The sequence below is a fragment of the Carcharodon carcharias genome, chromosome 10 (assembly GCF_017639515.1).
Source record: "Carcharodon carcharias isolate sCarCar2 chromosome 10, sCarCar2.pri, whole genome shotgun sequence".
Taxonomy (NCBI): domain Eukaryota; kingdom Metazoa; phylum Chordata; class Chondrichthyes; order Lamniformes; family Lamnidae; genus Carcharodon; species Carcharodon carcharias.
The window spans coordinates 90,018,498-90,595,213 of NC_054476.1; the positions used below are offsets into that span (position 1 = coordinate 90,018,498).

A 576,716-nucleotide genomic window follows, 5' to 3' on the forward strand; every position below is an offset into this window, starting at 1 on the left:
AAAATGTGAGCAAGTCCGTGGTACTACTCCGGGGCACAGTGGCCACTCAGTCCTTAATGTTAGCGGGAAACCAAATATACCCTCCCTCCCCACCCCATCCCCCCCACCCCCACTCCCCACCTCCGAGTCCTCCCAGGAAGCCAAAGCATTGATCAGTGGAGTGGGAAGAGGATCTGTTTTTGCTCCCCTCCATATGGTCCATCTAGAGTGTGATCTTGTTTCACGCCCTGTTACAGTAGGAATTGCCCCTGAGCTAACAGTAGCAGGAATCAGTTTCCTCCTTGTGAATGATTTGGCTGGAAGCAAGGTGTTAGCCCGGGAAAGAAAAGAGGCCAACGCCAGGCAGCAGAAAGCTGCAGGAGAGCAGATGGCTCAAAAAGGTGAAATAAGACCCGTAACTATTCAGCGAGAGCTGCTTGACCAAAACCAGCCAAAACCAGATCAGTAAAGTTAAAAGAGGTTCAGAAAGCACCAATAGGATTTAAAATAAACTCACAGAATATCCCAGAACTAAACAAGGACCAGAGAAGTCCCAGGGCAGAGAAAGAGATAGTGAGGGAGATGCCCTTTGTAATTAAAGAGCCTGAAGGAAGGCATGCTATTAAACCAAGAAAGACCACGGTTGAGGAATTGCCTGAAGAATAGCTGGCAGAAACTTCTTTCCAAATTTAAATCAGGGTAAAAGGAGTCCCCAAACCAACAAGCAGATAGGGAGTGAGATCCTTCTCCCAGTCGAAAAGCCACAAGGGAGTGTAGCTAGATTCCTTGAGGGCAGTGGTGTTCCAGGGAACATGGAACAAGTTAGGAGAGCACCCCCTCCAAAGCCAAAGGCACCAGCAAAGAAGCCATTGATTGGTCTAGCCGGGAGCTTTAGGTGAATTTAAGTAGAGACCAGGAAAGTTCCCAAATTGGCCCAGAAAAAAGTGAGGGTGATGCCTCACTTAGTTGAAAAGCCACAGTGAGGTACAGCGAGAACTGACCATCCACCAGGGGGCAGTAGTGTCCGAAAAGACATGGAGCTTCCCACCCAACTAATCAGCAGAGGGGTATGAACCAGACTGGATCCCATACCCACCCAACCTTAATGCAGAGTCACGAGGCAACCTGACAGGGTTGCCTGCAGCAATTAAAGTAATCCATAACAACCCACCAGGCTACAGCACTGTAGCCCTACCTGGTATGGATGCGTGAGAGGCCCCTTTCAGAAGGCCATCTTCCTAACATCCAGGTACAGAATGGCTGGCCCAAGTTCAGGAGCAGACTGTCAACCTATTGCCATGCCAACCAAAAGCACATAGCAACAGACTCTGGACCATCCCAGTTGTGCTAGCACCCGAACCGGACACTGATCCAGAATCCCCTAAAGAGGCTAAAGCCCCTTTAAAACACCTCAATTTCCTGGCTCTCAGCTTAACCAAAGTCCCTGAATATGAGCAGCTGAATCCACAGGTTACCAAGGTGGACAGGGAAGAGTTAAGATGGACAAGAGCAGCTCAGCCCTATGATGAAATGGCCTTGCAATCACAGAGTGAGATAGCCAGCAGTGTCCTGTGGTTAGCCCTGAGTAGCATGATCATCACTCATCCCTCTGCATGCTAACCACCCTGTAAAACCCCCAGATCCTTTAGAGGACGCTTAATCAGGAGTTGAGTGGACAGAGTTCTGAAACCAATGGCCTTGCGTATGCCTGATCCCCAACAGAGGAAAATTCAGAACTCCAACCCCGACGAGACTTCCCATTAAGACAGATTTGAATCTTCCCAGGTCACATAACCATTGCCCATCCCAGGACAGGACAATATCCTTGCTGATGTACTAACCCAGATTTAAACCTCAAAAAGAAAATATGGCAGTGAACTGCTATTGCCCCTGCTCGCTGTGAGTCTCACATGCCAGTGTGAATGAGAGAATGAATGTACTTCTTTATTTGATATTCTTCCTTCATAAGACAACATTAAAAAAAATAAATTTAATTCATTTTTTTTCTCGAGATCTCACACTGTATATATTTATAAAATATACATAGATATGCTACTGGCTATTTCTAATATTTTAAAACTCAACAAAGACCTTTAAAATGGCTGAGCCTATTCTGTCTGTGACTCCTGAACAAAAGAAGCTACTTGGTACATTCAGGGAAACCCGCACTTTATTATCTCTGAGGAGTCCCTAACAACCTCCTGTCCACTGTACAGCCAAACTTCAAAGAGAGCCATACAAAGGCCGTTTGCATTTAATAACACAGGTTGGCCAGAAAGAGATGGATCGTCCACTAAGACAAAGGCATCATAGCCTTTCTTTCAATTTCTAATGACAGACATTTAACAGTCTTTGGAATCCAGATGATGGATACACATCCTTCGTTAAAGATGATGGAGAGATGGGAATCAAGTGATATGGACCTCTGGCTTGTGGAAGAAATAATATTGCCTTGCTGAACTGCATAGCTCAGAGTGCTGTTTACCATCTAGCTGGCAACCTCACAGACTCAAAGCTCTGTCCAATTTGAATACCTGGCCCCCATCTATACTACTTTTTCTGGAAATTCTGTACTGTCACCTATAAAACTGATTCATCTCTGTATACCTACCTCATCATGTGAAGTCAACACCATTGGAGAAGTGAATTATCCAGCAACGGGTTTCAACCCACTGACCTCTGTGAAGGAATATGTCATTGGACTTTGTTCGAGGACTCTGGAACTCATGTGAACCAATATTTATTTTCCCTGTGCTCTTTATACTGTAGAACCTTTTTTTCCCTGTCCCTCACTTTACTTTCCGAGTGTGGAGATGATGTTGTGAACTTCTTTCACAGTTTGAATATGTGCAATAAACTAACCCTTTGAGTTCACCCTCTCTTGAGTTTACTGTGGGGTTATTAATAGAACATTATCTCGCACTAAAACTGAGGGATTGGGAAACACATCGCTGCTTGTAAAGAGGCAAACAACCAGAACATCTTTCTGTTTACGGACGGTTGGTGAGAGGAGAAATTAGGGCTGTTTAAATCAACCCCCTCCTGTCCATAACAGTAGTGATGGTAGAAGCTGCAACATTCTTTCCATCACATGGCTGACCAGAAATCTCTCTCTCTTAGCGCCTGCCATTGTTGTTGCTTCTTGTGAAGAGGTCAGTCTTTCTGTTTGGCAGGAAAGGAAACAGGAGCTCTTGGGTATACACTGGAAAACTGTGTGAATAGCTTGGAGACACTAAAGAGCTCAGTGTTTTCCCAGAAGTGACCAAACTGTGAACCGGACTGGTATTGGTTGGTTGGCTGAAAAGAAATCTGGAAAGCTACACCATCCCATGCCATGTTCCACAGGAGAGAGAGTTTATAAAATTGTGCTTTGCCAATAATTGTTGTAACCCGTGAGGCTTGAAGGTGAAAGCTGTTGTCAGATAGGTCTCCTGACTGACTTGAGCAAACAGAGGACAGGACATTGCGGGATTGTGCAGGTACGTAGCGCCACGCGTCTGTGGGAAATGATGTGGGTGTGGTTGCATAAGATGTATCTTTGTTGAGCTGAGGAGAAATATTTTTATGCAGAGGGTTTTGAATCTTTGGAATTCTCTTCCTCAGAGGGCTGTGGAAGCTCAGTCATTGAGGATGTTTAGAGCAGGGATTGACAGATTTCTAAATACAATGATCTAAAGAGGTATGGGGATAGTGTGGGGGAAAAAGGCACTGAAATGGATGATCAGTCATGATTGTACTGAATGGTGGAGCAGGCTCGACAGGCTGAATGGCCTATTACTATTTTCCTATTGACTATACAAAGTGAAATTTGCCTTTTTTTTGAAGTGTCATTTGGCTGTTAATTCATGTTTGTGTTGATTCTGAATCATGGTAATGTAAAAGTTACAAAAAGGGGAATCTTGTTGCTAATTTCTTTGTCTGGGGGTCATTCAGTAAAGTTGGTTATCTCGGTTTACCCTTCTCCCACGGGTACTGTGACACTATCTGACAAGATAGTATATGTTAGATTGTAGGTGGTGGTTGGAAGAGCACCCAGATGACAATGTGAAAGTCTGTCAGCTGAGTGATTGCTCTTCTTGCTCATTGATCTTGTGACAACCCTTTTCATTTAAATTTAGCATGCTCATTGCAAAGCTGGTTTAGTTAGTTATATTCTTGAGGGGCCATAACTTTTTGACTGAAAACTGACATTGGAATCAGATTTTGTAAAAATCAGAGAAAGCTGGGAGCAGTCAGGCTGCTAAGGGCAGTGAGAAAGATGGAACAGCCAGGAAAGTTAGAAAATTAGCTTTGAAGTCAAGCAAGATGCTCCATTGAAATGAGTAGCACAGTGCATTTGTTATTTTTATATTTGAATATTATTATAGCAAGACAAATTGTGCCGATGGAAGTAAGTGAACATGATCTAACCCTAATGTTATGCATATTCACCATGACATGGAATAAATAAGTTCAACAGCTTATATCAAGACTTGTGTTACATCGTCACAATTCAGTGCACTGTTAGGGGTTTGAAGAAATACGCATGCAAAGGGCACAATTACCTGACCCACGTCACAAATGGTTGGTATTGTTGCATCTCTGGGTATGCTAATAATGCCACTCTAGAGCATTATGAGTCTTAATCTGGGATGCTCAGACCACTTAAGGGGGGGATTGATGTCAGTGAATTTTAGGGCTATCTACAGAAAACTCCAATCTGTAACAGTGCCACCACCTTTAATATTTAGTTTCTGTGTCTGGCCCATTTTTTAGTGCACAAGCCCTTTAATTATTTTTGTCTTTATTCCAGAACAAGACCTGTGCGGTACCTGTCAGGCTGCCGTGTAACCACATAGCTGCTCAGCTTAGCAAGAACATTGATCAGCAGTTGTCCTGATTGAACAGCATGTGTTACATACAGTGTAAAGCTCTCTTGACGCTGTCCCATCAAACACTCCTGGGCCAGGTACAGCCTAGATTAGATGGAGGATGAGAATCCTACTACACTGTTTCAATGACTTCTCTCAGATCAGATACAGCACAGGTTAGATGTAGAATAAATCTTGCTCCACAGTCTGCATCGAACATTTCCAGATCAGATTTGGCATGGTTTAAATCAGGGATAAGGCTCCCAATAACCTATTTCATTGAGGGGTTCCCATGTCAGTGATAGTGAGGGATGGATGCAAAGTAAGGATGTTTACATTGTCCCATCAATGATTCCCTAGTTCACAGGCTAGAGTTAATCTACCTCTGCTCCATTAAGCATTCCTGAATCATACATAGCAATGTTAGATGCAGAGTGAACCCAACAATATATTACCCAAACAATGACCAGAATTTTGCTTTTGATGGGCGGGTGGGCCTGACCGACTTGGCGGACAGGCAGCTGATTGCTGCCACCGAAACGGGCCGCGTCACCATTTTCCGTGGGAGAGCCAATTAAGTCCCGCCCAGTGGGTTAGCGACTCTCCCATGGAGAATGGGGAAATAGTCGTGGGGGCGGGCGGCTTCAGGCTGCCAGTTCCAATGGGGAACCGGCAGCCTGTATAAAGAGTGGGCAGGCAGCCTGCTTGAGGCATTGCACCATGGCCACTCGGTGACGGAGAAAGACAGCTGTGGTTCCACAGGAGCATGAGCAGGAGGAGGGGGGCAAGCTGCAGGAGAGGCCACAGTGCCCCTCGATTCTCTGAGGCATGCCTTGCTGTCTTCCTCCAAGAGGTTTCCAGCCGTCGGCACTTGTTGTATCCAGAGGATGGGAGGAGGAGAGCCCCCCATGTCACCAGCCAGACGTGGGAGGAGGTTGGTGACTTTGTCAGAGCCTATGACGAAGTGTGGCGCACAGGAACGCAGTGCCACTAAAGATTCAATGATTTGCTGCGCTCTGGAAGTGTGAGTACCATGTCGGCCATTTGACCCAGAAGGTAGCCTTAGACTTTGAGCCCCACCCACACCCCCCCCCCACCCCCACACCCCACCCCCCCACGTCTTGCTGTCGTTACTGCATTGGGCATTTGGTGCACTCTGGGTGGGCAAACAGGTAGTGACCATGTTTACATCAGCCTTATTGGTTGGGGAGAAGATGGGTTCTCCCCACAGTATATGTTGGTGTTTGTTGCATTTGAGTAGTCTGGGGGCAACCTGCAGGGGAGGCCGCTAGACACAGACTCAGAACTGCAACACGTCATATTGATAGTGATGAGATGGTGGAAGGGGAACCTCAAGGTGTGGTGGCCTCAGTGCTGCACATAGTTGAGCCTCCTTGCCATGGGCACTGGGACCTGTGTGCTATTCAACGTTATGGACGCCAAATGTGTCCAAGGTGGCCATTGGGGGAGGGGGTTGGGAACAGCCGTACTATCTTCTGGGGACTGATCACCAGTAGTGTGGACAGGAGCCGCTGGAGGCCTCAGATGGGCCACTGTGGTTGGGGTGCAGTGTGCGCGTGCAGAGTACATGAGCGATCAGCCCCAATAAATCCTGTTCTCTGTTCTGCAGGCAAAAAGTCAACACAATCTTCGGGAGCACCTGAGGACTGGTGGTGGGCACGTCCTCCTCCAGCACCTCACACCCTTCGAGGAGCAGGCCATGGAGCTGGGCATGAGGCAGGAAGACAGGGCGGCCAGGGGCGGTGAGGCTGGGGTCCAGCGGGCAGGTATTTGAAGTCCACAGTCCCATCCACTCTGTCTGCCCACCATCCAAACCACTGATGGTTGCTGCAATCATTAATGCTGAAACACTGCTCACTCACAGACTGAGACATTCTGATGTGTGGGTTATACAGAAGGGACCCTCGTCCCCTTGAGGATTCGCGTCTCCACCACCTTCCAAAGTCACCTTATCCCATTTGTGACCACTATCCCCATGGCCTAACATGCCATGGCATCGCTGCTGCACAGCCAAAGACTTATTGCATCTTAGGGGGTTTGGGACCTCCACCACCCTTTCAGCCAGTGCACCCCACATTATTCTGTCCAAAAGCTCCTCAGCGCCTTACCTGTGAACCTCATGGCACTCAGCTTAAATAAATGCCACCACGTTACTCATGCCTGCGCCAAGGGGAAACGTTGCCTTCTGCCCACCCAGTCTATGCCCCTCCTAATGAAATGAAGGTTAATAATGTGACCTGTCAATCTCCAGTGATCCACGGCAAATGTCGCAAGTGTTTGCGATGTTTCCTCATCACTGCAACTCTCCAGGCCAGCATGCATCCAGGTTAGGTACCTCTGCACTCTCACTACTCCAAAGGTACATAACATGCCATGTGGCATTCCTGAGGCCATCTGACCAGCCTGTCTGTATGTGCGTGTAATGCTTGAGCCTCCTCTTGACTCTTTTCCACCCCACCTCTCCTTAGGGTCTTGAAGAGTGAGCGACTTATGAGGCGGGCGGGGGTGGGGGAGGGATGAAAGGTTTAACTGACTGTAAGCTAACTGATGCACTGTCCTTGTTGTTAATTTCAGCATCACCACCACATGGCCGCGCCCATAGACACCGCAGCCCCCCCTCCACACCTGAGGCCCAACATGTGCAACTTGCGGCACATCATTTCAGCCAGCCAGGCACCAGCGCAGACACAAACACCTCGGTGGGGAATTTACCATCGGCTAGTGTCCCGGTCACAGTGGAGAGGGCACTTCACAATTGCTGGAGGAGATGGGAGGGACAGAGAGTGCCGATGGTGCCAGCAGCCAGAGGGCTGCAGGGGACCAGGCACAGGCTGAGTTCGGCACTGATGACGTGCCTCTGGAGTTGTCCCCATTGCAGCAGCTGCAGGACAGGCGGCATCTGCATCTGGCAGAGTTGCATGAGGGTATGCTTCAGTTGGTCTCTGCGATGGAGAAGCCCAGGCAGAGGGCAAGTGAAGGCATGAACCTCAGGACAGAGCTTCAGGCTTCCTCCACTGAGAGATTGGCGGCTCTTATGGAGAGGGGGTTTGATCAGATGGAAAATCTTCTGATTGGGTTACGCTCTGACCTGCAAGCCCTCACAGCGGTACTGGCCACAGGTGGTCATTCCCAATGTGGGAGATGTTGTGGGCACCAAGCATCGGTGCTCGGTGCCCATGCATCTGTGGTGAGCCGGCAGGTCCAATGGGACCTCACGTCAGTGCAGCAGCTGCCTGTCGTCGCTGCAAGCTCCTGTCAGGGCGCTCCGGATGAGGGCAGCAGCTCCTCTGCCCCTCTGCCAGTCAACATTGCTTCCGTTGAGGCTGCGACAACTGGGGAGGTGCCAGTTCTGGAACTGGCCACTCCCTCCCAGGTGGGGCCATAACAGGCTCCACAAGCCAGAAGACGGCCGCCAAGGTCATCGACGTCAACAGGACAGCAGAGTCAGCAGGCTGTCTCACAAGCCACTCCGACCGATGGGGCGGCACCTGGACGTAGCACCCGCAAACATAAGCATAAGGAATGTTAGGCACTCAACAGGTATGTCACTGGTGATTTTGTGTCGGCCTTAGATTAGGGAACAAATACTTATGTTTGTCATAGCGACGTTTCTGTTTTATGTTGGACAGAATAAAGTCCACTTTTCTGACTATGGCTGAGGGTGTTTCCTTTGTGCTGCATTTGTATTTTTCATAGACATCTCACAAGTGTTTGAGTGGACATTGATGTTTCTGCACTAAGGCCTTAGTTGCAGCTGATAAGGTGGAAGATGTAGCACCTAAGTGCCACATGTGGAATTTCCAGGCAATGCTGTTCCTGCTGATCCATGTGTGTGGAGCTAGCTGAAGGTTCGTTGGATTAAATTGTCCCGGGTGTCCCTGCCTCCTTGGTGTAATAGCGGGTCGGCGTGCTGCCCCTCATCATCGCCCTGTGCTTCCTCATCCTGTGAGGCTCTGCTGGACTCATCATGTGCAGCCTCATCCACTGCATCAAGGTCTTCATCATCAACTGCATCCCCCCTTTCCAGCACAAGATTGTGCAGAGCGCAGCAGACTACCACGATCAGAGAGATGCAATCTGGGGGTACTGGAGTGCGCCCCCTGAGCGGTCCAGGCAATGGAAGTGCATCTTGAGAAGACCAATGGCTCTCTCCACCACAGCCCTTGTGGTGCCCTGGCTCCTATTGTACCACTGCTCAGCTTCTGTTCTTGGATAGCGGAGAGGCGTCATGATCCACCTTCACAGGGGATAGCCCTTGTCACCCAGCAGCCAATCATCCAGCCGAGCCAGAGCACTGAAGAGCGTTGGCACCTGGGAGTGTCTGAGGATGTAGGCATCGTGGGAGCTGCCTGGGTACCTTGCACAGACTTGTGGAATCAGCATCCTGTGATCACGCACTATCTGCACGTTCATGGAGTGGAAGCCCTTCCTGTTGACGAAGGCACTGGGCTCACCTGCTGGTGCCTTGATGGCCACATGTGTGCAGTCTATGGCATCCTGGACACGGGGGAAGCCAGCAATGGCCACGAAGCCTCTGGCTCGCTGTGTCTGACTTGCCTGATCCCAGCAAAAGTAGATGAAGGTTAATACCCGTCTGAACAGAACGTCTGTAACCTGCTTGACATAAGTGTGGAGAGCTGATTGGGACACACTGCAAAGATCACCTACTGAGCCCTGGAAGGAGTCAGAAGCCTAGAAGTGAGCTTCAGAGCTGCTGGCATGAGGTGTCCACCCACACAGTTAGGGGAGATCTCAGGACCAATCATCTGACAGATATAGTTGACTGTGCCCCTTGAGAGTCGGAGCCTCCTTCAGCATTGCACCTCAGTCATATTGAGGTAGCAGTTTCGCCGCCTGTATACCCTGGCAGCAGGATAGTGGCGTCTTCTGCGGCCCCCTCCACCTTGGATAACCTCTTGGCCCTGCGCCCCTCGTGCCTGCACCTGGCCTCCCAAAGGTGGCTCCCCTGGTGGCTGATTATCCACTCCTGGCCTCCTCCTTATTCTATCCATCCCTTCCTCTTCAGAGGAGCTGCCTCTAGTGGAGATGTCAGAACCCATACCCCCAGGCTAAATGGAGGCCTCCGGGAAGCTGCAGGCCTGAGAAAGATAACTGTCTGCAGACTGGTTTCAAAGTACACAAAAAGCTCTTGGAAATCGACGTGAACTGCTCACAATCACACAGGCAACTTTAAAACACTTTCTGCAATTAAAACTTTGTGGAAAACATGAACAACCCCTCTGAGTCCACATATCTGCCAGTGCATGAGTTTTAATAAATAATCTCCTACCCGCCTGCCCATTGGGCCCGTGTGCCGATCTGAAGTTCGCACGAGCTCCTCAAAATCCTGGACAATTGGCAAGTTAAGGGCCTTAACGAGGCCTTTCATTAATGGCGGGCGAGCGTCCCGCTGCATAGCGCGCCCGCTAACTGAAATATTGTGATGCCGTGTGCTGATGTGCAGGCTACACCACCCGCACATCAGCCAGAAAATTCTGCCCAATGTAACTAAATCGTAAAATCAGATCAACCTCCCCAGTGCATCTTTATGACATTTAGTTTTGCTAGGCTAGCAAGGATTGCTGAACGGAGCTGTTCTGATTTGTGCAAACAGAAGTGATAAAACTGCCACAAATCCACTTCAGTTAGACCCCATATGCAGTCATCCCCAGACAACGCAAATTCATTTTTTTTTTCAAATGTCAAATAATTTTAATCAAGTTATTTTGAATTAAGAAAAATGATGCATTACAAATAAAGGATAAAAGGCCGGTATTTTAAAGTAATGGTGAATAATCAATCATTGGGAAAGTGGGAATGTACAGCTTTTAAAGATTATTAACGGTTCAGGTTCTAGTAGTTCAGTTATACATGGAGAATTGCCAGGTAACAAGATTTTCAGAAGATTAAATACTGGGTTCATATACATAACCTCAGAGGTGACAAATAGGTTAAGAGGCATTCAGGTCCTTTTGCTGACCACTTCAGAATATCAGAGTGCTGTATATTGGCTATTCCAGAGCCCATTCAAACTTACCCCCTGCCATTGTAATGGACTTTGGGAGAAGGCCCAACAGTGGAGGAAACCAGCCATGGAGAAACAAATCTGATAACGTTTGATCAGGAGTTAACAGAGCAGCATCGCTAGTGTAGCTGAGATGGTGGCAGACTTCACTTTCCTTCTCCTTGCTTTTGGTCTGAACTGTCACACCATTCTCCCTGTTCCCAGCAAATAAAAGGATGTATCTGTTGGAGTATGGGGTGTAGTTTTTAAGTCATGTGTTGTATTACCTGGTTTATTGTTGAATATCTTCTAATAGTCAGAATACAAATATTATTGTGCATAATATGGCTGGCACCCTTTGTCAAGTTTACAACAGGGCATGGGGGGGTGGGGATGGTAAGCATATGGTCTAGGTTTTATTAATTATTAACCTGGTCTAGGTTTTATTAATTATTAACCTGTTTTCCAAGCTTTGACCAGCTGCCTACACTATGAACTGGATCTAATAAGAAACACTTGAGCTAGGAAGAAGCTCTGGTCTCCTTTTTCAGTCAGCAGAAAGAGATTTTAAACTCAGAAGTTTGGATTTTTAAGCCCAGTGTTTAGGGCTGAAACGAGAATGTTTTAATTCATTGCTGTAATGTGACCAACCTAAAGGTTTGATTAAAGCAACTTCTCTTTTGATGTGATTCCTAGCTGGAGAATTAAATCTCCTGAAAAGGTCATTATTGTCTTGCACATATCCAATGTTGAATCCACTGCTGAATAGATTGTAGGGTCTGGAGTCACAGAGTTAAAACAACTCAATTCAACAAATCCAGTTGATTTCCTTTTATTATTGGGACAAATAGAAGAGCTCACAGTAAAACTCAAAGAAAAAAGGTTTATGTGTAATCAGAATGCACACAGAAATACCAAGCATGAAAAGCATGGCTTAGATGAGACTTTATACACCAGCAACCTGAAGGGACAGTTATAAATTGTGAGCCATGTAGATATATGGTCCTCATGGGAATGAGCAGCTTCATCTCGAGGAGAAAGCTAAAGCAATTTATAAAGATGGGAGCTGCATGCAGTGTTGCTGGAAACTGACATTTGCCATCATAGCTGTGCAAATCTTGCTTTTCTAGCTTTTCTGCGGTTCTGAGCACATGTATATTTTCTTTACAAAGCAACAGCTCGACACACTGCTATCAAAGTAAGATACAGACTATAAAGACCAGAAAGTGCAGGTTGCTGTTTTTTCATGTAACTGCATAATTGTACGCTGTGATCAGCAGTGTTATCATGTTGTTCAGCAGGCTGATATCTTTTCCACAGAAGATGAAGTAAATGTTTAATTTCTAAGTGGGGCCCTTTAGAATTGATCACAAGAAGATGAAATAATGAAAAAAAATACATAGTAATGTTTACTTTAAAGAAGGTAGAGACCATGTCCTTGGCATTTATGCTTATAGTAGCACGTCTTAAATTTCTATTGAAAGATATGATGATGATCCCCATTTATGTGGGTTCCTGAGATCCCCATATTTTCTAAACTTTGTTCTTCAGTTTGTTAGGGGCCACCTAATGGGCTGGAGGCTCCAACAACTGCTTGGTGCCTTCTCCACATTTTGCAGCTACACAGCCGCAACTCTTTACATAGGTGTAGGTGAAGTCAATCGCCGTGCCATCTGGACAAAGTAACATGATATCCTGCTTGCCAACTGCTAACTCCTGACAGCATGTGCAGTTATGTAACATCGTATTTGTTTCAGCAGAATACCTGTCAAAGAACCAAGAGGAAACATTACTTTGCTTACTGGCATCTAGATATACAAAAATAAATTATTGATCGCTCAACAAAGACCGTGTTAAAAGTATTAGATTTGATTGCACTTCTTGGCAACTTCCTTAATTATAAATTTCTACTCCCACATTTATAACTATCTATGTCAACTCATCATTACTATTATTACTCCCCAGCCTAGTGGAGGCACTGCGACATTACCAGTGTGATGACAGTGTGGCAAATTTACACTCCATTATAAACATGGACATGGGGGTCAGGAATTTGTAATGGAGATATAAATAACAGGAAATAATGTCTGCATGTTGTGTGGAGTGCCAGTTGAGGTGTGTAAAAAGTCTGCACTAATACTCTTCAATTAGGCTGAACCTTTCTGGAAAATGATGGTGTGTTAACGATGCACACCATGATTAATTAGTTTGAAAGTTCAACAGATTGTGTGATAAGCTGTGAGTTCTGAATCATTAGAATTTGCTGGTTGATTTACATAGTTCATCTGCTTGTTTTAAACAAATGACATCTCAATCTTAGCCCCCCCACACCATTATTGCTTGCTAGATTTGCACATTAATTATCAATTAAACTTTCTGCAAAAAGTTAGGAATTGAATTTCACAGTATACGTACTTTTTGAAACTACATAATAATTACTATTGCAATGCCAATCAACCTCAATGACTCAGAAAGCTAACAATTTAAACTGTTCAGTCTCATTTCTGCATGTACTAAATTGTTGCTAGAGAATGTAAAAATGCTGATCTAGTTTTGACTTGCTTCCTACTTTTCTTTTCTGCCTCTTCTTTCTCAATCTAATTTTTCTTTCCCTTACTTTATTTTCCTTTCTGTACCTGATTTGACTTTAATTCATGCCAATTCACTCTCCCTTTTCATTGTTCCCGTTTCCTTCTCCATCTTGATACTGCTGTTCCTGCCATTCACTAAGGTCCCAGATGTCCCATTGCTCTTGCCATGTTGTTATCAGCTTCTACTTCCAGCAAATTATGCAGCAAAAAACATTGAGTTGAAGGGTGCAGGATAAAGGCTAACTAATGGCACACACTGTGTGATGCCCTGCTGCTGCAAGACCTGGGCCATTATTTTTCTGCATTTATGTGTGGACTCATTAGAACTGAACATTTGGGCAGAGGATGCAAAGGCACTACAACAAAAGCAGGAAACACAAGTCACGATGCACATCTATCCCTGATTAATTACCATAACACCTTTTGAGACAATTCAACAAGACCAGAATTGTTGACTGCTTGTAGAATAAGAATGCTTCCCATTTAAGAACAACTCCTCAAGCAGAAATTTACCAAGAGCCCACAGCCTCTTAATTGCCATTAAAAGAAGCAAAAGATGTACTCTGTCCTTTAAAATCTTTGCTAACAAAGAGATTGCATTGTAGCTGAACAAAATAAATGTCAGATGGTAATTGTTAGAATAAAACTGGAATTGTCAGCTCAGATGATTAATAGGTAAAGAACTGACAAGAGCATGTTCACTCCTCCTGAAAGATTGAATCCTTTGGTGGAAAGCTAAAGAAAGAAGCAAACATGCTGAAACAATAAACTGAACCTGAAATTACTAAGAGTGAACCAGTACCAAGAGTCTGACTTTCAGTTCACCTGTATGATTTATAATGGATTAGAAATTTTACATTTGCGCGTATTTCCTATCTATAAAACTTACTGCCTATTGATGTGTTTTTAGTACATTTTGTGTCAACATTCTTCCAGTATAAATTTCTGTATTGCAAACTGTCTATTAGATCAAAATAAGGACAGGTGCCGTCTCCTGCACAACTCCTGCAAACATTCTCTTAGCAGCCAAACCTTCCTCTGCCTGTATTGCACAGTGCATGGCCCGAGCAGTGTTCTGAGGACAATATGCTAATGATTATTCTTCTTAGCTTCTTATATTCCTAATGTGAGAACTGTCTTCCTTCAATGGCCTTGGATTTTTATTCGGTGAGGAAATTAAGGGAAATGGAGACAAGGTGATGTTGCGCCCTGCTTTTTTCCCCAACCCAACTCTGGCACCTTGGGCCTGGGTAAATTCTGTTCTCTACACATGCTCATTAACCATACCTTCAAGGACACAACACAGTGCTCTGGACTCCAAGACAAGCCCAAAGGCACAGGGGGTAATTTCCATCTTCACCACTTGGGAAGCAGATTGCCTTGCCTATTGCTGAATTTGCCCCAAATTCATTCCATTTCCAACCGTCTTGTTTTTCCCAAAACAGGCTGGAGAAAATAATTATTAGTCAGCTCCTTAAATTCCAGATCAGAGAAGCAGTTGAGTATTTTCAGCCTCCTGACAACAATTTTTCTTTGGATTAAATCTGCAAACCTAAAGCAATTTCGGGATAAATGCACAGCACAAGGCTAACAATGGAATGAAGACTGCAATACTACCAGAACAGCAACATAACAACGGCTGCCCCAAAATGAAAAAAGAACCTAAAATACTTGGGCTGATTTTAGCTCCGGTTAGGAAGCCAGCAACCTTGCACAGGAGTTTCATTGGAAGCCTGGAAGATTTTAAGTACCAGGAATCATTTCTTCACTTGCTACCCAATACTCTTACCTGTTGAAGTCCAGTGAGAGCCTCGTTCACTGCCAAAACCAGGGGCACTAATAATAAACTGGTGGGAACATAACTGCAAACAGAACCATTCAATCTTAGTTGTATCTTTGCAAGCAACCTGGCAAGTAATTAAAATGGCCTGTCCATCTCTGCAGATTTTCTGCCAAATTTGCCTTTTGCCCCGAAAAGCTGAATTTTCACCTACAGTAAATAATGTGCCAGTTCAACTGCGGACTCAACATTTCTCTTCCCAGTGGTTCTTCCAAACTGAGCATCTTGTCCAAACTGACTTTGGACACTATAATATTTCTTTCAGACTTCTGATTCTTCACTTTGACCTGATTACCACCCTAAAGTTTCTATCATATTACAGTGATGTTTTCTCAGGGAAAAATTTTCTCCCCATCTGGGGGGAAGTGTGGGAGTGGGTGCACCGCCGATCAGTGCCCCCGATTGGGGGTGCGCCGCCATTTTACGTGGGTGGGCCAATTAAGGCCCGCCTAGTGTGATGTCCACCAGGAAGCGCTATTCACTCCCTGAGGGTGGGGGGCGATTCCCTCAGCCGGAAGTGTGCTCTTTCACGCATGCGCATGAAATGGTGCACAGATCTCCTTGAGGCTAAGTACTGCTTCAGGGAGCTCGGCTCCAAATTAAAAATTGTTCTACAAATGATAGAAAGATTTCCCTGACATGTCCCCTCATCTGACACTGTCACATGAGTTGGGACATGTCCATAACATTTATTGAAACATTTATTAAATTTTTAAAGACCCTCATGAAATCTCATCCCGCCCATGGATAAGATTTCATGCTTTTTCTGAAGCCCGCCAGGGCTCCCGGCCTGCCCACCAACCTTAAGGTTGAACGGGCAGGTCCATTAATGATGTTAATTAGTTTCTCAATGGCCTCAATAGGCCATTGACAGGTTGGCGGGTGCACAGCTGATTCAGCTGAGCCCCTGCCGACCTGAAAATTGAAATGACGTGGGGTGACGTCGGGAGTTCCGCTCGGCATCATCCCGCGTCATTTTACAAGTCAGCGAGCAGGCCCCCTCAGATTCGGTGCTCTCTCCCTCTTTGTTATTTCTCAGTCTCTGTCATCTCTCTCTGTTATTTCTCAGATTCTTTGCTCTCTTTCTGTTGTTTCTCAGACTCTCTTCTCTCTCTGTGTTGTTTCTCAGACTCTGCCCTCTCTCTCTCTATTATTTCTCAGACTCTGTTCTCTTTCTCTGTTGCTTCTCAGGCTCTGTGCTCTCTTTCTCTCTGTTGTGTCTCAGACTCTGTTCTCTCTGTTTTTCTCAGACTGTGTTCTTTCTCTGTGTCCTTTCTCTTGGATTTGTTGTTCTCTCTCTGTTGCTTCTGTCTAGAAATTTAAGGTGCAGAAAGAGGCCATTCCGGTTATCCTATCTGTGCCAGCCAAAAGGAGCTCTCCAGCCTCATTTCAGTTTCCAGCTCTTGATCTGAAGCCCTTTTTGGATGTGACCAGGGTCTCTACCTCTGCAATCCTTTGGGGCAATGAGTTTCAGACCAGCACCACCCTTTTGGTGAAAAAATGTCATCTCAACACCCCTCTATTCCATCAATTAATTACTTTACATCAACGCTGCTGGTCATCATCCACTCTGCTAAGGAAAATAGATTTCTTCTATTCCCTCTATCTGAGGCACTCTTAATTTGATAGCCCTCAATTAAGTCTCTCTTGACCTTCCGCTGTTCCAAAGAAAATAGCTCACTGTGTCCTTCTCAAGGGCAATTGGTGATAGACAATAAATAATGGGCTTGCCAGCAATGCCTGTGTTGCAGGAACAAAACCTCCCCCTAGCCTGTCCAATCTTCCCGAATAGAGAGTTCTGGCAACATCCATGTAATTCTCCTCTGCACCCTGTTTGGTAATTGTTCTTGTAATCTGATGACCAGAAGTGTATGCAGTATTCTAGCTCTAGCCTAACTAAATATTTTATGTACTCCTAGCACATCCCCCTTGTTCTTATATTCTATTTCTTGGCTAATTAAGGGAATTATCCCACACCTTCTGAACCACTGCTTGTTACCTTCATGGATTTGGGGACTTATATTACAAGGTCTCTCTATTCCTCTGTCCGTCTCAGTTTCCTAACACTTACTGTGCACTCTCTTGCCTTGTTTGCCCTCTCCAAATGCTTTACTTCCCACTTCTCCAGACCAAATTCCATTTGCCATTTTCTGCCCGCCTGACCAGCAATGTTTCCTCTGGAGTGTGTGGGTGTGCTGCGGCCCAGAAGGTCATACGCAGGCTGTCCAGAAGTTGGTCCCTTTAAGCTCTTGTGTGGGCACAGCTGTGCAAAAATAAATGAATTGGCCGCACAGTACAAAATATAATTAGAGTGCACATTGCTGACCAGTGTCTTCCTCCAGTCTACAGGTTTCTCCCTCAGGATCAACCACATAGCCACCTGCAAACTTCTTGGTAATTCCACCTATGTTTAAGTCTAAATCATTGATATATACCAGGAAGGGAAGGGGCTGAGTACTGAGCACTGTGGAACTGCACTGGCAACAGCATTCTAACCACAAAATCACTCCTTGACCATGTCTCTTTGCTTCTTGCCACTGAGGCAATTTGGATTCAACTTGCCACTTTCCCTTGGATCCCAAGGGCTTTTACTTTTCGACCAGCCTGCCATGTGTCTAAGCAAAAACCATTTGGGTTACAGCATCGCTACCCTCATTGACTCTTTATGTTACCTCTTCAAAAAATTCAATGAAGTTAGCCAGGAAAAACTTTCCCTTGACAAATCTATGCTGACTGCCCCTGATTAATCAGTTCCAGATGCTGATTAATATTTTCCTTCAGATTTATTTTCCATTAGCTGCCCACCACTGAGCTTAGGCTAATTAATTACTTGATATATCCCTTTCCCTCTTTGAAAACAGTGTTAACAGTTCTCCAAGGCTTAGGCAACATACAGATAACCAGAAAGAATTGGAAAACAATGCTCTGTGTCTCTTTCACTACAGTGTCTGCATTACCCCCTCTTTTAAGAAGACAGGTGCAAAGTATTTGTTAAGAGCCATGCTCATGTCTTCCACCACGGCATACAGATAAGGTGCCCCATAAATAACTAATGAATAAGGTCAGAGAACGTGGAGTCAGTGACAAGTGGCAGAATGGATTGCTAGCTGGGTTCAAGGCAGAAAGCAGGGACTGAGAGTAAAGGGCAGTTATTCAGACTGGCAGAAAGTGGGAAGTGGTGTTCCACAAGGATTAGTGCTGAGTCCACTGCTGTTCACAATTTACATTAAGGATTTGGACTTTAGAATCAAAAACACAATTTCTAAATATGCGGATGACACCAAATTAGAGGACCGTCTGGATACAACAGTGGTGTACTCTGCTCAGTCAACCCTGCAAAGTCCTCCTCACTTACATCTGGGGGCTAGTGTCAAAATTGGCAGAGCTGTCTTACAGACTAGTCAAGCAATGGCCTGACATAGTTATACACACCGATTATACCTTAAAGCCATACTCCCAGCTGGTCTATAATCATCACTAGGTACGTCCTGTCTCACTAGCAGGACAGACCCAGCAGAGATGGTGGATGAAACAGTGCTGTAAAGTCAGGAAGGAGTGGTGCTGGGAGTCTTCAACGTCAACTCCAGATCTCATAAATTCTCATGGCATCAGGTCAAAGAAACCTTCCTTCAGCTGATGAATCAGTGCTCCTCCATGTTGAACACCACTTGGAGAAAGCACTGAGGATAGAAAAAGCACAGATTTGCACTCTGGGTGGCAGACTTTAATGTCCATCATTAAGAGTGGCTTGGTAGCATGAGTACTGACTGAGCTGACTCAGTCCTGAAGGACATAGTTGCAGCTGATGATGAGAGAACCAACAAGAAGGAAAAACCTATCTACCTGTCACAAGTGCATCTGTCCAAGACAGTACTGGTATGAGTCACCACCACACAGTCCTTGTGGACATGAAGTCCTATCTTCACACTGAGGACACCCTCCATCTTATTGTCTGCAACTACCACTGTGCTAAATGAGATAGATTCAGAAGAGATGTGGCAGCTCAAGATTAAGCATCCATGAGGTGCTGCAGATCAGCAGCAGCAACAGAATTGTATTCAACCAACATTGGTAACTTCATGTCCTCAAATTCTTCACTCTATCATTACCATCAAGCCGAGGAACAAACCATGGTTCAATGAAGAGTGTAGGGGAGATTGCCATGAACAGCATCAGACATACCTAAAAATGAGGTGTCAACCTGGTGAAGCTGCAACACAGGACTTCATGGATGTCAAATGGTGGAAGCAACATGCTATAGGCAGAGCAAAGTGGCGTCTCAGCTAATGGTTCTGTAGTCCTGTTACATCCAGCCATGAATGGTGATGGACAATTAGACAACTAACTGGAAGAAAAGGCTCCACAAATATCCCACATCAGTGAAAAAGACAAGGCTGAAGCTTTTTTCAACCATCTTCAACCACAAGTGGATGATCCAACTTGGTCTCCATCCCTGAGCTTCTCAGTAATATAGATGGCAGTCTTCAGCCAAATTGATTTGCTCCATGTGATATCAAGCATGGGTTGAGCACAGTGCTCACAGCAAAGGCTACTGGGCCCAACAACATCCTGGCTGTAGCACTGAAAACGTGTGCGCCAGACTTCCCCGTTAAAGTTACAACGCTGGTATTTGCCCGACAATGGACAAAAAAACAGATCCAACCTGGCCAATAACAGTTTATTATCAATCATCAGCAGGAAGGTGGCATTGACAGCACTATCAAGTGGCACTTGCACAGCAATAGCTTGTTCACTGATGCTCAGTTTGGGTTCCGCAGGGACCACTCACCTCCAGGCCTCATTACAGCCTTGGTTCAAACATGGACAAAAGGGCTGAACTCCAAAGGTGAGGTGATAGTGACTGCCCTTGACATCAAGGCAGCAGTTGACCGAATGTGACATCAAGGAGCCCTAGCAAAATTGAAATCAACTGGGATAAGGAAAAAGTTCTTGATTGGCCGAGTACAAAGGAATTTGGCTGTGGCTATTGGAGGTCAATCTTCTCAGCTCCAGGCCATCACAGCAGAATTTCCTAGGGTCGTGCCCTAGGTTCAACCCACTTTCAGCTGTTTCATCAATGCCTTTCCTTCTTCATAAAGTCTGGCGTGGGATATTCAATGTTGATTGCACAATGTTTAGCCCCAGTTGTAACTCCTCAGGTACTGAAGCAGTCCAAGCCTGCATACAGCAAGATCTGAACTACATTGAGGCTTGGCTGCTAAGTGGCAAATAACATTCACGCCACACAAGTGCCAAGCAATGTCATAATCCAACAAGAGAGAGAGAGAGAATCTAACCATCTCTCCTTGACGTTCAATGGTGTTACCATCACTGAATCTGCAACTGTCAACATCCTGGTAAAACTTAACTGGACCAGACATACAATATGATCCCCCAAAGCCTGTCCACCATCTACAAGGCACACATCAGGAGTGTGATGGAGTACTCCCCACTTGCCTGGATGAGTGTAGCTCCTACAAAACTCAAGAAGCTGGACACCATCCAGGACAAAGCAGCCCACTTGATTGGCACCCCATCCACAAACGTTCACTCCCTCCACCACTGACGCACAGTAGCAGCAGTGCGTACCATCTATAAGATGCACTGCAGGTATTCACCAAGGCTTTTTCGACAGCACATTTCAAACCTGCAACATCTGCCACCTGGGAAGACAAGGGCAGTAGATACATGGGAAACCCACCAATGACAAGTTTCCCTCCATCCTGACTTGGAAATATATCACTGTTCCTTCACTGTTGCTGGCTCAAAATCCCCAAACTCCTCCCTAACAGCACTGTGGGTGTACCTACACCACAGGAACTGCAGTGGTTCAAGGTGGTGGCTGGCTCATTTTATAAAGAGTAATTAGGGATGGGCAATAAATGTTAGCTTTGTCAATGATGCTCACATCTCGTGAATGAATAAGAAGAAAGGTTGTGCCCCCAGCACAGAAATCTGTGAGACACGACTAGTCATATCTTGCCAATTAAAGTATCTGTCCATTATCCTGGCTCTGTCTCCTGCTGCTCATCCAATTTTCTAGCCAGGCAAATCATTTGTCTTCATGTTTTCTACATTACAATAGTGATTACATTTCAAAAATACTTCACTGGCTGAAAAGTGCTTTGAGACATTGGGCAGTCATGCACTATATAAATGCAAGTCTTTCTTTTTTCTTATTAATTTTTGAGCTTCAGCTTTAGCTATGTCTCTTATGATGGACTTTATCAAATGCCTTCTGGAAATCCATGTAAGTACCATCCATATACATTCCCCCAATCACTACTTCAGTTAAGTTCATCAGGCATGACCCACTCTTTATAAATCCAGGCTGGCTGTCTTCGATCAGCTGAACAGTTCCATGGTGTTCAGTCAACCTCTTTTTAATTATAGACTCAAATAATTTCTCAACAACTGATGTTATGTTAACTGGTCCAATATTTCCTTGTATTCCTCTCTCATCTTTCTTAAATAGTGGAGTGACATGTGCAATTTTCTAATCTAAGGTTCCTGAATCTAGAGAGCTTCAGTAGATTTTAGTTTGGGTATTTGCAATGTTCTCATCTTCTTCCTTTGAAACTTTGGGATGGAAACCGTCTGGCCCTGGGGCCGTGTCACTTTTTAGTGTCATACTTTTCTTAATTGCTATCTTGTTGCTTTTGTTGATCCTTGACTCAATATTCATTTTGTTGGAATTCCTGGCTTGCTGACCTTTTTGCCTGCTGAAAATACTGACACAAAGTAATTGTTCAACACGTCCACCTTTTCCTGATTCTCATTGACATATATTCTTTATCAGTTTTCAGAAGGCTCATGTTGCTCCTGACCACCCTCTTTTTCCTAATATACTTCTAAAATATATTTGTATTTATTCTGATGTTCCCTGCAAGTTTCTTTTCATGACCTCACCCCGCCCTTTCTTTGTAATATCCTGCAGCATCACAACCTTCAGTCATAGGTTGTCCATGTAATTCTGGCCTCTTGAGGATCCTTGATTTTAATAACTCCACCATTGGTGGCTTTGCCTTCAGCTGCCTAGGCCCTAATCTCTGGAACTCCTCCCCAAACTACTCCACCTCTCTTTATTCCTTGAAGATGGTCCTTAAAACTTACCTCTTTCACCAGCTTTTGGCTAACCACCTTAATGCTTCCTTATGTGACTCGGTGTCTAACTTTGCTCTCCAGTACTCCTGTAAAGTGCCTTGGAATGGTTTATTATATTAAAGGCATGATATAAATGCAAGTTGTTGCTCTTTATTTTCAGTTCCGTATGCTTTCTCTTTTCATTTTATGTTGTCTCTTACCTCTTCAGTCATCCATGGCTTTTTTTTTGACAAGTAGAGCTCTTACTCGAAGGGTATAAACTGGTTCTGTCTCATATTAGATCCTTTTGTGAACACTTCCCAGTAATCTCCTGTCATTTTATCCAATAAGAGGCTTGTCCAGTTTACTGAGGGCAGTTTCTGTTTTACCACAGTGAAGTTAATCTAATCTAAATCAAGAATTTTAGGCTGGAAATTTCCAGCCCTTCCCCTCCCCCCTGCCCCCGCCTGTGGCAGGGCCAGCGAGCCATTGAAGTCTCCAATCACATTGGTAGGACCGGAAGACCCGCTGGTGTGAAGGGTTGGAAAATTCCAGCTTTAGTAGCTGTTTTGCATTTCTCCATTTCAAATACTATGTTGAACTTGATGACATTCTGCTTGCTATTACATAAATGTTCACACACTGTTAGACTGTTAACTGAATCTGGTTCATTGCCTATTAGTAAGTCTAATATTACATGCTTTTTTGTTGCAGAAAAGCATTCCAGATACATTTAAGAAATATACCACCTTTCTGATAATGTGCTAATCTGCTTGAGTCAATCTCTATCAAAGTTAAAATCCCCTATTAAAACTACTTTGCTAATTGCTTGGTTAATGGTTACACTTATGCAATCTACCATATCACAACTCCCACTACAGTCTTACATCCTCTTCTATTTAATTCCAGTAGCTGTTTCTAGCCCATTTTTGTTAAATCACATCTCAGGTCCACATATTGGCTAATTGATAACTTTTATTCCTGCTTCATTTTTGTCCTTTTTCATAACAATTCTAAGTCTAACTGAACTATGATAACTACCGCCAAAACATTCTCTCACTGATCCCCCTTCCACCTGCCATCTTCACTCCTTAAAACTAAGTCTTGACCTGCTTCATCCCTTGTTGGGCTTGTCAAACAGTGCCTAAAAAATGTCCCCCTGAATGCATTTTAAGAATTTTGCACCCTCTAGAATGACTCTTTCCCAGTTACTAATTGGTGTCATTGAAATTTCAGACTATTACTGCGTTTTTTTTTACACTTCTGAGAAATTTGCTTACAAGGTTGCTCTTCTACTTCCCTCTGATTGTTTGGGGTTCTATTATAAATAAGGTGATCGCCCATTTTTGGTTTTCAGTTCAACATGTATGATCTGTTTAATGTTCCTTCTTGCATATATTCCTCCCCACAGCTGGGATTGTTTAATCAATATTGCAACAGCTCCTCCTTTTTTATCCCTCTCTATCCTATCTGAAACCCCCTATAACCAGGAGTTTTGAGCTGCCCTTTTGTAAGCCATGTTTCAGTAATGGCTATGATGTCATATTTCCAAGTTTGTCTCTGTGGCCTCAGCTTATTTGCCTTATTCACCAGGCTCTTTGTATTAAAGTATGTACCATTAAGCTCTGTCAAGCACCTTTGTTGTCTATTTTCTAGCATTTATTTCCTCTGCCTTTAATACTCAATTACTAATTTTCTACCTTTCAATTCCAACATTGCTTCCCTCCTTTTTCAATCCACACTAAAGTGACCATCTCCTTGCCGAGCTATTTTTCATTCCGTGATGCTTTTCCTGCCTAAATGCTCTTCCACTGACCTTTCCACCAGATTTAGTTTCTCTGAATATTTGACTCGATGTCAGGTTTCTGCCAGACTACCCCTCTCCCTCTGATGGATATCTTGGATTCTTCTTCTTTCTGATGTTTTTATCAGACCCGGGTGCTCTTCCTCTCAGCTTTCCCTGAATATTGGACTCTCTTTGTCTCTCATGTTTCTGCCAGGTCACCCATCTCTCCCTAATGTTTTCCTCACACATTGCGCTCTCCCTGATAGTCCTCTCTGAACTGGTATTCTCTCGCTCTTGAAGATTCTCCCAGACTCAACTGTCTCCCCGACACGTCTTTCACATTTGTACTCTCCCTCACATTTCTCGGAATATTTGACACTATTTTATATTTCTGCCTGATTATTTCTCTCTCCGTGATGCTTCTTCTTGGACTCTTGTAGTAATAATGTTTACTTAGTGTGCAATGTACCTTTAAGAATGAAATGTGTTAAGGAAGATCACATGATCTGTAGTAACCAATAGGAGAGTAGCACAGGCTGCCTCAGCTATCAGTGAAGAGTTGGAGTTGAAAGCACATGTGCAGTTGCTGCTGAGCATTTGGTAAATCAACTTAATGTTTCCATCCAAGAAGTGTCTGCAGATCAATTCTATCATTAATAGCACAACTCAGCCACCATACAACAACTCTGCTTCTATCTGATGTTTCTGTCAGACTCAGTGCTCTCACTTTGATGTTTCTCTTATGATTCCCCTCCTCGAGCTCCCTCTGATTTTTCTCTATACTTACACACTATTGCTCTTACAGTATCCTTCACAATAAGTAATTGGTACTTTTTGTTTAGATCGACATCCGTGGTGGTTGATGTAGGTTGTGGTTTGTGTAACGGTACATGCCTTTGGAATACCTGCAAATGGGATCATATTTAAGCTCATTAAAGTTCAGTGAGTTGATTCAGATTATTTTTCATAGGTTAAAGGAGACAGTAAGATGAGAGTAAAATTTTAAATTCAACATATTGCATGATTTTGTGCTGAAAAAGATAAAGTTATAAATTCAAGTGCTTGGATATAATGGCCCACACCTACTGATGTCCAGAGCAGTGGAATCTGGACTTAAGCTTGTGTTGCACATTGAGAGCCTGTGTAAATCCTGAAGCACACACGGTTGCTGAATTTGTCCAGGAAGTTTAAACTTACAATGGGCTGATTTGCGCTGCCCTGGGCCCTCAGCGAAAGTTTCCAACACATATGAGGGCACAAATTAGGAGCAAGAGTAGGTCATTCGGCCTCTCGAGCCTGCTCTACCATTTGATAAAATCATGGCTAAACTGTGGCCTCTACTTTCCTTATACCCTTTTATTCCCTTGTCAATCAAGAATCTATCTAATTCAGTCTTAAAAATATTCAATAATCTGTCTCCATAACTGTCTGGTGAAGAGAATTCCACAGACTAACGGCCCTCTGAGAGAAAAGAATTTCTTCTCATCCTCAGCTTAAATGGGCGAGCCCTTATCTTTAAACTATATCCCTTAGTTCTAGTTTCTCCCACAAGAGGAAACATCTTTTCAGCACCCACCCTGTCAAGTCCCCTCAGGATCTGATATGTTTCAATAACAGCTGATTCTTCTAAACTCTAATGGGTATTGGCCCAACCTGTGCAACCCTTTATCATACGACAACTGCTTCATCCCAGGAGTCAATCGAGTGAACCTTCTCTGCATATATCCTTTCTTAAATAAGGTGACCAAATCTGTACTCTAATGTGGTCTCACCAACACCCTGTATAAGAGTAGCAAAACATCCACACTTTTATAAAAACAAAAAAACTGCGGATGCTGGAAATCCAAAACAAAAACAGAATTACCTGGAAAAACTCAGCAGGTCTGGCAGCATCGGCGGAGAATAAAAGAGTTGACGTTTCAAGTCCTCATGACCCTTCAACAGAACTACTTTTATATCCATACTTATATATATCCATACTTTTATATTCTATTCCCCTTACAATAAACAACAGCATCCCATTTGCCTTCCTACCCATTGTTGTACCTGTGAGCTAACCTTTTGTGATTCATGTGCTGGGGGGATGGTAGTGTAAAGGTAATGTTGCTAGAATAGTACTGCAGAGACCCAGGCTAATGTTCTGGGGACAAGGGTTCAAATCCTACTACCACAGCAGCTGCTGGAATTGAAATTCAATTAAGAAATCTGGAATTATAAAACTAGTCTTAGTAATGGTGACAATGGCAACTATCATTGTTGTTAAAAACTCATCTGGTTCACTGCCCTTTGGGAAAGGAAATCTGCCATCTTTACCTGGTCTGGCCTACATGTGACTCCAGGCCCACAACAATGTGATTGAATCTTAACCGTCCTCTGAAATAACCTAGCAAGGGCAATTAGGAATAGATAACAAATCCCACATCCCATGAAAGAGTAAAATAGAGGACTTGCGGAGTTCTGCAATCTCTCTCTATTTAATTAATAAACTGCTTTTCTCTTCTTCCTGTTCACAGTTTCCCACATTATACTCCATCTGCCAAATTCTGCTCACTTGTTTAACCTATCCATATCCCTTTGTGGGCTCCTTATATCCTCTTCACAACTTGCTCTCCTACCTACCTTTGTGGTTTCACAATGGCATAAAACTGATTTTTGGCCTTCTTGCCATATTGTCTGCTCATGCTCATGACGCCTGCTGCCAGAAAGTGGACGATTCTGCCCAAAGTGTTTATGTATTTTGGATTTAAGTGATTTATGATGTTTACTTCATTGTGGTCAATAAAATTAAAAAGGAATTTGCATCTTCAGGGTAGCCCAAATTGCTTTACAGTTAATTAATTAATTCTCAAGTGTATATATTATTGTATTAGAGGCAAATATAGCAGCCAAACTGTGTTCAACACGGTCCCACAAATAGAAATGAAAAGAATGGGCAGTTAATATGTTTCAGTGATGTTGGTTGAGGGATAAATGTTGTCTCAGCAACTGGGACAACTCTCTGCTCTTCTTGAAATATTGTCACGATGTCTTTTACATCAATCTGATAGGATACACCGGTTGGTTGGCTAAACCCTCACTTAAGAGATGGTATCTCTGACAGTGAAATACTCCCTTGCAACAATCCCACAGTGTCAGCATAAAATGCTTTCTCAAGATCTGAAAAGAGGTTTAGAACCAAAGGCCTTCTGACTGAGAGGTAGGAATGTTTACCACTAACCTAAGGTTAGCACTTAATTAAATTCACTTCCACCAGAATTGGTAGCTTGCAACAGTTTGACTGCATCTTCATTTAGAGCTGCAAAGAGGGTTCATAATAGCTTAACTATACTTACATGTCTGACAACAACCATCCAAGTCCATGTGTATCGTTCCCTGTCACAGAGAATAAACCATTCTAAATTGTTATTTGAAAACATAAATCTAGCAAAACCTCTGGTCATTTAATTTTACAGAACAGATATTTCTCTTTTTATTTGAAGAAAGGAATATATAATCATTTTGTACTCACAGGCTCACAGTTATTATGATCCAGCTGTGGGCACCATTTACTATGAATTATTGAAGTTAATTGAGATCTTATTTTCTCACATTCATATTTAGTGCAGTTGTTCCTTGGATCTGGTGTTGCAGCTCCAGGCTATGTAATAATAGGAAAGGGAAAGTTTTCAATGGTAAATAACTACATTAAAATATTGGAGCTGTGGGCTCTGACAGTGCATCAATCTTTATTACTACTACAACAACATGCACTGAACGTCAAAGGGGATGATTTATCTTTCCTGTCACATAGAATCTCTCGTACAATTATTGTGAACTCTTCCCAAACTGTAAAATCATGAATCGCTCTAACAATTAGTCACAATTACGAATGTACTATGAAAAAAAGCTTTCCCCTGCATAACAAGTGCTTCCCATCATGGCCATCACATACTAACTGCCTATTGACATTGAATAAATGTCAAGATACCGATTTGTTTATTTACCACATCCATGTAATTTATGGTAATAGTATTATACACTCCATATGTCCATATTGTAATTGCTCTGAGTAACATGTCAAATTAGAAAAAAGATTATAAAAGTCTGAATTAATCCTTCATATAAGGCATGTAGAAAAGGAATGTTGTAATTTGATCAAGTCTACATGCTGCACCAAGGCCAGTGAAACACATGTTAATCTGAATCTTTAAAAGGATAATTGACTTTACTAGATAAGTTCTCTGTGGAAGATTTTTCCTTCATCAGGCGAGCTCAGCGGGAGTGCTTGGGAAGCCGAACACCGCCCACAACTGAGGCCAGACTGTGATTTCACGCTGGGCGGGCCAATTAAGGCTCGCACAATGTGAAATGCGTGCTGCAGTGCTCAGTGCTGTCTGTTGGGAGGGGTGGGGAGGGAGGAGGATGAGCACAGACTATGTGCATGTGCATGGGTGTACGCTTGAAAAGCTCCCTAAGCTACAGAGCTGCTCAGGGAGAGGAACAGCTTAAAACATTAAAAATAATGATTTCTACAAAGTTATAAAACATGATCCCTCATGTGAGTCTGTCACATGAGCAGAGACATGTTATTAATTACATTTTAAAATTTTAATTTTATTTTTATTTGTTGTTGGGAACCTCAACCCGCCCGTGGATGAGGTTTCCTAAAAAATGCAAAGATTGCTTGGCCTTTTCGCCTGCCCGCCAACCGTAAGTTTGGACAGGCAGCATAAATTTGAATGTAATTACCCTTTTAATGGTCTTAATAGACCTTTTAATTTTCGGTGGGCACGCTGCTGACTATGGCACACGTCCACAGACCGAAATATTGCGCGAGTGCCTGATGACATCGGGATGCTCCCCCACCATCATTGTGCATTGTTTTACATGCAGTCGGGTCAGGCACGTGCCTGCCCAACAAGCGGAAAATTCTCCCCTCTAATTTTACTAAGGGCTTGACACTCCTCTGGTAGAATCATATCTAACCGAGGTATTCTCATCTGAGGCATTTGCTGCTTAATCCAAATCATTGGTGGACCCAGACTATCCACCCCCAAATCACCATATATAATGCTGTTCTTTTATAAGACAGAGGCAGGCATTTGGTTTTATATTGAATTTAGGTGTGGGTTCATGCAAAGCCCAGTCACAATTCTCTTTCTTTTTATTCATTCCTGGGATATGGGCATCGCTGGCAAGGCCAATGTTTATTACCCATCCCTAATTTCCCCTAACCAGTGATGGTGAGGTATCTTCTTGAACTGCTGCAGTCCATGCAATGTAGTGCTGTTAGGGATGATGTTTCCCAGTGTCTAGATCAACACCGGATGTGCATCTGGCCGTTTTTGTTCATTCAACTTTGCTCTAGTGGCTTAATACACTACAGTGGTCTGAGTGGCTTTATAGACCATTTCAGAGGGCAGTTAAGAGTCAACCACATTACTCTTGGTCTGGAGTCATATGTAATTCAGGCCGGTAAGGACAGCTTATAATTGAACAAGATAGGTTTTTATGACAATCCAGTGATTTCATAACCATTATTAGAAAGATTGACATTCGATTTGAGATTTATTAATTGAATTTAAGTTCTCCCATCTACCATAGTAGAATTTGAACTCACATCTCTAGTGCATTAGTCTGGGCCTCTGGATTACTAGTCCAGTAACATTAGCAATATGCTACTGACCCTTCCCAGTAAAATGGAGGCACATTATGATATTATATAAATAAAGGAAATATACCAAAAGGCATACTTCTCATGATTGATGCTCAGCACCAATGGCACCAAGGGACTCCTGTACATGTTTCAAGGGGCCACCCGCCTATTTAAAATGCGACTATGTTTTCCATCAATTTGTGGACAGTACAATGGGAACTTGCTGTGGCACTTTGCTATGACATAAATAAGATAATTGTGCTGCCTAATGAAATGCCAATCTAAAGACTTTTCAAATAGGTTGGTTTCACTTTATAATTGATTGCTATAGTGATGATAAGCCTTAATAATATGCTGGTTCAGCCTCAACTGGAGTTTTGTGCCCAACTCTGGAGATTGCAATTCAGAAAGAGCATGAAGCTTTTAGTGAGGGTTTAGAAAAGATTTACAAGAATATCTCAAGGCTGAGGGTCTTCAGTTAGGTGAATAGATTGTTAAAACTGGGATTGTTTTCCTTAGGGAAGACAAGGTTGAGAGGAGATTTGATTGAGGTATTCAAAATCATGAAGGGTCCAGAGAGATTAGATAGAGAGAAACTGCTACCATTGGCAGAAAGGTCAAAGGCCAGAGAGCACCAATTTGAGGACTGGTGAAATAAACCAACAGTGACATGAAGAACGAATCTTTTTGTGCCGCAAGTGTTTAGGAATGCACTCCTTTAGAGGAGGGTTGGGGCTTTCAAAAGGGAATTAGATAAGGACCTGGAGAAGAGAGATTTATGGTGTGATGGAGAAAGGATGGGGAATAGACTTAGCTGAGCTGCTCTTACAGAGAGTCAGCAGGGAAATGATGGGCTGAATGGCTTCCTTCTCTGTTGCAACCGTTCTATGATAGACTATAATTAGCCTTCTAAGTTTAAATTCCTATCAATGCCCTTAGCAATAACCATATCTCCAAATTTTTACTCCATTTCAATGTTTGATTTATGGCCATGTTGCATTTTTCTCAACCTCATCAACTTGTTCCTCCTTTGGTCCGAATGGTGCAAATTGGTTTTTTTTTCTCAATTCAGTTCCTTTGATTAAATCTACAGTTTTTTTTGAACAAAGCTACTTGAAAATTTCAAACCAATCTCTTTATTTTGAGTAATGGTATAATTCATGATGTGGCTCAGAGATGGATCCAGTAAATACTTGAAGTAGTCTCTTTATACAACAAAATCGTTCAATGTTACTTTCAAAACTAGCCCCGCAATACCTTAAGGAGATGTTGATTCTTATGACGATTGACTTCTGAAATGTAAAATGAATACCTGTAGGATTATTGGCTGCCCATTTGGTAACTCAATTATACAGTCAACCTGCGTACAATTTCCACAACATTGTCCTTCCACCTTCTTATATTTAAAGCCCTGTGGGGAAATAAAACATTGATGATTACTCTCATTTTGCTAACTGATATAGAATCATTAATGATTTGTGGATTGCATGCTTACCAGTGGACAGTGAGAATCACACTTGATGGCAGTACACTCAATAGTTTTATGCTTGGTTGATGAATCAGTTTTATTGGTACATTTACAATTCTCACATGGGCCCTGAGGGATAGTCATTCCTGGCTGGAAAAGAAAGGTGAAGCTTCAAATGAAACACTTTGTAAGATTTGGTGTCTTTTTAAATTTAACAGAATAGTGGATTCTATACAGTAAAATTAATTAAAACTATGGAGGTTTACTTTCACCTAATACTTTACAATTTACATGAAGTCCATTTGTGCATTACTTAGCACAGCTATTAATTCATTTCTTTCAACTAAATTCTGGTTTTAATTGTAGTCTCTTGCATTATAAATTAATATTGCAATGCAAAAAGTGCACTGTTCGGTTTAACTTCTTAATATTCACAATATCTCATGCTGTTCTGGCTTTTTAAGTGAGTTTGTAGCACCAGTGATTCTTGAAGTCAAAATTTGGGGAACAAAACAGAAATGTGAAAACTATACATTGAACAAAATAAAAAATAGTTGGAAAACAACATCATATCTCAAAATGTCCCAATGTTCTTTACCTTGTACTCTGTGCCATTGTTCACACAAACTGGCTTTGGCTCTGAAAAATGGAACGTTATGTCATTAATTTAATAATTCATTTACTGTCAGCATGATGCTTCAAATTGTTATGGTGACAACAGTAAAATGTTATTCACCTCAGATTAAAGAGAAATGGAATACTTACCACATGTATAATCTGGGCAACATTCACCTTTATCAACATGGAGCACTGGTTCGTATCCAGGTTTGCAATCAAATTCCACAGTAGGACAGGAGGTGACATTACATGCTGCATGAACAAAAGTTGACGTGGTTAAAACGCTTGAACCTATTCTTTCATCTCAGTACTTATGATCCACGATGATGTTAATGAGGAGGCTTTATTCAAGTTGAACAAAAATGTACTTTCGAATACTGCTGCAAATCAGTGAGCCTTTTGTAGCAATTCAACAGTGCCTTGAAAAGCCCAGGAGAGTTAAAAGAGCAATATTTGATTACCTACCTTTCAGCGTCTTTATTCCTTAATAGGACAATCAACATGTACTCCTAAGCACAGGTAACAACAGGAAAAACTATGAAACTTGGCTGTAATAAATTTTGGTCCAAATGTAATAATGATTTTGGGATTGTTTTCTATATTCTGTTGAAAAGCTTGTCCCCTTAGGTAGTGTCTCAGTTTCTTTTCCCAGAAGAGGCAGCCATGAATTAGATACATCATGAAGATTTAAATGTATACAATGGTTGAGTGGAAATGTGGTATGTAGAGGATGCTTCAATGCAAAATCCAGACAAGGTCTTATAAAGCAGACATTATGACATTCTTCTTAATTGAAGTATCTATTTCATTTTGCAGAATACTTTCTTGATAAATAATATGTATAAGACCCTAACCTAGAAATTCCAGGAATACAGTTGCTCCACTGGAGGTGTGGTGAAACAGTACTTATGACCATCATTTTGTTCAAGTATTGAGAAATTTCATGTGAATAGTCGAAAGTGGACAGAGGCTGTAATTCGAGTCTGTCACATCACAGTTACACCGGGAAGATGGGCTACAGACTCTTGGGGTGAGTCAGAAACATAGCCCATGAGGCGCCCTGAATGGTAGTCAGCTGAAGAGGGGGAATCCAAAAATAGTAACTGAATGACAACTGCAAACCATTTCCATAGGAGGATAAAGAACTACTGGAAGCAGCAGCTATGTCAAAGAGGGAAAAAAGAAAATCTGTCAACTTCATGGAATCAAAGGTGTTACTTTGCTTACAGAGATTCAAAGTAAGTGGGCTGGGGGGGTGGGGGCACCTTATTGGGGTTGGGGGAAAGGGCAGAAACCTTTGAGACAACAGTCAAAATAATCAAAGTCAATACCTCCGCAGTTCATAGCATCATGGAATGGTTACAGCACAGAAGGAGGTCATTTGGTCCACTGGGTCCATGCTGGATCTCTGCAGAAGCAACTCAGCTAATCTCACTGTCCCACCTGTTCCAGCAGCCCTACAGTGTTTTCTCTCTTCAGATCCTGATCCGAATTCCTGTTGAAAGCACTGATTGTATCTTCTTGCAGCATATTCTCAGGAAGTATATTCCAGACCCTAGCCACTCACTCAGTAAAAAAAGGTTTTTCCTCATGTCGCCATTGCTTCTTTTGTCAATCATCCTAAATCAGCGTCCACTGGTTCTAGATTCTTCCGCCAATGGGAACAGTTTCGCTGTATCCATTCTGTCCAGCTACCTCATGATTTGGAGCATCTCTAGCAAATTTTCTCTTAACATTCTCTTCTCTAAGGAGAACAACCCTAGCTTCTCCAATCTATCCATGTAACTGAAATCCATCTTCCCTGGAACTATTCTCATAAATCTTGTTCTGCACTGTCTGAAAAGCCTTCACCTCTTTGTAAAAATGCAATGCCCAGAATTGGGCACAATATTCCAGCTGAGACCAAACCATAGATTTATAAGGGTTCATCATATCTGCCTTACTATTGTGCTCTATGCCTCTGTTTATAAAAACCAGGTTCCCATGTGCCTTTTTAAGCACTTTCTCAACCTGTCCTACAACTTTCAACAATTTTTGTGCACATAACCCTAGTTGTCTCTGTTCCTGCACTCCCTTTAGAATTTTTTCTTTTATTTTACATTGCCTCTCCTTGTTCTTCCTATCAGTGTAAATCACTTCATACTTCTCTGCATTAAATTTCACCTGTTACGTGTCCAATCTTTCCAGCAGCCCTTCTACATCCTCTTGAGGTCTATCACTGTCCTCCTTACAGTTCATAATAATGCTAAGTTTTGGGTCATCTTCAAATTCTGAAATTGTGCGCCCAAGACTAGGTCTGTAATGTATATCAGGAAAAGCGGTTGCCCTTGTACAGACCCCTAGGGAACTCTATTGTATACCTTTATCTGGTCCAAAAGAACCTTTTACCACTACTCTCTGTTTCCTGTCAAACCACCAGCTTAGTATCCATCTTATCCCTTTCTTTCCCTGTGGGTCTCAACTTTGCAGGCAAGTCTATTTACACTATGACACTTTATCAGACCTTTTGGAAGTCTACACATTCACCATATCAACAACATTACCCTTAACAGCCCTCTCTGTTGCCTCCTCAATCTGGTTAAACTTGATTTGCCTTTAACAAATCCGTGCTGGCTTTCTCTAATTAATCCATATTTATCCAAATTACTGTTAAATTTTGTTCCAGACGATTATTTCTCATCATATTTTGCAGTTCTGTAGTCCTCAGGCACCACCCCTGTGTCTAAAGAAGGTTGGAAGATTATGGTCAGTGCCTATCAATTTCTACCATTACTTCCACAAACATCCTCAGTTGCATCCCATAAGTCCTGGTGACTTATCAACTTTAAGTACAGCCAGCCTCTCTAATACCTCTTCTTTATCAATTTTTAGCCCATCCCTTTTCACTATGACTTCAGTAATACTTCTTCCTTCAAAAAGACAAATGCAACTTACTCATTCAGTACTTCAGTCAAGCCCCTCTGTCTCCATGCACTGATCCCCTTTTTACTCACTTTACAAGTGTGCAGTCCCTGAATTTATTAGAACTAATTTCTATTATCGACTGCCTGCATCCATGCTTCAACTTGGAGTATCCCTGACTCTCTCACTACCTAGACAGAAAGCAAGACCTTACTGTCTTTCTCAATATACCCATAAAAATATGAATTAGGAGCAGAAGTCGGCTATTTGGCCCCTTGAGTCTGCTCTGACAGTCAATAAGATCATGGCTGATCTGATTGTGGCCTTAGCTCCACTTCCCTGCCTGTCCTCCATAACCCTTGACTCTCTTGTCAATCAGCAATCTGTCTAACTCAGCCTTGAAAATCTCAATGGCCCAGCCTTCACTGCTCGTTGGGGAAGAGAATTCCAAAGGCTTATGATCCTTGGAAAGAAGAAATTCTTCCTCATCTCTGTCTTAAATTAGAGATCCTTATTTTTAAGTTGTGACCTTAGTTCCAGATTCTCCCATGAGTGGAAACATCCTCTCAGAATTTACCCTGTTAAGCCCCTCCTGAATCTTATATTGGAGCACTGGAGTGCTGCTTTGAGCTGCTTCAGTTGGACTTTGGTGAGAGAGGGACTTTTAAGGGTTAATTTCTATCTAAAGTCTAATCTTCCTTTAATTTAGCAACTAACTATAAGTTGTTGTTTGGGTTGGGAGAAGGTGAATTTTAGTTCAGCTTTAAAACAGGGATCATACAGGTTCTGCTTGCAGCTGCAGCTAGTGAATTAGTTAACTGGCTTAAACAGGTTTTCAGAAGCTGGATTCAGACAGCATAAAAGCAAGCCATCTACAGTGCTACTTTTGTCTGCACTGGAGTGTTACTTTGGCTGCATTAGAGTGCTTCAGTTGGAGTTTGGTGAGGAGGGAACATTTCATTTTCTACTTTTCCTCAGTAAAAAGAGTGGCAGCCTTGGTAAATAGGACCTGGTAAGTATTTTGTCTGTCCTTAATATTCCCTAAATTAGCGGAAGTAAAGGGAACAACTTAAGGGTAAGTCACAGCAGGGCAGCTCAGCCAAGTGGAATGCTCCCCCTGTGCGATGTGGGAAGTCAGGGACACTTCCAGTGTCCAGGCAACCATGTGTGTAGGAAATGTCTCCAGCTGCACCTACTCAAAATCTGCATTTTGGAGCTGTAGCTGGAGTCACTGTGGAGCATCCGCAGTGATCTTTGTGACATGTACAGTGAGCTGGTCATACCACAGGTAAAGAGTGCAACAGGCATAAAGGGAATGGGTGACAGCCAGGCAGAGTAAAACCACTAGGCATGTAGTGCAGGAGTACCCTGGGTCCATCTCCCTCTCTAACAGGTTTTCCATTTTGGATACTGCTGGGGAAGATGGTTTCTCAGGGGAATGCAACAAGAGCCAAGTCCATGGCACCATGATTGGCTCAGCTGCACAGAGGGAGAGAAAAAAAGAGTGGGAGATCAATAGCGATAGGTGATTTTATTGTAAGGGGAACAGGTAGATGTTTCTGCGGCCACAGATGTGACACCAGGATGATGTGTTGCTCCTTGGTGCCAGGGTCAAGAATGTCACTGAGTAGCTGCAGTGAACAGCCTGAGGTGATGGTCCATATTGGTACCAACAACTTAGGTAAAAAGAGGGATGAGGCCTTGCAAGCAGAATATAGGGAGCTAGGAAATAAATTAAAAAGCAGGACATCAAAGGTAGTAATCTCAGGATTACTCCCAATGCCATGTGCTAGTGAGATCAGGAATAGGAGACTAGACCAGATTAATGCGTGGCTGGAGAGATTGTGTAGGAGTGAGGGATTTAGATTCCTGAGGGATTAGGGCCAATTCTGGGGAAGATGGAACCTGTACAAGCTGGACGGGTTGCACCCCAACAGGACCCTCGCAGGGATATTTGCTAATGCTATGGGGGAGGGTTTAAACTAGATTGGCAGGGGAGTGGGAACCTGAGCAGGGAGGCACAAGAGAGGGAGAAAAGATAGGAATGAAAGACAGAAAAGTAGAAAGCAAAAGCAGAAGGCAGAGGAAACAAGACCTAGCAGCAAATAGGGCCATAGTACAAAACAAATGTGTAAAAATGTTAAAAAAGACAAGTCTAAAGGCACTGTATCTGAATGCACAGAACATTCACAATAAGGTAGATGAGTTAACAGCCCAAATAGATGTAACAGGTACAATATGATTGCGATTACAGAGACATGGCGGCAGGGTGACCAAGGCTGGGAACTGAATATTGAAGGGTATTCAATATTTAGGACAGATAGGCAAAAAGGAAAAGGAGGTGGCATGGAATTGTTAGTTAAGGATGAAATCAGTGTGATAGTGAGAGAGGATATTGGCTCAGGAAATCTAGATGTAGAATCAGTCTGGGTGGAGCTAAGAAGCAACAGGGGTGGAAAACATTAGTGGGAGTTGTCTACAGGCCTCCAAACAGTAGCGATAAGGTAGGGGATGGCATTAAACAGGAAATTAGAGGTGCAGTAACAAGTAATCATGGGTGACTTTAATCTACATATAGACTGGGCAAATCAAATTAGCAATAATACAGTGGTGAATAAATTCCTGGGGCATGTACGAATTGGATTTTTATACCAGTACATCGAGGAACCAACTAGGGAACTGGCTAGATTTGGTTTTGTGCAATGAGAAGGGATCCTTTAGGGAACAGTGACCATAACGTGATCAAATTCTTCAATAGGATGGAAAGTGAAAAAGTCCATTCTGAAACTAGGGTCCTAAATCTTAACAAAGGAAACTATGAAAGTACGAGGTTTAAATTGGCTAAGCTAGGTTAGGGAACTTCATTAAAAGATATGATGGTGGATAGGCAATGGTTAATATTTAAGGAACAAATGCAAACATTGCAACAATTACATATTCCTTTCTGGCGCAAAAACACAACAGGGGAAGTGGCCTAATCATGGCTAACAAAAGAAATTAAGGATAGTATTAGATCCAAAGTGGAGTCATGAAAAGTTGCAAGCCTGAGGATTGGGAGCAGTTTAGAATTCACCGAAGATTGATTAAGAGGGGGAAAATAGAGTATGAGAGTAAACGTGCAAGGAATATAAAAGAGGGCTGTAAAACCTTCTATAAGTATGTAAGAAGGAAAAGATTAGTGAAGACAAATGTAGGTCCCTTACAGTGCAAAACAGGAGAATTTATAACAGAACAAGGAAATGGCAGAGCAATTAAGCAACTACTTTAGTTCTGTCTTCATGGAGGAAGACACAAATAACTTCCCAGAAATGCCAGGGAACTAAAGGTCTAGGGAGAAGGTGGAATTGAAGGAAATTAGTATTACTAAAAAAACTAAGGAAGCCAATAAATCTCCAGAGCCTGATAATCTACATCCTGGGGTACTAAAGGAGGTGGCCATGGAAATAATGGATGTGTTGGTTGTCAGCTTCCAAAATTCAGTAGATTCTGGAACAGTCCCAGAGGATGGCAAATGTAACCCCACTATTTAAAAAAGGAGGGAGGGAGAAAGCAGCAAATTACAGACCAGTTAGCCTAACATCAGTAGAAGGGAAACTGCTAGTTTCTATTATTGAGGATGTGATAACAGGACACTTAGAAAGTATCAACAGGATTAGACAAGTGGATTTATGAAAGTGAAATCATGTTTGACAAACCTACTGGAGTTTTTTGGGGATGTAACTAGCAGGATAGATAAGGGAGAACCAGTGGATGTGGTGCATTTGGATTTTCAGAAAGCTTTTGATAACTTTTTTTTTTACTCACTCATGGGATGTGGGCTTCACTGCCTAGGCCAGCATTTATGGCCCATCCCTAGTTACTCTGAGAAGGTGATGGTGAGCTGCCTTCTTGAACTGCTGCAGTCCATGTGGTGTAGGTACACCCACAGTGCTGTTAGGAAGGGGAGTTCCAGGAATTTGACCCAGCAACAGTGAAGTCCCACATAAGAGGTTATTGTGTAAAATTAAAGCACATGGGATTGGGGGTAACATATTGGCATGGGATGAGAATTGATTAGCAGACAGGAAACAGAGAATAGGAATAAACAGGTTTTTTTCGGAATGGCAGGTGGTGGCTAGTGGGGTGCCTCAGGGATCAGTGCTTGGGCCCCAGCTATTCACAATATAAATCAATGATTTGGATTAGGGAACCAAATGTAATATTTCCAAGTTTGCTTACAACATGAAACTAGGTGGGAATGTAAACAATTAGGATGATGTTAAGAGGCTTCAAGGCAATTTAGACAGATTGAGTGAGTGGGCAAATGCATGACAGATGCAGTATAATGTGGACAAGTATGAAGTTATCCACTTTGGTAGGAAAAACAGAATGGCAGAGTATTATTTAAATGTTGATAGATTGTGAAATGTTGATGTACAAAGGGACCTGGGTGTCCTTGTACACTAATCATGGAAAGCAAGCATGCAAGGGCAGCAAGCAGTTAAGGCAAATTATTGTTGACCTTCGTTGCGAGAGGACTTGAGCACAGGAGCAAGGATGTTCTTACTGCAGCTGTACAGGGCCTTGGTGAGACCACTCCTGTGTGAAGTTTTGGTCTCCTTACCTAAGAAAGGATATGCTTGCCATAGAGGGAGTGCAACTAAGGTTCATCAGACTGATTCCTGGGATGGCAGATTATCATATGAGGAGAGGTTGGGCCAACTAGGCCTATATTCACTGGAGTTTAGAAGAATGAGAGGGGATCTCATTGAAATGTATAAAATTGGATGGACAGATTGGATGCAGGGAGGATGTTTCCTCTGTCTGTGGGGGGCGGGAAGGGGTGTCTAGAACAAGGGGTCACAGTCTCAGGATATGGGGTAGACCATTTAGGACTGAGATGAGGAGAAATGTCTTCATTCAGAGGGTGGTGAACCTGTGGAATTCTCTACCACATAACACTGTGGAGGCCAAGACACTGAATATATTTAAGAAGGAAATAGATAGATTTCTGGACTCTAAGGGCATCAAGCAGTATGGGGAGAGAGTGGGAGCATGGTGTTGAGATAGAGGATCAGCCATGATCATATTGAATAGCGGAGCAGGCTTGAAGGGCCGAATGACCTATTCCTGCTCCTATTTTCTATGTTTCTACGTGTTTCAGTAAGATCACCTCTCATTCTGCTAAACTCCAAGGAATATAGGCGTGCTCAACCTTTCCTCATAACACAAACCCCTCATCCAGAGATGAGCCTAATGAACTTCTCTGAATTGCCTGCAGTGTGTAGCAGGGCCTCTGGCAGCAGATGATGATGGTGGGGTCAGCACAAAGTAGGGGAACTATTTGGCTCCTGTGGGCCCCTCCCTGGGGCAGCAGTGTATTTGACAAGCTGAGGGGCAGAGCCAGAAGTTGAGGTGAAGGAGAAAGCAGCCAGGAGCCTAGGCCTTGTGAGAGGCAGTGTGGCAGGAGCCTGGGGCAGCTTGAAGCCCCTGACGGTGGCTGAGGAGCCAGGAAGGGGAATTGGGACCTAGTCAGACTGACTGGCAGTGCCCCTGAGTCTGAGAAGCCTCATGGAGAGAGAGGGGCACAGGATTGCAGTGTAGAGCTTGGCAACAGGGCAAGCCTGAACACATCTGGTGAGTGCCGTGCTGAGGAGCTGAGGCTCTGACTAGGATAGAGGTCTGGAGCACTGGTGATGAGTATTCTCTGCAAATAGTTGTTTCATTGGAGTTATGCTTTCCCTGGACTGTTTCTACAGTTTTGATGCCAGTGGAATAAAAGAACTTTGTTTTATTAATATTCCTCCAGTCTTTGTGCTTAAACCATACGTTATGAAGACAAATATATTCCTCCTTAAGTAAGGTGACCAAAACTGTACATTATACTCTAGGTGTGGTCTCACCAATGCCCTGTACAGCTGTAGCAAGATGTTGATCTTTTTATACTCCATCCTCCTTGCAATTCCACGTGCCTTTCTAATTCCTTGTTATACCTGCATACTGACTCTGTCATATTGTTCATACCATTCAAGACTGATTTACTTGGCAGAGAGACAAAGGGTGATCTCTCCCTCAGCTTTCTCGCTTGAAGATTGGCTTTCTGAGCTGTCAATCAAAGTTAACAACTTCAATGAGAAATCTATCGCAATGATTTCGGGGCTAAGATGATCCCATTGTTTGTTTACCACAGCCCTTCTTGGGCATATTGAAAAATAATGCTTGTATGAAAGGTTGAACAGGTACGGGGTGTGCTTAATGACTCCCGATCATCTCAAAAATGATTAAATACGTGAGATTACACAGCTTTGACAACTGTTTCATATGGTACTTCAGCTATTGTCCTGATCAACATTCTAACTGGTTCATGGTGTTGGGACTTATCCCTCTGTGAATTGAATTTAACATTTATCAAAATTATTACATAAATAAACAAAACCTCTTTCTCGGTCAAATAGGTAGAAGTATTGGTGTCGTTTTTGGATACTAGAACATCTCACCCTACAGCTGCACAGTGGAATATTCCGATGGAGCATGATTGGTAACATCTCTCACTTACCACACTGGATTTTTGTACAGCATGGTTCACTTTGGCTTCTATCAGCTACTGGCACAAGACCGGGGCCTTTGCATCTTACTGGTGGCAATGTTGGGCATTTACGGGGTTTACAGATAATGCTTAATGTTGCATTATTGCAGAAACAATCCTGGCAATTGCTTGACCACGTTTCACCAATCTGTCATAAATACACAAAGACATGTCAGAGATCTATATATAGGTTAAAACTGAAATGTATATTAAATGTGCTGATATGTTAGCTGCTCATCTGAGGAACTTACCTGTCTTGGCTTCCCATCGGGCCCGATGCACTCTAGTAAATTAAAACAAACCACAAATAATGTTTCATAAACTGTTGCAGCAGCTAAACACGGTAAAAACTAAATAATCACAACCAGCTCACCACCAGAATAAAAGCAAAATACTGCGGATGCTGGAAATCTGAAATAAAAACAGAAAATGCCAGATTAAACTCAGCAGGTCCAGCAGCATTTAAGGAGAGAGAAACAGAGTTTGTATGACTCTTCTTCAGAGCACTCGAAACATTAACTCTGTTTCTCTCTCCACAGATGCTGCCAGGCTTGCTGAGTTTTTCCAGCTTTTTCCCTTTTTATTTCAGCTCAACACCACCTCCTCAAGGGCAATTAGGTTCAGGCAAAAAATGCTGGCCTAGCCAGTGATGCCCACATCCCATGAATGAATAACAAAAATAGAGAGGAAGAATAGGTAAAACTCATTCGAAGAGGACTGAAAGAAAATAAGTGAATGCCAATCAGGAGACAATAACACTTCAAGGGCTGAGCAACCAGCAGCATGCAAGGCTATTAAATAAAATAATCACATGATTGAAATATACTTTCCTTTGGTGTTATTTTCCTGAATTTTATTCTCCCTTTGCATATTACACAATCCCAAACATGGACAATTTTGTCTGCAGTTCTCAGATGCAAATAAAATCCCTCCCCTGTTGCTATGGCAAACAAGTTAGAGATACACAAAGTCCAAAGGTGAACTATGCAGTTTTCTGGGCAAGATTCAATTGCTGGAAGGAGGCAGTGACTATACTGAAGAAATATTCTTACCACAGATGTCCACACAGATGTCTAATGGTGCAAAAAGGATCTTCCCAGCTGGGCAAAAACAGCCTTCATTATGACCACTCTTGAGAATAGGGGCATTTTTGTCAGTATACCTAATCATGAAAGAAAAAGTCTCAATTATATACAGTCAGTGGGGGTGGGTGTGTGGAGAGAGTGAAAAAGGAAAAGAGAGAGAAAGCAATTCAATTGTTATCATTTATAATTCTTTGATAAATAAGTACAACAAACCTTGAACTGCAAGTAGGCTGTTCCTTTGACTCACATGATTTATATTCCATCGTTGCAGGGCAGTGATATTCTGTTTGGGTTAAATTCAATGAGACAACTTGAGAAACAGTGCATGAAACCTAAACCTGTACAAATATTTACTACCTGAGTTGATAATTGATATGTTTCTTACACATCCATGTTTGAAAATGTTCAAATTCTATGAAGGTAGATTTAATTACTCACGACAAGATCCGTTGGTATGCTCTCGCCAGTTGACACAGATATCTCCTTTAGATTGGCATATTTTAGAATAGATTTCTAAACTGGAACATATTATTGTTTTATTCCGGTTGTGGCAGCCATCACGTACACATGCTTCATAGTATGGCTTTGGAAGGACTATATCATGGCATTTTGAAAAGGCACTGAGGAAACAAAAATTATTTTACAGATTTGTAAAGTTGAATTGGGATGTCTCACTTCCTGTGTACTTTACAGTATAAATTGATTCCTTGGTCTAATATATCACAGGATACCAGTTTGCATAAAACAAATGGTCAATACCAGAAGCAGACAGGCTCTTCAGCTATCCATCTCAGGGAACTACCAAATGTGCAGTGGCAAGAACACGAGTTTAAATGGCAGAGGGAATGACCCAACACAACTTTCAGATTGCATTTAAAATACACACTACACACACAAATAAGCCACACAATACACACACACTTAAAACACACAAAGCGCACACACACTTAAGCCACACACTACACACACATTTAAGCCACACAAAGCGCACACACATTTAAGCCACACAAAGCACACACACTTAAGCCACACACTACACACACACTTAAGCCACACACTACACACACGCTTAAAACAGACAATGCACACACACTTCAGCCACACACTACACACACACTTAAAATGCACACACACTTAAAACGCACACTACACACACATTTATGCCACACACACACACACACACTTAAAATACACAATGCATACACACTTAAGCACACATGGCACACATTTAATATTCATCCTATACACACAGTTAAAGTTCACCCTTTACACACACTTGCAGTTCATAAAAACACAAGCTTACAGCCAAAACTACACCAATGCTTAAAACCCATACCGTTCACATGTTTAAAGTCCATATTACACACATGGCAGTCCAAACCACACACTAACAGATAGCACTAACAGACCACACTCAAACACTGTCAGCCCAAATTGCACCCTGACAGTCCACACACAAACACTGACAGCCTACACTCACACACTGACTGTCCACACTCGCACACTGACATTCCACACTCGCACACCGATGGTCAACACTCAGACACCAACGGTCAACACTCGGACACTGACAGTGCACACTCGCACACCGATAGCCCACACTTGCAAACGGAGAGTCCACAATGGCACACTGATAGCCCACACTCACCCAGCATAAACCATACTCTTCCACTGACAGTCCACACTCGCACACAGACAGTCCACACTCGCACACAGACAGTCCACACTCGCACACAGTCCACAAATGCACACCAACAGCCCTCACTCGCACACACACAGCCCACACTCGCACACTGACAGTCCAAACTCGCAAACAGACAGTCCACAGTCGCACACTGAGAGTCCACACTCAAACACTGATAGACCACACTCGCACAGGGACAGTCTACACTCGCACACTGACAGTCCACAAACGCAAACCGACAGTCCACACTCGCACACACACAGCCCACACTCGCACACACATAGCCCACACTCGCACACTGACAGCCCACACTCGCACACTGACAGCCCACACTCGCACACTGACAGTCCACACTGGCACACAGACAGTCCACACTCGCACACACACAGCCCACACTAGCACACACATAGCACATACTCGCACACTGACAGCCCACACTCGCACACTGATAGTCCACACTGGCACACAGACAGTCCACACTCGCACACTGACAGCTCACACTCACACACAGGACAGTCCACACTCGCACACGGACAGTCCACAGTCGCACACTGAGAGTCCACACTCGCACACTGATAGACCACACTTGCACACTGACAGCCCACAATCACACACTGACAGCCGACACTTGCACACTGACAGCCGACACTTGCACACTGACAGCCGACACTCGCACACTGACAGTCCACACTCGCACACTGACTGTCCACACTCACACACGGACAGTCCACACTAGCACACTGACTATCTACACTTGCCACGGACAGTCCACACTAGCACACTGACAGTCCACACTCACACACTGACAGCCCAAACTCGCACATTGACAGTCCACACTCGCACACCGATAGCCCACACTCGCAAAGGGAGAGTCCACAACGGCACTCTGATAGCCCACATTCGCACAGCATAAACCATACTCTTCCACTGACAGTCCACACTCGCACACAGACAGCCAACACATGCACAGTGACAGCCCATACTTGCAAACAGAGAGTCCACAATGGCACACTGATAGCCCACACTCGCACAGCATAACCCATACTCTTCCACTAACAGTCCACACTCACACACCAACAGCCCACACTCGCACACTGACAGTCCAAACTCGCGCACTGACAGTCCAGAGTCGCACATTGAGAGTCCACACACACACATTGATAGACCACACTCGCCCAGGAACAGCCCACACTCGCACACCGACAGTCCACGCTGGCAAACTGACAGTCCACACTCGCACACCGACAGTCCACAAACGCAAACCGACAGTCCACACTTGCAGACACACAGCCCACACTCGCACACACACAGCCCACACTCACACACACAGCCCACACTCATGCACTGACAGCCCACACTCGCACACACACAGCCCACACTCGCAGACGGACAATCCGCACTCGCACACTGACAGTCAACACTCACACACTGATAGCCCACACTTGCACACTGAAAGTCCACACTGGCACACAGACAGTCCACACTCGCACACTGACAGTCCACACTTGCACGCTGACAGCTCACACTCAGACACTGAGGACAGTCCACACTCGCACACGGACAGTCCACAATCGCACACTGAGAGTCCACACTCGGACACTGATAGACCACACTCGCATACTGACTGTCCACACTCGCACACTGACTGTCCACACTCGCACACTGACTGTCCACGCTTGCACACGGACAGTCCACACTAGCACATGGACAATCCGCACTCACACACTGACAGTATACACTCGCAACAGACAGTCTACACCCGCACACTGACAATTCACACTGGCACACTGACAGTCCACACTCGCACACTGACAGTCCACACTCGCACACTGATGCCCCACACTCGCACACAAAGTCCACACTCGCACACTGACAGGCCACACTCGCACACTGACAGGCCACACTCGCACACTGACAGGCCACACTCGCACAATGATAGCCCACACTCGCACAATGATAGTGCACGCTCACACACTGACAGCCCACACTCGCACACGGGCATTCCACACTCGCACAGGGGCAATCCACACTCGCGCACTGGCAGTACACACTCGCACTGGACAGTCCACACCCGCACACTGACAATCCACACTGGCACAATGACAGTCCACACTCACACACTGACAGCCGACACTCGCAAGCTGATAGCCCACACTCGCAATCTGACAGCCCACACTTGCGCTCTGACAGTCCACACTTGCACAGGGACAGTCCAAACTTGCACACGGACAGTCCACATTTGCACACGGATAGTCCACACTCGCTCACTGACAGTCCACACTCGCACACCGACGGTCAACACTCGGACACCGACGGTCAACATTCGGACACTGACGGTCAACAATCGGACACTGACAGTGCACAGGGACAGTTCATACTCACACACTGAGGACAGTCCACACTTGCACACGCAGACTCCATACTCGCACACCGACAGTCCACAGTCGCACACTGACAGTCCACACTCGCACACTGATACCCCACACTCGCAACCTGACAGCCCACACTCGCAACGTGACAGTCCACACTCGCAATCTGACAGCCCACACTCGCGCTCTGACAGTCCACACTTGCACAGGGACAGTCCAAACTTACACACGGACAGTCCAAATTTGCACATGGATAGTCCACACTCGCTCACTGACAGTCCACACTCGCACACCGACGGTCAACACTCGGACACCGACAGTCAACATTCGGACACTGACGGTCAACAATCGGACACTGACAGTGCACACTCGCACTCTGACTGTCCACGCTTGTTCACTGACATTCCACACTCGCACACCGACGGTCAACACACGGACACCGATGGTCAACATTCGGACACTCGGACACTGACAGTGCACACTCGCACTCTGACTGTCCACGCTCGTTCAATGACATTCCACACTCACACACCGACGGTCAACACACGGACACCGACGGTCAACACTTGGACACTGACAGTGCACACTCGCACTCTGACAGTCCACATTCGCACACAGACAGTCCACACTCGCACACTGACAGCTCACACTCACACACTGAGGACAGTCCACACTCGCACACGGAGACTCCATACTCGCACACGGACAGTCCACAGTCGCACACTGAGAGTCCACACTCGGACACTGATAGACCATACTTGCACACTGACAGCCCACAATCGCACACTGACAGCCGACACCCGCACACTGACAGACCACACTCACACACTGACTGTCCACACTCGCACACTGACAGTCCACACTCGCACATTGACAGTCCACGCTAGCACACGGACAGTCCACACTCGCACATGGACAATCTGCACTCGCACACTGACAGTACACACTCGCAACAGACAGTCCACACCCGCACACTGACAATCCACACTTGCACACTGACAGTCCACAGTTGCGTACAGACAGACTACGCTAGCACACGGACAGTCCACACTCGCACACTGACAGCCCACACTCATAACCTGACAGCCCACACTCATAGCCTGACAGCCCACACTCATAGCCTGACAGCCCACACTCGCACACTGACAGTCCACACTCGCACACTGACAGCCCACACTTGCACTCTGACAGTCCACACTCATAGCCTGACAGCCCACACTCGCACACTGACAGCCCACACTTGCAATCTGACAGCCCACACTCGCACAGGGACAGTCCAAACTCGTACACGGACAGTCCACATTCGCACACCGACGGTCAACACTCGGACACTGACGGTCAACACTCGGACATGACAGTGAACACTCGCACTCTGACAGTCCACATTCGCACACTTACAGTCCACACTCGAACACTGATAGCCCACTCTCGCACATTGACAGTCAACACACACACTGAAAGTCCACACTCGCAAAGGGACAGCCCAGACTCACACACTAATGGTCCACACTCACACAGGGACAGTCCACACTCGCAAAGGGACAGCCCAGTCTCGAACACTGACAGTCCACACTTGCACACGGACAGTCCACACTCGCAAAGGGACAGCCCACACCCGCACACTGATAGTCCGCTTCCACACATGGACAGTCCACACTTGCACACGGACAGTCCACACTCACACAGGGACAGTCCACAGTCGCATACAGGCAGCCCACACTCGCCATCGGACAGTCAACTCTCACAAACTGACAGTCGACACTTGCACACCGACAGTCCACAAACGCAAACCGACAGTCCACACTTGCACACACACAGCCCACACACGCACACACACAGCCCAAACTTGCACACACACAGCCCACACTCGCACACTGACAATCCACACTTGCACACTGACAGCTCACACTCTCACACTGAGGACAGTCCACACTCGCACACGGACAGTCCACAGTTGCACACTGAGAGTCCACAGTCGGACACTGATAGACCATACTCGCATACTGACTGTCCACACTTGCACGCTGATTGTCCACACTCGCACACTGACTGTCCACACTCGCACACGGACAGTCCACGATAGCACACGGACAGTCCACAGTAGCACATGGACAATCCGCACCTCGCACACTGACAATACACACTCGCAACAGGCAGTCCACACCCGCACACTGACAATTCACACTGGCACACTGACAGTCCACACTCGCACACTGACAGTCCACACTCGCACACTGATACCCCACGCTCGCACACAACGTCCACACTCGCACACTGACAGCCCACACTCGCACACTGACAGCCCACACTCGCACACTGACAGTCCACAATCGCACAATGATAGCCCACACACGCACACTGACAGTCCACACTCACACACTGACAGCCCACACTCGCACACGGGCATTCCACACTCGCACAAGGGCATTCCACACTCGCACAGGGACAATCCACACTCGAGCACTGGCAGAACACACTCGCACCGGACAGTCCATACCCGCACACTGACACTCTACACTGGCACAATGACAGTCCACACTTGCACACTGACAGCCCACACTCGCATGCTGATAGCCCACACTCGCACGCTGATAGCCCACACTCGCACGCTGACAGTCCACAGTTGCACAGGGACAGTTCACACTCACACACTGACAGTCCACACTTGTACACTGACAGCCCACACTTGCACACTGACAGTCCACACCCACACCGACAGTCCACACTCGCACAGAGAAAGTGCACACATGCAAACCGATAGCCCAAACTCGCACACACACAGCCCACGCTCGCACACTGACAGTCCAAACTCGCACACTGTCAGTCCACAGTCACACACTGAGAGTCCACAATCACACACTGATAGACCACACCCGCAAAGGGACAGTCCACACTCATATACTGACAGTCCACAAACGCAAACCGACAGTCCACACTCGCACTCACACAGCCCACACACGCACAATGACAGTCCACACTCGCACACGGACAATCCGCACTTGCACACCGACAGTCCACACTCGCACACTGATAGCCCACACTTGCACACTGACAGTCCACACTCGCACACAGACTGTCCACATTTGCACACTGACAGCTCACACTCACACACTGAGGACAGTCCACACTCGCACAAGGAGACTCCATACTCGCACACGGACAGTCCACAGTCGCACACTGTTAGACCATACTTGCACACTGACAGCCCACAATCGCACACTGACAGCCGACAATCGCACACTGACAGACCACAGTCACACACTGACTGTCCACACTCGCACACTGAATGTCCACACTTGCACACTGACAGCCTACACTCTCACATGGACAGTCCACAGTCGCATACAGGCAGCCCACACTCGCCATCGGACAGTCAACTCTCGCAAACTGACTGACGACACTCGCAAACTAACAGTCCACACTCGCAATTTGACAGCCCACATTAGCACTCTGACAGTTCATGCTCACACAGGGACAGTCCACACTCGCGGGCTTACAGGCCACAATTGCACATGGACAGTCCACACTCGCACAGGGACAGTCCACACTCGCTCACAGATAGCCCACGCTCGCACAATGGCAGCCCACACTCACAAAGGAACAATCCACACTCGCACACGGACAGTCCACACTCGCACATGGACAATCCACACTTGCACAGGGACAGTCCACACTCACACACTGACAGTCCACACTCGCACACTGACAGCCCACAGTCGCACACTGCTACCCCACACTCGCACACTGGCAGCCCACACTCATATCCTGATAGCCCACACTAACCCAGGACAGTCCACAGTCACACACCGACAGTCCACAAACGCAAAACGACAGTCCACACTCGCACACTGACAGCCCACACTTGCACACTCACAGCCCACACTCGCACACTCACAGTCCACACTCGCACTCTGACAGTCCACGCTTACACAGGGACAGTCCACACTCACAGACTTATAGTCCACAATTGTACTTGGACAGTCCACACTCGCACCGGACAGTCTACACCAGCACACTGAAAATCCACACTGGCACACTGACAGCCCACACTCGCACGCTGACAGCCCACACTCACACGCTGATAGCCCACACCCGCACGCTGACAGTCCACAGTTGCACAGGGACAGTTCACACTCACACACTGACAGCCCACACTCGCACACGGACAGTCCACACTCACACACCGGTCGCCCACACTCACACACCGATAGCCACACTCGCACACTGACAGCCCAGGCTCGCACACCGACAGCCCACTCTCGCACACAGCCAGTCCACAGTCTCACAGTGACAGCCCACACTCACACACGGACAGTCCACACTCGCACACAGACAGTCCACACTCGCACATGGACAGTCCACACTCGCACATGGACAGTCCACACTCGCACACGGACAATCACACTCACACACTGACCATCCACGCTCGCACACTGACAGACTGCACTCACACACCAACAGACTACATTCCCACACTGACAATCCACACTCGCACACGGACAGCCCACACTCACACACTGAGAGCCCACACTTACACACAGACAGTCCACACACGCACACTGCTAGTCCACACTCGCACACTGACAGCCCACAATCACATACAGCCACTTTCCCACACTGACCAACCACACTCGCACACTGACAGACCGCACTCGCACACCAACAGACCACATTCCCACACTGACCAACCACACTCGCACACTGACAGACCGCACTCGCACACCAACAGACCACATTCCCACACTGACCAACCACACTCGCACACTGACAGACCGCACTCGCACACAGACTACATTCCCACACTGACAATCCACGCTCGCACACTGGCAGTCCACACTCACACGCTGACAGTCCACTTCCGCACATGGACAGTCCACACTCGCACACTGACCATCCACACTCGCACACTGACAGACCGCACTCGCACACCAACAGACTACATTCCCACACTGACAATCCACACTCGCACACTGCTAGTCCACACTTGCACACTGACAGCCCACAATCGCACACAGACAGTCCACACTCGCATAGGGACAGCTCACTCTCGCACACTGACAGCCCAGTCTCGAACACTGACAGTCCACACTTGCACACTGACAGCCCACACTCGCACACTGACAGTCCACACTCGCACACCGATACTCCACACTCGCACACTGACAGTCCACACTCGCACATGGACAGTCCACACTCGCACATGGACAGTCCACACTCGCACACCGATACAAAACACTCACACACTGAAAGTCCACACTCGCACATGGACAGTCCACACTCGCACACCGATACTCCACACTCGCACACGGACAGCCAACACTCGCACACGGACAGTCCACACTCGCACACGGACAGCCAACACTCGCACACGGACAGTCCACACTCGCACACCGATAGCCCACACTCACACACCAATAGACCACACTCGCACACCGATAGACCACACTCGCACACCAATAGACCACACTCGCACACCAATAGACCACACTCACACACCGATAGCCCACACTCGCACACTGATAGACCACACTCGCACACTGACAGCCCACAATCGCACACTTACACTCTACATTCTCACACTTACAGTCTACACTCACACACGGACATTCCACACTCACACAGGGACAGTCCATACTCGCACACTGACAGTCCACACTCGCACAGGGACATTCCACACTCGCACAGGGACAGTCCACACTCCCACACTTATAGCCCACACTCACACACTGACAGCCCCCACGTGCACACTGACAGTCCACACTCGCACACGGACATTCCACACTCGCACAGGGACAGTCCACCCTCGCACACGGACATTCCACACTCGCACAGTAACAGTCCACACTCGCACACTTATAGCCCACACTCGCACGCTGACAGTCCAAACTCGCACAATGACATCCCACACTCACACAGGTGCAGTCCACTCTTGCACACTGACAGTCCACACTCGCACACGGACAGTCCACACTCGCACACTGACCGTCCACACGCACACCAACAGACCTCACTCGCACACCGACAGACCATACGCGCACACCGACAGCCCACACTCACACACGGACAGCCCACACTCACACACTGACAGCCCACACTTACACACAGATCGTCCACACTCACACACTGCTAGTCCACACTCGCACACTGATAGCCCACTCTCGCACATTGACAGCCCACACTCGCACACGGACAGCCCACACTCGCACACGGACAGTCCACAGTCGCACACTGACAGTCCACACTCGTCAACTGATAGCCGACACTCGCACACTAACAGTCCACACTCACACAGGGACAGTCCACATTCGCACACTGACAACCCACAGTTGCACACTTACAGCAAACACTCACACACTGACAGCCCACACTCACACACTGACAGACCACACTCACACACAGACAGTCTACTCCTACACTCATATCCCACACTCACACACTGACAGTCCACACTCGCACATGGACAGTCCACACTCGCACACTGACAGACCACACTCGAACGCAGATAGCCTACACTCGCACACTGAACGGCCACACTCGCACATGGACAGTCCACACTCGCACACTGACAGACCACACTCGAACGCAGATAGCCTACACTCGCACACTGAACGGCCACACTCGCACAGTGACAGTCCACACTCGCACACTGACAGCCTGCACTCGCACACACACAGTCCACACTCGAACACTGATAGCCCACTCTCGCACTGACAGTCAACACTCACACACAAACAGCCCAGTCTCAAACACTGACTGTGCACACTCGCACACTGAATGTCAACACTCGTACAAAAACAGTCCACACCTGCAGACAGACAGTCCACACTCGTACACTGATGGTCCACTTCCGCACACTGACAGTGCACACTCGCACAGGGACAGTCCACACTCGCACAGTGACAGTCCACACTCGCACAGTGACAGTCCACACTCGCACACGGACAGTCCACACTCACGCACCGACAGTCCACACTCACGCACCGACAGTCCACACTCGCACACGGACAGTCCACACTCGCACACTGACAGCCCACACTCGCACACTTATATCCCATTCTCAAACAGTGATAGTCTACACTCCTACACTGATATCCCATACTAACACACTGACAGCCCACACTCACACACTGACAGCTCACACACACACACTGACAACCCACACTCGCACACAGATATCCCATACTCACACACAAACAGTCCATACTCCTACACTGATATCCCATACTCACACACTGACAGCCCACACTTGCACACCGATAGCCCACACTCACACACTGACAGCCCACATTTGCACACTTACAGCCCACACTCACACACTGACAGTCCACACTCGCGCAATAGCAGCCCACACTCACACACTGATAGCCCACACTCACACACTGACAGTCCACGCCCCTACACTCATATCCCACACTGACACACTGACAGCCCACACTCTCACACTTATAGCCCACACACACACACTGACAGTCCACACTCGCACACTGATATCCCATACTCACACACTAACAGTCCATACTCCTACATTGATATCCCATATTCACACACTGACAGTCCACACTCGCACACTGATAGCCCACACTCGCACACTGACAGTCCACACTCGCACACTGACAGTCCACAATCGCACAATGATAGCCCACACTCGCACAATGATAGCGCACACTCACACACTGGCAGCCCACACTCGCACACGGGCATTCCACACTCGCACCGGACAGTCCATACCTGCACACTGACACTCCACACTGGCACAATGACAGTCCACACTTGCACACTGACAGCCCACACTCGCACGCTGATAGCCCACACTCGCATGCTGACAGTCCACAGTTGCACAGGGACAGTTCACACTCACACACTGACAGTCCACACTTGTACACTGACAGCCCACACTTGCACACTGACAGTCCACACTCACACCGACAGTCCACACTCGCACAGAGAAAGTGCACACATGCAAACCGATAGCCCACACTCGCACACACACAGCCCACACTCGCACACTGACAGTCCAAACTCGCACACTGTCAGTCCACAGTCACACACTGAGAGACCACACCCACACAGGGACAGTCCACACTCACATATCGACAGTCTACAAACGCAAACCGACAGTCCACATTCGCACTCACACAGCCCACACACGCGCAATGACAGTCCACACTCGCACACGGACAATCCACACTTGCACACTGACAGTCCACACTCGCACACAGACTGTCCACACTCGCACACTGACATCTCACACTCACACACTGAGGACAGTCCACACTCGCACACGGAGACTCCATACTCGCACACGGACAGTCCACAGTCGCACAATGACAGTCCACACTCGGACACTGATAGACCACACTCGCACACTGACAGCCCACAATTGCACACTAACAGCCGACACTCGCACACTGACAGACCACACTCGCACACTGACTGTCCATACTCGCACACACACAGTCCACGATAGCACACGGACAGTCCACATTAGCACATGGACAATCAGCACTCGCACACTGACAGTCCACATCCGCACACTGACAATCCACATTTGTACACTGACAGCCCACACTCGCACATGCACAGTCCACAGTCGCATACAGGCAGCCCACACTTGCCATCGGACAGTCAACTCTCGCAAACTGACAGTCGACACTCGCAAACTAACAGTCCACACTCGCAATTTGACAGCTCACATTAGCACTCTGACAGTTCATGCTCACACAGGGACAGTCCACACTCGCAGGCTTACAGTCCACAATTGCACATGGACAGTCCACACTCACACAGGGACAGGCCACACTCGCTCACAGATAGCCCACGCTCGCACAATGGCAGCCCACACTCACAAAGGAACAATCCACACTCGCACACGGACAGTCCACACTCGCACACTGACAGCCCACAGTCGCACACTGCTACACCACACTCCCACACTGGCAGCCCACACTTGCACACTGACAGTCCACACTCGTATCCTGATAGTCCACACTCACCCAGGACAGTCCACACTCGCACACCGACAGTCCACGCTGGCTCACTGACAGTCCACACTTGCACACCGACAGTCCACAGTCACACACTGACAGTCCACAAACGCAAAACGACAGTCCACACTCACACACTCACAGCCCATACTCGCACACTGACAGCCCACACTCGCACACTCACAGTCCACACTCGCACTCTGACAGTCCACGCTCACACAGGGACAGTCCACACTCGCAGACTTACAGTCCACAATTGCACTTGGACAGTCCACACTCGCACCGGACAGTCTACACCAGCACACTGAAAATCCACACTGGCACAATGACAGTCCAGACTTGCACACTGACAGCCCACACTCGCATGCTGATAGCCCACACTCGCACGCTGATAGCCCACACTCGCACGCTGACAGTCCACAGTTGCACAGGGACAGTTCACACTCACACACTAAGGACAGTCCACACTTGCACACTGACAGTCCACACTCACACACCGATACTCCACACTCGCACACCGATACTCCACACTCGCACACGGACAGTCCACACTCGCAAACCGATACTCCACACTCGCACACGGACAGTCCACACTCGCACACCGATACTCCACACTCGCACACCGATACTCCACACTCGCACATGGACAGCCAACACTCGCACACGGGCAGTCCACACTCGCACACTGACAGTCCACACTCGCACACGGACAGTCCACACTCGCACACTGACAGTCCACACTCGCACACGGACAGTCCACACTCGCACACGGACAGTCCACACTCGCACACGGACAGTCCACACTCGCACACCGATAGCCCACACTCGCACACCGATAGACCACACTCGCACACTGACAGCCCACAATCGCACACTTACACTCTACACTCGCACACTTATAGTCTACACTCACACACGGACATTCCACACTCGCACAGGGACAGTCCACACTCCCACACTTATAGCCAACACTCACACACTGACAGCCCCCACTTGCACACTGACAGTCCACACTCACACACGGACATTCCACACTCGCACAGGGACAGTCCATACTCGCACGCGGACATTCCACACTCGCACAGTGACAGTCCACACTCGCACACTTATAAACCACACTCGCACACTGACAGCCCAAACTCGCATAATGACATCCCACACTCACACAGGTGCAGTCCACTCTTGCACAGTGACAGTCCACACTCGCACACGGACAGCCCACACTCGCACACTGACCGTCCACACTCACACACTGACAGTCCACACACGCACACCAACAGACCTCACTTGCACACCGACAGACCATACGCGCACACCGACAGCCCACACTCACACACTGACAGCCCACACTTACACACAGATCGTCCACACTCACACACTGCTAGTCCACACTCGCACACTGACAGCCCACTCTCGCACATTGACAGCCCACACTCGCACACGGACAGTCCACAATCGCACACTGACAGTCCACACTCGCACACTGATAGCCGACACTCGCACACTAACAGTCCACACTCGCACAGGGACAGTCCACATTCGCACACTGACAACCCACAGTTGCACACTTACAGCAAACACTCACACACTGAGAGCCCACACTCACACACTGACAGACCACACTCACACACAGACAGTCCATACTCCTACACTCATATCCCACACTCACACACTGACAGTCCACACTCGCACATGGACAGTCCACACTCGCACACTGACAGACCACACTCGAACGCAGATAGCCTACACTCACACACTGAACGGCCACACTCGCACAGTGACAGTCCACACTCGCACACTGACAGCCCGCGCTCGCACACTTACAGTCCACACTCGAACACTGATAGCCCACTCTCGCACTGACAGTCAACACTCACACAGAAACAGCCCAGTCTCAAACACTGACAGTGCACACTCGCACACTGAATGTCAACACTCGTACAAAAACAGTCCACACCTGCACACGGACAGTCCACACTCAGATACGGACAGTCCACACTCGCATACTGACAGCCCACACTCGTACACTGATGGTCCACTTCCGCACACTGACAGTCCACACTCGCACAGGGACAGTCCACACTCGCACACGGACATTCCACACTCAGATACTGACAGTCCACACTCGCACATGGACAGTCCACACTTGCACACTGACAGTCCACACTCGCATACTGACAGCCCACACTCGCACACAGACATTCCACACTCTCAAACTGACAGTCCACACTCGCACACGGACAGTCCACACTCGCACACGGACATTCCACACTCGTACACTGACAGTCCACACTCGTACACTGACAGTCCACACTCGCACACTGACAGCCCACACTCGCACACTGACAGTCCACACTCGCACACTGACAGCCCACACTCACACACTGACAGTCCACACTCGCACACTGACAGTCCACACTCGCACACGGACAGTCCACACTCGCACACAGACAGCCCACACTCGCACACGGACAGTCCACACTCGCACAATGACAGCCCACACTCACACACTGATATCCCATTCTCAAACAGTGATATTCTATACTCCTACACTCATATCCTACACTCACACACTGACAGCCCACACTCGCACACTTATAGCCCACAATCACAAACTGACAGCCCACACTCACACACTGACAGCCCACACTCGCACACTTATAGCCCACAATCACAAACTGACAGCCCACACTCACACACTGACAGCCCACACTCGCACACTGATATCCCATACTCACACACAAACAGTCCATACTCCTACACTGATATCCCATACTCACACACTGACAGCCCACACTCGCACACCAATAGCCCACACTCGCACACTGACAGCTCACATTTGCACACTTACAGCCCACACTCACACACTGACAGTCCAGACTCGCACACTGACAGTCCACACTCGCAAACGGACAGTCCACACTCGCACACGGACAGTCCACACTCGCACACGGACAGCCCACACTCGCACATGGACAGCCCACACTCGCACACGGACAGTCCACAAACGCACAATGACAGCCCACACTCACACACTGATATCCCATTCTCAAACAGTGATATTCTACAATCCTACACTCACACACTGACAGCCCACACTCGCACACTTATAGCCCACACTCACACACTGACAGTCCACACTCACACACCGACAGCCCACACTCGCACACTGATATCCCATACTCACACACAAACAGTCCATACTCCTACACTGATATCCCATACTCACACACTGACAGCCCACTCTCGCACACTGATAGCCCACACTCGCACAATGACAGCCCACATTTGCACACTTACAGCCCACACTCACACACTGACAGCCCACACTCACACACTGACAGCCCACGCTTCTGCACTGATATCCCATAATCACACACTGACAGCCCACACTCGCACACTGACAGCCCTCACTCACACACTGACAGTCCACACTTGCACAGTGACAGTCCACACTTGCACACTGACAGTCCACACTCGCACAATGACAGCCCACACTCGCACACTGATATCCCATTCTCAAACACTGATAGTCTACACTCCTACACTGATATCCCATACTAACACACTGACAGCCCACACTCACACACCGATAGCCCACACTCACACAATGACAGTCCAAACCCCTACACTCATATCCCACACTGACACACTGACAGCCCACACTCGCACACTTATAGCCCACACTCGCACACTGACAGCCCACACTCAGACACTGACAGTCCACACTCGCACACTGATATCCCATACTCACACACTGATAGTCCATACTCCTACATTGATATCCCATACTCACACACTGACAGCCCACACTCACACACCGATAGCCCACACTCGCACACTGACAGTCCTCAATCGCACAATGATAGACCACACTCGCACAATGATAGCGCACACTCACACACTGACAGCCCACACTCGCATACGGGCATTCCACACTCGCACACGGGCATTCCACTCTTGCACAGGGACAATCCACACTCGAGCACTGGCAGAACACACTCGCACCGGACAGTCCATACCCGCACACTGACACTCCACCCTGGCACAATGACAGTCTACAATTGCACACTGACAACCCACACTCGCACGCTGATAGCCCACACTCGCACGCTGATAGCCCACACTCGCACGCTGACAGTGCACGGTTGCACAGGGACAGTTCACACTCACACACTGACAGTCCACACTTGTACACTGACAGCCCACACTCACACCGACAGTCCACACTCGCACAGAGAAAGTGCACACATGCAAACCGATAGCCCACACTCGCACACACACAGCCCACACTCGCACACTGACAGTCCAAACTCGCACACTGTCAGTCCACAGTCACACACTGAGAGTCCACATTCACACACTGATAGACCACACCTGCAAAGGGACAGTCCACACTTGCACACTGACAGTCCACACTCGCACACAGACAGTCCACATTTGCACACTGACAGCTCACACTCACACACTGAGGACAGTCCACACTCGCACATGGAGACTCCATACTCGCACACGGACAGTCCACAGTTGCACAATGACAGTCCACACACGGACACTGATAGACCATACTCGCACACTGACAGCCCACAATCGCACACTGACAGACGACACTCACACACTGACAGACCACACTCACACACTGACTGTCCACACTCGCACACTGACTGTCCACACTCGCACACTGACTGTCCACACTCGCACACACACAGTCCACGCTAGCACACGGACAGTCCACGCTAGCACACGGACAGTCCACGCTAGCACACGGACAGCCCACACTCGCACATGGACAGTCCACAATCGCATTAGCACATGGACAATCAGCACTCGCACACTGACAGTCCACACCCGCACACTGACAATCCACAATTGTACACTGACAGCCCACACTCGCACACTGACAGCCCACACTCGCACATGGACAGTCCACAATCGCATACAGGCAGCCCACACTCGCCATCGATCAGTCAACTCTCGCAAACTGACAGTCGACACTCGCAAACTAACAGTCCACACTCGCAATTTGACAGCTCACATTAGCACTCTGACAGTTCATGCTCACACAGGGACAGTCCACACTCGCAGGCTTACAGGCCACAATTGCACATGGACAGTCCACACTCGCACAGGGACAGTCCACACTCGCTCACAGATAGCCCACGCTCGCACAATGGCAGCCCACACTCACAAAGGAACAATCCAAACTCGCACACGGACAGTCCACACTCGCACACGGACAGTCCACACTCGCACGTGGACAATCCACACTTGCACAGGAACAGTCCACACTCACACACTGACAGTCCACACTCGCACACTGACAGTCCACACTCGCACACTGACAGCCCACAGTCGCACACTGCTACACCACACTCGCACACTGGCAGCCCACACTTGCACACTGACAGCCCACACTCGTATCCTGATAGCCCACACTCACCCAGGACAGTCCACACTCGCACACCGACAGTCCACGCTGGCTCACTGACAGTCCACACTCGAACACCGACAGTCCACAGTCACACACCGACAGTCCACAAACGCAAAACGACAGTCCACACTCGCACACTGACAGCCCACACTCGCACTCTCACAGCCCACGCTCACACAGTGACAGTCCACACTCTCAGACTTACAGTCCACAATTGCACTTGGACAGTCCACACTCGCACCGGACAGTCCACACTCGCACACTGGCAGTCCACACTCGCACACTGATACTCCACACTCGCACACCGATAGACCACACTCGCACACTGAGAGCCCACAATCGCACACAGACAATCACACTCACACACTGACCATCCACTCTCGCACACTGACAGACCGCACTCACACACCAACAGACTACATTCCCACACTGACAATCCACACTCGCACACGAACAGCCCACACTCACACACTAAGAGCCCACACTTACACACAGACAGTCCACACTCGCACACTGCTAGTCCACACTCGCAAACTGACAGCCCACAATCACACACAGACAGTCCACTCGCACATGGACAGTCCACACTCGCACACGGACAATCACACTCACACACTGACCATCCACACTCGCACACTGACAGACCGCACTCACACACCAACAGACTACATTCCCACACTGACAATCCACACGCGCACACGGACAGCCCACACTCACACACTGAGAGCCCACACTTACACACAGACAGTCCACACTCGCACACTGCTAGTCCACAATCGCACACAGACAATCACACTCACACACTGACCATCCACTCTCGCACACTGACAGACCGCACTCACACACCAACAGACTACATTCCCACACTGACAATCCACACTCGCACACGAACAGCCCACACTCACACACTAAGAGCCCACACTTACACACAGACAGTCCACACTCGCACACTGCTAGTCCACACTCGCACACTAACAGCCCACAATCGCACACAGTCACACTCGCACATGGACAGTCCACACTCGCACACGGACAATCACACTCACACACTGACCATCCGCACTCGCACACTGACAGACCGCACTCACACACCAGCAGACCACATTCCCACACTGACAATCCACACTCGCACACGGACAGCCCACACTCACACACTGAGAGCCCACACTTACACACAGACAGTCAACACTCGCACACTGCTAGTCAACACTCGCACACTGCTAGTCCACACTCGCACACTGACAGACCGTACTCGCACACTGACAGACCGCACTCGCACACCAACAGACCACATTCCCACACTGACCAAACACACTCGCACACTGACAGACCGCACTCGCACACCAACAGACCACATTCCCACACTGACCAACCACACTTGCACACTAACAGACTGCACTCGCACACCAACAGACTACATTCCCACACTGACAATCCACGCTCGCACACTGGCAGTCCACACTCACACACTGACAGTCCACTTCCGCACATGGACAGTCCAACCTGCACACGGACAGCCCACAATCGCACACGGACAATCACACTCACACACTGACCATCCACACTCGCACACTGACAGACCGCACTCACACACCAACAGACTACATTCCCACACTGACAATCCACACTTACACACAGACAGTCCACACTCGCACACTGCTAGTCCACACTCGCACACTGACAGCCCACAATCGCACACAGACAGTCACAATCGCACACTGACCAACCACACTCGCACACTGACCAACCACACTCGCACACTGACAGACCGCACTCGCACACAACCAGACTACATTCCCACACTGACAATCCACGCTCGCACACTGGCAGTCCACTTCCGCACATGGACAGTCCACGCTCGCACACGGAAAGTCCACACCTGCACACGGACAGTCCACACTCGCACCAGACAGTCTACACCAGCACACTGAAAATCCACACTGGCACAATGACAGTCCACACTTGCACACTGACAGCCCACAGTCGCACGCTGATAGCCCACACTCGCACGCTGATAGCCCACACTCGCACGCTGACAGTCCACAGTTGCACAGGGACAGTTCACACTCACACACTGACAGCCCACACTCGCACACGGAAAGTCCACACTCACACACCGGTCGCCCACACTCACACACCGATAGCCACACTCGCACACTGACAGCCCAGGCTCGCACACTGACAGCCCACTCTCGCACACAGCCAGTCCACAGTCGCACAGTGACAGCCCACACTCACACACGGACAGTACACACTCGAGCACTGACAGTCCATACTCGCACACCGATACTCCACACTCGCACACCGATAGACCACACTCGCACACTGACAGCCCACAATCGCACACGGACAATCACACTCACACACTGACCATCCACTCTCGCACACTGACAGACCGCACACACACCAACAGACTACATTCCCACACTGATAATCCACACTCGCACACTGACAGACCGCACTCGCACACCAACAGACCACATTCCCACACTGACCAACCACACTCGCACACTAACAGTCCGCACTCGCACACAAACAGACCACATTCCCACACTGACAATCCACGCTCGCACACTGGCTGTCCACACTCACAAGCTGACAGTCCACTTCCGCACATGGACAGTCCACACTCGCACAGGGACAGTCCACACCTGCACACGGACAGCCCACAATCGCACACGGACAATCACACTCACACACTGACCATCCACACTCGCACACTGACAGACTGCACTCACACACCAACAGACTACATGCCCACACTGACCAACCTCACTCGCACACGGACAGCCCACACTCACACACTGAGAGCCCACACTTACACACAGACAGTCCACACTCGCACACTGCTAGTCCACACTCGCACACTGACAGCCCACAATCACACACAGACAGTCACACTCGCACATGGACAGTCCACACTCGCACACGGACAATCACACTCACACACTGACCATCCACACTCGCACACTGACAGACCGCACTCACACACCAACAGACTACATTCCCACACTGACAATCCACACTCGCACACGGACACGGACAGCCCACACTCACACACAGACAGTCCACACTCGCACACTGCTAGTCCACACTCGCACACTAACAGCCCACAATCGCACACAGTCACACTCGCACTTGGACAGTCCACACTCGCACACGGACAATCACACTCACACACTGACCATCCGCACTCGCACACTGACAGACCGCACTCACACACCAGCAGACCACATTCCCACACTGACAATCCACACTCGCACACGGACAGCCCACACTCACACACTGAGAGCCCACACTTACACACAGACAGTCCACACTCGCACACTGCTAGTCCACAATCGCACACAGACAGTCACACTCACACACTGACCAACCGCACTCGCACACTGACAGACCGCACTCGCACACCAACAGAACACATTCCCACACTGACCAACCACACTCGCACACTGACAAACTGCACTCGCACACCAACAGACCACATTCCCACACTGACCAACCACACTCGCACACTAACAGTCCGCACTCGCACACAAACAGACCACATTCCCACACTGACAATCCACGCTCGCACACTGGCAGTCCACACTCACAAGCTGACAGTCCACTTCCGCACATGGACAGTCCACACTCGCACAGGGACAGTCCACACCTGCACACGGACAGCCCACAATCGCACACGGACAATCACACTCACACACTGACCATCCACACTCGCACACTGACAGACTGCACTCACACACCAACAGACTACATGCCCACACTGACCAACATCACTCGCACACGGACAGCCCACACTCACACACTGAGAGCCCACACTTACACACAGACAGTCCACACTCGCACACTGCTAGTCCACACTCGCACACTGACAGCCCACAATCGCACACAGACAGTCACACTCGCACACTGACCAACCACACTCGCACACTGACAGACCGCACTCGCACACAAACAGACTACATTCCCACACTGACAATCCACGCTCGCACACTGGCAGTCCACACTCACACGCTGACAGTCCACTTCCGCACATGGACAGTCCACACTCGCACACGGAAAGTCCACACCTGCACACGGACAGTCCACACTTGCACCGGACAGTCTACACCAGCACACTGAAAATCCACACTGTCACAATGACAGTCTACACTTGCACACTGACAGCCCACACTCGCACGTTGATAGCCCACACTCACACGCTGATAGCCCACACTCGCACGCTGACAGTCCACAGTTGCACAGGGACAGTCCACACTCACACACCGGTCGCACACTCACACACCGTTGGCCGCACTCGCACACTGACAGCCCAGGCTCGCACACCGACAGCCCACTCTCGCACACAGCCAGTCCACAGTCGCACAGTGACAGCCCGCACTCACACACGGATAGTCCACACTCGCAAACTGACAGTCCACACTCACACACTGACCATCCACACTCGCACACTGACAGCCCACAGCTGCACACGGACAGCCCACAATCGCACACAGACAATCACACTCACACACTGACCATCCACACTCGCACACTGACAGCCCACAATCGCACACCAACAGACTACATTCCCACACTGACAATCCACACTCGCACAGGGACAGCCCACACTCACACACTGAGAGCCGACACTCGCACACTGGCAGCCCACAATCGCACACAAACAGTCCACACTCGCATAGGGACAGCTCACTCTTGCACACTGACAGCCCAGTCTCGAACACTGACAGTCCACATTGCACACTGACAGTCCACACTCGCACACTGACAGCCCAGTCTCGAACACTGACAGTCCACACTCGCACACTGACAGTCCACACTCGCACATGGACAGTCCACACTCGCACACTGATACTCCACACTCACACACGGACAGCCAACACTCGCACACGGTCAGTCCACACTCGCATACGGACAGTCCACACTCGCACACCAATACTCCACACTCGCACACTGATACTCCACACTCGCACACGGACAGCCAACACTCACACACGGACAGTCCACACTCGCACACCGATAGCCCACACTTGCACACCGATAGACCACACTCGCACACTGACAGCCCACAATCGCACACTTACACTCTACACTCGCACACTTACAGTCTACACTCACACACGGACATTCCATACTCGCACAGGGACATTCCACACTCGCACAGGGACAGTCCACATTCGCACACGGACATTCCACACTCGCACAGTGACAGTCCACACTCGCACACTTATAGCCCACACTCGCACACCTATAGCCCACACTCGCACACTGACAGCCCAAACTCGCACACTGACATCCCACACTCACACAGGTGCAGTCCACTCTTGCACACTGACAGTCCACACTCGCACACGGACTGTCCACACTCGCACACTGACCATCCACACTCACACACTGACCGTCCACACACGCACACCAACAGACCTCACTCGCACACTGACAGACCATACGCGCACACCGACAGCCCACACTCGCACACTGACAGTCCACACTCACACACTGACAGTCCACACTCGGATACGGACATTCCACACTCGCACACTGACAGTCCACACTCGGATACGGACATTCCACACTCGCACACTGACAGTCCACACTCGCACACGGACAGCCCACACTCGCACACGGACAGCCCACACTCGCACACGGACAGCCCACACTCGCACACGGACAGCCCACACTCGCACATGGACAGCCGACACTCGCACACGGACAGCCCACACTCGCATACTGACAGCCCACACTCGCACACGGACAGTCCACACTCGCACATGGACAGCCCACACTCGCACACTTATATCCCATTCTCAAACAGTGATAGTCTACACTCCTATACTGATATCCCATGCTAACACACTGACAGCCCACACTCGCACACCGATAGCCCACACTCACACACTGACAGCCCACACTCGCACATTTATAGCCCACACTCACACACTGACTGCCCACACTCGCACACTGATATCCCATACTCACACACTGACAGTCCATACTCCTACACTGATATCCCATACTCACACACTGACAGCCCACACTCGCACACCGATAGCCCACACTCACACACTGACAGCCCACACTCACACACTGACAGCCCACACTCGCACACCGATAGTCCACACTCACACACTGACAGTCCACACTCGCACACCGATAGCCCACACTCACACACTGACAGCCCACACTCACACACTGACAGTCCACACTTGCACAGTGACAGTCCACACTCGCACACTGATATCCCATTCTCAAACACTGATAGTCTACACTCCTACACTGATATCCCATACTAACACACTGACAGCCCACACTCACACACCGATAGCCCACACTCACACACTGACAGTCCACACTCGCACACTGCTAGTCCACACTCGCACACTAACAGCCCACAATCGCACACAGTCACACTCGCACTTGGACAGTCCACACTCGCACACGGACAATCACACTCACACACTGACCATCCGCACTCGCACACTGACAGACCGCACTCACACACCAGCAGACCACATTCCCACACTGACAATCCACACTCGCACACGGACAGCCCACACTCACACACTGAGAGCCCACACTTACACACAGACAGTCCACACTCGCACACTGCTAGTCCACAATCGCACACAGACAGTCACACTCACACACTGACCAACCGCACTCGCACACTGACAGACCGCACTCGCACACCAACAGAACACATTCCCACACTGACCAACCACACTCGCACACTGACAAACTGCACTCGCACACCAACAGACCACATTCCCACACTGACCAACCACACTCGCACACTAACAGTCCGCACTCGCACACAAACAGACCACATTCCCACACTGACAATCCACGCTCGCACACTGGCAGTCCACACTCACAAGCTGACAGTCCACTTCCGCACATGGACAGTCCACACTCGCACAGGGACAGTCCACACCTGCACACGGACAGCCCACAATCGCACACGGACAATCACACTCACACACTGACCATCCACACTCGCACACTGACAGACTGCACTCACACACCAACAGACTACATGCCCACACTGACCAACATCACTCGCACACGGACAGCCCACACTCACACACTGAGAGCCCACACTTACACACAGACAGTCCACACTCGCACACTGCTAGTCCACACTCGCACACTGACAGCCCACAATCGCACACAGACAGTCACACTCGCACACTGACCAACCACACTCGCACACTGACAGACCGCACTCGCACACAAACAGACTACATTCCCACACTGACAATCCACGCTCGCACACTGGCAGTCCACACTCACACGCTGACAGTCCACTTCCGCACATGGACAGTCCACACTCGCACACGGAAAGTCCACACCTGCACACGGACAGTCCACACTCGCACCGGACAGTCTACACCAGCACACTGAAAATCCACACTGTCACAATGACAGTCTACACTTGCACACTGACAGCCCACACTCGCACGTTGATAGCCCACACTCACACGCTGATAGCCCACACTCGCACGCTGACAGTCCACAGTTGCACAGGGACAGTCCACACTCACACACCGGTCGCACACTCACACACCGTTGGCCGCACTCGCACACTGACAGCCCAGGCTCGCACACCGACAGCCCACTCTCGCACACAGCCAGTCCACAGTCGCACAGTGACAGCCCGCACTCACACACGGATAGTCCACACTCGCAAACTGACAGTCCACACTCACACACTGACCATCCACACTCGCACACTGACAGCCCACAGCTGCACACGGACAGCCCACAATCGCACACAGACAATCACACTCACACACTGACCATCCACACTCGCACACTGACAGCCCACAATCGCACACCAACAGACTACATTCCCACACTGACAATCCACACTCGCACAGGGACAGCCCACACTCACACACTGAGAGCCGACACTCGCACACTGGCAGCCCACAATCGCACACAAACAGTCCACACTCGCATAGGGACAGCTCACTCTTGCACACTGACAGCCCAGTCTCGAACACTGACAGTCCACATTGCACACTGACAGTCCACACTCGCACACTGACAGCCCAGTCTCGAACACTGACAGTCCACACTCGCACACTGACAGTCCACACTCGCACATGGACAGTCCACACTCGCACACTGATACTCCACACTCACACACGGACAGCCAACACTCGCACACGGTCAGTCCACACTCGCATACGGACAGTCCACACTCGCACACCAATACTCCACACTCGCACACTGATACTCCACACTCGCACACGGACAGCCAACACTCACACACGGACAGTCCACACTCGCACACCGATAGCCCACACTTGCACACCGATAGACCACACTCGCACACTGACAGCCCACAATCGCACACTTACACTCTACACTCGCACACTTACAGTCTACACTCACACACGGACATTCCATACTCGCACAGGGACATTCCACACTCGCACAGGGACAGTCCACATTCGCACACGGACATTCCACACTCGCACAGTGACAGTCCACACTCGCACACTTATAGCCCACACTCGCACACCTATAGCCCACACTCGCACACTGACAGCCCAAACTCGCACACTGACATCCCACACTCACACAGGTGCAGTCCACTCTTGCACACTGACAGTCCACACTCGCACACGGACTGTCCACACTCGCACACTGACCATCCACACTCACACACTGACCGTCCACACACGCACACCAACAGACCTCACTCGCACACTGACAGACCATACGCGCACACCGACAGCCCACACTCGCACACTGACAGTCCACACTCGCACACTGACAGTCCACACTCGGATACGGACATTCCACACTCGCACACTGACAGTCCACACTCGGATACGGACATTCCACACTCGCACACTGACAGTCCACACTCGCACACGGACAGCCCACACTCGCACACGGACAGCCCACACTCGCACACGGACAGCCCACACTCGCACACGGACAGCCCACACTCGCACATGGACAGCCGACACTCGCACACGGACAGCCCACACTCGCATACTGACAGCCCACACTCGCACACGGACAGTCCACACTCGCACATGGACAGCCCACACTCGCACACTTATATCCCATTCTCAAACAGTGATAGTCTACACTCCTATACTGATATCCCATGCTAACACACTGACAGCCCACACTCGCACACCGATAGCCCACACTCACACACTGACAGCCCACACTCGCACATTTATAGCCCACACTCACACACTGACTGCCCACACTCGCACACTGATATCCCATACTCACACACTGACAGTCCATACTCCTACACTGATATCCCATACTCACACACTGACAGCCCACACTCGCACACCGATAGCCCACACTCACACACTGACAGCCCACACTCACACACTGACAGCCCACACTCGCACACCGATAGTCCACACTCGCACACTGACAGTCCACACTCGCACACCGATAGCCCACACTCACACACTGACAGCCCACACTCACACACTGACAGTCCACACTTGCACAGTGACAGTCCACACTCGCACACTGATATCCCATTCTCAAACACTGATAGTCTACACTCCTACACTGATATCCCATACTAACACACTGACAGCCCACACTCACACACCGATAGCCCACACTCACACACTGACAGTCCACACCCCTACACTCATATCCCACACTGACACACTGACAGCCCACACTCGCACACTTATAGCCCACACTTGCAAATTGACAGCCCACACTCACACACTGACAGTCCACACTCGCACACTGATATCCCATACTCACACATTGAGAGTCCATACTCCTACATTGATAGCCCATACTCACACACTGACAGTCCACACTCGCACACCGATAGCCCACACTCGCACACTGACAGCCCACAATCGCACACAGACAGTCACACTCGCACACTGACCAACCACACTCGCACACTGACAGACCGCACTCGCACACAACCAGACTACATTCCCACACTGACAATCCACGCTCGCACACTGGCAGTCCACACTCACACGCTGACAGTCCACTTCCGCACATGGACAGTCCACACTCGCACACGGAAAGTCCACACCTGCACACGGACAGTCCACACTCGCACCAGACAGTCTACACCAGCACACTGAAAATCCACACTGGCACAATGACAGTCCACACTTGCACACTGACAGCCCACAGTCGCACGCTGATAGCCCACACTCGCACGCTGACAGTCCACAGTTGCACAGGGACAGTTCACACTCACACACTGACAGCCCACACTCGCACACGGAAAGTCCACACTCACACACCGGTCGCCCACACTCACACACCGATAGCCACACTCGCACACTGACAGCCCAGGCTCGCACACCGACAGCCCACTCTCGCACACAGCCAGTCCACAGTCGCACAGTGACAGCCCACACTCACACACGGACAGTACACACTCGAGCACTGACAGTCCATACTCGCACACCGATACTCCACACTCGCACACTGATAGACCACACTCGCACACGGACAGCCCACAATCGCACACAGACAATCACACTCACACACTGACCATCCACTCTCGCACACTGACAGACCGCACACACACCAACAGACTACATTCCCACACTGATAATCCACACTCGCACACTGACAGACCGCACTCGCACACCAACAGACCACATTCCCACACTGACCAACCACACTCGCACACTAACAGTCCGCACTCGCACACAAACAGACCACATTCCCACACTGACAATCCATGCTCGCACACTGGCAGTCCACACTCACAAGCTGACAGTCCACTTCCGCACATGGACAGTCCACACTCGCACAGGGACAGTCCACACCTGCACACGGACAGCCCACAATCGCACACGGACAATCACACTCACACACTGACCATCCACACTCGCACACTGACAGACTGCACTCACACACCAACAGACTACATGCCCACACTGACCAACCTCACTCGCACACGGACAGCCCACACTCACACACTGAGAGCCCACACTTACACACAGACAGTCCACACTCGCACACTGCTAGTCCACACTCGCACACTGACAGCCCACAATCACACACAGACAGTCACACTCGCACATGGACAGTCCACACTCGCACACGGACAATCACACTCACACACTGACCATCCACACTCGCACACTGACAGACCGCACTCACACACCAACAGACTACATTCCCACACTGACAATCCACACTCGCACACTGGCAGTCCACACTCACACGCTGACAGTCCACTTCCGCACATGGACAGTCCACACTCGCACACGGAAAGTCCACACCTGCACACGGACAGTCCACACTCGCACCAGACAGTCTACACCAGCACACTGAAAATCCACACTGGCACAATGACAGTCCACACTTGCACACTGACAGCCCACAGTCGCACGCTGATAGCCCACACTCGCACGCTGACAGTCCACAGTTGCACAGGGACAGTTCACACTCACACACTGACAGCCCACACTCGCACACGGAAAGTCCACACTCACACACCGGTCGCCCACACTCACACACCGATAGCCACACTCGCACACTGACAGCCCAGGCTCGCACACCGACAGCCCACTCTCGCACACAGCCAGTCCACAGTCGCACAGTGACAGCCCACACTCACACACGGACAGTACACACTCGAGCACTGACAGTCCATACTCGCACACCGATACTCCACACTCGCACACTGATAGACCACACTCGCACACGGACAGCCCACAATCGCACACAGACAATCACACTCACACACTGACCATCCACTCTCGCACACTGACAGACCGCACACACACCAACAGACTACATTCCCACACTGATAATCCACGCTCGCACACTGACAGACCGCACTCGCACACCAACAGACCACATTCCCACACTGACCAACCACACTCGCACACTAACAGTCCGCACTCGCACACAAACAGACCACATTCCCACACTGACAACCCACGCTCGCACACTGGCAGTCCACACTCACAAGCTGACAGTCCACTTCCGCACATGGACAGTCCACACTCGCACAGGGACAGTCCACACCTGCACACGGACAGCCCACAATCGCACACGGACAATCACACTCACACACTGACCATCCACACTCGCACACTGACAGACTGCACTCACACACCAACAGACTACATGCCCACACTGACCAACCTCACTCGCACACGGACAGCCCACACTCACACACTGAGAGCCCACACTTACACACAGACAGTCCACACTCGCACACTGCTAGTCCACACTCGCACACTGACAGCCCACAATCACACACAGACAGTCACACTCGCACATGGACAGTCCACACTCGCACACGGACAATCACACTCACACACTGACCATCCACACTCGCACACTGACAGACCGCACTCACACACCAACAGACTACATTCCCACACTGACAATCCACACTCGCACACGGACAGCCCACACTCACACACAGACAGTCCACACTCGCACACTGCTAGTCCACACTCGCACACTAACAGCCCACAATTGCACACAGTCACACTTGCACTTGGACAGTCCACACTCGCACACGGACAATCACATTCACACACTGACCATCCGCACTCGCACACTGACAGACCGCACTCACACACCAGCAGACCACATTCCCACACTGACAATCCACACTCGCACACGGACAGCCCACACTCACACACTGAGAGCCCACACTTACACACAGACAGTCCACACTCGCACACTGCTAGTCCACAATCGCACACAGACAGTCACACTCACACACTGACCAACCGCACTCGCACACTGACAGACCGCACTCGCACACCAACAGAACACATTCCCACACTGACCAACCACACTCGCACACTGACAAACTGCACTCGCACACCAACAGACCACATTCCCACACTGACCAACCACACTCGCACACTAACAGTCCGCACTCGCACACAAACAGACCACATTCCCACACTGACAATCCACGCTCGCACACTGGCAGTCCACACTCACAAGCTGACAGTCCACTTCCGCACATGGACAGTCCACACTCGCACAGGGACAGTCCACACCTGCACACGGACAGCCCACAATCGCACACGGACAATCACACTCACACACTGACCATCCACACTCGCACACTGACAGACTGCACTCACACACCAACAGACTACATTCCCACACTGACCAACCTCACTCGCACATGGACAGCCCACACTCACACACTCAGAGCCCACACTTACACACAGACAGTCCACACTCGCACACTGCTAGTCCACACTCGCACACTGACAGCCCACAATCGCACACAGACAGTCACACTCGCACACTGACCAACCACACTCGCACACTGACAGACCGCACTCGCACACAAACAGACTACATTCCCACACTGACAATCCACGCTCGCACACTGGCAGTCCACACTCACACGCTGACAGTCCACTTCCGCACATGGACAGTCGACACTCGCACACGGAAAGTCCACACCTGCACACGGACAGTCCACACTCGCACCGGACAGTCTACACCAGCACACTGAAAATCCACACTGTCACAATGACAGTCTACACTTGCACACTGACAGCCCACACTCGCACGTTGATAGCCCACACTCGCACGCTGATAGCCCACACTCGCACGCTGACAGTCCACAGTTGCACAGGGACAGTCCACACTCACACACCGGTCGCACACACACACTGATAGCCACACTCGCACACTGACAGCCCACACTCGCACACTGATACTCCACAATCGCACACGGACAGCCAACACTCACACACGGACAGTCCACACTCGCACACCGATAGCCCACACTTGCACACCGATAGACCACACTCGCACACTGACAGCCCACAATCGCACACTTACACTCTACACTCGCACACTTACAGTCTACACTCACACACGGACATTCCACACTCGCACAGGGACATTCCACACTCGCACAGGGACAGTCCACACTCCCACACTTATAGCCCACTCTCACACACTGACAGCACCCACTTGCACACTGACAGTTCACACTCGCACACGGACATTCCACACTCGCACAGGGACAGTCCACATTCGCACACGGACATTCCACACTCGCACAGTGACAGTCCACACTCGCACACTTATAGCCCACACTCGAACACTTATAGCCCACACTCGCACACTGACATCCCACACTCACACAGGTGCAGTCCACTATTGCACACTGACAGTCCACACTCGCACACGGACTGTCCACACTCGCACACTGACCATCCACACTCACACACTGACCGTCCACACACGCACACCAACAGACCTCACTCGCACACCGACAGACCATACGCGCACACCGACAGCCCACACTCGCACACTGACAGTCCACACTCGCACACTGACAGTCTACACTCGGATACGGACATTCCACACTCGCACACTGACAGTCCACACTCGGATACGGACATTCCACACTCGCACACTGACAGTCCACACTCGCACACGGACAGCCCACACTCGCACACGGACAGCCCACACTCGCACACGGACAGCCCACACTCGCACACGGACAGCCCACACTCGCACATGGACAGCCGACACTCGCACACGGACAGCCCACACTCGCATACTGACAGCCCACACTCGCACACGGACAGTCCACACTCGCACATGGACAGCCCACACTCGCACACTTATATCCCATTCTCAAACAGTGATAGTCTACACTCCTACACTGATATCCCATGCTAACACACTGACAGCCCACACTCGCACACCGATAGCCCACACTCACACACTGACAGCCCACACTCGCACATTTATAGCCCACACTCACACACTGACTGCCCACACTCGCACACTGATATCCCATACTCACACACTGACAGTCCATACTCCTACACTGATATCCCATACTCACACACTGACAGCCCACACTCGCACACCGATAACCCACACTCACACACTGACAGCCCACACTCACACACTGACAGCCCACACTCGCACACCGATAGTCCACACTCGCACACTGACAGTCCACACTCGCACACCGATAGCCCACACTCACACACTGACAGCCCACACTCACACACTGACAGTCCACACTTGCACAGTGACAGTCCACACTCACACACTGATATCCCATTCTCAAACACTGATAGTCTACACTCCTACACTGATATCCCATACTAACACACTGACAGCCCACACTCACACACCGATAGCCCACACTCACACACTGACAGTCCACACCCCTACACTCATATCCCACACTGACACACTGACAGCCCACACTCGCACACTTATAGCCCACACTCGCACACGGACAGTCCACACTCGCACATGGACAGCCCACACTCGCACACTTATATCCCATTCTCAAACAGTGATAGTCTACACTCCTACACTGATATCCCATGCTAACACACTGACAGCCCACACTCGCACACCGATAGCCCACACTCACACACTGACAGCCCACACTCGCACATTTATAGCCCACACTCACACACTGACTGCCCACACTCGCACACTGATATCCCATACTCACACACTGACAGTCCATACTCCTACACTGATATCCCATACTCACACACTGACAGCCCACACTCGCACACCGATAACCCACACTCACACACTGACAGCCCACACTCACACACTGACAGCCCACACTCGCACACCGATAGTCCACACTCGCACACTGACAGTCCACACTCGCACACCGATAGCCCACACTCACACACTGACAGCCCACACTCACACACTGACAGTCCACACTTGCACAGTGACAGTCCACACTCACACACTGATATCCCATTCTCAAACACTGATAGTCTACACTCCTACACTGATATCCCATACTAACACACTGACAGCCCACACTCACACACCGATAGCCCACACTCACACACTGACAGTCCACACCCCTACACTCATATCCCACACTGACACACTGACAGCCCACACTCGCACACTTATAGCCCACACTTGCACACTGACAGCCCACACTCACACACTGACAGTCCACACTCGCACACTGATATCCCATACTCACACATTGACAGTCCATACTCCTACATTGATATCCCATACTCACACACTGACAGTCCACACTCGCACACCGATAGCCCACACTCGCACACTGACAGCCCACACTCGCACATGGACAGTCCACACTCACACATGGACAGTCCACACTCACACACTGACAGTGCACACTCGCACACCGATATTCCACACTCGCACACTGACAGCCCACAATCACACACTGACAGCCCACACTCGCACACGGACAGCCCACACTCGCACATGGACAGACTACATTCCCACACTGACAATCCACACTCGCACACGGACAGCCCACACTCACACACTGAGAGCCCACACTTACACACAGACAGTCCACACTCGCACACTGCTAGTCCACAATCGCACACAGACAATCACACTCACACACTGACCATCCGCACTCGCACACTGACAGACCGCACTCACACACCAGCAGACCACATTCCCACACTGACAATCCACACTCGCACACGGACAGCCCACACTCACACACTGAGAGCCCACACTTACACACAGACAGTCCACACTCGCACACTGCTAGTCCACAATCGCACACAGTCACACTCACACACTGACCAACCACACTCGCACACTGACAGACCGCACTCGCACACCAACAGACCACATTCCCACACTGACCAACCACACTCGCACACTGACAAACTGCACTCGCACACCAACAGACCACATTCCCACACTTACCAACCACACTCGCACACTAACAGTCCGCACTCGCACACAAACAGACCACATTCCCACACTGACAATCCACGCTCGCACACTGGCAGTCCACACTCACAAGCTGACAGTCCACTTCCGCACATGGACAGTCCACACTCGCACAGGGACAGTCCACAACTGCACATGGACAGCCCACAATCGCACACGGACAATCACACTCACACACTGACCATCCACACTCGCACACTGACAGACTGCACTCACACACCAACAGACTACATGCCCACACTGACCAACCTCACTCGCACACGGACAGCCCACACTCACACACTGAGAGTCCACACTTACACACAGACAGTCCACACTCACACACTGCTAGTCCACACTCGCACACTGACAGCCCACAATCACACACAGACAGTCCACTCGCACATGGACAGTCCACACTCGCACACGGACAATCACACTCACACACTGACCATCCACACTCGCACACTGACATACCGCACTCACACACCAACAGACTACATTCCCACACTGACAATCCACACTCGCACACGGACAGCCCACACTCACACACTGAGAGCCCACACTTACACACAGACAGTCCACACTCGCACACTGCTAGTCCACAATCGCACACAGACAATCACACTCACACACTGACCATCCACTCTCGCACACTGACAGACCGCACTCACACACCAACAGACTACATTCCCACACTGACAATCCACACTCGCACATGAACAGCCCACACTCACACACTAAGAGCCCACACTTACACACAGACAGTCCACACTCGCACACTGCTAGTCCACACTCGCACACTAACAGCCCACAATCGCACACAGTCACACTCGCACATGGACAGTCCACACTCGCACACGGACAATCACACTCACACACTGACCATCCGCACTCGCACACTGACAGACCGCACTCACACACCAGCAGACCACATTCCCACACTGACAATCCACACTCGCACACGGACAGCCCACACTCACACACTGAGAGCCCACACTTACACACAGACAGTCCACACTCGCACACTGCTAGTCCACAATCGCACACAGACAGTCACACTCACACACTGACAGACCGCACTCGCACACTGACAGACCGCACTCGCACACCAACAGACCACATTCCCACACTGACCAACCACACTCGCACACTGACAAACTGCACTCGCACACCAACAGACCACATTCCCACACTGACCAACCACACTCGCACACTGACAGACCGCACTCACACACCAACAGACCACATTCCCACACTGACCAACCACACTCGCACACTAACAGTCCGCACTCGCACACAAACAGACCACATTCCCACACTGACAATCCACGCTCGCACACTGGCAGTCCACACTCACAAGCTGACAGTCCACTTCCGCACATGGACAGTCCACACTCGCACAGGGACAGTCCACACCTGCACACGGACAGCCCACAATCACACACGGACAATCACACTCACACACTGACCATCCACACTCGCACACTGACAGACTGCACTCACACACCAACAGACTACATTCCCACACTGACCAACCTCACTCGCACATGGACAGCCCACACTCACACACTCAGAGCCCACACTTACACACAGACAGTCCACACTCGCACACTGCTAGTCCACACTCGCACACTGACAGCCCACAATCGCACACAGACAGTCACACTCGCACACTGACCAACCACACTCGCACACTGACAGACCGCACTCGCACACAAACAGACTACATTCCCACACTGACAATCCACGCTCGCACACTGGCAGTCCACACTCACACGCTGACAGTCCACTTCCGCACATGGACAGTCCACGCTCGCACACGGAAAGTCCACACCTGCACACGGACAGTCCACACTCGCACCGGACAGTCTACACCAGCACACTGAAAATCCACACTGTCACAATGACAGTCTACACTTGCACACTGACAGCCCACACTCGCACGTTGATAGCCCACACTCGCACGCTGATAGCCCACACTCGCACGCTGACAGTCCACAGTTGCACAGGGACAGTCCACACTCACACACCGGTCGCACACTCACACACTGATAGCCGCACTCGCACACTGACAGCCCAGGCTCGCACACCGACAGCCCACTCTCGCACACAGCCAGTCCACAGTCGCACAGTGACAGCCCACACTCACACACGGACAGTCCACACTCGCAAACTGACAGTCCACACTCACACACTGACCATCCACACTCGCACACTGACAGCCCACAGCTGCACACGGACAGCCCACAATCGCACACAGACAATCACACTCACACACTGACCATCCACACTCGCACACTGACAGCCCACAATCGCACACCAACAGACTACATTCCCACACTGACAATCCACACTCGCACAGGGACAGCCCACACTCACACACTGAGAGCCGGCACTCGCACACTGGCAGCCCACAATCGCACACAAACAGTCCACACTCGCATAGGGACAGCTCACTCTTGCACACTGACAGCCCAGTCTCGAACACTGACAGTCCACACTTGCACACTGACAGTCCACACTCGCACACTGACAGCCCAGTCTCGAACACTGACAGTCCACACTCGCACACTGACAGTCCACACTCGCACATGGACAGTCCACACTCGCACATGGACAGTCCACACTCGCACATGGACAGTCCACACTCGCACACTGATACTCCACACTCACACACGGACAGCCAACACTCGCACACGGTCAGTCCACACTCGCACAGGGACATTCCACACTCGCACACCAATACTCCACACTCGCACACTGATACTCCACACTCGCACATGGACAGCCAACACTCACACACGGACAGTCCACACTCGCACACCGATAGCCCACACTTGCACACCGATAGACCACACTCGCACACTGACAGCCCACAATCGCACACTTACACTCTACACTCGCACACTTACAGTCTACACTCACACACGGACAGTCCACACTTGCACAGGGAAATTCCACACTCACACAGGGACAGTCCACACTCCCACACTTATAGCCCACACTCACACACTGACAGCCCCCACTTGCACACTGACAGTTCACACTCGCACACGGACATTCCACACTCGCACAGGGACAGTCCACATTCGCACACGGACATTCCACACTCGCACAGTGACAGTCCACACTCGCACACCTATAGCCCACACTCGCACACTGACAGCCCAAACTCGCACACTGACATCCCACACTCACACAGGTGCAGTCCACTCTTGCACACTGACAGTCCACACTCGCACACGGACTGTCCACACTCGCACACTGACCATCCACACTCACACACTGACCGTCCACACACGCACACCAACAGACCTCACTCGCACACCGACAGACCATACGCGCACACCGACAGCCCACACTCGCACACTGACAGTCCACACTCGCACACTGACAGTCCACACTCGGATACGGACATTCCACACTCGCACACTGACAGTCCACACTCGGATTCGGACATTCCACACTCGCACACTGACAGTGCACACTCGCACACGGACAGCCCACACTCGCACACGGACAGCCCACACTCGCACACGGACAGCCCACACTCGCACACGGACAGCCCACACTCGCACACGGACAGTCCACACTCACACATGGACAGCCCACACTCGCACACGGACAGCCCACACTCGCATACTGACAGCCCACACTCGCACACGGACAGTCCACACTCGCACATGGACAGCCCACACTCGCACACTTATATCCCATTCTCAAACAGTGATAGTCTACACTCCTACACTGATATCCCATGCTAACACACTGACAGCCCACATTCGCACACCGATAGCCCACACTCACACACTGACAGCCCACACTCGCACATTTATAGCCCACACTCACACACTGACTGCCCACACTCGCACACTGATATCCCATACTCACACACTGTCAGTCCATACTCCTACACTGATATCCCATACTCACACACTGACAGCCCACACTCGCACACCGATAGCCCACACTCACACACTGACAGCCCACACTCACACACTGACAGTCCACACTTGCACAGTGACAGTCCACACTCGCACACTGATATCCCATTCTCAAACACTGATAGTCTACACTCCTACACTGATATCCCATACTAACACACTGACAGCCCACACTCACACACCGATAGCCCACACTCACACACTGACAGTCCACACCCCTACACTCATATCCCACACTGACACACTGACAGCCCACACTCGCACACTTATAGCCCACACTTGCACACTGACAGCCCACACTCACACACTGACAGCCCACACTCACACACTGACAGTCCACACTTGCACAGTGACAGTCCACACTCGCACACTGATATCCCATACTCACACATTGACAGTCCATACTCCTACATTGATATCCCATACTCACACACTGACAGTCCACACTCGCACACCGATAGCCCACACTCGCACACTGACAGCCCACACTCGCACATGGACAGTCCACACTCGCACATGGACAGTCCACACTCACACACTGACAGTGCACACTCGCACACCGATACTCCACACTCGCACACTGACAGCCCACAATCACACACTGACAGCCCACACTCGCACACGGACAGCCCACACTCGCACACGGACAGCCCACACTCGCACACTGACAGTCCACACTCGCACACTGACAGTGCACACTCGCACACCGATACTCCACACTCGCACACTGACAGCCCACAATCACACACTGACAGCCCACACTCGCACACGGACAGCCCACACTCGCACACTGACAGTCCACACTCGCACACTGACAGTGCACACTCGCACACCGATACTCCACACTCGCACACTGACAGCCCACAATCACACACTGACAGCCCACACTTGTACACTGACAGCCCACACTCGCACACTGACAGTCCACACTCGCGCATTGATAGCCGTCACTCGTACACTGATAGCCGACACTCGCACACTAACAGTCCACACTCACACACTGGCAGCCAACACTCGCACGGGGACAGTTCACATTCTCACACTGACAGCCCACACTCGCCCACGGTAGCCCACTCTCGCACACGGACGGTCCACACTCGCACACCAATAGCCCACACTTGCACACTGACAGCTCACACTCACACACTGATTTCCCATACTTGCACACTTACAGCCCACACTTGGACACTGACAGCCCACACTCGCACACTGATATCCATACTCACACACTTACAGTTCACACTCCTACGCTGATATCCCACACTCACACATCGACCGCCCACAATACACCCCACCTTTCCCACATGCTGCCCAGACATTATGGGGATAATCAGGGTTGGGTAGAACAGAATCACCTCCATTTGGTTTTTCAGGAGAACACCAATGAGGTGGATACCAAAGTCTTCTCCAATCTGTTAATCTCCCAGCCCTTATGACAACTCTGAAATAAAGTTCACTCCCACATTGGCATAAATTCTACCCTATTGCTTCCATCTGCAGGTAATTCGAAGGTTATATGATCTTAGAAAAGCAGCAAACTCATAGAGGAGAATCTAGAAGAAAGTTTTAGTTAAGGCGTTAGAGCAATGCAGAATGTTTTGCCACTAATGATGACCAATGTTAAATTGACTGCAGCTTTCAAAATAATTTCTTCCCTGAGAACAGTATAATTTGGGCAGAGAGCAGCCCTGAAAGGTGCTTAAATTCAGTGCAGTCAAGGGCTGCATGATCTTTTTAGGATACAATTTGTATGTTGCTGTCTAATTCCTGATGCATGGGCAAATGACAAAAACTATTTTATTGATTAAATGGGTTGATCATATTCCAAACCCAGACAGGTTGAGATTTTCACACTGGGATATAACTTACGGGCCCAAAATGATCTTGCAAATATCTGATGCTGCACAAGGCGTGGTTGGCACGGTTGGCATAAGGGTTGTGGTTTCCATACGTGGGGGAGTCGAATGATGTATTGGCGGTGGGGTTGTGGTTAAGGGCCTGGTTTCACAGTGTGGTTTCTTCTTGTTCTTCGTGTGCCAGAATGGTGCTGAATGAAAGCAGGATGATATGACTGTTCCGTCAGGCAATGTGCAGTCATCTTTCTTGCTATTTGTACAGGTACCTAGAGAATTGGGAATTTGTAACATTATTTGAAATTCATCACCAAGATCACAAGATAGTTATGGATGAGAAAGGTCATTCAATGCATCTTGATTCATCCATCCAGACAGATCCTAATGTTACCCCATTGTGCCATCAAATTGTTTCCTAAATGAATCAAGGATTCATCCCTCCAACTCTATGTGGAGATTTATTCCAAGCGTTGATTTCTCTTTATGTGAGGATTTGACTTGTCTTATATGACTGATCTGTCTTAAATGTCCCCCTCTTTGGTGTAAACTTCTTCTCCTTTGTTCTACTCACAATGTTTAATTTAAAACAACGTTATACATTTCACATCTTTGTAACCATGATTTTCTCTTACAAAGGAATATCCTTGAAAACAGGAAATCAGAAATAATATCCCTGAGAAAATGATCAAAGGTTAAAGAAATTGAGGGTATTGACTTTCAAAAGACCATCTACAATTTATATTTCCACAGCCAAACTCCAATTTATTTAATCCCTAGCAGGAAAGGATTCACTACAGTCAAAACTCATCAAAAATCTCCACCAGCTTTCTTATGGGAACTCTAGGATATCAATGCATATCATAATCTCTAGTCAAAGATAGCATTATATAATTTTGAAAATTGAAAGTAAACTTAATAATTCAAGTGTTACATACCACACTGTCCTTCAACATTTTTCCCAAAGATCTTGTAGGGGATGTCTATTGTAAAGTCCTTGCCATTAAAAGTAACGGTGGAATTAATGGCAATAATTTCAGCCTTTACTGCGATCCCTGAGGAACTGATTCTTATCCCGTCATGGTAATAAGGTGGTATAATCTCCTTTCCATTGACCAGTGCCTGTATAATTGAAACAGAATTTTTCAGTCAACTAGCACCTTATTCCTGTCACATTTGTACTTCCTAAATTTGACGAAGTTCTCTGCTAATGTCATCAGTTTTAAAAGAATCAGGTTTTATTTCATGAAATGATCAAGAACACTGAAAATATTTTTGATAGAATCAGTATAGGTTTAATATTAGCAGTCTGAAACTGATGTTGTATGTTAATAATAAATTATAGACTGTTCAGTCAATTTTGATAGTTACTGAACAGATCAGTGGTGTCTAAACTTAGAGTTCAGCAGTAGTGGATATAAGCTTAATATAAATGTTTTCATTAATTAGTGTAAGTCTAAAGTTTGTAATTTTAACAGCTTTTAGTGTTCAGATGACACTGTGTCTCGATCAGGGTTGTATCCTACAGCTTGGCTTCTTCCCCTGCCTCCAAACAACAAGGTGATGAGATTCACAGTACTTAGGTCTATAGATAACAACGTACAGAACCTTAGAAGTAACTTTTTTACTTGAAGGGAGGAGTGATTTCACCCTGCTGTGTGCCTGGTTAATATTAATTTCCCAGGTGTGAAGCAGAAGGAAAAGGGATGAAATTTAAGGCAGGGATCTCTGGATCCTTTATGTTGCACTTGGACTTCTGGGCAGATTCTCCTCGGTAGGGAAGCATACTTATCACAGCTGCAAATACCAAAACTCTATCGAAATACCATCACAACAACTTGCTCCTCATTTGTTTCACAGACCAAATTTATATTAGCTAATCTGAGGGGTGTGACTGCCTCCTGGAGCATAGTGTCCAAGCAAAGCTTTCCCCCTCCCTGATGTCCTTAGTTTAATGTCTCATTCGAAGGAAGGGATAAGCACTTGTTGGGACTTTGCTACTGCAGAATTAGCTTTTAAATCATGTATCCCCTTATTTAAGCAGAAGCTACTAAGGAAGTTAACCCACAGAAAATGGGTCTTACAGTTTGCACACAGCCTCTCTCAGGCCTGAGAATCTGAGAGGGTTAGGCAGGTAAACAGAGTGAGGCTGATAAATAAGCTTTTCTTTCCCTGAGCATGCAGTAAAGGACATACCTGGCTGAAGGCTATCTCATATAAAAGAAAAAAACTGCAGATTCTGGAAATCCAAAACAAAACAAAAATAGCTGGAAAAACTGAGCAAGTCTGAGAGCATCTGCGGAAAGGAACACAATTAACGTTTCGAGTCTGAATGACTCTTCAACGAAACTAAGTAAAAATAGAAGAGAGGTGAAATATAAGCTGGTTTAAGGGAGGGTAGGACAGGTAGAGCTGGATAGAGGGCCAGTGATAGGTGGAGATAACCAAAAGATGTCACAGACAAAAGGACAAAGAGGTGTTGAAGGTGGTGATATTATCTAAGGAATGTGCTAATTAAGGGTACAAAGCAGGACAAGCAAGGTACAGATAGCCCTAGTGGGGGTGGGGTGGGGGGAAGGAATCGTTAAAGGCTAAAAGGTAGAGATAAAACAATGGATGGAAATACATTTAAAAATAATGGAAATAGGTGGGAAAAGAAAAATCTATATAAATTATTGGAAACAAAAGGGGGGGTGGGATCGGAAAGGGGATGGAGATGGAAGAGAGAGTTCATGATCTAAAATTGTTGAACTCAATATTCAGTCCGGAAGGCTGTAAAGTGCCTAGTCGGAAGATGAGGTGCTGTTCCTCCAGTTTGCGTTGAGCTTCACTGGAACAATGCAGCAGGCCAAGGACGGACATGTGGGCGTGAGAGCAGGGTGGAGTGTTGAAATGGCAAGCAACAGGGAGGTCTGGGTAATGCTTGCGGACATACAACACTCCTCGGACTGCTGTTCTCGTCGCATTCTGAGATCCACAATCAGTGTCATGCGCCGCCATATGAACACACTCGACCTCTCCCTCCAGGAGCACTGTCGCACCCTTTTTCAAAGCTGCGCATGCCCCCAGTTTCATTTTATTCTTCGTCTCATTCGACACCTCAACAAGAAACTTTTTCTCTTTCTCTCAAGTGCTAAGCAACATAAGCTCCAACAACTCATTGACACCAACACCCATCTAGGACCCTCCACCCCTGCCTGTCCCTCCGTCCCCACCCTTTCTTCCAATCCCAGCCCCGGCCGTGTATTCACTATACCCCCTGACCTTCCCCTCTCCGATGCTGAACGTTCAGTGCTCAGCAAAGGACTTAGTTTCACACCCTTAAGCCCTCATCTCAATGAATTTTGGGCTCGGCACGATGCTGAACTCGTTTTCCGCCGTCTTCATCTCCGTGCTCACTTCTTTGGGCAGGAGTCCTCTCCCCGTTCAACAGATCCTTTCACCCACCTCCAATATTCTCCCTCCACCTGGACCCCTCCCTCTGGATTCTTACCTTCTCTTGATCTTTTCATTGAGAACTGTCGGCGTGACATTAATCGTCTCAATTTCTCTGCTCCTCTCACCCCTCTAACCTGTCTCTCTCTGAACTTGCTGCACTCCGTTCTCTCAGGTCCAACCCCAACATTGTCATCAAACCCGCTGACAAGGGTGGTGCTGTTGTTGTCTGGTGCACTGACCTCTACCTCGCAGAAGCTGAGCGTCAACTCGCAGACACTTCCTCCTACCTCTCCCTGGACCATGACCCCACCACTGAACATCAAGCCATTGTTTCCAGGACTGTCACTGACCTCATCTCCTCTGGAGATCTTCCTTCCACAGCTTCCAACCTGATAGTCGCCCAACCTCGGACAGCCCGCTTCTACCTCCTACCCAAAATCCATAAACAGGACTGTCCCGGCAGACCGATCGTGTTGGCCTGTTCCTGCCCCACGGAACTCATTTCTTGCTATCTTGATTCCATTCTCTCTCCCCTTGTCCAGTCCCTTCCCACCTACAGCCGTGATTCCTCTGACACCTTACGTCACATCAACAATTTCCAGTTCCCTGGCCCCAACTGCTTCCTCTTCACCATGGACGTCCAATCCCTCTACACCCACCAGGATGGTCTGAGGGCTCTCAGCTTCTTCGTCGAACAGAAGCCCAAACAATCTCCATCCACCACTACTCTCCTCTGTCTGGCTGAACTTGTTCTCACACTGAACAATTTCTCCATAAACTCCTCTCACTTCCTCCAAATAAAAGGTGTGGCTATGGGTACCCGCATGGGCCCCAGCTATGCCTGTCTCTTTATGGGGTATGTGGAACATTCCTGCTCCGGCCCCCTCCCACAACTCTTTCTCCAGTACATCAATGATTACTTGGGTGCTGCTTCATGCTCTCATCTGGACCTGGAAAATCTTACTAATTTTGCTTCCAATTTCCACCCCTCCATCATTTTCACATGGTCCATCTCTGACACTTCCCTTCCCTTCCTTGACCTCTCTGTCTCAATTTTTGGTGTTATACCGTCCACCAATATCCATTACAAGCCTACCGACTCCCACAGCTACCTCGACTACAGCTCCTCACACCCCACTTCCTGTAAGGACTCCATCCCATTCACTCAGTTCCTTCGCCTCCGTTGCATCTGTTCTGATGATGCCACTTTCAAAAACAGTTCCTCTGACGTGTCCTCCTTCTTCCTTAACCGAGGTTTTCCACTCACGGTGGTTGACAGGGCCTTCAACCATGTCCGGCCCATCTCCCGCAAATTTGCCCTCTCACCTTCCTCTCCCTCCCAGAAACATGATAGGGTCCCCCTTGTCCTCACTTATCACCCCACCAGCCTCCGCATTCAAAGGATCATCCTCCGCCATTTCCACCAACTCCAGCATGATGCCACCACCAAACACATCTTCCCTTCACCCCCCCTGGCGGCATTCCGCAGGGATCATTCCCTCCGGAACACCCTGGTCCACTCCTCCATCACCCCCTTCACCACAACCCCCTCCCACGGCACCTTCCCATGCAATCGCAGAAGGTGCAACACCTGCCCCTTTACTTCCCCTCTCCTCACCGTCCAAGGGCCCAAACACTCCTTTCAAGTGAAGCAGCATTTCACTTGCACTTCCCTCATTTTAGTCTATTGCAATCGTTGCTCCCAATGCAGTTTCCTCTACATTGGAGAGACCAAACGCAGACTGGGTGACCGCTTTGCAAAACACCTTCGGTCTGTCCGCAAGCATTACCCAGACCTCCCTGTCGCTTGCCATATCAACACACCACCCTGCTCTCATGTCCACATGTCCGTCCTTGGCCTGATGCATTGTTCCAGTGAAGTTCAACACAACTGGAGGAACAGCACCTCAACTTCCGATAGGCACTTCACAGCCTTCCAGATTGAATATTGAGTTCAACAATTTTAGATCATGAACTCTCTCCTCCATCCCCACCCCTTTTCCGATCCCCCCCTTTTTTCCAATAATTTATATAGATTTTTCTTTTCCCACCTATTTCCATTATTTTTAAATGTATTTCCATCCATTGTTTTATCTCTACCTTTTAGCCTTTTTCGATTCCTTCACCCCACCCCACCCTCACTAGGGCTATCTGTACCTTGCTTGTCCTGCTTTCTACCCTTAATTAGCACATTCCTTAGATAATATCACCACCTTCAACTCCTCTTTGTCCTTTTGTCTGTGACATCTTTTGGCTATCTCCACCTATCCAGCCCTCTATCCAGCTCTACCTGTCCCACCCCGCCTTAAACCAGTTTATATTTCACCTCTCTTCTATTTTTACTTAGTTCTGTTGAAGGGTCATTCGGATTTGAAATGTTAACTGTGTTCCTCTCCGCAGATGATGCCAGACCTGATGAGTTTTTCCAGCTATTTTTGTTTTTGTGAAGGCTATCTCATTGCTGTTTTTGGATAGCAGCCAAGAGGTCCTGAGTTGGCAGCAAATAACACTGGTAAGGGCTTCTTAGGCCTGCGATGGCAGTTGTTTTTTTCACCCATGTCCAGCCACAAATCATGGGTGAGCTTATAGCGATGGAACTTCAGGCCTATTCAAGTGATATAAACCCAAGAATAGGAAAAGGTTTAGGTTGGGTAAGGTGATGTGCAGTCCTTGCGCACTGCACCTAACTTACACCCACACCATCTGGAGAAAAATGAGTCCCTTAAAGTTTAACTTGCATATAATTCAGAATATACTATTGACTGCCTTTATTTTAATTTCCGAGTTTATTTCTTAGCCTTTTGAGTAAGTTTTGTGTAAAGTTTCTCTCTCCACAGATGCTGCCAGACCTGCTAAGTATTTCCAGCACTTTCTGTTTTTATTTCAGATTTCCAGCATCTGCAATATTTTGCTTTTATTTCTTAGCCTTCCTCCCATGGAGACGGTGCCTCATGCTTCAGTACAGCTACATGGATCCTTGCAGTCCTCTGGTAACTCCCTAAAGTGGCCTTTCTTCATATGTGAGACTGGTCAATAATAACAAGCTGCTCTATCATGGAATCTCATGGCCAAGACTCATTTTTTCCCCATCTGATATCCACCCAAGCACTCTTTTAGCAATGGTCCAGGGACATTGAGACCAATATGATAGTGACCTCACTGGCAATCCAGATGAAACCCAATAGCAATACCTGCAAGTGACTGAATAGGAGAGTTTGTTGGTGGATGTGAAAATGCATGTATTCTAAATCATCAGGGGAGCTGTCTAATTTCTTTTGCCATCAATGGAAATGTCGCAGGTACCTTGATTTTCACTGTATCATTGACAGTCGTCTGAATCAGTGTTATTACTGAAGATTTGTAGAATACTATGATGGCTTTGGAGCATGGCAGCTCTTTCTCAGCATCACAGGAGTAGTCATCGATGATAATCTTGAAGCCTTTGATTATTTCTTTGATCTGCTGCACCAGTATGTAAGTGCAGTTTCCTTGGAATGTGTAATCAGTTCCATCAAAGGTAAGGTAGTGGCTGCCTCCCCATCCAGCACACACACCTGGAAGTTCAAAGTCACATTCTGAGTTTCCAAGGAAATGATTCATTTAAGGTGTAGATTGTTAATCAACAAACAAGTTATGAGTCAGTCATGCTTTTTCGTACAAAGAGAAACAGTCTTACTTGGACCTCTTCGTAAACTGAGGTATAGACCAGCCCAGGCCGATGGGATAAAAGTCCCCTCTTTGTATATGCCTGTAGAGTAATTTGTGAAATGATCTGGGCAGCAACAATCTACATCCCAGCTGTCCTAAGTCCACTCTGTGAAGCGTTCCTTAACTCGGCATTGTAATGCAGCATCAGTTTGGCTCTGGTGGTTACACTCAAGGAATCGTTAAAGGCTAAAAGGTAGAGATAAAACAATGGATGGAAATACATTTAAAAATAATGGAAATAGGTGGGAAAAGAAAAATCTATATAAATTATTGGAAACAAAAGGGGGGGTGGGATCGGAAAGGGGATGGAGATGGAAGAGAGAGTTCATGATCTAAAATTGTTGAACTCAATATTCAGTCCGGAAGGCTGTAAAGTGCCTAGTCGGAAGATGAGGTGCTGTTCCTCCAGTTTGCGTTGAGCTTCACTGGAACAATGCAGCAGGCCAAGGACGGACATGTGGGCGTGAGAGCAGGGTGGAGTGTTGAAATGGCAAGCAACAGGGAGGTCTGGGTAATGCTTGCGGACATACAACACTCCTCGGACTGCTGTTCTCGTCGCATTCTGAGATCCACAATCAGTGTCATGCGCCGCCATATGAACACACTCGACCTCTCCCTCCAGGAGCACTGTCGCACCCTTTTTCAAAGCTGCGCATGCCCCCAGTTTCATTTTATTCTTCGTCTCATTCGACACCTCAACAAGAAACTTTTTCTCTTTCTCTCAAGTGCTAAGCAACATAAGCTCCAACAACTCATTGACACCAACACCCATCTAGGACCCTCCACCCCTGCCTGTCCCTCCGTCCCCACCCTTTCTTCCAATCCCAGCCCCGGCCGTGTATTCACTATACCCCCTGACCTTCCCCTCTCCGATGCTGAACGTTCAGTGCTCAGCAAAGGACTTAGTTTCACACCCTTAAGCCCTCATCTCAATGAATTTTGGGCTCGGCACGATGCTGAACTCGTTTTCCCGCCGTCTTCATCTCCGTGCTCACTTCTTTGGGCAGGAGTCCTCTCCCCGTTCAACAGATCCTTTCACCCACCTCCAATATTCTCCCTCCACCTGGACCCCTCCCTCTGGATTCTTACCTTCTCTTGATCTTTTCATTGAGAACTGTCGGCGTGACATTAATCGTCTCAATTTCTCTGCTCCTCTCACCCCTCTAACCTGTCTCTCTCTGAACTTGCTGCACTCCGTTCTCTCAGGTCCAACCCCAACATTGTCATCAAACCCGCTGACAAGGGTGGTGCTGTTGTTGTCTGGTGCACTGACCTCTACCTCGCAGAAGCTGAGCGTCAACTCGCAGACACTTCCTCCTACCTCTCCCTGGACCATGACCCCACCACTGAACATCAAGCCATTGTTTCCAGGACTGTCACTGACCTCATCTCCTCTGGAGATCTTCCTTCCACAGCTTCCAACCTGATAGTCGCCCAACCTCGGACAGCCCGCTTCTACCTCCTACCCAAAATCCATAAACAGGACTGTCCCGGCAGACCGATCGTGTTGGCCTGTTCCTGCCCCACGGAACTCATTTCTTGCTATCTTGATTCCATTCTCTCTCCCCTTGTCCAGTCCCTTCCCACCTACAGCCGTGATTCCTCTGACACCTTACGTCACATCAACAATTTCCAGTTCCCTGGCCCCAACTGCTTCCTCTTCACCATGGACGTCCAATCCCTCTACACCCACCAGGATGGTCTGAGGGCTCTCAGCTTCTTCGTCGAACAGAAGCCCAAACAATCTCCATCCACCACTACTCTCCTCTGTCTGGCTGAACTTGTTCTCACACTGAACAATTTCTCCATAAACTCCTCTCACTTCCTCCAAATAAAAGGTGTGGCTATGGGTACCCGCATGGGCCCCAGCTATGCCTGTCTCTTTATGGGGTATGTGGAACATTCCTGCTCCGGCCCCCTCCCACAACTCTTTCTCCAGTACATCAATGATTACTTGGGTGCTGCTTCATGCTCTCATCTGGACCTGGAAAATCTTACTAATTTTGCTTCCAATTTCCACCCCTCCATCATTTTCACATGGTCCATCTCTGACACTTCCCTTCCCTTCCTTGACCTCTCTGTCTCAATTTTTGGTGTTATACCGTCCACCAATATCCATTACAAGCCTACCGACTCCCACAGCTACCTCGACTACAGCTCCTCACACCCCACTTCCTGTAAGGACTCCATCCCATTCACTCAGTTCCTTCGCCTCCGTTGCATCTGTTCTGATGATGCCACTTTCAAAAACAGTTCCTCTGACGTGTCCTCCTTCTTCCTTAACCGAGGTTTTCCACTCACGGTGGTTGACAGGGCCTTCAACCATGTCCGGCCCATCTCCCGCAAATTTGCCCTCTCACCTTCCTCTCCCTCCCAGAAACATGATAGGGTCCCCCTTGTCCTCACTTATCACCCCACCAGCCTCCGCATTCAAAGGATCATCCTCCGCCATTTCCACCAACTCCAGCATGATGCCACCACCAAACACATCTTCCCTTCACCCCCCCTGGCGGCATTCCGCAGGGATCATTCCCTCCGGAACACCCTGGTCCACTCCTCCATCACCCCCTTCACCACAACCCCCTCCCACGGCACCTTCCCATGCAATCGCAGAAGGTGCAACACCTGCCCCTTTACTTCCCCTCTCCTCACCGTCCAAGGGCCCAAACACTCCTTTCAAGTGAAGCAGCATTTCACTTGCACTTCCCTCATTTTAGTCTATTGCAATCGTTGCTCCCAATGCAGTTTCCTCTACATTGGAGAGACCAAACGCAGACTGGGTGACCGCTTTGCAAAACACCTTCGGTCTGTCCGCAAGCATTACCCAGACCTCCCTGTCGCTTGCCATATCAACACACCACCCTGCTCTCATGTCCACATGTCCGTCCTTGGCCTGATGCATTGTTCCAGTGAAGTTCAACACAACTGGAGGAACAGCACCTCAACTTCCGATAGGCACTTCACAGCCTTCCAGATTGAATATTGAGTTCAACAATTTTAGATCATGAACTCTCTCCTCCATCCCCACCCCTTTTCCGATCCCCCCCTTTTTTCCAATAATTTATATAGATTTTTCTTTTCCCACCTATTTCCATTATTTTTAAATGTATTTCCATCCATTGTTTTATCTCTACCTTTTAGCCTTTTTCGATTCCTTCACCCCACCCCACCCTCACTAGGGCTATCTGTACCTTGCTTGTCCTGCTTTCTACCCTTAATTAGCACATTCCTTAGATAATATCACCACCTTCAACTCCTCTTTGTCCTTTTGTCTGTGACATCTTTTGGCTATCTCCACCTATCCAGCCCTCTATCCAGCTCTACCTGTCCCACCCCGCCTTAAACCAGTTTATATTTCACCTCTCTTCTATTTTTACTTAGTTCTGTTGAAGGGTCATTCGGATTTGAAATGTTAACTGTGTTCCTCTCCGCAGATGATGCCAGACCTGATGAGTTTTTCCAGCTATTTTTGTTTTTGTGAAGGCTATCTCATTGCTGTTTTTGGATAGCAGCCAAGAGGTCCTGAGTTGGCAGCAAATAACACTGGTAAGGGCTTCTTAGGCCTGCGATGGCAGTTGTTTTTTTCACCCATGTCCAGCCACAAATCATGGGTGAGCTTATAGCGATGGAACTTCAGGCCTATTCAAGTGATATAAACCCAAGAATAGGAAAAGGTTTAGGTTGGGTAAGGTGATGTGCAGTCCTTGCGCACTGCACCTAACTTACACCCACACCATCTGGAGAAAAATGAGTCCCTTAAAGTTTAACTTGCATATAATTCAGAATATACTATTGACTGCCTTTATTTTAATTTCCGAGTTTATTTCTTAGCCTTTTGAGTAAGTTTTGTGTAAAGTTTCTCTCTCCACAGATGCTGCCAGACCTGCTAAGTATTTCCAGCACTTTCTGTTTTTATTTCAGATTTCCAGCATCTGCAATATTTTGCTTTTATTTCTTAGCCTTCCTCCCATGGAGACGGTGCCTCATGCTTCAGTACAGCTACATGGATCCTTGCAGTCCTCTGGTAACTCCCTAAAGTGGCCTTTCTTCATATGTGAGACTGGTCAATAATAACAAGCTGCTCTATCATGGAATCTCATGGCCAAGACTCATTTTTTCCCCATCTGATATCCACCCAAGCACTCTTTTAGCAATGGTCCAGGGACATTGAGACCAATATGATAGTGACCTCACTGGCAATCCAGATGAAACCCAATAGCAATACCTGCAAGTGACTGAATAGGAGAGTTTGTTGGTGGATGTGAAAATGCATGTATTCTAAATCATCAGGGGAGCTGTCTAATTTCTTTTGCCATCAATGGAAATGTCGCAGGTACCTTGATTTTCACTGTATCATTGACAGTCGTCTGAATCAGTGTTATTACTGAAGATTTGTAGAATACTATGATGGCTTTGGAGCATGGCAGCTCTTTCTCAGCATCACAGGAGTAGTCATCGATGATAATCTTGAAGCCTTTGATTATTTCTTTGATCTGCTGCACCAGTATGTAAGTGCAGTTTCCTTGGAATGTGTAATCAGTTCCATCAAAGGTAAGGTAGTGGCTGCCTCCCCATCCAGCACACACACCTGGAAGTTCAAAGTCACATTCTGAGTTTCCAAGGAAATGATTCATTTAAGGTGTAGATTGTTAATCAACAAACAAGTTATGAGTCAGTCATGCTTTTTCGTACAAAGAGAAACAGTCTTACTTGGACCTCTTCGTAAACTGAGGTATAGACCAGCCCAGGCCGATGGGATAAAAGTCCCCTCTTTGTATATGCCTGTAGAGTAATTTGTGAAATGATCTGGGCAGCAACAATCTACATCCCAGCTGTCCTAAGTCCACTCTGTGAAGCGTTCCTTAACTCGGCATTGTAATGCAGCATCAGTTTGGCTCTGGTGGTTACACTCATGCCCCTGAGTCAGAAACTCATGGGTTGAAGGTCCACTCAGCACTTTAGAAAATAGCTAACAACAACAACAACTTATATTTAAATAGCACCTTTAGCATAATAAATCATCCCAGGGCACTTCACAGAAGCATATTGAAAAAAAAGTGTGACACCAACCTCAGTGAAGTTAAGATTTCAGTGCACCATTGAGGGAATGTCAGATTGTCAGGGGTGGTGCCTTTAAGATGACATATTAAATTGACATTAAACTGAGGCCTCATCTGCCTGACTGGGCCTAAAAGATCCTGAAGAATAACAGGATAGTTCATTAAAACTTATTAACTCATTAACAAAACTGCTAAAATAGATTAGCTGGTTAGTTAACTCATTTTCAGTTTGTGGAGACCTTTCTTGGCGCAAATTGTTTGCCATATTTGCTTACACAAGTGATTTCCCTTAAAAAAGCAATTTGCCAGTGTGATGTGTTTTGTGAGAACCTAAATTTGTGACTCAGCACTATACAAATTCAAGGTCTTTCTCCCTTTGTCACTCACAGATGTAATGGGATAGAGGGTACAGGAATAGGGAAAATGGTACACTAGTGCAGTAGGAAGAGTGCTCCTAAGATTGGAGTTAAAGAATAATCAAGCAAAGTAGAGAGAGCATCACCATGCAAAGGTTTCCTAATTAACACGTCCGGATCTGCCTCCTAATGATTTTCTACCTACCCCCTGAAAAAGCAACTTTCAGAAACTGCTGCTTTGCTATCAGGAAATGAAGCAAGAAAGCAGGGAATATCGCTGCCTCTCTCACATACTTAACGCATGCCTCTTGCTCCTACTCCTCCCTCCTTCCAGCCAAGGAATTAAAGGATTTGTGTATTTAATCATTTTTCAGCAGAAGGAAAATATGATACAAACCTTTCCACTAAATGTTTTTTTTTCAATTTTGGATTAGTCAGAGATCTTTTGAGACAGGATTTTTAGCTTCTGCTGGGGACAGGAACAGAAGTGGGTCACTGATGAAAACACTGGCACTGGCTGGTGTGCCCTGCTTTTTGTCACCATTCCCGGTGCTGGCGAGTTTCATCAGGATGGAGAGGTGCATGGCCCTGAGAACCCCCACCCCGATCCATTAATAAGTCCAATTAAGGTCATTATAGAGTTCAGTGAATGTTCATTGATGGCTATGTTCACATTTTGCACTCAGGGTCAGAGCCAGACTGTAATGCATCGAGGTGGATACACAGCAAGCAGAAGTCATGGCTGCTTAGGTGGTCACATAAAAGGGAGGAATGCTCAGAGGGTGAGTCGTCCATTGCCACACAGATGCCATCAGATCAGAGCAAGTTGCGGGTAGAGTGATCACTAAGTGCTTGGATAATCCAAGAGTTTGTCACCCTCCTAGCATCGTGGAACCATAACAGGAGTGGACAAGGCTTCCAGACACAATTTGAAGCAACATCTTCTGCAGGAGACCAGAGCCCTGGGCATGAGGAGGGCAGAGGAGAAGGAAGAGGGGCAAGAAGACACCAAATTCCATACTCTCAGTGTAGGCTACACCACTGGAGTCAGAGCTACTTGGACATGTTGGAGAGCCAGTGCTGCACAATACACCAAATATCCAAGCAGATAGTCACTGAGGTTTTTACCCTCATGGCATAAGGCCTCACACCTCACAGAACTGCTTATTGTGCCCAGCTAGTAGCCATCAAAATCACTGTGGCTTTGAATTCCTTCACCTCTGGCTCCTTCCAAGGACCAGCAACAGGCCTTGGTGGCACCTTGCAAAAGGCTGCACACCATTGCATCTCGCAGTTCACTGATACTCTGGGAGAGCTGGACAGTATAATCAATTCTAGACAGATGGGGCTTTGCTGGAACAGAGGATCATGGGTCCCATCTCCATCACTGAATTTCCCCAGGGGCAGTGTCATCGATTGCACCCATGTACTCATCGAGGCACTGACTAACCAGCCAATGAGAATCATCAACAGTAAGGGATTCCATTCCCTCAATGCTCAACTGATCTGCGACCACAACAAGAGCTCCTGTATGCTGGCTTTCATTGCAGCTGCATTGACTCCTTCATCCTCTAGTAGTCAAGGCTGCTGCAACTCTTCTAATAAATTTATTGATGTCCACCTGTCATTTGTTGTAGTCCTTCTGAGTAGTGACAGTCCTCTCCTCCAATTTGGTGTTATCCGCAAATATAGAAATTGTGTTTTTGATTCTAAAGTCCAAATACTTAATGTAAATTGTGAACAGCAGTGGTCCCAACACTGATCCTTGTGGAATACCACTTCCCACTTTCTGCCAGTCTGAATAACTGCCCTTTACTCTCAGTCTCTGCTTTCTGCCTTGAACCCAGCTAGCAATCCATTCTGCCACTTGTCCCTGACTCCACGTTCTCTGATCTTATTCATTAGCCTATTCTGGGACACATTATCAAAAGACTTTTGAAAACCCTGTTGAATTACATCTACTGCATTACCATTGTCTACTTTCTGTGTTACCTCTTCAAAAAAATTCAATCAGGCTGGTTAAGCAAGATTTTCTCTTTTGAAATCCATGCTGACTATTCATTATGTTTCTCATTTTGGGATGTTCTTCTATTCTCTCCTGTAGTAAGGATCACATTATCTTTCCTATCAATGATGTTAAGCTGATTGGTCTAAAGTTCCCTGGACACGTTCTGTCCCCCTTCTTAAATATAAGAATTACATTACCTCTCTGCCAATCTACACCTTTTTCTAATGAATCATTAAATATTAAAGATGTTGTATTGCAGTATAGGCAATTTCTACTGTGGAACAGTGAACCATATATTGCTGCTCCAGTATTCAAGCTTTATCTCCGTATCTTTTACATCACAATTTAATGTTGGTAATGCAGTTCTTCCAATACTCACAGTCACACTCATAATGATAGCAGCAGCCAGATTGGTCATAAATTCTTTTGGGTTGCAACCCGCTTTGACATGTAACCGACTTAACATGTGGACATTTCAGTGGTATCACTGAAACAGTGTTGTTTCCTGTACAGATTCCCATTGTACAATTATCAAGCTTCCAAATTTCATTCACCTGTGGTTTATGGAGACAAAAAGAAAATACTTCAATTTTCAAAAGTACGACTTATTAACATAGAATTTATAGAATTTCTGTCATTGGTGAGAGAGAAGCCCAGGATATGGACTCGAATGTGGGTGTACCAGGAATCCATCCCCTCTAGGCCAGACATTTAAATTCCAGCCAGGGGGTGTGGTGATCTTCTGTCTGCCCCTCTTCACTTAGGGGAATTCCTGAGTTTCCCTGGAGATTTCTCTGTGGGGCTCACACCAGTTCCTTCAAGTCTCTCTGAGGGTTTCAGAAAGCCCAAATCATTTAAGTAAATGATGGCACCTGAGGTGGATGCACATTTGGACAGTATTGAAACTGCCCTTTAAGCACCTTATTTTCTTACCTTGACTGACTTTCCCAACTACAGCCCCTAACCCCACACCCTGCTACTACACCCAGGACATCAGGCCCTTCCCACTTCACTCCTACAAGCCCCTGATCCCACGCTCTGTCCTCCCCCCTCACTGCTTACTGGTCCCGAGCCTCCATGCAAGCTGCCATTTTGCTGCTCCCCCAACTTGTGCACCAGAGTTCAACCAGGAAAACCACGAATCTCAGACACAACTGCACAAAGCCGTTTGGTGCATACTAGGGAAACAGTGGGGCCATTTATAGGGAGAGAGTGTGAGAGAAACAGTGGGGTCACTTACAGTGAGAGAGTGTGAGAGAAACAGCAGGGTTACTTATAACGAGAGAGTGTGAGAGAAACAGCAGGGCCTTTTACAGTGAGAGAGTGTGAGAGAAACAGCGGGATCATTTACAGCGAGAAAGTGTGAGAGAAACAGCAGGGCCTTTTACAGTGAGAGAGTGTGAGAGAAGCAGCAGGAAGAATAGAGGAGCTGAATACTATTTAAATGGAGAAAGACTGCAGAAAGCTGCAGCACAGAGGGCTTTGTGAGTCTTCATGCATGAATCACAAAAAGCTAGCATACAATTTTAGCAGGTAATCGGGAAGGCAAAAGGGATGTTGGCCTTTATTTCAAAGGGAATGAAATATAGAAATAGTGAAGTCTTGCTAAAACTAGACCACACCTAGAATGCTGTGAACAGTTTTAGTCCCCTTATCTAAGGAAAGATATACTGGCATTGGAGGCAGTCACTAGGTTGATCCCGAGTATGGAGGGATTTTCTTATGAGGAGTGGTTGAGTCGGTTGGGCCTGTACTCATTGGAGTTTAGAAGAATGAGAGGCGACCTTATTGAAACATATAAGATTCTGAGGGGGTTTGACAGGGTAGATGCTGAGAGGTTGTTTCCCCTTGAGGGACAGTCTAGGACCAGAAGGCATAATCTCAGAGTAAAACAGCTGAGGAGGATTTTTTTTCTCTCAGAGGGTAGTGAATCTGTGGAATTCTTTACCACCGTGGGCTGTAGAGGCTGGCTTGTTTAAGTACATTCAAGGCTGAGATAGACAGATTTTTAATCAGTAAGGGACTCAAGAGTTATGGGGAAAAGGCAGGAAAGTGAAGTTGAGGATTATCAGATCAGCCATGATCTCATTGATAGACTGAATGGCCTGCTTCTGCTCTTACATCTTATGGTCCTATGGTCTTAAAACAGACATAAACTGAGTGCAATGAGATACTCATGCGCCACTGACTTTATCTTGAAGGTATGACTTCATTAAAAAAGGTGTCACGTCATCGAGTATTCATGACATGCAAATGTATAAGATGTGAGAATGTGCCACGGGGCAGCACAGGGCCTGGCATGCTCCAAACACGCTGCCTTTACCTCTGCATCTCAATCCGTTGTCAGGAAATTGAAATCTCGCATTCCACCTGATGCAGTCACCCTGCACACCATATTTCCTGCTCTTGCTGACTCTATAAAATCCCCCACTAAAAACCAATACTCCCCAATCACCCACTGACTTGAATAACAATCCAATTATTCCAAACATTTTTCCACAAAAAATTTCTTAAGGCTTGATTGATATCGATAATAGATAGGTCATTATGGCTGACATGGCCATCACTCACGGCTCTTGAAGGTTGCAGAGCTGAGCAACCTTTAGGTGGTGCAGTCATTACTGTGGATGTCTGTGTGGTTGGTTGAGATAATGTGATGTTCTTACATGGTTCCATGTGCTTCATAATTTTACAGTTGTCAGAACAAAGTGCATAAAAACACCAGCCTGCTTTGTCTGTGGTATTGTATATTGTCTCTCCTGGAAAGAAATACAGATGGAAATCTTCAGGTGTAAGTTTGGAATAGTTACATTGGTTTACTGTTTAGTTAAAAGGTATACTGTCAAATCTTGCATTTGACTACTGCAACATGGATCTTTGGCTGTAGGTTTGCACTAAGGATTTCACACATAGTGGCAGGGATTTCACACTTAGCTGGGATCCCCACTTTCAAGCATAAATGTCAGGGGCGAGACTGCCCCTGATCTGTTGGCTTTCCCCACAGCCATTCAATGGTCAGCGTTAAGTTTCTCAGGAAAGACTTCTGCCCCAATCTGGGGACGAAGTCCTGCCTTCAAGAGCTGCTGGCCAAGCAGAGGGCCAGCAGCTCACTGGTCCCAGCAGCACCATGGGAGTGGAAGCCACTGCTGGGACTGCATCCAGTTCCCAACAGTGGTCATCGCTGGAACCAGGTGTGAAGATATGTGGGAGGGATCCTGCCAGGGCCAGGCTGGCATGTCCCAGTGAGGGAACTGGGGTCTGTGATCAACTGGCAGGGGTGAAGGGAAACATGGTGGGGGGGAAGGGCGATTGCAATAAGACATTTGGGAGGCCTCTGATGGGCTTAGGGGCCTGTAAAGGAGGTAACTACTCCTTGCCCTACCACAAACGCAAGCTGTTAAAGCAGTCTGGCATCAGGCTTGGCCTGGGCCTCTGCCCAAAAGGGGAAATACTGCGGCGGGGGTGAGAAGAGGCCCTCAAGTGGCCATTAGTTGGCTATTAAATAGCAATAATGGGCCGTAAGGCAGGCCGCCATATGCCACTCCTTAGCCATGCGTAAAATTCAGGGATGGGCAGGTAGCTGTCGGGAATGGGGTCCATGGCTTGGCTCACATTTTACCACTCCTGCCCGAGTGCTAACCTGTCCTCCCGGGAAGCATTAAAGTCGGCCCTGTGTGTTGTAAATCTCACCTGTGCTGTTTATGAAGTTCTTCTCCCTCCACATTGAAAAGAGAGATAAGATTGGCAGTTCATTATTGGGAACACTCTTAGACAGACCCTTTCTCATTGTGGGAGGCTATAATTACACAGGTTTTGACAGAGTTAAACAGATTGTATACTTGGGTGAGAAAATGTGGATGGTGGGATGTGAAATATAAAAGCAAAATAAAAAAATACACAATAAAGAAACCATGAGAAGACAAAAGATCCACTGTGTTTCCAAAATAATTTGTTAATACAACACTGTTAGCTTCAGAAATTAATTGTTTAAGGAATTCTCACTCTGGGGATGAACGAATTCTAGATCAGACAGTCAGCATGGGACGCCATTGGAGAATGTATTTCACCCAGCACAATGCAGCTGCAGAGGGTTTTGGGTGTGCCAAAGCAGCAGCAACTTGGGAATAACAAGCCTTGGAACAACAGCAAATATTGTTTTTAGAGTACACGAATATCTAAAGGCAGAAAACTATCAATGACCCTACAAAGCTCTGCTTCTCCAGTTAATTATTTCCAAATTACAGGCGCTACATATCCTTAACAAAAAATCATCAGAAAATAACAAGCATTTTAATAATTGATACACTTACCAGGTGAAAATATATGTCCATTGGCTATACAGGAGCATGTTGTTGTTTCTGTAGAGGTGGGAGTCACTGTTACTGTTGTTGTAGATTCCAGCGTAGTGCTGGGTGCTGTGGTGGTTTCACATTTTCCCGTGTACTTCAAAATTTCACAACTCGTAGTACATAAAGTGAAATTACAGAGGCCGGATTTACCTGCAGAACTCACTATAGCCTGCCCTGGAAGACAAAGGTCAACAAAATGTTTCAAACATCTCATGGCAATTCTTCACTCAGATATTATATTATTCCACATGTAAATATACAGGTGGCAGTGACTCATGATTGCCCATTAACAGCTAAGAACAAGGCTCTATGGTCCCAATGAAAGAAGATTACACATAAAAGTATTCGCTTGGGCTATTCAAAACATAATTTCCAAAAATTGGAACTCTATTTTTCATCAGCTCATGTTGCATTCAGAACACTGATATTTGAATAATGTTGTTAAATCGTCGTATTGGTTCTTGACTTTGTTTTACGTATTTAGACAGAACAAAGGTCAAATGGGATAAAATACATTTATCCTCTTGTCCAGACAGTACTGAGATCTAGAAGATGCAGTATTCCTTTCGGTTGTGCCCCCAAACATTTCCTCACCAGTCAATCTTCAAGTCTCTCCCCTGATAGTATGAGGCACTCCTGAAGTTGTACAACTAAACTGTGGACTCACATTCAAAACTACAAGAATAACAATCCTATACATTTCAAGATCTGACTTGAAAGGGAGAAATGTCAAAGCAATATGGAAGTGAAGGTGAGCAGCTCGTGTGGAAGCATTCAGTGTCTTTAACCATTGCTGTGTGAATGTGAATGGGAAATCTGGAATCATTGTTTCAGATGTGCAGAGTATGAAGATGTCCATTTCTCCAAGGGCCGATTCTCTCGTTTGAAAACTTATGGAGATTTCAAATCACATTTCGAAATGGACAGAAAACAAATTTCAATACAAATAATCCTGGGAACGGATGCCTAATTATTCACAAGAACATCGACTTTGTGTCCAAGAATGTGAAGGAGAGGTCTGGAACTTCATATCAACAAACTGTGTCAATTATTGCATACTATCATGCTGGATAATAGACTTGATTGACTGTATTCTCTTGTGCCAAATGATTGTGTCAGATATTTAATAACTGATACACTTACCGGGTGATAATATTTGTCCATTGGCTGTACAGGAGCATGTTGTTGTTTCTGTAGTAGTGGGAGTTACTGTAACTGTTGTTGTAGATTCCAGTGTAGTGCTGGGCACTGTGGTGCTTTCACATTTTCCCGTGTACTTCAAAATTTCACAACTCTTAGTACATAGGGTGAAATTACAGAGGCCAGATTTACCTCCAGAACTTACTATAGCCTGCCCTGGAAGAGAAATGTCAGGAGAAGGTTTCAGTCATCTCATACCATTCTTCACTCAGATAACGTTTACCACAAGAAAAATGTATAGAGCTGACAGAGTCTGGCGTTAAGACAATTAAATGCTAAGAACAAGGCTAAATATTTACAATGAAAGAAGATTCGAAAGTTAAACTATAAACATCAGCAGCTAAATATTTCCTCAGCTCCGATCGCACGTATAAACCTCCTCGTTTTGGAAAGTTACATTTTTCTGCTGCTGTTTGAGTTTGGTTTACAAAGTGGGACAGAACAATGTTGAAACAGGTTAACTGGGTTTGTAAAGAGCAAATTGGATGCTGTAGAGCGAGTCTGCTGGTGCAAAACACAAAATTGAGTAAAACAGAGAAATTTGGGGACAGGATGAAACTTGTGCCATCCGCACCACCAATATAATGTCTCTGCCTGAACGAACAATCATATGGACATATTCAGTGCAGCGCAAAACACTGATAACTGATAGACTAAATGAAGCAGTCAATAATGGTGAGCATTTGAAAGATGCCCTATTTGTACGGACTTTCCCAACAGGCGATACTTTTGCTGGAAATGCAGAATGAGAGGACGAGTATTACACCTTGCACCCAACTCAGTGACTCTCCATTGACACACTGTTGTTTTCCTCAAGTCCAGTGGGACACAGGGCAACAAGTAGAGGACAGCAACTTGTGTGAAAATGTTTTGAAATGGACAGACAACAAATTTCTATAAAATTCATGCTGGGAACAGGTACCTAATGATTTATAAGGACATCCACTTCGTGTACAAGAATTTGAAGGAGGGGACTGGAACTTCACGTCAATAAATTGTGTCAATTCTTGCAGACAATCATGATAGATGGTAGACATGATTGTCAGGTATCCTGTGTGATGAATAATTATATCAGATTTTTAACACCTGACGCACTGACCGGGTGATAATATCTGTCCATTGGCTGTACAGGAGCATGTTGTTGTTTCTGTAGTGGTGGGAGTTACTGTTACTGTTGTAGATTCCAGTGTAGTGCTGGGCGCTGTGGTGGTTTCACATTTTCCCGTGTACTTCAAAATTTCACAACTCTTAGTACAAAGAGTGAAATTACAGAGGCTGGATTTACCTGCAGAACTCACTATAGCCTGCCCTGGAAGACAAAGGTCAACAAAATGTTTCAAACATCTCATGGCAGTTCTTCACTCAGATATGATATTATTCCACTTGTAAATATACAGGTGGCAGTGACTCATGATTGCCCATTAACATCTAAGAACAAGGCTCGATGGTCCCAATTTAAGAAGATTACAGATCAAAGTATTCACTTGGGCTATTCAAAACATAATTTCCAAAATTTGGAAATCTATATTTCATCAGCTCATGTTGCATTCAGAACACTGATATTTGTATAATGTTGGTAAATCGTCATATTGGTGTTTGTCTTTGGTTTACGTATTTAGGCAGAAAAAAGTTGAAATGGGATAAAACACATTTATCCTCGTGTCCAGACTGTACTGAGATCTAGAAGATGCAGTATTCCTTTTGGTTGTGCCCCCAAACATTTCCTCACCAGTCAATCTTCAAATCTCTACATTGATAGTATGAGGCACTTCTAAAATTGTACCACTAAACTGTGGACTCACATTCAAAACTACAGGAATAACAATCCTATACATTTCATGATCTGAATTGAAAGGGAGAAATGTCAAAGCAATATGGAAGTGAAGGTGAGCAACTTTTGTGGAAACATTTAGAATCTTTAACCATTTGCGTTTGAATGTGAAATCTGGAATCATTGTTTCAGATGTGCAGAGCATGAAGATATCCATTTCTCTAAGGGCGGCTTCTCTCAGTTGAAAACTTATGGAGACGACATATCACATTTTGAATAGGACAGACGACAATTTTCAATACAAATAATCCTGGGAACAGATGCTTAATTATTCACAATAACATCCACTTTGTGTCCAAGGGTGTGAAGGAGAAGTCTGGAAAATCACATCAACAAACTGTCCAATTATTGCATACAATCAGGCTGGATAATAGATATGATTGACAATATCCTCCTGTGGCAAATATTTGTGTCAGATATTAGATAACTGATACACTTACCGGGTGATAATATTTGTCCATTGGCTGTACAGGAGCATGTTGTTGTTTCTGTAGTAGTGGGAGTTACTGTTACTGTTGTTGTAGATTCTAGTGTAGTGCTGGGCGCTGTGGTGGTTTCACATTTTCCCGTGTACTTCAAAATTTCACAACTCTTAGTACATAGAGTGAAATTACAGAGGCCAGATTTACCTGCAGAACTTACAATAGCCTGGCCTGGAAGACAAAAGTCAGGAGAAGGTTTCAGGCATCTCCTTCCATTCATCCTTCTAATATTACGCTTACCAACAAAAATCAATATATAGCTGACAGAGCCTCATATTTTGACATTTAGGAGCTAAGACCAACGCTGAAAGTTTAGAACAAAAGAAGATTCCACCTCAAGGTGAAAGTCCTGGATGTGGAAAATATAACGGCCAATATTAGAAGCTAAGTATTTGAAGCGCCCCGATTACAGGTCTAACTCTCCTCATTCCAGAATGTTAAATGATATTGCAATTGTTTATGTTTGGTTTAAAAATGTGGACTGAACAATGTTGATACACGTTAAATGGGTTACTGAAGAGCGAATTGGGGGCTGCAGAGAGCTTCTGTTTGAGCAAAACACAAAAGTGAGTAAGACAGAGGAATTTGGGGACAGTGCGAAACTTGTGCCAACCGTACAACCAATATTATTTCTCTGCCTGAATGAACAATCATTTGGACATATTCAGCGCAGCACAAAACACTGATAACTGATTGACTAAATGAAGCAGTCAATAGCGCTGAGCGTTAGAAAATTGCCCAATTTGTGCAAACATTCCGAACAGGCAAGACATTTGCTGGAAATGCCGAATGAGAGTGCAGCCATTACTGATTGGACCTCGCTCGGTGTCTCTCCATTGACACAATGTTGATTTTCAAAATCCAGTGGGACACAGGGCAACATTTAGAGCACAGCAACCTGTGTGGAAACATTTAGTATCTTTAACCTTTCGCGTATGAATGTGAATGTGAAATCTGGAATCATTGTTTCAGATGTGCAGATCATGAAATTTTCCATTTCTCCAAGGGCTGATTCACTCGTTTGAAAACTCATGGAGATTTCAAATCACAATTTGAACTGAACAAATGACAAATTTCAATACAAATAATCCTGGGAACGGATGCCTAATTATTCACGGGAACATCGACCTTTGTGTCCAAGAATGTGAAGGAGAGGTCTGGAACTTCACATTAACAAACTGTGTCAGTTATTGCATACAATCATGCTGGATATTAGACATGATTGACTGTATTCTCTTGTGGCAAATGATTGTGTCAGATACTTAATAACTGATACACTTACCGGGTGATAATATTTGTCCATTGGCTGTACAGGAGCATGTTGTTGTTTCTGTAGTGGTGGGAGTTACTGTTACTGTTGTTGTAGATTCCAGTGTAGTGGTGGGCACAGTGGTGGTTTCACATTTTCCCGTGTACTTCAAAATTTCACAACTCTTAGTACATAGGGTGAAATTACAGAGGCCAGATTTAGCTGCAGAACTTACTATAGCCTGCCCTGGAAGACAAAGGTCAACAAAATGTTTCAAACATCTCATGGCAATTCTTCACTCAGATATAATTTTGTTCCACATGTAAATATATAGGTGACAGTGACTCATGATTGCCCATTAACAGCTAAGTACAAGGCTCCATAGTCCCAATGAAAGAAGATTACACATCAAAGTATTCACTTGGGCTATTCAAAATATACTTTCCAAAATTTGGAACTCTATTTTTCATCAGCTCATGTTGCATTCAGAACACTGATATTTGAATAATGTTTTTAAATTGTCGTATTGGTGTTTGTCTTTGTTTTACGAATTTAGACAGAACGTTCAAACAGGTTAATAAACAGTTGTCCTCTGGTACGGGCAGTCATGAGATCTTGACTAGGCAGCAGTCATTTTGGCTGTGCGCCCGCACATTTCCCCATGGATATTAAGAGGCATTCCTCAAATTGTACCACTACACTATGAACTTACATCAAAACTACAAGAATAACAATCCTATACATTTCAGGATCTTGAAAGGGAGAAATGTCAAAGCAACATGGAAGTGAAGGTGAGCAATTTGTGTGGAAACATTCAGTGTCTTTAAACATTGTTGTGTGAATGTGAATGTGAAATCTGGAATCATTGGTTCAGATGTGCAGAGCATGAAGATGTCCATTTCTCCAAGGGCTGATTCTCTTGGTTGAATACTTATGGAGACGTCAAATCACATTTTGAATGGGACAGATGACAAATTACAATACAAATAATCCTGGGAACGGATGCCTAATTATTCACTAGAACATCGACTTTGTATCCAAGAACGTGAAGGAGAGGTCTGGATCTTCACATCAACAAACTGCGTCAATTATTGCATACAATCATGCTGGATTAAAGAATGATTGACTGTATTCTCTTGTGGCAAATGATTATGTCAGATATTTAATAATTGATACACTTACCGGGTGATAATATTTGTCCATTGGCTGTACAGGAGCATGTTGTTGTTTCTGTAGTAGTGGGAGTTACTGTTACTGTTGTTGTAGATTCTAGTGTAGTGCTGGGCGCTGTGGTGGTTTCACATTTTCCCGTGTACTTCAAAATTTCACAACTCTTAGTACATAGAGTGAAATTACAGAGGCCAGATTTACCTGCAGAACTTACAATAGCCTGGCCTGGAAGACAAAAGTCAGGAGAAGGTTTCAGGCATCTCCTTCCATTCATCCTTCTAATATTACGCTTACCAACAAAAATCAATATATAGCTAACGGAGCCTCATATTTTGACATTTAGGAGCTAAGACCAACGCTGAAAGTTTAGAACAAAAGAAGATTCCACCTCAAGGTGAAAGTCATGGATGTGGAAAATATAACGGCCAATATTAGAAGCTAAGTATTTGATGTGCCCCGATTACAGGTCTAACTCTCCTCATTCCAGAATGTTAAATGATATTGCAATTGTTTGTGTTTGGTTTAAAAATGTGGACTGAACAATGTTGATACATGTTAAATGGGTTTCTAAAGAGCGAATTGGGGGCTGCAGAGAGCTTCTGTTTGAGCAAAACACAAAAGTGAGTAAAACAGAGGAATTTGGGGACAGTGCGAAACTTGTGCCAACCGTACAACCAATATTATTTCTCTGCCTGAATGAACAATCATTTGGACATATTCAGCGCAGCACAAAACACTGATAACTGATTGACTAAATGAAGCAGTCAATAGCGCTGAGCGTTAGAAAATTGCCCAATTAGTGCAAACATTCTGAACAGGCGAGACATTTGCTGGAAATGCCGAATGAGAGTGCATCCATTACTGATTGGACCTCGCTCGGCGTCTCTCCATTGACACAATGTTGATTTTCAAAATCCAGTGGGACACAGGGCAACATTTAGAGCACAGCAACCCGTGTGGAAACATTTAGTATCTTTAACCTTTCGCGTATGAATGTGAATGTGAAATCTGGAATCATTGTTTCAGATGTGCAGAACATGAAATTTTACATTTCTTCAAGGGCTGATTCACTCGGTTGAAAACTCATGGAGATTTCAAATCACAATTTGAACTGAACAAATGACAAATTTCAATACAAATAATCCTGGGAACGGATGCCTAATTATTCACGGGAACATCGAACTTTGTGTCCAAGAATGTGAAGGAGAGGTCTGGAACTTCACATTAACAAACTGTGTCAGTTATTGCATACAATCATGCTGGATATTAGACATGATTGACTGTATTCTCTTGTGGCAAATGATTGTGTCAGATACTTAATAACTGATACACTTACCGGGTGATAATATTTGTCCATTGGCTGTACAGGAGCATGTTGTTGTTTCTGTAGTGGTGGGAGTTACTGTTACTGTTGTTGTAGATTCCAGTGTAGTGGTGGGCACAGTGGTGGTTTCACATTTTCCCGTGTACTTCAAAATTTCACAACTCTTAGTACATAGAGTGAAATTACAGAGGCCAGATTTAGCTGCAGAACTTACTATAGCCTGCCCTGGAAGACAAAGGTCAACAAAATGTTTCAAACATCTCATGGCAATTCTTCAATCAGATATGATATTATTCCACATCTAAATATATAGGTGACAGTGACTCATGATTGCCCATTAACAGCTAAGTACAAGGCTCCATAGTCCCAGTGAAAGAAGATTACACATCAAAGTATTCACTTGGGCTATTCAAAATACAATTTCCAAAATTTGGAACTCTATTTTTCATCAGCTCATGTTGCATTCAGAACACTGATATTTGAATAATGTTTTTAAATTGTCGTATTGGTGTTTGTCTTTGTTTTACGAATTTAGACAGAACAACGTTCAAACAGGTTAATAAACATTTGTCCTCTGGTACGGGCAGTCATGAGATCTTGACTAGGCAGCAGTCCTTTTGGCTGTGCGCCCACACATTTCCCCATGGATATTAAGAGGCACTCTTCAAATTGTACCACTACACTATGCACTTACATCAAAACTACAAGAGTAACAATCCTATACATTTCAGGATCTTGAAAGGGAGAAATGTCAAAGCAACATGGAAGTGAAGGTGAGCAATTTGTGTGGAAACATTCAGTGTCTTTAACCATTGTTGTGTGAATGTGAATGTGAAATCTGGAATCATTAGTTCAGATGTGCAGAGCATGAAGATGTCCAGTTCTCCAAGGGCTGATTCTCTTGGTTGAATACTTATGGAGACGTCAAATCACATTTTGAATGGGACAGATGACAAATTACAATATAAATAATCCTGGGAACGGATGCCTAATTATTCACTAGAACATCGACTTTGTATCCAAGAACGTGAAGGAGAGGTCTGGATCTTCACATCAACAAACTGCGTCAATTATTACATACAATCATGCTGGATATTAGAATGATTGACTGTATTCTTTTGTGGCAAATGATTATGTCAGATATTTAATAATTGATACACTTACCGGGTGATAATATTTGTCCATTGGCTGTACAGGAGCATGTTGTTGTTTCTGTAGTAGTGGGAGTTACTGTTCCTGTTGTTGTAGATTGTAGTGTAGTGCTGGGCGCTGTGGTGGTTTCACATTTTCCCGTGTACTTCAAAATTTCACAACTCTTAGTACATAGAGTGAAATTACAGAGGCCAGATTTACCTGCAGAACTTACAATAGCCTGGCCTGGAAGACAAAAGTCAGGAGAAGGTTTCAGGCATCTCCTTCCATTCATCCTTCTAATATTACGCTTACCAACAAAAATCAATATATAGCTGACAGAGCCTCATATTTTGACATTTAGGAGCTAAGACCAACGCTGAAAGTTTAGAACAAAAGAAGATTCCACCTCAAGGTGAAAGTCCTGGATGTGGAAAACATAACGGCCAATATTAGAAGCTAAGTATTTGAAGCGCCCCGATTACAGGTCTAACTCTCCTCATTCCAGAATGTTAAATGATATTGCAATTGTTTATGTTTGGTTTAAAAATGTGGACTGAACAATGTTGATACACGTTAAATGGGTTACTGAAGAGCGAATTGGGGGCTGCAGAGAGCTTCTGTTTGAGCAAAACACAAAAGTGAGTAAAACAGAGGAATTTGGGGACAGTGCGAAACTTGTGCCAACCGTACAACCAATATTATTTCTCTGCCTGAATGAACAATCATTTGGACATATTCAGCGCAGCACAAAACACTGATAACTGATTGACTAAATGAAGCAGTCAATAGCGCTGAGCGTTAGAAAATTGCCCAATTTGTGCAAACATTCCGAACAGGCAAGACATTTGCTGGAAATGCCGAATGAGAGTGCAACCATTACTGATTGGACCTCGCTCAGTGTCTCTCCATTGACACAATGTTGATTTTCAAAATCCAGTGGGACACAGGGCAACATTTAGAGCACAGCAACCTGTGTGGAAACATTTAGTATCTTTAACCTTTCGCGTATGAATGTGAATGTGAAATCTGGAATCATTGTTTCAGATGTGCAGATCATGAAATTTTCCATTTCTCCAAGGGCTGATTCACTCAGTTGAAAACTCATGGAGATTTCAAATCACAATTTGAACTGAACAAATGACAAATTTCAATACAAATAATCCTGGGAACGGATGCCTAATTATTCACGGGAACATCGACCTTTGTGTCCAAGAATGTGAAGGAGAGGTCTGGAACTTCACATTAACAAACTGTGTCAGTTATTGCATACAATCATGCTGGATATTAGACATGATTGACTGTATTCTCTTGTGGCAAATGATTGTGTCAGATACTTAATAACTGATACACTTACCGGGTGATAATATTTGTCCATTGGCTGTACAGGAGCATGTTGTTGTTTCTGTAGTGGTGGGAGTTACTGTTACTGTTGTTGTAGATTCCAGTGTAGTGGTGGGCACAGTGGTGGTTTCACATTTTCCCGTGTACTTCAAAATTTCACAACTCTTAGTACATAGGGTGAAATTACAGAGGCCAGATTTAGCTGCAGAACTTACTATAGCCTGCCCTGGAAGACAAAGGTCAACAAAATGTTTCAAACATCTCATGGCAATTCTTCACTCAGATATAATTTTGTTCCACATGTAAATATAGAGGTGACAGTGACTCATGATTGCCCATTAACAGCTAAGTACAAGGCTCCATAGTCCCAATGAAAGAAGATTACACATCAAAGTATTCACTTGGGCTATTCAAAATATACTTTCCAAAATTTGGAACTCTATTTTTCATCAGCTCATGTTGCATTCAGAACACTGATATTTGAATAATGTTTTTAAATTGTCGTATTGGTGTTTGTCTTTGTTTTACGAATTTAGACAGAACGTTCAAACAGGTTAATAAACAGTTGTCCTCTGGTACGGGCAGTCATGAGATCTTGACTAGGCAGCAGTCATTTTGGCTGTGCGCCCGCACATTTCCCCATGGATATTAAGAGGCATTCCTCAAATTGTACCACTACACTATGAACTTACATCAAAACTACAAGAATAACAATCCTATACATTTCAGGATCTTGAAAGGGAGAAATGTCAAAGCAACATGGAAGTGAAGGTGAGCAATTTGTGTGGAAACATTCAGTGTCTTTAAACATTGTTGTGTGAATGTGAATGTGAAATCTGGAATCATTGGTTCAGATGTGCAGAGCATGAAGATGTCCATTTCTCCAAGGGCTGATTCTCTTGGTTGAATACTTATGGAGACGTCAAATCACATTTTGAATGGGACAGATGACAAATTACAATACAAATAATCCTGGGAACGGATGCCTAATTATTCACTAGAACATCGACTTTGTATCCAAGAACGTGAAGGAGAGGTCTGGATCTTCACATCAACAAACTGCGTCAATTATTGCATACAATCATGCTGGATTAAAGAATGATTGACTGTATTCTCTTGTGGCAAATGATTATGTCAGATATTTAATAATTGATACACTTACCGGGTGATAATATTTGTCCATTGGCTGTACAGGAGCATGTTGTTGTTTCTGTAGTAGTGGGAGTTACTGTTACTGTTGTTGTAGATTCTAGTGTAGTGCTGGGCGCTGTGGTGGTTTCACATTTTCCCGTGTACTTCAAAATTTCACAACTCTTAGTACATAGAGTGAAATTACAGAGGCCAGATTTACCTGCAGAACTTACAATAGCCTGGCCTGGAAGACAAAAGTCAGGAGAAGGTTTCAGGCATCTCCTTCCATTCATCCTTCTAATATTACGCTTACCAACAAAAATCAATATATAGCTAACGGAGCCTCATATTTTGACATTTAGGAGCTAAGACCAACGCTGAAAGTTTAGAACAAAAGAAGATTCCACCTCAAGGTGAAAGTCATGGATGTGGAAAATATAACGGCCAATATTAGAAGCTAAGTATTTGATGTGCCCCGATTACAGGTCTAACTCTCCTCATTCCAGAATGTTAAATGATATTGCAATTGTTTGTGTTTGGTTTAAAAATATGGACTGAACAATGTTGATACATGTTAAATGGGTTTCTAAAGAGCGAATTGGGGGCTGCAGAGAGCTTCTGTTTGAGCAAAACACAAAAGTGAGTAAAACAGAGGAATTTGGGGACAGTGCGAAACTTGTGCCAACCGTACAACCAATATTATTTCTCTGCCTGAATGAACAATCATTTGGACATATTCAGCGCAGCACAAAACACTGATAACTGATTGACTAAATGAAGCAGTCAATAGCGCTGAGCGTTAGAAAATTGCCCAATTAGTGCAAACATTCTGAACAGGCGAGACATTTGCTGGAAATGCCGAATTAGAGTGCATCCATTACTGATTGGACCTCGCTCGGCGTCTCTCCATTGACACAATGTTGATTTTCAAAATCCAGTGGGACACAGGGCAACATTTAGAGCACAGCAACCCGTGTGGAAACATTTAGTATCTTTAACCTTTCGCGTATGAATGTGAATGTGAAATCTGGAATCATTGTTTCAGATGTGCAGATCATGAAATTTTCCATTTCTTCAAGGGCTGATTCACTCGGTTGAAAACTCATGGAGATTTCAAATCACAATTTGAACTGAACAAATGACAAATTTCAATACAAATAATCCTGGGAACGGATGCCTAATTATTCACGGGAACATCGAACTTTGTGTCCAAGAATGTGAAGGAGAGGTCTGGAACTTCACATTAACAAACTGTGTCAGTTATTGCATACAATCATGCTGGATATTAGACATGATTGACTGTATTCTCTTGTGGCAAATGATTGTGTCAGATACTTAATAACTGATACACTTACCGGGTGATAATATTTGTCCATTGGCTGTACAGGAGCATGTTGTTGTTTCTGTAGTGGTGGGAGTTACTGTTACTGTTGTTGTAGATTCCAGTGTAGTGGTGGGCACAGTGGTGGTTTCACATTTTCCCGTGTACTTCAAAATTTCACAACTCTTAGTACATAGAGTGAAATTACAGAGGCCAGATTTAGCTGCAGAACTTACTATAGCCTGCCCTGGAAGACAAAGGTCAACAAAATGTTTCAAACATCTCATGGCAATTCTTCAATCAGATATGATATTATTCCACATCTAAATATATAGGTGACAGTGACTCATGATTGCCCATTAACAGCTAAGTACAAGGCTCCATAGTCCCAGTGAAAGAAGATTACACATCAAAGTATTCACTTGGGCTATTCAAAATATAATTTCCAAAATTTGGAACTCTATTTTTCATCAGCTCATGTTGCATTCAGAACACTGATATTTGAATAATGTTTTTAAATTGTCGTATTGGTGTTTGTCTTTGTTTTACGAATTTAGACAGAACAACGTTCAAACAGGTTAATAAACATTTGTCCTCTGGTACGGGCAGTCATGAGATCTTGACTAGGCAGCAGTCCTTTTGGCTGTGCGCCCACACATTTCCCCATGGATATTAAGAGGCACTCTTCAAATTGTACCACTACACTATGCACTTACATCAAAACTACAAGAGTAACAATCCTATACATTTCAGGATCTTGAAAGGGAGAAATGTCAAAGCAACATGGAAGTGAAGGTGAGCAATTTGTGTGGAAACATTCAGTGTCTTTAACCATTGTTGTGTGAATGTGAATGTGAAATCTGGAATCATTAGTTCAGATGTGCAGAGCATGAAGATGTCCAGTTCTCCAAGGGCTGATTCTCTTGGTTGAATACTTATGGAGACGTCAAATCACATTTTGAATGGGACAGATGACAAATTACAATATAAATAATCCTGGGAACGGATGCCTAATTATTCACTAGAACATCGACTTTGTATCCAAGAACGTGAAGGAGAGGTCTGGATCTTCACATCAACAAACTGCGTCAATTATTACATACAATCATGCTGGATATTAGAATGATTGACTGTATTCTTTTGTGGCAAATGATTATGTCAGATATTTAATAATTGATACACTTACCGGGTGATAATATTTGTCCATTGGCTGTACAGGAGCATGTTGTTGTTTCTGTAGTAGTGGGAGTTACTGTTACTGTTGTTGTAGATTCTAGTGTAGTGCTGGGCGCTGTGGTGGTTTCACATTTTCCCGTGTACTTCAAAATTTCACAACTCTTAGTACATAGAGTGAAATTACAGAGGCCAGATTTACCTGCAGAACTTACAATAGCCTGGCCTGGAAGACAAAAGTCAGGAGAAGGTTTCAGGCATCTCCTTCCATTCATCCTTCTAATATTACGCTTACCAACAAAAATCAATATATAGCTGACAGAGCCTCATATTTTGACATTTAGGAGCTAAGACCAACGCTGAAAGTTTAGAACAAAAGAAGATTCCACCTCAAGGTGAAAGTCCTGGATGTGGAAAATATAACGGCCAATATTAGAAGCTAAGTATTTGAAGCGCCCCGATTACAGGTCTAACTCTCCTCATTCCAGAATGTTAAATGATATTGCAATTGTTTATGTTTGGTTTAAAAATGTGGACTGAACAATGTTGATACACGTTAAATGGGTTACTGAAGAGCGAATTGGGGGCTGCAGAGAGCTTCTGTTTGAGCAAAACACAAAAGTGAGTAAAACAGAGGAATTTGGGGACAGTGCGAAACTTGTGCCAACCGTACAACCAATATTATTTCTCTGCCTGAATGAACAATCATTTGGACATATTCAGCGCAGCACAAAACACTGATAACTGATTGACTAAATGAAGCAGTCAATAGCGCTGAGCGTTAGAAAATTGCCCAATTTGTGCAAACATTCCGAACAGGCAAGACATTTGCTGGAAATGCCGAATGAGAGTGCAACCATTACTGATTGGACCTCGCTCGGTGTCTCTCCATTGACACAATGTTGATTTTCAAAATCCAGTGGGACACAGGGCAACATTTAGAGCACAGCAACCTGTGTGGAAACATTTAGTATCTTTAACCTTTCTCGTATGAATGTGAATGTGAAATCTGGAATCATTGTTTCAGATGTGCAGATCATGAAATTTTCCATTTCTCCAAGGGCTGATTCACTCGTTTGAAAACTCATGGAGATTTCAAATCACAATTTGAACTGAACAAATGACAAATTTCAATACAAACAATCCTGGGAACAGATGCCTAATTATTCAGAAGAACATCTACTTTGTGTCCAAGAATGAGAAGGAGAGGTCTGGAACTTCACATCAACAAACCGTGTCAATTATTGCATACTGTCATGCTGGATAATAGATATGATTGACAGTATACTCTTGTGGCAAATGTTTGTGTCAGATATTTAATAACTGATACACTTACCGGGTGATAATATTTGTCCATTGACTGTACAGGAGCATGTTGTTGTTTCTGTAGTAGTGGGAGTTACTGTTACTGTTGTTGTAGATTCTAGTGTAGTGCTGGGCGCTGTGGTGGTTTCACATTTTCCCGTGTACTTCAAAATTTCACAACTCTTAGTACATAGAGTGAAATTACAAAGGCCAGATTTACCTGCAGAACTTACAATAGCCTGGCCTGGAAGACAAAAGTCAGGAGAAGATTTCAGGCATCTCCTTCCATTCATCCTTCTAATATTACGCTTACCAACAAAAATCAATATATAGCTGACAGAGCCTCATATTTTGACATTTAGGAGCTAAGACCAACGCTGAAAGTTTAGAACAAAAGAAGATTCCACCTCAAGGTGAAAGTCATGGATGTGGAAAATATAACGGCCAATATTAGAAGCTAAGTATTTGATGCGCCCCGATTACAGGTCTAACTCTCCTCATTCCAGAATGTTAAATAATATTGCAATTGTTTGTGTTTGGTTTAAAAATGTGGACTGAACAATGTTGATACATGTTAAATGGGTTTCTAAAGAGCGAATTGGGGGCTGCAGAGAGCTTCTGTTTGAGCAAAACACAAAAGTGAGTAAAACAGAGGAATTTGGGGACAGTGCGAAACTTGTGCCAACCGTACAACCAATATTATTTCTCTGCCTGAATGAACAATCATTTGGACATATTCAGCGCAGCACAAAACACTGATAACTGATTGACTAAATGAAGCAGTCAATAGCGCTGAGCGTTAGAAAATTTCCCAATTAGTGCAAACATTCTGAACAGGCGAGACATTTGCTGGAAATGCCGAATGAGAGTGCATCCATTACTGACTGGACCTCGCTCGGTGTCTCTCCATTGACACAATGTTGATTTTCAAAATCCAGTGGGACACAGGGCAACATTTAGAGCACAGCAACCTGTGTGGAAACATTTAGTATCTTTAACCTTTCGCGTATGAATGTGAATGTGAAATCTTGAATCATTGTTTCAGATGTGCAGAACATGAAATTTTACATTTCTCCAAGGGCTGATTCACTCGGTTGAAAACTCATGTAGATTTCAAATCACAATTTGAACTGAACAAATGACAAATTTCAATGCAAATAATCCTGGGAACGGATGCCTAATTATTCACGGGAACATCGACTTTGTGTCCAAGAATGTGGAGAGGTCTGGAACTTCACATTAACAAACTGTGTCAGTTATTGCATACAATCATGCTGGATATTAGACATGATTGACTGTATTCTCTTGTGGCAAATGATTGTGTCAGATACTTAATAACTGATACACTTACCGGGTGATAATATTTGTCCATTGGCTGTACAGGAGCATGTTGTTGTTTCTGTAGTGGTGGGAGTTACTGTTACTGTTGTTGTAGATTCCAGTGTAGTGGTGGGCACAGTGGTGGTTTCACATTTTCCCGTGTACTTCAAAATTTCACAACTCTTAGTACATAGAGTGAAATTACAGAGGCCAGATTTAGCTGCAGAACTTACTATAGCCTGCCCTGGAAGACAAAGGTCAACAAAATGTTTCAAACATCTCATGGCAATTCTTCACTCAGATATAATATTATTCCACATCTAAATATATAGGTGACAGTGACTCATGATTGCCCATTAACAGCTAAGTACAAGGCTCCATAGTCCCAGTGAAAGAAGATTACACATCAAAGTATTCACTTGGGCTATTCAAAATATAATTTCCAAAATTTGGAACTCTATTTTTCATCAGCTCATGTTGCATTCAGAACACTGATATTTGAATAATGTTTTTAAATTGTCGTATTGGTGTTTGTCTTTGTTTTACGAATTTAGACAGAACAACGTTCAAACAGGTTAATAAACATTTGTCCTCTGGTACGGGCAGTCATGAGATCTTGACTAGGCAGCAGTCCTTTTGGCTGTGTGCCCACACATTTCCCCATGGATATTAAGAGGCACTCCTCAAATTGTACCACTACACTATGCACTTACATCAAAACTACAAGAGTAATAATCCTATATATTTCAGGATCTTGAAAGGGAGAAATGTCAAAGCAACATGGAAGTGAAGGTGAGCAATTTGTGTGGAAACATTCAGTGTCCTTAACCATTCGTGTGTGAATGTGAATGTGAAATCTGGAATCATTAGTTCAGATGTGCAGAGCATGAAGATGTCCATTTCTCCAAGGGCTGATTCTCTTGGTTGAATACTTATGGAGACGTCAAATCACATTTTGAATGGGACAGATGACAAATTACAATACAAATAATCCTGGGAACGGATGCCTAATTGTTCACTAGAACATCGACTTTGTATCCAAGAACGTGAAGGAGAGATCTGGATCTTCACATCAACAAACTGCGTCAATTATTACATACAATCATGCTGGATATTAGAATGATTGACTGTATTCTTTTGTGGCAAATGATTATGTCAGATATTTAATAATTGATACACTTACCGGGTGATAATATTTGTCCATTGGCTGTACAGGAGCATGTTGTTGTTTCTGTAGTAGTGGGAGTTACTGTTACTGTTGTTGTAGATTCTAGTGTAGTGCTGGGCGCTGTGGTGGTTTCACATTTTCCCGTGTACTTCAAAATTTCACAACTCTTAGTACATAGAGTGAAATTACAGAGGCCAGATTTACCTGCAGAACTTACAATAGCCTGGCCTGGAAGACAAAAGTCAGGAGAAGATTTCAGGCATCTCCTTCCATTCATCCTTCTAATATTACGCTTACCAACAAAAATCAATATATAGCTGACAGAGCCTCATATTTTGACATTTAGGAGCTAAGACCAACGCTGAAAGTTTAGAACAAAAGAAGATTCCACCTCAAGGTGAAAGTCCTGGATGTGGAAAATATAACGGCCAATATTAGAAGCTAAGTATTTGATGCGCCCTGATTACAGGTCTAACTCTCCTCATTCCAGAATGTTAAATGATATTGCAATTGTTTGTGTTTGGTTTAAAAATATGGACTGAACAATGTTGATACACGTTAAATGAGTTTCTAAAGTGTGAATTGGGGGCTGCAGAGAGCTTCTGTTTGAGCAAAACACAAAAGTGAGTAAAACAGAGGAATTTGGGGACAGTGCGAAACTTGTGCCAACCGTACAACCAATATTATTTCTCTGCCTGAATGAACAATCATTTGGACATATTCAGCGCAGCACAAAACACTGATAACTGATTGACTAAATGAAGCAGTCAATAGCGCTGAGCGTTAGAAAATTGCCCAATTAGTGCAAACATTCCGAACAGGCGAGACATTTGCTGGAAATGCAGAATGAGAGTGCATCCATTACTGACTGGACCTCGCTCGGCGTCTCTCCATTGACACAATGTTGATTTTCAAAATCCAGTGGGACACAGGGCAACATTTAGAGCACAGCAACCTGTGTGGAAACATTTAGTATCTTTAACCTTTGGCGTATGAATGTGAATGTGAAATCTGGAATCATTGTTTCAGATGTGCAGATCATGAAGTTCTCCATTTCTCCAAGGGCTGATTCCCTCGGTTGAAAACTCATGGAGATTTCAAATCACAATTTGAACTGAACAAATGACAAATTTCAATACAAATAATCCTGGGAACGGATGCCTAATTATTCACGGGAACATCGACTTTGTGTCCAAGAATGTGAAGGAGAGGTCTGGAACTTCACATTAACAAACTGTGTCAGTTATTGCATACAATCATGCTGGATATTAGACATGATTGACTGTATTCTCTTGTGGCAAATGTTTGTGTCAGATATTTAATAACTGATACACTTACCGGGTGATAATATATGTCCATTGGCTGTACAGGAGCATGTTGTTGTTTCTGTAATAGTGGGAGTCACTGTTACTGTTGTTGGAGATTCGAGTGTAATGGTGGGCACTGTAGTGGTTTCACATTTTCCCGTGTACTTCAAAATTTCACAACTCTTAGTACATAGAGTGAAATTACAGAGGCCGGATTTACCTGCAGAACTCACTATAGCCTGGCCTGGAAGACAAAGGACAACAAAATGTTTCAAACATCTCATGGCAATTCTTCACTCAGATATTATATTATTCCACATGTAAATATACAGGTGGCAGTGACTCATGATTGCCCATTAACAGCTAAGAACAAGGCTCTATGGTTCCAATGAAAGAAGATTAAACATCAAAGTATTCGCTTGGGCTATTCAAAACAGGATTTCCAAAATTTGGCACTGTATTTTTCATCAGCTCATGTTGCATTCAGAACACTGATATTTGTATAATGTTGGTAAATCGTCATATTGGTTCTTGACTTTGCTTTACGTATTTATACAGAATAAAGTTCAAGTGGGATAAAATACATTTATCCTCTTGTCCAGACTGTACTGAGATCTAGAAGATGCAGTATTCCTTTCGGTTGTGCCCCCAAACATTTCCTCACCAGTCAATCTTCAAGTCTCTCCCCTGATAGTATGAGGCACTCCTGAAGTGGCACAACTAAACTGTGGACTCACATTCAAAACTACAAGAATAACAATCCTATACATTTCAAGATCTGACTTGAAAGGGAGAAATGTCAAAGCAATATGGAAGTGAAGGTGAGCAGCTCGTGTGGAAGCATTCAGTGTCTTTAACCATTGCTGTGTGAATGTGAATGTGAAATCTGGAATCATTGTTTCAGATGTGCAGAGCATGAAGATGTCCATTTCTCCAAGGGCTGCTACTCTCATTTTCAAACTTATGGAGATGACAAATCACTTTTCGAAATGGACAGCGACAACTTTCATTAGGGATCATGCTGGGAAGAGATACCTAATGATTCACAAGAACATCTAGCTTGTGAACAAGAATGTGAAAGAGAGAACTGGAACTTCATGTCAATAAGCTGTGTCAATTATTGCAGACAATCGTGAAAGATAATTGACCTGATTTTCAGGCTTCTTGTGTGACGAGTGCATGTGTCAGATTTTTAATAACGGATACAATTACCGGGTGATAATATTTGTCCATTGGCTGTACAGGAGCATGTTGTTGTTTCTGTAGTGGTGGGAGTTACTGTTACTGTTGTTGTAGATTCCAGTGTAGTGGTGGGCACAGTGGTGGTTTCACATTTTCCCGTGTACTTCAAAATTTCACAACTCGTAGTACATAGAGTGAAATTACAGAGGCCGGATTTACCTGCAGAACTTACTATGGCGTGGCCTGGAAGACAAAAGTCAGGAAAAGTTTCAGCCATCTCCTTCCATTCATCACTCTGATATTACGCTTACCAACAAAATTAAACATATCGCTGACACAGCCTCTTAATTTGACATTTAAGAGCTGAGATCATTGCTGAATGTTTAGAACAAAAGAAGATTCCACCTCAAGGTTATAGTCATGGACGTGGAAAATATAACGGCCAATATTAGAACCTAAATATTTCATGAGCTCCAATTGCAGGTCGAACTCTCCTCTTTCGAGAATGTTAAATGATTCTGCTATTGTTTGGGTTTGATTTACAAATGTGGACTGAACAATGTTGATACACCTTAAATGGGTTTCTAAAGAGCGAATTGGGGGCTGTAGAGAGCTTCTGTTTGAGCAAAACACAAAAGTGAGCAAAACAGAGAAATTTGGGGACAGCGTGAAACTTGTGCCACCCGTACAACTGATGTTATGTCTCTGCCTGAATGAACAATCATTTGGACATATTCAGTGCAGCACAAAACACTGATAACTGATTGACTAAATGAAGAAGTCAATAATGCTGAGTGTTAGAAAATTGCCCAATTTGTGCAAACTTTCTGAACAGGCGATACTTTTGCTGGAAATGCAGAATGAGAGTACAAACATTACTGATTGGACCTCGCTCGTCGTCTCTCCATTGACACAATGTTGATTTTCAAAATCCAGTGGGACACAGAGCAACAAGTAGAGCACAGCAACCTGTGTGGAAACATTTACTATCTTTAACCATTGGCGTGTGAACGTGAATGTGAAATCTGGAATCATTGTTTCAGATGTGCAGAGCATGAAGATGTCCATTTCTCCAAGGGATGATTCTCTCAGTTGAAAACTTATGGAGATTTCAAATTACAATTCGAAATGGACAGATGCCAAATTTCAATACAAATAATCCTGGAAACGGATGCCTAATTATTCACGGGAACATTGACTTTGTATCCAAGAACGTGAAGGAGAGGTCTGGATCTTCACATCAACAAACTGTGTCAATTATTGCATACAATCATGCTGGATATTAGACGTGATTGACTGTATTCTCTTGCGGCAAATGATTATGTCAGATATTTAATAATTGATACACTTACCGGGTGATAATATTTGTCCATTGGCTGTACAGGAGCATGTTGTTGTTTCTGTAGTGGTGGGAGTCACTGTTACTGTTGCTGTAGATTCTAGTGTAGTGCTGGGCGCTGTGGTGGTTTCACATTTTCCCGTGTACTTCAAAATTTCACAACTCTTAGTACATAGTGTGAAAATACAGAGGCCAGATTTACCTGCAGAACTTACAATAGCCTGGCCTGGAAGACAAAAGTCAGGAAAAGGTTTCAGGCATCTCCTTCCATTCATCCTTCTAATATTACGCTTACCAACAAAAATCAATATATAGCTGACAGAGCCTCATATTTTGACATTTAAGAGCTAAGACCAATGCTGAAAGTTTAGAACGAAAGAAGATTCCACCTCAAGGTGAAAGTCCTGGATGTGGAAAATATAACGGCCAGTATTAGAAGCTAATTATTTGATGCGCCCCGATTACAGGTCTAACTCTCCTCATTCCAGAATGTTAAATGATATTGCAATTGTTTGTGTTTGGTTTAAAAATGTGGACTGAACAATGTTGATACATGTTAAATGGGTTTCTAAAGAGCGAATTGGGGGCTGCAGAGAGCTTCTGTTTGAGCAAAACACAAAAGTGAGCAAAACATAGAAGGTTGGGGACAGTGTGAAAATTATGCGATTCGTTCAACCAATATAATGTCTCTGCCTGAACGAACAATCATATGGATATATTCAGTGCAGAACAATACACTGATAACTGATTGACTAAATGAAGCAGTCAAAAGTGCTGATCATTAGAAAGTTGCCCAACTTGTAATGACTTTCCAAACAGGCGAGACTTTTTTCTGGAAATGCAGAATGAGAGTAAGAACATTAAAGCTTGGACCTCGCTCGGTGTCTCTCCATTGACACCATGTTGTATTCCTCAAGTCCAGGGGGACATAGAGCAACAAGTGGAGCACAGCAACTTGTGTGGACATTTAATATCTTTAATCTTTGGCGTGTGAATGTGAATTTGAAAACTGGAATCATTATTTCAGATGTGCAAAGCATGAAGATGTCCATTTCTCCAAGGGCTGATTCTCACGGTTGATTACTTATGGAGACGTCAAATCACATTTTGAATGGGACAGATGACAAATTTCAATACAAATAATCCTGGGAACAGATGCCTAATTATTCAGAAGAACATCCACTTTGTGTCCAAGAATGTGAAGGAGAGGTCTGGAACTTCACATCAACAAACTGTGTCAATTATTGCATACTATCATGCTGGATAATAGATATGATTGACAGTATCCTCTTGAGGCAAATGTTTGTGTCAGATATTTAATAACTGATACACTTACCGGGTGATAATCTTTGTCCATTGGCTGTACAGGAGCATGTTGTTGTTTCTGTAGTAGTGGGAGTCACTGTTACTGTTGTTGTAGATTCGAGTGTAGTGGTGGGCACTGTAGTGGTTTCACATTTTCCCGTGTACTTCAAAATTTCACAACTCTTAGTACATAGAGTGAAATTACAGAGGCCGGATTTACCTGCAGAACTCACTATAGCCTGCCCTGGAAGACAAAGTTCAACAAAATGTTTCAAACATCTCATGGCAATTCTTCACTCAGATATTATATTATTCCACATGTAAATATACAGGTGGCAGTGACTCATGATTGCCCATTAACAGCTAAGAACAAGGCTCTATGGTTCCAATGAAAGAAGATTAAACATCAAAGTATTCGCTTGGGCTATTCAAAACAGAATTTCCAAAATTTGGCACTGTATTTTTCATCAGCTCATGTTGCATTCAGAACACTGATATTTGTATAATTTTGGTAAATATTCGTATTGGTTCTTGACTTTGCTTTACGTATTTACACAGAACAAAGGTCAAATGGGATAAAATACATTTATCCTCTTGTCCAGACTGTACTGAGATGTAGAAGATGCAGTATTTCATTCGTTTGTGCCCCCAAACATTTCCTCACCAGTCAATCTTCAAGTCTCTCCCCTGATAGTATGAGGCACTCCTGAAGTTGTACAACTGAACTGTGGACTCACATTCAAAACTACAAGAATAACAATCCTATACATTTCAAGATCTGACTTGAAAGGGAGAAATGTCAAAGCAATATGGAAGTGAAGGTGAGCAGCTTGTATGGAAGCATTCAGTGTCTTTAACCATTGCTGTGTGAATGTGAAAGTGAAATCTGGAATCATTGTTTCAGATGTGCAGAGCATGAAGATGTCCATTTCTCCAAGGGCTGCTACTCTCATTTTCACACTTATGGAGATGACAAATCACTTTTCGAAATGGACAGCGACAACTTTCATTAGGGATCATTCTGGGAAGAGATACCTAATGATTCACAAGAACATCTAGCTTGTGAACAAGAATGTGAAGGAGAGAACTGGAACTTCATGTCAATAAGCTGTGTCAATTATTGCAGACAATCGTGAAAGATAATTGACCTGATTTTCAGGCTTCTTGTGTGACGAGTGCACGTGTCAGATTTTTAATAACGGATACACTTACCGGGTGATAATATTTGTCCATTGGCTGTACAGGAGCATGTTGTTGTTTCTGTAGTGGTAGGAGTTACTGTTACTGTTGTTGTAGATTCCAGTGTAGTGGTGGGCACAGTGGTGGTTTCACATTTTCCCGTGTACTTCAAAATTTCACAACTTGTAGTACATAGAGTGAAATTACAGAGGCCGGAGTTACCTGCAGAACTTACTATGGCCTGCCCTGGAAGACAAAAGTCAGGAAAAGTTTCAGCCATCTCCTTCCATTCATCCTTCTAATATTACGCTTACCAACAAAAATCAATATATAGCTGACAGAGCCTCAAATTTTGACATTTAAGAGCTAAGACCAATGCTGAAAGTTTAGAACGAAAGAAGATTCCACCTCAAGGTGAACGTCCTCGATGTGGAAAATATAACGGCCAGTATTAGAAGCTAAGTATTTCATGCGTCCCGATTACAGGTCTAACTCTCCTCATTCCAGAATGTTAAATGATATTGCAATTGTTTGTGATTGGTTTAAAAATGTGGACTGAACAATGTTGATACATGTTAAATGGGTTTCTAAAGAGCGAATTGGGGGCTGCAGAGAGCTTCTGTTTGAGCAAAACACAAAAGTGAGCAAAACATAGAAGGTTGGGGACAGTGTGAAAATTATGCGATTCGTTCAGCCAATATAATGTCTCTGCCTGAACGAACAATCATATGGATATATTCAGTGCAGAACAATACACTGATAACTGATTGACTAAATGAAGCAGTCAAAAGTGCTGATCATTAGAAAGTTGCCCAATTTGTACGGACTTTCCAAACAGGCGAGACTTTTTTCTGGAAATGCAGAATGACAGTAAGAACATTAAAGCTTGGACCTCGCTCGGTGTCTCTCCATTGACACCATGTTGTATTCCTCAAGTCCAGGGGGACATGGAGCAACAAGTAGAGCACAGCAACTTGTGTGGACATTTAATATCTTTAATCTTTGGCGTGTGAATGTGAATTTGAAAACTGGAATCATTATTTCAGATGTGCAAAGCATGAAGATGTCCATTTCTCCAAGGGCTGATTCTCACGGTTGAATACTTATGGAGACGTCAAATCACATTTTGAATGGGACAGATGACAAATTTCAATACAAATAATCCTGGGAACAGATGCCTAATTATTCAGAAGAACATCCACTTTGTGTCCAAGAATGTGAAGGAGAGGTCTGGAACTTCACATCAACAAACTGTGTCAAATATTGCATACTATCATGCTGGATAATAGATATGATTGACAGTATCCTCTTGTGGCAAATGTTTGTGTCAGATATTTAATAACTGATACACTTACCGGGTGATAATATTTGTCCATTGGCTGTACAGGAGCATGTTGTTGTTTCTGTAGTAGTGGGAGTCACTGTTACTGTTTTTGTAGATTCGAGTGTAGTGGTGGGCACTGTAGTGGTTTCACATTTTCCCGTGTACTTCAAAATTTCACAACTCGTAGTACATAGAGTGAAATTACAGAGGCCGGATTTACCTGCAGAACTTACTATGGCCTGGCCTGGAAGACAAAAGTCAGGAAAAGTTTCAGCCATCTCCTTCCATTCATCACTCTGATATTCCGCTTACCAACAAAATTAAACATATCGCTGACACAGCCTCTTAATTTGACATTTAAGAGCTGAGATCATTGCTGAATGTTTAGAACAAAAGAAGATTCCACCTCAAGGTTATAGTCATGGACGTGGAAAATATAACGGCCAATATTAGAACCTAAATATTTCATGAGCTCCAATTGCAGGTCGAACTCTCCTCTTTCGAGAATGTTAAATGATTCTTCTATTGTTTGGGTTTGGTTTACAAATGTGGACTGAACAATGCTGATACACCTTAAATGGGTTTCTAAAGAGCGAATTGGGGGCTGTAGAGAGTTTCTGTTTGAGCAAAACACAAAAGTGAGCAAAACAGAGAAATTTGGGGACAGCGTGAAACTTGTGCCACCCGTACAACTGATGTTATGTCTCTGCCTGAATGAACAATCATTTGGACATATTCAGTGCAGCACAAAACACTGATAACTGATTGACTAAATGAAGAAGTCAATAGTGATGAGTGTTAGAAAATTGCCCAATTTGTGCAAACTTTCTGAACGGGCGATACTTTTGCTGGAAATGCAGAATGAGAGTACAAACATTACTGATTGGACCTCGCTCGGCGTCTCTCCATTGACACAATGTTGATTTTCAAAATCCAGTGGGACACAGAGCAACAAGTAGAGCACAGCAACCTGTGTGGAAACATTTAGTATCTTTAACCATTGGCGTGTGAACGTGAATGTGAAATCTGGAATCATTGTTTCAGATGTGCAGATCATGAAGATGTCCATTTCTCCAAGGGATGATTCTCTCAGTTGAAAACTTATGGAGATTTCAAATTACAATTCGAAATGGACAGATGCCAAATTTCAATACAAATAATCCTGGGAACGGATGCCTAATTATTCACGGGAACATTGACTTTGTATCCAAGAACGTGAAGGAGAGGTCTGGATCTTCACATCAACAAACTGTGTCAATTATTGCATACAATCATGCTGGATATTAGACGTGATTGACTGTATTCTCTTGTGGCAAATGATTATGTCAGATATTTAATAATTGATACACTTACCGGGTGATAATATTTGTCCATTGGCTGTACAGGAGCATGTTGTTGTTTCTGTAGTGGTGGGAGTCACTGTTACTGTTGTTGTAGATTCTAGTGTAGTGCTGGGCGCCGTGGTGGTTTCACATTTTCCCGTGTACTTCAAAATTTCACAACTCTTAGTACATAGAGTGAAATTACAGAGGCCAGATTTACCTGCAGAACTTACAATAGCCTGGCCTGGAAGACAAAAGTCAGGAAAAGGTTTCAGGCATCTCCTTCCATTCATCCTTCTAATATTACGCTTACCAACAAAAATCAATATATAGCTGACAGAGCCTCAAATTTTGACATTTAAGAGCTAAGACCAATGCTGAAAGTTTAGAACGAAAGAAGATTCCACCTCAAGGTGAAGGTCCTGGATATGGAAAATATAACGGCCAGTATTAGAAGCTAAGTATTTCATGCGCCCCGATTACAGGTCTAACTCTCCTCATTTCAGAATGTTAAATGATATTGCAATTTTTTGTGTTTAGTTTAAAAATGTGGACTGAACAATGTTGATACATGTTAAATGGGTTTCTAAAGAGCGAATTGGGGGCTGCAGAGAGCTTCTGTTTGAGCAAAACACAAAAGTGGGCAAAACTTAGAAATTTGGGGACAGTGTGAAAATTATACCATTCGTTCAACCAATACAATGTCTCTGCCTGAATGAACAATCATATGGATATATTCAGTGCAGAACAATACACTGATAACTGATTGACTAAATGAAGCAGTCAAAAGTGCTGATCATTAGAAAGTTGCCCAATTTGTACGGACTTTCCAAACAGGCGAGACTTTTTTCTGGAAATGCAGAATGAGAGTAAGAACATTAAATCTTGGACCTCGGTCGGTGTCTCTCCATTGACACCATGTTGTATTCCTCAAGTCCAGGGGGACATAGAGCAACAAGTAGAGCACAGCAACTTGTGTGGACATTTAATATCTTTAATCTTTGGCGTCTGAATGTGAATTTGAAAACTGGAATCATTATTTCAGATGTGCAAAGCATGAAGATGTCCATTTCTCCAAGGGCTGATTCTCTCGGTTGAATACTTATGGAGACGTCAAATCACATTTTGAATGGGACAGATGACAAATTTCAATACAAATAATCCTGGGAACAGATGACTAATTATTCAGAAGAACATCCACTTTGTGTCCAAGAATGTGAAGGAGAGGTCTGGAACTTCACATCAACAAACTGTGTCAATTATTGCATACTATCATGCTGGATAATAGATATGATTGACAGTATCCTCTTGTGGCAAATGTTTGTGTCAGATATTTAATAACTGATACACTTACCGGGTGATAATATTTGTCCATTGGCTGTACAGGAGCATGTTGTTGTTTCTGTAGTAGTGGGAGTCACTGTTACTGTTTTTGTAGATTCGAGTGTAGTGGTGGGCACTGTAGTGGTTTCACATTTTCCCGTGTACTTCAAAATTTCACAACTCTTAGTACATAGAGTGAAATTACAGAGGCCGGATTTACCTGCAGAACTCACTATGGCCTGGCCTGGAAGACAAAGGACAACAAAATGTTTCAAACATCTCATGGCAATTCTTCACTCAGATATTATATTATTCCACATGTAAATATACAGGTGGCAGTGACTCATGATTGCCCATTAACAGCTAAGAACAAGGCTCTATGGTTCCAATGAAAGAAGATTAAACATCAAAGTATTCGCTTGGGCTATTCAAAACAGAATTTCCAAAATTTGGCACTGTATTTTTCATCAGCTCATGTTGCATTCAGAACACTGATATTTGTATAATGTTGGTAAACCGTCATATTGGTTCTTGACTTTGCTTTACGTATTTACACAGAACAAAGTTCAAGTGGGATAAAATACATTTATCCTCTTGTCCAGACTGTACTGAGATCTAGAAGATGCAGTATTCCTTTCGGTTGTGCCCCCAAACATTTCCTCACCAGTCAATCTTCAAGTCTCTCCCCTGATAGTATGAGGCACTCCTGAAGTTGTACAACTAAACTGTGGACTCACATTCAAAACTACAAGAATAACAATCCTATACATTTCAAGATCTGACTTGAAAGGGAGAAATGTCAAAGCAATATGGAAGTGAAGGTGAGCAGCTCGTGTGGAAGCATTCAGTGTCTTTAACCATTGCTGTGTGAATGTGAATGTGAAATCTGGAATCATTGTTTCAGATGTGCAGAGCATGAAGATGTCCATTTCTCCAAGGGCTGCTACTCTCATTTTCAAACTTATGGAGACGACAAATCACTTTTCGAAATGGACAGCGACAACTTTCATTAGGGATCATGCTGGGAAGAGATACCTAATGATTCACAAGAACATCTAGCTTGTGAACAAGAATGTGAAGGAGAGAACTGGAACTTCATGTCAATAAGCTGTGTCAATTATTGCAGACAATCGTGAAAGATAATTGACCTGATTTTCAGGCTTCTTGTGTGACGAGTGCATGTGTCAGATTTTTAATAACGGATACACTTACCGGGTGATAATATTTGTCCATTGGCTGTACAGGAGCATGTTGTTGTTTCTGTAGTGGTGGGAGTTACTGTTACTGTTGTTGTAGATTCCAGTGTAGTGGTGGGCACAGTGGTGGTTTCACATTTTCCCGTGTACTTCAAAATTTCACAACTCGTAGTACATAGAGTGAAATTACAGAGGCCGGATTTACCTGCAGAACTTACTATGGCCTGGCCTGGAAGACAAAAGTCAGGAAAAGTTTCAGCCATCTCCTTCCATTCATCACTCTGATATTACGCTTACCAACAAAATTAAACATATCGCTGACACAGCCTCTTAATTTGACATTTAAGAGCTGAGATCATTGCTGAATGTTTAGAACAAAAGAAGATTCCACCTCAAGGTTATAGTCATGGACGTGGAAAATATAACGGCCAATATTAGAACCTAAATATTTCATGAGCTCCAATTGCAGGTCGAACTCTCCTCTTTCGAGAATGTGAAATGATTCTGCTATTGTTTGGGTTTGGTTTACAAATGTGGACTGAACAATGTTGATACACCTTAAATGGGTTTCTAAAGAGCGAATTGGGGGCTGTAGAGAGCTTCTGTTTGAGCAAAACACAAAAGTGAGCAAAACAGAGAAATTTGGGGACAGCGTGAAACTTGTGCCACCCGTACAACTGATGTTATGTCTCTGCCTGAATGAACAATCATTTGGACATATTCAGTGCAGCACAAAACACTGATAACTGATTGACTAAATGAAGAAGTCAATAGTGCTGAGTGTTAGAAAATTGCCCAATTTGTGCAAACTTTCTGAACAGGCGATACTTTTGCTGGAAATGCAGAATGAGAGTACAGACATTACTGATTGGACCTCGCTCGGCGTCTCTCCATTGACACAATGTTGATTTTCAAAATCCAGTGGGACACAGAGCAACAAGTAGAGCACAGCAACCTGTGTGGAAACATTTAGTATCTTTAACCATTGGCGTGTGAACGTGAATGTGAAATCTCGAATCATTGTTTCAGATGTGCAGATCATGAAGATGTCCATTTCTCCAAGGGATGATTCTCTCAGTTGAAAACTTATGGAGATTTCAAATTACAATTCGAAATGGACAGATGCCAAATTTCAATACAAATAATCCTGGGAACGGATGCCTAATTATTCACGGGAACATTGACTTTGTATCCAAGAACGTGAAGGAGAGGTCTGGATCTTCACATCAACAAACTGTGTCAATTATTGCATACAATCATGCTGGATATTAGACGTGATTGACTGTATTCTCTTGTGGCAAATGATTATGTCAGATATTTAATAATTGATACACTTACCGGGTGATAATATTTGTCCATTGGCTGTACAGGAGCATGTTGTTGTTTCTGTAGTGGTGGGAGTCACTGTTACTGTTGTTGTAGATTCTAGTGTAGTGCTGGGCGCCGTGGTGGTTTCACATTTTCCCGTGTACTTCAAAATTTCACAACTCTTAGTACATAGAGTGAAATTACAGAGGCCAGATTTACCTGCAGAACTTACAATAGCCTGGCCTGGAAGACAAAAGTCAGGAAAAGGTTTCAGGCATCTCCTTCCATTCATCCTTCTAATATTACGCTTACCAACAAAAATCAATATATAGCTGACAGAGCCTCAAATTTTGACATTTAAGAGCTAAGACCAATGCTGAAAGTTTAGAACGAAAGAAGATTCCACCTCAAGGTGAAGGTCCTGGATATGGAAAATATAACGGCCAGTATTAGAAGCTAAGTATTTCATGCGCCCCGATTACAGGTCTAACTCTCCTCATTTCAGAATGTTAAATGATATTGCAATTTTTTGTGTTTAGTTTAAAAATGTGGACTGAACAATGTTGATACATGTTAAATGGGTTTCTAAAGAGCGAATTGGGGGCTGCAGAGAGCTTCTGTTTGAGCAAAACACAAAAGTGAGCAAAACTTAGAAATTTGGGGACAGTGTGAAAATTATACCATTCGTTCAACCAATACAATGTCTCTGCCTGAATGAACAATCATATGGATATATTCAGTGCAGAACAATACACTGATAACTGATTGACTAAATGAAGCAGTCAAAAGTGCTGATCATTAGAAAGTTGCCCAATTTGTACGGACTTTCCAAACAGGCGAGACTTTTTTCTGGAAATGCAGAATGAGAGTAAGAACATTAAATCTTGGACCTCGGTCGGTGTCTCTCCATTGACACCATGTTGTATTCCTCAAGTCCAGGGGGACATAGAGCAACAAGTAGAGCACAGCAACTTGTGTGGACATTTAATATCTTTAATCTTTGGCGTCTGAATGTGAATTTGAAAACTGGAATCATTATTTCAGATGTGCAAAGCATGAAGATGTCCATTTCTCCAAGGGCTGATTCTCTCGGTTGAATACTTATGGAGACGTCAAATCACATTTTGAATGGGACAGATGACAAATTTCAATACAAATAATCCTGGGAACAGATGACTAATTATTCAGAAGAACATCCACTTTGTGTCCAAGAATGTGAAGGAGAGGTCTGGAACTTCACATCAACAAACTGTGTCAATTATTGCATACTATCATGCTGGATAATAGATATGATTGACAGTATCCTCTTGTGGCAAATGTTTGTGTCAGATATTTAATAACTGATACACTTACCGGGTGATAATATTTGTCCATTGGCTGTACAGGAGCATGTTGTTGTTTCTGTAGTAGTGGGAGTCACTGTTACTGTTTTTGTAGATTCGAGTGTAGTGGTGGGCACTGTAGTGGTTTCACATTTTCCCGTGTACTTCAAAATTTCACAACTCTTAGTACATAGAGTGAAATTACAGAGGCCGGATTTACCTGCAGAACTCACTATGGCCTGGCCTGGAAGACAAAGGACAACAAAATGTTTCAAACATCTCATGGCAATTCTTCACTCAGATATTATATTATTCCACATGTAAATATACAGGTGGCAGTGACTCATGATTGCCCATTAACAGCTAAGAACAAGGCTCTATGGTTCCAATGAAAGAAGATTAAACATCAAAGTATTCGCTTGGGCTATTCAAAACAGAATTTCCAAAATTTGGCACTGTATTTTTCATCAGCTCATGTTGCATTCAGAACACTGATATTTGTATAATGTTGGTAAACCGTCATATTGGTTCTTGACTTTGCTTTACGTATTTACACAGAACAAAGTTCAAGTGGGATAAAATACATTTATCCTCTTGTCCAGACTGTACTGAGATCTAGAAGATGCAGTATTCCTTTCGGTTGTGCCCCCAAACATTTCCTCACCAGTCAATCTTCAAGTCTCTCCCCTGATAGTATGAGGCACTCCTGAAGTTGTACAACTAAACTGTGGACTCACATTCAAAACTACAAGAATAACAATCCTATACATTTCAAGATCTGACTTGAAAGGGAGAAATGTCAAAGCAATATGGAAGTGAAGGTGAGCAGCTCGTGTGGAAGCATTCAGTGTCTTTAACCATTGCTGTGTGAATGTGAATGTGAAATCTGGAATCATTGTTTCAGATGTGCAGAGCATGAAGATGTCCATTTCTCCAAGGGCTGCTACTCTCATTTTCAAACTTATGGAGACGACAAATCACTTTTCGAAATGGACAGCGACAACTTTCATTAGGGATCATTCTGAGAAGAGATACCTAATGATTCACAAGAACATCTAGCTTGTGAACAAGAATGTGAAGGAGAGAACTGGAACTTCATGTCAATAAGTGTGTCAATTATTGCAGACAATCGTGAAAGATAATTGACCTGATTTTCAGGCTTTTTGTGTGACGAGTGCATGTGTCAGATTTTTAATAACGGATACACTTACCGGGTGATAATATTTGTCCATTGGCTGTACAGGAGCATGTTGTTGTTTCTGTAGTGGTGGGAGTTACTGTTACTGTTGTTGTAGATTCCAGTGTAGTGGTGGGCACAGTGGTGGTTTCACATTTTCCCGTGTACTTCAAAATTTCACAACTCGTAGTACATAGAGTGAAATTACAGAGGCCGGATTTACCTGCAGAACTTACTATGGCCTGGCCTGGAAGACAAAAGTCAGGAAAAGTTTCAGCCATCTCCTTCCATTCATCACTCTGATATTACGCTTACCAACAAAATTAAACATATCGCTGACACAGCCTCTTAATTTGACATTTAAGAGCTGAGATCATTGCTGAATGTTTAGAACAAAAGAAGATTCCACCTCAAGGTTATAGTCATGGACGTGGAAAATATAACGGCCAATATTAGAACCTAAATATTTCATGAGCTCCAATTGCAGGTCGAACTCTCCTCTTTCGAGAATGTTAAATGATTCTGCTATTGTTTGGGTTTGGTTTACAAATGTGGACTGAACAATGTTGATACACCTTAAATGGGTTTCTAAAGAGCGAATTGGGGGCTGTAGAGAGCTTCTGTTTGAGCAAAACACAAAAGTGAGCAAAACAGAGAAATTTGGGGACAGCGTGAAACTTGTGCCACCCGTACAACTGATGTTATGTCTCTGCCTGAATGAACAATCATTTGGACATATTCAGTGCAGCACAAAACACTGATAACTGATTGACTAAATGAAGAAGTCAATAGTGCTGAGTGTTAGAAAATTGCCCAATTTGTGCAAACTTTCTGAACAGGCGATACTTTTGCTGGAAATGCAGAATGAGAGTACAGACATTACTGATTGGACCTCGCTCGGCGTCTCTCCATTGACACAATGTTGATTTTCAAAATCCAGTGGGACACAGAGCAACAAGTAGAGCACAGCAACCTGTGTGGAAACATTTAGTATCTTTAACCATTGGCGTGTGAACGTGAATGTGAAATCTGGAATCATTGTTTCAGATGTGCAGATCATGAAGATGTCCATTTCTCCAAGGGATGATTCTCTCAGTTGAAAACTTATGGAGATTTCAAATTACAATTCGAAATGGACAGATGCCAAATTTCAATACAAATAATCCTGGGAACGGATGCCTAATTATTCACGGGAACATTGACTTTGTATCCAAGAACGTGAAGGAGAGGTCTGGATCTTCACATCAACAAACTGTGTCAATTATTGCATACAATCATGCTGGATATTAGACGTGATTGACTGTATTCTCTTGTGGCAAATGATTATGTCAGATATTTAATAATTGATACACTTACCGGGTGATAATATTTGTCCATTGGCTGTACAGGAGCATGTTGTTGTTTCTGTAGTGGTGGGAGTCACTGTTACTGTTGTTGTAGATTCTAGTGTAGTGCTGGGCGCCGTGGTGGTTTCACATTTTCCCGTGTACTTCAAAATTTCACAACTCTTAGTACATAGAGTGAAATTACAGAGGCCAGATTTACCTGCAGAACTTACAATAGCCTGGCCTGGAAGACAAAAGTCAGGAAAAGGTTTCAGGCATCTCCTTCCATTCATCCTTCTAATATTACGCTTACCAACAAAAATCAATATATAGCTGACAGAGCCTCAAATTTTGACATTTAAGAGCTAAGACCAATGCTGAAAGTTTAGAACGAAAGAAGATTCCACCTCAAGGTGAAGGTCCTGGATATGGAAAATATAACGGCCAGTATTAGAAGCTAAGTATTTCATGCGCCCCGATTACAGGTCTAACTCTCCTCATTTCAGAATGTTAAATGATATTGCAATTTTTTGTGTTTAGTTTAAAAATGTGGACTGAACAATGTTGATACATGTTAAATGGGTTTCTAAAGAGCGAATTGGGGGCTGCAGAGAGCTTCTGTTTGAGCAAAACACAAAAGTGAGCAAAACTTAGAAATTTGGGGACAGTGTGAAAATTATACCATTCGTTCAACCAATACAATGTCTCTGCCTGAATGAACAATCATATGGATATATTCAGTGCAGAACAATACACTGATAACTGATTGACTAAATGAAGCAGTCAAAAGTGCTGATCATTAGAAAGTTGCCCAATTTGTACGGACTTTCCAAACAGGCGAGACTTTTTTCTGGAAATGCAGAATGAGAGTAAGAACATTAAATCTTGGACCTCGGTCGGTGTCTCTCCATTGACACCATGTTGTATTCCTCAAGTCCAGGGGGACATAGAGCAACAAGTAGAGCACAGCAACTTGTGTGGACATTTAATATCTTTAATCTTTGGCGTCTGAATGTGAATTTGAAAACTGGAATCATTATTTCAGATGTGCAAAGCATGAAGATGTCCATTTCTCCAAGGGCTGATTCTCTCGGTTGAATACTTATGGAGACGTCAAATCACATTTTGAATGGGACAGATGACAAATTTCAATACAAATAATCCTGGGAACAGATGACTAATTATTCAGAAGAACATCCACTTTGTGTCCAAGAATGTGAAGGAGAGGTCTGGAACTTCACATCAACAAACTGTGTCAATTATTGCATACTATCATGCTGGATAATAGATATGATTGACAGTATCCTCTTGTGGCAAATGTTTGTGTCAGATATTTAATAACTGATACACTTACCGGGTGATAATATTTGTCCATTGGCTGTACAGGAGCATGTTGTTGTTTCTGTAGTAGTGGGAGTCACTGTTACTGTTTTTGTAGATTCGAGTGTAGTGGTGGGCACTGTAGTGGTTTCACATTTTCCCGTGTACTTCAAAATTTCACAACTCTTAGTACATAGAGTGAAATTACAGAGGCCGGATTTACCTGCAGAACTCACTATGGCCTGGCCTGGAAGACAAAGGACAACAAAATGTTTCAAACATCTCATGGCAATTCTTCACTCAGATATTATATTATTCCACATGTAAATATACAGGTGGCAGTGACTCATGATTGCCCATTAACAGCTAAGAACAAGGCTCTATGGTTCCAATGAAAGAAGATTAAACATCAAAGTATTCGCTTGGGCTATTCAAAACAGAATTTCCAAAATTTGGCACTGTATTTTTCATCAGCTCATGTTGCATTCAGAACACTGATATTTGTATAATGTTGGTAAACCGTCATATTGGTTCTTGACTTTGCTTTACGTATTTACACAGAACAAAGTTCAAGTGGGATAAAATACATTTATCCTCTTGTCCAGACTGTACTGAGATCTAGAAGATGCAGTATTCCTTTCGGTTGTGCCCCCAAACATTTCCTCACCAGTCAATCTTCAAGTCTCTCCCCTGATAGTATGAGGCACTCCTGAAGTTGTACAACTAAACTGTGGACTCACATTCAAAACTACAAGAATAACAATCCTATACATTTCAAGATCTGACTTGAAAGGGAGAAATGTCAAAGCAATATGGAAGTGAAGGTGAGCAGCTCGTGTGGAAGCATTCAGTGTCTTTAACCATTGCTGTGTGAATGTGAATGTGAAATCTGGAATCATTGTTTCAGATGTGCAGAGCATGAAGATGTCCATTTCTCCAAGGGCTGCTACTCTCATTTTCAAACTTATGGAGACGACAAATCACTTTTCGAAATGGACAGCGACAACTTTCATTAGGGATCATGCTGGGAAGAGATACCTAATGATTCACAAGAACATCTAGCTTGTGAACAAGAATGTGAAGGAGAGAACTGGAACTTCATGTCAATAAGCTGTGTCAATTATTGCAGACAATCGTGAAAGATAATTGACCTGATTTTCAGGCTTCTTGTGTGACGAGTGCATGTGTCAGATTTTTAATAACGGATACACTTACCGGGTGATAATATTTGTCCATTGGCTGTACAGGAGCATGTTGTTGTTTCTGTAGTGGTGGGAGTTACTGTTACTGTTGTTGTAGATTCCAGTGTAGTGGTGGGCACAGTGGTGGTTTCACATTTTCCCGTGTACTTCAAAATTTCACAACTCGTAGTACATAGAGTGAAATTACAGAGGCCGGATTTACCTGCAGAACTTACTATGGCCTGGCCTGGAAGACAAAAGTCAGGAAAAGTTTCAGCCATCTCCTTCCATTCATCACTCTGATATTCCGCTTACCAACAAAATTAAACATATCGCTGACACAGCCTCTTAATTTGACATTTAAGAGCTGAGATCATTGCTGAATGTTTAGAACAAAAGAAGATTCCACCTCAAGGTTATAGTCATGGACGTGGAAAATATAACGGCCAATATTAGAACCTAAATATTTCATGAGCTCCAATTGCAGGTCGAACTCTCCTCTTTCGAGAATGTGAAATGATTCTGCTATTGTTTGGGTTTGGTTTACAAATGTGGACTGAACAATGTTGATACACCTTAAATGGGTTTCTAAAGAGCGAATTGGGGGCTGTAGAGAGCTTCTGTTTGAGCAAAACACAAAAGTGAGCAAAACAGAGAAATTTGGGGACAGCGTGAAACTTGTGCCACCCGTACAACTGATGTTATGTCTCTGCCTGAATGAACAATCATTTGGACATATTCAGTGCAGCACAAAACACTGATAACTGATTGACTAAATGAAGAAGTCAATAGTGCTGAGTGTTAGAAAATTGCCCAATTTGTGCAAACTTTCTGAACAGGCGATACTTTTGCTGGAAATGCAGAATGAGAGTACAGACATTACTGAATGGACCTCGCTCGGCGTCTCTCCATTGACACAATGTTGATTTTCAAAATCCAGTGGGACACAGAGCAACAAGTAGAGCACAGCAACCTGTGTGGAAACATTTAGTATCTTTAACCATTGGCGTGTGAACGTGAATGTGAAATCTGGAATCATTGTTTCAGATGTGCAGATCATGAAGATGTCCATTTCTCCAAGGGATGATTCTCTCAGTTGAAAACTTATGGAGATTTCAAATTACAATTCGAAATGGACAGATGCCAAATTTCAATACAAATAATCCTGGGAACGGATGCCTAATTATTCACGGGAACATTGACTTTGTATCCAAGAACGTGAAGGAGAGGTCTGGATCTTCACATCAACAAACTGTGTCAATTATTGCATACAATCATGCTGGATATTAGACGTGATTGACTGTATTCTCTTGTGGCAAATGATTATGTCAGATATTTAATAATTGATACACTTACCGGGTGATAATATTTGTCCATTGGCTGTACAGGAGCATGTTGTTGTTTCTGTAGTGGTGGGAGTCACTGTTACTGTTGTTGTAGATTCTAGTGTAGTGCTGGGCGCCGTGGTGGTTTCACATTTTCCCGTGTACTTCAAAATTTCACAACTCTTAGTACATAGAGTGAAATTACAGAGGCCAGATTTACCTGCAGAACTTACAATAGCCTGGCCTGGAAGACAAAAGTCAGGAAAAGGTTTCAGGCATCTCCTTCCATTCATCCTTCTAATATTACGCTTACCAACAAAAATCAATATATAGCTGACAGAGCCTCAAATTTTGACATTTAAGAGCTAAGACCAATGCTGAAAGTTTAGAACGAAAGAAGATTCCACCTCAAGGTGAAGGTCCTGGATATGGAAAATATAACGGCCAGTATTAGAAGCTAAGTATTTCATGCGCCCCGATTACAGGTCTAACTCTCCTCATTTCAGAATGTTAAATGATATTGCAATTTTTTGTGTTTAGTTTAAAAATGTGGACTGAACAATGTTGATACATGTTAAATGGGTTTCTAAAGAGCGAATTGGGGGCTGCAGAGAGCTTCTGTTTGAGCAAAACACAAAAGTGAGCAAAACTTAGAAATTTGGGGACAGTGTGAAAATTATACCATTCGTTCAACCAATACAATGTCTCTGCCTGAATGAACAATCATATGGATATATTCAGTGCAGAACAATACACTGATAACTGATTGACTAAATGAAGCAGTCAAAAGTGCTGATCATTAGAAAGTTGCCCAATTTGTACGGACTTTCCAAACAGGCGAGACTTTTTTCTGGAAATGCAGAATGAGAGTAAGAACATTAAATCTTGGACCTCGGTCGGTGTCTCTCCATTGACACCATGTTGTATTCCTCAAGTCCAGGGGGACATAGAGCAACAAGTAGAGCACAGCAACTTGTGTGGACATTTAATATCTTTAATCTTTGGCGTCTGAATGTGAATTTGAAAACTGGAATCATTATTTCAGATGTGCAAAGCATGAAGATGTCCATTTCTCCAAGGGCTGATTCTCTCGGTTGAATACTTATGGAGACGTCAAATCACATTTTGAATGGGACAGATGACAAATTTCAATACAAATAATCCTGGGAACAGATGACTAATTATTCAGAAGAACATCCACTTTGTGTCCAAGAATGTGAAGGAGAGGTCTGGAACTTCACATCAACAAACTGTGTCAATTATTGCATACTATCATGCTGGATAATAGATATGATTGACAGTATCCTCTTGTGGCAAATGTTTGTGTCAGATATTTAATAACTGATACACTTACCGGGTGATAATATTTGTCCATTGGCTGTACAGGAGCATGTTGTTGTTTCTGTAGTAGTGGGAGTCACTGTTACTGTTTTTGTAGATTCGAGTGTAGTGGTGGGCACTGTAGTGGTTTCACATTTTCCCGTGTACTTCAAAATTTCACAACTCTTAGTACATAGAGTGAAATTACAGAGGCCGGATTTACCTGCAGAACTCACTATGGCCTGGCCTGGAAGACAAAGGACAACAAAATGTTTCAAACATCTCATGGCAATTCTTCACTCAGATATTATATTATTCCACATGTAAATATACAGGTGGCAGTGACTCATGATTGCCCATTAACAGCTAAGAACAAGGCTCTATGGTTCCAATGAAAGAAGATTAAACATCAAAGTATTCGCTTGGGCTATTCAAAACAGAATTTCCAAAATTTGGCACTGTATTTTTCATCAGCTCATGTTGCATTCAGAACACTGATATTTGTATAATGTTGGTAAACCGTCATATTGGTTCTTGACTTTGCTTTACGTATTTACACAGAACAAAGTTCAAGTGGGATAAAATACATTTATCCTCTTGTCCAGACTGTACTGAGATCTAGAAGATGCAGTATTCCTTTCGGTTGTGCCCCCAAACATTTCCTCACCAGTCAATCTTCAAGTCTCTCCCCTGATAGTATGAGGCACTCCTGAAGTTGTACAACTAAACTGTGGACTCACATTCAAAACTACAAGAATAACAATCCTATACATTTCAAGATCTGACTTGAAAGGGAGAAATGTCAAAGCAATATGGAAGTGAAGGTGAGCAGCTCGTGTGGAAGCATTCAGTGTCTTTAACCATTGCTGTGTGAATGTGAATGTGAAATCTGGAATCATTGTTTCAGATGTGCAGAGCATGAAGATGTCCATTTCTCCAAGGGCTGCTACTCTCATTTTCAAACTTATGGAGACGACAAATCACTTTTCGAAATGGACAGCGACAACTTTCATTAGGGATCATGCTGGGAAGAGATACCTAATGATTCACAAGAACATCTAGCTTGTGAACAAGAATGTGAAGGAGAGAACTGGAACTTCATGTCAATAAGCTGTGTCAATTATTGCAGACAATCGTGAAAGATAATTGACCTGATTTTCAGGCTTCTTGTGTGACGAGTGCATGTGTCAGATTTTTAATAACGGATACACTTACCGGGTGATAATATTTGTCCATTGGCTGTACAGGAGCATGTTGTTGTTTCTGTAGTGGTGGGAGTTACTGTTACTGTTGTTGTAGATTCCAGTGTAGTGGTGGGCACAGTGGTGGTTTCACATTTTCCCGTGTACTTCAAAATTTCACAACTCGTAGTACATAGAGTGAAATTACAGAGGCCGGATTTACCTGCAGAACTTACTATGGCCTGGCCTGGAAGACAAAAGTCAGGAAAAGTTTCAGCCATCTCCTTCCATTCATCACTCTGATATTACGCTTACCAACAAAATTAAACATATCGCTGACACAGCCTCTTAATTTGACATTTAAGAGCTGAGATCATTGCTGAATGTTTAGAACAAAAGAAGATTCCACCTCAAGGTTATAGTCATGGACGTGGAAAATATAACGGCCAATATTAGAACCTAAATATTTCATGAGCTCCAATTGCAGGTCGAACTCTCCTCTTTCGAGAATGTTAAATGATTCTGCTATTGTTTGGGTTTGGTTTACAAATGTGGACTGAACAATGTTGATACACCTTAAATGGGTTTCTAAAGAGCGAATTGGGGGCTGTAGAGAGCTTCTGTTTGAGCAAAACACAAAAGTGAGCAAAACAGAGAAATTTGGGGACAGCGTGAAACTTGTGCCACCCGTACAACTGATGTTATGTCTCTGCCTGAATGAACAATCATTTGGACATATTCAGTGCAGCACAAAACACTGATAACTGATTGACTAAATGAAGAAGTCAATAGTGCTGAGTGTTAGAAAATTGCCCAATTTGTGCAAACTTTCTGAACAGGCGATACTTTTGCTGGAAATGCAGAATGAGAGTACAGACATTACTGATTGGACCTCGCTCGGCGTCTCTCCATTGACACAATGTTGATTTTCAAAATCCAGTGGGACACAGAGCAACAAGTAGAGCACAGCAACCTGTGTGGAAACATTTAGTATCTTTAACCATTGGCGTGTGAACGTGAATGTGAAATCTGGAATCATTGTTTCAGATGTGCAGATCATGAAGATGTCCATTTCTCCAAGGGATGATTCTCTCAGTTGAAAACTTATGGAGATTTCAAATTACAATTCGAAATGGACAGATGCCAAATTTCAATACAAATAATCCTGGGAACGGATGCCTAATTATTCACGGGAACATTGACTTTGTATCCAAGAACGTGAAGGAGAGGTCTGGATCTTCACATCAACAAACTGTGTCAATTATTGCATACAATCATGCTGGATATTAGACGTGATTGACTGTATTCTCTTGTGGCAAATGATTATGTCAGATATTTAATAATTGATACACTTACCGGGTGATAATATTTGTCCATTGGCTGTACAGGAGCATGTTGTTGTTTCTGTAGTGGTGGGAGTCACTGTTACTGTTGTTGTAGATTCTAGTGTAGTGCTGGGCGCCGTGGTGGTTTCACATTTTCCCGTGTACTTCAAAATTTCACAACTCTTAGTACATAGAGTGAAATTACAGAGGCCAGATTTACCTGCAGAACTTACAATAGCCTGGCCTGGAAGACAAAAGTCAGGAAAAGGTTTCAGGCATCTCCTTCCATTCATCCTTCTAATATTACGCTTACCAACAAAAATCAATATATAGCTGACAGAGCCTCAAATTTTGACATTTAAGAGCTAAGACCAATGCTGAAAGTTTAGAACGAAAGAAGATTCCACCTCAAGGTGAAGGTCCTGGATATGGAAAATATAACGGCCAGTATTAGAAGCTAAGTATTTCATGCGCCCCGATTACAGGTCTAACTCTCCTCATTTCAGAATGTTAAATGATATTGCAATTTTTTGTGTTTAGTTTAAAAATGTGGACTGAACAATGTTGATACATGTTAAATGGGTTTCTAAAGAGCGAATTGGGGGCTGCAGAGAGCTTCTGTTTGAGCAAAACACAAAAGTGAGCAAAACTTAGAAATTTGGGGACAGTGTGAAAATTATACCATTCGTTCAACCAATACAATGTCTCTGCCTGAATGAACAATCATATGGATATATTCAGTGCAGAACAATACACTGATAACTGATTGACTAAATGAAGCAGTCAAAAGTGCTGATCATTAGAAAGTTGCCCAATTTGTACGGACTTTCCAAACAGGCGAGACTTTTTTCTGGAAATGCAGAATGAGAGTAAGAACATTAAATCTTGGACCTCGGTCGGTGTCTCTCCATTGACACCATGTTGTATTCCTCAAGTCCAGGGGGACATAGAGCAACAAGTAGAGCACAGCAACTTGTGTGGACATTTAATATCTTTAATCTTTGGCGTCTGAATGTGAATTTGAAAACTGGAATCATTATTTCAGATGTGCAAAGCATGAAGATGTCCATTTCTCCAAGGGCTGATTCTCTCGGTTGAATACTTATGGAGACGTCAAATCACATTTTGAATGGGACAGATGACAAATTTCAATACAAATAATCCTGGGAACAGATGACTAATTATTCAGAAGAACATCCACTTTGTGTCCAAGAATGTGAAGGAGAGGTCTGGAACTTCACATCAACAAACTGTGTCAATTATTGCATACTATCATGCTGGATAATAGATATGATTGACAGTATCCTCTTGTGGCAAATGTTTGTGTCAGATATTTAATAACTGATACACTTACCGGGTGATAATATTTGTCCATTGGCTGTACAGGAGCATGTTGTTGTTTCTGTAGTAGTGGGAGTCACTGTTACTGTTTTTGTAGATTCGAGTGTAGTGGTGGGCACTGTAGTGGTTTCACATTTTCCCGTGTACTTCAAAATTTCACAACTCTTAGTACATAGAGTGAAATTACAGAGGCCGGATTTACCTGCAGAACTCACTATGGCCTGGCCTGGAAGACAAAGGACAACAAAATGTTTCAAACATCTCATGGCAATTCTTCACTCAGATATTATATTATTCCACATGTAAATATACAGGTGGCAGTGACTCATGATTGCCCATTAACAGCTAAGAACAAGGCTCTATGGTTCCAATGAAAGAAGATTAAACATCAAAGTATTCGCTTGGGCTATTCAAAACAGAATTTCCAAAATTTGGCACTGTATTTTTCATCAGCTCATGTTGCATTCAGAACACTGATATTTGTATAATGTTGGTAAACCGTCATATTGGTTCTTGACTTTGCTTTACGTATTTACACAGAACAAAGTTCAAGTGGGATAAAATACATTTATCCTCTTGTCCAGACTGTACTGAGATCTAGAAGATGCAGTATTCCTTTCGGTTGTGCCCCCAAACATTTCCTCACCAGTCAATCTTCAAGTCTCTCCCCTGATAGTATGAGGCACTCCTGAAGTTGTACAACTAAACTGTGGACTCACATTCAAAACTACAAGAATAACAATCCTATACATTTCAAGATCTGACTTGAAAGGGAGAAATGTCAAAGCAATATGGAAGTGAAGGTGAGCAGCTCGTGTGGAAGCATTCAGTGTCTTTAACCATTGCTGTGTGAATGTGAATGTGAAATCTGGAATCATTGTTTCAGATGTGCAGAGCATGAAGATGTCCATTTCTCCAAGGGCTGCTACTCTCATTTTCAAACTTATGGAGACGACAAATCACTTTTCGAAATGGACAGCGACAACTTTCATTAGGGATCATGCTGGGAAGAGATACCTAATGATTCACAAGAACATCTAGCTTGTGAACAAGAATGTGAAGGAGAGAACTGGAACTTCATGTCAATAAGCTGTGTCAATTATTGCAGACAATCGTGAAAGATAATTGACCTGATTTTCAGGCTTCTTGTGTGACGAGTGCATGTGTCAGATTTTTAATAACGGATACACTTACCGGGTGATAATATTTGTCCATTGGCTGTACAGGAGCATGTTGTTGTTTCTGTAGTGGTGGGAGTTACTGTTACTGTTGTTGTAGATTCCAGTGTAGTGGTGGGCACAGTGGTGGTTTCACATTTTCCCGTGTACTTCAAAATTTCACAACTCGTAGTACATAGAGTGAAATTACAGAGGCCGGATTTACCTGCAGAACTTACTATGGCCTGGCCTGGAAGACAAAAGTCAGGAAAAGTTTCAGCCATCTCCTTCCATTCATCACTCTGATATTACGCTTACCAACAAAATTAAACATATCGCTGACACAGCCTCTTAATTTGACATTTAAGAGCTGAGATCATTGCTGAATGTTTAGAACAAAAGAAGATTCCACCTCAAGGTTATAGTCATGGACGTGGAAAATATAACGGCCAATATTAGAACCTAAATATTTCATGAGCTCCAATTGCAGGTCGAACTCTCCTCTTTCGAGAATGTGAAATGATTCTGCTATTGTTTGGGTTTGGTTTACAAATGTGGACTGAACAATGTTGATACACCTTAAATGGGTTTCTAAAGAGCGAATTGGGGGCTGTAGAGAGCTTCTGTTTGAGCAAAACACAAAAGTGAGCAAAACAGAGAAATTTGGGGACAGCGTGAAACTTGTGCCACCCGTACAACTGATGTTATGTCTCTGCCTGAATGAACAATCATTTGGACATATTCAGTGCAGCACAAAACACTGATAACTGATTGACTAAATGAAGAAGTCAATAGTGCTGAGTGTTAGAAAATTGCCCAATTTGTGCAAACTTTCTGAACAGGCGATACTTTTGCTGGAAATGCAGAATGAGAGTACAGACATTACTGATTGGACCTCGCTCGGCGTCTCTCCATTGACACAATGTTGATTTTCAAAATCCAGTGGGACACAGAGCAACAAGTAGAGCACAGCAACCTGTGTGGAAACATTTAGTATCTTTAACCATTGGCGTGTGAACGTGAATGTGAAATCTGGAATCATTGTTTCAGATGTGCAGATCATGAAGATGTCCATTTCTCCAAGGGATGATTCTCTCAGTTGAAAACTTATGGAGATTTCAAATTACAATTCGAAATGGACAGATGCCAAATTTCAATACAAATAATCCTGGGAACGGATGCCTAATTATTCACGGGAACATTGACTTTGTATCCAAGAACGTGAAGGAGAGGTCTGGATCTTCACATCAACAAACTGTGTCAATTATTGCATACAATCATGCTGGATATTAGACGTGATTGACTGTATTCTCTTGTGGCAAATGATTATGTCAGATATTTAATAATTGATACACTTACCGGGTGATAATATTTGTCCATTGGCTGTACAGGAGCATGTTGTTGTTTCTGTAGTGGTGGGAGTCACTGTTACTGTTGTTGTAGATTCTAGTGTAGTGCTGGGCGCCGTGGTGGTTTCACATTTTCCCGTGTACTTCAAAATTTCACAACTCTTAGTACATAGAGTGAAATTACAGAGGCCAGATTTACCTGCAGAACTTACAATAGCCTGGCCTGGAAGACAAAAGTCAGGAAAAGGTTTCAGGCATCTCCTTCCATTCATCCTTCTAATATTACGCTTACCAACAAAAATCAATATATAGCTGACAGAGCCTCAAATTTTGACATTTAAGAGCTAAGACCAATGCTGAAAGTTTAGAACGAAAGAAGATTCCACCTCAAGGTGAAGGTCCTGGATATGGAAAATATAACGGCCAGTATTAGAAGCTAAGTATTTCATGCGCCCCGATTACAGGTCTAACTCTCCTCATTTCAGAATGTTAAATGATATTGCAATTTTTTGTGTTTAGTTTAAAAATGTGGACTGAACAATGTTGATACATGTTAAATGGGTTTCTAAAGAGCGAATTGGGGGCTGCAGAGAGCTTCTGTTTGAGCAAAACACAAAAGTGAGCAAAACTTAGAAATTTGGGGACAGTGTGAAAATTATACCATTCGTTCAACCAATACAATGTCTCTGCCTGAATGAACAATCATATGGATATATTCAGTGCAGAACAATACACTGATAACTGATTGACTAAATGAAGCAGTCAAAAGTGCTGATCATTAGAAAGTTGCCCAATTTGTACGGACTTTCCAAACAGGCGAGACTTTTTTCTGGAAATGCAGAATGAGAGTAAGAACATTAAATCTTGGACCTCGGTCGGTGTCTCTCCATTGACACCATGTTGTATTCCTCAAGTCCAGGGGGACATAGAGCAACAAGTAGAGCACAGCAACTTGTGTGGACATTTAATATCTTTAATCTTTGGCGTCTGAATGTGAATTTGAAAACTGGAATCATTATTTCAGATGTGCAAAGCATGAAGATGTCCATTTCTCCAAGGGCTGATTCTCTCGGTTGAATACTTATGGAGACGTCAAATCACATTTTGAATGGGACAGATGACAAATTTCAATACAAATAATCCTGGGAACAGATGACTAATTATTCAGAAGAACATCCACTTTGTGTCCAAGAATGTGAAGGAGAGGTCTGGAACTTCACATCAACAAACTGTGTCAATTATTGCATACTATCATGCTGGATAATAGATATGATTGACAGTATCCTCTTGTGGCAAATGTTTGTGTCAGATATTTAATAACTGATACACTTACCGGGTGATAATATTTGTCCATTGGCTGTACAGGAGCATGTTGTTGTTTCTGTAGTAGTGGGAGTCACTGTTACTGTTTTTGTAGATTCGAGTGTAGTGGTGGGCACTGTAGTGGTTTCACATTTTCCCGTGTACTTCAAAATTTCACAACTCTTAGTACATAGAGTGAAATTACAGAGGCCGGATTTACCTGCAGAACTCACTATGGCCTGGCCTGGAAGACAAAGGACAACAAAATGTTTCAAACATCTCATGGCAATTCTTCACTCAGATATTATATTATTCCACATGTAAATATACAGGTGGCAGTGACTCATGATTGCCCATTAACAGCTAAGAACAAGGCTCTATGGTTCCAATGAAAGAAGATTAAACATCAAAGTATTCGCTTGGGCTATTCAAAACAGAATTTCCAAAATTTGGCACTGTATTTTTCATCAGCTCATGTTGCATTCAGAACACTGATATTTGTATAATGTTGGTAAACCGTCATATTGGTTCTTGACTTTGCTTTACGTATTTACACAGAACAAAGTTCAAGTGGGATAAAATACATTTATCCTCTTGTCCAGACTGTACTGAGATCTAGAAGATGCAGTATTCCTTTCGGTTGTGCCCCCAAACATTTCCTCACCAGTCAATCTTCAAGTCTCTCCCCTGATAGTATGAGGCACTCCTGAAGTTGTACAACTAAACTGTGGACTCACATTCAAAACTACAAGAATAACAATCCTATACATTTCAAGATCTGACTTGAAAGGGAGAAATGTCAAAGCAATATGGAAGTGAAGGTGAGCAGCTCGTGTGGAAGCATTCAGTGTCTTTAACCATTGCTGTGTGAATGTGAATGTGAAATCTGGAATCATTGTTTCAGATGTGCAGAGCATGAAGATGTCCATTTCTCCAAGGGCTGCTACTCTCATTTTCAAACTTATGGAGACGACAAATCACTTTTCGAAATGGACAGCGACAACTTTCATTAGGGATCATGCTGGGAAGAGATACCTAATGATTCACAAGAACATCTAGCTTGTGAACAAGAATGTGAAGGAGAGAACTGGAACTTCATGTCAATAAGCTGTGTCAATTATTGCAGACAATCGTGAAAGATAATTGACCTGATTTTCAGGCTTCTTGTGTGACGAGTGCATGTGTCAGATTTTTAATAACGGATACACTTACCGGGTGATAATATTTGTCCATTGGCTGTACAGGAGCATGTTGTTGTTTCTGTAGTGGTGGGAGTTACTGTTACTGTTGTTGTAGATTCCAGTGTAGTGGTGGGCACAGTGGTGGTTTCACATTTTCCCGTGTACTTCAAAATTTCACAACTCGTAGTACATAGAGTGAAATTACAGAGGCCGGATTTACCTGCAGAACTTACTATGGCCTGGCCTGGAAGACAAAAGTCAGGAAAAGTTTCAGCCATCTCCTTCCATTCATCACTCTGATATTACGCTTACCAACAAAATTAAACATATCGCTGACACAGCCTCTTAATTTGACATTTAAGAGCTGAGATCATTGCTGAATGTTTAGAACAAAAGAAGATTCCACCTCAAGGTTATAGTCATGGACGTGGAAAATATAACGGCCAATATTAGAACCTAAATATTTCATGAGCTCCAATTGCAGGTCGAACTCTCCTCTTTCGAGAATGTGAAATGATTCTGCTATTGTTTGGGTTTGGTTTACAAATGTGGACTGAACAATGTTGATACACCTTAAATGGGTTTCTAAAGAGCGAATTGGGGGCTGTAGAGAGCTTCTGTTTGAGCAAAACACAAAAGTGAGCAAAACAGAGAAATTTGGGGACAGCGTGAAACTTGTGCCACCCGTACAACTGATGTTATGTCTCTGCCTGAATGAACAATCATTTGGACATATTCAGTGCAGCACAAAACACTGATAACTGATTGACTAAATGAAGAAGTCAATAGTGCTGAGTGTTAGAAAATTGCCCAATTTGTGCAAACTTTCTGAACAGGCGATACTTTTGCTGGAAATGCAGAATGAGAGTACAGACATTACTGATTGGACCTCGCTCGGCGTCTCTCCATTGACACAATGTTGATTTTCAAAATCCAGTGGGACACAGAGCAACAAGTAGAGCACAGCAACCTGTGTGGAAACATTTAGTATCTTTAACCATTGGCGTGTGAACGTGAATGTGAAATCTGGAATCATTGTTTCAGATGTGCAGATCATGAAGATGTCCATTTCTCCAAGGGATGATTCTCTCAGTTGAAAACTTATGGAGATTTCAAATTACAATTCGAAATGGACAGATGCCAAATTTCAATACAAATAATCCTGGGAACGGATGCCTAATTATTCACGGGAACATTGACTTTGTATCCAAGAACGTGAAGGAGAGGTCTGGATCTTCACATCAACAAACTGTGTCAATTATTGCATACAATCATGCTGGATATTAGACGTGATTGACTGTATTCTCTTGTGGCAAATGATTATGTCAGATATTTAATAATTGATACACTTACCGGGTGATAATATTTGTCCATTGGCTGTACAGGAGCATGTTGTTGTTTCTGTAGTGGTGGGAGTCACTGTTACTGTTGTTGTAGATTCTAGTGTAGTGCTGGGCGCCGTTGTGGTTTCACATTTTCCCGTGTACTTCAAAATTTCACAACTCTTAGTACATAGAGTGAAATTACAGAGGCCAGATTTACCTGCAGAACTTACAATAGCCTGGCCTGGAAGACAAAAGTCAGGAAAAGGTTTCAGGCATCTCCTTCCATTCATCCTTCTAATATTACGCTTACCAACAAAAATCAATATATAGCTGACAGAGCCTCAAATTTTGACATTTAAGAGCTAAGACCAATGCTGAAAGTTTAGAACGAAAGAAGATTCCACCTCAAGGTGAAGGTCCTGGATATGGAAAATATAACGGCCAGTATTAGAAGCTAAGTATTTCATGCGCCCCGATTACAGGTCTAACTCTCCTCATTTCAGAATGTTAAATGATATTGCAATTTTTTGTGTTTAGTTTAAAAATGTGGACTGAACAATGTTGATACATGTTAAATGGGTTTCTAAAGAGCGAATTGGGGGCTGCAGAGAGCTTCTGTTTGAGCAAAACACAAAAGTGAGCAAAACTTAGAAATTTGGGGACAGTGTGAAAATTATACCATTCGTTCAACCAATACAATGTCTCTGCCTGAATGAACAATCATATGGATATATTCAGTGCAGAACAATACACTGATAACTGATTGACTAAATGAAGCAGTCAAAAGTGCTGATCATTAGAAAGTTGCCCAATTTGTACGGACTTTCCAAACAGGCGAGACTTTTTTCTGGAAATGCAGAATGAGAGTAAGAACATTAAATCTTGGACCTCGGTCGGTGTCTCTCCATTGACACCATGTTGTATTCCTCAAGTCCAGGGGGACATAGAGCAACAAGTAGAGCACAGCAACTTGTGTGGACATTTAATATCTTTAATCTTTGGCGTCTGAATGTGAATTTGAAAACTGGAATCATTATTTCAGATGTGCAAAGCATGAAGATGTCCATTTCTCCAAGGGCTGATTCTCTCGGTTGAATACTTATGGAGACGTCAAATCACATTTTGAATGGGACAGATGACAAATTTCAATACAAATAATCCTGGGAACAGATGCCTAATTATTCAGAAGAACATCCACTTTGTGTCCAAGAATGTGAAGGAGAGGTCTGGAACTTCACATCAACAAACTGTGTCAATTATTGCATACTATCATGCTGGATAATAGATATGATTGACAGTATCCTCTTGTGGCAAATGTTTGTGTCAGATATTTAATAACTGATACACTTACCGGGTGATAATATTTGTCCATTGGCTGTACAGGAGCATGTTGTTGTTTCTGTAGTAGTGGGAGTCACTGTTACTGTTTTTGTAGATTCGAGTGTAGTGGTGGGCACTGTAGTGGTTTCACATTTTCCCGTGTACTTCAAAATTTCACAACTCTTAGTACATAGAGTGAAATTACAGAGGCCGGATTTACCTGCAGAACTCACTATAGCCTGGCCTGGAAGACAAAGGACAACAAAATGTTTCAAACATCTCATGGCAATTCTTCACTCAGATATTATATTATTCCACATGTAAATATACAGGTGGCAGTGACTCATGATTGCCCATTAACGGCTAAGAACAAGGCTCTATGGTTCCAATGAAAGAAGATGAAACATCAAAGTATTCGCTTGGGCTATTCAAAACAGAATTTCCAAAATTTGGCACTCTATTTTTCATCAGCTCATGTTGCATTCAGAACACTGATATTTATATAATATTGGTAAATCGTCGTATTGGTTCTTGACTTTGGTTTACATATTTACACAGAACAAAGGTCAAATGGGATAAAATACATTTATCCTCTTGTCCAGACTGTACTGAGATCTAGAAGATGCAGTATTCCTTTCGGTTGTGCCCCCAAACATTTCCTCACCAGTCAATCTTCAAGTCTCTCCCCTGATAGTATGAGGCACTCCTGAAGTTGTACAACTAAACTGTGGACTCACATTCAAAACTACAAGAATAACAATCCTATACATTTCAAGATCTGACTTGAAAGGGAGAAATGTCAAAGCAATATGGAAGTGAAGGTGAGCAGCTCGTGTGGAAGCATTCAGTGTCTTTAACCATTGCTGTGTGAATGTGAATGTGAAATCTGGAATCATTGTTTCAGATGTGCAGAGCATGAAGATGTCCATTTCTCCAAGGGCTGCTACTCTCATTTTCAAACTTATGGAGACGACAAATCACTTTTCGAAATGGACAGCGACAACTTTCATTAGGGATCATGCTGGGAAGAGATACCTAATGATTCACAAGAACATCTAGCTTGTGAACAAGAATGTGAAGGAGAGAACTGGAACTTCATGTCAATAAGCTGTGTCAATTATTGCAGACAATCGTGAAAGATAATTGACCTGATTTTCAGGCTTCTTGTGTGACGAGTGCATGTGTCAGATTTTTAATAACGGATACACTTACCGGGTGATAATATTTGTCCATTGGCTGTACAGGAGCATGTTGTTGTTTCTGTAGTGGTGGGAGTTACTGTTACTGTTGTTGTAGATTCCAGTGTAGTGGTGGGCACAGTGGTGGTTTCACATTTTCCCGTGTACTTCAAAATTTCACAACTCGTAGTACATAGAGTGAAATTACAGAGGCCGGATTTACCTGCAGAACTTACTATGGCCTGGCCTGGAAGACAAAAGTCAGGAAAAGTTTCAGCCATCTCCTTCCATTCATCACTCTGATATTACGCTTACCAACAAAATTAAACATATCGCTGACACAGCCTCTTAATTTGACATTTAAGAGCTGAGATCATTGCTGAATGTTTAGAACAAAAGAAGATTCCACCTCAAGGTTATAGTCATGGACGTGGAAAATATAACGGCCAATATTAGAACCTAAATATTTCATGAGCTCCAATTGCAGGTCGAACTCTCCTCTTTCGAGAATGTGAAATGATTCTGCTATTGTTTGGGTTTGGTTTACAAATGTGGACTGAACAATGTTGATACACCTTAAATGGGTTTCTAAAGAGCGAATTGGGGGCTGTAGAGAGCTTCTGTTTGAGCAAAACACAAAAGTGAGCAAAACAGAGAAATTTGGGGACAGCGTGAAACTTGTGCCACCCGTACAACTGATGTTATGTCTCTGCCTGAATGAACAATCATTTGGACATATTCAGTGCAGCACAAAACACTGATAACTGATTGACTAAATGAAGAAGTCAATAGTGCTGAGTGTTAGAAAATTGCCCAATTTGTGCAAACTTTCTGAACAGGCGATACTTTTGCTGGAAATGCAGAATGAGAGTACAGACATTACTGATTGGACCTCGCTCGGCGTCTCTCCATTGACACAATGTTGATTTTCAAAATCCAGTGGGACACAGAGCAACAAGTAGAGCACAGCAACCTGTGTGGAAACATTTAGTATCTTTAACCATTGGCGTGTGAACGTGAATGTGAAATCTGGAATCATTGTTTCAGATGTGCAGATCATGAAGATGTCCATTTCTCCAAGGGATGATTCTCTCAGTTGAAAACTTATGGAGATTTCAAATTACAATTCGAAATGGACAGATGCCAAATTTCAATACAAATAATCCTGGGAACGGATGCCTAATTATTCACGGGAACATTGACTTTGTATCCAAGAACGTGAAGGAGAGGTCTGGATCTTCACATCAACAAACTGTGTCAATTATTGCATACAATCATGCTGGATATTAGACGTGATTGACTGTATTCTCTTGTGGCAAATGATTATGTCAGATATTTAATAATTGATACACTTACCGGGTGATAATATTTGTCCATTGGCTGTACAGGAGCATGTTGTTGTTTCTGTAGTGGTGGGAGTCACTGTTACTGTTGTTGTAGATTCTAGTGTAGTGCTGGGCGCTGTGGTGGTTTCACATTTTCCCGTGTACTTCAAAATTTCACAACTCTTAGTACATAGAGTGAAATTACAGAGGCCAGATTTACCTGCAGAACTTACAATAGCCTGGCCTGGAAGACAAAAGTCAGGAAAAGGTTTCAGGCATCTCCTTCCATTCATCCTTCTAATATTACGCTTACCAACAAAAATCAATATATAGCTGACAGAGCCTCAAATTTTGACATTTAAGAGCTAAGACCAATGCTGAAAGTTTAGAACGAAAGAAGATTCCACCTCAAGGTGAAGGTCCTGGATATGGAAAATATAACGGCCAGTATTAGAAGCTAAGTATTTCCTGCGCCCCGATTACAGGTCTAACTCTCCTCATTCAGAATGTTAAATGATATTGCAATTGTTTGTGTTTAGTTTAAAAATGTGGACTGAACAATGTTGATACATGTTAAATGGGTTTCTAAAGAGCGAATTGGGGGCTGCAGAGAGCTTCTGTTTGAGCAAAACAAAAAAGTGAGCAAAACTTAGAAATTTGGGGACAGTGTGAAAATTATACCATTCGTTCAACCAATACAATGTCTCTGCCTGAACGAACAATCATATGGATATATTCAGTGCAGAACAATACACTGATAACTGATTGACTAAATGAAGCAGTCAAAAGTGCTGATCATTAGAAAGTTGCCCAATTTGTACGGACTTTCCAAACAGGCGAGACTTTTGTCTGGAAATGCAGAATGAGAGTAAGAACATTAAAGCTTGGACCTCGCTCGGTGTCTCTCCATTGACACCATGTTGTATTCCTCAAGTCCAGGGGGACATAGAGCAACAAGTAGAGCACAGCAACTTGTGTGGACATTTAATATCTTTAATCTTTGGCGTGTGAATGTGAATTTGAAAACTGGAATCATTATTTCAGATGTGCAAAGCATGAAGATGTCCATTTCTCCAAGGGCTGATTCTCTCGGTTGAATACTTATGGAGACGTCAAATCACATTTTGAATGGGACAGATGACAAATTTCAATACAAATAATCCTGGGAACAGATGCCTAATTATTCAGAAGAACATCCACTTTGTGTCCAAGAATGTGAAGGAGAGGTCTGGAACTTCACATCAACAAACTGTGTCAATTATTGCATACTATCATGCTGGATAATAGATATGATTGACAGTATCCTCTTGTGGCAAATGTTTGTGTCAGATATTTAATAACTGATACACTTACCGGGTGATAATATTTGTCCATTGGCTGTACAGGAGCATGTTGTTGTTTCTGTAGTAGTGGGAGTCACTGTTACTGTTTTTGTAGATTCGAGTGTAGTGGTGGGCACTGTAGTGGTTTCACATTTTCCCGTGTACTTCAAAATTTCACAACTCTTAGTACATAGAGTGAAATTACAGAGGCCGGATTTACCTGCAGAACTCACTATAGCCTGGCCTGGAAGACAAAGGACAACAAAATGTTTCAAACATCTCATGGCAATTCTTCACTCAGATATTATATTATTCCACATGTAAATATACAGGTGGCAGTGACTCATGATTGCCCATTAACGGCTAAGAACAAGGCTCTATGGTTCCAATGAAAGAAGATGAAACATCAAAGTATTCGCTTGGGCTATTCAAAACAGAATTTCCAAAATTTGGCACTCTATTTTTCATCAGCTCATGTTGCATTCAGAACACTGATATTTGTATAATGTTGGTAAATCGTCATATTGGTTCTTGACTTTGCTTTACGTATTTACACAGAACAAAGTTCAAGTGGGATAAAATACATTTATCCTCTTGTCCAGACTGTACTGAGATCTAGAAGATGCAGTATTCCTTTCGGTTGTGCCCCCAAACATTTCCTCACCAGTCAATCTTCAAGTCTCTCCCCTGATAGTATGAGGCACTCCTGAAGTTGTACAACTAAACTGTGGACTCACATTCAAAACTACAAGAATAACAATCCTATACATTTCAAGATCTGACTTGAAAGGGAGAAATGTCAAAGCAATATGGAAGTGAAGGTGAGCAGCTCGTGTGGAAGCATTCAGTGTCTTTAACCATTGCTGTGTGAATGTGAATGTGAAATCTGGAATCATTGTTTCAGATGTGCAGAGCATGAAGATGTCCATTTCTCCAAGGGCTGCTACTCTCATTTTCAAACTTATGGAGACGACAAATCACTTTTCGAAATGGACAGCGACAACTTTCATTAGGGATCATGCTGGGAAGAGATACCTAATGATTCACAAGAACATCTAGCTTGTGAACAAGAATGTGAAGGAGAGAACTGGAACTTCATGTCAATAAGCTGTGTCAATTATTGCAGACAATCGTGAAAGATAATTGACCTGATTTTCAGGCTTCTTGTGTGACGAGTGCATGTGTCAGATTTTTAATAACGGATACACTTACCGGGTGATAATATTTGTCCATTGGCTGTACAGGAGCATGTTGTTGTTTCTGTAGTGGTGGGAGTTACTGTTACTGTTGTTGTAGATTCCAGTGTAGTGGTGGGCACAGTGGTGGTTTCACATTTTCCCGTGTACTTCAAAATTTCACAACTCGTAGTACATAGAGTGAAATTACAGAGGCCGGATTTACCTGCAGAACTTACTATGGCCTGGCCTGGAAGACAAAAGTCAGGAAAAGTTTCAGCCATCTCCTTCCATTCATCACTCTGATATTACGCTTACCAACAAAATTAAACATATCGCTGACACAGCCTCTTAATTTGACATTTAAGAGCTGAGATCATTGCTGAATGTTTAGAACAAAAGAAGATTCCACCTCAAGGTTATAGTCATGGACGTGGAAAATATAACGGCCAATATTAGAACCTAAATATTTCATGAGCTCCAATTGCAGGTCGAACTCTCCTCTTTCGAGAATGTTAAATGATTCTGCTATTGTTTGGGTTTGGTTTACAAATGTGGACTGAACAATGTTGATACACCTTAAATGGGTTTCTAAAGAGCGAATTGGGGGCTGTAGAGAGCTTCTGTTTGAGCAAAACACAAAAGTGAGCAAAACAGAGAAATTTGGGGACAGCGTGAAACTTGTGCCACCCGTACAACTGATGTTATGTCTCTGCCTGAATGAACAATCATTTGGACATATTCAGTGCAGCACAAAACACTGATAACTGATTGACTAAATGAAGAAGTCAATAGTGCTGAGTGTTAGAAAATTGCCCAATTTGTGCAAACTTTCTGAACAGGCGATACTTTTGCTGGAAATGCAGAATGAGAGTACAAACATTACTGATTGGACCTCGCTCGGCGTCTCTCCATTGACACAATGTTGATTTTCAAAATCCAGTGGGACACAGAGCAACAAGTAGAGCACAGCAACCTGTGTGGAAACATTTAGTATCTTTAACCATTGGCGTGTGAACGTGAATGTGAAATCTGGAATCATTTTTTCAGATGTGCAGATCATGAAGATGTCCATTTCTCCAAGGGATGATTCTCTCAGTTGAAAACTTATGGAGATTTCAAATTACAATTCGAAATGGACAGATGCCAAATTTCAATACAAATAATCCTGGGAACGGATGCCTAATTATTCACGGGAACATTGACTTTGTATCCAAGAACGTGAAGGAGAGGTCTGGATCTTCACATCAACAAACTGTGTCAATTATTGCATACAATCATGCTGGATATTAGACGTGATTGACTGTATTCTCTTGTGGCAAATGATTATGTCAGATATTTAATAATTGATACACTTACCGGGTGATAATATTTGTCCATTGGCTGTACAGGAGCATGTTGTTGTTTCTGTAGTGGTGGGAGTCACTGTTACTGTTGTTGTAGATTCTAGTGTAGTGCTGGGCGCTGTGGTGGTTTCACATTTTCCCGTGTACTTCAAAATTTCACAACTCTTAGTACATAGAGTGAAATTACAGAGGCCAGATTTACCTGCAGAACTTACAATAGCCTGGCCTGGAAGACAAAAGTCAGGAAAAGGTTTCAGGCATCTCCTTCCATTCATCCTTCTAATATTACGCTTACCAACAAAAATCAATATATAGCTGACAGAGCCTCAAATTTTGACATTTAAGAGCTAAGACCAATGCTGAAAGTTTAGAACAAAAGAAGATTCCACCTCAAGGTGAAAGTCCTGGATATGGAAAATATAACGGCCAGTATTAGAAGCTAAGTATTTCCTGCGCCCCGATTACAGGTCTAACTCTCCTCATTCCAGAATGTTAAATGATATTGCAATTGTTTGTGTTTAGTTTAAAAATGTGGACTGAACAATGTTGATACATGTTAAATGGGTTTCTAAAGAGCGAATTGGGGGCTGCAGAGAGCTTCTGTTTGAGCAAAACACAAAAGTGAGCAAAACTTAGAAATTTGGGGACAGTGTGAAAATTATACCATTCGTTCAACCAATACAATGTCTCTGCCTGAACGAACAATCATATGGATATATTCAGTGCAGAACAATACACTGATAACTGATTGACTAAATGAAGCAGTCAAAAGTGCTGATCATTAGAAAGTTGCCCAATTTGTACGGACTTTCCAAACAGGCGAGACTTTTGTCTGGAAATGCAGAATGAGAGTAAGAACATTAAAGCTTGGACCTCGCTCGGTGTCTCTCCATTGACACCATGTTGTATTCCTCAAGTCCAGGGGGACAGAGAGCAACAAGTAGAGCACAGCAACTTGTGTGGACATTTAATATCTTTAATCTTTGGCGTGTGAATGTGAATTTGAAAACTGGAATCATTATTTCAGATGTGCAAAGCATGAAGATGTCCATTTCTCCAAGGGCTGATTCTCTCGGTTGAATACTTATGGAGACGTCAAATCACATTTTGAATGGGACAGATGACAAATTTCAATACAAATAATCCTGGGAACAGATGCCTAATTATTCAGAAGAACATCCACTTTGTGTCCAAGAATGTGAAGGAGAGGTCTGGAACTTCACATCAACAAACTGTGTCAATTATTGCATACTATCATGCTGGATAATAGATATGATTGACAGTATCCTCTTGTGGCAAATGTTTGTGTCAGATATTTAATAACTGATACACTTACCGGGTGATAATATTTGTCCATTGGCTGTACAGGAGCATGTTGTTGTTTCTGTAGTAGTGGGAGTCACTGTTACTGTTTTTGTAGATTCGAGTGTAGTGGTGGGCACTGTAGTGGTTTCACATTTTCCCGTGTACTTCAAAATTTCACAACTCTTAGTACATAGAGTGAAATTACAGAGGCCGGATTTACCTGCAGAACTCACTATGGCCTGGCCTGGAAGACAAAGGACAACAAAATGTTTCAAACATCTCATGGCAATTCTTCACTCAGATATTATATTATTCCACATGTAAATATACAGGTGGCAGTGACTCATGATTGCCCATTAACAGCTAAGAACAAGGCTCTATGGTTCCAATGAAAGAAGATTAAACATCAAAGTATTCGCTTGGGCTATTCAAAACATAATGTCCAAAATTTGGCACTCTATTTTTCATCAGCTCATGTTGCATTCAGAACACTGATATTTATATAATATTGGTAAATCGTCGTGTTGGTTCTTGACTTTGGTTTACGTATTTACACAGAACAAAGGTCAAATGGGATAAAATACATTTATCCTCTTGTCCAGACTGTACTGAGATCTAGAAGATGCAGTATTCCTTTCGGTTGTGCCCCCAAACATTTCCTCACCAGTCAATCTTCAAGTCTCTCCCCTGATAGTATGAGGCACTCCTGAAGTGGCACAACTAAACTGTGGACTCACATTCAAAACTACACGAATGACAATCCTATACATTTCAAGATCTGACTTGAAAGGGAGAAATGTCAAAGCAATATGGAAGTGAAGGTGAGCAGCTCGTGTGGAAGCATTCAGTGTCTTTAACCATTGCTGTGTGAATGTGAATGTGAAATCTGGAATCATTGTTTCAGATGTGCAGAGCATGAAGATGTCCATTTCTCCAAGGGCTGCTACTCTCATTTTCAAACTTATGGAGACGACAAATCACTTTTCGAAATGGACAGCGACAACTTTCATTAGGGATCATTCTGAGAAGAGATACCTAATGATTCACAAGAACATCTAGCTTGTGAACAAGAATGTGAAGGAGAGAACTGGAACTTCATGTCAATAAGCTGTGTCAATTATTGCAGACAATCGTGAAAGATAATTGACCTGATTTTCAGGCTTCTTGTGTGACGAGTGCATGTGTCAGATTTTTAATAACGGATACACTTACCGGGTGATAATATTTGTCCATTGGCTGTACAGGAGCATGTTGTTGTTTCTGTAGTGGTGGGAGTTACTGTTACTGTTGTTGTAGATTCCAGTGTAGTGGTGGGCACAGTGGTGGTTTCACATTTTCCCGTGTACTTCAAAATTTCACAACTCGTAGTACATAGAGTGAAATTACAGAGGCCGGATTTACCTGCAGAACTTACTATGGCCTGGCCTGGAAGACAAAAGTCAGGAAAAGTTTCAGCCATCTCCTTCCATTCATCACTCTGATATTACGCTTACCAACAAAATTAAACATATCGCTGACACAGCCTCTTAATTTGACATTTAAGAGCTGAGATCATTGCTGAATGTTTAGAACAAAAGAAGATTCCACCTCAAGGTTATAGTCATGGACGTGGAAAATATAACGGCCAATATTAGAACCTAAATATTTCATGAGCTCCAATTGCAGGTCGAACTCTCCTCTTTCGAGAATGTGAAATGATTCTGCTATTGTTTGGGTTTGGTTTACAAATGTGGACTGAACAATGTTGATACACCTTAAATGGGTTTCTAAAGAGCGAATTGGGGGCTGTAGAGAGCTTCTGTTTGAGCAAAACACAAAAGTGAGCAAAACAGAGAAATTTGGGGACAGCGTGAAACTTGTGCCACCCGTACAACTGATGTTATGTCTCTGCCTGAATGAACAATCATTTGGACATATTCAGTGCAGCACAAAACACTGATAACTGATTGACTAAATGAAGAAGTCAATAGTGCTGAGTGTTAGAAAATTGCCCAATTTGTGCAAACTTTCTGAACAGGCGATACTTTTGCTGGAAATGCAGAATGAGAGTACAAACATTACTGATTGGACCTCGCTCGGCGTCTCTCCATTGACACAATGTTGATTTTCAAAATCCAGTGGGACACAGAGCAACAAGTAGAGCACAGCAACCTGTGTGGAAACATTTAGTATCTTTAACCATTGGCGTGTGAACGTGAATGTGAAATCTGGAATCATTGTTTCAGATGTGCAGATCATGAAGATGTCCATTTCTCCAAGGGATGATTCTCTCAGTTGAAAACTTATGGAGATTTCAAATTACAATTCGAAATGGACAGATGCCAAATTTCAATACAAATAATCCTGGGAACGGATGCCTAATTATTCACGGGAACATTGACTTTGTATCCAAGAACGTGAAGGAGAGGTCTGGATCTTCACATCAACAAACTGTGTCAATTATTGCATACAATCATGCTGGATATTAGACGTGATTGACTGTATTCTCTTGTGGCAAATGATTATGTCAGATATTTAATAATTGATACACTTACCGGGTGATAATATTTGTCCATTGGCTGTACAGGAGCATGTTGTTGTTTCTGTAGTGGTGGGAGTCACTGTTACTGTTGTTGTAGATTCTAGTGTAGTGCTGGGCGCTGTGGTGGTTTCACATTTTCCCGTGTACTTCAAAATTTCACAACTCTTAGTACATAGAGTGAAATTACAGAGGCCAGATTTACCTGCAGAACTTACAATAGCCTGGCCTGGAAGACAAAAGTCAGGAAAAGGTTTCAGGCATCTCCTTCCATTCATCCTTCTAATATTACGCTTACCAACAAAAATCAATATATAGCTGACAGAGCCTCAAATTTTGACATTTAAGAGCTAAGACCAATGCTGAAAGTTTAGAACGAAAGAAGATTCCACCTCAAGGTGAAAGTCCTGGATATGGAAAATATAACGGCCAGTATTAGAAGCTAAGTATTTCATGCGCCCCGATTACAGGTCTAACTCTCCTCATTCCAGAATGTTAAATGATATTGCAATTTTTTGTGTTTAGTTTAAAAATGTGGACTGAACAATGTTGATACATGTTAAATGGGTTTCTAAAGAGCGAATTGGGGGCTGCAGAGAGCTTCTGTTTGAGCAAAACACAAAAGTGAGCAAAACTTAGAAATTTGGGGACAGTGTGAAAATTATACCATTCGTTCAACCAATACAATGTCTCTGCCTGAACGAACAATCATATGGATATATTCAGTGCAGAACAATACACTGATAACTGATTGACTAAATGAAGCAGTCAAAAGTGCTGATCATTAGAAAGTTGCCCAATTTGTACGGACTTTCCAAACAGGCGAGACTTTTTTCTGGAAATGCAGAATGAGAGTAAGAACATTAAATCTTGGACCTCGGTCGGTGTCTCTCCATTGACACCATGTTGTATTCCTCAAGTCCAGGGGGACATAGAGCAACAAGTAGAGCACAGCAACTTGTGTGGACATTTAATATCTTTAATCTTTGGCGTGTGAATGTGAATTTGAAAACTGGAATCATTATTTCAGATGTGCAAAGCATGAAGATGTCCATTTCTCCAAGGGCTGATTCTCTCGGTTGAATACTTATGGAGACGTCAAATCACATTTTGAATGGGACAGATGACAAATTTCAATACAAATAATCCTGGGAACAGATGCCTAATTATTCAGAAGAACATCCACTTTGTGTCCAAGAATGTGAAGGAGAGGTCTGGAACTTCACATCAACAAACTGTGTCAATTATTGCATACTATCATGCTGGATAATAGATATGATTGACAGTATCCTCTTGTGGCAAATGTTTGTGTCAGATATTTAATAACTGAAACACTTACCGGGTGATAATATTTGTCCATTGGCTGTACAGGAGCATGTTGTTGTTTCTGTAGTAGTGGGAGTCACTGTTACTGTTGTTTTAGATTCGAGTGTATTGGTGGGCACTGTAGTTGTTTCACATTTTCCCGTGTACTTCAAAATTTCACAACTCTTAGTACATAGAGTGAAATTACAGAGGCCGGATTTACCTGCAGAACTCACTATAGCCTGGCCTGGAAGACAAAGTTCAACAAAATGTTTCAAACATCTCATGGCAATTCTTCACTCATATTATATTATTCCACATGTAAATATACAGGTGGCAGTGACTCATGATTGCCCATTAACAGCTAAGAACAAGGCTCTATGGTTCCAATGAAAGAAGATTAAACATCAAAGTATTCGCTTGGGCTATTCAAAACAGAATTTCCAAAATTTGGCACTCTATTTTTCATCAGCTCATGTTGCATTCAGAACACTGATATTTGTATAATATTGGTAAATCGTCGTATTGGTTCTTGACTTTGGTTTACGTATTTACACAGAACAAAGGTCAAATGGGATACAATACATTTATCCTCTTGTCCAGACTGTACTGAGATCTAGAAGATGCAGTATTCCTTTCGGTTGTGCCCCCAAACATTTCCTCACCAGTCAATCTTCAAGTCTCTCCCCTGATAGTATGAGGCACTCCTGAAGTGGCACAACTAAACTGTGGACTCACATTCAAAACTACACGAATAACAATCCTATACATTTCAAGATCTGACTTGAAAGGGAGAAATGTCAAAGCAATATGGAAGTGAAGGTGAGCAGCTCGTGTGGAAGCATTCAGTGTCTTTAACCATTGCTGTGTGAATGTGAATGTGAAATCTGGAATCATTGTTTCAGATGTGCAGAGCATGAAGATGTCCATTTCTCCAAGGGCTGCTACTCTCATTTTCAAACTTATGGAGACGACAAATCACTTTTCGAAATGGACAGCGACAACTTTCATTAGGGATCATTCTGAGAAGAGATACCTAATGATTCACAAGAACATCTAGCTTGTGAACAAGAATGTGAAGGAGAGAACTGGAACTTCATGTCAATAAGCTGTGTCAATTATTGCAGACAATCGTGAAAGATAATTGACCTGATTTTCAGGCTTCTTGTGTGACGAGTGCATGTGTCAGATTTTTAATAACGGATACACTTACCGGGTGATAATATTTGTCCATTGGCTGTACAGGAGCATGTTGTTGTTTCTGTAGTGGTGGGAGTTACTGTTACTGTTGTTGTAGATTCCAGTGTAGTGGTGGGCACAGTGGTGGTTTCACATTTTCCCGTGTACTTCAAAATTTCACAACTCGTAGTACATAGAGTGAAATTACAGAGGCCGGATTTACCTGCAGAACTTACTATGGCCTGGCCTGGAAGACAAAAGTCAGGAAAAGTTTCAGCCATCTCCTTCCATTCATCACTCTGATATTACGCTTACCAACAAAATTAAACATATCGCTGACACAGCCTCTTAATTTGACATTTAAGAGCTGAGATCATTGCTGAATGTTTAGAACAAAAGAAGATTCCACCTCAAGGTTATAGTCATGGACGTGGAAAATATAACGGCCAATATTAGAACCTAAATATTTCATGAGCTCCAATTGCAGGTCGAACTCTCCTCTTTCGAGAATGTTAAATGATTCTGCTATTGTTTGGGTTTGGTTTACAAATGTGGACTGAACAATGTTGATACACCTTAAATGGGTTTCTAAAGAGCGAATTGGGGGCTGTAGAGAGCTTCTGTTTGAGCAAAACACAAAAGTGAGCAAAACAGAGAAATTTGGGGACAGCGTGAAACTTGTGCCACCCGTACAACTGATGTTATGTCTCTGCCTGAATGAACAATCATTTGGACATATTCAGTGCAGCACAAGACACTGATAACTGATTGACTAAATGAAGAAGTCAATAGTGCTGAGTGTTAGAAAATTGCCCAATTTGTGCAAACTTTCTGAACAGGCGATACTTTTGCTGGAAATGTAGAATGAGAGTACAAACATTACTGATTGGACCTCGCTCGGCGTCTCTCCATTGACACAATGTTGATTTTCAAAATCCAGTGGGACACAGAGCAACAAGTAGAGCACAGCAACCTGTGTGGAAACATTTAGTATCTTTAACCATTGGCGTGTGAACGTGAATGTGAAATCTGGAATCATTGTTTCAGATGTGCAGATCATGAAGATGTCCATTTCTCCAAGGGATGATTCTCTCAGTTGAAAACTTATGGAGATTTCAAATTACAATTCGAAATGGACAGATGCCAAATTTCAATACAAATAATCCTGGGAACGGATGCCTAATTATTCACGGGAACATTGACTTTGTATCCAAGAACGTGAAGGAGAGGTCTGGATCTTCACATCAACAAACTGTGTCAATTATTGCATACAATCATGCTGGATATTAGACGTGATTGACTGTATTCTCTTGTGGCAAATGATTATGTCAGATATTTAATAATTGATACACTTACCGGGTGATAATATTTGTCCATTGGCTGTACAGGAGCATGTTGTTGTTTCTGTAGTGGTGGGAGTCACTGTTACTGTTGTTGTAGATTCTAGTGTAGTGCTGGGCGCTGTGGTGGTTTCACATTTTCCCGTGTACTTCAAAATTTCACAACTCTTAGTACATAGAGTGAAATTACAGAGGCCAGATTTACCTGCAGAACTTACAATAGCCTGGCCTGGAAGACAAAAGTCAGGAAAAGGTTTCAGGCATCTCCTTCCATTCATCCTTCTAATATTACGCTTACCAACAAAAATCAATATATAGCTGACAGAGCCTCAAATTTTGACATTTAAGAGCTAAGACCAATGCTGAAATTTTAGAACGAAAGAAGATTCCACCTCAAGGTGAAAGTCCTGCATGTGGAAAATATAACGGCCAGTATTAGAAGCTAAGTATTTCATGCGCCCCGATTTCAGGTCTAACTCTCCTCATTTCAGAATGTTAAATGATATTGCAATTGTTTGTGTTTGGTTTAAAAATGTGGACTGAACAATGTTGATACATGTTAAATGGGTTTCTAAAGAGCGAATTGGGGGCTGCAGAGAGCTTCTGTTTGAGCAAAACACAAAAGTGAGCAAAACTTAGAAATTTGGGGACAGTGTGAAAATTATACCATTCGTTCAACCAATACAATGTCTCTGCCTGAACGAACAATCATATGGATATATTCAGTGCAGAACAATACACTGATAACTGATTGACTAAATGAAGCAGTCAAAAGTGCTGATCATTAGAAAGTTGCCCAATTTGTACGGACTTTCCAAACAGGCGAGACTTTTGTCTGGAAATGCAGAATGAGAGTAAGAACATTAAAGCTTGGACCTCGCTCGGTGTCTCTCCATTGACACCATGTTGTATTCCTCAAGTCCAGGGGGACAGAGAGCAACAAGTAGAGCACAGCAACTTGTGTGGACATTTAATATCTTTAATCTTTGGCGTGTGAATGTGAATTTGAAAACTGGAATCATTATTTCAGATGTGCAAAGCATGAAGATGTCCATTTCTCCAAGGGCTGATTCTCTCGGTTGAATACTTATGGAGATGTCAAATCACATTTTGAATGGGACAGATGACAAATTTCAATACAAATAATCCTGGGAACAGATGCCTAATTATTCAGAAGAACATCCACTTTGTGTCCAAGAATGTGAAGGAGAGGTCTGGAACATCACATCAACAAACTGTGTCAATTATTGCATACTATCATGCTGGATAATAGATATAATTGACAGTATCCTCTTGTGGCAAATGTTTGTGTCAGATATTTAATAACTGATACACTTACCGGGTGATAATATTTGTCCATTGGCTGTACAGGAGCATGTTGTTGTTTCTGTAGTAGTGGGAGTCACTATTACTGTTGTTTTAGATTCGAGTGTAGTGGTGGGCACTGTAGTGGATTCACATTTTCCCGTGTACTTCAAAATTTCACAACTCTTTGTACATAGAGTGAAATTACAGAGGCTGGATTTACCTGCAGAACTCACTATAGCCTGGCCTGGAAGACAAAGTTCAACAAAATGTTTCAAACATCTCATGGCAATTCTTCACTCATATTATATTATTCCACATGTAAATATACAGGTGGCAGTGACTCATGATTGCCCATTAACAGCTAAGAACAAGGCTCTATGGTTCCAATGAAAGAAGATTAAACATCAAAGTATTCGCTTGGGTATTCAAAACATAATGTCCAAAATTTGGCACTCTATTTTTCATCAGCTCATGTTGCATTCAGAACACTGATATTTGTATAATATTGGTAAATCGTCGTATTGGTTCTTGACTTTGGTTTCCGTATTTACACAGAACAAAGGTCAAATGGGATAAAATACATTTATCCTCTTGTCCAGACTGTACTGAGATCTAGAAGATGCAGTATTCCTTTCGGTTGTGCCCCCAAACATTTCCTCACCAGTCAATCTTCAAGTCTCTCCCCTGATAGTATGAGGCACTCCTGAAGTGGCACAACTAAACTGTGGACTCACATTCAAAACTACACGAATAACAATCCTATACATTTCAAGATCTGACTTGAAAGGGAGAAATGTCAAAGCAATATGGAAGTGAAGGTGAGCAGCTCGTGTGGAAGCATTCAGTGTCTTTAACCATTGCTGTGTGAATGTGAATGTGAAATCTGGAATCATTGTTTCAGATGTGCAGAGCATGAAGATGTCCATTTCTCCAAGGGCTGCTACTCTCATTTTCAAACTTATGGAGACGACAAATCACTTTTCGAAATGGACAGCGACAACTTTCATTAGGGATCATTCTGAGAAGAGATACCTAATGATTCACAAGAACATCTAGCTTGTGAACAAGAATGTGAAGGAGAGAACTGGAACTTCAATAAGCTGTGTCAATTATTGCAGACAATCGTGAAAGATAATTGACCTGATTTTCAGGCTTCTTGTGTGACGAGTGCATGTGTCAGATTTTTAATAAAGGATACACTTACCGGGTGATAATATTTGTCCATTGGCTGTACAGGAGCATGTTGTTGTTTCTGTAGTGGTGGGAGTTACTGTTACTGTTGTTGTAGATTCCAGTGTAGTGGTGGGCACAGTGGTGGTTTCACATTTTCCCGTGTACTTCAAAATTTCACAACTCGTAGTACATAGAGTGAAATTACAGAGGCCGGATTTACCTGCAGAACTTACTATGGCCTGGCCTGGAAGACAAAAGTCAGGAAAAGTTTCAGCCATCTCCTTCCATTCATCACTCTGATATTACGCTTACCAACAAAATTAAACATATCGCTGACACAGCCTCTTAATTTGACATTTAAGAGCTGAGATCATTGCTGAATGTTTAGAACAAAAGAAGATTCCACCTCAAGGTTATAGTCATGGACGTGGAAAATATAACGGCCAATATTAGAACCTAAATATTTCATGAGCTCCAATTGCAGGTCGAACTCTCCTCTTTCGAGAATGTTAAATGATTCTGCTATTGTTTGGGTTTGGTTTACAAATGTGGACTGAACAATGTTGATACACCTTAAATGGGTTTCTAAAGAGCGAAATGGGGGCTGTAGAGAGCTTCTGTTTGAGCAAAACACAAAAGTGAGCAAAACAGAGAAATTTGGGGACAGCGTGAAACTTGTGCCACCCGTACAACTGATGTTATGTCTCTGCCTGAATGAACAATCATTTGGACATATTCAGTGCAGCACAAGACACTGATAACTGATTGACTAAATGAAGAAGTCAATAGTGCTGTGTGTTAGATAATTGCCCAATTTTGCAAACTTTCTGAACAGGCGATACTTTTGCTGGAAATGTAGAATGAGAGTACAAACATTACTGAATGGACCTCGCTCGGCGTCTCTCCAGTGACACAATGTTGATTTTCAAAATCCAGTGGGACACAGAGCAACAAGTAGAGCACAGCAACCTGTGTGGAAACATTTAGTATCTTTAACCATTGGCGTGTGAACGTGAATGTGAAATCTGGAATCATTGTTTCAGATGTGCAGAGTATGAAGATGTCCATTTCTCCAATGGACGATTCTCTCAGTTGAAAACTTATGGAGATTTCAAATTACAATTCGAAATGGACAGATGCCAAATTTCAATACAAATAATCCTGGGAACGGATGCCTAATTATTCACGGGAACATTGACTTTGTATCCAAGAACGTGAAGGAGAGGTTTGGATCTTCACATCAACAAACTGTGTCAATTATTGCATACAATCATGCTGGATATTAGACGTGATTGACAGCATTCTCTTGTGGCAAATGATTATGTCAGATATTTAATAATTGATACACTTACCGGGTGATAATATTTGTCCATTGGCTGTACAGGAGCATGTTGTTGTTTCTGTAGTAGTGGGAGTCACTGTTACTGTTGTTTTAGATTCGAGTGTAGTGCTGGGCGCTGTGGTGGTTTCACATTTTCCCGTGTACTTCAAAATTTCACAACTCTTAGTACATAGAGTGAAATTACAGAGGCCAGATTTACCTGCAGAACTTACAATAGCCTGGCCTGGAAGACAAAAGTCAGGAAAAGGTTTCAGGCATCTCCTTCCATTCATCCTTCTAATATTACGCTTACCAACAAAAATCAATATATAGCGGACAGAGCCTCATAGTTTGACATTTAAGAGCTAAGACCAATGCTGAAAGTTTAGAACGAAAGAAGATTCCACCTCAAGGTCAAAGTCCTGCATGTGGAAAATATAATGGCCCGTATTAGACGCTAAGTATTTGATGCGCCCCGATTACAGGTCTAACTCTCCTCATTCCAGAATGTTAAATGATATTGCAATTCTTTGTGTTTGGTTTAAAAATGTGGACTGAACAATGTTGATACATGTTAAATGGGTTTCTAAAGAGCGAATTGGGGGCTGCAGAGAGCTTCTGTTTGAGCAAAACACAAAAGTGAGCAAAACTTAGAAATTTGGGGACAGTGTGAAAATTATGCCATTCGTTCAACCAATATAATGTCTCTGCCTGAACGAACAATCATATGGATATATTCAGTGCAGAACAATACACTGATAACTGATTGACTAAATGAAGCAGTCAAAAGTGCTGATCATTAGAAAGTTGCCCAATTTGTACGGACTTTCCAAACAGGCGAGACTTTTTTCTGGAAATGCAGAATGAGAGTAAGAACATTAAATCTTGGACCTCGGTCGGTGTCTCTCCATTGACACCATGTTGTATTCCTCAAGTCCAGGGGGACATAGAGCAACAAGTAGAGCACAGCAACTTGTGTGGACATTTAATATCTTTAATCTTTGGCGTGTGAATGTGAATTTGAAAACTGGAATCATTATTTCAGATGTGCAAAGCATGAAGATGTCCATTTCTACAAGGGCTGATTCTCACGGTTGAATACTTATGGAGACGTCAAATCACATTTTGAATGGGACAGACGACAAATTTCAATACAAATAATCCTGGGAACAGATGCCTGATTATTCAGAAGAACATCCACTTTGTGTCCAAGAATGTGAAGGAGAGGTCTGGAACTTCACATCAACAAACTGTGTCAATTATTGCATACTATCATGCTGGATAATAGATATGATTGACAGTATCCTCTTGTGGCAAATGATTGTGTCAGATATTTAATAACTGATACACTTACCGGGTGATAATATTTGTCCATTGGCTGTACAGGAGCATGTTGTTGTTTCTGTAGTAGTGGGAGTCACTGTTACTGTTGTTTTAGATTCGAGTGTAGTGGTGGGCACTGTAGTGGTTTCACATTTTCCCGTGTACTTCAAAATTTCACAACTCTTAGTACATAGAGTGAAATTACAGAGGCCGGATTTACCTGCAGAACTCACTATAGCCTGGCCTGGAAGACAAAGTTCAACAAAATGTTTCAAACATCTCATGGCAATTCTTCACTCACATTATATTATTCCACATGTAAATATACAGGTGGCAGTGACTCATGATTGCCCATTAACAGCTAAGAACAAGGCTCTATGGTTCCAATGAAAGAAGATTAAACATCAAAGTATTCGCTTGGGCTATTCAAAACAGAATGTCCAAAATTTGGCACTCTATTTTTCATCAGCTCATGTTGCATTCAGAACACTGATATTTGTATAATATTGGTAAATCGTCGTACTGGTTCTTGACTTTGGTTTACGTATTTACACAGAACAAAGGTCAAATGGGATAAAATACATTTATCCTCTTGTCCAGACTGTTCTGAGATCTAGAAGATGCAGTATTCCTTTCGGTTGTGCCCCCAAACATTTCCTCACCAGTCAATCTTCAAGTCTCTCCCCTGATAGTATGAGGCACTCCTGAAGTTGTACAACTAAACTGTGGACTCACATTCAAAACTACACGAATAACAATCCTATACATTTCAAGATCTGACTTGAAAGGGAGAAATGTCAAAGCAATATGGAAGTGAAGGTGAGCAGCTCGTGTGGAAGCATTCAGTGACTTTAACCATTGCTGTGTGATTGTGAATGTGAAATCTGGAATCATTGTTTCAGATGTGCAGAGCATGAAGATGTCCATTTCTCCAAGGGCTGCTACTCTCATTTTCAAACTTATGGAGACGACAAATCACTTTTCGAAATGGACAGCGACAACTTTCATTTGGGATCATTCTGGGAAGAGATACCTAATGATTCACAAGAACATCTAGCTTGTGAACAAGAATGTGAAGGAGAGAACTGGAACTTCATGTCAATAAGATGTGTCAATTATTGCAGACAATCGTGAAAGATAATTGACCTGATTTTCAGGCTTCTTGTGTGATGAGTGCATGTGTCAGATTTTTAATAACGGATACACTTACCGGGTGATAATATTTGTCCATTGGCTGTACAGGAGCATGTTGTTGTTTCTGTAGTGGTGGGAGTTACTGTTACTGTTGTTGTAGATTCCAGTGTAGTGGTGGGCACAGTGGTGGTTTCACATTTTCCCGTGTACTTCAAAATTTCACAACTCGTAGTACATAGAGTGAAATTACAGAGGCCGGATTTACCTGCAGAACTTACTATGGCCTGGCCTGGAAGACAAAAGTCAGGAAAAGTTTCAGCCATCTCCTTCCATTCATCACTCTGATATTACGCTTACCAACAAAATTAAACATATCGCTGACACAGCCTCTTAATTTGACATTTAAGAGCTGAGATCATTGCTGAATGTTTAGAACAAAAGAAGATTCCACCTCAAGGTTATAGTCATGGACGTGGAAAATATAACGGCCAATATTAGAACCTAAATATTTCATGAGCTCCAATTGCAGGTCGAACTCTCCTCTTTCGAGAATGTTAAATGATTCTGCTATTGTTTGGGTTTGGTTTACAAGTGTGGACTGAACAATGTTGATACACCTTAAATGGGTTTCTAAAGAGCGAATTGGGGGCTGTAGAGAGCTTCTGTTTGAGCAAAACACAAAAGTGAGCAAAACAGAGAAATTTGGGGACAGCGTGAAACTTGTGCCACCCGTACAACTGATATTATGTCTCTGCCTGAATGATCAATCATTTGGACATATTCAGTGCAGCACAAGACACTGATAACTGATTGACTAAATGAAGAAGTCAATAGTGCTGTGTGTTAGATAATTGCCCAATTTTGCAAACTTTCTGAACAGGCGATACTTTTGCTGGAAATGTAGAATGAGAGTACAAACATTACTGATTGGACCTCGCTCGGCGTCTCTCCAGTGACACAATGTTGATTTTCAAAATCCAGTGGGACACAGAGCAACAAGTAGAGCACAGCAACCTGTGTGGAAACATTTAGTATCTTTAACCATTGGCGTGTGAACGTGAATGTGAAATCTGGAATCATTGTTTCAGATGTGCAGAGCATGAAGATGTCCATTTCTCCAAGGGACGATTCTCTCAGTTGAAAACTTATGGAGATTTCAAATTACAATTCGAAATAGAAGATGCCAAATTTCAATACAAATAATCCTGGGAACGGATGCCTAATTATTCACGGGAACATTGACTTTGTATCCAAGAACGTGAAGGAGAGGTCTGGATCTTCACATCAACAAACTGTGTCAATTATTGCATACAATCATGCTGGATATTAGACGTGATTGACTGTATTCTCTTGTGGCAAATGATTATGTCAGATATTTAATAATTGATACACTTACCGGGTGATAATATTTGTCCATTGGCTGCACAGGAGCATGTTGTTGTTTCTGTAGTGGTGGGAGTCACTGTTACTGTTGTTGTAGATTCTAGTGTAGTGCTGGGTGCTGTGGTGGTTTCACATTTTCCCGTGTACTTCAAGATTTCACAACTCTTAGTACATAGAGTGAAATTGCAGAGGCCAGATTTACCTGCAGAACTTACAATAGCCTGGCCTGGAAGACAAAAGTCAGGAAAAGGTTTCAGGCATCTCCTTCCATTCATCCTTCTAATATTACGCTTACCAACAAAAATCAATATATAGCTGACAGAGCCTCATAGTTTGACATTTAAGAGCTAAGACCAATGCTGAAAGTTTAGAACGAAAGAAGATTCCACCTCAAGGTCAAAGTCATGGATGTGGAAAATATAATGGCCAGTATTAGATGCTAAGTATTCGATGCGCCCCGATTACAGGTCTAACTCTCCTCATTCCAGAATGTTAAATGATATTGCAATTCTTTGTGTTTGGTTTAAAAATGTGGACTGAACAATGTTGATACATGTTAAATGGGTTTCTAAAGAGCGAATTGGGGGCTGCAGAGAGCTTCTGTTTGAGCAAAACACAAAAGTGAGCAAAACTTAGAAATTTAGGGACAGTGTGAAAATTATGCCATTCGTTCAACCAATATAATGTCTCTGCCTGAACGAACAATCATATGGATATATTCAGTGCAGAACAATACACTGATAACTGATTGACTAAATGAAGCAGTCAAAAGTGCTGATCATTAGAAAGTTGCCCAATTTGTACGGACTTTCCAAACAGGCGAGACCTTTTTCTGGAAATGCAGAATGACAGTAAGAACATTAAAGCTTGGACCTCGCTCGGTGTCTCTCCATTGACACCATGTTGTATTCCTCAAGTCCAGGGGGAAGGAGAGCAACAAGTAGAGCACAGCAACTTGTGTGGACATTTAATATCTTTAATCTTTGGCGTGTGAATGTGAATTTGAAAACTGGAATCATTATTTCAGATGTGCAAAGCATGAAGATGTCCATTTCTCCAAGGGCTGATTCTCACGGTTGAATACTTATGGAGACGTCAAATCACATTTTGAATGGGACAGACGACAAATTTCAATACAAATAATCCTGGGAACAGATGCCTAATTGTTCAGAAGAACATCCACTTTGTGTCCAAGAATGTGAAGGAGAGGTCTGGAACTTCACATCAACAAACTGTGTCAATTATTGCATACTATCATGCTGGATAATAGATATGATTGACAGTATCCTCTTGTGGCAAATGTTTGTGTCAGATGTTTAATAACTGATACACTTACCGGGTGATAATATTTGTCCATTGGCTGTACAGGAGCATGTTGTTGTTTCTGTAGTGGTGGGAGTTACTGTTACTGTTGTTGTAGATTCCAGTGTAGTGGTGGGCACAGTGGTGGTTTCACATTTTCCCGTGTACTTCAAAATTTCACAACTCGTAGTACATAGAGTGAAATTACAGAGGCCGGATTTACCTGCAGAACTTACTATGGCCTGGCCTGGAAGACAAAAGTCAGGAAAAGTTTCAGCCATCTCCTTCCATTCATCACTCTGATATTCCGCTTACCAACAAAATTAAACATATCGCTGACACAGCCTCTTAATTTGACATTTAAGAGCTGAGATCATTGCTGAATGTTTAGAACAAAAGTAGATTCCACCTCAAGGTTATAGTCATGGACGTGGAAAATATAACGGCCAATATTAGAACCTAAATATTTCATGAGCTCCAATTGCAGGTCGAACTCTCCTCTTTCGAGAATGTTAAATGATTCTGCTATTGTTTGGGTTTGATTTACAAGTGTGGACTGAACAATGTTGATACACCTTAAATGGGTTTCTAAAGAGCGAATTGGGGGCTGTAGAGAGCTTCTGTTTGAGCAAAACACAAAAGTGAGCAAAACAGAGAAATTTGGGGACAGCGTGAAACTTGTGCCACCCGTACAACTGATATTATGTCTCTGCCTGAATGAACAATCATTTGGACATATTCAGTGCAGCACAAGACACTGATAACTGATTGACTAAATGAAGAAGTCAATAGTGCTGAGTGTTAGATAATTGCCCAATTTGTGCAAACTTTCTGAACAGGCGATACTTTTGCTGGAAATGTAGAATGAGAGTACAAACATTACTGATTGGACCTCGCTTGGCGTCTCTCCATTGACACAATGTTGATTTTCAAAATCCAGTGGGACACAGAGCAACAAGTAGAGCACAGCAACCTGTGTGGAAACATTTAGTATCTTTAACCATTGGCGTGTGAACGTGAATGTGAAATCTGGAATCATTGTTTCAGATGTGCAGAGCATGAAGATATCCATTTCTCCAAGGGACGATTCTCTCAGTTGAAAACTTATGGAGATTTCAAATTACAATTCGAAATGGACAGATGCCAAATTTCAATACAAATAATCCTGGGAACGGATGCCTAATTATTCACGGGAACATTGACTTTGTATCCAAGAACGTGAAGGAGAGGTCTGGATCTTCACATCAACAAACTGTGTCAATTATTGCATACAATCATGCTGGATATTAGACGTGATTGACTGTATTCTCTTGTGGCTAATGATTATGTCAGATATTTAATAATTGATACACTTACCGGGTGATAATATTTGTCCATTGGCTGCACAGGAGCATGTTGTTGTTTCTGTAGTGGTGGGAGTCACTGTTACTGTTGTTGTAGATTCTAGTGTAGTGCTGGGTGCTGTGGTGGTTTCACATTTTCCCGTGTACTTCAAAATTTCACAACTCTTAGTACATAGAGTGAAATTACAGAGGCCAGATTTACCTGCAGAACTTACGATAGCCTGGCCTGGAAGACAAAAGTCAGGAAAAGGTTTCAGGCATCTCCTTCCATTCATCCTTCTAATATTACGCTTACCAACAAAAATCAATATATAGCTGACAGAGCCTCATAGTTTGACATTTAAGAGCTAAGACCAATGCTGAAAGTTTAGAACGAAAGAAGATTCCACCTCAAGGTCAAAGTCCTGCATGTGGAAAATATCATGGCCAGTATTAGATGCTAAGTATTCGATGCGCCCCGATTACAGGTCTAACTCTCCTCATTCCAGAATGTTAAATGATATTGCAATTCTTTGTGTTTGGTTTAAAAATGTGGACTGAACAATGTTGATACATGTTAAATGGGTTTCTAAAGAGCGAATTGGGGGCTGCAGAGAGCTTCTGTTTGAGCAAAACACAAAAGTGAGCAAAACTTAGAAATTTGGGGACAGTGTGAAAATTATGCCATTCGTTCAACCAATATAATGTCTCTGCCTGAACGAACAATCATATGGATATATTCAGTGCAGAACAATACACTGATAACTGATTGACTAAATGAAGCAGTCAAAAGTGCTGATCATTAGAAAGTTGCCCAATTTGTACAGACTTTCCAAACAGGCGAGACTTTTTTCTGGAAATGCAGAATGAGAGTAAGAACATTAAAGCTTGGAACTCGCTCGGTGTCTCTCCATTGACACCATGTTGTATTCCTCAAGTCCAGGGGGACATAGAGCAACAAGTAGAGCACAGCAACTTGTGTGGACATTTAATATCTTTAATCTTTGGCGTCTGAATGTGAATTTGAAAACTGGAATCATTATTTCAGATGTGCAAAGCATGAAGATGTCCATTTCTCCAAGGGCTGATTCTCTCGGTTGAATACTTATGGAGACGTCAAATCACATTTTGAATGGGACAGATGACAAATTTCAATCCCAATAATCCTGGGAACAGATGCCTAATTATTCAGAAGAACATCCACTTTGTGTCCAAGCATGTGAAGGAGAGGTCTGGAACTTCACATCAACAAACTGTGTCAATTATTGCATACTATCATGCTGGATAATAGATATGATTGACAGTATCCTCTTGTGGCAAATGTTTGTGTCAGATATTTAATAACTGATACACTTACCGGGTGATAATATTTGTCCATTGGCTGTACAGGAGCATGTTGTTGTTTCTGTAGTAGTGGGAGTCACTGTTACTGTTGTTTTAGATTCGAGTGTAGTGGTGGGCACTGTAGTGGTTTCACATTTTCCCGTGTACTTCAAAATTTCACAACTCTTAGTACATAGAGTGAAATTACAGAGGCCGGATTTACCTGCAGAACTCACTATAGCCTGGCCTGGAAGACAAAGTTCAACAAATGGTTTCAAACATCTCATGGCAATTTTTCACTCATTTAAAATTATTCCACATGTAAATATACAGGTGGCAGTGACTCATGATTGCACATTAACAGCTAACAACAAGGCTCTATGGTTCCAATGAAAGAAGATTAAACATCAAAGTATTCGCTTGGGCTATTCAAAACATAATGTCCAAAATTTGGCACTCTATTTTTCATCAGCTCATGTTGCATTCAGAACACTGATATTTGTATAATATTGGTAAATCGTCGTATTGGTTCTTGACTTTGGTTTACGTATTTACACAGAACAAAGGTCAAATGGGATACAATACATTTATCCTCTTGTCCAGACTGTACTGAGATCTAGAAGATGCAGTATTCCTTTCGGTTGTGCCCCCAAACATTTCCTCACCAGTCAATCTTCAAGTCTCTCCCCTGATAGTATGAGGCACTCCTGAAGTGGCACAACTAAACTGTGGACTCACATTCAAAACTACACGAATAACAATCCTATACATTTCAAGATCTGACTTGAAAGGGAGAAATGTCAATGCAATATGGAAGTGAAGGTGAGCAGCTCGTGTGGAAGCATTCAGTGTCTTTAACCATTGCTGTGTGAATGTGAATGTGAAATCTGGAATCATTGTTTCAGATGTGCAGAGCATGAAGATGTCCATTTCTCCAAGGGCTGCTACTCTCATTTTCAAACTTATGGAGACGACAAATCACTTTTCAAAATGGACAGCGACAAATTTCATTAGGGATCATTCTGAGAAGAGAGACCTAATGATTCACAAGAACATCTAGCTTGTGAACAAGAATGTGAAGGAGAGAACTGGAACTTCATGTCAATAAGCTGTGTCAATTATTGCAGACAATCGTGAAAGATAATTGACCTGATTTTCAGGCTTCTTGTGTGAAGAGTGCATGTGTCAGATACTTAATAACCGATACACTTACCGGGTGATAATATTTGTCCATTGGCTGTACAGGAGCATGTTGTTGTTTCTGTAGTGGTGGGAGTTACTGTTACTGTTGTTGTAGATTCCAGTGTAGTGGTGGGCACAGTGGTGGTTTCACATTTTCCCGTGTACTTCAAAATTTCACAACTCGTAGTACATAGAGTGAAATTACAGAGGCCGGATTTACCTGCAGAACTTACTATGGCCTGGCCTGGAAGACAAAAGTCAGGAAAAGTTTCAGCCATCTCCTTCCATTCATCACTCTGATATTACGCTTACCAACAAAATTAAACATATCGCTGACACAGCCTCTTAATTTGACATTTAAGAGCTGAGATCATTGCTGAATGTTTAGAACAAAAGAAGATTCCACCTCAAGGTTATAGTCATGGACGTGGAAAATATAACGGCCAATATTAGAACCTAAATATTTCATGAGCTCCAATTGCAGGTCGAACTCTCCTCTTTCGAGAATGTGAAATGATTCTGCTATTGTTTGGGTTTGGTTTACAAATGTGGACTGAACAATGTTGATACACCTTAAATGGGTTTCTAAAGAGCGAATTGGGGGCTGTAGAGAGCTTCTGTTTGAGCAAAACACAAAAGTGAGCAAAACAGAGAAATTTGGGGACAGCGTGAAACTCGTGCCACCCGTACAACTGATGTTATGTCTCTGCCTGAATGAACAATCATTTGGACATATTCATTGCAGCACAAAACACTGATAACTGATTGACTAAATGAAGAAGTCAATAGTGCTGAGTGTTAGATAATTGCCCAATTTGTGCAAACTTTCTGAACAGGCGATACTTTTGCTGGAAATGCAGAATGAGAGTACAGACATTACTGATTGGACCTCGCTCGGCGTCTCTCCATTGACACAATGTTGATTTTCAAAATCCAGTGGGACACAGAGCAACAAGTAGAGCACAGCAACCTGTGTGGAAACATTTAGTATCTTTAACCATTGGCGTGTGAACGTGAATGTGAAATCTGGAATCATTGTTTCAGATGTGCAGAGCATGAAGATGTCCATTTCTCCAAGGGATGATTCTCTCAGTTGAAAACTTATGGAGATTTCAAATTACAATTCGAAATGGACAGATGCCAAATTTCAATACAAATAATCCTGGGAACGGATGCCTAATTATTCACGGGATCATTGACTTTGTATCCAAGAACGTGAAGGAGAGGTCTGGATCTTCACATCAACAAACTTTGTCAATTATTGCATACAATCATGCTGGATATTAGACGTGATTGACTGTATTCTCTTGTGGCAAATGATTATGTCAGATATTTAATAATTGATACACTTACCGGGTGATAATATTTGTCCATTGGCTGTACAGGAGCATGTTGTTGTTTCTGTAGTGGTGGGAGTCACTGTTACTGTTGTTGTAGATTCTAGTGTAGTGCTGGGCGCTGTGGTGGTTTCACATTTTCCCGTGTACTTCAAAATTTCACAACTCTTAGTACATAGGGTGAAATTACAGAGGCCAGATTTACCTGCAGAACTTACAATAGCCTGGCCTGGAAGACAAAAGTCAGGAAAAGGTTTCAGGCATCTCCTTCCATTCATCCTTCTAATATTACGTTTACCAACAAAAATCAATATATAGCTGACAGAGCCTCAAATTTTGACATTTAAGAGCTAAGACCAATGCTGAAAGTTTAGAACGAAAGAAGATTCCACCTCAAGGTGAAAGTCCTGGATGTGGAAAATATAACGGCCAGTATTAGAAGCTAAGTATTCGATGCGCCCCGATTACAGGTCTAACTCTCCTCATTCCAGAATGTTAAATGATATTGCAATTCTTTGTGTTTGGTTTAAAAATGTGGACTGAACAATGTTGATACATGTTAAATGGGTTTCTAAAGAGCGAATTGGGGGCTGCAGAGAGCTTCTGTTTGAGCAAAACACAAAAGTGAGCAAAACTTAGAAATTTGGGGACAGTGTGAAAATTATGCCATTCGTTCAACCAATATAATGTCTCTGCCTGAACGAACAATCATATGGATATATTCAGTGCAGAACAATACACTGATAACTGATTGACTAAATGAAGCAGTCAAAAGTGCTGATCATTAGAAAGTTGCCCAATTTGTACGGACTTTCCAAACAGGCGAGACTTTTTTCTGGAAATGCAGAATGAGAGTAACAACATTAAAGCTTGGACCTCGCTTGGTGTCTCTCCATTGACACAATGTTGTATTCCTCAAGTCCAGGGGGACATAGAGCAACAAGTAGAGCACAGCAACTTGTGTGGACATTTAATATCTTTAATCTTTGGTGTGTGAGTGTGAATTTGAAAACTGGAATCATTATTTCAGATGTGCAAAGCATGAAGATATCCATGTGTCCAAGGGCTGATTCTCTCGGTTGAATACTTATGGAGACGTCAAATCACATTTTGAATGGGACAGACGACAAGTTTCAATACAAATAATCCTGGGAACAGATTCCTAATTATTCAGAAGAACATCCACTTTGTGTCCAAGAATGTGAAGGAGAGGTCTAGAACTTCACATCAACAAACTGTGTCAATTATTGCATACTATCATGCTGGATAATAGGTATGATTGACAGTATCCTCTTGTGGCAAATGTTTGTGTCAGATATTTAATAACTGATACACTTACCGGGTGATAATATTTGTCCATTGGCTGTACAGGAGCATGTTGTTGTTTCTGTAGTAGTGGGAGTCACTGTTACTGTTGTTGTAGATTCGAGTGTAGTGGTGGGCACTCTACTGGTTTCACATTTTCCCATGTACTTCAAAATTTCACAACTCTTAGTACATAGAGTGAAACTACAGAGGCCGGATTTACCTGCAGAACTCACTATTGCCTGGCCTGGAAGGCAAAGGACAACAAAATGTTTCAAACATCTCATGGCAATTCTTCACTCAGATATTATATTATTCCAAATGTAAATATACAGGTGGCAGTGACTCATGATTGCCCATTAACAGCTAAGAACAAGGCTCTATGGTTCCAATGAAAGAAGATTAAACATCAAAGTATTCGCTTGGGCTATTCAAAACAGAATTTCCAAAATTTGGCACTCTATTTTTCATCAGCTCATGTTGCATTCAGAACACTGATATTTGTATAATGTTGTTAAATTGTCATATTGGTTCTTGACTTTGGTTTACGTATTTACACAGAACAAAGGTCAAATGGGATAAAATACATTTATCCTCTTGTCCAGACTGTACTGAGATCTAGAAGATGCAGTATTCCTTTCGCTTGTGCCCCTAAACATTTCCTCACCAGTCAATCTTCAATTCTCTCCCCTGATAGTATGAGGCACTCCTGAAGTTGTACAACTAAACTGTGGACTCACATTCAAAACTACAAGAATAACAATCCTATACATTTCAAGATCTGACTTGAAAGGGAGAAATGTCAATGCAATATGGAAGTGAAGGTGAGCAGCTCGTGTGGAAGCATTCAGTGTCTTTAACCATTGCTGTGTGAATGTGAATGTGAAATCTGGAATCATTGTTTCAGATGTGCAGAGCATGAAGATGTCAATTTCTCCAAGGGTTGCTACTCTCATTTTCAAACTTATGGAGACGACAAATCACTTTTCGAAATGGACAGCGACAACTTTCATTAGGGATCATGCTGGCAAGAGATACCTAATGATTCACAAGAACATCTAGCTTGTGAACAAGAATGTGAAGGAGAGAACTGGAACTTCATGTCAATAAGCTGTGTCAATTATTGCAGACAATCGTGAAAGATAATTGACCTGATTTTCAGGCTTCTTATGTGACGAGTGCACGTGTCAGATTTTTAATAACGGATTCACTTACCGGCTGATAATATTTGTCCATTGGCTGTACAGGAGCATGTTGTTTTTTCTGTAGTAGTGGGAGTTACCGTTACTGTTGTTGTAGATTCCAGTGTAGTGCTGGGCACAGTGGTGGTTTCACATTTTCCCGTGTACTTCAAAATTTCACAACTCGTAGTACATAGAGTGAAATTACAGAGGCCGGATTTACCTGCAGAACTTACTATGGCCTGGCCTGGAAGACAAAAGTCAGGAAAATGTTTCAGGCATCTCCTTCCATTCATCCTTCTAATGTTACGCTTACCAACAAAAATCAATTTATAGCTGACAGAGCCTCATATTTTGACATTTAAGTGCTAAGACCAACGCTGAAAGTTTAGAATGAAAGAAGATTCCACCTCAAGGTGAAAGTCCTGGATGTGGAAAATATAACGGCCAGTATTAGAAGGTAAGTATTTCATGCGCCCCGATTACAGGTCTAACTCTCCTCATTCCAGAATGTTAAATGATATTGCAATTGTTTGTGTTTGGTTTAAAAATGTGGACTGATCAACGTTGATACATATTAAATGGGTTTCTAAACAGCGAATTGGGGGCTGCAGAGAGCTTCTGTTTGAGCAAAACACAAAAGTGAGCAAAACTTAGAAATTTGGGGACAGTGTGAAAATTATGCCATTCGTACAACCAATATAATGTCTCTGTCCGAACGAACAAACATATGGACATATTCAGTGCAGAACAATACACTGATAACTGATTGACTAAATGAAGCAGTCAAAAGTGCTGATCATTAGAAAGTTGCCCAATGTGTACGGACTTTCCAAACAGGTGATACTTTTTCTGGAAATGCAGAATGAGAGTAAGAACAGTAAAGCTTGGACCTCGCTCGGTGTCTCTCCATTGACACAATGTTGCTTTCCTCATTTCAGTGGGACACAGGGCAACAAGTAGAGCACAGCAACCTGTGTGGAAACATTTAGTATCTTTAACCATTGGTGTGTGAATGTGAATGTGAAATCTGGAATCATTATTTCCGATGTGCAGAACATGAAGATATCCATTTCTCCAAGGGTGGCTTCTCTCGGTTGAAAATTTATGGATATGTCAAATCACATTTTGAATCGGACAGATGACAGATTTCAATACAAATAATCCTGGGAACAGATGCCTAATTATTCAGAAGAACATCCACTTTGTGTCCAAGAATGTGAAGGAGAGGTCTGGAACTTCACATCAACAAACTGTTTCAATTATTGCATACTATCATGCTGGATAATAGATATGATTGACAGTATCCTCTTGTGGCAAATGATTGTGTCAGATATTTAATAACTGATACACTTACCAGGTGATAATATTTGTCCATTGGCTGTACAGGAGCATGTTGTTGTTTTTGTAGTTGTGGGAGTTACTGTTACTGTTGTTGTAGATTCCAGTGTAGTGGTGGGCACAGTGGTGGTTTCACATTTTCCCGTGTACTTCAAAATTTCACAACTCTTAGTACATAGAGTGAAATTACAGAGGCCAGATTTATTTGCAGAACTTACTATAGCCTGGCCTGGAAGACAAAGGTCAACAAAATGTTTCAAACATCTCATGGCAATTCTTCACTCAGATATTATATTATTCCACATCTAAATATATAGGTGACAGTGACTCATGATTGGCCATTAACAGCTAAGAACAAGGCTCCTTGGTCCCAATGAAAGAAGATTACACATCAAAGTATTCACTTGGGCTATTCAAAATATAATTTCCAAAATTTGGAACTCTATTTTTCATCAGCTCATGTTGCATTCAGAACACTGATATTTGAATAATGTTTTTAAATTGTCGTATTGGTGTTTGTCTTTGTTTTACGAATTTAGACAGAACAATGTTCAAACAGGTTAATAAACATTTGTCCTCTGGTACAGGCAGTCATGAGATCTTGACTAGGCAGCAGTCCTTTTGGGTGTGCGCCCGCACATTTCCCCATGGATATTAAGAGGCACTCCTCAAATTGTACCGCTACACTATGCACTTACATCAAAACTACAAGAATAACAATCCTATACATTTCAGGATCTTGAAAGGGAGAAATGTCAAAGCAACATGGAAGTGAAGGTGAGCAATTTGTGTGGAAACATTCAGTGTCTTTAACCATTGGTGTGTGAATGTGAATGTGAAATCTGGAATCATTGGTTCAGATGTGCAGAGCATGAAGATGTCCATTTCTCCAAGGGCCGTTCCTCTTGGTTGCAAACATATGGAGAAGACAGATTCCTTTGCAAAATGCACAGACAAAACGTTTCAATACAAATCATTCTGGGAACAGGTATCTAATGATTCACAAAAACATCCTCTTTGTGTACAGGAATGTTAAGGAGAGGACTGGAACTTCACATCAATAAACTGAGTCAATCATTGCAGAAACCATGATAGATAATAGGCATTCTTGTCGGGTTTCTTGTGTGATGAAAGATTATATTGGATTCTTAATAAGTGATACAACTGGAACAACCTTTGCAAACATTTCAAGATGTGGCTTGAATGTGAGAGATGTCAAAGCAATATGTTAGGGGATTGTCAGACTGGCTTTAAATGCATGTGCTAAAAGGGGACAATTACAATTGGTTAGAATGTTGGAATTTTGGAAATGAAAAGTTATATTAATAGACATGGGAAATTAGAAGCTAAACATTTCATCAGTTCATTTCGCTTTTGTTGTTCATCTTCTAGTTTGTGTTATATTCTGCTTTACAAATGAGGAAGAACAATATCCAATCAGGTAAAAAGGTAATCCGCTGGATGTATCCACTACACTGATGCCTAGACCTTGTTACATTCCGTTTGAGTTGTGTGCCATCAAATATTCTCACCTAGTTTTGAATCTCTCCTGTGATTCTAAGATACCCTCTTCAAACTGCACCAGAGAGTGGGGGATTCCCAATAACCAGAACAGCGCCATGATGCATGTCCAGTCACAGCTTGAAATTGTGAAGTGTCAAGGCAATGCAGGAATTGACTGACAGTTTGGGTAAATGGCAGTGGGAAAGAGATCATGAATGCGCTACAGTTGGTGCAAAACACAAATTGAGCAATACTAGGAAATTTGGGGACAGAGTGAAACTTGCACCATCTTTACAACCAATATTAATCCCCTGCCCAAATGCACAATGATGTCATCATCATATAAAAGCAAAACGTCATCACGTTCAGTGAGGAAACAATAAAAAAGTGTTTCACTAAATGAAGCAAGTCAAAGGGCTAAGGAAAGGAAAGTTGCCCAACTCGTCGTCTGTTTTGAACAGGTGATAATTTACGATGGAGATGCCCAACGTGGGATGAACATTATAACTAGGACCCAGCTTGCAGTCACTCCACTGACAGCACATTGTCTACATATAGTTCATTGGGACAAAGGACACACAAGACGAAGTGAGCATCTTGTGTGGGAACATTTAGCATTTTTTACTTTTGGCATGTGAATGTGAAATTTGGAATCATAGTTTCTTTTATGTCTTGGGTAAATGAGTTTGTTGGCCAACTGATCTCTAACTGCACACCTTCCTAATGTTCTTATCAATTGCTTCTTGCAATCTATAATGGGGAGAGGTTAATGTTAGAGTAAACAGTAATGGTTTATTGAGACATAGGGCAGACAACAGATCATACGTGCTCACTCAGAAACCTCCAGAACTAGACTTACAGTTCCCAGTCACCCACAGTGTACAGTGATTCATCAATGCTGTCACATGATCAGTATACTTGCATTCTCTTAAAGGGACAGCGTACCTCACTTTACCACATCCCACCCCCTTTACAGCTAACAAGCTTAAAACACATTAGCTATTTACAAAGTAACTATTTATAGGTCAGGTTTCTCAGGAGGCTTTCTCGCATGTGTTGAGTACCTCAGTTCAACAGCCTCGGCTGTTTTTTCCGAGACTTCCTTTTCAGGGGACAATTGTTCCCTCGGTTCCTCAGTGGAAATTGGCAGGTTTGTCCCACCGACCGCCTCGGGTCTCACAGGCCCCACCGGTGCTTCCAAATCATGTGACCTGTCCACTACATGCAGCACAGACTCAAGCGTAGATGGAGACTGCATTTCTTCTTGTGGGACTGGTGTTCTTTTGCAGAGATGATCCACGTGTCGTCTAATTATTCAGCCGTTTACCAATGCATCATTGGAGAGGGGTCCAATTACTGCACTCACCTCACCTAATAGCAACTTGGGCCCAACTCTAAAGTTCTTCACGAGGACCGCATCTCCCACCATGAAAGTTCTTTCGCGGACATGACCATCGTGCCTGGTCTTCTGCGCTGCTTGGCTTTTCTCCCCCTCCCCTCTAAATTTGGCCAGATAAGGATCAGGCAGATGCAGAGACGTCTCTTCATTAATTGTTCTGCAGGGACAATGCCAGTCATCGTGTGTGGCATGGTTCGGTATGTGAACAAGAACTGGGACAATCTCTTGCCAATGGAATCCCCTTCCATTTTTTTCATCCTGGATTTAAAGGTTTGGACTACCTACTCAGCCATGCCATTCGATGCTGGGTGGTAGGGTGATGCTTTGATATGGGTAATGCCGTTAAGGGTCATGAACCTGTAGAACCTCCCCACTGGTAAAAGTGGTCCTGTTGTCGGACACGAGCACCTCTGGCAACCCATGCACTGCAAAACTCTGCTGCAAATGGTCTATGGTGGCAGCTGACGTGAATGACCAGACTACATAGATGTCCATCCATTTGGAGTGGGAGTCAATTGGTAAAAGGAATGTTTTGCCCAAGAAGGCTCCTATATAATCGACGTGGAGGCGCACCCATGGCCGCCCGGCCATTCCCATGGATGCAACGGAGCTAAGCGGGGAGCTTTTGCACCTGCTGGCACTGAGGACAGCTTATGACCTGGGTCTCTATATCCAAGTCCATGCCTGGCCACCACAAATAGCTACGTGCGAGTATTTTCATTCTGCTAATGCCCGAGTGAGCGCCATGTAGCTCGGCTAATAACGGCCTTTGCTCCCTTGGGGGCACGATAACCCTTGCTCCCCAGGGTAATATGCCACCCTGGCAGAAGAGTTCATATTTACAATCAGAATAGGGCTTCACTCCCTCAGATTTAGATGCACCTGACCAACCTTTCAAGACCTGCTCCCGGACATTAGACAATAGTGGGTCCCGATCTGTCCACTTACAGATTTGTCTGATCTGAGCAGGGAGGAATCCAGAAAGTTTCGCACTAAGACCAGTTCCTGGGGAATCAGAGCCTCCCTGTTATTAGCTGGTAGGGGAAGGCGCTTTAGTGCGTCGGCATGTGCAATTTGAGTTTCCGAACGGTGAACAAAAGTGTATTCATAAGCAGCTAATGTTAGTGCCATCTCCTGATGTGAGCCAATGCGATAGATGGTATCGCTTTATCTGCTCCAAATAATCCCAGTAAGGATTTGTGGTCGGTTATAATATGGAAATGGCGACTGTGGAGATATTGATGAAACTTGTGGACACTGAACACAATAGATAAGCTCTCTTTTTCAATCTGGGAATATTGTCGCTCTGCGGCACTGAGTGTGCGAAATGTATAATCAATGGGTCGTTTGGAGCCATCCACCATCCGATGTGAAAGGACAGCCCTTATTTCATAAGGGGACGTATCACATGTTAAAATTAATTCCTTCTTAGGGTCAAAGTGGACCAACAAGGCCGACGATCTTAACAGTCGCTTCACTTTCAGGAAGGCATCCTGGTGTGGGGCTTGCCAACTCCATTTCTGGTTCTTCTTAAGCAGGCCGTACAATGGGGCCAGCACAGTCGAGAGATTTGGGAGGAATCAGCTGTAGTAGTTTATCATGCCTAAGAAGGCATTAAGCTCTGTGGTATTTCTCGGGACAGGTGCCTCACCAATGGCCTGGACTTTTTCTTTCACAAGATGCAGGCCCTGCACATCAACCTTGTGGCCTGAGTAAATTACCTCCTTAGCTTGGAACAGACACTTCTCTCGTTTTAAATGTACCCCCGCTTGTGCAAAGCGTTTGAGCATCTCTTCTAGATTTGCTAAGTGTTCATTGTCAGTCAGTCCCGTGACCTATACATCATCCGAGTAAACGATAATATGGGGCAATCCTTGGAGCAAGCTTTCCAACATCCTTTGGAAAATAGCACGTGCAGAGGAGACCCCAAAGAGTAGACATGTGTATTGATACAATCCTCGGTGCGTATTAATGTTGATGAATTCCCTAGATTCTTTTTCCAATTTTACCTGCTTGTAGGCATGGCTCATGTCTAATTTCAAATATGTGGTGCCCCCTGCCAACTTCAAATACAATTTCTCAATCTTGGGTATCGTGTGTCTATCAGGTTTGGCCACCTTCTTGATAGTTAGCTTATAGTCACTTCATAAACACATGCTTTGGCCCTGCTTCAGTACAGTTACATCAGAAAATTGCACTGGTTGTAGGATGCCCAATTTTTCCAGTCTGTCCAGTTTGGTTTCAACTTTGTCCTGTCGAGCATAAGGGACTGGTCTGGCTCTTCTAAATCTGGGGGTTGCATTTGGGTCTACATGGATCCTGGCCTGTAGCCTCGAATCCTTCCTAACTCATCGTTGAAAATGGAAGCACACTTTTGCAACAATTCCTGTAAGATTTTCGTAGTAATTTGAAAAATTTTGGTCCATTTCAATTTAATATGCTCGAGCCAGTTGTAGTTTATTAAGCTGGGGACCTCTCCAACTGCCACCAACAAGGCAACCTTTCAAATTGATCTCCACATGTCGCCGAGACTTGACATAACCTTTTCAGTCTTATTTCTTCCACAGTGTATCCCCTCAGCTTTGTGTCCGAAACTTCTACCTTCAAAGCATGGGTTTCTTCACTCAGATATCTAAATATATGCTCTCCAATGATGGACATCGATGTTCCCGTATCAACTGCCATCTTAATGGGTTGTCCATTGATCATTATGGCTACTTGGACTGGCTCGGTTCTACCCACTTTGTGGTTATATAATGAATGGATGTCTGATTCTATTTCTTCTGGCTCTTCCATGAGGCATATTTCATGATTTTCCTTTTGCATTTATAGTGTTGTTTTAGCCTTTCTCTGCAGTGCCGCCTTATGTGGCCTTAGCAGTGGCAGAAAAAGCATTCGACTTGTTTGAGTTGTTGTTCGCTCACTGGAGGCCTGGATTTATTTCTCTCATTCATTTTGTGGGTTTTCACTGCAGTACTGTTGTTTTTCAATGGTCTGGACCTAGAGAGCGTTTCCCGCCTTTCCACGGAGTCTGAAATTTTCGTGAATTTTGTTGCCGGATTGTCCCGCTTGACCAGATGGACAACGCCATTTTGTGTATCTTTTATAACTTCAGAATTTCTAACAGCACTCTCCATCGCAATAGCTAATTCTAATGCCTTATTAAAGTCTAAACTAGGTTCTGCTAGCAAGTTCCTCTGGATAGTATCATCTCCAATCCCGCATATCAGCCGGTCTCTCAACATATCACTAATGGACGTTCCGAATTCGCAGTGTTCAGCTAATGCCTTTAAAATGGTCATGTAGTCAGCTATTGTCTCCTCTGGTGGAAGCCTGTTCCTTGAATTAAACTTGAAGCGCTGCAAAGTAACTGAGGGCTTTGGTCTGTACAGGTGGCTCTGTACAATTTTTATTAACTCATCGAAGTCTTCGAGTCTGGGGCGCTAGGTGACGTAAGTCTGTGGATCAGCCCCTACAAGTTGCTCCCGCATGAGGTCAAAAGAATCACCCTCTTCTTCTCCTCCCCTGTGATGTCATTCACAGTCAAAAAGAATGCTAGGTGTTCGACATACTGAGACCAGTCATCTGAAATGGGGTCAAATGGATCGACACACCTGAACTGCAGCAATGTGAATGTCTGCAAAGGGACTGCACTTCCAATAGGCCTTCCAGGTAACGACGAATTTAGGTGTTTGGCTTAGTGCAGAGTCACCCTCTCTCCGGGATCTCTTAGAATTTTCTGCCCACAGCCATTTTTCATGTATTTACCCTTTTAAATGTATTGCCAGTTTAAGAGCAGTCACAACTTTTTTTTAAACTTAGCCTCTGCAGCTGTCAGCTTTTCTCAGCTGGGTTTTGTGCTCTTTTCAAGTTTTGGTGGGATCCCCGCGATTGCGATTCTACAGAGTTTTTAAAAAAATTTTAAACCACAGCACTGCTTTCTGCTCTGATTGTCGGCTGTCAACTGTTTTACAACATAAGTACAGACGCTCTTTCCAATGCTTTGCTCACCCGTCTTGAAATTTATTTTCTTTTATTCTTTATCCTCATCACCAATTTTATGCCTTGGGCAAATGAGTTTGTTGGCCAACCAAACTCTAACAGCACACCTTCCTATGTTCTCATCAATTGCTTCTTGCAATCAAAAAGCTGGAGAAACTGATGTAAGAATAAACAGTGATGGTTTATTGAGACATAGGGAAGAGCACCAGATCATAAGTGCTCACTCAGAAACCTCCAGAACTTGGCTTACAGTTCCCAGTTGCCCATGCTGTATGGTGATTCGTCAATGCTGTCACATGATAGTACACTTGCATTCTCTTAAAGGGACAGGGTACCTCACTTTACCACAGATTCAGATGTGCAGAGCAGGAAGATGTCCATTTCTCCAGAGTTTGATTCTATCATTTGCAAATTTATGTGGAAGACAGATTACTTTGGGAAATGGAGAGATGACAAGTTTCAATACAAGTCATTCTAGGAACAGACACCTAATAATTCACAAGAACATACACTTTGTGTACAAGAATGTTGAGGAGGGGACTGGAACTTCACATCAATAAACTGTGTCAATTATTTCAGCTATTGTGAGACATGTTAGACATGACTGTCAGGGTTCTTGAGTGCCGAGTGATTATATCAGATATTTAATAACTGATACACTTACCAGGTGATAATATTTGTTCATTAGCTGTACAGGAGCATGTTGTTGTTTCTGTAGTGGTGGGAGTTACTGTTACTGTTGTTGTAGATTCCAGTGTAGTGCTGGGCGCTGTGGTGGTTTCACATTTTCCCGTGAACTTCAAAATTTCACAACTCTTAGTACATAGAGTGAAATTACAGAGGCCAGATTTACCTGCAGAACTTACTACAGCCTGGCCTGGAAGACAAAAGTCAGGAAAATGTTTCAGGCATCTCATACCATTCTTCATTCAGATACTAAATATACCACATATAAACATATAACTGACAGCGTCTCATGTTTTCACAATTAAGAGCTAAGAACAAGGCTGAATGTTTAGAATGAAAGAAGATTCCACCTCAAGGTTATAGTAATGGATGTGGAAAATATAATGGCCAATATTAGAAGCTAAATATTTCATCAGCTTGTATTGCATGTAAAACTCTCCTCTTTCTAGAATGTTAAATGTTTCTGCTGGTGTCTGTGTTTGGTTTACAAATGTAGACAGAACAATGTTGAAACATGGAGTCCTCTACGTACATTCAAATTGGATTCTCCATACTGTAGGACTTTATTCATCAGAGAAAGGGCTGTAATTCCTCTAAACCCTTGCACAATGCTGGTCACCTTAATGATCTCTTACCTTTTAAGAACAGAGCCCTTTGACCAATTGCTTCACTTAGTGTTTTCTTTAAATAATGGTCAATATGGAGTTGAATTCTTGTATCTGTACATTTGTTGGGTAATTGGTGCCAATCAGCATGAGGTATTTTTCCTTGCTGTTTATTGAAGCTGGCAGCATATAGGATTAATCTAGTGGGTCTATTCTTAGCTGTCAGCTGAAGAAAACGACTGGGTTAGGCTTTGATTGATACATATGGGGGACTCTCTTCCATCTCATCCAAAAAACCCCATATATCGATGAGAACTCTCAAAGGATTGCCTGAATCTTGTCATGGTTTGAGAGCTGGCCTATTGTCTTGCTGTTTTGTTTTATTTGATCACTTTAGAAGCCTTTAAGAGTCACCCACACTTCATAAGAGTGGAATCATGTGCAGGATAGACTAGCTTGTCCTGGCCTGTCCCTTCTCTGTGACTACTTGGATTTTCACAACAATTTGACAAATTGAAGATAATTTTTCTGGCCTGAACCTGCATATTGCCAGATTTATTTTAATCACCTTTACAACTCACCATGCTGAGATTTGGCCTATCAACAACAACAAAAATACAACCAGTATTTATCTGGTACTATGTGGAGAAATATCCCAAAACACCTCACTGAAGCACAATCAGAAAAAATTGACACCAAATCAAGGAGGTGGAGATTAAGGAAGCGTGATTTAAAAGCTGAGTCAAAGGGACATGGGCTTAAAGAAGTGAAGGGAGCTGGGCCAGTGTAGGGAAATCCTTCCAGTGTAGATTCAGGCAGATGAAGGGAGGTGGGAATGCACAGGGCCAGAGTTGGAGGAATGCATTGTTTTGGAGGGCTGTGGAGCTGGATAAAGTTACATAGGTAGGAAGGAGTGAAGGATTTAAACAGGGGGGAAGGAATTTTGAATTTGACAAGTTTAGACACTGGGAGCCCATGTAGGTTGGGGGTGTGCAATGGCCATGGAGCAGGGCAACATCAAGTTTCTGGTCCAGTACCACCAAGCTACAGTAGCTGAATGGACCTTAAGTATCAGAAATGTACATTAATGGCACACTAACCATCACTCATTGGCAATGAATTCTGTTTCTGTGGTCAAATCCAATAGAGGACAAATAAAAAGGAAGCAGATTTCTGCACTGGGCATCACACTGAGAGATTCTGACATGTGATCACACAAGTATACAGAAGTCACATCCTGTTCTAGATAGAGAATGCACATATTCCAGTACTTGACTGGAACATAGCATAGAAAAAGCTTTAATAGTTACCTTGGCAGGGGACTACTGTAAAACAGAAAGAAGCATTACAGACCGAAAACGGGAAAACACAATAAACAGCTAGTCATTTGGAAGGGGCAGGAAGTAATTTTCCAAATAACATGAGTAAATATAAAGACAGTTTTTCAATAATCTGTTTAAAATAAGTAATATGGTAGATTTTAATAACTAACACACTTACCAGGTGACAGTGTTTGCCCATTTACTCTGCATAAGCAAGCTGCTGTTGTAGGGGTGATTGTTGTTGATGTTGTTGGTGAGGAAATAGTCAGTGTTTCAGTGGTTGTTGGGGCGACAGTTGTTGTTGATGAAGTAGTTGATGTTGTTGGTGAGGAAGTAGCCAAAGTTGATGTTGTAGGGATGGCTGTTGTTGATGTTGTTGGTGAGGAAGTAGTCAATGTTGATGTTGTAGGGGTGGCTGTTGTTGATATTGTTGGTGAGGAAGTAGCCAATGTTGATGTTGTAGGGATGGCTGTTGTTGATATTGTTGGTGAGGAAGTAGCCAATGTTGATGTTGTAGGGATGGCTGTTGTTGATGTTGTTGGTGAGGAAGTAGTCAATGTTGATGTCGTAGGGATGACTGTTGTTGATGTTGGTGAGGCAGTAGTCAATGTTGATGTTGTTGCAGGGATGATTGCTGTTGATGCTGTTGGTGAGGAAGTAGTCGGTATTGCAGTGGTTGTTGGGGTGACAGTTGTTGTTGATGAAGTAGTTGATGTTGTTTGGCTGTGTTCTGATGTGGTTTCAGTGGTTATTGTCTTCGGTGTAGTGGTTGTTGTCGTTGATGTTTCTGTTAGCTTGAATGGTGCTGACACAGGAGGAGTTGTAGTAGTGATGGGGACTGTTTTATTCAGAATAGAGGCTGTAGGGGTGATAGTGGTTGTTGATTTTGAAGAAGTAGTTGATGTTGCTGCAGTCGTCGGGGTAACTGTTGTTGATGCTGAGAAGGTAGTCAATATTGTTGCTGTTGAGGGAGTGACTGTTGTTGGTGAAGATGTAGTTGATATTGTTGTGGGGAGAACTATTGATGTTGTTGGCGAGGAAGTAGTTGATGTTGATGTCGGGCTAACTGTTGTTGATGTTATTGGTGAGGAAGTAGCCAATATTGATATAGTGCTGACTGTTGTTGATGTTGTTGATGAGGAAGCAGTCAATGTCGATGCTGTTGTAGGGATGACTGTTGTTGATGAGGAAGGCGTTGATGTTGATGTTGTTGTAGGGATGGCTGCTGTTGATGTTGTTGGTGAGGTAGGCGTCGATGTTGATATTTTTGTAAGGATGACTGTTGTTGATGTTGGTGAGGAGTTAGTTGATGTTGATGTTAGTGAGGAGGTAGGCAGTTTTGATGCGGATGTAGGGCTGACTGTTGTTGATATTGTTGGTGAGGAAGTAGCCAAAGTTGATGTTGTAGGGATGGCTGTTGTTGATGTTGTTGGTGAGGAAGTAGTCAATGTTGATGTCGTAGGAATGACTGTTGTTGATGTTGGTGAGGCAGTAGTCAATGTTGATGTTGTTGCAGGGATGATTGTTGTTGATGCTGTTGGTGAGGAAGTAGTCGGTGTTGCAGTGGTTGTTGGGGTGACAGTTGTTGTTGATGAAGTGGTTGATGTTGTTTGGCTGTGTTCTGATGTGGTTTCAGTGGTTATTGTCTTCGGTGTAGTGGTTGTTGTCGTTGATGTTTCTGTTAGCTTGAATGGTGCTGACACAGGAGGAGTTGTAGTAGTGATGGGGACTGTTTTAGTCAGAATAGAGGCTGTAGGGGTGATGACGGTTGTTGATTTTGAAGAAGTAGTTGATGTTGCTGCAGTCGTCGGGGTGACTGTTGTTGATGCTGAGAAGGTAGTCGATATTGCTGCTGTTGAGGGAGTGACTGTTGTTGGTGAGGATGTAGTTGATGTTGTTGTAGGGAGAACTGTTGATGCTGTTGGCGAGGAAGTAGTTGATGTTGATGTAGGGCTGACTGTTGTTGATGATGTTGGTGAGGATGTAATCAATGTTGTTGTTGTAGGGATGATTGTTGTTGATGTTGTTGGTGAGGAAGTAGTCAATATTGATTTTGTTGTAGGGATGACTGTTGATGTCATTGGTGAGGAAGGCGTCAATGTTGATGTTGTAGGGATGACTGTTGTTGATGTTGGTGAGGAAGTTGCCTTTGTTGATATTGTTGTAGGGATGACTGTTGTTGATGTTGTTGGTGAGGAAGTAGTCAATGCTGATGTTGTTGGGATGACTGTTGTTGATGTTGTTGGTGAGGAAGTCACCAATGTTGATGTTGTTGTAGGGATGATTGTTGTTGGTGTTGTTTGTGAGGAAGCCATCAAAGTTGATGTTGTTGTAGGGATGAATCTTGTTGATGTTATCGGGGAGGAAGTCATCAATGTTGTTGTTGTTCCAGGAATGACTGTTGATGTTATAGGTGAGGAAGTCATCGATGTTGATGTTGTAACTTCGACTGTTGTTGATGTTGTTGGTGAGGAAGTCGCCGATGTTGATGTCGTTATGGGTATGACTGTTCTTGATGTTGTTGGTAAGGAAATAGTCGATGATGCTGTTGTTATAGGAATGACTGTTGTAGTTGCTGTTGATGAGGAAGTAGGTGATTTTGATGTTGTAGTAGGGATGGCTGCTGTTGTTGCTGAGGATGTAGTCGATGCTAATGTTGTTGTAGGGGTGACTGTTGTTGTTGTTGCTGAGGAAGTAGCTGATGTTGGCTGGCTTTGTTCTGATGTGGTTTCAGTGTTTTTTTCCATTGTGCTTAATAATGTATTTGGAGTTATTGTTGTCCTATTTGTTAGTGCTGTCTCAGCAGTAGTTGTAACAGTGACATGAGCTGTCTTTGTTGGAATATATATTGTAGAGGTGATGGTTGTTGCTGAGGAAGTAGTTGGTGCTGTTTCACTTTGTTCTGATTTGTTTTCCATTGTGGTAGAACTTCTAGTGCCAGATGCTGTGAGTGGAGGTGTTGTTTCGAAGGTTAGTGTTGTACTGGGAATTGCAGATGTCTTAGGAGCACATGGATAGGCCTTTCTTATTATTGTCCCATTCACACTGCATGTTGCTTTGATGCATCCTCCAATGCCGTCTGTTGTATGGTAGATAATATCACCTTCATGGAATGTTTTGCCATCATAAACACAGGTGCACTCTGATAAAGAAAAATAATAATAATGACATAGGGGCATAGGGAAAAGAGAAGGCTATTTAGCCTCTTGAGCCTATTCCATCAGTCTATGAGAATATAGTTGATCTGTGCCAAAGTCCATATACCTACTGTTGCCACAGGTCCCTTATTACCTTCCATTAACACAACTCTATCAATGTTAGGTTTAAAATTTACAATTGACCCAGCATTATTAGGAAATAGAGACAGTTTAAGTAAATTAAATATGTATTTGGTTGTTGGGAATAAGGTATATCTTTAAGTTTAATTTATATTTTTTCTATTTGTGAATTCAAGTTTCACTTTAAAATTGAAACCTGAGATTAAGTTTCATTTTTGAGCGAGGCAGCAGGTCTAAAGATGTTTCTATACCTGCATTTCTAATGAGTTTTAGGACTCCCGAAGAGAAGTTAAAGTAAACACAAGAGCAGAAGAAACTGTGCAGTTGCCTAGCCACAGGGGTCCAGAGAGAGGGACACATACGCACTACACACACACACACAAACACAAACAGCAGTTTGAGTTCAGTTGGAAGAAGGTGCTAGGACAGGCAGGACATGAAAAGAGTCACATAGCAGGTTCCAAACTAAAGAAGAAAGTCCCCAAATGCCAGGGGAGTGGAACAGGAGAAAGTCCCAAGATGACCTTCTGGAAAACTTAGTAAATGTGAAGTGAGGAAATAAATTTTCACTCAGAGGCTAGTTGGAGTTTTGAACAAACTTCCTGAAAGGGGGGTGGAGGCAGGTTCAATCGAAGTATTCAAAAGGGCATTGGCTTGCTACCTGAAAAGAGAGAATGTGCAAGGTTACGGGGACAAGGCAGGGGAGTGGGACTAGGTGGAGTGCTCTTTCAGAGAGCCAGTGCAGGCATGATGAGCTGAATGGCCTTCTTCAGAACTGTAAAGATTCTGTGATACTAAAGTTAAAAGTGAAGTTAAGAGTGAGGAGTAGAGGAAGGTTCCAAGCTTCAAGTTTAAAGGGAGAAAGCTACAGGAAGCAGATTTAAAGTGACATAAAGGCTTGCAAGAAGGTCCAAAGAGACAACTGAAGGTCTATAACTCTTTGCTATGGGCATGTGAAGCAGTGGTGTACAGTGAGAGGGAGTGTGTGGACGGGGGTTTGAATGCATGTGGCCATCCGGGGGAGGGGAAAATCGGAAAGAGAGTTTGAAACCCTGCAGGTGGACCCTCACGGAAGGTGCCTGAGAGAAAGTGTTGGTTTGGGTGAAGATCCCGAAGTGAGTTCTTTGAGAGTAGAGATTGGAAACCCTCATGTGAAAGATGGAATTCAGTGAGACTGGTTGGCTCATGGTGTAACAAAGGTTGGGGGGGTAGGGGGAGTTGAGGAGAGATCCATAGCATCTGGTTGGGGTGGCATCGGACACATGGTTTCAGAATGTGCTGTGTCTGACCACATGGGCTGTGTACTTACAGTGAACATTAGAGTATAAGATAGTTTTTGTAACTTGTGTTACCCTTACGAATTTGTACATATCTGTAAAGGTATAGTTGTGGGTGAAGGGGTATTGTAATATAGTTCATCCTTTTTTGTTTAATAAATGTTTTATTCTTTTGTTAAAAGTTCATCAGTTGACTCCTGTGACTCTGTTCATTAGCCACTTTCCACGTACTAAACAAAATAAAAGTTAGGATTGATCAAGCCAGGTTCCACCCTAGAATCAGGCTTGTTCAGTAGTATCACAGTATCTTTACAGTGCAGACGGAGGCCATTCGGCCCATCGAACCTGGCTTTCTGAAAGAGCACTCCACCTAGTCCCACTCCCCTGCATTATCCCCGTAACCTTGTACATTCTCTCTTTTCAGGGAGCAATCCAATTCCCTTTTGAATACCTTGATCGAACCTGCTTCCACCGCTCTCTCAGGAAATTTGTTCCAGACTCCAGCCACCCTCTGGGTGAAAAATTTTTTCCTCACATCACATTTACTCCTTTTGCCAATTATTTTGAATCTGTACCCTCCAGTTCTTGATATTCTCTAGAGTGGGAACAGTTTCTCATTATTTACCCTGTCCATGCCTCTCAGGATCTTGAATACCTTCATCAAGTCTCCTCTCAGCCTTCTTTTCTCCAAGGAAAACAACCTTTCCAACCTATCCTCATAGCTACAGTTCTTCATCCCTGGGATCATTCTTGCGAATCTCCTCTGTACTCTCTCCAATGCCTTCACATCCTTCCTCAAGTATGGCATCCAGAACTGGATGTAGTACTCCAGATGAGGCCTAACTAGTGTCTTATACAAATTCAACATGAACTCCTTACTCTTTTACTCGATGCCCCTATTAATAAAGCCTAAGGTACTATATGCTTTATTAACTGCTCTCTCAACATGTCCTGCCATCTTCAATGACCTATGTACATATACAATGAGGCCCCTCTGTTCCTGCACCTCCTTCAGAGGTTCTCCCTTTATTTTATATTATCTTACCATATTTTTCCTGCCAAAATAAATCACCTCACACTTCTCTGCATTGAACTTCATCTGCCACTTGTCTGCTCAATCCACCAACATGTCTATATCCTTATGAAGTTGAAGACTATCCTCATCACAGTTGACAACATTTACAATCTTCGTATCATCTGCAAAATTTGAAATCATGCCCTGCACACCACAGTCTAGGTCATTAATATATATCAGGAAGAACAAGGGTCCCAACACTGACCCCAGGGGAACTCCACTACAAACCTTCCCCCAATCTGAAATACAACCTTTTCTCACTACTCGCTGTTTCCTGTAACATCTGCTGGGATCATAACAAAGTAGGGGCCCGTTTGGGATTTGAAACACTGACAGGGGGTGATTGGATGCAGAATAATAATTGGTCCAGGATTGTCGTTATAAGGTGGGACCTCTTGTTAGATTGGAAATCCTTGAACATTAGAGGGATCTATGAATCTTTAAAAAATGAATATGTGGAGGTACTGAGCTACTGGACAAAGGAATTGGAGTTGCTGTGAGGTATAGTATATGGGTTTGAATTCGAAATGGTTTTGGAGGTTGCTAAGGCATTTTTACAGATGGAAAATGTAACCATGACTGGTTTACAGAAATTAACCAAGAATTGACGGATAAACTGGTGTTAGAATTACTGGAAGAGCGGAGGAGAGCAGAAATAGTTGGGATAATAGCGCAGCATTTAAAACTGGGAGGGATACTAGAGAGATCACGTTCTCCATGGGGCAAGTCAATTGAGTTAGCTAAGATCCAATTGTGAATGAAGCAACTTGAGCATGAAAACGAACTGAAAAAACTTGAATTAGAGGCAAAAGGAAAAGAACAATTTTCAGGCGAAGTTTGCTAGTCCTGATTTCCTAATCTGTGGAAAGAGTTTTTCTCTATCTGCCCCATCACTTCCCATCACATCTTGAAAATGTTTATTTTCAAAAGAAAAGGCATCAACAACATTCTATGAAATAGCTTATTCATAAAAGAATAAAATATCTGAGTAGAGTATATTATGTAGAAGGAACCTACCCAATTTGTCATAGGTGCACCGTACTTCACTGTTAATACATTTGCTAAAAAAGTGAACAGAATATATTTTCACATTTCTTGGAATACTTTAGTTTAATACAATACAGTAAAATCCAGCTAGTTTCTTTTAAATATTGTCTTCAGCTTTTGTTATAGTTTAACATTCTGATATATATATATGTATAAGAAAGCATGGAATGAGACCAGGTTACTGCCCCATCAAGCATGTTAGAAGGGCATCACTGAGCGACCTTGAGCTGACAACCTTTTAGTTGGATAAGCTGGAGCACTGACCAACTCAGCCGCAGAGTGTGTCAAAATTAACATTTTATGTAAAGCAAATCTTTCCATGGTCTATTGTAATAGAGAAATCAGTTGCATAGGTTGATACACAATTGTATGATTTCTACAACATGGGTTAGAATTTCATTTTGAACACAATTGGCGATCCAGGTGCAAAATGGTGCTAGTTTGGTGAACTCATCTGCATATCAGTAACATCTGTCAAAAACCAGCATGACCGTGCAGCATTTTATAACAAGTCTTTTATAATTTTGTTTTAGAAAACATTCCTTGGTATACTTAAAAGTGGTAACTTATTTAATACAGCTGAAAATGTGTTTATCACCAAAAAGCATTTTAATCAAGAGTATCCAGTCCACCATCTGTGAGTAATCTCATATTAACTAACTTTAAATGACTTAGAAATGTTATACCGAACCATTTGCAAGTTATATTGGTGCACAGTAATAGGTTTCTTAGTAAATTAAAAGAAATACTCAGATGCTTTTAAAACATGTCCTGTAGAATCCATTGCGCTAGCTTAATGCTAAGAGCCTCTTCAGAGGCCCCAAATAAGCACAGTTAGACGGAAAGAATAATTTTGATTAATTTGATCCCGGAGGAGGCCAGGTTTGTGGGTAGGACCAGCTTCTGGTGCAATGTTTCAAATCTAGCACAGAGAAAGGCAGAAACATGGTTTGTGGTGGGTCTAATATGTGCATTAAACTCTGTGACCTTGTTGCTGGTTTGGTTAATTTGGGGCAAACTGCGCTTAAAGGAACGATGCAACCAAATGGAAATGCCTGGGGCTTTGCATAGGGCTGTGAGATTACTGTATGATATATAGTGACGATTAAAACTCAATGATTCTTTACTTTGAAATGTTCTATATCAGACTTGTTCTGATATCTGATGTTAGAATATCTGATGTTAGAATATCTGAGAATTTGGCCACAAGTGTTAGTGTAACCCTTCCATTTGTTACACAATATAATAATCACTGCTCTCTAGAATATGGTACGTTTGCAATGCTCTGAAATGGAGGCATGGATCTTCCAACCATTATTGCTACCACTCCTTGAAAACTTTGTGTTTAAATTTCCCACTGCAACAGCAATGTCCCCTTACTCCATAACGTTACTGGCTTCTGCAGCTGAGAAGCTTCAGAATTTAGGTCCTACTGCTGCAGAGAATGGAGATCAGAGTGTGCACTGGAGATAATCAACAGTTGATAGTCATAGGGACAGAAAAAGACAAGTGAGGGAGAGGGAGACTGGGGATTGGGAGCTCAGTGGAAAAAGGAAGACTGTGAAATAAGCACTGTGACGGGGACAAAAGGATCAAGGTGAAGGTCCAAGAGAAAAGAGGAAGACTCAGTAATAGGAGTTGCAGTACGCAGAAGCAGGTTGAGAGGGAGAATAGGGATGGTGGCTCTGGGAAGAGATGAACTGGGGTCAGGAGTTTGGATTGAGGGCTGGGAGTCAGAAGTGAGGACGTTTGGTGATAGGTCTAGGAAGAGAGGAGAAACTGGGGAATAAGAGTCCAGGGGCTCGCAAGAGACAGAGAGACTGGGAGATCTCGGTTTGAGATGGTGGTTGGGGGAAGGGGGGAACATCAGAGAGAGATGGAGGTTGCAGAATGGGGATCATGAGATGGGAAAGGTGGGGTAGAGAGGGTTACTGGAATTCGGGGAGGACTTAATTCAGCAAATCGGGGGAAGAAAGGGAGGCTGGTGAATATGGCAGGCTCAGAGATCATTATTTTCTGCAGAGCTTGTAGTTTCAGCAATAATGTGGTGAACCTAGGTACAAGCCACAGTCCAAAATGCTAAGGAGACATCAGGCAAATAAAAGAAGCTTGCCTAGTAATTCTGACTTTATCAGCTGTGATTTCAAGGTGATTATCAATGGGTTAGCACCTTGTGGTGCAGTGGGTAGTGTCCCTGCCTCTGAGCCCAGAAGCTCTGGGTTCAAGTCCCAGCCCAGGAAGGTGTGTTCATATGCAGCCAATCAGGTTGACAATCTTTCCAACATAAGACAATGGCAGGTGGTAAGAGTGGGAGAGATTCCTGGTTGGCCATGTGATGGAAACAACTCTACCATCACTATCCATGGCTCCAGACTACAGCATGCAGGTAAAATGTGCATGTTGCCCCAGCAACTTGGAGTCCCTGAGTGAACTGTGTCATCATGATCATCAGTGGTTAATGGAAATGTTATTAGTTCTAGGTTGGATGTAGGGCCATCACACCTACTACTTCTAGTTCCATAGGAACATGAGTTTACCATTTAGCCCATCAAAGCTGTTCTGCCATTCAATGAGATCAAGGTTGATCTGTAACCTAACTCACATCCCACCATAACTTTGGTTAGCAAAAATCTATCAGTCTCAGATTTAAAATTAACAGCTGATCTGTGGAGAGTTCCAAATTTCTGCCACCCTTTGTGTAGAAGTGTTTCCTAATTTCATTCCTAAAAAGTCTACTTCTAATCTTTTGACTATGCCCCTAGTCTATATTCCCCAATCAGTAGAAATATTTTCTCTCTATCTCCCTCATCTGTTCACATTAAAGACTTAAAACTTCAATCAAATCACTGCCGAACTTTCTAAATTCTAGGCCCTGGTTTGTGTAATATATCAGTAAGTTATTATATTACTGTTGGTTATGAAAGGATTCTCAGTGTTACCAGTATTACTATTACATATCGGTGGAATTGCAGTGAGGTTTCTCCACCCATTCAAATTTCCCACCACTTCTGTTTTACCCTCTTTCTCATCCTTGGTTTTCTTTCCTTTCTTCACACACATGGCTTGCTTATTCTCTACATCTTTCACACAGCAGGTGCTGGCACGAAACAAGGAACAGTGGTACTCAGTTATAAAAGACCCAGCCTTTCTGATTTAAATGAAACAACATTGCATACGTCACATCATGTAGTCAGCATGTCACATGATCAGACCTCCAGAACTTTCTGCTACCAGAGCTGACAATCAAGAACCACAACAAGAACTTACAGCTAAATAACTATTTCACTTATGACAAAACAGACACCAAGTGGTTGCAGATAATGATACACTAAAGTCAAGTAGAGGAAGGTTAGCTCTGTCTCTAACACATGTTGTGCTGATCCCTGTTGATATTAAGTTCTGAAAGAGGAACATTCCTTATTGGCCAGCATCAGTTTCTCTCATCTGGACAAAAATAAACTCATTCATCTGCTCCTCAAAAAATGAAAACAATGCTTATTACTGCAATAATTGTTACCCAAAGAATACATGGAGAAATGTTAATCGTAAAACTTACCATGATTCACAGTTCTGAGTGCTTGGCACAGTATGACCTGGCTCGTAATGATTTCCATTTAGATAACAAGGACAGTGATCCAACTTAACGCATTTCATCCTTTCCTCGTCCAAAATTGGTTTTTCAGCAGGGCAGTCTGGATAGCAACCTATGTGATGTGACAATAATATTATATAACTGCACATTCTCTAACATCAGTCAGACCACAGCGTTAAATCCTGATAAGTGAACAGCTCAAATTGACTTTGTCTCCACCAGATTTCTTCACCTCTAGTCACAGTCATTTAGCTGTAACTTAAGTTTCAATGGACACCGTACATCTAAACATGTTAATAGTCAGTGTAACCAGCTGTGTAGTTTCTGTTAATAGTTGGGGTAACCTGCTGTGTAGTTTCTGCTAATAGTCAGTGTAACCTGCTGTGTAGTTTCTGTTAATAGTCAGTGTAACCTGCTGTGTAGTTTCTGTTAATAATGGGGGTAACCTGCTGTGTAGTTTCTGTTAATAGTCAGTGTAACCTGCTGTGTGGTTTCTGTTAATAATCGGGGTAACCTGCTGTGTAGTTTCTGTTAATAGTCAGTGTAACCTGCTGTGTAGTTTCTGTTAATAGTCAGTGTAACCTGCTGTGTAGTTTCTGTTAATAGTCAGTGTAACCTGCTGTGTAGTTTCTGTTAATAATCGGGGTAATCTGCTGTGTAGTTTCTGTTAATAGTCAGTGTAACCTGCTGTGTAGTTTCTGTTAATAATCAGTGTAACCTGCTGTGTAGTTTCTGTTAATAGTCAGTGTAACCTGCTGTGTAGTTTCTGTTAATAGTCGGGGTAACCTGCTGTGTAGTTTCTGTTAATAGTCGGTGTAACCTACTGTGTAGTTTCTGTTAATAGCCGGGGTAACCTGCTGTGTAGTTTCTGTTAATAGTCGGAGTAACCTGCTGTGTTGTTTCTGTTAATAGTCAGTGTAACCTACTGTGTAGTTTCTGTTAATAGTCAGTGTAACCTGCTGTGTAGTTTCTGTAAATAGTCGAGGTAACCTGCTATGTAGTTTCCGTTAATAGTCGGGGTAACCTGCTGTGTAGTTTCTGTTAATAATCGGGGTAACATGCTGTGTAGTTTCTGTTAATAATCAGGGTAACCTACTGTGTAGTTTCTGTTAATAGTCAGTGTAACCTGCTGTGTAATTTCTGTTAATAGTCAGTGTAACCTACTGTGTAGTTTCTGTTAATAATCAGTGTAACCTGCTGTGTAGTTTCTGTTAATAGTCAGTGTAACCTGCTGTGTAATTTCTGTTAATAGTCAGGGTATCCTACTGTGTAGTTTCTGTTAATAGTCAGTGTAACCTGCTGTGTAGTTTCTGTTAATAGTCAGTGTAACCTGCTGTGTAGTTTCTGTTAATAATCGGGGTAACCTGCTGTGTAATTTCTGTTAATAGTCAGGGTAACCAGCTGTGTAGTTTCTGTTAATAGTCAGTGTAACCTGCTGTGTAGTTTCTGTTAATAGTCGGGGTAACCTGTTGTGTAGTTTCTGTTAATAGTCGGGGTAACCTGCTGTGTAGTTTCTGTTAATAGTCGGGGTAACCTGCTGTGTAGTTTCTGTTAATAATTGGGGTAACATGCTGTGTCGTTTCTGTTAATAATCAGGGTAACCTACTGTGTAGTTTCTGTTAATAGTCAGTGTAACCTGCTGTGTAATTTCTGTTAATAGTCAGGGTAACCTACTGTGTAGTTTCTGTTAATAATCAGTGTAACCTGCTGTGTAGTTTCTGTTAATAGTCGGGGTGACCTGCTGTGTAGTTTCTGTTAATAATCAGTGTAACCTGCTGTGTAATTTCTGTTAATAGTCAGGGTATCCTACTGTGTAGTTTCTGTTAATAGTCAGTGTAACCTGCTGTGTAGTTTCTGTTAATAGTCAGTGTAACCTGCTGTGTAGTTTCTGTTAATAGTCGGGGTAACCTGCTGTGTACTTTCTGTTAATAGTCGGGGTAACCTGCTGGGTAGTTTCTGTTAATAATCGGAGTAACCTGCTGTGTAGTTTCTGTTAACAGTCAGGGTAACCTGCTGTGTAGTTTCTGTTAATAGACAGTGTAACCTGCTGTGTAGTTTCTGTTAATAGTCGGAGTAACCTGCTGTGTAGTTTCTGTTAATAGTCAGTGTAACCTGCTGTGTAGTTTCTGTTAATAGTCGGAGTAACCTGCTGTGTAGTTTCTGTTAATAGTTGGAGTAACCTGCTGTGCAGTTTCTGTTAATAGTCGGGGTAACTTGCTGTGTGGGTTGTTTTTTGTTGGTGCAGACTGATATGTACTTTCTGCATTCTTCAAATTTATTCTTTGAATCTGGGCATCATTGGAAATGCTGCCATTTATTGACCCGAATTTGGTGGTGAAACCACTGCTGTATATGTTGTGACAGTTCTTTTACAATGCTGTAATGTCCAAGTTCCAGGCTCTTGACCCACCCACAATGAAGAAACCGCAATTCATGCCCGATAATGTGTGACTTTAAAATTAACTTGGAGGTGATGGTCTTCCTGTGCACCTGCTGCTCTTGCCCTGAGTGATATGCGTCATGGGTTTTGGAAACTCTGTAGAAAAGGCCCTGCCAATGTACTGCATTGCATCCTGTGAGCAGTTTGTAGTATTGCAACCATCATCGGCTGTCACACAATTTGAGAAGAATGTCCACTTAGGGTCGCAGGTTTCTGCCATGGATCTTCATGTGGCTGAACAGGCCAATCTTTGACCGGCAGATCTTTTGGGCGCATGGGACAGGACGTCCCATGGCATGGTGGGACGCAGAAAGCAGGATTTTCTTCCCTTTCTTTGCTTCTTTGCAGCTGCTCTGCCTCATCATTAAGACATTTGGACTCAATGCGTGATGCAGCCTGATAGACAAGCTGCCACCATTTTGAATGATTGGTAGCGAACTCCTCCCAGTCATTTATGTCAATGCTGCTGCACTTCAAGGAGGGCTTCAGAGGGTCTTTGTAGCATTTCCTTCATCCTCCTGTGGAACTCCTGCCACTTGAGATTTGAGAAAACAGGACCTGACAGGGGAGATGCTTTTCCAGTGCGCAGTGTCCAATGCATTATAGTTGATTTTGCAGTTTTGCCTGAACACTTGTGCAGCTAGCTTCAGAACACTAGTGTTCCTTTGATGGTCCTCCCATTGAATCCAGAGAATGCAGTGGAGGCATTGCTAGTGGAGTTTCTCTAGCGTTCTTATGTGTTGCTGATACACAGTCCAGGCTTTACTGCAGAACAGGAGTGCGGTGATGGCAACTGCTCTGTACACTAGCACTTTTGTTAACTTACGGAGGTCTTTGTTGTCAAACACACGCTGCCATATTTTGTAGGAGGTTGAGCTGGGGCAGCTGATCCAGTGTTGAATCTCTTGGTCAATGGTGGCCTTTTGAGAGTGGTGGTTGCCAAGGTATGGGAAGTGCTCAACATATTCCAGAGTCTCTCCTTCAACATATATTGGAGGTAGAATGCTTGACTGATCAGGTCTAGATTAAATGAGTTTTGTTTTGGCCACATTCAAGGACATGCTGAGACTCTTCAATGCAGAATTGAAGAGGTCGAGAGTGGCTTTCAAATCTGCTGCAGAGTTGGCAATGACACTGCAGTCATTCACATACCGTGGATCATGTATGTCTATGGTGGTCAGTTTAGTTTTGGCATGGAGGAAACTGAGGCTAAAGAGATTTCCATCTATTTAATGCTCACACCAGAGGGCACTGATCTTTGATGATGTGAATATCCGCTGTCAGGTAGGTTGTAAATAGTATGTGAGCTATCACATAGCCTTGCTTGACAACAGTCTGGATTTTGAAGGGGACTACTTCAGATCTCCCACTCAAGACAGTTGAAGTCAAATCATCATGAAGCAATTGCAGGATTGTGATGAAGTTTCTGGTGATTTACACAGTCATATGCTTTGGTCAGGTCACTGAGTGAAATCAAGAGTTCCTGGTGTTGTTCTTGACACTTTTGGATTTGTCTGGCAAAAAAGAACCATGTCAGAGGTTCATCTGGAAGGTCTAAAGCCAGTGTGTCTCTGGGAGGATTGGCTCAGCCACAGAGAGTAAGGAATACAGGAGAGTGCATGTCAGGATTTTCCCTCCTATGGATAAGAGGGAAATACCTTGATAGGTTCCATATTATGATTTATCTCCCTTCTTGAAGATGACTACAATTGTCACATTTCTGAAATCGGTGGGATGGGTTGGGGGAGATTTGTGACAGGAGTTTTTTCCTCCTACATCTGTAGAATGAGTGCATGGAACCTTGATGTGAGCAAAAACTTTGAAGAGCTCAGCTGGAATACCATCGGGGCCACAGGTTTTGTTGTTTTTCAATCATTTGATTACTTGTTGCAGCCCTCCCGTTGATGGTAGTTTAACCCTGGATTCTGCCACAGGGCACTGGGGGATAGCCTGGAGAGTATCAGCTGCTACTGTGGATTCACGTTCGGGGAGTTGTTGGAAATCATCTTTTCAGGGCTGACAGATGGTATTGCCATCTTTAAGATGACAAACACCATCCTGTGAGCAAAGTGGATTTTGTTCATTTGACCTTAGTCTATAAATGGCCATGGTGACTTCAAAAAGGCTTCACATAGCATGCTGATCAGCACACTGTTGGATCTCTCGAGCTTTCTCTTCCCACCACTTGTCCTTTATCTTCCAGGTTTGTCTTTGGGTTTCAGCCTTGAGCTGATGGAATGCTGCCTTCTTGACTTGCGACTTGGGTTGTTCTGCCAGACAATGAAAGTTGCTCGTGTTTGTTCCAGGAGGTCACTTATTTCTGTATTGTTTTCATCCAATCAGTCCAGGTGGTGACGATGCTCGAACCTAATGGCCTGGACACAGGAATCTAATAAAACTGTCTTTACCTGGTAAAGGGGGTGGGTGTTTAGACTAATGGATGAACTACCAGTCCAGCAGACTGCATGTTATTTCAGTGAATTGCTTTGAGGCAGAAAGGGCTCATCTTTTTGATGATTTTCCTTCACAATTAACTTCTGTAATAAACTGTATAATCTGTTTTCCCCACTTCATACTTTGCCGTGAATAAAAAAGCTCGTGTGAAATGGATTTTATTCATTTACCCAGAGTTATGTAATTTTAGTTTGTAAATAAGCATGTAATAAAATAATAAATCACATTAGCATATTAATGAAACACGAGGAAAGATACCTTCAAGCTTGGGGATAATCTTGGAACATGCTCCACCAGGATTTCGACAGGTTTTCAGGCAGGAAATTCCACATGGTGCATAGTGCCATCTGCATTCATCATGAGGATTGTAGTAATCACAAAACAGAGCTGAAAAGACAGAATGAATCCATTGTTTTTTTTCCTTTGTGTTATTCAAACATCATGGGGTTAGATTCTCTTTTTCACAGCCTGGGTGGTAATCGGGAGCAGTGGATTGCCTGCCCTTTATAGGTCACGCCTGACTTTAATTTAATGTAAAATATCTGCCCCAGAAATGTCTTCTGCTGCAGAGGATGGAGTTACATTGGTGTGAAGCCTGCAGAAATTTAGCTATTTTGCTGGTACCTTCCAGCAAAATTGAAAAGGAGGTAATTCTGGTAAGAGGATTTAAAATTAACTGAAAAATATAAAATTGTTCTGAAACTTTATTTCATTCATTATTCTGCTTATAATTATTATTGTGGAACACTGTTCTGAATCCTACTTAAAGCACATCACGAGAACACAAGGAGCAGGAGAAGACCATATGGCTCATCAAGCCCCCTCTGTCATTAAATACTTTCATGGCTGATCTTGGACTTCAATCCTACCTTCCTGCCCACTCCTCATATCCCTTGATTCTCTGAGAGACCAAACATCTGTCTATCCCAGCCTTAAATGTATTCAATAGTGGAGCATCCACAACCCTCTGGGGTAGAGGATTCCAAAGATTCACAACCCTCTGAGTGAAGAAATTTCTCCTCATCTCAGTCCTAAATGATCAGCCCCTTATCCTGAGACTTGCCTGTTTTTGAATCCCCGACCAGCAGAAACAATCTCTCGGCGTCCACTCTATCAAACCCCTTCAGAATATTGAATGCTTCAATGAGATTGCCCCTCATTCTGCTAAACTACACAGAGTATTTGCCCAATTTACTCAGCCTTTCATCATAGTACAACCCCCTCATCCCAGGGACCAATCTACTGAACCTTCACTGTACCACCTCTAATGCAACTATATCCTTCCTTAAAAATGGACCAAAGCTGCACACAGTATTCCAGATGTGGTCTCACCAAAGCATGGCTTCTTTATTCCTGCAATCCAGTCCTCTTGCAATAAAGGCCAACATGCCATTTGCCTTCCCAATTGTTTGCTGTACCTACATGCTAACTTTCTGCATTCCTTGTACGAGCGTATAAACATACGTACATACGAATTAGGAGCAGGAGTAGGCCACTCAGCTCCTCGGGCCTGCTCCGCCATTCAATAACATCATGATTGATCTGATTTTAACTTCAACTCCACATTCATGCCTACTCCCAATAACCTTTCACCTCCCTTGTTAACAAAGAATCTATCTACCTCTGCCTTAAAGATATTCAAGGATTCTGCCTCAAGCACCTTTTGAGGAAGATAACTCCGAAGCCTCACAACCCTCTGAGAGAAAAAAATGTACCTCATCTCCGTTTTAAATGGGAGACCCCTTATTTTTAAATAGTTATCCCTAATTCTAGATTCTCCCACAAGAAGAAACATCTTCTCCACCTCCGCCCTGTCAAGACCTCTCAGGATCTTATATGTTTCAGTCAAGTCGCCTCTTACCCTTCTAAACTCTAGCAGATTCAAGCCTAACCTGTCCAAACTTTCATCATAAGACAACCCACCCATTCCTGGTATTGATCTAGCAAACCTTCTCTGAACAGCTTCCAATGCATTTACACCTTTCATTAAATAAGGAGACCAGTACTGTACACAATACTCCAGATTTGGTCTCACCAATGCCCTGTATAACTAAGCATAACCTCACTACTCTTGTATTCAATTCACCTCACAATAAACAATAACATTCTATTAGCTTTGCTAATTAACTGCTGTACCTGCATACTAACCTTTTGTGATTCATGCACTGGGACACCCAGATCCCTCGGAATCTCAGAGCTTTGCAATCTCTCACCATTTAGATAAAATGTTTATTTGTCCTGTCAAAATGTAGAACCTCACAATTTTCCCACATTATACTCCATTTTCCAGATCTTTCCCCACTCAACTACCTATCAATATCCTTCTGTAGCCTCCTTATGTCAACTTCACAACTTACTTTCCGACTTTTCTTTGTGTCAGTAGTAGATTTAGCAACCGTACCATTGGCTCCATCATCCAAGCCATTTATATAAATTGTAAAAAGTTGAGGTCCCAGCACTGATTCCTGTGGCACACCACTCGTTACATCTTGCCAACCTGAAAATAACCCATTTATGCCAACTCTCTGCTTCCTGTTCGCTAGCCAATTTTCTATCCATGCCAATATGTTAACCCCTACACCATGAGCTTCTATTTTCCACAATAACCTTTGATGAGGCACTTTATCAAAATCTAAGTACAGCATATCCACCAGATCCCATTTATTCTCATCACCTGTTACTCCTCCAAAGAGCTTCAATAAATTAATTAAACATGATTTCCCTTTCACAAAACCATGTTGACTCTGCCTGGTTGCCTTGAATTTTTCTAAGTGCCCTGCTATAACACCTTTAATAATAGCTAACATTTTCCCTATGACAGATGTTAAGCTAACTGGCCAGTAGTTTTCTGCTTCCTGTCTCCCTCCCTTTTTGAATAAAGGAGTTGCATTTGCTATTTTCCAATCTAATGGAACCTTCCCCGAATCTAGTGAATTCTGGAAAATTAAAACCAACCCATCAACCATCGCATTAGCCACTTCCTTTGAGACCCTATGATGAAATCTATCAGGACCCTGGGACTTGTCAACCACAGTTCCAACAATTTGCTAAGTACCACTTCCCTGGTCATTGTAATTTTCTTGAATTCCTCCATCCCTTCCAATTCCTGATTGACAGCTATTTCAGGGATGTTACTTGTATCTTTCATAGTGAAGACCAATGCAAAATATTCAATTAATCTGCCATTGCCTTATTTTCCATTATTGACTCCCTAGACTCACTTACTAGGGGACCAACACTCACTTTGTTAACTCTTTTCTTTTTTAAATATCTATGGAAACTTTTACTATCTGTCTTATATCTCTAGCTAGCTTTCTCTCGTACTCTAACTCTTCCCTCGTTATCAATCTTTGGGTCATTCTTTACAGTTTTTTTTATATCTTCTGACCTGCCACCCATCTTTGCACAATCATATGCTTTTTATTTTAAGTTTGACACTAGCTTTAATTTCTTAAGTTAACCACGGATGGTGGATCCTATTCTTGGAATTTTTCTTTCTCATTGGGAGGTACCAATTCTGTAAATTCTGAAATATCCGCTTACATGTCTGCCACTGCATCTCTATTGACCTCTCCCTTTACCTAATTTGTCAGTTCACTTTTGCTAGCTCTGCTTTCATGCCCTCGTAATTGCCCTTATTTAAGTTTAAAATGCTATTCTTAGACACACTCTTCTCTCCCTCAAATTGAATGTAAAAATCAATCATACTATGATCACTGCTACCCAGGGTGCCTTCACTATGAGGTCATTTATTAATCCTAGCTTGTTGCACAATACCAGGTCTAGTATAGCCTGCTCTCTGGTTGGCTCTAGAATGTGCTGATCTAAGAAATTATCCCAAAAACATTCTATGAATTTGTCATAGAAACCTTTTCCCATTTGATTGTTCCAGTCTATATGTAGATTAAAATCCCCTATGATAATCAATGTACCTTTCTGACAAGCTCCCACTATTTCTTCTTTGATACCCCAACCTACCATATGATTACTGTTAGGGGGCAAGCGACTTCTTGCCTTTATCATTCCTCATCTCTACCCAACTGCTTCTGTATCCTGGTTTCCTGAACTTAGGTTGTCCCTGTCTATTGTGCTAATGTCATCTTTAATTAAAAGAGCCACCCCTCCACCTTTTCCTAACTTTCTATCCTTCCTAAAAGTCATATACCCTTCAATATTATTCAGGTCTCAATCTATACCATCCTGCAGCACGTCTTTGTAACATCTATTAAATCATACTTATTCATCTCTATTTGCACTGTCAGTACATCTGTTTTGTTCCAAATGCTACCCGCATTCAAATACAAAGCCTTAAGTTTTGTCCTTTTGTTATTTTTGTAACCTCTAGTCTTATCTGTTAGTTTACTCTTAGACTTGTACTCTCTGTCCCTTCCGGTCACTGTTTGTTGATCATTTACCATATTAATACTTTTCTCTCTTACCTTGTCTCTACTCTTTGATATAGCACATTTTCCCATATTTGAACCCTTGCTCCCACTATTCAGTTGCAAACCCTCTCTACTTCCCTAGTTATGTGATTCACAAGAACACTTGTCCCAGCATGGTTCAGGTGTAGACCTTCCCGAAAGTACAGATCCCACTTTCCCCAGTATTGGTGCCAGTACCCCACGAATTGGAACCGACTTCTCCCACACCAGTCTTTGAGCCATGTATTAATCTCTCATTCTTATTTGACCTATGCCAATTTGCATGTGGCTCAGGTAATATCCAGAGATGATTACCTTTGAGGCTCTGCTTCTTACTTTGGTACCTAGGTCATTATACTGACTATGCAGAACCCCCTTCCTCATCCTGCCTTTGTTGTCGGTACCTACATGGACTGGATCATTCCCCCTTGCACTGCACATCCAAGTCTGTTTGAACATCAACATTTACAAGTTTTGTGCTTTTTAAAAAATGTTCTTTTTTATATTTGTACAACCAAAGTGAATAACTTCATACTTCCCCACATATACTCCACCTGCCATCTTGTTGCCTACTCACTTAACCTGTCTATATCTCTTTGCACCCTCTCTGTGCCCTCTCCACAGCTTACCTTCCCACCTTGCTATGTATCATCATCAAACTTAGATTTATTACTCTTCATCCAAGTCTTTAATATAGATTGTAAATAGGTGGGACCCCAGCACTGATCCTTGCGGCTCTCCAGTGTTCACTGCCTGCCAACTTGAAAATGCCCAGTTTATGGCCACTCTCTGCTTCACATCCGTTAACCAATTCTCTATCTGTTATCTATATATCACCCACAACTCAATGAGCCCTTATCTTGCTTCTTAATCTTTTGTGAGGCAACTTATCAAATGCCTTTTAGAAATCCAGGTATACTACAGCCATTGGTTCCCCTTCATCTACCTGACTAGTTACATCCTCAAAAAACTCTAATCAATTTGTCAAACAGGATTTCCCTTCTGTAAAACCATGCTGTCTTGTTCTATTTATACTACACTTTTCTAAGTGCATTGTTAAGATAGATATTAAGCTGTAAAAGGTAATGAATTTGGACAGATAGATGCTGGCGCACAAGACATTAAGAGCACTAACATGTGTAAGACAATGGAGGAGATAGCAGGATGCAAGTTTGAATTATTGAATTGCAAAGTTCTCAACCCAGGTTCCTGAAAGGAAGCAACAAACTTGTTTGCTACTTTCTCAAGGGCATGAATGGAAAACTCAGGAATATAACATCCTTTGCATATCTTCTCTGACTCAAGATTGGTATTGTTTATAGACTACGAAATCTTAAGAGGCCTGGTCCCTCAGCTGTGGATGGTGGGAAGCTTGATATTGTGATGGACTAAGACCTCACACTGTATATTTTTATAAAACATATATAGTGATGTCCTCATGGATATTTTTAAAATTTTAATAAAGGAGCAAAGATCCTTAAAATGGCTGAATCTATGTCTGTCCTTGACCCCTGAACAAAAGGAGCTGCCTCGCAGTATTGGGGAAACTCACACATTGTTAACTCTGGGGAGCCACTAATGATCCCGTGTGGGTTGCACAGGGTTCAAAGAGAACTATACAAAGGCCATCTGCATTTCGTAACCCAGGTTGGTCAACAGGAGTCTGCTCATCTACAAAGACAAAGGGCCCCGCAACCTTCCTTTCAATTCTTAATGGTTGAGGCATTTAACAATCTCAGGGACCCAGATAAGGGATACACATCCTTTGTCAAAGACAGTGTGGAGAGGTGGAAGTCATGTGACATGGACTCCTGGCTTGTAGACCCAGTAATATTGCCTTGCTGAACTGTAAAGCTCAGTCTCCTGTTGATCATCTAATTGGTAATCTCACAGAAAAAGATCTCTGCTCAGGTTGAACACCTGGCCCTATCTGTGCTGTTTCTTCTAGAAATTCTGTACCATTGTCTACAAAACTGCATGCTTGTCTCATCCTGTAAAGTCAACAGCACCAGAAAAGTGAATTATACAGCATTGATTTTCAACCCACCTACCTCTGTGAAGGAATATTGCATTGGACTTTGATCCTGGACTCCTGAGCCCATGTGAAAGAATATTTTTCCTCTTTGGTCTCTGTACTGTAACTCTTTTCTCTATCCCTCTTTTTACTATCCTAAGGTGAGATAGTCATTGCAAACCCTCTTTCCTTGTTTGAGTGTGTGCAAATAAACTAACCCTTTGAGTTCATCCTATCTCGGTTTTGCTGTGGGGTTATTAGTAGAAAATTGGATTGCATAAAACTGAAGGGTTGGGAAATACACCACCTCTTATAAAAAGGGAAATAAATCAGAGAAATGTTTCTGTTTATGGATGGGTGGTGAGAGGAGAAATGGGTGCTGTTTAAATTAACTCCCCTCCTGCCTGCAACAATAAAAAGCATTTGATACTCTGCCCCACCCTCCCCACCCCCCGGCCCCCAAGCCAAAAATTGAATGCAAGCAGAACATTACTCACGACAAACTTCAGGGCTTCTCCATGAAATGCACACCCCAACCATGCTGCAGGCCAAAGAGTAAGCAGCTATAGCTGTACACAAACATTCACAATCTCCACCAGTGTCACAGGCACATGCATCACGCACACAAGCCTCATAATATGGGGCTGGGTTGATCTGAAAAGTAAACATGGGAAAGTTTTGCACTCATGAAAAAATACATAGATGGATACCTCAATTTTTATTTACCAGGGTACATATTCATATAGAAGCACTTACATAGTTAACATTGTGTGGCTTGGAACAGAAGGAATGAAAATGTTACAGCTCCAGTCCAAGCTGACAGATCACACAAAGGGCAGTGAACTCATTGTTTGGGGAACCTTTCACAGGACAGATTATCCCAAACTCAGCTCACCGCTAACATTTTGAGAGCACAGTCTCATAAAGGAGAATTTTCACAGAATTATACATATTAAAGCACAGGAGGAGGCCATTCAGCCCCCAATGCTTACATCCCTTCTATGGCCTAATTCCTTTGGATCCTTTATATTCCTCAATTTCAAATCTTTAATTGCAGCTTCCATTTCAGCCCAGGTGGAAGCCACCCAATATCCCCGTGCTGCTGCTGAGCTTAGACAGAGCTCAGGAAATCTAGGCTCAGACTGCTGCCAGCATGGTTGTGGATCTCAGTGCTCAAAGGGACATGCAGCCTCTTGTGGCAGTCCAGCAATTTGTGATTACTAGGATTGCTACTCCGTGTGAGCGCCAGTGGCATTGTGGAACACAAACCTGCTGCCCTCTCTCAGGATGGCAACCTTCCGGCTCAAACCACTACCATCCCACCAGCGCACTTGCTGCTGCCTATTAGGCAACAAGCCAAGATGGCTGCCATCCATGCTGAGGCAATGGGGTGTGAACCCAGCCACTCAAGGCTCAAAACTGTTTTGTGACACCATTTTCAACCTCCCTCAGTGAATTTCAGCAGCTTTTCACCAATCTTGCTGCAACCACTTGGGGTAGTGCCGCATGGGAGCACATGGACAAGCAAAAGCATTCTATACACAGGCACTAAGGGAATTCACAAGGGTGAAGAACTCCTTTCTGTTTGTATAATTGGATGTATTGTTGGATAAAGATATTAATAAGAAGGTTTTTGTGGTTGGATTTTATTGCTGGAAGGTAGGCAGGAGGATGCTGTGAGTCTCTAATATGGATGCAATTGTAAGCAATGATGGATCCATGGTCGTCAAGCCAAGTAGTTTGATTGAAAATGTAATCTAGGCAGGTGCTGTCTGGCAGCCTGTCCACATGAATAGGGCCAGGATGCATCCTCGCTGTCTCCTCCTCCTGCCAAGGTGACCCCTGGATTCCTGGTGGTAATGTCTGCCCCTCATAATGACTGCATTATGGAGCATGCAGAAGGTCACCACAAATTTGGACAGCCAATGTGTGTCTGGTGGGTACTGCAGGGCCTCCTCAAGCAGTCCAAGCATTGTAGTGGTGTGTGAGCAAACCGATTGTCTGCTCCACTGTGTTCCTGGGGGCTCCAATGCCCCCGTTATACATGTTGTCCTCATATGGTTGGGTGGCGAATTGGAGTCATCAACATTTTGACCCAGAAAGCCACCCTCTGGCTCTTTGTGGGGCTCCAAGGACAGCATGAACAGCTGGCTGCCTCAGAATGACTGCATTGTGCCTGCTGCCAGGATAGCACCAACAGCAAGGGTTTAATTCCCATTCAGGCTGAGGTAGACTTGGAACTTACTTCCTTGCCTGCCCCATGTTTCATGGGGAGTGGTGCCCATCAATTGTCTCTCTCTCTTTAATAGAGATGCTTATTGTCCCTCGTGGATCATGGTAATATCTACCTACCCATACATATAGGAGCAGGCCGGAACTGTTGAATTAGAGGTGCATGGTATGTAATGTATGTCTCTAAAAATAAAAGCTTCTGAGTGTAAAAAGACTTGGCTTCAGTTCCTGGTAGCCTTCACTACCAGGCTGAGTTGCAACAGTGGGCAAAGCAAAAGCTTATGAATTCTAAATATGGATAAATTAAATTCCTCAAGGAAAACTTACTGCACTGTTGTGACATACATAGTAAAAAGGATTCTAGGGTTTTTCCATTTTCTTAGTTGTCATTAGAAGGAGTGTTTGCCCCTTTGCTTTGAAAGATATTTTGCTCTTGGCAATTGTTACAAGTCCACTACACAGGAAGATGGAAACTATTATTGCTCTCACACATAATTGTTTGAAGATTAATCATATAATGTGGTGAAAAGATACTGTACCTGAACATTACAAGCTTTGAATGGTCCATTCTTGATAATGCTGCACTGTTTCTGAGCCCATGCATCTCGATGGGTGTTAACTGAACAAGGGTATTTGTTTTTCTTTACATTTGTGCAGGACGGTGACACCTTCCAGCTGTTTCCAAACTCCTCCGCGTTTACAACCACCAACTGGTTTCTAGTGGTAAAGTCATTGTGTACATTGCCATCATAATTTCCACACAATCCACAGATGGTACCCTGTAATGGCCAGTAAAGGTGACAATGGTTAGACTTGCTTTCATCCTCTCTTTCTGATGTTCCATTTAAAAGGTGATTTTAAAAATAACTTGTTGGTGGTGGGAGAGAATGGAACTGTGTACCTTATCATTCCAAAAGCATCATAGTGGTTTGCATCAGTCGTTATTAATTTACAAATAAAATAAGTTTACTAGCCCCATTTTAGAAAACCCAGTGTCCCTTTAGTAGATCATTAAAATGGTTACACTTGGTACTGCTAATAGTGTTTCAGTAATCAAAAATGACATTGTTTGACTAGTGATTAGCATTTTGATCTCTGTATTCTCAGCAAAAACAGAATTACCTGGAAAAACTCGGCAGCATCGGCGGAGAAGAAAAGAGTTGACGTTTCGAGTGCTCATGACCCTTCAATAGAACTAGGTGAATCCAAGGAAGGGGTGAAATATAAGCTGGTTTAAGGTGTGTGTGTGTGTGTGTGTGTGTGTGTGTGTGTGTGTGTGTGGGGGGGGAGGGGGGTTGGGTGGGGGAGAGAAGTGGAGGGGGGTGTGGTTGTAGGGACAAACAAGCAGTGATAGAAACAGATCATCAAAAGATGTCACAGACAACAGAACAAAAGAACACATAGATGTTAAAGTTGGTGATATTATCTAAACGAATGTGCTAATTAAGAATGGATGGTAGGGCACTCAAGGTATAGCTCTAGTGGGGGTGGGGGGAGCATAAAAGATTTTAAAATATTTAAAAATAATGGAAATAAGTGGGAAAAGAAAAATCTATATAATTTATTGGAAAAAACAAAAGGAAGGGGGAAGAAACAGAAAGGGGGTGGGGATGGAGGAGGGAGCTCAAGACCTAAAGTTGTTGAATTCAATATTCAGTCCGGAAGGCTGTAAGGTGCCTAGTCGGAAGATGAGGTGCTGTTCCTCCAGTTTGCATTGGGCTTCACTGGAACAATGCAGCAAGCCAAGGACAGACATGTGGGCAAGAGAGCAGGGTGGAGTGTTAAAATGGCAAGCGACAGGGAGGTTTGGGTCATTCTTGCGGACAGACCGCAGGTGTTCTGCAAAGCGGTTGCCCAGTTTACGTTTGGTCTCTCCAATGTAGAGGAGACCACATTAGGAGCAACGAATGCAGTAGACTAAGTTGGGGGAAATGCAAATGAAATGCTGCTTCACTTGAAAGGAGTGTTTTGGCCCTTGGACGGTGAGGAGAGTGGAAGTGAAGGGGCAGGTGTTACATCTTTTGCGTGGGCAAGGGGTGGTGCCATAGGAGGGGGTTGAGGAATATGGGGTGATGGAGGAGTGGACCAGGGTGTCCCGGAGGGAACGATCCCTACGGAATGCCGACATGGGGGTTGAAGGGAAGATGTGTTTGGTGGTGGCATCATGCTGGAGTTGGCGGAAATGGCGGAGGATGATCCTTTGAATGCGGAGGCTGGTGGGGTGATAAGTGAGGACGAGGGGGACCCTATCATGTTTCTGGGAGGGAGGAGAAGGCGTGAGGGATCGTTCCCTCTGGGACACCCTGGTCCACTCCTCCATCAACCCCTACTCCTCAACCCCCTCCTATGGCACCACCCCATGCCCACGCAAAAGATGTAACACCTGCCCCTTCACTGCCTCTCTCCTCACCGTCCAAGGGCCCAAACACTCCTTTCAAGTGAAGCAGCACTTCACTTGCATTTCCCCCAACTTAGTCTAATGCATTCATTGCTCCCAATGTGGTCTCCTCTACATTGGAGAGACCAAACGTAAACTGAGCGACCGCTTTGCAGAACACCTGTGGTCTGTCCGCAAGAATGACCCAAACCTCCCTGTCGCTTGCCATTTTAATACTCCACCCTGCTCTCTTGCCCACATGTCTGTCCTTGGCTTGCTGCATTGTTCCAGTGAAGCCCATAGCAAACTGGAGGAACAACACCTCATCTTCCGACTAGGCACTTTACAGCCTTCCGGACTGAATATTGAATTCAACAACTTTCAGTCTTGAGCTCGCTCCTCCATCCCCACCCCCTTTCTGTTTCCCCCTTCCTTTTGTTTTTTCCAATAAATTATATAGATTTTTCTTTTCCCACTTATTTCCATTATTTTTAAATATTTTAAAATCTTTTATGCTCCCCCCACCCCCACTAGAGCTATACCTTGAGTGCCCTACCATCCATTCTTAATTAGCACATTCGTTTAGATAATATCACCAACTTTAACACCTATGTGTTCTTTTGTTCTGTTGTCTGTGACATCTTTTGATGATCTGTTTCTATCACTGCTTGTTTGTCCCTACAACCACACCACCCTCCTCCACTTCTCTCCCCCCCACCCAAACCACCACCACCACCCCCACCACCCCCCCCCCCACCCCCCAGCCACACACACTTTAAACCAGCTTATATTTCACCCCTTCCTTGGATTCACCTAGTTCTGTTGAAAGGTCATGAGGACTTGAAATGTCAACTCATTTCTTCTCTGCCGATGCTGCCAGACCTGCTGAGTTTTTCCAGGTAATTCTGTTTTTGTTTTGGATTTCCAGCATCCGCAGTTTTTTTGTTTTTATCTCTGTATTCTCAGTGTTTGCTCTAACATTTTTTTAATATATTCCATGTCAGGATATGAATGTTGCTGCTAAGGCCAGCATTTATTGCTCATCGGAGGCTGCATTAAAAAGGTGGTGGGGTGGTTTTCCTCTTGAAGCACTGCAGTTATTGTAATAAAAGTGCACCCACAATGCTGTGAGGTAAGGAATTACAGGATTTTGTCCCAGCGACCTTTGAAGGAAATACATGATATTTTTCAGTCAGGATACTGTGTGACTTCAAGGAGAATTTGAAAGTGGTGATGTTTCCCTGCACCTACTTCCCTTGTCTTTCTCAATGGTGAAGGTCACATATTTAGGATTCTCTGCTGAAGAGCCCTTGGTGAGTTGCTGCCCTGCAACCTGTAGACAGTACAGCGTAATGCAGACACACCACCACAACCTGATATGGGTGAGGTGGAGGAGTCCTTTAGATGTTTAGACTCGTGGGTAAGTTGATGATCAAGTGAGTTGCTTTGTCTGGGATGGCATCAAGCTTTTTGAGGGTTGTTTGAGCTGCAGTCATCCAGGCAGGTGCCTTGTGGATGACAAGCTTTGAGGGATAAGGAGGTGAGCCTCTCACTGCTGAAAACCTAGTCTTTCACCTGTTCTAATAGCCAAAGCATTTATCTGGGCTGGGCAAGGGGGTAACCCTGAAGATGTTGATGATAAGGGACTCAGCAAAGGCATTACTTGGCATTTGTATTGTAGAAATGGTACTTGACGCTCATCAACCCAAAGCAGTCAATGAACAAGAGAAAATAAAGATTCGTTATATAGATCAGTAGTTATGAGTGTTGGATATTCAGTCTGTTAAAAATAAGCAAAAAGATCTTTGCAGTTCTAATGATTCATTGCAATGATGCTGTAGTAAATAGAGAATCAATAATAGTCACTCTAGTCATCTTACTCACTCCATTTATTCTCATGAAATAAGATGTCAAAACATTAATTATTTCCATATTTAGTACTGTTTTAATACTGTAATGCTCAGTAATGGTGATTATATCAAAGTTAAATCATCCAAAGATCTGAATTTTAAATTGAATAGGTTATTTATTCCCAGTGCATGTTATTCTCTAAAATCAACAGGAAGGCTAGCTTCTCCTCCAGTATTTCTTATTGGTGCATCTTGATCGCAATTAGTTTCCAGGTATGTTTCATGTATTTTTGTTTATATTCAGTTAGAGAAGGTCCCAAAGTTCCCCACTGGATGGTAAGTTGTGAAAATCAAGCTCAGGCAATGAAAATTGTAACAGGAAACCACAATGCTAACGCAACGTGGCAGTGTATGTTATGTCAGCTATTAACTGTCACTCCACCTCAGAGCAATTAATCATATGTGAATGGGTTTGAGATATTTCTACCAAGAACAATGATAATGGGTGTTGTCAATGTAAGACTTACTTGTTCAAAAGATTTCAAGTTAATATAAACAGCATCTTTTGTAATATCATCAAGGTTCAAGAATAAGCACTTACCTTAAAGGAGTGACTGAGTTTAATAGTCAAGCTTGTTTTTTTGTCCCAGATCAATACCAGTCCATTTTTCATTTCAATTACAAGGTAAATGCCAAGATAACGCACTTCATATGGAATGTGTTTTCTGCTACTAAGTTTCACCACTTCAACCTTTCCATCTGAGAGTTTTATTTCAAAGTTCTGAAAGGTTTTAAACAATCATATTAGAAAAATATCACATAAGACAGCCGCACACAAATTACACCATCCATCTATTGGGCTGGGCCTGATCAGAAAATTATACTGTGTTATAATGACACATGGAGTTATTAATGTACAACTTGTCCAGCAAGTTCAGGGGATTAAGAAATTAATTGTGAACCTCCAGAATTTACTGATCAATTTATGCTGCTCCACTGTTTGCTTTGTACAAAAGGCATCTCACCCTTCTCAGCATAATGTTTAAGATCTCTCTGCATTTGAAAATGAAGTGCCCATTAAGCTCATCACAGAAAATTCAGTCTGATGATCACAACACAAGTGCCTTTTTAATGACATGATTTTCCAATGCCAATCGACTCTCTGCTCCAGAAATGGAGCAATTGAAACTGTGGAGTCTCTTTCCTTTGGGTGGTTAACTGTTCTTAGAGATTTTTAAAATAATCAAGTTATATATTTTTTATTTTTGTTCTTACTGTTACTTTATGCCTCTTTTCTCTTTCTTAACCTGACCTTCCTCTCCACTTTATTTCACATTCTGCACTGATTAGATTCTAATTCACCCATTTCGAGAGATCCAGTTCTCAGTCTCTGGTTCTTTCTCAATCCTTAAATCTAATTGGTTAAGGAAATATACTGTTGGCTCCACTGGATACTGAAGTTCCAGGTGTCCTTTTGCCGCATCATGTCATTATCAGCTTGCACAAACAGCACACTATGGTGTAAAAATGTTTTGAACTGAAACATGCCTAAAAGAAGTCACTTGTGGGAATGGTGTATGGGCCTCCTAATTGTAACTACACAATTTATTGGAGTTCTTTGAAGGAGTTACATGTGCTGTGGATAAAGGGGGACCAGTGGATGTACTGTACTTAGATATCCAGAAGGCATTTGATAAAGGGCCACATCAAAGAGTATTGCAGAAAATAAAAGTTCATGGTGTAAGGGATAACATGGATTGAAGATTGGCTAGCGAACTGGAAGCAAAGAGTAAGCATAAGTGGGTCTTTTCTGATTGAAAGGATGTGGCAAGTGGTGGGATCAGTGCTGGAGCCTCAACTTTTTACAATTTATATAAATTACTTAGATGAAGGAACTGGAGGGATAGTGACTAAATTTGCTGATGACACAAAGAAAGGTAGGAAAGTAAATTGTGAAGAGGATGTAAGGAGACTACAAAGTGACATAGATAGGTTAATTGAGTGGGCAAAGACCTGGCAAATTGAATATAATTTGGGCAAATGTGAAATCATTCATTTTGGCAGGAAGAATAAAAAAGAAGCTTATTATCTAAATGGTGAGAGATTGAGGAGCTCTGAGATTCAGAGGGATCTGGGCGTCCTAGTGCATGACTCACAAAATATTAGTAGGCAGCAAGTAATTAGGAAAGCTAATAGAATGTTATTGTTTATTGTGAGGGGAATTGATTACAAAAGTAGGGAGGTTATGCTTCAGTTGTACAAGGCATTGGTAAGACCACATCTGGAGTATTGAGTACAGTACTGGTCTCCTTATTTAAAAAAAGGTGTCAATGCTTTAGAAGCAGTTCAGAGAAGGTTTACTAGACTAATACGGGAATAGGCGGGTTGTCTTCTGAGGGAAGGCTGGACAGGTTAGTCTTGTATCCACTGGAATTTAGAAGAGTAAGAGGTGCCTTAATTGAAATCTTTAAGATCCTGAGAGGTCTTGACAGTGTGGATGTGGAGATGATGTTTCCTCTTGGGGGAGAATCTAAAACTAGGGGGTCACTGTTTAAAATAAAGGGGTCACCCATTTTAGACATAGATAAGGAGAAATTTTTTCTCTGAGGGCTGAGAGTCTTTGGATCTCTCTTCCTCAAAAGGCAGTGGAAGCAGAGTCTTTGAATATTTTTAAGGCAGAGCTAGGTAGACTCTTGAGTAACAAAGGAGTGAAAGGTTATCGAGGGTAGGCAGGAATGTGGGGTTGAGGTTATAATCAGACCAGCCATGATCTTATTGAATGGCAGAGCAGGCTTGAGGGGCCGAGTGGCCTATTCCTGCTCCTAATTCGTATGAATGTTCGTATGAAAAATATCTAACTAACAGGCATACCATGAGATGCCCAGCTCCAACAAGGTCCAGCTCAAAGAGTACGCTCTTTGCTGGAATTTGTCTAAGAAAGAGAGAAGAGAAAGAAAGTAAAAGTAAGAACAAAAATAAAATATATAAAACTTGATTTCCAATTGAGGGCCAGTTAGCTCAATTGGCTAGATGGCTGGCATGTGACTCAGAATATTGCCAACAGTGTGGGTTAGATTCCCATTCCGGCTGAGGTAGATTTAGGATCTGCCTCCTCACCCTGCCCGTCAGAGTGGAGGTAATGGTGAACCACCAATGACAAAAACTGCCTAGTGGCTCAGGATGAAGTGTCGGCAGACAATGTGCCAAGGACCTGCCTTCAGGCAGAGTACATGTGTATGACCATTCTTCTGTCACATCACTTACAAATTTGAAAGAGAACATTTTTTTTAAAATTGACATCTATCTAACAAAATTGTTAGTCATAATTTAATGGTCAGGGTGGTGGTCCTGTCCATCGGCTGGAGAACTGGCAGCAACCCCAGCACAGCCTTTTCTGGGAACCACACTGGGGTGAAGTCCCACTGAAGCAGCCTACTGGCTGCTGTTGGGATTCCTGGCTGCACTAGGGACCATTACCCACTCGCTTCTGAAAGCTGCTGGCCAATCGGCACCAGCAGCTCTTCACTGCTGCAGGCGCCACAATAAGCTGTTGCTATTGCAGGAGGCCCAAGAATGAAAATTGTCGCTGGAGTTCCTGAACATAAAGTGAGTGGTGCGGAATCACGGGGGCCAGTCAGGGAGGCCCTGACGATGGATGGGGGTGAGGGGGTTTGGGGGGTGGGGGTGCGGTGATGGGGGGTTGTTGTGAGGGACAAGGGACGTCTTACCAAGGGACCTTCCCTTGCCACCAGAGGGTCCCTCTATTGAGCAAAGGATGCATGAGGAGGCCCCAGGTGTACCCACCAGGGTTTACCTGGCAATTTACCCACCTGGCATGGCCACCATCTCTCATTGGTTCAATGCCAGCAGCAGCAGGAAGAGGCCCTTTAGTGACCACCTGATGGCCTCAACTGGCCTCCTGAGGGGAAAGCCATTCTCAACCATTCCCCACTCCAGAGTTAATGGAGGGGGAGTCAGGGAAGTGAAATGGTCTCCATGCTGCAACTTCCTGCCCCGTATTACTGCCCCCACATTCACTCTGAGCGGAGTGTTAAATTCCACCCATTAATTCCCAGTGCAAGAATTTAACAGATTGCAACATGTTACTATGCAGGAACAGGAGTAGGTCATTGAGATCCTCATACCTTTTCCTCCATTCAATGAGATCAAGGATGATCTGTGGCCTAATTCCATATACCCATCTTTGTTACGCATCCTTTAATAGTCTCAGGTAACAAAAATATATCAGTCTCAGATTTGAAATTAACAATTCACCTCTCATCCATTACTGTTTGTTCTAAACTTCTTCCATGCTTTCTGTGTAGAAGTATTTCCTAACTCCACTCCTGAAAGATCTGGTTCTAATGTTTAGGCTCTGTCCCCTAGTCCTGTACTCACCATCCAGCAGAAATAATTTCTACCTTTACCTAACCTGTCAGTTCCCCATAATATCTTAAAAACTTCAATCAAATCACCTCTTAACCTTCTAAGTTCCAGGGAATACTATGCTGATGAACTGATAGAGCAAATAGAAATAAGTAAATACGCTCTGATAGCCAATACAGAGACATGGCTACAAGATGAAATAGATTGGGACCTGAATATTGAAGCGTATGTGACTCTTAGGAAGGACAGGAAGCTAAGGAAAGGTGGAGGAGTGGCTCTGTTAATTAGTGATGGTGTTAGTACAATAGACGGTACAATGATGGGAAATCAGGATGTAGAAACAGTTTGGGTAGAGATGAGAAATGATGAAGGCAAGGAGTCACTTATGGGAGAAGTGTACAGGACCCCTAAGAGTAACCATATGGTAGGACGGGGTATAAAGGAAGAAATACTGAGAGATTGTCAGAAGGGTATGACGATAATCATGGAGGATTTTAATTTGCATATAGTGTGGGAAAATAAGATGGGCAAAGGTAGCTGAGATGAGGAATTCATAGAATGTTTCTCAGGATAGCTTCTTAAAAAAAACGTGTTCAGGCACCAACCAAAGAGCAGGTTATGCTAGACCTGGTATTGTGCAATGAGAAAGGATTAATTAATGACCTCATAGTGAAGGTACCCCTAGGTAGAAGCAATCATAATATGATTGAATTTTACATTCAGTTTGAGGGAGAGAAGAGTGGGTCCAAGACTAGTACTTTAAACTTAAATAAGGGCAATTCTGAGAGCATGAAAGCACAGCTAGCTCAAGTGAATTTGCAAATTAGGTTAAGGGATAGGTCAATAGAGATGCAGTGGCAGACATTTAATGGAATATTTCAGAATACACAGAATAGTTATATTTCGATGAAAACCGAAAAATTCCAAGGAGAGGACCCACCATCTGTGGGAAACAAAAAATTAAAGGTAGTTTCAAATTCAAAGGGAAAACATGTAATTGCACAAAGACAGGTGGTAGGTCAGAAGATTGGACAGAATATAAAGAAAATAGCAAAGGTTGATAAGGAAGGAAAAATTACAGTATGAGTGAAACTAGCTAGATACATAAAGAGTAAGAGCTTCTATAGATATTTAAAGAAGAAAATAGTTAACAAAGTGAGCATGGGTCCCCTAGAAAGTGAGCCTGGAGAATTAATAATGGAAAATAAGGAAATGGCAGATGAATTGAACAGATATTTTGCATCAGTCTTCACTTGAAAGGGTATAAATAACATCCCAGAAATAGCTGTAAATCAGGATATGGAAGGGAGGGAGGAACTCAGGAAAATTACAATTACCAGAGAAGTGGTACTGAGCAAATTGTTGGAGCTGCAACATGTCCCCGGGACCTGATGGATTTCATCTTAGCATCTTAAAAGTGGCTAGTGAGATAGTTGATGTGTTGGTTTTCATTTTCAAAAAACTCCCTAGACTTGGGGGAGCTTCCAATAGATCAGAAAATAGCAAATGTAACTCCTTTATTCAAAAAGGGAGGGAGACACAAAACAGGAAACTACAAGCCAGTTAGCTTAACATCTGTCATAGGGAAAATGTTAGAAGTTATTATTGAAGAAGTCATAGCAAGGCACTTGGAAAAATTCAGAGTAGTCAGGCAGAGTCAACATGGTTTTGTGAAAGGGAAATCATGTTAAACCAATTATTGGATTTCTTTGAAGAAGTAACATATCGTGTGGATAAAGGTGCATCAGTGGATATACTGTATTAACATTTCCAGAAGGCATTTGATAAGGTGCCACATCAAAGATTATTGTGAAAAATAAAAGTTCATGGTGTAGAGGGTAACATATTGCTTAGATAGAAGATGGGCTAGCTAACAGGGAACAGAGAGTTGGCATAAATGGGTCTTTTTCTGGTTGGCAAGATATGATGAGTGGCGTGCCATAGGGATCAGTGCTTTGACCTCAAATTTTTACAATTTATATAAATGATTTGGATGAAGGGATCAAAGGTTTGGTTGCTAAATTTGTTGATGATACAAAGATAGTTAGGTTAGTAAGATGTGAAGAGGGTACAAGGAGGCTACAAAGGGATAATAGATAAGTTAAGGGAGTGGGCAGCGATCTGGCAAATGGAATTTAATCTCACGTGTTGGTGCAGACTCGATGGGCCGAAGGGCCTCTTCTGCACTGTGATCCTGTGATAATCTTGGAAAGCGTGAAATTGTCCATTTTGGCAGGAAAAATGGAAAGGATTTCTTATTATCTAAATGGTGAGAGATTGCAGAGCTCTGAGACTCAGAGGATTCTGGGTGTCTAGTGCATGAATCGCAAAAGGTTAGTATGTAAGTACAGCAAGTAATTAGGAAAGCTAATAGAATGTTATTGTTTATTGCGAGGGGAATTGAATATAAAAGTAGGGAGGTTATGCTTTAGTTATACAGAGCATTGGTAAGACCACATTTGGAGCAACGGGTACACTATTAGTCTCCTTATTTAAGGAAGAATTTAAATGCATTGAAACTAATTCCTGGAATGGGCAGGTTGTCTTTTGAGGAAAGGTTGGACAGACTAGTCTTGTATCCACTGGAGTTTAGAAGAGTAAGAGGCGACTTGATTGAAACATATAATATCCTGAGGGGTGTTGACAGAGTGGACGTGGAGAGAATGTTTCTTCTTGTGGGGCAATCTAGTACTGGGGCCACTATTCAAAAATAAGGGTTTGCCCATTTTGGACAGAGTTGAGGAGAATTTTTTCTCTCAGAGAGTCATGAGTCTTTGGAATTCTCTTCCTCAAAAGGCAGTGAAAGCAAAGTTATTGAATATTTTTAAGGCGTAGGTGGAGAGATTCCAAAGTCCTTGAACGTGCTGTCACCCTGTATCCATCTTTCCTGGAACTCCATGTTTGAATCCAGATCAGGTTTCCATCCTTGCCACAGTACCCCAAAGTCACAAATAACATCCTATGTGAATTTGATGAAAGGTAAATTATCCTTCCTCGTCCTTCTAGATCAGTCTGCAGCCTTTGAAATGGTTGACCCCATCTTCCACTATTGTCCAGCTGGGTGAGACCCCTCTAAAGACTTGAAGTAATTATTCACCATGTCTGCAGTTGCCTTATGCTCATTGACAATATCAGCACTATCAGTATTCAAGGGGCCCACATTGCCTCTGGCTATCTTTTCTTTAATATCATTGTAAGAAATGTTGGTGCTGATTTTGATATCCCTTGCAAGTTACTTTTTGGACGAACGTTTTTGCCAGAATCTTTACAATTTTAAGGATTCTTTTGTGTATGTTTGCTTTTAGTTTTATGTTTTTTATTATCAACTTTGTGATTCATAGCTTCTTTTTTGGCAAGTAGTGCTCTTGCCCTTTAAGGGAACAAACTGGTTCTGTATGAGTTAAAATCTTTTTTGAACATTTCTCACTGCTATTATATTGATTTACTCATTAACAGATCAACCCCATTTACTGTGGACAGCATTTATCTCATCCAATTGAAGCCAGCCTCACCTAAAAATAGAGTCTTAGTAACTGTTCTGCATTTCTCCCTTTGAAACACAAAATTGAACTCGCTCACTGTGTGATTACTATTATGCAAATATACAGACTCTGTTTGGCTGTAGCTAAATCTGGCCATTACTCACTATAGAATCTAACATGGCTTTCCCCCTTTTTGCCTCTAGGACATTTTTGTTTATTCATTTATGGGATGTGGGCTCTCCTGGCTGGGTCAGCATTCACTGCCCATCCCTAATTGCCCTTGAGATGGTGGTGCTGAGCTGCCTTCTTGAACCGCTGCAGTCCATGTGGTGTAGGTACACCCACAGCGCTGTTAGGAAGGGAGTTCCAGGATTTTGACCCAGCGGCAGTGAAGGAGCGGTGATATATTTCCAAGTCAGGATGGTGAGTGGCTTGGAGGGGAACTTCCGGATGGTAGTGTTCCCATTCGTTTGCTGCCTTTGTTCTTCTAGCTGGTAGAGGTCAAGGGTTTGGAAGATGCTGTCAAAGGAAGGTTGGTGAGTTGTTGCAGTGCATCTTCTAAATCGTAAACACTGCTGCTACTGTGCGTTGATGGTGGAGGTGGTGAATGTTTAAACTGGTGGATGGGATGTTGATCAAGTGGGGCTGCTTTGACCTGGACAGTGTCAAGCTTTTTGAGCGCTGTCGGAGCTGCACCCATCCAGGCAAGTGGAGAGTATTCCATCACATTCCTGACTTGTGTCATGTAGATGGTGGACAGGCTTTGGGGAGTCAGGAGGTGAGTTACTCGCTGCAGAATTCCCAGCCTCTGATCTGCTCTTGTAGGCACAGTAATTATATGGAGAGTCCAGTTCGGTTTCTGGCAAATGGTGAAATATCTAGCAATAGCATTGTCATAAACATCAAGGTGAGATAGTCAGATTCTCTCTTTCTGGTGATGGTCATTCCCTGGCACTTTGTTTCAGAAAACTATCCTGAACACAAGAAATTCACTGCCTTTAACACATGAGATAGTCTGGTTATACCAACCTGCATAAAACTTAACATCTCTCAATAAAACATCTCTGGTTTTGCTACATGGTTGTCTTACATGTATTTGCTGCTGTCAGTGGGCCTTTATAAAACACCCAATATGGTCATAAATACCTTACCATTTCTTAATTCTAGCCATAAAGTCTCCGCTGCCTACTTAGCTCTCATTATATCTTCTCTTATCATCGAAGTAATTTCATCCTCAATCACAAAAGCTAGTCTTCCTCCAATTCTTCCCATAGACATTATAGCTTGCTTTTTCAGTAGCCATCTTGACCACCTTGCATGTTCCAGTAATGGCGCCCATGTCATACACTCAAAGTTGAATTTGTGTCTGCAATTCATTCAACTTTTTGCCTTATGCTCTGTGCTTTTGTAGAACGAATACCTATTTGAGCAATGCGGACAAACCCGTCCTTCTTCTGTAATGTCGTTTCTCTCATACATTTCTTAATTTACACCCCTGAATCAATTACTTTCCATCTTTTAGATTTTCCTTTGTCTATTGTGCCCTTTTGCTTGTTTTAGAGTTATTGCTTGTATTATCTTTACAAACTAAGTCCTCTCCCCAATCTACTCACATAAAGTCCATGTGACTGCCCTATTCATTCTTTCCACTAGGATCCTGGTCCCAACCTGGTTCAGCAAGGGTACACTTCCCTCAAGTCTCAGTATTGGTACCAGTGTCCCCCAAATTGAAATTTGTCACATCACTCTTCCAGTCACATGTCCATTTCGCTAATCTGCTTATTCTCTGCCTATTTGCATGTGGTTTGGGTAAAATCCAGAGATTCTAACCTTTGAAACACTGTTTTTAATTTAGCTCCTCATTCCTGACATTGCTTTTAGCTGGATACTATTAGGAGCATGGAACAAAGAGCGAGTGTTGCTGAATGTATGTTAGGCCCCGAGCCAAACCACCCACCTACCTCGGCTGATCGACTCTCAGTGGAGGGTACCAGCCAGTGTTCCCTCTGCTCCCTTGTGGCTGTGTGGACTCGAGCCTGCACATGTCCAGCAGCACAGTGCGCATGAGCATGCAGACACAAGAGAAATCCGAGAAAAATGGCATCCCGGGAAGCTCAGACCCAGGAGGTGGGACAGAAAGCCAATACAAACATACAAACAAGGAGCAGGAGTAGGCCATTCGGACCCTTGAGCCTGTTCTGCCACTTAATAAGAGCATGGCTGATCTGATAGTAACCTCAAATCTGCATCCCGCCTATCACCCCCTTGCTTATCAAGAGTCTATCTAGCTCTGCCTTAAAAATATTCAAAGACTCTGCTTCCACCGCCTTTTGAGGAAGAGAGTTCCAAAGATTCTCCAAGAGAAAAAAACTTCACCTCATTTTTTAAATGGGTGACCCCATATTTTTAAATAGTGACCCCTAGTTCTAGATTCTTTCACAGGAGGAAATATCCTCTCCACATCCACCCTGTCAAGACCCCTCAGGATCTTATGTGTTTCAATCAAATCACCTCTTACTCTTCTAAACTCCAGCGGATACAAGCTTAGTCTGTCCAACCTTTCCTCATAAGACAACCCACCCATTCCTGGTATTAGTCTGATAAACCTTCTCTGAACGGCTTCCAACACATTTACATTCTTCCTTAAATGAGGTGACCAACACTGTACACAGCACTCCAAATGTGGTCTCACTAGTGCCCTGTACAACTGAAGCATAACCTCACTACTTTTGTAATCAATTCCCCCCACAATAAATGATAACATTTTATTAGCTTTCCTAATTACCACTGTACCTGCATACTAACCACTTTGTGATTCATGCACTAAGACACCCTGTTCCCTCTGCACCTCAGAGCTCTGCAATCTCTCACCATTTACGTAATATGCTTCTCTTTTATTCTTCCCGTGAAAATGGGAAATTTCACATTTTCACAATTCCAGGAAAAACTGGGACGTTTAGTCACGCCGATTACCCTGTTCACTTACCCCCAGAAAGATTTTGATTGATTTAGAGCATGTTGTACCCGTGGTCCCACAAGGGATGTTTTCAGTGATTATCCTGAAGGTGCCATTGGAAGTCATATTTCCACAATAATCCTGAAACAGTCATTAGGACAGAATTAAAGACTAACAGCTTCACACAATAAATAATTTAAGTCTATAGATATACCACAAAAGAAACTCAGCTTAAAAAGTTTGAAATTTGAAGAGTAAAAGCAATTAAAAACTGATTTAGCATCATTACACTTGTTGAATTATTGATTTAGCATCATTACATAGTTAACTTTTGGTACTGATTTAAGCTTCAGATTGTATTGTACATTATCATTCTTTTTGTTCCATTTTAAAATAAGATAATTGTGAATAACGATGGAAAGGCATATTTGTCCCACAATACCTGTGCAACAATATATTCACAGTCTCCGTCAAAATTGTAGCGTTTTCCATCAAAAGTGATGTAATTCCCATCTCCATAAGCCATACATGTTCCATGACATTGTTGTTCTGTGCAGGTCCACAATCTGTTCTTACATTGACTTAAAAAGTCAAATAAGATGTACATGAACCAAATTAGTTTAACAGTGATCAATTGTTGAACAGCATTCAACAATTACATCTTGCAATTCATCTTAATAGAAAAACAAAAGTGAATGTTTGCTACATACCATGAGTTACAGTCCACCTGTACAATGTCACCAGAGCGGTATTGGATGCCATTATGTGTACACGGGCACTGACTTACAGGAATACAGCCACCACTTTCATCAGAAACTAAACCTTCAGGACACTCACATCCAGAGGTACAACCTGTGGCATACTGAAAAGTGAAATAATTGAAAGTTTTATGTAACTGTGGAGGAAAGATATAAGGTGCCAATGAACAGATATCATTGAAAACTAGTGGGCAGGTAAAAAAATTAAGTAAAAAGGATATTTGAGCTGGAATTTAAATGTTAGGTTGCTTTTGGGTAGTGCATTCGGGAAGGATATATTGGCCTTGGAGGGGGTGCGGTGCAGATTCACCAAGGTGATATTGGGACTAAAAGAGTTAAATTATGGGGACAGGTTGAAGGGACTAGGCTTGCATTCCCTCAAGCGCAGGAGATTAAGGGTGTTCTAATTGAAATCTTTAAGTTGCTTACAGGATATGACTCAATAGATAAAGAGAAAGATATTTTATTCATTTTAAGGATGTCAGTGTCGGTGTCAAGAGCATTATTTATTGTCCATTCCTTATTTGCCCTTGAGAAGATGGTGATGAGTTGCTTTCTTGAACCGCTGCAGTCCATGTGGTGTAGGTACATCCACAGTGCTGTTAGGGAGGGGGTTCCAGGATTTTGACCCAGCGACAGTGAAGGAACAGTGATATATTTCCAAGTCAGGATGGTGAGTGACTTGCAGGGGAACTCCCAGGTGGTGGTGCTCCCATCTATCTGCTGCTCTTGTCCTTCTAGGTGGTAATGGTCGTGAGTTTGGAAGGTGCTGTGAAAAGAACCTTGGTGAGTTCCTGCAGTACATCTTGTCGATGGTACTCACTGCTGCCACTGTGCGTCGGTGGCGGAGGGATTGAATGTTTGTGGATGTGGTGCCAATCAAGCAGGCTGCTTTGTCCTGGACAGTGTCAAACTTCCTGAGTGTTGTGGGAGTTGCACTCATCCAGGCAAGTGGAGAGTATTCTATCACACTCCTGACTCGTGCTTTGTAGATGGTGGACAGGCTTTGTGGAGTCAGGAGGTGAGTTACTTGCCGCGGGATTCCTCACCTCTGATCTGCTCTTGAACCCATATGGCTGATCCAATTCAGTTTCTGGTCAATGGAAACCCCCAGGATGTTGATGGTGGGGGATTCAGTAATGATAATACCATTGAACATCAAGGGAGATGATTAGATTCTCTCTTGTTGGAGATGGTCATCGCCTGGTGCATGTGTGGCGCAAATGTCATTTGCCACTCGTGAGTCCAAGCCTGGATGTTGTCGTTGTCTTGCTGCATGTGGTACGGACTGCTTTAGTATCTGAGGGGTTGCAAATAGTACTGGACACTTTGTAATGATCAGTGGACATCCCCACTTCTGAGCTTATGTTGGAGGGAAGGTCATTTTTGTGCTGGGGAGCCCAGAATAAGGGGGCATAACCTTAAAAAGCTAAGCCATTCAGGAAAGATGTCAGGAAGCAATACTTCACACAAAGGGTTGTGGAAACCTGGAACTCTGCTTCAATTCAGTCAATTGAAAATTACAAAACCAACAATAGAATTTGGTTAGGCAAGGTAAGAGATGTGGAAACAAGCCAGGCAGCTGGAGTTAAGGTATGATCATTCATAATCTAAATCATGGTAGAATGGGCTCAGGAGGTTGAATGGCCTACTTTGCCTAATGTTCCTAAGGTTTATGAGCTACTACATTGCCTTTGTTACACATTTTAAGAGAGAAACTGTAAGGACAAGAAAAGAAGCAGTTCTGAGCACATAAAACACAGCAGTTCTAAGTCAAGAATGAAGAATAATATCTAAGAATCACACAAGCTTATCTGTCCTCTAAATAGTTGCACAGATAATACCCTCATTAGTGGCACTTACACACTCCATGTCAAGGGTTTGGCAGCTCTTCTCACATTCTGTGCCAGTGCTTTCGGCTGAAGCATTACTGCAGTCAAAGTAAACCATGGGAGCAACACAAGCTGGAAAGCAAAGCCAAAAATGGATTTAAACACATGAAAGGAATATTTTTTGATCTGAACAATTACTTTTTTTTTCAAGAAGTTACCTTGAGGTTTTAGCTCTTTTCCAATACACTCTAGCTTCCCTTGATTGCAGGTACTACAATAAAATAACAGGACAACATCACACACTCAATTCAGAGACTTCTCTCCTCAGTTAAATCATTAATTAGCTTCAAAGGCTCACCACAGGGCATCCTCCTCATGGATGACCTCTCCTGCTGGCACTACCGACCCCCTGTGGTAGCATGGACAATTGGAGCGTGGTACACATTTACCAGTGTCCTCCATGTAGGTCCCATCAGCACAACCACATCCATCCACTGGCACAAAGTCAATCTCACATGTTTTATCTGGTGCTCCTAGGGTCTGGCAAGTATGATGGCAGCTTGTCATATTGTAGCTGTAGACCAGAGTCTTGGGACAGATAGTGTATTTGGCTGCAATCAATAAACACAGACAACTTGAAGAATTCCCAAACTTCATTTCCAATTAATCTAAAATAAATAAAGATAATACCTTTTGAAAAATATTGCTTCAGAGTGGCAGATTTTACCACAATGTGTTATGCTATATCAACCACTGACATATAAGTATGGTGGGCAGAGTAAACAAAGGCTAGAAAATGGACAACAAGGGAACTTTTCACTAATTATTCATATATACTCCAATGCAAGGAATCTAGCGAATAAGGTAGGTGAGTTGAGGACACAGGTAGACACTTGGCAGTATGATATCACAGCTATGACTGAAATGTGGGTTAAAAGAGGGCATGGATGGCAGCTCAACATTCCTGATTACAGGATTCTCAGGTGGGATAGAGAAGAGGATAAAAAAAGGATGGATGCAATATTGGTTAAAGAAACAATCATAGCTGTGAATGGGGGATGAAATACTATAAGGATTATCAAATGAGGCCATATGAGTTGAACTGAGGGACAAAAAGGGGCAATCACACCGCTGAGGGTATACTATAGACCCCTAAACAGTTAAAGCGAGAGAAGAGCAGTGGGGGATTTAACTGGGTTAAAATCAGTGTAAGAGATAGAGAAGGTGCCAAATCCTTAAAATGCTTGCAGGAGGACTTTTTTTTAGCAGGAACATAGCAAACACAACAAGAGTGAGGATGGGGCAATTCTGGTTTTAGGAAATGAAGCTGGGCAGGTGGAAGGGGTATCAATGGGAGAGCAGTTAGATGTAATGTAGTTAATGGAAAAGGAAATAGACAGACCAAGGGTAAAAGTTTTAAATCGGGGAAAGGCTAATATTAATAAGTTGAGATGTCATCTAGCAAAAGTGAACTGGGAACTGCTATTTGAAGGTAAATCCGTGTCATTCCCAGGCAAAAATAGTGAGAGTTCAGATCAAATACATTCCCACCAAGGAAAAGGCTGGGACTCCCAAATCTAGACACCCCTGCAGGCCAAACGCCATATAGCATACAATAAAGCAAAAAAGATAAGCTTGTGTCAGATGTGAGAGCTTAATACTGAAGAAGGCCTAGGGGAATATAAATTAGGAAAGCAAAGAGAAGGCATGAAAAAAATATTGGTATAAAATCAAGGAAAGCCCAAAGATGTTTTATAAATACTTCCAAGGGCCAAGACCTCACACTCTATATTTTTATAAAATATAATATCCTCATGGCTACTTTCTAAAATTTTAAAAACTGGACAAAGACTTTTAAAATGGCTGCAGCTATGTCTGTCAGTAACCATGCACAAAAGGAGCTATTTGGCAGTATTGAAGCAATTTGCACCTCATTATTTCAAAGAGACCCCAATGACCCCCTCTGGGCTGCAGAGACCAAATTCAAAGTAAATTACACATAAGCCATATACATTACATGAGCCAGACCTGGCCAATTGGAGCCGATTTGTCTGCCAGAACAAAGGACCCTGCAACTTCCCGTTCAAAACTTAATGGTTGCAACATTAACATTCACAGAGACAAAAAAAAGGATACACACCCTTTGTCAACACCAAAGTGGAGAGGTGGAAGTCATGTGACATGACCCCCTTTCCCCCCACCCCCACCCCCTCTCCCCACCTTAGCTGCTGGAACCTATAATATTGCCTTGTGAAGCTGCAAAGCTCAGTCTGCTATCTTCTCATCTACCTAGCAGCAACACAGAAAAGGGGTTCTGTCCAGGTTTGAATGCTTGACCCCAACTACACTGTTTTGACAGGAACTTCTGTACCATCGCCTACAAGACTGATTCATCTCTGTCTGCCTTTCTCATCATGGAAGTCAACTCTACTGGAAAAGTAAATTATCTAGTGTCAGTTCAGCCTGCCAACCTCTGTGAAGGCATATACCATTGGACTTTGATTCTGGATGCATGTGAAACAATAATTCTTTTGTCTGTGGTCTTTGCCCTGTAAATCTTTCTTTCTTTATTCCACCTTTACTGTTTTTCTTTATTCACCTTTACTGTTTTGCTCTCGCATTTGAGCGTGTGAAAATAAACTAACCCTCTGAGTTCATCCTATCTCGAGTTTTCTGTACAGTTATTTATAGAAAAATTGGATCACTCAAAATGTGAAAAATTGCCTAGGTACGTCCTGTACACAAAAAGCAGGACAAATCCAACCTGGCCAATTACCGCCCCTTCAGTCTACTCTCCATCGTCACTAAAGTAATGAAAGGGGTCATCAACAGTGCTATCAAGCGGCACTTGCGTAGCAAAAACCTGCTCACTGATGGTCAGTTTGGGTTCCACCAGGGCCACTCAGCTCCTGACCTCATTACAGCCTTGGTTCAAACATGGACAAAAGTGCTGAGCTCCAGGGGTGAGGTGGGAGTGACTGCCCTTGATATCAAGACATTACCATCACTGAATCCCCCACTATCAACATCCTGGGGGTTACCATTGACCAGAAACTGAACTGGACTAGCCATATAACTACTGTGGCCACAAAAGCTGGGAGTTGAGGGCTGTGAGAAGCTGGCATAAAAGACGAGTTGAGGCCTGGGGCAGATCAGCCATGATCATATTGAATGGCAGGACAGGCTTGAGGGGCTGAGTGACCTATTCCTGCTCCTATTTCTTATGTTCTTACGTTCTAAGAGGAGAAGGAGGAAAGACGTCACAGAAAGTTTTAGTCAGGGGAATGGATTTTTTCAGAGAGAACACAAGGCTTGAGCATACAAACATACATACGAGCATATTGATCAAGAGCAGGAGTAGGCCAATCGGCCCCTCAAACTTGTTCTGCCATTTGATAAGATCTGATTGTGGCCTCTACTTTCCTGCTTGCACAGATACAATAACATGGGGCAAGGCCAAGGGGGGATTTAAAAATGAGGATCCAAAGTTTAAAGTAATGGTTTTGGGAATGGAATACCAATGTTAGTCAGTGAGGAGGGCTGTGATGAGCAAGTAAGACTGGATATGAGCAGCCAGTTTGGTTAAGTTTGAGTTCATAGAGTGGAGGCTGCTGGGCCCATCACAAACATATTTGGGTTACCTGAAGTTGTAAGAGACTAAGGCAGGGTGGAGATGAGCAGTCATTTAGAGTTGGAACAATGTGATTTGCTGATGGATAAGATGTAGGTTGACAAAATCTGCCAAGGTTGAGGCCAAGTTGATTCAGCCTCAGCCTCAGATGGCAGTAAGATGGAGAGTGTGGTGGAGCCAGTGTCAGTGCAATGCCTATTACATTATGCTAGTTCATGGAAAGCACTAATACCTCACAGTTACCTTTTTACTGCCCCTTGGTGAATTTTTCTCGGTATATAATATGAGACTACAGCAATAGAGAAAGGAGAAATGTTTCACAGTTATTACTATAAATCTGGTAGAGGCTGTGCTTGATGCAAAGATAAAGAAAGAAAAAGACTTGCACCTTTCAAGTTGCCTGGATGGCACTACACTTTAGTGTAGTTGCTGTTGTAAGGTTGGAAATGCAGCAGCCAATTAGCGTACAGCAAGCTCCCACAAACAGCAATGTGATAATGGCCAGATAATCTGTTATTGTGACATTGATTGAGGAACAAATATTAGCCAGCACACCAGGGATAACTCCGCTGCTTTTCCTCCTCAAAATAATGCCATAGGATCTTTTACATTCACCTGAGAGAGCAGAAAGGGCCTTGGTTTAAATCTCATCCAAAAGACAGTACATCTGACAATGCAGCACTCCCTCAGTATTGCACTGGCATGCCCTGCAGTGTATTTAAACCCACAACCTTCTGATCGAGAGGTGAGAGTGCTACCATCTGAGCCGCAACTGGCACACAAATTTACTTAAGGAAGGATATACTTGCCATAGAGGGAGTTCAATGAAGTTTCATTATATTAATTCCTGGGATGGAAGGATTGTCCTTTCAGGAAAGATTAAATAGACTGGGCCTTTATTCTCTGGAGTCTAGAAGAATGAGAGGTGATCTCATTCAAACATACAAAATTCTAACAGGGGTTGACAGGATAGATACAGGAAGGATGTTTCCCTTGGCTGGGGGGGTGTCTACAACCAGAGGACACAGTCTCAGGCTAAGGGGGAGGCCATTTAGGACTGAGATGAGAAGGAATGTCTTCACTCAGAGGATGGCGAATCTTTGGAACTCTCTGTCCAAGAGGGCTGTGAAGGCTCAATTGTTGAGGATGCTCAAGGCTGAGATCGATAGATTTCTACATATTAAAAACATCAAGGGATACAGGGGTACTGCACGAAAATGATGTTGAAGTAAATGATCAGCTTAAATGAATGATAGAGTGGGCTCAAAGGGCTGAATAGTCTACTTCTCTTTCATAGCTTCTTATATTGTTATACTTACAGCATACATTAGCTCTCCAGTTTGAAATAATGATGCCTTTAGATGCACAAGCCTGAACATATGATGAGAGGGCAGCACACATGTAATCCTCACTCTTTTCACTGTTGCAGCTGTCATATTTACATTGCTGTAAAATAAAAGCTTAGTGTTATCTCACACTTACGGTGTAAATAAAGATCGAATGAATAAATATTCCTTCAAATAGAAACACAACACAGAAACACTCAACACAGAACAGAATATTCAAAGCATAGCCTTGTGCATAAGTCGCACATTTCTAAGTTTGTAATCATTTCCATCTTTGTGTCCATCAATACCATGTTGAGAAATTCATAAACCATATCAGAGCTGTGGCTTTTACAAAAACAGAATTACCTGGAAAAACTCAGCAGGTCTGGCAGCTTCGGCGCAGAAGAAAAGAGTTGACGTTTCGAGTCCTCATGACCCTTCGATAGAACTCAAGTTCTGTCGAAGGGTCATGAGGACTCGAAACGTCAACTCTTTTCTTCTCCGCCGATGCTGCCAGACCTGCTGAGTTTTTCCAGGTAATTCTGTTTTTGTTTTGGATTTCCAGCATCCGCAGTTTTTTTGTTTTTATCTCTGTGGCTTTTACGTTGGTTCAACCAATACAGCAGTTCTTATAGTGATAATGATCATATACAATGACACAGGAACTTTTTGTACCTCATAGAATTGATTGGGATTGATATGCGAATGGCATTGAGAAAATGCAGAGTCATCAGCGATTAGCAGGCCACACCAATGCTTAGCGTACTTATCTAGAAAAATAAAGGAGAAATGAGAAAGTAAACATTTCTAACAGATTAATTTGCTGCAAAAACATTTTTCCAAACTGCACTTGAACCATTATGGGGCAGAACTTCTGCAGAGTTTCCACTTATCTCCAGCTGTAGGTCTGGCAGGAGACCAGCAGGACTGCTGTGGAGTTTTAGCCCCTGTGTTACTCGGTATGAAACTCCTACATGTAGAGTATATCATCATACTGATGTTCATTTTCACCTTGGGTTCTGTTGCAGCATGAGCTGGATGTGTCTGGGCTCACATAAAAATCCAGCACCTAACAATGGATCATATTGTGACAACTCAGGCTGATATCAGGCTGCTTCTCAGGCTACCATCAGGCTCATCAACACGGACTCAGATATTTGAACCTCACTATGCATCTCTCTTGCTATATATGCATCAAGCCTATGGCATGCTCATTGAAGGCTTTCATCAATGTCATTGATACATGCACCTTTTTTCTTGCATTTGGCAAATGTGTGTGGCTGGATATAGATGTTGTGAGCCAGGACTGCAGGCTCCTCAGGGAAAACCTTGAAATTTTCTTTCTGGGCCTAATTATGGGCATATGGTGGATTGTTTTATAATAAAAACACCTTCACAGCCACTGGCACCTGGATAATCCTGGGGAAATGGTGAAGGTGAAAATGAGTAAAGTAGAAGACCTTTTTATATTGGATATACTATTATTGTGTACAGAGCATCTAGATCTACATATGTTAAATCAATCATGCCCTGGATTTTGAGGTATTCTGTCCCTCGCAACAAAAAATCATACTCCTGTTCTGCTGTTGCTGGTTATCCATGGGGAAAGTGATGCTGCCATCTGATCTAGAAAACATCAAGAACCAGTAAACATATGGGGAGACTTCAGGCTAACTGATGTTACTAATATTGCCTGAGCACTGCTTGCTCTGGAACTTGACTACAGAGCAGCTTGCAACTTGCAACACAGTCTATCACAGGTTTGTTGGTGGACCACAGTCTCCATATAACGTACATTGTTTCTTAGTTCAGTTCAAGTAAGCCTGTTGTCATATATGTTTATGATTGGCAGATTAATGGCAGATGGCAGTATTCATCCTGTGGTGCCACCTGACTAGCCTAACTTCACCTATTTCCTTCCAATAGTTTAGATAGTGACAATATTCTGGTTGGGCTGGTAAGTGACAAGTAACATTCGTGTACATAAGTGCCAGGCAATAACCATCTCCAACAAGGTAAAGTCTAACCACCTCCCCTAGACATTCAACTTGTTACCATCACTAAAACCCCCACCATTAACATCCTGGCTGTCTCCATGAACCAGAGATTCTACTGGGACAGCCACATAAATCCAGTGGCTGCTGGAGCAGGTCAGAGGCTGTGTATTCTACAGCAGGTGGCTCACTTTCTGCCTTACCAAAGCCTCTTCACCACCAACAAAGCACAAGTCAGGAGTGTGATGGAGTACAGCACCTGCCAAGCCTGCCAACTGCACACCTCAAAAAAAAGTGCTGAATGTGTATAGGAATGTCATGACCTGCAAGTTCCCATCCAAGACACACACCATCATGACTTTGAATTATATCGCTGCTCCTTCATCACTGCTGGGCAAAAACCTTGGAACTCACTGCTTAACTGCACTGTGAGAGTCCCTCCTTCAGTGCATGGACTGCAGCCGTTCAAGGAGGAGGCTTATTTTTAACTGTCTCAGGGGAAACTAGGGATGGGCAATGAACGATGGCCCAGTGAGCTACAGCTGCTATCCCAGAATCAAAAAAAGGAGACACCCACTGACACAAAGAGTTAGTTGGGGATATTGAAATCTATACCAAAATCTTTCTTTAACCACTGAGTTGTCCAACTCGAGATCCTAAAAACCCCAGCAAATATCCCCCCCAAAAATCTCAATGACACCTGATGGTTGTAAGGATAGATGGAATCGTCCCAGATTTGCACAAAGTATGGTTACAGGGAGGGGAAAAGATGTTTTACTGGTCAGCTGCATTTTTACTCCATATTGACCCACACTTGGTCCCACCTCATTAATAATGCATTCTCGTGAAACATGGCGGGTCATTGGCAGGGCAACCTCTGATTTTCCCTCACCGTCACCTCAGGCCTTCAGTAATCCAGGTGCCATATTTAAAGGGCGCCTCTGCGCAGAGCTAGCTCCCTCTATGGGATCGGAAGCTGCTGCAAAGCCACGGCTGCGGATGAAACATGCTGTCCCTGAATTTAGCAATGCCTCCCTTGGGGGCCTACTGGATGCTGTGAAGCCCTCTACCCCCCTGTTCTGGGCGAAGACCAGCAAGCAAGGGCACCAATCCAGCATGGGAGGCGGTGGCAGCGGTGGTCAAAAGAGGACAGCCACCCAGTGCCCAAAGAGGATGAATGATCTCCTCCATTCTGCCAGGGTAACCCACACTTCTCATCACTCTTAACTCACACACTCACAAACCTATCACATATCCACAGGGATCTCACTCAATGTCAGTTCAAGGGACATTGCCATTCACTCTCTTATCCACACCTTCATCTGCCTTGTGGATCATGTCCTCATCCCATCTATGGCACCACACATGCCAGGCATCCTCCTCATCTGGACAAACTCAGCAGGTCTGGCAGCATCGGAGGAGAAGAAAAGAGTTGACGTTTCGTGTCCTCATGACCCTTCAACAGAACTTCAACAGTTGGATATTGCACTGCTGGATCCTCACCTCGGAAGAATAATCTGATGACACCCTAGTTGAAGGCCCGTCATAGTGCTCACCCACACCTCCACCAGTGCAGAGACACACACCTCCGTGGGACCTAGTTCTAGAGTAGCCCCGAGACCACAATCTGATGAGCACATCACACTGTCTGATTCACAGCAGGCAGAGGCAGGGACTTCCCAGGTCTCTGGAACTCGGACGACTGCTGGAGGCCAGAAATCTGCTGAGTTTGAGTCAGATGACAAGTCTCTGGGCTCAGTTATACCTCAGTTACTGGAGCTGCAAAGGCAAGCTCAGGCACTCCGAGAGAGTCCGGCCCATCCCAATCCCATCTTCCTGTGACCCCAGCAGCTCCAGCTCTACAGGCCAAGGAGGGTGCCACTGCCACTCAGCAGGACCCCAAAAGCAGGCCAGAGCCCGCCAAGTCTCAGCCCTCCAAAGGATACCTGCCAAGGTCATCACAAACAGGGAGTAGCAGTCAGCAGGTTGCCTCCACCTCTGCTGTGGATATCCAGGGAGCAACAAGATGTAGTGGTGGTCTTGGGAAGATTAAGAACGTGGAGTTACACAGCCTGGGCATGGTGTTGATCACTTGTACATAATGTTCATTATTGTAAATAAACTCCCAAAAATGTCTCCTTGCCCAAGGCTCCTTGTTCTCATGAGTCAGAGTTCTTGTCACTCAGATGTGAAACCTTGGTTCCTGTGTAAGGTAAAGGCAGGTGTCTCAGTCCAAGGCTGTGCAGTGTGTAACCTTCAGAGCAAAGGTCCGGCTTCACACTCACTGGGCACATTATTGATGCCTACACCTCGATGGTGCTTGTCATTGTCACGGGCAGGCATCACAGAGTTCCGTCATTCTCTCTGTGTGCTCTCAGGACCTTTGAGTTGGGGCTGGACCCCTCATCTCTTCAGCATATGTCTATTGATGGTATATCAGTTGCTGAAGGCCGACAAAGAATCAGATTCATTTAAAGTTTCATGGCTGCATCTCCATGATATGACCCTGATCACAGAGTGCAAGCGAGTTCCCCTGAGCTAGACAGGAGGCAGACATTCACAAATGTGAAGATATATGGAGTGTCCTCACTGCATATTATCATCGTCCTCCTGGAATTGAGCTATTATTAGGGCCTCCATCACATGAGCCTGAGCACTGAGGGAATGTGCACTGCCATCAGCCACACAGGAGTCAAACGTTCACAGATGCAAGTTGAGGATGTCAGGACTGTCCTCACTGCATCTCATCATCATCCTCTGTGTATCTTGCGGCTATGAGGGCCTCCCGAGTGCACCTGCCTCATCAGGCCAGAGCGATGGTCTCATCACCAGCATCCCCTTCAACTTCTCCTCATCGGAGGATACGTGCAGCTCCTCATTGCCCCTCAGTCAGTCTGCTCCCCTTTGCAGCACCAGGTTGTGGAGCAGGCAGCAAGCGATGATGATGCATAACGCCCTCTGGGGACTGCATTGTAGGCTCCACTGGACCTGTTGAGGCACCGGAACCTCATTTTCAAAATGCCTATGTAGTACTGCACCAAAGTCTGGTTCGTGGCATGCACCTCAGTCTGAGGCTGCCGCACGGGTGTCATCAGCCACAGCCTCTGTGGGTAGCCCTTGTCCCTGAGGAACCAACCCTGCAGCCTCTGTGGACCCTGGAAGATGTCAGGGATCTGAGACCTGCCAAGGATGTAAGAGTTGTGTACACTTCTTGGGAATCATGCGCAGACCAGCAGGATGTGTTTATGGTGGTCACACAACAGCTGATCATTCAGTGAGTGGAAACCCTTGCGGCTGTCATAGTTGACTGTTTGTTGCCACAGAGATCTAAGCACCACATGAGTGTAGCCAATGACACCCTGAACCTGTGGAAAACCTGAGATCTCCGCAAATCCCAGTGGTCTTGCCTCCTGGCTTTCTTGATCCTGGGAAAAATGCACAAAGCTCTGTATCTTTGCAAAGGTGATATCCGTGATCTCCTGGATACACTTGTGCATGAATGACAAGTGGCATCTATGGACCCTGGGTCTAGTGAGGCGCCTACAAGTGAAGGCTCGCTGTAGATCTTCAGCTGTGTGCACAGCAGGTCCTGTCACCCCTTCCTCTTGAGGGAGATGCTCCTCCCTTTGCTGAGCCAGGCATCTCTGCCATTCTCTCCATCCTCTGTTTTGTTCTCTGAAAGCCATGAGGCATACCGCTAAATCACCAGGCTCCATGATCCTGATGTTCTCCTCCTGCAGCATCCAACAGAGTGATGTGTTGGTTAGCTTGGGTGAACTAAGGACCTCTGTTAATTAAGTCTGAAGGCCCCTTCACACATGCAGGAGAGTGTTGGCCACCACTTGGATGGCCAGAGTGTGGTGCACTCATTGGTTGTCCAAACCCACCCACCTCCACCCCACTCCACCTGACCAATTAGTGGCAGCTTTGCCCATTGGACTGCAAGCTGTGCTCTCAGCTCAGGCACAGGCATTCTCCTAACCTGCGCTGCAAGGCTGCACTGTTAGCGTGAACCTTAATAAAGGTATAGCAAGGGGGTCTGAGCGCCTCCACCAGTGACTGTGCCATGGCCACCTTTTGCAAGAGGATTGCACAACTTGCCCAGTCGGCCAATTTTTAAAATTCATTTATGGGATGTGAGTGTTGCAGGCTGGGCCAGCACTTATTGCCCATCCCTAGGTTCCCTTGAGAAGGTGGTGGTAAGCTGCCTTCTTGAATCGCTACAATCCATGTGGTATAGGCACACCCACAGTGCTGTTAGGGAGGGGGTTCCAGGATTTTGACCCAGTGACAATGAAGGAACGGCGATATGTTTCCAAGTCAGGATGGTGAATGACTTGAAGGGGAACTTCCAGGTGCTGGTGTTCTCATCTATCTGCTGCTCTTGTCCTTCTAGATGGTAGTGGTTGTGGGTTTGGAAGGTGCTGCCTAAGGAGGCTTGGTGAATTCCTGCAGTGCATCTTGTAGATGGTACACACTGTTGCTAATGTGCGTCGGTGGTGGAAGGAGTGAATGTTTATGGATGTGGTGCCAATCAAGCGGGCTGCTTTCTCCTGGACAGTGTCAAGCTTCTGCTGCACCCTAAAACACAAATTAATTTGCAGGCAGCTCCCAAGGAGTGAAAAGTACTGGAACATTTGGTGGCACTTTCATGCTTTTGCGTTGCTTGAGTGGATGGAAAATCTTCAAAGGCCCGACTCCAAGCATGTCAATGGAGCTGCTGCTGAATGGTCTCAGCTGCAGAAGAACGCTCACTTTTAACAAACTTTTTCAAGTGCATGGCCGCTTCCCTCGCATCCCCACTGCCCTGGCATGTGCTTATGTACTTCCTTCAGCCTGTGTTGCCTTGCAACCCCCTGCCCCCCAACACCCCTCACCCCAACCCTGGCTTGATTCACACTGAAGCCCTTGCCCTGGCACAGCACTGAGAGCCAACTGGGCAAAAGCGACCTGCCTGTGTGCCCTGTGAATGCACATCGCCTCTTCCTTGATATCCTACGGGCGATTCTCGTAAGCACTATGCAAGGTCGTGTGCACTCACCTCCTAGTTCCCCTTGAAGCTCAGGTTGCCATGTGCAAGCCTTTTAAAGGCAGTTGTGAAGCACAATGTTCTAAAGTCAAACTGATGTGCGGTAAATTTGACGTGGGTGATGATTCCGGCAAGTAGGGCTTATAATTAGATGCAAATGTGCTGAAGTTAGGTTCCTGATGTGCGGCAGTGAGAAACACTGCCCACCATTGATGGTTGGAGTGGACGATGACAAACTGGTTTCAAAGGCATAAAACCGAGTTTTGACCTTCTCACCATATTGCCCCCCTGGCCCACACAACCTACCATGATGCCCGATACCTACGGGGCTGAAAATGTATGGTTGACGTGTTTTTAAATAGCTTTTTATTCAAAAGCGCATTCAAAAAACCCAGTTAATAGGCATTATTAAGAAGTATTTTACTTCTACATTAAACCAATAAGATGATGTTCATGTCTAAATGTTGTCATTTTTGCTCTATTATATTATAGTAAAGCTCCTACCTATTGCTGGCAGAAGCATCCTATGCCAGACATGTGTAGAAATACACATGTGGACCTTGATATTCACACCATGTTTGCCCTCCATAATCCTCCATTATGCCTATTTATGGGTATGGGGCTTTGCAAAAATAAAAACTATTGTATGGTATTTAATAGCACTATTCATGTATAATAACATGCTTTATGTTACAAAATCTGACATAACTCTATTAAGGTGTCCTGTAACTGTATCTGAACCCCATTAAGTGGCTCACCACTGAAAAGCAGTAAGTTATGGACTAACCATTTTCAACACTGAGGGAGCAAGGATTTTCATGAATATCTTTTCTGTCTGGGCATCTAGCTTTGGTCTTCCAGGTATTTGCAAAGGCAGCAGGTGTTCCTTCCACAAGGCCATTGACTATTTTAAATTCATCATTCAGTACATTGTTGAAGTTTCCACAGAGACCTAAATAAACACAAAGAAGTTGTACAGTGTGTAATTAACACTGAGAGTAATGAAGCATTTATGGCTATTACAAGGACTGGATAGTAAAAGTACAAATTAGATTGTAACTTACCGCACATCCGGTTCTTGAAGGCAGAATCCAGTGTTATGTAGAGTTGCATTAAAGGCACTAACTGTACCAGGAGCTGCAGCCCAAAAGTAGTGTGGAAGATGACATGGAAATTTGAAGGCTTGAATATAGTGACATTGGCTGTGAAAACAGGAAAGTTGGATATTTAAGAACATATATAAAGGGTTTTACCGAACCAGTAAAAAGTTGCAGTCAGAAGTAAATATTTAATTACTTTGAAATTGCTGAAAAAGAGACAAGACCAAAAATGTCTCTTTTTTCAGCAAAACTCAAGTTCTGCACTACCAAATGACTATTTCCTTTGTTCCATATTTGCTTTAAAACTCACTAAAAGAATAATGAAAAGGATTTATTTTGCCCTTTAAAGTATATTTATCTGTGGGATTTTTAAAAGTTCTTTTGTACAGTGATTCAGCAATCATAATGCCATTGAACATCAAGGGAAGATGGTTAGATTCTCTCTTGTTGGAGATGGTCATTGCCTGGTACTTGTGCGGAATGGACATTACTTGCCATTTATCAGTCCAAGGCTGAATGTTGTGCAGGTCTTGCTGCATAGGGACACAGACTGCTTTAGTACCAAGGAGCCGCGAATGATGCTGAACATTACGGAACCATCAATGCCTCAGATTATCTCAAATGTCTGGACTTAGACATTAGGGTTTAAATTCCATGGTGTTTCCACTGGTGTGCTTCAGTTACTTCAGTCAAAAGCCAAATGAATCACTCAGAAAATCACGAAGACCTAAGCCAGATTTTTCCCAGTCCCATGGAGGCATGGAAATTCAGAATGCAGCGTATCAGAAAAGCTCTCCAATGTGCTACCACCTCTGGGCAAACTTTTCTGGGGCTAGCTGTATCGGGAGTCAGCTGCCCACCCATAGGAGGTGGGCATGCAATTAAGACAGCTAAGGCCTCAATTAACAGCCATTTTGACAGAAGGAGGCAAGTCTCCGGCATTGTACAGGTCCTCTGCTGTGTCAGGAGTCTGCCAATGCATCAGAGGCAGCTTCCGTGGGAGGCTGCATCTCAGTTATATGCCCTATCTCCAACAAACCAGAGACCTAAAGATTTGAACCAATATTCTTCAAGTTGGAGTCAGCTGCAGATTTTAATACTGCAACTCCACTTCCTGAATTCAAATCATTTGTGTAAATGGTGAAAAACAGTGGTTCCAGCACTGATCCTGATGGACCACTGCTTTCCATATTCAAACAATTTGAAAAACTACATTTAATTCCTTCATTCTGTTTTTTTCATTGTAGTAGGTTTGTTATTAATGCTGCTTCTTGTCCCTGGTTCCACATGCTCTGACTTTGGTTGAATCTACTACCTTAACAAGAATCTTTGAAATTCCATGTATATTACATTCCCTGCATTACTAATGTCTAGTCTTTGTCACTTCTTCAAAAAATTCAATTAGGTTGGTCAAGCATGACCTTACCTCTTGAAATTGATGCTGACTGTTCTTTATCAAGTGCTTAAGGGCTGGATTTTACTGTCAATCCACTTTGGGAGGGCTTCAAAAATGGTGGGCTGGACATGATTCCAGGACTTCCGTCCCCATTGCTATCATTGGAAACTTTGAAGGATGTGGGATATGGGTGCTGGCCATGAGTCCGCAAGCAGCTGTCCTGACATTGCCAACTCCATTGCAGGATGGGCATTTCAGACTCCTACAATTTTAATGGAGTAGGGCTGGCTTCTGACACACCAGCTCAGAGGTGTTGTGAACCATGGCGGAGCCCTAGTCTGGAGTAGGGAACCTTTTGACAGTTAAGTTCAAAAGGCATTGACAACTTCATGACAAAATTCTGTATGATAAATTAAATATATTTTTAATGCAGTGATTGATGATAGGGGTTTGTTTTTGAAAAGTAAGTGACCATTAAATTGACAGCATTGTGAAAATGGAACAGTCTTGAAATGCATTAGAGTACATTATGCACTGGATGAAGCATTCTTCCGCATTGTACAACATTTAATTTCAAATTTTACAGAATCAATTGTCACCTTTGCTTCAATATTTTTATTGAATTTCATTTCAGACATCTGTTTGACTGCTTCAAAGCTTAAATGGATGGCTGAGCTCTTTGAATGGCTTCAAAGGATTTAATGTATTCAACTCTGGTTTTGCGGACACACAATGGAATCTCATTATCAATGGTGGATGAGCTCCCAGTATTCAGCCCATTAGGGGTTGTTGGTACAGCTGTCAAGGGAGCTGTGTTTATTTATATTGATATCCTAAGAGGATAATGGTTTTATTGAAGTAGTTTTTGAATGATTGTTTGTTTATCTTGACAGTTTTATGGGCATCTTAAAAGCTCCCTGATGTTATTATAGGGTTTATGAATTCTGTATATCGTGGGAACTAGATGAGTGAGCATGGGGGTGGTGAGGGAGTATATAGGGAGCATGGGGTTCTGGAGGGACTATGGAGGGTTGAGGGCTGAAGGTTAAGGGGCCTCAGACTCAGCTAGTGAACTGGGCTGATGTCCCAGTGAGTGAACAGAGGTGGGCCTTTTGACGGCCTTCTTGGCTCTATTTCGACCTTGGGGATGTTTCTACAGGTGGTGGCTCAGGCTGCAGCCCCCACCCCCCCATAAAGATAGCGTGGACAGGAGTGGATCAGACATTGGAAAACCTCTGTACAAAGATCTCAGTATCTTTCCTGCCACCAATGTTAATATATAGTCCCCTTCATTTGTTCTACACACAAACACACACACACACACACACACACACACACACACATACACACACACAATCACTGTGAATGGCAATCTCATTGGGCCAGGTCTTCCAAGCAGTGTCAATTACCATCAGATTGCCATTTACTCGTATTTAGTTACCTTGCACAGGAGCTCCAGGTAAGTGGATGAGGGGTAGGGTGGGTTGGCAAGGTCAGGGATAGTCAGGGGGGGTCGGAGGGATAGTCAGGTCAGTAGGGTCGTCTGGGGATCGGGGGGTAGTCAGGGTTCGTTGGGGGAGGGGGGGGGGCGGGTGCAGTCAGGTGATCGGGGTGTTAGTTGAGTTGGGAAGGATAGTTGAGGAGTCATGGGGTAGTCAGTGGGTCAGAGGGTATTTGGGTGATTGGGTGGGTAGTGTGGGGTTCAGGGGCAGTCAGGCCCGGGGGGATTGTCGTTTGTTGGCAGGGGGGGAGTGGAGTTGTATTGGGGCTAGGGGCTAGGTAGTTGAGGGGTCAGGGAGGGAAGTTGGGTGGAGTGGGTGGTCAGTGGGTGTTAGTCAGGGTATCCAGTGGGGAGTCAAGGTGTCAATAGTATGGTTACACTGGAGTTAGGACTGGTTGTATTCCTAACTTTCCCTCAGTATTTATTCTGATAAGTAAGTCAGAACCATCCAACGCCTCTGAATTTAACTCAGAGTTTTGGAGAGTTCCAGACACAGGGGAATTCCCATTGGAAGTCCAAACTTCCTGGGCAATTCCTGCATAGTCAGTGTTTGCAGGGTCTGCCAGTGCATCTTGAGGGTTACCTACAGGGTACGACCGTCGGGAGGTTAGACGTTCTGGGCCATTCTATCTATGACATGCCACTTTAATGTACACTCTGCCACTGACCACAAAAATGTGTCCTTTCCTGTGACATTGACCTTGAACTCTACCACCTTGATTGTTCTGAGCCATGCCAGTCAGATCTTTTAGCCCTTGAGTGAAGTTATTCCTTTAAATGCTCTGCCTCTGCCTGACGTTTGCTTCCCTCTCTTGTTGAGTTTGGGAGCTGCACTCCTAGTCTGCTCGATATGATAGAAATTAGCTGGCCCAGAGTCGTAAGGCAGGATCATTGTCGGAAATCCTTCAGCAATACAAGGTCCATTGCATTTCCCCTTTGATAATGCAGTCTCCAATCAGGAATCTGCGGCCTTGAGATTTTTCTTAAGGTAAAGGAAGTGAGAAAATGTGTTTATTACAAAAAAAGGCTAACGATTCTCAGACGTGAAAACAGCAATTGAACTTACTGGTGGTTACAGGCAACTGTGTAAAGATTCCATTGATGGAGACGCTGCCACTGGGATTAATAGTGATGACCTGTAAAAACAAAGCACCCATACTTACTAAATACAGTCATCTGCCTCTCTCTCTGTCTCTATTTTTATATAGATATATAATATCAAAATCATTTAAGCCACCAGAGAGCTATTTGAAAGTGACTTACATTTTGGGGTCCATGGGTAGTCAGTGTTACTGACTTTAAGCATGTTTCCGAATCAGTAATGCCACATTGCTGCAGCTCTCCTAGGACAGTGAAAAAATTATGTCTGCAGTCCTAGAGTAAAGAATTAGAAGAATTAGGACCAAGTAGCAACCTTGCCAATGGAAAAGAAGCCAAAGAGCCTAACTTGCACGACATTCCTAAATAACTGGTCCTCATTGAAATATGGAGTTACTTATAAGTTTGTTCTTATGTAATGCACAGACATCTGGTCACAAGTTTTACAGAGCCATTATCACTAGACAGTTTGAAGGATGGGCTAGAGAACAGTTCACAGGCTCTCACTAATACGCTGGGCAGAAGGAGGACTCTCACCCTCCTTGCACCCCACAAAGCTGGGCATCACGGAACTGGTGAGATAAGGGATTTAGTCAAGAGAATAAATCTAAATTTTTTCATTCTGTACCATTGTGTATTAATGTTCAATGATTGTGTATACTCCTGTATTCTTAGCACAAGCCAGTTTTTTTGTTTCATTTTATAAATGTATGCAATGCATTTGATACATAAGGGATTCCTATTTTCAGTGTTTTGTTAAAATTATTCTTTAATGTTTGAAATGTCCTGGAAGAATTTCAAAACTGCATTGAAGATAGAAGCATGATAGAAACAGACCACGACCTCTCTCGCTTGACATCTTTGCTCTTCCAAAAACACAGCAACATTATTAGCAAGTTGAACTCGTTGGTTCTATGAATTCCCAGTTTACTAAAACTCAAGTCATCCTTACCTTAGTAAGTACATAATGACACCTCCCGTGGAATGTGTAATAGCTTTCATCAAATGTATTAATGTGAGCTCCTCCCTCAATGGAACAGATCGCAGGGCAGGGTAGATCAGCACAAGACCACTGTCCTCCATTACAAATGCTGCCAGATTAAAAAGTGTTTGAGATCAGTTATTTTCTTAGATAAGATTAAGAGACAATAAATGACAAATGATAACCCCCATCTAAAAAGAAAACAATTTATCAGAATCGGATTGATTACCATTTACTGCATTTGGTGGAATAAGATGCTCCAGGTGCATAAGATACGCTATTGTGAGTACAGGGACACTGTTCTTTTGGAATGCATCCAGAGTTGGAAATGTCATCAAGGACAGTATCTACAATATAAAATATATAAGTTAGATATACACAGTTTTTCCTCAGTTGCTTTATGATTCAGTTATTCAGAATGCAAGTGTTGTGGTCAGGCTGTTTCATTAAAATTCTTTGATGTTGTAATCCCACTTTGTAACACTCTCAAATAGCATGACTGCCCTCTGCTACAATTATTTTTATGCCTTTAATTCATCAATATAGCACAAACCTCTCTCTAAATCTCTGTCTCTGTAACAGTAATATAATACCCACTTTATAATACTAACATAACATAGACTTCTGTAACACCACAGCAATAAAACATTCAAATATCTTTAACATAATACCCCTCCATAATATTAATGTAGCAACCCCACAACACTATTGTTAAATCCACTTGATAACACTAATATAACACACACAGCTCTATGATACTCGTGTGGCACATGCAGTTCTCGATAAAATTGATGTCATACTTTCTCAATCTCTAAAATTAATATAACACCCAAATAACTAATAAAACACTCCATCTATAGCAGTAATGTAGCAACTCATAACAATAGTATGTTATAACGAATACAACACCAGTTTTATTTATAAAAGTAACTTTTATTTATAAAATTAATAAAAAAACTTTAATATTATCACCCTCCAGAATACTTAAACTCTCAATGTTAATATTATTCCCCTCTATGTCACTCAACTCTCCAAAACACAAATATAATACTTCTCCCCTTAGATTACATCCACTCTCTCTACAACATGAAGAAATGTTCCATTTTCCTATTTTCGTCCATTTGGCTAGAAGGAATTCCAAGTAAATTTATATTAAGATGTTACCATTATGTTAATTTCAGCTTGCTCGGATTAACTTACACCACACACAAACTATCTGGGTAAGTGTATTTGGCCCAGCAGTGAAGTATACTCCTAATCGCAGGGAATGCAAGCCCTACTATGGGATTGCTTGGTGACATTGGCCGGGGTTTTCTGGCCTCTCTCCACAGCAGAACCCGCCACTGAGGGAGAGGTGATGGGCCAGCCAAAAATCCATTGATTTTTGGTGGCACCAGGAGATCCCGGTGATGGGCAGGGCCGGAAAATCCCGCCCATTGTATTTAAAAGATTACTGAATGCATCATAAGATAATGGTACCTCTGAAACATTTATGTAACATTCATTGAGTCATTACAATATGTAAGGAGGCTATTTGACCCATCAGGTCCATGTCAGGTCTGTAGAACAATCCATTCAGTCCCATTGCCCCGCTCTATCCCTGTAGCCCTGCAAGTTTGTTTCTCTCAAATGGCCATCCAATTTCCTTTTGAAATCATTCACCATCTCTGCTTCCACCACCCAACCAGCGAGTTCCTGGTCATTACCACTTGTGTGTAAAAACTTGCATCCTTCTCTATGATGCAAATATAATATCCTATAACACTAACATAATGTTCCTATCCATAACACTAAAATGGCATCTATTTATAACCTAATATAGTACCCCTTTCTACAACGATAAGAAAATTACCTTTGCCAGCTTTGTTACTTGCTTATTTAAATAAGTGGAATGTACGCTTGAGAAGGAGATGCACAATTGTGACAGGCTAGCACTACTTAAAGTCAGTCTGCACCTCTTGCGTTCCGGCTGGTTCAGGTTGCAGAAGAGAGTGTGAGCAAGAAGGACACTGAATTACGACACAGTATGATGGAATAATCCTTCAAAGTGATGAATGATTAATATTTGTGAGTTGGACTGCAAGTATAGATGTTAGAACATTTCTCGGAGCGAACTGGAAATTCTCAGGTGCTTGCAAGGCAATTCAAGTTTGATGAACCTTGTTAATGTCAAGCATGTTTTATTGAGAATGTCTTTTATCATCATTACTTCGTGTATTCTTATTTTGTAGCTTCATTAATAACTGTAATAAAACATATGAGAGAAAATGCATAGCCTTATGTCAATACCCCAGTGACAGACAGCACCTTCCTCATTGATATAATTCAAGAAAGTCTGAAGCACTGTCTGCCCTGTGGATTAACGCAGCCTGTGTAATGCCGTTTGACGTGCCACTATGCAAACAAATTTGTTCCCCCTATATTTTGGAACAGCACTCTCTCTAGCCTCTGGGTAACAAAAACTTTATCTAATCTGAATGACCTACAATAACCTGATTGTATGCTCCCACCATCTGCAACAGATGTATAAGACATCCTCCTGTAACATGTATACAACATTCCCTTTCACGATAACACGATAATACGCCTTCCAGCAGATAACATACTGGAATAGATTTTCAACTTGCCACCAGGACATAAAAGTAGTATTGTCCATCAACAACCTTTGATAGAAATTGCTCCTTTTTTCACAATACAATCTCCTTTATAATGTTAATGAAACAGGCAACTTGTGTTTAATTCGTGATTGAGTTTTTGCTAAGGTTACGGATAAAATTCTGATAGGGATGGACAGACTGGATGCAGGGATGATGTTTCCTCTGGCTGGGGGGAGGGGGGGCGTCTAGAACAAGGGGTCACAATCTCAGGATACGGGTAGGCCATTTAGGACTGAGATGAGGAAAAACTTCTTCATTCAGAGGGTGGTGAACCTGTGGAATTCTCTACCATAGAAGGCTGTGGAGGCCAAGTCACTGAATAGATTTAAGAAGGAAATAGATTTCTAGACTCTAAAGGCATCAAGTGGTGTGGGGAGAACGCAGGAGTATGGCGTTGAGATAGAGGATCAGCTATGATCATATTGAATGACAGAACAGGCTCGAAGGGCTGAATGACCTACTCCTGTTCTTATTTTCTATTTTTCTTATGTTTTTATGTAACAGAAAGGGTCAATGAGGGTAATGTAACTGATGTGGTGTACAGAGACTTGCAAAAGATTTGATTAAGTGCTGCATTATAGGCTTTCCAGTTACATTGAAGCCCATAGAATAAAAGGAACAGTGGCAGCATGTGTATGAAATAGGCTGGGTGACAGGGAACAGCGAGTAGTGATGAACAATTGTTTTTTGGATTGGAGGAAGGTTAACAGTGGGTTTCCCCAGGGGTCAGTACTAGGACCACTGAATTCCCTGATCTATATTAATGACCTAAACTTGGGTGCACAATAACAAAATTTGCAGATGACAGAAAAACATGGGCCAGGGTTTTCCCATCGATGATCGGTGGGCGGAGCCCACTCGCCATCATGTAAAATAACGTGCAGTGATGCTGGGTGTGCGTCGCCACGCCACTGCACATTTAGATTTCCAGTTTGGCAGGCGCACAGCTGAGTTGGCTGTGAGCCCGCCGAACTGTCAAAGACCTATTAAGGCCATTTAAAACCTAATTAGCTCAATTTAATGAGCTGCCCATCCAACTTTAAAGTAGGCGGGCAGGTGAAGAGCCCAGGCGGCCTTCACATTTTTCATGAAACCTCATCCAAGGGCTGGATGAGGTTTCATGAACTGTTTTAAAATCTAATAAAAATTTATACATTTATTCTTTGACATGTTCCAGCTCATGTGATAGAGTCACATGAGGGGACATGTTTTAAAAGTTTAAAAATCTTTTATTTAAAAGCTTAACACTGAAACAAATCTCCCTGAGGCATGCTGGTGCCTCAGGGTGATCTCTGTGCTCTTTCATGCGCATGACCGAAAAATCACAGGGAACCATTCAGGGAATCCCCCCCCACCCTCCTGCAAAGGGAGCGCTCAGTGCTTCCCGGTGTCCGGGTGCGTGTCATGATGGGCAGGCCTTAATTGGCCCGCCCGCATGGACCCGATCGGGTTTGTGCCCGACCCCACCCGGCCCCGCACAGCCCCCCGCCAACAGGGGGAAATTTCTGGCCATGGAAATATTGTGAACTCTGAGGAGGATAGAGATAGCTTTCAAGAAACTGGTGGAATGTGCAGATTCATGATAAATGAAATTTAATGCAAAGAAATGTAAAGTATCCCATTTTGATAGGAAGAATGAGGAGAGGCAATGTAAAATGAGTATAATTCTTAAGGGGTGCAGGAACGGAGAGACCTGGGCAATACATGCATAAATTGTTGGCAGGGCTGGTTGAGAAAGTGGTTAAAAAGGTATACAGGATCCTGAGCTTTATAAATAGAGGCAGAGACTGCAACAGCAAACAAGTTATAGTGAACCTTTATCAAACACTGGCCTGGCTTCAACTGGATTATTGTATCCAATTCTGGGCACTGCACTTTATCAAGGATGCGAAGGCTTTAGATAGGGTGCAGAAAAGATTTAGGAGAACTGTTCCAGAGATGAAGGTCTTCAGTTATGTGGATAGATTGGACAAGTTGGGGCTCTATTCCTTAGAGAAGAGAAGGTTGTGAGGAGGTGTGATAGAGATGTTCAAAATCATGAAAGGTCTGGACAGAGCAGATGGAGAGAAACTGTTCCCATTCATAGGAAGGCTGAGAAGCATAGAACACAGATTTAGAGTGATTGGCAAAAGAACTAATGGTGACATGACAAAAATCTTTATATGCAGTGAGTGGTGAAATTCTGGCGGAGGCAGATTTAATTTGACTTTTAAAAGGGAATTATGTAAACACCTGAAGAGAAAACATTGTAGGCCTACAGGGAAAGGGTGAGAGAGTGGGAACAGCTGAGTTGCTCTTAAAGAGAGTCAGCACGGACTTGATTGGCCAAACGGCCTCCTTCTGCTGTAACCATTTTATGATTCTAACAATGCCTCTATAACACTAATATAACATCTCTAGTTAAATTAATATAATGTCCCTTCTCTTTTTAAGCAATATAACACACCTTCTATAATACTCATACAACATTCTCAGGAAGAAACTCAAGCTGTGTCCAAAATGGCTGAGAGATCTGACGGGCGATGGAACTGGAGACTTGTAGGTGTCAAACAGGTATTCGGATGAATTTCAAAACCCAATGAATTCTAACTGACTGCAATGCTGAACTGATGTGCAGACAGGTCCTGTGGTGGGAGGGGTTGGTGGGGGGAGAGGGTTGGGCGAGGGGCAGGAACCAAATCTGCCCTAATAATTTTGAGGAGCCAAGAGCAGTTGTCCATCTAGCTCTACAGAAATATGACTTTGACAAAGATTGATGGCCATTTATTGAGTAGCTTCCATTTAAAGGTCACTGTTAGGATGCTCAACATACGGCCCAGCTAGGCGGAGCCAGGATGGCACAAGCTCTTCCCATTTGCCCCTGGATTTTTCTTCAGGGTGCTTTAATCAGCATTTGATTTTGATTTGCAATGTAAAGTAGCCTTAAGACACAATAGGCCAAAGGGCCTCTTTCCTTGCTGTAAAACTCTGTGACTCCATGACTGTTTTAGGTGGGCAAGCACAGGTAGGCAGTGCTTGCCCATTTACAAGGCCTGTTCTGCTTAAATATTATTTCAGGTGGGCCTTGAACATCAATGAGGTGCTGAAGCATCTCCCCTCTCACCACGTGCTTTTCAATTCCTTTTTCAGGCACAAGGTATATACACCATTTCCTGTATTATAATTTTTCTGATGTATCACATCTTGCAATTAAAAAATGATATTATCTTTAACCTTAACTCTCCCTTTATTACAGAGGAGGTAAATCAGAAAGTATTAATTTCAGAAGTTTAACAGTTTTCTTTATTAAAATGTAACCATAGTTTAGTTCCTGTCTCAGTGATAAAATCAGGGGGTAAAGCCTTAATGGCCAACACACACTACATTAGTGGACACAGTAACATAGGTAAATTTTAACGTGCAAAGATAAACATTGCAGATGCTGAACATCTGAAATAAGAACAGAAAATACTAGTCAAGATCAGGCAAAAGATAAGTTGAGTATTTGGGTTCCGATAATTAACTGGTCTTTTCCCCTTAGATTGTGATATATGTGCTAAAATAAACTTTCACTTCATCTCTTACCAAATGGGGGTATAGGCACGTGACGCATCCTCCCCACTTTCACAGACAAGTTAAACTCACAGTAAACACACATACAGTTATTATTTAATTTCTAAAATATTGTATCTTACTAGGAGCGCAGAAGCAGCCATCAATGCAGTGGTCTTCACACATCTGGCTCCGGTCAGGATTTGAGCAAGTATCTACACATGGAATACCGCACTCTTGGTAGATCATATTAAGCTGGCATGTCTCTTCTGTAATAGATAAACAGTGTCAACATTTAATATCTTTGTCCTCTCCATAAGAAAATAAATATATGTGTAACTTTGTTTAGAGGGTGATCAATTTAAAAGTTACCCACCGCACAATCCTTTCCTTCTCCAGTTGCTGGGTTTACCTCCAACGTGGGCACACTGTCTAGAAAATTCTGATAAGGTATCACAGATACAGGATGACGGCTTTTCTAAATCCTTGCACAGGCAAAAGTCCAGCATGCAGCTCTTGATAAAAGGAGCTAAATCTAAGACTTCATGACAGTTGGAAAAACCTGGCTCTGTGAGTGCTCTTTCGCACATGTATTCCTGAGCAGAAAAGGAAGTTATTTAGTGAAGGACAAGTACACTTCCTTGTACATCAGTCTTTTTTCCACTAGAAAGATATGGATTGGCAGTGCAAGAGACATTTGCACCTTTGCCACCAGTATCTGCATTAAGTACTCCCAGCTATACTGAGTCAGGCTCTGTACAAGGATCTCTCTATGATGACCTCAGAGGAGCACATATACCAATGTATTGTTATCATTCTAAACACCAGCCATTCTGAACATTAGAAAGTATAACTTTAGCAAATGGCTATTTACATTGGGTTCCATTGAATTTAGAGTACAGAAACAGGCCATTCAGTCCAACAGATTTGTGTATAGTCTATGGTCTGTTCATCTTCAGTATCCACACAAACACTTCCATCCCTCTTCATCTAACATTATCAGCATAACATTCGATTCCTATCTTCCTCATATGCATATTCAGCTTCCAATTAACTGCATCTACGCTATTGCATCAGCTACTCCATGTGGTAGTGAGTTCCACATTGTAACAACTCTTTGGGTAAGGACTAAATACAATATACGATACAAATTTAACACAACTTCCCTGCTTTTCAATTTTATCCATCCAGGAATGAACACCTGGTTTAGTTTGTATTTTTAAAAAAGATCTTATTAACAAGTGTTGCTACTGTTAGTGATTTGTGAATGAGTGCCCCTTGATCCCTTTGCTCCTCCTCCCATTTTGACACAAATATGTCCTCTTTATTCTTCCTGCCAAAATGCATCGCCTGAAACTTATCTACATTGAAAATCAAGTGTCAATTACAAGAATATTCTGCAAGTTTACCAAAATTACGTTCTTTCTTGATATTAACAATATCCCGCAGACCACCCCCCCCCCACCCCCCTCCACCAAACCTGCCAAATATTGGTATTCTCTCTAAATTTAGAGATTGCATAATCAATTCCCAAGTGAAACTCTTTAATGTTGTCAACAACAGTGGTCCCAGCACCAGTTACCAAATTTCTCTTGTTACACTATTGATCTTCTAATTGGTTTGAGATGCACAACATCCTGCCTCTAAATCCATTTGATTTACAGGCCTGAATTTTCCTGTCAGTGATTTGGGGGCGGGGCCCGCACACCCACCAAGGGTTAAATTCTGCGCACAGTCTCTGTACTCCACTAATGCAGACTGATTTGGCCTATAATCCCAAGATTCATCTTTTAATACTTCTTTTCGATATCAAAAATAATACACTTTATTGCATATTTCTGAAAATTCTATAAATATTTGTCAGAACCTTATCTGTTCCATATCTTATCCCTTGAGAAGTGTGAGCAAAAGGGGGACCAGGAGGCAGTAGCCACCACATAGAAGAGTGGGAGAAAGGAGAACATGGAGGCAGTAACCACTACTCAGGAGAGTGGGAGAAAAGAGGACCCAGAGGCAGCACCTAGTAGAGCTATCCAATCCAGTCCAGTCTGTGGCTCCAGAGTGGGGCAGCCACATTCCGAGAGACACCAAAATATGACATCACAGGAAAACAGATAGGTGATTGGTTGGTGAATATTTTGCTTATTTATCTTCAAAGCTCATATAATTTATTAGCAATTATAAGATTTTATTAGTTGTAGTAAGGTTTACTAGCAGTAGTAAAGGTTATTGAGAGTAGCAATGTTTGTTAATTGTGAATTAATTAAGAATAAATTAAGTAAGAAATAATAAAGATGGCAAGGCAGGTGACGCGCTGTAGCTGCAGAATGTGGATTATCCTGGATGATCCAGGGCAAACACGTCTGCAAGTAAGTGTCCATGGCTCGAGGAGCTTTGGCTCAGAGTTATTGAGCTGGAGGCTGAGCTGCAGACACCATGATGCATCAGGGAGGGGGAAAGTTACTTGGATACTTTGTAGCAGGAGGCAGCCACACCCGTTAGGATAGGCTTTTCTGTTTTGGTCAGTATTCAGAGACAGGAGGGGAATGAGGCACGTATGGAGACCCAGAGGATAGAAGTGAAGGAGCCTATGCCTTTGCAATTGTCCAGCAGGTTTGAAGCTTTTGCATCTTGTATGGATGAAAGTAGTGGCTGCAGTGTGGATGAGAAAACTGACATGGTACAGGAAACTATTCAAGCAGGGGGAGCTAATGGGAGTGTAATCATAGTAGGGGGCCATATAGTCAGGGGGAATAGACACTGTTCCCTGCAGCCAAGAGTGTAAGTCCAGATGACTGTGTTCCCTGCCAAGTGCCAGGTTTCAAAACATCTACTCATCTGGGCTGGAGAGGAACTTGCTGTGGGAGAGGTAGGATCCAGCAGTTGCGGTCCACATAGGTACCAATGACTGGTAGAATGAGGAAAGAGGTTCTGCTGAGGGAGTATGACCAGCTAGGTGTTAAATTAAAAAGCAGAGCCTGAAAGGTAGTAATCTCTGGATTACTACCTGAGCCACAAGAAAATTTTGTAGGTAAATCAGATTAGACAGTTAAATGCGTGACTCAAAGATTGGTGTGGGAAGAGTGGGTTTTGATTCATGGGGCACTGGCACCAGTACTGAGGAAAGAGGGAACTGTACCGTTGGGGTGGTATTCACCTGAATGGTACTGAAGTGTTCTAGTGAGTCATATAACTAGGGTGGTAAAAAGGACTTTAAACTATATAGTAGGGGCAAGGGATCAAGTTTGGGAAGGTGTGATAAATTAAACGGAGAAGACAAGGCAAAAGAGTGAGCTAGGAATAAGGGAAATAATGATCATGACATGGCAGGAAGGGACAGAGGGCACAAACTTCAGAGTGCACCAGCAAATAAGGCTAGAGGTTCCTGAAAAGTAAAAAGACAGAACTAAAGGGATGTAAATCAGGAAGTGAAAGGGAGGGCAGAACTTAAAACAATGACAATCACCAGGGAACTGGTACTAAGAAAATTAATAGAATTAAAAGCTGACAAGTCCCCTGGACCTGATGGCCTGCAACCTAGAGTCTTAAAAGAAGTAGGTGCTGAGGTAGTAGATGCATTGGTTTTAATTTTCCAAAAACCCCTAAAATCTGGAAAGGTCCCATCAGATTGGAAAATAGTGAATGTGACTCCTCTATTCAAGAAAGGAGGGAAACAGAAAGCAGGAATCTCCAGGCCAATTAGCTTAACATCTGGTGTAGGGAAATTGCTGGAATCTATTATTAAGGAGGTTATCATGGGGCACCTTCAAAATCTCAATGTAATCAGGCAGAGTCTATGTGGTTTTGTGAAATTTAATTTATTGGAGTTCCTTGAGGAAGTAACAAGCAGCGCGGATAAAGAGAAACATGTGGATGTGCTGAACTTAGATTTCCAAAAGACATTTGACAAGGCACCGCATCAAAGGTTATTATGCTAAATAAGAGCTCATGGTGTAGGGGTTAACATATTATCATGGATAGCTAACAGGAAGCAGAGAGTAGGAATAAATGGATTTTTTCAGATTAACAAGATGTGACAAGTAGAATGCCACAGGGATCAGTGCTGGGGCCTCAACTATTTACAATTTATATCAATGTTTTAGATGAAGGGACCAAATGTATGTTTGCTAACTTTATTGATCACAGAAGGTAGGTGGGAAAGTAAGTTGTGAAGAAGGCATAAGGGGCATAGATAAGTTAAGTGAATGGGCAAAAATTTGGCAAATGGAGTATAATGTGGGGAAATGTGAACTTGTCCACTTTGGCAGGAAGAATAGAAAAGCAGTATACTATTTAAATGGAGAGAGATTGCAGAACTCTGAGGTACAGAGGAATCTGGGTGACCTGGCACACAAATCTCAAAATGTTAGTTTGCAGTTTTGGCAAGAGATTAGGAAATGGAATGTTGTCATTTATTGCAAGAGGAATAGAATAGAGAAGCAGTGATGTTTTGCTACAGTTATAAGGAGCCTTGGTGAGACCACATCTAAAATACTATTTGACCTCGTTATTTAAGGAAGGGTATAAATACATTAGAAGTAATTTAGAGAAAGTTCACTCGGCTGATACGATCATACAAACACATGAAATAGGAGTAGAAGTAACCCATTTGGTCCCTCAAGCTTGTTCTGCCATTTAATAAGATCATGGGCGATCTGTTTGTGTTGAGTTCTACATTCCCATCTACCCCTGATAACCTTTTATTCCCTTGCCTAACAAGAATCTATCTAACTTTGCCTTAAAAATATATAATGACGCCGCCTCCATCACCCTCTGAGGCAGAGAATTCCAAAGTCGTACAATCCTCTGAGAGAAAAAAATTCTAATCTTTGTCCTAAAAGGGTGACCCCTAATTTATAGACACTTATAGAAATGAGCACAGTTCTGGTCTCTACATCATAAAAACATATAGAGGCACTGAAGAGAGTGCAAGAAAGATTTTCAAGGATCTTACCAGAAAGGTAAGGAAGACTGTATAGGGTGGGGCTCCTTCTTTAAGAAAAGAGGAGGTGGAGATGTTATCTGGTAGAGGTTTTTAGATTAAGAAAGAGTGTACTAGGGTAGACATGGAGGAGTTGTTTCCATTTACTGGGGAGACTAAGATGGCCATTAATGCACCAAATGGGAATTCAGGAGAATTGTCTTCACCCAGAAAGTGTTTAGAATATAGAATGTTTCCAGAATGCATAGTTGAGCAAGGAGATGATGGCATAGTGGTAATGTCACTGAATTAGCAATCCAGAGGTCCAGACTCATGTTCTGGGGACATGGGTTTGAATCCCACCATTGCATGCTGATGGAATTTAAATTCAATTAAAATAATCTGGAATTAAAAGCTAGTCTCAGCAATAGTGACCACAAAGCTATTATCAATTATCATAAAAACCCATCTGGTTCACTAATGTCCTTTGGGGAAGGAAATCTGCTGTTCTTACCTGGTCTGGCCTACATGTGACTCCAGACATAAAGCAATGTGGTTGACTATTAACTGCTCCCGAGAGCAATTTGGGATGGGCAGTAAATGCTGGCCTTGCTGGTGACACCCACATCCCATGAGCAAATTTTAAAAAAGCATAGAGGCTTTCAAGGGGAAGATAGGCCAACACATGAAGGAGAAAAGTATTGATTATGCCAATCTGGTTAGATGAAGTGGGTGGGAGGAGGTTTGTGTGGAACTTAAATACAGATTGCAGATGGCTTGTTTCTGTGCTATGTGTACATTTCATGTCAGAATAGTTTACTCATTCATTGTACCACAGAAGTTCACAACCTTTAAAAATGCATAACTACCTGTGAAAATCAGCAGATACATTAGAAACTAATGTTAAAAAAATTCTGTGAGCTAAAGCAGATTCAAGCCAGAAGGAGATGAATGTAATGAGAGGCATTCACTTACAAATTTTGAACAATTTTTGACATTATCAGGTGAAGATATATCTTTGCAATGCTCCTTGGGACCATTCAGCTTCTGTAAGTTTCCATACTGGATAGGAGTCAGGTGATACCCTGTGACCAATGACAGGCAACAACTAAACAGTGTGCATCTAATATCAAACCAATGCAATCAAATATGGCGGCTAGGCCCATTACACCTACCATTTGAAAAAAATTCGTTATCACGTATGCCATTGAAATCACCACACAGCCCGCATGTTGTATTGACAAACGGCTGGCCTAGTTCAAGCTAATGCAAAAGAAAGAGAAACTCAATCAATTACAATAGTCCAGGCTATATTTTTCAAGTAAATCATGAAAATATACACATTTTGCTGTCAATGAGAACACTTTAAAGAAACTGAGGCTGCAAAATTCAGCTCCAGGTACCATTTTGTATTCAAAATGGCCTCCACACTTCTGGTACAGGCCAAACCCGATGCTGTTATGGGTAGGTGGGTAATGCCAGCACCAGAAGCGTGTGGAGGGAGTATGCAGAGTAGGCAGATGATGATATCAGACAGTATGTAACACTAATTTGACGCTTGTAGCCTTTTCGACCTCAACACTCCAGCTAACAGTTTAGGCTGGATTTCATCCTCGAGGCAGGTAGTGAGAATTGGGAAAATGCCCAGCCTGCCAGCCCAGGAGCAAGGGCCCGCAAGAACAGGATTTTCATTATGTTGAGAGGGGAGACGGGGAGTGGTGTTGCAGTGGGGCCAGCTGACCCGTAAAAAAGTTTGAAGGCAGCCAAAGGGCCTGTCGGGTGCGGAGGCATGCAGCTGCCCCTGTGCTGTGGGACTTTGAACCAGTTAAAATAAAAACAGAACACCTTCCAGCCCTCACATTCCCTCATCTACAATTCCTTTACTGTCACTGGGTCCAAATCCTGGAACTCCCTCCCTAACAGCACTGTGCGTGTACCTACGCCACATGGGCTGCAGCCGTTCAAGAAGACAGCTCAACACCACCTTCTCAAGGGCAACTAGGATTGGGCAATAAATGCTGGCCCAGCCAGTGATGTCAGCACCCCATGAAAGAATAATTTAAAAAAAACCTCATACTCCTCCCTTTCTCCATCCATGCCATTTCATGTCACCTCATGCCTCTCAACCATTCCCTATGGCCCCTCATTGCCCCATGCTAAGCTATAGCACTTCCATGCCCATTCACCCACTATATATGGTAAAGAACCAATGAACCCTATAGTGACACTAGAACATGTAAAATAGGCTTTATAAGCACTAACTCATTGATAACTTTGCACTTTCTTATAAAAAAAACTCCTTTTTACTGCAGCCCAATAAAAGTGTCAATCGTCCAACCTCGTAATGAGCCAGAATGAATAATCTGATACTAAGAGAGCATTTTCCAAACAGTAACCATAATATGACCACAGTATGAAACAATGCAAGGAACATTCCACAGAGCTGGACAACAAGTGGGGAAGCATTAGAAGAGGATGGTATTATTGGCCATGTCAAACCTTCAGAGAAGTCAAGATAGTAGAATGTGAATGCAGCCTGGTCACAGTCACAGAGGATGTTGTGCATGACTTTGGCTAGGATACAGTTACATTACAGATAGCTTACAGTACAGTTTTGTAGTCAGGAACTAGACTGAAAGGGATTCAACTCAGCATTTAGGGGAAAGATGGGTACAGGGTTGGGAAGTGATGAAACATTCGTTGTTCTGGGGGGAAAGGGACTTTGGAATTAGAGTGCTAATTAATGAGGATGGGAAAGTTTTTATACCAATTGGACTGTGATAATGACAATTTTGAAGAGAAGGACGGTGCTGAAGGTAGGAATTTACTAACCGTAAACTAGCCCAGAGAGGCAGGAAGACTGTTGGATGATCTGAGTCTGAACGGCTAAAGGATTTAAAGAGATGGAGGTGGCCCTCCATCAATAGTGGTGGGAGAGAAGATGCTTTGTGGTGGGGGTTCAGAGCAATAGTGGGTGGAAGCCTGGAGCAGGCTACGTACAAGGGGAAGGGATGGATATAGTGGAAGGTGTTTGCTTCAATCTCAGTCACAAAGAAATCCATATACTCGTTGCACTAGGTATTTGGGAAGAGGTTTGATCGGTTTGTTAAAGAAAAAGGATCAAATGAAAATTAGCGGAAGAGTCAAACAGCTCCTGCTTTACCTCCCTACTCTCTTAGATAAAGGAATGAAAACGATGCTAAGAAAAGAGCCAATGAAGAAGAAAATAACACAATGGAAGAGCAAAAAAGGAAACACAACATCAATCATATACATGTGAAAAGAGTTTTTAAACAAGCCAATAACTTTGATACAATATAATAATGAAGGGTGTTTAGTACACTATTACTGTGTCTGTCCAAGTAGCTGCTAATGTTACGATTCACTTACCATGAGGGCATCATATCCATTCCACATGAGACTCAGGCCAATCTTTGCAGTGAGACGGGTGTAATTGCTGACTTTCTCAATCATGATCCCAGAACGACTGTGAGGTGGTGTCACACTAGGATAAAAGAAGCAAGCAGTTAGACCAATTTTCAGCATGTTTTTTTTCAATTCAATTATTTCATAGCTGCATAACGATGCGAGTATTTACAAAACAGATTGTTTCTTTCCTATTTCAATTTGCAACTCTGTCCAATACTCTTAGCTTCACTCTACTCCATTACAAATTCCAATCTTTCCAAAACTGTCACTCACATTCTATCCTCCCCAACTATTATCCCATCATTTGCAAACTCTTACTGCACTTCTCTTCCAGTGCTTTCTAAAAAAATTGTTCATGATCAGCGTTGCTGACTAGGCCAGCATTAATTTGCCATCCCTAATTGCCCTTGAGAAGATAGTGGTGAGCCACCTTCTTGAACTGCTGTAGTCCATATGGTTAGAGATGGTGTTCCAGGATTTTGACACAGCGACAGTGACGAAATGACGATATATTTGCAAGTCAGAATGGTGAGTGACTTGGAGGGCAACCAGAAACTGAACTGGACTAGCCATATAAATACAATGGCTACAAGAGCAGGTCAGAGGCTGGGAATCCTGTGATAATTTATTCACCTCCTGACTCCCCAAAGTCTGCCACCATCCACAAGGCATAAGTCAGGAGTTTGATGGAATACTCTCCACTTACTTGGATGAGTGCAACTCCCACGACACTCAAGAAGCTTGACACCATCCAGGACAAAGCAACCTGCTTGATTGGCACCCCATCCACTAAAATTCACTCCGTCCACCACTGACACACAGTAGCAGCAGTATGTACCATCTACAAGATGCACTGCAGGAATTCACCAAGGCTTCTTAGACAGCACCTTCCAAACCATTGCCTGCTACCATCTAGAAGGACAAGGGCAGCATACACATGGGAACACTACCCCCCTCCAAGCCACTCACCTTCCTGACTTGGAAATATATCACCATTCCTTCACTATTGCTGGGTCAAAATCCTGGAACTCCCTCCCTAACAGCACTGTGGGTGTACCTACACCACATGGACTGCAGCTGTTCAAGAAGGCAGTTCACCACCATCTCCTCAAGAGCAACTAGAGATGGACAATAAATGCTGGCCCAGTCAGTGAATCCCACATCCCATGCATCTGCTGCCCTTGGTTTTTTAGGTGGTAGAGATTGAGAATTTGAACGATGTTGTCAAAACATCTTTAAGTTGCTGCAGTGCATCTTGTAGATGACACACTGCTGCTACTGTGCATCAGTGGTAGAGGATCTTTTCTTTATCTATATCAACTTGAAATATTTCCTCTTTGTTTACTGACAGGTCCCAGTGAGGGGGAGCAAGGGGGTGGAGACCAGGGGGTGACAGGTCAAGGGAGACAAAAATGGTGGGGGGCAGGGGTTGGTGGGGGGGTAGAGAGGATGTTCAATGTGCACAAGGGTGCCCAACTAGGAGGCACCCCCTCCCTACCCCACTCGCCCATCCACCAGGACACCCCGGCAAGACGCTGGAGTCATCTCACAGTCCGGGCTCCAGTGCTGAATGCCTTCCTTGGGGACTGTTGCAGTACCACTAGTGGCCACCACTCCCAGTGGGACTGCTGGGACAAGAGAGCTGCTGGCCGTTTGATTGACTGACAGCTCTCTGAGACAGGACTTCCTCTTGGATAGAGATCGAAGTTCGCCTCAAGTCAGTTAAAGGCTCGATGACCATTAAACAGCCGTGGAGTGAGCCAGCTAAGTGTAGGTGGGCTCGCCCCGAACCTCACATCAGGGGATGGGGACCCAGCCCACAGTGTAAAATTCAGCACACCGATTCCATTTCCCTATTTAAGCCCCCTTTACCTGTGCTGTTTCCTTCAGGAACCAACTTCTGCATAACAAAACTCCTCTTTTTTTTACTTATTTAAATTCTAGGCAACTAAAGTGTTCAGCTTTTGCCTAGTTCTAGTTCCAAAATGTATTGTCTCACATTTCTCAATTGAACTATTTCCATGTGTTTACCTATCTGGTTTGGCATCAAAACCGAGTTTTGCTATTGCTCCTTCAGTTCCTAAATCTATCAGTTATATCTAAAGTAAGAGCAGCTCCGCCTTGTGAAACGTCATGCTATAATCTGGAGCTAATATAATGACAAACATTTGTTTCCGTTTTTTTATCAAGTTGTGTATGACATTGTTAACCACAGTAAATTGTCTGCCCTGTAATGCATACAGTGTCTAACAAAGGAGTCGAAAGTCCGTGAGTGACCATTAACTGACCTCTGTAAGGACATAAATTGGCCCACTATGAATGGGTGCCTGATACCGCCCTATTTCATGCATAAAATACCTGCCAGGGGCAGGGAGGCAGGTGATGGACATAGTGCTGCAGGCATGGTGCCCAATTTTACACACCCTCACCTACCACACCCCATCTGCCACCACTATGTCGCTGGGGTGGGGGTGCTGGCTGCATAACTTCACTTGTGTTTTTGGCTGGAGCTCAATAGTAAAGAAACAAGGAGATTACATTTAACTTGAGGAACTTTACCCTGGATTACGTTGAAGTAACTGGCATGTTTATCAGAACCTCAAAAAAGTGATGGTAAATATGCATGTATAGATTCACTAGCATGGTTCCAGTAATGAAGAGCTATCGTTAGAAAGTGAGACTTGAGTAGTTTGAGCTTTTTTTGCTGGTAATAAGATGGTTAACGGGTGACCTGATTGAGATGCCCAAGGTTATGAATGGTTATGATTCACGATTCTATTGATCAGCGAGATGTTAAGAGGAGAACACACATTTAGGGTAATCAAAAAAGGAATTAGAGGATAGGATCAAGAAAGGTTCATTACACATGAATGGTTAGAATATTGTTGATGCAGAATTCAGAAATTAATTTATTATTTGATGTTTGCAAAAGAGAAACATTAAGGAGTGGGGGAATGAGCAGGATGATAGGATTAGACAGTGGCTCATGTAGAGAAAAAGACTGCTGTATATTTGATATGCTCCATGCCATTTTTGTCCTGTAGCATCCCACAGATGAGCTTTGAAAGGTCTGCAGTGTCAGGTCTCTGGAGGTTGTCTCTAGATCCCGACTCAGGGGTGGTCTTCAATTTTCAAAATGATGGCGGGTGTGGGGGGTGGTGTATAGGAACTCATTCACTCCTAATTAATAGCCCATGAAGCTCCTTTAGGAGGTGGGCACTGCAATTTTAGTGGCTATTTCAGTGAACCTTAACCCTCTGATGCAAGTTAGTCCGGTCCACTGTGGGTCGAAGGAGAGGTTTTTTTAATGTTAAAACTGTTGGGCCCTCGAGTATCCTGTGTCAGAAAGTGCACAGTACCTTAGTTTTGCAAGGTCGCTCACCATTTCACTTCACTAATTGCGTGTCCAGTTCACTTCCTTCTCTGAAGAAGAGTCATAGGGACTCGAAAAGTTAACCCTGTTTCTCTCTCCACAGATGCTGTCAGACCTGCTGAGTTTTTCTAGCATTTTCTGTTTTTATTTTTCAGATTTCCAGCACCCGCAGTATTTTGCTTTTACCACTTCCTTCCCAATTAGGGCAGTTAAAAATTGCGTCATGTGAACAACGCAGTTGAGCCACAGAGTGGGGTCCCAGGATTCATCCGGGTGCTGGGTTTGCAACTCTGCTTTGAAAATCCAGTCCTATACTTCTGTAACTCACCCCTTTCCCCACCACACAGTACAGTGTGCTGATGCATTCTTATACTTTGAAAACAACAAAATGAAAGCTTTAAATTACAAAACACTTACACATTATCATCCACTGAAATAATTGAATTCAATACTTTGATTACTGATCCATCAATTTTCAAGACAATTTGAGTGATCCTTGGAAGACCATCGATAATGGAACGTCTCATCTGGATGTTGAATTCCTCATAAGCACTCAAACATTGGGAAGCAAAGACATAATTGCAGGTTCCAGGGAAATAATAAACATCACCATCAAAGGTTTTAAAGTGGTAATTTCCCCAGGTACTGCAAACACGGAAATTGTGGTCCGGATTGTGGCCTATAAATTGAGAATAGATAATATACCAAGTTTAATCAACAAAGAAATGAAGTTATTGCCTCTAATCATAATCTTCTGATCATTCTTCTGTTTCTTAACCTGGTAAATTGTTTTGTGAAACACGAGAACACTGCTCACTGATTCAGATAAAGCTGACACAGCCTGCTCTACAAGAACGTTTCATAGGTTGTGTTTTTTTAAGTTCCTAAGGCCAATAACCAGCTACCAGCTCCACCTGTAAATGGAGAGCTCACACACAACCCCCATATCTCCTTCATTGCAATGCTTCCTCCAGGAGGTCTGATTTCTCTTTCCTAACAAACACTGTTCTTCACCTCAATAGCCCTCCATTCTCCATAAGGCATATTCCATTCAAGAGTTGTATACTGCTCTTATTTTTGGAGAGGTGCTGCTTGCATTTCTCACACTCAGAATGGGAAGGAACAAGAAAAGGCTTCTCGACCGATCAGGCATCATATGTGGAATAGAAAGAAAAAGTTAGTGGGCTGGATTTTCATGGAGTCGAGGAGAGTCCATGAAGGGGTGACCAGGATCTACTTCCAGGATTCCTAATCCCATTCTCAGGGTTTCTGGTGTTTAACAGGGCCTTTTAAGGTTGCAGGTTGCTTTAGGTCATGAGCCTACACTCTGTACTCCCGACCTGGCCAGACCCATTGTGGGCATAGGCATGTCCTAGTGTTCCACAGTTCTCATGGAGTCGGGCCAACTGTTCAAAGAGTCATGGCACCGCAAAGGTATTGTGTTTCAGTGCTAATGGATTTCTGGCCTCTCAGCTCAAGCAAAAATGTATAATGAGGTTTGGTTGAGAGCCCAGAAATCCATTAGAGTACTAAAACACCTGGGCCCCAGAGCAAACAGCGCTTGATTGAAAGCTCTGGGTCTCTTATCTCTTCTGTCAATTGCACTGTTCACTTATACACGATAAAGAGGTTTCAAGTGCTTACAGTTTCTGCTATTGATACTTTAAAGGGCCTAGATGATTGACACTCCCATTGACCTGTAGTGAAAAGGAGGTTTTCTTTAAGAAAATGGGAAGTTATCAACAAATTATTTTTATCCTGAGAAGGATCATGTTTTTTGATGAAGCATTTTACACCCTTTCAAACCCAATAGCTTTCTGGACTCACCAATAAGATCAATAATTTCAAATCATCACCTATGCCACCTTTTTATTTGGATAGCAGCTTTTAGTAGCAATCCTGCTTTCTCACTTGTATCTTCTCTGGACATATCTTTTGTTTCTTTATTTGCCTCATTCCCATCACTGTTTACCTTGCACTATCATCCCTTTTGTTATTTAATCTCTCCTGCCTTCCATTCTATCACACACCCTCCTGTTTGCTCTTTTCACCCCTTCCCCTTTTCATTTGGCTGGAATACTGTTACATCTCGAAGCACTGCTGAAGACACAGGGTCATAAGGACAGAAGAAACAGGAACAGGAGCAAACCATACTACCCCTTGTGCCTGGTTGCCAGTCAATATGGTCATGGTTGATCTTGTGCTTTAACTCCATTTTCCCATCTGATCCCCCTATCCCTTGATTCCCTGAGAGTCCAAAAATCTGTCTCTCTCAGTCTTAAATATATCTGGCGATGGAGCATACACAGCCCTCTGGGGTAGAGTATTCCAAAGAGTCACAACCCTTTGAATGAAGAAGTTATTCCTCACTTTAGTGCTAAATGAAACGTTAACACTGTTTCTCTCTCCACAGATGCTGCCTGACCTGCTGAGTGTTTCCAGGATTTCCTGTTATTATTTCAGATTTCCAGCATCTGCAGCTTTTTGCTCTTGCACTATTGGATTTATTCCACCTTCTACTCTTTACTTCTGAAACGTAACAGTGCCCTGACTATGGATGTTAGCCCATTGACTAGGCTTCTCAATTTGGAAAAGGAATACAGTTTTACAACTAAAAAGCAAATTTACTTATTTTGTTGTTTATTTACTTGTAAAAACTTGAGCTGGTGGTAGTTCTGGAAACAGCACCACTGTCTCGTCAAACAAAGTAGCCTTTCTTGTTTCACCTAAAAAAAATCACAAAATTGAATGATGAACTAATGATTAAACAGTATAATAATGTGAATTGTTTCATGTTATGAAGCAGTAACTAGATGCTTATGTATGACACTGAGTTAGAATAGCAGTGTATTAATCAAAGGCTAGACACAATTTAAATGTTGCTATTTGTTGTCTCTTTACCAGTGCTATATGTGTTTGAATTCAATATAAAATACAGAACCAGGGTTGGGGCAGGGCTACCCTTTGCTTCACAGACACAGACCTGGAGGTCCTCCTTGAGGCAGTGAGGGAGAAAAAGGAAGTGTTCTCCCAGGAGAGTGGCAGGAGAAGGCCACTCCAAACCAAGCAGGCCTGGATAGAGGCTGCTGATAACATGAACAGACCAAGTGATCAGGAGGAATTGGGTCCAGTGCAGGAAAATGTTCAATGACCCTACATGCTCTGGCAAGATAAGCATAACTCCTGACTCCTGACCCTCAAGACAGGACTACTTCAGATAATCAACCTCCACTAGACACTCCAGCTGAAGACCCTGAGGACCAATGCTGCTCCTGAACATGGGAGAAGTGTGTGTACCTTCTTGTGTCAATGAGCCAATGGGCATTGGCCATCAAGGCCAGCAGGAGCCTATCTCTCTCTCTGTTGTCCTTACTGGAGAAAAGGACAGATAATGCTCATGAAAGGGCACAGGCCAGAGGAGGAGTCCCATCCTCAACATCCTGACCATTATGGTGGAGGGAGCAATGAGATTGCCAAGGAAGCTGATCATGAGTAACTCGGGGAATGCAATATGGCATCTTTGGTGGAAAGGGTGAGTAGGTACTATAGTGTGTAAATGAAGGAGCGATGTTCACTCCCACCCCATTGACAGCATGCCAGATACTCTTGCATTAGCAAACCTCAGCACTGCAGGGGCTTCTACTCTCCAAGATTAGTTCTCATTACTTCTTCTTGTGTCTCCCACTGGTCCAGATGTCAATGGGAAGGACAGATTCCTTTGTCTGTACCAGGACAAGCACAGTCAGCAGAGACTCTGAGCAATCACCATCACATCTAATTAGTTCACCCTTTATCAACACAGATACCTCGGTGGGTTCCACATGCTTAGATAGAGTGGTACTGGATAATCAACATGTTATGAGTGAGCAGGAATGGGTGGAAGAGGCAGAGGCACCATTGCAGTCCCCTCAAACAACAGAGGACAAACACAGTCCTACTCAACTGTAGGGCCTCAGGAATCACAAAAAGAGGTGTCTCTACTTATACCAACAGCAACAGATGTTCTCCTACATGTCAGAGATCCCCGAGGAAGTGCATGGGCTGAGAATGGAAGAGTCCATTTAGTTCACATGCATTACCATGGCTCAGGGCTTTAAATGCATGAGCTCCAACATTGGGTATGTGACTAACCTTATGGAGAGCCATATGCGGCATCACACAAGTGCATGCGGGGGCAGTGCACTGACATTCACACAATGCATGCCACACTCTGGTCAGTGGTTCTGGGACGCAGAGGTGTTTGGAGGGGATGACTGTTGCACCCCAACTGGTGGTCCCCTCCAGCCATCAGTAGTGCCAACCAAGTGTTGAGCCAGTCACTGAGAAGGATGAGGGTGCCACCCTTCCTGGAAGCCTTCATCATCATCAGCAACTATGGCCCCTCTGACTGAGGGACAAATGTGCAGCAGGGTCCTTTATAGAGACTGCCTCTGCAATGAACTGGAGCAGTAGCCTCTGGAGATGCGCCCATGGAGACCTCTATGACAAGGATGACCAGCATGTGCATCTAAATCACAAGCAGAGACCACTGAGCAGGTCAGCAACACTTGACAGGTGGGATTTCTGCCCCCAGGATTCTATACCTCAGGAAAGGCATTACACTGACCCAGATAAATGCTTGGCTGGCACTTAAATTTGGTCAGATTTCCCCTACAGAAGCAACACAGGTTTCACACCGGTTCTCTAACTGGTGGGCGGCTCCCATGTCAGGACCTTCTTTATCTTGATAACAGTTCTGCCACACACTGACAATAGAAATTTCTGACTTGATTTAACCATTATGCACTATTGTTGGTATTTTCTGCCTTATTACGCCCTGGTGCACTGATGCTGGTGATATCTTCCAAGCATCATGTACTGTACATTTTACCTTGTTTGCAGGCATTACATTAAAATAGAAATCATAGAAAAATAAATAATACAACTCCTGGTGTGCAGTATGTTGGATACAATAGATGAGTTCAGAGAAATATGTAAGAACAACAGGATAACAGTATAAAAATACCTGGAAAAACTCAGCAGGTCTGACAGCATCTGCGGAGAGGAACACAGTTAACGTTTCGAGTCCGAATGACTCTTCAACAGAACGGTTCTGATAAAGAGTCATTCGGACTCGAAACGTTTACTATATTCCTCTCCGCAGATGCTGTCAGACCTGCTGAATTTTTCCAGGTATTTTTGTTTTTGTTTTAGATTTCCAGCATCCACAGTATTTTGCTTTTATCTTAGAGAATAACAGTATAAGTGATTTTAACTGCCCCAAGATAGACTGGGATAAAGCAGGTGAGCTGGGATTTAAGGAGGATTTAAATGACAAGAGGGTGACGGAGAGTGGCTTAGGGAGAGATTTACTTTTGAGCCAATCCCTCTTTTACATCTATTCCTATAAATCATTCCATGTTTTCCTCCAGTACCCTTACATTCTCACTTTCACTATCATTTATAAAAATTGATACACAATAGTTACTTACACCTCCACCGGACCCATCCTTCATTTCTTATTTGTCTCATTATGCCTTTCCTTTGCCATGCACCATTTATTCACTGCTGTCCGGTACTCTCTCACAGACCTCTTTTCTTCTTCCGCTGCCCTCCTCTCCTCTCATTCTGCACTTGATAAAAGGCTTAGCCTCCTGGAACATTTGAATGGAGCTCAACACCACCTAATTTTTCGACTGGGCACTTCCCAGCCTTCTGAATTTAACATTGAGTTCCAGAATTTTAGATTGTAACCTCTGCCCGCATTTTGTTGCTTTTTTCTTCGTGGGCTTTTATTTTTCTCTATTGCTTTTTTCTTTCCTTTTCTTTGCTTTCAGAAAGCTGTTCATGATCCTGCCATTCACACCTCCTTTAGACATATCTTTTGTTTCTTTACTTATCTCATTACTACTCCCTTTGGCCTTGCACAATGCATTATTTTCAAACTTACTCTTTCCTGCCCTCAACCCTATCACATTTCTTTACTTTTTCTCTTCCCCCACTTTCACTTACTCAAAATCTATTACATTTTTGGCTTTTCCCAGTTCTAATGAAAGGTCACCAACATACAACATTGACTATGATTCTCTCTCTCCACAATCCCAGACCTGCTGAGTATTTCCAGCTTTTTCTGTTTTCATTTCTTGCTTAAAAGCTGCTCATCTCTTATGGCTTCCAGTTCTGAGACAGGACATCAACCTGATATGTTAACTCTGTTTCTCACTCCACAGCTGCTCATGGCTTGCTACATTTTCTGTTGTTTCTGACAGCAATTTGCTTTTGCTAAGTATAAAAATCAACATACTTGAACCTGCCAGACTTAGTAAAAAATGTTAAATGACAAAGGGCATTGTTATTTTTTAACTAGACATGTAAATGGTGAAATTCACAGGTATTCTGTAAACTAGTTCTAATTTAAAAACAAACAAGATATCATTAACAATTATCAACGCAATTAAGACTGAATTAGAAATCAACTAATCAGTAGAAATTCATTGGAAACCTACAAGTTAACTATTTTATATAATAATCAGCAAGCCAATTGTTTAAACAAACATGTGTTTGATGCTTATTAAAAATATTCCTCCCAAGGTGGACTGAAATTTCCACAATGGCACTCACAGTCAATATTCTATCATGAGAACCACAAATTCAAATCAACAGGATTGAAGCCTGTCAAGGATTATCCAATACTTGTGAAAACATGCAACACTTTTACAAAAATTAAAGCGATTGAAACATTAGAAGGAGAATGTTCTTACGTCCTAGGGTGACAGAGCCATTAGAGAAAGAGATTATCAGCATCAAGATCCATACTGATACATCCCTACTTGCTCCCATCTTAGCCAAAGCTCGATACGAGCTACTGAGGTCCCTTAGGGTGTTGGTCATTTATGGCCTAGGATCTTATATCAGAAAATTTGGCACAGTTTCCCGGTTAAAATATCTATTGGGTGGAACTCAAAGAGATAAAATTTGATTTACTCCAAGTGTAAACCACAAAACTCCATTGAGGTCTGAGATACAGAACTTGTAACAGAGATTGTTTGCTGAATGGGAGGTGAGCATTTGCGGTTTATTTATTCAGTAAATCTTGCATGAGTTTACAAAAGAAAGATCTGGATTCAGTGGCAAGTACATTTTGAATTCCTGATGTATGTTAAAGGAGATTATTGTAGAAAAAGGCAATTTAGGTCCAATTTCCGTGTATGGATATGACTTCCTCATGGGCAGCAAAAAGCATCATATATAAAATTCAAATATCCCCATGCTGCTAAAATCTGTACAATTTTGAACAAAGCAAGTATGTAATTTTATGTTGAACGGAAATGTTATTAGTACCTTTGTAAGCTAGCACAAATGGTTCATCAGGTAATAAGAGAAGTAATTCCACATGCAACTAAAGAAAGCACCAGAATCTGACTGACAGGCTGAGAATTGTATTTCCTAATTTGAAGCTATTTATAAAGCAGTCTTTGGGAAACACACACACAGTCTGTTCTCTATAAATATATCAAAATATTGACTGCGGCAATGAGGTATACTTTGGGTACGAGTGGGTCTGCATTTATATCTTAGTCAGTCTAATAGATGAAAAACCTACGTTTATCAACTATAAGGGTCCCAGCTGATGTGAGCTTGGATAATCATCAACCCCAGTTCCACAGCACAAACTGATCAGAATTAGTCACAAATTGACATTTGAAGGAGAATATGCTCAGCCATGGTACAGGATAGCTGGTGTATAACATAGGTGCATCACAATGGTTTCGTAAAGATCCTTATCTGAATTTAGGGTAGACAGCATAGAGAAAACTTTACCCTATGTTAAAACTTATGTTAATATGGAAGTGAAATAAAAACAGAAAGTGCTAGAAAAACTCAGCAGGTTTGGCAGCACCTGTGGAGAGATAAACAGAATTAACGTTTTGAATCCAATATGATTCTCCTTCCAGTTGTCACTCATTGTGTCAGGCCGCATACAAACATACGAAATTGGAGTAAAAGTAGGCCATTTGGCCCCTTGAGCCTGCTCCACCATTCATTAAAATCCTGGCTGACCTGCTCGTGTTTTGAATTCCTCATTCCTATTTCACCCCAATAATCTTTGATTCCCTTTCCTAACAAGAATCTATTCCACTTTTGATTGAAATAATCAATGTCCCCGCCTCCAGCACCTTCTGAGGCCGAGGTTTCCGAAACTGCACAGAGCTCCCAAGTCACATAACCCTCGGAGAAAAAAATTCTCCTCATTCCTGTCCTAAAAGGCCAACTGCTAATGTTAAAACAGTGCCCCCTTGTTCTGGACTCGCCACAAGAGTAAACATACTTTCCACGTCCACCTTGTCAATACCGTTCAGGATCTTAGATAATTTAATGAAGTCACCCCTCACTCTTCTAAACTCCAGTGGAAACAAGCCCAGTCTGTCCAACATTTCCCCATAAGACAACACATTCATTCCAGGTATCAATCTAGTAAACCTCCTCTGAACAACCTCCAATGCATTTACATCCTTCTTTAAATAAGGAGAGCAAAACTGCACACAGTATTCGAGATGTGGTCTCACCAATGCCCTGTATAACTGAAGCATAACATCCTTATTTTTATGTTCAATTCCTCTTGTAATAAAGGGTAGCATTCCATTAGCCTTCTTAGTTACTTACTGTAAATGCATACAAACTTTTTGTCACTCATGCGCTAGCCTGCCAAGAAAAAATAATTCTTCTCCATTTTCTTTTAATTTTGAGGGCCCTACCAACCTGGTTGGAGTCAATGACAATAACTTATATTTATATAATGCCTTTGACAGAATAAATGGCCCAAGGCATTCACAAGATCATTATAAAACAAAATATGACACCAAGCCACATGGAGATATTAGGGCAGAAAGCCAAAAGCTTGGTCATAAGTTGGTTGCAATAAATGTCTTAAAGGGTGGAAGTGAGATAAAGAGGTGGAGAGATGTGGGGAGAGAATTCCAGAGCTTGGGTCTAGGTAACTGAAGGCACAACCACCAGTGGTGGAGCAATTCTGATTGGTAATGCACAAGATGCCAGAATTCGAGGAGTGCAGGTATCCAAGAGGGTTAAGGGTTAGAGTAGATTATAGAGATAGGGAGGATCGAGGCCACTGAGTGCTTTGAAAATAAGGATAAGAATTTTAAAGTCAAGACGCTGCTTGACTGGGAGCCAATGTAGGTCAGCGAGCACAGGGGTGATAGGGCAATGGGACTTGCTGCAAGTTAAGACACAAACAGCAAAATTTAGAGATTGTCAAGGTTACGGAGGGTAGAATGTGGAAGACTACCCAGGAACAGTCAAGTTCATTGGAATAGTAAAGCCTCAAAGTAACACAACCATGGGTGAGGGGTTCAGCAACAGATAAGCTGAGACAGGGTGAAGTTAAATGATGTTTCCGAGGTGGATAAAAGTGCTTTTAGATATGACATGAATATTGGGTCAGAAGCTCAACTCAGATCAAACGTGACACCAAGTTTGTGAACAGACTGGCTTAATCTCAGATGATAAAAACAGAAAATGCTGGAAAAACTCAGCAGCTCTGGCAGCATCTGTGGAGAGAGAAACAGAGTTAACGTTTCAAGTCCATATGACTCTTCTTCAGAGCTAAAGAAAAGTGATGGATTTTATACTGTTGAAGAGAGGATGCAGCAAAATTGAAGGTCAGGGATAGGTGGGAGCTCAGGAGAGATTTGACAAATATGTCATGGACACAAGACAAAGGAAATGGTAATGATAGTGTTAAAGACTAAGGCAGGTGTTAATAGTGGCATAAAGGCCAGATAGCAGAATGTGTTAATTGCAGACCAACAGTCAGCACTTAATCTCAGAGCATTACCAAGGAGAGGGATGGAGTCGGTAGCCATGACACAGAATTTGGAATGAGAACAAAAACAATGACTTCAGTCTTCCCAATATTTAAATGGAAGAAATTTTTGCTCATCCAGTACCAGATGTTGGAAAAGTAGTCTGATCATTTAGAAACAGTGGAGGAGCCAAGAGAGGTTGAACTGCGTATCGTCAACATAGATGTGAAAATTAACACCATGCCGAACGTTCACCTTTGTCACTGTCACATTGGATGTCATTTGGGACAAGCCTACCAAAATCAACGTTTAAACTACGGGGTTCTGAAGGGACCATAGGAACACAGAAACCTGTGGGTGTGCCTGCACACAAAAATCTTTGAAAATGACAGGTTGAGAAGGCTGTTAAAAAAAACCACATGGGATCCTGAGCTTTATAAACAACAGAATAGAGTATAAAAACAAAGAAGCTATGCTACAGTTTTAAAAATCACTGGTTAGGCCGCAGCTAGGGTTTTGCGCCCAGTTTTGGGAAGCACACTTTAGGAAGGATTTCAAGGCCTTTGAGATGCTGCAGGACAGATTTACTAGAGTGATACCAAGGATACTGGATTTCAATTACACAGGCAGACAAGTCTCCTTAGACTTGTGAAGTTTGTTCTGACCACAGCCGGTGTTAATTGCTGTGCAACCAAATCCCAGAGGGAAACTTGCCTTATGGGCCACAACCTTTTTTGTATTCTAATATTGAGAAGATGACATACTGATCTCAGCTGTAAGATGTCCAGTAACACTTTTGGGGCTTTTAGAAATTATAGTTAAAAAATTTTATTAAAAAAAAACACTTAAGCACTCAAGATTACAGTTACACAATTAAGGTTAGCCTTTCAAAACATTCCCCAAAAACTCCCTGCTTGGTCAAACCCATGAGTAAACACCTTCCAGACAACACTCCCATACAGATGTTTAAATATGAAAAATCCGGTAATAGCACACAAGAGAGACTGCAGTGGCTTCAATTGAGGTCACATGACCTTTATCCTCTTCCACTCTGATATGGAATCCACTTCAGAATAAAACTGCTTCCTGCAGTCCCAGACTTCTCAACAGCTCAGACAGCTCCAGTATCTCCAGCTAGCCCCAGCTTAACAGCGATCCAGTTCAATAGCTATAAATCAGCTATCCACAGTTACTCTAATATAGCTTTCTTCCCTTTCATCTCAGTCCCATTGTTCTCACATCTCTTTGAAATTCAAACCCTTCCAAATATAAGATCTTCCACGTCTCCATCTTGTCTTTACTTCTGGGCCAATAAAAATATAATATCCCCACTACTATTTATCTATGGACTCCCGCAAGATGCAAACATTTTCCTTGTGATCTCTGACTCCCCTTTGAAATTCAAACAACCTCTCAACTCATCTAAAAGTGTGAATGTTATATCTACCCTATGTACTTGTGCCTCAGCTTAACACCACTACCCTTTTCATGTTTCCAAAACCCAGACAACCTGACTCCTATCGAACTCTTGCCCAGCTTAATTAAATCACACACACACACAGACACAGACAGGGACATCCAGCCTTCTTTACAATATACCCCAAAATGTTAAAAAAAACTAACATCCATTCTCACTGGTTAATGGTAGATTTAATAGACGTAGCCAAAGTTTTGAATGGTTTGGGTAGAGTAAATAAAGAAAAACTAATCAGCAGAAGGGTCGGTAACCTGATGGCTCAGCTTTAAGGTAGTTGGCAAAATAGGAGTCAAGGTGTGGAGAATTTTTGTTACTGGTCAATAATGTTTTTCAAAAGTGAATTGGATAATACTTGAGGGTTGAAATTTGCGGAGCATTGGTGAAAGGGCCGAGGAATGAGATTAATTGAATATGTCTTTTGAGAAACCAGCGCAGGCACGGTGTTTTTGCTGAAGGGTCATGAGGCTCGAAATGTCAACTCTTTTCTTCTCCACCGATGCTACCAGACCTGCTGAGTTTTTCCAGGTAATTCTGTTTTTGTTTTGGATTTCCAGCATCCGCAGTTTTTGTTTTTATTTTTGTGTTTTTGTGTTGTATCGGTCTACAATTCTATAAAATACATCAGGAAGTGTTCTGTTCAAAAACTTCAGTGAAGTATTAGTATCTCCCACTTTGGAAGCCACCAATACCCCAAGGAGCTCTTCCTGATGTTTTGATGCTACAGTAATTCCCTGGACATTCACAGTGTCCAGCATGCATTGCAGCTCCTGAGGAATTCCCTGTCATGTGTGCAGAGGTCTTTCCATTTATCCGTCATTCCAGCCGTGTATGTAAACCTGTCTTCATCGCCAATATGCAAGATTGAAGCCTCTGATTTATTTTTTGAAGATTGGGTCCTTGAGGTAGGGATTCGTATGTTCGGTTCCCCTCATCCCATACAACAATTGCATTTTACTTCTCTTCCACTCCAAGCCCCCTACTAGGATTCAGTAACTCACCTGGCGATAACCCTTCTAACTTTCCAATTGTTCATGACTGGATGCCTTTACAGCGCACTTGTGCAAGTAAGATGCTATGATACTGTTAGGGCAGCTGTGATCTGGAAGAGCCAAGGCTATCAGGGCAGTAGCTGCCCTCTTCCTCCACATATCCATCATGATATGAAAAACAGAAGCTTTTTTTGTTATGCTCACAGTGACTTTTGTGTTTGGAAAAAAAATAGTGGATGATTGTAAGTATAAACTATTTTATTCAGGAATCCATGTTTAGAATGCAATGCAGTTATTGTGTGTGAAGCTGGTAAAAGCTGCAGAAAAAGTTCTGACGCAATTCAAAAAGTACTACAAAGAACAAAAAAGAAAAGAAAATGTGGGGCAAAGAATGACTTTCAGCAGCACAAAAAATCGTATCTGCCTCAAGGATAGGCTTACAGCAGCGGAAATGATTTGGGACAGGTCTAAGGCAGGAAAGTTAGCCATACCCATTTGATGACATTTAAATGTATTCAATTGGACTTTTCTTGGGGAAAATTTAAGGTGTAGCTTTTTGTGACAGATTTGATGCAGTGGCCTTTAAAGATCCATTTTCTCTGTTCTCCAGTAAATTTCAAAATGAGCAATAATTCAGAAGAGAATCAAAGCCAGAAGTCATCACAGTCAATTTTTTAAGACCTTGTTTTCAGAGCGATGGATTAAGTTGGCAAGGCTGCATTTCTTACATGGTGGCGTTTAGCCCTCTTCATTTACGATTGCAGTAGTTGGTGCCAAGAAGAGATTCCAGGATATTAATGCAGAAACAAAGAAGATAAGGTGCTTTTTGTGCAATTTAAAATAGCAGCAGAACTTGAATATGATGTTGTTCCCATGTACTCTTCTCCTTTTCGGTGGCACAGAGTCAATGGCCCTGAAAGGTGCTATCAGAACAAGTTTGGTATGTAGCTGTAGATGAAACATACTGCAGCACATTGTGTCAGTGGGTAAGGGACAAATTTCTTCGACTGAGGGATTCCTCCACCTGTAATCAAATATTGATGAAATGCTAATAGCTCCCTGACACCTGCTATAGTTATGTAATTGGCCACTGCGCTTGCCCAAAGAACCATACAAGGATATGCAGCATGCTCATGGAATAATCTTTCATGGTTCTAGCCACCATCCAGGGAGGGGAACTCCACCCTGATCACTTCAAAACTGTGTTGGCAGTGGTGAGAATGCATCATTCGCCACCACAGTGGGTGGATGAAGCAAATCGTATAGATGTACTTAAGAGGCAGGAGGATTATGATAGTAGGTTAAGATGAGAAAAGCGGGAGGTGGCTTGAGAGCAATCCAAATGTTCAGCTCAGAGCATGGATTGGTTGAGTTGAGTGTGGAAGATTGTAGCTTACACCAGGAGTCTGGCACCAAAGGAGATCGGACCCACCTGTATACCCTCTTCCACCTGGAAGAGAACAGGCTGGGAATCACAGGCAGTGGAAGGGTCATGGCCGTGCAGTGGCAATGCTGTAGGGAACCATCATACAGAGTGTTCTCATCCTAACTTTCCCTTTCTTACTTCTATTTTTTCCCACACACTCTGCATGATGAACTGCAGCTGCTTTCACTAGCCACTTTTTCCTCTGTTCTTGCTTCAGAATAAATGCCCTTTGTTCCTCCTTTTATTTCAGGAATTAAAAATGTGAAGACACCTCTTCAGGTAAAAGAAAACCAGAATTACTGATGAGGGACTGTCAGTCAATCTGACCCTAGCATACTTCTGCTCAGCAATTGGCATCACACATACTTTAGAGGCTAGGCTAGTGGTAAATCACTGGATGCAATAATGCAGGAGTTAGTGCACAGAGATAGGGCATCCCAGGTGTCAGTCCATTGAAGAGCAAGGATCACATACGAGCTGGGCTACAGAGATTCGATGCTGACTTTGATAGTTCAGACTAGTGAAGATGCATGATTTGCCTACAACAGTTCTGAGCTTGCACACAATGGATCAGAGCATGGAGCAGTCCAGTTCCAACTTGTGCCAGGACTTCATGTAGAGCATGGAAGGCAGACTGGTCAGCTCCATGAAAATCACAGAAGCTCCTACCATGGTGAAGCCTCTGTGGTAAAGATGCAAGTTGTTCTCTCTCATTACAACAGAATGCCTTCTATCCACCAGCCACTCCACCAGGGCTGTTGTTCCTGCCAGCTTAGCCGATGCCAAGATGCTGCAGTGTACAACTGGAACCTCAAGTTGCAGGTCTGCTCAAGGTCAGCCAACAAGACCATCTGAAATGTCCTCAAAATCAAGCTCAGCAGACCTCTACCTCCCAAGCTGTAACTAACAGGGTGCACATTTTAGAAACACATACATCCTGGCTTTAGTGATGATGTTAATATTTATTGTGCAGCCAGGGTAAGACTCATGCTTGTCTGGAGGAAGAGAATCAGCTGGCAGAAGTAAGGCCATTGGTCATAAGGGTTGTGGGAGCATGGGAGGAATAGTTCATGAGAAGCAGTCATCAATGAGTTGCTATTTGAGAGCTCAGGAGGTTAAGGGCATTGGCAGTCACTGCCACTCCTGCATTTCACTCTTCTTTGTGTTCCTGCTGCTCTTCCAGCTCCACTCCTTGCTGCCCAGGTAGTGGTCCTTCCTGATGGCTAACTTACGTAGTATCTATTCTTTTACTTGATACATGCTCAAATCTGTGTTACAAAGATGACCTAACAGCCCAGGAAGCAGAGGAGCTAATTGAACATGCCGACTATCTGCTCAGTTACATTCCTGGTAGAGGTATGGCTCTCATCATAGGCCATCTTTGCAACTGGGCCTGGGTTTCTGACATCATGGGCCACTTTTGGATGGAATAACCCTTGCAGTCCACAAGACACCTGTAACCTGAAAGCCTGGTGGAACATTGACAACATAGAGGACTGGCACAGAGTGAATATATCCTGACTTCTCCTGAGAATCTGGGCACAGATCTGCATGATGAATGTCTGTTTTTGCCTACGAGATCAACATTGAGGAATCTCTTTGCGTTCGGAAAGATGCCAGGATGGCAATGGGGAGCACGCAGAGTAAAGTGGTTACAGCTTATTAAACCTTGTACTCTAAGAAAGTGTCCAAAGCAGGGGAAGTCTAACAATTTTTCCTGCTGCTTTGCTCTGTCCGTGATGAAAGAAATATAGCTCTTCTTCCTGCCATAGAAAGACCCAATGATCTCCCTGATACTACGGTAGACTGAAGACTGGAAGGTCAGTTATAGAATGGGAAAAGGCCAAATCAACTACCAGGTATTAACCAATAGACTAAAGGGCAAACTTGCAATTTACTTGTATGTAGTAGATTAACTCTTTTAATTAGAACTGTTAAGAAGGAAGGAAAGAACCTAGGAATAGTAAGTCATTTAGCTCCTTATGTCTGTTCCATCATTCAATTATATTATAGTCAATTTGGATCTTAACTCCATCTACCTGCCATGTTTCTGTAACATTTAATATGTTTGCCCAACAGAAATCTATATGCCTCAGTTTTGAAATTTTCAACTGATCCAGTCTTAATGCTTTTTAGGGGAAATAATCTTTTGTGTGAAGTGCTTCCTGACATTATCTCTAAATGGCCGAGATCTAATTTTTAGGCTATGATCCCGTGTTCTGCACTGTCAAATCCTCTAATCATCTTAAACACCCCATTTAGATCAATACTTAATCCTCTAAACTTGAGAGAATATAAACCTGGTCCATGTAATCCATCCCCACCTTTTTAGCCCCACTACCATTCTGGTGAATCTACCCTTCTGCTAATATTTATCATATTTATCCTGAGTTGCAATGTCTGATCTGCGTGCAACACTTCAGCTGGGGTCTAACCAGAGGTCTGTACAGCTGTAACGTAACTCCCATCCCTTTGTATTGTAGCCTTCCTGAGATGAAGACCAACATAAAGACAATAAATAAAAACAAAACACTGTGGAAGCTGGACTTTTGAAATAAAAACAGTTCTGATGAAGTTGTATTCAGCTCAGAACATTAATTGTTTCTCTCTCCACAGGTGCTTCCAGGCCTGCTAAGTATTTCTAGCACTTTCTGTTTTTTTATTATAAAAGGGCAATAAATTCAGGCTTTACTGGCAAAGCTTATATCCCTTAAATTAATCAAGAAATTAAAATAGCCTTTTAAATTATTCATTGTACCTGTTCATTGGCTTTTAGCAATTTCATTACTTGGACCAAAATCTCACTGCTCATCCACAGGTTTGAGATCAACACCATTTAAAAAATACACAGATCATCTTTCGTAAGTCCAAAGAGTATAACTTCAATACTTTCCCACATTAAAACTCATCCAATCCATCATTGTCCTTCTGCAGCTCTCTGTTCCCATCTCCACTATTTTCTGTGCCACCTATCTTGGTGTCATCAGCAAACTTCAATATGTGGCTCTCTCTTCTTTCATCCAAGTAATAGTAGTGAAAAGTTAAAGTAGAGATCTCCAGGGCCACACCACTAGCCACATCCTGCCAATTTGATGACATATCCATTATCCCTACTTTCTGTCCATTTTTTCCTAACCAATTTCCAATCCAGCCAATAGTCTGCCTTTAATCTTATGCACTCTCACTTTTTGTTGACAATCTTTAATGTCAAACTTCTGGAGAAAGTCCACATAAATAATACCAGTAAATACTTAACAAAAATAGAATTACCTGGAAAAACTCAACAGGTTTGGCAGCATCGGTGGAGAGTAAATGTTTGTTAGACCTTTACAATTCATCCTGATTGAAGGGTCCTTGCTACTTGTCAGCTTCATCAGTTATTGAGCAACTTTTTCATGTGACAAGTCAAGCACTGTGGATAGGAGGAGCAGTTCAATTTCCCTTATTGCTGAACTTTCTGACCATTTATTTGGCCATTCTCTCTGAGTGTTAGGTCTGCTTTCTCCTCTGTGAAACTCGCTGACATGTTCTGTTACAATCAAGGAGCTAAATAAGTAATTGAAATTGTCAATGAACTTTGGCATTTCTCACAGTGAGGCAGGGGTCTCGGATGAAGGTAAGATTGCAGGTGACAGATGCGTGTGTGTTGGGTACTGGAAACATAATGGGGTCCTCTCATCAGAAACCTGAACTGTCATAGCCAGAGAGCCCACTGAAGCTCCAATGCAGATGGCACCATGCAGCAGGTCTTCATTGCCTCCTTAGCCCACCTAGCATGCATACTGACTATGATGATTGAATGTACTGACCTTTTGCCTTCCTCCCACAGATGCACCATCCACAGGAGCCACCGACGACCCTGAGGAGTCCCAGCTGAGCTCTGAGGAAAACAGCAGACCTGCACCAGCATCACACTGTCTCTCTGAATCAGGCATTAGGTGTTCAGCTCCATGGGTAACGTACAGCAATGAGGGCATATCACACTCGCATGAGGAGCTGGCAGAGGCAGAGAGGCCCCAGGGATCCGACAGTGGGAGCACAGTGGAGACCAGGACCATGCTACGTCTGAGGCAGAAGATGAGCCTCTGAAGTCGTCCATCAGGCGGCAGATGCTGAATGTCCAGCGGGATGCATGGGGAGATCTGGCGGAGATCCATGAGGGTGTGCGTGCCATGGTCTCTGTCATGGAGTAGTCCATGCAGAGCATAATCTCTGCGTTGACCCTTAACACCGAGTGCACAGTCCCCTCCATTGAGAGAATAGCGGCTCTCATGGAGAGGCAGCTTCAGGAGCAGACTCAGGTGTTCCTGGGGTTGCACTCAGACCTGCCTCAGGAGGCCACTGCCAGTATGAGGGATGGATGAGGCACCAAGTCTCTCTGCTACGTCTCCGTCCATCAATGTTGAGCAGGGAGGTGCAAACGCACCTTACTCTGGTAGACGAGCTGCTTGTCGTCTGTATGGGCTTCCCTCAGGGCGCTCTGGCCCAGGGCACCAGCTCCTCTGCCCCTCTGCCTGTGGCTGCTGCATCTGATGACTGAGGAGTGCCCAGCTATGGGGCTGGATGCACCCTCCCAGGTGGAGCCTGCTCAGGCTCTGGTGGCCAAAGGACAACCGCTAAGGTTATCAGGGCCCCGGAGCAGCAGCACTTTCTCTGTCATTGCCAATCCTTTGCTGTGTGAGTACAGAGTTGTCCCAGAGTTCTAGGCATCTAGTTTGATTGTCAAGCTTGCCTTTCAGCATCTCAGGAAATTATAAAAATGTGAATTCTGCCCAGTTGTTTTGCTCATGCGACAAGTTAAAAATCACATAGGCAACGTAAAATCATGGTCAATATATTTTTTAATGACCTTAATTGTCGGCGAGCACTGCGCCGACTCCTGCCCATACCCTCCGATCTCAATATTGCACACCTGCATGATAATGTTGGGATGCACGTGCAACATCTTTTCACGCAATTTTACATGCGTTCGGAATGCAAGATTCGTGCCCTTCTCAAAAACTAACCAACGGATTTCAACAAAATTTGGTACACAGATAGGGTATGGCCCAAGGAAGAACAAATTAGTCCTTTGCAAAGATGCAGATCTGGAACCTGAAATTTTTTAAAGAATGCTTTAACATTGGGAGATAATGAAATTTTACTGTTTTACATAACTTTTTTAATGCTGTGGCTCATTTTATTTAGAATGTCATTGATTGTTTTAGAATGTTGTGGTTTGATTCAGCTGACATGTTGGAATTTGTGACAACTGTCAAAATGTGAGCATAGTTTTCAGAGCAGATTGTTGGATGTGGATTGGGTCTGAAGACATCTCAGTAAGAGATTTTTGTTTTCAGCTTCGTAGTTAGTGCATCAACCAGGTAGGAAAAAGCCTCAAGGAGGAGGTGCACCATTGTAATAACGGTGAGTCAGCACAGTGCCTCAGAGGTATACCCACTACTCAATGCCCTCTTCACTTGTTCTTTTTGTTTTCCTTTGTGTTTCAATTTTAACCCCCCCTTTTTCTTTCCCTTATTATTCACTGGATCTCAAATATCCTTATCTCTATATCTTCTCCTGACTCTTTCTGAATGTGTCTATCTGCAAAAGCCTACTTCCTTTCATCTTGTCTCTCTTCTATTTCAGTGTATAGTTTGATTTTTCCCATAACTGCCTGAAAAATGGCAAGTGAGACTTCCAAAATTTCATATGATACCATCAGTACCTGACTATCGAACCATATTTTCCTGGCAGGTATCATGGCCACGGATCATAGACCCGGATTATTTACAGACATATTGCAATTTTAAGTAAGATGTGTTTTCTTAAAAAGGGCCTAAAAGCAAAAGCTGGCTGAGACTGTAAAGTTAACCACTTACTAGAAAATTCCTATATGGATTAGACTAGACCAACTAGTCCAGAGAATGGAATGTCACACCTAAAAAGGTATCAAGGCTTGCTTCAGACAGGGACACTTCAAGGAAAAGATGCCATGCAAAAACTGAACTGTAATCCCGTGGTTGCGGAGATAATGGAGGCTGTTTACTATCTTAGCAGGAACCATCTCCTGTGAATTATATCCTAGGCATATCCTAGGTGGATATGTGAGTTGATATGAAAGCAGATCACAGCGACAGACATGTTGTTTTCCTCCCTTCCACGAAAACACAAGAAAAGGAGTTAAAAAGCCAACTGCAATCCTAGTTTTGTGTGCAAATTTTGGTGTTCCAGGCCTGATGCGTGATGGTGTGCCGTGAAGGTCACAGCTGAAGAACATCAACTAGGTATCCCTGTGCTTGCAGGTAAAAAAGTCCTCTCTCTCTGATTGCTGGAGGCAAGTCACAAGTCAGCAAAGCCACAGTTGAAAAGGAAGCAAGGCAATTCCTTTCAGCCACCCTGCAGAACCAAGAATCTCCAAACCCACTTTTGAACTGCCAAAGACAGCACTACCAAAATCACCCAACTTAACAGCTGCAATATTTCACCATCTACTCCTTATGGACAAGCCAAAGACTGATTCATATATCCATTTTTTTAAAACAAAAACAGAATTACCTGGAAAAACTCAGCAGGTCTGGCAGCACTGGCAGAGAAGAAAAGAGTTGACGTTTCGAGTCCTCATGACCCTTCAACAGAACTGAGTAATATTAGGAGAGGGGTGAAATATAAGCTGGTTTAAGGTGGGGGGAGGGGTGGGGGAAGAGAAGTGGTGGTGTGGGTGTAGAGACAAGCAAGCAGTGATAGGAGCAGATAATCAAAAGATGTCACAGACAAAAGAACAAAAAGGTGTTGAAGGTGGTGATATTATCTAAATGAATGTGCTAATTAAGAATGGATGGCAAGACACACAAGGTACAGTTCCAGTGGGGCTGGGGTGGAAAGACTAAAAAGGCATAAAAGGTATAGATTTAAAAATAATGGAAATAGGTGGGAAAAGAAAAATCTATATAAATTATTGGAAAAACCAAAAGGAAGGGGGAAGAAATGGAAAGGGGGTGGGGATGGAGGAGGGAGCTCAAGATCTAAAGTTGTTGAATTCAATATTCAGTCCAGAAGGCTGTAAAGTACCTAGTCAGAAGATGAGGTGCTGTTCCTCCAGTTTGCGTAGGGCTTCACTGGAACAATGCAGCAGGACAGACATATGGGCAAGAGAACAGGGTGGAGTGTTAAAATGGCAAGCGACAGGGAGGTTTGGGTCTTTCTTGCGGACAGACCGCAGGTGTTCTGCAAAGCGGTCGCCCAGTTTACGTTTGGTCTCTCCAATGTAGAGGAGACCGCATTGGGAGCAATGAATGCAGTAAACTAAGTTAGGGGAAATGCAAGTGAAATGCTGCTTCACTTGAAAGGAGTGTTTGGGCCCTTGGACGGTGAGGAGAGAGGAAGTGAAGGGGCAGGTGTTGCATCTTTTGCATGGGCATGGGGAGGTGCCATAGGTGGGGGTTGAGGAGTAGGGGGTGATGGAGGAATGGACCAGGGTGTCCCGGAGGGAATGATCCCTACGGAATGCTGCTGGGGGGGTGAAGGGAAGATGTGTTTGGTGGTGGCATCATGCTGGAGTTGGCAGAAATGGCAGAGGCTGATCCTTTGAATGTGGAGGCTGGTGGGGTGATAAGTGAGGACAAGGGGGACCCTATCATGTTTCTGGGAGGGAGGAGAAGGCGTGAGGGCGGATGTGCGGGAGTTGGGCCGGACACAGTTGAAGGCCCTGTCAACGACCCGAACAATCCCCACCCACCACTACTCTCCTCCGTCTGACTGAACTTGTTCTCACACTGAACAATTTCCCCTTTAACTCCTCTCACTTCCTCCAAATAAAAGATGTGGCTATGGGTACCCGCATGGGCCCCAGCTATGCCTGTCTCTTTATGGGGTATGTGGAACATTCCTTGTTCCAGTCCTACTCCAGGCCCCTTCCACAACTCTTTCTCTGGTACATCGATGATTACTTCGGTGCTGCTTCATGCTCTCGTCGGGACCTGGAAAAATTTATTAATTTTGCTTCCAATCTCCACCCCTCCATCATTTTCACATGGTCCATCTCTGATACTTCCCTTCCCTTCCTTGACCTCTCTGTCTCAATTTCTGGTGATAGACTGTCCACCAATATCCATTACAAGCACTCCCATAGCTACCTCGACTACAGCTCCTCACACCCCGCTTCCTGTAAGGACTCCATCTCATTCTCTCAGTTCCTTCGCCTCCGTCGCATCTGTTTTGATGATGCTACCTTCAAAAACAGTTCCTCTGACATGTTCTCCTTCTTCCTTCACTGAGGCTTTCCACCCACGGTTGTTGACAGGGGCCTCAACCGTGTCCAGCCCATCTCCCACACATCCGCCCTCACGCCTTCTCCTCCCTCCCAGAAATATGATAGGGTCCCCCTTGTCCTCACTTATCACCCCATGATCCTTCGCATTCAAAGGATCATCCTCCGCCATTTCCACCAACTCCAGCATGATGCCACCACCAAACACATCTTCTCTTCACCGCCACCCCCCCCCCCTCCCCCCGGCGGCATTCCATGGGGATCATTCCCTCTGGGACACCCTGGTCCACTCCTCCATCACCCCATATTCCTCAACCCCCAACTATGGCACCTCCCCATGCCCACGAAAAAGATGTAACACCTGCCCCTTCACTTCCTCTCTCCTCACCGTCCAAGGGCCCAAACACTCCTTTCAAGTGAAGCAGCATTTCCCTTGCATTTCCCCTAACTTAGTTTACTGCATTCGTTGCTCCCAATGCAGTCTCCTCTACATTGGAGAGACCAAACATAAACTGGGCAACCGCTTTGCAGAATACCTGCAGTCTGTCTGCAAGAAAGACCCAAACCTCCCTGTCGCTTGCCATTTTAACACTCCACCCTGCTCTCTTGCCCACATGTCTGTCCTTGGCTTGCTGCATTGTTCCAGTGAAGCCCAACGCAAACTGGAGGAACAACACCTCATCTTCCGACTAGGTACTTTACAGCCTTCCGGACTGAATATTGAATTCAACAACTTTAGATCTTGAACTCCCTCCTCCATCCCCATCTCCTTTCCGTTTCTTCCCCCTTCCTTTTGGTTTTTCCAATAATTTATATAGATTTTTCTTTTCCCACCTATTTCCATTATTTTTAAATCTATACCCTTTATGCCCTGTTAGTCTTTCCACCCCACCCCCACTAGAGCTGTACCTTGTGTGTCTTGCCATCCATTCTTAATTAGCACATTCGTTTAGATAATATCACCAACTTCAACACCTCTTTGTTCTTTTGTCTATGACATCTTTTGATTATCTGCTCCTATCACTGCTTGCTTGTCCCTACAACCACATCTCCCCCACCCCCCATTTCTCTCCCCCCAACCCACCTTAAACCAGCTTATATTTCACCCCTCTCCTAATATTACTCAGTTCTGTTGAAGGGTCATGAGGACTCAAAATGTCAACTCTTTTCTTCTCCGCCGATGCTGTCAGACCTGCTGAGTTTTTCCAGGTAATTCTGTTTTTGTTTTGGATTTCCAGCATCCGCAGTTTTTTGTTTTTATCCTTTTTTTAACCTTCATTTCTGAACTCACTTCTAATCTGCACGTGTATGTGTGTAGTATTTTTATATATTTTCTCACGTTTTAGTAACTAATAAACTCATTCTTTCTTTAACTCAAGAAAAAATTAGCTCCTTTTGAAACACAAATAAAATTGGACAGGGGAAAGGTATCAATGAGGGAAGGGATCCTTTTTAAATTAACCTTGTTGCGACCAACCAAGGGGGTTGAATAAAGAAAGGGAGCCAGTTCATCGCTCCTCACCCAGGAGCTTTACAATTTGGGGTGCCTCATCAGTGACCATAACAGTTTGGGGGGGGATCCTCACTGGGGTTGGGGGGAGCCTAATTTAACTTGCAAGGAGGAGATTTCAGACAGAATCCTGCACTTGACTGACACTTGAATGATTAAGATTGATAGGAGATGCAGGAGTACTTTCTACAATAAAAACAGAAAATGCTGGACATATTCAGCAGGTCAGGCAGCATTTGTGGAGAGGAAGAGAGTTAACATTTCAGCTGATGACCTTTCACCAGAATAGGAGTACTCTCTGGGTGGTGTACAAAACTAAGGCCCTGAGATTCTCAGAAACAGTAGTGGTAATAAAGCTGGAAGAGATCAGATCAAAATGACAAAGGTTGAGAACTTGCTGGCATAAACAAAGTTTATTCAGCCACATTTCCAGCAATGTTGCAGCAGCAGAGTGGAAACAGCACCAAAGAAGTTCCAGGCCAATGGCTCTTTGCCATCATGGGAGTCTTGTCCCAGAAAGAATGGTGCTGTCTATAGAGTTATAGTTCTGATAATCAGTGCCAAATCCACCATAAAATCCATAAAATTCTAATGCTCCCTTTAATATTTCCAGAAATACTTTAATTGAATGATCATGGTGATGCTGAGATACTGTTGCAGACTAATACTGCTCCCAGAGCTTTACAATGTAAATGAGTAAATAAATGATGTTTAGTAGGCAGAAACAACTTCCACCATCTCCCTGAACAGCAGCTTACATTTATATAGTACCTGGAACATAGTAAAACATCCCCAGGCATCTCACTCAGCTCAGGGTCAAACAAGGCTTTACATTTGTGAGAGAATGGTCAAGGAGGGAGTTGAAAACAATAGTTACAGAATGGAGATCATGGTGCAGGAGGAATAGGGGAGGACAAAGACTTTGGTCTTCTCAATATTTATTGGAGGAGGTTTGTTCATCCAACACTGAATGTTAGTGACGTTCCCTTGAGGCTGCGTGGGTGTAGGGCTGCACAACTGCCCAGAATTTGCTGTGAAGAGGACCAGCAAGAAAGATGTCCATATTTGAGGCCGTGCAACAATTTTTAAGGGGCCATTATGCAGTGAACAAATAGACAGCAGACAGGGAAGGGAAAGTAATGGGAACAGAGGATAGCAGACAATCAGCCTGACAACACAAAGACAGTGAGCGGGATTTTCAGTGGCCCTGCCCACCGCCTATATTGTTCAGTCCCGCTAAAAGTCAATGGGCATTTGGCTGGGCCGCCGCATTGCCCTCAGCGAGTCCTGCTACAGTAGGTCCGGAAAATCCCGGCCAGTGGGCAGAATCGTCCGTGCTGGCATTAGGCATGAGTGGACAATATGGTGAGAACCAAAAATCGGTTCCACGGCATCATGAAACCAGTTTGCAATTGTCCACTCAGCCTGTCGGTGGCAGGCCACGTTTCCCACCATCGGACATTGGGAACCTCATTATAATACATTTTTATAAAGCTTGCGGTCCAGAAACATCTCTCCTCACTGGTTCGTCCAACCCATCACACCATCGTGTTCCATAACATCATATAAAAGATGTGCTTGTGGCTGGCTGCACTTTGAGGGGAACTTGGAGGTGAGTACACAGTAACATTGTGCAGTGATCACCAGGGTTTCCTGTTGACTTCAAGCTTGAGGCCTGGGGGGGGCAGGGCAATGGCTGCCCTGCAGTTGAAGGTAGCACGGAAACACTTGCAGGGTTGTGGGGGTGTGGCTTGGGCAAGGGAAGCAGCCACGCTTTAGCGTTACCCTTTGTATAAAGTGACGATTCCTCCACAACTGATACAGCTCAGGCTCAGCCACATTGGTAGGTTTGGAGTCGGGCTTCTAGCTTATCTGCCCACTCAAGCAATGCAGAGGCATCAAATTGTCACCCAGTGCTCCAGAGATTTTCACCCCTCGAGTGCAGACTGCAAAGTAATGAACGTTTAAGTGGATGGCAGAACAGTTGGACGACTGGGCACATTGTACAATCTCCTTGCTAAAGCTGGCCATGGAGCAGTCACTGCTGGAGACACTCACAGCCCCTTGCAATGTCAGCATCCCGGTTTGGACCATTCTCCCTCATGGTTCAAGCTAACAGTGCAGCCTTACAGTGTGGGTTAGGAGAATGCCTGCGCCTGAGCTGAGAGCACAGCATGCAGTCCAGTGGGCAAAGCTGCCGCCATTCGGTCCGGTGTGGTGGATCAGAGGTGGGTGGGGTTTCAGGCAGACATGCAGCACACTAAACTCTGACCATCCAAGTGGTGGCCAGCACTCTCTGGGATGTGTTAAGGGGCCTTCAGACTTAACCAGAGCAGATTCTTAGTACAACCAACCTAACCATGTATCTCTGTCTTTCATTCTGCAGGAGAGTACATCAGGATCATGGAGCCTGGTGGACTAGTTGTATGGCTTGTGGTGTACAGAGAGCAAAGACAATGGAGGAGAGAGTGACTGAGGCGCCTGGCTGTACAGAGGAAGGAGCAGCACCCTCAAGAAGAAGGGGCAGCTGGGGCTCCCACGCATGCCGCTGGAGAACTACAGCAAGACATCACTGGTCAGCACCTAGTGTTGGCTCATTTCATTCCTGCAGCTGACTTAGAGCCAGTGTCACTGAAGACTGCGCATGCCCAAGGAACTGGTTGGTCACATCTGCCACCTGCTGCAGGATTTGGCGCCAAGGGGACATAGAGGGCATCCACTGCCAGTGACTGTGAAAGTGACAGTGGTTCTCAATTTCTATGCCAGTGGCTCCTTTCAGGGCTCCACAGGTGACCTCTGTGGGAGTTCACAATCTGCCACCCACAAATGCGTCCATGAGATCACGGATGCCATTTTCTCTATGGCACACAACTTTGTGCATTTCGTCCAGGACCAGGACAGCCAGGAAGCAAGAGCTCTAGGATTTGCCCAGATCTCGGGTTTCCCTCAGGTGCAGGGTGCACTCACATCTCCTCAAAATACGTGGTCAACTACACCAACTGCAAGGGATTCCATTTACTGAATGTGCAGCTGGTGTGCGACCACCATAAATGCATCCTGCAGGTCTGCACAATGTTTCCAGTGAGTGTGCACGACTCCTTCATTCTCAGTTGGTCACAGATCAATGATTTCTTCCACTGAGCCTGCAGGGATGGCTCCTCAGAGACAAGGGCTACCCACAGAGGACGTGGCTGATGTCACCTGCAGCAGAGAGATGCTATAATGAGGCTCATGCTGCAGCTCGCAACTTGGTGGAGTAAACCATCGGGATGCTGAAGATGAGAAGATAAGAAATAATTGTAGGGGAAACATTTTATCAACATCTACTAACAGATATATTAAAAGCCTTAAACCTTTAGGTGCCTGGACTGGTCTGGTGGAGCCCTGCAATACAGTCCGCAGAGGGTGTCATGCATCGTCATTGTCTGCTGCGCCCTTTACAACCTGGTGCTGCCATGGGGAGATGAGCTGGCTGAGGAGGAGATGAAGGAACTGGAGGTCTCCTCCAATGAGGAAGACATCAATGGGGATAAGGATGAAGAGGTCCTTGAAGGCAACGATGATGGCAATGAGGCACTTGCACTGGCTAGATGAGGCAGACATGCTTGGGAGCCTCATAGCTGCCAGATTTGTGGAGGATGATGATGACATGCAGTGAGGTGACCCCATAGATCCTCACATTGCAGCTGTGAATGTTTGACTCCAGTCTGGCTTTTGGCAGAGTGAATACCCTCTGTGAGAATGCTCCTGTCATGGAGATGCAGTGGATGCCCTAATAGCTGCTCATTCGCAGGAAGATGATGACAGCATGCAGTGAGGACACTCCATAGGTCTTCACATAGCCTCTGAGAATGTCTGACTCCTGTCTGGCTGAGGGCAGCTTGCTTGCGCTCTGTGATCAGGGTCAAATCATAGAGACGCAGCCATAAAACTTTAGAAGCGTCTGACCCATTGTCCGCCTTCAGCTCCTGAGCTCTTCAGGAGCTGGTGCACAGCATCACTGGTCGCAGATGCTAGTGTGATGGGGGCGAGCCTCACCTTAAAGGTGCTGAGAACACACAGAGAGAATGAGAGAACTCTGTGACACCTGCATTCTGACAGCAATGACCAGCACTGCCGAGGTGCAGGCATCAGTAATGTTTCTGGGGAGTGTGAGGATGGACCATCACTGTGGTCTGAAGGCTGCACAAAGCACAGGGAAGAGGCCCTTTACTGAGACTCCTGCCTTTTATCTCATGCAGAAAGGTTTCACATCTGAGTGACACAAACACTGCTCATCAGAACAAGGAGCCACAGGCAGGGAGACGTTCTTGGAAGTTTATTGACAATAGTGAACAGTATGTACAAGGGATCAACACCTGAACCCAGGCTATGCAACTACATCTTCTTAACCCTCCTAACCCTGCTGCTATATTTTGGTGCTCCCCCGGACATCCACAGCTAAGGTGGAGGCAGCCTGCTGACTGTGATGCCCTGTCTGTGATGACCTTGGTGGGTGTTTGCTGGAGGGTTGAGACCTGGAGGGCCACAGCCTGCTTTTGGGGTTCTGCTGTGTGGTGGTGTCACCCTCCTCCTCGGCCTGTGGAACTGGAGCTGCTGACATCACATGAAGAGGGGATTCAGATGAGCCAGACACTCCTGGAATCACCTGCGTGGATGGCCCCGGAGTGTGTATCTGCTGATCCTCCTCCCTATGGGTGCCCAAGGGCCCTGGGCCAACTCCTTGAAGGGAAGGAGTAGCTGGAGTGAGATTGAGCTGCCCCACCCCCCCTCTTACATTGACACTGTTGGAGGCCAATTATGGAGTCAACGATGGAGTTCAGCCAGTGCAGCAGTGCAGGAACGACATCCTGGACCAAGGTCTCCATTGTGGCTGCCATCCTGCCAGTGTTGACCTTGGTGCATTGACATGCCGGCGCTATCACCTCAGCCTGAAGGTGGACAGACTCCTACATCGTGCCTTGCAATCCGAGGAGTGCAGCGGACATTCCTTCCTGATGTTCCCGAGCTTGTCTTTGTAGCTCCAGCAACTATAACATGACTGAGTCCAGAGGCTCCTCATCTGATGCGGACTCAGTGATTTCTGGCCTTCAGCGATCCTGAGTGCTGGACACCTGCACAGTCCCTGCTGTGGATCAGACAGTACGATGTGTTCACCAGATTGTGATCCCGAGCCTATTCTAAAGCTAGGTCCCAGTGAGGTGTGTGTTTCTGTGCTGGTGGAGGGTGTGGGTGAGCAATGTGATAGGACTTCAGGGAGGGTGCCTTCAGATTCCTCCTGGGAGGTTTCTTTGGGCTTGATTGGAGGCTTGTAGTCATGGATTCTGTTGACTGTTTCCCAAATGTGCCCACGGAAGCAAGGGGAGATAATTAATGCATGGTAGTGAACTGTGAAACAGGACATATCACTCATAGCATGGCTATCTGAGGGATGTTGCACTGCTGGACCCTCACTTGGTAGAACAGCACCGACCTCACTGCCGGCCAGCTGGATGGCTCTGTTTTCAAAGTCTGTGAAGGCCTTGATTTCAGGCATTCCTCCACCTGTCTGTGACCTCTCCCTCTTGTTATGACATGCCAAGTGCTCATCTAGGTACTTTCTAAAGGATGTGAGGCAACCCTCCTCCACCACCCTCTCAGGCAGCGCATTCCAGACCGTCACCACCCTCACTTTTTTTCCTCACCTCCCCCCTAAACCTCCAGTCCCTCACCTTGAACTTATGCCCCCTCATGACTGACCCTTCAACTAAGGGGGAACAGCTGCACCCTATCCACCCTTTCCATACCCCTCATAATCTTGGACACCTCGATCAGGTCGCCCCTCAGTCTTCTCTGCTCCAATGAAAACAACCCAAGTCTATCCAACCTCTCTTCATAACTTAAATGTTTCATCCGAGGCAACATCCTGGTGAATCTCCTCTGCACCTGCTCCAGCACATCTGTAACTATGTTTTGCTTAACTGAAATTCTCATTTTCTAAATGGCTCCTCTATCTGATCCAATGTTCTGAGGTCATCCAAGTGTAACAGGTGCCCTCCTGCTCACTTTTCTCTCATTAGGTGCCCAACCTCAGTGCAGTCAATCACCTTTCTGTCCACAGCAGCTCCTTCATTTCCCGATCTGGCAAGTCATCACCCCTTTGTAACGCCAGGTTGTATAGAGCACAGCAAACCACGATGATGCTCGAGACCCTCTGGGGACAGTACTGGACAGCACCACCTGATCAGTCCAGATATTGGAAATACATCTTTAACATGCTCAATCGAGGAGCGTGCCACAGAATGAGCCCCATTGTACCTCTCCTCTGAAGCTCTTTGTGGCCACATCACGGACGTCATTAGCCACATCTTTTGTGGGTAGCCTTTGTCTCCCAGGAACTAATCCTGGATGTGCTGAGGGTCCTCAAAGATCTGTGGCACCAGTGAGTGACTCAAGATGTACGAGTCATGGCAGCTTCCAGGGTATCTCGCATAAACCTGCATAATCTGCTTCTGGTGGTTACAGGACAACTGACCATTGAGAGAGTGGAAGCCTTTTCTGGTGATGAATCATAGTGGCAGTTGTCAAGGAACTCTTAAAGCCACATGGTACAGTTGATAGCACCCTGCAGCAGTGGGAATCTGAGATCATTGCAAATCCCACTGCTCTGGCAGCCTGGCTGACTTCATCCAGAGAGAAGTGGACGTAATTGTGTGCCTTACTGAATAGGGCATCAGTAACCTCTCGGATGCTTTTAAGAGCAGATGCTTAGGATATGCCACAGAGATCCCCAATGGAACCCTGGAACGAGCCATTGGTAGATAAGTTCAGTGCGCCAGTCACCTTTAGAGCCATTGGCAATGGATGGTCTCCCAGTCCCTGTGGAGTCAGCTCCAAGTGAAGAATTTTGCAAATGTGAGCACAAGCTTTGACAAGGAAAGACATCTACAACACTGTCCCTCGCTCATCTGCAGGTTTGAGAAGAGTCTTTGGTACACCCTTGGTTGCGCTAAATACCTCCATGGACTGGGTCTGTCAGCCTCAGCTTCTGGGTCTTCATGGGGCCCCACTGGCTCATGCTCCTCAGGGTGAGGCTCTTCCCTGTGCCCTGCCTGACAATGAGGGGCCCTTCCTCCCCTCCTCAGTTGCCTAATTGCCAGGAAAAAGGCAGTGTTGTCTGCTGCATCCGTTCTCCACTCCTGCTCTTCTCTGGACACTTCCATGATTATACATAATCTTGCAAAGATCACGTTCCAGTTGCAAGCTAGGGATTCAATGTGAAGCCCTTGGATAGCCCTCATTCCAGGAATTCCAACTCCAGATTGTCCCTTGCTGCTGGAACACAGCCTTGAGCATCAATTGAAGCGCCCGCACCGCCTCCCCCACTGTCCTCCTCCAAAGGCCCCAGGCACGGCAGTGGTTTCAGAAAGGGTGTTGGATCTGGATGAATGCAGCCAGGCACCAGCGATCTCAGTCAGGGTTCTGTCAGACTCTTCCCACAAGCCCTTAGACCCCTCCCCTACTGAATTTTTCATAGCTAATTTTAGTCCTGCCTTATTGGATTGGTTTGAAAAATGGTGGTGCTCAGCTTTTATCATGAGATCAGCTTCCAGCTCACCCCTGTTCACCATTGAAGTCCCTCCGATAATGCTGGAAGAGCATAATGCGCAAGTTTCACTTCCTCCAACTCTCAATCTGGATCCTACCATGATTGTCATTAATATCCCTGTCCTCCACCTAAGCTGTTTGATGTTGATGCCCCCATGCAGCATGTCGAACTGGCCCCTTTCCATTTTGATGCCCTACACACAGTGATGTACCAAGATGCCTCCATATAAGACCATTGCGTGCCCCCCACTGTATTACCTGTTCCCCATCTACAGGCTGCAGATGCCTCCCCTGAACGTGCCATCTGCGGCCCATTACCAATCTAACAACCCCCAGGACCGATGTGGGAGGGACTGACCACGCCATACTGGGCACGACTGACAAAGGATGGGCAGGCCCTTCCGCTCCCTCTACTGGGCGCAGGACAGGCTTGCCAAGAACAGCCCTCGAAATTGGTGCACAAATGCTCAGGACAAACTATGCTTTCTGGCCAGGAATAACTTGCATTACCCCCACTTCACACCCAAGTCATGTGTCTGTGTGTATTCCCTCCTGAATTACTGCCCCCCAGTCATGTGTCTGTGCAGCTCTAACCAATTACCTCCCCAGTCATGTGTCTGTGTGCACCCCCTCCCCAATTACCCTCCCCAGCGATGTGTCTCTAAACACCCCCAACCAAATTACCACCCCCCAGTCATGTATCTCTGTGCAACCCCTGACAAATTAACCCCTCCCAGCAATGTGCCAATGTGCACCCTCTCCCCACCATCCCCTAGTCATGTGTCTCTGTGCACAACCTCCCCAATTATCCCCTCCGAGCCATGTGTCTCTGTGCACCCCCTCCCATTTAAGCCCCCCAGTCATGTGTCTCTGTGCACCCCCTCCACAAATACCTCCCCAGTCATTTGTCTCTGTCACAACCTCAACAATCACACCCCGAGCCATGTTTCTCTGTGCACCCCCTCCCCAGTTACCCAGCCAGTCAAGTGTATCTGTGCAACCCGTCCCCAATTAACTCCCAGTCATGTGTCTCTGCACAGCCTTTCCCCAAATGTCCCCCCGTCATGTGTCTCTGTGCACCCCCTCCACAATTACCCACCCCAGTAATCTGTCTCAGCGCACCCCTTCCCTAATTGAACTCCTAGGCATGTGTCGCAGTGAACACCCTCCCCAATTACCTCGGCCAGTCTTGTGACTTTGTGCACCCCCTCCCCAGACCTCTCCCTGACATGTGTCTCTGTGCATCCCGTTCCTGATTACCCCCTCCCAGTAACGTGTCTCTGTGCAACCCCTCCCCAGCAGCCCCACAGTCATGTGTCTCTGTGCACCCCTTCCCCAGCAGCCCCACAGTCATGTGCCTCTGTGCACCCCCTCCCGAATTACACTCCTAGTCATGTGTCTGTGTGCACCCCCTCCCCAATTACCCACCCAGTTATGTGTCTCTGTGCACCCCTCTCACCAATTACCCCCCCCAGTCACGTGTCTCTGAGCATCCCCTCCCCAATTACCCCCAGTCATGTGTCTATGTGAACACCCTCAATAATTACTGCCCCAGTCATATGTATCTGTGCGCCCGCTCCCCAGCAGGCCCCAGTCATGTGTCTCTTTGCACCCCTCCCCAATTACCGACCCAGTCATGTCTCTCTGTGCACCCCTCTCCTAAATTACCACCCCTAGACATGTGTCTCTGAGCACCCCCTCCCCAATTACCCCACAGTCATGTGTCTCTGTGCACCCTCTCCCCAAATTAAACCCCAGTCATGTGTCTCAGTGCATCCCATCCCCAATAACCCCGCCCAGTCATGTTTCCATGTGCACCCCCTCACCAATAACCCCCCCAGTCATGTGTCTCCGTTAAACCCCTCCCCAATTACACGCCCCAGTCATGTGTCTCTGTGAACACCCTCTCCAATTACCACCTTAGTCGTGTGTCTCTGCGCACCCTCTCTCTAATTACCCCCCAGTCATGTGTTTCTGTGAAACCCTCCACAATTAACCCCCCAGTGATGTGTCTATGTGCATCCCCAACCAATTACCCCCCCCAGTCATGTGTCTCTGTGCAACCCCTACTCAATTACCCACCCAAGTCATGTGTCTCTGTGCAACCCTTCCCCAGTTAACCACCCCAGTCATGTGCCTCTGTGCACCCCTCCACAGTCAACCCACAGTTATGTGTCTCTGTGCACCCCCTCCACAGTCAACCCACAGTCATGTGCCTCTGTGCACCCCCTCCACAGTCAACCCACAGTCAAATGTCTCTGTGCACCCCCTCCCCAATTACCCTCCCCTGTCATGTGTCTCTAAACACGCTCAATCAAATTACCACCCCCCAGTTATGTGTCTCTGTGCAACCCCTCCCAAATTAATTACTCCCAGTAATGTGTCACTGTGCATGCCCTCCCCACCATCCCCCAGTCATGTGTCTGTGTGCACTCCCTCCCCAATTATCCCCTCCGAGCAATGTGTCTCTATGCACACCCTCCACAGTCACCAGTTACCCCCCCCCCCCCGGTCATGTGTCTCTGTGCATCCCCTCCCCAATTACCCCCCCCCAGTCATGTGTCTCTGTACACAACCTCCCCAGTCACACCCCGAGCCATGTTCCTCTGTGCACCCCCTCCACAGTTACCCAGCCAGTCAAGTGTATCTGTGCAACCCCTCCCCAATTAACTCCCATTCATGTGTCTCTACACAGCCCTTCCCCAAATACCACCCCAGTCATGTGTCTGTGTGAACACCCTCCCCAATTACCCCCCTAGTTATGTGTCTCTGTGCACCCCCTCGCCAATTACCCCTCCAGTCATGTGCCTCTGTGAACCCCTTCCTCAAATAACCCCCCAGTCATGTGTCTCTGTGCAACCTCTACCAATTACCCCCCCAGACATATGTCTCTGTGCACCCCCTCCCCAATTACCACCCCTAGTCATACGTCTATATGCACCCCCTCCCCAATTACAGCCCCAGTCATATGTCTCTGTGCAACCCCTACCCAATCACCCCCCAGTCATGTGTCTCTGTGCATCCCCTCAACCCCCCCAGTAGTGTGTCTCAAGCACCCCTTCCCCAACTGAACTCCCAGGCATGTGTCTCTGTGAACACACTCCCCAATTACCTCAGCCAGGCTTTGTGCATCCCTTCCCCATAACCCTCCCTGACATGTGTCTCTGCGCATCCCGTCCCCAATTACCCCCTCCCAGTAATATGTCTTTGTGCACCCCCTCCCCAATTAACCCACAGTCCTGTGTCTCTGTGCACACCCTCGCAAATTAACTCCCACAGTCATATATCTCTGTGTAACCCTGCCCCAATTAACCCACACTCATGTGTCTCTGTGCACTCCTTCCCCAGCCTCCCCAGTCATGTGTCTCTGTGCACCCCTTCCCCAGCCTCCCCAGTCATGTGTCTCTGTGCACCCGCTCCCCAATAACCTGTCCCATGCATGTGTCTATGTGCACCCCCTCCCTAATTACCCACCTAGTCATGTCTCTCTGTGCACCCCTCACCCAAACTACCAGCCCTAGACATGTGTCTCTGAGCACCCCCTCCCCAATTAGCCCCCTAATCATGTGTCTCTGTGCACCCCTTCCCCAGCAGTCCCCCATTCATGTGTCTCTGTGCACCCCTTCCCCAATTACCCCTATATGCACACCCTCCCGCAGTCAGTGCCCCGTCATGTGTCTCTGTGCACCCCCACCCTAATTAACCCTCCAGTCATGTGTCTCTGTGCACCCCCTCCCCAGTCACCCCAGAGTCATGTGTCTCTGTGCATTCCCAACCCAATTACAACCCCCAGTCATGTGAGTCTGTGCACACCCTGCCAACAACCACCCCCAGTAATGTGTCTCTGTGCACCCCCTCCCATATAACCCCCAAGTCATGTGTCTCTGTGCACCCCTCCACAGTCAACCCACAGTCATGTGCCTCTGTGCACCCCCTCCACAGTCAACCCACAGTCATGTGTCTCTGTGCACCCCCTCCACAATTACCCACCCAGTAATGTGTCTCTGTGCACCCCCTCCCATATAACCCCCAAGTCATGTGTCTCTGTGCACCCCCTCCCCAATTATCCTCCCAGTAACATGTCTCTGTACACCCCTCCCCAATTACCCGCCCAGCCATGTGTCTCTGTGCGCCCCCTCGCTAATTACCACCCCCTGTCATGTGTTTCTGTGAACCACCTCCCCAATTAACCCCCCAGTGATGTATCTCTGTGCACCTCCTGCCCATTTACCCCCCAGTCATGTGACTCTGTGCACCTTCTTCACAATTACCCCTCAAGTCATGTGTCTCTCTGCACTCCCTCCACAATTACACCCTCAGTCATGTGTTTCTGAGTACCCCCTGACCAATAACCACCCCCAGTCATGTGTCTCTGTGCACCCCCTCCCCAATTATCCCCCCAGTAACGTGTCGCTAATTACCACCCCCAGTCATGTGTTTCTGTGAACCACCTTCCCAATTAACCACCCAGTGATATGTCTATGTGCAACCCCTACCAATTACACCCCCCAGCCATATGTCTCTGTGCACCCCCTACCCTATTACCCACCCCAGTCACGTGTCTATGTGAATCCCCTCACCAATTACTCCACCGGTCATATGTATCTGTGCACCCTCTCCTCAGCAGGCCGCAGTCATGTGTCTCTGTGCACTTGCCCCCCCAATTACCCACCCAGTCATGTCTGTCTGTGCACCCCTCTCCCAAATTATCACCACCAGACATGTGTCTCTGAGCACCCTCTCCCCAATTACCCCCCATTCATGTGTCTCTCTGCACACCCCCCCGTCATGTGGCTATATGCACACCCACCCCAGTCACTCCCGCTGTCATTTGAATCTGTGCACCCACACCCCAATTACACACCCCAGTCATGTGTCTATGTGCACCACCACCCCAATTACGCCCCCAGTCATATTTCTCTGTGCAACCCCTACCCAATTACGTAGCCCAGTCATGTGTCTATGTGAATCCCCTCACCAATTACTCCTTCAGTCATATGTATCTGTGCACCCCCTTCCCAGTCACTTCCCCAATCATGTTTCTCTGTGCATCCCCTCCCCAGTCAACCCCACAGTCATGTGTCTCTGTGCACACCCTTACAAATATCTCCCCCCCCGTCACCTGTCTCTGTTCACCCTATCCCCACCCCACCCCACCCCAGTCATGGGTATCTGTGCACCCCCTCCCCAGTTAGCCCCCCAAGTCATGTGTCTCTGTGCAGCTCCTCCCAAATTACCCGTTAGTCATGTGTATCACTGCACCATCTCCACAATTACCCCCCCAATCATATGTCTCACAGCACACCTTGCCCAATAATGCCCCCAGTCATGTGACTTTGAGCACCCCCCTCCCCAATTATCCCCCCAAGTCATTTTTCTCGATGCACCCTCTCCCCAATTACCAGCCCCCCCCCCCGAGTCTTGTTTCTCTGTGCACTCCTTCCCCAATTACACCCTTCAGTCATGTAATTCTGTGCACCCCCTGCCCAATAACCCCCCAAGTCATGTGTCTCTGTGCACCCTCTCCCCAATTACCCCCCCAGTCAAGTGACTCTGTGTACCCCCTCTACAATTATCCCTCAAGTTCCGTGTCTCTCAGCATCCCCTCCACAATTACACCCACAGTCATGTTTCTCTGACTACCCCATGACCAATAACCTCCCCTCCCCAGTCAGGTGTCTCTGTGCACCCCCTCCCCAATTACCCCCCCAGTAATTTGTCTCTGTGCACCCTTCCCCAATTACCCCACCTAGTCATATGTCTCTGTGCACCCCCTCCCCTATTACCCCCACAGTCATGTGTCTCTGTGCATCCCCTCCTGAATTAAACCCCCAACCATGTGTGTCTGTGCACCCTTTCCCCAATTACCCCCCAGCCATGTGTCTCTGTGCATCCCTCCCCAATTAACACCAAGACATCTGTATCTGTGCATCCACTCACCAGGCCCCCCCCAGTCATATGTCTCTGTGCAACACCTCCACAATTACACCCCAGTCATGTGACTCTGTGAAGCACTCCCCAATTACCCCCATTAATGTCTCTCTGTGCACCCCCATCCAACATACCTCCCCAATCCTGTGTCTCTGTGCACCCCATAGTCAATTACTTCCCCAGTCCTGTGACTCTGTGCACCCCCTCCCCAATTATCCCCCCAGTCATGTGTCTCTGTGCACCCCCTCCCCAATTACCTGCCCAGTCATGTGCGTATATTCATCCTTCCCCAACCCCCCCAGTCATGTGTCTCTCTGCACCCCCTCCACAATTACCCCCCAATCATGTGTCTCTGTGCACCCCCTCCCGAATTACCCATCCCATTCATGTGTCTCTGTGCAACCCCTCCACAATTACCCCCCAGTCCAGTGTCCCTGTGCACCTATCCTGAATTACTCACCCCATTCATGTGTCTCTGTGCACGCCCTCCCCAATTACCCCCACAGTCATGTATGTATGTGCACCCTTCCTCAATTACACCAATTACACCCCTGTCATGTGTCTATGTGCACCCCCTCCCCAATTACCCACCCCAGTCATGCATCTCTGTGCACCCTCTCCCCAATTAACGTACCAGCCATGAGTTTCTGTGCACCCACTCCCCAATTACCCCCCATTAATGTCTCTCTGTGCACCCCCACCCAAATTACCCCCCCAGTCATGAGTCTCTATGCACCCCCTACCCAATTAACACCCAGTCACGTCTCTCTGTGCACCCCCTCACCAGGCCCCACCGGTCATGTTTCTTTGTGCACCACCTCCCCAATTTCCCCGCCAGTCAAGTGTGTCTGTGCACCCATTCCCCAGCCCCCCCAGTCATGTGTCTCTGTGTACCCTCTCCCCAATTACCCCCCAGTCATGTCTCTCTGTGCACTCCTCCCCAAAACCACCCCACTCATGTGCCTCTCTGCAGCTTCTCCCCAATTACCCTCCCAGTCATGTGTCTCTGTGAACCCCCTCTCCAATTACCCCCTCAATCATTTGTCTTTGTGCACCCCCCCCAATTACCGCCCCCCCCTGAGTCATGTGTCTCTGTGCACCGCCTCCCCAATCATCCCCCACAGTCATGTGTCTCTGTGCACATTCTCCCCGATTACCCTCCCAGTCATGTGTGTATATTCACTCCTTCGCCAAACCCCCCTACCCGCCCCGGTCACGTGTCTCTATGCACTATCTCTCAAGTCATCCTCCCCAGTCATGTGTCTCTGTGCACCTTCTCCCCGATTACCCTCCCAGTCATGTGTGTATATTCACTCCTTCCCCAAACCCCCCCACCCCCCCCCCGGTCAAGTGTCTCTATGCACTTTCTCCCAAATCATCCTCCCCAGTCACGTGTCTCTGTGCATCCCTCCCCAATTACTCCCCCTGTGATGTATGTCTATGCACCCCTTCCCCAACACCCCCCCCAAGTTATGAGTCCCTGTGAACCGACTCCCCAATTAACAACCTGTCATGTACCTCTGTGCACACCCTCCACAATTACCACCCCCCAGTCAGGTGTATCTGTGCACCCCTTACCAATTAGCCACCCCAGTCATGTGCCTCTGTGCACCCACTCCACAATTCCCCCCCAGTCATGTGCCTCAGTGCAGCCCCTCCCCAGTCAAACCCCATTCATATGTCTCTTTGCACCCAGTCCCCAAATACCCCCACAGTCATGTGTCTCTGTACACCCCTTCCACAATTGCCCCAACAGTCATGTGTTTCTGTGCATCCACTTCCCAGTCAATCCCCCAGTCATGAGTCTTTGTGCACCCCTTCCCCAATTACACCGCTGTCATGTGTCCCTGAGCACCCCCTGCCCAATTACCTCCCAGTCCTGTGTCCCTGTGCACCACCTCCCCAATTACCCCATTAATGTCTCTCTGTGCACCCCCATCCAAATTACCCCCCAAGTCATGTGTCTCTGTGTACCTCCCGGTCCAAAAAGCCCCCCAGGATTGTATCTCCGTGCAACCCGTCCCCAAATACACCCCCAGTAATATGTCTCTGTGCACCTCTTCCCCAATTACCCCCCCAATCATGTATACCTGTGAATCCCCTCCCCAATTATCCCGCCTGTGCACCTCTTCCCCAATTACCCCTCAATCATGTGTCTCTGTGCACCCCCTCTCCAATTACCTACCCAGTACTGTTTCTCTGTGCTCCCCCCCCCCCCAATAACCTCCAAAGTCCTGTGTCTCTGTGCACCTCCACCCAAATTACCCCTCCAGTCATGTGTCTCTGTGCACACCCTCCCCAATTACCCACCCCATTCATGTGTCTCTGTGCCCCCACTCCCCAATTACCTTCCCAGTCATGTGTTTGTGTGCATCCCCACCCCAATTACCCGCCCAGTCATGTGCCTCTGTGCTTCCCATCCACAATTACCCCCACCCAGTCACCTGTCTTTGTGCACTCCCTCCCCAATTACCCCACCAGTCACGTGTCTCTCTGCACCCTCTACCCAATTACCCTCCAGTCATGTGTCTATGGGCACCACCATCCCAATTATCACACCCAGTCATGTGTCTCTGTACACCCCCTCCCCAATTAACACCCAGTCATGTGTCTCTGTGCACCCCCTCACCAAGTCCCAACAGTCATGTTTCTTTGTGCACCAACTCCCCAATTTCCCCGCCAGTCAAGTGTGTCTGCGCACCCATTCCCCAGCTCCCCCAGTCATGTGTCTCTGTGTACACCCTCCCCAATTACACACCCTGTCATGTGTCCCTGAGCACCCCCTGCCCAATTACCTCCCAGTCCTGTGTCCCTGTGCACCACTTCCCCAATTACCCCATTAATGTCTCTCTGTGCACCCCCACCCAAATTACCCCCCAAGTCATGTGTCTCTGTGTACCCCCCTGTCCAAAAAGCCCCCCAGGATTGTATCTCCGTGCAACCCATCCCCAAATACTCCCCCAGTAATATGTCTCTGTGCACCTCTTCCCCAATTACACCCCCCAATCATGTATACCTGTGCATCCCCTCCCCAATTATCCCGCCTTTACACCTCTTCCCCAATTACCCCTCAATCGTGTGTCTCTGTGCACCCCCTCTCCAATTACCTACCCAGTACTGTTTCTCTGTGCTCCCCCCTCAATAACCTCCAAAGTCCTGTGTCTCTGTGCACCCCCACCCAAATTACCCCTCCAGTCATGTGTCTCTGTGCACACCCTCCCCAATTACCCACCTCATTCATGTGTCTCTGTACCCCCACTCCCCAATTACCCCCCCAGTCATGTGTTTGTGTGCATCCCCGCCCCAATTACCCACCCAGTCATGTGCCTCTGTGCTTCCTATCCACAATTACCCCCACCCAGTCACCTGTCTTTGTGCACTCCCTCCCCGATTACCCCACCAGTCGCGTGTCTGTCTGCACCCTCTACCCAATTACCCCCCAGTCATGTGTCTATGGGCACCACCACCACAATTATCACACCCAGTCATGTGTCTCTGTGCACCCCCTCCCCAATTAACACCCAGTCATGTGTCTCTGTGCACCCCCTCACCAGGCCCCACCGGTCATGTTTCTTTGTGCACCAACTCCCCAATTTCCCCGCCAGTCAAGTGTGTCTGCACACCCATTCCCCAGCCCCCCCTGTCATGAGTCTCTGTGTACACCCTCCCCAATTACACACCCTGTCATGTGTCCCTGAGCACCCCCTGCCCAATTACCTCCCAGTCCTGTGTCCCTGTGCACCACCTCCCTAATTACCCCCCATTAATGTCTCTCTGTGCACCCCCACCCAAATTACCCCCCCCCAGTCATGTGTCTCTGTGTACTTCCCGGTCCAAAAACCCCCCCAATATTGTATCTCCGTGCAACCCATCCCCAAATACTCCCCCAGTAATACGTCTCTGTGCACCTCTTCCCCAATTACCCCCCCAATCATGTATCCCTGTGCATCCCCTCCCCAATTATCCCCCCAGTGATGTGTCTCTGTGCACCTCCTCCCCAATTACTCCTCAATCATGTGCCTCTGTGCACCCCCTCTCCAATTACCTACCCAGTCCTGTGTCTCTGTGCACCCCCTCCCCAATTACCTCCCTAGTCCTGTGTCTCTGTGCACCCCCTATCCAATTACTTCCCTAGTCCTGTGTCTCTGTGCACCCCCTATCCAATTACCTCCCCAGTCCTGTGTCTCTGTGCACCCCCTATCCAATTACCTCCCCAGTCCTGTGTCTCTGTGCACCCTTTCCCCAATTACCCCCCAGCCATGTGTCTCTGTGCACCCTCTACCCAGTTCACACCAAGACATCTGTATCTGTGCACCCACTCACCAGGCCCCCCTCAGTCATGTGTCTCTGTGCAACACCTCCACAATTACCCCCCAGTCATGTGTCTCTGTGAAGCGCCTCCCCAATTACCCCCACCATTAATGTCTCTCTGTGCACCCCCTCCCCAATTACCCCCCAATCATGTGCCTCTGTGCACCCCCTCCCCAATTACTCACCCTAGTCATGTGTCTCTGTGCCCCCCACATCCCTAATTCCCACCCAGTCATGTGTCTCTGTACACCCCCTCCACAATTACCCATCAGTAATATGTCTCTCTGCACCCCCTCCTTTGCCCCACCCCCAGTCACGTGTCTCTGTGCACCCTCTTCCCAATTATCACACCAGCCAAGTGTCTCTGTGCAGCCCCTCCCCAATTAATTGCCAGTCATGTGTCTCTGTGCACCCCAATCCCGAATTACCCACCCCATTCAAGTGTCTCTCTGCACGTCCTCCTCAATTACCCCCACAGTCATATATCTATGTGCATCCCTTCCTCAATTACACCCCTGTCATGTGTCTATGTGCGCCCACTCCCCAATTACCAAACCAGCCATGTGTCTCTGTGCACCAACTCCCCAGTTACCCCCCATTAATGTCTCTCTGTGCACCCCCACCCAAATTACCCCTCCAGTCATGTGTCTCTGTGCACACCCTCCCCAATTACCCACCCCATTCATGTGTCTGTGTGCCCCCACTCCCCAATTAACCCCTCAGTCATGTGTTTGTGTGCATCCCTGCCCCAATTACCCGCCCAGTCATGTGCCTCTGTGCTTCCTGCCCACAATTACCCCCACCCAGTCACCTGTCTTTGTGCACTCCCTCCCCAATTACCCCACCAGTCACGTGTCTCTCTGCACCCTCTACCCAATTACCCCCCAGTCATGTGTCTATGGGCACCACCACCCCAATTACCTCCCCAGTCCTGTGTCTCTGTGCACCCCCTCCCCAATTACCTCCCCAGTCCTGTGTCTCTGTGCACCCGCTCCCCAATTACCCCCCCAAGCCATGTGTCTCTGTGCACCCCCTCCCCAATTAACACCAAGACATCTGTATTTGTGCACCCACTCACCAGGCCCCCCAGTCATGTGTCTCTGTGCAACCCCTCCCCAATTACCCACAAGTCAAGTGGCTATGTGCAGCCCCTTCCCAATTACTCCCCTGTCATGTGTCTCTGTGCCTCCCCTCCCCGTTGAACCCCCCAGTTATGTGTCTCTGTGCACCCTCTCCCCTATCAAAACTCCAGTCATGTTTCACTGTGCACGCCCTTCCCAATTACCCCCCAGTCATGTGTCTCGGTGCACCTGCTCCCCAATTAACCCCACAGTGATATGTCTCTGTGCACCCCTCCCCAATTACCCCCCCCAGTCTTGCGTCTCTCTGCACCCTCTCCCCAATTACCACCCCAGTCGTGTGTCTCTGTGCACCTCCTCCCCACCATCCTCCGGTAATGTGTATCTGTGATTCCTCTCCCCAATTGCCACTCCCCATTAATGCATCTCTTTGCACCACTTCGCCAATTATCCCCGCCAGTGATGTGTCTTTGTGCACCCCCTCCCCAATTATACCACCCGTCTTGTGTCTCTGTACACCGCCTCCCCAATTACCCCGCCCAGTCATGTGTCTCTGTGCAACCCCTCCCCAATTACGCCCAGTTCATGTGTCCCTGTGCACCCCCTCCCCAAATACCTCCCCAGTCATATGTCTCTGTGCACCCCCTCCCCAATTATTCTCCAGTAATGTGTCTCAGTGCACCCCCTTCCCAGGCCCCCCAGTAATATGTCTCTTTCCAGCCACTCCCCACATATCCCCCAGTCAGGTGTCTGTTTGCACCCACTCCCCAGCAACTCCCCCAGTCATGCGTCTCTGTGCAACCCCTTCCCAATTACCATCCCAGTCATGTGTCTCTCTATGCCCCTACCCAAATATCTCCCTCAGTCATGTGTCTCTGTTTACCCCCTCCGCAATTACCCTCCCAGACATGTGTCTCAGTGCACCCTCTCCCCAATTACACCCCCTGTCATGTGTCTCTGTGCACCCTCTCCTCAATTACCACCCCCATTCATGTTTCTATATGCATGCCCTTCTTAGCCTCCCCAAGTCATGTATCTCTGTGCACCCGCTCCCCAATTACCCCCACAGTGATGTGTCTATGTGCACCCTTTCCCCAATTACCCCCACAGTGATGTGTCTATGTGCACCCTCTCCCCAATTACCACCCCAGTCATGTGTCTCTGTGCACCTCCTCCCCAGCATCTTCCGGTCATGTGTCTCTGTGCCCCCCCTCCACCCCCCCATCCCTAATTCCCGCCCAGTTATGTGTCTCTGTACACCCCCTCCACAATTACCCACCATTAATATGTCTCTGTGCATCCCCTCCCTAGCCCCACCCCCAGTCATGTGCCTCTGTGCACCCTCTCCCCAATTATCCCCCCCCCAGTCATGTGTCTCTCTGCACCCCCTCCTCAATGAACAGCTTGTCACGTGTCTCTGTACACCCCCTCATCAGGCCCCCCCAGTCATGTGTCTATATGGACTCCCTCCCCAATTACCCCCCCAGCAATTTGTCTCTGTGCAACCCCTCCCCAATTACCCACCCGTCACGTGGCTATGTGCAGCCCCTTCCCAATTACTCCCCTGTCATGTGTCTCTATGCACTCACTCCCCAGCCCCCCAGTCAAGTGTCTCTGTGCACCGCCTCCACAATTAGTCCCCAGTCATGTGTCTCTGTGCCTCCCCTCCCCGTTGAACCCCCCAGTTATGTGTCTATATGGACTCCCTCCCCAATTACCCCCCCAGCAATTTGTCTCTGTGCAACCCCTCCCCAATTACCCACCCGTCACGTGGCTATGTGCAGCCCCTTCCCAATTACTCCCCTGTCATGTGTCTCTATGCACTCACTCCCCAGCCCCCCAGTCAAGTGTCTCTGTGCACCGCCTCCACAATTAGTCCCCAGTCATGTGTCTCTGTGCCTCCCCTCCCCGTTGAACCCCCCAGTTATGTGTCTCTGTGCATCCTCTCCCCTGTCAAAACCCCAGTCATGTTTCACTGTGCACGCCCTTCCCAATTACCCCCCAGTCATGTGTCTCGGTGCACCTGCTCCCCAATTAGCCCCACAGTGATGTGTCTCTGTGCACCCCTCCCCAATTACCCCCCCCCAAGTCTTGCATCTCTCTGCACCCTCTCCCCAATTACCACCCCAGTCGTGTGTCTCTGTGCACCTTCTCCCCACCATCCTCTGGTAATGTGTATCTGTGATTCCTCTCCCCAATTGCCACTCCCCATTAATGCATCTCTTTGCACCACTTCGCCAATTATCCCCGCCAGTGATGTGTCTCTGTGCATCCCCTTCCCAATTATACCCCCCAGTCATGTGTCTCTGTGCAACCCCTCCCCAATTACACCCAGTTCATGTGTCCCTGTGCACCCCCTCCCCAATTACTCTCCAGTAATGTGTCTCAATGCACCCCCTTCCCAGGGCCCCCAGTAATGTGTCTCTTTCCAGCCACTCCCCACATATCCCCCAGTCATGTGTCTGTTTGCACCCACTCCCCAGCAACCGCCCCCCCAGTCATGCGTCTCTGTGCAACCCCTTCCCAATTACCGTCCCAGTCATGTGTCTCTCTATGCCCCCTCCCCAAATATCTCCCTCAGTCATGTGTCTCTGTTCACCCCCTCCACAATTACCCTCCCAGACATGTGTCTCAGTGCACCCTCTCCCTAATTACCACCCCCAGTCATGTTTCTATATGCACACCCTTCCTAGCCCCCCCAAGACATGTGTCTCTGTGCACCCGCTCCCCAATTACCCCCACAGTGATGTGTCTATGTGCACCCCTTCCCCAATTACCCCCACAGTGATGTGTCTATGTGCACCCTCTCCCCAATTACCACCCCAGTCATGTGTCTCTGTGCACCTCCTCCCCAGCATCTTCCGGTCATGTGTACCTGTGCATCCCCTCCCCAATTACCCCACCCCCCAGTAATGGATGTCTGTGCACCCCTTCGCCAATTATCCCCGCCAGTGATATGTCTCTGCACACCCTCTCCCAAATTACCCTACCAGTCATATGTCTATGTGCAGCCCCTCCCCAATTACGCCACCAGTCATGTGTCTCTGTGCACCCCTCCTCAATTTCCCCCCCAGTCATGTATCACTGTGCAACAACTCCCCAACTACCCCCACAGTCATGTGTCTCTGTGCACCCTCTCCTCAAATACAACATCAGTCATGTGTCTCTGTGCATCCCCGCTCAATACCCCCCAGTTATGTGTTTCTGCCCACCCTCTCCCCAATTATCTCCCCCTGTCATGTGTCTCTCTGCACCCCCTCCCCAATGAACAGCCAGTCATGTGTCTCTGTGCAGCCCCCACAATTACCGCCCCCAAGTCATGTGTCCCTGTGCACCCACTCCCCAATTAACCCCCCAGTCATTTGTCTCTGTGCAAGCCCTCCACAATTACCCTCCCAGTCACGTGATCTGTGCACCCCCTCCCCAGTTACCCCCACAGCCATGTGTCTAGGTGCACCTCTTCCCCAATTATCCCCCTGTCATGTGTCTCTGTACACCCTCTCACCAATTACGCCACGAGTCATGTGTCTCTGTGCACCCCTCCTCAATTCCCCCCCCCGCCGGCGTCATGTATCACTGTGCACTCCCTCCCCAAATACCCCACTGGTCATTTGTCTCTGTGCACCCCTTCCCCAATTACCCCCCCAGTCACATTTCTTTGTGCACCCCTTCCCCAATTACCCTCCAAGACATGAGTCTCTGTGCACCCCTTCCCCAATTACCCCCCCAGTCACATTTCTTTGTGCACCCCTTCCCCAATTACCCTCCAAGACATGAGCCTCTGTGCACCCCTTCCCCAATTACCACCTCCAGTCATGTGTCTCTGAGCAACCCCTCCCCAGCCTCCCCCAGTCATGTGGCTCTGTGCATTCCCTCACCGATTACCCCCCCATTCATGTGTCTATTTGCACTCACTCCCCAACCTCCCCCAGTCATGTCTCTCTGTGCATCACCTCCACAATTACCACCCCCCAGTATTGTGTCTCTGTGCAACCCCTCCCCAATTACCCCCCAAGTCGCGTGTCTCTCTTCACCTTCTACCCAATTACCCCCACCATTAATGTCTCTCTGTGCACCCCCTCCCCAATTACCCCCCAATCATGTGCGTCTGTGCACCCCCTCCCCAATTACTCACCCTAGTCATGTGTTTCTGTGCCTTTCCATCCCTAATTCCCACCCAGTCATGTGTCTCTGTACACCCCCTCCACAATTACCCACCAGTAATATGTCTCTGTGCACCCCCTCCCCAATTACTCACCCTAGTCATGTGTTTCTGTGCCTTTCCATCCCTAATTCCCACCCAGTCATGTGTCTCTGTACACCCCCTCCACAATTACCCACCAGTGATATGTCTCTGTGCACCCCCTCCCTAGCCCCACCCCCAGTCATGTGCCTCTGTGCACCCTCTCACCAATTAAACCCCAGTCATGTGTTTCTGTCCACCCTCTCCCCAATTATCCCCACCCCCAGTCATGTGTTCTCTCTGCACCCCCTCCTCAATGAACAGCTTGTCACGTGTCTCTGTACACCCCCTCACCAGGCCCCCCCAGTCATGTGTCCAAATGGACTCCCTCCCTAATTACCCCCCCCCAGCAATTTGTTTCTGTGCAACCGCTCCCCAATTACCCACCCGTCACTTGGCTATGTGCAGCCCCTTCCCAATTACTCCCCTGTCATTTGTCTCTGTGCACTCACTCACCAGCCCCCCTAGACAAGTGTCTCTGTGCACCGCCTCCCCAATTACCCCCCAGTTATGTGTTTCTGCCCACCCTCTCCCCAATTATCTCCCCCTGTCCTGTGTCTCTCTGCACCCCCTCCCCAATGAACAGCCAGTCATGTGTCTCTGTGCAGCCCCCACAATTACCGCCCCCAAGTCATGTGTCCCCGTGCACCCACTCCCCAATTAACCCCCCAGTCATTTGTCTCTGTGGAAGACCTCCGCAATTATGCCCCCAGTCACGTGCTCTGTGCACCTCTTCCCCAATTATCCCCCTGTCATGTGTCTCTGTACACCGTCTCCCCAATTACGCCACCAGTAATTTTTGGCTCTGTGCACCCCTCCTCAATTTCCCCCCAGCTGTCATGTATCACTTTGCAACCCCTCCCCAATTACCCGCACAGTCATGTGTCTATGTGCACCCCCTCCCAAATAACCCCAACAGTCATTTGTATCTGTGTGCCCCCTCCCCAATTACCAACACCCAGTAATGTGTCTCTGAGCATCCCCTCCCCAGTTACCCCCCCAGTCATGTGTCTCTGTTCAACCATTCCCCAATTATCCCCCCAGTCATGTGTCCCTGTGCAACCCCTCCCCAATTACCACCCCTAGTAACGTGTCTCTGTGCACTCCCCCCCAAATTACCCCACTAGTCATGTATTTCTGTGCATCCCATTCCCAATTAACCCCCCAGTCATGTGTCTCCATGCACCCACCACCCAATTACCCCCCAAGTCATGTGTCTCTGTGCACCCCTTCCCCAGCCCTCCCCAGTCATCTGTATCTGTGCATCCCCTACCAGCCCCCCCAGTCATATGTCTCTGTGCGTCCCCTCCCCAATTAACACCCAGTCATGTGTCTCTGTGCACCTCCACACCAATTAACCTCCTAAGTCACGTGTTTGCGTGCACCACCTCCCAAATTACCCCCCCATTAATGTTTTTCTGTGCACCCCCTCCCCAATTACCCCCCCCAGTCCTGTGCCTCTGTGCACTCCCTCCCCAATTATCCAACCTAGGCATGTGTCTCTGTGCCCCCCATCCCTAATTACCACCCAGTCATGGTGTCCCTGTGCAGCCCCTCCCCAATACCCCCCCAAGTCATGTGTCTCTGTGCACCCCCTCACCAGTCCCCTCAATCATGTGTATCTGTGCATGCCATCCTCATTTACCTCCCCCAGTCATGTGTCTCTGTGCACCCCTCCACAATTACGCCCCCCAAGTCATGTGTCTCTCTGCACCCCGTCCCCAATTACTCCCCCAGCAATTTGTCTCTGTGCAACCCCTCCCTAATTACCCACCCCAGTCACGTGGTTATGTGCAGCCCCTTCCCAATTACTCCCCAGTCATATGTCTCTGTGCACCCGCTCACCAGTTGCCCCCTCAGGCATGTGCCTCTGTGCATGCCCTCCCCTATAAACGCCCCAGTCATGTTTCTCCGTGCACCCCATCCCCAGTCAACACCCCAGTCATGTGTCTCTGTGCACCTGCTCCCCATTACTCCCACAGTGATGTGTCTATGTGCACTCCCTCCCCAATTACCCCCACAGTCTTGCGTCCCTGTGCACCCTCTCCCCAATTACCACCCTAGTCATGTGTCTCTGTGTATCCCCTCCCCAATTACGCCCCCATTAACGTATCTTTGTGCACCCCCTTCCTACTGAACAGCTAGTCATGTGTCTCTGTGCACGCCCCCCCACAATTACTGCCCCCAAGTCATGTGTCTCTGTGCACTCCCTCCCCAAATACCCCCCCAGTCACATTTCTCTGTGCAACCCCTCCCCAATTATACACCCCAGTCATATGTCTCTGTGCAACCCCTCCCCAATTACTCTCCAGTAATGTGTCTCAGTGCACCCCCTTCCCAGCCCCACCAGTACTGTTTCTTTTTTGCACCCACTCCCCACATACCTCCCCATTCATGTGTCTGTTTGCACCTCCTCTCCAGGACCCCCAGTCATGTGTCTCTGTGCACCCCTCCCCAGTATTCCCCATTATTCATGTGTCTCTGTCCACCCATCACCCCCAGGGTCCAGGCAAAAGAACCCTCCCCTGCCAAGCTCTTGTCTTCCATCCCCTACCCATGCCTCTACTCACCTCACATCACCTCACCTCCCCCTTGCAGCCCCTTTCCTCATCCTGTCTCATTTCGCTGCAGCCCCTATCCTCAGTCAAGCTGTTGTCTTCCAGCCATCCTCCTCGCCTGCCTGCTGGTCTTGCCTGAGCAGTTTTGGCACAGCGGTGGAGTAGCGATGAGCGCAGTGCCGTGAAACATAGGCAAATATTGCTCGCACAAACGTCAAGTTCATGAGTGATGTGCAGTTTGCCAGGTGCACATCACTTATACCCGGTGGTGATTGCCGCTGGTCTATTTTGTCGCTGGCATACCCATTTGATCCATGGGGTGGGGCTTGTTTCCGCCGAGCTAGGCTTTTAATGACTTGAATTTTGCGTTTGCCGGGTGCACTTGATCGGTAGGTCTGGAAGCAGCTGCGATTTCCACTTCTGGCTACAGTCAGATCCCAGTTAAGGGCCGGTCAGTGTGAAACATGCCTGGACACTGGTGGTGTGCTGGCAGCAGGGGTGGGAGTGTGGCGGGAACCAGGTCCAATTGGCACCTGACAGGGCTTTTGAAAACAGCAGAGGCAGCTCCCTGAAGGCTGCCAGGAGGTTTTGAGGAGCCTCAGGGAGCTGTCTTGGAGAGACTTGAAATTGCAGGAGTTATAGCCTCAGCCCCTGCTGGGCATGCAAGGTGGGAGGGTAATGCCGGTGGGCACTCTTTCCCCACCCACCCCCATTCAGTTCATCGACAAGTGCCTGCACACTCTAGTGGAGTAAGCGAGTGCCAGTCGGGGCATTCTGATGCCATGAGATGGCAAGAGGAGGCCACCACACCCGACAATGGAGGCAGTGTTAGAGGTGTCAGCCCAGGTCAATGGGCATAACATAATGCATTGCTCCTGGATCCAGTGCTGCAAATGGTTTAATGATCTCCTGCCCTCAGCAAGGTTGAGTACCGAGCTGGCTTGGTACTATTTGGAGATGTGGTGAAGGGTGGCCATCCTTTGTGGCGCTCAGGGGGGTAAGAATCAGAGTGACAAAAGGCACATATACCTGTGCTGGCCAAGGCTGGGAAATGTGGCCACTAGCCTTGGGGGCATAGAAGGGTGGGATATGCAAATTTGACAGGCTCCTCAACCTGGTCCTCTAGGGGGATGTGGGGGGAAGGCGCTGCCAGTGTGGGAGATGGATGAGGCACCTAGTATCCCAGCTGGGTGCCCATCCATCAACGGTGAGAAGGGAGGTCCAGACCCACCTCATGCTGGTGGACAAGCTTCCTGTCATCTCTTCAGGCTCCTCTCAGGGCACTCTGGGTGAAGGCAGCAGTCCTCTGCCCCTCTGCCAGTGACATCTGATGAGGCTGTGATGACTGAGGAGTCCCCAGCCATGTTGCTGGTCGCACCCTCCCAGGCAGAGCCTGCTCAGGCCCCACTGGCTAGAAGACGGCCACCAAGATCATTAGGGCCGACACGACAGCAGAGTCAGCAGCCTGCCTCCAGCTGTGGGTGAGGTGGGAGGCGGGCACCAAGGTACAGCACTCGCAAACATAAGCTTAAGGCACCATGAGCACAAGATGGCGATTTCAAGGATGATGTTCTTTTGTTTCATCAGTATTGTATTGCTTTTGTGTAACAGTGGCAACAAAATTATGTTATGTTCCTTTTTTGCAGCTCTGGTAAAGATATAAACCTGGATTTTGTTTCAATGCCCTGATTGTCCTTTATGTTTTCCATAGGTGCAGAGCTCATCAGTGCCTCATGATAGACAGCAGGGGCAGCAGACTTTATTACAGAGGTTGTGAAGTGAGACTGGGGTCATGGCATTGCCCCTCTCAGAAATGTGTGGTAAGGAGGTGGTGCCCTTGCCATGAGATCGAAGACATGCCTTGGCAGCCCAGCTGAAGTTGCGTTGAATCAATCCCTCCCTGGTGTCCCTGCTTCCCTGAAGGTTCTCACGTCTGTCCCCACGTCCTCACCCTTTACCTCCTCGGGCTTCTCATCAGATCCATCAGTAGAGTCATCCTCTGTGGCCTGTGGAGCTGCCTCACTATCCTCATCCTCCAGTGGCTTCCACCCTTGCCAGAGCCAGATTGTGCAGAGTGCAGCCTGCTGTGACTATAGGCGAAACACACTCTGGAGGATATTGCAGTGCTCCCCCGATTGGTCCAGACACCTGAACCTCACCCTCAGCAGCCCAATGGTCCTCTCAACCACTGCCCTTATGGAGGAATGACTCCTGATGTACCTCTTCTCTGCTTCTCTCCTTAGGCAATGGAGTGTCGCAGGATGTATGCAAGATGGGAGTTGCCAGCATACCTTGCACAGATTTGCAGAATCTGTGTCTTGTGATCACAGATCAGCTACACATTCATGGAGTGGAAGCTCTTTCCTTTCTGTTCACGGAGGATAATGGCATCTTCTGCAGTGCCTTCCACCTGCTCTCCCCACTAGCTCAGCAACCCCTGTGCCAGCACCTCTCCTCCCACAGGCCGCGCCCTGGAGCACCTGGTCTCCTCTCCCTTCGGCTCTCCTCTTCTTCTCCAGAAGATGTCCTGCCAGTGGAATAAACAATCCCAGTCTGCTGAAGTGCAAATGGCACTGTCCCGTGCACTGAAGGCTGCTCTTGGTAGAAATCCTCCAAGAGAGTTGGCAAAACAAAGGAGTCTCCAAAACAAAGCTAACAAAGCAAAGACTTCAGCAGAAACCACAGGAAAAAGGATGAAATCTTAGCACTAAAGCAGCCATAAACTCTCACCTGAACTCCTAACAACTCACACAGCCAATGCTATGATCCTCTTTTACCCTGTCCTTGGATGAGAAATGAGAAAAAAACAAATTGTCTGCCTGTCCACATTGCCCATGTAATGAGCGCAAAATTGCACGAGCAATGTAAAATTCGGACTAATTGGGTTGTCAATGGGTTTAATTGCCTGTTTAATTGTCGGCAGGGCAAGCTTCCGACTCCCACGTGCACCCACTGACTGTAATGTTGTGGGCGAGCACAAAGACGCCGGGATGTATACCCAATACCTTCTCGCGCTGTTTCACGTGATTTGGGTGCTCATTCAATGCAAGTTCTGCCCTATGATATTCAAATGCATACAGATGCGTTTCTTTACATGACACAGCGGCTACCCAACCCACCATGAATGTCGGGAGTGGAAAATTTCAAACTATTTTCATGTCGGTGGGAAACTGCCTCTTGGTCGCACTCCAAATTTTCCAGCCCTGCCTGCCACAATGCCCAGGAGACCAGAAAATCGCGCCCATTGTAAATCAATCAGTAACTTATCTAAATGTTTGTGTACTTTACAGAAGAGAGACAGATGCAAAAATGGAGCCAAAGGACTACTACAGCTGGAGGAGAGACAAGTCTGAGACCCCTCAGTAGTCATGAAGAGGAAGCTTTTTCAGCCCCTTTGGAAGGCTTATCATGGAAGCAGTGGGAGATGAGTTGTTGGATAAAGTTGGTATGGAATAGTTTTTATCTCTGGTGTCTTTTCTCCAGGATTTTGGCCAAGAGTACACCATTATTATCCATTACAGAGGGAGCAAACTGTGGAGCGGTGGTGATCTGGGAATTTTTCAGGGGAGCCACCTGTGGACAGCCTCTGCGAGGCAATGATGTCCCAGATGTCACCTCCTTTTCTGCACTTCCACCTTTTGAGGTGCTTTCTAAAGGCCTGTGGACAAAGGTTATGCCCCAATGATTGCCAGGTTTATGGAGATTGCAACAGATGACCACGAATCTGGAGACATGATCCGATGAGTATAGGAGGGCACCGCCCTACTCACTTGCACCCCACACTCCCAATTCCAAATGGTTCACTGTTGTTTCAGGCTCCTGTGGCCTCTCCATGACACTCCTCATCACAGCATATGTTTTGACATGGTAGCTCAGTAATGGTGGAAATGGCTTTCTGCCATATGATAAAAGCATTGTGGCTGTTGTCAGGGTAGTGAGAATTCACCAACAAATGGACTGTGATGGTATTAACCAACTGCTGTTCAGGGAGTGGAATTCCTTAGGATTCTGGAATATTTCCCCATTGATAGATGGCACCCAATGAGTAAGAGGTGCGCGTTCAGGGAGGGGACACTTCGGCCTGAGTGAGATACAGACCAAATGAGTATATTTGGGATAAAAACAAAAAACTGCGGATGCTGGAAATCCAAAACAAAAACAGAATTACCTGGAAAAACTCAGCAGGTCTGGCAGTATCGGCAGAGAAGAAAAGAGTTGACATTTTGAGTCCTCATGACCCTTCAACAGAATTGAAGGCTCATGAGGACTGGAAACGTCAACTCTTTTCTTCTCCGAGTATATTTGGGAATTTGGTTCAAAGTGGGAATTCGGTGCACAGGGGGAAAGAGATGCTTTAGGTAAGGTTTACAGTAAGAAGTGAAGTGTGCTGAGTGGGGAGTTCGGTGAAGGGTGGGATAGAGGTGCTTTTTTCTCCTTCCGCTCTTTTTCAGCTTTCAGTATTTGATTTCCACTTTGGTGCAGCAGAAGGAGCAGGTAAACCAGTAACTGGTATTATTAGTTTTATCAGTATTGTAAGTACTGTATTGTTTGATCAGTATTGTAAAGTTTACTGGCAGTGCCAAATTCTACTGGGAGGTGTAGGCTGTATTAATTATTAATGCCCTTGCAATTACCCAACAAGTTTGAGGTTTCTCCAGCTTGTTTGGATGAGAGTGGGGGTTGCACAGTGGATGAGCTGATCGGCCATGGCTCCATGGTACAGGAAGCCATCCAAGTAGGGGGAGTTATAAGGAATGTGATCAGAGGGATTGACACCATTCTCTGCAGCAAAGAGTGTTGAGCATAAAGGAAGGAATAATGGGAGCTTGCCAGAAAGGCATGATGCTAATCATGGGAGAATTGAATCTATATATAGACTGAAAAAGTCAGATGGGCAAAGGTAACCTAGATGAGGAGTTCATATACTGTTTCCGGGATAACTTCTTAAGACAGCATGTTCTGGAGCCAACTACGGAGTAGGCTATACTAAACCTGCTATTCATAGAATCACAAAATCACAGAATCACACAGTGCAGAAGAGGCCCTTTGGCCTATTGAGTCTGCACCGACTATGCAATAACCTGGGATTAATTAAAGATCTCATAGTGAAGGCACCCCTAGGTAGCAATGACCATAATGTGATTGAATTTTACATTCAATTTGAGGGAGAGAGGACTGGGCCTGAGACTAAGTTTTTAAACTTAAATAAGGGCAATTGTGGGGGCATGTTAGCAGAGCTGGCTAAAGTGAATTGGCAAATTAGGTTAAGGGATAGGTCAATAGAGATGCAGTGGCAAATAATTAAGGGGATATTTCAGAATACAATGGATTAATATGTTCCAACAAGTAAGGAAAAGTCAAGGGTGGTTAACTACAAAGGTTAAGGATAGTATCAGGCTTAAAGATAAAGCGCATAATTGTGCAAAGATAGGTGGAAGGTCAGAAGATTGGACAGAATGTAAGGAATAGCAAAGGATGACTAAAAGAGGGAAAAATTAGAATATGAGAGAAAGCTAGTCAGAAATATAAACACAGATAGCAAGAGTTTCTACAAATATTTATAAATGAAATGAGTTAACAGAGTGAGCATTGGTCCTATAGAAAGTGAGTCTGGAGAATTGATCATGGAAAACAAGAAAATGGCAGATGAATTGAACAGGTATTTTATATGAATCTTCAGTATAGAGGGTACAAGTGCCATCCTAAAAGCAGCTATAAATCGAAAAATAGAAGGGAGGGAGGAACTCAATTAAATTAATCACCAGACAAGTAGTACTGAGTAAATTGTTGGAACTGTGGGCTGACAAGTACCCTGGCCCTGATGGACTTCATCCTAGGGTCTTAAAATAAGTGGCTAGTGAGATAGTTGATGGGTTGGTTTTAATTTTCTGAAACTCCCTAGGGTCAGGGAAGGTCCCATTAGATTGGAAGATAGCAAATGTAATTCCATTATTCAAAAGGGAGGGAGACAGAAAGGAGGAAACTAGAGGCCAGTTAGCTTAACATCTGTCATAGGGAAAATGTTAGAAGGTATTATTAAAGAAGCTATAGCAGGGCACTTAGAAACATTCAAGGCAATCAGGCAGAGTCAACATGGTTTTGTGAAACTGAAATCATGTTTAACCAACTTATTGGAGTTCTTTGAGGAAGTAACATGTGCTGTGGATGAAGGGGAGCCAGTACTTATTATACTTTCCAGGGGTCATTTGATATAGTGTCACATCAAAGATTGTTGCAGAAAATTAAAACTCATGGTATATGAGGTAACATATTGGCATGGATAGAAGATTGGCTAGCGAACAGGAAACAGAGAGTAGGCATAAGTGGGCCTTTTTTCAGGTTGGCAAGATATAACGAGTGGTGTGCCACAGGGATCAGTGCTGGGACCTCAACTGTTTACAATTTATATAAATGACTTGAATGAAGGGATGGATGGGATGGTTGCCAAATTTGCTGAAGACACAAAGATAGTTTGGAAAGTAAGTTGTGAAGAAGGCAAAAGGAGGCTACAAAAAGATATAGATAGATTCAATGAGTGGGCAAAGATCAGGCAATTGGAGTATAATGTGGGAAAATGTGAAATTGCCCATTTTGGCAGGAAGAATAAAAGAGAAGCATATTATCTAAATGGTGAGAGATTGCAGAGCTCTGAGGTGCAGAGGGATCTGGGTGCCCTAGTGCATGAATTACATTATGCTATTTTGCAAGTACAAGAAGTAATTAGGAAAGCAAATAGAATGTTATCATTTATTGAAAGAGGTATTGATTACAATAGTAGGGAGGTTATGCTTCAGTTGTACAGAGCATTGGTGAGACCACATTTGGAGTACTGTGTACAGTATTGGTCACCTTATTTAAAGAAGGATGTAAATGTATTGGAAGCAGTTATGAGAAGATTTACTAGACTAATACCTGGAATGGGTGGGTTGTCTTATGAGGAAAGGTTGGACAGGTCAGGCTTGTATCCACTGAAGTTTAGAATAGTAAGAGGCAACTTGATTGAAACATATAAGATCCTGAGGGGTCTTGACAGGATGGATGTGGGGAGGATGTTTCCCCTTGTGGGAGAATCTAGAACTAGGGGTCACTGTTTAAAAATAAGGGGTCACCCATTTAAAGTGGAGATGAGGAGAATATTTTCTCTCAGGGAGTATTGAATCTTTGGAACTCTCTTCCTGAACAGGCAGTGGAAGCAGAGTCTTTGAATATTTTTAAGGCAGAGGTGGATAGATTCTTGGTAAGCAAGGGTGTGATAGTTTGTCAGGGGGTAGGTGGGATGCAGATTTGAGGTTACTATCAGATCAGCCATGATCTTATTAAATTGAGGAGCAGGCTCAAGGGGCTGACTGGCCTACCCTGCTCCTTGCTCGTATGTTGGTATGTGCATGCAGCTGATTGCTCCCTGGAATATTGAGAATCCCCTTACCCTGGTCAGGGTAAGCTCCTCCTGCTTCTCTTTGATTAAAGATAAGACAACAAAGGCCAGGACCTCATAGGCCTCCCTGATGCAGTGATTCCTGGTGAACTGAGAGATGTTGGGCATATTCCTCGCTCCAGCCTGGAAGCATCCTGAAGCGTAGAAACTAAAAGCGATGGCGACCCTCATGGCCATTGGCAGTGCCATCCTCTCCCCACTGTCAGGCTGCAGGTCCTGTTGCAGGGGATTGCATAGTTTAATGATCACCTCTTAGTGAAGCACAGCCACCTCCAGCACCGCTTTTGGCTGACATGGAGGCAGAAGTGCTCTCTGAATGGCATAGGTGACTATGGCTTTCTATGGATAGCCCTTTCCCTCATCCCTCTGGCTATCCTCTCTGCTGCTTCTGCATAGCTGTTCTCTAATTCATGTTAGAGACTGCTTGATGATCTGCCCAGTCTGCATGCTTGTGACACCCATGCTACAAGTCCTTCCTAACATCGATTGCACACGCCATACCTGACATTATTGGAAGTGAATCCCCACCATTTCTTTCCCTCTAGGCTCCATAGTGCCGAAACAAGCACTGATACAGAGCCGAATTTTGTAGTGACAATTTTAATTTAAGGATTATACTAATAAAGAACATATTTGATTTTGGATTGTTCGGCTCAGAAATAATTATACAACTTATTCTTTAACTAAAGGGTATGAAAATTTGCTTTTTATTCCATTGAATGATTTCTGTTACTTAACTGCCACTTGCACCATTGTAAACATGCAGATAATGCAACATTATTGTGTCATAAGCCAGAAGAAATACCTGCACTTCTTGCAAGTTATTCATATCTGTTGTTTACATGGGCTAGATCTGTCTTGCAAGAAATATCTCCTGAGCTGTGCTTAAGGTTTTTATTGTGATAAGATGTGATGGATTTGGAACATTTTTGTTAATGAATCCAATACAAACCAGTACCCGTCACGATTGATGCTGGTAGCTACGTCATTTATTATCTTCTTCTTACTGTGTCCACAGACAGTCTATGCATGGCCCAGCCAGAACTGGACACATTTTTGTGTCATTTATTATAATCAATTATGATTAAAGGTATTAAAATTTACAAATAGAAACAAATGATTCAGCATTTATTCAGGTTTCTGGCCAGGGTGGACCTCAAACAGTATCCTGTTTGCTGTTATGAAATGTTGCAATAGGAGAACAATGTTAATCAGATTGTCCTTAACCTGCTGGGAGCATGCGAGATATGATTACACAATTCTGTGTTTCTGACAAGAAGCCATGCTTACAGGAAGCAAAGGTTAGAAGCAGGGCCTGTCTCCAAACTGTGTTTTGTGAAAATAAAGCTTCTTTGTTGACAACAAAAGCTCATCCTTCTCAATTATGCTTTTGCAAGTGCAGACAGATTTCCTTACTCCAGCAGACAGCATGAGTCCATTTCACAGCTAATTCTGCCTAACTGTCAGCTGCTACAGGAACAACTGGAGCCACAAACCACAGAGTCCACTACTTGTGGCTATTAAAGTCACTGTGCTCCGCACTTTTATGCCCCGCCCTGGGGTAGCTTCAGGATACAGCAGGTAACATCAGTGGGATCTCTCAGTTTGGATAATGGAGGTCAGTGAGGCACTCTCTGCCAGGAGAAGCATTCACATGGACAAAGCAAGAGTTCCAAAGACTGCAGTCACATTCCCTTGCATTACCATCCTTCCATCTTTCTAGTTCACTGTGGATAACTAAGGCTATCCACTATAAACATGGTTAAGAACCCATGACAGGAATATGGGCCCAACTGCAGAGCTGGATTACACCAAGAGCCATGCTGCAATCAAAAATGTTGGTAAGGAGCTTATCAGGATGCTCAAGTAATGTTCCTGCTGTGTCAACCATTTTGAGGGCATGGAGGTGTGGGGGAGTTTAACAGTACAGCTCTGGTCATATTTCCAGATTTGCTCTTGTGTGTTTCATGCTGCACAACTTTGCAATAAAGAGAGACTTGCCCTTCCCATCCTCTGGGCAGCAAGAAGTGTTTGGGGAGGAGGAAGTAGCATTGACCATGAATGCCACTGGTTGCCTCGGCTTAGGGAGCACTTCATGTGAACCACCCTCTCATCAACCACAAACAGCAGCCAAACAATCCTGATTCCCACCTTACACCCATCATCCAACTGCCTGCCTTACGAGTTCTACCCCCACTTCACAAAATATATTAACCAACTAACCAAACCTAGAAAACACCAAACCAAATCTAGAAGAAACTGTAACCTGTCAACTCAATCCCACTTGTATATAATGTTGAAAAGGAATAACTGAGCATTCCCTTGTGCAACCTCTCAGTACCTGTTGTGTGTTGCTTTATATGTTAGACTGGTCCTACAAAATGCTTTGCCAATGCTTCAGATTGGCAGGATGGTTGGGGGGGTGGGGAGATGGGGGGGGGGGAGCTGGAGGGGGTGCAAGGTTACTGAGCTCCTCCTGAGGACACCACATAGCCATGGTAAGCAACCTCCAGCGTTTTTGTCCTTGAAGGCCTAGCCTCAGGTTGCACAGCTGCCTGTGAAGCACTAATAAAGACACTGTTGAAGCAGCTTGAATTGGAGCAGACGTGCTGTCACCCTGAGAGGAGCCAAGACCAGCTTCCTGGCACTGGGCCTCTGAACTGCTATTGCTCTGCCTAAGAACAGATGCAGGAGTGATGGGATACTCTGCAAACCCTGTCAACACTGGCTCACAGTGCCAAGATGACAGCCATTTGAGCCTCAATAGAAGCAGTGTGAGCTGTCATAGAAACTGTCAGCAGAGGCTTCATATTGGGGCTCACCAATTTTATGCTCATGGAGATGACCACTATGTTTTACAGAAAGGTCACCATACGTTTCATAGTCCTGACAAAAGTTGGAAGTGGGCTCTACCATGCTCTGAGCCATTTTGTGTAACTTTACTGTTAAATTACCCATTAGGCCTAAAATTTTCTGATATATTCCCAATGGCCTTCGAAGATTGTTTGCCCTGTTAGAGTATGCAACTGAGTCCCCTGCAGAGGGGCTAATGTGTAATTTTACTCACGAGCAAAATGGAACCTGTGGTGTCCTATCCCCAACCTTAAGTCCTGCATATTTGTGGTCGGTGATTCAGCACATGAAGACTCGTGTCTAAGGCATATGTGATGCCACCCTCTGAGACAGTACTTGCTAGGGTCAAATCACAGAGTGGTTACAGCACAGAAGGAGGTCTATTGTCTTGTGCCCATGCTGGCTGTCTGCAAATATACAGCAGTTTGGCTCATTCTCCAGTCTTTTCCTCATAACCATGAAATGTGTCTCTTTTCAGGTGTTTATCCAATTCCCTTTTGAAAGCCATACTCTCAGGCAGTGCATTCCAGATCCTAACCACTCGTTACCTAAAAACAAATTCTCATGTCACCATTGGTTTATTTGCCTATCACCTTAAGTCGGTGCCTCTGGTCTCCACCTTTCTGCCAATGGGAACAGTTTCTCCCTATCTCCTCTGTCTAGACTCCTCATGATTTTGAACACCTCTATCAAATCTCCTCTCAACCTTCTCTTTTCAACAGAGAACAACTGCAGCTTCTTCTATCTATTCACATAACTGAAGCCCTTCATCCCTGGAACCTTTCTCATGAATCTTGAGCAATTTTCATAAATTTTTTGTGCACCCTCTCGAAAACATTTATGTCCTTCCTAAAGTGTGGTGTCCAGAATTGGACACAACACTACAGTTCAGATTGAGGGAGTGTTTTATAAAGGTTCGGCATAACTTTGCTTTTTTACACATTGATACTAGGACCAAGTGACCAAAGAAATTGGGTGAGAGGTAGGTTTAAACAGCATTTAAAGGCAGGAAGAGAGATGGAGTCGGGGAGATTTAGGAAAGTTTTTACAGAGGCCCAAGGCATAGCCGCCAATGGTGGGATGATAAAAATCAGGAATGCACAAAGAGACCAGAATTGGAGGAACAAAGAGATCCCGGCGGAGGAAGTAATAAAAATGGAAGGGGGAGAGGTCATGGAAGGTTTTGTGCATGAAGACAAGAATCTTAAAGTCAAGATGATGCCCAACTGTTGCATCATGTGAGGTGAATAAACTAAGCTACTTTAGGTGATCTTTTAGTATTAAATGGATAGGCTAAGCAAGAAAATAAGAATAGGAAGATGAGTAGGCTACTTGACTCTTCGAACCTACTCTATTATTCAAATGGCTGGTCCTCTACCTCAATTCCATCTGCCTGCACTATCCCCATATCCCTTAACAAACGTCGACCGATCTCTTTCTTGAACACAATCAGGACTGAGCATCTACAGGTCTCTGCAGCAGAGAATTCAAAAGATTTATGACCCTTGAAGGAATGATAGAATCATGAAAATAAACTTGGTAAGTTAGTGAAAGATGGAGGCAAGGACATAGGATTGAGCACAGCCAACAGTGCATGAGAGCCAAAGTAACCCCTTTTTAATGGGATGTGATAAATTCATAAAAGGCAGGATCAAAGTGACTTTCAGGGCTTTGGAATGTCATGTCTTCTGGGTTCAGTGAGAACCTAGCTTAGAACCTGAACAGTTACCCTGATGAGGGGTTCAGATGGTGAAAAAAGCAACTGATACAAGGCAACATAAGATTGTCACTTTAGCAATGTTGTACCTGTGTATGTGACTGTATGATTAAATGGTGGGATCTTGGTTGCAAGTCAATGATTGGTTAATGGATTTTACAGTTTTTGCCCCCAAGAAAGGGCACAAAATTGTTGATTGTCATTGTGTCAGTGTGATTTCAGTCTTCTGGCTACCCTGTGTGCCTATATGTACCGGGTAAGCTCCATACTCTAATTAAGGTATTTTGTTGAAAATGAACAGCAATGCTTGACTACTTTGACACGTCTCACCGCAGTATTGAAGGGGGTGAGAGAGATGTCACTGACTGAGAGCCAATGCAGATCAGTGAGCACAGTGGTAATGGGACTTGGTGTAAATTAGTGTACAGACCGCAGACTTTTAGATCAACTCATGCTTACGGAGGGTGTAAGGCAGGACACAGCCAGGAGAGCATTTTCTTTACTCGTTCATGAGTTGTGGGTGTCTCTGGCTGGGCCAGCACTTATTGCACATTTCTAATTGCCCTTGAGAAGGTGCCACCTTCTTGAACCGCTGCAGTCCATGTGGTTTAGGTACACCCACAATGCTATTAGGAAAGGAGTTCCTTCAATGAAGGTGAAAGTCAGGATGGTGAGTGGCTTGGAGGGGAACTTCCAGGTGGTGGTGTTCCCATTTGAATAGTCAAGGATAGAGGTAATAAAGAAAATAATGAAGTTTCCAGCAGCAAATAAGCTGAGACAAACACATTTACAGAGGTGGACGTTGTGGTACTGATGATGAGGGGGGATAGAAACAGAGGCATAGAAAACATCATGGCATTGAAGGAGGCCATTAACCCTGCCAGCCTGTGATAGATTAAAAAAGAGCTATTCAGCCGAGCCCCACTTTCCAGCTCTTGGTCTGTAGTCTTGAAGGTTATGGCACTTCAAGTGCAGATTCAAGTACTTTTTAAGTGCAATGAGCATTTCTGCCTCTACCGTCCTCCAGGCAGTGAGTTCCAGAACCCCACCACCCTCTGGTTAAAAACATTTCCCCTCAACTCCCCTCTAATCCTTCAGCAGTTACTTTAAATCTATGACCCTGGTTATTGATCTTCTTGCAAAGAGAAATAGGTCCTTACCCTCCACTCCATCTAGGCCCCTCATAATTTAATACACCTCAATGGAATCTGCACTCAGCCTCCCCTGTTCCAAGGAGAACAACCCCAGCCTATCTAATCTTTCCTCATAGCTGAGGTTCTCTGTTTCTGGCAACATCCTTGTAAACCTCCTCTCTAACGTGATTACATTCTTCCTGTGATGTGGTGACCAGAACTGAACAGGGCACTCTAAGTGTGGTCTAGCTAATGTTTTCTATAGTTCTAGCATAACCTCCCTGCTCTAATGTTCTATGCCTCAGCTAATAAAAGATCGCTTTCTTAACCACCTGATCTACCTGCCCTACTACCTTCAGGGATCTATGTACAAGCACTCAAAGGAACCTCTGTTCCTTTACACTTTACAATATCCTACCATTTAAGATGTATTCTCTCACCTCATTTGCCTCCCCAAAAGCATCACTTGCCACTTTCCATTGAATCTCACGGAGATCGATTTTTCTGACCTGTCTGCCTTGGAGGATGTTGGCAAAAGTCTGTCTCATCCAATATTTCACACTCCTCTTCCTCAACTACAATGTCTGCATTATTGTGAAGACAGGTGCAAAGGATTCAGTAAGAACCATGCCCATATCTATCTATCTCCTTCACACACTGATACTGGCTTTGGTCTCTCATGGGCTCTACACTTTCCATATTTATCCTCCTGCTCTTTATATCTTTGGGTTTTCTTTGATTTTCTTGCTGCTATTTTTCCTGTCTTCTTTTTACTTCCCTAACTGCCTCAACTATTTACAATTTACATTAATGATTTGGATGGAGGGATGGAGAGGTTGGAGCCAAATTTGCTGATGATGCAAAAAAAGATAGGCAGGAAAGTAAGTTGGGAAGGGCTGAATTTTTACCAATAAATCTTTAAAAATGGCGGGTGGGTCCCAAATCTGAGATTCCTGGCCCCATCCCCGGGTTGTCAGATTTTTGGGAGTGCCTTTTAAGGGTGCTGGCTGGCTCCCGTCAAAGGCTCATTCCCAGCAGTCTCCACCTAGCCAGCTCCATTGTTGAGATAGACATGGCCTACTCCTCCGCAGTTTTCATGGAGTAAGGTCAGCTTTTTGATGAGGCTTGATTCACAGCACCTCAGAGGTGGCATGAACCCTAATCAGCATGAGGGGATCTTTTAATAGGTCCACCTAATGCCCCCTATACCAAGGTAAGGCCCAGCCCCCATGGCCCCTCATACCCCCTATGCCAAGCTATAGCACTCCAGCCACATTGCCCTATGTCCCCTCATACCCTCTAAGCCAAGCAATGGCACTTCCATGCCTACTGCCCCACTATACACTGTATAGAACCAATGGATCATATAGTGACAATAGGAACTGTAATAAAGCAGCATTTTTAAAACGTCATTCACTCATTAATTTGCATTATGTTAAAAAAGGTCCTTTAACTACATGGCAATAATCCAGACTGTGTAAATCAGGTTTGTCTCACCTTTTCACTTGGTGGGGGGCACATTTCCATTTTTTTCTCAGTCACAGGGCTGATGGGCAAATTTCAGAAAGATAAGGTTTGGCGCAACATTAAACATGAAATTCAAAATAAAGTTGAAGTGTGAAGAAATGAAACAACTTGCTGAGCAAAAGTACAGCAATGTCAAAGCAATAAATTGATAATTAAAAAAGAGTAATTGATAAAGATCATCATTAGGGCTGAGAGGGATAGAGTCTGTTTGTCTGGCTCACTTCCAATCTCTTGATGCTCACTCACCCTCTCTCCCACAATCACTCACTCACCCTCTCTCTCCCAAAATCACTCACTCTCTCGACCTTTCTCCCACACTCACTCTGTCTGCCTCTTTCCCACACTCGCCCACTCACTCTGTCTGTCTCTCTCCCACAGTCGCTCACTCTCTCACCCTTGCTCTCACTTTTTCTCCCACATTCACATTAGTCTCTCTCCCACACTAATTCACTCCCTTCCACACTCACTCACTCTCTCCCACACTCACTCACTCTTTTCCACACTCAGTCACTCGCTCCACACTCACTCACTCTCTCACCCTCTCTGACACTCACTCTCCCTGTCTCTCCCTCACACTCAGTCACTCTCTTCCATACTCACTCACTTTCTTCCACACTCACTCTCTTCCACACTCACTCACTCTGTTCCACATTCACTCACTCTCTCACCCTATCTCCCACACTCACTCAGTCACTCACTCTGTCTGTCTCTCTCCCATATGTACTCATGCCCTCTCCCACACGAATTCACTCTCTAACACTCCCACACTCACTCTCACACTCGCTCTCACACTCGCCCTCTGTCTCATAATCACTCTCTCACCCTCTCTCCCACATTCACTCACTCTCTCACCCTATCTCCCACACTCACTCAGTCACTCACTCTGTCTGTCTCTCTCCCATATGTACTCATGCCCTCTCCCACACGAATTCACTCTCTAACACTCCCACACTCACTCTCACACTCGTTCTCACACTCGCCCTCTGTCTCATAATCACTCTCTCACCCTCTCTCCCACATTCACTCACTCTCTCACCCTATCTCCCACACTCACTCAGTCACTCACTCTGTCTGTCTCTCTCCCATATGTACTCATGCCCTCTCCCACACGAATTCACTCTCTAACACTCCCACACTCACTCTCACACTCGTTCTCACACTCGCCCTCTGTCTCATAATCACTCTCTCACCCTCTCTCCCACATTCACTCACTCTCTCACCCTCACTCTCACACTCACCCTTTCTCCTACACTCACTCACTCTCTCACCCTCATTCTCACACTCACCCTTTCTCTCACACTCACTCACTCTCTCACATTCTCTCCCACATTCACTCACTCTCTCACCCTCTGTCTCAAACTCACTCACTCTCTCACACTCTCTCCCACACTCACCCTCTCTCCCACACTCACTCACACTCTCACTCTCTCTCCCACACTCACTCAATCTCTCCCACACTCGCTCACTCCCTCTCCCACACAAATTCACTCTCTCTCACCCTCCTACACTAACTCACTCTCTCACCCCCTCCCACATTCACTCAATCTCTCACACTCTCTCCCACATTTAACCTCTCTCTCACACTCACTCACTCTCTCACACTCTCTCTTCCACACTCGACCTCTCTCCCACACTCACTCACTCTCTCTCCTGCCCTAACTCACTTTCTCACCCTCTGTCCCACACTCACTCACTCTCTCTCCCACATTCACTCACTCTCTCACCCTCACTCTCACACTCACCCTCTGTCTCACACTCACTTGCTCTCTCATCCTCTCTCCCACACTCAGTCACTCTCTCACACTCTTGCCCAAATTCATGCACTCTCTCTCTCCTACACTCACTTTGTCTGTCTCCCTCCCACACTCACTCCCTCAATCTGTCACCTTCTCACCCACACTCACACACCCTCTCTTTCCCACACACTCTCTGTCTGTCTCGCTCCCACACTCGCTTATTCTCTCCCCCACACTAACTCACTCTCTCACACTCTCTCACACTCTGTCCCACACTCACGCACTCTCTCCCACACTCACTATGCTCACTCACTCTCCCCCACAATCATTCACTCTCTCCCATGCTCACTCACTCTTTTCCACACTCACTCACTGTCTCATCTTCTCTCTCACACTCAATCACTCTCCCAATCTCTGTCCTACATTCACTCACACCCACTCATTCTCTTCCACACTCACCCTCTCTCCCAATCTGATACTCTCTCACACTCTCCTCCACACTCACTCTCACACTCTCTCCCACATTTGCCCTCTGTCCCACCCTCACTCACTCTCACCCGCTCTCACTCTCTCTCTAATCTCTCTCCAATACATACTCATTCTCCTCTCACACTCACTCACTCTCTCTCTCCCAACACTCACCCTCTATCCCACGCTCACAATCTCTTACTCTCACCTACACTCACCCTCTGTCTCATTTTCACTCTCTCTCACTCTCTCCCACCCTCACCCTCTCTCCAATGCACACTCACCTTACCTCTCTCACACTCACTCTCCCTCTCTCCCACACACTCATTCTCCAGCCCTCCCACACTCATTCATAGCACCTCTCCCAAATTCACTCTCTCTCTCCAAACTCACTCACTCTCACTCATACTCATTCTGTCTCTCCAACATTTACTCACGCCCTCTCTCTTCCACACACTCTTTTTCTCTCTCTAACCCACTGTCTCCCTCTTTCCCATGCACACTTGTCTCTCACACTTACACTTGAAAATTTAGCTACTGAAAATACTGTGCCCAGAAATTTATATTTTATTTCATCACAGAAACCTCATCCTTCCTGTGGATGAGGTTTGAAGAAAAGTACAAAAGCCGTCTGGCCGATTCACCCACCTGCCAACCGGCAACAAAAAATTAAAGACAATTGCAACGTTAACTCCCTTAATTGGCCTTTTAGCTCTTGGCAGGCACAAGTCCGACTCCTGCCCCTGCCTGCCAACCCAGATAGCGTGAGAGTGCAGGATGATGCTGGGCCGCTTGCCCAACGTTACCTCATGTGTTTTTGTGTCCAATCAGGTTGGGCATGCAACCGTCAACCTAAAAGTCTGCCCACTATCCCTCCCACACTCATTCTCCCTCTCTCTCTCCCACACTCATTCTCTTTCTATCTCTCCTGCACTGTCTCTCTGTCCCCTCTCTCTCCCTCTCTCTGTGATGCTGGGGATCTCTGGGGGAGGCCGAGATGAATCATCCACTCGGCACTTTTGGCTGAAGATTGCAGCAAATGCTTCAGCCTTATCTTTTGCCCAATGCTGGGCTCCCCTAGCATTGAGGATGGGGATATTTGTGGAGCCTCCTCCTCCAGTGAGTTGTTGAATTGTCCACCATTATTCACGACTGGATGTGGCAGGACTGCAGAGCTTAGATCTGATCTGTTGGTTGTGGAATCGCTTAGCTCTGTCTATCACTTGCTGCTTATGCTGTTTGGCACACAAGTAGTCCTGTGTTATAGCTTCACCAAGTTGACACCTCATTTTTAGGTGTGCCTGGTGCTGCTCCTGGCATGCCCTCCTGCACTCTTCATTGAAACAGAGTTGATCCCCCGGATTAATGGTAATGGTAGAGTGGGGGATGTGCCAGGCCATGAGGTTACAGATTTTGTTCGAGTACAATTCTGCTGCTACTGATGGCTCACAGTGCCTCATGGGTGCCCAGTCTTGAGTTGCTAGATCTGTTCAAAATCTATCCCATTTAGCATGGTGATAATGCCACACAACATGATGGAGGGTATCCTCAATTTGAAGGCAGGACTTTGTCTCCACAACGACTGTGTGGTGGTCATTCCTAACGATACTGTCATGGACAGATGCATCTGCGGCAGGCAGGTTGGTGAGAGTGAGGTCAAATATACCTTTCCCTCTTGTTGGTTCCCTCACCACCTGCCGCAGACCCAGTCTAGCAGCTCTGTCATTTAGGACTCGGCCAGCTTGGTCAGTAATGGTGTTACTAAGCCGCTCTTGGTGATGGACATTGAAGTCCCTCACTCAGAGTACATTCTGCACCCTTGCCACCCTCAGTGCTTCCTCCAAGTGATGATCAACATGGAGGAGCACTGATTCATCAGCTGAGGGAGGGTGTTACGTGGTAATCAACAGGAGGTTCCCTTGCCATGTTTGACCTGATGCCATGAGACTTCATGGGCTCCAGAGTTGATGTTAAGGACTCCCAGGGAAACTCCCTCCCGACTGTATACCACTGTGTCACCACCTCTGCTGGGTCTGTCCTGCCTGTGGGACAGAACATACCCGGGGATGGTGATGGTGGTGTCTGGGACATTATCTGTAAGGTATGATTCCGTGAGGATGAATATGTCAGGCTGTTACTTGACTAGTCTGTGAGACAGTTTTCCCAATTCTGGCACTAGCCCCCCGATGTTAGTAAGGAGGACTTTGCAGGGTCGTCAGGGCTACGATTGCCATTGTCGTTTCCAATGCCTAGGTCGATGCCGGGTGGTCCGTCCGTTTCTTTTATAAGACTTTGTAGCAGTTTGATACAACTGAGTGGCTTGCTAGGCCATTTCAGAAGGCATTTAAGAGTCAACCACATTGCTGTGGGTCTGGAGTCACATGTAGGCCAGACCAGGTAAGGACAGCAGATTTCCTTCCCTAAAGGATATTAGTGAACCAGATGGGTTTTTACAACATTCAACAATGGTTTCATGGTCATCATTAGACTTTTAATTCCAGATTTTTATTGAATTCAAATTTCACCACCTGCCTTTGTGGGATTTGAACCCAGGTCCCTAGAGCATTACCCTGGCTCTCTGGATTACTAGTCCAGGCAAAGACCACAGAGCAAAGAATTATTGTTTTGCATGAGTCCAAAGTCCAGAATCAAAGTCCAATAGTGTATTCTTTCACAGAGTTCAGCAGGTTGAAGACTGATGCTGGATAATTCACTTTTCCAATAGAGATGACTTCCATGATGTTATAGGCACATAGAGATGAATTAGCCTTTTAGGCGCTGGTACAGAAGTTCCAGTAGAAGCTTTCTCTGAGCTGCTGCTTGTTATATGGAAAATGGCAGATTGATTGTCAGTACAGCAAGACATTATTACAGGCTTCTTCAGCTAGGGGATCATGTCACATGACTCCCACCTCTCCACTTTGGTTTTGACAAAGGATGCATATTCCTTTGTATGGATTCAAGTGATTATCAATGTCCAACCATAAAGAATTTCAAAGGAGGTAACTGGGTTCTTAGTACTAGAAGACAGATAGACTCCGATGGCTTATGAAATGTTTCTTCAGAGATTACGAAGTGTCAGCTTCTTTCTTATTGTCAGAAAGTCCCTTTTGTTCAGGGATACAGGCGGATATTGCTTCAACCTTTTTAAAGTCTTTGCCCAGTTTTTTTTTAATTTTAGAAAATAGCTATGTTGTTGTTTGTCTGGAGGTCCCCAGCATCACAGCAGCCAGTCTTCAGCCAATTTGATTCACTCCACACGATATCAAGAAATGGCTGAAGGCACTGGATACTGCAAAGGCTATGGGCTCTGGAAATATTCCGGCAACAACATAAAAATATAATGTGAGGTCTTAGCTCTGTGACATTGTCCAATCATTACAACGGTCATGTCTCTAAGACATGAAAGAGATCATAAACTGTTTAAATCAAACCTTACCTTTTTGCTTCTTTAAAAAATGGACCTTGCTGAACTAAAGATGGCTGCTACAGGTCACATGTTCACAAGCTGGCTACATTTCCTGGAAATTTCCAACAGCAGTTACAGGACAAAAGCTCAACCCTCATCTTTGTGGAATCTCACACCTCTCACTGTGAGGGCACATTACAATCAACGAAACCAGGGATCATTAGGCAACTTGTCTTCCATGCCTGGCCCTTTAACAAAGGGAAAGCCATGGAAACTCAATATACCCACAGAGGCACTAAAAGCCACCATCTATCTCCTAAGGTGAGCAATGGATTGTGACCAGAAACATAGAAACTGCTTGTTAGCCTGCAACTGACTCATTAATGGGCAAAATCACATAACCTAAATGTCTGGCCTGGTTTTAATATTACATTTCTAGACTCACAACTCAGTCTGCTGTTTACACTCCAGCCTGTAAAAATCAGTGCAGGACCCTAGGCTGCCCAACAGCCTGTATCAAGTCTGACCCTCTTCGAAGCCTGTTTCTCTGGAAGATTCCTGCCATTGTCTGCTGAGCAGCCCAAGTATCTATATACAATCTCATCTTGCTGTGTCCCCATTAATGTTGAGCTTCAGCTTTGGCTAACTGAACCCACCTAAATTCTAGCTCCTCTGTGAAGGGACCCTTACAGGACTCTGATTTTCTGGACTCTGGCAATCATGTGGACTGATATCCATATCTGTGGTACTTTTTTCTTTTAAGTTATTCTAAGTTGTAAAAACTCCTCTTTGCTAACTTCCTATTGTGTGCTTATGTGCTCGTATGGAATTGCGAATATTCTCTGGGCTTGAATGTGTGAATAAACTATAATTCTGGTTTAACCCGAAAGAGAGTGGCTGTGAGTCATTTTAAAAATTGACCTCACAAACAGAGGGTTTGGGGAAACATGCCACAGCCTATTTCAAAAAATTAAAACACCTCCTGCTTATGGACAGACAGTGAGAAAATAAAGGAATTCAGTCTTGCCCCTCTCCTCTGTCTGTAATATCACATTGTTGTTTTTGGAACATTTGTGAGCAAATTAGTTACTGTGGGTAGAATTTAATGCCTTTCCGAGTTTGGTGGCAGGTGGGGACCCCGCCTCCTTCCTGTCTCTGCCCCAATTAGCTCTGTAGCAGGAAGGCTTATAGATGGCCTTCCTGTCGCACTGCCAACTGAGGCATTAAGTAGGCAATTAGTTCCCACTGAAGGGCTTCATCGCACCACCATCCTGTAATTCAAATAGGGTGAGTAAGCAGGAAGCCTGAAAAGCAAAACCTGTTGGGGCTTCTTATGGGCTTCTGGGGGTGGGGAGTCCCTCATTCAAAGGCACTCAGTGCCTAATCAACGAGCCTGGCATTGAGAAGGGGAGGGTCCACTGAGAGGCACCCCGCTGCCTTTGCTGCCAACACACCACACCCCTTCCCATGATCAATGTCCCATCATCATTCATCTGTGCCTGGCTCCCTCTGAGATCCAGAGCCCCTCATGGGTGCATTACCAGCAGTCGCCTCCTCTTCACCGGTGGCATTGTCGAGCAATGAAGAGCTGCTGGCCTCTAATTGGCTGAGAGCTCTGGGCAGGCTGGACGTCAAGTCCCTTGATCCCACCACTGCCCAGTTAAGTGCCTGATTGGTACTTATTGTAGTGGGCCATCCTGAAAAGAGGTAAAGTGGGGCTCTCGCCAGCTCTCCAGCAAGCGGGTAAGATTCCCGTCACACCTCCATTAAATCCTGCTCTGTGCTCCCTGCTTTATAACAGTGACTATGCTTCAGAAGTACTTTATTGGTTGTAAAGAGCTTTGAGGCCTTTTGAGATTGCCCAAGGTACTGTATAACTGCAAGCCTTTTTTTTCACAGATCCTTTGCCTTCTCCAAGGTATCATGATGTGGTTTGGTTTCCTGCTCCAGTATGTCGTTTTCGCTCTCCTCTCGCTCGCTTGCTCCTGTTCACTTGTGTGCATTTTGTGTCCTGTGCTTTATATTTTTAGGGTTGAGGAATGGTATATGTTAAAAGATTTATGGCTAGTTGGGACTACCTTATAAAGAACAAAGTCCTGTTGATGTGTACATAAAGCACTGGATTGTATTAACATGCTGTACCTGGAATGCTATTTAACGTTTTCCTCACTGTCTACCATTGAAAGAATATGAATGCCTTTGAAAAGTGAATACCAGTGCTGAGATGATGGGTATTTAGGATTTAGGATCCAAGGCATGAGAAAACATGAAGGAAAATGAACTTCAGAAAAGCAAAACTTTAATGTGATGGAATTCAGGCTCTCAAGATGATGGGTTGAAATAACAGATGGATAAGAAGAAAACAGGCCAAATATTTTTCATTCAAGTGACATGGACTAATTTTCCAGCGATGACCACCAAAGCAAAGCAACAGCTACAAGCTCCATGCACACGGTGTTGTTGAAGCTGAAAGCATTTCAGGGCTTTTAACAGACTCTCACTTGGAAATATATCCTTATGTATTTTATATTTACTTACATATGACTGTTTTCCAGCAATATTGCCAGTCGGATGGGAGAATTTAGCTGCAGGGAATATGGAATCTGTTGCAAACATCATTGTGTTGAAGCTTCTTCAGAGATGGACTTTATACAGATACCCACCTTCAACTCTTCAAATATGAACTGAAATAGGAAAATACTGGAAATGCAAGTAGCAAACTCAGAGTGGGCATTTAAGCTTCTGTTATCTCAAAAATTCTAATTGATTCATATATTTCCAGAATTCTAAGTTTAGCATCAAATGAGACATGTTTGTCTGGGCATGTAACTTCATCAAATATAGTGACAGCCTCCCGAGTTGTACAGGCCTCACTCGCCTACATCACTGAATATGTTTGGTTCAACAAGATGGGGGTGTGTATATAGTGGACGTGGTTTGATAGGGTACCTGGGGTGGAAGTTGCTGTCACTCTACTTCCCAGGCCTGGTTCTACCTAGGGCCCTCCGCCAGTTCTGGGATTGAATCATGTAGTTGGGTGGTGGGCCCAGGGATCACTATTACCTTACTGCGACACTCTGTTATCTGTCAGTCCGACATCTAAATAGACAACTCCCTCGCATACAATTATGTCAGGACTTGATTATCAAATCTGATACAAAGTTAATATATTTATTCCCAATGGTGACATGTCAGCAGCACTCCTTGAAGCGTTCCTTATATCTAGATCTAGAACGTAATCTATCCTTGTGAGTATAAGAGGGTGGAACTGCGTGCAATCAGATTTCTCAGGGTGTCCTTTCAAAAAAACAAACAATCTGACACTTTAGATTAGAATGTTCGACAAACTTATCAAAAAAGGATTTATCTGCACAACTGGAACTGGACAAATAGTGTGCAATTTTTTAATATCTTAGTTAGTCACAAAGTAGCATTTACAAAAGTTGTGTTTGTGTGGCAGTCTTCCATCTTGTGAGGTGATGGTTTACGCTGTGGTGGTTAACTCGGTGTTAAACATCATCTGGAGCGTCTCAGGAGCCCCACCCTGACATGGCTGTCTCTGCTGCAGAGGAAGACAGTGAGCTGAGAAGCTGCACAATTCACAGGCCTCTGTTTTCTCTGTGCCTCCTCCTAGCCAGCTGAGCTTTTCATTTCCCCTCCCCTCTTCCAAAGTCCTTACAAATAGTCAGGCGGTCATGACCTTCAATGCCCATACCTGCCATCTTCATATCTCACTCATGCTGAGGAGTTTGTGACCCAGTGGCCTATTCACCATACAGAAGAGCTTTGGGTATACAGGCCTCATTCATATGCCAAACGTGGCTGAGCCAGCACAAATGTCATTGCTTCACCCAGGAGTTCCTCAGGGTAGTGTCCTCGGCCCAACCATCTTAAATCGCTTCATCAATGACCTTCCTTCCATCATAAGGTCAGAAGTGGGGATGTTCGCTGATGATTACACAACGTTCACCATTTGTGACTCCTCAAATACTGAAGCAGTCCATGTCCAAATGCAGCAAGTCCTAAACAATATCCAGGCTTGGACATCAAGTGGCAAGTAACATTCATAGCACACAAGTGACAGGCAATGACCATCTCCAACAAGAGAGAATCCAACCATCACCCCATGACATTCAATGGCATTCCCATCACTGAATCCCCCAGTATCAACATCCTGGAGGTTACCATTGACCGTAAGCTGACTTGGACTTGCCATATAAATACTGTGGCTACCAGACCAGGTCAGAGGCTAGGAATCCTGTGATGAGTAACCCACCTCCTGACTCCCAAAAGCCTGTCCACCATCTACAAGGCACAAGTCAGGAGTGTGATGGAATACTCTCTGCTTGCCTGGATGAATGCATCTCCCAGAACACTCAAGAAGCTTGACACCGTCCAGGACAAAGCAGCCTGCTTGATTGGCACCACATCCACATGGAAAGAGGAAATCACACTGAGCACCTCTGCTCACATGGCGGATCCTTCGTGAGATCAATGAAGACAATATCTAGTCACCTCCTTCGTTCATGATGTTTCTCTCACAGCTGCTGGACTGGGATGGTCATAGATTTCCCAGTTCTGAAGGCACACTGGGATTTGGGATAGATGTGTTCAGCCAGGATCTGCAGTCTGACAAGGGCAAATTGGGCAAATGCTTTCCTCATGTTGCTCAACAGGGAGATGCCTCAATAGTTGGTGCAGAGGCTACGGTCGCCCTTGTACAGGGTTACAGTCTTTGCATCACCTGTGCACTTGGCCCTCCCTCCAGCAGAGACAGAGGAGTTTGTGTAGGTACTGCAGGAGCGCCAGTTTCCCATGCTCGCTAAGTTCAGGTGGTATAGCTTCAGCACCTGGAGCTTTGCCCATGGCAAGTGAGTCAATAGTTTTGCTCAGCTCCCCTACTGTGGGTTCGATATCCAGCTGTACCATGACAGGCAGGCTGTCTATGGTGCCTAGAGCTTCCCAGTAACCATGTTCTCTCTAGAGTACAACTCGATAGTCTTTCACCCATCTCTTCAACTATTTATTGCAGTCAGTGATGGCTTTCACGGCCTTTGTTTTCAATAGAGCCAATTACTTTGCTGGTGGACCTGTTACCTTCCTGATCCCTTCATACATACATATCTCTAACATTCTCTGTGTAGAGGAACAACTGGATATTCTGACAAAGTTATAACCAGTAGTCGTGAGCGCACAGCTTAGCAATCTGTTGGACTTCACTTTGAGTGGCTCTTAGTGTATTCAGAGTCTTTTGACTTGGATCTCTCTTGTAGTTAATGAAAGTGGATTGTTTGGCCTCAATGCCAGGTTCCATCACTGTGATGCTAGCCTCGAGCCAGTCAACATTTTCCTCTCTTGCTTCCCACTTTTTGAGAGTGAGGTATTGTAGATGGTGTCCTGAAGTATGTTCCATTTTGCTTCTGCACTCTGGGTAGGAATGCCGGAGAGCATCTGTTCAATCGAGTCGAGGAACTGGTGGTTTTGACCTGGGGAGGCAGTATGGCTGGTGTTGACACAAGGACAGCAGTTCTGCTTTGAATGAGGGTTGCACCCTCACACCAGGGAGTGGCCTGTATCACAGTCAGCGCTGTGGAAGCTGTGTGTTGAGAACGCTGTACAGAGAGTTGTGTGTGCTGATGATCAGATCCAGTTGGTGCCAAAGCCCTGATCTTGGATGTGACATGGCTTGTTCCAAAACAAGGTGTTAGTTACACAAGTTACACTTGTCATAGCAACAAAGCTCAACGAGTCTCTGTCCATTCTCAGTTATCTTTCCCAGGAGGGCCATGCCTCGTACTCCATGCCCATTCTGCATTGAAATCCCCCAGTAAGTAAAGATGTTCTGTCTTAGGGATTCTGCAGTGTCAACCTCCCTGGCTGATTCCAAATGAATGCACATCACTACATTTGGAAGTAGCTTGGTTACAGAAGTTACCAGAAAGATGACATATTTATACATCAGTCTGCCTTTGGGCTCCTCTCCAGGCTTTTTCTCAGGGTTTACTCTCTTAGCCTTGAACTTACCCAAGGTATCCATAAGGTAGTGGAGCTGTTCACCTATAGTTGGGAATTTGATTTATGTGTGTGTCCACATGCCAGTGGGCCAGCTCACTGAATGTCTGGGGGCCAAATCTCCTCCAAGTTCCTCTAAAGCTTCAGCCTGGGGCCATGTGGGACCCAGTTTCTGTGTGCCCTCATGAGGAGGCACACAGAGGACTTGCTGATGGAGAGGCTCGGCTGACAGGGAGACTTACACTTCTGACTGGCTTTTTCACGTTGCTGCTAGCCAGCGGTGTAGGCTGAAACTGAGGAGCAAACTAGCACATGAAAAGAGGAAGCACTCTAACACTCTTCACCCATACACATCACATCACATCAAAGCTGGGCAAAGTGTGTTTAACCTGCTTTAATAGATTCTATGTTAATCAGATATATCAATGATTAAAATAAAACTTACCAAAGAACAATTCACAGTCAGAGAAGAATTTGCTGAACATTAAGGAAAGTCAACAAGTAGCTGTTTAGATAAGTTTGATTTACAATTCTTTCATAAAAAAAACAGAATTACCTGGAAAAACTCAGCAGGTCTGGCAGCATCGGTGGAGAAGAAAAGAGTTGATGTTTCGAGTCCTCATGACCCTTCGACAGAACTTGAGTTCGAGTCCAAGAAAGAGTTGGAATATAAGCTGGTTTAAGGTGTGTGTGTGTGGGGGGGGGGGGGGGGGCGGGGGCGAGAGAAGGGAGTCAAGATAACGAGAAATGAATTCTGTGGGGCAGGAGCAAGCTGAGACGATCGGTCTACCGGGGCAGTTCTGTTTGTGGATTTTGGGTAGGAGATAGAATCGGGCTGTCCGAGGTTGGGCGACTATCAGGTTGGAAGCTGTGGGAGGAAGATCCTCAGAGGAGATGAGGTCAGTGACAGTCCTGGAAACAATGGCTTGATGTTCAGTGGTGGGGTCATGGTCCAGGGAGAGGTAGGAGGAAGTGTCTGTGAGTTGATGCTCAGCCTCTGCGAGGTAGATGTCAGTGCGCCAGACAACAACAGCACCACCCTTGTCAGCGGGTTTGATGACAATGTTGGGGTTGGACCTGAGAGAACGGAGTGCAGTAAGTTCAGAGAGAGACAGGTTAGAATGGGTGAGAGGAGCAGAGAAATTGAGACGACTAATGTCGCGCCGACAGTTCTCAATGAAAAGATCAAGAGAAGGTAAGAATCCAGAGGGAGGGGTCCAGGTGGAGGGAGAATATTGGAGGTGGGTGAAAGGATCCGTTGAATGGGGAGAGGACTCCTGCCCAAAGAAGTGAGCCCGGAGACGAAGACGGCGGAAGAAGAGTTCAGCATCATGCGAGCCCGAAATTCATTGAGGTGAGGGCGTAAGGGTATGAAACTAAGTCCTTTGCTGAGCACTGAACGTTCAGCATCGGAGAGGGGAAGGTCAGGGGGTGTAGTGAATACACGGCTGGGGTTGGGACTGGAAGAAAGGGTGGGGACGGAGGGACAGGCAGGGGTGGAGGGTCCTAGATGGGTGTTGGTGTTGAGTTGTTGGAGCTTGCGTTCCTTAGCACTTGAGAGAAAGAGAAAAAGTTTCTTGTTGAGGCGTCGGATGAGCCGAAGAATAAAATGAAACTGGGGGCATGCGCAGCTTTGAAAAAGGATGCGGCGGTGCTGCTGGAGGGAGAGGTCGAGTGTGTTCATATGGCGGCGCATGGCACTGAGTGTGGATCTCAGAATGTGACGGGAACAGCAGTCCGAGAAACGTTTTATGTCCCGGAGATACCTGTAATCCTGGGTGGGTTCGAAACATGAGGGGTGGAATTTCAGTTGAAATCCACGTGGGGTAAGTCGGAGACGGAGACAGTCACTGAGAAAGGAGATATGGCTGTGAAAGCGGGTTTTAGTAAACACCTTGTCAAACACCAGGAGGGAAATGGAAAGCAATGAAGGTGAGCAAGGCAAAAGAGAGGTATGGAAATCTTGTTGCAGAGAAGAACAGAACTTCTTCAAGGAGGTAGGCATTTCTTGAAGAGCAGTGGCAGTCAATTAAACACAGAGATAAAAACAAAAAAACTGCGGATGCTGGAAATCCAAAACAAAAACAGAATTACCTGGAAAAACTCAGCAGGTCTGGCAGCATCAGCGGAGAAGAAAAGAGTTGACGTTTCGAGTCCTCATGATCCTTCGACAGAACTTGAGTTCGAGTCCGAGAAAGAGTTGAAATATAAGCTGGTTTAAGGTGTGTGTGTGTGTGTGTGTGTGGGGGGGGGGGGGGTGGGGGGCGGGCGGAGAGAGAGAGAGAGAGGAATTCTTTCATGTCTGCTAAAGACTTTTAAATGCAGAGGGATGGTTATTAAGATTCTAAAGTGCCTTATTTTTAGAAATATCTTGTCAAGAAGACCAGTGGTTTAAACACAGGTTACTGAAGTACGTTAATAAGACTAATTCTTGTTTGGGGTGTGCAAGTGTTCATTCAATAAACATGAAGTGGTCATGGTTTGCATGTATTAAATCCTATTGAAATCTGTTGTGATTTCTAAAACATTGTGGTGGGTGAACTGAGAATCAGGTTCCCCTCACTGTAATGTCCCATCATGTTAAAGCAGAAACCTTCTGAGATATTCAAACATTGACTAGTACATGGAATAACTGATTTACATCTGCATCCAAATGACAACAATGGAATTAAAGTTTTTGAAAGATAACATTAACTGAAAGAAAAACAAATGAAATACTTACAAAAAACTCAGTTAATTGTGTTATGGACTATTCAAAGTGCAGAATTCATCTGCTACCCTGACTAACAATTTGTCTTTACCATCTAAATGCAGATTAACTGTGTATTCATTTGCTTTTGTGGGACTTTCTGAGGACAAATCAACTGCTGTACATGATGAGGGTGTCAAGATTTCAAAAATAATCTACTGGGTATGAAGCACTTTGAAGTCTCCTTAGGATATGAACAATCCACATTGACTGTCCTTGATTAATCCATGCCTTTCTAAGTCACAGTTAGCAGGAACAACTGTGGCTGAACAATGGGCTACCTTCAAAGAAGAAATGGTTCAGGCACAGTCAAGATATGTTCCCTCAGAAGGGGAAAAGTAGGTCAAACAAATCCAGAGCTCCCTGGATGAAAAAGGAGATAGAAATTAAGATAGAGAAGAAAAAGTGTGCTTATGATGGGTGTCAGGTAGAAAATACAACTGAGAACCAAGCAGAATACAGAAAGTTCAGAGGCAAAGAAGAGAAGCAAAGAAGGATTATTAGAAAAGACTGGCAGCCAACGTAAAGGGGAATCCCAAAAGTCTTCTATAGGCATATAAATAGTAAGAGGGTGGTAAAAGGAGGACTAGGGCTGATTAGGGACCAAAAAGGGGATTTACGATTGGAGGCAAGGGGCATGGCTGAGGTGTTAAAGGAATACTTTGCATCTGTCTACACAAAAGAAGATGATGCTACAAAAGCCACGGTGACAGAGGAGAAAACTCTGTCACTAGTAGGGTTCAAAATTGATCATGAGGAAATGTTGGATAAACTGTCGGTACAAAGCACCGGGCCTGGATGAGGTTAATCCAAGGATATTGAAAGAAGCAGGAGAGGAAATTGCAGGGGTACTCGCCATAATCTTTCAGTATTCCCTAAACTTAGGGGAGGACTGGGGAATTGCAAACATTATGCCCTTGTTCAAAAAAGGTTGTAAGGATAAGCCCAGCAATTACAGACCAGTCAGCTTAATCTCAGTGGTGAGCAAGATTCTAGAAACAATTATTTGGGATAGAATTAGTAATCACATGGAAAAATTGAGCCTCTACAGCCCTCTGTGGTAAAGAATTCCACAGATTGACTACACTCTGAGAGAACAAATTCTTCTTCATCTCAGTCTTAAATGGATGGCCCCTTATTTTGAGATTATGCCCTCTGGTCCTAGGCTCTTTCATAAGGGGAAACAGCCTCTCAGCATCTACCTTGTCAAGCCCCCTAAGAATAATATATATATATTTCAATAAGGTTGCCTCTCATTCTTCTAAACTCCAATGAGTACAGGCCCAACCTACTCAACCACTCCTCATAAGAAAATCCCTCCATACCCGGGATCAACCTAGTGAACCTTCTCTGGACTGCCTCCAATGCCAGTGTATCTCCCCTTAGATAAGGGGACCAAAACTGTTCACAGTACTCTAGGTGTGGTCTAACTAGTGCTTTGTATAGTTTTAGCAAGACTTCCCTATTTTAATATTTCATTCCCTTTGAAATAAAGGCCAACATCCCTTTTGCCTTCCCGATTACCTGCTAAAATTGTATGCTAGCTTTTTGTGATTCATGCATGAAGACTCATAAAGCCCTCTGTGCTGCAGCTTTCTGCAGTCTTTCTCCATTTAAATAGTATTCAGCTCCTGTATTCTTCCTGCCAAAGCACATAACCTCACATTTTCCCACATTATATTCCACCTGCCAAGTTTTTGCCCACTCACTTAACCTGTCTATATCCCTCTGTAGACTCTTTCTGTCATCCTCACCACTTACCTTCCCACCTATTTTTGTGTTATCCGCAAAATCCAGGCCATATAATCCAGCAGCAAAGAAGTTATAAATCAATGGTTAGGTCTCAGTGAGAGAATTGTGTCCAGTTCAAGGTGTCACCTTCAAGGAAGGGTATCAAGGCTTGAGATGTTGCATGGGAGGTTTTGTAAAATGGTATCAGAAATGAGGGGTTTCCCTTATCTGGAGAGACTCGAGGAGCTGGAATTTTTTCCTGATAGAAGAGAAGGTTCAGAGATTTGAAAGAAGTGCCCAAAGTCATGATGGGCTTTGATGGACTAGATAAGGAGAAAGTGCTTCAATTGACAGGAGGACCAGTAACCAGAGGACACATTCAGAAACATTGCCAAAAAGGCCAGGCTGTAGGGGTTGGGGGGAGGTTGCAGATGAGGAGACTTTTTATGGTCTAACATCCAATCCCCAAAAGCATGGTGGATGTAGATTAAATAGTATCTACTTAAAAAGCAAAATGAGGTGGTGTAGTGGTGCTGTCATCAGACTAGTAAACCAGACATCCAGGGTAATGCTCTGGGGACCCAGATTCACATTCACCGCAGCAGATTGTGGAAATTGAATAAATTTTAAAAAACTGGAATTAATAGTTTGATGATCACCATTGTCAAATGTTGTAAAAACCCATCTGGTTCACTAATATCCTTTAGGGAAGTGTCCACCTTACTTGGTCTGCCCTACATGTGACTCCAGGTCAATAGCCATGTGGTTGGCTCTTAAATACCCTTTGAACAAGAGAAATTAGGGATGGGCAGTAAATGCTGGCCTAGCCATGAACGAAAAAAACTTATCAGGCTATAGGAAAAGATCAAGGGAGTTGGAAAGCTCCTTCAGAAAGGAGTTATGATGGGTTGAATGCCTCCATTTCTGTTCTGTATATTTCAGGGGTTCATAAAGACTTGAGAATGAGGATTGGGTTCTGCTGCTTTCAGCTCAGGCATGATTACGGTGATTGACATGATTAAAATGCCAAGCACACCTGGGCAGTGGCTGCAAGATCATGAGAAGTTTGCCTGAGTTGAAGTGAGCCTGCACCCCTAACAGTGGGGAGGAGATTTGTATTTTGACCAGAGGATGTACTAGGAGTTATTCTGGAATGAAGGATAGATGCCAGGCTCTCTGACACAGCGCTGTAGACCTTGGTGCAGAACATGGAGAGGAGAGCTGTCAGCTATCCCAGAGGAACCAGGAGGCCCTCTATACAGACACTGCAAAGGCAGTGGCAGCAGATAACCATCACGGTCAAAACCAGGAGTCTAGTCAAGCACGTGGATGCAGAGCTGAAAGAAGTGTTGAAGCTCGGTGAATGGATCTTCAAATGCCATAAACCACTAATTGTACCAGGAGCCCCGCAGAGAGCTCAGTGTACCACAACCCCATCTTTCATCAACCTTCGTCTCACTGCTATTACTTCACACTCACTCTTTCACTTCACTCTCACACAATTAGCACGACTGCAAACTTCAGACCCACATCTCACAGATTACACACACACTGCCAGCTATTCAACCATGACAGGCACATCGCCTAACACATTGCATCAGACCCAGTGATGAACGCCCATCTCTCCTGTAGGAGCAGGTGGCTCACGTCCATTGGCTGCAGGAGACAGGCAGGGCTGCATGTCCTCATTCTGAAGGAGGAGATGGTGCTCAGCATCATGAAGCCGCAATGACTGAGGCAGTGGCCAGTGGGGATGCTGAAAGCATCACAGGCTCGTACCTAATTCCATTTCTCACACCCCTCTTCCCCCTCAATCCACAATCTCTTCTAATATACAAGCAGCAGATGGTGTAAGAATTGACCTCTTGCTTCTTCCTCACCCTCCCCTCACCTTAACACTGCCGTTGTGTTTCTTTCCATGAATAGCCACCTGCCCATGCAGTGGGGAAAAGCAGTGATACAGTGATGAAGAAGAAACACGTCAGTTTTCTCACACTTGCAGCCACCAGCTCAGATACTCAGACCAGGCTAAATTTTATTCCCGACATCCCCTCACCAAGCTGGCATGGCTGGTGCAGGGGGAGTATAATTGTGTGTCATGGCAGTGAGATCATACCAGTCCCCTACCCACCCCAGCCAATCTCAGTGCATATTTTATCTGTGGCAAAGAAGGCGTCAAATGGTCCATGGGTCAATTGATGCCCTTAAATTGGCCAATTGATGACTTTTTAAAGGCCTACTCCTACCACTGCTGGACCACTGAGGCTGGCTGTTTGCCCAGCTCACCTCTACTCACAGCAGACCCTGTGGCTGCCCCCGAACCCTTTCCAAGGGTGGCGGTCCCAGTTCCTGATAACATCCATCCACCAAATGGAAGTCTGACAATCCAGGATGCTTCCTTCTGAGCTGGGCTTCAGAAGCCAGGAATTTTCCCAACTCTTCGCTCCTGGACCCCGGAGTGAAATTCAGGCCTTAGCTGAGCCTAACCAGAAGTAAGGAATGTACAACAGGAAACTCATTACATTCTCATTCTTTTTATCTGTACACAAAAACAATAAACAAAGACAATACTGCAAAGAGAGAGAAAGGGAGAGAGAGAGAACACAAGGCATAGGAGCAGGGGTAGGCCTGTCAAGCCTGCTCAGCCATTCAATACAATCAGGGTTGATCTTGGACTTTGACACTTTCCCACCTGCTCCCAATCCCCTGAAAACCCAAAAATCTGTCTATCTCAGCCTTAAATATATTCAACAATGGAGCATCCACAACCCTCTGGGATATAGAATTCCAAAGGTTCACAATTCTTTGAGTGAAGAAATTTCTCCTCATCTTAGTCCTAAATGATGGGTCCCTTATCCTGCGATTGTGCCCCATGTTTTAGATTCCTTGACCAGTGGAAACAATCACTCAATACCTACCCTGTTTAAGTCTCTTCAGAATTTTATATGTTTCAAAGAGATTGCCTCTCATTCTTCTAAATTCCAGAGAGTATAGGCCCAAGTTATTCGTTCTCTCAAACTGACCTGGCCTGATGGTGACAACCTCCTCATCCCAGGGACCAGTCTAGTGAACCTTTGCTGTATCACATCCAAAGCATGTATATCCTTCCTTATATATGGAGACTAAGGCTGCACACACTATTCCAAGAGTGGTCTCATCATTGTCCCATACAATTGTTGTAACACTTCTTTATTCCTGTACTCCTGTTTCTTTGCAATAAAGGCCAGTATACCATTTGCCTTCCTAATTGCTTGCTGTACCTGCATGCTAGCTTTCTGTGTCCCTTGTAAAATCACATCCAAGTTTCCCTCGACATCAACATTTACAAGTTTCATGCCTTTTAAAAAATATACTGTCTTTCTATTCTTACAACCAAAGTGAATAACTTCACACTTCCCCACATTATGCTCCATCTGCCATCTTCTTGCCCACTCACTTAAGCTATCCATTGGACCGTAACTTCCAAGCTCCAGGATGTTCTAACTGGGAAAGTTGCCCAATGAAGCGCTGGAGAATCCCCTTTGGAAATTTCCAGGTAAGATTTGCATGACAATTGCCCAGAAGTGCAAACTTCCCCTGGACAGTTACCTAGCACCAGGGAAACATTCAAAAATGTAATTGAAATCACAAACTTCAGATGGTTGTGACTGGGTTCCAAGAAAAAGTTAGAAGAATTAAAACATTATCTAGCATCTGGGTAATTATTCTATGGACCCACACCGACCTCCCCACCCATGGGGTCTGCACCCAGAACCCACCACCGACCCCCCCCACCTGACTACAACATCCACGGCACTCCCCCACCCACCTGACCTCCCCAGGGCACTTTTCCCAGCGCCCTCCCTGACTACCCACCCCACAGGATTCTCCCACCCCCAAGGGACACATCACACACCCCTCGACAGGAACTCCCCAGCCCACGGAATTCCCTCCACCCCTAAGGGGACTCAGCACCACCCCCCACCCCTCCCCACCAGGCCCAAATCTCACCCCTTCCCCTCCCCCTCCTTCCTGCCACGCCTGACCCTCACCCCACCACCCCCCACACCCCCATCCCTCCCCTGCCCCCGACAGCCAAATCTCTCAATCTTGTAGGTACAGACTTATTCAAACTGACCTGGCCTGATGGTGACTATGGCTCCAAGTGTTTGAGTTAATTTTGCACAATTTTAAATCCAGTTGGCCTCTGACCCATGGCCTGTGTTGGCCTTTTAATTAGCTTAACCATCTACTCGCCATTTATGGGCAGCTAGCCATTCTAAAACCCACCCGGCCCCCAGAAAAATGGCTCATAGGGGTGGATGGTGCCAGCAAGCGGGCTTGTTGGCTGGTGGTGAGAAGTGACATGCCCACCCACCCCCGCTCTCACCCCCATTTTGGGGGAAAGATCCTGCCCCATTACCTGGTATTTTTAGTTCCCACTCCTGACCGTCTTACATCTCTCAGTAATGGCTGCCATGTCATACCCTCCAAGGTGAATTTTCAACTGCAATTCATTCAATTTATTCCTTTTACTCCATGCATTTGTATAAAGAATGTGTATTTGGGTGATGCACACTAACCTGCCCTTCTGCTCTAATTCACTCACACATTCCTACCCTGTGTGGGTAGGCTAGTTGAGTCAGTGAGATGGCTCACGTGTGGTGTAGAATAATGCCAATGGTGTGAGCTCACCCCTGTGGTAGTTCATTGAGGGGTGCCTTCTTGCCTTGGCCCATGCTGGATGTGGAATGATGCCCCTCAAGGTATAAAACCACTTGTTTCTCTCTACTAGAGAGAGAGAGAGAGGGATGCCTATGGTCTCTTGTGGAATATGGATAATTACCTATCCGAGTTTGTATCTGTTAGGGTTTTTCCTTGCCTGTAGTGCCTAAAACACAATTTCAGAATGGGACTCCATTCTCTTCCTTTTTGTTTATTTTTAAAAGGTTATTTAACCTATCTTTTCAAACTGAGCCCTTGCCACCATAATTTATTAAAGCCCGTATGATCCTTATTTATTTCAGTTATTCACCTCTTTCCCTCTTGACAGAGACAAGAAACACCAGGATTTTCAAGATGGTTGACTTCCCCATGATGCAGGATGTCATTGACTGGGCACACCTTGTGCACCTCATCTTAACCCAGCCATTTTCATGAAATGAAAGGGATTCCATTCTCTCAATATGCAACTGATCTGTGAACATATAGGTGAATGCATGTTATTCTGGCAGGTGTCAAATTCCTTCATCCTGTGGCATTTCTGTGTGCCACCTGTATTTGAACCAGCAGGACAAGCCAATGACTGGCTACTGAATGAGTAGTGTTATGCACTCGTGGCATGGCTCATGACTCCATTCCACAAGACATGCGCACACGCACAGCAGGCATACAATGGGAGCCATGCTGCCACAAGGGGCCATGAGGACAGGCACTCTATCTTCAGAACAATACTGTTGCTGCCTGTGGCCCTCAGCTGATCAGGTATCAACATTTGTTGTTCTATTTTGTATGCTCCATAACCTTGCAGTTATAAGGGAACCCTTGCCACCACATATCAGGCAAAAAGCTGAGAAGCAGGAGAACCAGGAAGACCAGAATGAGGAAAAAGGGGAAGTGGAGTAGGAGGAGACTGGCAGCTAACGTAAAAGCAAATCTAAAAGTCTTCTATCGGCATATAAATAGTAAAATGGAAATATAATGAGAGGTGAGGTTCATTCAGGACAAAAAAGGGGGTTTACACATGGCAGCTCAGCTACTAAATGAGTACTTGGCATCTGCTTTACAAGGAAGAAGATGCTGCCCAAGTCTTAATGAAAGTAAAGTAGCTGAAACACTGGATTGGCTCAAAATTGATGAAGCAGCTGCCTGTACTTCAAATGGTCAGTTATTAGGACTGGATGACATCTGTCTGAAGATACTGAGGGAAGTAAAGGAGGGAATTTTGGAATCACTGGCAAAAATTTTCCAATCCTTCTTAGATGCAGATCTGGTCTTGGGGACTGGAGAATTGTAGTCAAAAAAGACTGTATGATAATTCCAGTCAATAGAGTCCAGTCAGTTTAACCTCAGTGGTAGAAAGGCTTCAAGGAACGATAATCTAAGACAAAGTTAATGATCACGTGGACAAATGAAGATTAGTTAAGGAAAACCAGCATGGATTGTTAAGGGAAAATTGTATTTTACCTAACTTGACTGAGTTTTTTAATAAACTTCTTGAGGGTAATATGGAGAATGTGGTGCACATAGACTTCCAAAAATCATTTGATAAGTTGTCATAAAACAGGCTTGTCAACAAAGTTGAAGCCCATGGCATAAAAAGTAAAATGGCAGCATGGATACAAAGTTGGTTGAATGACAGGAAACAGCTAAGGGTGTTAAATGGTTGTTTTTCAGATAGGAGGCAATGCAAACAGTGGAGCCCCCCAGCGGTAGGTATTTGGACCACTGCTTTTTTCGATCTAAATTAATGATCTAGGTTTGTGTGTGTAGGGCACAATATCAAAATTTGCAGATGATACAAAACTTGGATGTGGTATGAACTGTGAGGAGGATAGTGACAGGCTTCAAGAGGACATAGTCAGTCAGTTGAATGGCTAAACACAGGCTAGTCCAACAGGCCACATTCCCCTCTATGCAGCCCCTGGTGGGGCGAGGGGAGGACCGTGCGCGCAGACAGGGGGGAACGAGGGGGACAGTATGCGGTCAGGCAGAGAGGTGAAGGGGGGCAGTGCATGGGCAGGGAGTGAGGGACGATCGTGCAACAGGGGTTAGTGAGGGGGGCAGGTGTGGGCAAGGGGAGCAAGGGGGGAGTGCGTGTGGGTGGGGGGGATGAGGTGGGAGCACACACGTGAGCAGAGGGCAGGGGGAGTGTGCGCGCAGGCGGAAGCTGAAAATTCAGGCCTGTGTGTGTGTGTCTGCCTTACTCCCAGTCTAAGGTTTCTCACGTATTCTCACCACCACACACCAACACATACACACGCCCACTCACAGTGGGTGAGGGTGTGTGAGTGAACACCCTGAGAATGGAAGTGAACTGGACACATACACTCTGACCCTGTCAAACTCAGGTCATTTTTTTCTTGATTACTATTTTTTTAACTTAACAACTTATTGCTATGTCATTGTTTTAATTTTGCTCAGCAATTGTTTCCTTTCCTAATACCTCAACTGGTTTTTGAAATTCAGTTTAAAGTTGTGCCGAACTTTATGGCAAGAATATTTCGCTCATCAGGGGGGTGTGCGCCCAACCTGAACCAACGTAAAATGACGGGCCATATTTTGGTCGGCGGGCGCACGTGGGAGTTGGCAGTGCATCTGCTGACAATGGCTATTAAGGCCATTAAAAATTGAATTGAATTAAATTTTTCACTGCTCCTCCAATCTTACGGTTGGCAGGCAGGCAATAAGACCAAGTGGCCTTTGGAATTTTTACAAAACCTCATCCATGGGTGGAATGAGGCTTCGATCCGTCATTTAAAAAAAAATTTCAAGCTAATTTCTAACATGTCCCTGCTCATGTGACAGAGTTTTTTTTTAACATTTTAAAAATCTTTCTTTTTTATTTTCATAAATTCTCATCTCCCTGAGGCAGCTCTGTGCATGTGTGAACTTGTGTGCTTGCCCTCCTTCCCCCCCCAACACAGGCAGCGCTGAGCATTACAGTACGTGTTTCACGTTGGGTGGACTGTTATTGGCCAGCCAGCATGAAATCACGGTCGTATCCTCTGAACGCTCCCCCCCATCGAGCCCGCCCAATTAGGGAAAATTCTGTCCTAGCTTTCCAAAATTTGCTAATTGGCCCTTTGAGGGGGAAAAAAATTGGAAATGTGCTCCCCCACCACCCCCTGCCTGAATGGACCAGTCTGGCCAAACATGTGGCAAATGTAATTTAATGTGGAGCAGTGTGAAGTGATAAATCTTTGTTGGAAGAACGAAGAGAAGGAAACACAGATAAAGGATGCAAAACTAAAAGGGGTGCAAGAGCAGAGGTGTCTGGGGTTGTAACAAGGGTGGCAAGACAGGTTAAGAAAGTGACTAACAACGAGTACCAAATCCTGGGCTTTATAAATAGAGCCATAGAGTTAGTAAGTTATGGTGAACACTGGAGCATTTAACCTAATTCTGGGCATCACACTTTAGTCAGGATATGAAAGCATTGGCAAGAGCACAGAAAAGATTACAAAAATGCCGCCAGGAATGAGGGACTTCAGTTACACGGATAGTTTGGAGAAGCTGGGGCTGTTCTTCTTAGACAAGGTTGAGAGGAGACTTGATAGAGATGTTTAAGATTATGAAGCCTGTGGACAATGTAGATAAAGGGAAACTGTTCCATTGGTGGAAGATTTGAGAGCCAGCAGACACTGATTTAAGGTGAATGGCAAAGAGCCAAAAATGGCATGAGGAAACACTTTTTTACACAGCGAGTGCTTAGGATCTGGAATGTGTGGCCTTTGAGGTGTGGTGGAGGTAAGTTCAGATGATGTACACAGGGCAATGTGCATGGAGTTAATGGTACACTGAAGCATGTGCAACCTGAGCGAGCTTTTATGTTGCATTGTCTGCTTGTCTCTATCAAGAGGAAATGATATAAAGCTGTCTGGCTGTGTATAAAGGCCAGCGACCTCCCTTAAATGTACTGCAAACTGCAGACACTTTAAAGTTTAAGAACCACGTTCACCTTGACAGCCACAGGCAGTTCAGTCCTTGAACTCTGCTTTATTGTTGTATTTCTGGCTGCAGTAGTTGCCGGATTTCAATCATGACTTTGCTGATGAAATGAAAGCATCACAAGCATTGGGCCATGGCGAAGTTGAAGGAAGAGAATTAGGGTGCAAAATTCAGTAGCGTGGCACTGCCACAGAGAGCTACTACAGGTTTCCTTGTGCCACTGGCCTTTCCCTGCACAGCCTATGTGGCATTACTGAGTTAGGATGGTGCATGATTTTGTGTCCCTTGCTTTCAGCTGAAGACCTTGAATGGACTATCATGTCATCTGTCACCCAGGCAGGGGTGGATGGTGCAGTTGTTGCTCTACTACTTGGTCTGCAACATGACCAGAACATGGAGAAGAGGATGTAGAGAGGGGAAGCCCTGCAGGAGCAGGAGGCTCTCCATCGAAAGCCCCACCCACAAAGGGCAGTGCCTGAGGAGGCTATTATTCACAGAAGAGGTCATCCCAGAATTGCGTCACCTCCTTCACTTTAGTCTGGAGCCTCATAGCACAGCAGTGTCGGCCCAGTGAATGGCCCTTCAGGTCATCATCAGCCTAGCCTTCTATGACAGTGGATCCTGCCAGGCTAGAGCAAGTAATATCAGTAACATTCCAAAAGTTCACCATTCATAGACACACTAAGGGAGGTCACAGGTGCCCTATATGTGAGAAAAGGGGACTTCATCCACTCCTCCCTGTGAATGAACAGCAGGATGAAAGGGCATGTGTATTCTTTGGTAGCTCTTCTAGTCCGCCATTTCAACGAGGAGCAATATTGCAACTGCAATGGTTACTAATCTAGGAATTCGCAGTTGGTGTGCAAATGCACCTAGTTCATCTCAGTGAATGTCCACTAACCTAGGAGCAAGCATGATGCATGTTGCCTGAACCATTCTGCATTACTTACTACTTTTGAGTCTCTAAGACACACTGGAGAATGACTGCTCGATGTCAAGAGATACTCCCTCCAAATGTAGCGGATGACCCCTTTCTGCCATCTGACCATGCGAGGTCAGAGGACCTTCATGGGAGCTGCAGACTGTGCCCCTTAACATGGTGTCATTTGTATAATCAGACATACAGCTCTCTATTTCTTCTCCCAAGTCATTAATATCATGGTGAAAAGCTGAGACCATAACTGTCACATCCTATCAGTCAGGGAAGTTCTCTACATCCTTAATCTCTGTCTCTTACTTCTGAACCAAATACTCACACATTTCACAGGGTTATCCTTGATACTGTGCACTCTAACCTTTCTCAATAATTCCTTGCACCTCATCCTATCAAATGTATTCAGGAAGTCCATATAGACAATATCCGTGGACACTGTTCCTGCTCACCTTGTTAGTGACCTTAAAAAGTGTTAGCTATACTCGTCATACATGACCTGCCCTGCACAAATTGCTAGAAATTCGAGATACTTTAAGTAAGTTATATTTGTATTTGTGGTGTTAGGAATGAGTTTTAGCTTTAAGTTTAATTTGTATGTCTGTATTTTTGTGTGAAGAAATGGGGGGAACTTGAGTTTTAGTTTTACTTTAAAAGATGCCTGCATTTTAATGAGGTTGTATGACTCTGGAAGGGGAGTTAAAACAAATACAATGCAGAAAAAAAATGTGCTGTTGCCTGGCAACAGGGGTTCAGAGAGAGGGGCCACACAGACAAAGGGAAATGGAAAGCAGTTGAAGTTCAGTTGGTCATTATGCTCCAAGGTGAAGGGAGCAGCTTCAGTCTCTCTCTAGCTGGACATACTAGCAGATTGCTGAGAAAAATAAGTCTAAGAACCTTAGATGAGTTGCTCTAAAGTTGAAGTAAAAGTTAATGTCAAGTAAGTTCTGGATCTCAAGGGAGATACCAAATTGTCAGCAGTCTACTGGGAGAGAGAACTGCAGGAACAGGAAAAAGGGAAAGGCCCAAAGAAGCCCTTTAAGTTAAGCCTAAGGACAAGGACAGGAATTTGGAACACAATCCTGTTCGGTGGAAGTGCAAGTAAGGAGCTGAGGGAAAGGCTCCAAGTTTAAAGAGAGAAAGCTTCAGGAAGCAGACTTAAAGAAAATTAGGCTTGCAAGAAGCCAGAAGATCCAAGGAGACAGCTGAAGGTCTGTATCTCATACTATGGCATGTGAAGCAGTGGTGTGCTGTTGGCACAGCTGAGTATACGAAAAAGAGTGCTTGGAAGAAAGCTCGAATGCATGTGGTGATTCAGGGGGGAGGAACATTGAAAGGAAAGTTCAAAGCTCTGGAGGCGAACCCTTGTGGAAGGTATCTGAGAGAAAGCATTGTTTGGAAGAAAATTCCTATGTGAGTTCTTGGAGAGTGGAGATTGGAAACCCTCTTGTAAAAGATGGAGTTCAGTGAGACCAGTTGGCTCATGGTGTGACAAGTGTCTGGGGGATCTAAGGAGATATCCGTAGCATCTGTTTGGGGTAGCATCTGTCACTTGGTTTCAGAGTGTAATGTGTCTGACCACAGTTCACCTATTGGTTTACATGGACTGTGTACCTACTGTGAACATTAGAGTATAAGATAGCTTTTGTAACTTGTGTTAGCCTTACAATTCCGTATACATCTGTAAAGTTATAGTTGTGGGTGAAGGAGTATTGTAATATAGTTCATCTTTTCTTGTTTACTAAATGTGTTATTCTTTCGTTAAAAGTTCATCAGCTGACTCCTGTGACTCTGTTCAGTATCCACTCTCCATATTTCTAATCAAGAAATAAAAGTTAGGATCTCTCAAGCCAGGATACACCCTGGGATCTGGCTTGTCCAGTAGTAACATCAGCTGGGATCATAACATAATCCATGCTGATTTTCTTTGATCAGCTCATGTTGTTCAAATGCTCAGTCTGTTCCTGATTATAGGTTAAGCTAACTTCCCCAGAAATGATGTTAAACTGAGAAGTCTGCAGTTACATGGTTTCTCCCCACTATCCTCTTAATTAATAGAGGAACATTTACAATTTTCCAATCTAATAGTACTATTCTTAAATCTTGAGGAAAGTTATGATTAACGCATCTGTATTTTCCACATGTATTTCTTTTTAGGTGAGGCCCAATTGCACGGTTGTAAGGATCTCCATCTTTAAATCGCTTTCTCTTACTCACAATAAGAATTGCATTTTAAAAGTCCAGGCTAACTAACTTCATAATGTGAGGTGAGTCAATATTCAAATGGTTCATTGGTCTCTTTTTTTCAAATATGAGTGACGTAGGAAATTGACTGTTCTCAATGTGGAAACTATATATTTTTCATTCAAATATTTGATGAAGATTTACACCAGGTAATAGATTGAAGCTGTGCTAGTTTCAACAGGAAGCTTTTAAGTCCATCTTCTGTAAAGAGAAAATGCACGTGGATATGGAGAGGGAATATGAGAAGAGGACCCCAAAGCCTATATGCATATAAATAGGAAAAGGGCAGTCAGGGGAGGGGCACTGCTGATTAGGGACCAAACATGGAATCTAAGCATGGAGACAGAGGGCAAGGCTAAGCCACTAAATGAAAAGATACTTTGCATTTGTTTTACTAAGGAAGAAGGCTGTCAAATTCATAGTGAAGGAGGAAGTGCTTGAGATGCTGCATTAGCTAATGCTTGATAAAGAGGAGGAATTAGAATGGTTGGCTGTGCTTTAAGTTAATGTGTCACCAGGAGCAGTTGGAGAATGCTGAGGGAAGTAAGGGTGGAAATTGTGGAGGAACTGGCCATTAAGTGCCCAGTCTTCCTAGGACACAGGGATGGTGCCAGAAGACTGAGGAATTGCAAATGTTTGATTCAAAGAAAATGTAAAAATAAACACACCAAATGCAGCTTGACTTCAGTGGTGGGAAAGTTTTTAGAATTGATAATCCGGGCAAAACGAGCAGTTACTTGGACAAATGTGGATTACCTAAGAAAAGCCAGCAAGGATTTGTTAAAATAAATGAGTTTTCCTAACTTGATTGAGTTTTTGATGAGGTAACAGAGAGGGTTAATGCAGTCAATGAGATGTATAAGCTTCCAAAACGCAATTGATAAAATACCACATAATGGACTTGCCAGCAGAATTGAAGCCCTTAGAATCAAATGGACAGTGGCGACATGGATACAAAGTTGGCTGAGTGACAGGGAACAGAGCATAGTAGCGAATGGTGGGGTTTTTTCGGACTGGCAGAAGGTGTAAAGTGAAGTTCCCCAGGGATTAGTACCAGGGCCAGTGCTTTTCTTGATATATTAATGACTTAAACTTGGGTGAACAGGGGGAAATTTCAAAATTTTCAGATGACCCAAAACTTGGACGTATTGTGAACTATGAAAAGGACATGTGGTAGATAAAATTTAATGCAGAGAAGTGTAAAATGATATATTTGGTGGGAAGAACAAGGAAAGACAACATAAAAGAAAGGATACATTTCTAAAGCGGATGCAGGAGCAGAGGGGTCTAGGGGTATATGTGCTGAAATTGTTGAAGGTGGCAGGGCAGGTTGAGAAAGTGATTGATATGCCTGATAGGGTGCAGGGATTTATAATTAAAAGCATGGAGTACAAAAGCAAGGAAGCACATTGAGAGTGGACCTGTGTGAGATGGGCAGTGGCGACAGGAAATAAAAACCGGTGGCAGAGAGCCCCTTCAAACTGTTTCTACCATCAAAGGAAAACAGGTAGGTGGTTGGTGGGTATCTTTTCCATGTATCTTTTGATTGGCCAGGTGATTTACATCAGGAGACATCATTACAGCTGAAGAGTACAGTTAAGAAATTCACTTTTAAAATATTTAACATCTAAATTAATTGATTAAATAGAACAGAGATGGCTGGGCAGGGGATGTGTTGCAGCTGTGTAGTGTGTGGGAGCTGGTGGAGTCCACGGTGACCACATCTGCAGCAAGTGTTGGTTGCTCGATGAACTTCAGCTCAGAGTTGATGAGCTGGAGTCCGAGTTTCAGACACTGCGACACATCAGGGAGGGGAGAGTTACCTGGACACTGTGTTTCAGGAGACAGTCACAACCCTTAGATTAATTATATCTTATTTGGCCTGCAGTCAGGGACTAGAGGGTGTGACTGTGAGGGAAGCAGGTATGGGGATCCAGAATTTAGCTTTGGAGGAGCCTCAACCAGTGCCCTTGCCCAATAGGTATGAGGTTCTTTCTCCCAGTGTGGACAAGGACACTGACTGCAGGGAAGATGATTGAACTGACCACAGCACCATGGTACAGAGCACCATTCAAGTGGGGGGAGAAAAAAGAAATGTAATAGTAATAGGGGATAGCATTGTTAGGGGAATAGATACTGTTCTCTGCAGCAAAGGCAGAGAGTCCTGAATGCCAAGGCTAAGGTCATCTCTTCTGGGCTGGAGAGGAACTTGGAGTGGGAAGGAAAGGATCTAGTTGCCGTGGTCCACGTAAGTACCAACAATGTAGGTAGGACTAGGAATGAGTTTCTGCTGAGGGACTACGAACAGCTCGGGGCTAAATTAAAAAGCAGAACCACAAAGGTAATAATCTCCGGATTACTACCTGAGCCACATGCAAATTGGCATAGGGTAAATAAGATTAGAGAGGTAAATGCGTGGCCCAATGATTGGTGTGCGAAAAATGGGTTCCGATTCATGGAGCACTGACACCAGTACTGGGGAAGGAGAGATCTGTTCCATTGGGACGGACTTCATTTAAACCGTGCTGAGACCAGTGTTCTGGCGAATCGTACAGCTAGGGTTGTAGATAGAACTTCAAACTAATTGGGGGGGTTGGGGGAGGGGTTCAATTGAAGGGAAGTTTAAAAAATCAAAAAGAAACAAGAGAGCAGAGGTGCAGGGTAGTGAAGAGGCGAATGATAATCAAATTGAGACAGGAAGGGGCAGAAAATATAAGAGTGCAGCAGAAATTAGAACCAGAATGAGTAATAATGGTAAAAAGTCGAAGCGTAAGGCTCTTTATCCAAATGCACGCAACATTTGTAACAAGATAGATGAGTTGACGGCACAAATAGAAATAACTGAATATGGCTTGATAGCTGTTACAGAGACATGGTTGCAGGGTGACGAAGACTAGGAACTCAATATTCAAGGGTATTCAACATTCTGGAAAAATAGGCAAAATGGAAAAGGAGGTGGGCTAGCTTTGTTAGCAGGTATCAGTGCGGTGGTGAGTAATGACATAGATGCAATAGGCTGTGATGTGGAATCAGTTTGGGTGGAAATAAATAAGGAATAGCAAGGTGAAGTCATGGGTGGGAGTCGTCTATAGACTCCCGAAGAGTTGCCTCACTGTAGGACAAAGTATAAATCGGGAAATAAGAAGGGTGTTACAAGGGTGATTTTAATCTGCATATTGACTGGAAAAATCAGATTGGCAAGAGTAACATGGAAGATGAATTTGCAGAGTGCATCAGGGGTTGATTCTTAGAGCAATATGTTGCAGAACCTACCCGGGAACAGGATATTTTAGATGTAGTAATGTGTAATGAGGTGGGATTAATAAGAAATATCATAGTTAAGGATCCTCCAGGGGGTAGCGATCACAACATGGTAGAATTTAAAATTCAGTTTGAGGGCGAGCAACTCGGGTCTCAAACCAGTATCCTCAACTTAAATAACGGCAATTACAGAGGTATGAAGAAAGAGTTGTCTAAAGTGGGCTGAGAAAATAGTCTAAGTAGTGGCAGGCATTTAAGCAGGTATTTCATAACCCTCAGCAAAAATTTATCCTGGTCAAAAAGGACTCGCTGAGAAGGATGAAACACCCATGGTTAACAAAGGCGGTCAAGGAGATTATCCAATCAAAAACTAAGGCATACAAAGTGGCAAAAGCTAGTGGTAGGCCAAAGGATTGGGAATTTTTTAGGAGCCAGCTGTGGATGGCTAAAAAGTTAATAAAGAGGGAGAAAATTTATTACGAAAGTAAATTGGCAAGAAATATAAAAACAAACAGCAAGAGCTTCTACGGGTAAATGAAAAGAATGAGTGGCTAAAGTGAGCATGAAACCCTTCGAGAATGTGGCTGGAGAATTGATAACAGGGAACAGAGAAATGGAAGATAATTTAAACCAATGTTTTGCATCGGTCTTCATGGTGGAGGACACGATTAACATCCCAAAGAAATCAGATAAGCAAGGAGCTAATCAGAGCAAGGATCTTCTAACAGTATCTATCACGAGGATCTGCATCCAAGGGTTTTAAAGGAAGTGGCTGCAGAGATAGTGGAGACATTGGTCGAAATATTACAGAACACACTGGATTCCGGGAGGGTCCTAGCAGATTGGAAAGCCGCTAATGTGAGGCCCCTGTTCAAGGGCGGGGGGGAGACAAAAAGCAGCAAACTATAGGCCAGTCAGCTTAACATCTGTCATTGGGAAAATGCTAGAGTCCATTATTAAGGAAGAAATAGCAGGACATTTAGAAAAGCTTAACAAAATCAAACAGATTCAACATGGTTTTGTGAAAGGGAAATCAAGTTTGACAAATTTGCTCGGGTTATTTGAGGATATAACAAGCAGAATTGATAAAGAGGAACCGGTATTTGGATTTCCAGAAGGCACCTGATAAGGTGCCACAGAAAAGGTTATTGCGCAAGATAGGAGCACACGGTATTGGGGATAATGCATTAGCATGGATTGAGGATTGGTTAACACACAGGAGACAGAGGGTCAGGGTTAATGGGTCTTTTTCAGGTTGGAAAAATGTAGCTGGTGAAGTGCCACAAAAAAGGATCAGTCCTGGGGCCTCAATTATTTACTAACTATATTAATGACTTGGAGGAGGGGGCAGAGTGTAATGTATCCAAATTTGCTGATGATGCAAAAATAGGTGGGAGGGCATGTTGTGATGAGGACATAAGGAATCTGCAAGGCGATATAGACAGGTTGGGTGAGTGGGCAAAAACTTGACAGATGGAGTTTAATGTAGGAAAGTGTGAGGTCATGCACTTTGGTAGGAAAAATCAAAAGACAGACTATTATTTAAATGGAGAGAGAGTCCAGAGAAGTGCTGCACCGAGGCACCTGGATGTTCTTGTGCATGAAACACAAAAAGTTAGCGTGCAGATGCAGCAAGTAATTAAGAAGGCAAATAGAATTTTGGCCTGTGTTGCTCAGAGATTAGAGTTTAAAAATAGGGAAGTCTCGTTCCAATTGTACAGGGTGTTGGTGAGGCTGCCCCTGGAGTACTGTGTACAGTTTTGGTCCCCATATTTAAGAAAGGATATACTGGCATTGGAGGCAGTTCAAGAGATTCACTAGGCTGATTCCTGGGATGAAGGGGTTGACTTATCAAGAACAGCTAAACAGGTTAGGCCTTTATTCATTAGAGTTTAGAAGATTGAGGGGTAATCTTATTGAAACATACAAGATTCTGAGGGGGGCTTGACAGGTTAGATGTTGAGATGTTTCCACCAGTGGGGGAATCTCAAACTAGGGGACATAGTTACAGAATAAGGGGACACTCATTTAAGACTGAGATGTGAAAGAATTTCTTCTCTCAGAGGATAGTGAATGTTTGGAATTCTCTATTCCAGAGAGTTGTGGAGGCTAGATCACTGAAAGTATTTAAAGAGGAGGTAGATAGATTTTTGAAATATCGGGGAGCTGAGGGCTGGGGCAGATCAGCCATGATCTTATTGAATGGTGGGGCAGGCTTGAAGTGCTAAATGGCCTATTCCTGCTCCTATTTCTTATGTTCTTTTGTTCTGATGAATCTTTATAAGTTCTGGTTCAGCCTCAACTGGAGTTTGTATGCATCCAATTCTGGGCGCTGAAATTTAGGAATGTTGTGAAGGCATTAGAGAAAGTACAGAAAAGATTTGAGTATGGTTCCAGGCATGAGGTACTTCAGTTACATGGATAGATTGGATAATCTGGAATTGTTTTCCTTTTGAAAGAGAAGGTTGAGATGAAATTTAATACAGGAATCAAAATCATGAGAGGTCTAGACAGAGTAGATCAAGAGAAACTTTTCCATTGGTTCAAAGATTGAGAATCAGAGGACACTGATTTAAGGTGATTGGCAAAAGAACAACTTGAGAAAAAACATTTTTAGGCAGTGAGTGGTTAAGATCTGGAATGCACTGCTTTAGAGGTGATGGTACAGCAGATTCAATCATGGCTTTCAAGAAAGAATTGGATAATAAGAAGAGGAAACATATTCAGGGCTAGGGGAACACATTGGGAATTGGGACTAGCTGAGTTGTTCTTCTAGAGAGCTGGCATGGATATGATGGGACAAATGCCCCTTTCTGTGCTGTAACAATTCAATAGTTCATATTTCAGAAGCCAGTATGCAGTTCTTTGTAACAATTTCTGAGGCATTTTATAATTTAATGGGATATTGGGCAATTAAAGTTGCACTCTAAGTTGTAGATTAAGGTCTACTTCTGACAGTGAATAGTGACACTGAAGAGAGCTAAGTACAAAAAAACCAAAAGCTATGACATGATAAATAAATATATTTTAAAAAAGTATATCGTTTATTTGTGAGAATCCTTGACAGATATATGTTTTCTTTGTGCTGAGCAAGAATATTTATTGATATATCACTCAGGATAATAAATAGAAACTCTTTTCAGAATAAATTTGTTTAATTAGAAAGTAATGCTAATAAAATTACAAATTAATAAACAACAGCATGTAAGCTTTGCAACTGAGAAACGAATAGAATGAATTAGATTTGCTAACATCTTTGATTTATTTTGCTTTATATGTGCCTTATATGCTTCCTAGCATTTGCTCGTCTACTGTGCTTTCTTTCCTTAGGTCGATTTGTTTGAAGATTAATTTCTAGGTTTCCTTCCCCTTTACTTTCAGCGGATTCCTTCTCTCTGTTAAAGCTTGTGAGGTCTGTCTCTCTTTCTGAACTGATCAAACTGTGATTGTCTCTAGACTCACTACTCCTGTCTGGACTGCGTTTTGCTCGAGATGCTTTGTGGAACGTACTGTTAAAAGGTGAGTTGGTTGGTTCCTCACAGTGATTTTCTATGCAGTTGCATGCATCCACGTAGATGTATGAGTAAGGAACAGTGCTTCCATCAGGGCAAGTCAAAACTGTTTCTCTTTGGTGGCTCTTCATTTCTTGGCAACAATTACATTTGTGATCCATTGAATTTACTTCTGAAGAATACCTATTAATTATTAAACATAGTATAAGAGATTTAAAACATGAGAAAACAAGCACCCCTAGCTAAGCTAGTCTATGCAGCCACAACATTAGCATCTACATGACAATGTGGAAAATTTACCAGCTATGTTCTGCCCAAAAAGACCAAAAACTTCTGCCCAGCCAATTACCATGCATCAGTCTACTTTTGATCATCACCAAAGTGATGGAAGGTGTCGGTGACAGTGCTGTCAAGTGGCATTTATTTGACAATAACCTGCTCACTGACTCTCATTTTGGGTTCTGTCAGGACCATTCAGCTCCTGACCTTTTTACAGCCTCAGTCCAAACATGGACAAAAGAGCTGAATTCCAGAGGTGATTGCCCTTGACATGAAGGCAGCATTTAACCAAGTGTGGCATACAAGAGCTTCAGTAAAATTGATGTTAACAGGAATGAAGGGCAAAACTCTCCACACGCTGGAGTCACACCAAGTGAAAAGGAAGATGGTTGTGGTTGTTGGAGGCCAATCATATCAGCTCCAGGACATCACTGCAGGAGTTCCTCAGGTAGCGTCCTAGGCCCAAACATCTTCAACTGCTTCATCAATGACCGTCCCTTGATCATAAGGTTGCTGAAAGTTGCACAGTGTTCAGTTCCTTTTGTAACTCTTCAGATAATGAAACAATCCATGCCCCCATTCAGCAAGACCAAGACAACATTCAGATTTGGACTTATAAGTGGCAAATAAAACATTTGATTCACACAAGTACCAGGCAATGACCATCTCCAGCTAGAAAGAACTTAACCATTTTCCCTTGGCATTTAACAGCATTGCCATTGCTGAATCCCCCGCTATCAACATCTTGGAGGTTACCATTGACCAGAAACTTAACAGGAGCAGCCACATAAATAATGGGCTGGGTTTTATAGGGCAGCACTGTTCCTGCTCCTACTGTCATAAAGTCCGGGTGGGGGTGAGCCCACCCAGCAGAACAACATGTCCTGCGCTCAATCCAGCTGTGTTGCCAGTGAAGGGGATTGAGGTGGGGCTTCCAGCCCTCAGCAACAGAAGGCCCTCCTCAGAAAGCTGCTGCCCAATCAAAGGTGGCAATTCTCCAGTGCTGGCAGTGCCACCAGGAGCGGTGGCCACTGCTGGTACGTTACATGTGCTGAGAGGAGGCGAGCTGTGCTGCATCTGCCACAGCAAAGTAGATGCCAAGCTGGTAGGCCCTGGTAAGTGGGAGGCAGCTAGGAGAATTTTGGGGGAAAGGCCAGTGGGGGAGGGGAACCTTGCGGGGGTTGACCTTGGTAAGCCCCTCCGATGGGCCCAAGGAGGGACCGTCCTACTGCCTGCCCCCAGCCCTCACAGGGAAACCTGTCGGGCTGAGCACTTGACGGGGACTTCTCCTGCTGCCGGTCAAATCCTGGTGGTGCCAGGACAATTGATCTACTTGCGAGTGGGCTGTCCGACACTACCTCTGCTTCTTGTAAAACTATGGTGGGGTGGGGCGGGGTGGACCTTCTGGTGGGGGGTGGGAGAACAGGTCGCTATCATTTTGATTGGCAACCCATCCATCAACTGAAACAGTCACTCTCTCCACCCTGCCACAAACACTGGCAGTAGTGTGTACCATCTCTGAAATGCACAACAGCAAATTGCCAAGGCTCTTCAACTGCAACTTCCAATCCCTCAATCTCTACCACCTGTAAGAACATGGGTGCCAAGCACATGGGAAAAACACCACCTGCAAGTTCCCCTCCAAGTCACTCACTACCCTGACTTAGAATTTTATCACTGTTCCTTCACTGTCACTGGGTTAACATCCTGAAGCTCCCTTCCTAACAGCACTGTGGGTGTACCTACATCACATGGACTGAAGCGGTTCAAGAATGCCATTCACCACCACCTTCTCAAGGGCAGTTAGGGTGGGCAATAGATGCTGTGCCAGCAACGCCCATATGCTATGAACAAATAAAATAAATGAGGCTACATGGTCGAGATAATAAAATAAAATCATTTGAGGTAACAGGTACACAAAATAATCAAATTGTTACTTACATAGAGTAAGTACCACACATTCCTTCACATGCTGCAATTTCTACTTTTTCCACCGATTTACATCCATCATGCGTTATCTGGACCATGGTTTGTGTTCGCTTACAACTTTGTCTTTCTTGGCCTGTGTTTGATTGTAAATATGAACATTTAGAAACAGAGAATAGGCCTTTCAATGTGAAAAGAGAATACCAGCAATTATTCTAACTGCAAGCATGGATTTGAAGACTAAAAAGGCTCATGAAAATGGTAATTAAAGAAGCAGAACCAGTTTTTCTGTTCCTAAAACTGAAGGCAAGAGAATCCCACTCATATTTTTGGGGGGTTTATATTTTAAATGTTGATTTTTTTTTTTGCTATTTTTAATTCACAAAATGGTGAGTAAAACATGAAACTTTTTTTACTAAACGAAGGCAAAATACTGTGGCTGCTGGAAATCTGAAATAAAAACAAAATGCTGGAAAAACTCAGCAGGACTGGCAGCATTTGTGGAGGGAGAAACAACATTAACGTTTCAAATCGAATATGACTTTTCTGAAGTCTGCAAACATTTTCCCTTAAGATTCAATAAGGAGGTGGCACGTTAATGTGTTTGTTGATTATATAGTTAAAGATACACTGGTGATGGGCATTATTTGATTAAGGACTGGAGTCACATATAAAGAGAGTCAGCGCTTGGCCTAAATAGCCAAGTGATTATGGTACTGGGCTTGTAACCCCAAGATCAAGAGTTCAAATCTCACAATGGCAAACTATGAAACAATGTAACTTCATCTGAATAGGAACAGATGGAAACGTCTTTGTACTCAAAAGAGTTATAAAGAGAGTCAACCCCTTTAAGGTGCTGTTAATTTACTATTAGTTCATTTGTTTCATTGATGTACTCAGAGTATAAAAACTGGTTTTGATTTTTGTTACAGAACCCCTTTAAGCGGCTGTTAATTAGTTCATTAGTTTATTTGATGCACTGTACTCAAAAGAGTATCAAAAGAGTCAATGGGGGGTACTGGGGTAGTAATTAGGAGGTAGAGATCTATGATGCTGCATCCTGTGAATAAATCTACTATCCAGGATAAGTGTTGTCTTGTTTTGTGCTTCACCATCTGGCTTGAATCCATTTTACACTCAATGTGTATCAGTAGTGTCAAGAACCTTGGAAACTTCCAATGCAGACGGGGTCATTTGGGTGGTTCTTTACTAGATGAAATCAAGTGTGTGTAACAACAGCAAGTGGAGTTTAATTTTATCAAAATGTACTCTTATTAGAAAGTGGATTGCTCACTTTCTGTGGTAACATTAGCTGTGTGTCACTTCTGTGCCATCACTAAAACCACTTATTTCCTCTCAGTAACATCACCTGACTTCATATCACCTTCATTCACATCGCCTGAATGAGCGTCTGGTGTTCATTCATATCTTTATTACCTCTAATCCTGACTATTTCAACATGCTTTTGGCAGGTCTCCCACATTCTACCCTCCATAAACTTCAGCTCATCCAAAAACTTTGCTGCCTTTGTCTTAACTCGCACCAAGTCCCATTCACCCATCACCCCAGGGCTCACTGACCTATATTGGTTTTCGGTCAAGCAACATCTTGATTTTAAACTTCTCGTCATATTTTCAAATCCCTACATGGCCAATGGCCCTTCCTGTAACCTCCTGCAACCCCACAACTCTCAAGTTAATATGTGCTGATCTAATCCTGGCCTCTTGAGCATCCCTGATTTTAATTGCTCTACCATTGATAGCCGTGCATTAAGTTGTGTATGCCCTATAGAGCTGGAATTCCTTCCCTACACCTCTACACCTCCCTTCCTCCCTTCACCAAGCTCATTAGAAGTTTTCTCTTTGACCAAACATTTTTGTCAATAGTCCTAAAAACTTCTTATGTGGTTTGGTCTCATATTTTGTTTTATAATATGCTTTATAAAGGCCCTTGGGACATTTTATCATTTTAAATATACTATTTAAATGTAAAGTGCCACTAACATTAGTGTGTTGCACCCTGATGAAGACAGTGTGAGCAGTGATGAAAATGAGATTAAAGATGGGGGTATAAGAGTGATGACCTTGCGTTTGAGAGCTTCAGCAACAAGAGCGAGAGCAGAAACTGAGATATAAAGAGTGACGACCTGAAGCTCGAGAGTAGAGATTGAGATATAAAGAGTGACAAACTGAGGCACGAGAGTAGAGACTGAGATATAAAGAGTGACAACCTGAAACCAAAAGAATGAAGGAATGATGTCACAGGACAGCAGCTAGGTGTTTGGTTGATGGGCATTCCAGTGTTTGTTTTCTTCCCACTCACAGATGGAGCTGTTGTATAAACTAAGAGTTGGGAAATATTACTATTATTTCAAGAGACTGGTGAGCCCGAAGGTAAGGGGAGGGGTCCTGAATGAGTTTGAGTGCAGAACAGTAGAGCGGTCAGAGCCTGGAGGAGCGAGGTTGTCAGAAGATTGAGGTCAGAGTCAGTGGCGATAGGAAGAGCCGGTGGAACCCAAGGGAACTAAGTCCATTATAGATTGTAAGGATCTGAGATCAAAGATAAGGGACTAAAATAATTAAATGGGGCTTGAAATCTTAACCTTGTCTTCCAAGATTTAATTTTTGTCTCTCAAAATTGAGTTAGTAATCTAGGCATGGCAGGACACCTCAGTCCCATTGATTGCACATTGTACTCCATATGGGAACTCCAGGATATTTCTTGTATCCTGGACAACCATATATGGAAGTTTTGTCACCTGCAGGATTGAAAACTCTGGGATTTGCAGCTCAAGAGACTGTGGTGCTTCCGTGAGACTGAAAGTTTTGTGGATGGCATGTTTCTGGAGGTTGCTGACCACCACCTTCTCAAGGGTAATTAAGGATGAGAAACAATTGCTCACCTTGCCAGTGATGCTCACATCCCATTAAATAATCATTTTTTAAAAAATTCTGGAAATACTCAGCATGCCTGATAAAGCCATTACCCATATTAGTTTGAGGTGATGGAGGGGTCATTGGCATATTTCAACATATTCTGGTGAAACTAATGCACATAGGATTAGATTTCCATGGAGGAGATTGGGTGGAGTCCGGTTCTCCACTCCCAGAAGTAGGCCCATGGCAGCAATAAAAGCGGTCGGTTGGCAGAGGCTAGAAGACTAGAGCACCTACCTTTGTCTAATGGGAGATCCGGCTCAGCTGTAGTGCAAAATGTCAGGCCCTTGATCCCTAACTGCTCACCCCCACCCTTGCCCCTACCCATCAACCATGCCCCCTCATTACCCTATATCCCCTTCATTCGCCCTCATATCCCCTATGCACCTCCATGCCCGCTGTAACCCCATGCCTCTTCATAACCCATGCCCCTTCATACCCCAAGCCCCTTCATATATTTGAAATGGACATGAAAAAACTTAACTTCTAACAATCTAATAGAGTTCTCACTCAATCACACTTCATACTGAAAAAATCCTCATTCAAAAACACCATTGAGAAAAGAGAAATTCCCTCAAATAATCAATCTGATGTAAAAACAAACAAACATCTATTCAATAGACATATTAAAAACAGATAACCATTTAATAACAACCTCTTGAAACTGTTAATCAAACTGTCTACACAATCCCCTGCTGAGATAAGTGATCATCAGCTTTTGAAGCTCAGCCAATCATTCATAAAGATCCTAGCTTTCAAAATGAAGTGCTACTAAATGTAAACCATGCACTCTGCTTAGACTCAAAAAACTGATAGCTTTGTTTTTTTCTAAGCTGCACCAGAAGGTCTGTCGATCAAAGCAACCAGAAGCAGGTGACTGTTAGTGAAAGCTGGGGACCAGCCTTTTTCGAATTGAAAGAGCTATGGACATTTAAATCATTTCAGATCATAGCAGTAATATTCCCAAGTAGTGTTTTCTTCAGTTTTAAATGCATAAAGCACTTTTCTCAATGTCTACACAACGCTAATCAACATGACGGTCAACTTCTCTTTGTAGGACAGAGCCCTATGATCAATCTTTGCAATACAAACACATATAATTTAAAGTATAACATCTAACTATTGAAACTGAAATAACTGATTTTTTTTTGCATTTCAAAGCTTGTCAGTGAAAGAATTTCAGGATCAGTCGAATGGTTTTATTTTGGGTTCCCCATTTGGGACTGGAGTTCCCTTGCGTTTCATGACTCCTTTGAAGTGCCATGAACTACATCTTCTTATGGGCGGGGCTTGGCTCCACAAAAATTACGTGGGGGCTTTCAACTGTGCTACCTGTACCATTACACTGTGCTGGTAAGAACTGCCAGAAACCGTAATAGCGGCATGAATCCTGGAGCTGGGTCATAAATGCCATTTTTAAAGGATGCCTAAGTCAGCCCAACTCAGCAAAAATCCCAGGCCATAATGTTAAAAAGAGGTTCAAATCTCAACACTGACCAATAAAAGTGAAGCCTTGATCATAAGGAGCATGGCTGCTTAATGGAAGAAACCAATAATTTATAACCTGACAAAATATCGAGTGCAGACCTCAAACGTGTAGCAGCCATTTATGTACAAAGGCATTGACTATTATAATTAATCTCTTACCCTTGGGTTTTATTCATCAAAAAACCAGTTGTTTAAATGAAGGAATTCTTAGGTAACAGAAAAGGTCAATGAGGGTAATGCTGTTGATGTGGTGTACGTCAACTTTGAAAAGGCATTCAATACAGTGCCACACAACAGACTTGTGAGAAAAGTTATCGCTCATAGAATAAAAGGGACAGTAGCAATGTGGATACAAAATTGGCTGAAAAATAGGAAGCAGTGAGTAATGGTCAATGGATATTTTTCGGGCTGGAGGAAGGTTTGTAGTGGAGTTCCCCAGGGGTCGGTATAGGGACCCTTGCTTTTCTTGATAGATAGATATATATATATATATTAATGATCTAGATCTTCGTGTGTAGGGGACAATTTCGAAGTTTTCAGATGAAGCTTGGGAGTGTTGTGAACAGTGATGAGGATGGTGTGGAACTTCAAAAGGACATAGACAAGTTGGTAGAGTGGGCAGATAGGTGGCAGATGAAGTTCAATGCAGAGAAGTGTGAGGTGATGCATTTCGGTAGGAAGAACATGGCAGATAATATAAAATAAAGGGTGAAATTTTGAAGGAGTGTAGGAGCAGAAAGACTTGGGTGTATATATGCATAGATCATTGAAGGTGGCAGGACAGATGGAGAGAGCAGTTAAAGCATATAAGTTCTAGGCTTTAGTAATAGGGGCATAGAGTATAAGAGCAGGGAGGCTATGCTGAACTTATATAAGACAATCGTTAGACATCAGGTAGAGTATTGTGTGTAGCTCTGGGCACCACACAATGGGAAGTATGTGAACACATTGGAGAGAGTGCAGAGGACGTTTACAAGAATGGTTCCAGGGATGAGAAACTTCAGTTACGAAGATAGATTGGAGAAATTGGGACTGTTTTCCTTGGAGAGAAGAAGGCTAAGAGCGAACTTGATAGAGATGTGCAAAATCATGAGGGAGCTGGACAGAGTAGTGAGGGAGAAGCTGTTCCTACTCATAAATGGATCAAGAGAGCGCGCAGATTTAAAGCAATTTGCAAAAGGAGGAAGTGTGATGTGAGAAAAATCTTTTTCACGCAACGAGTGGTTCGGGTCTGGAATGCACTGCCTGAAGTGTAGTGGAGGCAGGTTCAATTGAGGCATTCAAGAGGGCATTCAGTGATTATTTGAATAGAAACAATGTGCAGGGGTACATGGAAAAGGCAGGGCAATGGCACTAGGTCATATTGATCATTTGGAGAGCTGGTGCAGGCACGATGAGCCGAATGGCCTCCTTCTGTCCTACTGAAACTGTGTGATTCTATTGGCACATTTTTATACGTTATTCATAATAACACCATAAGTTTTCAACACTCACATGTCTTACAACAGCCATCATCAGTTGTAGTAATTGTATCCTGCAACATTAAACAAAGTTTTAATCATAAATCTCAAATTATGTTGAAGATCATATTATGATGAACTATATTTTTATAAAATGACAGTAATTGCAAGGATTAAGAGCTAACAACGAATAACAAATGCTGGCACTGGATTTTTGTTCATCATTCAACTTAATATTTCTCAATTGTATGACTTTGAGTCAAGAATAATTAAATTTCCCATATGCTTTTTGAGATCTGCTTGTAATATGTTGAACCAAAAATTCCCAGTGCAACTGTGAAGATGCAAGTAACAGCAGAGATAAGCTGTATGTTCTTACAGGACAACCTGCTTGCCGCAGATGCATCTGTCCAAGACAGTATCGGTTGGAGTGACCACCGCACAGTCATTGTGGAGACAAAGACTCCTCTTCACATTAAGGACACCCTCCATTGTGTTGTGTGGCACTACCAATGTGCTAAAAGGAATAGATTTTGTCCAGGTCTAGCATCACAAGACTGGGCAGCCATGAGGCACTGTGGGCCATCAGCAGCAACAGAGTTATACTCAACCACAATCTGTAACCTCATGGCCTGGCATGCTCCTAACTCTTCTATTACCATCAATCCAGGGGATCGACCCTGGTTCAATGACGAGTGCAGGAGGGCATGTCAGGAACAGCACTAGGCATACCTAAAAATGAGATGTCAACCTAGTGAAGCTACAACACAGGACTACTTGCATGCCAAACAATATAAGCAGCAAGTGATAGACAGAACTAAGTGATTCCACAATAAACGGATCAGATCTAAGCTCTGCAGTCCTGCTGCATCCAGTCATAAATGTTGGAGGAGGAGGCTCCACAAATATCCCCATCCTTAATGATGGGGGAGCCAAGCACATCAGTGCAAGAGATAAGGCTAAAGCATTTGCACCAATCTTCAGCCTGAAGTGCAGTGTGGATGATCCATCTCAGCCTCCTCTGGAGATCCCCAGCATCACATATACCAGTCTTCAGCCAATTCGATTCACCCTACGTGATATCAAGAAATGGCTGAAGGCACTGGATACTGCAAAGGCAATGGGCCCTGACAATCTAAGACTTGTGCTCCAGAACTTGCCGCGCCCCTAGCCAAGCTGTTCCAGTACAGCTACAACACTGGCATCTACCCGGCAATATGGAAAATTGCTCAGGTATGTCCTGTACACAAAAAGCAGGACAAATCCAACCAGGCCAATTACTGCCCCATCAGTCTACTCTCCATCATCAGTAAAGTAATGGAAGGGGTCATCAACAGTGCTATCAAGGGGCACTTGCTAGCAATAACCTGCTCACTGACGCTCAGTATGGGTTCCGCCAGGGCCACTCAGCTCTTGACCACTACAGCCTTGGTTCAAACATGGACAAAAGAGCTAAGCTCCTGAGGTGAGATGAGATTGACTGCCCTTGACATCAAGGCCGCATTTGACCGAGTGTAGCATCAAGGAGCCCTAGAAAAACTGGATTCAATGGGAATCAGGGGAAGAACTCTCCATTGGTTGGAGTCATACCTAGCACAAAGGAAGATGGTTGTGGTTGTTGGAGGTCAATCATCTTAGCTCCAGGGCATCACTGCAGGAGTTCCTCAGGGTAGTGTCCTAGGCCCAACCATCTTCAGCTTCTTCTTCAATGACCTTCCTTCCATCATTAAGTCAAAAGTAGGGATATTCGCTGATGATTGCACAATGTTCAGCCTTATTCGTGACTCCTCAGATACTGAAGCAGTCCATGTCCAAGTGCAACAAGACCTCGACAATATTCAGGCTTGGGCTGACAAGTGGCAAGTAACATTCATGCTGCACAAGTGCCAGGCAATGACCATCTCCAACATGAGAGAATCTAACCATTGCCTCTTGACATTCAATGGCATTACCATCGCTGAATCCCCCACTATCAACATCCTGTGGGGTACCATTGACCAGAAACTGAACTGGACTAACCATATAAATACTGTGGCTACAAGAGCAGGTCAGAGGCCAGGAATCCTGAGGTAAGTAACTCACCCTGACTCCCAAACCTGTCTGCCATCTACAAGGCACAAGTTAGGTGTGTGATTAAATACACTCCACTTCAGTGGGTGAGTGCAGCTCCCACAACACTCAAGAAGCTTGGCATCATCCAGGACAAAACAGCCCACTTGATCGGCACCCCTTCCACAAACATTCACTCTCTTAGAATAATTTTAATAGAATGATATCTTTGAATTCATTTATAAATGAGCTGCATTGTTTAAAATCCATTCAAAGTTGGGTTTCCATTCAGTATTTTGTCAAAACCTCCATTTACTCACTGGTTCACAGTCTTCTGGATGAAAATCAGGACAAACATGCTTGGAACTGGTAGATATTAAGCTGTCATTAATTTGCATGCATCCATAAACTGTACAGTTGTTATAAGGTGAAGGCCATGTTTTCCCAGGCTAGAAAAGCACGCAAAAAGAAGATAACAGTGAGTTAAAAAGTATCGCTAATTTATTGCATATAAAATTCAGGATAGGAGGTGCGTGCTTCATTGAAAACAAACTCATTTTAAGTATCTGCCAACATCTTTGAAAATACCTATTACAACATTGTCGCACAGTTTGATATGTTTAACATTGGATAAAGAGTAGCTGTCACTTTATAGTAATAGTATATCATCCAATCATTGTAGTCTGCTTATGAGATTTCCACAAATCACTCAAAATGTTTGAATATTTTCATTGTTTTTTTCCCCCAGTAACTGAAATTTATAATGTCTGAAACCAAGGATCAAAACAAAGAATCATATTTCATTAAACATTATTAAAATATATACAATGATTTATCTTTTGTATATTTTTAATCCTTTTATTAAAGGTTTTACTTGAAGACCTCATCTCATCCAAAAATCTAAGCCTGGTGTTGGTATTTTTGCTCACAGCACTGTCTCTGTGAGATGAATTTGAATTGCGTTGTCTGAGTGGGTTAGTGCACGTCATTTCCCAGAATGCATCAATACTGTTTAGACAGCTGAATCAATTGTTTTTGTTTTAGCTTTGAGAAGTTGCTGCACGGTAGCGTTTCCTAAAATCACTTTGAAAAGCAGAAGTACAAATTTCAAAATCTTTGAGGTAAAATTGATAGTGTCATTTTCAAAGCATAGGATATAGGAATAGGCTTTTCAGTTACTCGAGTCTGTTCTGCCAATTAATCAAAACATGGCTGTGCTATTTTAACTTCATGTACCCTAGTAAATAAATACAACCGCAGGGACCCACCTCCCCCACCGGAAAACCGACATGCTGACCCACTCCGCAGCAATGGGGCCACTCATTGGACCACTGAACTGCAGGCCAATCTGATTGGCTGGCAGCTCCATCAGTCCCGGCAGTGCCACGAAGGTGTGAGTGGCTGCTGCTGGGGCTGCAGCAGAAGAAGATGGGTACCCGGAGTGGGTAAGTTCAGGGTTTTGGGCCAGGAAGATTTGGGTAGGTTTAAGAGAGGAAGTGGGTAAGAAGGAAGGGGAGGTTCGATCTTAGGGCAGCCCTTGAAATACCACTCTCCTCTTCTTTCCTGCACTTTAACCATCTCAGGGGAATAAATCAGGCTGGCCACTCCTACCCAGCTGCGCACACCATTTTGTTACCTGGGTATTGTATTATCAGGGTCAATTGGCTTGATAATAATTTTAATTGGCCCTTAAGTACTTATTTAAATATGGTGGGTGGGCTGCTGATTTTGGCGCCCTTTGTATTTTGGGGGGTGGGCAGGAAAGTGGTGGGGTGGGCACCTGACCTATTTTACGTGCCCCATCCCATGGGAAACACACCCACTGGGGGGCACATAAAAATTCAGCCCGATAAACAGAGAAGCTTTTAGTGTCTGTTTATTCAAGAGGAGGTGAAACATGGGTTGTATTTTACCCCTGTCATGGGGGCCACATAAAATAGGGCACGTGCCCAGCCCATCATCTTCCCGCCACCCCCTTAATACAGGGAGCTGGGCAGGTGCCAAAATCAGCAGCCCACCCACCATATTCAAAAAAATAATCTTGGGTCAACTAGGCTTGTTATCAAGCCAGTTGACCCTGATAATAGGCTGCCATGCCATGAAATATTTGGCGTGGGCAGCAGGGCAGGAGTGGGCAGCCTTTTTAAAGTGTTCCTCAAAGGGCAGGAAGGAAGGCGATGTTCACTCTTTGGGGGCTGTCCTTTGCCGATCCCGGGGCATCCACCTAACACTGAGCTCCCCTTCTTGCCTACCCACCCGCAGTCTTTAACCCACCACTTCCCTCGTCCTCCTCCTTGACCTACCCAAACCCTTCCTGCTCAAGGCCCTGGACTTAACCCCATTAAGACCCTGCTCCGAGGATCCATGGTCCTTCTTCCTGGCAGTGGCCACTGATGCTGTCTTGGCACTGCCAGGACTGATGGAGCTGCTAACCAATTGGATTGGCCAGCAGCTCCAAAGGGTGGGTCTTCCTCCCCAGGGAGAGGTGGAAGTCCAACTAGGCCCTTATTTAGATGCCCCGGACCGCTTTATGGCTTTGGGGTGGGTCATACACTGGCTTTGCTTCCAGGCTGGATGAGCTGTCCCCCACAAACACCCCCCCCCCACCCACTCCAACCCCCCACCCCCGCCCACCCCACCGTATTATTCAATATTTTATATTCAGCCCAATGTCCTCTGATTCAACAGTTGTTACAGATTTTGTTTTTGTGCTCTACAATGTTTGGAATATATACCAAGTTGAATGGAAGGGGTAACTAGTGAGGGAAATCATTTTAGTTCAATATTAAAATAAAACAAATTTTGAGGCAACTCATTGATGCTTTTTGGACAGTTAGAAAATGCTCACTCTATCCACAATACCTGTGAGGAAAAGAACTAGGGTAAGAGATGGAGGTGATGGCAGAGAGGGTGAGGGTTGAGAGAAAAAGAGCAACGGACTGGGGCCAGTAAGTAGTTGAAAGATAGGATAATGATGGGATGGAGCAGAATTAGGAAGGTGAAGGCATAAGGGGAAGCATAAGAACCCGAGATTGACACTTGGGAAAAAGCCATTGAGGTACACGTTTCCCCACAGCTTTCACACCAAGAGAGCCTGCAAGCGTCAGTCATTCTTTTTCACACCATGACATCCCATACCACCCATCACCTCCCACCTGAAAGAAAAGAAGACAGTAAGAAACAGAAGATGGCACAGAGGAAGGACAAAAGAGTTAATAGCAAAGAAATAGAAGTGAAGTGCAGAAAAAGACAGAAGTATAACAGGATAGAGAGAAAAGAGAGAAATTAACACATAAATATGGAGATAGGTAAGAAAGTGCCCATATTCTCCAATTTATCAAAGATATTATAGGAGATCAATTAATAATAATTACTGATTTACTGACACAAAACAAAGTAGCAGAGAATCAATTATTCATTTTAAAAAGATACAATTATACAAACCAATAGTAGTTGAATGGATTGGCCTCCCAGATGTATCACACATCTTGTCTGGACACATTTACCACAACATTTTCCGACCACCTTCTTGTACTCAAATCCCTGTTGCAAAATGCAGTGGTTACTCCTTCATAAAGGCTGTTTGTGCAAACTATTTGCTATATCTCAGAGGTAAAATGGTAATATGTTTTCAATTTCTAAATGTTCAGTTCCAATACTTGATTGTACTTGGCCTTTTATATTTATTTTAACACTGTTTGCTGGCATAGGGAAAAGGTCAGTCATGCTCAAACTGCTCCTAGGCTTCAACCACTGCTTCCCTGAACAGCTGGTAGGGGTTGCCTGGCAGAGGACTGAGGAAAACAAACATGCCATCTATGGTACTTGTGAGTTACACAGCCAGTGCCTTTTTGTGGTTTCCTTTACTCTAATCACCAACACTAAATGCACACCCTCCATGTAACTGCTGCAAAATGATCGACAATTCACAAACAATTCTTAAATATAAATTTTTACTTGTTCACACTCCTTGTTGCATTCAATATTTTCACATTTAATGATGTGTAGCTGAGTTTTTGCATCAGTCTCGTTGGAGCAAGTGCAGCTTTCACAGGGCAAGCGAGGAATAACTGCTCCAGGCTGTATGGGCAGGACAAAATTAGTCAATTAATTTTTATCATTAAATAAACCAAACTAATGAAAGGAAAGAAAATGTCTTTCTAAATAATCAACTTACATAGTATTCTGTCCCTTCGTTTACACAAACGCCCAATGGCCCTATAAAAGAAATATCACAAATACCATCAAGTTAATAATAGTAGATAGAAGTTAAACACATAACATATTGCTTTAAAATATAGGGTCAAATTAATTCCAATCTGTGGAACAATTATTTCTACTAAGACAAGTAGTAATCACTGATGTGCAAACTCATACCAGTGTCAAATACATTGTATTTTGAGGACATTGGGCCCAGGAGTAATTATTATCAGTAATCAGAGTATTTGTGTGACAAGTACCAGTGGAATTAGTTAGAAAGCAATTCATAAAAGCATGTCAATATGTTTATAAGGAACTAATCTCAGTATATTACTGAATTTTACTGGAGGAAAGGACAAGCATTAGGCCTGTGTTAGTCACCAACCTGGGCCTTATTTAAATAAATTAGATTTAATTCCTACATAACGATGTGGTGCTAGTGGATAAGACAAGGCTTACAGAGAAGGCCCTAAGATTCCTTTTATAGTCCAAAGGAGCATTCCTGACATACACAAAAAACGTTGGTTTCCATCCTTCTCCTGGGCTTGCTCCTCTGTGACGTACAAGGTCAGCAGGGCTGATCTCACTAATAACATGTTAAAATAGCATCTGCATCTGACTGACATTATCAGAACTGGAGGCATGGGTACAAACTTGTGGGAGCCAGAGGTTAGCTATGGTGCCTGGCCTCTTGATTATCATTTACACTGCTTCCTTCTTAGATCATTGGAACATGGGAAGCCCAAAGGAAACCTTATTATTTCTCAAGGTTCAGTTTATAAAATTGAATTATTTCTCATAAACTTATCTTCAGCTCCTGAAGTTCTGAGATTGCTCCAGGTTAATTATGACTTTCAACACTCCAGCACCCATGGCCCAAGCAGACCTCAGTAAATCTGTCATTGGGGCAATTTTTTTCCAAGAGGTTGGACAGATTGCAAGTGGAGTGGATTGCTGGGTTAAAACCTGCATTATTGCTGTCATTTTATATGTTTTTATTGGATGGGGATCGGCACTGAGTTTCGATCTGCACTTTTTTTTGGAGTGAAAAAAATCTTACCCACTCATTTTTATGAGTAATCCATTTGAGTACGTTAAAATGATCTTTGTTCCATTTACACCCACAATTTGAGCAGAATTGGGATAAAACTCATCTCAATTCAAGAGAAAAAGTGACACTAATGGTTGGTTATTTAGTCTTTCCCAATTTTGGTTCTGTCCGATTTTTAGATGGTTTGGTGCACATACATTTTATTTGAAACAGTTGGAAATATAATGAATACATGGGTGTATAATGAATACATGGATGTATAATGAAAACATGGATGTTATCCAGTCACGGCATCATTATGCCATCACCGAATTAAGAGAATTGGCAAAAGTACTAGAGGTAAGGTGAAGATTTTTTTTCACCTAGCGAGTAGTTGTGAAGATTAAATTCAAGAATGTTTGAAAAAAATGTAAGCTCAGAGGGAAAAGGTTTGCAGCTTTTATGATGAAGGAATTGGGCAAAACCAATGGGTGGATAGGATGGGATGTTTATGAATCATGCTGTTAAAATCTGGGGCAAAATAATTCTTTCCACAGCAAGTTACTGTAACAAATAGCTAAGACATATAGTGAGTGCAGAGTCATTGCAATCCTTGGAATGGCAGTTGACAAGATCTATAGAGAAAAGGTCATATCTAGCCACCATGGATCAGCTGCTGTTAAATGAATCCGTATTGAATCTTGAATAGCTTGCTTGATTGCCTTTGGCAGTCAGAGAGAAGTTTCCCAGAGATTATCCTGAATTAGCTGAAGGATTTTTTTTAAAAATCTGGGTTTCTTGCCTCTTCCAGGACGGTCAGGGGGACAATGTGAAAGATTGCACTGTTTGACCGGTAGCAATTGGACTGATAGATGCAATGGTCTTTCCTTGACCTTCTTTCCTGTATATGATTTACATGTATTCAAAACCATGTGGTAAGCTAACACAGCATTCTGCATGTATAGCCTGGACAACATTGCCCATCTGAAATCTTTGACACTATTTTAAATCCAAGATTGCATTCAGGTTCAACAGGACAAAAAAAAAATCACAAGATATACATGAGTCAAATCAAATTAACTGTAAATGATTGTTAGACTATTTCTAATTCTCAGACCCTTAAATTTAATGAATAACTTACAATTATAGTTCTTGATTATTTTAAGTTAATCAAAGTGAACGGCCTGATTACTAAAAATAAAAACCTCATCCAACCTCAGATGGATTTCCTGACAGGCCAACAATCTGTCCATCTCAGCCTTAAATATACTCAATGATGGAACATCCACAATTATCTACTTTGGGGTAGACAATTTCAGAGATTTACAACCCTCTTTTGCATAGGGATAGCATGCACCCCTGTCCCTACAGAAGCATCTTGAACAGCTGGCTGTCCCATCCCCTTCCAGAGACTCCAGAATCTAGTCATTATTAGAGAGAATGGAGCCAAGGCATGCTATAAAGATCTTAGAGATCTTATAGAGACCTTACGGACCTATCTAGATCTTATGTGAACCCTAGTCAGTTCACATAATTAAGAAAATAATTCTTACCTTTCTTTGTGGTATGAGGCCACTTTCCCCTGATTGTGCCTTTTAATATTCTAAAGATTATACACTTCATCTCACTGGGCATACCTATCTTCATTTTAAGTTGGGCCCTTTATGGGCCAGGGAGGTGCCTAGTCTCAGCATTTGGGATGCTCACACCTGGGGCCCCGTTCTCCATGTAAACGGCCTTGCAGAGACTCCACTCCTTATTAAGCTAAGTGAGAATTCCCAACTGAGGTAAGAACCCAGCATACACACTCTCTATTCTTTTCCTGAACCGCTGTAGGGAGTTAGGCCGTTACGTCTTAAGCGCAGTTGGAGAAAACCACCCCTTTTGCAGCAGTGTAACCTTTCCATTTTCCATACCAGCTATTCTATGTCCTCTCTGGGCCAGAAAAGCAATTAATGGAAATCCTTGCTGAATTACAGGTAGTTTTCTATAGAATTGTACACAACATGAACTGAATTGAGACTGCTGAAATTAATTTCATGTCAATCTTATCCATGGTGGGAAAAAAGAAACTCTATTCCCTATTCCATCTGTGCTAGGTTTATCTTGGTCCCGGGCTGAAAGAAAATGTGCTGACCTGCATTTGATACTACACCCCACTACTCATTTAAGCTAAAATAACAAGTTATAACATAGACAACATTTCAAAAAATATTATATATATTATTTTAAAAATGATCAAAAAATGTAACTACAATCTATATTATTGGAATGCACTTACCTGGAGTACTGGTATCTACAGCATTATGTTTCAAAACATGTGGGCTGCTTGAAGATGTATTACTTGGAAGTTTAATTTTAATTGAATTAAACTTTTGTTACTGAGGCAATAACAGTCTTAAAATGTCTTTAGTAGACTTAGTGCCTCATTGATGCCACAGTCCAGTCTCTGATATTTTTTAGAAAGGCCTATCCTAAGAGGCCAAAGTACACACCTATTTCAGGTAGTCGGCCATTTTTGTATGCATATCAAAGACCTGTGACTTATCTGAGATCCAGTTCGACAGGCTACAGTAGGATATCCATTCATGGCATGCACCTCAGCGGCAAGAAGTAAATAAAGCTCAAGCTCAAATTGGCTCACAATCCCTCAATGGCATGAGGACCAGATGGCCAAACCATTCTATTGGTCAGCCACCAAAATGTGAAGGTCAGTTTCCTTGGGTTACAGAGGTAGATTTTCAATTTCACTGTGAAACAGGGATTGTGAATCAGCCTACTGCAGTAACTGCCTGGTTTTTATTTCATTTCTATAGTAATTGAGATTGAGTGCATTCAATAATGGGAGGCCAATTTGAAACATCAGTTTTATGCCCCAGGTGGATAGTTGAAAATCTACTTTCAATTTACAGGCCTGAAATAGAAAAGTTAAATCAATTTTCAATTTGGCTATGAGGAAAAAGACTCATACAAAAGGATGGCAGATAGAGGAGAAAAATAAACATTGAAGACCAAATTTTTGTCTCCTATTAGAGGTGCAAATTGGCTCATGGAATGCTGAAGAATGATTTTCCTCTGCCTTCCCATCTAAGCCATTTTTGTGTGGCTTTTTCATGGATCAGGAGGGTCTTGGGTGTAAAACACACAAGCATCTATTCCGAGGTCGGCGTCCACATTGTAAGTACCACAGAAAATTTGTATTTCTTCCTGCGCACTAATTTCATGTGCTGGTGTGGGTTTTTCTAAACCTCCTTGGAGAGCTCATGACCACTGGGGGAAACCTTCTGAGGAGTTGGGAGCATTCTGAAAGGTAACTGTAAAGTGTTTTGAGACCTTCAAATATAAACATTACATACTGTATAGCAATGTAGTTTTTATAATGCAGTGATTCATCATAGGGCTCTGTCCTGAAAAGAAAAGTTAATCATTACATTGACTACCATTATTGACATGCATTACAGTACTTTTTCTATTGGAGAAAGTGCCATAATGCATTCAAAAATGTAGTAAATTTGTGTTGGAAAAATCCTCATCGTGTTTGGTACTGGGATTTAAATGTAAAGGGAGCTCTGATTGTGAAAAGTAAAACATCCCCAGCATTTGAAAGGTAAAAAAATCTCAGCATCTGTTCCACTCCATTGATTGCTAGGCAATATGCTTTGAGATGGAAAATACACCATCTGTTCTTTCAATTTAAGGCTTTGGAATTGGAAGCTAATATTTTGTTAGCTGTGGCTATTATGAATGTTTAGTTGAGTTCCAAAAACTGATGGAGTACTTAGCTCTGTTGAAAAGTTGTTTAGGGGAATGACTGACAGTTTTCTGAAGTTGTAATGACATACTCTAATGTGGTTTCAGGGTACATGGTCGCTTGTTTACTCAACTTAATTGCAACCTAAAAGATCAACTTTTTTTCCTATGGACAACAGTTTTCTTGCAGTATCAAATACAGTCTTTTGAATGAGAGTTTTATTGCACTATCTCCAGTTAAGTTTCTTACACCTGCATTTAAAATAATTCCCATTACTATTGTTGACTCCTGGGATCATCACAGATACTGGATGAGTGGGTTTTAGGGGGTTTAGAGGTGGTATGGGGTATCTGAGGGGACATGGGGCATCTGAAGGGGGATGGAGGTGTCATAGATGATCTGAGGGGTACATGGGGTAGCCTGGGTGTTCTGAGGGGGCATGGAAGTGGCATGGGCGATCTGAGGGGATTGGAGGTGGCATGGGCAACAATAAGCTGTTGTCTCCGAGAACAGAGGCGGGCCTCTTAACCAGCCCACTTCTGCACTCATACCCATCACACACTCCATTGTAGCTTGCAAACTATACTGAAAACCAAAAGCCTACATGAAAAAGCAAAAATCACAGGCAAAGTCACACATGGGTCAGATATGCTTTCGCAAAGCCACAGACATGTGCAATTCACATCTTCACATTCCTGTAGGAAAATCCTGGCCTGAGTTCTTCTCACTTAACTTGTTTCTCAATTCTATCATACCATGACATTTTCTGTAACAAAGTAACAATCAACTTACTGCACACAGTTTTTGTACAACAATCATCTGAGCCTGTTATATTAACACTGGTAAACCCTTCTTTGCAGGGTATTGTGGGATAAACAGGACACTTGTGTGGTTGACAGATGATACTATGTGTGATGTCGTCACAGATGCAGTCCTGGCAGTTGAACTTAAATCTTTCACCAAACTATTGAAAAAAAAGAATAGTGATTGATCATTAAATCAAGTATATTATGATTTCCGAGCACTATTAGACAGGGGACTGAGCTGGGATGGGGTATTTTACAATTTCTGTAGTAGTAAACCCGACAACATCAACTGTAGCACAAACTATTTACAATACAGTTTGTGAGCAGTTTGATTGTGTGATAAGAAGCAGAGAAACATTTTTGAAAAGAGGAAAATACCATTGCGCTGCATAAATCTACCCTTTGCATAGATCTCATCCCAATCTATATGCCTGTACACCAAAATGCTTTGTCACTCCTGGTACATTTTCAGCTTTTGGTTCTTAATTTCTTCAAGGAAAGATTTGAGAATGACATAAGTTTAACGTAGGAAATAGGAACAGGAGTAAGCCTTACAGTCCTGTCAACTTGTTCTGTTATTCAATACAATCATGGCTGATCAGATGTTGGCCTCAACTCCACTTTCCTGCCTGTTCCCTTTAATCCTTAACTCCCCTACAATTCAAGAATCTAACTCAGCCTTGAACATTTTCAATCACTCAAATGCCTCAGTTCCCTGGGGTTGAACATTTCCAAGACTCATGAACCACTGAGCAAATAAATTTATCTTCTTCTCCATCTTAAATGAGCAACCCATTATTCTGAAACTAGTTCTACGTTCCCCCATGACAGGAAACATCTTCTCAGCATCCACCCTGTCAAGCTCCCTCATAATCTTTTATGTTTCAATAAGATCACCTTTCATTCTTCTAAACTCCAATGAGTATAACTCCAAAGCTTAAGCTTTCCTCATAAGACAAATCCCTTCATCCAAGGAATCAGCCTAGTGAACTTTCTCTAAACCACCTCCAATACAAATATATTTCTCCTTAACTATGGAAACCAAAGCTGTATGCAGTACTCTAGGTGTGGTCTCAGCAATGCACTGACCAGTTGCAGCAAGACTTCTCTACTTTTATACACCATCACCCTTGTAATAAAGGCCAGCTCCATTTGCCTTCTCAATTATTGCTGTGCCTGAAAGCTAATTTGTTATGTTTCATGTACAAAGACATCTAAAATTTTCCTAATCTTCTGGCCTACCAAGGATCTTCACAAAGTTGTATGCCTTTTGTTTCAATTTGCTACCATCCTTAACTTCCTTAGTTAGCCACAGATTGCATTCTTCTCACAGAGTCTTTCTTTCTCAAATGACTATATGTCTGTTTACAATTTTGAAATATCTCCTGGAATGTCTGCCACTGCTTACCTACTGTCTTACCTTTTCATCTAGATTTCTAGTCTACTTTAGCCAAACCTGCCTCATGCTTTTGTAATTGCCTTTAGTTTAAGACACTAGTTTCTGACTCAAATCTCTCATCTTCAAACTGAATGTGAATTTCTACCTTATGATCAGTCTTGTCTGGAAGATTCTTTACGATGACACCACTAATGAATCCTATCTCGTTACAAATTACCAGATCTAAAGTAGCCTGGTCGCTGATGTTTCCACAATGTATTATTCAAAGAAACAGTCCTGAATATATTTCATGGGCTTATCCTCAGGGATACTTTTTACCAATTTGATTTGTCCAGTCTAGCTGAAGATTAAAGTTACCTGCATTTATTGCACTACCTTTCTTACAAGCCCCATTGTTTTGTGAATTATACTCTGTGAATTGGAGACTAGTTAGCTCAGTTGGCTAGATGACTACAGCGTGGTTCAGAATAATACCAACAGCATTGATTTGATTCCTGTTCCAGCTGTGCCTCCTCACCCTATCCCTGAGAGTGGAGGCAATGGCAAACCACTACTAGGGGAAAAAAAACTGCCAAGAAAATGGCTCAGGATGAAGGATAGCAGACAATGAGCCAAGGGCCAGGCCTCAGGCAGAGCACACATGAATGAATGCTCTGTGCTAGAGTGTAGCTAGTGTTAGGGGGTCAATAAGCTACTCTCAACAATGACTTATTTCCCTTGCTATTTCTTATCTCCACCCAAATTAGAGTTATTACAGCACAGAAGGAGACTATTCTGCTAGTTGAGTCCATGCCTGCTCTCTGTAGAGAAATCCAGCTCAATTCCACATTGTGATCTTCATTCAAACAGCTTCACTTTAATTTTGCCTTTTTACCATTTTTCCCTACTGTGACCATATTTGCTGGTGCATTCTTATGTTTGTATGCTCTGTTCCTTCCTGTCATACTCTGTCTATCTTTAGCCATATAGCTGCCTTGTGACATTGCCTTGTCTCTTCTCTTTAACTTTGTAGATTTCCCCTCCATAAACAAGTTATTTTAAAGCCCTACCTACAGCCCTATTTATTTGATTCAACTGGATATTGGTCCCAGTATGGTTCAAGTGAAGCCTGTCCCAGCTAAACAGCCTCCTCTTTCCCCAGACTGGTGCCAGTGTCTCATGAATCAAAGCCCATTTCTCCCACAACAATCTTTGAGCCAAACATTCTGATGAAGAGTCATACGGACTTGAAATGTTAACTGTATTCCTCTCCGCAGATGCTGTCGGACCTGCTGAGTTTTTCCAGCTATTTTTGTTTTTGATTCAACTCTCTGATCTTATTTACATTATGCTAATTTGCTGGTGGCTCAGAAATCATTACCTTTGTTGGTCTGCTTTTTCATTTAGTCCCTAGCTGCTCATACAGCCTCAGCAGATCCTCTTTCTTAGTTCTACCTATGTTGTTGGTCCCCTCCCACTCAAGTTCCTCTCTAGCCCCAAGGAGTTGTCTTTAGCCCTAGCATTAGGCAGGCAACACAGCTTCTGGACTCATGACCTCACCTGCAGAGAACAGTATCTATTTCCTGAATTATACTGTTCTCTGCTGCTGCTACGTTCCTTTTTACTCCCCCAACACGACTGTGCCCCAGTGCCAAGGTGTGATGGTCAGTTTGCTCATCCTCCCTATTGAATTGCCCTCCTCCATACAGGCTCCAAGAACCTCCCACTTGTTGAACAAGTGCTATCTCCTGGATCCACATTGCTGCTTCATCTGTAGTTACACTCTCCTTTCCCTGAGCACAGACCAAATCTAAAGTACATAACCTTAAACTACCTCCGGGAACAAAGTGTCCAGGTAACATTTTCCTTCCCTGGCACATCCTAGCACCTGGAGTTTGCACTCTTATTCATCAACTCCGAGCCAAAGTTCCTTGAGTTGCAGACACTTTCAGCAGATCACATGTTACAGCAGCACCATTCCCTGCCATCATTTAACTGGTCAGGTTTTCAAGTTTTGACATGTTACTCAATTGTCTATTAATAATTTCAATCTAAGCTATAACCTTGTTTATTAATTTATTAAGTTTAGATATATGCATTAGGTTTTTACTGTAATTTAGTCCACAGTCCTAATTTAACCCTATTTGCTGATATTTATTTCTTATCTATAAAGTAGCACTTCTTACTTCTACCTCACCAAATTCCCACATTCGTCAAACTGTAAGTTAGTACTGTTATTTCAAAGAGCTTTAAATAAAGACTGCAGACATTCAAGGTGTCTAGTGAAACCAGTCAAGCCAGTTTGTGAAATCCTGCAGCTCACGGTCTATTTCAAACTGTTACAATTTCAATTTCCTGTCATCCCCTGTCAAATGGTAAAATAAATATGCTTGAGCAAACAGTGATATAGATAGTTTTTAGTGATGGTATGGTTAATAAGTGCATACCTCTTTAGGTAAGCCATCAGGTCCAATACATCCTGAAATAAAACCAAACATATATAGATAAATCGCCCTTAAAAACATCCTTGTGAATTACAGAAGGGAAAAATAATGAGGGGAGACATTCAAAGTGCAAAACGGAAGAAAAATGAGAATGAACAGGAATATTTACCACATTTATTAACACATAGGTCAGTGTCAGGGCTGAAACGAATGGTACCCGCTGGGCAGAAGCATCCTTCTCTTACGTTATAACCAGTCAAATCTGAATTGCTTTAAAAACATACATATATTATTTATTAGCACTGTACATTAATCATAACTAATGAGAACAAGTAATTTAAAATACATTTAAAACAATTTGGTTTTAGAAATAATGCAATATTATTTTTCCATGTTCATCATAACTAACCTTGAGCTGCAAGTAGGCTCCTCTTTAAGGATTTCACATGCTTTGTAAACTTTGTTTAAAGGACAATTAATAGCTGCATTGAAAAATAAGAAAGAAAAGTTCTTGTCAGACTATAATAATGTTACCGATTGACATTTTATTAGAACATGCACTTTGTAAAGATTGAAGGAGCCTATTAGAAGCAGAGCAGCAGACAGCAGAGAAATAGGGAAAATGTCAAAAATTTACGTCACATGCAACTCAGAGTGTGGAGTGGCACAGGTAATTTACAGATAAGTACCACGTTTATTGGTTAGTTTTTTTTTAGTGGTTAGCATTTGTGTTTTCGTGTCAGCTGAAATGTTAATAACCTAGAAGTTAAAAAGAATCTCCAAAGAAATAAAGAGTAGCAGGTAATTGAGTTTGAACATCAGGGAATGCGGTTAAAAAAAATACTTAAAGTCATGCCAGTACAAGGGACAGAGTTGATCGGTGAATCATTGTTGAATATATTTTTGCACCGATCAGGGACATCTTAAGTTTGTGTGTGCAAGTTTAGACAGTTATCTAATAAACAGAGACATAACATGACAATCCTGTCAAATGCACATTCTATGCATGTGGAATCTCAAAGACATCTCTCGCAATCTTGACAATCACAGGTGCAGGAAGAGTCATCGGCAGGAGGAGCTGCAACTCTGGGTTTCAGAGTTTGAGCAGCAACAGGCATAACTACAGTGTCTCTGCAAGACTGAGGATTTCACGCATTGTTTGTTTCAAGGGATGGTCATCCCACAGTTTATGAATGTGCAGGCAGATAGGGAATGGGTGACTGTCAGACAGACAAGAAGGGCCAGACCGGAAGTTCAGAAGTCCCCTGAGTATATCTTGTTTTCTAGTCAGAAATTAGTTCTGAATTCTGGTGAGGATGATAGTTTTCTGGGAAATACAGCCAGGCCCAAGTCCATGGCACCATAGGTGAGTCATTTGCTCTGTGCTGTTGGGGCTCAGAGGCCTATAGGGAGCTGGGGCTCAGTGAAGCCCTGGAGCAGCTGTCAGCTCAGTGAAGCTAAAGTGAATCTGTCTGATCTGTGAAGCTGCCAACTGGGGCAAAGAGAAGCCGGTGGTTAGCAGTGGTTGTCTGCTCCATACAGCTAGATGTACACCAGAGACCTGGGTGGGGATGGCAGATTTTCTCCCCTGAGGGGCATTAGTGAACCAGATGGGTTTTTATAACAATCCAGTCATTTCATGATCATCATTTATGAGACTAGCTTTTTATTCCAGATTAGATTTAAATTCCTCCAGTTGTCACGGTGGCACTCAAATTCACATCTCCAAAGCATTGGGCTGGGCCCCTGGATTACTAGCCCTGTAAATATACCACTATGTTACTGTCCCCCACAAATAGTTTGCTTACTGATGCTCAGTTTGGTTCCACCAGGACTAATGAGCTCCAGATCTCATTACAGCCTTGGTCCAATAATGGATAAAAGTGCTGAATTCCAGAGGTGAGGTGAGAGTGACTGTTTGACATTCAAGGCAGCATTTGACTGAGTGTGGCATCAAGGAATTATAGTAAAATTGAAGCCAATGGAAATCAGGGCAACACTTTTCACTGATTGGAATCATACCTAGCACATATCTAGCAATGAAAGATTATCTAATTGTTGGAGGCCAATTACATCAGCCAGGATATTGTTGCAGGAGTTCCTCAGGGCAGTATCCCAGACCCAACTACCTTCAGCTGCTTCAACAATATCGTTCCCTCTATCATAAGGTCAGATGTGGAGTTGTTCACTAATGATTGTACAATGTTCAGTTCCATTCACAACTCCTCAGATGCTTAAACAGTCTGTGTCCAAACGCAGTAAGACCTGGACCACATTCAGGTTTGGGCTGATAAGTGGCAAGAAATATTTGCACCATAAATGGATGGTAATGATCACCTCTACCAAAAGAGTCTAACTGCCTTCCCTGGACATTCAGTGGTATTAGCATCATTGAATCCTCTGCCATCAACATCATGGGGGCTCACCGTTGACTGCAAACCTAAATTGACCAGCCACATACATGTTATTGCTAAAAGAGCAGATGAGAGGCTGGGAATTTTGTGATGAGTGACTCTTCTCTTAATTCCCCAAAGCCTTTCAACCCCTACAGGGCACATATGATCAATGTCTGGTTGATTGCCTAGCCAAAGATTTCAAGTAGATTGACACCCTTCAGGATGAAGCAGCCCACTTGATTGGCAACCCATCTATCAGTTTAACCATTCCCTCTCCCCACCACGTATAATACCAATATATAATAAGAAGCTGCTGAAATGATTCAAAATTTATTGCTGCAAAATTAACTAAACTATTAAAGTAATCATTCAAAATATGACTTTACTAAAGTACTAAATTCGTAATAAGTACTTGCACTTCCCTCAATTTAGTCTACTGCATTTGCTGCTCCCAATGCGGTCTCCTCTACATTGGAGAGACCAAACGCAGACTGGGTGACCATTTTGCGGAACACCTTCGGTCTGTCCGTAAGCATGACCCAGACCGCCCTGTCCCTTGCCATTTCAACACCCCACCCTGCTCTCATGCCCACATGTCTGTCCTTGGCCTGCTGCAATGTTCCAGTGAAGCTCAACGCAAACTGGAGGAACAGCACCTCATCTTCCAACTGTGCTCTTTGTAGCCTTCTGGACTTAATAATGAGTTCAACAATTTCAGATCGTGAACTCTCTCCTCCATCCCCACCCCCTTTCTGAGCCCCCTTTTTCCAATAATTTATCATTTGTTTTTACACTATATTTTTTTCCTTCCCTCCTATTTTTAAATTTATTTCGATCCATTATTTCATCTCCACCTTTTAGCCCATTTAGATCCCTTTCCCCCACCCCACCCACACTAGGGCCATCTGCCACTAGCTTGCTTCTCTTAATGTCCCCATTAGCATATCTTTTAGGTAATATCACCACCATCAACACCCCTTTGTCCTTTTGTCTATGACATCTTTGGCAGTCTCTCCTTGGCCTCCACCTATCACTGGCCCCCTATCGAGCTTTCCTGTCCCACCCCCTTCTACCAGCTTATATTTCATCTCATTTCTATATGTCTTTGTTCTGATGAAGGGTCATACGGACTCGAAACATCAACTGTATCCCTCTCCGCAGATGCTGTCAGACCTGCTAAGTTTTTCCAGGTATTTTTGTCTTTGTACTAAATTCTGATTCTGTTTGGCCTGTTATAACTTTCTCTCCACTTTTGTATTTTACTTCCAATTCTCTATCTGCCCTAATTTTAACATTTTTTTACACCAGGCACAGTAGGGGCTCTGGTGATGATTGTGTTGATTGTTGCCAGGATCTATCAGTAGTTGTATAAGTAAACTATCCAAAGTGCTGGGAATGGTCAGATACAACAAAGTACAAGCAATTAAATCATTTGCTTAGTTTGAGCCTAACCACAACTATAAGCTAGTTACTAATAAATCTAATGGGGAATTCAGGAGAAACTTCTTTACCCAGGAAGTAGTTAGAATATGGAACTCAGAAGCAGTAGTTGACACTTTAAATGGAAGCTGGATAAGTGGGAGGGAGAAGAATATAAGGACAGAAGAATAGGAATTGGAGTAGCCCATTTAGCTCTTTGAGCTTGCTGTACCATTCAACAAGGTCATGGCTGAAATCAGATCTCAACTCCACCTTCATATACTAACCCATATCCTTTAATTCCCTTAGAACTCAAACATCTATTCACCTCTATCTTGAATACACTCAATGACTGATCATGCATACCTCTCTCAGGTAGAGAATTCCAAAATTTCACAACCCTTTGAGTGAAGAAATTTCTCCTCATCTCAGTCTTCAATGGTTGACCCCTTATTCTGAGACTGTGACCTCAAGTTCTAGATTCCCCAGCCAGGGGAACAATTTCCTCAGCATCTACCTTGTCAAGTCCCTTCAGAGGTTTACATGTTTCAATGCAATCACCTCTTATTTTCTAAACTCCAGGGAATATAGGTCTATTCTATTTCTCCTCATAAGACAATCCTCTCATCCCAGGGACCAGTTTAGTGAACCTTTGTTGCATTCCCTCTAGGGCAAGTATGTTCTTCCTTAGATAAGAAGATCAAAATTGTCTACAATACCCCATGAGTGGTCTCACCAGTGTCCTGAATAAGGATGGGCAACAAATGCTGGTCCAGCCAGCAATGCCCGCATCCTGTGAAAGTATATAAAAGAAATGAGAGTAAAGCTTCTTTATTCTTATCCTCCAACCCCTTCGTAGCAAAAGCTTACCATTTCCCTTCTTAATTGTTTGCTGCATTTGTATACTAACTTTCATGTACAAAGAAACTCAGAACTTTCTCAATGCAAACATTTCCCAATCTCTCACCATTTAAAAAATATTCTGTTTTTAGCTTTTCCTACCAAAGTATAAAATTTCACACTTTGCCACATTGTATTTGAGTTGCCATGTTTTTGCCCACTCACCCAACCTTTCTATATCCCTTTGCAGCCTGTTTGTGTACTCCTCACTGTCACTTTCCCGACTAATTTTGTATATCAGCAAACTTTGATATATTACATTGAGACTGCTCATCTAAATCATTAATATAGATTGTAAATGGCTGAGGTCCAAGTTCTGGTCCTTGCAGTTAGTTACGGTCAACCCAAAAGTGTCCCATTTATTCCTTCTCAGTTTTTTGTCCATTAACCAATCCTCAACATATGCTAATATATTGCTCCCCAAATCATATGAGTCCTAATTTTATGTGATAACCTCTTATGTGGCACCTTGTTGAATGGTGTTTTTTTTGAAAATCCAAATACACTACATCATTGGTTCCCCCTTATCCATCTTATTTGTTACATCCTTAAAAAACAGATATGTCAAACACAATTTCCCTTTCATAAATCTGTCCTGGATATGCTTCAGAAGGATATACTGATGAGGTTAGATGGAAGAGGTTTGTGTGGAGCATAAATGCCAGCATGGACCTGCTGGACTGATTGCCTGTTCCTGTGCAATATTATGTAACTGTGTAATACTTACAGCATTCTCCATTTGTGTAATTTCTCCAGTCAATGCAGATGCCATGCGACATGCACATAGTTGCATAGGTTTGCAAACTTGCACACGTTATGGAGGTACTTGGTATTTGACATTCGTCACGCACGCATGCTTGATAGTACTGGTCTGGTAAAACATGATTGCGGCATTCTGCAAATAATCTAGAAATAATATGCCTCATGAAACTTTGTGAAATTATGAAAACATTTACTCTTGGTACAAAGCATGTTATAATTGAAGAGTAAAGCTCCCTCTGCACTGGCTCACTGACATTGTAAATGATTCTCTCTGCTGAAGCACTATCCCTTTCCTTTTCAAAACAAGTGTAATTACTTTCATTTTCAAATGATTTATTCTTCACTCCTCTGTCTTTACAAACTGTCACTATATCTCCAATATCTTTCTTTTTCAAAGTCCTTGAAAAGTTTGTTATGCCCCAAGTCTGACCTCCTCTATAGCAGCTCCCTGTTTGAATCTCTCTAAGTTGGTGAACTTCTGAAGTGCCATGCTAGGTGGGTAAAGAAGCCATAGCTATGAGTCCATCAGTAAGATTGCAAGCAAACACGAGCTGCCTGGTGAACTGGACAGTGGAACAGTGGCATTGGCAGGAGAATGGTGTGGTTGACCATGTCAAAATTGCAGAGAGTTGGAAGAGCAATGGTGTACTAAGGTTACAGTTGTAGCAAATGTTCTGTGTGATTTTGGTTAGGGTCCTTGGACCCCCTTCCCTCAACTACATGCTACACGCTCGTAACATCATCCAAAGCATGGGGTCAGTTTCCACATGTACACTACTAACATCCAGGTCTAACTTGCAACCAAAACTCTTGGTCTTTCCACTGCCTTTGGTACTAATAGGCTGCTTGTCTGATATTTAGTCTTGGATTAGCTGCAATTCCCTCCAGCTGAGCATTGGAAAGACCGAAGCTATTCTCTTTAGTCCTCACCACTAACAAACTCCTTATACTTGCCACTGTCTCATTATAACCCTCTTCTAGTACCTCCTTCTTTTGTTCAACATTCATTTTGCCCTCACAGTTCTGTTAAGTGCATAGTGATATATTTTATCAACTAACCATGTCATGCAAATACAAGCAAAGTAAATGGGCACAGGAGAGATATTTAGTACCAATTATTGTTAGTTTCACCCTGTTAGCTAACGAGAGTTGCGCACCACCAGTCTTGTCTAATTTTCAAGCTATCAGGGAGAGGGAAAAGCTCACTGACCATGATAGCTATCATGTCTGAACCTCGAAATGCCCTAATTTTCTCACATTTCATTACACTGTAAAATTGCCATTACCTTTTTTGCAAACATTTCAAATAAGCCAGGATTGACTAACACTTAAAAATAATTGTTCAGTACCTTATTTTGAAGAAAAGGTGTGAAAGTGGGAACTGTAAAAGTGAATTCATAAATCTTGTGAAATATTCAGATTTGTATACACTTGTTTTAGTGAGTTATTTAGTTTGCTGACAAATCAAAAAGTTAAGGGTGCTCGATCTTATAAAACTTCTGATAATATATGTAATAAAATGTCTTACCCACTTGTAAGAAGATTGCACAAAGAGTTAGAAGTACAAGGCTTTTGTGTTGTTTGGGGGCTGAGTGTGACTTGCAGGCTTGGGGTAGATAGTGAGGATGGTCCATTGCAGTTCGGCTTGTTGGAATCCTTGACTTGCCAATAATCAGCCATTTCAAAACAGGAGGATGCAGGCTTTCCATTGGGCAGCATACAGTCATCACTCTGAACATTATTACAGGTTCCTGAGAAGACAGGCCACGGATTATGTCAATTTATTTATAATAATGCATGCATCCTCTCAAGAGGCCCTTTTATCTATTAAAAGAGACATTGTTATGCATTGGAGAACTATGGCAAAATTCATGGACTATTTGGGAATAGCTTGTTCCATAAACTTTCCTTCCATTTTGCTCAAAAAGATAAATTCACAAAGATGTGCATCTGTTATACTAACTTATTTTTTATATTCCTGTTTATTAAAATGGATTCAATTTTGTCTCAGCGTAGAATTAATTGACAGAATGAGAACACAATTATGTTTCTCCAGACAGCTCTGTCTATATCTAGCGATGTATTTGATGTGAAGTCAGAAGATCCCTTGGTGCAAATTTTTTATCTTGCAATTTATGGTGGTGGTGTGACAGTTCACTCAGCAAGTCTGAATTGCTGTGGCAACATACATTTTTACATGGAGTCTCCAACATTCTTTACATCACATGGTTGAGCAGGAATCTCTTCCAATCCTGCTGTCCATTGTTGGAAGGATTTGCAGGTTCATACCTATTTGACTGCATTGTGAACTTATTTGGCCATCAAGTTCTGGGTAGAGACTCGAACCCATAGCTTCTGACTCAGAGGAGGGACACTACTACTGTGCCACAAGATCTCCCTCGCTAACAAACATTTAATATTACAGAACTTGAATATTGCTGAAAAGAGAGACATGTTGCTGAAGTTTTTCATCTTGCACTCATCAGGACAAATGCAAGAATGCCAAATTTCAAATGATCACAACAAGAAAAGGGGTGCTGATTGGTTGGCAAGTTATGACTCTGATTGGTTGAGCATTGCCATGGAGAAAGTAGCAGAACTATAGGCTCCCCAGGCCTCTGGGTAATTTTAAAAAATCACAAGGCTTGAACGTATTTCTTTTATTTTCAGAGAACGGATCCTTGAGTGCGAATGTATGTTGCTTCTAGCAAGCTTAAATGAGCCATGTTACAAGCTCAACTGATTATCTTAAATTGGTTGTTAGTATAGCAATCAGTTTGCTGAACAACCCTGCATGCACTAATAGCTGAACCATACAGTGGTCACAGTTTGGGAGAAGGGGAAATCATCTAGGATACCTGCTTCTGATAATTATCCAGCAACCCTCCTAAAAATTACATAGATCCCGCTTTGGTTAAGGAAAACCTCTACAATCATACAGCTTTTTAGCACAGTGTCAGGGATCATGCACCAGGTGTTAACTAGCCCCTTGTGGAATTATATCCAGGGAATATCCATGCTGCGAGAAAGTTCTTCCAGACATCACAAGTAATATTTTTTGCTAAGAGGTCTGTTGCAACAGGATGTATTTATAACAAGATCTGACATTAGCTGTATTATGTATGCATCGTCAACATCCTAGGTGCCACATATCATTCAACAACTTTCAAGGGCAGACAAGTTACTAAGTCACAAGTCTCTGCCCACATCATCAGCAGTAATCTGTGAGTTCCACTAAAGCAGCCCAGATTGGCTTGTCTTTGAGTTTTTCTCTTTACCACTGAGAAATTGTAAGTTTCAGGTTGCAACCTCCTCTTGACAATAGGGGTCAGCTGGCAGCCTACAGTATAATAAACTGTGCATGCCTGGCTTTCAAGTTATTCCTGTTTTATTTCATAGGTACATATATTATTTCACACCCTATTTGATATAAGGTACAAATGAAAATTAAAATACATATTACAATGTAATTACTTAGATTTTCTCTCAGGAACTTATATACTTGTAGCAAAATTGCCTTTGATGTGCATGTATCAACTGCCAAACTCCTAAATGTCTTATTTTAAAGAGTTTAATAAATAATTTACATCCTTACCACACAGCCCCTGTGTATTATTTCCAAATATTTCACTTGGAAGTTTGATTGTGAAAGCTAAACCGTTGAAGGTAACTCGTGCCTTTATATCAGGAATTGCAAGTATCACGTCAATGCCTGAGCTGGAGATCTTTACGTCACTTCTCGAATAGGGTAGTGACACATTGTTGCCATCAACAGTTACCTGAATAATAAGACAAAAAGTGTCATGATTTTTCTCAATAGCAATGTGGCTTTATGACAATCATAGAATAATACAGCATCAAAGAAGACCATTTGGCCCATCAAACACATGCTGGCACTTCAGTAGAGATAACCAATTAATCATACTCCCTTGCATTTTTGCCATAGCCTTGTAATTGTTTTCTCTTCCAGTATATATCCAATTCCTTAATAAAGGGTTATATTAAATCTGCTTCCACCACCCTTTCAGGCAGTGCATTCCAGATCACAACACCTCACTGCAAATGAAAAATGTTTCCTCGTGTCACCTTTGGTTCTATTACTATTACCATAAATCTGTGTCCTCTTGTGATTGACCCTTCTGTGACTGGAAACAGTTTCCCCTTATTTACTCTATTAAAACGCTTCAAGATTTTGCACACTTCTATCAAATCTCCCCTCAATGTGCTCTGTTCTAAGAAAAGCAATCCCAGTTTCTCTAGTCTCTCCACATAATTCAAGCCTTTCATCCAGTATTCTTCCAATCTGAAAAACATTTCCAAGTGCTAACTTTCTCTCTGATTAATGTTTCTCAAGGTTTCCCACTACTGATGTTAGGTTGGCAAGCTAGTAATTACCAGGTGTATCCTTCTCTCCTTTTCTGAACAATGGTGTAAAATCTGCAATTGTCTAACCCTCTAACATCAACTCCATATCTAAGGGAGGATTGGACGATAATGACCAGAGCCTCCACAATTTTTACCTTTATTTTGCTCAATAAGTCAGTTGACTTTTCTACTTTATTTACTGACAAACCTTCAACTATTTTCTCTTTATCTATTCATATCTTATCCAATATTACTATTATTTTCTTATTTACTGCTAAATTGCTAGATTTCACTTCTCTAGTGAAGATAGATGACATTTAGTACCTCAGCCATTCACTCTATCCCGCACCAACACACAGTGGCAGCAGTATGTACCATCTACAAGATGCACTGCAGGAACTCACCAAGCATCCTTGGACAGCACCATCCAAACCCAAGACTACTACCATCTAGAAGGACAAGGGCAGCAGACACATGGGAACACTAACCACCTGTAAGTTCCCCTCCAAGCCACTCACCATCCTGACTTGGAAATATATTGTTGTTCTTTCACTGTTGCTGGGTCAAAATCCTGGAATTCCCTCCCTAATAGCATTGTGGGTGTACCTAAACCACATGGACTGCAGTGGTTCAAGAAGGCAACTCACCACCACCTTCTTAAGGGCAACTAGGGATAGGTACTATATTCTGGCCTAGCCAATGTCCACAACCCATAAATGAATAAAACAAAAAACTACACTGCCTGTCTCCACAAAAAGGTGCCCTTTTGGTTCCTAATTAGCCATAGCATTACTTCAACTTCACTTTTATGCAGAAACTTCAATAAGAGGCTTTTGGGATCCTTTTTACATTAGCCACTTACATGATTGCACTCAACATATGGTAAACTGCTTCCAATGAAGAAAATGCATAACAATGATAATTACCTGATGCTGGATTCCAGTTGTAATAATATTTGTGATTTGTATGTCCAGTGTTTTATATTTCACTATAATAGCAAGTGGGCAAGACACTCTGTCTTGTGCACCACAGTGATAGTTGTCAATGTAAACACTAAAATTGTTTTGTGACGCAGTTGTATCTTCCACAAGGATGTAGGTGCAATTTCCTTCATAGGTGTAATATTGTCCATCAAACGTAATAAAATGTGAACCTCCCCATCCGTTGCAATAGCCTGTATGGACATTTGAATAGCACCAATTTAATCTCAGTTATAACATAGAAATGGTTTCTCCTAAATAAAGCAGTTTAATTGTAAAAATCAACTCAAATTGTGATAGACTTCATTCACATATCCCCTACCAGTTTTCCTTTATTTCTTCAAAGTAGCGACTAAAACTGTTACACATAGCAACCAGAACAATTCCCCACAATAAAATCAATTATAGGAAATGAATAGGTGTAACAATCGCTAATACTGATATTTTAGTCATTACAACCTTTGTTCACATTCATAAATGTATGTAAGACTAGAACTGGATCTCAGAAATTTGACATTGCCTTTACTTTTCCTTTCTCCAAAGCTAGTCTAACAGCCTAGACCATTAAAAATGTAATGCCTTCTCAGCTGAGTATGAGCAAACTCTTAGTGTTCAGGCCAATATCTAGCTCTCAACTAACATCACTTAGCAGAATATATAGCAATTATCACAATATTGTTTGCGGGATCTTGCTGTGTGCAATTTGGTTACTGTATTTACTACCTTATAATTGTGCTTGCAGTTCAAAACTGCTACATTAGCTGTGGAGCTCTTTGGGACATTCATTTATGAAAGGCTCTTTTCTTTCTTTTCCTTCTATAAGCAGCAGTTTAGCCACTTCAGAATTATAAAGTGAACTCTTTTGGTCAGGTTTCCAGTATGATGGTGAAAAAAATTGACTGAATGAATTCCTCCCAGAAGAAAATGGACATTGGCATTTCATATTGTTAAGGTTAAAACAAAAAAGAAAAATTAACTGGACTGTGAAAAAATACAGCTGCAAAGCACTCTTCTCCATTTCAAACTGGATGTAAAATTCAATCATATTGTAGTCGCTGCTAGCTAGGGTTACCTTTACTCTGAGGTCATTAGTTAACCCTGTCACATTACACAATACAGAGATTTCCCACAGGTGCAGGGTACAATCGACCGCACTCATGTGGCTCCCGGATCTCTGGCACAACAAGGGGTCAACTATATCAACTATATCAAGGGATCCCATTTGCTGAATGTGCAGCTGGTGTGTGACCACCACAAGTGCATCCTGCAGGTCTCCAGGGAGTGTGCATGACACCAACATTCTTAGTCAGTCACAGATCCCTGATATCTTCCAGGGTCCACAGAAGCTGCAGGGATGGCTCCTCGGGGACAAGGGTTACCTGCAGAGGCCGTGGCTGTTGATACCCGTGTGGCAGCCTCAGGCTGCAGCAGAGCGAAGATATAATGAGGTTCTTGCTGCAACTCACAACTTGGGGAAGCAAACTATTGGGATGCTGAAAATGAGGTTCTGGAGCCTGGACTGGTCTGGTGGAACCCTGCAAAAGAGTCCACAGTGAGTGTCATGCATCGTCGTCACTTGCTGTGCCTCCAGGAGGCAGAAGCTGCCTGTCTGGTGCCAGCAGCAAAAGCAGGTGGCATCCATGTAGGAAACAGCCACTGCTGCTGCCTTGCTGAAGAGGGCAGGTAGCTTATGAAGGGGTCAGCAGGATAAAGATGGCACAAAGTGGACATGGACACTAGTGCTCAACCTGGCGCTAGATGACCTCTCAAATTTCACAAAAAGCACAGATGGAAACACATGTTCTTTTGCCACATGTCAACCCAAACAGCTATCCCAGACTCTTCGGTTTCATCCAGAAAAAGGATTGAAAATTCTATTCTGTGCCAGGCAGACGCCTTAACACACTCCTAAAGGAGTGTAAAAGGCTGCCAGTTGGCAGCAAAACATTTAACATTCCCTCCCCTTCCAGGCCCTTTGAAAATTGCACTCTGTCCCAGGGACAGCCAGACCCAGTGCCAACCTGCAGGAATGCAATTTACAAACCACTCCAGCACTCGTTCCTGCCTGCACCAACAATTGGAAATCCAGCTCTGCTTCTCTTTCCTCACATGATGCCTGACCTAAGTATTGCAACATTTTTTTTTATTTCTAAGAAGAAATATTAGTTTCTCTTCAGGAGACAGTAAGACTGATTTGCAGCCCAGTTTTTGGATAGTAGCATGGATACACTTTGGACATCATGGGGCTGATTTAATATATGGATTATCAGTTTGAGCCTAGGGAAGGGAATCACGGTGAAGGTGTAAACATTATGGGTGAATGCTTGGAGAAGGTGAGTAGTTTCAAGTACCTGGGGTCAGTGGTGGTAGAAGATGAAAGCATGGGAATCAAAATTAATCAATGGTGACCTTGTTTTATCACACAGAAACTCAAGTAACATCAAGGAGAGAGGAAAAAGGACTGGATACTAATGAACTGAGGATGTTGAGATGGATGTGAAGTAAGGAGAAAGAACAAAAGCACCTCAGGAGGGCAGTGAGGATTGTGGAAGCATTGAAGAAAGTAGCTGAGAAGCGATTGGAATAGTAGGGTCATCTGTTGCGGAGAGAGCGAAGAAACGTGGTGAGATGTGTGATGGAGATGGGACTGCCAAGAAGAAGGAGAAAAGTAAGGCCTAAGAACAGATGGAAAGATGAGGGAGCAAGAGACTTAAATGCAGCAGGACTGGAATAAGAATGGACGGCTGACAAGAGGAGATGGAGAAGGATGATCAACCAGCATTCCAAGTAAAATGGGAGAAGCTGAAAGAAGAAGACATCAGATATTATACGTAAAAAAATTTACCCTGACACACACAGAAAGAACTAATATTTCAGAATTTGAAATATAGGAAATACATTAGCAATAACAGTTAATAAAAGTAGAATTGCTAAAAAAAATAATTTTCTTCCAACTCTGAAGTACTTACAATCACACTCATAATGGTAGCAACAACCATTTTTATCGTACACTTTGACAGGTTGATGGCCATTGGCACATTTAATAGGTTCAACAGTGGGACACACCACAGGTGTTATAGAAACAATATTCTGCTGTATACATCTTGCCTCCAAACATTCACAGAGCAGCCATGTCTCCTGATACTGTAATGAGTAGATAAACATTTTAGAGACTTTTAGAACATGTGGGCATGATACTAATATAACCTATACAAAATTCTATTTAAACATGTGCATTAATGAGTTTGCATTTTCATCTATTGCTGGTTAATTTATCATTAATGCTCATTATCCCTGTTTCTAGCTGGTCCCAATCCTATATAGTGATGGGTTTACATTATGTTTTCCGTTAAGTGCATCTAGTTTTTGTTGAATGGATTCTGATCATTTTCAGCCACTACCTTTATATCAATCTGATCCATACAAATTCTCCACTTACCACAGTTGTCTTCCCTTCACTGTCACTCTTGCGCTAAGAAGGCAGTGGGAAAGTGGATTGCACGTATCTTAACAGTTTTTTTTTCACTACTGCATAGTGCTACATCAAGTAGCTCATTCAGAACTGAAGATAACTTGGCTGTGAATGTTAAACACACCTAGAGTTTGAACTCTTGACTCCTTAGGTTGGAGGTATCCTGCTCAGCAGACCAGATAAGGTAACAATAATGGGGTATGACTGATTTGATTTCACATACGCTAATCATGCACGTAACAAAATGAACATAATTATTGTGCCATTAATGACACGATGATTGCTCATTGCATAATCAAACTGATATTGCCTTTTTAACAGAAATATGGCTCGGAAAGGTAACGTATACTTGCCTCTCTTGGAGGATCTAATTTTGTACATCCTTCTGGTTTTGTGGGAGTTTCAATTGTAGTTGTGGCATTTTTTGCAGGTGGATTTGTAGTATTAACCACAATGATTTCACAAGGCGTGATAGATTTTTCAACATTACATGTGGCATTGCAGTGTGCAACGATGCAAAATCCAGTTCCATCAGTGTAGTTATATATATTTTCACCTAAAACGTTAAAAAAAGATTTATCATTTAATTTATGTTTTTAATAGTTCACAGATTGATATAGGACACTCAGAAAGGGCTTCCCATGATATTAAATAACAAAGGTTACAAAGGATAAGTGTGTCCTCATGAGATAATGATTACTTTGTGACAGTTTTCAGAAGATGGTTGATATCTTACCAACACTGTATGACAGGAACTTAAAGAAAACTCATCAGCACAGCGAGGCAGCCAATGCACAAGGTCAGTTTTTGAATTGGGTTTACCAAATTACAGGAGTCTCCATAGACTTACTCCTGATTTGCGAATAGATGATTCTCAAGTGCACAATAAAAAAGAAATCACAAACAATGATGGATAATGAAAAGCAGTAATACTACACCATGAAGAACAGCATAGCAATGTTATAAATGGTATTCTTCATAATGGTTCACTCTGAAAGTCTGTGAAATGAGCGGAAATATTAAGTGCAAAATTAAGCTATACACCAAACTTAATGGAGAGATAAATCTAAACACAAAGCCCCACATGATGCTTAATTATAATGTAGGATATATCAATTTCAGTTGAAAATATTATGTTCTAATTTTGAATCAGATTAACAACTCAAAATTATTTATTGTCTGAAACCAGTTATTGAAAATTGTTAATGTTTTACGTTTAAATACAGATTGATGCTGATCTAATTCATTGGAATTCTGAACTCTTTATTGTCTTGGGTATGTTTCTAGATGCCAGCAGTCGAAAACATAGGAATCTATCAGCCAGAAAAGCAACAAGATGAGGTAGAAAACCAGAAATATTCCCTCCAATCTTATTAATGCCTAAACTTTGGACTAGAGTATATTACACACTCAGGGATACTTACATATATTGGGGAAGCCCCAGAAAATACCAGGCTCTCTGTCTCATTTTTGTTTTCTCTGCATCAGGGGGATGCCAAATTCCCAGGCACAATGAAGAGAAAAATACACCTTCTTACTAATGGTGAATAACCAAGATAATGTACAGGAAATGGAAATCATGCTTTCACTGGGTGATAAGAAGCACAAAAAGATCAAGTTGATTTTGGTTTAGTGTTTGGGGGCTTTGTGGAGAGCTATACAATTTTTAAAAAGTTCAGCTTCAAGAGAATAAGGGAAAGGTACAAGCAATTTTTTGTGGGTGGAAGGTGAAGGCCAAATAGAATGACAAAGAAATTACAGCATCAGCTCAACCCCGTCTGTGTCAGTTCTATGCTTGGTTTGAGCTTCCTCATAGAGACCATGGGAGGAATTTTCTGTGCTCGAAGGTGTCAGGCATCATGGCAGGCATGAGCAGACAATATGGCAGGAAGATCAAAAATTGGTTTCATACACTGCTCACTGGAATCATCCCAAAGCATTGAATCAACCTGACACATCGATGTGTTTCACAACAGCATTTATAAGGCATGCAGCTGATGAGATGCACTTTAAGGGGAACTCGGAGGTGAGTACACAATAACATTGCACAACGCTTGTGACAGTCACCTGTTGAACTTCAAGGTTGAGGCATTGTGCATTCAGGCGAGGGCACAGGCAAGTTGCAAATGCAATGCCAGGGCAAGGGCTGCACTGCGGTTGGGGAAAGTTGGGGGGGGGGCAATGGCTGCTCTGCAGTTGGGGCAAGTTGTTGGGGGTGGGGGGCAAGGGCTGCTCTGAGTTTGGGGTGAGTTGTTGGAGCAAGGGCTGCTCTGCAGTTGGGGCAAGTTGGGGGGGGGGCAAGGGCTGCTCAGCAGTTGGAGCGAGTTGTTGGGGGGGCAAGGGCTGCTCTGTGGTTGGGGTGAGTTGGGGGGGCAAGGGCTGCTCTGTGGTTGGAGCGAGTTGTTGGGGGGGCAAGGGCTGCTCTGTGGTTGGAGCGAGTTGTTGGGGGGGCAAGGGCTGCTCTGTGGTTGGAGCGAGTTGTTGGGGGGGCAAGGGCTGCTCTGTGGTTGGAGCGAGTTGTTGGGGGGGCAAGGGCTGCTCTGTGGTTGGGGTGAGTTGGGGGGGCAAGGGCTGCTCTGTGGTTGGGGCAAGTTGAGGGGGGGCAAGGGCTGCTCTGCAGTTGGAGCAAGTTGGGGGTCGAGGGCTGCTCAGCAGTTGGAGCAAGTTGTTGGGGGGGGAGCAAGGGCTGCTTTGTGGTTGGGGTGAGTTGGTGGGGGCAAGAGCTGCTCTGCAGTTGGGGTGACTTGGGGGGGGGCAACGGATGTTCTGCAGATGGGGCAAGTTGAGGGGGGCAAGGACTGCTCTGCGGTTGGGGTGAGTTGGAGGGGGGCAAGGACTGCTCTGCAGTTGGGGCAAGTTGGGGGGCAAGGGCTGCTCTGCAGTTGGGGCGAGTTGGGGGGGGCAAGGGCTGCTCTGCAGTTGGGCCGAGTTGGGGGGGGGCAAGGGCTGCTCTGCGGTTGGGGAGAGCTGGTAGGGGGCAAGGGCTGCCCTGTGGTACTGCACAAACATGTAAGAGGCCAGGCCTGTGGGGTGGGGGGGGCGAGGTGAGGAGGCGGTGGTGTGAAAGTGGCCATGTATTAGGGAAGCCTTGTATAAAGTGACCATTTCTCTGCAGCTGAGACAGTTCAGGCGCAGCCACATTGATAGGATTGGAGTCGGGCTTCTAGCTTATCTGCCCACTCAAGCAATGCAGAGCCATCAAAGTGTCACCCAGTGCTCCAGAGATTTTCACCCCTCGAGTGGACGGCAGAACAGTTGGACAACTGGGCACATTGTACAATCTCCTTGCTAAAGCTGGCCATGGAGCAGGCACTGCTGGAGACACTCACAGCCCCTTGCAATGTCAGCATCCCGGTTTGGACCATTCTCCCTCATGGTTCAAGCTAACAGCGCAACCTTACAGTGTGGGTTAGGAGAATGCCTGCGCCTGAGCTGAGAGCACAGCATGCAGTCCACTGGGCAAAGCTGCCGCCATTCGGTCCGGTGGAGTGGGACAGAGGTGGGTGGGGTTTCAGGCAGACATGCAGCACACTAAACTCTGACCATCCAAGTGGTGGCCCACTCTCTGGGATGTGTTAAGGGGCTTTCAGACTTAACCAGGACAGATTCTTAGTACACCCATGCTAACCCACATGTCCAAGAACCAGTGTCACTGAAGACTGCTCATATCTAGGGAACTGGTCAGTCACATCTGCCGCCTGCTGCAGGATTTAGTGCCAAGGGGTCATGGAGGGCATCCACTGCCAGTGGCTGTGAAAGTGACTGTGGTGCTCAATTTTAATGCCATTGGCTCCTTTCAGGGCTCCACACGCGACCTCTGTGGGATATCACAAGCCTCCACCCACAAATACATCCCTGAGGTCACGGATGCCATCTTCACAAGGGCACACAACTTTGTGCATTTGGCGAGCGATCAGGAAATGCAAGAGTGATTGGATTCGCCCGGATCTCGGGTTTCCCACAGCTGCAGAGTGCGATCGCCTGCACTCAAATGGCGTTCAGATCTCCATCGCAACAAGCGGTCAACAATGTCAACCGCAAGGGATCCCATTCAACGAATGTGCAGCTGATGTGTGACCACAACAAACACATCCTGCAGGTGTGTGCACGGTTCCCAGGGAGTGTCCATGACTCCTACACCCAGGTGATGGCTCCAGACTGCAGCAGAGCGATGGTACAATGAGGCTCATGTAGCAACTCACACCTTGGTGGAGCAAACTCTCAGGATTCCGAAAATGGACTGGTCTGGTGGAGCCTTGCAATACAGTCCACAGAGAGTGTCACACATCATCGTCATCTGCTGCACCCTTTACAACCTGGTGCTGCAATGGGGAGAGGAGCTGGCTGAGGAGGAGATTGAGGAGCTGCACGTCTCCTCTGATGAGGAGGACATCAATGGTGATGAGGGTGAGGGGGTCCTTGAAGGCGGCGATGACGGGGATAAGGCTCTTGCACTGGCTAGACAAGGCAGGTGTGCTGAAGACCCTCAGAGCTGCTAGATTTGTGCAGCGTGATGACGACATTCAGTGAGGAGATACATTATATCCTCACCTTGTGTCTGTGAATGTTTGATTCCTATCTAGCTGAGGGTAGCTCACTTAGGCTCTGTGAACAGGGTCGTATCATGGAGATGCAGTGGGAAATTTTAACTTCTGGTTAACTTCTATGTGAAACTGAACCCTTCAGGGCCACAGTGTCACCGGACACAGATGCTGATGAGATGGGGGGGCCAGCCGCACTTTGAAGATGCTGGGAGCACAAAGAGAGAATGAGGGAACTCTGTGCCACCAGCCCAGCATATTCTGGCAGCAATGATGAGCCCCACTGAGGTGCAGACATGACTGATATGTCCAGTGACAGTGAAGGCGCATAATCAGTGTGCAGGGAAGGTTAAACAAAGCACAGGGAGGAGGCCCTGGACTGAGACACCTGATTTTTTTCTCGTGCAGGAAGGTTTCATATCTGAGTGACACGAACACTGCTGATCAGAACAAGGAGCCATAGGCAAGGAGACATTCTTGGGAGTTTATTGACAATAGTGAACATTATGTACAAGTGATTAACACCCATGCCCAGGCTGTGCAACTACATCTTCTTGAACCTCCCATAACCCTGCCACTACATCTTGGTGCTCCCCAGACATCCACAGCCGAGGTGGAGGCAGCCTGCTGACTGCTACACCCTGTCTGTGATGACTTTGGCGGGCGTCCTGTGAAAGGCGGAGACCTGGAGGGCCCCAGCCTGCTTTTATGGTCCTGCTGTGTGGCAGTGGCACCCTCCTCAGCCAGTGAAGCTGGAGCTGCTGAGGTCACAGAAGGAGGGGATTTGGATGGGCTGGACGCTCCTGGAGTCACCTGGGTGGACGTGATTGTGACCCCGAGACTATTTTAAAGTTAGATGCAACTGAGGTGTGTGTCTGCAATGGTGGAGGGTGTGGGTGAGCACTGTGACAGGTCTTCAATGAAGGTTTCAGCAGATTCCGCTTCTGAGGTGTCATTTGGGGCTTGAGTCAAGGACCTGGCTCATGTTCTCCCTCAGCTGTTTCTTAGGTGTGCCTGTGAAAACAATGGGAGATAATTAGTGCATGGCAGTGGCCTGTGAAACAGGACACATCACTCACAGAATGGTTGTCTGATGGATATTGCACTGCTGGATCTCAATTGGTTGAGCACCATCGACCTAACCATCAGCACATGAACAGTCCAGACTGTCTCCGGCCTGCTGGATGGCTCTGTTTTCAGGCATTCCTCCACAGGTCAGCAACCTCTCCCTGTTGTTGTGTGCCAGATTGTCCTGCACTAATGCAGATGGAGAGAGTGTAATCAGCACACTTGCTAGACCAGATGATAATTATGCCTGGTATATGCGAGTGGTGAGTGGTGCCATGGATGGGATGAGGACAATGATGGTGAGTGTGAGAGAGTGACTGGTGATATCTCTTGAACTGGCTGTGTGTGAGGGCCCTGTGGATGTGTGGGTTTGAGAGTCTGTGAGTTGAGAGTGATTAGAAGAGTGACTTACCCTGGCAGAACAGAGGAGATCATTCATCCTCTTTTGGCACTGGGTGGCTGTCTTCTTTTGCAAGGTATTGGCGCTGACCACCACTGCCATCACTTCCCATGCTGGATTGGTGACCTTGCTTGCTGGACTTTTCCCAGAGCGGGGTGGGTGGGTAGAGAACCCCACAGCATCCAGTAGGTGCCCAAGGGAGATGCTGGTAAATTTGGGGGCGGCAAGTTTCCTCCCTTTGGCAGCCATGTCTTTGCAGTAGCGTCCTAACCCTTGGTGAGTGCCCCCTCTTTGCAGAGGCAGCCTTTAAATATGATTCCTGTTTAGTGAAGGCCTGACGTTACAGCGGTGCTGGCAAATGACAGCCACCGGCCAGCAACCCGCAGTGTTCCCGGGAATGCATGATTAATGAGGTGAGATTTGGACGATACAGTGTGAAAACCTGTTATTGTGGCCGGAGGGTAAAATGTCCTTTTTCCCAACCACTATCACAGTGCGTGCAAATCTGGGACAATTCCTATAAGAAATAAAAACAGGAGTAGACCATTTGGCCCCTCAAGCCTGCTTCACCGTTGAATAAGACCATGGCTGATCTATTTGTGTTTCAAATTCCACATTCCCATGTACCCCCAATAACCTTTGATTCCATTTCCCAACAAGGATTTATTTACAACACACCTATTACAATCTATTTACCTTTGCCTTAAAAATATTCAGTGACCCTGCTTCCACCACATTCTGAGGCACAGAGTTCCAAAGTTTCACAACCCTCTGAGAGAAAATAATCTTCCTCATTCCTTCCCTAAAAGGGCGACCCCAAATTTTCAAACAGTGGCCCCTTGTTCTGGACTCACCCACAAGTGGAAACATCCTTTTGACATCCAACTTGTCAATACCGTTCAAGATCTTGTGTATTTCAGTCTCCTCTTGGAAACTCCAGTGGAAACAAGCCCAATCTGTCCAACCTTTCCTCATAAGATAAACCACTCATTCCAGGTATTAGTCGAGTGAACTTCCTTTGAACCTCCTCTGAAGAACTGTTCATCTCATCTGATTACCATATCCCCTTGCTCCTTAGTCCTTCATTTATTTGTCTAGCTTCCCCTTAACTGCATCTGTGTTGATTAATGATATGTACACTGAAGTCAAACTGAGCATAAGGATTCTGTATTTTGCACACTGCACTTAAGTGTTGAATATATATGCATGATCCAAAATGGATCAACCAAAGAGAAATATATTTTTAAAAATTCAATAATCAGGCAGAAGACAGATGAGGAAAACCACTTGAATGGACGCAAAAATATTTAGAAATATGTTAAAAAGTTTAAGAGGAATTTGCCATTAAGAAGAGCTGAAGACGCCAAGCTTAAGAGTAAGAAATACTTCAGTATTGTAACAGTACAGGTGTATTCACACAACCATCGGACTGCGACAGTTATGTGAATGTAGCCTGACCCTTGGGGAAAGTGTCTGACATGACATTTTGTCAATTAGAATGAAGAAGGCAGCTTCAATTTTCAGACTGTTCAGGCTTTGATGTACTAGTCATACAACAGGAGAAGTGGATCTCAAGTAAGGGTGCAGAAAGGGATCATGGAATGTAACTCAACAAGAAACTGTTTTACAAAAAGTGGATAACATAGCAAAGAGAAAAGAAAACCAAAAAAATAAGCTGCATAATTCTCAAATAGGAGAAAGTGAGGAAGACCAATGAAACAGAGATAAGACTATTGAGGAACGTATTAAGAAGGCAATCAGTAGATGGAGAGGAATCACAGAGAAAAAATAGTCTGTGAACAAAATATAAACAGATTACCTTGGGAATATAGTGTTCCATTCACAGTGCAGAAACATTTTGTAGCAGAAGATGAATAGCTTGTGGTGGGAGAAACAGTAGAATGAACGGGAGAAGCAGGAGATGTTGGTTGAGAAAAAGTTGAAGGCATCTTGATCGTGCTCACATAGACAGTGCTCGTTGATGCAGTTCGGGTGCCAAGAACAGTGACTGCAGTAGTTGTAGTCCATTTGGTGGCAGTAGTTGAAGAGTAATTTCCGGTGAATCTCCCAGAAGTGGGAATACTCATGGTGGTAGTGGTTTGAGGAATGGTTCTGCTTGTGGATGTAATAGATAATGGAGTTGGGGTTGACGTTGCAGTGGTGGGAGATGCTGTAGCAGTAATTGTTGCGCTTGAAGTTTGAGGGATTCCTGTGGTTGTGGAGGAGGTTGAATGTGATTCAGTAGTTTCTGCTGTTTCAGTTGTGCTGGTAGTAGTTGTAGAACCGGTGGGTATTTCCCCGGTACTAGTGGATTGAGAGCTTGTAATGGTGATTGGCGATGTGGTTGAAGTTTGTTTTGTGCTTGTGGTTGGAGTTGTGGTTGTTGTATGGCTTGAAGATACAGTGCTAGTTATAGATGTGGTGGAGGATGAAGCTGGAGGCCTGCCTGTTGTTGTGGATGCTGTTGAAGGTGGGCTTGTGGTTGATGTTGAGGGGGAAGAAGATGGTGTCCTGGTTGTGGTTGTGGACGTGATTGAAAGTGATGCAGTAGTTTCTGCTGTTTCAGTTGTGCTGGTAGTAGATGTTGTAGAACCGGTGGGTATTTCCCCGGTGCTAGTGGATTGTGAGCTTGTAATGGGGGTTGGCGATGTTGTTGAAGTTGGTATTGTGCTTGTGCTTGGAGTTGTGATTTTTGTGTGGCTTGAAGATACAGTACTAGTTATAGATGTGGTGGAGGATGAAGACTGCGGCCTGCCTGTTATTGTGGATGCTGTTGAAGGTGGGCTTGTGGTTGATGTTGAGGTGGATGGAGATGGTGTCATGGTTGTGGTGATGGTTGAAGGGGTCATTGTGGTTGTGGATGTGGTTGAATGTGATTCAGTAGTTTCTGCTGTTTCAGTTGTGCAAGTAGTGGTTTTTGTAGAACCAGTGGGCTGCTCTCCCATGCTAGTGGATTGTGAGCTTGTAATGGTTGTTGGTGATGTGGCTAAAGTTGGTTTTGTTCTTGATGTTGGAGTTGTGGTTGTTGTATGGCTTGAAGATACAGTGCTAGTTATAGATGTGGTGGAAGATGAAGCTGGAGGTCTGCCTGTTGTTGTGGATGCTGTTGAAGGGGGACTTGTGGTTGATGTTGAGGTGGATGGAGATGGTGTCATGGTTGTGGTTGTGGACGTGGTTGAATGTGATTCAGTAGTTTCTGTTGTTTTAGTTGTGCTGGTAGTAGTTGTTGTAGAACCGATGGGTATTTCACCGGTGCTAGCGGATTGTGAGCTTATAATGGTGGTTGGCGATGCGGTTGAAATTTGTTTTGTGCCTGTGGTTGGAGTTGTGGTTGTTCTATGGGTTGAAGATACAGTGCTAGTTATAGATGTGGTGGAGGATGAAGAGGGAGGCCTGCCTGTTGTTGAGGATGCTGCTGTTGAAGGTGGGCTTGTGGTTGACGTTGAGGTGGATGGAGATGGTGTCATGGTTGTGGTGATGGTTGAAGGGGTCATTGTGGTTGTGTATGTGGTTGAATGTGATTCAGTCGTTTCTGCTGTTTCAGTTGTGCAAGTAGTGGTTTTTGTAGAACCAGTGGCTTGCTCTCCCGTGCTAGTGGATTGTGAGCTTGTAATGGTGGTTGGTGATGTGGCTAAAGTTGGTTTTTTGCTTGATGTTGGAGTAGTGGTTGTTGCATGGCTTGAAGATACAGTGCTAGTTATAGATGTGGTGGAAGATGAAGCTGGAGGTCTGCCTGTTGTTGTGGATGCTATTGAAGGTGGGCTTGTGGTTGATGTTGAGGTGGATGGAGATGGTGTCATGGTTGTGGTGATGGTTGAAGGGATCTTTGTGGTTGTGGATGTGGTTGAATGCGATTCAATAGTTTCTGCTGTTGCACTTGTGCTGGTAGCAGTTGTTGTAGAGCCGCTGGGAATTTCCCCGGTGCTAGCAGATTGTGAGCTTGTAATGGGGGTTGGCGATGTGGTTAGAGTTGTGGTTGTTGCATGGCTTGAAGATACAGTGCTAGTTATAGATGTGGTGGAAAATGAAGCTGGTGGTCTGCCTGTTATTGCAGATGCTGTTGAAGGTGGGCTTGTGGTTGATGTTGATGTGGATGAAGATGGTGTCATGGTTGTGGTGATAGTTGAGGTGATGGTTGAAGGGGTCACTGTGGTTGTGGATGTGGTTGAATGTGATTCAGTCGTTTCTGCTGTTTCAGTTGTGCAAGTAGTGGTTTTTGTAGAACCAGTGGGCTGCTCTCCCGTGCTTGTGGATTGTGAGCTTGTAATGGTGGTTGGTGATGTGGCTAAAGTTGGTTTTGTTCTTGATGTTGGAGTTGTGGTTGTTGTATGGCTTGAAGATACAGTGCTAGTTATAGATGTGGTGAAAGATGAAGCTGGAGGTCTGCCTGTTGTTGTGGATGCTGTTGAAGGTGGCCTTGTGGTTGATGTTGAGGTGGATGGAGATGGTGTCATGGTTGTGGATGTGGTTGAATGTGATTCAGTAGTTTCTGTTGTTTTAGTTGTGCTGGTAGCAGTTGTTGTAGAACCGCTGGGTATTTCTCCAGTGCTAGTGGATTGTGAGCTTGTAATGGTGGTTGGCGATGTGGTTAGAGTTGTGGTTGTTGTATGGCTTGAAGATACAGTGCTAGTTATAGATGTGGTGGAAAATGAAGCTGGTGGTCTGCCTGTTGTTGTGGATGCTGTTGAAGGTGGGCTTGTGGTTGATGTTGAGGTGGATGGAGATGGTGTCATGGTTGTGGTGATGGTTGAAGGGGTCATTGTGGTTGAGGATGTGGTTGAATGCGATTCAATAGTTTCTGCTGTTTCACTTGTGCTGGTAGCAGTTCTTGTAGAACCGGTGGGTATTTCCCCATTGCTAGTGGATTGTGAGCTTATAATGGTGTTTGGCGATGTGGTTGAAGTTGGTGTTGTGCTTGTGCTTGGAGTTGTGATTTTTGTGTGTCTTGAAGATACAGTGCTAGTTATAGATGTGGTTGAGGATGAAGATTGAGGCAGGCCTGTTGTTGTGGATGTTGTTGAAGGTGGGCTTGTGGTTGATGTTGAGGTGGATGGAGATGGTGTCATGGTTGTGGTGATGGTTGAAGGGATCATTGTGGTTGTGGATGTGGTTGAATGTGATTCAGTCGTTTCTGCTGTTTCAGTTGTGCAAGTAGTGGTTTTTGTAGAACCAGTGGGCTGCTCTCCCATGCTAGTGGATTGTGAGCTTGTAATGGTTGTTGGTGATGTGGCTAAAGTTGGTTTTGTTCTTGATGTTGGAGCTGTGGTTGTTGTATGGCTTGAAGATACAGTGCTAGTTATAGATGTGGTGGAAGATGAAGCTGGAGGTCTGCCTGTTGTTGTGGATGCTGTTGAAGGGGGCCTTGTGGTTGATGTTGAGGAGGGTGGAGATGGTGTCATGGTTGTGGTTGTGGACGTGGTTGAATGTGATTCAGTAGTTTCTGTAGTTTTATTTGTGCTGGTAGTAGTTGTTGCAGAACCGATGGGTATTTCGCCGGTGCTGGCGGATTGTGAGCTAATAACGTTGGTTGGCGATGTGGTTGAAATTTGTTTTGTGCTTGTGGTTGGAGTTGTGGTTGTACTATGGCTTGAAGATACAGTGCTAGTTATAGATGTGGTGGAGGTTGAAGAGGGAGGCCTGCCTGTTGTTGAGGATGCTGCTGTTGAAGGTGGGCTTGTGGTTGATGTTGAGGTGGATGGAGATGGTGTCATGGTTGTGGTGATGGTTGAAGGGATCATTGTGGTTGTGGATGTGTTTGAATACGATTCAATAGTTCCTGCTGTTTCACTTGTGCTGGTAGCAGTTCTTGTAGAACCGCTGGATATTTCCCTGGTGCTAGCGGATTGTGAGCTTGTAATGGGGGTTGGCGATGTGGTTAGAGTTGTGGTTGTTGCATGGCTTGAAGATACAGTGCTAGTTATAGATGTGGTGGAAGATGAAGCTGGAGGTCTGCCTGTTATTGTGGATGCTGTTGAAAGTGGGCTTGTGGTTGATGTTGAGGAGGGTGGAGATGGTGTCATGGTTGTGGTTATGGATGTGGTTGAATATGATTCAGAAATTTCTGCTGTTTCACTTGTGATGGTAGCAGTTGTTGTAGAACCGATGGGTAATTGCCCGGTGCTAGTGGATTGTGAGCTTGTAATGATGGATGGGGATGTGGTTGAATGTGGTGTTGGTGTTGATGTGGGAGGAGTTGGAGATGGCGTTGAGGTTGCTGCTGTAGTTGTGCTGGAAATTGGAGGGATTGTTCTTGTTGTTGATGTTGTGGAATATGATGTTGTGGTAACTGTTGGAGTTGGTGTTTGTTTGATTGCTTGGGCTGTAGGTAAGGTCGATGTCAGGCTTGAATGTGAGGTGCTAGTTATAGATGTGGTGGAGGATGAAGCTGGAGGCCTACCTGTTGTTGTGGATGCTGTTGAAGATGGGCTTGTGGTTGATGTTGAGGTGGATGGAGATGGTGTCATGGTTGTGGTGATGGTTGAAGGGGTCATTGTGGTTGTGGATGTGGTTGAATGCGATTCAATAGTTTCTGTTGTTTTAGTTGTGCTGGTAGCAGTTGTTGTAGAACCGCTAGTTATTTCCCCGGTGCTACCGGATTGTGAGCTTATAATGGGGGTTGGCGATGTGGTTGAAGTTTGTTTTGTGCTTGTGGTTGGAGTTGTGGTTGTTCTATGGGTTGATGATACAGTGCTAGTTATAGATGTGGTGGAGGATGAAGAGGGAGGCCTGCCTGTTGTTGAGGATGCTGCTGTTGAAGGGGGGCTTGTGGTTGATGTTGAGGTGGATGTAGATGGTGTCATGGTTGTGGTGATGGTTGAAGGGATCTTTGTGGTTGTGGATGTGGTTGAATGCGATTCAATAGTTTCTGCTGTTGCACTTGTGCTGGTAGCAGTTGTTGTAGAGCCGCTGGGAATTTCCCCGGTGCTAGCAGATTGTGAGCTTGTAATGGGGGTTGGCGATGTGGTTAGAGTTGTGGTTGTTGCATGGCTTGAAGATACAGTGCTAGTTATAGATGTGGTGGAAAATGAAGCTGGTGGTCTGCCTGTTATTGCAGATGCTGTTGAAGGTGGGCTTGTGGTTGATGTTGATGTGGATGAAGATGGTGTCATGGTTGTGGTGATAGTTGAGGTGATGGTTGAAGGGGTCACTGTGGTTGTGGATGTGGTTGAATGTGATTCAGTCGTTTCTGCTGTTTCAGTTGTGCAAGTAGTGGTTTTTGTAGAACCAGTGGGCTGCTCTCCCATGCTTGTGGATTGTGAGCTTGTAATGGTGGTTGGTGATGTGGCTAAAGTTGGTTTTGTTCTTGATGTTGGAGTTGTGGTTGTTGTATGGCTTGAAGATACAGTGCTAGTTATAGATGTGGTGAAAGATGAAGCTGGAGGTCTGCCTGTTGTTGTGGATGCTGTTGAAGGTGGCCTTGTTGTTGATGTTGAGGTGGATGGAGATGGTGTCATGGTTGTGGTTGTGGACGTGGTTGAATGTGATTCAGTAGTTTCTGTTGTTTTAGTTGTGCTGGTCTTAGTTGTTGTAGAACCGCTGGGTATTTCTCCAGTGCTAGTGGATTGTGAGCTTGTAATGGTGGTTGGCGATGTGGTTAGAGTTGTGGTTGTTGTATGGCTTGAAGATACAGTGCTAGTTATAGATGTGGTGGAAAATGAAGCTGGTGGTCTGCCTGTTGTTGTGGATGCTGTTGAAGGTGGGCTTGTGGTTGATGTTGAGGTGGATGGAGATGGTGTCATGGTTGTGGTGATGGTTGAAGGGGTCATTGTGGTTGAGGATGTGGTTGAATGCGATTCAATAGTTTCTGCTGTTTCACTTGTGCTGGTAGCAGTTCTTGTAGAACCGGTGGGTATTTCCCCATTGCTAGTGGATTGTGAGCTTATAATGGTGTTTGGCGATGTGGTTGAAGTTGGTGTTGTGCTTGGAGTTGTGATTTTTGTGTGTCTTGAAGATACAGTGCTAGTTATAGATGTGGTTGAGGATGAAGATTGAGGCCGGCCTGTTGTTGTGGATGTTGTTGAAGGTGGGCTTGTGGTTGATGTTGAGGTGGATGGAGATGGTGTCATGGTTATGGTGATGGTTGAAGGGATCATTGTGGTTGTGGATGTGGTTGAATGTGATTCAGTCGTTTCTGCTGTTTCAGTTGTGCAAGTAGTGGTTTTTGTAGAACCAGTGGGCTGCTCTCCCGTGCTTGTGGATTGTGAGCTTGTAATGGTGGTTGGTGATGTGGCTAAAGTTGGTTTTGTTCTTGATGTTGGAGTTGTGGTTGTTGTATGGCTTGAAGATACAGTGCTAGTTATAGATGTGGTGGAAGATGAAGCTGGAGGTCTGCCTGTTGTTGTGGATGCTGTTGAAGGGGGCCTTGTGGTTGATGTTGAGGAGGGTGGAGATGGTGTCATGGTTGTGGTTGTGGACGTGGTTGAATGTGATTCAGTAGTTTCTGTAGTTTTATTTGTGCTGGTAGTAGTTGTTGTAGAACCGATGGGTATTTCGCCGGTGCTGGCGGATTGTGAGCTAATAACGGTGGTTGGCGATGTGGTTGAAATTTGTTTTGTGCTTGTGGTTGGAGTTGTGGTTGTACTATGGCTTGAAGATACAGTGCTAGTTATAGATGTGGTGGAGGTTGAAGAGGGAGGCCTGCCTGTTGTTGAGGATGCTGCTTTTGAAGGTGGGCTTGTGGTTGATGTTGAGGTGGATGGAGATGGTGTCATGGTTGTGGTGATGGTTGAAGGGATCATTGTGGTTGTGGATGTGTTTGAATACGATTCAATAGTTCCTGCTGTTTCACTTGTGCTGGTAGCAGTTGTTGTAGAACCGTTGGATATTTCCCTGGTGCTAGCGGATTGTGAGCTTGTAATGGGGGTTGGCGATGTGGTTAGAGTTGTGGTTGTTGCATGGCTTGAAGATACAGTGCTAGTTATAGATGTGGTGGAAGATGAAGCTGGAGGTCTGCCTGTTATTGTGGATGCTGTTGAAAGTGGGCTTGTGGTTGATGTTGAGGAGGGTGGAGATGGTGTCATGGTTGTGGTTATGGATGTGGTTGAATATGATTCAGAAATTTCTGCTGTTTCACTTGTGATGGTAGCAGTTGTTGTAGAACCGATGGGTAATTGCCCGGTGCTAGTGGATTGTGAGCTTGTAATGATGGATGGGGATGTGGTTGAATGTGGTGTTGGTGTTGATGTGGGAGGAGTTGGAGATGGCGTTGAGGTTGCTGCTGTAGTTGTGCTGGAAATTGGAGGGATTGTTCTTGTTGTTGATGTTGTGGAATATGATGTTGTGGTAACTGTTGGAGTTGGTGTTTGTTTGATTGCTTGGGCTGTAGGTAAGGTCGATGTCAGGCTTGAATGTGAGGTGCTAGTTATAGTTGTGGTGGAGGATGAAGCTGGAGGCCTACCTGTTGTTGTGGATGCTGTTGAAGATGGGCTTGTGGTTGATGTTGAGGTGGATGGAGATGGTGTCATGGTTGTGGTGATGGTTGAAGGGGTCATTGTGGTTGTGGATGTGGTTGAATGCGATTCAATAGTTTCTGTTGTTTTAGTTGTGCTGGTAGCAGTTGTTGTAGAACCGCTAGTTATTTCCCCGGTGCTACCGGATTGTGAGCTTATAATGGGGGTTGGCGATGTGGTTGAAGTTTGTTTTGTGCTTGTGGTTGGAGTTGTGGTTGTTCTATGGGTTGATGATACAGTGCTAGTTATAGATGTGGTGGAGGATGAAGAGGGAGGCCTGCCTGTTGTTGAGGATGCTGCTGTTGAAGGGGGGCTTGTGGTTGATGTTGAGGTGGATGTAGATGGTGTCATGGTTGTGGTGATGGTTGAAGGGGTCATTGTGGTTGTGTATGTGGTTGAACGTGATTCAGTCGTTTCTGCTGTTTCAGTTGTGCAAGTAGTGGTTTTTGTAGAACCAGTGGCTTGCTCTCCCGTGCTAGTGGATTGTGAGCTTGTAATGGTGGTTGGTGATGTGGCTAAAGTTGGTTTTTTGCTTGATGTTGGAGTTGTGGTTGTTGCATGGCTTGAAGATACAGTGCTAGTTATAGATGTGGTGGAAGATGAAGCTGGAGGTCTGCCTGTTGTTGTGGATGCTGTTGAAGGTGGGCTTGTGGTTGATGCTGAGTTGGATGGAGATGGTGTCATGGTTGTGGTGATGTTTGAAGGGATCTTTGTGGTTGTGGATGTGGTTGAATGCGATTCAATAGTTTCTGCTGTTGCACTTGTGCTGGTAGCAGTTGTTGTAGAGCCGCTGGGAATTTCCCCAGTGCTAGCAGATTGTGAGCTTGTAATGGGGGTTGGCGATGTGGTTAGGGTTGTGGTTGTTGCATGGCTTGAAGATACAGTGCTAGTTATAGATGTGGTGGAAAATGAAGCTGGTGGTCTGCCTGTTATTGCAGATGCTGTTGAAGGTGGGCTTGTGGTTGATGTTGATGTGGATGAAGATGGTGTCATGGTTGTGGTGATAGTTGAGGTGATGGTTGAAGGGGTCACTGTGGTTGTGGATGTGGTTGAATGTGATTCAGTCGTTTCTGCTGTTTCAGTTGTGCAAGTAGTGGTTTTTGTAGAACCAGTGGGCTGCTCTCCCGTGCTTGTGGATTGTGAGCTTGTAATGGTGGTTGGTGATGTGGCTAAAGTTGGTTTTGTTCTTGATGTTGGAGTTGTGGTTGTTGTATGGCTTGAAGATACAGTGCTAGTTATAGATGTGGTGAAAGATGAAGCTGGAGGTCTGCCTGTTGTTGTGGATGCTGTTGAAGGTGGCCTTGTGGTTGATGTTGAGGTGGATGGAGATGGTGTCATGGTTGTGGATGTGGTTGAATGTGATTCAGTAGTTTCTGTTGTTTTAGTTGTGCTGGTAGCAGTTGTTGTAGAACCGCTGGGTATTTCTCCAGTGCTAGTGGATTGTGAGCTTGTAATGGTGGTTGGCGATGTGGTTAGAGTTGTGGTTGTTGTATGGGTTGATGATACAGTGCTAGTTATAGATGTGGTGGAAGATGAAGCTGGAGGTCTGCCTGTTGTTGTGGATGCTGTTGAAGGGGGCCTTGTGGTTGATGTTGAGGTGGATGGAGATGGTGTCATGGTTGTGGTGATGGTTGAAGGGGTCATTGTGGTTGTGGATGTGGTTGAATGTGATTCAGTCGTTTCTGCTGTTTCAGTTGTGGAAGTAGTGGTTTTTGTAGTACCAGTGGCTTGCTCTCCCGTGCTAGTGGATTGTGAGCTTGTAATGGTGGTTTGTGATGTGGCTAAAGTGGGTTTTGTTCTTGATGTTGGAGTTGTGGTTGTTGTATGGCTTGAAGATACAGTGCTAGTTATAGATGTGGTGGAAGATGAAGCTGGAGGTCTGCCTGTTGTTGTGGATGCTGTTGAAGGGGGCCTTGTGGTTGATGTTGAGGAGGGTGGAGATGGTGTCATGGTTGTGGTTGTGGACGGGGTTGAATGTAATTCAATAGTTTCTGTTGTTTTAGTTGTGCTGATAGTAGTTGTTGTAGAACCGGTGGGTATTTCCACGGTACTAGCGGATTGTGAGCTTATAATGGTGGTTGGCGATGTTGTTGAAGTTTGTTTTGTGCTTGTGGTTGGATTTGTGGTTGTTCTATGGCTTGAAGATACAGTGCTAGTTATAGATGTGGTGGAGGATGAAGAGGGAGGCCTGCCTGTTGTTGAGGATGCTGCTTTTGAAGTTGGGCTTGAGGTTGACGTCGAGGTGGATGGAGATGGTGTCATGGTTGTGGTGATGGTTGAAGGGGTCATTGTGGTTGTGGATGTGGTTGAATGCGATTCAATAGTTTCTGTTGTTTTAGTTGTGCTGGTAGCAGTTGTTGTAGAAAAGCTAGTTATTTCCCCGGCGCTAGCGGATTGTGAGCTTATAATGGGGGTTGGCGATGTGGTTGAAGTTTGTTTTGTGCTTGTGGTTGGAGTTGTGGTTGTTCTATGGCTTGAAGATACTGTGTTAGTTATAGATGTGGTGGAGGATGAAGAGGGAGGCCTGCCTGTTGTTGAGGATGCTGCTGTTGAAGGTGGGCTTGTGGTTGACGTTGAGGTGGATGGAGATGGTGTCATGGTTGTGGTGATGGTTGAATGGGTCACGGTGGTTGTGGATGTGGTTGAATGTGATCCAGTCGTTTCTGCTGTTTCAGTTGTGCAAGTAGTGGTTTTTGTAGAACCAGTGGGTTGCTCTCCCGTGCTAGTGGATTGTGAGCTTGTAATGGTGGTTGGTGATGTGGCTAAAGTTGATTTTGTGCTTGCTGTTGGATTTGTGGTTGCATGGCTTGAAGATACAGTGCTAGTTATAGATGTGGTGGAAGATGAAGCTGGAGGTCTGCCTCTTGTTGTGGATGCTGTTGAAGGTGGGCTTGTGGTTGATGTTGAGGTGGATGGAGATGGTGTCATGGTTGTGGTGATGGTTGAAGGGGTCATTGTGGTTGAGGATGTGGTTGAATGCGATTCAATAGTTTCTGCTGTTTCACTTGTGCTGGTAGCAGTTCTTGTAGAACCGGTGGGTATTTCCCCGGTGCTAGTGGATTGTGAGCTTATAATGGTGGTTGGCGATGTGGTTGAAGTTGGTGTTGTGCTTGTGCTTGGAGTTGTGATTTTTGTGTGTCTTGAAGATACAGTGCTAGTTATAGATGTGGTGGAGGATGAGGATTGAGGCCTGCCTGTTGTTGTGGATGTTGTTGAAGGTGGGCTTGTGGTTGATGTTGAGGTGGATGGAGATGGTGTCATGGTTGTGGTGATGGTTGAAGGGGTCATTGTAGTTGTGGATGTGGTTGAATGTGATTCAGTCGTTTCTGCTGTTTCAGTTGTGCAAGTAGTGGTTTTTGTAGAACCAGTGGACTGCTGTCCCGTGCTAGTGGATTGTGAGCTTGTAATGGTGGTTTGTGATGTGGCTAAAGTTGGTTTTGTTCTTGATGTTGGAGTTGTGGTTGTTTTATGGCTTGAAGATACAGTGCTAGTTATAGATGTGGTGGAAGATGAAGCTGGAGGTCTGCCTGTTGTTGTGGATGCTGTTGAAGGGGGCCTTGTGGTTGATGTTGAGGAGGGTGGAGATGGTGTCATGGTTGTGGTTGTGGACGGGGTTGAATGTAATTCAATAGTTTCTGTTGTTTTAGTTGTGCTGATAGTAGTTGTTGTAGAACCGGTGGGTATTTCCACGGTACTAGCGGATTGTGAGCTTATAATGGTGGTTGGCGATGTTGTTGAAGTTTGTTTTGTGCTTGTGGTTGGATTTGTGGTTGTTCTATGGCTTGAAGATACAGTGCTAGTTATAGATGTGGTGGAGGATGAAGAGGGAGGCCTGCCTGTTGTTGAGGATGCTGCTTTTGAAGTTGGGCTTGAGGTTGACGTCGAGGTGGATGGAGATGGTGTCATGGTTGTGGTGATGGTTGAAGGGGTCATTGTGGTTGTGGATGTGGTTGAATGCGATTCAATAGTTTCTGTTGTTTTAGTTGTGCTGGTAGCAGTTGTTGTAGAAAAGCTAGTTATTTCCCCGGCGCTAGCGGATTGTGAGCTTATAATGGGGGTTGGCGATGTGGTTGAAGTTTGTTTTGTGCTTGTGGTTGGAGTTGTGGTTGTTCTATGGCTTGAAGATACTGTGTTAGTTATAGATGTGGTGGAGGATGAAGAGGGAGGCCTGCCTGTTGTTGAGGATGCTGCTGTTGAAGGTGGGCTTGTGGTTGACGTTGAGGTGGATGGAGATGGTGTCATGGTTGTGGTGATGGTTGAATGGGTCACGGTGGTTGTGGATGTGGTTGAATGTGATCCAGTCGTTTCTGCTGTTTCAGTTGTGCAAGTAGTGGTTTTTGTAGAACCAGTGGGTTGCTCTCCCGTGCTAGTGGATTGTGAGCTTGTAATGGTGGTTGGTGATGTGGCTAAAGTTGATTTTGTGCTTGCTGTTGGATTTGTGGTTGCATGGCTTGAAGATACAGTGCTAGTTATAGATGTGGTGGAAGATGAAGCTGGAGGTCTGCCTCTTGTTGTGGATGCTGTTGAAGGTGGGCTTGTGGTTGATGTTGAGGTGGATGGAGATGGTGTCATGGTTGTGGTGATGGTTGAAGGGGTCATTGTGGTTGAGGATGTGGTTGAATGAGATTCAATAGTTTCTGCTGTTTCACTTGTGCTGGTAGCAGTTCTTGTAGAACCGGTGGGTATTTCCCCGGTGCTAGTGGATTGTGAGCTTATAATGGTGGTTGGCGATGTGGTTGAAGTTGGTGTTGTGCTTGTGCTTGGAGTTGTGATTTTTGTGTGTCTTGAAGATACAGTGCTAGTTATAGATGTGGTGGAGGATGAGGATTGAGGCCTGCCTGTTGTTGTGGATGTTGTTGAAGGTGGGCTTGTGGTTGATGTTGAGGTGGATGGAGATGGTGTCATGGTTGTGGTGATGGTTGAAGGGGTCATTGTGGTTGTGGATGTGGTTGAATGTGATTCAGTCGTTTCTGCTGTTTCAGTTGTGCAAGTAGTGGTTTTTGTAGAACCAGTGGACTGCTGTCCCGTGCTAGTGGATTGTGAGCTTGTAATGGTGGTTTGTGATGTGGCTAAAGTTGGTTTTGTTCTTGATGTTGGAGTTGTGGTTGTTGTATGGCTTGAAGATACAGTGCTAGTTATAGATGTGGTGGAAGATGAAGCTGGAGGTCTGCCTGTTGTTGTGGATGCTGTTGAAGGTGGCCTTGTGGTTGATGTTGAGGAGGGTGGAGATGGTGTCATGGTTGTGGTTGTGGACGTGGTTGAATGTGATTCAGTAGTTTCTGTAGTTTTAGTTGTGCTGGTAGTAGTTGTTGTAGAACCGGTGGGTATTTCTCCGGTACTAGCGGATTGTGAGCTTATAATGGGGGTTGGCGATGTGGTTGAAGTTTGTTTTGTGCTTGTGGTTGGAGTTGTGGTTGTTCTACGGCTTGAAGATACAGTGCTAGTTATAGATGTGGTGGAGGATGAAGCTGGAGTCCTGCTTGTTGGTATCGATGCTGTTGAAGGTGGGCTTGTGGTTGAAGTTAAGGTGGATGGAGATGGTGTCACTGTTTTGGCTGTGTTTGAAGGGATCTTTGTGGTTGAATGTGATTCAGTAGTTTCTGCTGTTTCAGATGTGCTGGTAGTAGTTGTTGTAGAACCGGTGGGTATCTCCTCAGAGCTCAGGGATTGTGAGCTTGTAATGGTGGTTGGCGATGTGGTTAAAGTTGGTGTTGTGCTTGAGTTTGGAGTTGTTGTTGTTGTATGGCTTGTAGATACGGTGCTAGTTATAGATGTGGTGGAGGATGAAGCTGGAGGCCTGCCTGTTGTTGTGGATGCTGGTGAAGGTGGGCTTGTGGTTGTTGTTGAGGTGGATGGAGATGGTGTCATGGTTGTGGTGATGGTTGAAGGAGTCATTGTGGTTGAATGTGATTCAGTAGTTTCTGCTGTTTCGGTTGTGCCGGTAGTAGTTCTTGTAGAACTCGTGGGTATTTCCCCGCTGCTAGTGGATTTTGAGCTTATAATGGTGGTTGGCGATGTGGTTGAAGTTGGTGTTGTGCTTGTGCTTGGAGTTGTGATTGTTGTATGGCTTGAAGATACAGTGCTTGTTATCGATGTGGTGGAGGATGAAGATTGAGGCCCGCCTGTTGTTGTGGATGCTGTTGAAGGTGGGCTTGTGGTTGATGTTGAGGGGGATGGAGATGGTACCATGATTGTGGTGATGGTTGAAGAGATCCTTGTGGTTGTGGAGGTTGTTGAATATGATTCAGTTGTTTCTGCTGTTTCAGTTGTGCAAGTAGTTGTTATTGTAGAACCGGTGGGTTGCTCTCCCGTGCTAGCGGATTGTGAGCTTGTAATAGTGGCTGGTGATGTAGCTAAAGTTGATTTTGTGCTTGATGTTGGAGTTGTGGTTGTTGTATGGCTTGAAGATACAGTGCTAGTTATAGATGTGGTGGAGGATGAAGCTGGAGGCCTGCCTGTTGTTGTGGATGCTGTTGAAGGTGGGCTTGTGGTTGATGTTGAGGTGGATGGAGATGGTGTCATGGTTGTGGATGTTGTTGAATGCGATTCAATAGTTTCTGCTGTTTCGGTTGTGCAGGTAGTAGTTCTTGTAGAACCGGTGGGTATTTCCCCGGTGCTAGTGGATTGTGAGCTTGTAATGGTGGTTGGCGATGTGGTTGAATGTGGTGTTGGTCTTGATGTGGGAGGAGTTGGAGATGGCGTTGAGGTTGCTGTTGTAGTTGTGCCGGAAATTGGAGGGATTGTTGATGTTGTGGAATATGATGTTGTGGTAATTGTTGGAGTTGGTGTTGAGGTTGTCGGGGTTATTTTGATTGCTGGGGTTGTAGGTAAGGTCGATGTAAGGCTTGAATGTGAGGTGCTAGTTATAGATGTGGTAGAGGATGAAGCTGGAGGCCTGCCTGTTGTTGTGGATGTTGTTGAAGGGGGGCTTGCGGTTGATGTTGAGGTGGATGGAGATTGTGTCATGTTTGTGGATGTGGTTGAATATGATTCAGTAGTTTCTGCTGTTTCAGTTGTGCTGGTAGTAGTTGTTGTAGAACCGATGGGTTGCTGTCCCGTGATAGTGGATTGTGAGCTTGTTATGATGGTTGGTGATGTGGCTAAAGTTGTTGTTGTGCTTGTGGTTGGAGTTGTGGTTGTTCTATGGCTTGAAGATACAGTGCTAGTTATAGATGTGGTGGAGGATGAAGCTGGAGTCCTGCCTGTTGGTATCGATGCTGTTGAAGGTGGGCTTGTGGTTGAAGTTAAGGTGGATGGAGATGGTGTCACTGTTTTGGCGGTGGTTGAAGGGATCTTTGTGGTTGAATGTGATTCAGTAGTTTCTGCTGTTTCAGATGTGCTGGTAGTAGTTGTTGTAGAACCGGTGGGTATTTCCTCAGTGCTCAGGGATTGTGAGCTTGTAATGATGGTTGGAGACGTGGTTAAAGTTGGTGTTGTGCTTGAGGTTGGAGTTGTTGTTGCTGTATGGCTTGTAGATACGGTGCTAGTTATAGATGTGGTGGAGGATGAAGCTGGAGGCCTGCCTGTTGTTGTGGATGCTGGTGAAGGTGGGCTTGTGGTTGATGTTGAGGTGGATGGAGATGGTGTCATGGTTGTGGTTGTGGTTGAAGGGATCATTGTTGTTGTGGATGTGGTTGAGTGTGATTCAGTAGTTTCTGGTGTTTCAGTTGTGCATGTAGTAGTTGTTGTAAAACCGGTGGGTTGCTCCCTGGTGCTAGTGGATTGTGAGCTTGTAATGGTAATTGGTGATGTTGTTGAATGTGGTGTTGATATTGATGTGGGAGGAGTTGGAGATGGTGTTGACGTTGCTGCTGGAGTTGCGGTGGAAATTGGAGTGATTTTTTTTGTTGTTGATGTTGTGGGATATGATGTTGTGGTAATTGTTGGAGTCGTTGTTGTAATATGAGTGCTCGTGGTTGTTGGTTCATTTGTCATTGTGGGATGTTTACATATGAAATCACAACACAGGACTTGTATTTCATAGTCATAGCATTTTTTGTTGTAATGTTGGTCATTGTTTTTGCATATGAGCCCAAAGGAGACATTACACTGCACTGTTTGTTCAAGATCTTCAAGTTCTACATTTGGTGCATGTATGGCTCTACATTCAATATTGCTTGGAGCATCACAGAGTGCATGTCCATGAACCTTAATTTTATCGTATGTTTCATAATCTCCTCCCCCATTACTGGAGCTAGGTTCGCTTACACTTATCCACTTGGTCCATTCGCATTGTTCCACTATCACACAAGCAGCTGTGGGGAATGAAAAGATTTACTGTAACATATACAATGGTTTACACTGGAATTCATTTATGTTAAGTTCTGCAGATAGTAATGAAAATGATTAGTACAGATGCAAAACTTTCTGTAATGACTACCAGTAAACTGAGACTATGGAATATACAAAGAGTCACCTGTCCAGAAGCACCTTCTCTTTTTTCTGAGCACTGCTATTTATGGAGAGTTCTGTACAGGCCAAGTATTCATAAAACTTATTTTTAATTACTTTTAAATGAACTATAAAATGACAAGTGTGTAGAAACTTGGGATTACGTTATTTGCACTTAATGATATCAATGTAATAAAATTGCATCCTGGCGCTTTTGACTGTTTCCCCAGGACACATTACATCAAGATAGTTTGGCATTAACGTATGTGCAGTGATATTATTTAAATGCTTCATGTTACTATTGATTTTTAAGGTTACTTACTGGTCAGTGTTTTGCTGGTTGTCGAAACAGTTGAAGTTGATGTCATAATCACTGAAGAAAGAAAATACCAGTCTTAAAATGTGCATATAATATATTTCATTATAGTCATATACAATGGCATGAATTGTTTTATTAAAAATGCATATTGATGGCTTGCTGGAGTGATGCCACAAACTACTAGTATTTATGGATCCTGTCCCATTCTTTAGTTCCATTTCATAATCTCCTGACAACAACCAGCCTGACAATCTACATAATAAAAACAGAAATCGCTGGAGAAACTCAGCAGGTCTGACAGCATCTGTGGAGAGAAAAACAAAGTTAATGTTTCGAGTCTCTATGACTCTTCTTCAGAGCTCTACCCTGAGTTTAGTAACAAAACAAGTCATGAGCACCTCACACCTGTTAATGTAAGTGAGGGGAAAGGAGGCTGGATAACACTGTAAAAGGAGATGGTAGAGAATGGAGAAAAGAAACCATTGGTTATCTTTGCATTCCAGGATGATTCTGGAGTAGTGAGCAGTTTTGGAAGAGGAAAGGTCCAATTGTGCTTAATGTGATCCAGCCAGATCTGGTAATGAATGACTAAATTCTTTGTGATCTTTATATGTTCAGGCTTGCTCTGTCAATCAAACAAATCCAAGGATTTGCTCCATAACATGACATATTAGTGAATCGCCTACATTCGATTTCTATCTTCTTTGAGCAGCTCAATCAACAAAGAAGAAAAACTGACACAAAAGTTACCTGTACTAGTTGTGATCGATGATGAAGAAACAGTCAGTGGTGTTGCTGTGGGAGTAGAAATTGGTCCACAAGGCGTTATTGTTCTATTAATTGTTCCATTGTCAGCACAATGTGCTATTATGCAATCTCCTAGGCCATCTGTTATGTTGTAGATAATGTCATTTGGATAGTACACTGTGCCATTGTATATACAGACACAAGCTGTAAAGAAAAATCACAGGATAATGTGATAATTAAAATTTGTGCTTTGTCCTAAAATACATAATAATTTACTTTGTGGTAAATAAGTGAAATTAATACTTGCCACTGCTATCATTCATGCATTTAATACCCTCTGGTGTGCATAAGCTGAAAAAAAATGAATTTTATGTTTTATAAGTGCTTAACATCATGATAGTGAATAGAAGACCTTGCATTCTATAATTAGTAAATGCAGGCCTGGACTTCCTTCCTTGAGGCAGGTGGCAGGAGTGTGGTAGTCTTGGCTCAGCCCACCAGCTTCAGGGGCAAGTGCCCACAAAGGTGGGATCTTCATTGCTGAGGGACGGTTGTGGGCTGGATTCAGGCCAGCCAACCGAGGAAGAAGTTTGGAGGCAGCCAGCAGTGCTTCTGGGTGTAGAGGTGGGCTACTTAAAAAGCCTGCCTTGGCGCTATCAGATTTTGTCCCAGTTAAAATAAAAACACAAAGGCCCCCCAGCCCTCAGCTGAGATCCCAGGCAACCATTAGAGTACTAAAACGCCTGCGCCACAGAGGAATCATTACTTGATTTTCAGCTCAGACTCTCTGATCTCTGCGGTCAATTTCACAATGGCTGTCACACAAGTTAATTGGTTTCAAGGATTTGTGGTTGTTGTTGTTGATAATTTAGGGGGCCTGGATGATTGACACTTTTGTTAGCCTGTAGTGAAATGACATTTATTTTAGCATAGGGGAAAGATGAATGAACTACTTTTCCAAACGTTGTTTTTTTTTTTTTTACACAAACCACTATAAACAATAGGACTCACTGGTTCGAGACATTTTATGGTGGATCAATGGGCACAGAAGGTCCATAGTTTGGCATAAGGGGTATGAGGGACCTTGGGGGTGGGTGGGAGGGAAGAGCCTGGCATAGGGGGCATGGGAGGGACCTTTTGAACCTTTCTTTAAAAAAGGTCCCTTCATGCAGACTAAGGTTCACAATTCCTCTGAGGGGCCATGAACCACAACCTTTAAAAACCTGACCCGACTCCATGAAAATTGCGGAGGAGTAGGGCATGACTATCTCCACAATGGAGCTGGCCAGGTCAGGAATGCCGGGTGTGGGCTTTGAAAAGGAACCAGCCCATGCCAGTTAAAGGCACTCCCAAAAAATCCCAGGAACAAGGTCAGGAATCCTGGAATCGGACTCTCCCACCATTTTTAAATGGCTCCTGAGTCATCGTGACTCAGTACAAATCCAGCCCACAGTCACCATTGTTGTGAATGGAAATGTTGGAGCCAGTTTGCACACAAGATTCTGCAAGCAGCAAATGAACGTAATACCCAATTATTTTTTCTTAAATGCCAGCACAATGTTGGCAAAAGCATCCGGAAAACTCACTGCTCAAAAATTGCCACAGGATATTTTACATTGAACTTTAACACTGCACTGTTTGCCCTAGATTAATGGTTGGAGTGGTGTTGTAATAAGCCTTTAAGGGATTGCAGCATAACATCACTAGAAAGGAAGTGTATAATGTGATCCAGTTTTAGTTTCACTTTTGCTTTTGAACAGAGCACAAACAGACACAGTTCTGCTGCTAATGTGTCTTCAAGCTTTATACCTTTGTAAATATGCTCCTATGTGCCAAGTCCCAATAAATGAACACATGTTATCAATCCCTTATGAGTGGTTGGTGCCATTAAGTAAATATATCATAACACGACAAATCAATATAGTCACAAAACCTCTGACTTAGACTGAGCCAAGATGAACCTTTGCAATGAAATATCCTTGTCACATTGTACAATAAAATTCCTTAGCTTATTGAAAGTGCTAATAGAAGATCAATATCTACCATTTTTCACAGTTGTTGGTGCTATTGACAGTTCCATTAATTTCATAATGAATTCCATTTTCATCATAACAGCCACACTCGGCAACACAGTGCTTGGTATGTTCATCATAGATGGGTGTATTCTCTGGACATTTGGGGTAACACCCTAAGGAAAAAATCCAACACAAAAACAAGAAAGCAAGCTTTTTTTCAGGCTATTGAACAAAAAACTAAATTGATATTCTTAAACTACATGAAATAAAACTATTTCAGATTAACTAAATGCAAGCTGTTGTTTAAGCTTGTTTTATATTGGTTTTAGAATAAATCTCGTTGCATCCCAGTGCACCTGAAGCGATTTGTGTTATTCATGGCAGTTTCATTGGCTGGCAAGTCCAAGGCTGCACACATTACCTGCTAGCAACAAATGCAGTCGTTGGATATGTGTGCAACATGCCACCCTGAGCAAAGTCATTGAGGTTAATTTTAAGCCACCCCCGACAGTGGGTTCCTGTTTGGAACTTAACCTTTTCGCATCATCTCTGATATTAACATACAGGGTTCTGCCAGAAGCTGAGGCACCCACAGTTTTTTTTATTCATTCGTGGGATGAGGGCTTCACTGGCTGGACCAGCATTTATTGCCCATCCTTAGTTGCCCTTGAGAAGGTGGTGGTGAGCTGCCTTCTTGAACCGCTGCAGTCCATGTGGTGTAGGTACACCCGCAGTGCTGTTAGGGAGGGAATTCCAAGATTTTGACCCAGCGGCAGTGAAGGAACGGCGATATATTTCCAAGTCAGGATGGTGAATGGCTTGGAGGGGAACTTCCAGGTGGTGGTGTTCCCATCTATCTGCTGCTCTTGTCCTTCTAGGCGGTAGTGGTCATGGATTTGGAAGGTGCTGTCTAGTGAGCTTTGCTGAATTCCTGCAGTGCACCTTGTAGATGGTACACACTGCTGCAACAGTGCGTCGGTGGTGGAGGGAGTGAATGTTTGTGGCTGTTGGGCCAAGCAAGTGGGCTGCTTTGTCCTGGATGGTGTCCAGCTTCCTGAATGTTGTTGAACTTGCACTCATCCAGGCAAGGTGGGGAGTATTCCATTACACTCCTGACTTGTGCCTTGTAGATGGTGGACAGGCTTTGGAGCGTCAGGAAGTGAGTTACTCGTCGCAGGATTCCTAGCCTCTGACCTGCTCTTGTAGCCACAATATTTATATGGCTAGTCCAATTCAGTTTCTGGTCAATGGTAACCCCAGGATGTTGATAGTGGGGGATTCAGTGATGGTAATGCCATGGGAGTCTCATGAATTTATGCAGAACCCCAATAGCATTTTAACCAGGGCCTGAGCGGGAAAAACTACCACAGCTTTCCAACCATGCAGAAACAGGTCAGCCGAATGCTTTCCAGTTAAGTCAAAAATATTATATTGTGAGGCCAGAAGAGTATATTCCAAAATGCCCTACAAAGAATGCCAAGCTTCATCATCCCACACACCTCCAACAACAGCAGCAACTTGCATTCCTTTTGTGTGTGAGACCTTTCCAAAATGCCTTTCTGCCATTTACTTCCTGTTTTCCAGTGGCTCTGTACCTTTCCATTCTCATTCCAGATGGGAAGTAATGCAATAGCACTTTATTTAAGCTGAGAAGTTAAAAGATGTTGGGCCTGAAATTCAGGACAACAAATGCATTTCTCATTTAACCTGTGCCCGTTATTGGAAACGCGGTCCAGGATAAATCCAACCTCATTGAGCTGCATCCAAAAAGTGGCAAATAATTAGAACCCAGTTAAGACTAGGGGCTAACTTTGAGTTTCAGCTACTGGCAGAAAATCTAGCCTGTTGCCTATGCATATCAATAGTCTGCAAACTCACAATTTCATGATGTGCATGACTAGCAGGCAGATCTTCTGGGTGGTAGAAGAAAATGTGAAAATTAGCCTGAAGGCCTCATTTAAGACAGGCAATAACAGCACCTAGTTTGACAGCGACTTTGTGGTTGCTCATGGTTGTCCCCACTTCCACCAGCATTACTTGATGAGAAATATGGCAGGAACACAGTTTACAGATGTAAAGGGGTAGCAGGTCAGAGGAAATTTCTGGCCTATATCTGCACATTATCACTGTCATATGGGCCAGAATTTTTCCCTCATCGGACGGGCTCAGCGGGGGCAGGGCGGGAGCGGTCAGCTCCACACTGTGATTTCACATTGTCAGGTCAATTGAGGCCCACCCTGCTTGGATAGTGAGCAGCAGCGCTGAACCCTGTCTGCCTGTGCAGTCGGGGGGACGAGGGGGAGCCGGGCCTGGCACACAATTTGCTCATGAGCGCAGGAGAGCGCCTCAAACTCTCTGAGGCACGGAGCTGCCTCAGGGAGATTGAAGCACCATGTAAAAAAAAAAATGGAGAACAAAAATGTAACTAAAACATGTCCCCTCATGTGACATGGTCACATGAGCTGGGATATGTTCTTAATTCAAAAATAAAGTTTTTATTTGATGTTTATTAGCTTTAGGAAACTTCTTCCCACTCGTGGATGAAGTTTCCTAAAAAATGTAAAGGCGATTGGCCTTTTCACCTTCCCGCCAACTGTTAGGTTGGATAGGCAGCGTAAATTTGAATTTAATTACCTTTTTAATGGCCTTAACAGGGTCTTAATTACCGAATGAAATATCACGAGATTGCGCGATGGCGTAGGGATGAACACCCAAAGACATCGCATGTCATTTCACGCTTGGGTGTGTTGGGCGCATGCCCACATGCTGAGTGTAATATTCTGTCCACGGACTAATATTAGTGCAGGAAAAAAACACACCAGTTTCTGCAAATTACTTTTCCCACTTAGTGATGGAGGTCTGCAGCAATCTGCAGCTGCCTGGCTCTTGGCAGTTTATGGGCTGAATCTTCTGGTCGCCGTGAGGGGGCGGGCCCAACACTGATGCGTAAAATGATGCGCGATGACGTCGGGCGTGCGTCCTGTTGTCATCGTGTGTCATCTCAATATTTCGTTCGGTGGCCACACATTGCAGATGGCTGTGCGTCTGCCGCAACGTCAATAGCCTATTAAGGCCTTTAAGAAACTAATTGAACTGGTTAAGAACGCTGCCCATCCAAATTTAAGGTTGGTGAGCAGGCGAAAGGTCCAAGAGGCCTTTGCGTTTTTCAGGAAACCTCATCCACAGGCTTCAGGTTTCCTGAAGCTTTTATAAAATAAATAAATATATTTTCCCACCTTTAAAACATATCCCAGCTCATGTGACACTGTTGTGCGAGGGGACATGTTTAAATAAATTTTTACTTCATTTATTTAAATGCTTTATAATCTATTCAATCTCCCCGAGGCAGCTCCGTGCCTCGGAGATTTCCATGCTCTTTTGTGCGCATGTGCGCCAAAGAGCGCAGGCCCCGATTTTCCCTCCTCCCCCTGCCCGCACATGTAGCACTGAGCACTACCGGCCACGCGTTACGCTGGGTGGGTCTTAACTGGCCCACCCGCGTGAAATCGCAGAGTGCAGCCGATTGTGGGTGGCGATCGGCTCCATGCCCGCCCCTGCTCGCTCTCACCCAGCCTGCCCACCATAGGAAAAATTCTCCCCTATGTCTTTACTTTCACTTGCAAACTGGGGTTAGACTGGAAACTATTAATGTTGAAAGACTTTGGGATATTTTCCTGCATTAAGGATACTACATAAATGAAAGTTGTTATTGTTGTTGTTGTGGATGGGATATACAAAACAGCAATAATATATTCCTATACTGTATGAAGGCTTCACTATAGTTAGAGGAACGCTTACCTTCTAGCTGGAGCGTGGCATTGCAGAGGCCAAGTGGGTTTAGGCAAGTTTTGAAACAGGGGAATCCACAAGGGTAATAGTGCCATTCGCATATTTCAGGAGAAGGGTTGTAGAAACTGCAGTACATGGCTGAAACGGCAGAAAATAAACATTCATTACTTTCTACTTCATTTGTAAAATTTACCAGGTACTTCATAATTTTGCCAAGCCACCTGACTATTCTATCCATCATTGATATCTTTTGCCCTTCCTTCAGGTTTTCCTTCCCCTACTATCCAAGATGCTCCTTTTATTACACTTTGTGTCTTTCCTTCAGTGTTTGTTTTTTTCTCATTTTCATTCCTCACCATCTTTTCTTCTATTCCTTATATTCATTAAATATCCTTCAATATTATTCCAATGTTGGTAGTTACTGGCCATCCCTCATTATCTCTTTTCTATCTTTACATTCTCTGGTCATCTCTTTATGTGGATAGTATTTGCTGGTGATTCATCAGTATTTCTTTTCTTTCCTTCATGTGTTGTTTATGATAATAAATATGCACATATAGTTAGTAGCAGAGATCCAGCTCATTAAGTAATTCAATCCTGCAATTTGAGAATTGATTAAAGTAATACAGAAGTAATTAATTCTCTGCGACAAACACAAAATATTTGTTTATTTGAGATTGTTCTGAAATTTGTTTTGAAGAAATATATGATTTAGAGAATTTGATGATTCATCCACAACTAATGAAAATATTTGGATTCTTTTCATTTTCCTTTTTGTTTAGGGTCAATGTTATACTCTTCATACAATGTCACTTTTAGGAAATGGAGATTTGTGGGCACCAAACAGGGCCAAATACTTCCAGATCAGACAATAAATATCACGGATTCAATGCTGACATTTAAACTAGGGCCATTGAGACAAAGGTTGTAAGCTTTCAGAGCGCCAGCCTCTGTTATAATCAAACAAGAACTATAAGAAGAATACATACACACCCTTGGTATCAATTAAATTTTTAGGATTTGAACATTTTGTATGTTAATGCTGCAATATACTTACGACAGATTTCAGGGGTCCTCCAGTCAATGCATATCCCAGTTTCATTGCAGGCAAAAGCATAGGCAGCTACTGCCATGCAAAAACACTCACAATCTCCACCACTGTCACAAGAGCAGGAATCATGGACACAAGCATCATAAAATGGATTTGGGTCAACCTGGTGATGGAACAGAGTATTAACTTTAGCAGTATTTAAAAAGAAATATGGCAAATTAAGATATTAAAAAATGAGAAAGTTGTCCTGCCATTTTGTGACAATTTGCAAAGACATTGCTTGTAATTATGGAGCACTGCTTCTGTGCCCAGCTTCTGCGGTATGGTTTCTTTGTACAAGGATCTTCATCAGGCAGAGCATCCGGGCAATTAGCAGTTAGCTTCCAGGAATTTCCAAACTCAATTACATCCGTAACAACAGAACGGCTTCTTGTCATGAAGTCATTGTTGGTGTTTCCATCAAAATTACCACACAGCCCACAAATATTACCCTGGAATCATAGAGTAATAATTACTAAGTTGTTGAAATAAGTTTACTTTGCTCTGTTTTTAAAACACAGGTATTTCTACTACTATTTTAGAATTATTTGGGGTAGATAATGACTGCAGGTTGTGGATACAATTATCCATACCTGGTAAGAAGGGCTCAACTTGATAAAAACACTAGTCTTTTTGTCCCATATCAGAATCAACCCATTGTTAGCTTCCAAAGTCAGATAAAGGCCCAGAGAGCGGATAGTGAAAGGGATCTTTTTGTTCTCATTTCGCTGTATTACTTCATGTTTTCCTTCAGCCAGCTTCAGTTCATAATTCTGGAGCAAGATATAACAGGGATTCAGTACAACTAATGCAAACAGAATGAATCTGAAATGAATTAAATGTCAGTGAGAAATCGTAATAGTCGAAGACACTACCTCAAAGAAGAGTTTGATTGATTTAGAACATGTTGTTCCCGTTGTTCCACAGGGAACATTTTCTGTAATTAAACTGAAGGTGCCGTTGGTAATATTATTCCCACAGTAATCCTACAAATAAATAAATAAATAAATGTGATTGCCTTGATAGATAATAAATAATATTCATGTTATTGCACTATTAAAGCAGCTTAAGAACATAAGAACATCAGAAATAGGAACAGGAGTGGGCCATTCGACCCCTCGAGCCCGTTGTGCCATTCAATGAGATAATGGCGAATCTTCTTGTGCTTCGATTTCCACATTCCCATCCACCCCCGATAACCTTTGATTCTCTTGCTTAACAAGAATCTACCTATCTCTGCCTTAAAAATATTCAGTGACTCTGCCTCCAGCACCTTCTGAGACAGAGAATTCCAAAGTCACACAACTCTGAGGGAAATAATTCTCCTAATCTCTGTTCTAAAATGGCAGCCCCTAATTTTAAAACAGTGCCCCCTAGTTCTGGACTCACCCACAAGAGGAAACATCCTTTTGATTTCTGGCTTGTCAATACCATTCAGGATCTTGTATACTTCAATCAAGTCACCCCTCACTCTTCTAAACTCCAGTAAAAACAGGCCCAATGTGTCTAACCTTTCCTCACAAGACAACCCACTCGTTCCAGGTGTCAATCCAGTAAACCTCCTCTGAACCACCGCCAATGCATTTACATTGTTGCCTTAAAAGCAATATAGATCCTGGTGGGAGAAACACTAATGCCATAAACTGGCAGACAAATACACCCTATCATGCCGCCCAGTGCCAAGGCTTTTCAGATCTCAGCCAGCTTGCTGGGGAAAGATTTGAGCTTACTCACAGTGGGAAGAAGAAAGAAAATTAGCTAGAGAGTTACCTCAGGATTGCTGAGGTATCTGATCCATTGCAGACATCTGGAGATAAAATTACTAGCCCTCAGCTTCCTAGGCTCTTGTTAAGGATCTGTCCCATCCTAAAAAAGAAAGAAGAAGCCTTACCTGGGCAGCAATGTATTCACAGTTCCCATCAAAGTTGTAGCGTTTGCCATCAAATGTGATGTAGTGGCCACTCCCATATATTGTACATGATCCAAAGCAGGGAATATTTGTGCAGTCCCAGCTACCTTTCTGGCAAGTGCTAAATAAATTAAAATGATTTGAAAGCAAAATATAGGAAACATCAAAGTTACTTATAAGAAAATATCAAAACGACACATTAAGTTATGACATAAAAAACTTGTATAATCTTAACTTCAAATTACTTTATATCTCATAACTTTGAGCGGTTTGTTAAAATTTGCTGTCTTCTTTCCCCATGTAGTCTTGGGGCCAGAATTTGCCAGAGCAACATCTCATGGTGTGCCCAGTTATTTAAGCTTTTTTCTAGCTCAACTTGAGCTCAAAATTGTTTTGCCCTGTGCGTTGCTGGAAGTGCGAGTTGATAATGGTCTGACAAGAGAGGTTGGTTGGCAGTCAGTAACAATGATCATGTTGTTAAAAAGGGTGCTTATGCTTATAATTCCCAGATTTCACTTTTTATGGTGAATTTAATAGGCAATTAATGTGTAAATGCGGCAACTTAATGAAATTCATTGGGAGGTTAAGGGCAAGATGCCTTTAGTGCATAGCAAGCAGCTAAGCAAAATGCCCAAAAATTTGTGATTCACAATTCACTGGGTATCTAATCGTCATCACATATTGCTGGCTGTTTGCACATTAATAATGATGAGCAACATTCAATTGCCATTATTCTTTCATCACATTCAGGCTCCCTTGACTTTTCAGACGTGAACTGCAGATAATATATAAAGTATTATAATACAATAGCAGTGAAATAAACATGGGTAAACAGAGTAATATAGAGGAAATATAAGGATTTGAACAGATAACAAAATGTGATACATTTTAAAACTGTCAACTGCAAAATATTATGGTATAATTTTGATAGCTCAGATTTCTAAAAGGCTTAACTACTTGTGGTTTAATGTAATGATATGTTTTAACATTTATAGGCTTATATTGAAGTTATAAAATTACCAAGTGTTACAATCGACAGTGATTCTGCTTCCAGGTGAGTAATGAAAATCATTGTGCACACAGGGGCACTTATCCTCAGTAACACAACTTCCATTTCTATTGTCCAGCATCCCCTCAGGACAAACACAGCCTGACATACAATTTTCACTGTACTGTGGAAACCAAGAAACAGATAGGTTAAGAACAGAGAAAATAAAATTCTTGCCTCATATTCTCACAGCTCACTCTATTAATTCCTGAAGAGTTATTTTTAACTTTTGACAGTGGGTAAAGTAAGTGATATCAGATAAGTTGTCCACTGTTCACTCTTCCCAACATTCCTCTCCATGTTAAATCAGGTAGTATAATAAACAGCTGATCTAACATTGCTCATATTATGCCACGTGGAAAGTTAATATTACTTTTCTCTTTTAAAAACAATATGTAAGTGCATTCTTACCCTTGTAGCTTCCTTTTTGCTATTTACATAGAAATATATCTTGGAGCCCATGAAGCATGATTTTTAAAAAATTTGTTCATGGGATGTGTGCCAGCATTTATTGCCCATCCCTAATTGCCCTTGAGAAGGTGGTGGTGAGCTGTCTTCTTGAACCGCTACAGTCCATGTGGTGTAGCTACACCCACAGTGCTATTAGGGAATTCCAGGATTTTGACCCAGCGGCAGTGAAGGAATGACAATTTATTTCCAAGTCAGGATGATGAGTGACTTGGGGGTGGGAGGGGGGTAACTTCCAGGTGGTGGTGTTCCCGTCTATCTGCTACCATTGTCCTTCTAGGTTGTAATGGTTGTGGGTTCAGAAGGTGCTGTCAAGGGAGCCTTGGTGAGCTCCTGCAATGCATTGTGTTGATAGTGCACACTGCTGCCACTGTGCGTCGATGGTGGAGGGAGTGAATGTTTGTTGATGGGGGGGCCAATCAAGTGTGCTGCTTTGCACTGGATGGTGTCAAGCTTCTTGAGTGCTGTTGGAACTGCACTCATTCAGACAAGTGGAGAGTATTCCATTACACTCCTGTCTTGTGCCTTGTGGATGGTGGACAGGCTTTGGGGAGTCAAGAAGTGAGATACTCGTCACAGGATTCCTAACCTCTGGTCTGCTGTCGTAGCCATGGGCATTTATATGCCTAGTCCAGTTCAGTTTCTGGTCAATGGTAACCCCCATGATGTTGATAGTCGGGAATTCAGTGATGGTAATGCCAAAAAATATGAAGGGATGATGGTTAGATTCTGTCTTGTTGGAGATGGTCATTGCCTGACATTTGTGTGGTGCGAATGTTATTTGCTACTTGTCAGCCCAAGCCTGGAGATTGTCCAGGTCTTGCTGCATTTGGACATGGACTGCTTCAGTATCAGAGGAGTTGTGAATGGTGCTGAACATTGTGGGGATATTCGCTGATGATTGTACAATGAAAGTCATTGATGAAGCAGCTGAAGGTGGTTGGGCCTAGGACACTACCCTGAGGAACCCCTGTAGTGATGTCTTGGAACTTAGCTGATTGACCTCCAACAACCACAACCATCTTCCTTTGTGCTAGGTATGAAAGATATGGAATGCTAAGTATGGAGTAATAGGGAATAATGAGAATAAAGGCACAAGCCATTTTTTTCTATATCCCAAGTGTGTTAAGATTATAGAAAGATGAATAAAGTCCATCTTTTTTCATTGATGAAATAACCTCACCTTGTTGTCACACCTTTTAATTGCTCCTTTCTCCAGAATTGTATCTAATTATCTCTTGCACCCAATTAGACTGTCTGCTTTAATGTTCTTCCCTGGGAACTTATCCACAACTCTATTATGCTTTGGGTGAAAAACATTCCCTTGATTTTCAATCTTATTCCTAACTTCCAAAATTTTAACATTTTTCTCTTAGGACCTGAACCTGTTATCATAGAAAATAATTATTTATTTCACTTCTGGTTGGTTGCTTTTTATGATCTTGAAAACTTCAATCGGATGCCTTTGAAGTTTCTGTTATGAAAAAGGACAAGTCAATTTCTTTAACATTGCTTTGTAAGTTAAATCTCTGGTACCTGGGATCATCTTTATTGCTCACTTCATATTAAAGTCATTAGTGTTCTTTCCATGACCATAATGGTGCATAATACCATAGATGTGATGTGACCAAATCCTTACATACCAATTTCATTCTTTATGTTTATGTTTACTTGGCCAAATCAGCACCAACAAGTCACTAATGACCTCAAAATGGGGTTGGTGGCATTTCTGTATTATTAAAAGAAACATTTCATTCATATAGCACATTTCACAACCTCAGAATCTCCAAAAGCGCTCTACAGACAATGAAGAGCTTTTTGAAGTATCATCACTCATATAATGTAAAAAACATGGCTATCAGTTTGTTGTTTGTTGGAGCTTGCTATGCGCAGTGTAATAATGACCAGATAATCTGTATTGGAGGTTCAAAAGACATGGTCACCTATATCATTCAGCATGGCACTTAGACAAAGATGATGCTGAATCTGTCTTGATTGGGAGATAAATATTGACAGGAGTAACTCCCCCTGCTCTTCATCAAAATAATGCCACAGGATCTTTTACACCCACCATAGAAAGAAGACAGAGGGCTGGATTTTCACCGAGTCAGGATGACTCGAGAGCTCTTTAAAAATGGCCAGGACCCGATTCCGAGATTCCCAACCCAATTTCTAGGGGAGTGCTTTTTAAGGGTTTGGTCGTTAACCTGCACCCTGCACTACTTCCTGGCTGGCACCCATGTAGGGATAGGCATGGCCTGGTCCTCCACAATTTTAATGGTGTCAGGCCAGCGTTTCAAAAAGTCATGGTTCACAGCAGCTCAGAGATGAAACATATCCTCCATGAGGGGGCTTTTAAAAGGTAAGCTCAAAAGGTCCTCCTTATGCCCCCATGATAAGGTATGGTCCTCCAAACAACCCCTATTGCCTCTCAAACTCCCAAACCAAGGTATGCCCACCCCCCACTCAAACAATCCCTATGGCCCATGTCCCCCATGTCAAACTATGGCACTTCTCACCCACTATACACTATATTGAACCAATGAATCAAATAGTGACAGTTGAATGTGTAAAGAAAAGCTTTTAAAATTGGTTTTAAATTGATAGCTATCCATTTTCTTAAAGAATCTTTTTTATAACAGGCCAATAAAAGTGTCAAGCACCCAGGCCCTTTAAAGTTTCAACAGCTGAAACTGCAGGCATTGAAACCCCTTTATCTTGTGTACATAAACATTGCTCTATGCTGTCAGTTGCACAGGGCGCCAGAGCTGTCAATCAAACAATGTTTTCCCTGAGGCTCAGGTGTTTTAGCAGTCATGGATGTCTGGGCTCTCAGCCAAGAATACAGAATGAAGCTTAGCTGAAAACTCATTAATCGATTAGAGTACTGATACACCTGAGTCCCAGGGAAAACATTTCTTGACTGATGACCCTGGCTCTCTGATCTATGCTGTCAATTGCATAATGTTCATTTGCATGAGTTAAAGAGGTTTCAAGTGCTTGCAGGTTCGGCTTGCTAAGGAGAGCTGACTTTTTGAAGATATGCAATTTTGAGGCTAATTGATGATTACCAAGATTTAAATGTGCCTTTGATGCTAAAACAGAGACCCTCATAAATTATCACTCAATCGATAATTAGGAGCAACTTTCATGAGGCAGCGTGTGATGGAATACTCTCCACTTGCCCGGATGAGTGCAGCTCCCACAACACTCAAGAAGCTTGACAACATCCAAAACAAAAGCAGCCAACTTCCACTGAAGTTCCACTTCATTCCATTGAAGGAGTGACGTGAACTGGTTGACAAACAATACAATGTATCAGATGGCTCAGGGAATGAGGGAGAGGCTCACAGTTTTTTCAAAAGGAGAACTGGAGGTCCTAGTGGAGAAGGCACAGAGGTGGTTGGATATCCTGGATATCCCAAGATATGACCTGGACAATATCAAGGCTTGGGCTGACAAGTGGCAAGTGACATTCGTGCCACACAAATGCTAGGCAATGACCACCTCCAACAGGAGAAAATCTAACAATTGCCCCTTCACATTCAATGGAATGTGGGCACTGCCAGCAAGCCCAGCATTTATTGCCCATCCCTAACTGCCCTCGAGAAGGTGGCAATGACCTGCCTTCTTGAACCACTACAATCTAAGTGGTGTAGGTACACCCTCAGTGCTGTTAGTGAGGGAGTTCCAGGATTTTAACACAGCGACAGTATTTCCAAGTCAGGATGGTGAATGGCTTGGAGGGGAACTTCCAGGTGGTGTGTTTCCATCTGCCTGCTGCCCTTGTCCTTCCAGATGGTAGTGGTTGTGGGGTTGGAAGGTGCTGTCAAAGGAGCCTTGGTGAATTCCTGCAGTGCATCTTGTAGATGCTACACACTCCTGCTACTTTGCGTTGGTAGTGGAGGGAGTTAATGTTTGTGGATGTGGTACCAGTCAAGTTGGCTGCTTTTGTTTTGGATGGTGTCAAGCTTCTTGAGTGTTGTGGGAGCTGCACTCATCCAGGCAAGTGGAGAGTATTCCATCACACACCTGACTTGTGCCTTGTAGATGATGCACAGGCTCTGGGGAGTCAGGAGGTAAGTTACTCATTGCAGGATTCCTAGTTTCTGTCCTGCTCTTGTAGCCACAGTATTTATATGGCTGGTCCAGTTCAGTTTTGAGGCTGGGGGGTAATGGAACAGTCCACCTCTGACTTGGCAAATGCTTTGACACAGAATCATAGAATTGTTATGTTGCAGAAGTTCAGCCTATCCTGTCGGCACTGACTCTCTGAATGAGCAACTTACCTGGTTCCATTTCCCCACCTTCTCCCTGTAACCCTGCACATTTTTTGCTTTTTAGTTAACAGTCTGATTCCCTTTTGAATGCTTCAATTGCCTCCACCACGCTCTCAGGCAGTGCATTCCAAACCTTAACCACTCGCTGTGTGAACAAGTTTCTCCTCATATCATTTCTGCTTCATTTACTTTAAATCTGTGTCCTCTCATTCTCAATCCTTTCACAAATGGGAACAGTTTCTCCCTATCTACTCTGTCCAGACCCCTCATCCTTTTGAATACATCGATCAAATCTCTTCTCAACTTTTTCTTTAAAGGAAAACAGTCCTAACTTCTCCAATCTATCCTCATAACTGAAACTCTTCATCCCTGGAACCTTTCTCATGGATCTTTCTGTACCCTCGCTGATGCCTTCACATTGCTCTTTAAGTGTGATGCCCAGAACTGGACACAATACTCCAGCTGTGGTCTTACTAGTGTCTTATATAAATTCAGCATTACCTCCCTGCTCTTGTACTCTATGCTCCTATTAATAAGGCTCAGGATACTGTATACTTTATTAACTCTTTCCATCTGTCCTGCCACCTTCAATGATTTAGGCACATATACACCCAGGTCTCTCTGCATCTGCTCCCCCTTTAGAGTTGTACCTTTATTTTATATTGTCTCTCCATGTTCTTTCAGTAAAATGTATCATTTCACATTTCTCTGCATTGAGCTTCATCTGCCACATGTCCAGCCATTCCATTAACTTGTCTATGTTCCTCTGAAGTTCGACACAATCCCCCTCACAGTTCACAATGCTTCCAAGTTTTGTATCATCTGTAAACTTTGAAATTGTGCCCTATACACCAAGATCTAGATTTAATATATATCAGGAAAAGCAAGGGTCCCAATACAACCCCAGGGAACTCCACTACAAACCTTCCTCCAGCCCAAAATATATCCATCAACCATTTCTCTCTGCTTCCTGTTGCTCGGCCATTTCCATGCCCATGTTGCTATTGTCCTTTTTCTTCCCCTGTAAGCTATAACTTTTCTCACAAGTCTGTTGTGTGGCACTGTATCAAATGCCTTTTGGAAGTCCATGTACACTACATCAACAGCATTGCTCTCATCAATTTTCCCTGTTACCTCTTCAAAGAACCTGGTTTAAATTTCAAACGATGCTTGGCAGTTAACTGTCAATCACCACCAGTGGTGCATTCTCCAAGGCAACACCATTTGCCAACCAATTAGCACTTTCTTCACATACAGTCTTGTGAGTATCCTGATGAATGCAAGACATTTCCATTAAGAAATCCATGCTGGCTTTCCTTAATTAATCCGCATTTGGCCATGTAACTAATAATTTTGTCCAGAATTGTTTCTAGAAATTTTCCCACCACCAAAGCTAAACTCACTGGCCTGTAGTTGCTGGGCTTATCTTTACACTCTTTTTTTGAACAAAGGTGTACCATTTGCAATTCTCCAGTCTTATGGGACCACCCCTGAGTATAATTATGGCCAGTACCTCTAATTTTCACTTCACTTCCCGCAGTATCCTTGGATGCTTCTCATCCAGTCCCGGTGCCTTATCAACTTGAAGTACAGATAACTTATCCAATACCTCCTCCTTTTCAATTTTAAATCCATCTAGTGTCTGAACGCAGTCTCAAACACATCTTTTCCCGTTTGGAGACGTTGGTCAATTGCTCCCAGTGACCGTAGGAGGCCAACATATGCATCATCTGATGGCTGAGATTGCAGCTTCCACTGGAGTGATGCAGCTTTCAGGCCATGGCAAAGTGCTACGATGGAAGCTGAGCCATGGTGGCTCTGGGTTGCTCATCTGAAAGGGGCTTGTAGAGTATCCCAGTTGTTTCTCAGATCACAGAAGTCCTGAGGCAGAGTGCGGGAAATGTGGAGCAAGAACCTACTGGCCTACTTTGGATTCCAGTATTCCTGCCCCCCCTTCCATGTCATTTCGCCACTGGCCATGCAACTGCTGAGATGGTGCAATCTGAAACGGTGCCATCATGGCCTATAGTCGTAGGAGAGCATCTGAACAACACTCGAGAATCTCAGTAGCCATCCACCCCATCTGCTGCTGTCACTGGGTTTGCACTTTGTAGAGGCATTAGAGTAAACAAGGGCATTTACACCATAGCTAAAGGGTAAACTCCAGGGTGAATGGTTTTATATTTATAACTCTTGTTGGTTAAGTCATGTTTTAATGGTTTTTGCTCTAGATATAAAATGACTGTGGTAATTTGGTAGTAGTGGAATTGTATTTTTTTTAAATTTTGTACTTCATAGGGAAGTGGTTCAAAGGATTAAGTGCTGATGGTGGACTTTCTGATGGATTCTCAGAACCATGGAAGGTGCTTCATGAGGCAACAATGCTCTGGGCTCTGATAGTAGAGGATGTTTCTCTAAAACAGCCTTCAAGTTAGTGAACAAGTTGTGGCACTCCCCTTGGCTCCCCATCAATGTCCTCTGCATCACAATCTTCCTTCTGAACCTTCTCTTCCTCTTATTCCTCTTAAGGCTGCTGTATTTGATTTTCTGATTCAATTGCGGTAAAGCTTGATCTTGCATGGTTGTACAGACCATGGGCTATGCTGCAAGTCATCAAGAATCTAGAACCCTCCTGTCTCTCTCTCTCTCTCTCCTCCAGCAGTTCCTCCATTTCTTGCTCCCATTCCTCTTCCAGACCAAGGGGATCCTGAATAAGACTCCCATGATCTCCCACTTCCTTTCTGCTGCTAATTCCTATAAGGTCTCCAACAAGTTGCAGCAGCACAGTGCTCACTCTCTTCATATGAAGTCCTCAAAGAATTTCCAGTATAAATCTCCCAGAAATCCTCTTCAAATGCAATGTAATCAGTCAATCTCCATTAGCAAGTGAAGAGTGAAAGCTGATCACAGCTTTAAGTCTATTTGAAATCTTCACAAATAATCTCTATTTCTGGGAGCTGGTTGCTGTTAGGAGAGATTGCGTTTTGCAGCACTAAATACTAAAATGACTTGCAGTTTCTTTAACAAATATTAGGAGCCAATTTAATTACCCACCAAAGCCATAATCATTCCCCTGCCTAACATTCCTACTATGCACTTAAAATCTTTTGCCTAGGTAGCATCTTATGTTAAAGACAGCTGACCAAGCACTGAACCCATGAGACCCCAGCTTGGCCAATTCGGAGACTTTTTAGCAACATTGGCACTACATCAGGGAAAATAGTGTCCTGTTTGCAATTTTTAAAACCAGCTAAGGACAATACTAAGAGATTCTAATACCATAAATTAACAGGAGATGGTCTCATTTCTGCAGTACACAATCAGATTATTCCAGATATGGTCTCACCAGAGCCCTCTACAATCACAACAAAGTTGTTGTATTGCTGAAAAAAGATACATGTCAAAGCTTTTCATCTGGCACTCATCTGGACACTCGCAAGAATACCCACACAAGGGGGAAGACAAAAATTTATACTCTATATGAAGAGAGAGTGCTGATTGGTTTCCAGAAGGGTAAAACAGTTCAGACCAGTATTCTTATTTCCCAGTTTTTACTGGTGTTCCATTTTAAGGTATACAAGACTAGTTCAGACCAGTATCCTTATTTCCCAGTTTTTACTGCTTTTTTCTTCTGGTTCAGTAGGTGGCATTGTCAAGGAGAATGCGCCACCAATGGTGATTGACAGTTAACTGTCAAGCATTGTTTGAAATTTAAACCCAGCAGCTTGTCTGCAAAGAACAGGGCCCAGACAGAAAGAATATGTACACACAATGCATTTGTTTCAGCTAAACAAAATAAGTGGCAGCCATTCACTGACTTATTCCTTAGGGCAATGCCTTGGCCAATCAGGGTCAAGCCGCCTGATTTAAATTTCAAATGATGCTTGGCAGTTAACTGTCAATCACCACCAGTGGTGCATTCTCCAAGGCAACACCACTTGCCAACCAATTAGCACTTTCTTCACATACAGTCTTGTGAGTATCCTGATGAATGCAAGACAAAAAGCTTAGACATGTCTCTTTTTTCAGCAATATGAAAATCTTGCTACAATAACCACCTTAATTTATTTATCCTACCCCTGAGGTCAGTCTGGTAGAAGAATTGAGTAGGGATATGGCAACTCAGGGGGAGCAATGGCATAGTGGTATTGTCACTGGACTAGTATTACCTAGGAAATGCTCTGGAGACCTGAGTTTGAATCCCACCTTGGCAGATGGTGAAATTTGAATTCAATAAAAATCCCAAATTAAAAGTCTGATGGTGAAGCCATTGTCAATTGTTGTAAAAACCCATCTGGTTCACTAATGTCCTTTAGGGAAGGAAATCTGCTGTTGTTACCTGGTCTGGCCTACACATGACTCCAGAGCCACAGCAATATGGTTAACTCTTAAAATGCCCTCGGAACAATAGCAATTAGGGATGGTCGATAAATGCTGGCCTAGCCAGCGACACCCAGATCCCATGAATGAATTTCAAAAAACACCAGGGTGGGGTGGATGAGGAAAATTGTTTTGATTTGAACCACTCTTACACTCTGTGACTTGACAATAATTAATTACTTTGTGATGTACTTATAATATTTAAATTTTTAATTAGGAACAGAACATTTTAAAGTGGCATAAACATTTATTGATGCCACTTCATAAGGCTGTTTTTATTATAGCTGTGTCATGGAATCAACAAGACTAGTGAAACTATAGGTTGATGTGTAAAATTGTACAATTATAATACTTCATTATGAAAATGAATCTCAGGATACCCACACAGTCCAGATTCTGGTTTCCACAAATCCTACGACACTCTGTGCCTGTTGTGCCTGGCTCTGCAGTATTGCAATTTAAATAGATCTTAGGTGGAAAACAGCCTGTAAAAAGAGAGAAAGACTTGTATTTGCATAATGCTTTTCGCAAAAATCAGACATCTTGAAGTGCTTTACAATGAAGCACTTTTGAACTGTGGTCACTTATAATGTAGGAAACAGAAGCAGCTAAATTGCTCTCAGTCAACTCCCAAAAACAGCAATGTGATAATGACCAGATAATTTTTTTTTTGTGATGTTGATCGAGGGATAAATATTGGCCAGGACAATGGGCTAACTCCCCTGCTCTTCTTCCAAGTAATGCCATGGGATCTTTTACATCCAATCGAGGAGGCAGGTTGGACCTTGGTAACATATCTTCCAAAAGACTACACCTCCAACAGTGCACTGCTTCTTCAGTGTTCCACTTGATGTCAGCTTTGATTTTCTTTTGTGCTCAAGCCCTGGAGTGAGAATTGAATCCAGAGGCAAGAATGCTAACTGTGCTGACAAATTACAAGATGATTGTAAGGTTGTGTCATATATTTGAATATTACTGGGAGGGATGGTGGTGTAGTGGTAGTGTCACTGGATTAGTAATCCAGAAACCCAGGCTAATGCTTTGGGGGGACATGGGTTCATATCCCACCATGGCAGCTGGTGGAACTTGAATTCAGCTAATAAATTTGAAAGTGACAGCTAATCTCAGTAATGGTAAAAGCCCATCTGTTTCACTAATGTCCTTTAAGAAGGAAATCTGCCATTCTTACCTGGTCTGGCCTACATGTGACTCCAGACCCTGGTTGACTTTTAACTGCCCCTTGACATGCCTCACAAGCCACTCAGTTCAAGGGTAATTAGGATGGGCAACAAATGTGACACCCTTATCCAATGAAAGAATAAATAATACTTAAATAAACAAGACATTAATGAATGTATTTTAAACTGAACAACAAAACTTACTCTGTAGTCTATATAACGATGTAATGCATTGCACTTTTCCATCTTGACACACACTATAACAGATAGGTAGAGAAGTGTAAGATAAAATTGTATAATTATCATATGATCATTACTGTGCACAATTGCTACAGTGGCCACTCTAATTTACCAATGTATATCGCCTTGATTAATCATCTCTCCAGCATTCAAGACGTTGCCCTGATAGAGGCATGGGCATTCAGATGAAGGCACACATCTGCCTTCTTCATTCATGTACATTCCTTCTGCGCAGCCACATCCATCCACTGGCACATGTTGAATCCCACACGTAATATCCCTCTCACTTAGAGAAAGGCATGTGCGCCTGCAGCTCTTCATAACATAACTGTATATTAGCGTCTCGGGGCAGGTCTTTAAGTAAGAGCCTATAACAAATTTGTTAAAGCAAATAAAAAAGTCAAGGATTTGAAAAGGCTGGTCTAACAAAGAAACTTGCTGTAATTTCTATTAATGCACACCGACAGTTAATGGCAGATTCTAATTAAAAAAGTATTTCTGTGAAAGTATACAGGTGCCTCAATATTTTTGTATTCAGAAGCAACTATTTTAAATTCATATTTTTATTCAAATTCAAAACTTTCATCGTTAAGGGCTTGGATGGGGTGGATTTCTTGAAATGTGTACAGGAGAACTTTTTAGGTCAATATGTAGAGGGTCCAACAAGGGATGGTGCAGTGCTGGACCTAATTCTGGGGAATGAAGCCGGACAGGTGGCTGAGGTGGTGGTGGGGGAGCATTTTAGCGATAGTGATCACAACATGGTACAGTTTAAGTTTGTTATGGACAAAGAAATCGACAAATTGCAAAAAAATGTTTTGGATTGGGGGAAAGAGTGGATTTTAGTAAAATAAGGCAGGATCTGGCCAAGGTAGACTGGAAACAGTTACTTGTGGGGAAATCTACAGAGGAACAGTGGGGGGTGTTCAAAAAGGAAATGGGAGGGTACAAGCTCAACATGTTCCCTCTAGGGTGATAGGTAGGAGTAACAAGCCCAGAGAACCTTGGATGACCAGATATATTCAGGTTACGGTGAGAAGGAAAAGAGAGGCTTTTGGCAGGTACAAGGGAAGCTAATCAGCAGAGGCATTAGTGGAGTACAGACAGTGCAGGGTGGAGCTAAAGAAAGCAATTAGGAGACCAAAGAGGGGATATGAGAAAGCTCTGACTGGTAAAAGTAGGGAAAATCCCAAGATATTCTATAAGTATATCAATGGGAAGAGGATAAGCAGGGAAAGAGTAGGGCCCATAAGGGACCAAGGGAGCAATCTATGAGCGGAGCCAGAGGACATCACTAGAGCGCTGAATGAATACTTGACCCAAGAGAATGAGGATGAAGGTATCGAACTCGGGGAGAGAGACTGTGAGGTTCTTGAGCAAATTGATATAGGGAGTGACAAGGTATTGGAGGTGTTGCCAGGTTTAAAAGTGGACGAATATCCAGGTCCAGATGATTTGTGTCCCAGACTGCTGAGGGAGACAAGGAAGGAGATCGCAGGGACTCTGACCCAAATTTTTAATTCCTCTCATGGCCACAGGGGAGGTGCCAGGGGACTGGAGAACAGCTAATGTGGTTCCGCTATTTAAGAAGGGTTGTAGAGAGAAGCCAGGGAACTACAGGCCAGTGAGTCTCATGTCAGTGGTAGGGAAACAATTGGAGAAAGTTCTGAAGGAGAGAATCTATCTCCACTTGGAGAGGCAAGGTTTGATCAGGGATAGTCAGCATAGCTTTGTCAGAGGGAGGTCATGCCTAACAAATTTGATTGAAATTTTTGAGGAGGTGACCAGATGTGTAGATGAGGGTAGTGCAGTTGATGTAGTTTATATCGATTTCAGCAAAACCTTTGACAAGGTCCCACATGGGAGACTTATAAAGAAGGCAAATTCACAAGGGATAAAGAGTAATTTGATAAGGTGGATTCAAAATTGGCTTAGTCGTAGGAGGCAAAGGGTGATGACAGAAGGATGCTTTAGGTGATTGGAAGCCAGAGTCCAGTGGTGTACCACAGAGATCTGTGCTTGGTCCCCCATTATTTGTTATTTATATAAACAACATAGATGACTATGTGGGGGGTAAGATTAGTAAGTTTGTGGATGACACAAAGATTGGCCGGGTGGTTAACAGTGAGGTTGAGTGTCTTGGGCTACAGGAAGGTATGGATGGGATGGTCAAATGGGCAGATAAGTGGCAGATGGAATTTAATCCTGAAATGTGTGAGGTGATACACTTTGGAAGGAGTAATTTGACAAGGAATGAACGGCATGACACTAGGAAGTTCTGAGGAACCAAAGAGACCTTGGCATGTGTGTCCATTGATCTCTGAAGGCGGAGGGGCACATTAGTGGGGTGGTGAAAAAGGCATACGGGACACTTGCCTTTATCAATCAAGGCATAGATTACAAAAGTAGGGAGGTCATGTTGGAGTTGTGTAGAACCTTAGTGAGGCCACAGCTGGATTACTGTGTGCAGTTCTGGTCGCCACATTATAGGAAGGATGTGATTGCACTGGAGCGGGTGCAGAGGAGATTCACCAGGATGTTGCCTGGGATGAAACATTTAAGTTCTGAAGAGAGGTTGGATAGACTTGGGTTGTTTTCATTGGAGCAGAGAAGACTGAGAGGCTACCTGATTGAGGTGTCCAAGATTATGAGGGACATGGATAGGGTGGATAGGGAGCAGCTGTTTCCCTAGTTGAAGGGTCAGTCACAAGGGGGCATAAGTTCAAGGTGAGAGGCAGGAAGTTTAGAGGGAATGTGAGGAAAAACTTTTTTTACCCAGAGGGTGGTGACGGTCTGAAACGTGCTGCCTGGGATGGTGGTGGAGGCGGGTTGCCTCACATCCTTTAAAAAGTACCTGGATGAGCACTTGGCACGTCATAACATTCAAGGCTATGGGCTAAGTGCTGGTCAAAATCCATTTATTACAGAGTATATTATACCAGATAAAACTAAGCTTTGGTTTGCCCTCACTTGGCATCTGCTATTTTTTGTTTTCTTTTGTAAACTGTAATTTGCACATCGATTCGGTAGGTAGGTCAGGTGTTTCTCACATGTCAGTGCAGACTCGATGGGCTTTGGCTGTACTGTGAATAAAATCAAAATACTGCAGAGGTTGGAAATCCGACATAAAAACAGAAAATGCTGGAAAATCTCAGCAGATCTGACAGAGAGAGAAACAGAGTTAATGTTTTGAGTCTGTATGTCTCTTCTTCAGAGCTAAAGAGTAGAAATGTGATGGATTTTATACTGTTGAAGATAGGAGCAGGTAGAGCAAAATAGAAGGTCAGGGATAGGTGGGGCTCAGGAGCGATTGACAAAGATGTCATGGACACAAGACAGATAGAGTGTTAATGGTAGTGTTAAAGACCAAAGAAGAGGGTGCTGACAGTGGCATAAGGGTAAGAGATTTGAATGTGCGAATAGCAGAACAAAGGTCAGCGCTCTATGAAACAACAACATAGAACAAGATGGCCCTTTTGTGGGGAGCGGGAGGGATGGTTGGGGGAAAAGGGACTTAGAAAAGGATCAAAAAGGGATAAAACAAAGGGATTAAAATGGGGTGAAGATAGCGGAGAGGGTTCATGGTCGGAAGTTGTTTTGTTGAGCAGCAAAAGCAGTAGACCAAACTGATGGAAATGCAAGTGAAAGGAATGTTTGGATGGTGAAGAAGGAGGCGGTAAAGGGACAGGTGTTGCACCTTCTAAGTTTGCATAGGAAGGTGCCGTGGGAAGGGGATGAGGTGTTAGGGGGTGATGGAGGAGTGGACCAGGTTGCCACGGAGGGAATGGTCCCTACGGAATGTTGAAGGGTGGGGCAGTGCTGAGGGGAAGATGTGTTTGGTGGAGGCATCATGCTGGAGTTGGTGAAAATGGAGGAGGGTGACCCTTTGAATGTGGAGGCTGGTGGGGTGAAAAGTGAGGACAATGGGGACCCTATTGTGGTTCTGGGAGGGAGGGGAAGATGTAAGGCCAGAGGCACAGGAGATGGGCCAGACTTGTTTGGGGACCCTGTCAACCACAGTGGGTGGTAAACCTCGGTTAAGGAAAAAGGAAAGCATGTCAGAAGCGTCATTTTAGAAGGTGGCATCATCAGGACCGATGCAACAGAGGCAAAGAAACTGGGAGAATGAGATGGAGTCCTTACAGGAAGCAGGGTGTGAGGAATTGTAGTTGAGTTAGCTATGAGAGTTGGCACACCAGAATTGGAGACAGAGAGGTCAAGGAAGTGTTGGAGATGGAGCATGTGAAGGTGATAGAGGGGTGCAAATTGGAAGCAAAATTTATAAAAACATTTTCAAGTCCAGACACGAACATGAAATGGCACCAATACAGTCATCGATGTGCCAAGAAAAGAGTGCAGTACTGTGATCTCACATGCGAAGATTTTCTGTCAAAATTCACTTTTTTAAATGGTTCCTGGGCATATTTAAAATATCTACTTATAAATATAACAGCGAGGCTTCTCATTCCTGGGATATGGCTATTGCCTGGAACTATGTTGTTATACATAGATGTTCAAACAGAGTTAGCTGCTAGTTGCTGAACAGAAATTTTGGAGCTATGGGAAATCTCTTCCCATTTGCCAACCCAGTGCAATTTCCATCAGTCAAAATTCCAGGACAAAGGTGCTTGTCTCTAGCTTCACTAATCTATGATGAATATATTTTTAAAAATGTTGACTTACTGCACGCTTTTTCCCGCCAGTTGGTTAACATGACACCTTTGCTTGCACAAGCTCGAACATATGAATAGAGAGCAGCGCACATGCAACCTTCATTGTTATCACAGTTGCAGCTGTCATACATACATTTCTAAATAAAGGGAGGAGAAGAGTAACTTACTACTTTATACAATAAAAATTGGAGAAAAGAGTGTAGGTAAAACCATCTCTATGTTCATCTTCACTTCTGCATGAATACGTGATATCAGGGGAAGACTCCAGATCAACTTGTTACGACTGTGTTTTTGAAAGTCAGTTTTCATTGTTTTCTTCCGTGAGGTGCAAAACTTTGAGCACGCAATTTCTCTCTCACACACACAGATATTCATTAGAAATTTGAGTGGATATTCATCGGAAAACTGAGCGGTGGCATTAAGTAACCCATGGAACACTAAAGCAATCAACCAATTTAACTGTGGAAGATGCTGTTTCACAGTATCTTGAGAAGAAATGCAGGGATTGTAAAAGTCACTGGAAACAAGAACAAACCATTTTGAACCTACCTTAAAATACTCGTCTGGTTGAACAGTGGAATGGCAAGGAGCAAAATCTCCTTCTGGCTCTTTTAGAAGGGAGCACCAATATTCAGCATAGTTTTCTGGAAAAGAATATTGGAATGTTTCCTGAATCCCTTACAGAACAGTACCACACTGTAAACAGTAGTAGATTTCACTGCACCATTCACATTGATATAAGTTACATACCCTGAACAGTTGAACGATACACAAGCCAGGAGTTTGCCCCCACGTTCAAAGATCATAAAATTTTGTATAAGGGTGATTGGTTCTCGTCTGGGACGAGATACTGAAATTTACCTTAGATCGAAGTAGTTTTGTGTTCCTTGCAAACAGGTTTGTATTTCACAGAAATATTTCAGATCCTTTTCTCCGTGTGATTAAAAGCCAAAACAATTGCTTGAAATAGGGCAGAAATTGAAAGTTTTGACTTTAAATTACCCCTGTAAATCTAGCCCAAATTCATTCTCTTTTGTTCTTACTGTTTTCCACACTGATAGAGCAGGGGTTCTCCAGACGATCTGATTTAACCAAGCATGTCTGCTGGACTTTCCATGTGTTTGCAAAGGATGCAGCTGTCCCCTCAATTATACCATTGCTTGCCTTGAAATCATCATGCTGAATGTCATTAAAATTCCCACAGAAACCTAGCAGGAATAAAACAAGATTACATTCAATCTAAGCCTTTACACACTTAAAAAGAAAAAAAATCATCAACATAAATTGGAATATAGCATTGGAGCGCATGAAACTAGACAAAAATGTGACAAGAGAAAGGGATTGGCTTAGAACAAACATGGTTTAATGCGAAGGACTGAGTGAAGGGTTAATCATTAATTGGGATCCTATGAAGAAGGTATTTTATAAAGTCCCTCACAAGAGACTATTTGCTAAAATTGAAGCCTACATAATTGAAGGCGAATTATTGACCTGGTTAGGAAATTGGCTGAGTGGTAGGAGAGAGAAAATAGAGATAATAGGCAAAAACTCTAATTAGGAGACTGTGACTAGTGTATCCTGCAAGGATCTTTGTTGGTGCTTCAGCTATTCATTGTATTTACTAATGACTTGGATAATGAATTTGAACCCACATATCCAAATTTGCCAATGACACAAAGATAAGTGGTATTGTAAGCAATGTAGATTGAAGCATAACATTACATAGAGATCTTAATAGGTTATGTGAACGGGCAGAACTGTGGCAATTGGGGAAGAGAAAGGTAAATAGAAAGAAACCATTTCCAATGGTTGTGGAATCTAGGATTAGGGGGCATAGGCTAAACATTATAGCCATGCCTTAAGGAATGCAGCTACACATAAAATATGGTATAAGTTTGGAAGTCTCTTCCTTAAGCAGAAATTAATGCTACATCAATTGTTAATTTTAAAACTGAGATTAATAGATTTTTGTTCACCAAAGGTATTAAGGGATATGGGGAAAAGGCAGATATATGGAGTTAGATTGCAGATCAACCATGATATTAGTAAATGCCAGAAAAGGTTGAGGGACTAAATGGTATACACTCCTGTTCCTATGATTCTATGTGATATGGAACCAAGAATTGCTTTGGTTTGAGTTGCCCCTGAGCACAATACTACGATAAATCCTAGTTGTTCAATACCTACCGCATGTCTTCCCTTTGTATGATTGCTCCAGTGTTATGTAGACTTGCATCAGAGGAACTATTTGGACCTGCAGTTGCAGGCCAAACTGGGTCTCTAACAGGATGTGGAATGTCGATGGTTTGAAAACAGTATAATTTGCTGCAAAAACAAAATGGTTCAATATTTATATAGCTCCTGCCTTCTGTAACTAATCTCAAAGGTCGCCATCCCACCCCACCCACTCTGCCTTGAGAACAAGTTATAGGTGAGAAAACAACAGGGCCCCTTCAATTGTTTACTCCTCCTGAGCTGAGCTAGTATCCAACTATTCTAATAGGCTGCTCCACTGTCTAGCTATTATTTCTAAGTTATGATTTGTGTTGTGGTAGCAGTCTTCAAGCTTACACATCCTCCATTGCAACTGTAGTATTTCTACATATATGGCTGAAGGGCTTAAGGGTGAAAATGTGTTTGCCTAATGTCGCTTCAAGCAGATAGTGCCCCTTGCCACTCAGTTCACATAGCTTTCTTCAATGAGAAATGCCACATGGGCTGTGCAGGACTGGTCCTCAGCACTGTCTCTCCTCAGGAATTGGCATGTCTCAAGCAACACTGTGTGAACAACTTTTCCCCCTTTGTTTTAATTCACATTATCATATTCCTATTAAAAATTAGATTTAGCTTACAAAGGTAGAACTTAGCTAACTTCCAGAGGTAGAATTTTTGACTTAAAATTTAAAGTCATTTAGAATATTGCTTGGGGTGACTTGTGGCCAAACATCTCACATCACCTTTGAGACAATTAAGTACTTAAGGTTGATACCTAAGTATTTCTTGTCATTTTGATTTTCATTCAATATCCCCATCAGGGGTATTGTCTGAACAAATGTAAAGGTACTGCAAACTCCTACACAAATTTTATGTACTTCATTCTAGTTGATAACTTTTAATGCTAGCTCAGATAATCCTTGGCCCACAAATTTGAGAAAGTGCTTATAAGTCTGTTTGTATTTTCCTCCTCTGTAAACAGAGGGAGTCAATACACATTGGAGAGACATTAATGTATACAGATGTGTAAATGTACATAGTCTGTAACAGAGGAAGTTAGGACTATTTAGGTTAAAAAATTACAATTTTAACAGTTATTTTGGCTCATATATTGATAGAGTCACATGGATTTATTGTTTTTTTGTGTAGGAGTGGTAGGAAATGAATGAATCTCATTGGAAAACGATATTCTATTCATTCATATTTATATGTAAAATAATTTTTTTAGTCTATAGAACGTTTTAAGTCTCTGTGTAAAGACAAAAGACTACAAGTACCAGAATGTGAAAGACCATGGGATCCACTCTCATGTACAAAGGGCCAATATTACAATGCCAAGGACATGCTGTTATCTGATTGGATATTGAATGGTAATCTAGACCATGGGGAAGACAAGATCAACTTTTTGAGCATGACCAGTGACGCAAACAATACAGACACCAACCCCATGTAATTTGTAACAGGAATCATAGTTAAAGTTGATTGAGCAGTAGAATAGCCAATAGCATTTTAGTTAAAAATAAACAACACTGCCGTTGCTCTAGCGAATTCATTGCATTCTAAACAATTCAACTTTCTGTGTTTGTTAAAACACTCCTCACTCTCATTAGTAGGACCTTAATTTAACCTCATTCACATCTCATAAATTGCACTTTCTTAAAGGCCATCATGATATACTAGGGTAACGGTCATAGAACATCTTTGCAATTATTGTGAACCCAACTTTTATCTCTTGTTTACATATGTCAAGAGATTAGTCAAAGCAATCATTATCAGCTTATCAGCAGAACCTGTTGAATTAGATAACTCTTTCATCTTAACATAAGGTCTAATATAGATACTTCCTTCAGACTTTTTGACAAACATGCTTAGCTTATGTGGTTCTGTTTGGTGATATGAATAAAGCCTGAAGATTCACTGAACCCTTTGACAGATCCACTCTGAGTCCCTAAAATACTAGTAACTTGTCTTTAAAAAGTGGCAAGGTACCCACAACAAATTGCATAGGGACTGGTTCCTACCTGTTACCAGTGGTAATGTTGCTTTGACTCCATTAATAAAAACTTTCCCATTATCTTTAAAAATAAGAACCTGAAAATTAAATCAATAATTTTAAATGAATGCGGCACATTTAGGATTAAATGAAGAAACAATACAGTTTTTTTTTATTATTTTAGAGGCAAATACCCTTTTCTCACTAAAGAACTAAATTAAAAGTCCAAAGAACATAATGCAATCATCACCACTGTGGAAAAGAGTTATTTACTCTTTCACTAATAAAGCCAGCATTTGTTGCCCTTGAACATTGCAGAGGCCAATAAAGAGTCAACCACATTACTGTGGGTCTGGAGTCAGAACCATGTAAGGACAGCAGATTTCCTTCCCTAAAGGGAGGACATTGTCTTCATGACAATCAATGATAGCTTCATGGTCACAATTACTGAGACTAGTTTATAATTCCAGATTTATTAATTGAATTTAAACTCCACCAGCTGCCGTGGTGGGATTTGAACCCATGTCCCCAAACCCTGGGCCTCAGGATTACCACTCCATTACCACCATGCTGCTATCTCCCCCAAGAGAGAAGAGGAGATGTGTTTTTAATTGTGTTTTTAAAGTGTGAATCTTGTGCGAGGGAGAAAAACTGAAGGACTGCCAAAATTGTCGGATGCTGTAAAACAATAGAGTAAAGGACTGCAATGAGTTTTCCCTTCAGTGAGAAGGAGAGTGTTGGACAGTATAAAAGAGGAAGGATCAGAGGAACACTGGCTAGAACAGTATAAATAAAATAGAGGAGTTAAGAAAGATCATGATAGAGTGAGATGTATTGGGTTAGAAGATGCCCCAGGGGTTGCCTTCTTTTGTATCCAATTGAAAACAATGAGAGGTCTATTGGAAAAGCATCCTCAGATATCAGAATAACATTCTAGCTTTGGATGGACTTAGGCTTTGTTGAGAATAAAAGCAACTGAGAGGAAAGAAATGCTTCTAGAATGTAGACAAATGGGCAGCTCTAGAGTTGGAAACGATGGGATTCCATTTGAGACCAGTAAACATAAAAAGGCCAAGAATGGTGATAGGTAGAGTAGGATTAAGCATGGAGGCATCAAAGGCTGTGGTGATAGCTACATAGACTTGCCACGGTATCCAAGGAACTTACGTTGTGCTTATGATCAGTTGTAAACACCAGTGATTTTAAGCAAGTTTCTGTAGCTATTGTTCCACATGGAACTATTTCTGCCATCAATGTGTACTGTGTCGTATCACAGTCCTGTTAACAGATAAACATGAAGGTGATTATTATCCATCATTTGAAATTTGGAAACAGGAGTGACTAAAACAAAAGTGCTATGTATGTGGAATAGATTGCTGCAAGCACTGTCAGTCATTTTTTGATTCAATCCTATGAAAAAAATTGTCTATTAACTTATATCTAGTTCTATAAAATATAAAGATAGCTTTAACATAGATGACCAAACGCTGAACTGCTTAAGCTATACAGTTCTAATCTGACTGCCACGGAAGATTGTCAGAGTGAGACTTTAGAGGTTGTACTGAACACCTTAGACGTTGAATATATATGGATTCTAAAGAAACTTATGGTTTGTCTTAGCAAATTTAAATCATACTTTGATGCTTTTGCATCCAAAATGCTGCTGTTCCAGTTCTGTGACATCAGGAGCTTGTGCTGATCTTTCTAAAAGCACTTCAGAGATTTTAAACCCATAAAATATTTCAAATAATTGCAGCTGAACATTATGGCTTCTTTGATGTTTTGACCATGGAAAAACCTTTATAGAATGAATTATATAAGTTCAAATTTTCGTTTGAAATCTTGACATTTTATGATTACATCAGTTAGATTTGCAGGTGACAAGCACAGAAGAAGGGTTATAAGAACTAGTAGATAGACTAGTAACAGCAGACATGAACTTCGCAATGAAAGTGAACATCAGCAAAACCAAAGTGATGCATTTCTCAAAATCATCAAGAAATATTCATTGTATTCATAGGGAAAGAGCTAGAACAAGTGCAAGAATTCAAGTATTTAGGAAGCATAATATCTGCAGATGGAAGATAAAAAGAAGAAATAAGAGAAAAGATAGCAATGGAAAAGGCCATATTTAGTAAGAAGAAACATTCTGAAGGGAAGATTAAGGAAAAGGAGGAAGGGGAAGGAAGAGAATATCAATGCTGGATGGCTTGAAAATTGCAGTAAGTTATTGGAAAATGAAAAGACTGAATTATTGACCTTTGTATTGTATTAATCACTTTTAATCACGTAACCGTACTTATATGCCTTTCATATTAATGAACGTGAGCTGGTTGTGGTGGAGTCCTGGGGGCAGAGTTTGTCTCATGGTGCTAAAAAGATGGAGCTACAAAGGAAGAATTTTGACTGAAGACGTTATTGTTGGGACAGTTTTAACTAAAGTAGACACACACATGAGGCCATGTCAGGGCAGCTCCTTGAGGTGATGATTTGTCATAGACACTCCGTCTACAGAAACTGAGCTAGACAATGGCCACTTGGGAATGTGTGAATGGCATTCTTCCTGCCTCAAGATACAGTAAAACCACCCATTGTTGGCATGCACCTCGAGACACCAACCCTGCTGAGGGCAGGATATGGCCATGTGAGAGCGGTTCCGGATGGCCAGGGTGGGATTAATAACCCAATCAAGCTATCCAGTTCAAGGTATTGCTTTATATGCCCAGAGCCAGGGTCAGGAAAGTGTATAAAGACACTGCCCTCAAGGACTTTGTTACTGCAGTTGGTAGTGTGGCTTGGTCAGCCATTCTGAAGTTCTGCAGGGGCATCTGCCAAAGGACTGACTACCTGAGACAGACCCTAGCTCACAGGATCCTAAGCAACTAGTGTCATTGTGAGCATGTACAATTTCTTAGGGATTTAATAAAGGTGTTTTACATTTAGTGAAACAGTTTCCAACTTGTTGTGTGCCACTGATATCAAAAGTAAAGAGCCTTTAGACCGACGGGGGTGGGGGGTGGGGGGATCTTACACACAGGATAGAGAGACATGGAAAAGACTATGAGCCAAGGACCTGCCTTCAGGCAGAAGGCATATGATGGTGATTATCTTGACATTTTCCATCAAATGTCTCCTGAATTCAGGGAGAAATGTAATCCCCATCATTTGCCTCCTTTTCTAATGGCATTAAATTGTTGCTAGTATGTGGTTACTAGCACCAAAATGCCTCTAGGACATAAGGATATGCAAGAATTGATAGGCTATTCATTTTGGGCAGGGCATGACAGCTGAGTCCAATCCTGTATCCACTGAACATGTGCGTACATGCACTTTCTACCAGAAGTCACTGAATAGTGGTCAGGAACTAGAACCCTAAGATCTTCTATACAAGTGCAACAGACAAAGGGACACATTTCAGAGAGTTCCTTTTCCTGAAAATTTTACCTCCCTTAGGAGATAAAGTAAGTTGGAGAGAATCCATGAAAGGGCAGAATGCACATGCTTAGATTAGGCTCAATAGAGAAAACAGCTTCTACTTGTTTCATTCTCTAAAGTGATCAAAAACATGTGCACCAGTGAAGTAAGGCCTTCTGATTTTTGTCATATTGTTCTGCTTTCTGATGCATTTCATTTATTTCCGAATTCTATCCTGCACTCTGCATCTGTCAGTTATATCTGGCTTCAAACCCAGCGAACGCAAGTGGGGCCGTAGCCTTCTACTCCACATGAAAAAAACATCAACAACAATTCCTGTACTGATTAGTGATGGTTGCTTGAGAAAATTAATGATACATCTCCTGTGGCACAGCTCATGGATTATCTGGTGTCCAGGGCTTACTTTAGCTCAAATGCTCCCTGTGGAAACATATGCAATTGTAACTACTTATAGCTGAGATCAATAAAATGTCAGTAAATTGATTGTAGATTTCAAGCTCCTAACCTGTCTTTTTTTTCTAAGATTGCTTTGCATTCTAACACATTTGAAGCACAATGAATGTGTTTCAGACAACGCTTCTATGTAGACTACATCTTCTTTTCTGAATCAATATTGTCATACCAAACTTGGTCATGAAGAGATCATGTTCCATCAACTCCAATTTTCTTCTATGTTCACTCCAAAAGGGGGTTGTTGTGTGCTTTAGGGCTTTAAGTAACTGTTTTTTTAAATTCCTCATTGATAGGCGCATAGGAATGATATCACATGATGGATTCTGCAGCTACTTGAACCCTCTTGCTACATTTTTCTAAGACAACATAAACAAACAGCATAGAGCTGGAACAGAAAAAAACCCTGAAAAGTTGATCTAACTGAAAAACTATTGAGAGATGGTTAACATAACGATAGATGTGATTAAAAAAAAACATTGTAGCCATAAGAATATGAGCTTTGGAGTACATTGCGGTGATGTAGCACTCTGATGCTCATGGAGCTATGCATAGATGTTGAGGGATAGGTCAATAGAGGTTCAGTGGCAGGCATTTAAGGGGATGTTTCAGAATACACAGAATAAATACATTCCAATGAGAAAGAAAAATTCCAAGGGGAGAACCCACCATCTGTGGCTAACTAAAAAAAAAAGATATTATCAACTTAAATAGAAAGCATATAATTACAGTGGATAGAATGTAGAAAACAGCAAAAATTAAAGATTAATAAGGAAGGAAAAATTAGAGTGCAAGAGAAAGCTAGCTAGAAATAATAAAAACAGATAGTAGGAGTTGCTGTAGATATTTTAAAAAGAGGAGTTAACAAAGTGAGTGTTGTCCCTAAAAAAAGTGAGTCTGGAAATTAATAATGAAAAATGAGGAGATGGCAGGTGAATTGAACTGGTATTTTGCATCTGTTTTCATTATAAAGAATACAAGTAACATCCCAGACATAGCTGCAAATTAGGAAATGGAAGGGAGGGAGGAACACAAGAAAATTACAATCACCAAAGAAGTGGTACTGAGCAAATTGTTGGGGCTGTGGGCTGACAAACCCCCAGGTCTAAATGGACTTCATCCTAGGGTCTTGAAAGAAGTGCTTAGTGAGATAGTTGGTGCATTGGTTTTAATTTTTCAAAATTCCCTAGATTTGGGGAAGGTTCCATTAGATTGGAAAATAGCATATCTAACTCCTTTATTCAAAAACGGAGAGGGACAGGAAGCAGGAAACTATAGACCAGTTAGCTTAACATCTGTCATAGGGAAAATTTTAGAAGCTATTATTAAAAATGTTACAGCAGAGCACTTAGAAAATTTCAAAGTAATTCGACAGAGTCAACATGGTTTTGTGAAAGGTCAATCAAGTTTAACCAATTTATTGGAGTTCTTTGAAGAAGTAACATATGGGTCAGAATTTTGCCCTCGTCGGGCGGGTGTGGCCCAATTAACAGCCAGCCAGTGAAATGCGTGCCACAGCACTCAGTGCTGCAGGGGTGGGGGTGGAAGGAGCGTGAGCGCGGAATTGTACGCATGTGCGGGGGTGCACACAGTAAAAGCTCCGTGGGGCACAGAGATGCCTCAGGGAGCTGAAGAATTTTGAAAATAAGAAGTAAAGAATTTAAAAATGTTAACAACATGTCCCCTCATGTGACTCTGTCACCTGAGCAATGACATGTTAAAAATGAGTTTGAAATTTATTTTTACATCACTGATGGAAACCTCATCCTGCCCGTGGATGAGGTTTCGCAAAAAATCCAAAGGCTGCTTGACCTTTTCACCTGCCCGCCAACTGTAAGGTTGGATGGCCAACAAAAAATTTCATTTAATTAGAACTTTAATGGTCTTAATAGGCCTGTTAATTGTCGGTGAGTTCGCTGCCAACCCCTGTGAGTGTCTGTCGACCAAAATATCACACGAGAGCGCGATGACATCAGGACACTTGCCCAACACCATCACATGTCAGTTTATGTTCGTTGCAGTCGATTGCGCGCCCGCCCGATGAGTGCAATATTCTGCCCATGTTGTGGATAAAGGGGAGCCGGTGGATGTTCTGTACTTAGATTTCTAGAAGGTATTTGATAAGGTGGCACATCAAAAGTTATTGCGGAAAATAAAAGTTCATGGTGTAATGGGTTACATATTGGCATGGATAGAAGATTGGCTAGCTAACAGGCAACAGAGAGCTGGCATTTTTTTTCTATTCATTTATGAGATGTGAGTATCACTGGCTGGGCCAGCATTTATTGCCCATCCTTAATTGGCCTTGAGAAGGTGGTGGTGAGCTGCCTTCTTTAACTGCTACAGTCCATGTGGTGTAGGTACACCCACAGTGGTGTTAGGGAGGGAGTTCCAGGATTTTGTCCCAGCGACAGTGAAGGAATGGCAATATATTTCCAAGTCAAGATGGTGAGTGATTTGGAGGGGAACTTCCAGTGGTGGTGTTCCCTTGTGTTTGCTGCCCTTGTCCTTCTAGATGGTAGCAGCCGTGGGTTTGGAAGGTCCTGTCTAAGGAGGCTTGGTGAGTTCCTGCAGTGCCTCTTGTAGATAGTACACACTGCTTCCACTGTGTGTTGGTGGTGGAGGGAGTGAATGTGTGTTGATGTGATGCCAATCAAGCAGGTTGCTTTGTCTTGGACAGTGTCAAGCTTCTTGAGTGTTGTGGGAGCAACACTCATCCAGGCAAGTAGGAAGTATTCCATCACACTCCTGACTTGTACCTTGTAGATGGTGGACAGGCTTTGGGGAGTCAGGAGGTGAATTACTCACCGTAGGATTCCTTGCCTTTGATCAGTTCTTGTAGCATAAATGAGTCATTTTCTGCTTAGCAAGATGTAATGAGTATACCACATGGATCAGTGCTGGGGCCTCAACATTTTACAATTTATATAAATGACTTGGATGAAGGGACCTAAGATATGGTTGCTAAATTTGCTGATGATACAAAGATAGATGGGATAAAAAATTGTGAAGAGGATATAAGGAGACTACAAAGGGACATATATAGGCTCATGAGTGGGCAAAGATCTGGCAAATGGAATATAATGTGGAAAATGTGAAATTGTCTATTTTAGTAGGAAGAATAAAAAAGAAGCATATTATCTAAATGGTGAGAAATTGCAGAGCTCAGGGAGATGCAGAGGGATCTGGGTGTCCTAGTGCTTGAAGCACAAAAGGTTAGCATTCTTGTACAGCAAGTAATTAGGAAAGCTAATATAATGTTATAATTTATTGCAAGGGGAATTGAATACATAAATCAAGAGGTTATGCTTCAGTTATACAGGGCATTGGTGAGTCCCGATCTGGAGTACTGTGTACAGTGTTGGTCTCCTTATTTAATGGAGATTGTAAATGCATTGGAAGCAGTTCAGAGAATGTTTACTGAAGTAATACCTGGAATGGGTGGGTTGTCTTATGAGGAAAGGTTGGACAGGTCAGGCTTGTATCCGCTGGAGTTTAGAATAGTAAGAGGCAACTTGATTGAAACATATAACATCCTGAAGGGACTTGACAGGGTGGATGTGGAGAGGATGTTTCCTCCTGTGGGAGAATCTAGAATTAGGGGTCACTGTTTAAAAATAAGGAATCGCCCACTTAGGACAGAGATTAGGAGAATTTTTTCGGTCAGAAGGTCGTGAATCTTAGGAACTCTCTTCCTCAAAAGGCAGTGGAAGCAGAGTCTTTGAATAGTTGTAAGGCAGAGGTAGAAAGATCCTTAATAAGCAAGGGTGTGAAAGGTTATTCAGGGTAGATAAAAATGTGGAGTTAAGGTTACAATCAGATCAGCCATGTTCTTCTTGAATGGCGGAGCAGGCTCGAGGGGTTAAGTGGTCTACTCCTGCTCCTAATTCGGATGTTTGTGCTATGAGAAAGAAGGCTCTTATTCCTAATTCCCCTTGGACAGCTTTATTATTAGTTATGCTATCAACCCTTTCTGTCATGGAATAATATCCGATAACCCCATCAACAAGCCCCACCACCCAGCAGATGAAGTATAACAAAATTAGGAAGAGGATCAAAAATAGCAATGTAGTGCATTTAGTATAATCTACTATTAATCTGCCTGGACACCAATGAAAAACAGGCACAAATGCAGCATAATATTGCTGTCTACACATTAATTGACATGTAACAGAAATAAATATGCACAAGATGTTTTTACCTTAGAGAGAATGTAATAGCAGTCACCATGAAATATGTATTTCATGCCATCAAAAGTGGAGACATGTGCTCCCCCCTCGAATGAACAGACACCTGGACAAGGTAGATTTTTGCATAGCCATTTACCTCCATCGCAGACACTTAAATTGCAAGGAACACCAATTTAGTACATTCATTCAAAGCTAAATATAAGGTACAATACATGTTTTTACAGGAGCAGAATTAATGCTAACTGTACCATTCTTCACATTCTGTTGAAATCTGAGTGCCTGGATCATAATGTTTGCCCTTCATTCTACATTTGCATTCCTTCACATTAATGCACCCAGACCCAGAGTAATCATCAAGCACCATTCCTGAAAAATATAAAGAATGTCTGTAATTATTCCACTGTACATCTAGTTATTTTGTATGGGAGGAAAGATAATTGAAAAGCTTTATAGGTCTTATATGCTTATCAAGGTTATGGGATTTGAGGAATGGAACACTTTGATACTGCTTCTGTGATTGAGTGTGGACGATCAGGTTAAAGCTCCCATGAAACTATACCAAAAATATACTTTAACACCAACTTCATACAAACGCCCACTATATATTATATTTTATATTTGTTTGTGGGATGTGAATGTTTCCAGCAGGCCAGCGATTATTGCCCATCCCTAGTTGCCCTTGAGAAGTTGTTGTTGAGTTGCCTTCTTGAACCGTTGCAGTCCATGTGGTGGAGGTACACTCACAGTGCTGTTAGGAAGGGAGTTCCAGGATTTTGACCCATGGACAGTGAAGGAACGGCGATATATTTCTAAGTAAGGATGGTGAGTAACTTGGAGAGGAACTTCCAGGTGGTGGTGTTCCCACGTGTCTGCTGCCCTTGTCCTTCTAGGCAGTAGAGGCCGAGTGTTTGGAAAGTGTTGATGGAGGCTGCCCAGTTGTCACAGTGCATCTTGTTTTATACACTGCTGCCACTGTGTGCCTGTGGTTGAGAGAGTGAATGTTTAAAGGGGTGAATAGGGTACTGATCAAATGGGCTGTTTTGGTGTTGAGCTTCTTGAGTGTTGTGGGAGTTACACTCATCCAGGCAAGTGGAGAGTATTCCATCACACTCCTGACTTGTGCCTTGTAGATGGTGGACAGGCTTTGGGGAGTCAGGAGGTGAGTTATTTGCCATAGGATTTCCAGCCTCTGAACCACACTTGTAGTCACAGTTCTTATGTGGCTGGTCCAGTTCAGTTTCTGAACATTGATAGGATGTTGATAGTGGAAGATTCAGTGATTGTAATGTTATTTAACATCAAGGGGAGAAGATATTGTTCTGTTGGAGATGGTCATTGCCTGGCACTTGTGTAGTACAAAAGTTACTTGCCACTTGTCAGCCCAAGCCTGGATATTGTCCAGGTCTTGCTGCATTTAGATATGGACTGCTTCAGTGGAGCTGAGCATTATGCAATCATCAGCAAACATCTCCACTTCTGACCTTATGCTGGAGGGAAGTCATTGAAGCAGCTGAAGATGGTTGAGTTGAGGATACTATCCTGAGGAACTTCTGCGGTGATGTCCTGGAGCTGAGATGATTGACCCCAAACAACCACAATCATCTTCTTTTGTGCTAGGTATGACTCCAACCAGTGGAGAGTTTTCCCCAGTTCCCATTGACTCCAGTTTTGCTAGGGCTCCTTAATGCCACATTCTATCAAATTCCACCCTGATGTCAAGGGCAGTCATCCTCACCTCACCCCAGTTCAGCTCTTTCGTCCATGTTTGGGCCAAGGAGGTCAGAAGCCGAGTGGCCCTGGAGGGACCCAAACTGAGCATCATGAGCAGGTTATTGCTGAGTGAGCCTCACTTTATAGAAATGTCAATGGCACCTGCCACCGCTTTGCAAATGATTGAGAGTAGGCTGATAGGGCGGTAATTGGCCAGATTATATTTGTCCTGCTTTTTGTGTACAGGATATATCTGGCTAATTTTCCACATTGCCAGATAGATACTGGTGTTGTACTTTTACTGGAACAACTTGGCTAGGGGGGTGTGCAGCTAGTTCTGGAGCAAAAGTCTTCAGTACTATTGCAGAGATATTCTCTGGACCCATAGCCTTTGCAGTATCCAGTGCCTTCAGCTGTTTCTTGATATCATGTGGAGTGAATCAAGTTGTTGAAGATTGGCATCTGTGATGCTGGAGACCTCCAGGGAGGCTGAGATGGGCCATCCACTCAAAGCTTCTGGCTGAAGATGACTACAAAGGCTTTGGCCATGCTGTTTGGCATGCAAGTAGTCCTGTGTTGTAGCTTCACCAGGTTGACACCTCATTTATTGGTATGCCTGGAACTGCTCCTGCCAAGGCTCTCCTGCACTCCTCATTGAACCAGGGTTAATCCGACATTGATAGAAAAAGGATTATGCTGGGCCATGAGGTTACAGATTGTGGTTGAATAAAATTCTCCTGCTGTTGACAGCCCTCAGTACCTAATGGATGCCTAGTTTTGAGCTCCTAGATCTATTCCGAATCTATGCCATTTACCACAGCAAACATGATGAAGGGTATGCTCAGTGAAATTCTAAAGTAAATTGGGGCAAATTGCTCTTAGGTAAACTGGAAGGTACTTCCTGTTGCTGATGAAATCCTGAGGTCAACTGTAAGGCGTTGCCTGTTATTTAGGAAGTTTTTCCGCAGACTGGCAGTTGCTCAGGGTCAGAAAAGAAGAAACCAGCTGCACGATACTAGTTTCCTTCCTCATTATATATTATTTTCAAGATTTCAGAAAAACTTTTGAAACAGTACCTGATAGGTTACCTCTTTGAAAAATGTTAGCTGGCACAGTTTTGTCATCAGCATGTTGAGATGGAGCAAATTGTTGTTGGGTGATGGGAATGGTGGGTTTCTGTAAATGGGGAGTGTTCTAGGTTGAGGAATGTAATGAGTGGTGTACCACAGTACCATTACTCTTCAACATCTCAATGTTTACAAATGATATCAAAATAGTTATGATGTTTAATATAGTGAAAGATGACAACAAGCTAAAGGGAGACTTTGACTTTGGAAGTGGCAGACAACAGGTACAGCTTAATGTAGACAAATGTGAAGTCATAGACTTTAGGATAAGACATCATGAAGCATGATTATAGGTGAGGCAAAAGGGATTACTGCCTGTATAGAAATACTTAAGCTTATAATATTTCTATGGTGTTAGGATCAACCACATAAGTGGTTAATAAGCAAGGTCACACAAGGCAGTTTGTTAGCAAAAGCTACCAGCCAATGCCAGGTTAGGTCACCTCAATATGTAAATTCTTACTGCTCTATACAATGGAGGTTACAAATGATAACCCCCTAAAATTCAGAAATATTAAGCAAAGCATCTAAGTGTGAGCCAATTTGGACACTTAGTGCCAGAAGGTGCCCAGCTGAAAACTCAATAATAAAATTAGGTTCACCACTTTCTCCTGCATTTGGCACACATATCTGCCTAGGGGGATAGTTTATACGTGTGCAAAGATGGCTTGTTTCTTCCTCTCATGTATAAATTTATAAAACATATCATCAAATCAATTATCTGGTTGTGAATTTGAGTATTATTTTTCCTGCACATTACTGACACTGCCATTCAATAACAGAGCAGATTCTGATTTTTCTGCAGGATTCTTGGTGATGGAGGGAAGCAGGTGAGTTACAGATATTTGTTTGAAGAGGCTGTGACACATTTGCCTACCTGGTGGACAGAAGCAGCCATCCATATAGTGCTCCTCACACAAGCTGCTTATGTCAAGGTGAGAACAACTATTCATACAGGGAGAGCCACTTTCCTTGTAGATCATATTTAAAGGGCATTTCTTTGCTGTAAAATAGCACAAACAATATGGTTAGATGGTCAAACAGGTGTTTACTATGAATTAATTCCTGCAAAATGAACACAGCTGTGACTTTTAGTAAGCCAGAATCTTACAGTAGCCTAAGATAAAAGCAAAATGCTGCGGATGCTGGAAATCTGAAATAAAGACAGAAAATGCTGAAAAAACTCAGCATGTCTGGCAGCATCTGTGGAGAGGGAAACATTTCAGGTTCGTATGACTTGTCTCCACTGAAGAACAGTCATACGAACTCGGAATGTTAACTCTGTTTCTCTCTCCACAGATGCTGCCAGACCTGCTGAGTTTTTCCAGAATTCACTGTCTTTATTTCTTACAGTAACTTACTGGGTATGTAAATCCAGAGGGAATATTCTCCCCACTTTATACAGAGAAAAACAATGCAAATCCCGACATTTCCTTTGATGGTCTTTCAAATATGCTAATTTTGCAGCCAGAATGAATACTGCTCATTAAGACTTTGTTGGTGGTGGGTCACAGCAGCGAGTCCATGTGTATCAGACTAGATCCATAGGCCGGGATTTTCCGGACCTGGCATGGGTGGGACCCATCGTGGGTGAGGCAATGCCCCAGCCAGGAGTCCATTGACTTGCGATGGGACCAGAAGATCAGGGCAGTGGGCGGATGCGGAAAAAGGGAGACAGCAGGTTCTTCAGTGGTTTAAACAACAATCTATGTGGGGTCGAGGAAGGGTGATTATCGAGCCACTGATGGAATGCTGAGCTGGTTGGTCTGGCAGGTTTTTTCTTATTTTTGCATTGTAATATTCTTCTCAAAATCAAATCATGTACAAATCCAAAATGATAGAATTATTCCGAAAGCTCCTTTAATCAGAATAACATATCACCCACATTTTTCTTTACACTGAAATTTGTTGTGATCTGGAATGCCCTGCCTGAAAGGGTGGCAGAGGCAAATTCAATAGGAATATTCAAAAGAGAGCAATTTAAACACCAGAAGAGTAAAAATATGCTCGGCTATGGAGGAGAGGGGAGTGGTCTAATTAGATAGCTCTGTCAAAGGTGCAAAGGTCAAATGTATGTTGCATAATCCTATGATTACTTGAAGTGACAGATTGGAAATTAGGCTGAAGCTGCATGCACAGCCGGGGGCCTTTTCCAATAGCAGGGCACTGTTTACCTGTGAAATGCTAGTTAAAAATGAGGAATTCCTCAGTTAAAACCATTGCAGTGCATATTCAATTTGCAATTTTAGTGAAAAATTTGTTATGTGTGTAAAGGATTGTTTGCTCGGTCAATCTATGTTAAAACGTGTTCCTGTGCCAGCTGATCTTTTCTAAAAGTATATTTGTTCATCCCACATCTATCTCTGCTTTTCCTCTATTTCTTTCATTCTGTTTCAAATTTGGGTACAATTCTAAACATTTAAATGGGATTTATTTATGAAGTTCTTGAAGTAAGCTGCCAGTATTCCAGAGATATCTTTTTTAAGCTTCTGTTTGGCTAATGTTATATAAATCCAGAAGATCACAAGGATTTAAGAAAGAAAAATAGGTCTTCAAATCGAGCAAGCCCATCTCTGCTCGTCAAACTCAGTTACCTGACTCTCACCTTATATCCCTCAAGTTCCTCTTCCACCATAAACACAGTTTGCAAGTTCCTGTTCCTCCATAAACACTCTCAGTAGTGATGGGACAGATCAGAGATAGCCCAGAACCTCTAGTCCACGCTACCTTTGAGCATGATTTCCCACTGGGCCAGCAGAAACTATACGAGATTTGCCTGCTTGGTCTTCTCTGTTACTGGCTATGCATTCTTACTCCTAATTTCTTAATATTTAATTTCTCCTTCCTTCTTTACCACATGAACAATTTGCTTACATCAACTTGGTATTATACTTACGGCAAAATGTCTCCGTCCTCCAGTTTTCTGGTTTCCCTCCAGCATGAGAGCATTGCCTGGAATATTCAGAGACTGTGCTGCACAAGCAGAATGAGTCTAAAACGTTGCTGCAGGTGCACATGTCCTGCATGCAGGCCTGTATGTAATGTTCACTATTTAAGCGGGATTTGCAATCTGCAAATGTGCTTCTTGAGAGGAGCTTTTCACAGGCGTCTCTCTGAAAAACATGAGCATAATATACAGAACTCTATTGTCTGAAAAATACAGCAGCAACATGAAAAAATATGTATCAATGAATGTGTGTGAGTTATTGAATATGTGGGTGAGGAAACGAATTTGTGAGTACACATGAATGTGTGTGAATGTACATAAGTGTGCAAAATGTAAATATGTATGAGTGTGTGCATTTGTTCCCATCCCTTTTTACATATTCGCAGGAGAATTTTTTTAACAAACTATTCCTTCAGACATTATAGAGTTATATTCTTCTAGAATTTAAGATTATTTCTGCTTACTCTTGCTTGCTGCCTTAAATGCATTTTTTCAAGATAAGGATACAGTCATGAAGGCTCCATCAGTTTTCATCATATATAAGCATACACGGTGAGTGTTAATTAACTTTTCAGCATTAACAGGCATCTCAACTGAAACTATTTTTTGTCTTGGCCAACATTTATACACAGAAGCGCTATTTCCTGTAAACTAAATTGTTGCCGCATTTACATTGAATTAACTCCAGCAACGAGGGATTGACTTCAAGGGCTTTCCTAGTCAGAGATACAGACTTCAACACCCTAAATCGAACCAGTGATACTTACATATTGTTCACATAAAACGTTGGTTTCCATCTCATGCTCAGCCACGTCTTCACATCTCTCATTCGGCTGATGGATTTTCTGCAGGTTTCCAAAATGAATGGGTGAAACTTGCCGCCCTACAATTTATGAAAACACAATGCTTAAAGTTTAAAACTATTTAGTTTAGCAAGTTATTTTCCCAAAAAGGTTTAAAAATGTTCAAGAGTCCTTGACTTACCATATGCAATGAATTCGTTGTATAAAGGAAAGCCATTATAATCTCCACAGAGCCCGCAAGTCCTATTTTGAAATTTCACATCAAGTTCCACCTAAAATAATGGAATAATAAACTGATTGACATTTGGCTAAAAGTTAATTTCATAAGAGGGCCTCAGGGTTTACACAACTAAATAATGATGACCTTATATTGCCTTGCACACTTGGAGCAAATACCTCACACATGGCTGTCAGCTCAATGGCAAAACTTGGAAATATAGGGCAGAATTTTACAGCCACAGGCAGGTTTGCAGGTGAGGGTGGGCCCATAAAATTCCCCAGATGGCCTTCATGTTGCCTACTTGCCCACTACCAGATCAGTGTACAATTGAGGCCCTTAAGTAGCCACAATGAACATAGTAGCAGTAGTAAGGAAAAGCCTCCATTACAGATCTGTGCTTGTCTCAGTCTCAGCCTCAGCCTCAGCTTTGTTTGTTTTAATGAGCCCCAGTTTTAATAGGATTTCTATTTTTAACCACTGTCAGGTAGAATTATCTGCTTTAGGAAAATTAGCAATTAAGCTTAGGTGAGAAAAGCTGAATCCGTGAGTTTAGTGCAATTACAGCGCTGCTAGTGCACCAAGAGGAGCAAAAATATTCCCTCCAGACACAACAAACTCCAATGCAGCAATTTGCTGATCTTGATCTTCCCTATCACACCCTACAATCATCGACCCCCTCGTGATTTCTCTCCTACCCCCATGATAACTCTCCTCCCCCCATGATCTCTCTCCTCCACCCCTGAGATCTCCCACCTCTCCCCAAGATCTCTCCCCTCCCCACCGTGATCTCCCACCTCTCCCTGCCGTGATCTCTCCCCTCCACCCCGGTGATCTCTCCTCTCCCCCCGGTGATCTCTCTACTCCCTGCTGTGATCTCTCCCCTCCCCGCCATGATGTTCCCCCTCTCCACAGTGATCTCTCTCCCCAGCATGATCTCTCTACCCCCACCGTGATCTCTCTATCCCCACCGAGATCTCTCTACCCCCACCATGATCTCTCTACCCCCACCGTGATTTCTCTGCCCCCACCGTGATCTCTCTACCCCCACCGTGATTTCTCTACCCCCACCGTGATCTCACTACCCCCACCGTGATCCCTTTCCTGTTCCGTGATCTCACTACCCCCGCCGTGATCTCTCCTGTCCCGTGATCTCTCCACTCTCCCGGTGATCTCTCTACTCCCTGCCGTGATCTCTCCCCACCCCGCCGTGATCTTCCCCCTCTCCACGATGATCTCTCTCCCCATCATGATCTCTCTACCCCCACCATGATCTCTCTACCCCCACCGTGATTTCTCTACCCCCACCGTGATTTCTCTAGCCCCACCGTGATCCCTCCCCTGTCCCGTGATCTCACTACCCCCGCCGTGATCTCTCCTGTCCCGTGATCTCTCCCCTCTCCCGGTGATCTCTCTCCTCCCTGCCGTGATCTCTCCCCACCCGCCGTGATCTTCCCCCTCTCCACGATGATCTCTCTCCCCACCATGATCTCTCTACCCCCACCGTGATCTCTCTACCCCCACCATGATCTGTCTGCCCCCACCGTGATCTCTCGCCTGCCCCGCGATCTTTCCCCTCCCCCTGTGATCTCCCCCTCCCCCTGTGATCTCTCCCCTCCCCCTGTGATCTCTCCCCTCCCCCTGTGATCTTCCCCTCCCCCTGTGATCTCCCCCTCCCCCTGTGATCTCTCCCCTCCCCTTGTGATCTCTCCCCTCCCCCATGATCTCCTCTCCCCAAGTTTTCTCCGCTATCCGTACAATCACTCCACCTCCCTATAATCTCTCTGTTAACCCTGCAACCCAAAATGTCACTGCTTCCCCCAACCCCAGCATTTCTAGACCTACCTGTCCCAATGCTATATCCTTGTACTGCCTGCCAGCCTAACTGTTTAGCAGGAAACCTGAGCCTGAATTTCAGACCTGGCGTGTGCGTCAAGTCCGTAGGCCTGGAAGCGGACATGAAATGTGCTTCTGCCTGCAATTGGCCCCCGAACGCAATTTCACGATAGCTGGCCAATTATCAGCCAGCCATCGTGAAACTTGCGCTGAGAAAGTCTCATCACTACTGAGCGAGGGTGGGAAGAGGTCGGGTGCCAACAAAAATGAGAGTGACGGGTGGGCGCTTCTAGCGAGCTCCCTGAAGGCAGACAGATGCTGTGGAGCTGCCTGAGGGAACTGCAGAACTGGACAGGTTAAATGACCAGAAGAAAATGCACTAAACTGTGTCTATGCAGCACATTCAAGCACCTGACAACAGAACTCAAAAAATATCAATTCCCAGATACTTTTTTAAAATTATATTTCACCCCAGACATTTCATCCTGCCCTTGGATGAGGTTTCATTAAAAACAGGCTGCCCCTCTGCCTGGTTTGCCCCTGTGACGAGTGCAAAATCGCATGGGCATGTAAAATTGTGGACAATAGGGTTTTTAACGGCCTTAATTGGCCCTTTAATCATCGGCAGGTGGGTCTCCGACTCCAAGTGCGCATGCCTGCCTCAATATTGCCCGTGTGCGTGATGATGTCAGGACACATGCCCGACGTCACTTAGCACAATTTCACGTGCATTCAGGTCAGGCGCATGCCCGTCTAATCAACGTAACATTCTGACTCTGGAGAACCAAACTGACCAGCACCCCAGGGAAACCCATACTCCTGGGTTTCGGTAAATAGCAGGGTAATTCACTCTGTTTATACACCTTCTTTGTCTATATCAACATTCTCTACAGCCTGTATTCCCTTTTGAAATTATATTGCTAATCTGCCTCCTTTCTTATCTTTTCTATCTCCCTTTTATATATCATAAAATTATTCAGGTTGCAGCCAGCTTTTTATTAAATCTTTTAAATCTATATTTCCTATAAAATAATTGTTTCCAGTACCCTGCAATACATGCATTTCAACCTTAAGTGTTTTGCTTGTTCTAACACTTTCTTTTGACTAAGCTTTCACCTCCTTCACTCCCTTCTTTTCCCTGCCGATATCTATTCCATTAATTTTATTCCTCTATTCTCCATACCCCTCTTGCTAAATTGTTTTTTGCACAAATATTAGCTAGTTCTCCCTTTTCTGTTACCTGAACCTGACTGAGTCTCAGCTCTCGGAAAACAAAGGCCAGGATTTTCAGTTCGGCGTACGAGCATACACCCGACATGCACACACCCGACACGCACACACCCGACACGCACACACCCGACACGCACACACCCGACACGCACACACCCGACATGCACGCGCGTCAAATAATACATGATGACATCTGGCAAGCGTCCCAATGTCCTTGCGCACTCATGCGGTATTTTGGTCGGTGGGCTTGCACGGGAGTTGGCAGCATGCCCACCAACAATTAAGAGGGCTGTTAAGTCCATTAATTGATTCATTTAATTGAATTTTTCCCTGCCCATCCAACGCAAGCGGGCGAATAGGCCAGATGATTTTTGCATGTTTTCTGAAGCTCATCCATGGGCAGGGTCATGTTTCCAAAAAAAACTTTAATTAAGAAATTTTTAAAAAATACAAACTTTTAAGACTCATTTTTAACATGCCCCTGACAAAGTCACATGAGCAGGGACATGTTTTCCTTATTTTTCAAATCTTTATTTGTAATGTTAAAAACTTAGCTCCCTGCAGCAGCTCTGTGCCTCAGGGAGATTTTAATGCCCGTGCGCACACTTCAGCACTCGTGCTTCTCCCACCCCCACCCCGGCAGCGCTGACTGTTGCAGTGTGTGATTTGTGCGGGGCTGGCCATTAATTGGCCAGCCCGCGTGAAATCATGGTCAGAGCCCAATCATGGGTGGCCGCTCCTGGGCCTACCCATCGGGCCTACCCATCGCACCTGCCCGACAAGGGGAAAACCCTTCCCATAAGCTCAGTAAAGACATTGTCATTTCCTTATTTAACTGCATTGTCTGTTCAGATTTAGCGCATCCTTTGGAATAGCTCCCATTTGTCACTGAATTGCTAATGCCCAATAAAATCAACTCCCTCTTCCTTACACCAAAAATTTGATCCTGCATTGGTTTCCCCAATCTAGTACAGTTAACTGTACCACCAATGAGGACCTGCTCTTTGAAGTTTGATTTCTAATCTCTGAAATTCAGTCTTCATTTATATTATCGGCTCCCACATGAACTACAATAATTGGTTGCCCTTCTTCCCCTTGAACATCTCCAGTCTATTCTATAATCTTTTCATCCAAGTTAGAGAACAGTCTGAGCAAAATGGCTTTGATGATGGTTAAAGTCAATCAGAGGGCACCTTCCAGTATCTCCTTACACTATGTCCTATGTAAAGTTTCCCTGTTTAATTAATCTAGAACTCCAGTTTGCTGAGAAATAGGCTTGGGCTTTAGCTTGGAGCCGAGTTCTGTCTGTGTGGGAGTATTTGAGAAACCCAGAGGAGCAGACTTCCAAAATGTCCTGCACCAGTTAACTGCAACTCTGCTTTGATTTTTTTTTCTGTGGGATTCCCACTAACAGACAGCCAGGTTGGCAGGTTGGAGGCTTTATGGACATGGAGCCTGCTTCACAAGCCCTTCACCTAAGAAACCAGGTAAATGTATTAGGAGGGGAAGAGAGACTATGGTAGGGGGTAGTGAATATGGGTCCAGACAGTTGGAGGACAGGGGCTCTGGATCACAATGATATCCAAATTGTAGTGGAAGATCTAGATTGTGCTTAGCGTCCCGATCATAGGGGGCTTTATGGTGGTTGTGGGCATGCAGGTGGTAGAAGGCAGGTGTTCTGATGGTGGTCAAAAACGTTCAGATGGTGGTTGGTGTGAGGTCCAAATGTGGTTGGGGAGCTACAAAGTTGAGTGAGGATCCAGTTAAAAAGCTGGTTGAGGATCTGGTGGTAGTCAGTGGAGGAGATGGCCATGGGAAAGATGCCCAATGCTGGGCAGGCATGTCCATTGGTGTTCGGGGAGTTTGATGGTGTACTGGAATGTAACAGGTAGTGGTTTGAGAATTGGATGGGGACAGGGGTAACTGGGTTGCTTGTTGAGCTGGATGAAACACTCCTGTTCCTCCTGGCCTACAAACAGTGTTGTAAAGACGCTAATTTCATGGACTCAGTCCTTGTCACCTATTTTTCAGCTGCTGAGGTTCCTGGGGCCAGGGAAACCCAGCCACCTCTGCTTAAAAATAGAATGACTGTTAAAGTGAGGATGGGCAGCTTCATCATACTACTTAAATAACGACTCACTTCCTCCAAGTTCATTGGTTACCCATTCATTCCACCTCTGCGAAACCGGAGGTGGGTGTGTTTGGTTCCTGTTCAGATCTTTTTGGAGTTTAACCTCTGTCTCGACCCTAGCCCATCTGTTTTTGGAAATTAAGATTCAGCTCATAATTACACTCTGTCATCAATGACAAAGGTTACATTTTCTGTGCATTGTTTACCAGCAACATCACAAATGTATAATAAACACAACATCAAATAGAAATTAGCAGATCATATATGTAGCACAGGAAGATATGATATCCTACGTATAATGCAACACTAGCGGGGAGTCAAAACAGTTGCAGGAATTTCAATGCTAGATTAAGCCATGCCTGTTGCTTCCGATGTACCCAGCACACAATTTTATGCTGCCTGCTGATTAACGTGTTTGCAGTGTGCAGCCAGCGCTAACCACGTTGTTGAATAGCTGCAAACCTCAGCAGGAGGCCCAAAATTGTGAGAGACTTATGCCAGTTAAAACTAGCCTGCATTGCTTATAAACAACCTGCACCTCTTAAAGGGGAGCTGCATTGTGGCTGGAACAGGTGCTGGAAGTGATTCTGAAGTTTATTCTGATGTGGAAGAAGACATAATACTGGCAAAATATGGCAGATAGTAAACTCCAAAATTTCCCAAAGTTGTGCTAGAGGCCGTGGTCTAGAAGGAGCAGCTGTGGAATGTGTGAGGTTTTGAATGCCAAGATGATCAGGGACAAACACATCTGCAGAAAGTGTCAGCAGCTAGAGGAATTTCAGATCAGGATTATTGATCTGAAAGCTGAACTGCAGACACTGTGCAACATAAAGGAGGGAGAGAAATACCTGGACACTTTGTTCCAGAAGATGGTCACGCCTCTTAGGATAAGGGTTTGGATTTGGTTTTGGTCAGCAGTGAGGCACAGGAGGATGTGACCATGAGTGAGGCAAGTAATGGAGGAGCCTCAGGCTTTGCAATTGTCAAACAGGTTTGAGGTGCTCACAACCTGAGTGGATGAAAGCGAAGTCTGCAACGTTGGTGAGCAGCTAGCCATGACACCATGGTACCGGAAGCCAGTCATGGGGGGAGGGGGACCAAACAGGAAGCTAGCAGTAGTAGGGGATGGTATAATGAGGAAGATTGACACTACTCTCTGCAGCAAAGAGTGAGATTCCAGAAGGCTGTGTTGCCTGCCCAGCACCAGGCTTCAGGAAAGGGCTGGAGAGGAACTTACAATGCGAGGGGTAAAGGATCCAGTTGTCATGGTCCATGTAGCTATCAAGGACATAGGCAGGCCAAGGAAGGAGGTTCTGCATAGTCAGCATGGGAAGCTAGGTACCAAAGTAGAAGCACAACCTCAAAGGTAATAATCTCTGGATTGCTACCTAAGCCACATGCAAATTGGCATAGGGCAAATAAGATTAAGGAGATGAATGTGTGCCTCAAAGACTGGTGTGGGAGAAGTGAGTTCCGGCTTGTGGGGCACTGACATCAGGACTGGGGAAAGTGGGGGCTGTACCGTTGGGATGGTTTACACCCGAACCTGGGACCAGTGTTCTTGTGAACTGCATAACTAGGGAAGTAGAGAAGTCCTTAAACTAAACAAGGCAGGTGAGGGATCAAGCTTGGGTAGATGTGGCAAATCAAGGGGTAGATTCAAGGCAGGAGATCATAACGCTAATATGGGAAATGAGGGTCATAGAATAGCAGGAATAGGCAGAGAGATAAAATCTAAGAATACACCAATAGTTGAGACTAGATATCACAAAGATAACAAAAAGACAAAACTAAAGTCTCTGTTTCTGAATGCAGGTAGCATTCATAATAAAATAATGAATTGATAGCACACATTGAAGTAAATAATATGATCTGATGGCCATTATGGAGACATGGCTGCAGGATGAGAAGGGTTGGGTCCTGAATATTTACATTCAAGAAGAATAGGAAGCTAGGTAAAGGTTGGGGGGTAGCACTGTTAATCAAGGATGGCATTGGCGCAATTGTTAGTGTCATGAGAGTACAACAATTTTCATGATATTTTTCTGGTTTATTGTAAAGTAGATTTATGGGGTTAAGTCATTGGGTCTGTTTATGTGTGTGATTTAATTATATTTGGAGGCAAGTAGACTGTATTCTTTGACTCATCAAAAGAATCTAGGTGCTTGACATACTAATGAGTAAACATGGATGCTGGTTTAGCATGTAAGGTGTGAAGGGAATTTGTATTTTTGCATAAATGAAGGGAGATTTGGATTTCAAAGGGATCTCAGTCTGTGTACAAATAGCCACACAAGCAAGATAAGGAATGTGTGCATTTTCCCAAGGGTTATTGACAATATATAGTGACAACATGAAAGTTTTTATGTTTTGAGGGAGATACAGTTTCAAAGTCTTATGAAACAATATAATTTACATGTTAAAAAGGGAGAAACACATATAATGGAGAATTAGGTTATGAGTCAGGAGAAGACATTGTGAGGTCTAACAGTCTAACAGAAGTATGTGAAATAGCCTTAATGAAGCTTCCAGAATTTGTGCATAAGCCTGGTATCTTCAAAAACTGAAGCTGGAGAAACATATTTTGGAATTCCACTGTCCAGGGTATTGTCTTAATTTGCTGGATCTGTTTAAAATCTAAAATCTATTTATGGACCATTGCCTTAAGGGGAGTCAGGTTAATTAGGGATTTTAGGAGTCATTATAGTAGTAATTTGTATTTCTATGTATTTGCTTGAACTCTTCTCTTTTGTTAATAAAACTATTTTAATTCAGTTTTTAAAAATGTCTCTAAAAGCCTTGGTGGACTTATTACTTCTGAATTTAGTGCTCGTGAATCTTGAAGTAAATCAATGAAGCGTCTTGAAGTAAATACAAATTGCAAAACAATTGTGATAGTGCGATCAAGTTCCCCTCATGGATTTGATCTGCCTGGCACACATGATCTGCCACATCATAGCAGTTAGAGATGACCTTGGTTTAGGAGATCAGGATGTAGAATCGTTTTGGGTGAAGATGGGGTATAGTAGTGAAAATAAGTCACTAGTGAGAGGGGTCTACAGGTCACCTAACAGTAACCACAATTTAGGACAAAGTATACAAGAAGAAATATTGGGTGCTTGTGGTAAAGGGATGGCAATAATCATCGGTGATTTTAATCTACATATAAAGTGGAAAAATCAGATTGGCAGTAGTAGACTGGGTGAAGAGCTCATAGAATGCTTTTGAGATAGTTTATTAGAGCAGCACATTCTGGAACCAACCAGAGAGCAGGTTATTTTAGACTTGGTATTGTGTAATGTGACAGGATTAATTAATGATCACAATGTTAAGGCACCCCTAAGTGCCTAGACCACAATATGATTGAATTTTACATCCAGTTTGAAAGGGAGAAGACTGGGTCAAGATGAGTGTTTTAAACTTAAATAAGGGCAACAATGTGGGGATGAAAGCTAAACTAGCTGAAGTGAACTAGGATACCAAGCTAGGGGATAGATCAATAGAGATGCAGTGGCAGGCATTTAAGGGGATATTTCAGAATAGTCAAAATAAGTATATTCCTACTATATAGAAAATTCCAAAAGGAGGACCCAGCATCCATGGTCAACTGAAGAATTTAAGGAAAGCATCAAACTTAAGGAAAAAGCATATAAACTGCGCAAAAGTAAGTGGCAGATCAGATGATTGGTCAGAATATAAAGAATGGCAGAGAATGACTAAAAGGTTAATCAGGAGTAAGAAATTAGAGTGTGAGAGGGAGTTAGCTAGAAATGTAAAAACAGGCAACAAGAGATTCTAGGGTATTTAAAAAGGAAAAGAGTAGGTAAAGTGATTGTTGGTGCTCTAGAGAGTGATGGTGGGGAGTTAATAGTCGATAATAAGAAAATGGCAGCAGAAATGAGCAAATATTTTGCTTCTGTGTTCTCTATAGAGGATACAAAAACATTCCAGTAATAGCTGTGAATCAGGGGGTGAACAGGACAGGGGAACCTAGTGAAATTACAATCACTAGGGAAGCAGTACTGAGCAAATTGATGGAGCTGTGGGCTGACAAGTCTCCTGGTCCCAATGGACTAAAAACTAGAGTCTTAAAAGGGGTGGCTAATGAGGTAGTAGATGCAGTAGTGTTAATTTTCCAAAATTCGCTAGATTCTGGAAAGGTTCCCATCAGACTGGAAAGTAGCAAATATAACCCTTCTATTCAAGAAGGGAGGGAGGCAGAAAACAGGAAACTATAGGCCAGTTAACTTGATGTCAGTTATGGGGAAGGTGTTAGAATTGATCATTAAGGAGGTGATAGTTGGGCACTTAGAGAAACTCAAGGCAATCGGGAAGAGTCAGCATGGTTTTGAGAAAGGGAAATCATGCTTAACCATTTAATGGAGGTACTTGAAGGGGTAACGTGCGCTGTGGATAAAAGGGAGCCTGTAGATGTACTGTACTTGGATTTCCAGAAGGCATTTGATAAGGTGCCACATCAAAGATTATTGAAGAAAATAAAAGCTCAGGGTGTAGGGGATAACATATTAGCATAGATAGAAGATTGGCTGGCTGGCAGAAAGCAGAGAGTATGCATAAATGGGTCTTCGTCTGATTGACAGCATGTGACGAGTGGAGTCCCACAGGGATCTTTGCTGGCATTTCAACTTTTTACAGTTTACATCAATGGCTTAGATGAGGGGAGTGAAGGCATGATAGCTAAATTTGCACATGACACAAAGATAGGTAGGGAAGTATGTTGTGAAGAGGACATAGGGAGGTTACATATGGGAATATATAGGTTAAGTGGGTGGGCAAAAATCTGGCAGATGGAGTATAATGTAGAAAAATGTGCAGTTGTTCACTTTTGCAGGAAGAATATAATAGCAGAGAATTAATTAAACTGAGAAAGGCTGCAGAATTCCGAAGTGCAGAGGGATCGATGTGTCCTAGTACATGTGTCACAAAAGGTTAGTAAGCAGGTACAGCAAGTAATTAAGAAGGCTAATGGAATGCTATCCTTTATTATAAGAGGGATTGGACATAGAAGTAAGGATGTTATGCTTCAGTTATACAGGGCATTGGTGAGTCCGCATCTCGAATACTCTGTGCAGATTTGGTCTCCTTATTTGAGGAAGGATGTAAATGCATTGGAGATGGTTCAAAGGAGGTTTACTGGATTGATACCTGGAATGAGTGGGTTGTCTTATGAGGAAAGGTTGGATAGGCTGGGCTTGTTTCCAATGGAATTTAGAAGATTGAGGGATGATTTGATTGAAGTGTATAAGATCCTGAATGGTATTGACAAGGTGGATGTGGAAAGGATGTTTCCTCTGGCAGTTGAGTCCAGAACTAGGGGGCACTGTTTTAACATTAGGGGTTGCCCTTTTAGGACAGAGATGAGGAGAATTTTTTTCTCTCAGAGGGCTGTGACACTTTGGAACTCTTTGCCTCAGAAGGCAGTGGAGGCAGGGATATCGAATATCTTTAAGATAGAGGTAGATTCTTATTCGGCATGGGAATCAAAGATTATCGGGGTTAGATGGGAATGTGGAATTCGAAACACAAACAGATCTGCTATGATCTTGATGTATGGCACAGCAGGCTCGAGAGGCCGAATGGCCTACCTCTGCTATTATTTTGTACGTTCATATGAGTGGAAAGCTTCTCTTTGATTCCTACTGACTTCAATTTAGCCAGGACTCTTTGATGTCACATGGTCAAATGCTGCCTTGATGCCCTGTTGAGTTCAGCTCTTGTCTCCATATTTCGACCAAGCCCCAAAGGAAGTCAGGAGCTAAGTGGCCCTGGCGGAACGCAAGCTGAGTGTCAGTGAGCAGGTTCTGGCTATCTAATTGCCACTTGATAGCACTGTTGATGATATCTTCCATCACTTTACTGATCATTGAGAGGAGACTAATGGGGCTGTAATTGGCTTGACTGAATTTGTCCTACTTTTTGTGCACAACGCATACCTGGGTAATTTTCTACTTTACAACTACAGCTCCTCACACCCCGCTACCTGTAAGGACTCCATCCCATTCTCTCAGTTCCTTCACCTCTGTTGCATCTGTTCTGATTATGCCACTTTCCAAAACAGTTCCTCTGACATGTCTTCCTTCTTTCTTAACCGAGGTTTTCCACCCACGGTGGTTGACAGGGCCCTCAACCGTGTCCGACCCATCTCCCGCGCCTCTGCCCTCACACCTTCCTCTCCCTCCCAGAACCATGATAGCCTATTTCGATCCCCTGCCCCCACCTCACATCTGTCACTTGTTCATCCTGCTTTCTACCCTTAACATCATCATTAGCACATCCTTTAGCGAAAATCACTATCATCAACACCCTTTTGACCTTTTGTTTATTACATCTTTTGCAATTTTCCCTTTGCCTCCACCTATCACTGGCCCTCTATCTAGCTCCACCTGTCCAACACCCACCCCCCCACCCCCTTAAACAACTTATATTTCACCACATTTCTATTTCTCTTTAGTTCTGTTGTAGAATCATACAGACTCGAAACGTTAACTCTGTCTTCCTCTCCACAGACGCTGTCAGACCTGCTGAGTTTTACCAGCAAGTTTCGTTTTTGTTTTAATTTTCTACTTTGTCGGATAGATGCCAGTGTTGTAGCTGTCCTGGAACAGCTTGGCTAGGGGCATGGCTAGTTTTGGAGCACAAGTCTTCAGTACAACTACCAGGATGTTGCCAGGTCCCATAGCCTTTGCAGTATCTAGTGCCTTCAGCTATTTCTTGATATCACAAGGTTTTGGTAAAGAATTGGCTAAAGATGTTGAGGATCTCAGAAAAAAGCCGAGATGGATCATCCAATAGTTATTTCTGTCTGAAGGTGAGGGCAAATGCTGCAGCTTTCTCTTTTGCACTGATGTTCTGGGCTGAGAATGAGGATATTTGTAGAGCCTCCTCCTCCAGTTAGCTGGTTAATTGTCCACAACCATTCACAAATAGGTGTTCCAGGACTGCAGAACATTGATCTGACCCATTGGTTCTGGGATCACTTAACTATGTCTATCACATGCTGCTTCTACTATTTGACATTCAAGTAGTCCTGTGTTGTAGCTTCACCAGGTTGACACTCATTTTTAGGAGCGAACATACAAACATACGAATTAGGAGCAGGAGTAGGCCACTCGGCCCCTCGAGCCTGCTCCACCATTCAAGATGATCATGGCTGATCTGATTGTATTCTCAACCCCACATTCCCACCTATCTCTGATACCCTTTCACCCCCTTGCTTATCAAGGATCTATCCAGCTCTGCCTTAAAAATATTCAAAGACTCCTCTCCCATTGCCTTTTGAGGAAGAGAATTCCAAAGACTCATGACTCTGAGAAAAAAAATTCCCCTTATCCACGTCTGAAATGAGAGACCACTTATTGTTATGCAGTGACCTCTAGTTCTAGATTCTTACCAGATGAAACATCCTTTCCACATCCACCCTGCCAAGACCCTTCAGGATCATAAAGATTTCAGTCAGGTTGCCTATTACTCTCCTAAACTCCAGTGGATACAAGCCTCGTCTGTCCTACCTTTCCTCAAAATACAACCCACCCATTCCAGGTGTTAGTCTAGTAAACCTTATCTGAACTACTTCCCACACATTTACATCCTTCCTTAAATAAGGAGACCAATACTGTACACAGTACTCCAAATGTGGTCTCACCAATATCCTGCACAACTGAAGCATAACCTCCATACTTTTGTATTCAATTCCCCTCGCAATAAGCAATAACATTCTATTAGCTTTCTTAATTACTTTCTGTACCTGCATACTAATCTTTTGTGGGTCATGCACTAGGACACCCAGATCCCTCTGAATCTCAGAACTCTGCAATCTCTCTCCATTTAGATAATATGCTTCTTTTTTATTTTTTCTGCCAAAATGGACAATGTCACATTTTCCGACAACATACTCCATTTGCCAGATCTTTGTCCACTCACTTAACCTATTTTTGTCCCTTTGTAGCCTCCTTATGTCCTCTTCACAATTTACTTTCCTACCTATCTTTGTGTCATCAGCAAATTTTACAACCATACATTTGGTCCCTTCATTCAAGTCATTTACATAAATTGTAAACAGTTGAGGAGGACCCAGCATTGTGTTTTGTTACAAACCTCTTGTTACATCTTGCCAACCAGAAAAAGACCCATTTATGCCAATTCTCTGCTTCCTGTTAGCTAGCCAAACTTCTATCTATGCCAATACCTTACCCCCTACACCATGAGCTTTTATTTTCTGCAATAACCTTTCATGCGGTGTCTCATCCGGTACCTTCTGGAAATTCAAGTAAAATACATCTGCTGGATCCCATTTATCTACAGCATATGTGGACAAAGAACTCTAATGAATTGGTTAAACTTGATTCACCTTTCACAAAACCGCGTTGACTCTGCCTGATTACTTTGAATTTATCTAAGTGCCCTGCTATAACACCTTTAATAACAGCTTCTAACATTTTCCCTATGTTAAGCTAACTGGCCTGTAGTTTCCTGCTTTCTGTCTCCCTCCCTTTTTGAATAAAGGAGATACATTTGCTACCTTCCAATCTAATGGAACCTTCCCTGAATCTAGTGACTTTTGGAAAATTAAAGCCAATGCATCAACTATCTCACCAGCTACTTCTTTTAAGATCCTAGGATGAAGTCTATCAGAACCCAGGGACTTGTCAGCCCACAGCCCCAACAATGTTCTCAGTACCGCTCCCTTGGCGAATGTAATTTCCCTGAGTTCCTTCCTCCCTTCCATTTCCTGATTTACAACTATTTCTGGGATGTTACTTGTATACAAAGAACAAAGAAAAGTACAGCACAGGAACAGGCCCTTCAGCCCTCCAAGACTGCGCCGATCATATTGCCTGTCAAACTAAAGCATTTTGCACTTCCGGGGTCCGTATCCCTCTGTTCCCATCCTATTCATGTATTTGTCGAGCTGCCTCTTAAACACTACTATTGTACCTGTTTCCACCACCTACTCTGGCAGCGAATTCCAGACACTCACTACCCTCTGCGTAAAAAACTCGCCCCGCACATCTCCTCTAAAATTTTCTCCTCTCACCTTAAATTTATGTCGCCTAGTAATTGACTCTTCCACCCTGGGAAAAGCTTCTGACTGTAGTATCCTTTATAGTGAAGACTGATGCAAAATACCTGTTTAATTCATCTGCTATCTCCTTATTTTCCATTATTAATTCCCCAGACTTACTTCCTATAAGACCAATGCTCACTGTTAACTCTTCTTATTTAAATACCTATAGAAACTTTTACTATCCATCTTTATATTACTAGCTAGCTTTCTCTCATACTCCACATTTTCCCTCTTTACTAATCTTTTCCTCATTCTTTGCTATTCTTTATATTCTGTCCAGTCTTCTGACCTGCTACCCATCTTTGTCTAATTATATGCTTTTGCTTTAAGTTTGATGCTATCTTTAACTTTTTTAGCTAACCACGGATGTGGGTCCTCCCCCTGGAATTTTTCTTTCTCATTGGAATATATCTATTCTCTGCATTCTGAAATATCCCTTTTAAAGTCAGGCACTGCATCCCTATTGACGTGCCTGCTCTGCACATTTCTTGTCGACACTCACTGCACTCGCACGAAAACCCTCACCAATATGGCACCTGGTGTGGGTCTGCATGCACATTTCGGACCTCTATGACCATTCACAGTGCCTAGAAAAAAATGGATGTTTATGCAACTGAACTTTGCACCTCCTATGTAGTTTGCAGAGAATGGCACGCTTAATGCGAGAGCAGTGTATGTATAATATGCGACATACCAGTACTGTGTAATTTATAGACAATGGCGATACTGTATATGATATAAAAATACTCTCCCAGTTACATAGTGTACTTGCTCCAAAGGAATATGGTGTATCCAAGGATTTTTTTCTCAGTCCAAACTCTGTACAGTGAGTGAGTTCATGCTGATTCTAGAAGTCTCACCTTGTACCCTTCTCATACTTTATGCCACAAGTAATGTGTTTCTCTCCCTCTAGCTTACTCAAGTCTGTTACAGTATAAATATGATAATATGCTGGAACACATTACAATTACAAACTTATTTAAAAAACTTTCTCCAATGTTTGTACTTACCATCAGGGCATCTTCTCTGTTCCACATTAGAGTCAACCCAAACTTTCCATAGATCTTAATGTACTGAACAGTTTCCTCTACAAACAGACCCCATCCAAAATAAGGGAGTGAAACTCTGAAAAATATAAGTTAAAGACACATTACCAAACTTCCTGCATAACACTCACAGAGGAAGTTCTGAATTCAGTAACAATTGCTCGGTCCCAAACTCTAGTGTAATGCCTGTCATTCAGAAACAACTTTATTCAGGGGAGAAGGTTGAGGTGACATTTTATTAACTTGGCTGTTCAATTCCCAGAAAAAAAATCAAATTCTGCTTGGAACGATGAGATAAAAGGTTCTTCTATAACAGTTTGAAGTGAAACAAGTCCAGCTAGTCTCAAACAAGGTCCAAGTGGGGTTGGCATAGGTTACTGTTTGGATTTTAGTGCTGCAGTTATATTCGTAGTTTTTAAAATTCTTTCACAGGTTGTGAGCATCGCTGGTAAGTCTGACATTTGTTGCCCAGCCCTAATTACCCTTGAACTGAGTGGCTTGTAGGCAATTTCAGAGGGCAGGTAAGAGTCAACAACATTACTGTGGATCTGCAAACACATGTAGGCCAGACCAGTTAAGGATGGCAGATTTCCTTCCCTAAAAGATGTTGCTGGTCAGGTTTTTGATGAGTTTTCCGGTCACCATTATTGAGACTAGCTTTCAATTCCAGATTCTATTAATTGAATTTAAAATCCACCAGCTGCCATGGTGGGATTTGAACACTTGCCTCCAAAGAGTCAGCCTGGGTCTCTAGATTACAAGTCCAGTGACATTGGTTGGAGGATCGAGAATAGAGGAAGCCGATTTAAGATGATTGACAAAAGAAGCAACAGCAACATGAGGAAAATCTCCTTTATGCAGTGAGTTGTTAGGATATGGAATGCACTGCCTGAGTGTATGGTGGCAGCAGATTCAATCATGGCTTTCAAAGAGAATTGGATAATTATCTGAAAAGGAAAAAAAGTGCAGGGCTGTAAGGAAAAGGAGAGACAGTGGCAATAGGTCCATTGCTCTTGGAGAGCCGATGGGTCAAATGCCTGCTATTGTGCTGGAACCATTTCCACGATTCTAAATTAGCACTCTCGTTTAGAGAGGGTTGTGTCGTTCAGAGAACAATGTCATCCAAAGATGGGGAAAAATGCTATTGGGGCAGAAGGAACTAGATTTATCATTTATCTAATGTATGAGAGAATGGATCCCTGAAAAATGGATTAAACAAAATCCATATCATTTTTCTGGAGTTACCCAAACTCTCCCTGTAAAGTTCCACAGCTGTGTGGGAAGCTCCTGCATTACCTGTTGTTCTGAGTTGGGGCTTTCTATTTTGTACTCTAGGCATGGGATTTGGTTAGTAGGAAGTCTGCAGACATACTCTGGATCTGCTTAACACTTGGTTATTAGCACCATATCTAAACAAGTTACAGAATAGGTATTTTCCTCCAAGCACAATTCCAATCTCTCTCTCTCTCTCTCTCTTTCTCGAGAGAGAGAGTCCAACACGTGACTGACTGATGTCAATGGTGCATCATCACCTATGTCATACATTAGCATATCCTGTCTGATAATCCTTTATATTACACCTGCCCCCAAGTATGCTATCATATTTTCAACAACAACATGAAACTATGGGGAGGATTTTTCCCTTGTCGGGTAGGCTCGGCAGGGGTGGTTGGGAAGTCAACAGTCACCTGCGATCAGGGCCGGACGGCGATTTCATGCTGATGGGCCAATTAAGGTCTGCACAGCGTGAAACATGAGTGGCAGTGCTCAGTGCTGCCTGTGTGTGTGTGTGGGGGGGGGTGGTGGTGGGGGAGCAGTGAGGGCAAGCGTGGAACTTCACACATGCACGCAGGTGCGCACTTGAAAATAAAAAAATAAAGGTTTCTAAAATGTTATAAAACATGTCCCCTCATGTGATTCTGTCATTTTATGTTTGAGCGTGTCAGGTGCGCGCCCGCACGCTCAGTGAAAAATTCAGCCCTATGTCTTTAACTATTTACATTACATTTCTGGAACTCCCTTTTTACAACTACAGATTCCACCCAACTAGAACCTCCACTCTTCCCTTCCCCAAGTCACAGTCCTGGGAATTCTCCCTCAGTATCCTCAGCCCTTAGGGAAGATGTCTTGGAGACATGAGAACTTTCTTCTGCATCTGATAGGACATCATCACCTGTAGAATAGGACAGCACTGTAGCAGCATTGCTGGGAAGAACAGCGGAGGATGCAGGATGACTGAACTGCAAGAGCAACAAAAACTTTTCAATGAAAGACTTATCCAAAAGAGAAGACTGAAGACAGTCAACCCTTGGATTCTCTGGGACTAGAAAAGAAGAACTCAGAAGACTCTAAGGAAGTTGTTGCTCCCTTGAATCACAAAGGGAAAGAGCTTCAGAACAGGAATAATCTTCAACTTTATGGAAGACTATCACAGCTGTATCATCCACTGCTGTATTGATGACCGAAAAGGCATTGAAGATTCAAGATTTCAATGAATTTGGATGACGAAGGAAAAAGCAACCAAATTCCTGTAAAAGTGTCAGAAAAAGAGGAAGAGGTGAGTTCCCAATGATATTCCAGGTGGAACGTCTACTTTCTGTTGGCAGTGATGAGAGAGCCACACTTCTCTCTGTATGAGATTGTTTCACTATGGGCAATGGGTAGGATTACTGAGGATATGGAGGCAAGATGTTATCATTTTCTGGAATGACATGAAATTCCTGAAGACAATTAACTTGGGGACAAGGTTGATCTACAGGATTCTGCAGCTTCAGAAATTATAAAGATTCTGCCGCAGCTTCTGTGCTGACCTCCAGCCCTGGAAAGAAGAAGACTTGCAGCTGGGACTGAAGTATGTGTGCCACTTGACTTTCACCCCTGGAAGGTAACAGCTCTTGAGCAGTGTGATCCTCTATGGATTCTAATCTGGACTCAGGCAAGGCATTCCCTGTGGAAGTGTCTTCATGGACAACAGGAGACAGGCTGGGCAACACATAGGTAGATTCAGTGGAACTAAGATCTGATTGCTGCTCAGCTGCTAAAAACTAGCTGACTTCTCTAAGAAGACAACAGAAACTTCATATGGTGTGTCCATCAACTGGAAAGATGAATCATTCTCTAGGACTCATAAAGAGGGATCACTCAGTGCTGCAAGTGATTCTTCCTTGTCATTCTCTATTGATAGCCGATTCAGGTCCAGCAGATCTTCATGGGGATAGTCACCATCTGCTGCAGCACCTTCTGTATCCGCCACTTCTGGCCTTACTTCATGAATAACTGAGAGATTCATAACTTGAATCTCCACTGGGGTCTAGTGGATGGTGCCTCTGTGTATAAAAACTTACTGCTGAGTTTATAAACTTCCTTAGCTGCTGAAGGCTGAAGTTCCACTGCTTCCATATAAAGGGTTTAAGATTATTGCATGAAAGAGAGTGAGTCTTTCAAATGATGGGCATCATCTGGTTTGTCCAGATGCCTAGAAATATGCCAATGTTGCCACTCAAAAAGGATGTACATTGTTTGTGAAGAACGTAGAGAGAACCAACGATCTGTCATGCTTTGCAGCGAAGACGAGCAATAATCCTGCCTTTGGTTGGAAGATCTCTGCTGCCTGGACCTTATTATTTGATGTTTGATGAATGGAGGATAATTGGCGGAAGCCACTTGAGGTCGACTGCTAATATGTTAACATCAACTCCAGTATTATTTTTACAGGTGGTATCAAAGCCTTGAACTTGCACTGTAATTAACCAATAGCCTAGACTAAGACTGTTAACTTCCCCTAGGGACTCTGTCATTTCACCTTCTTCTTGACTTTCCATTTCTCGGATGGAAGGTGTGTCATAAATATTTCCTTGTCTTGGACTGTGATTAAAATTGTTGGATTTGCAGAAATGCTTGAAATGTCCAGTTTTGCCACACTAGAGACATTGTGCACCTCCTGGTGGGCAGTCCTAGTGTCTATGTTGGATTTTCGTGCCACAATACAAGCATCTCAAAATGGCTGCTGGTGTGGAACTCCCTGTCCTTTCCCCTAGTTTGGCAGGCTTTCTTGTGGGCGGAGCCCCTGCCTGTGAATATACCCAGTCAATGGAGTCATGTGAAGCTTTGGAGTCATGCCGAATTATAGCCCGGTTAAATTCTGCGGCTCGACCTGCCTTGGGCCGCTTAATCTAATGTAAGATCATTTTTGGTCTGCAGAAAGTCAGAGAGTCTTACATCCTGGACACCCACAGCCATGCGATCATGGATTAGATCATCCTTCAGCACTCCATATCCTCAAGAACTAGCTGGGTGATATAATTTGGTTAGAAGTAATTCAATCAATCCCCCAGGCTGTTGCAACCGCTAGTTAAAACATGCTCGTTCAATTAATAAGTTTCGCTTCATGCTAAAATAAGAGTCAATGGCTTTAAGAATGGACTCAAAGTCTACGATGGACTCCTGCATCCCCTGCCTTAGGAGAACGTCTGTGACTGGACCTACCACATAAAGAAAGGAACTGACTTAAAGTTTTTGCTCCTTTTTGTGAAGGCCCGATGCTGCTCAATACCAGAGAAAATGGTGTTTCCATAACTCCCACTGTTGGCCTCTCTGCGGGCCTTTGAGGCAACTGGGTGGGGCAAGGCCAGGAAATGCTCACTACAGTCATCATTACCTCTCTCCAATGTGCCCTTTCCACCAATTTTTTAAGAGCTACTTTCAATGTTTTCTTCATTCTGCAGTTCCCTCGATAATACCAATGTGCCTTTTACATTGATGTCTGCACCGCTGCCACCATGTTCTGAGATTGGGTCCTTCTATCTTAGACTCCAGGCATGGGATTTGGTTGGTAGACAGCCTGTAGACATACTCTGGTATCTGCTTGACATTTGTGTATCAGTCCTAATAGTAAACAGGTTACAGAGTAGGCATGTTCCTCCTAGGCATAATTCTAACCTCTCTCTCGAAAGTTTAACATGTAACATGTCAGTGGTACATCATCATCTACATCATACATTAGCAAATCACATCTGTTAACCCTTTAAACTACATCTTTGTTTTGTCCCCAACTGTCAACACTAAGCAAAGACAAATTAAGTATTATATAGCATTGCTACAAAGAAAAGCCTAGTCTTGATTATCCCATGAAATGCTTTCAGAACAGGTCCAGCGTGGGTTAGATGCAAAATAAAGCCTGCTCTGCACCCTGGCTCTCTGAAGATAAAATGAACCATAAAAGCTTCTGATTCAGAGGCAAGGGTGCAGCCGGCTGAATGACACTGACAGGGATGACATGGAATAGGGTTGTGGAAGACTGCTCCTTGTCTGTTAATGGATACTGCCACCTTTTCTGTACGCAAAGCACAAACTAATCTGTGCCAGTACACAGGCAACCACAGTACCCCTGCTCATTCATAGACACCAACTATCCTTCTGTCCATCCACACACACAAATACTGGCTGCACCCCAGGCCATCCACAAACAATAAATACCTCCCTGTCCATCCAAACACACTTATTGCCTCCTTGTTGAAACATATAGAATGACTGCCTTCCTGTCCAGTCAAAAACATTTATTGTTCTGTTGAAGGGTCATGAGGACACGAAACGTCAACTGTGCTCTTCTCTGCCGATGCTGCCAGACCTGCTGAGTTTTTCCAGGTATTTCTGTTTCTGTTTGTGTTTTGAAAAACATTTACTACTTCCTTTCCAGCCACATGCTGACAGTAACACTCCCTCCTCAAAAACTGATCATCCTACTGTCTAACCACAGACACCAATCGCCACTAGGCTTGTGTCCACATATGACAATCTTCATATCCAGTCAAAATTCATTGGTTCCTGTCCATCCACATATACTAACTGTCTGCATGTTCATCCACACACACTGACTATCCACCTGTCTATCCCCACAAACTGACTGTCCTCCTGTCCATCCACAAACATTGACTGTTCCCCCACAAATACTGCCTGCCCCCTTGTCTATTCACACACACCAACTGTCCTCCTATCCATACACAAACACTGACTGTCTGCCTGTCCATCCACGCAAACTGACTGTCTACCTGTCCATCCAAACACACTAACCTTCAGCCTGTCCATCCAAACACACTAACCTTCAGCCTGTCCATCCAAACACACTAACCTTCAGCCTGTCCATTCAAAACATTGTCTGTCTGCCTGTCCATCCAAACAACCTGAGTGTCCTCCAGTCCATTCACACACACTGATTGTCCGTCCTTCCATCCACACAAACTGTGTGTCCTTCTGTCCACCCACACACACTGACTGTCTGCCTGTTCATCCGCACATACTGACTAACCTCCTGTCTAACCACACAGATTGACCATCCACCTGTCAAGCACACACATTTACTGTCCACCTCTTCATCCCCACACACTGACTGTCCAATGGTCCATACACACAAACTGACTGTCCATTCACACACACTTACAGTCCACCTGTCCATCCACACAAACTGACTGTCCACCTGTCCATCGAAACATTCTGCCTGTCCCTCTGTCCATCCATACACACTGACTGTCTGCCTGTCCATTCAAAACACTGTATGTCTGCCTGTCCATCCAAAAAACCTGAGTGTCCTCCTGTCCATCCACACACACTTACTGTCCACCTCTTCATCCCCACACACTGACTGTCCACCTGTCCATCCACAAATACTGACTGCCCCCCGTCCATCTATACACACTGAGTGTCTACCTACCCAACCACACACACTGACTGTCCTCCTGTCCATCCACACATACAGACTGTCTGCCTGTCCATTCACTCACACTGTCTGTCTGCCTGTTCATCCAGACAACTCGAGTATCCTCCTGCCAACACTGGCTGTCCGTTTGTCCATCCACACAAACTGACTTTCCCCCTGTCCATTCACACACACAGATTGTCCTCCTGTCCCTCCACACACTGACTGTCCCCCGTCCATCCACACACACAGATCATCCTGTCAATCCACACACACTGACCATCCTCCTGTCCACCCACACACACTGACCACCCTCCTGTCCATTATCATGAACTGATGATCCTCCTGTCCATCCACACATGACTGTCCCCCTCTCCATCCACAAACACACTGACTATCCTCCTGTCCATCCACGTAAGCTGACTGTCTGCCTGTCCATCCACAGATACATAATGACTGTCCATCTGCCCATCCCCATACACTGACTGTCCTTCTGTCCATCCACACACACTGTCTGCCCTCCTGTCCATCTACACGCCTTGACTGTCTGCCTGTCCATCCACACACACACACACACCATCTGTCTGCCTGCCCATCCCCGCACACTGACTGTCCTCCTGTCCATCCCCAAACACTGACAGTCCTCCAGTCCATCCCCACAAACTGACTGTCCTCCTGCCCATCAAAACACACTGACTGTCTCCCTGTCCATCTACATACACTGACTGTTCTCCTGTCCATCCCCACATACACTGACTGTCCTCCTGTCTATCCACACACACACTGACTGTCCTCCTGTCCATCCACACACACTGACTGTCCTCCTGTCCATCCCCCCCATACTGACTATCCTCCTGTCCATCAACACACACTGACTGTCTCCCTGTCCATCAACTCACACTGACTGTCGTCCTGTTCATCCCCACACACATTGACTGTCCTCCTGTCCATCCACACACACACTGATTGTCTGCTTGTCCACCAACACATTATGACTGTTCTCCAGTTTGTTCAAATTCCATTGTCACGTATCAAATATTTCTATTTGCCCCAGTACATTCATTTTCTTTCTGTTGGCACCTGTATTGTGTAGCTAGTCATGAAATCTAAATTTTGTGTCGTGATTTACATTGAAACTGATTTTTTTATTTTATTCCTTCATGGGATGTGGACAAGATCATCAATTGTTGCCCATCCCTAATTACCCTTGAACTGAATGGCTTGCAAGGCCATTTTATAGGGCAGTTAAAAGTCAAGACTGGAATGTGACCTCAGCGGAGTGCTGGGTGTTTGGGGCCCCAGCAATAAGATAGAAGCTATACACTGGCTGGACAGCTGTAGATAGACCTTCCCTCCATCATAAGGTCAGAAGTGGAGATGTTCACTGATGATTGCACAATGTTCAGCACCATTTGTGACTCCACAGGTACTGAAGCAGTCAGTGTCCTAATACAGCAGGACCTGGACAATATCCAGGCTTGGACTGACAAGTGGCAAGTAACATTCACGCCACACAAGTGCCAGACAATGACCATCTCCAACAAGAGAGAATCTAACCGTCGCCCCTTGACATTCAATGGCATTACTATCGCTGAATACCCCACTATCAACATCCTGTGGGTTATCATTGACCAGAAACTGAACTGGACTAGCCATGTAAATACTGTGGCTACATGAGCAGGTCAGAGGCTAGGAATCCTGCAGTGAGTAACTCACCTCCTGACTTCCTAAAGCCTGTGCACCAACTACAAAGTAGAAATCAAGAGTGTGATGGAATACTCCCTACTTGCCTGGATGAGTGCAGCTCCAACAACACTCAAGAAGCTTGACACCATCCAGGACAAAGCAGCCCACTTGATGAACACTCCATTCACAAACATTCACTCCCTCCACCACTGACACACAGTAGCAGCAGTGTGTACCATGTAGAAACTGCACTGCAGCAACTCACCAAGTCTCCTTAGACAGCACCCTTCAAACCCACAACCACCATCGCCTAAGGGCAAACACAGCAGATAGATGGGAACACCACCACCTGGAAGTTCCCCTCCAATTCTCTCAACATTCTGACTTGGAAATATATCGCCGTTCTTTCACTGTCACTGAGTCAAAATCCTGGAACTCCCTCCCTAACAGCAGTGTGGGTGTACCTACGCCACATGGACTGCAACGGTTCAAGAAGGCAGCTCACCACCACCTTCTCAAGGGCAATTAGGGAGGGTAATAAATGCTGTCCAAGCCAGCGAAGCCCACATCCCATGAACAATTTTTAAAAAAATGAGGTGTCAGATGAATAAATAGATAGTTTGCAGCTCATCTTGACTAGCTAGCTAGAATTATGAAAGCAGATAGTAAGAATTTCTTTTGGTATTTTAAAAAGAAGAATTAACAAACTGAGCATTGGTCCTATAGAAAGTGTTATGGCTGATGCAGTTGGTAAAGTGCGGTTATTTTTAAAAATCCCAGAGGGAAACTTTAAACAACTGTCATAACCTATAATTGTAAGTGGTATGTTTGAGATGCGACTCTAAATTCAGGAATCAGACCCCCAGTTCTCGAGGTTTTACATTAAACTAAATGAAACATTTTATTAATTTATGCAGGTTAAAATATATGTACACATGGCTACAAATTACTACTATCATAGCTTTTAACAAATTCCCAAACTAATCTCCATTAAGGCAACAACAACCCATGGACTTAATCAGACATCAGGCAAAGCATTTTCACCTTGCAAATTCAAAATGAGGTTCTTTCCACTGTGGAGCCAGCTGGAGGCTTGCAGCTGCCTTTTGATCTTACATTGCCTTTGCCTGCATACCCGAAAAATTACTGAAGTCATACCTACCAGCTCCATTGAATGTTAATTCTCATTGTATCAACAACCTCTTTGAACTTCACCTCCTAACAATGAAACCCCTTTCATAGTACCAATTTTATTAGTAATATAAACATATTGCTTGGTAGCTGTTAGAAAGGTATCAATTTTCACCTCACTTCTTGAATGCTCTATTCAAAAAATGCAAATGCACACTATCTCTCTTACATATCAAAACTAGTACATATCAAAGCACCCAGCCTAGCTGGCTGTAATCCATTTAAGACAGACCTGCAGACTAAACTTCTATTTTAAAAGAAAAATATTTCCAAAATATTATATACATTAATATCTTCATGACAAAAGTGAATTTGGGGAATTAATAATGGAAAGTAAGGAGATAGCAGATGAATTGAACTGGTATTTTGCACCCGTCTTCATTATAAAGGATACAAGTAACATCCCAGAAATAGCCGTAAATCAGGAAATGGAAGAGAGGGAGGAATTCAAGAAAATTGCAATCACTAGGGATGCGGTACTAAGAAAATTGTTGGAGCTGTGGGCTGGCAAGTCTCCATGTCCTGATAAATGTTGTCCTAGAGTCTTAAGGAAGTGGCTAGTGAGATAGTTGATGCATTGGTTTTAATTTTACAAAATTTCCTAGATTCAGGGAAGGTTTCACTCACTCACTTTCCCAGGACCACTTTATCCAATTCGGAGCCGTGAGGAGGCGGTGCCTATCCTGACGGGTGGGAAGGTTTCATTAGATTGGAAAATAGTGAATGTATCTCCTTCATTCAAAAAGGAAGAGAGACAGAAAGCAGGAAACTACAAGCCAGTTGGCTTAACATCTGTCCTAAGGAAAATGTTAGAAGCTGTTATTAAAGACACATAATAGAAGTTCAAGGTAATCAGGCAGAGTCAATATGGCTTGTGAAAGTGAAATCATGTTTAACCAACTTATTGGAGTTCTTTGAGGAAGTAACACGATAAAGGGGAACTGGTGGATGTACTGTACTTAGATTTCCAGGAGGCTAATGATAAGGTGCCACATCAAAGGTTATTGCAGAAAATAAAAGCTTATAGGTAGTGGGTAACATATCGACATGGATAGAAGATTGGCTAGCTGACAGGAAGCAGAGAGTAGGCATAAATGGGTTATTTTCTGGCTGGCGGAATATGATGAGTGGTGTGCCACAGGGATCAGTGCTGCGGACTCAACATTTTATAATTTATGTAAATGATTTGTATGAAGGTACTGATCATATGGTTGCTAAATTTGTTGATGACACAAAGATGGGTAGGACAGTAAGATGTGAAGAGGCTACAAATGAATATTGATAGTTTAGTTGAGGCATATTATCTAAATGGCGAGAAATTGCAGAACTCTGAGATGCAGAGGGATTTGGGTGTCCTCATGTATGAATCACTAAAGGTTAATATGCAGGTACAGCAACTAATTAGCAAAGCTAATAGAATGTTATAATTTATTGTGAGAGGAACTGAATACAAGTGTAGAGAGGTTATACTTCAGTTATACAGGGCATTGGTGGGACCACATCTGGAGTACTGTGTACAGCATTGGTCTCCTTATTTGAGGAAAGATATAAATGCTCTGGAAGCAGTTCAGAGAAGGTTTATTAGATTGGTACCTGAAATGCGTGGGTTGTCTTATGAGGAAAGTTTGGACAAGCTAGGCTTGTGTCTGCTAGAGCTTAGAAAAGTAAGAGGTGACTTGATTGAAACATACAAGATCCTGAGGGTACTTGACAGGGTGGATATGGAAGGGATGTTTCCTCTTGTGGGAGAATCTATAACTCGGGGTCACTTTTTAAAAATAATGGGTTGCCCATTTAGGACAGAGATGAGCACTTTTTTTCCTCTCTCAGAGGGTCATGAGACTTTGGAATTCTCTGCCTCAAAAATTTGCTGAGCAGAGTCTTTGGGTATTTTTAATGCAGAGGTAGAAAGATTCTTGATAAGCTAGGGAGTTAAAAGTTATCAGGGGTAGGCAAGAATGTGAAGCTGAGGTTACAATCAGATCAGCCATGATCTTATTGAATGGTGGAGCAGGCTCGAGAGGCCAAGTGGCCTACTCCTGCTCCTAATTCATATGTGTCAACCACATTGCTGTAGATCTGGATTTGCATGTAGGTCAGACCTAATAAGGGCAGCAGGCTTCCCTCCTTAAAGGGTAATAGTGAACCAGATGGGGTTTTTTTCCCAGCAATCGATGATAGTTTCATACTCATCGTTACTGAGATGAGCTTTCAATTCCAGATTTTTTAATTAATTGAATTTAAATTCCACCAGCTGCCATGGTGGGATTTGAACCTGTGCCTGTAGAGAATTTGCCTGGCCATCTGGATTCCCAGCCTAGTGACGTTATCATTACACCACCATCTCTCCCCTGATTTAGCATCAAATAAGCCAGGTCCAATATTAATTATACACAAAATCAGGGAAGGACTGGACATTCCCCTTTCCCAATTCTTGCCAGTGGAGAGTGAACTATTTTCCTTCATTTTAACACATATACTGTTTAGACAGCTTAGAAATACATACCATGGCATTGTCCAATCTTACCGGAGTTAACTTATTACTGCCAGATCGATGCTTTGAGATTTGCAATTGGCCAGATCATCCTTGGGTTATGAGGGTAGGACTGGAAGGTTCCATTATTATCCACTGAGCTCCCATTGGGATTATGTATATGGATGTCAGGATATGACTGTCTCGCACCTGGTTAGGAACTCATACCAGAATTACAATCTGGGCTTATACTAGGGAGAGATGGTGGAAGGCTGCGGGTGCTTAGTGTGAGCACACCTGAGCCATTGGTGAGAAGCAGGGTAAAAACCGGGTTAACAAAGTCTTTGGCTGTATTTCTTTCATACCATGATACCCGTTGGGGTTAAGAAGCTGCTGACATTCATAGCTTGGCTCACACAGAAGAGTGACCATTTAGGTCCTCTGAACTGCAAGGAATCAATGAGATGAATTTTCATCTTCAACTTGTGGGCAGTAATCTGGTCACACACTGAAGATAAAGCCTAACGAATTTTCAGGGCTGATGCTCCACCTGCCTGATTACTGCCTGTATGGTGACAGAATTCTATCCCAATGATGTTAGGACAGGGAAGGAGCACAAAGACGAGAGAGAAAATGCTATTTCAAAGTTGGAATTTGTTGATGAACATGTTACAGTTAGGTTCAAACTGTGGGTATCACAGACTACCTGAGGCCCATAGACTGCCCAGACACTAAGGTTAAATATATATAAACATATATCGTACAAAATATTTTGCTGCTTCACTTACATAGCTCCATTGATGACCACAATTTTGGCTGTCATATAAATCACAATATCCTTGATTGTTGTGGTGATGTAATGTATCTTCGGGTGCCCCTTGGAAATTGTACGTTTAAATTGAATGGAGAAATCTTTATAGAGCTGATTACAGTCAGACACAAAATTATAGTCACAAGTTCCAGGAAACTTATAAACGTCTCCATCGAAGGTCTTAAAGTGGTTGTTTCCCCAAGTGCTGCAGACATGATCCTTGTGGTTTGGCATTCTGGCTGCAAAATACAAACTTTAACATTTAGTAATGAAGGAGAAAATCACAGACTGAGAAACAGCTGCAATTTGGACTCTCAAAATACAAAATGAGATAAAGTAACATAAAATTGTTCTCTAGTTCTTCATAATTCTTTGCATTGTGTTTATCTCTCATCCTTCGTAAGTCTCTAATATTTACAGTGCCAAATCAAGCAGGTTATTGCTATCCTGAAAAAGAGTAATTGCTCTCAATTTTTCACACTCACCATGTTTAATTTCCACGCAGAAGGTATACGAAACAGCCCAGCTCAGAGCCCATATAGTTATACTCCATGGCCCCATGATAGACCGGGTCCAGTGAAGGCCAAACTTGAAACCTTACCTCACAAAGAGTTCACACCTTTTAAGCCATCTGCCCAGGCCATAAAATTTAATAGCAGGTGTGGTTGTTATAACTTCTTACGCATATGGCTGCTTCCGATATAATGGGTGGATCTTACCATGGAAGCTTGTGCATTTGTCATCTGTTTCAGTGACTGTGCAGTACATCCTGGGCTTCAAGGATTGCTGCTTGTGTGAGTTTACCAATGATTAAGTAACATAGCTTATGGCCCGTAAATGCAAACTAAGATGCAATGTGCACAAATAATGCTGCATTATAGTTATCCATCAATAATGTAGTCCATTCATATAAGCCAGTGCATGCGTGTAGCTGCAATGTCAGCCAATTGAATATCCTTGCAATCTAGTTATCTAGCTGCCATTCTGACGTATTCTGTTCATGTAACTCTGTAATATAGCCCATACATGTAACTAGTTATCTACAAAGCACTGTGATGTAGTTTATTTATATAACACTGGAACCTAATTATTCACATAACATTATTAATATTGTTACAAATATGGACTTTCATGACTGATATGTTTGAGGAATATAATTCTTGGTTTAGGATTGAAATTTTTAAATGTAAGTAAAGACTCTCGGTTTGAGAAGCTGGTAAAAAGACCTAAACTAATTGCAAATCAAAGGGCTGGCCTGTGTTTGTTTTATACGGTCATAGTTGGAAAACAGTGGGTGATAGCCGCCCGGAAAAAAGTTCAAAGGCAGGTACAGGGGCTGCTGTCTGCTGAGGGGCTGTTTAAAAGGCCTGTCACGGTGCTAAGGGAAGTCGTCCCAGTTATAATAAAAACAGAAAGGCTCTCCATCCCTCACCTCTCACATCCCCACACCTCCCCCCACACACTTTCCATACCCCATCCATGCCACCTCACCTGCTACCTGCCGTCATGGGCACTCAAACCCCCATGCCAAGTTATGCCCCCCATCCACCTCCATGGGCCCTCACCCCCATGCCAAGCTATGGCACTTCTGTGCCCATTCACCCACTATACATAATATAGATCGAAAGTATCATATGGTGACAATAGGATTTTTAAAAAAGTTTTAAAAAACAACCATTCATTGATCACTTTCCACTTTCTGAAATAAACTCCTTTTTAATAAAGGCCAGTAAAAGTGTCAATCATCCATATCCTTTAAAATATCAATAGCATAAACTGTAAGCACTCAAAGCCTCTTTACCTTATGTAAATAACCATTGTGCAATTTGCAACATAAATCAGAGAGCCAGAGCTGTCAATCAAGTAATCCCTGGGGCTGAGGTGTTTCAATGGACTAATAGATTTCTTGGCTCTCAGCCAAGCCTCATTATGTATTCTTGACAAAAAACCCAGGCGTGCATTAGAGCACCCTGTATTAAAATGCCTGAATCCCAGGATTTGCCATAACTTGCCATGGGGCACATGTGGGGGGGCATAGTGTGTGAGTGGCAGTGCATACCTTAGCATGCAGGGCATGATGGGCAAAAGGCGGTGGGTGGGGGCCATATCTTGGTATGGGGAGCATGAAAGGACCATTTTAACTTACCTTTCAAAAGGTTCCCAACTGCAGACTGTGGTTCAAAATAGCTCTGAGGTGCCATGAACTACAACTCTTTGAAAAGCTGGTCTGACTCCATGAAAGTTGCAGGGGGCTAGGGCCAGATTTTCCAAGCCTGCTGGCATTGGGCTTGGTCGATGGCATGAGCAGATAATATGGCATGATCTGTTTCACGACAGCCTGAAACCAGTTTGTGATCATCCTCTCAGCCCTCTGTTAGCAGGCCATGTTTCCCACCATCGGACATATCATAATAAGGCCAGCCCGCCGGAATCATCCCCCCATCCACTGGATCATCCGCTCACGTCAATGGAACAACAACACATAAGCGACATGCACCTGGGATGGGCTGCCTACCTGTTTGTTTGCCTACCTTGCTTCGGGCAGCATTTGCAGTTAATAGCGCCAGACTTCACAAACAGAACCACATCACTTTTAGGAGGGCTCATGGGCAGGTCTCTACCTACCAAACCAGCCATAAGGTGGGTGTGGCTTTTCAATGGCTGCTGGGCTAGGGCTAGCTTGCAGAAGGGAGAGAAGTGGCCTCGGGCAAGGGAAAAGGCTATAGGGTAAGGGCTGTACTAGGTATCCCAGGGAGTGTGTCAGGGCACAAGTTTATCTGTGCAAGTGGCCTCAAGATGGTGAGGGCTGAGGAGGTGAGGCCAGATGGGGATATGAGGGTGTGTATGAGACAGCGAGTGGTGATGTCCCTTGAGCTGGCAGTGAGTGAGATGCCAGTGAATGTGTGATGGGCTTGAGTGTGTGAGTTTAGAGTGATGAGATAGTTGTCATACCTAGCTTCATGGATAAGATCATTCATCCTCTATCTGCACTGGATGGCCAACCCCTTCTGTGCAACATTGGCACTGACCACTGCTGCCACAGCCTGCCTTGCCGGATTGGTGATGCCTCTGCCCGTCCAGGGGCCAGAGTGGGGTCATGGACATCACAATCAGCCTCCATGGTGTCCAAATGGCATTCCAGTGGCACGTCATGAAACCTGGGGGCTGCAGCCTTTTTCCTTTTTGTGGACATCTTCCCTGCAGTGGTCATGGGCTGGAAACACTGTGATGTGTGCGTGTGGCTGCACGCATGTGGCGAATACTGAGGAGATTCAAAGTGAATTCCTGAGAGCTGTGATACATCTTGGCTCGGTCGCAGAATAAGTGAAGGAAACCTCAAGATGCAGTAATGTATAGGGGAACTCTGGGGTGGAAGTAAAAGAAGGACGAGGAGCATGTTGTTGAGAGTTTTGGATTTAAATTATAAGTGTTTGCAAAATATAGGCCTAAATTTTCCAGTCCTGCCCGTTGTGGGAATCGTCATAGCCGGGACCGAAAATTTGGTAGACTAGCAAAAAGGCCCATTGACTTAGGGCAAGAGTTTTGGTCCTGCCCTGCCCATGATTTTAATTTAACAGTACTTGCTTTGTTTAACTTTGGTACAACAAAAGTTTTCAATTAAAATGTGAAACCTTGTGACATAATTCTTCCAGTTAACATTAATAATTACTATTTTTATAAGTTATTGGACACCACCAAGATCATAAAAATAGTCTGTCCAAGAAACACTGCCATTTAGCATTTCCATATAATGCTGTAATTTCATCAATCTGGGTAATGCAGCAATGCATTCTATGCATGTAATACGACAATGTAACTTATCCATGTAACACTGAAACATAGCTTATCCATATAACACCAACACAATCTATCAATGTAATACTACAACACAGTCTATCCAGGTAGTAGCACAGCCTTAATCAATCCATGCAGTTCTTCAATGTAGTTTATTCATGTGATTCTGCAACATAGTCTATCCATGTAATATTTTCCTATCCCAGTCCAGGGAGGGGAAGAGCCTGTCAGTCTTGTATCAGTCATGTCCAACCTGGTGCGTAGGGCATGGTCCCTCCCTCACACACGTCAGTCCTGGGGATTGGTGGCTTGATACTGGGCCGCATATGGCACATTCACAGGGGAAGCATCTGGAGCCTGTAGGGGGGAGCAGGTAGTATGGGGGGAGGATGGGCACTCGATGGTCTATTGTTGGGAGGCTTTTCAGTAAGTCACAGTGCAATGTGCCTCAAGATGGAGAGGGGTCAGATTGACATGGGGCATCGGGATATCAGCATCAAAAGGTTCAGTGGGAAGGACGGGAATATCAACAATCACAATGGGCTCCAGGATTAGAGGGGGAGGAAGGAGAGTGATCAGAGGGAGGGAAACCTACACACTATGCTGTTCCAGCACCACAGTTGAAAAACAAGCCAAGAAAAAATGTCACCAGGGGAGGGCCCTCAGGACTTGAGGGAGGAGTTGGTACTGCACTTTTGGGATTAAAGGGGCACCCTACTAATTTCTGCTTTACCAAATGGAGAGGAAGACACAGCTGAGCAATGTTACAAACAGTCAAAAGCCAATTGGGATGTTGGGGCTCCTTAACTCATGTTGTACATTCTTGCAAGAATCTATTTCAGGTTGGGATCAATTTTTGATTGGGTTCCAAAGAAACTTTGTCTCTGTCATGAGAAAGCACTAGGGTCAGAAGGATTCATCTATAAAGGGGTAATGACCAAAGTGCATAACCCTAATGCCACAAAGATCTCAACACCTTGCAAGTGGGAGACTAATGCTTTGGATGCCATCTAACTATCACCTGGCAGCACTCAGTCAGATCTAACACCATCTGTGAAAGTACTGTCATGCCTGGGGCGTTTTTGGGGTGACTGCGTGGGGGGCCTACCAGTGATCCTTAAGGTAGTGCCACCTCTGCAGGGAACCATTTGGGGATGGAATGGTTGGGACAAGTGCAACCTGTGAGCTTCACAATGACTCCCTAGCTTGTGAATGGAAGGTGAACATTGCATACTTATGTTCATTCATGTCTCTGTTCAATGTTTCAATGCAGACACGAGCAGGAGTGGAGAATGGAGGCAATGTTGCATTTTTCCTGGCAATTAGGCAGCTGATAAGGAGAAGAAGGGCCCATCGCCTTCAGGCAGGGTAGAGGGAAGAGCCTGGCTCTGAGGAACATGAGCCAGTGGGTCCCCCTCAAGATGCTGAAGCTGAGATTGACAGACCCATTCCACAGAGGCGTTTGTTAAGACCAAGGGCATACCGAAGACACTTCTCATTCCTTCAGATGAGTGAGATACAATGCTGTTGGCAACCTCGCTTGTCAAGAGATGTAGTGTCTCACATCTGCCACATTCATCATGAAGAGCTGACTCCACAGGGACTGGGAGGCCATCCATTGCCAGTGGCTCGAAAGGTGACCCCCACTCTAAACTTACTTTGCAAGTGACTTGTTCCAGCATATCACTGGGGACCTCTTTGGAATATCTCAAACACTTGTTCATAAGGGCATCTGAGATGTTACTGATGCCCTATTCAGTAAGGCACACGATTACATCCAATTCGCCCTGGATGAAGTCAGCCAGGCTGCCAGGTCAATGGGGTTTGCAGTGATCTCAGATTCCCACTGCTTCAGGGTGCCATCGACTGTACCATGTGGCTTTAAGAGCAACAGCCACTGTGACTCATCACCAGAAAAGGCTTCCACTCTTCCAATTTGCAGCTGGTCTGCAACCACCAGAAACATTTTGTGCTGGTACGTGCAAGATACCTTGAAAGCTCACAACTCCTAGATTTTTTCTATTCATTTATGGGATATGGCCGTCACTGGCTAGGCCAGCATTTATTGCCCATCCCTAGTTGCCCTTGAGAAGGTGGTGGTGAGCTGCCTTCTTGAACCACTGCAGTCCATGTGGTGTAGGTACATCCACAGTGCTGTTATGAAGGGAGTTCCAGGATTCTGACCCAGCAACAGTGAAGGAACAGTGATATATTTCCAAATCAAGATGGTGAGTGGCTTGGAGGGGAACTTCCAGGTGGCAGTGTTCCTTCCCATTTATCTGCTGTCCTTGTCCTTCTACATGGTAGAGGTTTGGAAGCTGCTGTCTAAGAAGGCTTGGTGAGTTCTGCAATGCATCTTGTAGAATGGTACACACTGCTGCTACTGTGCATCGTTGGTGGAGGGAGTGAATGTTTGTGGATGTGGTGCCAATCAAGCGGCCTGCTTTGTCCTGGATGGTGCCCAGCTTCTTGAGTGCTGTTGGAGCTGCACTCATTCAGCAAGTGGGGAGTATTCTATCACACTCCTGACTTGTGCCTTGTAGATGGTGGACAGGCTTTGGGGAGTCAGGAGGTGAGTTAATCGCCATAGGATTCCTCTGACCTGCTCTTGTAGCCACAGTATTTATATGGCTAGTCCAGTTCATTTCTGTTCAATGAAAACCCCCAGGATGTTGGTAGTCTGGGATTCATTGAATTTCAAGGGGCGGTGACTAGATTTTCTCCTGTTGGAGATGGTCATTACCTGGCATTTGTGTGGTGCGAATGTTACTTGCCACTTGTCGGCCCAAACCTGGATATTGTCCAGATCTTCTGCATTTAGGAGTCATGAATGGTGCTGAACATTGTGAAATCATCAGCGAACATCCCCACTTCTGACCTTATGATGGAAGGAAAGTCATTGATGAAGCAATTGAAGGTGGTTAGGTTGAGGACGCTAGGCTGAGTGGTTGGCTCCTCGGTGACAAATGTTACCTGCAAAAGACGTGGTTAATGATGCCCGTTAGGCGACCACAAAGTGCTTCAGAGGAGAGGTACAATGTGGCTCATTCTGTGACACGCTCCTCAACTGAGTAGAGCATTTACATGTTGATGGTGTGTTTCCAATGTCTGGACTGGTCAGCTGGTGCTGTCCAGTACTGCCTCCAGACGGTCTCCCGCATCATTGTGATTTGCTGCACTCTACGCAACCTGGACATACAGAGTGGGGGATGACTTTGCAGCACAAGAGAAGGAGGAACTACACATCTCCTCCGGTGAGGGGAGATGAGGGGAGGGCATTGAGAGGGCTAAGCTTGATGAGGGCGAGGAAGCTGAGGCTCCAGAGGAGGAGGGCATATCACAGACCAGATGAGGCAGGCCTGTAAGTGAGATCCTGATAGCTACCAGGTTCTGAAACAATGATGCTGATTAGCTCATATGAGTCTCTTTCACCAATGTCCTCCAAGCTGGATCACCTTAACACCCTTGTTTCACTCCGCATCATCTCAATGAAGCATATCAATCTCTTCATCGTGCATCACAAAGTCCTCATTCTTGGAATGCTAGGCAGCCTCTGGAGCATGCAACAATTCTGTTATGGGATCATAACTCTACCAGCACACACTGTGAACAGACTTGACATGGTGCAGTCTCTTCAAGCATCTTGCCAACATTCCACTGCCTGTGGCAGCCTTCAAAAGGCAGGGGCAGCACTGCAAACCTCAGTGCACTCGTGGCAGTATGCCTACAGTCTCAAGGAGGACAATCATCGCTTACTGGTTCTCGCTTTGATGCCTGAGGTCTACTCTGAATCCACACCGTGGTATCTCTCCACAGGCAATTGCTCATGCAAGACAAGTCATAGAGTCATAGAGTTATACAGTGCAAAGACGGGCCCTTTGGCCCATCATGTACATGCCAGTCATCAAGTACCTATTTATTCTAATCCCATTTTCCAGCACTTGGCCCATAGCTCTGTATGCTATGGCATTTCAAGTACTCATCTAAATACTTCTTAAATGTTGTGAGGGTTTCTGCCTCTACCGCTCCCTCAGTCAGTGTGTCCCAGGTTCCAACCACACTCTGGGTGAAAAAGTTTTCCTCAAACCCCCTCTAAACCTCCTGCCCTTAAATCTATGGCCCCTGGTTATTGACATCTTTGTTAAGGGGAAATGTTTCATCCTATCGAACCTACTTATGCCCCTTATTATTATGTATACCTCTATCAGGTCCCCCCTCAGCCTTCTCTGTTCTAAGGAAAACAATCCCAGCCTATCCAGGCTCTCTTCATAGCTGAAATGCTCCAGCCCAGGCATCATCCTGGTGAATATCCTCTGGAACCTCTCCAGTGCAATCACATCCGTTCTATAATGTGGTGACCAGAACTGCACACAGTACTCCAGCTGTGACTTAACTAGCGTCTTATACAACTCTAACATAACCTCAGAGATAAAAGCAAAAAAACTGCGGATGCTGGAAATCCAAAACAAAAACAGAATTACCTGGAAAAACTCAGCAGGTCTGGCAGCATCGGCGGAGAAGAAAAGAGTTGACGTTTCGAGTCCTCATGACCCTTCGACAGAACTTGAGTTCGAGTCCAAGAAAGAGTTGAAATATAAGCTGGTTTAATGTGTGTGTGTGGGGGGGCGGAGAGATAGAGAGACAGAGAGGTGGAGGGGGGATGGTGTGGTTGTAGGGACAAACAAGCAGTGATAGAAGCAGATCATCAAAAGATGTCAACGACAATAGTACAATAGAACACATAGGTGTTAAAGTTAAAGTTGGTGATATTATCTAAACGAATGTGCTAATTAAGAATGGATGGTAGGGCACTCAAGGTATAGCCCTAGTGGGGTTTTTTTTTTTATAATGGGAATAGGTGGGAAAAGGAAAATCTTTATAACTTATTCCGACTAGGGACTTTACAGCCTTCCGGACTGAATATTGAATTCAACAACTTTAGGTCGTGAGCTCCCTCCCCCATCCCCACCCTCTTTCTGTTTCCCCCTTCCTTTTGTTTCCAATAAATTATAAAGATTTTCCTTTTCCCACCTACTTCCATTATATAAAAAAAACCCACTAGAGCTATACCTTGAGTGCCCTACCATCCATTCTTAATTAGCACATTCGTTTAGATAATATCACCAACTTTAATTTTAACACCTATGTGTTCTATTGTACTATTGTCGTTGACATCTTTTGATGATCTGCTTCTATCACTGCTTGTTTGTCCCTACAACCACACCACCCCACCCCCTCCACCTCTCTGTCTCTCTATCTCTCCGCCCCCCACACACACACCTTAAACCAGCTTATATTTCAACTCTTTCTTGGACTCGAACGCAAGTTCTGTCGAAGGGTCATGAGGACTCAAAACGTCAACTCTTTTCTTCTCCGCCGATGCTGCCAGACCTGCTGAGTTTTTCCAGGTAATTCTGTTTTTGTTTTCTAACATAACCTCCTTGCTCTTATATTTTATACCCCAGCTAATAAAGGCAAGTATCCCATATGCCTTCTTAACCACCTTATTTACCTGTGCTGCTGCCTTCAGGGGGTCTATGGACATGCACACCAAGGTCCCTATGATCTTCGGTTCTCTGGAGGGTTCTACCATTCATTGTGTATTCCCTTGCCTTGTTAGTCCCCCCAAAATGCATCACCTCACACTTCTCAGGATTAAACTCCAGTTGCCACTGCTCTGCCCATCTTACCAGCCCATCTATATCGTCCTGTAATCTAAGGCTTTCTTCCTCATTATTTACAACACCGCCAATTTTTGTGTTATCTGCGAACTTACTGATCATACCTTCTGTATTCATATCTAAATAATAAATGTACACTACATATAGCAAAGATCCCAACACCGAACCCTGTGTACACCACTTGTCATAGGCTTTCAAAAGCAAAAACAACCTTCGACTATCATCATCTGCCTCCTGCCCTTGTGCCAATTTTGGATCCAATTTGCCTTGGATCCCATGGACTCTTATCTTCTTGACCATTCTTCCATGTGGGACCTTGTCAAAAGCCTTACTGAAGCCCATATACACTACATCAACTGCACTACCCTCATCTACACAGCTAGCCACCTCCTCAAAAAAATCAATCAAATTTGTGAGACATGATCTCCCCCTGACAAAGCCATACTGACTATCCCTGATTAATCCTTGACTCTCCAAGGATTAGGAGATTAATCCTGCCCCTCAGAATTTTTTCCAATAGTTTCCCTATCACTGATGTTAGGCTCACTGGCCTATAGTTATCTGGCTTATCCCTACTACCATTTTTGAATAATGGTACCACATTCGCCGTCCTCCAGTCCTCTGGCACCTCTTCTGTGGCCAGAGAGGATTTGAAATTTAGTGTCAGAGCCCCTGTAATCTCTTCCCTTGCCTCACAAAACAGCCTGGGATACATCTCTTCTGGGCTTGGAGATTTATCCACTTTTAAACCTGCTAAAACTGCTAATACCTCCTCCCTTTCAATGTTAATTTGATCAAGTATATCACAGTCCCCCTCCGATTTCTACACCTACATCATCCTTCTCCATTGTGAACGCAAATGAAAAGCAATCATTTAAAACCTCACCTGCATCCTCCAGCTCCATACACTGATAGCCAGTTTGGCCCCTAATGGGCCCAACTCTTTCTCTGGTTATCCTCTTGCCCATAATATATTTATAAAATGCCTTTGGATTTTACTGTATCTTGCCCGCCAGTGTTTTTTCATGTCCCTCTTCGCTGTCCTAATTACCTTTTTAAGTACCCCTCCACACTTTCTATACCTCTCTAGGGCTTTGCTGTTTTTAGCCCTCTGTATCTGTCATAAGCCTCCTTTTCTTCCTATATTTAATCCCCTATATCCCTTGACAGGGTTCCTTGAATTTGTTGGCCCTACCCTTCATCTTTACGGGAATAATTTGGTCCTGAACTCTCACAATTTCCTTTTTGGATGACTCCCACTGGTCTGACGTAGACTTTCCTACAAGTCGTTGGTCCCAGTCCACTTGGGCCAGATCCTGTCTTATCATATTGAAATCGGCCTTCCCCTAATTCAGGACCTTTATTTTCAGTCCACCTTTGTCCTTTTCTTTAGCTACCTTAAATCTTACAGGGTTATGATGACTATCCCCGAAATGCACCCCCACTGACACTTCTCCCACTTGCCCGGCTTCATTCCCTAAGGTTAGGTCCAGTGCCACCCCTTCACTTGTAGGAGTTTCTACCTGCTGGCTCAAAAAACTCTCTTGGGTGCACTTTAAGAATTCCGCATTCTCTAAGCCTTTCACACTAAGACTATCCCAGTTAATATTGGGGAAGCTGAAATCCCTTACTATTATTACCCTATTATTTTTACACTTCTCTGAGATTTGCCTACATATCTGCTCCTCTATCTCCCGCTGACAGTTTGGAGGCCTATAGTGCACTCCCAGCAAAGTGGTTGCCCATTTCTTGTTGAGAAGTTCTACCTATATAGCCTTATTTGAGGAACCTTCTAAGATGCCATCCCTCCTTACTGCAGTAAGTGACTCCTTGATCAATAGTGCAATAATATCTCCTCTTTTACACCTCCCCCAATAACCCCCTCCCCCCCACCTCACCCACCAACACATCTGAAGATTCTATACCCTGGAATATTGTGCTCCCAGTCCTGCCCTTCCCTTAACAATGTCTCTGTGATAGCGACAATATCACATTCCCATGTATTAATCAACACCCTCAATTCATCTACAACAAAAACAGAAATACCTGGAAAAACTCAGCAGGTCTGGCAGCATCACCAGAGAAGAGCAAAGTTGACATTTTGAGTCCTCATGACCCTTCAGCAGAATTAAGTAGAAATAGGAAAGGGGTGAAATATAAGCTGGTTTAAGGGGGGGTGGGGGAAGAAGGTGGGGGGGTGGGGTTTGTTGGGAGAAGCAAGCAGTGATAGCAGGAGATAACCAAAAGATATCACAGCCAAAAGAACAAAGAGGTGTTGAAGGTGGTAATATTATCTAAAAGAATGTGCTAATTAAGAGTGGAGAGCAGGACAAGCAAGGTAGCTCTAGTGGGGGTGGGGTGAAATAAGCGATGGGTGGAATACATTTAAAAATAATGGAAATAGGTGGGAAAAGAAAAAATCTATATAAATTATTGGAAAAAACAAAAGGAAGGGGAAAGAAATGGAAAGGGGGTGGGGGGGGTGGTGAAGCGAAGATGTGTTTGGTGGTGGCATCATGCTGCAGTTGGCGGAAATGGTGGAGGATGATTCTTTGAATATGGAGGCTGGTGGGGTGATAAGTGAGGATAAGGAGGACCCTATCATGTTTCTGGGAGGGAGGAGAAGGCATGAGGGTGGATGCACGGGAGATGGGCCGGACACGGTTGAGGGCCCTGTCAACTACCGTGGGTGGAAAATCTCGGTTAAGGAAGAAGGAGGACATGTTAGAGGAACTGTTTTTGAAGGTAGCATCATCAGAACAGATGCGACGGAGGTGAAGGAACTGACAGATTGGGATGGAGTCCTTACAGGAAGCGGGGTGTGAGGAGCTGTAGTCGAGGTAGCTGTGGGAGTCGGTAGGCTTGTAATGAATATTGGTGGACAGTCTATCACCAGAGATTGAAACAGAGAGGTCAAGGAAGGGAAGGGAAGTGTCAGAGATGGACCATGTGAAAATGATGGAGGGGTGGAGATTGGAAGCAAAATTAATAAATTTTTCCAGGTGCCAACGAGAGCATGAAGCAGCGCCGAAGTAATCATCGATGTACCGGAGAAAGAGTTGTGGGAGGGGGCCGGAGTAGGACTGGAACAAGGAATGTTCCACATACCCCATAAAGAGACAGGCATAGCTGGGGCCCATGCGGGTACCCGTAGCCACACCTTTTATTTGGAGGAAGTGTGAGGAGTTAAAGGGGAAATTGTTTAGTGTGAGAACAAGTTCAGCCAGACGGAGGACAGTAGTGGTGGATGGGGATTGTTCGGGCCTCTGTTCGAGGAAGAAGCAGAGAGCCCTTAGACCATCCCGGTGGGGGATGGAGGTGTAGAGGGATTGGACGTCCATGGTGAAGAGCAGGCGGTTGGGGCCAGGGAACTGGAAATTGTTGATGTGACGTAAGATGTCAGAGGAATCACGGATGTAGGTGGGAAGGGACTGGACAAGGGGAGAGAGAAGGGAGTCAAGATAGCGAGAAATGAGTTCTGTGGGGCAGGGACAGGCTGACACGATCAGTCTACCGGGACAGTCCTGTTTGTGGATTTTGGGTAGGTGGTAGAAGCGGGCCGTCCGAGGTTGGGCGACTATCAGGTTGGAAGCTGTGGGAGGAAGATCCCCAGAGGAGCTGAAGTCAGTGACAGTCCTGGAAACAATGGCTTGATGTTCAGTGGTGGGATCATGGTCCAGGGAGAGGTAGGAGGAAGTGTCTGTGAGTTGACGCGCAGCCTCCGCGAGGTAGAGGTCAGAACGCCAGACAGCAACAGCACCACCCTTGATTCATCTGTCTTACTTGTAAGACTCCTTGTGTTAAAATAGATGCAATCCAGCCTCGCATTATTCTCTTGTGCCTTAACAGGTCTATATTTGCTCTGCCTTCCAGAATGACTTAGTTTCGCTTCTACATTTGGCTGTGTTCGGGCCTTCTCATCAAATTAAGAACCCAGTTTGAGATTGTTCTTCAGGACATAGTCATCTTGAACTCTGTCATGGATGCAAGCCTGTGATTCCGCTCACCTTTCATTGGAGTGTGAAAGCTTCAGCAGCAGCATCATCTGATCACTGTCAAGCACTCATAACATTGCTTCCATTCCATTTGACTCACTCAAATTCCTGTACAGCCTAGCCTTGCCATCTGTGAGCCCAAAAATGCAGACACTCCATTTAGGCATTAACTACTAAACTTGTTGATGATAAAGAGCACATGTCAGGTGTAGTTGAGCTTCGGTCTGATCCCATATGAGGCACCCACTTTTCCATTGCAGCAGTACTATTGACATCCAGACAGAAACCAGGCAAAACAAAAACAGAATTACCTGGAAAAACTCAGCAGGTCTGGCAGCATCGGCGGAGAAGAAAAGAGTTGACGTTTCGAGTCCTCATGACCCTTCGACAGAACAGGCACTCTGATGGCATTCTAATGATCACAGAGCCATATTGACTGCCCATCGGAGAGATAGCACAGGTTTAATTTCAAGTCACGCTAGCCAGATCTTCAGATCCCCAGTGGCATTGTCCCTTGTCACAGTCCATCATCTGGGGCTTTGACACACACCTTTGATCTCGCATAGTCATAGCCCTCTAGCAGGAATCTCAGGGCCCACCACTTGTTAGCTTGGTACATAGCTCTGCACTCAAGCCTGATGGGCATTAAATGGAGGCCCATTGAAAGATGCACCGACTACAGGTCAGCATTCATTCTTCTTCATCAACATTGAACAGCTTTCAGTGCATAAGCATCAGGAAACTAAACCAGCCTGTAGCACCTGAACTCAGGAGGCCCACATGATATGAACCTCTGAGGCAGTTGTCAGGGAAACTTTGCCCAAGCACCATGTTTTTCAAAGCAGAAGCTTTGCTCATGTCACTGCTGCACAGATGACAGCCAGGCACTGTAATGAAATGGTGCATTACATCATAGACCTGAAGCACACAATGAGACATATGTGAGGAGGGAGGGCATTTATTTCACTTGTAGAACCTTGGAATATTGCATCATATAGAAGAACCATTCACAGTGACAAGATATATTTACATTTGTGTAAAGTATATACAGGTTGTGAACACCCATGCCATCTTTGTGCTCTAGTTATTTCTTAAATTTTCTGATCTACTGCTATGTCTAGGTGTTTCCCCAACATCCACAGCAGACATGGAGACAGCCTGCTTGACTGCTCCACCCTGTTGTCTGTGATGACCTTGGCGGGTGTCATGTGGAGGGCCGAGACCCAGAGGGCCCCAGCCTGCTTTCGGTGTCCTGCTGTGAAGCAGGTGCACCCTCCTCGGCCTGTACAGCTGGGGTTTCTGGGGTCACAGGCAGAGGGGACTTGAAGAAGCTAGACAGCACAGGAGAGCTATAGCCATAGGCCTAGATTAGGCTCAGGGTCACATTGTGGAGAACATCTCACAAATGTTTCTCCACAGCAGACAGAGGCAGTGACAGACCAGGTCTCTGGCACTCAGAGGGTTGCTGAAGATCAGGAACCTGCTGAGCCCAAGTCCGATGATGAACCTCTGGAAATGGCCAACACATGTTGGCGATGCAGAGACAGACGGTGGTACATCAGGCAGTGTTGCGAGAGGTAGTCAACAGACTCGAGCAAAGGGTGGAGGAGTCTTTCTGTGTTCTGTCAGATGTCATGGCTCCGGCATGCGAGCACCTCAAGGTCTCCGTGGGAAGGGTGGCAGACACCTCGGAGATCTTGTTCCAGCAGGTTAGTAGCAGAAGCATGAGAGGCTTCACTCCGTTTTTCTAGGCATTGGTGGGATCCATCAGTGGATAGGCAAGATGGGGACAGGGCACCTTGATCTCCCTCCAGGTGCCCCTTCTACTGAAGGAGTCTGGCAGGGGCCCTCGGGCATCCAAAAGGAGGAGGACCAGAAGCTGGACGCCCTGCGACGATCCACCCAGAAGATTCTGGGATTGTCTAGCCCATCCCAATCACCTCTGTCTGTGATTCCATCACCTCCAGCTCCACAAGCTGAGGAGGGCGCACTTGCCTCACAACAGCATACCCCAGGCCCTCCGGGTCTCAGCCCTCCAGAGGTCGTCCGCCAAAGTCATCACAGGCTACAGGATGTCACAGTCAGCAGGCTGCCTCCAACTCTGTGGCAGATATCGGGGATGCATCACAATGTAGTGGTAGGGTTAGAAAAAGTAAGACATTGTGAGATCACTATGTAGGCATGGGTGTTCTCTCACTGTGTATATAATGCACATTTGTAAATACATGTCCTGTTCATGACAATGATCTAATGATGTGAAAGCATCGTTCATATGCATCCATGTGCCATCTTAGTCCAAGCTCCCAATCTGTGGTTGGCTGCCTTTGTAAACCTCAGATTCATGTGATGTTTAGCAGACTCATGTTACTTAATCGCCCCTTGTGTAATATAAGGTAAATGTGTCAAGCTTTTTCCTGAAAGTGTTTGCGCCTTGAGTTTGGAACCTTTAGGCCTTTCAAAATACCATTGAGTTTTGTGTGCTCATGTGTCTTGGAGGGTTACAGGTTACGTTGAAAGCACATGACCCGAAGCCATTATGGTTTCCACAACCAAGTGCAAATCTCTGTGGCCACATAAAGTGTCTCCTTCAGCTGGTCGTGACTGCATCATGTGCAGCTGATGCAGGGTTTGCCCTAATGTGCTGCCTTTCACTTCGTACTGTGGCTATATACAGCTTTGGCTGCTGACCTGCCCAGAGCTGAGACCTCATGAAGGCTACAGGTTCAAGGCCGATTGCTGAGCTTGCTTGCGATATGCCTGCTTGTAAAGGCCTTTCCAATCACTGGCACGGCACTGAGGGACAGCAGAAGGGCACTCGGGTACCCTTACCTGGAACTTACTCCCGCTGGAACCTAGTGACTATCAGAGTGTCAAGGGCACGTCCTCAGCATTGTGCCACTGAGGGGGCATCCTCACACGGAAGCTGACCATCATCGCCAACTTGAGGCTCCTGCCCTTCCAGGTCTTCATCTTCTGAGGGTGAAGGGTTCTCAAAATTCCCATATTTTTCATATCATCAACAAGGATATGACTTTTGGACTTTTAAACTGCTGAGTTGAGTGTGGAACCCTGCAGACAGGAGGCTAGGCCCTTGAAGGCCTGGAACTGGACATGCCCGGGCTTATTGAATGCAGTGTGTTTTTTTTTGCCTGAAACCAGACAACGAGAGGAGACAGAATATGCATTCTTCCCTCTAAAAAAATCAAACCAGAGAAAGACTTCATGTTACACGAAACTAAAGCCAATCAAAATCTTGTATAAATAATCGCTACTAACTACTTAGGCAGGAAGGCACAATCAATGCAATTATGTGAACCCATCAATACTCCACACATACTGTGGCTTTCAGTTCAAAACTAGTTACGGGGACAGGAAGACAATGATAAACATCATGCGAGCCCATTAAAAACACGAGACATCAATCACCGGGGGAATCCCACCAAAGTCAAACAAAGAACTAACCTTGATTTAGATTCCAATAAGAAATTTGAAAAAACAGTACAATTGGCACAGTCAGTTATGAAGGAGAGAGAGAGAAACCAGCTAGCAGGAAGGTGGGCAGTTTTGAAATGGTTGAAACAGAGTTTAAGCAAGAAGATCTGGAGGTTTGCAGGCCCTCAGGCAACATCACGGCGAGGGGCACGGGGTGGCAGGCTCAGCCGAAGACAACAAGGCCTCAACCACAGCCCTCCATGAAGATCGACCACCCACAATCATGCCCTCCACCCAACTGAAGAACCTTCACAGATTCCCACAGACCAGGACCACGTGGGGATGGCAGGCCCCAGAGGACTCAAAGAGCGTACCTCAAAACTACAACCGGCTTACCTGGCTGGATTTTGAACTGTCAAGGAACCCTGGTTGGTGAGCATGATCCCTGACCTCTCCTAGTTCAATTTAGTTAGGTTTTGGGGGTGGGTTAAGGGTAAGGGGATTAGTAGTGTGATTCTCCCACGTTATGCCATGTGTTCCCCATTCTTAACTAAGTGTACTTTGTAGGTCTGTATAATCTCAGTGTAATCCTAATATTATAAGCTCATTTGTAACTTCAATAAATTTTCTTGCACCAAAATCAGTTGTCTGCGGCACTTTGTCACAACCCCCAAATAAGTCCAAGGTCTAGGACCCAAGGAGTGGGACCGATTCGAACCACTCAGAAGTCAGAGGTGAAACTGACACACACCACCACCCCCTGCAAGGGGTTCTCAGCCTCCTTCATATCTCCTGGTGGCAAGTGACCTCCAGTTTGAGCACCAGGTTGTGCAGGAAGCAACACAACATGATGATGAGGGGTACCCTCGATGGAGGGTATTGCAGAGCTCCATGTGAATGGTCCAACTAAGGGAAGTGAATCTTCAGGATGCCAATGGTTTGCTCCATGATGGACTCGGTCACAGAGTGCACCGTGTTGTATCTCTCCTCTGAGTCCCCCTTCAATGGATAGCCCTTATCACTCAGCAGCCAAGCCTGTAAGCATTGCAGCCCCTCGATTACTTGGGAGTGAGGTAGGAGTCGTGGGAACCTGACCCAAGTTTGCATGATGTGCTTCTGATGATCGCATGCCAACTGAACGTGAATGGAGTGGAACCATTTCCTGTTAATGAACAACAGGGGCTGCTGCCAGGGAGCTCTTAAAGGGACATATGTGCAATCAATCAAACCCGGATTCTAGGGGAGCCAGAGATCACTGCAAATCCCAGAAATCTGTCATGCTGGCTAGCTACATCCATTGTGAACTTAATATAATGATGAGCCTTAGTATTTAGGGTGTCCGTCACCTCCTTTATACATTTATGTGTGGAGGACTGACAGATGCTGCATAGGTCCCATGTGGATCCCTGGAGCAAACAGCTTGCAAAAAAATTAAGTGTGATGGTGACCTTCGGGGGCACTGGTAACTGCTGTCCTCCCAGTCCATGGGGCGTTAGATCCTCCCACAGATCTTTTGACAATCGGAGACGTGCGCTGCATTATCTCGCGCTCATCTCTAAATAGGAAAGGTGTCTTCAGTAAACGCTCGGTGGTGCCAGTCACCTCCATGGGATGGATCTGACCTCCTCTGCCCCAGGCTCTTCCTGGGGCACCCCTGAGCCATGGAGCTCAGACCAGGACTTTTCTCTAAGCTGTGACTAGATGGTGCCAGGCCCTTCTTCTCTTCCTCAATCTAAGCATTGCCATTTAAGAAGGCAACATTGAGTGCAGCCTCCATTATTAAGTGCTCTTTCTTCCTGTGGACAGATAGATCCAACAAATTAATTTAGACTGAACAACTCTCAGGCAGGAAGCCACTGTAAAGCGTCTGTTCTACTCACTTTTCCCTGCTCCAGCCTTGAAGCTGAGGCACTCCCTCACAGATAATAGGTGCCTAAGAAGCTACCCCGACAGCCTGACATCTCAAGTGCATAGAAGATGGAAGAGGTTTGAGCACAGCCATGCTTTGGTCACCCTCAATGAAGGCACTCATACAATGCCTGATCTGGATTAGAGATTAAGCCTGCATTGCACTTTTAGAATGATTGGATGCCTTTTGATATGTGACCCCGATATCAATTGGACAATGCACTTGACAGGGCTTGATTTAGCATCTTGCAGATATCTAGCAGCTGTTCTCCCTGAATGGCTGGATGCCTCTGCCCTTCCCATATCCCTGTCATTTAAATGCTCTATGAGACCACCTCAAATGTCTTTTTTATTCACTTGTGGGATGTGGGCTTCACTGGCTGGGCCAAATTTTATTGCCCATCCCTAATTGCCTTGGAAAGGTGGTGATGAATTGCCTTCTTGAACCCCTGCAGTCTATGTGATGTAGGTGCACCCACAGTGCTGTTGGGGAGGGAGTTCCAGGATTTTGACCCAGTGACAGTGAAGGAACGGCGGTATATTTCCAAGTCAGGATTGTGAATGACTTGGAGGGGAACTTCCAGGTGATGGTGTTCCCATCTATCTGCTGCCCTTGTCCTTCTAGATAGTAGTGCTCATGGGTTTGGAAGTGCTGTCGAAGGAGCATTGGTGAGCCCATTAATTATTGCTGTCTCATGTAAAAGTGCTTCTGTGGTAATTGTAAGTTAAACCATTTCTTACTGTTATGGGGGTCATGTGACTGTTTTGACGAATCAGCTCCAAGCACAGGGAATCTTAGGGGCAGAGCTTTTTAGCCTTGGTCTTGGAACAAGCATGTAGCCTCATCTGGATTCTGTAAATAAAGTTTACTGTTTCTTACAAGAAACCATCCCTGTATTACAAGTTTACTACAATTGACAATGAGGGTAAATAGAGCCAACATAGCACCTGGCTTTCCGACTGTGAGCATTTCAATATCTTAAAGGAAGAAAGAAAATAACTATATTCACCAGCAATGCCTGCATTCCAAGGTTAATCCAGCTTCCAACTCTCAGTTCTCAATTAAGTGTTCATGAGTTCTGTAATGTGACCCTTCATTTCAATGTTGAGGATATAATAGTATGAGCATGCCCCATGAAAGGGCCCCGGAGACCAGCTGTGGACTCACACCCTGACTCCGACCAATCCCCTGGAGATTTATTTCCAGTTTCATTTTTAAACTGCGCCATTTATTCGGGTTCTAAAGATGGTGGTGCTGCACTTCTATTCCAGACCAGCTTCGACATCCCTCCAATCATCCTATAACCCCACAATGTGCAGATAGACCTCACTCCAGTAATTCTCCAGCATCCCCTGTAACCCTGGAGTCCATTGTGGTGGACATTCTTGCCCTCTCCCTTTAACCCATCACTGTGGATGTCCCCACGCCCATGGGGACCTCATCACTCCCCATCTTGAGTCTGTGTGCACGGTCACTTACAGAGGCGACCCATCCCCACAAGAGCTTCAAGTATCCTCCCTTTATTACGTTTTCCCCATTTACAGGCTGCAGGTGCCTCCCCTGACCATGACCATCCCACCTGTCGACCGGTATGGACCCAGACACCCCACTGATAGTGAGACTATGACCACATCAAGCTGTGCCTGACCCCGAATCAACACAAAGGAGGGGAGAGGGACCAGAACGTGCATGCCACGACTAGGCCTATAGCATGGCGTGCAGAACCCCAGGACTGCCTTAAATCCTTCAACATGACTATTATGTCCACAGACACTCAGGGCTGCCTTGAATCTCTCAACCTGACCTTTTGGCCTCAGTACCATGACTGTGGCTATCTGTCACTAAGTCACCATGTTCCTTCAAGACTAACCACAACATCTATTCCCTCCACAACCAGAAGTCTCTGCGTAAGCCCTCCTTCTTGTGCAAACCTTAACACGAGTGCGCATGCAAGCGTTCGCTCTTGTGCTAAAATAACAATCAGACCCCAACTCTACAATCTGCGTGCAGTCATCTCACTGCTGCTATATGAAGACCACCCATCCCCCGGTTGTGTCTGTGTTCACCCCTTCCATCCAGACCCCCAACCCGAATCATTCCTCTGCCTGCAAAATCTGCCCCCCCAATCCTCCGCTGCTCCCTTCAACGACATGTCTCTGTCAGAACGCCCACCCCACCAGCACAACACTGGCCCCTTCAGACACCCGAGACACCCACCCTGACCAAACCCTATCGACACCCGAGACACCCACCCTGACCAAACCGTCTCGACGCCCGAGACACCCACCCTGACCAAACCCACTCGACACCCGAACACCCACCCTGACCAAACCCACTCGACACCCGAGACACCCACCCTGACCAAACCTTCTCGACACCCGAGACACCCACCCTGACCAAACTGTCTCGACACCCGAGACACCCAAGCTGACCAAACCCACTCGACACCAGAGACAAGCACCCTGACCAAACCCTCTAGACATCCGAGCCGCCCACCCTGAATAAACCCTCTCGACACCAGAGACACCCACCCTGACCAAACCTTCTCGACACCCGAGACACCCACCCTGACCAAACCGTCTCGACACCCGAGACACCCAAGCTGACCAAACCCACTCGACACCAGAGACAAGCACCCTGACCAAACCCACTCGACACCCGAACACCCACCCTGAATAAACCCTCTCGACACCAGAGACACCCACCCTGAACAAACCCACTCGAAACCCGAGATACCCACCATGACCAAACCCAGTCAACACCCGAGACACCCACCCTGACCAAACCCACTCAACACCCGAGAAACCCACCCTGACCAAACCCTCTAGACATCCGAGCCACCCACCCTGAACAAACCCTCTCGACACCCGAGACACCCACACTGACCATACCCTCTTGACACCCGAGACACCCACCCTGAATAAACCCTCTCGACAGCAGAGACACCCACCCTGACCAAACCCTCTTGACACCCGAGACACCCACCCTGACCAAACCGGCTAGAAACCCGACACACCAACCCTGACCAAACAGTCTAGAAACACGACACACACACACCCTGACCAAACCCTATCGACACCCAAGACACCCACCCTGACCAAACCAACTCGATACCCGAGACACCCACCCTGACCAAAACATCTCGACACCCGAGACACCCAGTCTGACCAAACCCACTCAAGACAGGAGACACCTACACTGACCAAACCCCCTTGACAACCGAGACACACACCCTGACCAAACCCACTCAACACCCGAGACAGCTACACTGACCAAACACTCTCGACACGCGAGACACCCACCCTCACCAAACCCACTCGACAAACGAGTCCCCCACCATGACCAAACCCACTCGACACCCGAAACACAAACCCTGACCAAACCCACTTGACACCCGAGACACCCAGCCTCACCAAACCCTCTCTACAGCCGCCCTGACAAAACCCACTCGACAGCCAAGACAACCATCCTGACTGAACACTCTGGACACCTGAGACACCCACCCTGAACAAACCCTCTCGACAGCTGAGACACCCAGCCTGACCAAACCTCTCTACACCCCCCCTGAACAAACACACATGACACCCGAGACAACCACCCTGACCAAACCCTTTCGAAACCCGAGACACCCACCCTGAACAAACCCTCTTGAAACCCAAGACACCCATTCTGACTAAACCCACTCGACACCTGAGACACCCACCCTGACCAAACCCACTCGACACCCAAGACACGAACCCTTACCAAATCCACTCAACACCCGAGACACCCACGCTGTCCAAACCCACTCAACACCCGAGACACCCACCCTGACCAAACTCTCGCGACACCTGAGACACACACCATGACCAAACCCACTCGACACACGAGACACCCACCCTGACCAAATTCTCTCGACACCCGGGGCACCCACACTGACCAAACCCTCTAGACATCGGAGCCGGCCATCCTGGCCAAACACACTCGACACCAGGGACACCCACCCTGACCAAACCCTATCGACACCCGAGACACCCACAGTGACCAAACTGTCTAGAAACCCGACACACCCACCCTGACCAAACCCTATCGACACCAGAGACACCCACCCTGACCAAATCAACTCGATACCCGAGACACTCACCCTGACCAAACCCACTCGACACCCGAGACACCCACCCTGACCAAACCGTCTCGACGCCCGAGACACCCACCCTGACCAAACCCACTCGACACCCGAGACACCCACCCTGACCAAACCCTCTCGACACCCGAGACACCCACGCTGACCATACCCTCTTGACACCCGAGACACCCACCCTGAATAAACCCTCTCGACAGCAGAGACACCCACCCTGACCAAACCCTCTTGACACCCGAGACACCCACCCTGACCAAACAGTCTAGAAACACGACACACACACACCCTGACCAAATCCTATCGACACCCAAGACACCCACCCTGACTAAACCAACTCGATACCCGAGACACCCACCCTGACCAAAACATCTCGACACCCGAGACACCCAGTCTGACCAAACCCACTCAAGACAGGAGACACCTACACTGACCAAACCCCCTTGACAACCGAGACACACACCCTGACCAAACCCACTCAACACCCGAGACAGCCACACTGACCAAACACTCTCGACACGCGAGACACCCACCCTCACCAAACCCACTCGACAAACGAGTCCCCCACCATGACCAAACCCACTCGACACCCGAAACACAAACCCTGACCAAACCCACTTGACACCCGAGACACCCAGCCTCACCAAACCCTCTCTACAGCCCCCCTGACAAAACCCACTCGACAGCCAAGACAACCACCCTGACTGAACCCTCTGGACACCTGAGACACCCACCCTGAACAAACCCTCTCGACAGCTGAGACACCCAGCCTGACCAAACCTCTCTACACCCCCCCTGAACAAACACACATGACACCCGAGACAACCACCCTGACCAAACCCTTTCGAAACCCGAGACACCCACCCTGAACAAACCCTCTTGAAACCCAAGACACCCATTCTGACTAAACCCACTCGACACCTGAGACACCCACCCTGACCAAACCCACTCGACACCCAAGACACGAACCCTTACCAAATCCACTCAACACCCGAGACACCCACCCTGTCCAAACCCACTCAACACCCGAGACACCCACCCTGACCAAACTCTCGCGACACCTGAGACACACACCATGACCAAACCCACTCGACACACGAGACACCCACCCTGACCAAATTCTCTCGACACCCGGGGCACCCACACTGACCAAACCCTCTAGACATCGGAGCCGGCCACCCTGACCAAACACACTCGACACCAGGGACACCCACCCTGACCAAACCCTATCGACACCCGAGACACCCACCGTGACCAAACTGTCTAGAAACCCGACACACCCACCCTGACCAAACCCTATCGACACCCGAGACACCCACCCTGACCAAATCTACTCGATACCCGAGACACTCACCCTGACCAAACCCACTCGACACCCAAGACAACCACCCTGACTGAACCCTCTGGACACCTGAGACACCCACCCTGAACAAACCCTCTCGACAGCTGAGACACCCAGCCTGACCAAACCTCTCTACACCCCTGACCAAACACACACGACACCCGAGACAACCACCCTGTCCAAACCCTCTCGAAACCCGAGATACCCACCCTGAACAAACCCTCTTGAAACCCAAGAAACCCAACCTGACTAAACCCACTCGACACCCGAGACACCCACCCTGACCAAACCCACTCAACACATGAGATACCCACCCTGACCAAACCCACTCAACACCCGAGACACCCACCCTGACCAAACTCTATCGACACCCAGGGCACCCAACCTGACCAAACCCTCTCGACACCCGAGACACCCAAATTAGCCAAACACACTGGACACCAGAGACACCCACCCTGACCAAACCCACTCAACACCCGAGACACCAACCCTGACCAAACCCACTCGACACCCGAGAAACCCACCCTGAACAAACGCTCTCGAAACACAACACACCCAACCTGACCAAACCCGCAATGCAACTGAGACACCCACCCTGACCAAATCCACTCGACACCCGAGACACTCACCCTGACCAAACCCACTCGACACCCAAGACAACCACCCTGACTGAACCCTCTGGACACCTGAGACACCCACCCTGAACAAACCCTCTCGACAGCTGAGACACCCAGCCTGACCAAACCTCTCTACACCCCCCCGACCAAACACGCACAAAACCCGAGACAACCACCCTGACCAAACCCTCTCGAAACCCGAGACACCCACCCTGAACAAACCCTCTTGAAAGCCAAGACATCCAACCTGAATAAGCCCACTCGACACCGAGACACCAACCCTGACCATACCCACTCAACACCTGAGATACCCACCCTGACCAAACCCTATCGACACCCAAGACACCCACCCTTACCAAACCCACTTGACACCAGAGACACGCACCCTGACCAAACCCTCTAGACATCCGAGACACCAACCCTGACCAAACCCTCTCGAGCCCGAGACACCCACCCTGACCAAACCCTGTAGGCACCTGAGACACCCACCCTGACCAAACCCACTCGATACCCGAGACACCCACCCAGACCAAAACATCCCGACACCCGAGACACCCAGTCTGACCAAACCCACTCAAGACAGGAGACACCTACACTGACCAAACCCCCTTGACAACCGAGATACACAACCTGACCAAACCCACTCAACAACCGAGACAGCCACACTGACCAAACACTCTCGACATGCGAGACACCCACCCTCACCAAACCAACTCGACAAACGAGTCCCCCACCATGACCAAACCCACTTGACACCCAAAACACAAACCCTGACCAAACCCACTTGACACACGAGACACCCAGCCTCACCAAACCCTCTCTATAGTCCCCTGACAAAACCCACTCGACAGCCAAGACAACCACCCTGACTGAACCCTCTGGACATCTGAGACACCCACCCTGAACAAACCCTCTCGACAGCTGAGACACCCAGCCTGACCAAACCTCTCTACACCCACCATGACAAAACACACACGACACCCGAGACAACCACCCTGACCAAACCCTTTCGAAACCCAAGACACACACCCTGAACAAACCCTCTTGAAACCCAAGACACCCATTCTGACTAAACCCACTCGACACCTGAGACACCCACATTGACCAAAACCACTCAACACCTGAGATACCCACCCTGACCAAACCCACTCGACACCCGAGACACGAACACTTACCAAATCCACTCAACACCCGAGACACCCACCCTGTCCAAACCCACTCAACACCCGAGACACCCACCCTGACCAAACTCTCGCGACACCCGAGACACACACCATGACCAAACCCACTCGACACACGAGACACCCACCCTGACCAAATTCTCTCGACACCCGGGGCACCCACCCTGACCAAAGCCTCTCGACACCCGAGACACCCACTTGGCCAAACCCACTGGACACCAGAGACACGCACCCTGACCAAACCCTCTAGACATCCGAGCCGCCCACCCTGAATAAACCCTCTCGACACCAGAGTCACCCACCCTGACCAAACCCTCTCGACACCCGAGACACCCACCTTGTCCAAACCCACTCGAAACCTGAGACACCCACCCTGACCAAACCCACTCAACACCCGAGACACCCACCCTGACCAAACCTACTCGACACCCGAGACACCCACACTGACCAAACCCACTCGACACCAGAGACACCCACCCTGACCAAACCCTGTAGATATTCGAGCCGCCCACACTGACCAAACCCTCTAGACATCGGAGCCGGCCACACTGACCAAACCCTATCGACACACGAGACACCAACACTGACCAAACTGTCTAGAAACCCGACACACCCACCCTGACCAAACCCTATAGACACACGAGACACCCACCCTGACCAATACTACTCGAGACCCGAGACACTCACCCTGACCAAACCCACTCGACACCCAAGACAACTACCCTGACTGAACCCTCTGGACACCTGAGACACCCACCCTGAACAAACCCTCTCGACAGCTGAGACACCCAGCCTGACCAAACCTCTCTACACCCCCCTGACCAAACACACACGACACCCGAGACAACCACCCTGTCCAAACCCTCTCGAAACCCGAGATACCCACCCCGAACAAACCCTCTTGAAACCCAAGAAACCCAACCTGACTAAACCCACTCGACACCCGAGACACCCACTCTGACCAAACCCACTCAACACATGAGATACCCACCCTGACCAAACCCACTCAACACCCGAGACACCCACCCTGACCAAATTCTCTCGACACCCGAGACACCCACCCTGACCAAAACCACTCGACACCCGAGACACCCACCCTGACCAAATTCTCTCGACACCCAGGGCACCCACCATGACCAAAACCTCTCGAGATACGAGACACCCAAATTGGCCAAACCCACTGGACACCAGAGACACCCAACCTGACCAAACCCTCTAGACATCCGAGACACCCACCCTGAATAAACCCTCTTGACACCAGAGAAAATCACGCTGACCAAACCCACTCGACACCCGAGACACTCACCCTGAACAAACGCTCGCGAAACAAAAGACACTGAACCTGACCAAACCCGCAATGCAACTGAGACACCCACCCTGACCAAATCCACTCAACACCCGAGACACTCACCCTGAAAAAACCCACTCGACACCCAAGACAACCACCCTGACTGAACCCACTGGACACCTGAGACACCCACCCTGAACAAACCCTCTCGACAGCTGAGACACCCAGCCTGACCAAAACTCTCTACACCCCCCCGACCAAACACACACGAAACCCGAGACAACCACCCTGACCAACCCACTCGACACTCGAGACACGCACCCTGACCAAACCCTGTCGAAACCCGAGACACCCACCCTGACCAAACCCACTCAACACCCGAGAAACCCTCCCTGAAAAAACCCTCTCGAAACCCAAGACACCCAACCTGACCAAACCCGCAATGCACCTGAGACACCCATCCTGACCAAACCCACTTGACATCCGAGACACCCACCATGACCAAATACACTCGACACCCGAGACACTCACCCTGACCAAACCCACTTGACACCTAAGACACCCACGCTGACCAAATCCACTCGACACCCGAGACATTCACCCTGACCAAACTTTCTCGACAGCTGAGACACCCAGCCTGAATAAACCCTCTCGACACCAGAGACAACCACACTGACCAAACCCTCTCGACACCCGAGACACTCACCCAGACCAAACCCAATCGACACCCGAGACACCCACCCTGAACAAACCCTCTCGAAACCCAAGAAACCCAACCTGACCAAGTCTGCAATGCACCTGAGACACCCATCCTGACCAAACCCACTTGATACCCGAGACACCCACCCTGACCAAATCCACTCGACACCCGAGACACCCACCCTGACCAAACCCTATTGAAACCCGAGACACCCACCCTGACCAAACCGACTCGACACCTGAAACACAAACCATGACCAAACCAAATCAACACCCGAGACAACCACCCTGACTGAAACCTCTGGACACCTGAGACACCCATCCTGAACAAACCACTCTACACCCTCCCTGACCAAACATCCATGACACCCGAGACACCCACCCTGAACAAACCCTCTCTAAACCCAAGACACCCATCCTGACCAAACCCTCTCGACACCCGAGACACTCACCTTGGCCAAAACCACTGGACAAAATAGGCACCCACCCTGAACAAACCCTCTAGACATCCGAGACGCCCACCCTGACCAAACCCTCTCGAGCACGAGACAGCCATGCTGACCAAACCCTGTAGGCACCTGAGACACCCACCCTGACCAAACCCACTCGACACCCGAGACACACACCCTGACCAAACCCTATCGACACCCGAGACACCCACCCTGACCAAACCCACTTGACACCCGAGACACCCAGCCTCACCAAACCCTCTCTACAGCCCCCCTGACAAAACCCACTCGACAGCCAAGACAACCACCCTGACTGAACCCTCTGGACACCTGAGACACCCACCCTGAACAAACCCTCTCGACAGCTGAGACACCCAGCCTGACCAAACCTCTCTACACCCCCCCTGAACAAACACACATGACACCCGAGACAACCACCCTGACCAAACCCTTTCGAAACCCGAGACACCCACCCTGAACAAACCCTCTTGAAACCCAAGACACCCATTCTGACTAAACCCACTCGACACCTGAGACACCCACCCTGACCAAACCCACTCGACACCCAAGACACGAACCCTTACCAAATCCACTCAACACCCGAGACACCCACCCTGTCCAAACCCACTCAACACCCGAGACACCCACCCTGACCAAACTCTCGCGACACCTGAGACACACACCATGACCAAACCCACTCGACACACGAGACACCCACCCTGACCAAATTCTCTCGACACCCGGGGCACCCACACTGACCAAACCCTCTAGACATCGGAGCCGGCCACCCTGACCAAACACACTCGACACCAGGGACACCCACCCTGACCAAACCCTATCGACACCCGAGACACCCACCGTGACCAAACTGTCTAGAAACCCGACACACCCACCCTGACCAAACCCTATCGACACCCGAGACACCCACCCTGACCAAATCTACTCGATACCCGAGACACTCACCCTGACCAAACCCACTCGACACCCAAGACAACCACCCTGACTGAACCCTCTGGACACCTGAGACACCCACCCTGAACAAACCCTCTCGACAGCTGAGACACCCAGCCTGACCAAACCTCTCTACACCCCTGACCAAACACACACGACACCCGAGACAACCACCCTGTCCAAACCCTCTCGAAACCCGAGATACCCACCCTGAACAAACCCTCTTGAAACCCAAGAAACCCAACCTGACTAAACCCACTCGACACCCGAGACACCCACCCTGACCAAACCCACTCAACACATGAGATACCCACCCTGACCAAACCCACTCAACACCCGAGACACCCACCCTGACCAAACTCTATCGACACCCAGGGCACCCAACCTGACCAAACCCTCTCGACACCCGAGACACCCAAATTAGCCAAACACACTGGACACCAGAGACACCCACCCTGACCAAACCCACTCAACACCCGAGACACCAACCCTGACCAAACCCACTCGACACCCGAGAAACCCACCCTGAACAAACGCTCTCGAAACACAACACACCCAACCTGACCAAACCCGCAATGCAACTGAGACACCCACCCTGACCAAATCCACTCGACACCCGAGACACTCACCCTGACCAAACCCACTCGACACCCAAGACAACCACCCTGACTGAACCCTCTGGACACCTGAGACACCCACCCTGAACAAACCCTCTCGACAGCTGAGACACCCAGCCTGACCAAACCTCTCTACACCCCCCCGACCAAACACGCACAAAACCCGAGACAACCACCCTGACCAAACCCTCTCGAAACCCGAGACACCCACCCTGAACAAACCCTCTTGAAAGCCAAGACATCCAACCTGAATAAGCCCACTCGACACCGAGACACCAACCCTGACCATACCCACTCAACACCTGAGATACCCACCCTGACCAAACCCTATCGACACCCAAGACACCCACCCTTACCAAACCCACTTGACACCAGAGACACGCACCCTGACCAAACCCTCTAGACATCCGAGACACCAACCCTGACCAAACCCTCTCGAGCCCGAGACACCCACCCTGACCAAACCCTGTAGGCACCTGAGACACCCACCCTGACCAAACCCACTCGATACCCGAGACACCCACCCAGACCAAAACATCCCGACACCCGAGACACCCAGTCTGACCAAACCCACTCAAGACAGGAGACACCTACACTGACCAAACCCCCTTGACAACCGAGATACACAACCTGACCAAACCCACTCAACAACCGAGACAGCCACACTGACCAAACACTCTCGACATGCGAGACACCCACCCTCACCAAACCAACTCGACAAACGAGTCCCCCACCATGACCAAACCCACTTGACACCCAAAACACAAACCCTGACCAAACCCACTTGACACACGAGACACCCAGCCTCACCAAACCCTCTCTATAGTCCCCTGACAAAACCCACTCGACAGCCAAGACAACCACCCTGACTGAACCCTCTGGACATCTGAGACACCCACCCTGAACAAACCCTCTCGACAGCTGAGACACCCAGCCTGACCAAACCTCTCTACACCCACCATGACAAAACACACACGACACCCGAGACAACCACCCTGACCAAACCCTTTCGAAACCCAAGACACACACCCTGAACAAACCCTCTTGAAACCCAAGACACCCATTCTGACTAAACACACTCGACACCTGAGACACCCACATTGACCAAAACCACTCAACACCTGAGATACCCACCCTGACCAAACCCACTCGACACCCGAGACACGAACACTTACCAAATCCACTCAACACCCGAGACACCCACCCTGTCCAAACCCACTCAACACCCGAGACACCCACCCTGACCAAACTCTCGCGACACCCGAGACACACACCATGACCAAACCCACTCGACACACGAGACACCCACCCTGACCAAATTCTCTCGACACCCGGGGCACCCACCCTGACCAAAGCCTCTCGACACCCGAGACACCCACTTGGCCAAACCCACTGGACACCAGAGACACGCACCCTGACCAAACCCTCTAGACATCCGAGCCGCCCACCCTGAATAAACCCTCTCGACACCAGAGTCACCCACCCTGACCAAACCCTCTCGACACCCGAGACACCCACCTTGTCCAAACCCACTCGAAACCTGAGACACCCACCCTGACCAAACCCACTCAACACCCGAGACACCCACCCTGACCAAACCTACTCGACACCCGAGACACCCACACTGACCAAACCCACTCGACACCAGAGACACCCACCCTGACCAAACCCTGTAGATATTCGAGCCGCCCACACTGACCAAACCCTCTAGACATCGGAGCCGGCCACACTGACCAAACCCTATCGACACACGAGACACCAACACTGACCAAACTGTCTAGAAACCCGACACACCCACCCTGACCAAACCCTATAGACACACGAGACACCCACCCTGACCAATACTACTCGAGACCCGAGACACTCACCCTGACCAAACCCACTCGACACCCAAGACAACTACCCTGACTGAACCCTCTGGACACCTGAGACACCCACCCTGAACAAACCCTCTCGACAGCTGAGACACCCAGCCTGACCAAACCTCTCTACACCCCCCTGACCAAACACACACGACACCCGAGACAACCACCCTGTCCAAACCCTCTCGAAACCCGAGATACCCACCCCGAACAAACCCTCTTGAAACCCAAGAAACCTAACCTGACTAAACCCACTCGACACCCGAGACACCCACTCTGACCAAACCCACTCAACACATGAGATACCCACCCTGACCAAACCCACTCAACACCCGAGACACCCACCCTGACCAAATTCTCTCGACACCCGAGACACCCACCCTGACCAAAACCACTCGACACCCGAGACACCCACCCTGACCAAATTCTCTCGACACCCAGGGCACCCACCATGACCAAAACCTCTCGAGATACGAGACACCCAAATTGGCCAAACCCACTGGACACCAGAGACACCCAACCTGACCAAACCCTCTAGACATCCGAGACACCCACCCTGAATAAACCCTCTTGACACCAGAGAAAATCACGCTGACCAAACCCACTCGACACCCGAGACACTCACCCTGAACAAACGCTCGCGAAACAAAAGACACTGAACCTGACCAAACCCGCAATGCAACTGAGACACCCACCCTGACCAAATCCACTCAACACCCGAGACACTCACCCTGAAAAAACCCACTCGACACCCAAGACAACCACCCTGACTGAACCCACTGGACACCTGAGACACCCACCCTGAACAAACCCTCTCGACAGCTGAGACACCCAGCCTGACCAAAACTCTCTACACCCCCCCGACCAAACACACACGAAACCCGAGACAACCACCCTGACCAACCCACTCGACACTCGAGACACGCACCCTGACCAAACCCTGTCGAAACCCGAGACACCCACCCTGACCAAACCCACTCAACACCCGAGAAACCCTCCCTGAAAAAACCCTCTCGAAACCCAAGACACCCAACCTGACCAAACCCGCAATGCACCTGAGACACCCATCCTGACCAAACCCACTTGACATCCGAGACACCCACCATGACCAAATACACTCGACACCCGAGACACTCACCCTGACCAAACCCACTTGACACCTAAGACACCCACGCTGACCAAATCCACTCGACACCCGAGACATTCACCCTGACCAAACTTTCTCGACAGCTGAGACACCCAGCCTGAATAAACCCTCTCGACACCAGAGACAACCACACTGACCAAACCCTCTCGACACCCGAGACACTCACCCAGACCAAACCCAATCGACACCCGAGACACCCACCCTGAACAAACCCTCTCGAAACCCAAGAAACCCAACCTGACCAAGTCTGCAATGCACCTGAGACACCCATCCTGACCAAACCCACTTGATACCCGAGACACCCACCCTGACCAAATCCACTCGACACCCGAGACACCCACCCTGACCAAACCCTATTGAAACCCGAGACACCCACCCTGACCAAACCGACTCGACACCTGAAACACAAACCATGACCAAACCAAATCAACACCCGAGACAACCACCCTGACTGAAACCTCTGGACACCTGAGACACCCATCCTGAACAAACCACTCTACACCCTCCCTGACCAAACATCCATGACACCCGAGACACCCACCCTGAACAAACCCTCTCTAAACCCAAGACACCCATCCTGACCAAACCCTCTCAACACCCGAGACACTCACCTTGGCCAAAACCACTGGACAAAATAGGCACCCACCCTGAACAAACCCTCTAGACATCCGAGACGCCCACCCTGACCAAACCCTCTCGAGCACGAGACAGCCATGCTGACCAAACCCTGTAGGCACCTGAGACACCCACCCTGACCAAACCCACTCGACACCCGAGACACACACCCTGACCAAACCCTATCGACACCCGAGACACCCACCCTGACCAAACCGTCTAGAAACCCGACACAACCACACTGACCAAACCCACTCGACACCAGAGACACCCACCCTGACCAAACCCACTCGACACCAGAGACACCCACCCTGACCAAACCCTATAGACACCCAAGACACCCACCCTGACCAAACCGTCTAGAAACCCGACACACCCACACTGACCAAACCCACTCGACACCAGAGACACCCACCCTGACCAAACCCACTTGACACCAGAGACACGCACCCTGACCAATCCGTCTAGACATCCGAGACACCCACCCTGACCAAACCCTCTCGAGCCCGAGACACCCACGTTGACCAAACCCTGTAGGCACCTGAGGCACACACCCTGACCAAACTCACTCGAAACCCGAGACACCCACCCTGAACAAAACCTCTGGACACCCGAGACACCCAGTCTCACCAATCCCACTCAAGACAGGAGACACATACACTGACCAACCCCTCTTGACAACCGAGACATACACCCTGACCAAACCCACTCAACACCCGAGACACCCACCCTGACCAAACCCACTAGGCACCCGAGACAGCCACACTGACCAAACCCTCCGACACGAGAGACACCCACCCTCACCAAACCCACTCGACAAACGAGTCCCCCACGCTGACCAAACCCACTCGAAACCCGAAACACAAACCCTGACAAAACCCACTCGACACCCGAGAAACCCAGCCTCACCAAACCCTCTCTACAGCCCCCCTGGCCAACCCAACTCGAGACCCAAGACAACCACCCTGACTGAACCGTCTGGACACCTGAGACACCCACCCTGAACAAACCCTCTCGACAGCTGAGACACCCAGCCTAACCAAACCTCTCTACACCCCCCCTGACCAAACACACACGACACCCGAGACAACCACCCTGACCAAACGCTCTCGAAACCCGAGACACCCACCCTGAACAAACCCTCTTGAAAAGCAAGACATCCAACCTGACTAAACCCACTTGATACCCGAGACACCCACCCTGACCAAACCCACTCAACACCTGAGATACCCACACTGAACAAACCCACTCGACACCCAAGACACGAACCCTTACCAAATTCTCTCGACAAACAGGGCAGCCACACTGACCAAACCCTCTCGACACCCGAGATAACCACCTTGGCCAAACCCGCTGGACACCAGAGACACACACCCTGAATAAACACTCTTGACATCAGAGACAACCACACTGACCAAACCCTCTCGACACCCGAGACACCCACCCTGAACAAACCCACTCAACACCCGAGACACCCACCCTGACCAGACCCACTCGAAACCCGACACACCCACACAGAACAAATGCTATCGAAACTCGAGACACTCAACCTGACCAAACCCACTCGACACCCAAGACAACCACCCTGACTGAACCCTCTGGACACCTGAGACACCCACCCTGAACAAACCCTATCGACAGCTGAGACACCCAGCCTGACCAAACCTCTCTACAGCCCCCTGACCAAACACGCACGACACCCGAGACAACCACCCTGACCAAACCCTCTCGAAACCCGAGACAACCACCCTGAACAAACCCTCTTGAAACCCAAGACACCCAACCTGACTAAGCCCCCTCGACAACTGAGACACCCACCCTGACCAAACCCACTCAACACTTGAGTTACCCACCCTGACCAAACCCACTCGACACCCGAGACACGAACCCTTACCAAACCCACTCAACACCTGAGACACCCACCCTGACCAAACCCATTCAACACCCGAGAGACCCACCTTGACCAAACTCTCGCGACACCCGAGACACCCACCCTGACCAAACCCACTCGACACCCGAGACACCCACCCTGAACAAACCCTCTCGAACCCCAAGACACCCAACCTGACCAAACCCGCAATGCACCTGAGACACCCATCCTGACCAAACCCACTTGACACGCGTGACACTCACCCTGACCAAATACACTCGACACCCGAGACACTCACCCTGACCAAACCCACTTGACAACCAAGACACCCATGCTGACCAAATCCACTCGACACCTGAGAAACTCACCCTGAACAAACTCTCTCGACACCAGAGACAAGCACCCTGACCAAACCCTCTAGACATCCGAGACACCCACCCTGAATAAACCCTCTCGACACCAGAGACGACCAAACTGACAAACCCTCTCGACACCCGAGACACCCAACCTGAACAAACCTGCAATGCACCTGAGACACCCACCCTGACCAAACCCACTTGACACCCGAGACACCCACCCTGACCAAATCCACTCGACACCCGAGACACCCACCCTGACCAAACACTATTGAAACCCGAGAAAACCACCCTAACCAAACCGACTCGACACCCGAAACACAAACCCTGACCAAACCAACTCGACACCCGAGACAACCACCCTGACTGAACCCTCTGGACACCTGAGACACCCATCCTGACCAAACCTCTCTACACCCTCCCTGACCAAACACACACGACACCCAAGACACCCACCCTGAACAAACCCTCTCGAAACCCAAGACCCCTAGCCTGACTAAATCAGTCGACAACCGAGACACCCACCCTGACCAAACCCACTCAACACCCGAGACACCCACCATGACCAAGCCCTCTTGAAACCCGAGACACTCACCTTGGCCAAAACCACTGGACACCAAAGACACCCTTCCTGACCAAACCCACTTGACACCCGAGACAACCACCCTGACCAAATCCACTCGACACCCGAGACACCCACCCTGACCAAACCGACTCGAAACCCGAAACACAAACCATGACCAAACCAAATCGACACCCGAGACAACCACCCTGACTGAACCCTCTGGAAACCTGAGACACGCACCCTGAACAAACCAAATCTACACCCTCCCTGACCAAACATCCACGACACCCGAGACACCCACCCTGAACAAACCCTCTCTAAACCCAAGAAACCCAGCCTGACTAAACTCACTCGATACCCGAGACACCCACCCTGAACAAACCCACTCAACACACGAGACACCCATCCTGACCAAACCCTCTCGACACCCGAGACACTCACCCTGGCCAAACCCACTGGACACCAGAGACACGCACCCTGACCAATCCCTCTAGACATCCGAGACGCCCACCCTGAACAAACCCTCTCGACAGCTGAGACACCCAACCTGACCAAACCTCTTTACACCCCCCCTGACCAAACACACACGACACCCGAGACAACCACCCTGACCAAACCCTCTCGAAACCCGAAACACCCACCCTGAACAAACCCTCTTGAAACCCAAGACATCCAACCTGACTAAACACACTCGATACCCGAGACACCCACCCTGACCAAACCCACTCAACACCTGAGATACCCACCCTGAACAAACCCACTCGACACCGAAGACACGAACCCTTACTAAATCCTCTCGACAAACAGGGCAGCCACACTGACCAAACCCTCTCGACACCCGAGACAACCACCTTGGCCAAACCCACTGGACACCAGAGACACACACCCTGAATAAACCCTCTTGACACCAGAGACAACCACACTGACCAAACCCTCTCGACACCCGAGACACCCACCCTGAACAAACCCGATCAACACCCGAGACACCCACCCTGACCAGACCCACTCGAAACCCGAGACACCCACTCAGAACAAATGCTCTCGAAAACCGAGACACTCAACCTGACCAAACCCACTCGACACCCAAGACAACCACACCGACTGAACACTCTGGACACCTGAGACACCCACCCTGAACAAACCCTATCGACAGCTGAGACACCCAGCCTGACCAAACCTCTCTACACCCCCCCTGACCAAACACACACGACACCCGAGACAACCACCCTGACCAAACCCTTTCGAAACCCGAGACACCCACCCTGAACAAACCCTCTTGAAACCCAAGACACCCATTCTGACTAAACCCACTCGACACCTGAGACACCCACCCTGACCAAACCCACTCAACACCTGAGATACCCACCCTGACCAAACCCACTCGACACCCAAGACACGAACCCTTACCAAATCCACTCAACACCCGAGACACCCACCCTGTCCAAACCCACTCAACACCCGAGACACCCACCCTGACCAAACTCTCGCGACACCTGAGACACACACCATGACCAAACCCACTCGACACACGAGACACCCACCCTGACCAAATTCTCTCGACACCCGGGGCACCCACACTGACCAAACCCTCTAGACATCGGAGCCGGCCACCCTGACCAAACACACTCGACACCAGGGACACCCACCCTGACCAAACCCTATCGACACCCGAGACACCCACCGTGACCAAACTGTCTAGAAACCCGACACACCCACCCTGACCAAACCCTATCGACACCCGAGACACCCACCCTGACCAAATCTACTCGATACCCGAGACACTCACCCTGACCAAACCCACTCGACACCCAAGACAACCACCCTGACTGAACCCTCTGGACACCTGAGGCACCCACCCTGAACAAACCCTCTCGACAGCTGAGACACCCAGCCTGACCAAACCTCTCTACACCCCCCCCGACCAAACACACACGACACCCGAGACAACCACCCTGACCAAACCCTCTCGAAACCCGAGACACCCAAACTGACTAAGCCCACTCGACACCGAGACACCAACCCTGACCATACCCACTCAACACCAGAGACACGCACCCTTACCAAACCCTCTAGAAATCCGAGACACCCACACTGACCAAACCCTGTAGGCACCTGAGACACCCACCCTGACCAAACCCACTCGATACTTGAGACAACCACCCTGACCAAAACATCTCGACACCCGAGACACCCAGTCTGACCAAACCCACTCAAGACAGGAGACACCTACACTGACCAAACCCCCTTGACAACCGAGACACACACCCTGACCAAATCCACTCAACACCTGAGACAGCCACACTGACCAAACACTCTCGACACGCGAGACACCCACCCTCACCAAACCCACTCGACAAATGAGTCCCCCACCATGACCAAACCCACTCGACACACGAAACACAAACCCTGACCAAACCCACTTGACACCTGAGACACCCAGCCTCACCAAACCCTCTCTACAGCCCCCCTGACAAAACCCACTCGACAGCCAAGACAACCACCCTGACTGAACCCTCTGGACACCTGAGACACCCACCCTGAACAAACCCTCTCGACAGCTGAGACACCCAGCCTGACCAAACCTCTCTACACCCCCCCTGACAAAACACAGACGACACCCAAGACAACCACCCTGACCAAACCCTTTCGAAACCCGAGACACCCACACTGAACAAACCCTCTTGAAACCAAAGACACCCATTCTGACTAAACCCACTCGACACCCGAGACACCCACCCTGTCCAAACCCACTCAACACCCGAGACACCAATCCTGACCAAACTCTCGCGACTCCCGAGACACACACCATGACCAAACCCACTCGACACACGAGACACCCACCCTGAATAAACCCTCTCGACACCAGAGTCAAACCCCCTGACCAAACCCTCTCGACACCCGAGACACCCACCTTGACCAAACCCACTCGAAACCCGAGACACCCACCCTGACCAAACACTCTCGACACGCGAGACACCCACCCTCACCAAACCCACTCGACAAACGAGTCCCCCACCATGACCAAACCCACTCGACACCCGAAACACAAACCCTGACCAAACCCACTTGACACCCGAGACACCCAGCCTCACCAAACCCTCTCTACAGCCGCCCTGACAAAACCCACTCGACAGCCAAGACAACCACCCTGACTGAACCCTCTGGACACCTGAGACACCTACCCTGAACAAACCCTCTCGACAGCTGAGACACCCAGCCTGACCAAACCTCTCTACACCCCCCCTGAACAAACACACATGACACCCGAGACAACCACCCTGACCAAACCCTTTCGAAACCCGAGACACCCACCCTGAACAAACCCTCTTGAAACCCAAGACACCCATTCTGACTAAACCCACTCGACACCTGAGACACCCACCCTGACCAAACCCACTCGACACCCAAGACACGAACCCTTACCAAATCCACTCAACACCCGAGACACCCACCCTGTCCAAACCCACTCAACACCCGAGACACCCACCCTGACCAAACTCTCGCGACACCTGAGACACACACCATGACCAAACCCACTCGACACACGAGACACCCACCCTGACCAAATTCTCTCGACACCCGGGGCACCCACACTGACCAAACCCTCTAGACATCGGAGCTGGCCACCCTGACCAAACACACTCGACACCAGGGACACCCACCCTGACCAAACCCTATCGACACCCAAGACACCCACCGTGACCAAACTGTCTAGAAACCCGACACACCCACCCTGACCAAACCCTATCGACACCAGAGAAACCCACCCTGACCAAATCTACTCGATACCCGAGACACTCACCCTGACCAAACCCACTCGACACCCGAGACACCCACCCTGACCAAACCGTCTCGATGCCCGAGACACCCACCCTGACCAAACCCACTCGACACCCGAGACACCCACCCTGACCAAACCCTCTCGACACCCGAGACACCCACGCTGACCATACCCTCTTGACACCCGAGACACCCACCCTGAATAAACCCTCTCGACAGCAGAGACACCCACCCTGACCAAACCCTCTTGACACCCGAGACACCCACCCTGACCAAACCGGCTAGAAACCCGACACACCAACCCTGACTAAACAGTCTAGAAACACGACACACACACACCCTGACCAAACCCTATCGACACCCAAGACACCCACCCTGACCAAACCAACTCGATACCCGAGACACCCACCCTGACCAAACCTACTCGACACCCAAGACAACCACCCTGACTGAACCCTCTGGACACCTGAGACACCCACCCTGAACAAACCCTCTCGACAGCTGAGACACCCAGCCTGACCAAACCTCTCTACACCCCTGACCAAACACACACGACACCCGAGACAACCACCCTGTCCAAACCCTCTCGAAACCCGAGATACCCACCCTGAACAAACCCTCTTGAAACCCAAGAAACCCAACCTGACTAAACCCACTCGACACCCGAGATACCCACCCTGACCAAACCCACTCAACACCTGAGATACCCACCCTGACCAAACCCACTCAACACCCGAGACACCCACCCTGACCAAACTCTATCGACACCCAGGGCACCCAACCTGACCAAACCCTCTCGACACCCGAGACACCCAAATTGGCCAAACACACTGGACACCAGAGACACCCACCCTGACCAAACCCACTCAACACCCGAGACACCAACCCTGACCAAACCCACTCGACACCCGAGAAACCCACCCTGAACAAACGCTCTCGAAACACAACACACCCAACCTGACCAAACCCGCAATGCAACTGAGACACCCACCCTGACCAAATCCACTCGACACCCGAGACACTCACCCTGACCAAACCCACTCGACACCCAAGACAACCACCCTGACTGAACCCTCTGGACACCTGAGACACCCACCCTGAACAAACCCTCTCGACAGCTGAGACACCCAGCCTGACCAAACCTCTCTACACCCCCCCGACCAAACACGCACGACACCCGAGACAACCACCCTGACCAAACCCTCTCGAAACCCGAGACACCCACCCTGAACAAACCCTCTTGAAAGCCAAGACATCCAACCTGACTAAGCCCACTCGACACCGAGACACCAACCCTGACCATACCCACTCAACACCTGAGATACCCACCCTGACCAAACCCTATCCACACCCAAGACACCCACCCTTACCAAACCCACTTGACACCAGAGACACGCACCCTGACCAAACCCTCTAGACATCCGAGACACCCACCCTGACCAAACCCTCTCGAACCCGAGACACCCACCCTGACCAAACCCTGTAGGCACCTGAGACACCCACCCTGACCAAACCCACTCAATACCCGAGACACCCACCCAGACCAAAACATCCCGACACCCGAGACACCCAGTCTGACCAAACCAGCTCAAGACAGGAGACACCTACACTGACCAAACCCCCTTGACAACCGAGATACACAACCTGACCAAACCCATTCAACAACCGAGACAGCCACACTGACCAAACACTCTCGACACGCGAGACACCCACCCTCACCAAACCAACTCGACAAACGAGTCCCCCACCATGACCAAACCCACTTGACACCCAAAACACAAACCCTGACCAAACCCACTTGACACACGAGACACCCAGCCTCACCTAACCCTCTCTATAGTCCCCAGACAAAACCCACTCGACAGCCAAGACAACCACCCTGACTGAACCCTCTGGACATCTGAGACACCCACCCTGAACAAACCCTCTCGACAGCTGAGACACCCAGCCTGACCAAACCCGAGACAACCACACTGACCAAACCCTTTCGAAACCCGAGACACACACCCTGAACAAACCCTCTTGAAACCCAAGACACCCATTCTGACTAAACCCACTCGACACCTGAGACACCCACATTGACCAAAACCACTCAACACCTGAGATACCCACCCTGGCCAAACCCACTCGACACCCGAGACACGAACACTTACCAAATCCACTCAACACCCGAGACACCCACCCTGTCCAAACCCACTCAACACCCGAGACACCCACCCTGACCAAACTCTCGCGACACCCGAGACACACACCATGACCAAACCCACTCGACACACGAGACACCCACCCTGACCAAATTCTCTCGACACCCGGGGCACCCACCCTGACCAAACCCTCTCGACACCCGAGACACCCACTTGGCCAAACCCACTGGACACCAGAGACACGCACCCTGACCAAACCCTCCAGACATCCGAGCCGCCCACCCTGAATAAACCCTCTCGACACCAGAGTCACCCACCCTGACCAAACCCTCTCGACACCCGAGACACCCACCTTGTCCAAACCCACTCGAAACCTGAGACACCCACCCTGACCAAACCCACTCAACACCCGAGACACCCACCCTGACCAAACCCACTCAACACCCGAGACACCCACCCTGACCAAACCTACTCGACACCCGAGACACCCACCCTGACCAAACCCACTCGACACCAGAGACACCCACCCTGACCAAACCCTGTAGATATTCGAACCGCCCACACTGACCAAACCCTCTAGACATCGGAGCCGGCCACACTGACCAAACACACTCGACACTAGAGACACCCACCCTGACCAAACCCTATCGACACACGAGACACCAACTCTGACCAAACTGTCTAGAAACCCGACACACCCACCCTGACCAAACCCTATAGACACACGAGACACCCACCCTGACCAATACTACTCGACACCCGAGACACCCACTCTGACCAAACCCACTCAACACATGAGATACCCACCCTGACCAAACCCACTCAACACCCGAGACACCCACCCTGACCAAATTCTCTCGACACCCAGGGCACCCACCATGACCAAAACCTCTCGAGATACGAGACACCCAAATTGGCCAAACCCACTGGACACCAGAGACACCCAACCTGACCAAACCCTCTAGACATCCGAGACACCCACCCTGAATAAACCCTCTTGACACCAGAGAAAATCACGCTGACCAAACCCACTCGACACCCGAGACACTCACCCTGAACAAACGCTCGCGAAACACAAGACACCGAACCTGACCAAACCCGCAATGCAACTGAGACACCCACCCTGACCAAATCCACTCAACACCCGAGACACTCACCCTGACCAAACCCACTCGACACCCAAGACAACCACCCTGACTGAACCCACTGGACACCTGAGACACCCATCCTGAACAAACCCTCTCGACAGCTGAGACACCCAGCCTGACCAAAACTCTCTAAACCCCCCCTGACCAAACACACATGAAACCCGAGACAACCACCCTGACCAACCCACTCGACACTCGAGACACGCACCCTGACCAAACCCTATCGAAACCCGAGACACCCACCCTGACCAAACCCACTCGACACCCGAGAAACCCTCCCTGAAAAAACCCTCTCGAAACCCAAGACACCCAACCTGACCAAACCCGCAATGCACCTGAGACACCCATCCTGACCAAACCCACTTGACATCCGAGACACCCACCATGACCAAATACACTCGACACCCGAGACACTCACCCTGACCAAACCCACTTGACACCCAAGACACCCACGCTGACCAAATCCACTCGACACCCGAGACATTCACCCTGACCAAACTTTCTCGACACCAGAGACACGCACCCTGACCAAACCCTCTCGACATCCGAGACACCCACCCTGAATAAACCCTCTCGACACCAGAGACAACCACACTGACCAAACCCTCTCGACACCCGAGACACTCACCCAGACCAAACCCAATCGACACCCGAGACACCCACCCTGAACAAACCCTCTCGAAACCCAAGACACCCAACCTGACCAAGTCTGCAATGCACCTGAGACACCCATCCTGACCAAACCCACTTGATACCCGAGACACCCACCCTGACCAAATCCACTCGACACCCGAGACACCCACCCTGACCAAACCCTATTGAAACCCGAGACACCCACCCTGACCAAACCGACTCGACACCTGAAACACAAACCATGACCAAACCAAATCAACACCCGAGACAACCACCCTGACTGAACCCTCTGAACACCTGAGACACCCATCCTGAACAAACCACTCTACACCCTCCCTGACCAAACATACACGACACCCGAGACACCCACCCTGAACAAACCCTCTCTAAACCCAAGACACCCATCCTGACCAAACCCTCTCGACACCCGAGACACTCACCTTGGCCAAACCCACTGGACAAAATAGGCACCCACCCTGAACAAACCCTCTAGACATCCGAGACGCCCACCCTGACCAAACCCTCTCGAGCACGAGACACCCATGCTGACCAAACCCTGTAGGCACCTGAGACACCCGCCCTGACCAAACCCACTCGACACCCGAGACACACACCCTGACCAAACCCTATCGACACCCGAGACACCCACCCTGACCAAACCGTCTAGAAACCCGACACACCCACACTGACCAAACCCACTCGACACCAGAGACACCCACCCTGACCAAACCCACTCGACACCAGAGACACCCACCCTGACCAAACCCTATAGACACCCAAGACACCCACCCTGACCAAACCGTCTAGAAACCCAACACACCCACACTGACCAAACCCACTCGACACCAGAGACACCCACCCTGACCAAACCCACTTGACACCAGAGACACGCACCCTGACCAATCCCTCTAGACATCCGAGACTCCCACCCTGACCAAACCCTCTCGAGCCCGAGACACCCACGTTGACCAAACCCTGTAGGCACCTGAGACACACACCCTGACCAAACCTACTCGACACCCGAGACACCCACCCTGAACAAAACCTCTGGACACCCGAGACACCCAGTCTCACCAATCCCACTCAAGACAGGAGACACATACACTGACCAACCCCTCTTGACAACCGAGACACACACCCTGACCAAACCCACTCAACACCCCAGACACCCACCCTGACCAAACCCACTAGGCACCCGAGACAGCCACACTGACCAAACCCTCCGACACGAGAGACACCCACCCTCACCAAACCCACTCGACAAACGAGTCCCCCACGCTGACCAAACCCACTCGAAACCCGAAACACAAACCCTGACAAAACCCACTCGACACCCGAGACACCCAGCCTCACCAAACCCTCTCTACAGCCCCCCTGGCCAACCCAACTCGAGACCCAAGACAACCACCCTGACTGAACCGTCTGGACACCTGAGACACCCACCCTGAACAAACCCTCTCGACAGCTGAGACACCCAGCCTAACCAAACCTCTCTACACCCCCCCTGACCAAACACACACGACACCCGAGACAACCACCCTGTCCAAACCCACTCAACACCCGAGACACCCACCCTGACCAAACTCTCGCGACACCCGAGACACACACCATGACCAAACCCACTCGACACACGAGACACCCACCCTGACCAAATTCTCTCGACACCCGGGGCACCCACCCTGACCAAACCCTCTCGACACCCGAGACACCCACTTGGCCAAACCCACTGGACACCAGAGACACGCACCCTGACCAAACCCTCCAGACATCCGAGCCGCCCACCCTGAATAAACCCTCTCGACACCAGAGTCACCCACCCTGACCAAACCCTCTCGACACCCGAGACACCCACCTTGTCCAAACCCACTCGAAACCTGAGACACCCACCCTGACCAAACCCACTCAACACCCGAGACACCCACCCTGACCAAACCCACTCAACACCCGAGACACCCACCCTGACCAAACCTACTCGACACCCGAGACACCCACCCTGACCAAACCCACTCGACACCAGAGACACCCACCCTGACCAAACCCTGTAGATATTCGAACCGCCCACACTGACCAAACCCTCTAGACATCGGAGCCGGCCACACTGACCAAACACACTCGACACTAGAGACACCCACCCTGACCAAACCCTATCGACACACGAGACACCAACTCTGACCAAACTGTCTAGAAACCCGACACACCCACCCTGACCAAACCCTATAGACACACGAGACACCCACCCTGACCAATACTACTCGACACCCGAGACACCCACTCTGACCAAACCCACTCAACACATGAGATACCCACCCTGACCAAACCCACTCAACACCCGAGACACCCACCCTGACCAAATTCTCTCGACACCCAGGGCACCCACCATGACCAAAACCTCTCGAGATACGAGACACCCAAATTGGCCAAACCCACTGGACACCAGAGACACCCAACCTGACCAAACCCTCTAGACATCCGAGACACCCACCCTGAATAAACCCTCTTGACACCAGAGAAAATCACGCTGACCAAACCCACTCGACACCCGAGACACTCACCCTGAACAAACGCTCGCGAAACACAAGACACCGAACCTGACCAAACCCGCAATGCAACTGAGACACCCACCCTGACCAAATCCACTCAACACCCGAGACACTCACCCTGACCAAACCCACTCGACACCCAAGACAACCACCCTGACTGAACCCACTGGACACCTGAGACACCCATCCTGAACAAACCCTCTCGACAGCTGAGACACCCAGCCTGACCAAAACTCTCTAAACCCCCCCTGACCAAACACACATGAAACCCGAGACAACCACCCTGACCAACCCACTCGACACTCGAGACACGCACCCTGACCAAACCCTATCGAAACCCGAGACACCCACCCTGACCAAACCCACTCGACACCCGAGAAACCCTCCCTGAAAAAACCCTCTCGAAACCCAAGACACCCAACCTGACCAAACCCGCAATGCACCTGAGACACCCATCCTGACCAAACCCACTTGACATCCGAGACACCCACCATGACCAAATACACTCGACACCCGAGACACTCACCCTGACCAAACCCACTTGACACCCAAGACACCCACGCTGACCAAATCCACTCGACACCCGAGACATTCACCCTGACCAAACTTTCTCGACACCAGAGACACGCACCCTGACCAAACCCTCTCGACATCCGAGACACCCACCCTGAATAAACCCTCTCGACACCAGAGACAACCACACTGACCAAACCCTCTCGACACCCGAGACACTCACCCAGACCAAACCCAATCGACACCCGAGACACCCACCCTGAACAAACCCTCTCGAAACCCAAGACACCCAACCTGACCAAGTCTGCAATGCACCTGAGACACCCATCCTGACCAAACCCACTTGATACCCGAGACACCCACCCTGACCAAATCCACTCGACACCCGAGACACCCACCCTGACCAAACCCTATTGAAACCCGAGACACCCACCCTGACCAAACCGACTCGACACCTGAAACACAAACCATGACCAAACCAAATCAACACCCGAGACAACCACCCTGACTGAACCCTCTGAACACCTGAGACACCCATCCTGAACAAACCACTCTACACCCTCCCTGACCAAACATACACGACACCCGAGACACCCACCCTGAACAAACCCTCTCTAAACCCAAGACACCCATCCTGACCAAACCCTCTCGACACCCGAGACACTCACCTTGGCCAAACCCACTGGACAAAATAGGCACCCACCCTGAACAAACCCTCTAGACATCCGAGACGCCCACCCTGACCAAACCCTCTCGAGCACGAGACACCCATGCTGACCAAACCCTGTAGGCACCTGAGACACCCGCCCTGACCAAACCCACTCGACACCCGAGACACACACCCTGACCAAACCCTATCGACACCCGAGACACCCACCCTGACCAAACCGTCTAGAAACCCGACACACCCACACTGACCAAACCCACTCGACACCAGAGACACCCACCCTGACCAAACCCACTCGACACCAGAGACACCCACCCTGACCAAACCCTATAGACACCCAAGACACCCACCCTGACCAAACCGTCTAGAAACCCAACACACCCACACTGACCAAACCCACTCGACACCAGAGACACCCACCCTGACCAAACCCACTTGACACCAGAGACACGCACCCTGACCAATCCCTCTAGACATCCGAGACTCCCACCCTGACCAAACCCTCTCGAGCCCGAGACACCCACGTTGACCAAACCCTGTAGGCACCTGAGACACACACCCTGACCAAACCTACTCGACACCCGAGACACCCACCCTGAACAAAACCTCTGGACACCCGAGACACCCAGTCTCACCAATCCCACTCAAGACAGGAGACACATACACTGACCAACCCCTCTTGACAACCGAGACACACACCCTGACCAAACCCACTCAACACCCCAGACACCCACCCTGACCAAACCCACTAGGCACCCGAGACAGCCACACTGACCAAACCCTCCGACACGAGAGACACCCACCCTCACCAAACCCACTCGACAAACGAGTCCCCCACGCTGACCAAACCCACTCGAAACCCGAAACACAAACCCTGACAAAACCCACTCGACACCCGAGACACCCAGCCTCACCAAACCCTCTCTACAGCCCCCCTGGCCAACCCAACTCGAGACCCAAGACAACCACCCTGACTGAACCGTCTGGACACCTGAGACACCCACCCTGAACAAACCCTCTCGACAGCTGAGACACCCAGCCTAACCAAACCTCTCTACACCCCCCCTGACCAAACACACACGACACCCGAGACAACCACCCTGACCAAACGCTCTCGAAACCCGAGACACCCACCCTGAACAAACCCTCTTGAAAAGCAAGACATCCAACCTGACTAAACCCACTCGATACCCGAGACACCCACCCTGACCAAACCCACTCAACACCTGAGATACCCACACTGAACAAACCCACTCGACACCCAAGACACGAACCCTTACCAAATTCTCTCGACAAACAGGGCAGCCACACTGACCAAACCCTCTCGACACCCGAAATAACCACCTTGGCCAAACCCGCTGGACACCAGAGACACACACCCTGAATAAACACTCTTGACATCAGAGACAACCACACTGACCAAACCCTCTCGACACCCGAGACACCCACCCTGAACAAACCCACTCAACACCCGAGACACCCACCCTGACCAGACCCACTCGAAACCCGAGACACCCACACAGAACAAATGCTATCGAAGCTCGAGACACTCAACCTGACCAAACCCACTCGACACCCAAGACAACCACCCTGACTGAACCCTCTGGACACCTGAGACACCCACCCTGAACAAACCCTATCGACAGCTGAGACACCCAGCCTGACCAAACCTCTCTACAGCCCCCTGACCAAACACGCACGACACCCGAGACAACCACCCTGACCAAACCCTCTCGAAACCCCAGACAACCACCCTGAACAAACCCTCTTGAAACCCAAGACACCCAACCTGACTAAGCCCCCTCGACAACTGAGACACCCACCCTGACCAAACCCACTCAACACTTGAGTTACCCACCCTGACCAAACCCACTCGACACCCGAGACACGAACCCTTACCAAACCCACTCAGCACCCGAGACACCCACCCTGACCAAACCCATTCAACACCCGAGAGACCCACCTTGACCAAACTCTCGCGACACCCGAGACACCCACCCTGACCAAACCCACTCGACACCCGAGACACCCACCCTGAACAAACCCTCTCGAACCCCAAGACACCCAACCTGACCAAACCCGCAATGCACCTGAGACACCCATCCTGACCAAACCCACTTGACACGCGTGACACTCACCCTGACCAAATACACTCGACACCCGAGACACTCACCCTGACCAAACCCACTTGACAACCAAGACACCCATGCTGACCAAATCCACTCGACACCTGAGAAACTCACCCTGAACAAACTCTCTCGACACCAGAGACAAGCACCCTGACCAAACCCTCTAGACATCCGAGACACCCACCCTGAATAAACCCTCTCGACACCAGAGACGACCAAACTGACAAAACCTCTCGACACCCGAGACACCCACCCAGAAAAAAACCCACTCGACACCCGAGACACCCAACCTGAACAAACCTGCAATGCACCTGAGACACCCACCCTGAACAAACCCACTTGACACCCGAGACACCCACCCTGACCAAATCCACTCGACACCCGAGACACCCACCCTGAACAAACCCACTCGAAACCCAAGACACCCAACTTGACCAAACCTGCAATGCACCTGAGACACCCACCCTGACCAAACCCACTTGACACCCGAGACACCCACCCTGACCAAATCTACTCGACACCCGAGACACCCACCCTGACCAAACACTATTGAAACCCGAGAAACCCACCCTGACCAAACCGACTCGACACCCGAAACACAAACCCTGACCAAACCAACTCGACACCCGAGACAACCACCCTGACTGAACCCTCTGGACACCTGAGACACCCATCCTGACCAAACCTCTCTACACCCTCCCTGACCAAACACACACGACACCCAAGACACCCATTCTGAACAAACCCTCTCGAAACCCAAGACCCCTAGCCTGACTAAATCAGTCGACAACCGAGACACCCACCCTGACCAAACCCACTCAACACCCGAGACACCCACCATGACCAAACCCTCTCGAAACCCGAGACACTCACCTTTTCCAAAACCACTGGACACCAAAGACACCCTTCCTGACCAAACCGACTTGACACCCGAGACAACCACCCTGACCAAATCCACTCGACACCCGAGACACCCACCCTGACCAAACCCTATTGAAACTCGAGACACCCACCCTGACCAAACCGACTCGAAACCCGAGACACCCACCCAGAACAAATGCTCTCGAAAACCGAGACACTCAACCTGACCAAACCCACTCGACACCCAAGACAACCACACTGACTGAACCCTCTGGACATCTGAGACACCCACCCTGAACAAACCCTATCGACAGCTGAGACACCCAGCCTGACCAAACCTCTCTACACCCCCCCTGACCAAACACACACGACACCCGAGACAACCACCCTGACCAAACCCTTTCGAAACCCGAGACACCCACCCTGAACAAACCCTCTTGAAACCCAAGACACCCATTCTGACTAAACCCACTCGACACCTGAGACACCCACCCTGACCAAACCCACTCAACACCTGAGATACCCACCCTGACCAAACCCACTCGACACCCAAGACACGAACCATTACCAAATCCACTCAACACCCGAGACACCCACCCTGTCCAAACCCACTCAACACCCGAGACACCCACCCTGACCAAACTCTCGCGACACCTGAGACACACACCATGACCAAACCCACTCGACACACGAGACACCCACCCTGACCAAATTCTCTCGACACCCGGGGCACCCACACTGACCAAACCCTCTAGACATCGGAGCCGGCCACCCTGACCAAACACACTCGACACCAGGGACACCTACCCTGACCAAACCCTATCGACACCCGAGACACCCACCGTGACCAAACTGTCTAGAAACCCGACACACCCACCCTGACCAAACCCTATCGACACCCGAGACACCCACCCTGACCAAATCTACTCGATACCCGAGACACTCACCCTGACCAAACCCACTCGACACCCAAGACAACCACCCTGACTGAACCCTCTGGACACCTGAGGCACCCACCCTGAACAAACCCTCTCGACAGCTGAGACACCCAGCCTGACCAAACCTCTCTACACCCCCCCCGACCAAACACACACGACACCCGAGACAACCACCCTGACCAAACCCTCTCGAAACCCGAGACACCCAAACTGACTAAGCCCACTCGACACCGAGACACCAACCCTGACCATACCCACTCAACACCAGAGACACGCACCCTTACCAAACCCTCTAGAAATCCGAGACACCCACACTGACCAAACCCTGTAGGCACCTGAGACACCCACCCTGACCAAACCCACTCGATACCTGAGACAACCACCCTGACCAAAACATCTCGACACCCGAGACACCCAGTCTGACCAAACCCACTCAAGACAGGAGACACCTACACTGACCAAACCCCCTTGACAACCGAGACACACACCCTGACCAAACCCACTCAACACCTGAGACAGCCACACTGACCAAACACTCTCGACACGCGAGACACCCACCCTCACCAAACCCACTCGACAAATGAGTCCCCCACCATGACCAAACCCACTTGACACACGAAACACAAACCCTGACCAAACCCACTTGACACCTGAGACACCCAGCCTCACCAAACCCTCTCTACAGCCCCCCTGACAAAACCCACTCGACAGCCAAGACAACAACCCTGACTGAACCCTCTGGACACCTGAGACACCCACCCTGAACAAACCCTCTCGACAGCTGAGACACCCAGCCTGACCAAACCTCTCTACACCCCCCCTGACAAAACACAGATGACACCCGAGACAACCACCCTGACCAAACCCTTTCGAAACCCGAGACACCCACACTGAACAAACCCTCTTGAAACCAAAGACACCCATTCTGACTAAACCCACTCGACACCTGAGACACCCACCCTGACCAAACCCACTCAACACCTGAGATACCCAACCTGAACAAACCCACTCGACGCCCGAGACACGAACCATTACCAAATCCACTCAACACCCGAGACACCCACCCTGTCCAAACCCACTCCACACCCGAGACACCCACCCTGACCAAACTCTCGCGACTCCCGAGACACACACCATGACCAAACCCACTCGACACACGAGACACACACCCTGAATAAACCCTCTCGACACCAGAGTCACACACCCTGACCAAACCCTCTCGACACCCGAGACACCCACCTTGACCAAACCCACTCGAAACCCGAGACACCCACCCTGACCAAACCCACTCAACACCCGAGAGACCCACCCTGACCAAACCCACTCAACACCCGAGACACCCACCCTGACCAAACCTTCTCGACACCCGAGAAACCCACCCTGACAAAACCCACTCGAAACCAGAGACACCCACCCTGACCAAACCCTGTAGATATTCGAGCCGCCCACACTGACCAAACCCTCTAGACATCGGAGCCGGCCACCCTGACCAAACACACTCGACACCAGAGACACCCACCCTGACCAAACCCTATCGACACCCGAGACACCCACCCTGACCAAATCTACTCGACACCCGAGACACTCACCCTGACCAAACCCACTCGACACCCAAGACAACCACCCTGACTGAACCCTCTGGACACCTGAGACACCCACCCTGAACAAACCCTCTCGACAGCTGAGACACCCAGCCTGACCAAACCTCTCTACACCCCTGACCAAACACACGACACCCGAGACAACCACCCTGTCCAAACCCTCTCGAAACCCGAGATACCCACCCTGAACAAACCCTCTTGAAACCCAAGAAACCCAACCTGACTAAACCCACTCGACACCCGAGACACCCACCCTGACCAAACCCACTCAACACCCGAGACATCCACCCTGACCAAACTCTATCGACACCCAGGGCACCCAACCTGACCAAACCTTCGCGACACCCGAGATACCCAAATTGGCCAAACACACTGGACACCAGAGACACCCACCCTGACCAAACCCACTCAACACCCGAGACACCAACCCTGACCAAACCCACTCGACACCCGAGAAACCCACCCTGAACAAACGCTCTCGAAACACAACACACCCAACCTGACCAAACCCGCAATGCAACTGAGACACCCACCCTGACCAAATCCACTCGACACCCGAGACACTCACCCTGACCAAACCCACTCGACACCCAAGACAACCACCCTGACTGAACCCTCTGGACACCTGAGACACCCACCCTGAACAAACCCTCTCGACAGCTGAGACACCCAGCCTGACCAAACCTCTCTACACCCCCCCGACCAAACACGCACGACACCCGAGACAACCACCCTGACCAAACCCTCTCGAAACCCGAGATACCCACCCTGAACAAACCCTCTTGAAAGACAAGACATCCAACCTGAATAAGCCCACTCGACACCGAGACACCAACCCTGACCATACCCACTCAACACCTGAGATACCCACCCTGACCAAACCCTATCGACACCCAAGACACCCACCCTTACCAAACCCACTTGACACCAGAGACACCCACCCTGACCAAACCCTCTAGACATCCGAGACACCTACCCTGACCAAACCCTCTCGAGCCCGAGACACCCACACTGACCAAACCCTGTAGGCACCTGAGACACCCACCCTGACCAAACCCACTCGATACCCGAGACACCCACCCTGACCAAAACATCCCGACACCCGAGACACCCAGTCTGACCAAACCCACTCAAGACAGGAGACACCTACACTGACCAAACCCCCTTGACAACCGAGAAACACAACCTGACAAAACCCACTCAACAACCGAGACAGCCACACTGACCAAACACTCTCGACACGCGAGACACAAACCCTGACCAAACCCACTTGACACACGAGACACCCAGCCTGACCAAACCCTCTCTATAGTCCCCTGAGAAAACCCACTCGACACCCGAGACACCCACCCTGACCAAACCCACTCAACACCCGAGACACCCACCCTGACCAAACTCTATCGACACCCAGGGCACCCAACCTGACCAAACCTTCGCGACACCCGAGATACCCAAATTGGCCAAACACACTGGACACCAGAGACACCCACCCTGACCAAACCCACTCAACACCCGAGACACCAATCCTGACCAAACCCACTCGACACCCTGAGAAACCCACCCTGAACAAACGCTCTCGAAACACAACACACCCAACCTGACCAAACCCGCAATGCAACTGAGACACCCACCCTGACCAAATCCACTCGACACCCGAGACACTCACCCTGACCAAACCCACTCGACACCCAAGACAACCACCCTGACTGAACCCTCTGGACACCTGAGACACCCACCCTGAACAAACCCTCTCGACAGCTGAGACACCCAGCCTGACCAAACCTCTCTACACCCCCCCGACCAAACACGCACGACACCCGAGACAACCACCCTGACCAAACCCTCTCGAAACCCGAGATACCCACCCTGAACAAACCCTCTTGAAAGCCAAGACATCCAACCTGAATAAGCCCACTCGACACCGAGACACCAACCCTGACCATACCCACTCAACACCTGAGATACCCACCCTGACCAAACCCTATCGACACCCAAGACACCCACCCTTACCAAACCCACTTGACACCAGAGACACCCACCCTGACCAAACCCTCTAGACATCCGAGACACCTACCCTGACCAAACCCTCTCGAGCCCGAGACACCCACACTGACCAAACCCTGTAGGCACCTGAGACACCCACCCTGACCAAACCCACTCGATACCCGAGACACCCACCCTGACCAAAACATCCCGACACCCGAGACACCCAGTCTGACCAAACCCACTCAAGACAGGAGACACCTACACTGACCAAACCCCCTTGACAACCGAGAAACACAACCTGACAAAACCCACTCAACAACCGAGACAGCCACACTGACCAAACACTCTCGACACGCGAGACACAAACCCTGACCAAACCCACTTGACACACGAGACACCCAGCCTGACCAAACCCTCTCTATAGTCCCCTGAGAAAACCCAGTCGACAGCCAAGACAACCACCCTGACTGAACCCTCTGGACACCTGAGACACCCACCCTGAACAAACCCTCTCGACAGCTGAGACACCCAGCCTGACCAAACCTCTCTACAGCTCCCCTGACCAAACACACACGACACCCGAGACAACCACCCTGACCAAACCCTTTCGAAACCCGAGACACCCACCCTGAACAAACCCTCTTGAAACACAAGACACCCATTCTGACTAAACCCACTCGACACCTGAGACACCCACCCTGACCAAAACCACTCAACACCTGAGATACCAACCCTGACCAAACCCACTCGTCACCCGAGACACGAACCCTTACCAAATCCACTCAACACCCGAGACACCCACCCTGTCCAAACCCACTCAACACCCGAGACACCCACCCTGACCAAACTCTCGCGACACCCGAGACAAACACCATGACCAAACCCACTCGACACACGAGACACCCACCCTGACAAAATTCTCTCGACACCCGGGGCACCCACCCTGACCAAACACTCTCGACACCCGAGACACCCACCTTGTCCAAACCCACTCGAAACCTGAGACACCCACCCTGACCAAACCCACTCAACACCCGAGACACCCACCCTGACCAAACCCACTCAACACCCGAGACACCCACCCTGACCAAACCTACTCGACACCCGAGACACCCACACTGACCAAACCCACTCGACACCAGAGACACCCACCCTGACCAAACCCTGTAGATATTCGAGCCGCCCACACTGACCAAAACCTCTAGACATCGGAGCCGTCCACCCTGACCAAACACACTCGACACTAGAGACACCCACCCTGACCAAACCCTATCGACACACGAGACACCAACCCTGACCAATCCCTCTAGACATCCGAGACACCCACCCTGACCAAACCCTATCGACACCCGAGACACCCACCCTGACCAAACCGTCTAGAAACCCGACACACCCACACTGACCAAACCCACTCGACACCAGAGACACCCACCCTGACCAAACCCACTTGACACCAGAGACACACACCCTGACCAATCCCTCTAGACATCCGAGACACCCACCCTGACCAAACCCTCTCGAGCCCGAGACACCCACGTTGACCAAACCCTGTAGGCACCTGAGGCACACACCCTGACCAAACCCACTCGACACCCGAGACACCCACCCTGAACAAAACCTCTGGACATCCGAGACACCCAGTCTCACCAATCCCACTCAAGACAGGAGACACATACACTGACCAACCCCTCTTGACAACCGAGACACACACCCTGACCAAACCCACTCAACACCCGAGACACCCACCCTGGCCAAAAACACTAGGCACCCGAGAAAGCCACACTGACCAAACCCTCCGACACGAGAGACACCCACCCTCACCAAACCCACTCGACAAACGAGTCCCCCACGCTGACCAAACCCACTCGAAACCCGAAACACAAACCCTGACAAAACCCACTCGACACCCGAGACACCCAGCCTCACCAAACCCTCTCTACAGCCCCCCTGGCCAACCCAACTCGAGACCCAAGACAACCACCCTGACTGAACCGTCTGGACACCTGAGACACCCACCCTGAACAAACCCTCTCGACAGCTGAGACACCCAGCCTAACCAAACCTCTCTACACCCCCCTGACCAAACACACACGACACCCGAGACAACCACCCTGACCAAACGCTCTCGAAACCCGAGACACCCACCCTGAACAAACCCTCTTGAAAAGCAAGACATCCAACCTGACTAAACCCACTTGATACCCGAGACACCCACCCTGACCAAACCCACTCAACACCTGAGATACCCACACTGAACAAACCCACTCGACACACAAGACACGAACCCTTAACAAATTCTCTCGACAAACAGGGCAGCCACACTGACCAAACCCTCTCGACACCCGAGATAACCACCTTGGCCAAACCCGCTGGACACCAGAGACACACACCCTGAATAAACACTCTTGACATCAGAGACAACCACACTGACCAAACCCTCTCGACATCCGAGACACCCACCCTGACCAAACCCACTCGATACCCGAGACACCCACCCTGACCAAAACATCCCGACACCCGAGACACCCAGTCTGACCAAACCCACTCAAGACAGGAGACACCTACACTGACCAAACCCCCTTCACAACCGAGAAACACAACCTGACAAAACCCACTCAACAACCGAGACAGCCACACTGACCAAACACTCTCGACACGCGAGACACAAACCCTGACCAAACCCACTTGACACACGAGACACCCAGCCTGACCAAACCCTCTCTATAGTCCCCTGAGAAAACCCAGTCGACAGCCAAGACAACCACCCTGACTGAACCCTCTGGACACCTGAGACACCCACCCTGAACAAACCCTCTCGACAGCTGAGACACCCAGCCTGACCAAACCTCTCTACAGCTCCCCTGACCAAACACACACGACACCCGAGACAACCACCCTGACCAAACCCTTTCGAAACCCGAGACACCCACCCTGAACAAACCCTCTTGAAACACAAGACACCCATTCTGACTAAACCCACTCGACACCTGAGACACCCACCCTGACCAAAACCACTCAACACCTGAGATACCAACCCTGACCAAACCCACTCGTCACCCGAGACACGAACCCTTACCAAATCCACTCAACACCCGAGACACCCACCCTGTCCAAACCCACTCAACACCCGAGACACCCACCCTGACCAAACTCTCGCGACACCCGAGACACACACCATGACCAAACCCACTCGACACACGAGACACCCACCCTGACAAAATTCTCTCGACACCCGGGGCACCCACCCTGACCAAACACTCTCGACACCCGAGACACCCACCTTGTCCAAACCCACTCGAAACCTGAGACACCCACCCTGACCAAACCCACTCAACACCCGAGACACCCACCCTGACCAAACCCACTCAACACCCGAGACACCCACCCTGACCAAACCTACTCGACACCCGAGACACCCACCCTGACCAAACCCACTCGACACCAGAGACACCCACCCTGACCAAACCCTGTAGATATTCGAGCCGCCCACACTGACCAAAACCTCTAGACATCGGAGCCGTCCACCCTGACCAAACACACTCGACACTAGAGACACCCACCCTGACCAAACCCTATCGACACACGAGACACCAACCCTGACCAATCCCTCTAGACATCCGAGACACCCACCCTGACCAAACCCTATCGACACCCGAGACACCCACCCTGACCAAACCGTCTAGAAACCCGACACACCCACACTGACCAAACCCACTCGACACCAGAGACACCCACCCTGACCAAACCCACTTGACACCAGAGACACACACCCTGACCAATCCCTCTAGACATCCGAGACACCCACCCTGACCAAACCCTCTCGAGCCCGAGACACCCACGTTGACCAAACCCTGTAGGCACCTGAGGCACACACCCTGACCAAACCCACTCGACACCCGAGACACCCACCCTGAACAAAACCTCTGGACATCCGAGACACCCAGTCTCACCAATCCCACTCAAGACAGGAGACACATACACTGACCAACCCCTCTTGACAACCGAGACACACACCCTGACCAAACCCACTCAACACCCGAGACACCCACCCTGGCCAAAAACACTAGACACCCGAGAAAGCCACACTGACCAAACCCTCCGACACGAGAGACACCCACCCTCACCAAACCCACTCGACAAACGAGTCCCCCACGCTGACCAAACCCACTCGAAACCCGAAACACAAACCCTGACAAAACCCACTCGACACCCGAGACACCCAGCCTCACCAAACCCTCTCTACAGCCCCCCTGGCCAACCCAACTCGAGACCCAAGACAACCACCCTGACTGAACCGTCTGGACACCTGAGACACCCACCCTGAACAAACCCTCTCGACAGCTGAGACACCCAGCCTAACCAAACCTCTCTACACCCCCCTGACCAAACACACACGACACCCGAGACAACCACCCTGACCAAACGCTCTCGAAACCCGAGACACCCACCCTGAACAAACCCTCTTGAAAAGCAAGACATCCAACCTGACTAAACCCACTCGATACCCGAGACACCCACCCTGACCAAACCCACTCAACACCTGAGATACCCACACTGAACAAACCCACTCGACACACAAGACACGAACCCTTAACAAATTCTCTCGACAAACAGGGCAGCCACACTGACCAAACCCTCTCGACACCCGAGATAACCACCTTGGCCAAACCCGCTGGACACCAGAGACACACACCCTGAATAAACACTCTTGACATCAGAGACAACCACACTGACCAAACCCTCTCGACACCCGAGACACCCACCCTGAACAAACCCACTCAACAACCGAGACACCCACCCTGACCAGACCCACTCGAAACCCGACACACCCACACAGAACAAATGCTATCGAAACTCGAGACACTCAACCTGACCAAACCCACTCGACACCCAAGACAACCACCCTGACTGAACCCTCTGGACACCTGAGACACCCACCCTGAACAAACCCTATCGACAGCTGAGAAACCCAGCCTGACCAAACCTCTCTACAGCCCCCTGACCAAAAACGCACGACACCCGAGACAACCACCCTGACCAAACCCTCTCGAAACCCGAGACAACCACCCTGAACAAACCCTCTTGAAACCCAAGACACCCAACCTGACTAAGCCCCCTCGACAACTGAGACACCCACCCTGACCAAACCCACTCAACACCTGAGTTACCCACCCTGACCAAACCCACTCGACACCCGAGACACGAACCCATACCAAACCCACTCAACACATGAGACACCCACCCTGACCAAACCCATTCAACACCCGAGACACCCACCCTGACCAAACTCTCGCGACACCCGAGACACCCACCCTGACCAAACCCACTCGACACCCGAGACACCCACCCTGAACAAACCCTCTCGACCCCAAGACACCCAACCTGACCAAACCCGCAATGCACCTGAGACACCCATCCTGACGAAACGCACTTGACACGCGTGACACTCACCCTGACCAAATACACTCGACACCCGAGACACTCACCCTGACCAAACCCACTTGACACCCAAGACACCCACACTGACCAAATCCACTCGACACCTGAGAAACTCACCCTGAACAAACTCTCTCGACACCAGAGACAAGCACCCTGACCAAACCCTCTCGACACCCGAGACACCCACCCAGAAAAAAACCCTCTCGACACCCGAGACACCCAACCTGAACAAATCTGCAATGCACCTGAGACACCCACCCTGACCAAACCCACTTGACACCCGAGACACCAACCCTGACCAAATCCACTCGACACCCGAGACACCCACCCTGAACAAACCCTCTCGAAACCCAAGACACCCAACCTGAACAAACCTGCAATGCACCTGAGACACCCACCCTGACCAAAGCCAAATGACACCCGAGACACCCACCCTGACCAAATCCACTCGACACCCGAGACACCCACCCTGAACAAACCCTCTCGAAACCCAAGAAACCCAACCTGACCAAACCTGCAATGCACCTGAGACACTAACCCTGACCAAACCCACTTGACACCCGAGACACCCACCCTGACCAAACCCACTCAACACCTGAGATATCCACACTGAACAAACCCACTCGACGCCCAAGACACGAACCCTTACCAAATTCGCTCGACAAACAGGGCAGCCACACTGACCAAACCCTCTCGACACCCGAGATAACCACCTTGGCCAAACCCGCTGGACACCAGAGACACACACCCTGAATAAACACTCTTGACATCAGAGACAACCACACTGACCAAACCCTCTCGACACCCGAGACACCCACACAGAACAAATGCTATCGAAACTCGAGACACTCAACCTGACCAAACCCACTCGACACCCAAGACAACCACCCTGACTGAACCCTCTGGACACCTGAGACACCCACCCTGAACAAACCCTATCGACAGCTGAGAAACCCAGCCTGACCAAACCTCTCTACAGCCCCCTGACCAAACACGCACGACACCCGAGACAACCACCCTGACCAAACCCTCTCGAAACCCGAGACAACCACCCTGAACAAACCCTCTTGAAACCCAAGACACCCAACCTGACTAAGCCCCCTCGACAACTGAGACACCCACCCTGACCAAACCCACTCAACACCTGAGTTACCCACCCTGACCAAACCCACTCGACACCCGAGACACGAACACTTACCAAACCCACTCAACACCCGAGACACCCACCCTGACCAAACCCATTCAACACCCGAGACACCCACCCTGACCAAACTCTCGCGTCACCCGAGACACCCACCCTGACCAAACCCACTCGACACCCGAGACACCCACCCTGACCAAACCCACTTGACACCCAAGACATCCACGCTGACCAAATCCACTCGACACCTGAGAAACTCACCCTGAACAAACTCTCTCGACACCAGAGACAAGCACCCTGGCCAAACCCTCTAGACATCCGAGAAACCCACCCTGAATAAACCCTCTCGACACCAGAGACAAACAAACTGACCAAACCCTCTCGACACCCGAGACACCCACCCAGAAAAAAACCCACTCGACACCCGAGACACCCACCATGACCAAATACACTCGACACCCGAGACACTCACCCTGACCAAACCCACTTGACACCCAAGACACCCACGCTGACCAAATCCACTCGACACCCGAGACTTTCACCCTGACCAAACTTTCTCGACACCAGAGACACGCACCCTGACCAAACCCTCTCGACATCCGAGACACCCACCCTGAATAAACCCTCTCGACACCAGAGACAACCACACTGACCAAACCCTCTCGACACCCGAGAAACTCACCCAGACCAAACCCAATCGACACCCTAGACACCCACCCTGAACAAACCCTCTCGAAACCCAAGACACCCAACCTGACCAAATCTGCAATGCACCTGAAACACCCATCCTGACCAAACCCACTTGATACCCGAGACACCCACCCTGACCAAATCCACTCGACACCCGAGACACCCACCCTGACCAAACCCTATTGAAACCCGAGACACCCACCCTGACCAAACCGACTCGACACCTGAAACACAAACCATGACCAAACCAAATCAACATCCGAGACAACCACCCTGACTGAACCCTCTGGACACCTGAGACACCCACCCTGAACAAACCCTCTCTAAACCCAAGACACCCATCCTGACCAAACCCTCTCGACACCCGAGACACCCACTTTGGCCAAACCCACTGGACACCAGAGACACCCACCCTGACCAAACCTTCTAGATATCCGAGACACCAACCCTGAATAATCCCTCTTGACACCAGAGACAACCACGCTGACCAAACCCTCTCGACACACGAGACACCCACCCTGACCAAACACACACAACACCCGAGAAACCCACCCTGACCAAACCCACTCGACACCCGAGGCACCCAACCTAAACAAACCCTCTCGAAAATCAAGACACCCAACCTGACCAAACCCGCAATGCACCTTAGACACTCACCCTGACCAAACCCACTCGACACCCGAGACACCCACCCTGACTGAACCCTCTGGACACCTGAGACACCCACCCAGAACAAACCCTCTCGACAGCTGAGATACCCAGCCTGACCAAACCTCTCTACACACCCCCTGACCAAACACACACGACACCCGAAACAACCACGCTGACCAAACCCTCTCGAAACCCAAAAAAACCACCCTAAACAAACCCTCTTGAAACCCAAGACACCCAACCTGACTAAGCCCACTCGACACCAGGGACACCCACCCTGACCAAACCCACTCAACACCTGAGATACCCACCCTGACCAAACCCACTCCACACCTGAGACACGAACCCTTTCCAAACCCACTCAACACCCGAGACACCCAAACTGAACAAACGCATTCAACACCCGAGACACCCACGCTGACCAAACACTCGTGACACCCGAGACACCTACCCTGACCAAACACACTCGACAACCGAGACACCCACCCTGAACAATTCTCTCGAAACTCAAGACACCCAACATGACCAAACCCACAATGCACCTGAGACACCCATCATGACCAAACCCACTTGACACCTGAGACACCCACCCTGACCAAATACACATGACACCCGAGACACTCACCCTTACCAAACCCACTTGACACCAAAGACACCCACGCTGACCAAATCCACTCAACACCCGAGACACTCACCCTGACCAAACTCTCTCGACACCAGAGTCAACCACACTGACCAAACCCTCGCGACACCCGAGAAACCCACCAGACCAAACCCACTCGAAACCCGAGACACCCACCCTGAACAACCCCTCTCGAAACCCAAGACACCCAACCTGACCAAACCTGCAATGCACCTGAGACACCCACCCTGACCAAACCCACTGGAAACCTGAGACACCCACCCTGACCAAATACACTCGACACCCGAAACACAATCCCTGACCAAACCAACTCGACACCCGAGACAACCACCCTGACTGAACCCTCTGGACACCTGAGACACCCATCCTGAACAAACCCTCTCGACAGCTGAGACACCCAGCCTGACCAAACCTCTCTACACCATCCCTGAACAAACACACACGACACCTGAGACACCCACCCTGAAAAAACCCTCTCAACATCTGAGACACCCAGCCTGACCAAACCTCTCTACACCGCACCTGACCAAACACACACGACACCTGAGACAACCACCCTGACCAAACCCACTAAACACCTGAGACACCCACCCTGACCAAACTCTCTCGACACCCGACACACCCACCCTGACCAAACCCACTCGACACCAGAGATATCCACCCTGACCAAACCCACTGGACAACCGAGACACGCACCCCGACCAAACCCACTCAACACCCGAGACACCCACCCTGACCAAAGCCACTAGGCACCCGAGACAGCCACACTAACCAAACCCCCTTGACACGCGCGACACCCACCCTCACCAAACCAACTCGACAAAGGAGGCCCCACGCTGACCAAACCCACTCAACACCCGAAACAAAAACCCTGACCAAACCCACTCGACACCCGTGACACCCAGCCTCACCAAACCCTCTCTGCAGCCCCCCTGACAAACGATCTCGACACCGAAGACAACCACCCTGACTGAACCCTCTGGACACCTGAGACACCCATCCTGAACAAACCCTCTCGACAGCTGAGACATCCAGCCTGACCAAATCTCTCTACACACCCCCTGACCAAAAACACGACAACCGAAACAACCACCCTGACCAAACCCTTTCGAAAACCGAGACACACACCCTGAACAAACCCTCTTGAAACCCAAGACACCCAACCTGACTAAACCCACTCAACACCTGAGATACCCACCCTGACCAAACCCACTCGACACACGAGACACGAATCCTTACCAAACCCACTCAACGCCCGAGACACCCACCCTGACCAAAGCCACTCAACACCCGAGACACCCACCCTGAACAAATTCTCTCGACACCCAGGGCACCCACCCTGACCAAATCCTCTCGACACCCGAGACACCCACTTTGGCCAAACCCACTGGACACCAGAGACACCCACCCTGACCAAACCTTCTAGATATCCGAGACACCAACCCTGAATAATCCCTCTTGACACCAGAGACAACCATGCTGACCAAACCCTCTTGACACACGAGACACCCACCCTGACCAAACCCACACAACACCCGAGACACCCACCCTGACAAAACCCACTCGACACCCGGCACCCAACCTAAACAAACCCTCTCGAAACCCAAGACACCCAACCTGACCAAACCCGCAATGCACCTGAGACACCCATCCTGACCAAACCCACTCGACACCAGAGACACCCACCCTGACCAAATCCACTCGACACCCGAGACACTCAGCCTGACCAAACCCACTCGACACCCAAGACAACCACCCTGACTGAACCCTCTGGACACCTGACACACCCACCCAGAACAAACCCTCTCGACAGCTGAGGAACCCACCCTGACCAAACCTCTCTACACGCCCCCTGACCAAACACACACGACACCCGAAACAACCACCCTGACCAAACCCTCTCAAAACCCGAGACAACCACCCTAAACAAACCCTCTTGAAAACCAAGAAACCCAACCTGACTAAGCCCACTCGACACCAGGGACACCCACCCTGACCAAACCCACTCGACACCCGAGACACGAACCCTTTCCAAACCCACTCAACACCCGAGACACCCAAACTGAACAAACGCATTCAACACCCGAGACACCCACGCTGACCAAACTCTCGTGACACCCGAGACACCTACCCTGACCAAACCCACTCGACAACCGAGACACCCACCCTGAACAATTCTCTCGAAACCCAAGACACCCAACCTGACCAAACCCACAATGCACCTGAGACACCCATCCTGACCAAACCCACTTGACACCCGAGACACCCACCCTGCAAAAAAATACACATGACACCCGAGACACTCACCCTTACCAAACCCACTTGACACCCAAGACACCCACTCTGACCAAATCCACTCAACACCCGAGACACCCACCCTGACCAAACGCTCTCGACACCAGAGTCAACCACACTGACCAAACCCTCGCGACACCCGAGAAACCCACCCAGACCAAACCCACTCGACACCCGAGACACCCACCCTGAACAAACCCTCTCGAAACCCAAGACACCAAACCTGACCAAACCTGCAATGCACCTGAGACACCCACCCTGACCAAATCCACTCGACACCCGAGACACCCACCCTGACCAAACACTATTGAAAGCCGAGACACCCACCCTGACCAAACCAACTCGACACCCGAGACAACCACCCTGACTGAACCCTCTGGACACCTGAGACACCCATCCTGAACAAACACTCTCGACAGCTGAGACACCCAGCCTGACCAAACCTCTCTACACCATCCCTGAACAAACACACACGACACCCGAGACACCCACCGTGAACAAACCCTCTCAAAACCCAAGACACCCAGCCTGACTAAACTTACTCGATACCCGAGACACCCACCCTGACCAAACCCACTCAACACCCGAGACACCCACCCTGACCAAACCCTCTCGACACCCGAGAAACTCACCTTGGCCAAACCCACTGGACACCCGAGACAACCATCCTGACCAAACCCTCTAGACATCCGAGACGCCCAGCCTGACCAAACCCTCTTGAGCACCAGACACCCATGCTGATCAAACCCTGTAGTCACCTGATACACCCACCCCCACCAAACCCACTTGACACCCGAGAGACGCACCATGACCAAACCCTTTCGACACCCGAGACACCCACCCTGACCAAACCGTCTAGAAACCCGACACACCCACCCTGACCAAACCCACTCGACACCAGAGACACCCACCCTGACCAAACCCACTCGACACCAGAATCGCGCAGCCTGAACGAACCAACTAGACATCCGAAACACCCACCATGACCAAACCCTCTCGAGCCCGAGACACCAACGCTGACCTAAACCTGTAGGCACCTGAGACACCCACCCTGACCAAACCCACTCGACACCCGAGATACCCACCTTGACCAAAACCTCTCGACACCCGAGACACCCAGTCTCAACAATCCCACTCAAGACAGGAGACACCTACACTGACCAAACCCTCATGACAACTGAGACACACACCCTGACCAAACCCACTCAACACCAGAGACAGCCACACTGACCAAACCCTCTGGACACGCGAGACACCCACCCTCACCAAACCCACTTGACAAACGAGTCCCTCACACTGACCAAACCCACAGACACCCGAAACACAAACCCTGACCAAACCCACTCGACACCCGAGAAACACAGCCTCACCAAACCGTCTCTACAGCCCCCCTGGCCAAACCAACTCGACACCCAAGACACCCACCCTGACTGAACCCTCTGGACACCTGAGACATCCACCCTGAACAAACCCTCTCAACAGCTGAGACACCCAGACTGACCAAACCTCTCTACACCCACCCTGACCAAACCCACTCAACACCTGAGATACCCACCCTGACCAAACCCACTCAACACCCCAGACACCCACACTGACCAAACCCACTCAACACCTGAGACACCCACCCTGACCAAACTCTCTCGACACCCGAGACTCCCACCCTGACCAAACCCACTCGACACCCGAGACACCCACCCTGACCAAATTCTCTCGACAAACAGGGCAGCCAAACTGACAAAACCCTCTCGACATCCGACACACCCCCCTTGGCCAAACCCAGGGGACACCATAGAAACCCACCCTGACCAAAACCTCTAGACATCCGAGACACCCACCCTGAATAAACCATCTTGACACCCGAGACACCCTCCCTGACCAGACCCACTTGACACCCGAGACACCCACCCTGAACAAATCCACTCGACATCCGAGACACTCACCCTGACCAAACCCACTCGACACCCAAGACAATCACCCTGACTGAACCCTCTGGACACCTGAGACACCCACCCTGACCAAACCCTCTCGACAGCTGAGACACCCAGCCTGACCAAACCTCTCTACACCCCCCCTGACCAAACACACACGACACCAGAGACCCCCACCCTGACCAAACTCTAGCGACACCCGAGACACCCACGCTGACCAAACCCACTCGACACCCGAGACACCCACCTTGAACAAACCCTCTCGAAACCCAAGAAATCCAACCTGACCAAACCTGCAGTGCACCTGAGACTCCCATCCTGACCAAACCCACTTGACACCCGAGACACCCACCCTGACCAAATACACTCGACACTCGAGACACCCACCCTGACCAAACCCTCTCGACACCCGAGACACCCACCTTGGCCAAACCCACTGGACACCAGAGACACCCACCCTGACCAAACCCTCTAGACATCCGAGGCACCCACCCTGAATAATGCCTCTTGACATCAGATACAACCACACTGACCAACCCCTCGCGACACTCGAGACACCCACCCAGACCAAACCCACTCGACATCCGAGACACCTACCCTGAACAAACGCTCTCGAAACCCAAGAAACCCAACCTGACCAAACCTGCAATGCACCTGAGACACCCATCCTGACCAAACCCACTTGACACCCGAGACACCCACCCTGACCAAATCCACTTGACACTCGAAACAACGACCCTGTAGAAACCCTATTGAAACCCGAGACACCCACCCTGACCAAACCGACTCGACACCCGAAACACAAACCCTGACCAAAGCAACTCGACACCCGAGACAACCACCCTGACTGAACAATCTGGACACCTGAGACACCCATCCTGAACAAACCCTCTCGACAGCTGAGACACCCAGCCTGACCAAACCTCTCTACACCCTCCCGGACCAAACACACACGACACCCGAGACAACCACCCTGACCAAACCCTCTCGACACCCAAGACACTCACCCTGACCAAACCCTCTCGACTCCCGAGACACCCACACTGACCAAACCCTCTTGAAACCCAAGACACCCAGCCTGACCAAACTCACTCGACACCCGAGACACCCACCCTGCCCAAACCCACTCAACACCCGAGACACCCACCCTGACCAAACCCTCTCGACACCCGAGACAATCACCTTGGCCAAACACAATGGACACCCGAGACACCCACCCTGACCAAATACACTCGACACCCGAGACACTCACCCTGACCAAACCCACTTGACACCCAAGACACCCACGCTGACCAAATCCACTCAACACCCGAGACACTCACCCTGACCAAACTCTCTCGACACCAGAGTCAACCACACTGACCAAACCCTCGCGACACCCGAGAAACCCACCCAGACCAAACCCACTCGACACCCGAGACACCCACGCTGAACAAACCCTCTCGAAACCCAAGACACCCAACCTGACCAAACCTGCAATGCACCTGAGACACCCACCCTGACCAAACCCACTTGACACCTGAGACACCCACCCTGACCAAATCTACTCAACACCCGAGACACCCACGCTGAACAAACACTATTGAAACCTGAGACACCCACCCTGACCAAACTGACTCGGCACCCAAAACACAAACGCTGACCAAACCAAGTCGACACCCGAGACAACCACCCTGACTGAACCCTCTGGACACCTGAGACACCCATCCTGAACAAACCCTCTCAACAGCTGAGACACCCAGCCTGACCAAACCTCTCTACACCCTCCCTGAACAAACACACACGACACCCGAGACACCCACCCTGAACAAACCCTCTCAAAACCCAAGACACCCAGCCTGACTAAACTCACTCGACACCCGAGACACCCACCCTGACCAAACCCTCTCGACACCCGAGACAGTCACCTTGGCCAAACCCACTGGACACCCGAGACACCCATCCTGACCAAACCCTCTAGACATCCGAGACGCCCTGCCTGACCAAACCCTCTTGAGCACAAGACACCCATGCTGATCAAACCCTGTAGTCACCTGATACTCCCACCCTCAACAAACCCACTTGACACCCGAGAGAAGCACCCTGACCAAACCCTTTTGACACCCGAGGCACCCACACTGACGAAAACGTCCAGAAACCCGACACACCCACCCTGACCTAACCCACTCGAAACCAGAGAAACCCACCCTGAACAAACCCAAAAGACACCAGAGACACCCACCCTGACCAAATCCACTTGACACCAGAAACACGCACCATGAACGAACCATCTAGACATCCGAGACACCCACCCTGACCAAACCCTCTCGAGCCCGAGACACCCACGCTGACCTAAACCTGTAGGCACCTGAGACACCCACCCTGACCAAACCCCCTCGACACCCGAGACACCCACCCTGACCAAACCCTCTCGACACCCGAGACACCCAGTCTCACCAATCGCACTCAAGACAGGAGACACCTACACTGAACAAACCCTCATGACAACTGAGACACACACCCTGACCAAACCCACTCAACACCCGAGACAGCCACACTGACCAAACCCACTCGACAAACGAGTCCCCCGCGCTGACCAAACCCACAGACACCCGAAACACAAACCCTGACCAAACTCACTCGACACCCGAGAAACCCAGCCTCACCAAACCGTCTCTAAAGCCCCCCTGGCCAAACCAACTTGACACCCAAGACAACCACCCTGACTGAACACTCTGGACACCTGAGACACCCACCCTGAACAAACCCTCTCAACAGCTGAGACACCCAGCCTGACCAGACCTCTCTACACCCCCCCTGACCAAACACACAAGACACCCGAGATAACCACCCTGACCAAACTCTCTCGAAACATGAGAAACCCACACTGAACAAACCCTCTTGAAACCCAAAACATCCAACCTGACTAAAGCCACTCGACACCCGAGACACCCACCCTGACCAAAACCACTCAACAACTGAGATTCCCACCCTGACCAAACCCACTCGACACCCGTGACACGAATCATTACCAAACCAACTCAGCACACGAGATACCCACCCTGACCAAAACCACTCAACACCTGAGACACCCACCCTGACCAAATTCTCTCGAAAAACA

At 44.9% G+C, this 576,716-nt stretch overlaps 2 protein-coding genes across 2 annotated transcripts; both read right to left on the reverse strand.

Annotated features, from left to right (window-relative positions):
- Positions 1-11,615: 11,615 nt before the first annotated feature.
- Positions 11,616-272,624, reverse strand: LOC121282851 (mucin-2-like). The gene is made up of 62 exons (XM_041196665.1): positions 272,579-272,624; positions 271,998-272,259; positions 268,169-268,283; positions 265,954-266,041; positions 265,754-265,863; positions 260,234-260,453; positions 260,001-260,126; positions 253,899-254,016; positions 253,640-253,778; positions 252,875-252,963; positions 252,656-252,756; positions 248,657-248,794; positions 248,380-248,544; positions 241,245-241,339; positions 240,561-240,687; positions 235,969-236,221; positions 235,829-235,881; positions 235,642-235,742; positions 233,731-233,882; positions 233,463-233,601; positions 233,051-233,161; positions 222,798-222,977; positions 218,509-218,748; positions 216,235-216,391; positions 209,558-209,686; positions 204,370-204,517; positions 200,784-200,827; positions 200,240-200,345; positions 195,954-196,855; positions 194,315-195,865; positions 184,635-184,847; positions 183,312-183,524; positions 174,339-174,551; positions 155,263-155,437; positions 153,903-153,982; positions 139,951-140,133; positions 138,599-138,664; positions 136,095-136,307; positions 134,803-134,985; positions 133,593-133,658; positions 132,270-132,482; positions 124,619-124,831; positions 123,296-123,508; positions 100,528-100,715; positions 98,336-98,510; positions 94,870-95,120; positions 90,128-90,286; positions 84,325-84,508; positions 83,406-83,658; positions 42,865-43,046; positions 42,640-42,709; positions 42,394-42,503; positions 41,593-41,624; positions 41,312-41,489; positions 32,023-32,127; positions 31,856-31,896; positions 31,285-31,407; positions 31,102-31,200; positions 27,663-27,791; positions 27,487-27,526; positions 24,942-25,059; positions 11,616-12,619 (listed from the first exon to the last, which is right to left on the reverse strand). Exons 1-62 carry the CDS (start codon positions 272,622-272,624, stop codon positions 12,421-12,423), a joined length of 11,085 nt encoding a protein of 3,694 aa, XP_041052599.1. The 3' UTR covers positions 11,616-12,420.
- Positions 272,625-369,752: 97,128 nt separating this feature from the next.
- On the reverse strand, positions 369,753-506,169 carry LOC121282852 (mucin-2-like). The gene is made up of 55 exons (XM_041196666.1): positions 506,121-506,169; positions 505,379-505,640; positions 492,514-492,628; positions 477,186-477,276; positions 476,969-477,084; positions 476,151-476,367; positions 474,132-474,257; positions 470,666-470,783; positions 470,429-470,567; positions 463,510-463,620; positions 462,371-462,440; positions 460,323-460,460; positions 459,179-459,343; positions 458,685-458,779; positions 458,146-458,272; positions 453,575-453,830; positions 453,427-453,479; positions 452,429-452,529; positions 449,592-449,687; positions 442,889-443,040; positions 441,851-441,989; positions 440,835-440,945; positions 440,553-440,732; positions 440,172-440,411; positions 439,927-440,083; positions 438,879-439,007; positions 435,109-435,253; positions 433,400-433,416; positions 433,069-433,269; positions 429,622-431,863; positions 427,675-429,558; positions 424,576-427,605; positions 423,904-423,987; positions 423,587-423,825; positions 420,557-423,373; positions 418,826-419,935; positions 416,945-418,345; positions 415,979-416,716; positions 408,504-408,706; positions 407,648-407,822; positions 404,625-404,872; positions 402,929-403,112; positions 400,862-401,084; positions 399,299-399,477; positions 394,266-394,338; positions 394,026-394,126; positions 393,860-393,891; positions 390,021-390,192; positions 384,425-384,465; positions 384,205-384,327; positions 383,692-383,790; positions 380,568-380,696; positions 378,233-378,272; positions 372,330-372,450; positions 369,753-370,292 (listed from the first exon to the last, which is right to left on the reverse strand). The coding sequence occupies exons 1-55, from the start codon at positions 506,167-506,169 to the stop codon at positions 369,869-369,871; spliced, it is 20,028 nt and encodes a 6,675-aa protein (XP_041052600.1). The 3' UTR covers positions 369,753-369,868.
- Between the last annotated feature and the right edge of the window lie 70,547 nt (positions 506,170-576,716).

Coding starts and splice junctions, on each gene's coding strand:
- LOC121282851 (XM_041196665.1), bottom strand. CDS start 272,624: ATGCCTTATGGAGAATGGAGGGCTATTGAGGTGAAGAACAGTGTTT. Junction 252,964..253,639: donor GTCATTATGTACTTACTAAG/GTAAGGATGACT, acceptor TCTTTACTCTAG/GACTGCAGACATAATTTTTT. Junction 184,848..194,314: donor TGGGCAAACACTGTCACCTG/GTAAGTGTGTTA, acceptor TTTGTCTTCCAG/GCCAGGCTATAGTAAGTTCT.
- LOC121282852 (XM_041196666.1), bottom strand. CDS start 506,169: ATGTACTGCACAGTCACTGAAACAGATGACAAATGCACAAGCTTCCAT. Junction 476,368..476,968: donor ACGTTTTATGTGAACAATAT/GTAAGTATCACT, acceptor CATGTTTTTCAG/AGAGACGCCTGTGAAAAGCT. Junction 441,990..442,888: donor ACTGTCGATTGTAACACTTG/GTAATTTTATAA, acceptor TAATTTATTTAG/CACTTGCCAGAAAGGTAGCT.